Raw genomic sequence first — 576716 nt, 5'->3', positions numbered from 1 at the left:
TAAAGTGGTGTCAAACTGCATTCATTCTATTGTGTAGATACACCCCTAATGTGCTTAGATAAATACTGTAGATGTAGCTGATGATTCACGGTGATTAATTTGAGCCTAAAGGATTGAATAAGCTGTTGTCTTTTTCTGATTGGCTCTTTTGGCTTTCCGATCAGCATCTTCATTGATTATTCATCTATCACTACACACAATCAAAAGACACTAAAAATCATGTCTGTGAAAAACAATTCACCATCTTAGCTGGATTTGGGAATGTTTCTTGCATGAGTTCCTTTCCTGAGCTTGCCACTCTTTGTATCAATAGCAGGGTTGGCCTCAGAGTTTTTGGAATTATCAATGAAGGACAAGTTAGACCTGCATTGGCTCCATGTAACGAACCAAGTTGGATTAGCAGGTGGATCTGAATTCAATGGTGGAAATAATGCAGTGTCTTTCACTGAATCTGAGGGCCCTTCCACACAACCCTATATCCCAGAATATCAGGGCAGAAAATCCCACATTATCTGCTTTGAACTGGAATATATGGCAGCGTGGACTCTAATAACCCAGTTCAAAGAAGATATTGTGGGATTTCCTGTCTTGATATTCTGGGTTATATGGCGGTGTGGAAGGGCGCTGAGTGCTACAAGCTAGTTGACAGGATATAGGGCAGGCCATGGTGTACAAAGAACTGTCCTTCAGCATAGAGGAATGATTATCTACTTAATGGGAAAGCAAAAAAAAAATGACTCACACAAATTCCACCAAAAGTTGACCGCATAATTACATTGGACAACCTGAAGATTTCTAGAAAGGAATCCTATGTTATTTTTTTTTAAAAAAACCTAGTTTTTATTTTTTTAAATGTGTTTTTTTTTCACTTTCACAACTGGAAAGGTTTTTTTTAAATTTACATTTTTAACTTTTGCCCCTGGTGAATATGGAGATCTGAGTGTGAAGCTTTATCAGTGTAAAATATGCTCCTCTGCCATCAACTCTGCTGGACTGGCCATGTTGTCTCGAATGCCCACTCACCCTCTCCCAAAGCAGTTACTCTACTCCAAACTCAAGAATGGAAAACGGAATGTTGGTGGACAGGAAAAGAGATTTAAAGATGGGCTTAAAAAAACCAACCTTAAAAACTGTGGCATAGGCACTAAGAACTGGGAAGCCCTGGCCCTTGAGCACTCTAACTGGAGGTCAGCTGTGACCAGCAGTGCTGTAGAATTTGAAGAGGCACGAACGGAGGGTGAAAGAGAGAAACATGCCAAGAGGAAGGCACATCAAGCCAACCCTGACCGGGACTGCCTTCCATCTGGAAACCAATGTCCTCACTGCGGGAGAAGATGCAGATCAAGAATAGGGCTCCACAGCCACCTACGGACCCACTGCCAAGACACCATATCTGGAAGACAATCATCCTTGAGCTATGAGGGATTGCCTAAATATGCCTGCAGTTTTGAAGAGGCCTTGTCAACCAGAAGGTTGAGAATCATTCAATGTTTGGATAGCTCTGTATCTGTATAAACTTACTAAACTGAAGTTACATGTTTTGGTGTATTCTGGAGTTTTTGGGCTGCATAACCAATGCTAATTGGGGCATGTGGGGGTTTCAGCACTCGGAAGAACCAGCTGTAAGAAGCAAGACTTAAAAATATTACATTATAGTAACAGCTACCTGGGGCCCTGGGAACTTCTGTTTGGTGAAAACTTCTGGTTGGTGAAAACAATACCCAGAATTCTCTTCCAACACAACCTAGGGATAGAGGAAAATATTTTGTTGCTGTCATTATTAAACAACTAGCATGTATACCCAATGTTGCTCGGATGTAGGATGCTGCCCCCCCCCCCCCGGTTTCCCTTCTTTCTCTTTCTCTCCCCCCATATCTACTTCATCTCTGCCCTTCACTCCTTTCCTTTCTTTCCCTTCTTTCTTTCTTTCCTTCCTCTTTCCCTCCCTTCCCTCACCTTTCTCCTTTTCCAGCTTGGAGAGGGTCCACCTCACAATGTCCACATGTGGCTCTTTCCTCTTTTTCCCTCATACATATGTCAACTTTCTTTTTCAGTGACCTCACAGAGGGCCACACCACTTAGACTTTGTGGTACAGACAGGCAGACATATTTTGATTTCAAGAGAGATTGGGAGATAGACATCTTTGCTGAAAGAATGGAAATTACACAGAAATCTATCCGAGAAAGCATATTTATCTACCAGGCCTGGAACCCCACCTCCATTGCACAGAAAGAGTGCACAGTGTTTCACCCACGCTAAGCCAACTTCACGTTCATGCTTTTACCCCCCCCCCCCCCCCACAGAAAAACATTTATGCCTCTGTATTTTCGTGTCTTGTTCTCTTCCGTGTCAAGCCTCTGCAGATTATCTACAGAGAAGTTTAATTTCTTCTGGCATAAAGCATCAACTAGATTTACTGCTCGCCGTGTCTTCTGCAAAGGAAAAGGGCAGATTTTTCCACCACCGCCCCCTGCCCCTATCCATAAATTATGAAACATTTTAGGGACATCCAGAGATGAAGTGGTGATAAAATATTCATCAACATCTGTGTTATATTATTGACACGATGTGTCCGTGAAAATCCCAAGCACACACTGTGGCCCTGCCTCTTTTAATTTGAGCCAGACACCGGGAGAGACCAAGCGGGTGAGCTCTGGCCAATGGGGCACCTGTGTTGCCTCCTCCTCCTCCCTTCTTCTGCCTTTCCCACTGACTTATCATTCCAAAGGCAAGGCTGACTCATTAAGAGAGGTTACTCATGTTAATATCCATTTCATAACAACTTGTTTGTCATGGTTAACATGAATTTTGCATGAGCATGGTATTTTTAGAGCTGCCAGAAGACATTTCTTGCTTTCCAAATGAGCCAAGGCCAGAGAGATTTTTCATATGCACACATACACACATATGGAGAACGAAAGAAAGAAAGAAAGAAAGAAAGAAAGAAAGAAAGAAAGAAAGAAGAACAAACCACTTCAACTTTTCTTTGTCTGAAAAGACTTATAGAGACATCACTTTACAAACTGCAGGCAACTTTTTTGAAAATCTTCAATACTCTTTTAATGTGTATGGGTTGAGATGTATTTATAACTTCAATAATGACAGCTGATGGAAAAGTAGAGTCTTGAGCTGGCATAATAATAAAAAACATTCTGGGAGTTTTAATTATTTTACAGATGTGTATCCCATCCTTCAGTGCAAAATAAAAGTAACAAGTGGAAATCAACCCAGTATTGATCAACCCTGCAAAATGTAAGGCTTATTTGGTATGCAGATCAAGCAAAGCATAGTATGTGATGCAAATATGCAAGAGCTCTGATAAGTTGAATCGCTGCTGGCTGTGCCAATATGTCTTTTTCTCCTGAGTGCCTATCCTTTCTTATATATAATGTAAATATCAAAAAGTCATGTTGGATGATCAGTCTAAAGATTGGGTTGTTGTAGGTTTTTCCGGGCTATATGGCCATGTTCTGGAGGCAATTTTTCTCCTGACGTTTCGCCTGCATCTATGGCAAGCATCCTCAGAGGTAGTGAGGTCTGTTGGAAGTAGGAAAAATGGGTTTATATATCTGTGGAATGACCAGGGTGAGACAAAGGACTTTTGTTTGTTGGGGCTAGATGTGAATGTTTCAGCTGATCACCTTGATTAGCATTCAATGGCTTAGAAGTGCCCGGGGGGAATCCCTTGTTGAGAGTGATTTTATGTGCCTGTTTGTTTCCCCTCTGTTGTTTTGCTGTTGTGAGTTTTGAGTCCTTTAATACTGGTAGCCAGATTTTGTTCATTTTCATGGTTTCTTCCTTTCTGTTGAAATTGTTCACATGCTTGTGGATTTCAATGGCTTCTCTGTGTAGTCTGACATGGTGGTTGTGAGAGTGGTCCAGCATTTCTGTGTTCCCAAATAATATGCTGTGTCCAGGTTGGTTCATCAGGTGCTCTGCTATGGCTGATTTCTCTGGTTGGAGTAGTTTGCAGTGCCTTTCATGTTCCTTGATGCGTGTCTGGGCGCTGCGTTTGGTGGTCCCTATGTAGACTTGTCCACAGCTGCATGGTACACGGTAGACTCCTGCAGAGGTGAGAGGATCCCTCTTGTCCTTTGCTGAACGTAGCATTTGTTGGATTTTCTTGGTGGGTTTGTAGATTGTTTGTATGTTGTGTTTCCTCATCAGCTTCCCTATGCGGTCAGTGGTTCCCTTGATGTACGGCAAGAACACTTTTCCTCTGGGTGGATCTTCATCTTTACTCTCATGGCTTGTTCTTGGTCTTGCAGCTCTTCTGATGTCTGAGGTGGAGTATCCATTGGCCTGGAGAGCCCAGTTTAGGTGGTTCAGTTCATCTTGGAGAAGGTGGGGTTCGCAGATTCTTTTTGCATGGTCTGCCAAGGCTTTAATTGTGCTTCTTTTTTGACTTGGGTGATGGTTGGAGTTTTTGATGTTTTTGGCCCTCAAATCCCAGAAATCCTAACAGGGATTTCTGTGAGTTGTAGGCCAAAAACATCTGGGGACCCCAGGTTGAGAACCACTGGGTTAAAGGATAAGGTGGTTTAGTAAGGTGGATAACAATGTATTTCCTATGTAACAGCATAGGAAATATCATGGAAACAGAGCAAATTAACAGGATCAGTTAATATAATATAGGACATCAGATTTAGTGACAATTCAAGTCATGATACATGCCATTTGTCATAGGAGTCATTAATTGAAAGCACGACAAAATATCCACATCTTTAATTCCTTACGGAATGTGTCTAGGGAGGGTGCCAGCCTAATCTCTCTGGAGAAGGAGTTCCAGAGATGGGGGACCACAACCGAGAATGCCCTCTCTCTCATCCCCACCAACCGTACCTGAGATGGGGGTGGGAGCAAGAGAAGAGCATCCCCGGAAGATCTTAAGGACCACGTGGGCTCGTGAGGGAGGAGGCGGTCATGCAGAATGGCAGGTCCTGAACCATTTAGAGCTTTATAGGTGATAACCTGCACCTTGTATTGGGACCAGAAATTTATCAGCAGCCAGTGGAGTGAGGGCAGAATATAAACACTGTAAATAAAATAAATAACATAGTTGAATACATAGTGATTAAACCCCCAACTGTTTAAGAGCTTATGCTGCTGTTGCCTTCAAATTGATTTCAATGCATGGCAACTCTATGAATGAGAATCCTCCAAGTCAGCCTGTCCTCAACAGTCCTGAAGTGGTCTTGTAAACTCAGGTTTTCTTGATTGAGTGTATACATCAGTAATGTGGCCTTCCTCTTTTACTATTGTCTTGTGCCTTTTCAAGCATTATTGGTTTTTCTAGGGAATCATGTCCTCTCATGAAATGGCCAAAGCTAGATTGGCTCAAGAATTCATTTATTTAGCAGTCTACAATATCCAAATAACTCCTCCAGCACCACATCTCAGATGAGTTGAATTTCCTCCTATCTGCTTTTTTTAACTGTCTACCTTTCACAACCATACACAGAAACCACAAATACAAAGGCACGAATCATCTTGATTTTAGGATTCAGTAATATATGTTTACACTTTGAGATCTTATCTAGTCCCAAGTTTTTTCCTATTGCATCCACAGAAATGTGCACAATTTGGAACCAATTGAATTCTCACTTATTTCTTCTGATGAGTAAACATGCATAAGGAGCATCCCTTTCCATCAGCACCATTATTTGTTTGCAAGCCTTTAAGGGGAAAAGCCCTGCTGTTCAGGCAAAAATATCTCCCAGAGGAGCTTGCATAAGATCAGTAAAGCCAATAACAAGCAAGCCGTTCCTGTCCGCAGGCTGGCAGTCAGAAGGACTTGACATAAAAGGGGAAAAGAATGCGTAGGGACAGGGAAAGCAGCCAGATTCCTGCTTGCTTTCACTCCCTGCCTGCTGCTGGTTTTGTCGTGCTTTGACTTTCTCTGCAGGGGAATAAATCCTGGCTCACAGACATTGAATGAAGCTGTTGTAATAGGATAGATGGCTTTACATAGGCCATTCAAGAAACTTCCAGGGAGTGGAGCAGTGTCATCCAGTCTGGCTCTACTATGAGCCACTATGAGGCAGTGGCTTCTGGTAGCAGGGAACTGAGGGGGGGGGGGTATAAATGAGTCACATTGACCTGAGCAGGTGTCCACAGTTGTCTGCCATAAAAGTAAATGTGACAGTAGCCCTGGCTGGCTTCTTGAAAACATCCCACCAGTTGCCTAAACCCACTTCTCCCAAGAACAAACACGGGCATCTCCTAGTGCAATAGAGGGTGGACAAGTTTGTTTTATGCCTGAGTTAGCAGGGTTGCTTGGGCTGCCCCTTCAAATAGCTCATTATAAATAGTATACTGCAGCTATTCCATTTTCCCCATGTTGTTGCCATAGGCCTTCAAATAATTTCTGGTGTATGTTGATCCTAATGTTATCAACCTCCCCCCCCCCCTCCGCCGCCACAAGAAACTGAATGTGCCATGGGGGTCAGACTAGATGACCTGGAGAGATCTCCCCATTGCAACTCTGGATATTCCCTGAAACTCACACTTACCCATTCACAAGTTAAGGTGACAGCATGTATCCCACTATTTACCAGTAGCTGTTGCATTTCCCACCCTTGGCTTATACGTGACTCAATACGTTTTCCCAGTTTTTGTGGTAAAATTAGGTGTCTCGGCTTATATTCGGATCGGCTTATACTAAAGTATATACAGTAGATGAAATTTGCTAATGGGCATTTGGGTATTTAGTCAGCTTATATGGAGACTTGCAACTGATTTTATAGAAACTTACAATTATTTTGTGCTATTGTAAAGATTTGGGAAGTGATCCCAATGGAAAGGTTTACTTCTTGCATTTTTTAAAAAATCAGTCCTGATGAAATTACTATATTTCAAAACAAATGCCAAGTATTTATTTTTTGTTAGAATGGGTGATGAACTTGGTTTAGATTAGAAAATATTGCAGATGTGAAAAATATTTCACATTTTTCATGCCACACATAGCTTGCTGTACAGATTGCTTTCTTTGGTATGCTGTCTTTGAAATAGCAATATTAGTAAGAGTAATAGGAGTTCGGGATGCTGGTCCTTTTTTTTGTTTTTTGTTTTTTGCATAGGCTCATTTTATAGGAGAGGGTGCCATTCTACCTATTTCTTATCCTAGTACAACTTACCTCTTAAATCTTCCTTTGAAAACAGCACATTTTTAAAAGTACATGTGGTTTGGAATTACCCATCCTTCATTTCCTTTCTTGGCTTCCACGGCAGCTGGTTTTACTGCCCTTTCCTTGTTGAGGATCTAATTATGAAAACCTCAGCACCTGACCCACATCTTTGCCCCAGTGACCTTCTATTGTGCCGCGTGTCCTCTATCTAGTGATTGCCAATGTCTCCTGCTGGCCTCTATGAAACAGTGCAGCTAGTATCTGCTGAGCACTGATCAATAAGGTGACCTCCTTGCTAGATTTCTATTATGTCTGTCCCATGCTTCCATCTCCCTTTACCATTAAAGAACCACGTTGATACACCATACGGGACAAAGCTCTTGCTCTTTGAACGAAAAACAGATTTGTATTCCCATTACTGATGGCTTGTTTATGCATGATTTTCTAGGTGCAGGTTGTAAAACAAAGAGAGAGAGCAAGTCCTCAGTGACTCAGAGCAGCAACTATCTTTTTATTTCCTTCTTCTTCTGTGCAGAAGACTACAATGGGGGGGGGGGGGAAGAGGGTGGGATAAAAGCAGGCCTGTGATCCACAACTTCAAAGTGCCCTGCTTGAGACCTGGCTAAACGCTCTGCCTTTCTTAGGTACTAGGGATGCAACAACTTCAAGAGTTGTATGGTCTGCTAGAGCTTAGTGGTGTTTGGCCTAGAAGGACACAAATCTTGTAGAAATTGGCTGATACCCATCATTAGGCAGAATCTGTGAGCTCTTTCATGCAGTAGATGGTGATGCAACAATGAGAGATAGCAGCATCTCTGATCTATACTGTATAGCTTGTCCCGACACTCTTCATCAGGTGTGGTAGTGGTAGTGGATGCTATTCAACAACAATTGTTGTTGTTGTGCGCCTATGTTTTTGTTTTTTATCGATGGTTTATGTATTTATTTCATATCAAAAGTATTGCATAAATTAGTATAAACTAGTAAAAATATCCTTTGACCAAAAACAGACAAGAGCAATGGCATTGTCTGTAGAATCCTCTGTAGCCAAAGCCTTAGAACCTCATCACAAGGTGGTCCTTGATGCAGAGCTAAGGGAGACTGAAATTGTGAGGGAGGCAACAGCAGGGCCCAAGTCACTAACATCATGCCCTACATTAAATGCTAACAGCATGTGATTAATAGGTTAAAGTGCGAGTTGTACCAAAGATCTCAGATCTCTTCTGCAGTCTGCTAGTAGAATTATGGATGGTACACCATTATGTGCATCAAGTCAATCCCAGTTTATGATGACCCGAAGGCAAACTCATTCCACATTTTTCTTGCAAATTCTTCAGAGGGGGGTTACTACTGCCTTACTCAAGACTGAGAGATTGTGACCTGTCCAAGGTCACCTATATGTTTTCCATAGCTTGGTGAGAATCTGGGGTATATCTACACTGTAGAACTAATGCAACTCAACAGAACTTTAACTGCCATGACTTAATGTTGTGGAATCAAGGGAGTTGAAGTTTTACAAGGTTTTAAGCCTTTTCTTTCAGAGTACTGGTGCCTCACAAAACTACAATTCCCATTGAGACATGGCAGCTAACGTAGTTCCAAACTACATTAATTCTACACAGTAGATGTATCCCTAATTCAGCACATAAACCACTACAACTCAGCATTATCTGTGAATGGTGTATTTGCTGAAAGTCCTTCTTTGATACAGTTATTATGCTATAAGATCCATCTCTTCTTTTGCATTTTGCCACTCTTATATAAACTAAATAGTAACACTCCATGGAGAGGTCTTTACCTTTGGTATTTTGAGCAGTGACTAACTCACTATACACCCCTAAGGTACTAATGTAGCAAATTCCCGACATTTTGAAAAAAAAGAATGTTAGAAGTAGTACTACAATTATTCAACCTCTTCCAGTTAAAGACATGCTTTAACAACACAATCTCACATTCATCTCTTCAGAAGCATATGTCTTAGAGTTCACTGGATATTACACTTAGACAAATGTTCATAGATTTGCCACCTTGAACAGGCAGCAGTGTAGATATCATTTGATGAGCCACAATGTACACCTCAAGATACTTTGGGATATACAATATGAGCCACATATCCAGAAGACCAGCATCCGTGGTTTCATTCATTCATGTCCAAGAAATTATTTGCTTTCTAGGCATTATTTAGGTCCACCAGCATGACTCTGTGGTATACCTGGGCTTCATTTCAATAGGATTTACTTTTTTCCAAAGTTTTGCTCATCTATACAAAGTCCAGGTCTCAAGGGTAACACTGTACTTCTGAATGGGGATACCACTGTTCCACTCTACTATTTTCAAAATAGATTGTTAGAATATGTGCAATTTTAAATAGTTTCAGGCCCAATGGGTCACAAATTTAAACACACACATTTACACTGCAATATAAAATTGGATTTGGGGCTATAACTTTGGGCTGTATGTTCTCTCACTGTTCCTCCACAAACCTCTCCTGTTGTGCTCATCAGTAATTATTGCATAGCACCGGGTGTGCATAATTGCATTAAACTATAAGAATGCAGTCATGACTCTGGGGGTGCAGGGAGAAGAAAGGGAGAGAATAATGCAAGCCAGATGGTAGCTACATTGCTCAAAGCACTTTTGAAAGGCATTTCCCAGGTCTGTGATGGGAATCTGAACAGAATATTTGCAAAAGGAAAATAATACTTTGCCTCTTGTTAATGAGATCTCCTATGCTGAGAAAGACTCCTGATAACATTTGAAAAGATCATTGTTTGCCAACCAAATAATATAAAATGCAAATAATCACTGTTAGTGAGTTTTTAAAAGGTACAGTAAAATATTTCAGGCAAAACCCCCACTCAGTATTTCTTGTCTAAGAAAACCTGATGAAATTCATGAAATTCATGAATTTCACAATGGAATCCCATGTCATGGGATTTACTGGTAAGTGAAGTGATTTATAGTTTCCAAATCATGACCTCTCCAACTGCTGCTAGCTGCTTCTAGACAGCAAGTGTTCCAGAAGCAAGCAAAAATACACACCAGAGTCCTTTCACGGCAAAAGCATATGCTTTAGCCAATCTATCAGCAAAGTTCAACTGCCAGCATCTGATCTTATCTACACACTGTTTTAGTAAACTCATGAATTCAAGGTTTCATCCAATATATCTGGAGGCTTTAATCTTTACCATTGTCCTTCTCTTTGTAAACAATTGGAGTAATCAAATATTACACCTTGTCACATGGCCACCAGAATTGCCCTGCATCATCAGAGGGCATGGAGAACCCGGTGCCCTATGCCCTGCATCGTCCGACTCCTCCGTAAGTTGTTCCCATGGAGGAAAGAGTGGACTGTGTGACTTCCCCCCATTGCTTCTAATGGAAACATGAGAGCCCCACCGTGTCATTTGATGGGAGCCAGCAGGTTCCATGGATGACCTGGGCTAAACCAGTGTATGCCGCTGAATTAAGCCCTTTGTGATGAGGTCGATAGTCACATACAGAACATACTAACTAAATACACAGATGTCTATAATATGCCAAGAGAAGAAAAGTAGGTATATAGTATACAGAACATAGGCAGATACTCACACCATGAGTCACACAAGAGACAGAAAGATGGATCTTTTCTTTCTCCTTATATAGCTACGTGCTGATAGGTCATCAGTTCCTGCTAATAGGTCATCAGTAAGGGACACTGGCTGATGCAATCTCTTTTGTGATACATCTCACCTCACATGGTTATGACTCAGGTATTACAACATTCCCTTAGGTGTTGCATCATGACATTCACGGCCATTACCTAGGTGTTCTCAATCAATCACATTTCTCGAACAGCAATTTTTTCATGGTTAAAACTGCTGTTCCATTTCTATCTAACATCTCAGACACTAGAAAAGTTACTTTTGAAGAAGTAGTCTGCATTCTACTATTAACTGATGGGGGAAGAGGAGATGACAGGTCAGAATCTTGCTATTCCCAATAGGCTCAGACAAAAGGAGATTGTTGAAGTCTCTCATAGTTTGTGTATTCTTCCTCATTAGTACCTTTTGCCATCTTTACCACATTCTGATCTTCGTGGCCACAAATCAGTCAGTTTTATCCTGTGTAATGTTGAAGGGTATACGATTGAACCACTTGATAAGCAGGAGATTCAACTGGTAGGGCAGATATACCAGGGAGAAGGGAGCACCTGGGTAGAAAATGGTGCTTTTGAATAAATGAAACTTCAGGTGTCAGCCTCATGGATATAGAGTCACACTATATATCTACACCATCACTGTAAAATATTTCCTGCTCAAATCATGGGATTTGTAATTTCCTCTTTCATTTCAAACTGATTCAGGAGGCAGAGGATACCAACAATCCCATGCTTCCAGGTGGGTATTCTTCAGAGCAAGGTCATATTCACAAGCATCAGGCATTTCCCCTGAGAGTAGCAGAATAATGTAATCTTGCTTTTTAGGGATGGGTCAGAATTTTTTATTTCAGATCATTTATGGGAAAATGAAATCATAATTTGCACATTTTAGTTTTTCTGATGTATGAGAAAACAAATATAGTTTTTTTTTCATCCAAGCCCAGGGTTTGACTGATTTTAATCTTGGGTTGAATTCTTCTGTAATTTTTTTCAGGCCCTATATTCTTCTAAATGGTATTTTTTTTATTAACATTTCCCCAGCAGGCAGAGACAATATGGTCCTCATCAATCTGGGAATTTCTATATTTATTGAATGGGTCTAGTATGAATGGGAGAAGATCGCCATTAGTGCTTAACCCATTTGGGAAGGATCTACATAAACTCACAACATGCATATTCAAGATGGAAATAACCTGAGGGGGTTTTCTGGGTTTTTAAAATCCAAATACAAGTAAAAAGCAAAAGTAACACATTTTCATTCTTAATTGGGAAAGTATGAAAATGTCCTCAATACGTTTTCCAGGAGAACGTTCTTGCAGGAAATGGAAAGATTCCAAAGTTGGGCATAGGACTTTTGCCACCATAAACATCAGTCATACATCTATGACAATGTGATTTCCTTGTCTTTAAGACATCATATCCCCACCAGCTTTGTGACGCATGGATGCACTAATGGGTCTTTGGTTATCCCCCCCCCCCCACTGGCAGAAGTGTGCCCCCTGCCTCTAAAGCATTTTGTTATACAAATCGCAGCAACAAAGCCATGAGATTTGCTTTAATTAAGGATTATAGATACTAGGTCTTTTCCAAGTCCTCTGCCTCAACTAGCCAGAAAAGTGCAGCAGTCTTTGGGGGGAATACAATAAAGCAGATATTAATTCAATCTAAGTGACATTCTGTATTGGATTTGCATAATGCACATGAATATTAAAAAACAGCATCATGATGATGTTGGGACATGATGCCATGAGAATTGATAAAACCGAACACAGATCTCAGTGTTCCTCACCTTCAAAGCCTCTTATCAACATTTGCCGATTATTTCATTCCCAGGGTCCCTGAAATAGAGAAAACCATGGAATTCCTCCAATTTTTTAAGATGAGGGCTCAGGGACAGAGATGATTACTATCTTTATTACATTTCTAAGTTATGGCACTTTTTAAAATTCAGCAACCCAAGTGCAAAATGACTGACACATGTGCCTTTTGACTTGGGAACCTTCCACACTGCAGAATTATAACTCTTTAATTGCATATATTGTCGAAGGTTTTCATGGCTGGAATCACTAGGTTGTTGTAGGTTTTTCGGGCTGTCTGGCCATGTTCTAGAAGCATTCTCTCCTGAAGTTTCACCTGCATCTATGGCAGGCATCCTCAAAGTTTGGGAGATCTTTAATTCCACTTTAGCTGCAATAGCTACAAAATATGGAATCCTGGAGTATCTAAAGAATAAATATTTAGAGTTCTCAGTCAGAGAGCTCTAGCATCTCACCAGACTAAAATCCCAGGATTTCATAGGAATGCAGCCATCACAGTTATAATGGAATCATAGTGCAATAATTAGTTACATATTATGAAAGATCCCTTGGAATGAATCAGCAGCCATAGCTAGCTAGGGGTGCTGGAATTAAAACTGGAGAATCGCCTGTGGTTTTTTTTATAGTTATGTAGAAGAAGAGGGAATTTCAGTAAGTATTACTTATTACCTAGTTGCATTACCTTGCATTCCTAACTTAAAGTTAGTGCACTATGGTGGCTTAATGAGCCCTTACTCTGGCACAGAATCTTCTCTCCAAAGTGTGCAGTGACGAGTGGGTGAAAACAGAAATTTGCCTTTAGAAAAAAAAAGTGGTTAGCTCCTGAGAAGCCTGTTTTTGCAGAGCCTGTCATCCAGGTGGATCCTTAAAGACAAATTGTGCTAGAAAGGTTGTCTTGAAAAATCACCTGTTGCATTATGGCCTTCACAGGATACCATTGCCTTTGGATATTCACCTGGAATGTAGGCATGGCAGAGCTGAGTTGCTGGAGGTCCATTAGCTTCCTGTCTCTCACTTGTGTCATATTGGTGGGACTTTTGCTTATTTAACTGCCATACTAGCACTTTAAAGTCCCTACCTATGTTGCAAGTGATTGCTAAAAAGGTGTCCTTCTTAGTGGCAATACTATAGATATGGAATAAGCTTTCCAGTGAGTATTGTTTCTCCAGATGGTTGCATGCCTCTTGCCTTCTCTGTAACCTCTTCTGTTTCAAGGAAATATTTTTTATTCGCCTGTTACTTTGAAATCAACATACCTTTACTTGTGACTTTAATTCATTCCGTGACTGTGTTCTTAAGTCAAAAATTTCTTATCTCAAAGCAAATTTTCTCATCGAAATTCTATTAATCTGTTCTGGTCCCCGAAAACCATCCCAATTTTTTCGCTATGTGTTTTTAAATAAGAAAATTTACTTTATAAATAACAAATAATAGAAATAGGCAGTGCTTGGTTCCATCAACTCACTGTGGCAAGGAAGCAAATTTGAGGCAATTGTGTTGGCCAGTGTAACAGCATGACAAAACAACATCATTTCCTTCATACTGTAATTCCAGACTTCCTCACTCCCTCCCTCTCTCTCTTCTTGAAGTGAAACATACAGTAGTAGGAATAAAACACACACAAGTGAACTAACCCAAACTTTATCAGTGGACAGCAATCTCCCAAAGCGGAGAAGATCATACAGGCAAAGGCAGGCAGGCTGAGGCACTGAGCCACGAGGTACAATGTCTGCTCTGGTCTGCTGGAAGCCTTGTACTCACCTTTTAGGCTGAGGCTCTCCTGCACCAGGATGAACTGCAAATAAGTTTGATAAATTGATCAATTAGAAACAGGCAGAACCTTGCTATCCAGCATTACAATGGGATTATGACCCGAATAACTAAATTTGATAGTGTGCAGAGGACAACTCTAACAACATATAAGGGCATCCGCAAGACACATCTTATTAGCAGAAGCACTAACACCCTTTATTATGCATTTTAAAAACTTTGCCTAATAAAGAGTTGTGGTAACAAATGCTTTCACAGAGAATTACTGTCATAGAGGAATTAGCAGAATGTCAGTTTTGAAAAGGAAAATTGCTGCATCTGAAATAAAGGAGCAAAAAGAGTTCTGTGTCATTGCCTTGCCCAATTTATGAGGAAGCTTTGAACCTATGTTGGAGGAAAGTTTATTTTTATTTAATGCTTATATTCTTACTTGCTATAGGATAGGAATTTACAGGTAGAAGAGCCAAGAAACACCCAGGACCTCTTCAAACTGAGCTAAAATCAGCTCAGGTCAGATTCCTCTAATCGGCCCTGGAATGGACAGCCACAGACCTAATATTATTGTTGCCTGCCATAGCATTGCACTTAATTCCCGGGGCCCCTAAAATTTTTGGGCTTGAACAAATCTTGGCCCGGCCTTTAAATTTTTAATTGCCTTGAACAGGAAGGATTACTTTTAATATATGTGTGTTATGGCGACAATTTTTATGTTTATATTTTGTTTGTTAATCTTATGGTTATGTTGTTTTTACTCTTATGTTTTGTGATATTACTTGGGAACCGCTCTGAGTCCCCTCGGGGAGATGGAGTGGTATATAAATAAAGTTTTATTATTATTATCAGCGAACAAAAATGCCATCTGGTAGATGTAACCAATCAAGAAGAAGTCTGTTTAATTGATTAGTTTACTACTATATGTATTAGTTTATGTGTTGTTTGAATGCTTATTGGGCTGTGGTAATGTGATAACGTTTTTTTACAGGTCCAAATCTATCTAAAATTCTTTCTCTGTTTTCCATGAGTAGAGAATTACACTGTGAACATGCTTGCTCTTCAAAATGTGAAACTCCTTGGAATCAGTTTATGCTGGATAGAAAACAGTGAATAGAAATACAACACCAATATATAAAACATGTTTCAAAAGCATACAAAATGAATCATGCAGAAAACAGCCCATTAATAAAGTGATCCAGGGCCTTCTGCAGACATAGAACTCTGTTTTGAGTGGGATGCAAGTGAGAAATTAGAATAGCAGGAAATTAAGTAGAGAAAATGTAATTACCCAAGTCTGGAGTCAAGCCAGGACAAGGATGTTCAGTCATGCTAGCCTATCCCCCCTCCTTCCATCAATACATTTATATACACACAAAGCTCAAAGGTTGCATTCAGCAAGCAATTATAAAAGGAATCTGGCCTCAAGCACTTATAAAAGTAGTTTGTGAACAGCATTACACTACTCAAGTGCCTTTTCCCAGAATGCCTCCATTCGGCTTTGTTTACATTTTATTTTGGTAGCACTCACACAGTTGATTCTTGAAGTAAAAAAATACCATGATGGAATCTATTTCTTTTTTCAGTATGAAAGAACACATTTTGTCTGATCTTTATTGACCCCACCTTATTGCCAAACATTATACCCACTTGTGTTAATGGTCTCATCACTTAAAAGCTAAAATCTTCTGAAACAGTATGTAGATCCAGGAAGGTTCCAGACAGGCAAAAGATTTGATAGGAACTGGGATTTTATATCCCAGTTCCTCTTAGGATGGAGGCCACACAGATGGCTTAAACCCTGGGGTTTTGCAGGGGGGGTGTCCAGATAAGTAGGGGTGGGCATCATGGGCACTGCCAGCCTCCCCCTCCCTTCCCCCATTTCCCCCTGCACTTACCAGGAGAAGACCCCACTTCGACAAGGCTTGAAGCCTTTCTCCCTTGCTCCCCCTCCCTTGGAAGAGCTGAAAGAGGGCTTTGGGTAGTAGAACAGTGGTTCTCACCTACCGAGTCCACAGGTGTTTTGGTCTACAATTCCCAGAAATCCCAGCCAGTTTACCAGTTGTTAGGGTTTCTGGGAGTTGAAGCCCAAAACATCTGGGGACCCACAGGTTAACAACTACTGTTCTATGATGTGCTAGGCTGCTGTTCCAAGAGTTCTATAGAAAAGAGGCACATATTGATCTTACTGGAGAAAAGAATGAATATATTAATGTAATAAACCCCACGACTGTGGAATGACCTGCCAGAAGAGCCACGACGGCTAAACAAGGTGTCAGAATTTAAAACACAATTGAAGACCCATTTTTTTCGGCAGGCCTGTTTGGTCAACTTTAAATCATGAGTTTTGATTTGTATTCTATTACCACTATATGTACATTTTGTAGCTGTATTTGGTATAAGTTTTCATGTGTGTATGTTTATCTTTATAATTTAGTAATTAGTTGTATTTTATATTCATTTTTAATGTGTTGTGCCATCAGGAAAAGAAGGGAATAAATAAAATGTGTTGTTGTTGTTGTTGTTAAACCATAGATACCAAATCCATACATGATGGGTTGTATTAACCACTTTTCTACATTACTCCTTTAAGTAGTAAATAAAATTTTCATGTTTATAAACTGACCAAAAAGTAACACTTGCTTAGTAGCTCCACTATATCATGTCTGTTCTAGACTTTCCTAGACTGTGCTCAGAAATCTTCATTTAGGTCAGGGGTCCTTAAACTTTTTAAGCCAAGGGCCAGTTCACAAACCCACCCACCCCCCAGACTGTAGAGGAGCCAGACTATAATCTGAAAAAAAAATGAATAAATTCCTATGCACACTGTACGTATACTATTTATACTGCAAAAAAAATAATAATGAAAGAACAAAACAATATTTAAAAGTAAGAATAATTTTAACCAACATAAACATACCAGTTTTTCAATAAGAAGTGTGGGTCTGCTTTGAGTTGATGAGATAATTAGGATTGCTGTTGTTGTGTGCCTTCAAGTTATTTCAGACTTAGGATGACCCTAAGTCTAAAGTTTAGGGTGGAGGGGAGGCAGGTAAATTATCTTAAAGGGCTGCATCCAGCCTGCAAGCCTTAGTCTAGGGACCCCTGATTTCAGTAATCAGCCAAAAGGTTTCAAAACATAGTCTGTTGCAGGTAAAAACTGCTGCCATTTCCTGTTTTGTGATTCATTTCTCCCTGTTTTGTTCCTCCTTTGACCTTTTTCTAGGTCCTCCAGTGCAATTCTGACCCAAGAACATTTACCTTCCACATTCACTATGATTAGGGGCACTGGTCCCTTGTGAAAATGAAAAAAAAATCGCAAATAAAAATTGCAGGCAAAACATCAGGAGAAAATGCCTCTAGAACATGGCCCTATAGCCTGGAAAAACCTACAACAACCCAAATAAAATTTTGTTATTGTTTTACCTGAAGCAACATATCTAAAAATTTCTAGGTCTTGCACCATGACTCTGTGGTTGACCTCCACCGGAGGACCTAGAGATTCCTAGAGAGGTGTTTTCTCTCTAGAAATGTCTACGTGCTCCAACATGACTGGAGGAAGTTGACCACAGAGCCACACTGGAGGATCTAGAGATCCCTGGAGATAACATTATTCATCAAATCTGTGAACAATCAAATCCACAAAAGTGAAAACTGCAGATGTGAAGTTATAACTGTATAGTTTTATAATTTGGTTATACTTTTGAGTCTATATTTTGACTATGGAGTTCATTACTAACCACAACTTCAGGTATCCACAAGAGCTTTCAGAACATATCCACCATTAATACAAAGGCTGTACTGAGTTTTCTTTCTGTGTTAAATGTGTGCCATGTAACTAAAAGTCATTTTCATATTTAATTGCAAGTAAGTGCCTATGGGCATATTCTAGGCTGAATAGAAAAGGTTAAATCTTCCCTTTTATTAAAAAAAAAACCCCTAAATTCCACCTCCACCTCCCATGTATGACAGTGGGGCCAAGAGGGTGATATTGGCCCCAAATAAGAATTCTGGATTCCTAATGAAAATTATCTATACATTCTGTCATATATCATGTCCCGCAGTTGATGGTGGTTGGTGGTGGTAGGCCAAGCAGTTGGTGATGGAAGGGTTAATGTAAGTCTTCGTTCTAAAGGGTTGAGTAATCTGTAAGTAAGAGTTCATGGGTGAAAGCAATTAAGGGTGGAGGTATGCAAGAGATAGTTTGCAGATGGGTGTTTCTGGATATTATGAGCTAGCCTTGGGACTGATATTTGGGAGAAAAGTATTTGTCTTATTGTCTGGTTTTCTCACAGGTTTGTGGATTTTCGGTATCCTGACCTGTTTCCTGTGCTCTTGGAACCCTGGAACTTAGAATCTCTGGACTGGCTTTTGACTACAGTATAGACCAGTGGTTCTCAACCTGTGGGTCCCCAGATGTTTTGGCCTTCAATTCCCAGAAATCCTGACAGCTGGTAAACTGGCTGGGATTTCTGGGAGTTGTAGGCCAAAACACCTGGGGACCCAGAGGTTGAGAACCACTGGTATAGACTCTTGATCCCTGGGCTTTGCTCATTGAACTCTCAGCGTTTGACCAGAGGACTGGACCTTTTGCCTACTGTGTTATCTTGAACCTGAAACAGTGTTTGCTGTCAGTTTTTGTTTTATATTCTGTGGCTGAATGCTATCTTTATGTTTTATGTTTTGGATTATTAAAACAGCCAGGAAGTAAGTGCTGTTTTAATTAAATTGTTTGATACAATCTGGGTGTTTGTTTGGTTCATTTCTACCTGAATAAGGCAGAGCCCTGGCATCATGACACATTCCAAATTCCTGACAGTCATATGAAAGAATTGAAACTGGTATCTAGAACTCATATTTTCTGTGTTCTTGATCTATTGGGTAACGTTACCTGTTTCTTTGCTTTGGATGCCTACATTATACTTCTCAATGTTTAAGCGAACCTTTAACTTTTTGCAATTCTAAAATTTTGAGAATGAAGGAAAGTTTCATTTAGGGAGGTAGAATTCCTATTTGAGAAGAGAATGCCAGCAGTGCTTTAAAAATTATTAAAAGTTCTCCCTGCACACATCTATGCTGGTTTGATTTAGATTGTAAAAACAGGGGAAACGGTTTATCTTGTCATATATCTGCGCAACATGTTCCCAATTTGGGGATCTGTCCATTTGTTTCTGAGTGCAATTTAAAAAACAGCACATGAGATAAATGAGTAAGATTGGTTGTCCTTTCCTTTCAACTTATTCTGGTCATGTGCATTGTCAGAACTTTCTGTTTTTATTAAAGTCAAAAGTCATAACACTATCACAGCCTTATGTCTCAGTGTGGTATTTCACAGTTTTTCAGTCTTTGCAGTTTTATGCTTCCTGCTCCTCTGGATGAAATCAAAAGAGTGTCTTATAAAGTGAGAAAAGATCGGAGGATGAGGGTGCCAGAGCCTTTCACATTTAGACATCATTCAAAGGGATTGTTGAGCCTGGCAATCTTAAATAACCATGCACTATTGTTGAATGAAGCAGACATAATTGTCTGAAGTGGAAAATGCTGTTTTCAGTCCTCTCACTCCCCTTCCCTAGCTGTGAAGCTATTTGATGGGCAGACATACCCGCAAGGACACAATATGATGTTGTATATATATATGTGCATCTTTTGTGGAATCCTTCCCCCAGTCCAGTGATTTAAAGCTACAACAGAATGGGAATTGGTGGATTACATGGTGAAACACACATCTGGCTCTATACCCAATTCAGTGTGCCAAAGAACATCAGCTTCCAGACGTATATTCAAATTTGCATCATGAGCGTCTAATTTTTCCTCTGATTCCCAATCCAGGAAATGAACAGAGACGTCTGTGCTTGGATCTCCTTATCTCAATTAAGACATCCATTTTAGAAGTTATTACTAGAAGACAGAGATGTCAACCAATTAATGTATCTTACTTCATTAATAATCTTCCTACTAATTATTCAATTAGTCAAATGTAAATAAATCTGCTTATTAGCCAGGCTTCAATATATGTCCTTTTACCAAGGCTGTATGAAAGAACCATTATATGACTACCAGTAAACAGAAGCTTGCCACTTCAGTGGTGAAAACATTTTTGACATTTTTAGTAGGTGCTTCACATTACATACAGATGTACATGCCTACATATACCTCTATAGCAGTGGATTTCATCCTGTGGTTCCCCAGATGTTTTGGCCTTCAACTCCCAGAAATTCTAACAGCTGGTTAACGGGCTGGGATTTCTGGGAGTTGTAGGCCAAAACACCTGGGGACCCACAGGTTGAGAACCACTGCTCTATAGCCTTGCTAAAACTTAAACTGAATTCTTTTTGGATCTGTAGTAAAGTCTACATGCAGAACTTGAAAAGTTTAATTGTGAAGACAATTGCCTGAATGCTATTGCTAATGGTAACAAAAGTAGACCCCCCTAATCAACATTTGATTGAGTTGGTTTAAATTTGGTTAAGAATACTAATAAGATTTAGAATGATAATTCCCAGAATTCCCCAGCCAATCTGGCCAGCATCCCTGTTGGCTAAGAAATTCTGGGATTTGCTCAATTTCTTTCAAATTCTAGCCCTGATTTTGCAGACTGTGGCCCCTTCTACACAACCCCATAGCCCAGAACATCAAGGTAGAAAATCCCACAATATCTGCTTTCAACTGGGTTATCTGAGTCCACACTCAGATAATGTGGGATTGTCTGCCTTGATATTCTGGGATATAGGACTGTGTAGAAGAGCCCTAGGTTCCCTTCTCCAGGGGCCATTCTCAGAAACCTTTTCCAACTGTAATTTTGAGTCAATATAAATGAACATTCTGCATCTGATTCCAATAATGAACTTTTTGACTTTTTTCTTCATTACACATTGTACACCCGAAGGTATTTGCACACTGAAAGGGAGCTGACTCCTGACCACAAACAGCTGAAATATGGGACATCCAGCTGCTGTTTTGAATGCTGGTCTGACATCCTATACAATTTTGAAGTGTCTATTCCATCTCAGATTTGCTTTTGATGCTGCAGACACCCACTCACCCAAGTTATATAAACACAGAGAGACTTCCATCGGTCTTCTTTAATCAGGACAATAAATCTGGAGTTGTTTTTTCTTGATAGAAAGAAGCAGACAGTTGAGACTGAGGCACTCTACCTTTAGCATGAGTCATGATGTTTTTCAGGCTAGCCACAGCTGCAAGACTGTGTTCACTAATGTGGACAAACATATCCCCAAGCACATAGAGAAGAAACCAGCTGTTACTCAAGTCAAAATGGCTGAGATGCATTTTGTGTAAGAATTGATTCCCTGCCAGTAGTCAAAATCAGCACAAAAGATACAACTGTTGGATGTGGAAGGGTTGCGCTGATCTCCAAGGGAACCTTAGAAGAGCCTGCTCCATCTTCTTTCTCTTTATTTGGTTTGTTTCGGTGCAAAAATGCACCAAAAATGTCTCCTGAACCTCTTTAGAGCCAATATCACTCTGAACCATTTCAAAATTAGGAGAAGACTTTCATTGAAGAAGTGACCTAAAAGTTATAAAGAAGTAATTGGGTCATATCACATTGGAGGAAAAGACTCTAAGCCAGACCTGCCCAACCTGTGGCCCTTCAGCTTGTTCAATGTTCAGGAAATCTGGGAGTACAAAATACAGGCAGTCCTCAAGTTATGAACAAGATAGATTCTGTAGGTTTGTTCTTGAATTTATTTTTTTCTAAGTCAGAACAGATACATTTTGAAGTGTAATACTAGCCCAAAATATGTATCTTTTTTAGCTTTGGATAGCAAAGGGTTAACACCACTGTAGTGTTTATTTTGCTGTCTGTGCCCCTGTTCAGATTTCAGTTCACTCGCTGTTTATGTAATAATTGGATTTTGAAAAAATTGCCTTATTGTGGAAACAAGGCTTAGGCCCCATAACGTGGGAGCTCCCACGGTTTTACTGGGCAATCACAGGCATGAGATACCTCAAAGTCCTCTGATCTTACAAGGCTGTGCTCAGATGGGCTGTGACTGTCTTCATTTGGTTGTATTTATATGCAGTGTAATCTTAGTCTTTTCTTATGCCCAAAATATTTTGGTTTCAGGGCAGAGTTCAAGCTTGATTTGCTCAAGGACCCATTTATTTGTCTTTTTAATAGTATCCCTAGAACTTATCTTCAGCACAATTTTTCAAATTTTCTTCCTGTCAGCTTTCTTTATTATTTAGCTTTCAGATACATGGATAGCTATATAGCTAGATAGATGATAGCTAGATAAACAGACATACAGATAGACATTGCTATTGATTTTCTATGTAGAAGCATGATTCATTTTTGGAGAGGGGAAAGAGGAGACCATGCTATACTAAGAAGGTTAGTCAGAGATGTTTGGAAGTAGTAAATTTGGTATGATAGGTTTAACAAAATAGGGTATTGTTGTATGTGATCAGTCTTGAGATGGATTGTGCCACTGAAGCATTCATAATAATTATCCATGTTGTTGTTGTATACAGATTTCTATCCTGCCATTCTATTGAGAAGCTCATGATGAAGCACCTGGACTTGTTTTGCCATTGTTCATTCACTTGTGACAATGTAGGCCAATCTCTCTACCAGTGGTTCCCAACCTTCGGTTCTCAAAGTGATTGATTCTAGTTGCAATTCCTAGCAACTGGTAAACTGGCTGGGATTTCTGGGCATTGAAATCCAAAACACTGGGAGGATCAAAGTTTGGGAACCTTCTTCCTTGAAAGGCGCTCTATACCATAATAAAGGCAAAGTTGTCTGCTTCCAAGAGAAATGAAAGATATTTTTCTGCCTGGGCCAAAGGACAAGATAGCATCTCTCCTTTTCCACATATAGTTGCTAACTCGTCAAGCAGTTCAACTTACCAATGACATGGGATCTTATGCCACATCTGAGAGCTTTAAACCAGTTTAGAGGCACAGCGGACAGGCTGTATGGCACACAGAGTGAGCAATAACTATGGGGATCAGGAGCCATTCCTGGTGTTTTGCCATTCCTCCACAGTATTGGCTACCTGAAGTGGTTCTGATATTTCTATCTAATGGCATGGTCGGTACTGGAGACCCAGTTCTAATTTGCTTTTTAAAAATCTCTTCTCTCGTGGCACCTGAGCTATATATTAGCTATCATTAGTATTTGTTGTAATGTGCCTTCATGTTGTTTCCAATGTATGGTGTACCTATGGTGATTTTTGCTGGAGCTTGCCCAAAGTTACTCACTGGCTTCACTGGTCTCCAGAATCATAGTCCAGTGCTCAAACCATTATATCATACTAGCCACATGTTAATTAATATCCCATACAGAACACCTGTCGTGTTGACCTTAGGGGTTGCACACTTCTACACTGAAACAATAGTGATTAGGGCCATTCCAGAACTAATGGAATAAAGTAGCAAAACTGGTGTGCCTTGAGAAATGTTACGATGTGAAAAGTGCTGCTCTTAGGAGTGAAATGTTTGGCATCACTTGCCAAGAATGTAATGATTACATAGTTAGATGAGATTCTTAGTTTAGACAGTTTTGAAGAAAGGAATCCCTTGGGCAGAGATAAAGATTTTTTAAAAAACCAAAGATAGCCAAGAACAATTGAAGACAACTGTTGGGGCTGCTGTCAACAGTGATAACATCATTATAGATCAGCAGAGTGGAAGGCAGGAAAGAAAACAATCCAAGGTTAAGTTAATTGGGGAGACAGTCTTCTCCACTTTCACCTGACCCAGCCACTGGCCTGCCCATCAAATCATTTTATTCACCTCTGACAACTGGTGACTGACTTGATCTCACCCTGTGTCTCTTGGTTTTTTCTGGTTTTTTAAAAAAGATAATAAACATTACACTTCACCATTTAGGAGAGGCCAAATCTGATAGATTTATCTTTTTTTTCTGTGGGGTCATATGAACATAATGCTAAGTTATGAGATGTTGGGTTACGATGCCTTTTCACCATTGATGATTTCACCTATGTGCCTCCATCTAAGCCCAGTGCTCTTGATTGTTGCTACACATTGTGTATTTTAATTTATTTGAGGCTATAGTTCCCAGGAAGGTAATGTATTTACACAAGAAATGGAAAACTGTTCTCGACATTCAAAAGGACCATATACTTTTTTTAATTTAAAAAATAGATATGCCAACATTGACAAATATATCTTCATCTTCTCCCTGTTTGCACCTACCAGGAATGTATTATTCTAATGCATTTTTAAAAAGTCATTTTGTGTGTTTTGTATAACAATCTCATGTATATTTGGTCGCTTTAGAATGATATACCTGCCAAGTGAGGCTATTACTTTTTCACTTTATATTAAATTTTTGACATTTACAGAAACAGGGACAGGGCCTGTTATATAGCTTTGATGGTTAACTCACTATGCCCTTAAAGGTTAGAACTAAAAGAGGAAGTCTTGCTATTTCAAAGTATTCAGTTGGACCACAATGTAGCAATGTTTCAAACAGCCATACCTGGTTCAACAGGATTTAATGTTCCAGATTTAGAGATTGGACACTATAGCTAATCTGCAAAATTCTGTCTTCCTTCAGGCACTGTGAACCTTGCTGAGAAAAAAAAATAATAATCCACATCCCACTTGTCATGCTTGCCTTGGGAGTTATTGTAAGAGTCGGGGATAGAAGGCTGCATACAAATATTCTATTCTTGCTTATTTAAGCACTTCTCTTAGAGCATAAAATATATTTGTGTCATAAACAGGATATATTGTAATGAGGCATCTCCTCAAACACGCAACCTAGACCCAATGTGCAGATTGATCATGCTGTAGATTATGTAGTGGAGCTCAGATAATATTTCTTTAAAATGTTCTCAATACCAAAGAAGGAAACAGACTTTTTCTTATAGTTCCACCCCAAAAAATAATGGCTATGGCTAATATGGACAGAGTGGTATGGTAGGGACTGAGGTCATTCTCGCTGTTTTCTGCTCCACTCAAAAGTACTTTTCAGACTTTGGGGCTGTTTCAAAGCTCACAAAAACAATTTAATCAGAGATGACAGCTACTTCCAAGTCTCTCTGTTTTCAGATCTGCTTTGAGCACAAGCTGTGTTATGTAATTTACCCATCATCCTGTATATAGTTACGTTGGCACAGCAGTTTCATGGTATACTTACACTGGTATATCATGCATAAAGGCTGAGCAATATGTGGTCTTCTGGGTATTGTTGGGCTGCATGTTCCATCATCCCTAACCTAGTTAGTGGTAAAGGAAGCTGGGAACTGTGGTTCAATGATATATATTGATGGTGCTATATAAACAAACAGCTATATCAACAGCAACAATAGATTTCAGAGTCTGAATCAAGATCACTACCTTTCTGCAAATCTAAAGATGACATGTGAATTTGATAACCATGCTATGTACATTCCATTCTACCAATCTTTTAAGTAGATCAGGGTTTCATATAGATCAGACCAAATGAAGATAGCTACCATGCTAATGAGTAATCATAGCTGGGAAGGAATTTGACAGGACTCGCTGAATGATGTCACGAGTTTTAGGAGAACAGCCATCCTAGTACCCTCTCGCTAACTGAACAATCTAAGAATCCTTTATCAATATGTTTGTTGGTTTTTCCTCATTCTTAGATTGCCTTTAAGAGGTTCTCAGGGATTCGGACTTTGGAGTCTGAATATTTGGCCATTAATGCTAACAGATAGGCTTTGTCAGTTCTTACCATGTAAGTAAGACTGGCAGATTGTAGAAAAGCAATCCTGACATCCAACAAGTCAAATTCTAGAATCAACCTCCAAAGACACAGCTGTGAGAACAAAGTATATGGGTTGACTTAAAATAACAAATAACAGGAAGCTACCATCAATGTTGATGTTGTTTTTGTTTATTTGTTCAGTCACTTCTGACTCTTTGTGACTTCATGGACCAGCCCACGCCAGAGCTCCCTCTTGGCCGTCACCACCCCCAGCTCCTTCAAGGTCAATCCAGTCATTTCAAGGATACCATCCATCCATCTTGCCCTTCGTCGGCCCTTCTTGCTTTTTCCTTCCATTTTCCCCAGCATCGTTGTCTTCTCTAAGCTTTCCTGTCTTCTCATAATGTGGCCAAAGTACTTCATCTTTGCCTCTAATATCCTTCCCTCCAATGAGCAGTTGGGCTTTATTTCCTTAAGTATGGATCAATGTTGATAGGGACTGTATAACAACAGAATGATAATGAATGTGTGCAAGTGAGTGGATATTTCACCACCTTTTAAAACACACATAATGGCTGAAATGATCGAGAGGTTGGAAACCAAGCCTTATGTGGAATCTGGATATATTTCCAGAAAGGAAGAAAGCAAGACTGAGAGGGAACATGATAACCATGTTAATATCTGAAGGATGTCATGTTGAGAAGGGGACATGCTTGTTATCTTCACCTCTGGAGACTAGGGTACAATGGGGCAATGGGTTCAAACTGTAGGAAAAAAGATTCCACCTAAACATTAGGAATAGCTCTTACCAGAAAGATGGTATGGTCTGTTTGGCCATGGACTTTGCTGCCTTGGAGGGTGATGGAGTCTTCTTCCCTGAAGGTTTTTAAGCAGAGGATGGTTGGCCGGCTGTCGAGGGTGCTTTGATTATCTTTTTCCTGCATGGCAGGGGGCTGGACTAGATGGCCCTTGGGATCTCTTCCAACTTTATGATTTTTTGAAATATTCAACTCTGAAAATGTGAAATATTGATATTGAATAAGATCAATCCGACACTTGTTGGTTGCAAAGTGCGTCCACCAAATGTGGAAAGTCTCAAAAATGTGTATTAATACTTCTGCAAAGCTCCATTCATGAGAGAATGTAAAGGGATGTCTACTTTTTCATATTTTTTTTCATGTCAAGAGCCACTTGAGAAACTGTAAGTTGTTCTGGTATGAGATAATTGGCCGTCTGCAAGGACATCGGTCTTCAGTCCTGCCGGCACAAGGGTTTAACCCATTGCGCCACTGGGGGCTCCAGCTCTTTCATATTGGACACAAGCATTTATTTTGATGGGGAGACAATAGTAATACAAGGGAGAAAGAAAAGTGGAACCAGATGTGTATGGTGGGCTATAATGTATGTTAATGAGAACAGCAATAATTAATAATGGCTTTAGTTTACTAATGAGGCCCATCTTGATTTTTTTCCTCCCTTTTTCCATTGCAAGGTAAGACAGTGTCTTCTGCAGTGGTCTAAACCTTTGCTTGAAAGATGAGTGTGTCTATTTTTTTCTTAAGGGGCAAAAAGATGCCCTTCTTTCCTGTTTGATGCCCACCTAAATCAAACCAAGCTTTGCTGCCCAGCGCTCCCATCAAGTTGTGGCAGTTAAAGTGTTGTTGCGTTTCCTCAGGTTCGGAAAACCGTGCCGGGACCATTGGAGTCAAGCGGCATTATTCAATGTCAGACACGCTTATGCGCCTATGAATTAGTAACTCCTTTGGTTGGCCTCTCTTCTTGGTTTCCATGGCAACTGTTTCCACTGCCGCTTGCATCTCTGGGGCCCAACCTTCATTCCCAGGCTTCACCCTTTTATAACAAAGCAATTGCCAATTAATAGCTACCGTGTAGCCATATGTAGGCATTTGGGTGACCTTTTGTTTTATTTAGTGCTTTGAACGAGGTGCTTTTGCATTTCTGTTTTCATTGCGTTCATTAGTGTTTGATGCTTACGGCGGAGGAGGAGAGGGCGATTTTGAATACACATGGAGCAAGATTTTTTATATATACCCAAAGTGCTTTTAAAACACTTAACTGTCACAGATGATGAGACCATTATGTCTGGTCATTATGTGACAAATGTCTTCCCAATGATGACATGTACACGAAGTCCATTTCACATGAATAACTGAATGGCTTCTTATACAAGTTGAATATATTATTCCAACTATCGGTCCCCTGCCACGCATTGCTGTGGCCCAGTCTGTGTATATGTGTTTCGTGTGTATACGTGTATTATTTATTTATTTATTTGCTATACTTGTATACCGCCTTTCTCAGCCTATCCGTGACTCAAGGCGGTTTACAATAAGTCAGTACACATAATAACGAAATATAGATTAAGCATTAAACCAATATAAAACCACAATAGAAACAATAAAGGCAATATCATTATTATCAGCGTCTCCTAGTTAAAAACATTGTCCAAAGTCCATTGTCAAGTGATTCCATTTCCTATGTCAGTTACTCTGCATTTGTAAATGCTTGCTCATATAATCATGTCTTAACTTGTCTCTGAAATGTTATTAGTGAGGGAGCCAACCTAATCTCCTTAAGGAGGGCGTTCCATAGCCAAGGGGCCATCACAGAGAAGGCCCTGTCTCTCGTCCCCACCAAATGTACTTGTGATGTGGGCAGAATCAAGAGCAGGGCCTCTGTGGATGATCTTAATGGTTCATATCTGTATATATGTATATATGTGGTTTTGTGCATGCATTATAATGTATGTTTTTATTTTTTTGGCTTTTAAGTCCCTTCCACTGTGTTCTCCAGTGTTTTTATGAGTAATGGTCACTCGTTGGCCTGATAGGTGTATTGTATCCAAATTTGGTGTCAATTCACCCAGTAGTTTTTGAGTTATGTTAATCCCACACATGAACATTACATTTTTATTTATATAGATATCTGGAATTCTGCAATCCAAAATCCTTTACCTATAGGAATCTCTAGGCCTCCTAGCATGGTTCTATGGTAAATTCCCACTGGAAGTTGATGGAAGAACTGCACTGGAAAAGTGTTCTTACTAGAAATCTCTAGATCTTCTATGAGCCCTTCCAGACAGCCTCATAATCTGGAACAAAGAACTTAGGTAAAAAAAAATGGTGCCATAAAGCAAGTCCAAACATGGAGTTGTCAGCTCTGGCAAATAGTCCCCTGGCATCTTGAAAGGTTTGTTTGTAGCGGATTTAGAAATCAGCAAAATAGGCATGGGATAGCCCCCAGTTTTCTTTTAAAAATTTTTTTATTGATGCTCTGAGATGTGCTGGACCTCATAAATGCTGATGCGGATATACAAATGTATCATTATTTCTCCTCACTCTCCTGTTGCCTTTTTGTTTGCCATGTGGAATCCACTTCCCTTTGGGGTCACTTGCATGGCATGCTGGTGCCCTCTGTGTAATTTCAAGCTCTGTTTAATTTCATAAATATGAGACCACAGGAATGGTTAGAGAGAGTTCCCATGGAAATTGCTTTCCATTTGTGCTTCCATATAGCCACCTGTGTGTCCTTGGCTCCATCTGTTTACAGCTCTCATCAGCTGTTTCAGGATTTCAGCACATGCACTGGAACAGTCCACAGCAGCATATTGCAATGAAGTCCTCTCTGTGTGTGTGTGTGTGTGTTTGAGTGCAGGGATATTCAGTGATGTAAATATGTACATTTTTTGGGCTATCTCGGATTTTAATCCATGTTTTTCAGTCAATGATATGATTCAGCACGGATTTTCGGCAAGCATAATCTAGCCACCACTCGTTTTATCCCAGTGTGCCTCGGATGTTAGAGCCTGTGTAGAAGGGCCCTATGCAAACAGTACAAGATCTTCTGTGGCCAGTTTCCAGGGGAAATTCATTGTAGAGTTGTGTTAGATGACCTAGAGATTCCTATAAGTAGAAAATATACATTAAATCAGTGAGTAGTCAGATTGGTACGAGTGAAATCTGCAAATGTGAAGGGCCAATTGTAACATTCAGAAGCATGTTAAATATACTATTTTTTTAATATTTGCTTTGAGTAGAATATTTGCATTGTGTTGATGCCTTTGAGAGTTTTTGGCTTCCTTTAGTTTCCACTGTAAGCAGCTGCTTGCTGATATCATTTTGCTTTAACATTTTTGCCTTCACAGTCCTTGATCTCAAATAGCTCAGCTATATTCTGATAGGTATAGCTTCTGCAAGTAACCATCAAATTTACTTGGGTTCTTACAATCCACAGGATTTTGTAAAAGAAATGAGACTGAGGCCTGTCAATAAGAAGAAAGAGGTTTGAAAAAAAAGTGAATGGAAGTGACCATGTTCTCAACCAGTTCTGAAAAGCTCTGTAAAGGGAGGACCTTGTAATGCATTCAAAATGAACAGTGGACAAGATAAATCGGTTCAGTTCTTGTGTGGGCATTCATTGCAACATTAATTTCTCAGTATAAAGGGTGTTGTAAATGGTTTCCAACATGGTTGCTTTTCAATCACTATACTGAAGGTCAGCAAAACCACCCTAGGGGCTTGGTTTGTGTCATTTGTTTGTTTTAAATGGGAACCAATGAGGCAATCCTTTAAAGTATCAGACTATATGAAAGTTGTGTGTCAAGAGAATCAAGTTATAAAATCCGTCTTGCACTTAGTTGTTTTTTTTTATAAAAAGGAATCTGTTGTTCATTTCAACGTTACATTAATTTATATGGTAATTTTCATCAGAGGATGAAATAAGTTGAAATTCCTCTCTTATATTGTTTGATGTTATTTTGTGCTTTTAAGTTATTTCCAACTTATAGCAACCCTAAAGTGAACCTACCATGGGATTTCCTTGGCCAGAGTTGTCCAGAGGGTATTTCCCATTGCCTTCCTCCAAGGACGAAAGAGTGTGACTTCCCAAGGTTATCAACTGGGTTTCCATGGCCTTTTGGGCTCTTAGTCCAGCATGGAAATTACTGGAAAATGATCAGATATGTAAATAGTCATGTGGTTATTTAGGGACATCAGGAATGTAAGGATATAAAGTGTATATGTAATTGTTCTTGATATGTAAATTACATACATTTCTTATTAGGGATACAAGAAATGTATGTAAATGTTTTTATGACACCCTTTTCGTGATAGGAAATAGGTGTCATAATATGACTTGCTTGAAGTTTCATCTTCACTCCTCACTTTTTGTTGTGCAAAAGATTTTATTTGTTACCCGTACAAAATCCACCACTTTCCAATGAATTACAACATTGGAACACAATAATGTGTTCAACTTCTGTGGCTTAGATTTCGCTTTGTAAAAAATGTTCTAAAATGATACTAAATATGAAGTCGATTCTTTACTTCACCACTGAAATGGAAGCCATTCAAAGAAAGGACAGTAAATGAGAGAGTAGGAAGGGAAGGAGAAATGAACACCAAGGTATATATGGTCCAGAGGGTCAAAAGGCCGATATTGATGGCGATGAAAGCAATTCTCCATTCTTAAGATTAGGGTCAGCCTCTTTAATTAATGGAATTGTGATAGAAATCACTAAGTGTGTAATAGAAGCTTTCATAAACAGTTCATCAACAACCAAAGGTCAATAGGTTGCTTATGGAGCTATCTATAAAATTCTTTCTTGATGTGAGGACATGTCTACTGGTTTCTGTTACAGGTATTGATTATTTGCTGTACCATTCTCAGTATGAAAGCAACATCTACAAAAATGCACAGAGCTTTGAAATGTTCAGGAAGGCCAAGTTTATAGTAGCCTGTAAGTGATTTACAGAGTAGATTTCTCTGGGTTTTGGTACAAAGTAACCAAAATGGCCCTTAAAACACCTTTAAAGGTTTGAATTGCTTCCTTTTAAAGTAAACTTGGGTGCCAATGCAGGTATTTCGTAGCACCCTTTAAATGAATAGTTGGTTGCAAAGAACAGAGTCTTCTTTCAGTTGAAGGATGGAGACTTTAGACTGACTGAGTGGTTGGAAAACAAGTATGGGAGAAATGATAGCATTATCTGATTGAAATATTCAAGAAAAACGCAAGCACGTTGATATTTTAGAAATATAAAACGACCAAGAAAGACCTCACATCTACACACATAAAGTCGCCCTAGGGCTGAGAGTGGCGGTTAATAAGTGCAAATAATAAATAAATAAATAATAAATAAATAAACAACGGGTGCCTCCCAGCCCAGAGTATAAACAATTCTTGTAGCAATTATCATGTATAGAAATGTTCTACCAAATTTTATTTCTAGATTATCAACATCCAGCATCCCAAATTCAGATTGTTACAGCTTGCACAGAAATAAATGTATTAATTCTTCTTTTTTTGAGTTTTTCTTTTTTATATAATAATCTTTATTGAGTGATTTATTATAAAAATGATAAAAAGAATAACAAAAAGAGAATAAAAAGAAAGAAAGAGAAAGGGGAAAAGGGGGGAAAGGTTAGAATAAGTAGGGTGCGGAGAGTCTGAAAGAAAAAAAAATGAAAATTAAAATAGGTTTTCTTGTCTTGATCTAGCTTCTGAGCGTCTTCCTTGAGATTTTCCCCTTATCTTTCTTCATTTATTCTTTCTACTTGTTCTCCCCATCTTCTAGGGTTCTTGCTTGGGTGTGTATTCTTTTGTTCACACGATTATCTTATTGTTTTCCTGCTTCAAATATTTTATTATCAGGATCCAATATGTCTCTTGTCTTGTCTTCTTAGATTTTGATCTTAGATAGGTCCATCTGTCCATGATTTTAGCTATCCATTCTTCTATTTTAGGTCTTTCCATTTTACCCTATAGCTTGGCATAACATATTCTTGCAGTCATCTCATCGCTATTAGGAATAGGAGTTTATCTGTGTTTTTTCTAGTTTTTGTTCGTTTATTCCTAATTGTAATGTTTCTGGTTTTGATAAGATTTCAATCTTTAACATCTTTTGTGTCATATCATGTATTTTTTTTCCAAAACATTCTTGCTCTCTTGCCTGACCACCATATATGGTAGAATGTTCTCTCTATTTCTCCACATTTCCAACAATTTGTATTTGTATTTTGTAGCATTTTTCCCAATTTATGTGTCATCATGTACTACCTGTCCAATGTTCTTTTAAATCATAGGCACATGTGTATTTTAATTTTTTTTGTTCCATATTGTTTCCCACTCCCCCATTCCTATTGATCTTCCTATATTTTCTGCTCTTCTGATCATGCACTCCTTCACCCCTTCCATTTCTTTACCTCATTCCAATATTTTTTGTATATTTTAGTTACTGTTTTTTTTCTGTTTGCATTATTTTGTCTCAAAAAGTTTCAGTCTCTGTTCAGAAACCTGTTACTTTGCAATTTGTAAAATGTTCTGTTATTTGCCAATATTGTAACCAGGAGATGTTTTTGTGCGTCTCACTTATTTCCTGTTGTGTTTTCATTACTCTTTTCCTTGTTTTTTTTTAAAGTACATCTTTATACTTGGGGCAACCATTCCAGTCCAATTCCCTCCTTTGACAGGCTTCTAATGGAGACAGCCATAATGGTGTTTTATGATATAATTTGTATTTGTACTTTTCCCAGATTTTGAAGATAGATGATCTGATAAAGTGGTTGCCGAAATGTTTTCCACTTTTGATTTCCCATACCATAGGAACCCATGCCATCCAGTTCTCAAATCTGTTCCTTCTAGGTTTATTTTTTTATTTTCTAGTTTTGTCCAATCCTTAATCAAATTTAGTGTGCTCGCTTCAAAATATAAAGTTAGATCTGGCATGGATAGTCCTCCTTTCCCTCTTTCATCTGTCATAATTTTGAAATTTATTCTAGGTTTTTTTCCTTGCCAAATGTATTTTTTAATATATCTTTATTTCATTATTTTAAGATCTTTTCATTTCATATTATCGGGAGGTTCTGGAATAAAAAAAGTAATTTTCGGCAGTACATTCATTTTTATACTCGAAATTCTACCCAGTAAAGATAGTTTTAAGTTCTTTTAGCATTCAAAATCTTTCTTAATTTCTTTCCATTTTGTCTCATGGTTGATCTGTAACAATTGTACATTTTTGGTGCTATAATGACTCCAAGGTATTTCAACTTTGGTACTATTTGTTTTTTCCAATTTTCTTTTAGTGTATCTTGTGTATTAATTCTCATAACAATCTGGATGAGGATGTCCCACTTATTTATCTTACACTTCAAGAGAGATCACAAGTGGATCTACACTGCCATATAATCCAGTTTCAGAATACCAATTAACTGCTATATAATCCAGTTTCAAAATGCAGATTAACTGCATTGACCTGGATTATATGAGTCTATCCTGCCATATAATCCAGTTCAGTGCAGCTAATCTGCACTCTAAAACTGGAAATTGTGACTTCCACTCTGTTTTTGAAAAATCTTTATTGTTCTTAGATTACTGTGGTGACTGATACTGCTTACTGAACATTTATGGATGCTCATATTACACACACTGTTCTCCTACTGCTATTTATTCTCACAGCACCTCTGGATGGTAAATTAGGTGAAAGTATTTGACTGGATCATGATCATCTGATCAGTGAGGATAAAGGCTGCATTTCACACATCCCAAACTCATTGCTTCAATAAGTTTTGGACTAAAGCTTTCCAGTCCTCCCAAATCAGCATGGCCAGAGTCGGTGATGAGGAGAAGCTTTTCCAGTCTTTTCCTAGTTGTCTAACTACTGAATTACGATATTTCACATATTTTAACTCTTCTAATATTCAGATTGCTTTAAAAGGTCTCTTGCTATCTCCAAATAGTGTGTAATGGCTGGCTTGGGAACGGAAAGTGATTTTTATTCACAGTTGGCTACAATGAACATCTACGACTGTGGTTTGCCTGGTTGGCGTAATGCTGACAGTCCAAAAGGTCTTTATAGTTATCACAGCATCCTGGGAAGAATATAAAGTGAAAATATTAATATCATTTTTGAAAACAACTCCAATTTGTTCCCCAAATACATTCTAATTAATTGGATTCTGCATACTGAAAAGAAGATAGAGTGATAATAGGAAGTAATTTATCCTTCGTAAGTTTCATAACAAAAACACTTGCACATAACTGACTAAATTGAAAGGGTCTACTAAAAATGTAGGCGGACCTTGGCTTCTATTAATCAGTTAACAGCTGCATTTGGAACTGTGTATGAATATTTTCAGGGCTCAATCCACCCATCATGGTTAGCATTGCTCCCACTGTTGTGTGGTTTCTATAGTCAGTTTTGGAACTCCCTTTCTTTAAGAGGGATGGGGTTCCAATCTAATTCTAATGAGTTATTCTATAAGCACATGTGAGAGGCATGGGGATAATCAAATTAGCAGTAACAACAGATAGATGAAGAGTCAGTTTGATGCAGTGGTATGATTTCTGAAGACCAGTATTCGGACTTTGCTCAGCCATGTAATCCTACAGAGCAGTGGTTCTCAATCTCTGGTTCCCCAGATGTTTTGGCCTTCAACTCCCAGAAATCCTAACAGCTGGTAAACTGGCTGGGATTTCTAGGAGTAGTAGGCCAAAATACCTGGGAACCCACAGGTTGAGAACCACTGCTATAAATATACTTAGGCATGCCATGCTTGTCAAGCCTCTTCTGTATAGATCTTTTAAAGAAAACTCTACAATAGGGTCACCTAAGTCAGAAGTGGCCAACATTGTGTGAACAAATCTTTCCTGGAAAATTCTACAATTCGGTTTTCTAAGGACTTCATCAGCTGGAGCTGGGGAAAACGGGGGGAATTGAGGAAAGCAGAGGAAATGGTTTTCTTTCTATGTAGAATAATCTTCTTTATGTTGGATTCTGTCTTTAAAGAAGACAGAGAATTTACTTACCCTCACCACATAGGATTGCCTCCTCCCGCCTCTAGCTCAACCATCTGTAGAGGAGACAGAAGGCATCATTCTTAAGGTAGACCCCACTCTTCTCTTGGTTCCTCTCATTTCTCTCCCAATCTCCTTACTCTCAAAAAGGCTGAAAGCATAGTTCTAAAGGCAGACACCACTTATCTGGGAATCCCCCCCCCCCCCCCCCCGCAAAAAAAATCTCTTGACTCTCAAGGAGACAGAAGGTGATTCAACATGGGTAAATTTGACAAATCCTATCCCAGGTATTTCCTCTCACTTTCTCCCATTTCCACATGCACCAGGAGTTCAGAAGATGCTTTCTAACATGCTCCACCCCCTCCCCCCAATTTCCCTACACTTTAGAGCCAGTTTACAGACAAAGTAGCAAGAAAAAGTCATATTATGGGCTTCGTGTTGCTTCATCTATGAACTGTTTTAGAAGTGTGTGGAAATGGGGGGAGGGCTTGCATATGATGGGGGTCTAAAGTCAGATTCGACTTGTGGGCAACAAACAATGTATGGATAACCTGAGAGCTGCCCCAGGATTCTTGAAGTCCAGGGTTCATTTCTCTGCTCAGCCTGGAAAGTCACTCACCAAAAGGAAGGCAATGGCAAACCCACTTTGAACAAATCATGCTGAGAAAACCCTGTAGTAGTTTTGCCTATAGGGTCACTATATGTTGGATATGACTTGAAGACATACAACAACATGGATGACCTAGGAATGAAATGATCTGTCAGTTGGGCTTTTCTCCCCATTCAACCTCTCTAAAACCTTCCATTCTATTTCTGAAGAAGCTTAGATTAAAGCCAACTGGACAATATTATTTGTCTGGGTGTCTGAAATTCTCTATTCTCTGCACTGTCTAAATCAGTGGTTCTCAACCTGTGGGTTCCCAGGTGTTTTGGCCTACAACTCCCAGAAATCCCAGCCAGTTTACCAACTGTTAGGATTTCTGGGAGTTGAAGGTCAAAACATCTGGGGACTTACAGGTTGAGAACCACGGGTCTAAATGCAATAGGTACACCTGTTCATCATACATGGTGAGGACCTGTTCTATTAAAAGGAGAGTGGAGGTGAAAAAAGAGGAGGAAACCCTAATTCAATATTACAAATATTTTTGAATATGTAAATACTGAATCCCAATTATTTATGAGCAATGTATTGAATGAATTCTTGTTTTATTTTGTACAAGAGTTTTTCCAAGACATTTGTGAGGAAATTTGTTTGTTTTAAAAAGTGTGTTTCAATTCACCCCTGCTATAATCCTTATACAGTATTTGTACATATGTCAGAATGTAAGAGTAGAGCACACAAATCTAGCAGTGATAGTACGGACCAACATACATTTTTGTGCCTCAAATGTTAGACCTATTCCTGGGCATTTTTGACCTCCTGATTCTAAAAATGGTACCATATTCCCAAGATCAGCTCTAGTTTTTGAGATACAGAACACATGCCATCTACCAGTGACCATCAGCTTGCCCATAGAAAAACCATGATAACCATATCTAGGAAACTAGAAGTGATGTGGTTGACCCAATGCTATTTTCTGAATCAGCACCCAAATAACCACTGGCCTAAAAACCAAGAAACTAAGAGGGTTTTTTTCCGAACCTGTGACCTTTTGGTCACCAAGCTCAGCAGCTCAGCCGTTTAACCCACTGCGCCACCGGGGGCACATATTAACACACATAAACAAACATATTAAACCATTAATTTTAAGCATTTAAGAGGGTGGCTAAAGTATAATAATAATTCAATTGCCATACCTCAGTTAAAACAATATGCAATTAAATGATATTAGTCAAAGGAAAAACAACCAAATAAACCAAAAGGTTCTTGTATGATAAGCAGAAAGAGAGCCGAGAAAGGGTCAACCAACTCCCTCAGTTCTATAGCTTGGGAACTCACTTCCAAAATACTATGAATTGCTTTTCTTCAATAGTTTAATGGTTGCACCAAACAATCTGAATTAAAATCCAAAAGCTTCTTTTAAACTTTGAAATCAATATTTTTGTAAGTTCTGCCTGTTTCTTACATACTCTGAATCTCCCCTTTTGGTTCTTAATTGGATTGTCATTTCTAAACCACAATCAATTTATACCAGCAGGGACATAATTAAAAATAATAGCTATCCTAGCTAAAATGGGTGGGGGTGGTGAAGGGAATCACCCTGCCTCCACCATACTTAATGGTAATTCGTGTGCTAATCTGAATGCAAAGCATATTCATGTGCTCATATCTGCAGGCATCCTCTAATATGTGGCAGAATGGAAAGCCACTTACATCTATTTTCCAGTGCAAGATTTTGAAAAATGAAGGGAGATCCCCTTTAACTATCCATTTGCAAATTGCTTCCCTAATGTCTGGATCTCTCCAAAATGCTGATCATTTATATATGTGCCAATGGTTAGGTCCCATTCCTAATAATAGCACAATTATTCTTGTTGCTGTGTATCTTCAAGTTATTTCTGACTTAGGGCTTTCTTGGCAGAATTTGTTCATTGGCGGTTTGCCCTTGTGCCTTCTTCTGAAATATTACAATAATGTTTTAATATAGCTCATTCCATTGCTTGTTACTTTCTAATTTGATTAAGTGGTTTTTAACAATTGGCTTTAATGCTTAGATTTTTTTTAACTTTTTGGTTGTTAATATATGTTTATTTTTATTTTATGTCTGTTTATGAGGTTATATATTAGAGAGGACTATTTAAAATTCTCAAGCAGAGATTTTTAATATGACTCAAAAAATTACAAACCCAGGGATTCAATAAGATGGCAGTTAAAAAGTATTCATGGTACTAAAACTCTACAGTATTTCATGATTCACTTCAGATTTTATTCAAAGTCAGAGTGTTCAGAGTTGTTCAGAGTTGTTTTCCTGAGATTTCCCTTAAATCTGAAGAAACCTTGCTACTTTTCTAAAGCATAATAATACAAATCTTAGAGTTTATTCACACAGAAGTGAGCCTGCTTCCTCTTTGAATGGACACATGGTTTTGTTGAACATTTAATTTTCCACACTACTTTTTCCAGAACAATTGGAAGCAATGAAGGAGAAATAAAGTGGGACTGTTAATGGACCTGAACAGTTTTGGTGCAGATGAATAAATACCCATCATACATTTTCAGAATACTTTTAAAGAATGAGCTGGCAATCCATATTATTGGATTTCATTTTCCATTAGCCTTACCCATCATGTTCAATGGCAAGGGATGAAGGGAGTTGCAGCCTGCAAGTTTACAAACTATTCATCCCTCCAAGCAGGAATGAGTGAATTAGTCAATCAGTTCAACATCAATTCTATCCATTTTTTTCATTAACCCCAAGTGTTTACCTTGAACAGCCATGAAAATGTGCATTTAAAAATAAAACTTTCTCTGACTTTAAGGTGAAGACAACTCTATCTGCATGTGGTTTACTATTGATTCAGAATGTAAATGTGGAAGTCACAAGGTGAGTGTAACCATCTGTTGTTATGTATTACTATTCATGCCAACATCAGCACTTTTTCATTCATGCTTCAATAGGGACAATTTAGCTGCAATCACTTCTTTGAGATCTTCAGCTTGTTTGGAGGTTCTAGCAGGGGAGTGCAGCTATCGTATACTCGAAACCAAGGATTGGAGACTTCAGTACACTCCCTCTATACCTGGGACATTGTCTTCTTCCACCGAGAGCACAGCTTAAGGGAGCGGCCAACATGGAACGGTGAGTGAGGAACAACCGCCTAGCCAGTCAGATCAGCCGAATCAACTCTGACGATCAATGGGGTGACAGATGTCACAGCCAGATTGCCCTCACATTTGGTCAGAGGTTCAGATCCAGGGAGAGTGTGGATGAGCTCCCTCTGTCAGCTCCAGCTCCCCATACAGGGACCCACAAGAATGGTAAAAACGTCAAAACAGGCATCCCCTGGGCAACGTCCTTGCAGACGGCCAATTTTCTCACACCAGAAGTGACTAGCAGTTTCTCAAGTTGTCCCACACACACACACACACACACACAAACCTTTTTATGGGATCATCTTGATCTTCATTCCATCCCATATTGGTGACATTCTCTCATTCTTGAAGTCATATTTTCAGGCCAGTGTGCATGATTACAGCCAATATGAGACATCATGTAGAAGCAATAGTGCTTCCTAGTTTTCCTGGCCACAATCCACTCACCCACTTCCTTGCTCTTCCTTCAAGCTTTCTGGTTTTCAAGTAAGAATGAACTTTTCTCTGTAATGTGTACATGCACAAGATCCCTCTTAGTTTCCCCTTTTCTTAGTCAATGCCTTCTAAGGGCTTCATCACGTGAATGCAGGGAAAGCAGGGAAAAGCAGAGGGAACAATCTTCTTTCATTCCCTGCCATTAGGGTCCCATGCCTTTCCATTTTCAGTGTTGGCAGCCATCCATCTCCTTTCCCTGCCTTTCCCCAATTCTCTTTGACTTCTGTTGTTGGGAGTGAGGTAGCACACAAAAACAAAGTTTTCCCTCCTTTTTCCAGAGCTGCCAGAATGGCGTCCCACAGGCAACCACCAGAAGTGGCCTCATGTCATGTGATGGCCTCCATGGGACTCTGTTTTGGCAGCACAGAGATGTGGAGGGAAGACTGCATGGAATGAAGTCCTAAGTTGACATATAAATAATTATGTCTGGGAGTGAACTTGACTGCAACCAGTGGAGCTTACTTATGAGTTGATCTTTATTGGATTATACTAAAAAGTTTCAAATGCATTGAGATTTGTGAAAAATACATATTTAAAAGTAAGATGAGAAGGAAAGTCTTAATGAAAAATAATAGGTCTGAATCAAGATATTGGGGCATTGTACAGCTTAGATATCATGATAATTTGAAGAACAATGTTGACAGGATCAAAGGTACATGGTCAGTTCACAGCATTATTCCTGCTTCTACCTACAACTAATTTGAGACAATGGAAAGACCTGTTATGGGAACTTTTCCAAAAATATATGTGAATTGCAACAATGGCTTAAAATGAAACAGTACAGCACAACTAATTTTAAACAGGCAACATTTGCAATCATCAGATTGTGTGTAAATTTAGTCACACATATTTTTTTATGAAACTTTCCTCATTATAGTTATTTTTCTGCAATTGGTTTTACTTAGCTATTCCACCACAAAATTCAGAGGATCTAGTAAGCTGAATAATTGTGCCCACTGACTGCTTAGTAGTCCAAGGAACGCAAACTCAGTTAATGGTCTGAAAGGCGGATCAAGTATTATACCCCCCTATCCCTAATTCAATATATTGTCATTAGAGTAGCATCTATCACATTGAGGGAAAGTTCCTTCACTGCCATATTTTTTCAATGGAGTTCCGAAAAGGTATGACAACTGAAACTAAAGAATTAATGACTGTTCCAGTGAAACAGTTCTTCCAGCTTCCAGAAGAGGGAACAGACTTGTGCAGTTTGTGCTGCTAGACTGTAGAGTGGAAGAAGAGAAGAAGTTCTTATAGACTTCATTTCTCTGAAAACTTTCAGCTGCTTGAAGGTAAAATAGACTTCAAAAGACAGGGTTGATTGATCTAAATCAAAGCAATTTAAATCATTTGTTTAGAACCACCAAGAAAAAAACCTGGCCAATTTAAATCAAGTTGTCTACTTTCTAATTCATACATTCATTAAATGAGCATACACCACAATTAGAGCCACAACAATTAAGATAACATCTATTTGCATCTCAATAGACTCCTTACACCACTCAGGAGCTTAATTCAAAGCACAACAATCCATCTGCTTTTCATACTACACAATTATGATTTATCCCTGCTTAAGCCTGCAGTCCCATCCGTCCCGTACCTGGGTATACATGGGAATTCCTTCTGAAATAATATAACTTTATGCTTATACTATGTTGTGATTTGAGTAAGTATATCACTTCAGAATTATATAATGTTCATAATTTGTTTATAATTTTCAGTATTTCATACATACAGTATTTCATACATATCAAGAATTCTGAAATCTGAAATATTCCAAAATCCAAAATTGTCCCCATGTATGGCTATGGTAATGAGACCTTTACTTTCTGATGGTTCAATGTACACAAATTTTGTTTCATGCACAAAGTTATAAAAATAGGGCATAAAATTATTTTCAGACTACGTGTATATGAAATATAAATGAATTTTGTGTTCATACTTGGGTCCCATCTCCAGGGTATCTTATTTATGCATGTATATGCAGATAAAATAGTCCAAAATCTGAAAAACTTCTGCAATATAAAACACTTCTGGTTCTTCTCCTCAAAGCCTTTCCTTTAAAAACCCTTTAAAACCCTTTAAAACACTCCCTAGATTTGAACCACCAATCTTTCGGTCAGCAAGTTCAGCAGCTTAGCGGTTTAACCCGCTTTGCCACTAGGAGCCCCACAAAGAGTGTATATTTCAGGACTATTAAATAAGGATGAAACATATTTAATAGTCCTGAAATATCAACAAAGAGTGTTGATAATCCTTATGGGGTTGTTTGGATTGTCTGGCTTTTTTTTATATTTCTGCTAATCTTTGAATGATCTCAGAAGGTTATTTTTAAGAAGGAGGAATACAGTGACATACTGAATCTATGTATAACTCAACAATGCTGTAGTGATGCTCTGTATCCAAAAGTTACAGTGTGTATAGTAAAGGTTTCCCCTGACATTAAGACTGCTAATTTCTCTTATCTTGATCCTAACAGACTCCTCACCACTTGGAATAACTGTACTGAATGCAATGTCAAGGATGCAATAGTAGATGTGAGGATTTTCATTTTCATTTTCACTGTCACATAATAGTCATTTAAGCCATTGCCCAGACTGTTTCCTTCCCCATAGATATTTGGGGGGGGGGGGGTGTTGTGTCAGGAGTGAGAGAATTGTGTGAGAGAATTGGCCATCTGCAAGGACATTGCCCAGGGACATCCAGATGTTTTTTAGTGCTTTACCATCCTTGTGGGAAGATTCTCTCATGTCCCCGCATGGTAAACTAAGAGGAATGACAGGCTGCATAGCCAGTCGCATTACCAGGCTTGATGTCATACATATGGATCTCCTCACATATGAGACCATGCCACAATATTGTAGCTAAAATACCAGAAATTTGGACAAAATTGGCAATTAGAAAAACCAGCATCAGTGAAAACAATAGTGTATGCCAACTAAACCGCATGATTCAATGTGTCATTGTCTGGATAATAATGATTGCTGTATCTAGAGCCTATGCTTTAAATATTCAGAAAATTAATCTGCATAGTTTTAGCCTCGTTAAGTATATTGATACAATACATGCAAGCTGGACTTACAAAAATATTTTGTGGTTATATCTAAGAAATATAACAGATGGTACAGAGATAGGTCAGTCAGCGGAATTGGAGAACAGACGGTTTAGGAGTTGTGATTGACTGAGATTTCAAGGGTTAATATATTAATTATGTTTGGCTTAATAAACATCTACTTGTTTGTTTGTTTTTGCCACTGTTTCTGTCTGTTCATATTAAAATTGATGGAGGCTGGTCACAGTTAATGACAGCAAATCCACAACAGCAACACAGCCACAGGTCCACATATAAGGAGTCACCCTGAGACCCAAGTTCCCAGTCCAGAAAGAGCTTAAGTGAGGAACAAGGGTACCATGAGTGACAGGATTGCAAGGTGTAGAACTGCAAGTACAGTCTAGAAAGGGAATCTGTGCTACCACTCACTCAACAGCAAACAAACAAACAAAACAAAACAAAACAAAACAAGGTGTGTCCTCCACCAGCAACCTACCACCAGTGAAAAGGCTCATCTTGAGATATCTTTACCATCTAGAACACATGTGTCAAACTCAAGGTCCATAGGCTGAATCCAGCCTGCCATGTCATTTTATGTAGCCTTCCACATGTTGATGGAGTGCCTCGTCATTGGACGTCATAACTAGAGCTGATGGGAGTTGTCATACAGGAACACCTGGAAGATTCCAGTTTGTTCTGTTTAATCAGGATAGGGAAGTTTGAGTTTAGATACAAGGTTTGTGGATATGATGCCTTACTTTAAAATGTCATTTAACCTTTTCCTGCTCCCAGAGCCACAAGGGCTGTTGGGTTGCAATTCCCATTATTTCTAGTACGTATGGTGAATAATCAAAATTGATGGGAGTTATAATTCAATAACATTTATGGACCTGAATTAAGTGAAACTAAAGAGCACTAGCCACTTTGTAAAATATATATATACCTGCAGTGTTGTCCTCATGATGCACTCCCCTCCACTTAATGAAGGTCTAACTCCACTGTTTCATCCCCTACGAGCTCCTCCTGCACAAATATACCCTTTTCACTGCTATCTCATGCAGGGTTTTATCATGTTATTTTGTGCATTTGGCCCACCCACCGTGTCTGATTTCCCATTATGTTATTTTGAATTGGTTTTTAAAAAGTTTTATGTATTCTATTGTGAAGCAATTTTCTGTTGTTCTGTATTTTAATTTTGCTGTAATGTATTCCTGGGCTTGGCCTCATTTAAGCCGCCCTGAGTCCCCTTTGGGGAGATGGTGGTGGGGTACAAATAAAGATGATGATGATAATCATCATCATCATCATTTGAAACACAACAAGATGAGTCCACAGCAGACACTCTGCTGGCTGTTGTATTGGATCACACATCGGACACTTCCCAAGTGTCTAGGACTGTGTGATGTATTAGCGAATAATGCGTGCAGATCCCAGTAAGGTGACCTTCTGCAGCTGGCAGATGGTAATTTTGTCAGCGCCGATTGTGTTTAAGTGCAGGCCAAGGTCTTTAGGCACTGCACCCAGTGTGCCGATCACCACTAGGACCAATGGCAGAGTCTTTGCAGTTCGATCTTTAAATCCTCATATCGTGTCAGCTTTTCCAGTTGTTTCTCTTCAATCCTGCTGTCACTGGGAGTGCAACATCATCAATCCACATTTTGTTTTTTAACACGATTGTGAGGTCAGGAGTATTTGCTCCAAGACTCTGTCTTTCTGAATCCAGAAGTCCCAGAGTAGCTTGATGTGTTCATTCTCTGTAACTCTTTCCAGCTTGTGATCGCACCAGGATTTTGTTGCAGGCAGATGATATTTGTGGCACAAATGATCTGAGCAAAAATGTTATGCCTCTGCTTGTAGTCTGTCTGCATGATCTTCTTGCAGCAGTTATTCATGTGATCTATTGTTTCATCTGCTTCCTTGCAGAGTCTACATTTGGGATCTGTCATCGACTTTTCAAGTCTGGCTTTGATGGCATTGGTTCTAATGACTTGTTCATCATCATCATCATTATTATTATTATTTGGCCCTCTATAACCACGTGTTCTCCACCCATGGATTCAATTGTCCTTTGAAGGCAACCGTAAGATTGCTGTAACACTCAATGAAAATGAGTTTCACACCCCTCACCTAGAAAGAGTTGGAATGGAAGGAACAGCACATTCTGATCAAATAGTCCATCGGATGTTAGAAATCTGTAGAGTTTTAATCTACCGAGGAAAAGTCTGCAGGTGTCAGGGACATCAGGTGACAATTTCAAAATATCTCCATTTTTGGTGGCCTGGCTACAAACACTCATTAAAAAGTGATTTGTCCCATCTCTAACATATGGATTTCATAGATGTGAAATGAATGCAGTACCATAATATACAACACCCCAACTGTCAAAACAGATGCGATGAACCCAGCTTTACTTTTTAATGCCACTACAATTTACAAAAATGCCATTGCCTGTCAAAATGAAGATGTAATTTTTATATCCGAGCAAAGAGGACACAAAATGGCTTTTAGAGGGATTTCTTGTATTCAGATCCATTCCTATAGCCTTATATTCTGAGCACTGAAAAGACCACCCAGAAAGCACACTATGCCTGAAATTAAAATAATCCTCATTAACTGAGTGCATTTGTTAATTTGACTCTAGTGGCCATTAACAAGGAGAGAAGCTGTGGATTTAGACACCTCTTACTGTGAAGGCAGAATGGAAACAACATCTTTAGGCTCGCAGTTGGATCGTATTCCTTTTGACAGGGATGATTGCTTTGACTGAGAAATAGCAAATGTGTGCTCTATAGCATAGTTAAATTGCTTACTTCTAATAGAGCCTCATTTTTCATGTTAACCCCTGCACTACTGGGGTCTCATTGCTTGACTAAGAGATGCTACTTAGGATATATGTCTTATCAGAGTAAAGAGACCTAGGGACCAAGTAGACAGATATTATTGCTGCCAGCTATGAAGAGTATTTTTTTTACTTAAGGCATTTTCCTTTGCTCTTCACCTGGGATGTTTCCCAAGAGTCATACAGATCAATAAAAAATGAGATGATCCCAGCTTTCAGATTTGCAGTATGAAAGAAGGATGGAGAAAAGAAGGGGGAAAGCAAAGTCAAGTGTAAATCCAATTGTTGGTTTCAGCTAGAGTAGGGCCACTGAATAAATGGAATATTTGCTGAGTGTTGACTTAATAGGTTGCTATTAATTTAATAGGCATTCCAGTTATGACCAATAATTGGATTTTTGCTATCGGCATGAATTTTTAAAGTTGCTATTCTTATAACCATCAATTGTGGTGGAAACAATCCGGGAAGCTTGGTATTGATGAGACATAAGAGAAGAAACTGCATCAAGGGCCTTTCACACTATACAAATATAAAACTGTGATTACACATTGATTGTCATGATATTTCTATAGCAGCCAGGATTTGGAGTTTGGTGAGATACTAGAGTTTGGGGGCTGAGAATTTAAATTCATTGTTGTTGTTTGCCTTTACGTAATTTCTGACCTATGGCACCCCTAAGGCAAGCCTATGACAGGGTCTTCCTGAAAAGATTTATTCACAGGAGGTTTGCCCTTGTGTTACACATCCATTCTTATATTGTCTTTGTTTCAATGTGCGAATTGCCCAGTGGCTTTCATGGTCAAGCAGGGATTCAAACCTTGGTCTTCAGAGTTGGTCAAACCACTACACCAAATATTCCATTCTAAATTGCGGAACCTATGATTCCATATCACAAAGCTGTCATTTCTAAATTGGAATTGTTATTATTATTTACTTATTTACGATATTTCTAACCCACCTTTCTCAGCCTGAAGGCAACTCAAGGCGGCTTACAGATTGGCAGCAATTTCCTGCCACAACAGTCATAAAATACAGTTAAAAACATTTAGCACAACATTATAAAAACCATCCAAAAATCCATTAAAACATATCATCATCAGTGTCTTCCTGTTAAACTAATTTTCCAGTAGCATCATCTAGCCATTCCATGTTCACTCTTTCATAGTTCCATGTTTATCTATTATGCTGCATTTCTTGTTTGAAGAGTTTTTACTTTTTTTTTAAAGTCAGGAGGGGGGGGGGATCTAATTTCACTGGGAAGGGAGTTCCACATTTGATAACGTTATGGATACTGGACCCCTGCAAAAGTGGAAAAACAATGAATATTATCATGCAACCTTTTAACCTGAAACAACACTTTTCCAGAAATCTCAAAGTCAGCGTTTTTCAACCTGGGAGTTGGAATCCCGGGGGGGGGGGGGGGGGGGGGGGTCACGAGGGGGTGTCAGTGGGGTTGCCAAGAATCATCAGAAAACACAGTATTTTCTGTTGGTCATGGGGATTCTGTGTGGGAAGTTTGGCCCAATTCTGTTGTTGTTGGAGTTCAGAATGCTCTTTGACTGTAGGTGAACTATAAATCCCATGCAGTGACATATGCCAACATATAAAGGCAAATTCATTTATATGCATTGTTTCTCTTCTAGGCCAACAGTAAAATAGAATGAAATGTCATGTTGGGTCACTTTTCAATATAGGTAAAGGTAAAGATTTTCCCCTGACATTAAGTCCAGTTGTGTCCAACTCTGGGAATTGGAGCTCATATTCATTTCTGAGCCAAAGAGCTGGCGTTGTCTGTAGACACTTCTAAGGTCATGTGGGTGGCATGACTGCACGGAGTGCCGTTACCTTCCCGCCAGATTGGTACCAATTGTTCTACTCACATTTGCATGTTTTCAAACTGCTAGGTTGGCGGAAGCTGGGGCTAACAGTGGGAGCCCATCCCACTCCCTGCATTCAAACCTGCAACCTTTTGGTCAGCAAGTTCAGCAGCTGAGCACTTTAACTCACTGTGCCACCAGGGACTCCAATATAGGTGGATACAAAAACGTGTATGCTAGGGCAATGCACACCCAAAATGTTTATCTTTACCCCAAAATAATCTGCAAAAACATTATATTAGAGGAAATCCCTTGCAAAAAAGTCACTGTTAGGAAGCAATTCTGCAAACACATTTTACACATTTTTATCAGATTGATATTGAGATGGAATAAAAAAACTAATAAAAATATGAGGAACCAAGTAAAATCAGAATAGGCAGTTGTCTCTATTTTTAATTCTGTGCTGCCCCCTATGGAGGAAAAATATTTATGCCACTACACTGATCTTTTTATAACAATCTTACTGCAGTTGTTTTTACTCTGGTTTGCAAAAATGTGCACCTTCCTAGCACCAATTAGGTGTAAAGAGACAAGGGATATATTTCAGAAGGTGAGAATCTAGGAGAATGTTGACATGCCTGATCTCATCAGTATCAATAATCTTTTCTTTTCTTTCAAGGGCAGAACGAGCTTATTATAATAATTTATTTTGGTAACCAGAACATGAGCAGCTGTTGTTTTTATCCCTCTGAAGAATCCCCACCACGGAATTGCTAAAACAGTTAAGGAATAATTACACCAAATGGTATTGCAGTCCTTAATAATGATGAGCATCTGTCATAGAAGCAGTTTGTTCAAAACTCCTGTCATGTCATAGACGTATAGTATTTCCTGTATAGAAATATTTTTAAAGGTCCCCTGTGCCTTCCCCAAAGTTCTATATACAAAGCCCTCTTGTATAGAACAACCTCCACCAAAATGGGAGATGATATCCGTTGTATTCCAACCCATCTTGAAGACAGCAAGTAGGATCATTCTGCTATAAGGGAGAGGGCAGTGAGGAGAGTAATGAGTAGAAATGAAAACATTTATTACCATGAAAGCTTTTGTGTGTTCATATGAATCCTCATGATTTGGAAGCAAGCACAAATCCCTTATGGGATCCTCCAGAGTCTGGATGCAATTCATCAGTAATATTTTTCGATTATAGAAGCAATAACTAATAATGATTTTAACTAAGTTACATTATGTTTATAATTTGGTGAGGGATGTTATCACATATTGCAGCATATAACTGTGAGCTGCTATGGTATCCATGCTGTTATGGTATCAGAGTGATCCATTCATCGCTCATTTGCCTCAACCTTATTGCACAACATCTTCTGGTATTACTGTATTCCAAGGCTGTTGAAAACATGGGCTTTTTCCCCCATTGGAAATAATCCATGAATTACTCCTTTTGCTGCAACAATTCAGTAACCAGTTGGGGTATGGGTGTCACATAATGCTTGCCTCCTTGAATGATCCATCAGTGAGTATGAGGCAAGATGTGGCTGGCTAGGGTTAACTCTCCTTCATGGATTCCCAAGGAAATCTCTGGTAGTGCTTCAGTGCAGAAGACAACCTTTTTGTCAAACCCCTCTTTTGATTTTGTTAGTTTTTTGTTTGCTATTATACTATATAACTACCACCTACATGCAGATGACACCCAGCTCTACTACTCTTTTTCACCTAATGTCAAGGAAGCTGACCTGACCCTAAACCAGTGCCTGTCATCAGTAATGGATGGGATGAGGGCAAACAAATTGAAACTTAATCCAGACAAGACAGAGGTACTCCTGGTCAGTTGGAGGGCAGACCAGGGAATAAGGATTCACCCTGTGCTGGATGGTGTCATGCTCCCCCTAGAGACACAGCTTTGCAATTTGGGGGTCCTCCTGGACTCAGCACTGAACCTAGAGGCCCAGAAATCTGCAGTGGCCGGGAGGGCCTTTGCACAATGAAACCTTGTGCACCAACTGCGCCCATTTCTTGAGAAGCCAGATCTGGCTGCGGTGGTACATGCCTTAGTTACATCCCATCTGGATTACTGTAATGCACTCTACATGGGGCTGCCTCTGAAGAGTGCTCAGAAACTTCAGCTGCTCCAAAGAGCTGCAGTCAGGTTGCTCACTGGGGCTGGCTGCAGAGAGCAGACAACCCCTCTGTTGCAGCAGCTCCACTGGCTGCCAGTCTGTTTCCAGGCACAATTCAAAGTGCTGGTTATGACTTTTAAAACCCTAGATGATCCAAGTCCATGCTATTTGGCTGACCGCATCCCCTTGTACAAACCTGGGATCTTCAGGAGAAGCCCTTCTCTTGATCTTACCTCCATTTCAAGCTCGGTTGGTGGAAACAAGAGACGGGGCCTTTTTGGTGGCTGCTCCACAACTCTGGAACTTCCTGCCCAGGGAAGCCAGAATGGCCCCCTCCTTGCTGCCCATTTAGAGGCAAGCTAAAACCTTTTTATTCAGACAGGCTTTTAAAAATTAAGGTTTTTAAGATCAAAAAGTCTGGAGTTTCCTAGGGCTCCCAGGAGTTGAAAAAAAACCCAAGTGTGTTTTGTAAGTGTCCCATCTTCACTATCATAAATCTTAAAGACTGTGCCAGTTGTATTAATAAATCTGTCGAACTTTTTACCAATAGGAGTGCTTATTTGTTTCCAAATCTTCAAAGTACCTCTTGCTCTTGACAATAATAATAATAATAATAATAATAATAATAATAATAATAATACCCTTTATTTATATTCCACCCTTCTCCCTGGGGGACTCAGAGTGGATTATAGCATTTACATACATAGACAAACATTCAATGCCTTTACAATCATATCCAATGAGACACACAAAAACGAGCAAAGTCAGAAGCTTCTCCTTTCATTTCCGGCTTCTGGGGGCAGTGATCATTTCTGGCTCTGGGGAGGTGCTTTCTCTATTTTCAAGCCAAGGAGCCTGTGTTGTCACCTCCTGGTTGTGTGACCGGCAAGATTGCTTGGGGTGTCTCTTTGCCTATTCCTGCCAAAGCGGTGACTATTTATCTGCCCACATTTACATGTTTTCAAACTAATAGGTTGGCAGGAGCTGGAGCTGACAGATGGGAGTTCACCCCATCTCACAGATTTGAACCAGCACAAGGGCTTAGCCCAATGCACCACTGCTTGATAGAAACAGAGAGTTTGGTAGAGATTCCTGCCCAACATAGCCATGCTCTGCCACAATCTCCCGATTACTCCAAATAGCAATAAGTGATGTTTTCCCAGCTGTACCATTAGTGGAAGAGAAAATCCTTCCATGACGGTATCACAAAATGAATGATGAGCTGGAGACAGGTACCAACTGGGGTTGATACCAACTCTCAACTATATATCATTCTTTGCCCTCCAGATGTGATAAATGAGAACTCTGGGTCTTTGAAACAGTTCATTTCTCCAAATTTTCAAAACAGATGGCTCTCAGTAAGGAGGGTACTCAGTCTCCCATGCCATTTGAAAACAATGCTGACTGTGTTGCTACAGTCTCTGCAGTAAATGTTATACCACTTCACGCGATGCCCTTGGCAATGTACACACCTTTCTGTGCTGTGCTAGGAATGGATAAAATAAGCCAACCTGAACCTTGCATTGGGTTTGCTTTTGATCCCTGGAGGGCAAAAACGGATCATGAGGTGGTTGAGGCTTCATTGCTTTACTCCTTAATGAGATTTGCAGGAAAAGGGGGAGGGAAGCCATTTGTCACTCTGAAAACAAAAGAGAGAGCACGCGTAATAGAACAGGAATGCCAATGAGACTCCCCATACTATCACCATAAGCACTGATTCCTGCTCAGTCTTACTATATCTATACAGCAATATTTATTGCTCTCATTATCATTTTCATTATCATTAGCATTCATTTATATCCCAGGTTTTCGTACTACAGAAACCGAAGGCAGCTTACAAAATATTTAAACCAAAATAGATTTGGTTGGTGCACTGTTACGCATATTTATTTAAGAAATACAATCAAATTATATATATATATATATATAGAGAGAGAGAGAGAGAGAGAGAGAGAGAGACCTGTTTTATAGATGTTTCAATGAGTAGGAAAGCATATTTGAGAATCATAGAATCAAAGAGTTGGAAGAGACCTCATGGGCCATCCAGTCCAACCCCCTCCCAAGAAGCAGGAATATTGCATTCAAATCACCCCTGACAGATGGCCATCCAGCCTCTGTTTATAAGCTTCCAAAGAAGGAGCCTCCACCACACTCCGGGGCAGAGAGTTCCACTGAAGTGAAAATCACAGTATATAGGCATGTACTGTATGCATAATCCAGGAAAATATGTGGATGTCCATTTATTTATTTATTTATTTATTATTTATTTCTTGCATTTATTAACCGCCGCTCTCAGCCCTAGGGCGACTCGTGGCGGTGTCCATTCCTCTATCTTAATATAAAGACATTCACCTGGTTGTCTGAAAATGCACAAAAGTCTATCATTGCTTGCACTAATTTCAAAAATCAAATGAATCTGGTAAATGCTTGTAAGTATACACAAGCATGCGCACATATGTGTCTCTATAGCAGGCATGGGCAAATTTTCTAACTTGGGGACCGCATGGCGGGATGCAGCAGCGTGGCCCAGGAGGGAGGGGGTTCTCCTCAAGCCCCTTCCCTGCCCTTTCCTCCCCTTCGTCTTCTCTTTCAGAGGCAGAAAGTGAAGGAAAGACAGGAAACAGGATTGATCTTGGTCAGGATGAGATGGTGATGGGAAAGCAAAAGTGTATCTGTTAGACCCCGTCTTGCCTACTCCTGATATAGAATCCTAGAATCCTGGATCTGGAAGAGACCCCCCCAAGGGCCATCAAGTCCAATTCCCTGCCATGCAGGAAGGCACAACCAAAGCACAGAAACAGAAAAGGGTTCTTTCTTTTTCCCATTCTGGACTGCCTTGGATAAGAGAAGGTTGGATAAGCATCTGCAAATTCCACTGGACTATGAACACTGAGCATGCCATCTTATTCCTTCAAGAACAAATGGTAGGAGATAGCTTAAAGAATAGATAGCACATTGACTTGGGACCGGAAAAACTTGAATTCAAAGTCTCATCTACACTGGCATATAATCCAGTTTCAGAATGCAGATTAACTGCAAATAACTGGACTATATAGCAACATAGAAGATGCATGTAATCCAGTTCAATGTGGTTCAATTTGCATTATATGACTTTACACTGATCATGATAATACAATTCAAACTGGATTATATGACAGTGTAGATGGGGTCTGGCTGGGGCATGCTTTGAGATCATCAGAGGGCTGTAATCATCATTGCTCATCATCCTGCCCTCAGAAATGGCTCTCCTTGGTTGAGCTCCAAAACTTCAATGGTAGGTATTGTCGAAGGCTTTCATGGCAATAATCACTGGGTTGTTGTAGGTTTTCCTGGGCTGTATGGCCATATTATAGAAGCATATTCAGGTGTATTGGCTTTCCCCAATCTTAAATGAAAACAGGGTTCTGTGAGTTTTCCGGGCTGTATGGCCATTAGGCCTGGGTAACAACGCAAAAATTTGTTTCTAAAATCGTTTTGTAATTGGGGTTTTTTTTTGTTTTGATATTTAAAATAATTACAAAATTTTCCAAAAAAAAAGTTCGGTATTTATGAAATTTCGTAAATATTTACAAAACATTTTGTAAAGATGGCGCCCTTTTTTTTCAATATTTTTTAAATATTTTTAAAATTTAATTATTAATTTAGTAGAATAGGGAGGAGAAATTAAAATTATTATTAAGGAGGGAAGGCAGGCACTCACTCTGGCGGGCCCTCTAATCAAGGTGGTCAGTTGAAACATTCACACCTCACTCCAGCAGACAAGAGACCTTTGTCCCACCCTGGTCATTATTCCACATAAATATAAACCCTTTTTCCTACTTCCAACAGACCTCACTACCTCTGAGGATGCTTGCCATAGATGCAGGCAAAACGTCAGGAGAGAATGCCTCGCTCGCCCCTCTCGCTCGCCGCTCGCTCGCCCCTCTCACTCGCCATAGATGCAGGCGAAAAGTCAGGAGAAAATGCCTCTAGGCCATGGCCATATGGCCTGAAAAAACCTACAACAACCCAATCAGGGACATCTAATCACCTCTCAACAAAAGATTGCTCCAGGCACTGCCAGGCCATCAAATGCTAATCAAGGTGGTCAGTTGAAACATTCACACCTCGCTCCAGCAGACAAGAGTCCTTTGTCCCACCCTGGTCATTATTCCACATAAATATAAACCCTTATAAATATAGACCTCACTACTACCTCTGAGGATGCTTGCCATAGATGCAGGCAAAACGTCAGGAGAGAATGCCTCGCTCGCCCCTCTCGCTCGCCGCTCGCTCGCCCCTCTCGCTCACCCCGCTCGCTCGCCATAGATGCAGGCGAAAAGTCAGGAGAAAATGCCTCTAGGCCATATAGCCTGAAAAAACCTACAACTCAGAGAGGAGAGCTCCCAGCAAGCATCGGCAGGCGGCCATCTTACGTATTTCCGAAATGGACGGAAATACAAAATTTTTTGGCGCCTGCCGTTTCGATATTTAAAAACACTTCCAGGTTAAAAAAAAAGTTTTGTAATCGTTTCGTAATTCAAAAAATAACGAATTTTTAACGAATTACGAATTAACGAAACGAATTGACCAGCCCTAATGGCCATGTTCCAGAAGCATCCTCTCCTGATGTTTTATCCACATCTGTGGCAGGCATCCTCAGAGCTTTTGAGGTTTTTTTGGAAACTAGGCAAGTGGGGTTTATATATCTGTGGAATGTCCAAGGTGGGAGAAAGAACTCTTGATCACCTTGATTAGCACTGAATAGCCCTGCAGCTCCAAAGCTTGACTGCTTCCTGCCTGAGGTAACCCTTTGTTGGGAAGTGATTAGCTGGCTCTGATTGTTTCTTGTCTGGAATTCCCCTGTTTTTGAGTGTTGTTCTTAGTTTACTGTCCTGATTTTAGAGTTTTTTTTAGTACAACACAAATTAAAACAATCTGTCAGAGTGGCAGAAACTGAAACTAGTAAAATGTATTATATAATGATGCAATTAATCATGAAACCCCAACTTCTCTCCACAACGCTCACAACCAAATTCTGGTTCAAGGCACAAGGCAGTATAGGCTGTCTCAAAATTAGGTCTGAAATGTGCCATTTTTTGAAACACCATTGGAGTTTGAACTGTATCTGCTAAATGTATGCTAGAAACTACAGAGAGACAACACGATATAGCAAACCGGTTTGATGAGTTTCTAATGGCAAATATTCTTCAGCTGGAAGTGCTTCAGTGTTATGTCCCACAAAATTTTCATACATGTTTTGTTCATTATAACAAATGAAATTGTACTGCTTGAACTGGTTAGGATACCCACTAGATGCCACTCTTGTTTCACAGAAAAGACTGAAGTGCAAAATGGAAGCAGCTTTTTCATATGTTTACATTTGCAGCAAATCACTTGCATGGATCTGAACAGTTTCCCTAAATAAAACCATATAACTCTTTTAGAGGAGAGGAAATATCTGTCTTTTTCACTTTCTCTGACACTGAACATTTAAAGAAATACAAACAAGCAAACAACCCAATAATGTAAACACAAGTTTACATTACTGTACATGTACTACAATAATATTTTAAATTAATTTAATGTGTTCCAGTCTAATGTTGCAACATCTCTGGAAGGTTTTGATTACTTACTTGTCGCATATGTTATGATTTGCTTTCAGGCATGTAGCCGGGGGGGGGGGGGGGGGGGCTTGGGGGGCTTCAGCCCCCCCCCCCCCGAAATTTTCATGGTGGTTCGCGAAAAGGCCTTAATGGTGCATTATTTAAACTGTTATGTTTATTCATATCATGATCTGATCACCATACTCAATATATCCCATATGCATGGGGGTATTGGGGTAATGATACAAAAGGTTTGCTAGGCTTGACCCTCTTTCACTCAGACTCAGCCCCCCCCCCCGAAACTCAGCCCCCCCCCGAAACCCCCCCTGAAAAAAAATTCAGCCCCCCCCCCCCCGAAACGAAATCCTGGCTACGGGCCTGGCCTGTGGCATATTGTTCTGTGTTCAGCGTGGAACACTTACAGACATGGGGCCTTTTACACTACACTGTTATAATTCTGTGTTTCCATTTTAGCTATCATGGTAATATCCTAAGGAATCCTGGGGTTTGCAGTTTAGGAATAGTCATTTCGACTTTCCAGGCAGAGGGCTCTTCTACTGGCATTAGCAAAACTATAAATCCCAGGTTTCCATAGGAAGCCATGGTGGTGGTTAAAGTGGAATCAAAGTGTTATAACTGTATTGTGTGAAAGGGACCCTGAATCACCTTGCTTGAGTATACCCAGTAAACCAGTTGTTGAACTGCTCTTTTTCTTAACAGCATGCCAAATACATTTCTTTGCCCAAACATTTTCCCATTTCTTTTCCTGAAGGTTAACATAGCCATCTAGACCTGTTTTTTAATAAGCACTTTAAAAATAGTTCCAAATTAATTTTGAATGGAATGTACTTAAAGATCCTTAAAGTGATATTAAAATGACCTTACAAAATAAATAACAAATCCTATTTCAGTTCATATCTGCCACATCTCACAAGGGGGAGCTCCAAAACCACAATTGCAATGATTCAGTCCATGTACGTTATTACTCTTGTTCTATCAAGCATTTTATAGTGTCTGTCTGTAAATTAAATATCCTAGACAATAGCTAATAATCCTTTTGTTGCTCTCCTTGACTGGTCCGATATTTGATGATATCTATTCCATCTTTTATGAGGTAGAATATGGTGATTGGAAAATCAATAGCTCTCAATGCCAAGCCTTCCCAAAGTGAGGGAACCTGGACTGACCAAAATATTCACAGGTCAGGATAAAATACTTTGGTTTTTCTTTTGGTATGTGAAACTCCTCTTGTGTTGCGTGTGCAGAAAACAACACCTGGTGCACGAAAAAGAACATTAATTTGCTGCAATATTGTTTTCTTTCTGTATTCTGCACATACAATACTATATCCTGTGTTGAAAAAGACTACTAAACTAGAAAAGTTTAGTTAAAGATAAAAGGGCTTTTAGAAGCTATTACCAATATTCTAATTGGCCACTAAGTTGCAAAGTAATATCCCCTGGCCAGATTCCTAGCTCAGGCAAAGAGACATAAAGGCCATTTTCAATTATTTTCACAAGGCTTCAGATCTCTCCTAATAAAGTCCTTAAAGCAACACAGCCTGAAGTGTCATGGGTCTTTGCTAAAGAAAAAGCCAGGAATAATATTTTTAAAATGATTTACATCCATGTTTTTAACGATAATAAAAAGGAATGCTGTGACATTGTAATTTGCTCCAATGATCTTGCTTAGAAGTGAAGAGAGAAGGACAATTTAAGAGTAAGTATAAGAAAAGAACTCATCCCTCTCTCTTCCAGGGCTCATTGACTGAGGAATTCATGCAATTGCTTTGGATGTAAAAATAAACTTTAAAAAATACCATAGAAGATCTTGATGAAATTTCACTCATGTTTAGTTTAGTTTGGCTCTCTCCGCAGGTTATAGATTGGCAAGCAAATGGCATGGAAACCCCAGATTTTATTAGAATGTCAAACATGTGGCTGCACAGGTAGAATCATAGAGTTGGAAGAGACCACATGGGTCATCTAGTCCAACCCCCTTCCATGCAGGAAAAGTACAAAGTATCCCTGGCAGATGGCCATCCAGATTCTGTTTGAAAGGCTCCAAAGAACGAGCCTCTGCCACTCTCCAAGGCAGAGAGTTGCTCTGTTGAACAGCATTATAGTCAGGGAATTCTTCTTAATTACTATGAATCCTCATCAAACATGCCACTGAAATCACCACAGACCATGGCAGAGGGAAATGTCACTTCCCTTTTACGATAGCATCCCTCTGGAAGTTGCAATACATTGTGGGATGGGGGCCGGCGGGTTTTGTTCTAAAAGGATAGGTAAACCAGCATATGTCGCTGAATTCGCCCCTGTCTGATAAGGTCATTAGTCTCGAGGATAGGTAAGAAGACCAAAGATGGTCTCAGTCACCAAGAGCAGATAAGTGGGAAAATCTTGCTTGGATTACATTTTAATACAAAAACAACCTAATTCAGCTTTGTGCTAATCAATGGAGACTTGCAACTTCCATGACAGTAGAGTAGGAAATCTGTTCTGAGTTTTAGTGCAAACCTTTTACCATTTGTAACCCTATTCCAAAATATGTTCAGCGATGTGGAGAGCTCCTTTGAAGTTCAACTTCTGATCAATACCCAGAGCGCACACATCATCCCACTTATATGGAATCTAATAGTGGTTTCCGCCTTTTGTGAATTGGACTACTATTATCCTTTGATTTTTGCCAATCTGTTAAATTGTACTAATTAAAATGTGGTACAGACCAGCATGGAAATGATACAGATGTTATGACTGAAAACAGTCACTACCTCTGAGGATGCTTGCCATAGATGCAGGTGAAACATCAGGAGACAATGCCTCTAGAACATGGCCATATAGCCCGAAAAAACCTACAACAACCCAGTAAGAATAGTGTTCCCACCTTCAAAGCAAAAAATGCCCCCCGCCCCTTTCTTTTTAGGTAAACCATTCCTTTAGAAAAGAAAGAGTGATAGTGCACCAATATCTCGCACCCCTTCCTTTTCTTTTTGCCTTTAAAGACAAAATTACCCCAATTGACCTCAGAAGAAATATAAAACATAATATCATCATTATCATTATTATCTCAATTTAAGTCTTACCCTTTCTCCAAAACTGAGATTTAAGGCGGCACCACCACCATCATCTAACACAGGGATTCTCAAACTTTTTTCAGCCTAGGAGCTTTTTTTGAAGGAAATATTTCTCATGGAGTCCCAAGAAACTTTTGGACACAGGGGCTGCACTGCATTTTAAAATTTGATAGATGGGCTGGGCCAGTGGCAGATGGGTGGAGATTGTTTGTATGAACTAATTGAAAAAAAATTAACAATTTCCTATGCACACTATACATCTCTTGTGCAGTGCAAAAAAGAAAGAAAGAACACTACAATATTTAAAATGAAGAACAATTTTAACCAACACACTTAACTGTATTTCAGGGCTCATCCAGTCCAACTCCCTTCTGCCATGCAGGAAAAGCACAAATCAAAGCACCCCAAACAGATTGCCATTCAGCCTTTGCAGTAGTAGCAGAAGTAGGAATAGAAGCAGAAATAACAACAACAACAATAGAAACACCAGGGACCATCCAGTCCAACCCCCTTCTACCATGCAGGAAAAGGGTTCTGAAGAAAGGAAGTCATGGGGGGAAAGGCCTGTGTGGCAAGAAGGGGAAGGAAGGAAGGAAGGAAGGAAGGAAGGGGAAGGGAGAGAAAAAAGGAAGGAACAAAGTAAAGAAGGGAAGGGAAAGGAAAAGAAAGAAGGGAAGGGAAGGAGTGAATGAAAGGAACGAGATTCACAGAAAGGGGGAGGGGGAGGGAAGGATGGGAAAGGTACGGAGGGAAGGAAAGGGGAAGAGAGCCCTTCACGGCTCATGTCATCAGCCTCAGCATGTTCCAGCCCTCAATGGTGATGGCTGTGGCAGCGACAGGGTCCAAGAACTACTTCTCCATTGAGTCCTTGGTGGGCAAGGACTCTCTCCCTGCAGCTGGTCCCAGGATACCCCCCATGAGGCTTGGAGGCTGCCTTGTCTGTCAAGTTGCTCTTTGTGGAGAGCCCCACTGGCACTGCCACCCCCACCCTCCTAGGTCTGCACCACACCTCCTTCCACCATCACTGTCAACAGAACCCCTTCTCTTCTTTGCTGCCCCACTTTTGGTGGTGGCACTTATGGAGCTTCGGTTGTAGGGGTGTAACCAGCTGACTGGTATCCCTTTACCTGTCCCTGCACACTTGTAGGGGGAGGAGGAGGAAAGCATGGAGCCCTTGACTGTGCTTTGTGAAGCCCTAAGGGCTCCACAGAGCACCGTTTGAGAACCGCTGATCTAACAAAACTAGAATAATTTTGGACCAAGAGTGCCTAATGGTATTTAAAGAGAGAAAAAGTAATATCTTAGAAGTTCAAAATAAGACATTTTGGGTTGTCCATTCTTTGGTTGGAGGGCCACCAATAACAAGACATTTGTAACCATAAGTGTTACCTTTTTAATTAACAAATCTCTCCTAGAGGCCATATACTTCATATATGCACTGAGGATCCTTTAGATAACCTGATCTAAGCACAAGACCATGCATGGTTTTAAAGGTTACTATTGGACTATTCATTTCATCCAGGGAAGGATCTGAGAGCCAGTGCTGTTGATGTCAGAGTAACGTGAGATACTGTAAACCATTATTTTGGCTTTGAACTTTTCTGCTGGTTTTTTTCTTAACATAACTCTGATTGATATTCCATTCATAGATTTCCTTTCTATTTCTATCCAGTGAGTAACTACAGTAACCCTGAAACAATAATTTAACATTAATTTACGTTGGGCCTTGTCCCAGTAGCTCCTGTTGCATCAATTTACAGTATGTGTGGATTTTTCCTTAGTCCCACGCTTGCATTTACAGGCTGATTATACTTTGGCTCTACATATGTTGAGTTTCCATTATGGTTGCTCTAGATCAGGAATTCAACTAAAATGTCCTCAAGGATGGAATCAGTCTTCATAATCACAGCAGGAAAGGGATATTATTATTATTATTTTACAATACAGAAACTCACTGAAAGGAAATAACTAATATTTCCCAATTTCCCCAAAGTTTTCTTTTAGAGACATTTTTAAAAGGCGGTCTAAACTACCACATTTGCTTTAGGGTAGGCTGAAACCATACACTCTTCTCTCAACATTTTAAAGTCTAATTTGATTTGACAATTTCTATGTTCTGTTAATTTATTTATATGTACAGCTAATTTCCTTATGTGCCACTTTCCCCAAAGCAGCTGACAATAAGATTCAAATTATTATCAAACTACAACATTACAGTATATTTGAAGGGGGAAATGTAGCTTTGATGTGCTAACAAAAAACAATAGATTAAAATTAAACCAAAACCACTTAATAAACACAACATAAACTCATTTAAAAATAAAAATATAAGTTTTAATCTAATATATAGATTCAGTTATGGTAGATCTACTGAATCGATTGAGACTTGGTGAATCAACAATTTCCACTGATTCAACAGGATTTTTGTAGTTGGGAACAACAATTGGATTGAGGCTTTAACATGTAATCAGTTCAATCCTTAATCAGGTGGAATCCACACCAGCTAAAAAATCCATCCTTACCTCAAGCACATCTGCACTAACCATTACCGCAAGGGGCACTCAGATCAATTCTATGGAAGCCAGACCATTCAAGGTCTTGACCTGCATTAAGTAAAGTTGGAGATTGCTCCAAATTCTGGTCCAGAATTTCAAGCAACCCCCAACTTTGGACTCATGTAAACAGTTAAGTCAGGTCTGAGAGATAAATGGTCACAACTGTATAAAATCCCCCAAATGCTGAACACCAATTTTAATGGATTGAGGCTTTAGGTAATGAAAACCCAAAATCAAAAAGTTATAATGAAGCTGGAACTTTCTTCTGGCTGGAAAACCTTTTGAAAGAACCCTGACACGCACCAAACTTAAAAGCAATGTTAAGCCCTTGGCTTACTATGGGTATCTTTAGCTAGAGTGTGCCGGATTCACACTCAGGCTTCGCTCTGAGGTAACACTGAAAGGTTGTTCACCACCTTAAAGATTATAGTATTTGCCTTAAAGACCTAAGCAGTACATGCCTGAGAGACTATAGCCGTACATGCTTCATAGGGCTATAGATTTGTGCATGCCATAGATAATAGATGTACATGTCTTAGATAATAGTGGCGTTTGCCTCATAGACCTAAGCAGTACAGACCTTAGAGTTTATAGTTTGGTATTTGCCTAAAAGATCAGAGCAGTACCTGCCTCAAAGAACATAAATGTACTTGCCCCATGGATGAGAGCTGTACCATCTTATATCTCATAGTCTCCTGTTATCTATACTTACCTCGAAATTTATACCTTATATCTGCACTTCACTATTCTAATTCTATATCATTCAGTAATCAAACTGCGCCTTTGTAATACCTTGTTTTGATTCACCTTGATTGTTTCAGTAAACTTAATTGGTTAAATTTAGACTCGTCTCCAGAGTATTATTTTGGGGAATTAAAGAATATATAGGGCATATTGATGGTCACTGGGAAATTAGCCGGACAAGTATAGTTTTCTTTCCATTCCCGGTGTGCCATCACATATGGACTTCATCACATAAGGAATTTTTAGCATCCTAGGATGCTTCTGCCTCAGTTGAGGGATAGATGGGCACACATCATCACATGACATCCCTCAACTTCCAGCAGAGGCCCTGCCCCCCAGCCAGCGTGGAAGTGTCCTAGGACATTTCCTCATCAACAATGGAGCCAACACACTTCTGTTCCATTTGGGTGATGCTTCCCCTGTATGACGGTGGAAGCATCACTGCACCTGCCATTTTGCCACGCTTGCTGGCGAAATGACACAGGGAGGGGTGTGTGATAAGGTCACCAGTGGCACATTGCTTTGTTTCTCTATGGTCTATACTAGAGACCACGGTAGTTGTGCCATACAAAAAGAATGTTACTCTTAAGGTCTGGATTTCCTAAGTCAGTTTTTCTCTAATACACCTAATGCATTGGATATTGACCAACATTTGATCATTTCAGCTTTTCAGCACAGCTTACCTCATATCTTTGTGGTCCTCTATGCAGTAATTCCCACAAGCATGAAAGTGAATTGAACACAGAAAAGGAATGCAATTTTATTGTTCCCCTTTGTGTTCAAAAAAGAGAAGGAGTAGCAAACTTCCAGCTGTTAAGCACAACCACCTGGTGATAGTCTCATATGCAACAATGTAAGAAATTCCATGGAAATGAAAGTGCCCACATCCATCACCAATTGGTTCTTAAGTGAGAATCTAGCTGCCATTTTCCAAGCCAGTGTCTGGAAGATATATCCAAAGCTAGATTCTTCAAGTGATTTATGAGTCTTTGTGTCATACATGTGCTTCGAAGTGGAATTATCTGGGCCCAGGGAGTGAGGAAAGGCAAAGTATGCTAATAAATCAGAACAGGGGAAAAGTTGCAAAGTTCCATTGGCCTGGGCCTATAGTGAAATTGTTATGATCTCCAAGGAAAACAAAGATTCTTTGTGACTTGGATCATACAGATGAGAGGTATGCCATAGAGACATGGTTATTTCTATTGGCAAGCTACCATAACTCTGGCAGACGGGGGGGGGGGGAATCTAACGACATTCTTGCCACAAATGTACTAAGTTAGTACTGACTGATTTTGGCACTTCAAATTGTCTTGAAAACTAACAGACAAGCAAGTAAGGCATTTAGTTGCACTACAAAGCAAGCTAATACCACTGTTTCTATCAGCCTGACTGGTTTTATTATCCCCCTTGGGTTTTTATGAAATGAATAGAATTGAATAAAGAAATCTTACTATACATGTTAGGAGCAGCATACTAAGATTGCAAGTGCTAGGCTCATATATACATCTCCAAGAGGTCTAAGAATTGCATCATGGCCCTTGTTTCATCTCACAATCTGAAACAAAATGGTATGGGACAGTAAAGCCTAAGTAACGTTGGGACAATTATAATGCATATGTACATAATAAAAAAAACAGAAAAAGAGTGGGATTTGCCTAGCCCAGCCTGCATCCTGGAAAGGACACATGGATCATTTTGTGGAGGAAGACATATAGCCTGCCTAACCTAGAAGTAGGCGACATTGACAATGTTGGGTGACAATGTTGCACTTCCCCAGTGGCTCACTGTGGGCCATCTGTGCACAGGGCCATTCATTATGCTAAGAAATCCTGCCACTGAATTTATTCAATAAACCAAGAAAGGCAATAACAAACAGAAATATTTATTTTCAACAACCTTAGTAATTTGCTTGCAAATATCAGCAATTTGAGATTGAAAAAAATGACACTGGGACAGTAGATAGCCCACAAACATGGGAATCCATAAATCCCAATTTAATGTAGCAATTCAAAATGCTGAATTATGTGTCAGAGGGCCATATACCACTCTCTAGACTTACTAGAAGCCCCTTACTAGAAGGGAGCAGTGGGTTAAAGCGCTGAGCTGCTGAACTTGCTGACCAAAAAGTTCAAATTGTTAGGTTGGCCAGCTTCTGCCAACCTTACAATTCGAAAACATGCAAATGTGAGTAGATCAGTAGGTATCGCTCCGGCAGGAAGGTAACAGTGCTCCATGCAGTCATGCCGGCCACATGACCTTTGAGGAGTCTACAGACAACGGCAGCTCTTTGGCTTAGAAATGGAGATGAGCACCAATCTCCAGAGTCAGACACAACTGGACTTAATGTCAGGGGGAAACCTTTACCCTTTACTTAGACTTACTGTAAGGCATCAGCAGCCCTTCCATGACCATTCTATAGTCATTCCATGCTGGGTGGAGTGAAGATGATCATCGTAATTCCATGCTTGGTGGAGTGGAAATGGGTGGGAATTGGAGGAACATCTGACTATGTCTCTGAGGTCTATCAGGGTCAGGCATCAAATGGCATTGTATCTATGGAAGGAGAGGTTCAGTCACTGTTGAAGAAAGAGAGAAAATAACACCCTCTTCATCAACCAAAAATAAAAAAGACATATACGGATGCAAGGCAGAATTACCCTGTGTACCAGGTCATCCACCCAAAGTGTGCTTCACAGATTTCCTGGGATAAACATATTGAGTGTGATATGGATGGGGGCAAGCATGACCTGCTTGCAGAAAGGTAAGAATCACCCCTTTCCTTCCTAGCCATAACCCACAAAAGCGCCACCTCCAAGGAAGTTAGTAGTTGAGCAGATTCCCATCGATGTCAATAGTTTTTGGGTGGTTGCCATGTCAGAATGAGAAGAAGAGGATGGTTGAAGAGGTTATGTATAAACTTTTACATATTGTCTGTACTGAAATAATCATTGTGCCTCTTAAAATATAATTAACTATCTTTTTAAATTTACGAAGGACAGCAAAACTGCACTATACATTATTAAGGAAAACATAGGGCTTGGCCCCAAGATGATATTTTTAACCTTGGACATCCTGAAATATGTCTCACATTCTCAGCTACTATATTACACTAGCTTCCTTTTTTTAAAAAAAATAGTTTTGTATATAGAAACAGTCCTTAGTGTTATCTGAACTGTCTACAATCCAGAGATACTCTTTTAAACAGGAAGGATGACCTCTGACCTGTTCATTTTCTTCTACACAAGGCATTAAAAAGTAGAAACAATATTCCAGCGACATTCCTTAAGGGACGTGCATTCTTTGCACATTCACACCTCTTTAGAGAAGTATCATGTGAAGAAAATAGAAACCAAAAGCAACTTAAGACCTCTTATTAAGCCACACATGGATAAAGGAACAATGTTTTCCATTCACATCTAGCACAGCCACTTGCTAATGTCACAAAGAAAAAAAGGTAGGTAAAAGTGAGAAAGGAAATAAGATGACATTTCTCAATGAGCTTCATTGCAATGAAGGTTCTTTTCAGTTTGTAGAGATCTGGAGACAATTCATACTTTAGGGTGAAAAAATGGGCAGACTTAGGGTAAACATTTACATTTGGCGGGATTATCATGGAACTAATAGATTAAAAAAGACCTTCCACAGAGAAAAAAGGTTAATATGAAAAGGTTACTGTGTTTAGTTGATCATTAACAATCTAAAAAATCTAATTCGAATATGTTTATATCAGAACTGAAGAAATGTAATTGTTCCATTTATATTAAATTGCCATTCAAACCTCAGATATATTATTTCATTAAGAGCCCAAACTGAATGAAGTTGAACAATTCCATCCATAATTTAATTTCTGCTTCTTTCTTGCCCCAGTTGTGATCTTGAGGGAGAAGGAAACGGTTATATGATATATTTTTTGAAAACTCATCTTTCATTCATCCTCTTCTTGTTTAGTTCTCCCTTTCTCTTTCTTTTATAACCTGAAGTCTTCATTCCTTACTCCTTTTAAGATTGATATGCTTAGATGTTGTGATCAAAACTTCCCCAATTCTGAGAGACAAACAAAAAAGAATACCTAATTTTGTAAAAAAAAAAAAACCCTAAGGGAATTAGTCTTTGGCTAGGGTTTTAAACTAAATTACAGACTAGTGTCTAATCTCCTTTTTTTTTCTTTTTTTTTTGGCACAGAGATTGAGAAGACAGTTGCCCTCCAACTCCAGGCAGTCTTGGACCACACACACTTCCTTGACCCATTTCAAACTGACTTCAGAGCATGATGCAGAGTTAAGACTGCTATAGTCACCATAGTGGATGATCTCGGTCTTAACACCGACAGGGCAAGTATGTCCCTGTTGCTGCTTTTAGACCTCTCAGCAGCCTTCAGTAACATTGTCACCTAGAAGGTTTGGGAATTGGAGGCACTGTGCTGCAGTGGTTCTGGTTATACCTCTCAGGCAACTTTCAGATGATGGTTCTTGGGGAGCTGTTATATGGTATCCCACAAGGTGCCATTCTATCCCCAATGCTCTTTAATATTTACATGAAGTTACTGGGAGAAATGATATGTAGGCTTTGGATAGGGTGTTATCAGTATGCTGATATATTTATTTATTTCAAACATTTATATCCCTCGGGGGGGGGGGGGGTTACAACCAGCAACCTTCAAAAACAGCTTCAGCTAAAGATAGCTTCAGCTAAAGAACAGGAGAGGGTCAGCGTCCTGGCTGCATCTCCCCCACACTGTATGTCATTCTGCATTGTCCTGGTGTATCATCTGTGGAAAGACATCCCTTTACTCTAACACTGAGAGATTTCGGGATCTATTGTTTCTACATTCCAGCTTGGATGCTGAGATTCTGCCAGTCTTCCATCAGAGGCATTACCCAAAGTTGCACGTAGACGGTCCCTTGGGTTGGTTCTCTCTTCCCCCCGGGGGGTTCCTCCTTCCCCCTCCTGGATTCGGCCGATTGTGCGCCCCGTGGGCTCGGCCGCCGGCCGCCGACTCTGGCGTGGAGGCCGAGCTGGGACGCCGCTGGGGCCGGTGGCTGCTGTGGCTGCTGCGGCAGCGCGGGACGCGGCAGATTTCGGCGTTTCCGCTGCTCGGCGTCGGTGCCGCTGCTGTTCCAGGGTTGCTGGGGTTGCTCAGCGTTACCGCTGCCGCCCGTGGTGGCTTCAAGACTTCCTTCAGGACTTCCTTCAGGACTTCCTTCGGGACTTCCTGGTTTGGCTGCCCCGCTGCCTCGCTCCGGCGCTGGGTTACCTGGCCCCCGGGGCTGTGGTTACCACTGCCGAGCGGCTCTACCGGCGTTGCTGTCGTGCGGGTGCGCTGTTGGTTGCTCCGGGCTGCTTGGCCTCCTAGGCGGCGGACCCCTTTGCGTTGGCTGACTGCTGCTCTGGCTGGCGCCGGGGCCGACTGTTCCCCGGGCCCCGCTCCGGCTTGTTTCGGCTGGGTTTCGGCTGGACCACCGTGGGGCGGCGTCGTGTCGCCATTTTGGGCTCCATCTCGCCGGCCTCGATACGCTGCCGCCATCTTGAGAGCCAGGCTGCTTCATCAAAGCCTTAGTTGATCTTCCTAACGCTCTGGCCCTTGAAGAAATTCCATCTCCGACGGGCAACAGATAATAGAGCCAGTTTTTGAATTAACAGCTACCTGGCCATTACCCTTCGCTGTTTGCCCGGTATCCACCACCTCCCGTAAGACTGAGTCGGCCACCTGTGACCAAATTACTGCTACCTTTGCATCTTGCTGATCCAATTTTGGACAAACTGTGCTGATCGTTGTTAATCCGTCTGTCAGTGCTGATCCTTTTGACTTTGCAATCCATTTTTCGAGGGTGCTGACTATCTTTGATTGTATTGACCATTGTCTTAAACTGTGCTGATCATCTTAATTGTGCTGACCTCCTCTGATGGTGCTAACTACCCTTGATTGTGTGACCACCTTCTCAACTGTGCTGACTAATTTCAGTGTGGTTGTGTGGAGTACTTTATTAATTGCGTGATCTTAGCACTTTACTCTATTAGCACTTTAGATTACTATTCTGTGGCACTTTAACCAACTTTAGCACTTTAATTGATTTGATACATCTAGCGTTGAATTAGGCCTCCATGACGCACTTCATTAAGCACTTTGGGGTTAATTGTTAAGCCACCGCACTTTAATTGTTATTCCATCGTGTGTGTTGACATAAGTCTCCATCTGTACTCTAAGAGCCTTAACCAAACCCCCTGATTGTGTTTAACAGCTGCTATTTATGTCATCATCCACTCCCTGGCATTTGTTAATCTGGTTGCTAATTACATATGTGGGTCAGAGGGAATGGAATAGCTCAGGGGGACCCGAATATAACATAATAGGAACGGGAAATGATTGGAAGGCAAAGCCATGGCAAATTGGAGCTGTAATATGTCAAACAGTCTACAATGATCCTTGGGTTGTTATTATGGATGTTGATTGCGTCATGGAGGAGGGAGAGGCTTCCGTTAACCGAGGAGCCCCCATAGAAGTCGTGGTGGGGAAGGGGAGATATGGGAAAGGGAGACCTTTAATCCGGCCTAGGGAACGTAGAACAACATTAGTAATCCCAAATCGGTCTCCTGATACGGTAAGTTGGTGTAACCGGGTTGGCGGTCCCTCGGGATTGAAAGTGGTGCTGTTGAACGCCAGATCTGTCAATGGTAAAACAACTTTCATCCAAGATTTAATCTTGGATGAACGGGCAGATCTGGCGTGCATCACAGAGACCTGGCTGGACGAAGCGGGAGGTGTAAATTTGACCCAGCTTTGTCCACCCGGGTTCTCTGTGCAGCACCAACCGAGATCCGGAGGGCGGGGAGGCGGGGTTGCAGTAGTCTACAGAGATTCCATTCTTCTGACCAGGACCCCCATCCCGCAGTCAACAAATTTTGAATGCGTCCAACTCAGGGTGGGTGACCCGGACAGATTAGGGATTCTGCTAGTGTACCGTCCACCTCACTGCACTACAGTCTCCCTACCTGAGCTAGCGGGGGTGGTCTCGGACCTGGCACTGGAGTCCCAACGGCTGCTTGTGCTGGGGGACTTCAATGTCCACGCCGAGGCTGCCCTAACGGGAGCGGCTCAGGACTTCATGTCTACCATGGCGACCATGGGGCTGTCCCAACAAGTATCTGGCCCCACCCACAGTGCTGGACATACATTGGACTTGGTTTTCTGTCAGGGATGGGAGGAAGGCGGCGGTGTTGAGGAGTTATCCATCTCTCCGTTGCCATGGACCGACCACCACCTGGTCAGCTTTAGACTCACTGCACCCCCTAACCTTCGCAGAGGTGGAGGACCTATTAAATTGGTCCGCCCCAGGAGGCTTATGGATCCGGAGGGATTCCTGATGGCTCTTGGGGAATTTCCCGCCACCTCGGTTGGTGATCCTGTTGATGCCCTGGTCGCTCTCTGGAATGGGGAGATGACTAGGGCAATAGACACGATCGCTCCAGAATGTCCCCTCTCAAGTAGCCGAACTAAACCAGCCCCTTGGTTTACTGAGGAGCTGGCAGCGTTGAAGCGAAAGAAGAGGGAACTAGAGGGCGTGTGGCGTTCGGATCCGAGCGAGCCAAATCGAACATGGTTTGTGTCCTTTTTAAGGTCATATGCCGTGGCAATAAGAGCCGCAAAGAAAACTTTCTTTGCGGCCACTATTGCGTCTGCAAAGAACCATCCGGCTGAACTGTTCCGAGTTGTCAGAGGCCTGTTAAAACCCACTATTCAGGATGGGTGCCCTGATGACTCGGCAGCTCGCTGTGAAGCCTTTGCTCAGTTCTTTGCAGACAAAGTCGCTTTGATCCGCTCTGGACTGGATACCATATTAACGGCAGTCTCTGAGGATGTAACACGAGCATCTGCTTGTCCAATTTTGATGGATTCATTTCAATTAGTTCAAACCGAGGATGTGGACAAGGTGCTTGGAGGAATGAGAGCTACCACATGCATCCTAGACCCCTGCCCATCCTGGCTTCTAAAGGAGGCCAGAGGGGGATTGGCCGAGTGGGTTAAGGTGGTGGTTAATGCCTCCCTTCAGGAAGGCATATTTCCAGCCAGCTTAAAGCAAGCTGTGATAAAACCGCTGTTGAAGAAACCATCACTGGACCCCACTCAATTCGTCAACTATCGGCCTGTTTCCAATCTCCCCTTTTTGGGCAAAGTCATGGAACGCGTGGTGGCCTCACAACTCCAGGCATTCTTGGTAGACACGGATTATCTGGATCCGGCACAGTCTGGCTTTAGGCCGGGGCATGGTACCGAGACAGCCTTGGTCGCCTTAGTGGATGATCTCCGTCGGGAGCTCGGCAGGGGGAGTGTGTCCCTGTTGGTGCTACTCGACCTCTCAGCGGCCTTCGATACCGTCGACCACGGTATCCTTCTGGGACGCCTCGCGGGAATGGGTCTCGGAGGTACTGCTTTGCAGTGGCTCCGGTCATTCCTCGAGGGTCGGTCTCAGAAGGTGTTACTTGGGGACTCCTGTTCTACCCCACAACCTTTGTTTTGTGGGGTTCCTCAGGGTTCAATACTGTCCCCCATATTGTTTAACATCTACATGAAGCCGCTGGGTGAGATCATCCGGAGTTTTGGGGTGCGGTGTCATCTGTACGCAGATGATGTCCAACTCTGTCACTCCTTCCCACCTGCTACTAAGGAGGCTGTCGAGGTCCTGAACCGGTGCTTGGCCGCTGTGACGGTCTGGATGGGGGAGAACAAATTGAAATTGAATCCAGACAAGACAGAGGTACTCCTGGTCAGTCACAGGGCCGAACAGGGTATAGGGTTACAGCCTGTGTTAGACGGGGTCGCACTCCCCCTGAAGACACAGGTTCGCAGTTTGGGTGTGATCCTGGACTCATCGCTGAGCCTGGATCCCCAGGTTTCGGCGGTGACCAGGGGAGCATTCGCACAGTTAAGACTCGTGCGCCAACTGCGACCGTACCTTGGGAAGTCTGACTTGGCCACGGTAGTCCACGTTCTGGTTACATCCCGCCTTGATTACTGCAATGCTCTCTACGTGGGGTTGCCTTTGAAGATGGCTCGGAAGCTCCAACTAGTCCAACGGGCGGCAGCCATGGTACTAACAGGAGCAGGGTGCAGGGAGCATACAACTCCTCTGCTGTACCAGCTCCACTGGCTGCCGATTAGCTACCGGGCCCAATTCAAAGTGCTGGCATTGGCCTTTAAAGCCCTAAACGGTTCTGGCCCAACATATCTATCCGAACGTATCTCGGCCTATCAGCCCACCAGGACCCTAAGATCTTCGGGAGAGGCCCTTCTCTCCATCCCGCCTGCTTCACAGGTGCGGCTGGCGGGAACGAGAGACAGGGCCTTTTCTGTGGCGGCCCCGCGGCTTTGGAATGCCCTCCCTATAGAGATAAGATCAGCCTCCTCGCTGATAGTATTTCGGAAAAAACTCAAGATATGGATGTTTGAGCAAGCATTCGGCTAATCCGATGCGATGAAATCTCTGATCAAGGACTGGCAATCACAGACAACGAAATTGGATTATGATTTTAATTTAAGAGATGCATTGGTCTGTATTGGTGGCCCAATACTGTGTATTGTATATGTATGTGTTTTATATTTTTAATTGGAATATTGTTGTTTTTAAATGTTGTAAACCGCAATGAGTCGCCGTTTTAGGCTGAGATATTAGCGGTATACAAGTGTACTAAATAAATAAATAAAAATAAATAAATAGCATGCATCCTCTGAATGAATGCCTGAAGGATGTAATGGGCTGGATGAGAAAAAATGAATTGAAACTGAATCCAGACAAGGCAAAGGTGCTTGTCATCAGGGATCTAATCTGAAGATGGTAGTAACATGATTTTAACAGGAGCAGAGCGCAGGGAGCATACAACCCCCCTGTTGCGCCAACTCCACTGGCTACCGATCTGCTACCGGGCTGAATTCAAAGTGCTGGCGTTGGCCTTTAAAGCCCTAAACGGTTCCGGCCCAAGCTACCTATCTGACCGCATCTCTGCCTATGAACCCACCAGGACATTGAGATCTTCCGGGGAGACCCTGCTCTCGATCCCGCCTGCTTCTCAAGCTCGGCTGGCGGGGACGAGAGATAGGGCCTTCTCGGTGGTGGCTCCTCGGCTGTGGAACACCCTTCCTACGGACATTAGACTAGCACCATCTCTAATGGTATTCCGCAAAAAGGTGAAGACCTGGATGTTTGTACAGGCGTTTGAGTAATTTAGTGCAATCTGGTAATGGAACATAGGAATGGAACAATGGACGACGAACCTGGACTACGCTTGGATGATGAGAAGATTGGGTACGGTTGTTTTTTGTAATAATTGTGCATTGTAATTGCTTATTGGTAATTCATGGATAATGTGTTAAGTCAATTGTTATATGTTGTATGGAACCACTGCTGTTTCTACTGTTTTTACTGTTTGTGAACTGCTGTGAGTCGCCTTCGGGCTTGAGATACAGCGGTATATAAGCAAAGTAAATAAATAAATAAATAATAATAGTTCACACACTGGAAACCTCAAGGTTGGACTATACATTGGGAAACCTCTGTACCAGTTGGTTCAAAATACGGCAGTCATATTGGTTACAGGAACATGTTGGAGTGAACATATTACATTTATCCTAAAGTCACTCCACTGACTGCCAATTAGTTTCTGGACAACGTACAAGGTGTTGGTTTTTATCTTTAAAGCCCTACATGGTTTGAGTCCAGATTAACTACAGGATCACCTTCTCTCCTACAACCTGCCACAAACACTTAGGTCCTCATTAGTTTCAGTACCACCGACAAATAAAATAATTATTTATATACATAAAAAGCACCCAAAAATCTAAGATGCACCCCATTTTTAGAGATGTTTATATGGGGAAAGGCTTGTCTTAAAACAGAAGAAATACAGTTTAATGACATTGAAATTCAAATTTAAATTTTAGTCATTGTTATCTTCATTTTTTGGCATGCTTTAACCCCAGAGTGACATTTGTTTTTGAAAAATATAATGAAATTGTCCTCCTCCATTAGAAAGATCCCAACTTAATTGACAACTATGGTTGATTTGAACAAGTTCCTTATCTGTCCTTGCCACATTGGAAGATTCAAAAGAAACTTTTATAGTTTCCACATAATCATGGCCTGGAAATATTAATCTGATCTTTTCTTTCCTGCTGTCTTCTTTTCTAATGTCTGTATTGCTTTGAAAACATATTGCTTTGAAACATAAAGTATGTGATTCCCAATCTGCTCTTTCTGGTCACGCTGGCAACAGAGCAGAGGAGAAATACATGAGCACAAGTGTCACTGCTGTTCACTGGAAAGCTTTAAAATAATTTTAAAACATTTGAAAACTATGTTTTAGCATGACACTTGAAATTGAGCAGAAGGAAGTGGATGAAGTGGTGTGTGTTTGCAGGGAAACAACTATGATTGGAGCCCCCAGTGGCGCAATGGGTTAAACTCTTGTGCCAGCAGCACTGCTGAATGAGAGGTCAGCAGTTCAAATCCAGGGAGAGTGGGTTGAGCTCCCTCTGTCAGCTCCAGTTCCCCATGCAGGGACATGAGAGAAGCCTCCCACAATGGAGAAGTGGACAAGTGGACAACAACATTTCCTCTAGAAGTGTAATGATTTGTGTCCATTACTTAGGTACTAACCCTGGGAGGGAAGGTCTAGTATGAAGAGACTAGAGTAACAGAAGTCCACCCATGGGTCAAATCAAATCCAGGTGGCTATAGTTCTTGGTTTTACTAATCACGATAGACAAATAAGTGGATAAGAAGAACTTTTCTCTTTTGCTGCATAACTCCAAAATACATGTTATGTAGGTTTGGCAGCCTCATAAGGAAATTGATACTATTGTTCAAATATTATCATGTTTGCTTTCAACCATCACCACACACACACAGTTTATATGGGGAAACAATCTATGCAATGTCTATTTCCTACCAGTTATCAAAATGATTGCATTATTTATTCATTCCACCAGATTAGCAAATATGTGCATCAGCTTTAAGATTAAAACATGTATTTCAGCATGAAAATTTACAGATCAGAATTGTTTCTAATCCAAGGGAGATCATGCCAACATATTAACAATATCAAATGAAGCTTTGTTGATAAACCTACCACAGTATTTCTAATCTAGTCCTTGTGGAAAGGTTGACAATCTCCCAAAATCTTAACTCTTTGACAATGTGCCACCTAAATATAAATCCCTGGATGAAACACTGCAGGAATGCTTTCTTTGAATGTGTAGGTTGCCAATGTGAAAGGTTTTACAGGGTGAGCAATGAGAAGCCTAAAAGCAATATAAAACACCTCCTTCAAATTAACTAGAAAACCCAACTTTAAACAGCTAATATAAATATGAACATTAAGATCCTGTCTTCCTTGCATCATAACCCCCCCCCCCCCCCATCCCCTCTCACTGAAACAGGCTAAATGGAGGATGATTTCTATATTTTCTATTTTAACCAGGAGGGATCTTACTGGAAATGAAACACTAGAGGAGGGTATTAATATTATTATTAAAGCGAAATTATTATTTTTTTTTTGTTGTGTCAGGAGCAACCGCTCCTGTTGTGAGAGAATTGGCCATCTGCAAAGACGTTGCCCAGGGGACGCCTGGATGATTTTTGATGTTTTTATCATCCTTTTGGGAGGCTTCTCTCATGTCCCCGCATGAGGAGCTGGAGCTAATAGAGGGAGCTCATCCACCTCTCCCCGGATTCGAACCTGCGACATGTCGGTCTTCAGTCCTGCCGGCACAGTGCTTTAACCCACTGCGCCACTGGAGTCTCTAGCGAAATGAATGAGCTACTTCAATCCAAAGAGACACAGACCATCTAACAACCATTTGCTATATTAGAGAAAGGTCTTGGAGTTGCCTGGTTTAGTGAATGTGTCCTCACATATACCCTACTTCTTTTTTCAATGAACCATTGTGCATTCTCTCTCCTTATTAACCTAAATTAATAGTGGAAGTCATACTTCATTGACAATCATTGCTCAGAAGATGGGAGGGTTGAACGTTGACAGCTGGTGGAGAAACCCACTTCCTCGCACCAGACAGGACAAATGACACAAGGTCTCTCACAATTCCTCTGCAAAACTCATTGCTCAACATCCTCTTTTCTATGCTACTTCTATTCATACATTCCCTGAAAATTCTCCATTATTTTCAATTTACATATTACACCGAGTTTCTCTGCATCTTCAACACTGGCCTGAAAATACTTTCTTTTGGCATTCTAGCACTTCCCTTTTTCTTTCTTCCATCTCTTTCTACTTTTTTTCTCCCATATTATTCTTCTCATTGTAGTTGTAACTGTCCTTAGGTTCTTCCCTCTAAAAATCATTTCTTTTTTCCACTTTCCCCCTCAGCATCCTGCTGCCTGTGGTTGTAAAAGTTATTAGCTTTTCACCTATATAGAATTGTTTTTTATTTCTTTTTTTCTTTCTCCCACATAGTTCTCCTCCCTGTGGTTTCAACATCTGTCTTCATCTTCTAGCCTATATAGGACCATTCTCAGATGGATTGTTATCATGTCATGGCACACACACCCCTCCACAAAAGTTTAAGATATTTTTTCTTTATTTTAAAAAGATTTCCCATTGTTTCAATGTTGTGCAATGTTAAAGCCACTAGAGGCTCCAGAGGGACCTAGCAGCAGCTGTACCCCAAACTCTATTAAATCTAACCATTTAAATAAATATATCAAATTGATATTTTGTGTGCAACTTGTATTATTTGTATACTGAGTCAATTCTTAAAATATATATAATGTATCAAATGTATCTTGACAGCAGCTGCCTCCCTTTTGCCCTCAGTTTGCACAATCCCTTGGGAAGGGAGATTGTGGTCAGGGTCTCTCCAGATATTCCCCAAGTCAGATAATATCAGAACCTCTCTGTGTGTAAAACAGATGATTCCCTTTGTCACCAAGTTGAGCTCAGGATGTTTGTCCATTTAATTGAGACTGAGAGCTTACTGCTTCCATGGAAGAAAGGGCTCAACAAACATGAATTCATTAACTTCCTGAATGGACAACCAAGCCCTTGGTTATTTGGAAATGTCACCTTTGTCCTCTTGAGTCTTGCACCATTTGTTTCACTGGAACTCGACATTTAAGTTAATCAAGGAATCATCTGCATACCCATGTCATCGCTTCCCCCAGTTTGCATCCTCCCAAGGGGCATCTCTACAATGGACTTGGCCTTTAAAATGTCCAACCACCAGCTGTTCTTCTTCCTGCCATGGGGATCTCCTCCTTCTTCCTGTGATATCAGGGGAAGCTCCAGACAATTCCTGCAGAGATCCAAGCCAGCCCCAATCAGAGGAGGGAGTAGGAAGTCTGAATAACTGTCAGAACTGCATAACATCTCATGTGTTTTTCTGTGTGTGTACCTTTTGAAGTGTATTGTTTGTACTTGCATCCTACTTGACCACATAGTAACAAACCTCTGCAGCTTTGCCTTCAACCTGGAGTGTTTGTCCTCAATTCTGGCTGATCTGGTTTAGCGGAAGCTCACGAGGCATGGACCTTTTTATTCACAGTCCTATCTGAAATCTCTACAATATGACTGAAAGTTAATTTTTCCAGACATGTTCAAGAAGAAGACTCATGGATCTTGCACATGATTTTGCAAGATTTGTTAGCACTTAAGGAGCAAATACCAGTGGCTAAAATACCAGTGGCTAAAAAAGTAATCTTTATTTAGCATAACTTCATTGATGCTAGAAAAAAATATTAGTTTCTTATCTCTAGCTAGGCTAAGCTCATTTTAGAGAAAGGAGCAGAAAATTTCAAGAAGGGGACTGAAAACTTGAGACGAAGTTGGACCCTGAGAATATCAGTTTAAACATCAAAGGTGTTGGTGAAGGCATATGATGCGAGTAGGTAAATCAGGGACAGGTTTCCCTACCCAAACTCCCTACTGATTTATCCATTTTCCATCATGAGAGCTATTTCCTGAGTAGAGTGTATTGTTGAAATTCCAACAAGATTAGTCCAAGATATTTGCTACCTGAACAGAAGTAAACAAACGTGTAGTAGTTCCCCCTTCCCCCAGTTTATCCACAGAGAATACATTCCAAGAACCGTCCAACCAGCAGCACCTCTGTGGACGTTTGAAATCATGGATAGTACCAAATCCTATTCCAATAATATTTTGGACCACAGTTGACTATATGTAACTAAATGTGGGAAGCAAACCTGTGGATAAGAAGAGAGCATGTAATATTTTGAATTGCAGTTCACTGTAGGTAATAGCATCTACGGAAAGAGAACCTTCCAATAAGGGTGTATTCTTTTTTTTGTTCCATTCATGTAAATTGATTGGGGTGGCAGTTGAGGTTTGCTTCATTGTTTAGAATGGTATTAATCCTATCAATATGAGGGCAGCAAGCAAGTAGAAGAACCAGAGCAATCTGCCTGAAATACAAAACTTTGTTCCTTAAGAAAGTGAGGGATTAGCTATCAAGCTCAGGGCAGTCTAGTGAGTCTAGTGTTGCTCCTCTCATCATCTTTCACATGAAGCAGTTGCCTCACTGTGCCCTATGAACTAGCCCTGTGATTTTGAGAGTTACTTTGGATCTGAGATTTCCAAGCCATTCATCTGAAACAGCAGACACATAGCACAAGAGACAATTTGATGGCATATGGTAAGATAATCTTACAGTGTAATACATGGTTTACAAGGCTGTCTGCAGTACGATCAATGAAAAGGGGTATAAACAAGACATCTGCAAATCTAGAATCTTGTAGTATACTATGCATTTTGATGCACTTTTATTTCTCCCAGAACACAGCATTCTGACATCATTCCACTTAGTTGGAATTGCACATATATTTATTGTAAGATTTTTTAAAAAATTGGGGTTCTGATACACAATATTCGTTCAGCTATTGTAAGACGCAAAGGAAATTTCTCATTTTTTCTCTCCTGATGATTACACACATTTTGCCAATGTGCTGAAATCATTCTACTAATAATACAACAGCTATTCACATACTGAAAAACAAGCACATAGATAGCTTTCATAAATTGACATGCAGCGTAGTGGTATGTTACCTAGAGATCCATGCCCAAACCCAATAGTTCATTTCAAATATAGTATATATACCCATTGACTTGACAGCTGAATTGTAAATCAACATATTTGTAAGCCTATTGATACAATGTTTTTACTGTAGCTAAGACTAGGGATTGTTTTTAGAGCTCACCCAGATGGCTAAAGACCACCAAAGTTCTGTGAGGCACGAAAGCTTTCTGGCATAGTTTTAAGAACATTCCCTAAACCATATATCCCTGGGTTCTATAGGATGCTGTCATGGCCATTACAGTGGAAGCATAGCACTATAACTGTGCAGTATAAGAGTTGTATGATGCCAGCATAGTGCAGTGGTTTGAGCACTGACCTATGACTCTGGAGAGTAGGGTTCTACTGCTTGGCCATTGAAACTTATTGGGTGATCTTGGGCAAGATAAATTTTCTTAGCCTCAGAGGAAGGCAAGTCAAAAGTGATATGTTCACTTTAGTAGTGCACATTAGACTGGAAGGAAAAGAAGGAGCAGGAGGAGGAGTAAGCCTACTTCCATATATTATTTGGGGGAGGGGCCATGTTCTGTGAGGCACTTTAGGTCAAAAGTTTCAATTTGCTATATATTTTTAAAAATCCTCTAACCTAAAGCAACTTTGGCCAAATTCTGGCCTCATTTATGTAATACTCCCTTTGACCTTCACCAGAGGAGCAATAATAAAACACTAATACTGCACGAGCCTTATTGAAATACAGGAAAAATAATAAATCGGCCATTCTGGTATATTTCTCTGTTTTCCTTATCTTACTATCATAAGACTATTTCACAGTAGGGTGTAGCTGTGGAATGGTAATACCTCTGAATACCAGCCAAGGCAAACACACAATGCTGTAGAAAGACTATAAATCGCAAAGTAGATGAGATGTTGACACTTTGGTTGCCAATCATTCCCCCATTGAATGGAATTGGGAAGAAGGTTTATTGATGGTCTCAGATTTCTAAGGGCCCTTCCACACAGCCATATAACCCAGAGTATCAAAGCAGATAACCCACAATATCTGCTTTAAACTAGGTTATTTGAGTCCACACTGACATGTAATCTAGTTCAATATGGATTTTATACAGCTGTATGGAAGGGGCCTTAGACTCACTTTATATTTTCTACACAGTTCAGACACCAGGAGGTGAGAGTGACAGAAGATTATACATTCCTCTTTGATTTGGGCAAGAGCTTTGGGTTTTGGGATTTTGGTTTGTACAGTGGAGCAATTTCCTTTCAGCTGAAAGAGAGATGTATGAGAACGTCTATTTCAGGAAATCTCATGGCAAAATGACATACCTCATGGAGTCTTGTGTCTATCTGCTAGGACTCCTATGAAGAAAAGCATTTAAAATAATAATACATAAATCCTCTTTAAATAAATTAAAATACTCTTTAAAAGGAAATGTAATATAAAACATTGTACTCTTTCCTTATGTCATTACAGGACTTTTTGGAGACTTCTTCCTCTAGGATAAAAGAGTTGGGATGGTGACCCCCCCCCCTTTTTTTTTGTTTTTTGTTTTTTTGTTGTTGTTTTTTTAGATTCACATTTTCAGTGAATTCAATGCAGTTTTGGTTATACAGGTTTGGTATCCCTTCTATGAGAATTTGAGACCAGAAATGCTTTGGATTTCATTTTATTATTTTGGGAATGCATGTATTTGCAGAGATGTACATAACGAAAAATCTTGGACATGGAACCAAAGCCTAAACATGGAATTCCTTTATATTTCATATATACCTTGTGCACATAGGTTAAAATTAATGTTATGGATTTTTTTAACTTCCGTGTACATTGACTTCAAATGTGTCACTATTTCAGCCATATTTTTGAATTTTGGAATATTTCAGAATTCTGGATAAGGGATGTTCAAGCTATAGTATCTGATGATAAATTCAGTATCTTCTTATGTGATTATCTACATGACTCATTTTACAAACAACCATAAGAGGCAGATTTGGAAGGTCTTCTGAATGAACGAATTTATACAAATCAGAGTGTCCGCATACCTCTTAAACTGCAATAGGAAAATCTGCACGTGCTTTCTTTAAAAACTATTAAATGGCAATTTTTGCTAAAGCATTTTTGCAAGTGCTGATAGCAGCAGAAAATGATGGAAGGAAAGGACAAAGAATGCTGCATTTTAAAATATAATTGATTTGGTACAGGAGGTATATAGATTAAATTATAGATTGGTCTGAAAAACCCTGCGTGAGCATATGACTAGCTAGTTTAATGCTGACAGAGGCGCCTGAGCTTTGTAGGGTGTCTCTTGTTGACAGCAGCATTGGTGCACATGGGTTTCCATGTCTCTTGCATTTTAAATGGCAGGAGGGATGCAAATCTTCCCTTATTTCATTCTCAGACAGAAGCTCAAAACTTTCCACAAGAAACTGGTTTCTGGATGAGATCATGAATTTTTGTGCATTTTTCAACATCTTTTCATATTTCTGAACTTTTCATTGAAAATTTAATTCATGCAAAATATGGTACTTTGTGCAAGAAACCATTTTCACAAAACCAACATAACTACAGTACGGTTTATTCAAACATGCATTTTGAGCCAATGTTTTGCACTGATGGAATTTAGAGAAAAAGTCATGGGTGGCAAAAATAATAATAATTCTGCTAACATTCTGAAATGCATTAAGATGAGAAATTCTGCATTTTTTACATCTATGCACACAATGCTTAACAGAATAGGGGATTAAAGGGAATAGGTCTCTGCTCCATGCATCATACAGTGTAAGGCCTCTTCCTCACAGCTGAGTAAAATCCCACATTATCTGCTTTGAACTGGAATGGCAATGTGGACTCAGATATCCCAGTTCAAAGCAGATATTGTGGGATTTTTTGCCTTGATATTTTGAGTGGAAGGGCTCTTAGGCAGTGTTTCTTAAACTGTGCTCCTCCGAGTGTTTTGGACTTCAGCTCCAAGAAATCCCAGCCAGTTTACCAGCTGTAAGGAATTGTGGGAGCTGAAGTCCAAAACATTTGGAGGAGCACAGTTTGAGAAACTCTGGTCTAAAGTATGGCAATCAAGGGCCCTTGTACACAGCACCCAAAATGCGGAAGTTATTGGGTTAAAAGAGGGCCCGGCTAAATTACGCTAGCAGTAAAGTCACAATGATTCACTGCAACAGATGAAAACACATGTTAAAAAGGTCCGTTTATACCCCAGTTCCAGATGGAAAATGTTCATATTCACATCACTGTATATCCCTGCACTTATGAAAAACACATGATTTTCTCTCTCTCTCTCTCTCTCTCACACACACACACACACACCCCGGAGACTTTTCCAGCACATTTGCATTTTTTAAAAGCCCAAACATCTGATAAGCTGATTGGGCTTTAAAACGGACATACAGCTGGTTTAAAGAAAGCACAAACGAACAGCAATTAGAACTCTCTGAAACTATTTTAAACTTGAAAATATTAAACAGAGCTTGAATTAACAATTGAGGGAAGAGAGAACCCTCAGATTTTTTAAAATTGGACCTCATATGCACACATACGAATCTGCTTATATTTATATTAAAATATTTGCATGTGCACAAATACAGTCCAGTGCACAACAGTTTTGTTTTTGTTTTTTTAAAAAATAATCTGCTGAATGTACCCTATATGCCCTCCATCTTGTTCTGATACAGAGGAAGCCTGTGAGGACAGTAGGGAACCAGTCCCAGAACTAACAGGCCTGTGTGGGGACATGTTGTCAGGTCCCAGGATCCTCCCCCCCTACTGCCCCATTTTAAACCTGGACTTTGTCGTTGTCTGGAAGTGCCCTGAGTGAGGAAAATGGAAGATAGAAAGACCTGCAAGAAAACAAAGGCTTTCATCTTTTATGGCTGGAGTCACTGGGTTGTTGTAGGTTTTTTGGGCTGTATGGCTATGTTCTAGAAGCATTTTCTCCTGACATTTTCTCCTCACAACTTCACAACCTATGAGGATGCCTGCCATAGATGCAGTCAAAACATTAGGAGAGAATGCTTCTAGAACGTGGCCATACAGCCCAAAAAACCTACAACAACAAACTACCAACCAACTTAAAAACGTTGGAGCCTGACAACTGTTTAATGTATTATGACACTCTTGCTAAGGATGGGAAACTTGGTAAATATTATTCACCTCCCTTATGCACGTGTGAAAGAAGTTTCTGTACCTATTGATGAGATAACTGTGATGGACCCTTCCATATAGCCATATAACTGAGAATATCAAGGCAGATAATCCACAATATCTGCTTTGAATTGGATTGTCTGAGTCCACATTGCCAAATAATCCAGTTCAATGTGGATTTTATACAGCTATGTGGAAGGGGCCTAAGCTAGATGTACCTTTGAACCATTAGTATTCTTCTTATATTCCTTTATACCAGCAACTCTTCCTACTGGGAACACAGACACGTTGCTACAAGTGATGCAAGGAATTGAATCCCATAAATGTCCATCTCATCTCAGCTTTCAAAGAGGGAGATTTAGATCCCTCTCAGAGCACTCATGCATCTTTAGCTACTAAAGACCTACAGCCACTCTCTCTACTACTTCTCAAGTTCTGGCTTTCATATTTATTCAAGTCTAATAAGCAAATTATGTGTGCTGCAGGCAAGCCAGCCATTCATTCACTTTGGAATCAATGGGGGTTTAGCCAATGGGAATGCTAAATATTTTCTTTTTAGGTGTTGCCAAATCAGCATTCCAGAAGTGGATAGCTTTCTGTGACAAAGATTTGCAAGCATTATCGAACCACTCCTAAACCACTGCATTTCCTCTCTTTCTGCCTCATACAGGTACAGAATTCTTTCTTTTCTCTCAAGTTTCACTCAAGTGCTTTCAATTTCCATTCATTTATACTTCCCAAAGGATGTCAACAACACTCTAGCTTCAAGTAAGAGGATCCGAACAATACACTATTCAGTCACATTCTGAAATATATACTCTCCATCCAAAATTGAGATAATTGCACGTCCCAGTTTATTTACTATTATTTTTAAAAGAACAGAAAGTAAAGGTTCTGTCATAAGTCAAAACTTATGAACAATTTGTGAGTGAAAAATTATCATAGTTTTCTTATAAGCAAACCAAATCAAGCACATACTGGAAAAAGAAATATATATATATTGGCTTTTTAACCCTCCAGTGGCGCAATGGGGCAGGACTGCCGGCAGGACTGAAGACAGACAGGTCGGATGTTTGAATCTGGGGAGAGTGCGGATGAGCTCCCTCTGTCAGCTTCAGCTCCCCATACGGGGACATGAGAGAAGCCTCCTATAAGAATGGTAAAATATCAAAACATCTGGCTCTCCCCTGGGCAATGTCCTTGCAGCTGGCCAATTCTCTCACACCAGAAGCAATTTGCAGTTTCTCAAGTCACTCCTGACACGAAAAAAATCCCCAGTAATTGACATCTTTTATTTATTTATTTATTATTCAAATTTATATGCTGCCACTCCCCTGGGGCTCGGAGCAGCTTACAAGAACAGGCTAAAATCTAACACAATTTAAAACAATTTAAAAACAGCAATATCAAAGATCAAAGGCCTTTGTGTGCTTGCATTAGAAAGCTCTGTACACTTACTTTATTAACCCTTTCTTCCAAGGAATTATGTGACCTGCATTAATGTACAGCACTTGGATTCCTCATAATTTAAAGAAGACCAATGCAAAATGTGAGACCTGTATGCAAATTCTGTATTTCCCCACCACAACTACTGATTTTTTTTCAGATAATCATTGCAGCTGAGCAATATGCATTATAGGATTTTAACTGTAAGATGGGATATTAACTGTAACTAATAAATAAGGGCTATGTTCCTATACTATGAACTGAAGTTCAGAGCTCCCGTTTCTTTTGGGAGCATGGTTTAGTGATTTGAATGTTGTATTGTGACTCTGGAGACCAGGGTTCAGTTCCCCACTCTGTTGTTAAAAACCACTGGATGACCTCTAAGTAAGATAGGTCCCTTCTAAACTGCCACATAATCCAGATTATCAAAGCAGATAATCCACATTATATGCTTTGAACTGCATTATATGAGTCTACACTATCAAATAATCCAGTCCAAAGCAGATAATCTGCAAGAAGGGGCCTCATAATACTCTCAACCTCAGAAAATCATGAGATAGCTTTGCCATAAGTTTGAAATTACTTGGAAGCACACAATGACAATGACAATGAAAACAACAACAAACATTCTTCAGAGTGTAATGGGAAACTGTATGGGAAAGCTTTCCAAGTTCATATTTGGGTGAAGTTGTGCCCTGATATGCACATTTTTGTGATATGACAGGAATTCAAATGCTGTCTATATATGAAAACTGAACATATTGCCACTTGAATCTTACTTTAGCACTAGTGATGAGATATCATTCTGAGTTCACCTCCAAGGACATAGTCCACCAACTTATGGGGCTTGGGTTGGATCATGTAACTCACACAAGTCCATCAGAGCCACCCTGTGCCTTAGAATGCCTGAAGTAATTGCATCAGTGTGCAATGATAGGGCCAGCCCTGGAAGTTCAAGTCAGTGGGAAATTAGTTTCTTTGTGAATGGCACTGATGACTTAAGCAAAACTCAGGCAACTGCAGCCCATGGGCTCCATGGAAGATGATTCTGAAGACTATAATTGCCTCCAGACCTGGCCTAATCCTAAAAATGCTCCTCAGTACTTTTTAAAAATTTCTACTGTGCCTCCTGATTTTAATAAAGCTTTTCTGATCATTAAAAAACTGCAGGGAGCATGGCAAAATTGCATTCATGTCCTTAAAATGTAACAAAGGTGCCAGGGACACAAGAAAAGAGGCTTGAGGGTTTAGTGTGGGTCCCGCAGACCCACACTAATCTTAGGGAGCCATAATAGCATGTTGAGCATAAGTGAAGGCACACTACATAAACCACATTCCTTTACCCCACACTAAATGATCACCAGCAGGCATTGTATTCCCAATGTATCATCATCTCTTTCTCTCTCTTTCATTTTCTGTCTTTCTGCATGTACCTTTCCCAAATGGCCAACTCTTGAGTCTGCCCTGAAATTGATTTAGAACCCACCTCGGCAGATGACTTGTCAATTTAGGGAAACATACACTGCCATTACAAATGGAAAATTGACTGAAACATGCTATGAATATTCATTAGCATGAGTCGTATTGGAGCAGCCTGAGGTTCTTCTGTCAAGTTGCTAAATCTATCTGAACGCACTATAGGGAAAACCAGCTCCTTCACTGTAATTGGAAAGTGAAGGCAGCACAAAATGCTATTAAATCGTTTCACTGGGAGAACTCTGAAAGTTTTCCAAGCAAAGTTGGATTAGGTGAATTTTAACCCAATTAACTCAATTCTACACTTTTTGTGGTTATTTGTCTGAAATACTGTTCTATATTAGGGGTGTGCAATTCTGTTCTGTTTTCGGTATCTAGATTTCGGTGGACCCAATATCCGTTTTTTGGGAGCCTCCCAAATTTGGTCAAGAATTTTTTTTCGATCCAGCAACAGAAAAAAAAAACAGAAGATCCAACCCATTGGCAGCAATGGAGAACTTACAAAGCTCCCCTTTCTGTCATTTCTAGGGCATTGTTCTTAAGAAACCACACTTTTTATGATCCTTTCACCTTATATCCTTCAAGAAGGACTGGGTTAAAGGCATCAGATTTAAGAAGCCATCCTTTCTGGGATCCTTTCTCCTTATATCCTTCAATAAGACCTGGGTTTAAGGCATTAGACTTAAGAAATTACCCTTTCTGGGATCATTTGCCCTCAACACCCTTTCAATCATTGTCCCAGAGAATGATTTTTAGACTGGCATGATTTTAATCAAATGTTTTTAATGTAATGTATTTTAATGAGTGCTTGGTTTGAAGCTGCCCTGAGTCCCCCCCCCCCCCTTCCCGGGTGTGAAAAGGATGGGATACAAATGTACGAAATAAATAAATAAATAAATAAATAATGAAGCTGAGTTAAGGGAGGCACCCTTTTTAACCACTTATTTCAATGGGAGCCATATCGCCATTCTTAAAAAAAGATATAAATTACCTCCCATTTTATAGTGGCTTTAGAAATTGTTAGATTATACCTCTACCCCACATTTGAACCTTGCTTCATTTGAAAGGAACCATTGGTGGTAGTTTTTTAAGTGCGTAAAAAATAAACTGCTTATTTATTGATATTTGAGTCAAAAAGCAAGCCAAGCCATGCAAACCTGCGAGTGGCACTGGGAATTTAGATTACCAATCTGTCTTTCTCAGAAGCCTGCTTGCAACAGAAAAATGGAAGCCCAGCTTGGCTAAAAGAAACATCACAGCTTTCTTCTGTTCTGATTGGCTCAACAGGCAGCGCTCACAGGGAAACCCCATACAGGCATGCAGCAGTTATATTTATATTTTTAATGTACCAAACATACCAAGTTTTTATGAAAATGCGACTCTATTTCCTGTGCTGGTCAATGACCGAAATAAATGATTTGATTTGATGATTGGCTCAACAGGCAGTGCTCACAGGGAAACCCCATGCAGGCATGCAGCAGCCTCTCCGCGCTCAATGTGTAGCAGAAAGAAACAGAAAGGAGTCATTTTTGGCAACCTCATGGTCTGTTGTGGCTGGGGAAAAAATGGCGGCAGAGCCTGTGTCGTTACGGCTGACCAAAACAGCCGAAACAACCAGAAACTGTTTTTAAAAATGGAACCGTGCACAAGCCTATTCTGTATATCTCTGCATTGTCTTCAGTTTGTCTAAAATATTTACTCAGAAGTAACCTCCATAGAGATCAGTGGGATTAGCTTTGACTGAGATGTGCACAAGATTGAAGCCATAACCTAACTCTTTCTGTATCTATGTATATTCTGGAAAAAGCTATAGTCGCAATTCCATATGTACAAATACTTAACTGGATGCTTTGTGACTGTGTTATGTTTTTATTTGTGTTACACTCCAGAACAGGAATAACCCTCTGACTTTAAAGCACCACACGTTGAGTAGGAAAACAATCCTTTTTACTGAAGATAAGTAAAAACAGCAAGGTAAAATATGCTTTATAAGTAAGCCCCAAAAGGTAGGAAGATAACCAGGAGCAAAGTATTCTAAGGTAGGGTTCAGCAAAGTTTAAAAGCAAAGTCCAAACTTTTATAACCAAATCCACAGAGGCAGGAAAACATCAATCCACAACCTGAGTATATAATTCCAGGAGACAAAGAGTCAAACCATGAACCAAAAATCCTGAACATGAATCTTCCAAGCAAGACTTCCCTAGAACAAGCAAGATTCTGAAACAATGCTTCATCCAACCATTTTTTTCTTGGAGAGAACTTTATATCCCAACATCCAGAAATTGGTTTCGCTTTCCTTGACTGCCTCTCTCCCTTATCTCTTGAAGCCTAGCGGATCAGCAAAGGCCTTGGCTGAGCTGTCTGTTCTGGCTAAATTCCAGCCACCTGTCTATGTGCTCGTTATGTATCTGCTCATTAGTTCTTCCAGGTGTCAAGTTGTTTTCAAACCCCAAATCTTGGGAACTCTCTGGGTCAGGGAGTAAACTATCATCATGCAACATTCTCATGGGAAACACTATCCCTATGTCATTCTCTGCATTAATATCATTGATCCAATCACCTCCATCTTGACCCTCAGTGACATCATTCCCCACATCAGAAGCACCTTGATCCTGAAACACAAACACGGGTTGAACTCCAACAATTTGATTGATTTTAATGTGTTCTGTTTTTAATCTCTAATCTTGGGCTTGTCCCTTTGTAAGCCGCCCCGAGTCCCCTTGGGGAGATGGTGGCAGAGTATAAAAATAAAATTATTATTACTATTACTATTATTATCATCAATTCAGTGGGACTGATTTCTGAGTAGGCATATAAAAAAGTACACCATTGGACTGCAGTCTTATGCTTGTTTTGGCTACACTGAACAAATGGTAGGCAGCATGATATTACACAGGTGTTCAGAGCATGGAAATGGCCTCCGTGAAAACTATGGAGTAAACAGACAGCACTTTGGGTTTCTATGGCATACATTTTAAGGTTGTTTGGCAGGAAACAGATGTGTGACACTGCTTTGACACCCTTGGCCTATTTATCACATCAGGGCAATATTCCACCAAGGTCCTGTCAAGAGACATATTGGCTGCATTCATCCAATTGACAGCAGAGGGCCAAAGAGCAGAGACTTTAGGGAGGCCAAAGGAATATGGTAATTTTCATTTATACACAAAACACTCAATTGCAACACGCTACGGTTAAAACACACATCTCCCTGGTCGGCCCATCAAATCATTTTATATTGCCCATGAGACTTTCAATGTCAGGGCAACCTAGTTACAATTATAAAGTCTTGCAATTACAAACGTCCCTTTGAAGCCAACCATAAGGCTTGTGTGGCCTTCAGTGAAAATGAGTTTGACAACCCTGTAATATTGCTTTACACACCGAGAGAAGGTATTCAGTTGTGCCAGAATTTCATTTATTATTTTTGGTCAAAACACTGACACTAAAATCCAATTTAATTTTTGGTCTCCAGCCCAAGGTGAGTAACTTATGGAAGGTGCTACTTATAGAACTAGAAATTAGTAGTTGCTCTTGAGTGTGAACAACTGTGTAGGCAGAAAAAATATTGCACACGTTTGCACTGATATGTGACTATTTTAAACATGAGCCAATCCAAGTGCATGCAAGAAAAAACAATGTATAAGCCCCTTGCTATTAGGTTTATCAGAGTTTAAAAGTATCATATTAAAAGAAATATATCTACCTTAATTACTTTTATTTTGGGAAAATAATGTTGTAATGAAGTTACATCAAATAATGAATGGAACGGGAATGGTATTTTATTGGAATAACAAATAATGTTTCCCAGTGTCCTTTCACGCTGCACCACTATAATGCCCTGATCGTACCTGAACTGCCATAGCAACATCCTGGGATTTGCCATTTGCAGAAACACTGGAGCTCTTTGGTGTTCCCCTGACATTAAGTCCAGTCGTATTTACTCTGGGGGTTGGTGCTCATCTCCATTTCTAAGCCGAAGAGCCAGTGTTGCCCGTAGACACCTCCAAGGTCATGTGGCCAGCATGATCACATAGAGCACTCCAGCCGAGGGCTCTCCCCGCGAGGAGTCCCCCTCGGCTGGGCCGCGGTCCCGCCTTCCGGCAAGGCCGCGATCCAGCCGAGGGCTCTCCCCGCAATGAGCTGAGGTATGGCTTTTTCATCCAAGAATGCAATCCCCTCTCACATCTTATTTTAGTTTATGGATAGGTAGGTAGGACAGGATGCTATTGTGTTTTGGTATCTTCCTCTTGGAATGTCTGGATGTATGTGTGTTAGGCCTTCTCCCAGGTACGATTTTGAATGAGCTAGTAGTATGCAATGCTTTTTGCATAGTGTGCTGCAATGTTAAAGCTAAATTTATTTATTTGCGCAGGTCTGTGCTAAAATGTTAGGCAGGAATGTGTGTGTTTATGTATGCAGTATAATTTGCTTTGGAGACAATAAATTACTTGGCTATTAAACTAGGTTTTTTCCCCTAAGGTATTTTTATTATTAGTTTGTAAAAGGATGTTGGTGGGTTGTTAAGACTTGATCAAATATAAGCAATTAGACATTTCATGGGTCTGTTGTAATGTTAATTCTATTTTTAGCAAAGGTAAAGTTTTTCCCCTGACATTTAGTCCAGTCGTGTCCAACTCTGGGGTGTGGTGCTGATCTCAATTTCTAAGCCGAAGAGCCGGTGTTGTCTATAGACACCTCCTAGGTCATGTGGCCAGCATGACTGCATGGAGTGCCGTTACCTTCCCACCAGAGTGTTACCTATTGATCTGCTCACATTTGCATGTTTTCGAACTGCTAGGTTGGCAGAAGCTGGGGCTGACAGCGGAAGCTCATGCCACTCCCCAGATTCGAACCTGCAACCTTTCGGTCAACAAGTTTAGCAGCTCAGTGCTATAACCCACTGCACCACCGGGGGATCCTGATTCTATTTTTACATACCGTATATACCTGAATATAAGCCGACCCAAATAGAAGCCAAAGGCACCTAATTTTTCCACTAAGAACTGGGAAAACGTATTAACTTGAGTATAAGCCAAGGGTGAGAAATGCAGCAGCTACTGGTACATTTCAAAATAAAAATAGATACCAATAAAATTACATTAATTGAGGTATCAGTAGGTTAAATTTACATAAAACTGTAATTTAAGATAAGACTGTCCAACTCTGATTAAACTACTATTCTAACTTCTTCAATGTAAATGTGCTTACGTATCCTTCCAATAATAATAAATAGAGTAAAATAATGGAAATGCATTAATAATAGTAATAATAGAGTAATATAATAAATGTAATAATAACAATAGAGTAAAATAATAAATATAATAAAAATAATACTAGAGTAAAATAATGTAGATGTAATAATAATGATGATGATAATAATAATAATAATAATAATAATAATAATATAGTAAAATAATAATAATATCAGAGTAAAATAATAAATAACATGACTTGAGTATAAGTTGAGGGGGCCTTCAAAGATGTAATGTATTCTCTTTAGAAACTTCTGCGTCTATGAATATCAGCAAATAATAGAGAAGTTACTTTTGGATTGCAAGCTTCCTTCCCAAACAGCATGGGAATGCTAGATTTCAGAATTTTTGTCCCTGAGATAATTTCTCAGAGGTCTGAATAGCAATGAATGAAATAATAGCTTTTCATTCCTGCTACCATTAACTTTTAGTTTTCCTAGACTGCCGTGGGTTCAGGCGAACAAACATTTTGTATGTGTGCGTGTGCACTTGCATGCAACAGCAGACACACACTGCCTAGTTTGGGTATTTCCTTCCGGGGGGGGGGGGGGGGAGCCTTATCCAATTGCTTCTGGTTTTGTTTGCAAGCTGCACCATGCTTGGCATTTGCTCTTAATGCTCTTAGCAGAGAAGACAAAATCAAGGGAGAAGGAAGGAATTAAAATAATGATAAGATTTTCGCTGCTTGAAATTCACAAGAGCTTCTGGAGGAGGTGATAACCGACAGGTGATCAACCCAGTTACTACCGGCGCCTCATCGGGAGCAGGCAAATGACTTAGGAGGATGCTTCTGTTGTTGCAATGGAGTGAGTATTGATGTGCTCAGTGTGGCAAGCATCCTTTCTCCTGAAGCATGTTTCCATGGTGATGGACCCAAAAAGAGCTGATCAAACAATGCTGGTAAATGGCCAGTTTGCTTTTTTGTTTAGCCGTTCATTTGTGTGCTGTGCATCTACAAAGGGATACATAAAGCATGTTTGGATATTGGTTGCAATAAGCAGGTCGGGTAAATTCACCCTGCTTTGGCCTTTCTGCTGGAGAAACAAAACGTCCTTCAGGTTTCCTCCAAAAGCAGAGCCGTTTCAACATTTCAGCTGCTCCGTCATTAGTTCGGCATTTTCTTGCCTGTTAGCTGCTGCAACAGCCATTATTTCCAAATCATAACTATGTCAGCACTATTTGTCAGCAGCTGCCACAGCTAAATGCATGTCAGAGTGAAACCCAAGTCATTTTGGATTATAGACTCTAAAGGAGGAGAAAAAGAAAAAAATCAGTTAGACAGCATGTTGGATATACCCACGAAAGAGAAAGGTAGTTCTTTTGCAAGGCATAAAATAATTGGTTTTAAATAGTTCCTTGTAATTTATTCCTTCTACAATAACGGAGGCATAACTAATTTGAAATTGGATCTTAATGAGGCACAAAGTCACTCCTTTACAGTACAATTGCAACTTTAATTTTTTTTACAGTTAGTCATAGGTTCATCTACACTGTAGAATTAATGCAGTTTGACTCCACTTTAACTGACATTGCTCAATGCTATGGAATCATGGGAGTTTTAAATTTTACAAGCTCTTTAGGTGTCTCTGCAAAAGAGCTCACGTGCCACACCAAACTACAACACCCATGATTCTATACCGCTGAGTCATAACAATTGAAGTGGTGTCAAACTGCATTAATTCTGCAGTGTGGATGACCATTTATTACTTTTATAGCTTCTCTGAGGAATGATTTCATAGTTCAAGGGTTGGCCCAGACATGACAGCAAAGTGGAAAAGTAAGGAGTGTGGTTTGAGACTTTTGTACATGGCATGGGAGGGAGCACCATCTGCTCATTTGCTCCAGCTTGCAAAATGTCTTCAGTAATCCTAGTGCATACTGTGAAGAAAAATACAAGAACAAATGTTTTCAGCCAAGTTGCCTATTGGTGTCCCGCGTCAGTGGAATTTGGCTTGAGTAATAAGATCTCCTTCATCTCTGGTGTGGCTGGATTTGCACCTTGACTTCCAGTTCTAGTTTGCTTTGTTTTGTTTCTGGTCATGACTTCTGACTAACTCTTCACTTTTGCTTTCTGGTTTTTCTTCGGGTCTGAAGGTTCTTTGGTTCTAATTTTCACCTCCTGATTTGCTAGACTGCTCTCAATGATTTGGTGCTTGGGATCAGATTTTGTATCACAAGGAATGTGTGGCAGTTACTTTTGGTTTTCATGCCTTCCATGTGCCCCTTTGCAAAGAGCAAAAGAAATCCATTGAGGAAATGTGTTTCCTCAGTTCATATTCTTGGCTCCTCCTTCACAGGTCAGTTACAGCCAAACATCCCAAGTATTTACAAAGGTGGGGACCATTTAGAAGGGAATGCGGTTGAGAGAGTTATGGCTGAAAGTATGCTATGACTGAGGAGAACAGACTAATGGCTTTCAAATATGATTTCTCAGTTGCCGTTGGACCAAAGTTTCCAGAATTCCAACTGATTAACCATACTGGCTGGGAATTGTGGAAGTTCAAGTCCAACATTAATGTCATTTAAGTTGGAGACACCTGAACTAGGAGCACATTTCTATGTTTTTCAGTCCGGAGCCTGGGGACTAGTGCTATACCTTAAAAATCAGAAGACCCAGCAGCCCAATCTCTCCTATCTCCTTCCCCAATTGTTTTGATTTATTCCTCTGCTTGCTATAAGAAGGATCCCAAGTCTATTGCAGAGGAAATGGTTCTGCAGAGGCCAATGAACACTCCATACAAAATGAAACTTCTACTCTGTCAGAAAATGCACAGCATATGTCTCCAGGTTATAGAGGTACTGGTTGAAAATAGTGTAAACTCTTCCCCATCTGATACTTCTTATACCACAATAAATATATATTGACAGCCCGGTCAATTTCTTTTAACATGCATGGGGAAGAATTTCCCAATGTTTTCATCCTTCTTTGCAACCTGGATGATGGTTCAAGAGCAGGTTGTTTTTTTTTTTGCTGTTCCAGAGTGACAAGGACATTGTTGTTTATTTATTCAACCATTTCTGACTCTTCATGACCTCATGGACCAAGACATGGATCTTTCTAATTCAAACTACAGGAAATAATGATTCCACCTAAACATTAGGATGAACTTCCTGATGGTAAGAGGTGTTCAATAGCAGAATATACTGTCTCATATTGTGATGGAGTCTTATTCTCAAGTGGTTTTTAACAGAGGCTGAATGGGTTGTTGTACGTTTTTTGGACTGTATGACCATGTTCTAGAATGCTTCTAGAACATGGCCATACAGCCCAAAAAACCTACAACAACCCAGTGATTCTGGCCATGAAAGCCTTCGACAATACAGAGGCTGAATGGCCATCTGTCAGGAGTGCTTTGATTTTGTATTTCTGAATGGAAGGGGGTTGGCATGAATGAACCTTGTGGTCTCTTCCAAGTCTATGACTCTTTCAAATAGCTGTATAAAAACTGTGAGGGGATTTTCAATACGAAGCAGAATGACTGGTTCTTTCAGGTAAGCTGTCAACAGCTGATACTTCACAAGAAAGACAAACTCTGAAAGCATAATACTTGTTGCAAAGTCATGAAGACAAGAGAGGTACTAGAGGGAAAACAGTTTTCTAGTGAACTAAAAGCACATACTGAAATTTTGGGGCACATTTCCCCTCTGACTTTTTCAATATAACTGTGATGAAGAAAGAGTAATAATCCCATGAACTGAAGAGGGCCCGCATGGAATGTCTTTAGTGTGGTCAGTTAAAGCTATACAAGCCCATGCCAAAATGCATACCTGCATTTTTATCTCTGAACATATTGCTGGTACCCAACAGCAAAGGCATAGATGCAACCTTCAAAACTGGCCATCTGCACAGTAAAAAAAGCATTGTAGACATTCCTGGGTGGGAAGGAGAAAATAAAGAAGTGATGTATGCCATTTTTTCTAAGCTTCTGTGATTTCTGGCTATCATAAGTCATTCATTAGAGAAGAACAATCTGTTGGAATAATCTAACCTATTCACATTAGGGGCAGTAAAACAGACTATGCAAGCAAAGAAATGATATTTGAGTCTCAGCATTAAGTCAAGGACAGAAACTAGGGAAAATCATAAACAAATTTAAGCACATTTATGCCATTAACTTCCTCAAAGCACAGTTTTTAGATCATGTGAGACATGACCTCAAGGGCACAGTTTGCTTACTTCACTTTTTCTTGCCTTAATCTGTAGGAAAGATGAAGGAGGAGCAAAGGTGGGCACTCTCAGACCGAATTTCCCAGGGCAACCTGCTATCTTAAGGTCCATAAGGCTTATTTCTGAACCACTTCTGGATCCACCTTTGTGACTGCCATTGTGAAAACCACAGATAATAATAATAATAAGGCTTGAATTTGATGTTAGGTTTCAATGTTATTTTCATATGTGGGGTTTTTTCTGGGATGTTAGGTCAGTGTTTGTTTGTTTTATGTAGGCACTGAATGTTTGTCATTGTATGTTGGAATCCTCCCTGAGTCCCCTTGGGGAGATAGGGCGGAATACAAATAAAGTTTTTTATTTATTTATTTATTTATTTATTTTATTCCACTCTGTCTCCCCGAGGGGACTCAGAGCAGATTACAGTATACACACATATAGGCAAACATTCAATGCCTTTTATACAGTGACAACAATGACATACAATACACAAACAAAGGCAAAGGTTTCCCTTTCCATCTCCAGCATCTGGAAGTGATGCTCAACTCTGGCCATGAGGAGGTGCTCTTGTTCCATTTTCCATGCCAAGGAGCCAGTTGTCCGTAGACCCTTCCTGGTCGAGTTGCTGACATGGCTGCATGGGTGACTTTTACCTTCCCACTGAGGTACCAATTGATCTACTCACATTGCATATTTTTGAACTGCTAGATTGACAGAAGCTAACAGCAGGAGCTCAACCCCACCCATGGCTTTAAAACTCTCAGAATCTGGGAGTCCAAAGAATTAACCTTTTTCCATGGAAAAAGGGCAACTACCAGAAAGAATTGGGAGAGATGTGAGAATGCCAGGTATATTTCTTCCTAGTAGACAAAATAAATCATAACACAAAAAAACCCTCATTCCATGGATATGGAGGGAAAGAGTGATGTTTTTTCCCTGCTATGATTCTCCAAGGACCATGTCTGCTTTATGCCAACTTCTCCCAGTCTTGCATTCTTTCATCATTTCCAAACTGATGCATATTGAGGCAAACTGTCCTTTTGGTGTAACATTTCCCTAAAGAAACTACAGAGTATGTCAGCAGACACTATCTTTCTTGTTAGCCTTCCCATCCATCAGAGACAAATGTGGCTTGGATGGAGATTTCAGACAGCTTCTATATGAAAGAAATTAATCTAGTAAATTGATGTATTATGTTTTTCCAGTCTTCAGCACAGTTCTGGGGTGGGAGGGGGTGGTGGTGATAGAGTGACTTACACGTGTTATAAATCCCTCTGTGAGCACAGGAAGCAGCATAGTGGGTTGCATATTAAACTCATAAATTAGAAGTTCCCTGTTTTCACTCAGTCCTCCCCTGTCTGCACTGATAGACATCTCGCAAGACAAGAAATAAGTAACTATTGGCCAGCTGAAATACTATGTGAATCAAAAGAGATGAGACAAATGCTCACATGACAAACACAGATAACTTGCTATGGTAAAAGAAACAGACTGCAAGGCAAAGCAATGCCACAAGTCTGCAGACGCCACATATTTAACTTACATTAAAGCTCTTGATTCGTAACTGTAAGGAGCCAATGTCATCATTTCTTCAAATTCCACTCGGCTTATCTCTTATTTCTAGATGAGCCAGAGAACATTATTACTACTATCCTTTGCTGTTATGGCAGCTGCTGCAGACCATCATAACTCACGTAACAGAATTCAGAGACAAGGTTGTGTCAGTTTGGAATATCAGTATGATATTACAGCACCTTTAAGACGAAGGAAAAGAAGGTGATAGCATAAACCTTTGTGGACTGAGTCTACAGTCCCTTTCAGACAGCTGAATAAAATCCCACATTTTCTGCTTTGGAATATATGGCAGTGTGGACTCTGATAACCCAGTTCAAAACAGATATTGTGGGATTTTCTGCCTTGGTAAGATAAAGGTAATGGTTTCCCCTGGCATTAAGTCTAGTTGTGTCTGACTCTGGGGTGTGGTGCTCATCTCCATTTCTAAGCCGAAGAGCCAGCATTGTCCACAGGCACCCCCAAGGTCATGTGGCCAGCATGACTGTATGGAGTGTTGTCATCGTCCCGCCAAAGCATAATAAATATGGATGGTAAAATAAATATGGGTTTCGCAGTCCTCAGTCTTTTTCTCATTAGTTTATGTTGCCAAAGTGCAAAATGCCAAATTTTGTTTTTATTTATTTATTTATTTATTTGATGCATTTATTAACCGCCATTCTCAGCCCTTTAGGGCGACTCATGGCAGTGTACACACATATAAAAGACAATTTACAAAGAGGCAATTACAACAACCTATAAACTACACAACAATTACAAAACTACACTAAAAATCCACTTCGTCTCATAGTGGAATCGTAGCCAATCTCATATTCCTTGTTCCATTCCAGTCATCTTTACCACATTGTTATAGCACTAATTAAATGCCCTCTCGAACAGCCATGTCTTGAGGCTTTTTCGGAAGGACATGAGGGAGGGCGCCTGTCTGATGCCTGCAGGGAGAGTGTTCCACAGCCGGGGGGCCACCACCGAGAAGGCCCTCTCCCTCGTCCCCGCCAGATGTGCCTGTGAGGCAGGCGGGATCGAGAGAAGGGCCTCCCCAGACGATCTCAAGGTCCTCGTGGGCTCGTAGGCCAAGATGCGGTCTGAAAGGTATTTTTGGCCGGAACCATTTAGGGCTTTGTAGGCCAAAACCAGCACCTTAAATTGGGTCCGGTAGCAAATCGGCAGCCAATGGAGCTGGGACAACAAGGGCTGGAGCTAGCAGAACTCTGAGGATCCCTGGAGGTGTCAATTTTTGTCAATGTGAAAACAGCACATCACAATCAAAGATGTGTGTACACATTCAAAAGGCAATCAAATCAATGCTGTTAACAAATTAATGCTGTCAACACATCTGTGAATGTAGCTGGAGACATGAAGCAGAAAGTTTTGCCAAAAAAGTATATTTAAGTCTTTCCAACAGTAAAAGAAATGCTGATACGTGAAAAGAAATTCCACACAGTGCCAGTAATAAACTGCAAAATTGTGCAGTTACCTTGAATTAAAAAAATTAAAGGAAGCAAACAGGGCAAAATTGGGAAATGATGATTATGTAACCAGATGTCCTCTCTATCTGCTCACCAGTAGCTGAATGGCCATACAGGGAAGTGAAGTGGAGAAAACTAGCTCATAATACCATGTGGATTCTCCAATCTCATTGTGGCAGCACTGGTGAGTTATTGCACCACTCTTAACACTGGAACAAAGCCTTTTCAGGGACCTATTGATGGAATTTTCCTATACATTGAAAGGAGAAAAATTCCAACTTGTAACGTGGAGCTGACATATCTGCATTCGCAAGAGAAAATTTACCGTTTTTATTGCTTGCAATAAAAACATAAGCTTCACTGTTCCTGCTTTTTCACATCTTCCCCTTCCTCCTCCTCACCCACCCAGATATAGGACATCTAAGAAAAAGGGGGGGGGGGAGAGACAGGGCACATGATGCTGTGTGCAAAGTAGGATGCATTTGGCACCATTGGAGGGAAATCTCCCCTCTTCTTTGATCAGGAGGGTCAATAGGGTCCCTGTAGTGGTTCACCCTGCACCTGTTTCATTGCCTGAGGTTTCAGTGTCTAATGACCAAGATCCTGCAGACCCACAGAGGTGTTGTTGGCCATGATGAAGCTGAGGATTCTGAGATGGTCACGCCTGCATTAGATGTGCCAGTACAGACAGAGAAAGAGGCTGGCAGTCTTGTGTTAGGTTTCCCAAGGGAGTCAAGGTCAGAATGTGAAAAGAATGTTTTAAGAGTCCTATCTGTCAACAAAGACATCTGACCGGGGAGAGGCGCTGCTCTCAAGGATTAATTGACAAGAGGGTTCCTCCCGAGTCTCTCAAGGGAAAAGGCATGGGTTTTTGACTATGTATGAGGGCAACTGAGATTGTGTCTTCAGAGGAACCAACTTTTGGTTTAGACAACAATTTCTGTCTTGTGTTCAAGTTTCTTGTGTCTTAGTGTTGCATTCATGTTGATATTCCTGTAACTTTTCATGCCTTGGATTTAATGCTTAAGTTTTGTTCCTGTATTTTCATGTGTCTTTGGTTTTGTTGTCCTGGATTATTTTAGAATCATGGCCACTTGTTACCTTTGAATCTTGCCATGGTTTTGGACATTCCTGTTTCCTGAACTGAATGTTTGGATTCTTTTTTTCCATGTTTAAGTGACTCCTTTTATGGACAATACTCTATACTACTCTTAATCATTTTTTATCGTTTTGCCGAAGGTATTTTTATTCTTCAGTAAACAACTTGGTTATACAGAACTTGTATGTGACATTGGTTCAGAGGTGCTTTCCCAGCTCTGGTGTGTGACAGTCGCCTGCCTTTGTTCCTCCTCCTTTTTTGTTCCTATGAATGATTGTGTATGCAGGACCCAGTGCACTAATTTGTCCAGGTACCTATAATGTTTTTAAGACTGCCCTGGTTATAATGTACTTGTTGTTGTCCAGGAAGATAACTTGGTGAATTGATTTGCACATGACATAGGAGAAGGGAGTCCAATTGTTTGGCAATGACAACAAAATGTTTTCAGCAAGGGCATCCAGTAGGATTCATGGCAATGGGGCAGTGAATCCATTCCAGGGTTTTGCCCCAAGTTTAAATGTATATGGAGCCCCCGGTGGCGCAGTGGATTGATGGAGCACTATAGAGTACCATCAGAAGAGCCCTTACATCATGTGATGGCCTTCATTGGACTCCCATGGGGCTCTGTTTCCTAAGTGCATGGACACAGAGCCCAAAAACTGTCGGATGAGAGTAGCATATAACAGAACACACTACTCTGCTCTTGAAGCAGCTTAATTGGCTGCCTATTAATTTCCAGGCCCAGTTCAAGGTGCTGGTTTTGACCTTTAAAGCTCTTCACAGCATCAGTCCAGACTACTTGTGGCAGCGGGTACCACAATACACTACAGCGAGAACCCTCAGATCTAGTGGGGATAGGCTGGTGTCGACTAAATTCAGTTATTCTCTCAGGTTAAAGATTGCCAGAGAGGCATCCTTTTTGGGGTTAGCACCTCTCTTTTGGAATGCCCTCTCAGGGGAAATTAGAACAGTGCCCTCTCTGTTGGAGTTTAGGAGGAACCTTAAAATCTATCTTTTTAAGGAAGCTTTTGACTGAACTCAGTACTTACAAAGTTGAGGAAGAACCTGGATTGTATGATGTAATTATGGGTGGTTTTAAAGTTTTAATGTTTTATTATAGTTTAATGTATGTTTTAGGAAATGTGATAGCAACTACTAATAATGGTTTTAAATATTTTATGCGTTGGGCCCTTAAGTGGGGAAAGGCAGGGTATAAATTCTTTAAACAAATAAATAAAATATTTTTTACTCTCACATCAGAGCCAGCAGCCACTGGTTTGGGGTTAGCAATGAGCTCATATACTAGTAATAGGAAAGAAAGACCTTTGTGTGCATCATAAGCACCTCATTTTAGGGATCAAAAGGATATTCAAATAAATGAAAGACTAAAAAACCCTCCTGGACTTTGGAGGGTTTCTGATTAACTCAATAAGGGCAATCTTCCTCAAGCCTGTTTCTTGGTTTTCTTACCCAGTTGAACTGACTTTATTCTATATACTGAAGAGAAATAGTCATCCATTTCTTGTTCTCCCACTCCTGGGCAGCCCAGTAAAGAGCATCATCAACACAGATGGAATTTTGAGAACCAGCACCCAAGTAATGCAGCTATGCCCACCCAATAATCACCTAGCTTCCCCCTCATAGAATCACAGAATCATAAAGTTGGAATAGGCCTCGTCGGCCATCCAGTCCAACCCCCTGCCAAGAAGCAGGACAATCACGTTCAAAGCACCCTCAACAGATGGCCATCCAGCACTTGTTTAAAAGCCTCTGTAGAAGGAGCCTCCACTACACTTCGAGATAGAGACTTCCACTGCTGAACAGCTCTCACAGTTAGGAAGTTTTTCCTAATGTTCAGGTGGAATCTCCTTTCCCGTAGTTTGAAGCCATTGTTCCGCGTCCTAGCCTCCAGGGCACCAGTAAACAAGCTTGCTCCCTCCTCACTATGACTTCTCCTCACATATTTATACATGGCTATAATTTTTCCTCTCAGTCTTCTCTTCTTCAGGCTAAACATGCCCAGCTCTTTAAGCTGCTCCTCATAGGACTTGTTCTCCAGACCCTTGATCATTTTAGTCACCCTCCTCTGGACACATTCCAACTTGTCAACATCTCCCTTCAATTGCAGTGCCCAGAATTGGACACAGTAGTGTATTCCTGGTATGGTCTGAGCAAGGCAGAATAGAGGGGAAGCATGACTTCCCTGGATCTAGACATTAGACTCCTATTGATGAAGAACAAAATCCCATTGGCTTTTTTAGCTGCAGCATCACATTGTTGGCTCATGTTTAACTTGTTGTCCATGAAGACTCCAAGATCTTTTTCACCAGGAGTCCCCCATTCTGTATCTCACATTCCTGACGTTGCATTATAGGTAGATGGGACTCAAGGAGAGGACCTGGGAGGCCATGGACACATCATCATGATGTCATCCAGAGAAGGAGCCACCAAACAATCCTGAAAGACTGTAGCCAACTAATATTTTCCTGCTTCCTCACCTACACCTCCTTGTGATGTTGCATGACTGGCAAATAGGTGATTGAAGAGTTAGGAGGGGATCCAGGAAGTCTATAACCTCCTGATCCTTGTTTGGCTCACCATCATTTTTAAAAAATTACAAAGTTGAGGAAATGTCTGTACCACTTTGCTGGGGGAGACTTCCTCCCATGTGACTTCTTTGAAAATGCATAGTTTTTGAAAATGTCTTGCAACAGGGAGAAAACAGATTAAATTGTTTGTTTTCTCTTGCAAAGATAAATAATTTAAGACAATGCATCCCTATGTTGTTTGCACTTTATACAAGGCTTTATAGACAAACTAACTCTATGAGCTTTCCGATCTTATCATTAGGTATGGTTTCAGGGTGTTTTTCTCTCTCCATTTGCTGACTGCACCACAGTAATATCTTCATGTGTCTGTGTATATCTCTATTCTGTATCTTCAGGAACACTGAAAATGAAGGACAATCTGTCTAACGGCATGAATGTTACTCTGAGGCTTTTCTGCTAATGAGTTCCACATTTTTTCCTTGCAGAAAGCATGGGTTTGGCATATTCCCCTCTGCAGATTTGTGGGTTTCTCTTGAATGCTTTATCTGGTTAAAAATAGATTCGAAGCTGGATAGCAAACCAATGACTGATATACAATATTTCTCTCATTCTGTGAAGCAATCCAAATTCCATTTTACTATAAACACTTACACCGCACCAATACAGCCCAGCATTTGTGTTTTTTTAATCCAAGACTGAGCCGGCCTATACTATTTCCAATGTCTCAAGAAATAAAGGGCTATTTTGTGACCTCTTCAAATCCCAGGGCTCGCAGACAATGAGGCATAGAGAAACCTAGTTAAAAATAATGTGAAATTTATTCTGTGTGAGAGAATTATGTTGCTGTTTGTGTTATTTGCACATCTTGGGATTTCTGCTCTTAGCAGGAGAGAGTGAATGGACTCTTGTAGCAAATATAGAACTTGGTTTGATTTCTTGATTTCCCTTATTTATCCAACATAACAGTGAAACTATTGTTCGTGACTTTGAGAGCTGTGTTTTCAGCTTATTCAGGCCCCAAGAAAATCCATTTATATGATGGCAAAACCAGGCGCATTCTAGAAATCTGACAATTTCACCTCTCTGAGTGTCTGTTTTGGGGATTCAGAACTTTGGAGACAACATAGATCCTTCTCCAGTTCTAAACCTATCCATACAGATGGATTAACACCTTTTTCCGGCTTGGTTTAGATGAGAATTTGTCCAATTTCTTCACACTCAAGATTAGAACAACATACTGGTCAAAAGTATTCACATGTGGGAAAAAGCAAAAACTGACAGGTTCATCCATTTAGACCAGTGGTGTACAACCTTTGGTCATCCAGGTGTTTGGGACCGCAGCTCCCAGGAGCTGTATGGCCATGTTTCAGGAGCTTATCCAATGGTCAGGAATTCTGGGAGCTCAAGACTGTCATGGCCAGAATCACTGGGTTGTTGTAGGTTTCTCGGGCTGTATGGCCATGTTCTAGAAGCATTCTCTCCTGATGTTTCACCTGCATCTATGGCAGGCATCCTCAGAAGTTGTGAGGTCTGTTGGAAACTAGGAAAATTGGATTTGTATGTATATCTGTGGAAGGTCCAGGGTGGACAAAGAACTCTTATTTGCTTGAGGCAAGTGTGAATGTTGCAATTGACCACCTTGATTAGCATTTGATGGCCTGGCAGGTTTTTTTTTCTTTTTTGGTGTAGCTTGTTACTGCCTGGGGGAATCCTTTGTTGAGAGGTGATTAGCTGTCCCTGATTATTTCTTGTCTGGAGTTCCCCTGTGTTTGAGTTTTGTTCTTTATTTACTGTTATAATTGTAGAGGGGTTTGTAGTTTAGTGAGGCTCAGAATCTACCAGGATGAGCGTTTTAAAGGCTCCTCCACTACAAGTCCCAGAATTCTGCAGGAGGCAAAACCTGGATTTAAAGTGGATCCATGCTCTAGAGCAGGGGTCCTCAAACTTTTAAAGCAGAGGGCTGGTTCACTGTCCCTCAGACTGTTGCATGACCGGACTATATTTTGAGAAAAACGTGGACAAATTCCCATGCGCTCTGCAGATATATTATTTGTATTGCAAAAAACATGAAAGAACAATACAATATTTTAAATGATGAACAATTTTAAGTTTAGACCAGCGGCCGAGGAAATGACCTTGGAGGGCTGCATCTGGCCCACGGGCTTTAATTTGAGAAGCCCTGCTCTAGAGTGATGAGGTCCATAGAGATGTTTCTGAGAGCAATGGACAGCTGAGCCGGTCCATGTACTTAAACCCTGAACTGCAGGTGTTAACTGTAAGGTAAACATTCATGCCTAGAAACAACAAAACACAGATAAAGGTAACACTGGTCTTATCTCCAGCTCTGGGGGGGTGGTGCTCAGCTCCATTTCTAAGCCAAAGAGCCTGTGTTATCCATAGACACCACCTAGGTCACGTGACTGGTTTGACTGCATGGAGCGCCATGCACCTTCCTGTTGATGTGGTACCTATTGATCTACTCACATTTGAATGTTTTTGAACTGCTACATTGGCAGAAGCTGGGGCCAACAGTGAGAGCTCACCCTGTCCTGCCGATTCGAACTGCCAACTTTCCGGTCAGCAAGTTCAGCTACTCAGCGGTTTAACCCATTACACCACAGCAGCCCCCTATCTGTAACATAAGAGAAACCATGCAATGTGAGTGGCGCATTCAGACCAGGAGCTTTTATTTGTGTATAGTTTGTGGTCCTTTACATAAACCAAAATTGTAAGTTTTTAATTTGCATCAGAACACTTTGGAATAGAGAAAGAATGGAAAATCCTGTCATTTCAAAGTGCAACACAAATATAATTCTTTTATTTCAATATGAAGTGATAAAAGGCAGACAATAATTAATTTTGGAAAAAAAACATTCTGTTTTCACAGAATACTTGAAGGCACTTTGAATTGCATATGTAACCCTAAATTGAAGATGTTCAGAGAGATGCCAGAGATTTTTATTGATATGATTTAAGTCAGCTACCAGTTATTTGAATGCCTTGCATTTCTAGTTTCCACCTGTCCAGTGCTCTCAAGCCACAAGACCATCCCTAGACCAGTGTTAAAACTTTAAAAAGTCCTGATTTACTCCAAATTGCAGGGAGTTTAAAAAAACAGATGAAAAACAGATCTTTCCTGGTGCTTGTCAACCTGGTCCCCTGGCTGGAACTACAATTCCAGTCATCTACATCCATCATGGTCTGTTGGCAGGAGTTGTGGGGAATATAGTCCAAACATCTGGAGTTCTCCAGGTTGACTACCTCCATCATTAAGACTCTGAATATAGTGGAACTTATTTCTGAGTGAACATTTGGTTTAGTTCAGTTCTTTGAGAAGTCTCCAAAATGTGCACACTACTACATAAATGTAAAGACTTGAATTTTAGAAAGAAAAAGGTGCAAATTAAAGGAGGGTAATAGTAAAAGAGATAGATGGTTTGCTGTGGGTGGCCATGTTCTAGAAGCATTCTCTCCTGATATTGCACCCACATATATCCTCAGAGGATGTGAGGTCTGTTGAAAATGAAACAAGGGAGGCTTATATATATTTGGAAGGTCCAGGGTGGAAGAAATAACTCTTGTCTGTTTGAGGCAAGTGTGAATGTTGCAATTGATAACCTTGATTAGCATTGAGTAGCCTTGCAGCTTCAAAGCCTGGCTGCTTCCTTACTGGGGGGATCCTTTGTTGGGACGTATTAGCTGGTCCTGGTTGTTTCTTGTCTGGAATTCCGTTGTTTTCTGAGAGTATTTCTTTATTTGCTGTCCTGATTTTGCTGTCCTGTCCTTCTATTGAATGGCCATCTATTGAAACTGACCAGTGCAAATGATTGAGTTTTTCACTGCATTGATTTTCATAAGTATATTCCAGAACTCTTCCGACTCTCATAATCTAGCACAGGGGTCCTCAAACCTTTTAAACAGTGGGCCAGGTCATAGACCCTCAAACTGTTGGAGGGCAGAATTATAATTTGAAAAAACACGAATGAATTCCTATGCACACTGCACATATCTTATTTGTAGTGCAAAAAACCCCACTTAAAAACAATACAATAATTAAAATGAAGAACAATTTTAACAAATATAAACTTATTAATATTTCAATGGGAAGTGTGAGCCTGCTTTTGGCTGATGAGATAGGGTTGTTGTTGTTGTTGTTGTTGTTGTTGTTGTTGTTGTGTGCTTTCAAGTCATTTCAGACTAAGGTTGACCCTGAGTGAGGGCTGGGTAAATGGCCTTGGAGGGCCGTATTTGGCCCTCGGGCCTTAGTTTGAGGACCCCTGATCTAGCAGAAAGCACAGAAGCTTTAAAAAACCAAATGCAGAAGAATGCATAACTGGCAGATCTAGCCATCTCTGCAATGGGTCATTGGGTCGTTTACAGACTGCTAAATCTGTAAGCCGCACTCATATAGCTCTCTTTCTCAAAAATGGTAGGAATGTGTCTGCGACAATGTTTTACAAACAGTTATTTCCAGGTAGAAATAACTCCACTGCTTTAAATGAAATAGAAATAATGCATTAAAATTAAATCTACCCAGTCTTTCTACTTCGAACATATCCCGTAAGCTCCCCATGCCTTAAAAACAGTGTTAATGGCATTTCCCCGTCATTTATTCTGTGCATCTAGTTCTCAAAGAGATATTGTTCAGGGATTTCTTTTAAAAGAGAAGCCATTTCTCTAAGGTTGTATAAACAGGTTTTTACAAAATAGAGAGGGAAAAGGAGTTCTGTGGCACTCAAGGCTAATCTCTTTTAAAACAAGGTTTTAGGTTCATAACCCAACAAGAGCATCACTGAATATGACAGTCTTGTGCCCTAAACAATGGACGCATTATATAGTACTTGATCTTTCAGCACTTCCCTCTTTACAAGGTCGGTTTGCCTCCTCCCTTACTTTCAGCCTACTTTTATTCCATTTTATATCATCTGGACACATTGTTTGGATTGGATTTTTTTCCCTCCCAGTTTCTTTGCCAAGTCATTCCAACCTTGAGTATTTAGCAATCAGCCTACCTGATATATAGTGGTGCGTCAAACCTCTGAGTCTGGTTAATGTTAAGAGCTATCAAGTGTTCCCCATGAGTCGGTTTCATGGAATGTCAAGAGAAACTGGAGTTGGCAATGATGTTGGACGCAGGTATTACAAAATGACAACATGTGAGACCGTGCTGAGTAGAACTTGGAAAATTACTTTTTTTGAAGAGTCATTTGTTCTGTTTATTTGTTACCATCTTTGGAAAGTAACTTAGTATTGTTCATGACAACAGAGGGAAAATGGTTCATTTTTGAAGTCTGCTTGCTCATTACATAGCTGTTGGGATAGTTTGAAAGGAAAGTCCTTAGGATGGACAAGAGATCGACATAAAATATGATTGAGATTAGAGAGAGGAGAAATATAAAAGAATTTGTCTGAGGTTATATGAAAACCATTTATCACTTGTATGAGGGTTGAATGAAAAGTAATGCCTCTATCTTCGTTACTTGGGTTTGGGTGGGAATATTTTAATAAATCAAATGCAGAAATAACCCTTAGAATGTACTCTTTAACTACCACTATTCACTTTTCCACATAATTACCAGACAATTGGATACAATTCTGCCAATGATGAACAAGTTTTCTGAAGCCGTCACGGAAGAAGTCGACACTCTGTTTTCACAACCAGCGTCTCACAGTTCTCTCAACGTCTTCATCAGAAGCATAATGATGTCCCCGCAGATCTTCTTTCATTATCAGGAACAGATGGAAGTCAGACAGTGCTAAATCTGGACTCTATGGAGGATGTCGTATGGTGGTGAGATCCAGTCTCTGAAGCTTCAAGTCTGTGCGCTTTCATTTCAGACTTCAGCATCCTGGGTACCCATTGTGCACAGATCTTCCGAGAGCCAAGCAAAGCAATAATGTGACCCACACGTTCTTGTGAAATGCCGATTATGCTTGAAATTTCTCTCTGAGTGATACGACGATTGTCCTGAATCAATCTGTAAACCTTTTGCTTGTGAAACTCGGTGGTTGCTGTCACAGGACACCCAACTCTTTGTTTATCATGCAAGTCAGATGTTCCCAGCTCATCATCTTTAAACTTACTCAACCAACAATGCACAGTACTCACATCAAGACCATCACCATAAACAGCTTGCATTCTCTGATGAATCTCCTTTGGGGTGACACCTTCTGCTGTAAAGAATTCAATGACTGCACATTGCTTAAGTCGCATTGACCGACTGTTTGCACCCGGTTCCATACTTCACACTTTAACAACACAACCGTTCAGTGCTAAGGCTTCCTGCAAAAATGGAACTGTATTGGAAAGTCTACTGAACAAGCCAGTACCTGCCGTATACCAGTGCTGCCATCTGTTGAGTTACGAAGGTGGTGGCATTACTTTTCATTCAACCCTTGTATGTGCCACAGGGCTGTTTGACACAGACCAAAAAAGTGGTGCCAGTCCCACATTCCACATTTTAGCATGGTGAGATGTGTTCCACACTGGGCATACATACTCGGCAGCAGAGTAGCAAAGCGCTAGGGCAGATGTCTTCACTGTATCTGGTTGTGCCAGTCAGTTTTCATATGATATTGTTTCTAGCACCCACTTTTTGCTTGATATTCAGGCAGTGCTTCTTGTAGGTCAGAGAACAGTCCAGGGTCCCTGGATCCAAACTGGATAAAAAGTAAAGAGAATTGACCACTGTGTAAAAATTATATAGTTTGGTCCTGTGTCCACGGATTCTCTGTCCATGGCCTTTTAAAGGCAACCATAAGGCTGATGTGCCCTTCAATGAAAATAGGTTTGATATACATGGTTTATGTATTGTTGAAGGCGTTCATGGCCAGAATCACTTAGTTATTGTAGGTCTTTTTGGGCTATATGGCCATGTTCTAGAAGCATTCTCTCCTGAAGTTTCACCAGCATCTATGGCAGGCATCCTTAGAGGTTGTAAGGTCAGGCATCCACAAACCTCTGAGGATGCCTGCCATAGATGCAGGTGAAACGTCAGGAGACAATGTTTCTAGAACATGGCCATGAAGCCCAGAAAACCTACAACAGCCCATACATGGTTTAATTGTTTGTTTGTTTTTAAATGTATTTATATTCATACTGTTTTAATCCAGCTTTGTTATACATTATGTAATTGCTAGCCACCATGAGACCGTATATCAAGAGAAAGACAAGATAGGTAGATAAAGATAAAGTAGGTAAATACAAATAAATATATAAACTATAAGTATGGAATGAATGCCAAATTGTATGCCACTGTTTTATACCTATACCATTTTTAAAAATGGTATATGTCATAATGTATTGATTTGTTATATATGGTTTATATGTGTGCAATTTGTGTATTTGATTTATTATGATTTTTGTTTCAATGTCTATGTTACGTAATTTCTGTTTTTAACTATTGGATGCCGCTTTGAATCCACCTATGGAGAAAAGTGGGAGAAAAATAAATAATTATTATTAATAATAATTATTAATAATACCAGTATTCAAAGGTACCTAGCCAGCTGTTCTAGGAAAGTATGTCAAATAGACCTGTGGGTCATTCACTACTGAAGTATAGCATTATAGCATTATCGTTCCACTTTAACTGCCATGGTCCTCTATACTTGTATTTGGATGAGGCATTAGACCACTTTAGTTTAGTATTCTCAATGCTGCCCCTGAAACTGCCAACACCAGGGGAATAATAGTACTATAATTCTGTGTTGTGAATGGGATCCTTGTTACTTTCCACTAAGCATTCCTTACAGGGGATAAAGACATCTAGAAATATAATACAGGTGATTTTTATTCATTCTTGGCACAGATTGAACACAACATAGTATAGAATATTCCCTTTAACGAAATGAGAACAAAAGTAACAGAGATGGGCAGCAGAGAAAAGCAAAATTTGATGCTATAAAAGTTCAGGAACCCTCATCCTGCCAATCATTCATTTAATAATATTCGGCAACCATGTTTCTTCTCAATATGCCTTACTGAAATTTTTCATTTCCTTCCTTGTGCAGGATTGTAGTTATGAGTTCACAGCCTGATGTATATCTTTTGAACTATGTATCCCTTATATATGAGACAACGTAATCTTAAAACATTGACCAAAGAAGCAACATCTGTAAAGATTGCCAATAAACTGATATCCATGGCACAGTCTATGAACTTGAGAAGGTTTCACTATATTTCCAGTAGAACATATCTGATTTTCTAAGATAAAAAAAGGACTTTTAGGGAAGATCACAATTGACCGGTTCTATGCAAAAGCCGTGCTGGTCTTGTCGGCATCAGTAGTAAATATGAAATAACACATCAGTCTTAATATTTGCTGCTCTTGATCAGATAAAAGAAAGGAAATTAAACATTTAAAAGAAGGAAATGGTTGCTGGATCCAGCCTGATTTAGTATAAAGAATCTGTCCTCACCTTGACTAATCAAAAATACCAAATATGTATAAGACAGAGGGGATTAGGATACTGCATTAGTTGCTTAAATATTATGATAAGCCCAGTTTTAATTATTTTCTCCATGTTATTGAGTAGTTTGATCAAACTGTGCAGACCATGCATGGGTCATGTGTGGAGGTATGCCTCTCACATCTCTTATAACTAGGCCCATAGCGGCATGATTAAAGCAGTATCATCCTACAGTCCCTTAGGATGTCCCCATTTACATCTGTATGTCAATTCACATCTCAACTGTACACAACTAATGCAAAAAATGCTGCCATATTCTGCAGAAGCATTATTGGTTCTTGTTATTGTTGCGTGCCTTCAAATCATTTCTGACTTATGGTGACCCTATGACACACAAAGGCAAATCATTCATTTCATGTAGCTGACATGGGGAAATTGATGCAGGGATGCAATTCTTCAATAAGCAAATAAATTCATTCTTGGAAGAAACATTAAATAATGTTATCATTTTTTTCTACTAAGAAAATATCTTCAAAAATGATAGTTTTACAGACTCTTTGCATTCCAAAACGTATTCTGTACAAAATTCATGCATAATTTCTATGCAGAAAACAGCATTTAAATTTCCTTAAAATTCATCCTTATTGACTTACTACATTTCACAATGACAGCACAAAGGGAACACTGTTAAGTCTTAATCATTCTTCCGCTTCCTCCTTTTCAAAAAAAATATCCTCTTGGTAAAATATTTTCATTTTCCATTATTGGAAAAAACTGTAAGTGGCCCTATCATCTGTTAATTGTCAAATCATACAAAAATAAAAGCACATAATTCAAAATGCATAGGTTTGGAAACATACGTAAATGCTTTTGGTGGGGAACACACACACAAAATGACATTCAAAGAAATTATGAAAATATGCATCCTTTGGGGCTAGAGGCTACCAAAATATATACAAGTTTCCACAAGAATAAGGCCACAAACCCAATATAAAACAAATACAGGAAAAATGTGAGTGCATTCTGGGAAAATATAACTACACTTGGCTCTCTATATCCACAGATTCTGTATCTATTCTACTAGACATGTGGCTCATGTCAAAATGATTCACAATGAGGAGACCGGGGGGGGGGGGGGGGGTGGAGGAGAAATTTTCCTCCTTGTCCCCTCATCATTTCTGGCACCAGGAGAATGCACCAGTATGATGGGCAGGGACCTTATAAGTACGTTTTTGGAGCTCAGTTGAGGGCTTGGGTATGGTTGCATGCTATCCTGATTTGTCTCAAAATGGCATATAACCAACCCCCCCCCCCCTAAGGAAAGTTATCTGGGTTGTTATCTGGGGACAGAAACCCATGCTGAAGCAGGTTATTTAAACCCAATTTGGCATGGGTTTTGGAGCTGTGTGGCAGTGTGGCAGTGCCCTCAGAGAATTCCACAGCCCTAATTAAAATACATGGGACTATACTAGTAAGCAAAGCAGGAATGAAATTCTTTGTGTGTCCCATGTGCTTATGCTGTTGCTACCATTAATTTCTCAGTTTTGTAGCACTAGTTCCTACTGAGCAATTATCCTTGTATGTAATGATGCTTGCATAACAGCCATGTCATTTTATTTTGAAATAGATGTGTGCTTGAATTTAAACACAATAATTGTCCCAACATGACTCTCCTTAATGAAATGGTTACATTTGTAATTTGATAATATTTGGATGTCGTCACTCTTGGCCCAGCTGCAGTTAAACCAGCCGCACTGTTGGATGACTTGTGACTGATACAAAGGCCTGTGGCTCTACAATCAGACTAGACTTCTCATGCATAAACATATGATAGTACAATGCCTCCAGAATATAATAAGTATTTCTAAACAGATCCTCTTGGAGCATTGGTCAACATCTGAAGATTTAATCAACATATATTTTAATGACTAGATTAAAAAGATAGTAAGTTACATTTTTTTGGAGGCATTAGAGTTCAAATTCCCAGTACTGTACAGTTATGTGCTAATTACGGAGAGTATTTACTCTTGATCTTATGTCTCCTTGATTGAGTTGAAACACATGAATTAGTTGACTCCACGTGAAGGAGGGCAAGTTTTCCAAGTGGTAAAGAATGTATTAATACGGCTTGTGGAATTTCCTACAAAAAGAAGGTTTACTAAATAAATAAGGGAAGACAAAAATGGAGAAACTTGTGGTCGCCTATACTTATTTTTGGAGAGCTTAGAAACCCAAATCAGTATAGAGGCAGTCCCTGAGTTACACATAGCCAATTTACAAATGACTCATAGTTAAGAATGGGGTTGAGACAACAGGAAGTGAGAGAAATTTACCACTCGGAAGGGAAATTCACTGCTGAAAGAATTATCATAGTAATTCCACAAAAAGCCAACGTTTTCAAAATTATCACAGGGACAGAAGGTAAAGGTAAAGGTTTTTCTCTGACTTTAAGTCCATTCATGTTCAACTCTGGGGGTGGATGCTCATCTCCATTTCTAAGCTGAAGAGCTGGCATTGTCCGTAGACACCTCAAAGGTCATGTGGCCAGCATGACTGCATGGAGTGCTGTTACCTTCCTGCTGTAGCTGTACCTATTGATCTACTCACATTTGCATCTTTTTGAACTACTAGGTTGGCAGAAGCTGGGGCTAACAGCAGGAGCTCATCCCACTCCCTGGATTCGAAACTGCAACCTTTTGATAAGCAAGTTCAGCAGCTCAGCGTTTTAACCCACTGTGCCAGCCGAGGCTCCTACAGGAACAAAAAGTGAAGTGAAATCTTCTGAACGAGGACACAGACAGTAAAATAAAAACAACAGGGGTATTCACCCTTCCCTATGTGATCCACAGCTATAGATAGATAGATGGATAGATAGATAGATAGATAGATAGATAGATAGATAGATAGATAGATAGAGTTACACTTAAAATGTACCTGTTCCAACATACCAACAAATTCAGCTTAAGGACAAGCCTACAGAACCTATCTTGTTCATACCTTGGAAACTGCCTGTATCAGAATGCTAACAGGGTTCAGCCATAGGGAATCCCCTGCCCTCATATGTCCCCAAGATATCAAGGAGCCATTCCTCATGACTCTACCACCATCTCCCCTCAGCTTTAGACATGGTTCAACCTGGGAAGATTGTGGGATCAATGGAAAGCATTTTCCTGATGGTCATAAAACTCGGGCAGGCTCATATAGAGAGATACAGTCTTTCAGAAACTTTGAATCATCCAGATTTAATTATTATACCATTTTCTCTGCGTAGGTCTATTTTCAATTAGATACTTCTTAATCATCTAGCTATTGCATAAAGCAAATTGTGTATGTGCCTTCAGATTTATAAAGTAAATGTCTTTTCATGTAGCACAACGAATGCTGTGTAATGGCAAATCATAAGAGAGTCTCCTTTTGGCTGGAACATTCACCCCCAAAGCTTCAGTGGATGGAAGAAGTCCAAAAGCTCTTTTCGGCGCCTGCAGGCACAGACATGTAGAGCCCGGTCTTGTTTCCCTGAAAAGCTTTCATTTTTGTTCAGGGAATGCCAAGAGCTGCAATTCCCATTTATAGCAGGTCACTCACAATGGCTTGCCAGAATTCTTTTCAAGAGGCTATAATTGGCTTGAAAGCTTTCCTAGAGCACACATGCCCTAGTTAGGATCTGCTCCAAAACTCATTTTCGTATTGGATGCTCCCATTTATGGAGTAATCTAAGGAGAAGGGAAGAGAGGTCCAAGATAGAAGAACTCCTCTTGCTGCTTTTGATCTTCCTCCTTCTCTTGCCCTGCTTTTGCTATCCATTTGTATTTTTTTCTCATTTTTTTTTCTCCATTGGTTCCAGCAGAAGGAAAACTGAAGACATTCACTGCAGTGTATTTGGATTTTGCTCATTTATGGAGATGTAATGTAGCAATAAAAAAGCTTTGGATCCATTAGGTCCAATGCTTCCCCTATCCTTCCCTGACAATAGTGATGCATATAACCCAAACACACCTTACATGTATTTCAGATATCCTCATCTGCTCTGCTATCTACAGGATTTTTCCTGGATTACATTTGAAGGTTGCTGGGGCTCACTTAATCTAAGAATTATTGGCACTATGATTCCATAGGATGGACGCTACTATGCGTCCATCCTATGGAATTCTGGAATTATCCGTGAAAGGGAGGGCATTCTTACCATACCAGTGCCTCACAGAACTACAAACCCAAGGATAGGATCCAGTCATGATAGAGTGGAATTTTTTTTGATTTGATTGATGTTTGGCAGCTTAAGAAAGGGTCACTGCCATTAAGAATTCCATCTGTAAGTGAATGGTTGGCCAAACTGCTAAAACTGGCAAAATTTGATAAATTGACTTGTCTACTTAGAAATAAAACAATACAATGCTTTCAAAATAATTGGAAGCCTTTTGCAGAATATATAGGTAGAATATTTTAAAAGTGGTCCATAATGGCATTGAGTGACTAAAAATACACTGACAGAAGAAGAGCAAGATTATGATAAATGTTGTACAATTAGGTCAACCTTTATTTTACACACACATTGCTTGTTGAGACTTTTGAAAGTCTCTGGGTTTTGCTCTGGGTTTTGGCCAGAACTTTAAAAGACTTGAGCCATGGACAAGGTAAAGCAAAATGGACAACTCAACATTCAAACAAAAGGCCAGAGTGGATCCACTATTCCACAAATATAGAAGCTACCAATCACCATAACAGTACAGGATCTATTTGCTCCAAAGTACCTTTGTATCAAGAATCCCAAATATCTACCTAATATCTACCCCATTTTTCACTTATCCCACAGATCCATGAAGAACATGACTACTTGTTCTATATGGATTTCTAAAGAAACATTAAAATGAACATATCCTTTTACTATAAAGCCTAATTTTATGAGACTGGTATACCGTCTGGAATATGTGATAACATATGGAAAATATTTGAAATCATAAAACAGACTTGCTTAATAATCTCTCTTGTGTATACATGGGTTCATATCTCTCTGTATTTAACATATGGGTCCTTAAGGTATACAGACATATTCATTAGGCACGTCTCTAGAGTGCTGTAATTCAAAGGTGACTCAATACTTATAAAAACTGCCATATTGACAAGGCTGAAGGTTAACAGCCCTGTGCTATCAACAGTCCTAATAAAGCAAGAGCCACAGATATCAAAACGACAACTCAAGGTCATGTGTGTATTACTAAGTTATAGTGATTTTTGTGATATTTCTCAAGCAACTGAGGAAATTGATATTTAAAGAAATATCAATGTATAAAGATTGTCTTGCTTGTAGTCTCAAAATGGAGAGCTTGTACAAGCAGTGTGATGAAGGGACAACCTGTATGCCCCATATGCTGCCTGGCTGGTTAAAACCTTTAAGCACTTGAGTCAACACATCTTAATTCATATGGCACTTGCTCTTGTGTGGTCCTGTCATCCCACAATGTGACAACAATAGTTCCTCCTCTGGGGCTGGATAATCAATAGTTCAATATGCGCAACTGCTCCAGGCTCCCTTCTGGCTAAGGGCCCAGTGCGGAGATGAAAATTCTCCATCACGTCCCAACAGATGTCCAAAAAAGGCATCAATTTTTCTTCTCGTGTTGAAATATCCAAGTTTTATTTTCTCATAAAAAAATAGAAAATTTACTGCATCATTTAAAACAACACATTTTCAAGAAACTCACAGTTTTATTCTGTGCAGTTGTGGTCTACCTCTAGCCATGATTGCTTTATGCTGCACAGCTTTTAAAGAAATGAGAGTACAGCACAGGAATGGGTGGATTAAATACCACAAATTAATTACTTGAGAAATTAACTCCCAAACGCCTGTATCGCCAAGGACAGCAATACCCTTTCACTTCTAGTTTGCTTCATTCCTACCAAGGCTGCTCCTCTTCAGGTTTCCACTTCTCCATAATAATAATAATAATAACAACAACAACTTTATTTATAACCTGCCCTTTCTCCCCAAAGGGACTAAGGGCAGTTTACAGGAATAACAAAATGGCAAACATTCAATGCCGAAACCAAATAGACAATCCAAACAAAAACATAGAGTGAAATAAACTCAATTTAACTTATAATAATCAAATAGGAATTAACTCAATGACCATAAAGTCCAAAAACTAATACCAATTAAAATACAATACCTTAAAAGCACAATGTAATATAATATAATATAATATAATATAATATAATATAATATAATATAATATAATATAATATATAGTTTAACATATCAGCAAGCACATGTATGTATCCGTTGTCAGGGCGGAAGTATGTATCAAAAATGTCAATCCTCCTCCTCTCCATAAGTTAGCTTACATAAGTAGGTCTTTAGAAGCTTTTTAAAGGAGGGGAGAGAGGAGGGCATTTTTAGTTCTTTCTGGAGGGAGTTCCAGAGGAAGGAAATGACCACAGAGAAGGCCCCCTCTCTCGTTCCCATCAGCTGTGCTTGAGACGGGGGGGTGGGACCGAGAGCAGGGCCTCCTCCGCAGACCAAAGTGCTTGTGCTGGTTTATACAAGGAGATGCACTACTCTGTTCTAGCACCTTGTCCTTATTTCTGTATATACTCAAAGGCACTTTTGTTCCAAAATTCTAAATCCATCTACTTCAACCACTATTCTCCCCCATTTGCTTGCAGTTGGTAAATATTTGAGTCCTACTACAAAACAAAGTAAATCCCACACACCTGCAAGCTTAGATAACATTTGTTGTTCCAATTCGACTCAGACCCACTGAATTGATGTGTTGGATGGTAAATTAACATTTATGTAAATCTTATTGATTCAGTGAGTCTACTCCAGCTGGTGCAACCAGGAGAATACAGGTCAACATCTGCCTGCTTGTAAGCAAAGATGCACAATTTGCATCTGCTTAGATGGATCCTTTCTGTTAAGCCGTATCAATATGTCATGCCAACTCAGATCAACCTAACATAGTCTAAATTTGAAATATGCCAAAATTCCAAGAGCCAACATTTAGAGGAATAGATTATTCTAACAGGTAAGCTCAGGTGCAAAATAAATGCCAGATACTTATCACAGGCATATAGTGATATTACTAAGGAACTGGTGCCATTCTTCCATTAAATATTGGCTTAGACGTGGTGTCTTTTTTCCCATCCCAGTGATAAACAGCATGTGGACCTGTTAAGGGAATATCCTACAAACCCAATAGTCTAATAGAGCCATGTTTTCTGTAACAGAAATGGGATATAGATATTGGCATTCCACTAATATGCAATGCATAAGAATTCATCATTGATCAACTCACCTTGATCTTTAAATACATTAATGCGCACCCACACAACATTGGCATGTAATTGTAAAATTCCATGACAGACCATATACTTTAAATACTTAAAGTTTCTTACATATTTTCTTCAAAGTAGAGGTCCATATACACTGTAGAATTAATGTAGTTTGATGCAACTTGAACTGCCATGGCTCAGTGCTATGGTATCCCGGCAGCTGTAGTTTGCCGAGGCTCCGGCACTCATTGGCAGAGAAGGCTAAAGAACCTATACAAATGCTATTTATTTATTTATTTATTTATTTATTTACTCAAGGCAGACTCAAGGCAGCTTACATATTGTAATTACTCAATGCCTTAAACACATTCAATGCTGAACCCAGCACTTTATTTGCTCAGCCATTATAGCTTTTAATCATTTTTCTAATGTTGTCTGATTTTTTGGGCAAGTCCCTTTGTAAGCCACCCCAAGTCCCTTCGGGGTGATGGAGGCAGAGTATAAAAATAAAGTAATTATTATATTATTATTATCATACACACATACAACTTGCAGGATTTCATAGCATTGAGCCATAGCAGTTACACTGCATTAATTCTACAATGTGTGTGCACCCAGGATCTCAGGTAACAGTGGGATGACTAATGGCAATCTCAGCAAAGCTTTTGAAGCATCACTGTCAGCTGGACTAGGCTAAAGGACTAGATGGATCCACAGCCAAATGCAGCATTCTACCACTACTTCTGTTCCTACAAAAATGTCATGAAATGAGTATGAACTGATATGGAAGTTCATCATATTTAGGGCATAAAGAACAGTAACACATTTTCCATCCTTGATGAATGAGTATATCTTGATATATCAATATGTCATACTGAAAAAATTGTTTGCTAGCCCTGCAGACTAAAGTTAACTTCACTACATTAAATTGTCACTGTGGATGAGGCCCATGAAAAACCCAGGACAGTCAGTTCATAAACACCAAACAGAAGAAGGAGAGTAAGGGCGGAGTCATCCTAACTTCCATAGGGAAGGAATTCCAAAGTGTGAGAGCAGCCACTATGATGTGAATATAAGACTTCTAACTTTTCAGTCAGTTAATACAGCAGTACCTTCAATGTCAGGTAACAATTGACTTGTTCATTCTGTGACTCATTGCATGGTGAGTAATCAACCAAGGTGACTCCACACATGATTCAGCTCTTAAATCTCCAAGTCTACTGGGGGCCATTGATGTTAGCTTTAGAGGGTGAATATTTCAAAGTCAACGTGCCTACCCTCTTAATAACCTCGTTTGTCCTACCACTAAGATTTGTGCGTGGCATTTACTGAACATAATAAGATGTAGTGTGCAGCAGCAAGGAGATGTTTGTCTATCTGTTGAATGACTTATAAGAAGGCAGAAAGGAATCCCACTGAATTGCTTTAAATAATTAAAGCAGCCAGGCAAGGCTATTAGCAAGCTCCCTTCCTATTTTAATTTGTGCCACAATGATTCACCGAAGAAGAAGAAACTAGATGTGCTATGCATTTTCAATTTGTCCATGAAAATATATTGTTTTTCTCATTGACTTTAAACTGATCACATAATTTGGTTTCTTGATTTAATTATAACTGCTGTGTACCTTATGCTTCATTGCAATCTTAGATTTATGTCAGCATAATCCTAACTCTAAGAGGCCTCTGGATGACAATGCAGAGAAAGAGAATTGCATTTGTGCTTCTTAACTTCCTTGTCACCTTGTCATACAGGCCATCGTTCCTCAGAGTCAGCACTTTCCCCCTGCAAGTTGTATATAATGAAACTAGACTGCCTTATTGTTATCTTATAAAGAGTTTTGTAGTGAAATTGCATATTGGTATGCAATTTCACCTTAACTCTTTCTTGTGGGAAGGGCTACAGACCATATGATTTGAACTGGGCTTGTTCAGGACTCAGACTTTAGAACAGTTTGCTGGAAAGGCAAACTGTAGGATATGTTTGTTTTGGACTTCAGTAGAAACAGTTTGCTTAGAGACTTCATTGGACTTTCAGACTGGACAGAGACTCTATTAGACTCTCAGAACAGTGAGATGCTTTGGACTATGGGCTATTGATTATGAGGAAAATGCCCTGTGTTACCTACACAGAGAAAGCTATTTGTAACTGGATTGATATGCAAAGTACCTGTATGCTAAATACATGAAGTTTGTGAGTAAACCAACTATGCTACTTTTAAAGAAATCCGCTTGTTTTTTCTTCTTCTTGAGAACATGATTTAAAGGCAAATATATTTTAAGGGAGAGTAGATGTTTTTGGGCAACTGAAAAGAACACTTCTGAAACTCTGCTAAATATATATGTGCGTATGTGTGTGTTTTGTGCACTGGCATGTCTTTGTCCCTAACCATTCAAAAACATACCTAGATACATCAGTTTAACAGCTGAAAAACCTAGTTGCCTTGCATGAATGCTGGTGAATGCCATTTTCCCAAAAAGGTTATGACTCTAACAGTTCATGCTTTTATCAAGAAGGTATGGCATCATTTTTCAAAAGATTGTGACTTTTAACAAGGCCATGCCTTTCCAAAGACCATAACATCTCCAAAAGGTTATAGAGATTCACATTTTCCAAAACGTTTGCTCTGCAAATATTGTTTATTGAGGGATGGCACAAGCTATGTTTGGGAACATCTGGAAGGTCACAAAAAGCAGTTTTAAAATACCTAAATAACACTCAAATTTGCTGCAGAACAAGCCCCTCAAACTGTTTCCAATGCAGAAAAGACTATTTTCTGTGCAAAAATGCCACATGTGAATTTTGCACAGAACAAGTCATAAAGTGTGAGTAGCCCTTAAAAACTGTAAATGCTTTGAAGCCCTTTTCACAGCAGAAATAAATGGTTCAGATTATTCATTGCTGCCTTTGAGAGCAAAATAAGCAAGGAATTGCATTCATATTATTGTTGTTGTTGATGCTGTTGCTATTTATCAGGTAGTCTTAAAGGATGCAAGGTGACTGGAAATCTCTATGCTTGTATCATGCCATCCTTTTGGAAGACTTACCTGACTGATGAGTCATGTCCGCTATTGCAATTGGATGCAGAGTCCATAGTTTAAAAAATCACCACGCAATCAAGAAAGATAATTATTGGAGACCGAAAATTACACATCTCTTACCTCATTTGATGCTTATTTCTTCCCAAACCACATTTGAAAGATATTCCTAGAAGGGAGTTGACACTGATTTGGGATAGTTCCAAGGATGTCATGTTTCCATTCCTGGATGGTGGCCCGCAAAGCAAACACCAAGAGCACATGCTTATTCTCCTCCTTTCATACCTGCTGCCAAGTCTACTGTTCCTTAAACGTAAGAAATTCTGCTCTGCTTTGAAAGTGTTGGCTGTGCTGAATCAGGCTGACTCCATATTTCCTTTCATAATTAAGTCTCCTTCAATGGCCACTCTGTCCTGCGCTGGGAGCAAATGGCCTAATTGGTGAGGAAGGAATGTATCTGATTTCATGGTTTACATGTTGATTTTCACTCTTTGTATCAAAGAACAGAGTCCAGCAGCAGAAAGGAAACTCTGAGCTAGTCTAAACTTTGTTGTGTTGGTGCCAATTGCCATACTAAGCATGCTAAAGTCTGGCTTAAAAGGAGTTTTGTGTATTATGCAGCTCTGAGGTTTTTTGGCAGATTGAAAGAACAGATTGAGCATTTCTTTCCATTGCATTTGCATGGTAGTAGTGGAAATCTGAGTATCTAATGAGATGTGGTAGGAAATGAACATTGAGGGGAAAAAATGTATCCTCATTGGTGCTCAGTCATACATAGGGGAATAGGGAATATTATAGGTATGAAAGGGAATTGCACAGTTGTGTGTGTGTGTGTGTTCATAATATCTTATTTAATTAGTGCTGTGCTGCCAGTTTGCTTTTGCTCCACAGACAGATTTGTCAAAGATTTTATTTCTGAATATATATGTCCATTATTCTCATGGACTATGATCTTCCACGGCAGGGCTGAAGGACCTTTGACTCTGGACATTTAAACTCAATTCTCATAGTCTCTTATCATTAGTCATGCTTGCAGGGGCTGATGGGAACTGAAGTAAAAATGTCTGCAGAGCCTACCCTGATCTACAGAAGGGAAAGCTAAAGGAAATGTTTTTTGCTGGTGTCCTCGTCTATGGGGACTTGTCCCCAAACTGAGGTTGTTTCACCAGATTGCTTTTCACATACAATGCATCACAGATAATGGGGACTATCATGGTGTGGTGGGAGCCAACAATTATCAGTGAAGAATGTTTAGTTCGATTACAGTATTATCTGGAGGATTTCAGCTCTTCGGAAACTGCTTTAGAATAATATCCTGTGCCTTGGGATATTAGATCTGTTATTATGTGTTTGTTATTTGTTATGTTCAGGCATTGAATGTTTGCCTTTTTTGTGACTGGAATCTGCCCTGAGTCCCTTCAGGGAAATAGGGTGAACTATAAATAACAACAACAACAACAACAACAATAATGTTGTTACCTGTGCTGCTTGGATCCAAAATCCAGAATCTGTTTTGCTTCCAACTTGATTACCACATCTGTGAGGGGAAATTATTGCCATCACTGCTTAAGAGTGAGATGAAAAAAATTAGCCCTACTTCTGGCACACACAAAAAGAGGATACTACTTTTCGGGAAGATTCTGGGAGAAGTGATTCAACTCTGAAACAGACTCCTGCCTGCCTTCTGTGTCAACTTTAAAAGGAAAACTGCATTTGTAACTAGTTCTGATTTGGTTCAGTGCTTTAATATTTTTTTTCAATTTTATCATATTTTGGGAGCCCAAATGGCCTAGGAGCAGAAATTGGTCCCCTAACAAATTGCCCACTCCTGCTCTAACCTATGCAAAGAATAGTTATTGTAATCACTAGCAATTTAGATAACCATATGGCATCATGTATTTCTTCTGTCTGAATGTACTGCTGCTTATTGTACATAGATTTAGTTATTGATTTAAAGTTTTAAAGGCCACTTTAGTGTATTTATGGTAGTTTAAAGGTCATTTTAGTGTATTTATGGTATTTTAAATTCTGTTTTTACCACGCTGTTACTATTAGTTTTTTAACTTTTGCATTGCACTTTTTAAACTTGTTTAATGTGGCTTGTTAGCCACCTTGAGTCTTCACGAGGAGAAAGGTAAAAGGTAAAGGCTTTCCCTGACATCAATTCTAGCCATGTCCAACTCTGGGGGGTGGTGCTCATCTCCATTTCTAAGCCGAAGAGCTGCTGTTGTCCATAGACACCTCCAAGGCCATGTAGCCAGCATGACTGCATGGAGTGCTGTGACCTTCCTGCAGACGTGGTACCTATTATCGATTCACATTTGCATGTTTTCAAGCTGCTAGGTTGGCAGAAGCTCAACCTAACAGTGGGAGCTCATCCTGCTCCTCAGATTCAAACCACCAACCTTTTGGTCAGCAAGTTCAGCAGCTCAGTGGTTTAACCTGCTGCACCACCAGGGGGCCCTACGGGGAGAAAGGCAGGGTATAAATAAAGTTAATACTAATAATAATCTAAACTATCTTTATTGCCGGACAGTAAGAACATTTGAGAGCTGTATTTTTTGTTATCTTTGTTGTGTGCCTTCAAGTAATTTCCATTACTTGGAAATTACTTGAAGGCACACTAAGACAAACCTTCCACAGGGTTTTCTTGGCATTTTATTTAGAGGTAGTTTGCCTTTGCCTTCCTCTGAGGCTGGGAAAGTAGGACTTGCCCAAGATCACTCAGTGAGTTTCCATGGCCAAGCACAGATTTGAAACTTGTTCTTCAGAGTTACTCATACTGGCTTTTGCTAGAAGTGTGTATATGTGTGTGGATGGAAGTGCCTTTAAGTCTTCTGTTGACCCAAGGGAACCCCACAGATTTCTGAGACTTTTCTTAAGCAAGGAATATTTTCTTAAGCAAGGGATATTTGTGGTATAGATCCATCAAATAAATGGGAACCTGGAAGACCAACATTTATGTTAGTTCTATTAATTCCATCTACCCACTGTAGTTGAGACTATTGGGTCTAGGTCATAGTCAACATTATGCTTAAATATTTGCATTTTTAGCTCCCAGAATGGCAGATACTGATCCAAGAACCATGGGCTCCATCTGGACAATTACAGTTTGTGTGGTGTGGTGAACTGTTGTCAAATAATGTAGGGAATATCGAGCTAAATTCACTACAGGTCTTCTACAGTAATGTTATGAACTAGATCCAAAAACTTGCAAAGACTAAGGCTTCCAGTTTTGCAATTCCAAGGAGAAGTCAAAATTATTTCCTAACTTGGAGAAGAAACTAGAATCAACCCCAAATGTAGCCTTTGTCTGTTCAATCCTAGGATATCTGTATTCTCTGATCTCAGCATAAACTTTTAAAGTAAACCAGGAGACTTTGGGAAACATTCCTCAAGAATAGCCTCATGCACTCAGTTGTTCAGGATGTAAAGGAGTGATATTGATCCTTTCAAATCCAGATGCAGAGTCCCTGAAGGACTCTGCTGAACTAGCTATAAAACCCATTCAGTTACTACAGGCCAGTATCAAATTGTGTGACTTTTTATTTACCTTATCTGGGAGATTGCTATCCATGGTCCTGAACTGGAGTCTATAGTTCTTGGACCAGTACCTGCCATTCTATTCAAGGTGTTGAACATGTTCTAGCTCAGACTTCCTTCAGCCAGCTACTTTGCCTTGTCTGTTTATATCACCTGGCAGGGATTATGGGATCTCTAATGGAATAAACATGAAAAATATGAAGTATCTTTCTAGTTTCGAGGCCCATTCAAAAGGGAATAGGGTTGCAATGAAGGGGAATTCCTTTAGAAAAATTGAATTATATTTCCTTCAAACATTCATGTCCTGTCTAATTGGAGAGGAATGATGAGACGGAATTTTACAGGAGTCATCTAAAGTTGTTTGTAGAGATGTGTCTGGGCCAGTGTTTTAACATAGTAAATATTTATTCAGTCTTTAAAATCCAGAGTATGTGTGAAAGAGAAAATGGTAGTATTTAAAAATAACCAAGGGCTTATCTATATTGGTAGCTTAATCTGCAGCAAGTCAGAAGCAATAATACTCTGGACTGGCTAGTAATACACCACGCATGATCTGCAGCGGAAGTGCGGCAGAGTTTACATGGTCTAACTGACCCCAGACAAGGTCAGGCCCACTGAATTCTCCTCTTTTTTCCTTTTCACACAGGTACCTTTGATGATCCTAATCCAGGGCGTCTGTTAGGGCCAGAAGTTCTCCCAGAGCACTTATCCCATCCACAGTGCTGATGGGAGTAACATAGGCCCAATCTGTCCCTTTTTGCTTGTACTAACAAGCACAGGGAAAAGGAAATGCCAGTGGTGGTTCATGTAGAGCAGGCTGTTCTGCACCATAGCCAGATCTACTATCAATGTCCACATTGTTCCAAAAGTGTGGGGCTGCTCCAGATGTTTGTTCAAATTCTGGAGAATTCCACAACTTTCCTTAGTACAGGGGGAAAATGATTTAGCTGGAACCTTTGACATTAGGTAGATATTCAGGAGTAAGTTCTCAACAACTTCAATGTTTTCAGCTCATATAGATGGACCCTGAGTTATATACTGAAGAGAAGCTTGGTTTATGGCTTGCAGAATCAACAGTATTTAGAGTGGAGGACAGGACTCCCCATTCTGTTCATTCCATGGCTGATTCTGTTCAGATCTAGTTTGCATTGCTCCAGAACCAATCTTCTTATTAAGTATGCCTCTCTTCGCTCCTTGATTTGTATTGGGGGGGGGGGGGGGGGAGGGTGGAATGTGGTTATGACACATCCACATGAAATTTGGAGAGAATTAATACAACTCAAAAAGTCCAGTTCCAGGATTTGTGTGTGTGTGGCTACTAAGATTTCTCCACTCCCATTTTGTTCCCGGTTTGAAAGTGTTGTTTCCTGTTTCATTGGGTGGTCTTTACTTTGAAAGTAGTTGTTCTACTCCAGAAACCTTGTTTGTGTGACACAAACTGTGTTAAATTGGTGGAGAACAGAAATCATAGTATAGACCCCATCGAGGGACATCTAGACTGACCCCCTTCTTCTGGGCAGAAAGGCACCATCTAAACTCTCCTGGCATCCATTTGCTTTCTCTACCACCCTCTTCCCTTTTCCAACTAAAAAGAGAATACAAGATTCTTCTAAGGTAGAAGAAATGGCAACATGACCGAAACACCTTTGCACTATTGGTCAATGCCTCATTGGACAATAATGCTAAAAACTTCTGGAAACTTGTATCAAGATCTGGACAAGTCTTCTAAGATCCAAAAGTTTGCATATACTGTACCATACTTAATTACTTAATTGCTTACTTTCTTATTTTCTACAGGTTCATTTCTGTGACTTCAATAGGAAGTTTCTAGTGGTACCCTACATATATCCCAATCCAAGTTTTAAATGCTGAACATTGCAAACCTGACCAGCATTTTATGGTTAACTCAGAGGTTATGCAACTAGGTTCTCATGGACAAATAAGGACTTCTAGAGGAAAGGATTGCTATATAGAACAGATTCCACATTCTCTGGTGAATAAATATGCAGGCAGACAGGGAAGCTGTAGCCCTGTGAGCTATGCTATGTCTACTCTGGAAATTGGGGTCACGGGACATTAGGACTAACTGGGCCTTTATCCTCCCTGCTCCCTGCATGTATAGGTGTCCATAGAGTGCAGTAGCAAGCTGCATAGCACCTATAGCTGAGTTCTAAAATAGAGCAAAATGACTGAAGGCTGAAGAGGAATTATTGGTCCTGGGGGCCTGGGGCTCCTTTGCTCTTCTGAACACAACTCCCATCATCTGCTGCCTAAGTCACTGTTTCCTTTGTGTAATATTGGAGCCAACCCTGTAAAAATCAGTTTTGTGGATATTTCTTAACCATATTCAGAAGCAATACTGTTTCCTCTTTTGCACACAAACAAATGCACCAACCCTATTTCTTTCTTTCTTTCTTTCTTTCTTTTTAAATGAATTGTCAGGGTTCATTTGTAGAAACAGAATCGAATTCCTCTGTGGAGAATTTTTTCATTTTTGCAACAAAAAAAGACAGATGTTGACACTTAACAACATAAATGAAGACTAAGCTACAATTGGCCTGGAGTCATGTGGAGGGCTGACTGTTACTTCGAGATACAAACCTCAGATGCCAGATGAATCCCAGATGTAGCATGCCCACTGCGGGAATATACACAAAGAGGACTGTGTTTATTGTCACTGCAGGCCTATCTCAGCAGCAAGCTTTAAATTAAGCCAAAAGGCTCAGTTTCAAGCCATTTATCCCAAAAGGCTTTCACTTATCTGGAAGGTATTTGCATTGATGGACAAATGAGGTATTTAATATCATATATATTAAAACTCCCGGGGAGGACAGGAACTTTGGCCATTAATCCCAGCCTTGAGTTATTGTCCTACTCTCCCTTCATTGGTTTTTCTGCTGCTTTTTAAAAGTTAGTAATACATATATAATGGACACATAGACAGAGACTATACATAAATAGTTTCTATACACTTATTGGGCTGGGATGGAGCTTCTGGCTCCAAGCAGATACAGTTGTATTCTTGCTGTCCAACTATTCCACTGTGCATGTGCTTCATGTTGAGGAATAATAATAATAATAACCATCATCATCATCTTTATTTATAGGACTCGGGGCAGCTAACATGAGGCCAAGCCCAGAATTACAGTACAATAAAATAAAATAAGATACAAATAGCAAATAATAACATCAAAGTAAAATACATATAATAACACAAAATGAAATAAACAGATGCAAAATAACATGATGAAGAGATAAAATAAAAGCACGATGGGCGGGCCAAATGCACAGAATAAGATTGATAAAACCCCACCCTCCACTGGGTGTACTATGATCCACTTTGGAAAGCACTGATTGTAGATTATGCTTAACTTCTTTCTCTCCAGATACCTGTCTTATAGATGGGGAGCTAATGGGAACTGTAGTCCAACCACATCTGGGATACACAATGAGGAATGTCTTCCATGGTATATCCCTTAGGATCGCAAGAGGGACAGCAGATGATAGGTTAGAGCAGGGGTCCTCAAACTTTTTACACAAAGGGCCAGGTCACAGTCCCTCAAACTGGCCGGATTATAATTTGAAAAAAAAACATGAATGAATTCCTATGCACACTGCATTGTAGTGCAAAAAAAAAAAAACACTTTAAAACAATACAATAATTAAAATGAACAATTTTAACAAATATAAACTTATTAGTATTTCAGTGGAAGTGTGGGCCTGCTTTTGGCTGATGGAATAGGATTGTTGTTGTGTGCTTTCAAGTAATTTCAGACTTAAATTGACCCTAGGGCAAGGGCCGGGTAAATGACCATGGAGGGCCGTGTCCATCTTAGTTTGAGGACCCCTGGGTTAGAGAAAGGTGTTTTTTGTACTGTTTCTGTTACCTAAAATGCTTATGATTCAATTATTTGGGATATTTTTGCAGCAAGAAATATTTATTCATATCGTCCTGACCCACTTATGTTATGGCACTTCTTCAAAGGCAATTGTCAGATATTTTACTTCTGCAGCAGTTACACAGGCTCGAGAATTCACAGTGAGTGGCCTGCTTTGTGACAGCATCTACAGACTTTAAAGTTTAAGACATGATAATGTTTAAAGGGAAAATTCAAGAAAGTGAATTTCAAAGGAAGTGGTACCTAAAGGACTGGGGGCTTTTTAATAACTAGCATAAATCTGTGGAAACTAAATTTCAAAGAAGCTAACAAACACAAAATCTATGCATCTGGAAGTCCTGGCTCATAAAAAATCTAGGTGCCCCACATCTCATATCTTCATTATATTCCTATCATCATGGTCAATGGGAGCTGTGGTTCAACAAGACATAGAATCATAGAATCATAGAATCATAGAATCAAAGAGTTGGAAGAGACCTCATGGGCCATCCAGTCCAACCCCCTGCCAAGAAGCAGGAATATTGCATTCAAATCACCCCTGACAGATGGCCATCCAGCCTCTGTTTAAAAGCTTCCAAAGAAGGAGCCTCCACCACACTCCGGGGCAGAGAGTTCCACTGCTGAACGGCTCTCACAGTCAGGAAGTTCTTCCTAATGTTCAGATGGAATCCCCTTTCTTGTAGTTTGAAGCCATTGTTCCGTGTCCTAGTCTCCAAGGAAGCAGAAAACAAGCTAGCTCCCTCCTCCCTGTGGCTTCCTCTCACATATTTATACATGGCTATCATATCTCCTCTCAGCCTTCTCTTCTTCAGGCTAAACATGCCCAGTTCCCTAAGCCGCTCCTCATAGGGCTTGTTCTCCAGACCCTTGATCATTTTAGTCGCCCTCCTCTGGACACTTTCCAGCTTGTCAATATCTCTCTTGAATTGTGGTGCCCAGAATTGGACACAATATTCCAGATGTGGTCTAACCAAAGCAGAATAGAGGGGTAGCATTACTTCCTTAGATCTAGACACTATGCTCCTATTGATGCAGGCCAAAATCCCATTGGCTTTTTTTGCCGCCACATCACATTGTTGGCTCATGTTTAACTTGTTGTCCACGAGGACTCCAAGATCTTTTCCACACGTACTGCTCTCGAGCCAGGCGTCCCCCATTCTGTATCTTTGCATCTCATTTTTTCTGCCAAAGTGGAGTATCTTGCATTTGTCACTGTTGAACTTCATTTTGTTAGTTTTGGCCCATCTCTCTAATCTGTCAAGATCGTTTTGAATTCTGCTCCTGTCCTCTGGACTATTGGCTATCCCTCCCAATTTGGTGTCGTCTGCAAACTTGATGATCATGCCTTCTAGCCCTTCATCTAAGTCATTAATAAAGATGTTGAACAGGACCGGGCCCAGGACGGAACCCTGCGGCACTCCGCTCGTCACTTCTTTCCAAGATGAAGAGGAAGCATTAGTGAGCACTCTCTGTGTTCGTCCACTTAACCAATTACAGATCCACCTCACCGTAGTTTTGCCTAGCCCACATTGGACTAGTTTCCTTGCCAGAAGGTCATGGGGGACCTTGTCGAAGGCCTTACTGAAATCCAGGTACGCTACATCCACGGCATTCCCCGCATCTACCCAGCTTGTAGCTCTATCGAAGAAAGAGATCAGATTAGTCTGGCATGACTTGTTTTTGATAAATCCATGTTGACTATTAGCGATGACTGCATTTGTTTCTAAGTGTTTGCAGACCACTTCCTTAACAATCTTTTCCAGAATCTTGCCCGGTATCGACATGAGGCTGACCGGACGGTAGTTGTTTGGGTCGTCCTTTTTTCCCTTCTTGAAGATTGGGACCACATTGGCCCTCCTCCAATCTGCTGGAACTTCTCCCGTTCTCCAAGAACTCTCAAAGATGGTTGCCAATGGTTCCGAAATGACTTCCGCTAGTTCCTTCAATACTCTTGGGTGTAGTTGATCTGGTCCTGGGGACTTGAACTCATTAAGAGCGGCCAGGTATTCCTGGACGACTTCTTTCCCAATTTGGGGTTGGATGTCCTCCAATCCCTCATCCACTCCATCTTGCTGAGGTTGAAGACTCTCTTTTTGTGAGAAGACCGAGGCAAAGAAGGCATTAAGTAGTTCTGCCTTTTCCCTATCCCCTGTCAGCATTGCCCCATCTTCTCCGCGAAGAGGTCCTATCGCCTCCTTGTTTTTCCTTTTTCTACTGACATAAGAATAGAAGCCCTTTTTATTGTTTTTAATGTCCCTGGCAAGTCTGAGCTCGTTTTTTGCTTTAGCTTTGCGGACCTTTTCCCTACAGGTGTTGGCCATTTGTTTGAATTCTTCTTTGGTGATTTCTCCCTTTTTCCACTTCTTGTGCATGTCTCTTTTGTGTCTTAGCACAGTTAGAAGTTCTTTGGACATCCATTCTGGCTTCTTTGCACTTGTCCTATTTTTTCTCTTTGTTGGCACGGTTTGCAATTGCGCCTTGAGTATTTCACTCTTGAGAAGTTCCCATCCATCCGTAGCTCCCTTGTCTTTTAGTATCTGTGTCCACGGAATGCTGCTCAGCGTTTCCTTCATTTTTTGGAAATCAGCTCTCCTAAAGTCCAAAATGCGGGTTTGACTTGTCTTAGTTTCGGCCTTCCTTTGTACCTCAAATTGCAGGAGCACATGGTCACTTGCCCCTAAGGATCCTACCACTTCGACCGCATCGATCAGGTCCTCCGCATTTGTTAGGATGAGATCAAGAGTAGCCAATCCCCTTGTTGCCTCTTCTACCTTCTGGACCATGAAATTGTCTGCAAGGCAAGCGAGGAATTTGTTGGACCTTGTACTCTTGGCCGAGTTTGTTTTCCAGCAAATATCGGGATAGTTGAAATCGCCCATGACTACTACATCTCTTTTCTGTGCCTGTTTGGTCAACTGTTGGCAGAAGACTTCATCAAGATCTTCCTCCTGGCTTGGGGGTCTGTAGTAGACGCCTACAACGACATCTTTTTGAGTCCCAGTTCCCTTGATTCTTATCCAGATGATTTCAAGCTGGTTTCCCAGATTGCTGTCTTGAATTTCTTCTGCAGCATAAGAGTTTTTGACATATAAGGCTACTCCGCCTCCTCTCCCCTTTGTTCGGTTTCTGTGAAAGAGGTTATACCCCTCGATATCTACATTCCAGCGATAGGAGTCATCCCACCAGGTTTCAGTGATGGCTATGATATCATATTTGTGGTGTTGTGCTAGAAGTTGGAGTTCGTCTTGTTTATTTCCCATGCTCTGTGCATTAGTGTAAAGACATGTGAGCCCCTGGAATCTTCCCTTGAGCTGTTTAATTGGGATTATTGTGCTTTTGGTACGTGGTCCTTGTTGTGTTTGTGCAGCCCTCCGTTTAGCCTTCTGGCAATTCCCAGACATTATGGGTAAAGTAGCGTTCGCAAGGCTGTTCAACCTTAAGTTTTCCAGTCGTGTTCTAAGCTTTTTTTGTCTGTGGACTACTATAACTTTGAATGGTGAATGATTATGAATAATAATAATAACAATAACAACAACACTTTATTTGTACCCCGCTACCATCTCCCCAAGGGACTCAGTGCGGCTTACATGAGGCCGAGCCCAAATACAACAATACAAGCAATAATAACAACAACACAGCAATTAAAATAAAACATGGACAATACAATAATGCAACATCATAACTCCAATGTCTACAAGAATGGCAACTGAAGATGTCAATATTCAAGTATTGTGCTTGCCAAGACCTAAATCTAATGCTTAGTTCCAACTACAGTAGATAGCTGGAATCAGTGGAACTAATATAGATGTTGACTTATCAAGTTACCATTGATTCAATGGATCGATATGACTAATAATAACCACCATATTGTAGTGGTTTGACCATTGGACTTGGACTCTGGAGAAGTGTGTTTGAATTCCCACTCAGCTATAAAAACTTACTGGGGGACCTTGAGCAAGTCTTTCAGCTTCAGAAGACAGCAAAAATTCCTCTGAAAATTTATTTATTTATTTGTTTATTTCAAACATTTATACCCCATCCTTCTCAAGCCCCGAGGGGGGAAGGGGTTCAGGGTGGCTTACAACTGGCAACAATTTGATGCTGCACATACAAAAACAAAATACAACAAGGTAATTACACAATGAATAAAACATTAAATTAAAATAACTTTAAAACGTTATTATCAACCGTATAGCCATTTTCAAGTCCGATTCAGCATTCAAAGACCCGATTCAAAGCCTGTCCATACTCAATTCTCATAGCATTGCAAGTACTGTCATGCCTGTTGCCCAAATACCTGGTCCCAGAACCATGATTTAAGCTTCTTCCTAAAGGAAAGGAGATTTGAAGCCAACCTAATTTTGTTGGGGAGCAAATTCCTCAGGTGGGGGCCACCACTGAGAAGGCCCTGTCCCTTGTTCCTTCCAAACAAGTTTGCAAGGATAGTGGGATTGAGAGCAGGGCCTCCCTGGACGATCTTAGACTTCGAGGTGGGACATAGAGGGAGATATGTTCAGACAGATAAGCTGGGCCGGAAGCTATAGGGCTTTATAGGCCAAGACCAACACTTTGAATTCTGCTCTGAAGTGTATCGGCAGCCAGTGGCTTATTGTAAGCTGGAAATGATATGAGGGTACTCAACAACAACATTACCACCAATTGGTATTAGTCCTGTGACCAAGAGCAGATATTGAAGAAATCCTTTGGCTTTCCAGATATTTTTAGTCTCTAGCTCTCATGATCCCTCGTCATTGGTTATATAGGCTAGATCTTCTAGTTCTTGCAGTTCTGCAACAGAATCATAGAGTTGAAAGGTGCCCTATAGGCTGTCAAGTCCGATCCCCTGCTCAGTGCAGGAACTCTAGCTAGAACATTCCCAGCTGGTCATTCTCCAGTGTCCAGCCTCTTTTTGAAGACATCCAGAGGAAGAGAACCCACCATTTCATATAGTCCTGGATTGCTTTCGCCACTATGAGTTCCACCCATGGGAGAAAAGTGGAATTAAACTTAATAATAATAATAATAATAATAATAATAATAATAATAATGTGATCCCTCACTTATCGCGGATGTTCAATTCCAGGACCACCCGCAATAAGTGAAAATTTGTGAAGTAGGGATGCTCCATCCACTTGAGTGGGCAGAGTGTCCCTACTTTGTGGCAGCCTCTTCCTCGCCACTTCCGCTGATCCCCACCTCAGAGGCCCCTTCCTCACTAGGCTGGGTGCCCAAGCCTGGTGCCCAGCCTGGCGAGGAAGAGGCAGGGAGCAGCGGAGGTGGCGAGGAGGAGGATGCTGATGCTGATGCCCTCTTTGGTGCTGGCCTCCTCCACCTCACCGCCTCCGCTGCTCCCCTTCCTCGCTGGGCTGGCCACCCAAAGGGCCTCCAAGGTGGGGTAGGGCCACTCCACCCACTCAGTGGTGGCCTCCTCCTCACCACCTCCACGGCTCCCTGCCTTGGAGGCCCTTTGGGTGCCCAGCCTGGTGAGGAAGGAATGGGGAGCAGCTATTCAGTGTTTCCTTGCTGCTCCCCACAAAACAGCGAGTCCAAATAAGCGAACTGCAAAGTAGCGAGGGAACACTGTAATGATAATAATAATTCTCAGCCATTCTTAGTAGCAAGAAGTCCCTACCTTTCTTGATCATAACTGACCCTCCTGTAACTTGGTCTCATCCTCTGAGTCAGCAGAGAACAAGCCTGCGCCTCCCTTTTTTGTGACGAAGATATTTAAATAATGCCATCATGTCACCTCTCAGACTTCTCTTCATCAGACTGAACATGAGCAACTTCTTCAACTTTCCCTTTAAATCACAGAATCATAGAATTGGATGAGACCACAAGTGCCATGCAGTCCATCTTCTGCCATGCTTGTCTTTATGTAATCCATGTTGTCCTTCTTTGAACCTGCTCCAACTTGTCTCAAAGTGAGGTACCCAAAAATGAACTGCACAGCGGGACTCTTACTTCCCTTGTCTTGGAAACCATTATTTATTTTCTTTTTTGCAGCATTATGCTGCTGAATCATCATGAAGGCTGTGCATTTCCCACCTTTATAGCAGTAAAGCACCATATGAATTAAAAGAATACAGTTGACCTTTCATATTCATGGATTCTGCATCCATGGATTCAAAATATTTATTTTAAAAAATATCCAAAAAGCACACTTTGATTTTGCCATTTTATATATAGGTATGCCATTTTACTCTACTTTTATGTATAATGGGATGTGAGCATCCCAGGATGTTGGTATCTATGGGGGTGGGATCCTAGTACCAGGCCTTAGTAGATATGGACTCACTATATTGGCCATTTCTGATTGCCAATTTTTATGTGTTTTAGACAACAAACCTGGAAATGTCAGGAAACTTCTGGATTTGTAGTCTTTAACACATACCTTCCATAAATGCAAGCAGATATCCCAGTGGACCCAATGAAGTGACTGATTCTTGACTGAACTACATTCCTGCCACTTCCACTGTTTGAATGGTTGCCTCCCATAGCAGCTATTTTTTATCGCTGCAAATACATCAGCTAATTTACAAGCTTACACTTGCTTTGGGGTTTTATTTATAAAGTTAATACTGCAGTTGGATTTTGGGATCATGGCCAAAGCATTCTATTCCAGATGACACTTATTAGCTAATCAGGAAACAGAGCCTGCTCAACATCTGGACTGGGTTAGCGAGTAGCTGTGTGCCTGACGGATGAGCTCACATTGTGGGGAAAGCTGAAGTACCTTGATGAACAGCCACTGAATATTGCATAGGATTACAAGGGTGGTGAAGTCCATCATTAATGTCAGAGCAGAGAATGTGTCAAAACCCCTCCCCACACAAAAATATTGAACTGGTGGGTTTGTTTTAATTAGAATGTCTAGACTGTTACCTAGAGGCAAACTTCTGTGCTTAGAGTTGGTAAAGGTAAAGGTTTTCCCCTGACATTAAGTCCAGTTGTGTCCGACTCTGGGGGTTGGTGCTCATCTCCATTTCTAAGCTAAAGAGCCAGCATTGTCCGTAGACATCTCCAAGGTCATGTGGCTAGCATGGCTGCATAGAGCACTGTTACCTTCCCCCCCCCCCCCCGGAGTGGTACCTATTGTTCTACTCACGTTTGCATGTTTTTGAACTGCTAGGTTGGCAGAAGCTGAGGCTAACAGCGGGAGCTCACCCCACTCCCTAAATTGAACCAGTGATCTTTTGGTCAACAAGTTTGGCAGCTCAGCACTTTAACCCACTGCGCCACCGGCACAGTAGGTTAAAGAGTTGTGCTGATAAATAGTGAAGCTACAATTATGATCCCTGAGGAACTACAGCCTCTCTCTGTGATAAGATTTAGGGCCCCTCTAGTCCATTTCCTTATTTTTATCATGCTTGACTCTAAAACAAGTGAAGGAAATTCAATACTGAGTCCAAATTACAGAAATCCCTTGCTTTCAACTTTCATTTTCTGGAATAGTAAATGTATGTAATGAAGGAAGCTCCAGGGAGCAGGAGTGGCTCTACTATTAGGCAAAGGGAGGCATCAGATGTTAGGAAGACATGGCAAGGTCATGAATGAAAAGGTTGTGTGCCAAGAAACTTGTTAGATCCTAAGTGGCCTGCTGCCTTCCCGTGTGGTAGATGTTGCTGTCCCATCCTAGTGTCATGGAATAATTTAGTTGTAGTGCAGTTGGCTTTTCTGTATTACAGGGGAAGACATGCAATCTTCTCCTTTGTCTTGGGGAATAATATCAATTGGTGCTGTGCAATGAATGAAACAGTTGCCTTATTCAGTAGTACTGATGGACATAGACGCAATATGGCATACTGGTTTAAGTGTTCGACTGTGGGTGCATCTACACTGTAGATGTAATGCAGTTTGACACCACCTTAACTTCCATGGCTCAATGCTATGGAATCATGTGAGCTTCAATTTTACAAGGATTTTAGCCTTCTCTGACAAAGAATGTGGGTGCCTAACAAAACTACAAATCCTCAGAGTCCATAGCATTGCACTATGGCAACTAAAGTGGAGTCAAAGTGCATTATGTATTTATTTATTTACTTCATTTATATACCGCTTTTCTCAGCCCTTGGGTGACTCAAAAATGTAAAAAATGTAGATGCTGTTGGAGCATTGTGTGCTAACTAAAAAATTCAAAGCACAAAGTTTGCATTTGGTTGGTTGGACCATGCCTGAGAGGCCAGCTGAGCCTGGGAGTTTTGGCAACAGTTACATGTGCAGGAGCTTGCCAAGATAGTTTAGTATTTTCTGCTTCTGAGCTGCTGGAAGTAGATCCTTCACATGGACACCTAAAGACCATTTTGAATCTCTCTCAAAGGACATTGTGTGACTCAATGCAACTGTTCACATGACTGTTGCTCTGCATAACAAAGAGTAAACACCTTGTTCTTTACTGATAATCTGTGTGGCATAATTTTTCACTAGCAAGACATTTGTTATTTTAATTCCACCACAGATGCCCAATATGACTCTGGAATATCAGGGTTTGAATCTCTGCTTGACCATGGAAACCCATTGGCTGACCTTAGGCAAGTCATACTCTCTCAAATTTAGAAGAAGGAAATAGCAAATCCTTTTGCTGTCTTGCCAAGCTTGTGACAAATTTACCTTAGAGTCACCATAATTTGGAGACAGCTCGAAGGCACACAGCACCAATGGTGGCAAGAAAAACTCATGGTTTATAGTGTTTGCATGGTATACATTTTGTCTAGAACAGTTTCCATTTATTCCTGGAGAATCCAGGTTATACTGTTACAAAACCAACATAGTCCCACACTTCCAGTGATGCACTCCTGTTTTATAAAGTACTTCTATTTGTTCATTTTGTATCCTGCCTTTCTCTCAACATGGACCCAAGGTGGTTGACATCAAGATTAAAACAGGTTTGAGCTCAAATGAATGCCCATAAATAGGAGCAAGGCAGCTCCTGCGCTTCCGCTGGTCAGGCAGCATAGCAAGGGCTTCAAGAAAGATAAGACGCTTACAGTTCTCAACTGGTGTTTATTATCTCTAAGTCTGCTGATGTGTTTTATCAGGCAGTCATATCCATGGAGAGTATTTACAGAGAGAAAATCCGACTTGTTAAAAAGCTTTATGGGGCTTCAGTAGAAGTTAGTGGTTGTTGGTTTTTTCCAGGCCTAGATTTTCTTCCAGCTTAATGGTTTCTTTGTTACTGAAGCTAACATGGCTGAGCGACCACCCACCTGGTCTGAAATGTGCAGAGCTTCCCAGTTCACAAGGCTGGCATACTTTAGGAAGCTGACCCAGGGCAATATGATGCTCTGGAATTCATTTCTAAGGCCACAGAGAAAGAGAGTGATGTCTGTTCTCAGAGGGGAGGATTTAGATTATGAATCTTCTCCTCTTCCAACTGCCACAGAAATGTCTACAAGTCAGGAATCATTGGTGGCTCCCATGTCAGTGAGGCAAAGAATCCTCTAGGTTTTAGTATGAGCTTTCCATAGAATTATCCAAGGTGCAGAATCTATTTAGGGGACAGAGTTTGCAACTTTAAACAGCTCCTCTGACAAAACTGAATGGGGATAGAAAGCTCAGAAGGAGATTTAAACCAATTTTGCCACAAATGTACAATTTATGTCCTTCCCCTGGTGGTGCAGTGGGTTAAACCACTGAGGTGCTAAACTTGTTGAATGAAAGGTCGCAGGTTGAAATCCAGGGAGCAGAGTGAGCTTCCACTGTCAGCTCCAGCTTCTGCTGTGAGTAGATCAATAGGTATCACTCCGATGGGAAGGTAATGGCACTCCATGTAGTCATGCTGGCCACATGACCTTCCAGGTGTCTAAGGCTCTTCAACTTAGAAATGGAGATGAGCACTAACCCCCAGAGTCGGACACATCTAGACTTAATGTCAGGGGAAAACCTTTACCTAACCTATGCCCTTCCTGACTTTTTGTGCAGGGATGTTGCAGCTGTGGGCACCCTCCTGCTCACCATTGCTCACAAAACCTAGGATCTCCCTGAGCTGGACACATTTTGCATGACTCTGCTGGCTGGCGAATCACTGGCAGACCCTACCCCACCTTCTGATTGGCCGAGCCAGGTGCCACTTGGATTCGCCTGCAGCCTATTTAAGGCTGGGCTGGGCTGCTCCCCAGCCAAGGAAGATCTGGAAGGGCATTAAAGCTCAGGGATGTTGTTATTCAGGGTAGCAAGATCTCTGTGTTGGGAAGGCCAAAACGGGCCGGGACAGAAAGGGGGTTACTGTCATCATCCATGTGTTGGAAAAAGGGCAGCTCTGCCCAGTTTGGGCCTAGCCTGGTTCATGTGGGCCTGAGGCCCAACCCCTGGCCTGTTGATAGTACACCAAGATGGGAGCCTCCTGACAAGATAGCAGTTCTTGGCTATCTTCTGAAGATCCCTTAAGAGCCTGGGCTTACCTTATGCAGAATTTGGGGGGCCCACATTTAGGATGAGAGCAGCTATTACAGCTGCATTAGGTCCCAGTGGATATCATAAAAAGGATGGGGTGTTGGAATTCTCCCACCTATACCTCATACATTTGGCCAGACCTCTTCCTGGAAGGAATGGAGACTAGTGGGCACTCTCTTTCATGCTCCCACAGGGCTGCTGTTCCGGACAGGAAGGGAGAAGGTCCATGTACAGCAGACAGGACTGCATCAGTGACACTAGGAATGGAGTATTTGCTCATGCACATACCGACAAAGTTTCTCAGTGAAGGAAGAAGGCAGGCCTAGCCAACAGGACCTAGCCAGGATGGCAAATTGGACTGCACACTTCGGACACTGGGCACCCGCTGTGTGCAATCTAGTTATTTGGATTGTTGGGAGGTTTGTTGGTTGTAGAGGGTCAGGGTTGATGGTGGGGTAGGTGAGAGCTCCCACTCATCCCTTTTTTGTGGCATTTGGCATGGACTCTGGATCCAGCTTGTGTAACTCACCCCACAATTTGGAGGGGAGAGTGTCTGGTAGCTTAGCAGGGGTGTGGCGGCTACAGTGTCACAGTTGAACTGGTTGGTAAAGAGCTGCACTTCCTGGTGTGGTTAAATGGCATCAGTCAGCAGCAGGTTATCTGATTCCTGATCTAGGACCCATGCTTGGTGGCCAACCCTGACCCTCTGCAACCAACGAACCTCCCAACAGTCCAAATAACTAGGTTGCACACAGCAGAAACCAATTTGAAACCAATAAACAAGTTGTGGCTTTTTGTTATACCAAAACGGTGTGTTTGTCTTTCTTCTGGTTCAGTGGCAGAAGGTGGGTAGTCACCCCTGCCCACACAGTTGTGTGTCTGTGTGTACATATATGAATGTGCACACATGCATGGAAAGAAACTCAACCGCCACTGAAAACAAGTTAACTAGATTTTTCAAAGAAGTTGGGCAAAGCAGTCTTTTTACCCCCTTCAATGTGTGTCTGAACCATGAGGTTCAGACCATATATGGTTTCTTCGAAGATGATCTGCGACTTCCACCCTAAAAAAAAGAGGCACTTCTATAAAGTTAATCCCAGAATTAAATGTCAATAGAGGAAGATAAACCCTTTCCGGTCTGTTTTTTGTTTTGTTCTGGTGACGAGAATGCTGCTTTCCCACCAACTAGAATCGCAATAAAGGGGGTGATTCCCATGAATGCAAAAGCAGCTGCGGAAGCTATTTTTAAAACAAAAAAAATGACTATTGCTGCTGTAGCAATTCATTTATGCAAGTCTGCATTTCCCTTGTAAAAAGGAAAGTCGAAGCGGGAGGTTCCCTATGGGTCTCTTAGTGTCAAAATGCATTTTGAGCCTAACTGTATAACAGAGGAGTGGTCTAGGTGCATTACATACAGGCCTTATGATACAAAGCCATGTTGTTGCAAAAAAGGGTTAAGCAACATTTGTCCTCCATAGATTTTGGAGTACATCTCACATAACTGCTACTTCTGGTATCTGGAAGGTACAGGTTTCCCTCCCTCTCACAGACTTATTTCCAAGTTCCATGAATCATATAGGATTGCTCTGCAGGGTGGTCATTGCATAGCACCTCTCAGCTCCATCTTCTCTCCTATGTATTGGAAGAATACCATGGCTTGAGTTTGCAGGTACATTTGGCAAGGTAGTTTAATCTTTTTATGTTAGTGAAGTCAATGTAATAATCACAGATATTTTAAAAACCCTGAATTCTCCATTGTTTCTTATGAGCTATACGAAGTGATACCAGTCTTTAAGAACTTTATAGAAGATCCTCACTATTTATTTATTTATTTATTTATGCGCTTGTATACCGCTAATATCTCAGCCTAAGTCGGCGACTCATTGCGGTTTACAACAACTAAAAATTTAAAACCAATTAAAAACAGTATTCAATTTAAAACATGAAACACATATACAATACAAATTATTGGGCCACCAATAATAATCCCATGCATCTCGTAACTAAAATCACAATCCAAAATTCGTCGTCCATGATTACCAGCCTTTAGTCATCAAAATTCGTTGCAACAGATTAACCGAATGCTTGTTTAAACATCCATGTCTTCAGTCTCTTCCGAAACACCATCAGCGAGGAGGCTGATCGTACCTCTATAGGGAGGGTGTTCCAAAGCCGAGGGGCCACCACAGAGAAGGCCCTGTCTCTCGTTCCCGCCAGCCGCACTTGTGAAGCCGGCGGGATAGAGAGCAGGGACTCTCCAGAAGATCTTAGGGTCCTGGTGGGCTCATAGGCTGAGATACGTTCGGATAGATAAGTTGGGCCAGAACCGTTTAGGGCTTTAAAGGCCAACGCCAGCACTTTGAATTGAGCCCGGTGGCATATCGGCAGCCAGTGGAGCTGGTGCAGCAGAGGAGTTGTGTGCTCCCTGCGCCCCGCTCCTGTTAGTATCATGGCTGCCGCCCATTGGACTAATTGGAGCTTCCGGGCTGTCTTCAAAGGCAACCCCATGTAGAGAGCGTTGCAGTAGTCAAGGCGGGATGTAACCAGAGCGTGGACTACCGTGGCTAAGTCAGACTTCCCAAGGTACGGTCGCAGTTGGCGCACAAGTTTTAACTGTGCGAATGCTCCCCTGGTCACCGCCGAAACCTGGGGTTCCAGGCTCAGCGATGAGTCCAGGATCACACCCAAACTGCGAACCTGCGTCTTCAGGGGGAGTGCGACCCCGTCTAACACAGGCTGTAACCCTATACCCTGTTCAGCCTTGCGACTAACCAGGAGTACCTCTGTCTTGTCTGGATTCAATTTCAATTTGTTCGCCCCCATCCAGACCGTCACAGCGGCCAAGCACCGGTTCAGGACCTCGACAGCCTCTTTAGTAGCAGGTGGAAAGGAGTGACAGAGTTGAACATCATCTGCGTACAGATGACATCGCAATCCGAAACTCCGGATGATCTCGCCCAGCGGCTTCATGTAGATGTTAAACAACATGGGAGACAGTATTGAACCCTGACAAAGGTTGTGGGGTTGAACAGGAGTCTCCCAGTAACACCTTCTGAGACCGACCCTCGAGGAATGAGCGAAGCCACTGCAGAACAGTACCTCCAAGACCCATCCCCGCGAGGCGTCCCAGAAGGATACCGTGGTCGACGGTATCGAAGGCCGCTAAGAGGTCGAGCAGCACCAACAGGGACACACTCCCCCTGCCGAGCTCCCGACACAGATCATCCACTAAGGCGACCAAAGCTGTCTCAGTACCATGCCCCGGCCTAAAGCCAGACTGTGCCGGATCCAGATAATCCGTGTCTACCAAGAATGCCTGGAGTTGTGAGGCCACCACACGTTCCATGACTTTGCCCAAAAAAGGGGAGATTGGAAACAGGCCGATAGTTGACTAATTGAGTGGGGTCCAGTGATGGTTTCTTCAACAGCGGTTTTATCACAGCTTGCTTTAAGCTGGCTGGAATTTTGCCCTCCCGAAGGGAGGCATTAACCACCACCTTCACCCACTCGGCCAATCCCCCTCTGGCCTCCTTTAGAAGCCAGGATGGGCAGGGGTCTAGGATGCATGTGGTAGCTCTCATTTCTCCAAGCACCTTGTCCACATCCTCGGATTGAACCAATTGAAATGAATCCATCAAAACCGGACAAGCAGATGCTCGTGTTACATCCTCAGAGACTGCCGTTAATATGGTATCCAGTCCAGAGCGGATCAAAGCGACTTTGTCTGCGAAGAACCGAGCAAAGGCTTCGCAGCGAGCTGCCGAGTCATCAGGGCACCCATCCTGAGTGGCGGGTTTTAATAGGCCTCTGACAACTCGGAACAGTTCGGCCGGACGGTTCTTTGCAGACGCAATAGTGGCCGCAAAGAAAGTTTTCTTTGCGGCTTTTATTGCCGCGGCATATGCCCTTAAAAAGGACACAAACCGTGTTCGATTTGGCTCGCTCGGATCCGAACGCCACACGCTCTCTAGTTCCCTCTTCTTTCGCTTCAACGCTGCCAGCTCCTCAGTGAACCAAGGAGCTGGTTTAGCTCGGCTACTTGAGAGGGGACGTTCTGGAGCGATCGTGTCTATTGCCCTAGTCATCTCCCCATTCCAGAGAGCGACCAGAGCATCAACAGGATCACCAACCGAGGTGGCGGGAAATTCCCCAAGAGCCGTCAGGAATCCGTCCGGATCCATAAGCCTCCTGGGGCGGACCAATTTAATGGGTCCTCCACCTCTGCGGAGGTTGGGGGGTGCAGTGAGTCTAAAGCTGACCAGGTGGTGGTCGGTCCATGGCAACGGAGAGATGGATAACTCCTCAACACCGCCACCTTCCTCCCATCCCTGGCAGAAAACCAAGTCCAATGTATGTCCAGCACTGTGGGTGGGGCCAGATACCTGTTGGGACAGCCCCATGGTTGCCATGGTAGACATGAAGTCCTGAGCCGCTCCCGATAAGGCGGTCTCGGCATGGACATTGAAGTCCCCCAGCACAAGCAGCCGTTGGGACTCCAACGCCAGGTCCGAGACCACCCCCGCTAGCTCAGTCAGGGAGTCTGTAGTGCAGCGAGGTGGACGGTACACTAACAGAATCCCTAATCTGTCCTGGTCACCCACCCTCAGGTGGACGCATTCAAAATTTGTTGACTGCGGGATGGGGGCCCTGGTCAGAAGAATGGAATCTCTATAGACCACTGCAACTCTGCCTCCCCGCCCTCCGGATCTCGGTTGGTGCTGCACAGAGAAGCCTGGTGGGCAAAGCTGGGTTAAATTTACACCTCCCGCTTCGTCCAACCAGGTCTCTGTGATGCACGCCAGATCTGCCCGTTCGTCCAGGATTAAATCCTGGATGAAAGTTGTTTTACCGTTGACAGATCTGGCGTTCAACAGCACCACTTTCAATTCGGAGGGACCGCCATCCTGGTTACACCGACTTACCATATCAGGAGACCGATTTGGGATTACTAATGTTGTTCCACGTTCCCTAGGCCGAATTAAAGGTCTTCTTTTCCCGTATCTCCCCCTCCCCACAATGACTTCTATGGGGGCTCCCCGGTTAACGGGACCCTCTCCCTCCTCCATGACGCATTCAGTAGCCAAGATATCTGCCCGTAATTCATTATAGACTGTATGATATGTTATAGTTCCAGAATACCATAGTCCTGCCTTCCGTTCATTTCGTACTCCTATTATATTAAACTCCGGACTTTCTAATCTACTCCGTTCCCTTTCTCTACCAGAAACAATTAGCAGCAAGATTAACAGATGCCAGGGAAGGGGTAGTGACATGGATAGTAACTATTAACACTGTCAACGAGTTCTTAAAGTGCAGGAGTTAAAGTGCAGGAGTTCTTAAAGTGCAGATAGATAATTGAATCAGCATACACGATGGTATCAATAATTAAAGTGCAGTAGCTTGGTCAGTTGGCTCTAAAGTGCTCAATTAAAGTGCGTCATGGAGGACTGACTTTAATGCTAGACGGTTTAATCGATTAAAGTGCTGCGGCTCAGTAAAGCTAATATATCACAGAGATAGTAAGTTAAGGTGCTGGTAGAGTAAGTGCTAGAGTCACACAAGATATTTGTCCACTATGCTTACCAACGGTACAACAATTAGTTCTTAAACTCTCTGTTCAGTCAGCACAATGGTCAGCACAGTCAAGGATAGTGGTCAGCACAGTCAGAAATGAACAGCACAGTCGCAAGAGGTCAACACAGGTGAAGATGGTCAGCATAATCAAAAGGGATGGTCCACACAGTTAAAGGAGGTCAACACAGACGGATAACGATGGTCAACACAATCTATCCAGAACTGGAACACACGAGATGCCAGAAGATGGTAATAATCAGGCCAAAAGGTGGTCAACACGATCTTCCGGAATTGGTGGTTACCAAACGAGGTGATGGAGTCTCGTGCGATAGCGGCAGATTGAACCCGGGAGGGCGAGGGGAGCTGGAGCGCTGGGCACCGGCACACCAGAGGTCGGCTCGATGGAAGAGCTCAGCTGAGCGCTAGGCTGGAGGGTGGCAGCCGCTGGGCTGAAGCTGGGACGCCAGGGGGACAGCGGAAAGACAGCAGGAAGCAAGCGCACACTGGCCGGCGCGATGGAAGGCTCCACGATGGAAGGCTCCGTTGAGCGCTAAGCCAGATGGTAGCAGCGGACCGCTGGGCCCAGCAGCCGCTGAGCAGGAGCTGGAGCTGGAGCGCCGGGAGGGCACTTGTGTCTGGAGGCGCTGAAGATCACAGGGCGCTAGAGCGCTGAAGTAGCAAGTTTCTAGTCACTTTTGGATCAGCTGGAAACTGCGGGGCGTCCGCTGGAACCGGGCTGAAGAGCAGGCTCGTATCAGCAACAATGGCGGCCCCAGCAGCCCCGGCTGCAGCACAGGCCGCCCAGCACTGCAGGCCCCTCAGGCATGCACCAGGCCAAGGCAGGTGCAACACAGCTTTATAGTCACTCCCTCCTTGGAGGATTGCTGAGTCACACCCAGTTGGAAAGGGCCTGGGGCTTCTCCTACTCACAAGTAGTCCAGGGCAGCCAAGCTGGATGGAGGATTCAGGACCCCTGTGGCAGGAGCAGCAGCACTAAGGCCCCTTCTACACTGCCATATAATCCGGATTGTCAAAGCAGATAATCCACATTATCTGCTTTCAACTGGATTATCTGAGTCTACATTGCCATATAATCCAGTTCAAAGCAGATATTCTGGATTTTATATGGCAGTGTAGAATGGGCCTAACATATATGTAACAAAAGGAATCTCAGATAAGGTTTTGAAACTAAGGAAACTGCCTTTGGGGGAGAAGATTTATTACTTTCACAAATCAACAGGACCACTTTAAACATCTGAAAGTCTTGTTTTGCCCCACTGCCACAATGACATATAGCCTGAAGCCAGAGTACTGCATCTCAAGAGATGGGTTTATATCCATAAAAACTGATGCTAAAGCAAAAGCCAGTCTTAAAGGTTTTGCTGCATTCTTTTTCTTTCCCTTCCTCCTTTTTATGCTGTAAGAGACTAACAGGGGCCACTTCTGCACTTCCATATAATCCAAATTATCAAAGCAGATAATCCATATGATCTGCTTTGTACTGGATTATATTAGTCTACACTGCCATATAATCCAGTTCAAAACAGATAATTTGGATTTTATATGGCAGTGTAGAAGGGGCCATGGTTACTTGTTTGAAAAATTTTATCTTGACTATAATTTGGGTCTGCAAATCATTTCTGAGGATTAAAGTGTGCATAAAACAAAAAAAATGTAAATATATACAAATTGCATACCTATTTTAATCAGTGAGGGAAATATGTAAATTAAGATAATGTATAAATAAATGTTCATACTGGGAAATATTCAATAAAAGTATTAATGATCAAATTCAAAGTGCTGGCGTTAGCCTATAAAGCCCTAAACGGTTCTGGCCCTACTTACCTCTCCGAACGCATCTCCTCCTATGAACCGACTAGGACACTAAGATCATCTGGGGAGGCCTTGCTCTCTGTCCCGCCTGCATCTCAGGCGCGCTTGGTGGGGACGAGAGACAGGGCCTTCTCAGTGGTGGTCCCTCGGATGTGGAACGCCCTGCCTGCAGATATCAGATCGGCCCCCTCCCTGCTGGCATTTTGGAGGAAAGTGAAGACCTGCCTATTCGAACAAGTATTTGATTAAACAGTGTAATTGAACATAGGAATACGGAATAATGGATGACGAGACTGGATTCTGATTTTACTGTTGAGGCACTAATGATTGTTATACTGATGTTTAATTGTTTATGTTACAATTGTTTTTAATTGCCTATACTTGTCTCGTGATGTTTTGTATTGATGTTGTTAACCGCTCTGAGTCTCCTGAGGGCTGAGAAAAGCGGTATATAAAAAAGTAAATAAATAAATAAAAGTATAGATAATTTCCATGCGTACCCCTCACTCAAAATCTTGAAACTTAATAGAGGACAAGCATGCAAAGTAGAATTAAGTGCAAGGTGGAAAAATGCTGTGAAATCAAGTTTGATTTTTGCATCTCCATTCCTCAATATAGTTAAATGCATTACATTTCTATTTAAATGAGCATTAATACTTCTTGCTGTTTTCTAATTATTTCTAATTATCCTTTTCTAATTATTTCTAAGTTCTAATTTCTACTAATTTGCATTTTTCCACAAAAGTCACTGATGCAAATTTTATGCAAATCTATGCCTTCTCTTTAAATTATGCTTCCACCCTCCTTTTTTGGCAATGTGTAAGTTTCAGTCTGTCTGGAACATATGGAGACATAAATATCTCTGGGTGTAAATCTTTCCTGTTCCTCTGTGTAGCTGCACATAATTATTCTGTAGGGAGCAGTCTTGTATATATGGAAATCTACAAGGCACATGAAATTCATAACAGAAAGAGCTAAACATATCTGGCAAGAAATCAGATCTGAAGATAATACTGCATAATGGAGGGGAAGGCAGTGTATTCTCTTTGATTGAAGTTATATCTTAGTGTTAACAATGTTAAAAGATAAACAAAAAGTACTTTTGAAAAGCAACTTAGTATAAAACCACATAGTCTGAATTCAAGGGCTACTTGCCAGCAGGGGAAGAAAAAAATCTGGGATATGATTACAAATCATTGCCCAAAGCCTATTTTCATGTACACAGTGGATACTTTTTTGATTGAGATGGGCTGGTTCTCAACCTGTGGGTCCCCAGGTGTTTGGGTCTACAATTCCCAGAAATCCCAGCCAGTTTACCAGCTATTAGGATTTCTGGGAGTTGAAGGCCAAAACATCTGGGGACCCACAGGTTGAGAACCATTGGACTAGAGGCAATAATTCAAGGCAATGGTTTATCAACAATGATCTTGTAAAGAAGTGAACAACTACAAAGTGAGCAAAGACTTTTCCCCCACTCCATCCCAGATCTTCATGGGGTTTGTTTGTTTGGGGTTTTTTTGTCGTGTCAGGAGCAAGTCGCTTCTGGTGTGAGAGAATTGGCCGTCTGCAAGGACGTTGCCCAGGGGACGCCTGGATGATTTGATGTTTTTATCATCCTTGTGGGAGGCTTCTCTCATGTCCCCGCATGAGGAGCTGGAGCTAATAGAGGGAGCTCATCCGCCTCTCCCCGGATTCAAACCTGCGACCTGTCGGTCTTCAGTCCTGCCGGCACAGGGATTTAACCCACTGCGCCACCAGGGGCTATCTTCATGGTGATCTATGCTGATATATTTCAATGCACTATCACTTCAGGCTATTTTTCATTGAAACTCAGCTGTTTCCCTCTTTTTGGAATATTTAGGGGTTGTTGGATTCTAGGAGGTTAAGGGAAGCAACGAGCTGTATATGTGTGTGGGTGGCATTGAGAGGCTTGTTTTTTTTAAAAAAAACTGGTGTATGGGGGCTTTGGGAGAGTTTTGGGGTCTTTGGAAGCCACATTTGGCAATCTGAGGGATTGCCATGTATACTTGAGTATAATTTGACTTCATCATTAAGTCAAGGGCAGATAATCCACATTATCTGCTTTGAATTGGATTATATGAGTCTACACTGTCATACAATCCAGTTCAAACAGATAATCTCGATTGTATGTGGCAGTGTAGAAGGGGCCTAACCTCTGACCTTTTTGCCATTCTATTCAAAGAAGGGAATGGTCCTTTTTAATATAAGAGTTAAGATACAGTATTCACATTGGCCCATTCAGGTTTTGGGGTTATTTTTTGACTAAAATTTCTAGACTTGTAGACAAGCATCTACAATATATAAGTCTTTGCCTGTTCTAACTAAGAAAGTGCTCTCCAAAACTTGTATAACATTGCCTCAGCAGAGATGGGTTGCATGTATTGTTAATTTCTTAAATGAGATTGGGACTATCTTATTTAAGAAGAATTTTCAATCAATCTGTTTGCTTGGGAAATTGATGTTTCTGTTCAATGTTTGATGTTTGGTCTTATGTCTGATATAAAAGGTTACGTTTCTTATTTAATTTTAGTTGTTAAGGCATAATTTGTTTTTATATGTTGGGTTGTCAGTCTTTCTTATTATGGGTGTATTGTTGTGTTTGGGCATTGAATTTTTGCCTTTTATGTTTGGAATCTACCCCGAGTCCCTCCGGGGAGATAGGGCAGAATATAAATAAAGTTTTATTATTATATTATATTATAACCCTTCTCCTTTAATACAATTTTGGTTTATTTTTTAAAGGAATTTCCCCGTTTATTCCGGGAGTTAGTTTAATCTCAGAAAACTAGTTTAATCTGCAGAGGTTGTGGAACTGAGATACAACCAAAATGAAAGTAAACAACCCATGGTTAACCTCTGCCGTGCCTAAGCCATGCCTATGCTGTACCACCCCTGAATAGCAGAAAATTGTGAACCCTATTGAATGGATGACTTATGGCAAAGCATCCATAGAAGACTAGAGAAGCTGAAAAGGGCCTAGCAAGAACATGACTCTAGGCATCTCTTGGTCCTCCAGCATGACTCTACAGTCAACTTCCAGCAGAAGCATACCATATTTGATAGAGGACTAAGAGAGGGCGTGTTCTGCCAGACATCATTAAGTGACACCACAAGTACTGGTCCTGTAGATCTTGGGGTCATACTATATTGAATCTTTTATTCATGACCTGATTCTGTATTGCACATTATTTAAAAGATCATGAGAGGTTCTCATGTTCCCTATCTACCTTCTCTTCTCCCAGGTAAACATCCTTCAGGAGGAAAGGAGGAAAGAAAAAGAGAAGGGAGGGAGGAACAGAAGGATGGATGAGGGGAAGAGTGGAAGGGAATGGAGGGAGGGAGGAAAGGAAGAGAGAAGGAAAGACTAAAGGGAGGGAGGGAGGGAGGAAGAAGAGAGAGGGGGAAGGAGGGAGGAAAGAAGGAAGAAAGGATGAAAGGGGGAAAGGCGGAATGGATGGAAGGAAAAAGAGGGAAGGGAGAGAGGGAAGGATAGAAGGAAGGAAGGATAGGATAATAAGAGAGAGGAGGGGCTGAGAAAAGAGTGCCATGCACTCTTGCTGGCCACATGACCTTGGAGGTGTCTATGGACAATGCTGGCTCTTCGGCTTAGAAATAGAGATGAGCACCAATCGCCAGAGTCAGACACAACTCGACTTAATGTCAGGGAAACCTTAAAAGATCAATGAGCTGACTTTAAAACAAATTCTCACCAGGTCTCATAAAACCAGGAGTATTACAATTGGATAATAAGTCTCAGAAGCCCAGGCAATATGGTCAGAGTTTCTGGAGAGTGTCATCAAAACTCCAACTCCTGTGTACAACACAAAGGGAAATCACAAAACACAATACAAGTATCAAAGCAATGATCAAAGCAGTTGTTTTAAAGCCACCTTGATACGAGGTAACCCCAAATGACTTTGCACATGTCTGTCTGTCTGTGTCTATTCCATCCTATTGGAAATAACGGAAACTGCTTAAGACAGCAGTTTAGCTTCTGTGCTTTGATTTGTAGGCTCCAGCCTGACTGCTCCTGGCAGGCAGGCCCATGCTTTGTGCTATGCTTGCCTTGATTTATACAGGAGGCCGCACACACAGATGTGCAAAGGTTTCTCCTTGAAACAGCACCATATACGGCATGAACAAGGACGGGTGTCTCGTGATGCGTTGAAACATTCCAGCCTCTCTATTGTAGTGAGTGAGCAAAGCAAGACTCCCTGGTTGTTATTAATAGGGCCCTTTGGAAGAGGAAGTGCCTGATACCAAAGCACTATCAACAGATTGGCCTTCGTCTGCTACCTCTGTCCCTGAACGCCTCGGATAAGGAGGGACAAACCCATCACCACCCCTGTCTTAGTGTTACGCAGAATGTGCTGTTGGACAGACTAAACAAAGCAGTCCAGCAAAAGATCTATGGGAATCGAGGGGACTATTTTAAAAAGAGGCAATTTTAGACAGCAGAGGATAAAGTTCACCTACATCATGTTATTGAAGAAATATATTGAACCATTTGCTTTAACCATTTGTTCCTGTTTTAAGGGTGGAAGCTGTCCCCAATTATCTATCATCTCTTTTTTTCTCTGTTCTTTTTAAAATGTCCCATATACCCATCTTAGCATAATAAGTGAAGTTTGGCATGGTGCTTGGCATTGCCAGTGAACATTCAGCTAGGATAGATGAAGATCAGGAGGAGGGCCAAGGGAGCAACTGTGAAAATGAGGCAGAGGTTTGCCTAGAGCTGCCTTCGACTTCACCACCACTGCTACTTTAATGAATGCGGCAGTCCAAAATTTATTTATTTATTTATTTATTTATTATTTACTATATTTATATACCATCCCTCTCAGCCTGCAGGTGACTCGGTGTGGTTTACAGTTGGTGCCAAGACCATAAAATCAACTAATTTAACATGCTGAAGTTGAAAGTTGTTGAGTAGAGTTAGTGAGAACTGACTGAGGCCTCATCTACATTGCCATATACAATCCAGATTATCTGCTTTGAACTGGATTATATGACAGTGTAGACGCAGGAGCTGGAGGTGGGAGAAGAGAAAATGGGTTATTTTAAAAGCAGCTCAAAAAGTGGATCAAGTATGTTCCTGTCAAATCGAAGTAATCTACTGGGCTGTGGCGCAGCTGGTTGGGAGTCAGCTGCATTAAAATCACTACTGACCTAACGGTCATGAGTTCGAAGCCAGCCTGGGTTGGAGTAAGCTCCCAACCATTTGTCTAGCTTACTGTCAACCAAAAGACAGTTGCATCTGTCAAGTAGGAAATTTAGGTACCACTTTATGCGGGGAGGCTAATTTAATTTACGATGCCATAAAAATCTCCAGCAGCATGCAAAGAATGAGAAAGTACTCCATCAGTGTCACAAGTGGACAATGAAGCGAGAGCTCCCCCGGTGGCTCGAATTCGAGCATATCCTTATGAAGATGGAATGTTAAATAGCCTTTGTGTGTCTGTCTATATATGTTGTGTGTCTATGGCATTGAATGTTTGCCATGTATATGTGCATTGTAATCCACCCTGAGTCCCCTGTGGGGTGAGAAGGGCAGAATATAAATACCGTAAATAAATACTGTAAATAAATAAATAAATAAAATGTAATCACCACCATGCCCAAAAGGACACGAAGGGGAGCCTGGGAAGTCCCCGCCCCACATAATGGGCTGGATAGAAAGTGAATCTTTTGGCTACCTGGATTGAAAACTCCTCCTGAATTTGGGAGGCTCCTCAAAAACAGATTGGGATCCCCTCTGAAATCCAGGATATCAAAACAGATCACAGTTTACCCAGATCGCAAAAGCCAATTTTTACTATGTTGGAAGAGGCATGTGGCTCGGTGTAGTGTAAGTCAGCATGTGGATATTTACCTTATATACTCATGTATAAGTCTAGAAAAAATTAAGCCAAAAACATGAATGGGTTATGCATGGGTTAATGTGTATACTGTAGTATAATAATAATAACACTATGACTGTTACCAAAAAAGGAGCCATCCCCTTCTTTGAGTAGAGTGATGAAAGGCAAGAGCTTTGACTGCCACAGAAGAAAGTATTCTTTTGCCCATGTGAGCAATGCTGAAAAATAATTATAATAATATAATATCTTTATTTTTATACCCTGCCACCCCAATGGGACTCGGGGCAGCTTACAAGGGGAAGCACAAAATACAGAATAAAAACAAAACACAATAAATCAATCGATTAAAAACAAAAACAGTTACAACATCATCATAAAACAATCATATAGTTGGGATAAAGTTGACAATGGGTTTGGATTCAAGTGAGTGCAAAGCTTCCTAAATGGGGCCAATGGAAAGTGCAATATTCAAATAACCAAGGGCTAGGAATATCCTTAGAGAAAATATCATAGTAACCTGATAGGAGGGCCACAATAAAGTGCAGGACTTTTAAAAGGATCGAAATAGTTCTCTAGTGGAAAATGCCTAATCAAAACCATGATGGAACATCCAGGTTTTTAATTCCCTACAGAAAGTGGACAAAGTAGGAGCCTGTCTGATCTCCCTAGAGAGGAAGTTCCAAAGCTGGGGGGGCACCACCGAGAAGGCCCTCTCCCTTGTCCCCACCAACCGCGTTTGAGATGGCGGCAGAAGCAAAAAGAGGACCTCCCCAGATGATCGTGAAGATCATGAAGATAAGCAGGTCCCGAAAACTCAGGTGCTAAGTATGTATGACAGTCCAAAAGTCCATGCTCTTGCTGGACTCCTACATAACTTCTACTGATGACTTCAAAGGAATGAGTCTCAATATATATAGGTTATTTATGTGGAAAGGTGTTCTCTAGGGGTGCATATACATTGTAGAATTGATGCAGTTGGACACCACTGTCACTGCCATGGATCAATGCCATGAAATCCTAGAAGTTTTATAAAGTCTTTAGCTTTTCTCTGGCAAAGGGTACTGTTATCTGACCAAACTACAAAGCCCATGATCCCATAGCATTGAGCCACAGCAATTCAAATTAATTTTATAGTGTATAAGCACTTCCAAATTTCTTTGCACAGAAATATCTTTATCAGAAAATACCTCATCTGAAAACCATTTATTTGGATGGGCCTGTAAATTATATATATGTATTAAATTCTCCCAGACATTACTACAGAAGTAATAATTTATAAAATAAAGAAATACCGCATGTGACAAACACCAAGGGACAGGAGGCAGATAAAGCTAACAAGGTATTTATTTCACCTTACAAAAACACGAAATGCATTCAAAGGCTGCTATATATTTTGGTACTTAAATTAGCCACAAGCCATTCCCATTGCTCACTTAGGAAAGGTCATCCAAATTTCTTCATAATGTACCATAAATATGTCTTGGGTAGTACATAAAAAGCCACATGAAATGAGTAGGGAACACATCAAATATAGTACCACAAAAATACAAATTATATATTATTTAGTAGTAGTCATAACTGAAAAACTATGTGTGATCCATGAAATGCTGACATTGGCTTAATTCCATTAACTTCAAAGGGATTACGGCAGTTACACTGGTTTCTGGAGCACACATCCTTTGGTTTCATGAATTTGCTGGAATTTCAGTGTGCTATCTGGAATTTTTAAGAATTTGCAATTGAAAAAGATTTTGGATATGGTAAATTAACCATGATTATAATTTTTGATGATGCTGATTTTAGAGATATAAAAATGTCAAGCAAGCTTGTGTTTCTGTACTGCTAATATGCAGAAGAGGGAGAAATTCAGTCATATCAGAGATAAATGTTTGCTTAAATTGTTCCATATTTTGGAACAATGCATGAACTAATGCTCAATTAGACTTTGCATAAAAAACAACAGCAGCAGCAGCAAGAACAACAAATTAAAATACTTTTTCCTAAACATCAAAGACACAATAACTATAAACTACAAACTGCCCTTGGTGGTGCAGTGGGTTAAACTGCTGAGCTGCTGAACTTGCTAATTGAAAGGTTGCAGGTTTGAATCTGGGAAGCGATATGAGCTCCTGCTGTTAGCCCCAGCTTCTGCGAACCTAGCAGTTCAAAAACATGCAAATGTGAGATCAATAGCTATGGCTCCGGCAGAAAGGTAAAAGTTCTCCATGCAGTCATGCCAGCTACATGACCTTGGAGGTGTCTATAGACAACACCGGCTCTTTGGCTTCGAAATGGAGATGAGCACCAACCCTCAGAGTCGGACACAACTGGACTTAATGTTAGGGGAAAACCTTTACCATTACCTTTACAAACAATCTACATTATCCAATCTAAGGTATTTACATTCTTTGGCTGGTAGTTATATTCTGTCAATAGGTACTTGAGAATAGGTACTATGCTGTTATAGACAAGGATGGGTAAAGGAAATAAAATGGATGTTTGTCACCCTGTGCAAGTTCCAATGTTTACTCTGACTCCAGACTTTTTAAAAAAAATCTATTAACCACTTAGTTTTGTAAAGGTGTGGAAATTATTCATTTTTGGAATGTGAATAGTGTTGGAGCATGCAAGGAATCAGTGAGTGTGTGTCAACTGTAAAATAAGATGCATGAAGCTGATTGGTTGGGCAATGCCCAGGGAGCAGGCTGAGCCTGGGACCTTTGGATACTGTTACATTTTTGTTCAGGCATGTCCTATACAGATGCAGTGAGACAGTTTGAAGAGAGAAGCAGCGAGAGACAGAGTTTGGAAAGTACTCTTGCTTCATAAACTGCTGCAGGAGTTTATCCACATGGACAGAAGAAAGAACATTTTTAAATCTCTCATAAAACGACATTATGTGACTTGGTGCAACTGATCACACTGTACATATATTGTTCTGAATTTAGAAGAGTAAACTACTTGTTCTTTACTGTTCACCTGCGTGGCATGTTTTCTTTCTCTGGCAAGGCAGTGTGTGGGCTTATCAAACATGAAACTACACGTGGTTTATTTTACATTATGCCACAGACGGGTCCCTAGGGAATAAAACTAGCCCCTGGACTCACCAGACTTCCTTCACACCTTGCTTAAAAGCAAAACCAATCAATTTCAGTATAATTTGGTTCCAGGAAAGTATGCTTAACATGATGATGATGATGATGATGATGATGATGATGATGAATTTTTTACCTGCCCCTCCCTGAAGCTCAAGGCAGGAAACATCATTAAAACAAGAGATAAAACACTATTAAAAGACATACAACAAGATACACAGTTAAAATTAGTTAAAATCCACTGATAAAATGAATATTAAAATTCACAACTTAAAATTGACTGGTAGGCCTGCCAGAAGATATGGGTCTTCAAATGTGCCTTAAGGTAAACCAAAACTATAGATCCTCAGAGATTTCCTATTACATTATTTTTGACAAATGTTACTTTCTTTCCTTATAACATCCACTTCATTTTTTTTTGTATCGACTTGAGAAACTGCAAATTATTTCTGGTGTGAGAGAACTGGCCGTCTACAAGGATGTTGCCCAGGGGACGCCCAGATGTTTCACCAACATGTGGGAGGCTTCTCTCATGTCCCCACATGAGAAGCTGGAGCTGACATACAGGAGCTCACCCTGCTCCCCGGATTCGAACTGCCAACCTTTCAGTCAGCAGTCTTGCTGGCACAAGAGTCTAACCCATTGCACCGGGGGCTCCATCTACTTCACTGAGGATCTGTAGTTGCTTGAACATACACACACAGATATCTGGAAGCCATGCCTGATATCTTCGCCTTCCAGACTACATACTTCCGTTGACTTCTTAATGAAGGAGTAATTGAAATATCAATGCAGCCCACCAGCATGGAACCATTTCACATTTATTAGTCGATTAACATTTGGCTAGAATATTATTCTGCCTGTGGATGTAATAACTTTCAGAACTATATGTGAAAGTACAAAATTGCATTACTTTGATTCCCAGAAGAGATGCAGGGAACCTATTGAAAATGTTTTTAAAGTCCCGTTTCCCCCCACCAAGTAAGATAAATCTCTAATAACATTTCTCATTATGTGAGCCAATAAACAGAAACCAAATTAAAATGACATATCTAAGACCATCTATGGAATAGCCATAGCCAAGCCTGGCAGTTTCCCCCTCCATCTTATAATCTATTTCCTGATCAAATATATTATTAAAAAGCCCACCAAAACAGCTAAGCAAGCTAAGATTTTTATACAGAAAATAAAATTCTTGAGGAAGTTGGGATTTACTTGAGCTCTCTCCAGAATTATTAATAAGAAAGTGGCTACGTTCTGACTGCCGCAAAGCAGAAAGCCACCCATGAAGATGGGTACAACATTACATGTAAAAGAAGCTATAGCTTCAGATGCTTCATCATCATTATCTTTCTCTTCCTTTTCTTCCTCCTCCTCTTCTTTTTCTCCTTTACCTGTTCTTCCCTTTCCTCCATTCCTCTTTTTCCTCAACTTTTTTCTCCTCCTTTTCCTCTTTTCATCTCTTCTTTCTTTTTCTCCTCCTTTTTTCCTTTCCATTACCCTTTCCTCTTCTTCCTTTTTCTTCTGCTCTTTCTCTTTCCTCTCTTCTTTCTTTTTCTCCTCATAGTTTTCCTCTTCTTCTCCCCTCCTTTTTTCTTTCCATTACTCTGTCTCTTCTTCCTTTTCCTCTCTGCTTTCTTTTTCTCCTCCTCCTCCTCCTCCTCCTCCTCCTCCTCCTTTTCCTCTCCTTCTTCACTCTCGTTCTTCTCCCCCCTCCTTTTTTCCTTTCCATTACCCCATCCTCTCCTTCCTTTCCCTCCTACTCTCCTCTTTTCCTCTCTTCTTGCTCCTCCTCCTCCTCCTCCTCCTCCTCCTCCTCCTCCTCCTCTTCTTCTTCTTCTTCTTCTTCTTCTTCTTCTTCTTCCTCCCCTTCTTTTCCACCTTTTCCCTTTCCATTATCTCTTCCTCTTCTTCCTTTTCTTATCTTCTTTCTTTTTTCCTCCTCCTCCTCTTCCTCTTTTTCTTCCCCCTCCTTTTTCCTTTCCATTACCCCCTTCCTCTTCTTCCTTTTCCTCCTTCTCTTCTTCTTTTCCCTCTCCTCGCTTTTCTCCTCCTCTTTTTCTTCCTCTTCCTTTCTCTTCTTCCTTTTCGTCTTCCTTGTCTTCTCCTCCTTTCTTTTTTATCTTTTCTTCCTTCTACTCTCTTCTTGTGTTCTGAAGATTCAATGTTGTCCATAGACACCTCCAAGGTCATGTGGCCAGTATGACTGCATGGAGCGCCATTACCTTTGCGCCAGAGCAGTACCTATTGATCTACTCACATTTGCATGTTTTCAAACTGCTAGTTTGGCAGAAATATCTATCTCTAACTGAACACCAATAGTGGCTCAAAGTGCATATTTCCAAGGTTGTCAAAAAAAATCATGTTTAAACTTGGAAAATGTGTTAATTTTATAGTAATGGGAACAATGTCATTTTTGTCTTTCAAGATTTCAAGTGGATAGATTTATTTTTTAAAATCTATCCACAGAACAAACACAGCAAGACTTTACAACAATGTCTAAAATGCATAATTTATTAATATGGAATAAGTCCCAAGACTCTCCAAAACCTTTGAAGAATGGTTTGTAGCCAGGCCCTGCAGAACTACTTCAGGTTACTGGAACTAAACAGAATTTGCGTATTCTTGATCAAGGTTTCCATCAATGAGCTAACTTGTCCAATGTCCATCTCAGCCAAGCCAGCTAGTAACCTGGAATGAAGTGCTGTTCTATTTCTGGCCAGGCAAGTCTGAAAGAGTTTGAAATTTAAAGATACAATATCTGTGTTGTGTTACTATGAAAGCTTGCCATAAAACATGCGGTAATCTTTGCCAGGGGCATGCTATGAATTTCCCAGAGGATTTCCAACACCGAGGAGCACTTCAGAGCATTTTGCTGCCTGCTCAAGCTTTACCTTATAAGGCCTTTTCGTTTCCACACGGGGAATGACACTACTCCAAGCGTCCCTGTCCTGGGAACAGATGCCAACAACCATTGAGTCTCTCCTAAGGGCCAGGTTCATTCTATCTGTCTTGAATGGTTTTCCTTTTAGCTCCTGTCATGATAAGTGGTGGAGGAATGTGAGTGAGAAAGAGGGAAGGAGTGGGAGTGCAAGATAGGGCATTGAAGATTTCCTTTTAACAACATTGTCAAACTATGTTATCACATCTGAGTGCACAGACTACATTCTACTACTAATTTACTACTATGAAGATAGGCGCAGACTTCTCAGAGTCCCATGGATTATACTCAAAGAGCTGGGATAGACCTACCATTAAATAAAGTGATGTGAGTTTGCCCGACAGCACATTTTCAATGTCAAGTTGTTGGTTCATTTATTGTTCCTGTTGTTTTACTGCCACAGGAGGAGTACTTGTAGGATTTTCTGCTTCATGAACCTAGTTTTTGGTACTATGCACCTTGGCTCAAATATATGGCGGGTTGTGATTTGGCTGGATCTACAATGCTATATAAACCAGTTTCAGAATGCAGATTACTTGCATTGAACTGGATTATTTGACAGTGTAGACTCATATAATCCAATTCAATGCAGTTAATCTGCATTATTTTTTTCATATCAGGAGCGACTTGAGAAACTGCAAGTCGCTACTGGTGTGAGAGAATTGGCTGTCTGTAAGGACATTGCCCAGGGGACACCCAGATGTTTGATGTTTTACCATCCTTGTGAGAGGCTTCTCTCATGTTTTCGCATGGGGAGATGGAGCAGACAGAAGGAGTTCAACCCGCTCTCCCCAGATTCGAATCACTGACCTGTTGGTCAGCAATCTTGCCGGCAAAATGGTTTAACCCATTGCACCACTGAGGGCTCCTGCATTCTAAAACTGGATTATATGGCAGTGTAGATACATCCTTGGTGCTCTTAGGTAATGCCTAAAGATGCCATATTTTGTCAAAAGTAGACGACTTAGAAATGAAGTTGAGTACCACTACCCCAAAGTCAGACTCAACTAGACTTAATGTCAAGGGGAAACCTTTACCTCCCCCCCCCCCCCCCCCGATGTACTTTTCATATCTCTTATATGGACTCTCCAACCCTCCAAAGGATATTTGGGCAGGGACATGAGGCATTACAAAGGATGGTAGGAGGATCTTTTCCTCATTCTACTGTTGGACAGAATGAACAAATTGAATTTTGCCCATAAAGAATTACCAAAATGCATATATTACACTGTGTTGAATATCTACTCAAGTGCTGCCTTCTGTACTACATTCTGAAATGTATCAAAGCGTGAAGCCATGGGAGATGTAGTTTTAAAAAGTCTTCCACTTTCTCTGCCAAAGAGTTCTGATGCCAAACTAAACTACAAATCCCGAAGTACCATAGCATTGATCCATGGCACTTCGAGTGGTGTCAACTACATTATTTCTTTTTAACATATGGGTGCACCCAATAAAGCAATAAAGGGTACTTGAGAAATTCAAATTTTGAGAATTCCAAAATGAATTGGAAACTCCCAGCAATATGTCCTCTAAATGCACTTTACTATTGATCTAGGAGTCTCTGCAAGCCCCATCCCTCTCTGAAAACTCTATCCTAGTTCATATTTCACCTGTTCATGCTCAGCATCATTTTAAAATTTTCATTATTACATTTGACCCAGCCATAGGTTTTTAAACGTCGCTGTGTTAATGTTTGTTGCTTATTTTTTGTTATAAATTTTTTATTTTATTGTTTTGTATTATTTGTTGTTATTGCTTTTATTATTGATGTATTGTGGGCTCGACCTCATGTAAGCCACACCAAGTCCCTTGGGAGATGGTAGCGAGGTATAAATAAAGTTATTATTATTATTATTATTATTATTATTGATTAGAGTCCAGTCTACAGTGACACTGAAAATGAAGTGACCTACTTCTAGCCCTTGAACTATTTGGAAGTCCCTGAATAGACTCAGAAGCGGAATAGGCAGATCAAAAGACAACCTAGCAAAATGGCACTACCTAAAAGAATCCCGCACCTTGTGTGACTGTGAAGCAGAAGAGACAACTCCGCGTCTGTATGCTTGTCCACTATGCCCTGCCTCATGTATAGAGGAGGAATTGTTGGAGTCTACAGACAATGCCGTCGCTGTTGCCCGTTTTTGGTCAAAATATATTTAGCCACTTGCGCACCTTCTATTTTTATCAGTTTTATACTATGCAATGCTTTTGATACAAAATAGAGACAATACTTGTATGATAACATTGAGTGCAAGCAGTTCATTTGAATAGGATGTATAATTATTCACACTTTCCTGTTTCCACAGTGAGATCAGAACCATATCCCCTTTAGATACAGGACCATGCTGTATTGTGAAATGTTTATCAGAGAATGATCTAAACTTTAAAAAATATGTACAAAAATATTAATTTTGAAAGAACATATATTTAGACTTTTATGGTCCATAAGATTTATCAGATCTTTCCGTATAAGGGCAATCCACACTGAATGGGTGAATTGCGAGTCTCCATAAGTGCGTAGAATCAAAGCCAGCTATAAAAAGAATAATCTTTCAATCAGTGAAACAATGCCTGTTTAGGGAAAATAATTTATATTTGGATCTTGTTGATTTGGGAGGGGGGGGGTTAAATTGTTATCCCTTACACCCCTAATGTTTGGGCTATGTTTTCCTCACAGTATTCTAATAACATGTGTGGATGCAAGCAGAGCTCATGTAAACACAGAAATGTTTCTGAGGCTCAGTATCATTTGCTCACTCTCCCCCTCCTTCCTCATGCATTCTTTGTTTGCCCAGAAAAATAACAAGAATGTCCTTTTTTGTTTGTTTTCCTGTGTGTTTTGGCAAAGCTCGGTGGTTCCATGAGTTCCAGCTACATAATACAGTTTTGAGGCTCATTTTACATAGATGTGAATCTGATGTGCCATACATTGCCTGTGTTATTTCCATTACCATCATAATAGTTTAACAAAAGGAAGAAAGGAGAGGAAGGAAGAAATGTAGCAGAATCTTTAAGACTAAGGGTGCATCTACACTGCCGAAATAATGCAGTTAACATCACATTAACTGCCATGGCTGCTTAAGAATGTGAAAGACCTTATAAAACTACAACTGCCATGATTCTATTGTATATTCTCCAGATTCACAAAGGCCACTCGGGTTTCTCTTCCCTGAGTTAGGGTCAAAACATGAGACAAAATTGTGAGTCTTTGCAATGTCATAAAGAAGGGTGCTGATAATGTCACAGAAGTTATGGAGGCAGGACAGAACTGCATTCAGGGGTGCATTTACACTACGGAAATAATGCAGCGGTAGCACAATGGGTTAAAGCCATGCTGAACTCTTGACATGAAGGTTGGCAGTTCGAATCTGCAAGACAGAGTGAGCTCCCGCTGTTAGCCCTAGCTCCTGTCAACCTAGCAGTTGTAAAACATGCAAATGTGAGTAGATAAATACAAGAGATGTTCATTAAATATTTCCCCTGACCTATTTCCTGTGGACTGAGAGCAATGAAACTTGGCACAGTTATTAGTCCTTCTCTCCATAGGTGCAACCTAGGGACACACACTTCTCCCATCTTTTTAAGCAACTGTAAACTCCTCACTTGTAGAAGTCGACAGGTTGCGACAAAAGCCACATTGTGACTTTGGAAACCAGAGTCTTATCATCTGAGAAATGCTTGCCCTTCAAAAATAACTTCATTGTTGGAAAGAGGTGGAAGTCAGATGATGTGAGGTTGGGTGAATAAGGGGCATGCAGTAGAATTTCAAAGCCACAGGAGCATGCTTCCATTTGGGCAGCATGTGAATTGGTGCATTGTCTTGCAGAAGGCGAACACCTTTGGTGAACATGCCACGCCTATTGGTTTTGAAGACCTCCCACAATTTCCTCAGCAGTGAAGCATAATATGCCCCAGTGATCATGGTACCCTTTGCTAGGAAATCCATCAATACTACTCTGTACTGATCCCAAAATACTTTGAGCATAACCATGCCTGCCGAGAGTTGGGCAGGTGCCTTCTTTGGAGGCAGTGATTCATGAAGCTTCCATTGCATCGACTGGACTTTAGTGTCAGGATCATAGTGGTGAACCCAGCTTTCATCCTGTGTGATCAGTCTGTTGAAACAGTCCTCCTGGTTTCCATGGCACATTGTCAATACAACCTAAGAACATTCAGCTCAATCCTGCTTCTGGAAAGGGGTGAGCAGCCGGGGGACCCAGCAAGCGGATACCTTATGCATGGGAAGAGGGTCTTGGCTTATTTTTTTTCCATGGACCCTACACTAATCTTGACATTTTGGGCTAGGTGGTGAATAGTTTCATGGCAATTTTCAAAATGGCAACCTCCACTTGCTGGATGGTGTGTTCATCAATAGCAGAGTGAGGTCACCTCGGAATTGGAGCTCTTTGCACAGAAATCCAACCACATTTGAATTGATGGTGCCCGTTTTTCACTACATCATATGATGGGGAATCATCACCATAAACCTCTTTCATCTCATCAAACATCTCCTTTGCTGTGCAGCCTTTCAAGAAAAAGGAACCTGATGACTGCCCTGTATTCCATTATCAAACCTCACACCACTTCAGCACCTGTAAAATAAAGACCGTTATCAGTTCTGGGTTATAAATTTGAAAGTAACCTATAGAGACTGATATCATTATACATGTGCAGTTTCAGCATCCTGTGATAAATAGAAGTGGGTCAGAGGAAATCTTTAATGAACACCTCTCATAGGTACCACTTAAGCGGGAAAGACATGAGATGCTCCAAGCAGTAATGTTGGCCACACGAGTTCCTCAGCTTGAAAATGGAGAACAGCCCCTCTCCCAGAGCCAGAGATGAGCACTGCCTCCAAAGCCATATGAAAGGAGAAGCCTTTGCCTTGTTTGAGTTTGTGTGTCTCATTGTATTGTACCAAAGGCATTGAATGTTTGCTGGTATCTCTTTACGCTGTAATCTGCTCTGAGTTCCCAAGGGGAGAAGGGCAGAATATAAATATATTATTATTATTTTACTGACACAAAAGCACAGTATGTCACAGCAAATGAGATCTATATGCTGGATTTCATATCACAAAATCACAAGTCGAACACTTCCCAAACATCTAGGACTGTGTAATGTATTTTCAAATGATGCGCACAGATCCAAGTAAGGTGGCCTTTTGCAGTTGACAGATCGTGATTTTTGTCGATGTTTATTGTTTCCAAATGCCGGCTGAGATCTTTTGGCATGGCACCCAGTGTGCCGATGACCACTGGGACTACCTGTGCTGGTTTATGCCAGAGCCTTTGCAGTTCGATTTTGAGGTCTTGATAGCAGCTGAGTTTTTCCTGTTGTTTTTCCTCAATGCGGCTGTCACCCGTATGGCGACATCAATAATTCAGACTTTTTTCTTTTCCACAATCGTGATGTCTGGTGTATTGTGTTCCAAAACTTTGTCATTATTATTATTATTATTATTATTATTATTATTATTTAACTGTCATGGTTCAATGCCAAGGAATCCTGAGAGCAGTAGTTTGGTGAGGTACTAGCACTCTTTGGCAGAGAATGCTAAACACCTTGTAAAACTACTATTCCCAGAAATCCATGGCAATTGAGGATTGTATGAACCATGGCAATTAAAGTGTTTTCAAATGAATTAATTCTATATCGTAGACACATCTTAACTAGCTTTTATTTTGTGTGGGACTAACACAGTATTTCTTTTAAAACTAATGAAAACTATCATAATAGTGTTTGACACCTGGCTGCAGGCAGCATAAAGTGATACACAGCTATTGATGTGAGCTCTTTGGGCACCTGGCATAGTTGCACATTTGCCAGATCAAATGGTAACTACCTTATGAATTACAAAACTGACTCCACCAGAATTTACATTTCCAAAAGCCAAACCAGTTGAGAAAATTAAATAAATCTGGGCCATTTCCCTTTTTACTAGCTGACCAAATTCAAATTGGATTGAGGAGAGAAGAGGGTGGATGTAAGGAAAGCAGAAGTTCCTGCGGCATACCATGATGTATATTTGTCAGGCATGCAGTGGGGAGATTGGACAAAACAAAGTGAGTTAAACCTTCCCACAAATCCTATGAGCACACTGGTATTTTCAGTGGTGTACATTTTTGAAGTGCAGGCATTCATTATGACCGCATCCAGAATCAAGTCCTTCACAGAAAATCCAACAAAATAAAATAAAAATCACATGCAATTTAATTTCAGGAAAACAATTCCATCCATTTTCACCTCCTGAAGAAGTCATATACAAAGTCAATAAGTAGTCAGGATTGCTGCTGTAAAGATGTCTGAGGCTGGATCTACACTGCCCTATATCCTAGGATCTGAGCCCAGATTTTCTGCTTTGAACTGAATTATATGAGTCTCCACTGCCATATAATCTGGGATAAGCAGATAATCTGGGATCAAATCCTGATATATAAGGTGGTATGGAAGGGGACTGAGTATTCCTTGCCCAATTCATATTCCTATGAAATTCATGGAGGTGCCATTAATTTGATAGATGTCTTGAAGCACATGCACACACACAATTAAAAAGCCCTGGCATTATAATCCTATTGTCAATGATCCATATTAAATGGGAAATGTTATTGCTGCATTAACCTGTAATAAATGCTGACAAAGAGCATAGGAACATAGAAAAGTGCCTGATTTTACTTACCGTACTTACTTATGTGATCCTCATTGGCTGAGTAAGATGATCTTCTAAGTGTAGTGTCTTGACAGTGAATACGCAGGTAACTGTGGAGCCCTATTCTTGACCTGCATGTTCTTCCATAGTAAGAACATCAGTTTCCAGGTGTAATGTGGTCCTGATCAGAGCTGGCTTGACACGCCTTCCTCTTGGAATGTTTCTCCTCTCACTTCTGCAGGAGTCTACCATATTCCATGCAGCTGTGGACAAGTCTACATAGGGACCACCAAATGCAGCATTGCCCAGACACAAATCAAGGAACACTGCAGACAGGCCCGTAGCCAGGATTTTGATTCGGGGGGGGGGGGGGGGGGGGGGCTGAGTCTGAGTGAAAGAGGGTCTACCCTAGCAAACCTTTTGTATCATTACCCCAATACCCCCATGCATATGAGATATATTGAGCATGGTGATCAGATCATGATAAAAAATTAACATAACAGTTTAAATAATGTACCAGTAAGGCCTTTTCGCAGACCACCATGATAATTTCGGGGGGAACCCCCTGGCTACATGCCTGACTGCAGACTACTTCAATCAGATAAATCAGCCATAGCAGAGCACCTGATGAACCAAACTGGACACAGCATATTATTTGAGAACACAGAAATGCTGGACCACTCTCACAACCACCATGTCAGACTACACAGAGAAGCCATTGAAATCCACAAGCATGTGGACAATTTCAACAGAAAGGAGGAAACCATGAAAATGAACACAATCTGGCTACCAGTATTAAAAAAACTCTAAAATTACAACAGCAAAACAACAGAGGGGAAACAATCAGGCACATCTAATCACCTCTCAACAAAAGATTGCCCCTGGCACTTCCAGGCCATCAAATGTTAATCAAGGTGGTCAGTTGAAACATTCACACCTAGCTCCAACAGACAAGAGTTCTTTGCCCCACCCTGGTCATTCCACAGATATATAAACTCAGTTTCCTAGTTCCAATAGACCTCACTACCTCTGAGGATGTTTGCCATAGATGCCGGTGAAACGTCAGGAGAAAATGCCTCTAGAACATGGCCATGTAGCCCGGAAAAACCTACAACAACCCAGATTTTGTTGCTTTTTTTAAAAAAAATATATATTTTTCCTTTGGAAACAAATCCTATATTTATCACATGGTTTATTTTTTATTTTTTTACTATCAGAAGAACTAATGTGTTTTTAAGCAAGATATTACATCAGAGTGAGAATCATGTGGATATTCAAATGCTGGACTCCAAGCCTCACCACTCTTCACCATTGCATATGCTGGCTAAGGCTGTTGAGAGCAGCAATCCAGATATACCTGACAATTCCCACCTTGTCCTAAGTTAGTTCCAACTGAAATAGACCAATTGATTCAGTGAGGAGTTTCTAAGGATGCAAATACTGTTGAATTATTGCAATTTAATACCACTTTAATTGTCAAAACTCAACAACTGGATTTGTGCTTCCATATAAAATCCAGATTATCTGCTTTGAACTGGATTATATGGCAGTGTAGACTCAAGATAGATCTACACTGCCATATAATTCAGATTATCAAATCAGATAATCTAGATTATCTGCTTTGAACTGGATTATATGAGGAGTCTACATTGCCATATGATCCAGTTCAAAGCAGATCATCTGGATTTTACATGGCAGTATAGAAGAGACTTCAGAACTGTGACCAAATTTATCCACCAGTATAACATCGTACTATGATATCACAGTCCAGTTCGGGCACCTTCTTATCCCATGATCATGTTCTTTTCCCCTCGTGTTGTGGGATTCTTCTTGTTTTTCAATCTCTGCTGAAAGGGAAATGTGTGCATGTGCCCAGACATATGGACACGCCCTACATGAACTTGGAAACAGGCCAACACGTAATGCTTGGGTCTGCTGCCAATGGAGTCAACATCACAGGGAATCATCTTAATGTTAAGGAGCTCAGCACCAGCTTAGAGGTGTGACGGCACCTATTTATTCTTCCTTCACCAGGCCCTCCTGCCTTCCAGAATCTGATTGCCTGTTGGACAATGAAGGGTGAATAGAATTGCAGTCTGTCAGATGTTTCTAATTCTGTCTCTTGTCCGAACTGGCTCCCTGCCACTGGTATTCTGGCTTAGAAATAGAAGAGTCTGCTATTCTGAGCTGTCGCTTGCTTCTGTTTGGAGCACCTATTGTGTAATGGATTTCCTCGAGCGGGCGGCTTCTTCCCAAAGAATAAGACCAACTAAGCTGTGAAGAATTCAATAGGTTGTACTGATTAATAAAATATAGCCTTACTAATTGGATCTTGTGGTTCTCAGGAAGGTCTAATGCTGTATCAAACTGTTATAATAGGACATTCTGTGTTTTGGACATAGGCTTCTGTCTTTCTTCTTTCCTTTGACGTGGGGGAAAAAATCAAAACATTTCTTGCTTTCCAACAATTCTGACACATTTTTACAAATTGAACAGTTATACTTAAATTACAGGAGGCTTAACATTTAAAATTTTCTTTGCACAGTACGACCTTCTTATCCAAAGATTTGCTATCCACTGTTTCACTTGCACACACTCTAAAAATTTAATTGTAAATGCGGAGCCCCTGGTGGCACAGTGGGTTCAAATGCTGAGCTTGTTGACCAAAAGGTCGCAGGTTCAAAACCGGGGAGCGGAGTGAGCTTCCACTGTCATCGCCAGCTTCTGCCAACCTAGCAGTTCGAAAACATGCAAATATGAATAGATTAGTAGGTACCGCTCTGGTGGAAGGTAACGATGCTCCATGCAGTCATGCTGGTCACATGACCTTGGAAGTGTCTACAGACAACGCTGACTCTTCACCTTAGAAATGGAGATGAGCACCACACCCCAGAGTCGGACGCAACTGGACTTAATGTCAGGGGAAAACATTTACCTTTACCTGCACAAAGGAAAAGGAACAGGAAAGGGATGAAAATAAAAAGGAGGGAAGCCCTGATGCATCAGATCCCAACTACTGTAGCTGCAGAGGACACCAAGCAATGGATTCAAATTGCAGGAAAAGAGATTCCACCTAAACATGAGGAAGAACTAACTGATGATAAGAACTGCTGAACACATGCTGCTTTGGAGTGTTGGTGGAGTCTCCTTCTTTGGGGAGATTTTTCAGCAGAGTGTGGATGGCCATCTGCTGGGGGTTTGGGGAAAGGGATGACCTTTGAGATCATAACCTTTTGGAAAACCAGAATCTCCATAGCCTTTTGAAAGTGTGACCTTTTGGAGATTAATTGACATTCACACCATTTGGAAAATCATAACCTTTTTGTAAAGTATGATATTCCTGAGTATTCATGCAAGGCAAATTAGGTTTCTCAGTTGTTAGGCTGATGTACCTGGTTATTTCTTTGAACAAAGATTTATGTCAATGCACAAAATCTATAACAGATCTTCAGAAGTGTTAATTCAGTTGCCCAAAAAACATCTACTCTCCCATAAAATATATTTGGTTTTAAATCATTATCTCAAGAGACAAAAATAAGTAGTCTTTGTTAAAAGTAACATAGTTGGTTTTCTTACAGACTACATGTATTCAGCGTACCAGGTACATTGCTTATCAGTTGAAAGTTTAAACAGAAGTTCTCTTAGATTGTAGGTGAACTATACATCCCAGCAGGCATGTAGCCGGGAGGGGGGGGGCTTGGGGGGCTTCAGCCCCCCCCCCCCCCGAAATTCTCATGGTGGTCCGCGAGAAGGCCTTACTGGTACATTATTTAAACTGTTATGTTTATTCATATCATGATCTGATCACCATGCTCAATATATCCCATATGCATGGGGATAATGAGGTAACGATTCAAAAGGTTTCCTAGAGTAGACCCACTTTCACTCAGACTCAGCCCCCCCCCCCCCGCGAACCAAACTCAGCCCCCCCCCAAACAAAATCCTGGCTACGGGCCTGCATCCCAGTACCTACAACTCCTATAAATCATAGTGAATTCTCCCCAAACCTCTCTAGTATGTCCAGTTGCTGATCAATTCCTCTGTTTGCAGTGTGCCATCGAAAAGAATAAGAAAGGGGTAAGGGAGAGCAGTGGGCAGGGTCATGCAAATTCCACACCAATGGAAAGTCAGAAACAACGGGATGTCTGTGGTGGAGTAAACACATAAAATCTAGGATGGAATTGTCCTTCAGTTGGGTGATGGGCAGTGCAGTGTTGGTGAAGGACATTGGCAGGGCTCTTGTACATAACCTGCAATGTCGTTGGAGGGACTGCCTTTGGTGTCTTCTGAGTAGTGGGAACTATAGCTGTTTGTGGAGGCAGGAGCTTGTCTGTGTAAGTGGACACGCCAGCCACATACACACATACATATTTTCACTTATAGATAGACAGACATTATATATAGAGATAGATAGATAGATAGATAGATAGATAGATAGATAGATAGATAGATTATGAAAACCTCTTTCTTGTATTGTTGTTGTTGATGATGTTTGTTTTTTTTATCGTATCAGGAGTGAACCAATGTATTTGAGAAAACACAAAGTTTAAAAACTTGGCATTGTATTAAATGTCCTTTGGCCAGTAGCTGGCCACTGGGAGTGCCTCTGGTGTTGCTATAAGAAGGTCCTCCATTGTGCATGTGGCAGGGCTCAGGCTGCATTGTAGTAGGTGGTCTGTGGTTTGCTCTTCTCCACACTCACATGTTGTGGACTCCACTTTATAGCCCCATTTCTTAAGGATGGTTCTGCATCTTGTGGTGCCAGAGCGCAGTCTGTTCAGCATCTTCCAAGTTGCCCAGTCTTCTGTGGTCCACAAGACTCCAAGATCTTTTTCACACATACTGCTCTCAAGCTAGGCATCCCCCATTGTGTTTCTTTGCGTTTCATTTTTTTCTGCCTAAGTGGAGTATCTTGCATTTGCCTCTTTTGAGTTTCATTTTGTGAGTTTTGGCCCATCTTTCTAATTCTGCTTCTGTCTTCTGGAGTATTGGCTATGGCTATCCCTCCCGATTTGGTGTTGTTGGCCCCAATTTAGGAGGCAACCCCTGGCAGTGAGATCAGGAAGAACATATGAGTATTCAGCAGTTAAAGAGTTCTTTTTAATAGCAGTCCTTGGAGACATAGTTTCTCAGGCTTGGAAAATATAGTCTTCAGAATCCCTGGGTGGAGTTAGGTCCCAAAAGAGGCCAGAGAGTGTGTTCTGAGACAGAGAGAGTGGCAGGAGAGAAATATAATGAGTAGAGAGAGCTTAAAATATCAGAGGCTTTCTAATGGGGGAACCAGCTATCCAGAAAGAGAAGAAAAGAGGAAAGGCTGAACTGCAGCAAGGAGAGGTACATGATGGCTGGGAAAGAGACATTACAGCAAGAGAAGCACAGAGTTCAGGGTAACCAATTTATGCATTTCTCAATCTTCCTAATGCTGTGACCCCTTAATACAGCTCCTCATGTTGTGGTGACCCCCAACCATAATATTATTTTTGTTGCTACTTCACAACTGTCATTTTGCTACTGTTATGAATCGTAATGTAAATATCTGATATGCAGGATGTATTTTCATTCACTGGACCAAATTTGGCACAAATATCCAATACGCCCAAATTTTAATACTGGTGGGGTTGGGGGATTGATTTTTTTATCATTTGGGAGTTGTAGTTGCTGGGATTTATAGTTCACCTACAATCAAAGAGCATTCTGGACTCCACCAACGATGGAACTGAACCAAACTTGGCTCACAGAACTCCCATGACCAACAGAAAATACTGGAAGGGTTTGGTGGACATTGAGAGTTGTAATTCACTTACATCCAGAGAGTGCTGTGAACCCAAACAGTGATGGATCTTGACCAAACTTGGCACGAATACTCAATATGCCCAAATGTGAACACTGGTGGACTTTGGGGAAAATAGACTTTAGCATTTGGGAGTTGTAGTTGCTGGGATTTATAGTTCACCCAGGGGTGCCACCCAGAGGTGCCTCACCCATTACGCAAAGTAAACATTTGCAGTATAGTTGATTTTGCCCAGGGGCACTCTTGAGGCGCTCTTGGGCGAAAATAGATCTTGACATATGCGAGCTGTAGTTACTGGGATGTATAGTTCACCTACAATCAAAGAGCATTCTAAATTCCACCAGTGATGGAATTGAACCAAATATGGCACATAGAACTCCCACGACGAACAGAAAATATATATATCAGTGATTGGGGGGGGGGGGGTGCCAAAATACTGTTTGCTTACTGTTGAAAATTACCTAAGGCTGCCTCTGAGTTCACCTACAATCAAAGAGCATTCCGAACTCCACCAACGATAGAATTGAGCCAAACTTCCCACACAGAAAATACTGTGCTTTCTGATGGTCCTTGACGACCCCTCTGACACCCCCTCACGACCCCTCCAGGCAGGGCCGTAGCCAGAAAAAAAATTCGGGAGGGGTTGAAATTTTGCGGGGGGGGGGGTTGAAAATTTTGCGGGGGGGGGTTGAAACCTGCCTCCTAGCTCACTCTGAAGCAAAGAGCACAGCAAGGAGCAGAGCAGCCTTCAATAGCCTGCAGCTCCACCCCTGTCAACCACCTCCACCAAGTCTGGCCTCCTTAATGAGAGCATTCAACACACACACCCCCAACTTGGTTGCTTCGCTACATCGGCTATTGCTGCAAGTAATGACAGTGTGAATAAATTGTCAATATTTAAGGCCTTGCATGGTCTGGGGCCGATGTACCTGAGGGACCGCCTCACCACTTACCAACCCCAGAGAGCCCTCTGTTCTGAGGACCAAGATCTATTGGAAGTTCCCAGTGTCAAGACCTTGCGTCTAACAGCAACCAGACGCAGAGCCTTTACAGCAGTGGCACCATCACTCTGGAATACTCTGCCACCTGAAATCCGTGCCTTGCGGGACTTATCAGCTTTCCACAGGGCATGTAAGACATATCTGTTTCAACGGGCCTTTGATCTCTGATATTGCTGTTTTTAAATTGTTTTAAATTGTTTTTAAATTGTGTTCGATTTTAGCCTGTTCTTGTAAGCCGCTCCGAGCCCCAGGGGAGTGGCGGCATATAAGTTCGAATAATAAATAAATAAATAAATACATATTTGCTTGAGGTAGTGCTTGTAGTTCTGGAGGGACTCTTAATTTTTTGCATCTCATAGACTTAGCATGGGGATTTGGTTAACCAGTTAAAATTCATGAGTAAACTGGGTTTTTTTTTTAAAAAATCTGAAACATTTCGGGGGGGGGGGGTTGAACCCCTAACCCCCCCCCCCTCGCTACAGGCCTGCCTCCAGGGGTCCCGACACCCAGGTTGAGAAACGCTGTATTAAGGGATCCTAGGCAGTCTGTAGGAGCCCCTGGTGGCACAGTGGGTTAAAGTACTGAGCTGCTGAGCTTGTTGATCGAAAGGTCACAGGTTCAATTCCGGGGAGCAGCGTGAGGTTCCGCTGTCAGCCCTAGCTTCTGCCAACCTAGCAGTTCGAAAACATGCAAATGTGAGTAGATCAATAGGTACCGCTCCGGCGGCAAGGTAACGGCGCTCCATAAAGTCATGCCGGCCACATGACCTTGGAGGTGTCTACGGACAATGCTGGTTCTTCGGCTTAGAAATGGAGATGAGCACCACACCCAAGACTGGACTTAATGTCAGGGGACTACCTTTACCTTAGGCAGTCTGTAGCTAGCTTCCTGATTGTCTGAACATGCGCAGAGCCAAACAAGTAGGCTTTAAGTGTCTGCAGCCTTTGGAACTCTCTGCTGCAGGCATGAAGGGAACAAATAATAATTTTGCCCAGGGGGTTTCATGCAACAGTGTGGTCTGCAAACTTGATGATATATTATATCGTTGTACTTCTGAAGAAAGGATTGCAGTCTCCCTTATCTCTGTGCTTTGCGGCACCTTCGCCCTGCCGCTTGGCACTCCTCTGGCCAGAGGCTGATGCCCATCCTCCTTGGATGTGGATGTGTGTGGATGACCGGGCACTTGGAGAGGAGAGGAGGAGCGTGCACGCGGCTAGACGTCAAGGCACACACACATACACACACGCCGAGAGAGGCAGGCAGAGACCCAAGGCTTGCGGCCAGGCGAGCCATTCCCTAGGAGGAGGAGGAGGAGGAGGAAGAGAGCGCCTATGGATGGCTGGGCTGGCACCAGGAGCGCCGGGGCGCAGCAAGGAAGGCACGCAGCCCTGCAGCTGGAAGGCAGGAGGATGCATTGGGCACCCGTCCAGTGCCCGCGGCGCAAATGAGCCTTGAGCCTGCCTTTTCTCCCTGGCTGCCTCGGCTCGCTTTTGGTCGCATTTTGGGGGATCCTAACTCTCCTCTCCTTGGCGAGGACTGAGCGGCTAGCTTCTCCTGGCTGGCTGGGCTGCAGCCCCTTCTTTTCCTCTTCCCTTCCTTCCTTCCTTCCTTCCTCCCTTCCCCGCCCGGCGGAGTCCTCTTTGCAGCATCCTTCTTTCTTCCTTCTCCCAGGATGGCGGAGGCTGAACTGCACAAGGAAAGGCTGCAAGCCATTGCAGTAAGTCAGTCTGCTCTTTTGTCTTTGGGGGGGGGGGGGGAGTATCGGGAGGAAGCCGACCAAGTGGCATTTTATGTGGGCTTGGGTCTTCTTTCATCTCTAAGCCTGGAGAAGTTGTGCCGACTTCAGCGTGCCAATGCGCCCATTGCTTGAGGAAATGCCCTGCCAGGGATTGCCCAACAGGACGGGTTGGGTCCCGAGGACCTGCATTTGGAGTGGTTGCAAACATTGGCTTAAGGATAAAGTCGGGAAGCTGGGGATCAAGGCCTCCTACGCACCTTGACACGAGGGCCCATCCACACAGCCAGAATAGCAAGGCAGAACATCCCACAATATCTGCTTTGAAATGGGTTATCTGAGTCAACACTCAGATCATGTGGGATGTCTACCTTGATATTCTGGGATATAGGGCTGTGGGGAAGGGCCCTGAATCCCAAGTTGCGCCTTAGGTTGGCAGATGAACTGGAAAGAGGGACCCACTGAAGAATGGCTCCTTTGGGTCTTCAAGACAGGTGCAGATGTTTCCCCGGCTCCACGCTTGGGGTTGAAATCCAACCCTGTGCTGCAGTTGTTCCTGTTTGTCAGGTCAAGAATGAAACCAAAGTTCTGTTATCACCAAGACAGGCTGCTGAGCTACAGTGCAACCCAAGGGCCCTTCCACACAGCCCTATATCCCAGAATATCAAGGCACAAAATCCCACAATATCTGCTTTGAACTGGGTTATCTGAGTCCACATTGCCATATATTCCAGCTCAAAGCTATTCCAGCTCAAAGCTATTCAGCTGTGTGGAAAGGGCCTTCAGTTTACCTTGATGATGTAGCCCGAGATGGGAACTGTATGGACCTCCAGGTGTTGCTGGGACTTCAACTCCCACATGCCTTACCATTGCCTCTTCTGGCTAGGCCTGTTGGGACTTGAGGTCCAACATAATGTGGAGAATTGCGTGATTAGTGATTAACCCTGGTGTTGAGTGGTTTCCAGGCTGTATGGCCATGTTCTAGCAGCATTTTCTCCTGATGTTTCACCTTCATCTGTGGCTGGCATCATCCTCTGAGGATTCCAGCAGCAGATGCAGGCAAAATATCAGGAGAAAATGCTGCTAGAACACGGCCATACAGCCTGAAAACCACTCAACACCCCAGCTGTAAAGTAATAATAATAATAATAATAACAATAATAATAATAATAATAATAATAAGTTAAGGAAAAAGGTAAAGATTTCCCCCTGACATTAAGTCCTGTTGTGTCCAACTCTGGGGGGTGGTGCTCATCTCCATTTCTAAGCTGAAGAGTTGGTGTTATCCATAGACACCTCCAAGGTCATGTGGCCAGCATCACTGCATGGAGCACTGTTACCTTCCAGCCGTAGCGGTACCTATTGATCTACTCACATTTGCATGTTTTCGAACTGCTAAGTTGGCAGAAGTTGGGGCTGACAGCGGAAGCTCACGCTGCTCCCCCGATTCGAACCTGTGACCTTTTGGTCAATATGTTTAGCTCAGTGGTTGAACCCACTGTGCCACCGGGGGCTCCATAATAATTTATAATAATTATAATAATTATAATTATAATTATAATGTAATGTAATGTAATAATAGTAATACTTCATTTATAAACCGCCCTATCTCTCCTGGGGGACTCAGGGCAGTTTTCAATAACAGAAGCAAACATTCAGTGCCAATAACACAATAATAATAATAATAATAATAATAATAATAATATAAAACTTTATTTCTAGACCGCCCTCTCTCCCCAAAGGGACTCAGGGTGGTTTACAGACACAAGACAAAAAGGCAAACTTTCAATGCCTCAAATGAATACAAAAACATCAAAATAATAAAAGATAATGCACAGAAACAACAGTAAACTTATAACAAAGAATTTAGCATTGAGATGAAAATAATAATAAAAACAATCCAATAAGACTTAATAAACTAAAACATGAGTAAAACATTACAACATATACCCTAAAAGCAATTGTGATAGAATTACATTAAAATGGTTTTAAAATGGCTAACACCAGTATTCATTTAATATATATCTATTCTTTATTATGGTCAATGACCAGCACCAAAATACTCATTTCAGATGTATCATAGAAGCCATAAATTACAAGTGGGTTAGCCAGTGTACCAATGGGTTAAAATAATAGAAAAACTCAAAAACAATGAAAGCCTTTGACAATGCAGGATTAATTAATCCCCAGGTTGGAAGGCAAAGGCAACCCCACTCTGAATAAATATTTCCAAGAAAACCCTTAGTGCAGGTCTGCACAACCTGTGGCTCTGCAGGTGTTTAGGACTCCAACTTGCAGAAGCAATAGCCAGCTTGTCCAATGGTCAGAAATTCTGGGAGCCAAAGTCCAAAACACCTGGAGGGCCACAGGTTTTGCAGGCCTGCAGTGTCACCATAAGTTAGTAGTCCCCAAACCTTGGTCCTACAGATGTTTACAACTTCAGCTCCCAGAACTCCTGACTGCTAGGCGAGCTGTTATAATTTGATGTGACTTGATTTGTACTGACATACCATTTTTATTAGTTGTGTATTATATATCCACACTGGAGTGCCTTTGTAAGCTGCCCCGAGTCCCTTCAAGGAGGTGGTGGTGAGATATAAATAAAGTTTATTATTTATTATTATTATTCTGGGAGTCAGAGTCCAAAACACCTGGAGGAACAAAGTTTGGAAACCACTGTGTGAATCTGGAAATGGCTTGAAGGCACACATCAACAACAAGTGTGCTATAACATTTGGGAAGAAATTGCTGATTGCCTTTCCATAGAACTGGAAGTTTGCCTCTCCATCTTAATTGTTTCCATGGGAAACATTAGGTCAAATAAAAAGCATATGCCAGGAAAGTTCCAGATATAATAACTCATCAAAAAATGAGACCTCTATCCAAGTTGCTTCACACAACCATGGTCCAATGTACCATGCCAACATACCAACCTTTTGTATCCTTTGTAGAGTAATACAAAAGATACAAAAAGTTGGTAAATTGGCATGCTGACTTGAAAGATAAATGCTATATTACTTGTCTAAGCTATTTCCAACTGTGGTTCCCATATGTGGCACCCAAATACTTCAGTACTACAGTTCCAAGGATCCCTCATTATTGCTAAATTATGTAGGGCTTCTGGAAATTGACGTTCAATATCACCCAGGGAACCAGAGCCCCCAGTGGCGCAGTGGGTTAAACCCTTATGCTGGCAGGACAGAAGACCGACAGGTCACAGGTTCGAATCCGAGGAGAGCACGAATGAGCTCCCTCTGTCAGCTCTGGCTCCCCATATGGGGACATAAGAGAAGCCTCCCACAAGGATGGTAAAACATCAAAACATCCAGGCATCGCCTGGGCAATGTCCTTGCAGACGGCCAATTCTCTCACACCAGAAGCAACTTGCAGTTTCTTACGTTGTTCCTGACATGAAAAAAAACACAACAAAAAAACAGGGAACCAAGGCTTGGAATCACAAAAGTCAGACCCAGAGAACCATAATATGGTTTTAGCCAGGAAATGGTGAGTCACAGCTTTCATGTCTGTTGGAACAATCTCAAGTCTCCTTCCCCATGCTGAAAGACTACTAAAAAATCCAGACGTGGGATCACTTTCACCACATCAGTACCAAAATGTGGCAAACACACCCGTTGTCCGTAACTTCTTGAGCACAGCCCCAAAGCTTTCAAAAGGGAAGGTTTTCTGTTGACTTTTTAATGCAAATCATAGTTTTGAGCCTAGTATTGGGGAGGCAGATGGAAGAGAACCTCGTGAGTTTGTGATGACGTCTCTATCCTCCCAAATACTCACAGGGGAGGTGCTTATATTTTTCTTTCCATCAGGCAAAATTATGGGTTAGATAAGTGTCCAGAACATATATTAGAACTCTAAATTGAATTATATTACCCCAGATCAAAGCCTTGTTTACAGCCTGAGGTCAACCACTTATGCAGCGTTTCTCAACCTGGTGTTCAGGACCCCGGGGGGGGGGAGGTGTCACGAGGGGGTGGTAGAGGGGTTGCAAAAGATTATCAGGAAACTCAGTATTTTCTGTTGGTCATGGGGGTTCTGTGTGGGAAGTTTGGCCCAATTCTATCATTGGTGGGGTTCAGAATGCTCTTTGATTGTCGATGAACTACACATCCCAGCAACTACAACTCCCAAATGTCAAGGTCTATTTTCCCCAAACTCCATCAGTGTTCACGTTTGGGCATATTGAGTATTCGTGCCAACTTTGGTCCAGATCCATCATTACTTGAGTCCACAGTGTTCTCTGGATGTAGGTGAACTACAACTCCAAAACTCAAGGTCAATGCCCCCTAAACCCTACCAATATTTCCTGTTGGTCATGGGAGTTATGTGTGCCAAGTTTGGTTCAAAAGTATCGTTGGTGGAGTTCAGAGTGCTTTTTGATTGTAGGTTAACTATAAATTCCAGCAACTGCAACTCCCAAATGACAAAATCAAACTCCCCCCCCCCAACAAATACCTGTTATGCCCCCCCCCCTTTCAGATTTGGGTATATCGGGTATTCGTGCCAAATTTTGTAAAGTGAACGAAAATACATCCTACATAATAGATATTTATATTACTATTCATAACAGTAGCAAAATTACAATTATGAAGTAGCAATGAAAATAATTTTATGGTTGAGGTCATCACAACATGAGGAACTGTATTAAGGGGTTGCAGCATCAGGAAGGTTGAGAAACACTGCTCTTATGGGTCTAGCTCCTTCTGCAGAATTTCTGAGACTATACAAGAAGTTGGCAATCAGTATTCTGAAATTGGATTTCTCCCTCTTCAGTGTTTTCTTTTTTTGCATGAGACTGTCGCCAAAACTGATCCTAGGACAGATTGCCATTTATGGTTAACTGTGCCATCGCAGTGCTCCCCACACTCACACAGCAAACTATACTGTTGTGCCTTCTGTGCTCCTGTCTGACCTTGTCCTTGAGGCAGTGCAGGCGATTCATCTGCAGCCATGAGGAGTGTTTCCTCCCCGCTCCTTCTCCCAGCCAAGTGCTGAATAAAGACAAGCAACAGATACCAAAGGGCTGGGCTTGGTTCGTGCGGCAGGCAGACGTCTGCACATCTCAGGTCTGAAGTGAGAAGGCAGAAGGAGGGGGGAAACCCGACTGTGGCGGCTTGGATTTTGGGAACTCTGCCAAGCTGTTGCCAATGATCAACAGATGTTGTGTTTTACTCAAGCTGCCCTCAGATGGATTCTATATTTCCTTTGTAGACATAGGAATGGCTGTGCCTCTCGCTGCTCGGGGAGGTTGTTTTTCTTAGGCCAGTTAATTCACTAATATATGCCTTTCTGTTTAAAATATGTAGACCTACGCTGCAGTGACTCCTTTGAAACGGTGCCTGGAGAACATCAAATGGGTTCGCTGGTTGGAGGGAATATGGCCTTTGATGATTTAAAGGATTTAATATTTGGGGTCATTTAGATGTGGGGTGATGCTTTCCTTTTGCTTCTAAAAATCAAAAATCCCTTTGTGCGGAGGCATTTGAGGATCCAGGCTACATGTGACATTGATCATCTGGTTTGACTGTTGTTGCTGTGTAAGGTTGGGGAGCCACTGAAGCAAATGGAAGCCGAAACCTCACAATGCATGAAAATTGTAGGAAGAGGGACAAAAAGCAAAGGCTCTTATATCCACGTTTCACGCATAAGGATCCCATTCATATGAGATCCCCTTCCAAAGAAAAAAGAAATAGTCTGCATGCCAATTTACCAGCCAGCACATGGAGTTTGTTTTCATTTTCTTCCCAATTTGGACATATGGTAACCTTTAATGGAAAAGTTATATTTGGGGACTAGAATCTTCAGAATCCTTCAGCTGTCATCATTGGAAATGTTCCTAGTTCACAAATTTTCCAAACTTTGGCTACTGGTGGGGAACTTATCTTGTCACACGAGGGCCAACACTACCATTAGAGAGAGGTACCAGCCTCAGGCAGCCATTGCTAGAGAATAGAAGTGAGGTATTGAAGGATGGAAATGTGAGGACTATGCAACCAATCCTGCCTCCCCACATGCAGTTGTCCTCTGAAAGGTAGTCTAGACACTATTCCTTTGGCAACAGAGACCATTAGTTAACTATACTAGCTGACTTCTAATATCAAATGGAAAATAGGTTTCGTGTTATTGGACCCACAGCTGTCACAATTTGGCAGAGAAATCCCATTCTATTGACCTACTTTCTCAGCTGCTTTTTAAATGTCCCAGTTTCCTTCTCAATCACGAATTTGCTTCGGTTCCTGCAAACTGCGTTCAGAGTGAAAAAGCACTTTACATTCATACCAAGAGAGAGATAGGAACAGTGGCATTGGGTTTTTGTTTGTTTCTTCTGGCTTTCCTAAACTCAACACACAAATATCCAGAGGTTCTGTATTAGCTTTGTTTGTTCTACACTAATAAATTTTGATTATGGTTATAGTTATGGAGGCAGTCAACAAAAAACAGACAAGTATTAATGAGAGAGATTTTTCAAGAATATTATTCAGCTCTTATGTTGGAAATAGTAGCCTTCTTCAAGCCTCCACTAGTAATTTGTTTGCATATGAATCTGTTTTGCTTACTCTATTGTATATGTATGTTTTGGTATGCAGCTTTTCCTTTACTCTATGTTTCCCTGAGAAGTTGTGGGCGGGGATGCAGACCACATGATCTGATCTAAGACTTCTTTGAGCTCGGACGCCATTTTAGACTACAGATTCCATTAGACTCTCAGAATGTAAAGATGTTGTGGTTTGACTGTAAGAAAGAGCCCTGTGTTATTTGCACAGAGAAACTACTTCGAACCTATCTGTAACTGGAATGACAAGTTATGTACCTGTATGCTGAATACATTAAGATCGTGAGTAAACCAGATATGCTCCTTTGAGAGCATAATATAAAAAGAAGATATTTTAAGGGAAAGTAGATGTAATTCTTGGGCAACTGAAACAAAACATTTCTGAGGACAGGAGCAGAATTCAAAATGAGCAGAATTCAAAATGATCTAAACAGATTAGAGAGATGGACCAAAACTAACAAAATGAAGTTCAACAGTGACAAATGCAAGATCCTCCACTTAAGGCAGAAAAAATGAAATGCAATGATACAGAATGGGCGACGTGTGGCTTGAGAGCAGTACGTGTGAAAAAGATCTTGGGGTCCTCATGGACAGCAGGCTAAACATGAGCCAACAACGTGACGCAGCAGCAAAAAAAGCCAATGGGATAAATAATTAATAAAATAAATAAATAAATAAATAAAGCTATTAGCTAAAATTTACATAAATAGTATGTACATATTTGACTTATGTGAGTCTGCATGATGCAGACCTTTGAGTGTTCATTAGAAGACTGGAGAACTAGGGTTCAAAGAACTACCGTACTTAGCCATAGAAACCCCTAAGGATGATCTTGGGCAAGTCATACCCACTCAGCCTCAGATGAGGGTAAGGGCAGCCCCAAACTGACCAATTTCTGCCTATGATAGATTCAGTTTAGAGTCACTATAAGTCTTAAAGTGAAACAATAACAACATTTGAGATATATCTCACCTGTCTTTTAGGGCTGGATGCAGGGCAGCTTACACCAGGATTTAAAAAAAAATACAATAAAACCCTACTTTCCAAATAATTTTTCCTCACTTTACTTAAGATGCTTTAAGTTGAGTTCTAATAGCAAAAGTAGCTTGTAGTCACTTGACTCGACAGGAGGAGAAATGAGGAGGGGAAGAATATTGTCCTTCCCTGCACTTCAGGGCAAGAGCAAAGTGCTGCAGTGCTTGTCCTAGTTCGTCTGTTCTTCCTCATTAATAGCTTTTGCCACTCTGATCACACCCTGATATCATTTGGCTACACAGTTCTCATTTGCAAAATGTCATCAGAGATATGTTCTAGCCAGTTCAGAAAGGGAGATTTTGTCTTGTTAATTAGATCTCAGCATACCTGTCCGAACGTATCTCCTTCCATGTCCCACCACGGAGTTTAAGATCTTCTGGGGAGGCTCTGCTCTTGGCCCCACCTTTATCACAAGTGAGGCTGGTGGGGATGAGGGATAGGGCCTTCTCAGTGGTGGCCCCTCGGCTGTGGAATTCACTCCCCGGGGAAATCAGGTCGTCAACATCCCTCCTCTCCTTCAGAAGGAAGCTGAAGACATGGATATGGGTTCAGGCATTTGGGTAATCTGGCTGATTAACAAGGTAATGATGACTAGAGTTGGAAAGGACTATGGTAATGCTAAATGGATTGACGGATTTTAGACCTCGATGAACGCGGGCTATAGAGCGGTTTTTAGTTGATATTGTATTAATTGTATGTTTTTAACTATTGTATTTATTGTTATTGCATTTTATTGTAATTGTTGGCATCGAATTGTGTCGGATGTAAGCCGCCCTGAGTCCCACCTAGGGGGTGAGAAGGGCAGGGTAGAAATGCCCGAAATAAATAAATAAATAAATAAATAAATAAATATTTGCTATGTCTGGAACCACCTGAAGTGAACTCTTGCTCGTATGGTGCTTGTTTCTTACATACTGCACCTTATTTACATTATATTTTGGGGGGCTTACCCTTAAACTATAACTTGTTCTATAAAATTGTGAATTTGTCACGATCTTTGCCAAGGGTATAATAGTAAATCTAAATAAGTTAGCAGGTGCTGCTTCAGAGTATGCTGCTCTTGAGGCATTTGTGAAATATTAGCAGAAGTGGTGTAAGCCATCTTGTGAACATGTCAAGAGATTTGCCTTATTGACCATTGCAACGTGACTGATGATTTAATCAAGACTTTGACCTTGGCCTTCTTAATAATCAGTCTGTTAATGTGATTCCTATACTAGGAGATTGTGCCTCTGTCTATCTAGGAATTCATTTTGTTCTCATCTTCCAAACAGAAAGAGATAGTATTAATGCTACCAGATTTTCTGTATGTTCCACTGTAAAGTTCATTTTGCTTTATTTGTTTATTTATCGTATGAGGAGCGAACCAAACCGCTGTATTGTATTTTAAAAAACCTACAAAGTTTGAAAACTTGACATTATACTAAATGTCCTTTGACCAGAAAAGCTGGTCACTTGGAGTGCCTCTGGTGTTGTTATAAGAAGGTCCTCCATTGTGCATGTGGCAGGGCTCAGGCTGCATTGTAGTAGGTGGACTGTGGTTTGCTCTTCTCCACACTCGCATGTTGTGGACTCCATTTTGTGGCCGCATTTTTTAAGGTTGGCTCTGCATCTCGTGTTCCAGAGTGCAGTCTGTTCAGTGCCTTCCAAGTTGCCCAATTTTCTGTTTGCCCAGAAGGGAGTGTGCTGTCGCATAAGACTGTAGACAGGACATAAATTCTGTGTGCCCAGCGGGATTAAAGGCCCTTGGACCTCCCCAAAACAAAGTCTTTAGATTGCTTAAAGGTTCAACAATGTTCTTTATTAATGAAAACAAACAGGTATTTCAAGGCTTTCTTAATAGTCTATTGGCTCTTTCAATCTTGTCCACAGGGAACAGGCACTATCTTCTTAACTGTAACTAATGGGGAAATCCTTAACTTCTAATCTGGGCAGTCTGTCTTTGCCTCTGTTGGCGTGGAGCCCCTACACCTGGTACCAACTGCTTCTGGATTCCGCGAGAGACCCTTACCAAGCAGAGCCGTAGGCTGTATATCTCCCCGGCCAAGCCGTAGAAGACGAAGCTTTCTACAGGAGCTCTTGGTATTATGTCCTGCATGGAAAGTTGCTCTGTGTGGACTGAACTCAAAATGGCTCCTATTCCCTCTAAAACTCAAAAGGGGGGCGGGACCAGGAAACCTAACTATAATTGACAGGTGGCTTGCCCTGTGATTGCAGCCAAAAGAAGCCACCTATTTGCAGAGTCCCTGAAACTTAGAACTGCAACAAACATTAAATGCAAAGCAAACAAAATTGGAGGTCCTGGTGCAGTTGTACAGGGAGTCTCTCATTTGGTATCAGCCATGGATTGAGGTTCTGGGTTTTAGCCTGCCACTTTTGGACTCCCACTTGCTGAGGTGTTCCAGAGAGTGTCTCTGTAGATCTCTGAAAACTATTTCTTGATTTAAGGCATTGGCATGCTGGCTGATATCCGAACAGGGGATGGACCGGAGATGTCACTGCCTTGGTCCTTTTACTATTTGTTGCTACTTCCTGGCAGATGTCAGGTGGTGCAATACCAGCTAAACAGTGGTATAGGGCACAGACACCCCGTGATAATGCAGCATGTCTCATTAAGAGCCACATCCACTGTTTTGGCATGATGAGATGTGTTCCACCCTGGGCATGCATACTCAGCAGCAGAATAGCAAAATGCAAGGGCAGATGTCTTCACTGTATCTGGTTGTGATCCCCATGTTGTGCCAGCCAGCTTTTGTATGATATTGTTTCTAGTGCCCACTTTTTGCTTGATATTCAAGCAGTGCTTCTTGTAGGTCAGGAAACGGTCCAGGGTAACTCCCGGGTATTTAGGTGTGCTGCAATGCTCCAGTGGGATTCCTTCTTAGGTAATCCTCAGAGCTCGAGATGCTTGTCTGTTCTTAAGATGAAAAGCACAACAATGCACTCTGAGTCAAAACATGTCATTTAGATCCACAAAGATAGATATAGAGCATGGTTGTGTAAAGGAGGCCTGGCTGTCGCACAGCATTTGTTATTGTGGGTGAATCCAAACGGGTTTTTTTTTCTCATGCAATATTTCTCCATCACACCGGCATATTTTTCATACAATAAACCCGTCTAGACTTTTAATAGCTTCCACTCCCAAGGCTAAAGAACTATCCTAACACAATATTTCTTCATGAACCCTGCGTTTAATCATGCCACGTACCATCTGATAATGTGCTACAATGTGCATATAGCTATTCTATTGATTTATGCCATGCCTATTCTTTCACATGGGTATTGTACAATGTACATTTGTCCTGGAACCAAATCCCAGCAGATACCAAAGGTCTACTGCAATTGGATGTCTGCTCCTACAAAGCCTTGCTGTTGATAATTATCTAGCATTAGGGCTTTTCTATTTCCTTCCCCTGCTTTTGCAAGTTTTCTCAAGGCAAGAGAAGCTCAAATGGAGGGTGCAGGTACACCTTTGAAAGTGGCTGTTACTTTGATAGTGTGATCTTGGTGGGAATTGTTTTCCCTATTCAGCTGATGTTAGTTTCTCCCTCTCTCTTCTCCTCAAAGGAAGAAATTGTTGGAGGTTGTAAATGTAAATAAATGGAAGCTGTACCACTGTTTCTGAACCAAAATATACTCTGCAGTATAATAATGTGCCACTCAGATTTATGTAACAAGTAACAGTAACTTTACTTCAGTTCAAAGATCAAATAGAGTAACAATATATACAGCAGTCTCTCTGAATGCTTACAGAGAACAGAGGGAATATACAGTCCTTTTAAACAGTAAATATGTTTCATGCCTTAGAAATGATCAGGCTTCAGAGAGTTGGTAGCCATTTCCTTCCTGGCTGTTTCCAGACAGCGCTCTCTTCACTCTCTGAGGTGAAAATGGTAGTTAAAACCATTTATTTCAACAGCAAAGTAGAGACAGTAGCCAATCAGAACTCTGGCTCCTGGCATGCTCAGCCAATCAGCTGCCAACATGCATTTCCAGTCGACCCATTACATCATGGCACCTTTTTACAAATCCCCACAAAAATAAGAGGAACTGCTTTTGTTAATGGAAGCCATTATAGTGAAGTTGGGTGTTTTCCTTGCTTTAAAAGCAAATAAAGTGACACAAGAAGGGAGGAATTCAGCATGGAACATTCTCAAACTCCTTCCTCCTTTTTTCTGGTCAAAACAGAATATATGATTTGTTTGCTATGCCTGGAGCCAAAAATATCCAACAAACCACAGATTTAGATGTGACATGAGAAAGGGTTAGTTACAGTTGATCCAGCGATGGAATGGAGCTATGTATGTGCATGTATGCTTGTGTGTATGAAGAGCAGGCATGTGTACAAGGTGAAATGAAAATACATTTGGGGGGCCCCACCATCCTCCACCATCCTTCATCCTGGTCCAGAACAACCACTATGTCAGGCTACACAGAGAAGCCACTGAAACTCACAAGGAGGAAACCATGAAAATGAACAAAATCTGACTACCAATATTTTAAAAACTTTAAAATCAGGACAGTAAATAAAGAGCAACACCAAAAGAAACAGGAGAATTACTGTCAGGAAACAATCAGGGCCATCAAAAACCTTCCAACAAAGGATTCCCCAGACAGGAAGCAACCAGGCTTTGAAGCTTAAAGGCCATTCAATGCTAATCAAAGTGGCCAACTGCAACAATCACACCTGCCTCAACCAGACAAGTGTTCTTTCTCCCACCCTGAGCATTCCACAGATGTATAAACCTCACTTGCCTTGTTTCCAACACACCTCCCAACCTCTGAGGATGCCTGCCAGAGATGTGGGCAAAATGTCAGGAGAGAATGCTTCTGGAACATGGCCATACAGCCCAGAAAACTCACAGCAACCCAATATAAGTAAAACCAGAGCTGAATCATCCACTTCTTCTGCTGTGGAGACCTATTCTTGATCTGCATGTTCCTGCAGTGAGGACATTGGTTTCCAGACGGAAGGTGGTCCTGGTCAGGACTGGCTTGATGTGCCTTCCTCTTGGCACATTTCTCCCTTTCGCCCTCTATTTGTGCCTCTTTGAATTCTGCAGCACTGCTGGTCACAGCTGACCTCCAGTTAGAGCAGTCAAGGGCCAGGGCTTCCCAGTTCTCGATGTCTATGCCACAGTTTTTAAAGGTTGGCTTTAAGCCTATCTTTAAATCTTTTTTCCTGTCCACCAACATTCCGTTTCCCATGCTTGAGTTGGGAGTATAGTAACTGCTTTGAGAGACGGCGATCGGGCATTCGGGTAACGTGACCAGTCCAGCGGAGTTGATGATGGAGGAGCATCACTTCAATGCTGGTGGTCTTTGCTTCTTCCAGCATGCTGACATTTGTCTGCCTGTTTTCCCAAGAGATTTGTAGGGTTTTTCAGAGGCAGCGCTGATGGAATCATTCCAGGAGTTGCATGTGATGTCTGTAGACAGTCCACGTTTCGCAGACGTAGAGCAGGGTCGGGAGGACAATGGCTTTATAAAGAAGCACCATGGTATCCCTACGGATGTTCCAGTCCTCAAACATTCTCTGCTTCATTCAGAACCCACCCACTCCCCCTTAATGGAACTTGTGTAAGTTTGGCATCACAGTAAAGCGGGGGGGGGGGGGATAGATGTGTTTGGGGAGTTCTGGGTTCAAGTCCCCACAGAGCTATTAAATCGACTGGGTGACTTTCACCCAATTACTGTCTCTTACCCTAATGTTACTCACAGGATTGTTGTAAAGTTAAAATTAGGAGGAGGAGAGTTTCATAGACCATCTTGAAGTCATTGTGTGGAAGGCTAAAGATAAATATATAAACAAACAACAACTTATCAACAAATTCCTATATTTGGATAGTGACCCTTGTAATTCAACCTTCTCAGCCTTGCATCCCTTTTTATAACAAGTATGCCTGAAGCAAAGTCAGTTCCCAAGCTGCATTTCTTACATGGCAGTACACACATATATATCATAGAGAAATGTAACCATTAGAATGCAGAATTACCAAAGATCAGAACCTGGGCCTACATCATTCAACATGTTTTGTGTTTGGCAGAGGGTTACATTCATTCCTTTGCGGTTTTCTTTTTCCTTTAACTGTTTCCACCCTATGGGATAATTATAGCCATTCTAAACTTATATCATTGTTTTGTTTGAACATAATATAACTTATCTTATTTCACTGGGGCATCTTACTCTAAACAAAATTTCAAAAATGTAATGACTGATTATGATATATAGTATGATTGTATTCTATCAGGGATTCTTTATCACACCAATAATGATAAAATGGTAGAATCCCATAATCTATCAGAGGTTATATGGGGATTTACTGCATGTTCCATCTGAACTTCTCTTCAAATCAAACAGTACTAATGACATCAAACACAAGCAATGAAACATGGGACTTGGATGCAGAATTACTACAATTACATCATATCTGAAATACATTAGGCTATGTATATCTGGATCAACTTTTCTTTTTCTTCATTATAAATAAACCCATCTCATGTGCTAAACCACACCTGGGGATGTGTGTGTACATTTGTGTTTGTGTTATGAATTAGAGTCTGGGAAAGCTTTACTTAGAGACTGCATACATTGATGAGTCCACATCAAAGGGATATATTATTTACCTGCTAAATATCATATTTCCACAACGTAGGCAAGCTTTTATAATGCTTTGCCTTTAAAACCCGTCTACAGCTATGATTGATAGCAGATTTTCTCATACCTCACTGAACCTTCTTTGGTGTATTTGTGGGACCCCATAAATTGAAGATTGGCCACATTATTTGCTGTCCGTCTTGTTATATTCTAAACTAAGAACCAAATTCTATTCTGTCTCATCTACATACCAAACATATTTTAGAAAAGATTTTTTTTAATGTGAGATTTCATGATCTATATATATAAATTTCCTACTGGCGTCCAACGAGGAAACAAAACTCTAAAACCCCTCCACACAACTCTACCAAAATTGCCATGCCCCAAGGACAACCCACTAGGTACAAACTAATCCACTCAGAAATCAAAACCACACAACAACAACCACAAAAAACGGCAAAACAACTGAGCATGCGCACTGGCGCAAACTCCCTGGCGCGCGCACACACATGGCTCCTCACCCTCCCTCCCCCGCGCGGCACACGCACGCACGCGCGTGCGCACGGCCCCTCACCCCCACCCGGCGCGGCACACACACACACGCACACACACGCGCGCACGTGCCCCCTCACCCCCCCGGTGCGGCACACACAAGCACGCACACACACGCGCGCGCGTGCCCCCTCACACACCCCCGGCGCGGCACACACACGCGCGCGCGCCCCCTCTCCCCCCTCCGGCGCGGCACACACACGCACGCACGCGCGCCCCCTCACCCCCCTGGCGCGACACACACACGTGCTCGCGCCCCCATCCCCCCTCCCCTCCTCCCTCCTCACGTTACCTCCAAGCCACGCCCCCTTTTAAACCCATCCCCCTCCCCCTACCCTCCTCACGTTACCTCCAAGCCACGCCCCCTTCTAATCTGTCAAGGAAGAATCATAGAATCCTAGAATCAAAGAGTTGGAAGAGACCTCATGGGCCATCCAGTCCAACCCCATTCTGCCAAGAAGCAGGAATATTGCATTCAAATCACCCCTGACAGGAGAGAAAGAGGGAGGGAAAGAAAGAAGGAAGGAAGGAATGGGGTAGAAAAGGAAGAAAGGAGAGAAAGAGGGAGGGAAAGAAAAAGGGGGAGGAAGGAAAGTTAGAGAAAGAAGGAAGGAGAGAAGGAAAGAAAAAGGGGAAAGAAGGAAGGAAAGAAGGAGCGAAGGAAGGGGGGAAGATGTAGAGAAAGAGGGAGGGAAGGAAAGATGGAAAGAGAGAAGGAAGAAAAGAGAGACTGCAGAAGAGAAAAAGGAAGAAGGAAGGAAAGAGGGAGCGAAGGAAGGGGATAAAATGTAGAGAAAGAGGGAGGGAAAGAAAGGAGGAAAGAGAGAAGGAAGAAAAGAGAGACAGCAGAAGAGAAAGAAAAAGGGGGAAGGAAGGAAAGCGATAGAGAAGGAAGGAAGGAGAGAAGGAAAGACAGGAAGGAAGGAAGGAAGAAAGGAAGGAAGGAAGGAAGGAAACAGGGAGTGAAGGAAGGAGGGAAAGAAGGGGAGATAGGGGGAAGGTTGGCCACAGCAACGCGTGGCGGGTACAGCTAGTAACTACTAAGCGATCCCTTTTTGCCCTGGCAGCAATGAAAATTCAGGCAAAATTTAACATGAATGTTGCAATTGATTGCTCTGGGGATGGTCATATCTAATCTTTTTTTATCTAATATAAATTGTAGTACTGCTGTTTATATTTAATATGTTGTACTGCATTTTTTTAATATGCAAGACTTGTATGTCTGTTTTATGCTCGCCTTTTATATTGTTGTGCTTTTATAACTTATTTATTTATTCATGCATTTGAATGGCATATGGTTTCAGCATTAATAAATTCCTATTTAATAATATTACTAAGCAACTTCCCATGTGATAGCACTATGAGCTGCCCTAAAAAAGTCAAGGCCTAGGATGTTCTTGAATTGGCAACCCTGGTTTCCATTTACAGGCGACCCTTGAGGTACAAACATTTGACTTACAAACGACTCATCGTTAAGGAGTGACACAACAGAAAGTGAGAGAAATCTACCCTTAGGAAGGGAAAGTCCTGAAAATGTTCAGAACAGGGACACAGATAGCAAAACAAATACCACAGGTCCCCTGTGGTATCCAAAGCATGTGTGTGCACGCGTGGACATGTGTTCGCATATGTATATGTGTATGTATATACGAATGAATTTATATATACATTTATATGGCTGGAGTTACAATTAAAAATATATCTGTTCTGACTTACAAACAAATTCAACTTAAGAACAAACCTACAGAACCTATCTTGTTCATAACTTGAATACTGCCTGTATATACTTTTTCTAATATGGTCCAATGCTATAGTCGGAGTATAGATAAAATTCTATTCAGCTAGTAGGTTTGTATCAAAACCTAAAAAAGTTGTATCCAGGCTAACAAAAGATGTACAAGTTTACAAAAGCAGTGCCAATAATTCTTGGCATCATCTAACTAAAGCTTTACAATAGCCTTCTTGGATAGCTTCTATTGCAATAGATGACAATAGCAAAATGTTTTCTCTTAGCATCTTGTTTCCTTGCTGCAAAATCAATGTTTTCTGCTCCCTACCTTCACATATACACACATCTCAATTAAACTTTGGATGCTTTGGAATGGTGGTTAGATTGGTGGTTAGATTGAGGGAAGTAAAAGTGCTGGTCTATTCAGCTTTGGTGATGGTATAGTATACTATGTCCAGTTTTGGGCACTATGATTCAAGAAGGATATTGACAAGCGGTAATGTGTTCAGAGAAGGGTGACCAAAATTATCAAAGCTTTGGAAACTAAGCCCTGTGAGGAGCTGGGTATGTTTAGCTTAGAGAAGAAAAGGTTGAGAGACGTGTAAGCCATGTTTGACAGTATGTCATAAGTGAGATGGAGTAAACTTGTCTGCTGCTTTAGAGACTAGAACAAGGAGCATTGGGTTCAAACAACAGGAAGAGATTCTTCCTGAACATTCACAAGAATTTTCTGATTATAATTGCTATTTGTCAGTGACTACACTGCCTGGGAGTATGGTGGAGTATTCTTCTCGGGAAGTTTTTAAACACAGATTGGATGACCATCTTCCAGGAATGATTTGATTATGTGTTCCTTCATGGCAGGGGGTTGGATTGGATGGCCCTTGGGGTTTCTCCCGATTCTCTGCTTTTTCTATACATTCTTCTATAAACCAATAGGAATACCAGAGACAATGTGTTCCCTTGATCTGTCACTATTGACTAGGCAAGTTAGGGCTGATGGGAAGGGTGGTCCAGTAGTCTTTGGAGACCCATATATTTCCTATTTGTATCGAAAGCACCAGCTTATTAATGTCAGCTGATGGCAAGTGCAGCGAGGTAGTAATCCCAAACACTCTGACTACATTGCTGATGCTTATCCACAAAGCCACAGATGGCAGGGCTCCCAAATACTTCACAGCAAGCCTCTTCCTAGTACATAGTACTCATCTGGGCATACCTTCTTCCAAATACTTCTGCCATATAAGGGGAGGTGAGTCAAGACTGGAGAGATGCCATTTTCAGGGACTCTTTGCCTGCGGAGGATGGTCTGGCACCTATAGCTTTGTTTTGTTAGCACTACCCCAGTCCCTTCTCCAAATTCTCTTTCAAAAACCTCTTTGAAGAATATTTTGATTAGGTTTATTGTCATTATTGTTTTATTGATTTACTTATAGCCAGTGTTTCCCCTTATATTAGGATTCAAGGTGCCTTGCAAATTATTGAAACAATACAGAATAAAATTTTGGTACACACATGCGCAATGAAGTCACCCACAGAGTTAAAACTATTTAAACACATTAAAAGACAGAATGTATTGCAGTTCCCATTATCTGTCACCACTGCATATGCTAGCCAGGACTGATGGGGTTCCTGTACAATAACTTGCCATTCTGCACATTTAAATGGCTAATCTTGAAGCTTCATAGTTTATAGGACAACCATATGGAAAACTGAAAAACAGAATAAAGAATTATTCTAAAATAAACAAAACAGAGTATTTTCCATTGAAAATAATGTCTATTTTGTATGGTTTTTGTGTCCTTTGGCAATTGAATGTTTTGCCTATGTTGGAAACCACCCTAAGTCCTCTTGGGGAGCTAGATATAAATAAATTATTATTATTATTATTGAAATCAAGGAGAAATACAAAACTATTCTGTGATAAGATAAGGGGGCACTTAGTTGAATATAGGGCTAAATGCAGTGAGCATACTTGCAAAATAAAAGGGTTTTATATAAATCTTGTTTTACTGCCCAGAAATTGATTCAGTCTACATAATCAGACTCACAACAGGGCTTATGGCAATGTCTTTCTACCCCACCACCGTCTTGTATATCAAATTACAGTCTCAATGTTCCTTGTGTTAATAATAAACTTAATTCTTTTCTTAAGGAAACAAACATTGGGGATGTTCATAAATTAATATGTGCAGTACCATTGGGGTGCCATGTTGAGGGTTCAGTTAAGGAAATCAAACTCCACTGTGAGACTCAAAGATCTTCTTTGAGCGATATTAAATGTCAGAAAAAGCAGCATGCGTTACGAAAGGAGGCTCTGCCATTCCCCGAATGACCCCCCTATGAAGGGTCGGCCAAGTCATAAAGTTCTCTCTCTTCAAGTTCAAACTGAACTTTTTCTCTTTGAGTTCAAGATGAAAGGCTGTCCTGTTATGTTATATTTCTTTCTCAAGAACTCCAACTACGTTATTAAAACAACTGTGAGTGAGATCTAGACCAGAAGTGAGACTCATTTATTTTGCATTTATACTTTCAGTTGCCAACCTTCCAAATAACTCCTATAGCACCTATTTCATAGTGCAAATAAGAGTACTGTATATACTCATGTACAAAGATTGTGGATTTTGATATGACCCGTCAAGGGTGTTTCTGATGAGAGGGGAAAGACCCATTGCTATTTCAGGGGTCCCCTGCCATCTTCCCACCCAGGGATTTTCAAAGTCCAGAAAAGAGAGTAGAGGTAGATTTTTGTGCTTCTTTTAGGTTTTTCCAAGATGGACTAAACTCTCACCTTTCATCACTCTTCTCAAAGAAGCAAATGGTGCCCTTATGAATTAAATTACAGTACTCATATTGACTCATGGATAAGTTAACACAGGTTTTTTGGGTTGACTTATGACTAAATTTTTTATACTCACATATGTATATAGAGTATGTGTGTGCGTGTGTGTGTGCCTGCTGTTTCTATACTTGGCTTGTTATTGTGTCTTCAGTTCTGTAAGTTGCCCATTGGGGTTTGTGGAGGTGGGTGGCTGGGTAAGATTTAACACATTTAATATTAAATGCCAGGATGTTTTGTATTTTTGTTGTCTACCTTCAGTTCATAACTGTGGCATCTCTGAGATGTGTATGTGTGCACATCTCTGACGATACGTATATTCAGGGTGTATGCATGAAATATTTGATGCCTGTTCCATGTATGATATTCGGAATGCCAGCTTTTATTTGCTCTGGGTTTTTAAGTATTTGACAGAAGAGCATGCTACATTTTATGTAAGTACAGGCAGTCTCCAAGTTACAAACAAGATAGTCGGAGCAGGTATACTTTTTAAGTGTAATCCAGCATGCTTCTGGAACATGGCAATACAGCCTGAAAAACTCACTGCAACCCTGTGGTGTTTGGTTTGCTGTCTGTGCCCATGTTCAAAAAATTTCACCACCCTTTCTGTCCTTTTGATCATTGGATTTTTTAAAAAATGGCTTATTGTAGAAACAAGGATTGGTAAGAAAGCTTCATTGGGGACACCTTTTCCCCATGATAACTCTTCCAGGAGTGAATTTCCCTTTCCGAGGGGTAGATGTCTCTCACTTCTTGTTGTTTCATCCCTGTTCTTAACTATGAGTTGTTTGTAAGTCAGAAGCCAGAGACTTCTTGAGGGTTGATGAGGGTTTTGTGCATTCTATAGTGAGACCTCTACACATCCAAGTACACAATCCCATAAAGCTTGGCCCTGAGCCCAGATTCAGCCCCCAGCTGTCAAAGCCATCATGTTGCTCACTTAATAATTCTTTCTGAACGAAACATGAACACTAATTTTACTTCAGAGCCCTATTACCAGGACACACTCTTTGAGTCCAACCTGAGATTGGTTCTTTCAGCTGATATTCCATTACATCTCTTGACATAACCAGGGCTCAAAAACACTACCGCAAACTAGAGCTCATGGTGGAACAATTTGTTACTTAAAGAAAAGTAGCAATTATATGGTAGAAACCACCTTTTCAAAAATGTTCATGACCTCCACATTGTTTCCTCTATGTTGAATTTACATCAAGCTCAGAAAGGTTACATGTTTTAATATGTGCATTTGTTGTATTTTTACAATGTCTATGTGTTTTAATTATTCTGTAACCCTCCTTGAGCCACGAAGAGAGGCAAGTAAGAAGTAAAATTATTATTATTATTATTATTATTATTATTATTATTATTATTGTTATTTGGAACACAACAAGATGGGTCCACAGCAAACAAGATCACTCTGCTGGCTGTTGTATTGGATCACACGTCGGACACTTCCCAACTGTCTAGGACTGCATGATGTATTGGTGAATAATGCTTGAAGATCCCAGTAGGGTGGCCTTTTGCAGCTGGCAGATGGTAATTTTGTCAGCGCCAATTGGGATCACCTTTACTGGTTTGTACCAGTCTTTGGAATTCAATCTTTAAATCCTCATATCATGTCAGCTTTTCCAGTTGTTTCTCTTCAATCCTGCTGTCACCTGGGATTGCAACATCAATGATCCACACTCTGTTTTTTAACACGATCGTGAGGTCAGGAGTATTGTGCTCCAAAACTCTGTCAGTCTGAATTCGCAAGTCCCAAAGTAGTTTGACACGTTCATTTTCTGTAACTTTTTCAGGCTTGTAATCTCACCAGTTCTTTGTCGCAGGCAGATGGTATTTGTGGCACAAGTTCCAATGAATCATCGGAGCAACGGTGTTATGCCTCTGCTTATAGTCTGATTATCATCATCATCATCATTATTGAGCCCTCAGTGGCGCAATGGGTTAAAACCTTGTGCTGGCAGGATTTCTGACCAAAAGGTCAGCAGTTCAAATCCGGGGAGTGGGATGAGCTTCTGTCTGTCAGCAATGTCCTTGCAGACGGCCAATTCTCTCACACCAGAAGTGACTTGCAGTTTCTCAAGGTGCTCCTTACATGGAAAAAAATATTATTATTTGGCCTATAACTCCCAGAATTCCTCAATCATCATGACTAGTGCTCATACTGACTGGGGGAATTTGGGAGATTATAGTCCAACAAAATAATTTTTCTGAACTTTATTGTAATTTCCGTGGACCGAGGACGTACCCTCTTATAATGTGCGGTGCGACAACATGAGGGTGGGTGCAAGTAAGCTTCTTCTGTCCACCCTTCCATTTTCCTTGCTATTTCCCAGTTGGCTGTTTTCCTTTCATTTTATAAAATCTTTGACTTTTTGGTTGTTTGTTTATAATGCTGAAATTATGCAATTATACTAAAATAATTTTAAAATTAAGTAACTGCAATAATGTGGGAAGGTTGGGGTATGAAGGTGTGAAGAAATGTTACTGTGGGATCATTCATTATCTATTCTGATGCCACTGTAGCAGAAGAGCAAGTTGGTGTGATAAAGTCATCAAGAAAATTACAGGTTAGAATCTCAAATTAGAATTACAAGTGAAGTTCACTTGTCAGTATCCAAATAATTTATTTAATTTTCCGGTCCTGTTCTATTCCTAATCCGCCTAATTCTAGTCAGTTACAGTTCTGATGGATGTACTATATTCTCAGTTGGTTCTTTATCTGCCAGGTTTTGCCACGACATTTCCCAGGGGTTATATTCCTATTAAACAGAATGAAGCATCTGCCTTATGCAGCAGATTTGGGGTGTAATGAAAGTGCAATATAATGTTATTTTTGAATTTCTTATTCTTACTGCTGGATGGGAAACAAAGCTGAGTAAGTTGGCTGGCTTTTAGGATGAGACACCTTGTTGTGGATGGATGAATGGGCCACCCTTTCCTACTGTTCCCTAGGCAATGAAATGCCATTTGGTAGCCCTGGATAACTTTCCAAGTTCCAAACATGACCAAGTTATTCCATAGTTTTGTCCATTCTCACTCTACAATGGTCTCTATTGCATAGACGAGTAGTAAAATCACAATATATCCTTCCCAGCTAGCTTGTGTCTCTAACTGGTTGTAAATCTAGAAGTGTGAGATCTATTACTTTAAACCATTTCCTTCTTCTCGTGTTTAATTTCTGACCCCATGTCATGAGCAAGTTTATTTTTTGCCTTGTGACAATTTAGAATTGCCTTGTCTAAAATAAATAAAAGGCCTTTGTGTTTGTGCTTTGAAGGAGTTACTAATGTAGTCTGTCAAAGCTTTCCTTTGAGGCCGACTTAGAATGGAACGTGAATATCCTTTGCCTTTTTGGCAAACATCTTTCCATGCTTTTAAATGTATTTCTTTTAAATAGCCAATCAGATTATGTAATACTGATAGGGTTCCAGTTACTACGCTGTAACTTTTGTTAAGAGCTTGGCACATCTTTCTTATCTCGGGCATCCATAACACCATAGCAAAATATACACTTAGTTTTTTTTATTTGCCCCAAAAAAGTCTGGATAAAAACAAAGTGCTCAGTGCCTCTTGTAGCTGCAGTGTTCACAAATGCCTAGGGGTTTTGTGTGTGTGTGTCTGCTCCTTGCTGTATCCGAAGGGCTGTAATGACTGGCTTAGAGTGATGTTAAGACATAGGTTATTATTTGGTAGCTGGCTGGATGAAAATTTAAGAATTTTCTGTATACCTTTGGTGCCCTTTCGGTAAAAGGTACAGCTCTGGAATGGACTTGCACTAGTCCTGAACTTGAGTGGTGTGGAAGGAGTTTGCCAGACCTGGGGGGTAATGCGCTCATTTATGGTCCTTGGATTTGGGTGGGAGTGCCTTTGGTTTACCTTGTAGGAGAGCAACCCCACTGTTGGATTTCCCCCAAGGACCAGGTGTTTTACCCAAGAGAAAGCCGAGGAGGTAGTTCAGGGTAGACATCTGGCCCAGCCTGACCCAAAGCAGCTTCCAACTTTTTTGTTGTTTCTTTCAAGTTAAATGGGATTTAGGCCAAAGAAAGTGGCCTTTTTAACCCAACTGCTCCTGTTATTTTAGTCTTGTTAGGTAACGGCACTCCATTCAGTCATACCGGCCACATGACCTTGGAGGTGTCTACGGACAACGCCGGCTCTTTGGCTTAGAAATGGAGATGAGCACCAACCCCCAGAGGTGGACACAACTGGACTTCATGACAGGGGAAAACCTTTACCTTACCTTGGTCCATCCTAAATAATTCTAGTATAATTAAGGATAGGATCCAGATTGGTGTAATGGTTAGAGTTTTCCCCAAGAGCTCTAGAGGTCAGGGTTCCTACTTACTCATGGAAATTCAGTGGTTGACTTTAGGCAAGTCATACTCTTTCAGGGCAAAAGTATGATTGCTGGGACCCTACGCTGGTTGCGCACCGCAGGTCAGAATTCATGAAAGGAACACGTGTGCGAGACAGCGCAGCGAGTGGGAGACACAGCTACAAAGGAGGGAGGAGGACGGGTCCATGGCTCACATGTCCTGTCCTCCTGGAGCCCCAGCTCCTTCACTGTCAGAAAGAGGGTGGGGGAAAGCACAAGAAGAATGGAAGGGGGAGAATCCAGTTCCTGCAGCTCTGTTCGCTCTAGAGCCTTGTAAAAACCTTCCCTGGCCTCCAGCACACTTTCCACCCTTCAAAGAAAGCAGTTCCAGCAGCTGGGTGCTGCAAGTGGACTTCCCTTCATTAATTCTGATGTGCGTTGCACAACCAGCATACGGGTTCCAGCTATGCGTAGGGTCCCAGCTATCATACTTTTGCCCTCTTTTAGCCTCAGCGGAAGGCAATGGCAAACACACTTTGAACCAATCTTGCCACAAAAATCTTGTGATAGGTTTTTCTTGGGATTGCCATAAGTCAAAACTAAATGGAAAATGCACACTACTACCAACAGGGCCTCCGGTGGCGCAATGGGTCAAACGCTTGTGCCGGCAGGGCTGAAGACCAACAGGTCGGAGGTTCAAATCCAGGGAGATCATGGATGAGCTCCCTCTGTCAGTTCCAGCTCCCCATGCAGGGACATGAGGGAAGCGTCCTATAAGGATGGTAAAACATGAAAACATCCGGGCACCCCCTGGGCAACATCCTTGCAGATGGTCAATTCTCTCACACCAGAAGCGACTTGCAGTTTCTCAAGTCACTCCGAACACAGAAATAAAAACCTACTACCACCAACAACCAGTAAAAATTGGGACCTTTGTAGGGGGAAGACTTTGAATGTTGATCTTCATGGTTGGTGTCTAAAAACAACAGGTCTATTCAAACTTTTGTGTGCGAGAGAGGAAACAGGGTGTGGTGCTTCACACACCTTTTCTATGGCTATACTTACTTACACCTTATGTTTAGAGAGAATGACGTTATTCTTTCTGAAAAGCACATCTGGTTGTGCCAAATCTTATTAGGAGAGTTTTCCCAGCATATATTGGTATTTCCTGGAGAGCACATATTTTACTCAGCCATAATGGTAACATTTATTCAACATCCTGCAATCAAAAGTCAGAGGCTTTTGTCTAAGCTCTTAGGAATCACTGTGAGTCTATTCAATCTACATATTTTGAATTCTTTGTGTGTAGTAATTTCTTGATATAATTTCTCTCATCTCAGTTCTGTGTCTGGTAGAATGAGCATACATCCGTGATACAGGTGATTATTTCAAGTGCTAAGATTGAGGACATTGAAAGCATTTCTGCTGTCAAAACTGGTGAAGAATTTGCGAATGGTTTACCTAACAGTATACACAATGCAGTTTATTTATTCTATAGAACTATAGCTTCGTTCAGTATCAATTTAGTTCTCTATTATATCAGTTGTTTTTACTGCTTGTACAAAATAGCTAACAGAAGAAAGCTCTAATGGATTGTAAGATAAGTAACTTCATAACATGCTTTAGTATGCAGACATCTTTTCTTGCAAAGTGTAACTGAATTGCTCTGTAAGTATTTGGCTATTCCCCCTACACACATACATATAAATGGACATTCTTAAGTAGTATGTATGTTTTAGATGAATCTTTAGTGTAAGATTTCTCAAAACTGAGAAAGTCACGGGAGCCTAATTTATTTCTCTTCCAAACATTCTTGAAGTGTGATGGATCAAATAGTTTATTCATTGGTCACAGGAGAGCCCAGTGGGCTACTTAGGATTACGTAACCTCCTAGTGGTTAGTAGTGACTTGCATTCTGTCTTCTGTTTTGACTTACGGAGCAGAATGGCACAGCTGTATGGCAGCTGTGTTTCGTTTATGTTAGAGAACAAGACCCCATTGTCTGCTTCAGATATTATTTACCCCTTCCCTTTCTGTCCCATTTCTCACTCTCCCCCCACCTTTGCATGTTGGCTGCTTACAGGAAAAGTCACTATGGAAAGACAAGTTCATACTTTGAAGCCTGATGTTCACATGGCATCAATATCAACACTTAACTCAAGGCTTATTCCTTTGGTTCATGCCAAATTGGAGCAAAGTATTGTGGTTCTTTACTGATGGGTTTCAGTTAAGGCAGTGTTTCTCAACCTGGGGGTTGGCACCCCTGGGGGGGGGGTCACGAGGGGGTGTCAGAGAGGTCACCAAAAGCCATCAGAAAACACAGTATTTTCTGTTGCTCATGGGAGTTCTGTGTGGAAAGTTTGGCCCAATTTTACCGTTGGTGGGGTTCATAATGCTCTTCGATTGTAGGTGAACTATAAATCCCAGCAACTACAACTCCCAAATATCAAGGTCTATTTTCCCCAAACTCCACCAGTATTCACATTTGAGCATATCGAGGATTTGTGCCAAGTTTGATCCAGATCCATCATTGTTTGAGTCCACAGTGCCCTCTGGATGTAAGTGAACTACAATTGCGAAACTCAATGCCCACCAAACCCTTCCAGTATTTTTTGTTGGTCATGGGAGTTTTGTGTGCCAAGTTTGGTTCAATTCCATCATTAGTGGAGTTCAGAATGCTCTTTGATTGTAGGTGAATTATAAATCCCAGCAGCTACAACTCCCAAATTACAAAATCAATCCCCCTCAACCCCACCAGTATTCAAATTTGGGTGTATCGGGTATTTGTGCCAAATTTGGTCCAGTGAATGAAAATACGTCCTGCATATCAAATATCGACATTATGATTCATAACAGTATCAAAATTACAGTTATGAAGTAGCAATAAAAATAATGTTATGGTTGGGGGTCACTACAACACGAGAAACTGTATTAAGAGGTTGCGGCATTAGGAAGGTTGAGAAACACTGAGTTAAGGACTCACAAATAGACGTAATTGAAAATGGAATCATTTCCAGGAATTCTGGGGAGCTTTGGAGAAAAAGTTTCTGCAGTTCCCAAAATCTCCCTGTCAGTTTGGTGCTAAAGTACAAAAAATGTTTCAAGTTCCTAGAATGTATAAAATATGAGGGTAGGGCAAGCAATGAGGCACTTGTATGCAAGTAAAATAACTCCTGACTTTGATAAGTGAAACCTTGGATATTAGATCCATGAATAAGGGGGCTCACTGCATATACAAGTCATTTTGATGGAAGCTGCCCAATTTTACACTATTGAACATGGGCCATAAAGCATATGCACAAGCAATGCAGTTTGTCATAATCACCCTATTCATTGTGGGGTTTGATCAGATGAAGGCAATGGCTTCAATGTCACTGAGGTGTTGAACTGCTGACTAGTTCTTTTAAAATAGGCTCTGTTTTTGAGTGCTTCTTCAAGTCTTGAAAGTTTGAATTTTTGTCCCAGATTATTAAGATCTGTTTCACTGAGCGCAATCCTTAAAGGTTTACCCTGTAACTGCCTTATGCAGCCTCTGGTCATCACAAACACATAATAGATATTGTCATGTTTGCTTATTTCATTGTATCTTATCTCATTCCAAGTTGTGCCAACATAGTAAAGCCAAGAATAACAAAGGAGTCTTTTCCACGAGTCTTTGGAAATCAGTGCATTTCATTCATTGAAAAATAATACACTTTATTTGTATTCCACCCTTCTCCCTGAGGGACTCAGAGCAGATTATAGCATTTACATACATAGGCAAACATTCAATGCCTTTACAATCATATACTATGAGACACACTAACACAAACAAAGGCCGAGGCTTCTCCTTTCATTGCTGGCTTCTGGAAGTGATGCTCACCTCTGGCTCTGGGGAGTTGCTTTCTCCATTTTCAAGCCAAAGAGCCTACATTGTCACCTCCTGGTTGTGTGGCCGACAAAGATTGCTTGGAGCATCTCTTTTGCCTTTTCCCACCAAAGCAGTGCCTATTTATCTACTCACATTTGCATGTTTTCAAATTGCTAGGTTGGAGCTGACAGATGGGAGCTCCAACATAGCAGACAAGAGCTGACAGATAGGAGCTGACAGATGGGAGCTCACCCCGTCTTGTGGATTTGAACTGCCAATGTTCAGGTCAACACCTTAGCCAACCTTCAGGTCAGCAGTTCAGCAGCACAAGGGATTAACCCATTGCACCACTGTGGCTCCACTAAAAAAAGTGGTTGGTCAGCAATGCAGTATAACTTGGAAATAACCAATTCAGTTGAGTACAATTGTGATTTAGGTGCCAAAAAGAATAAGGACTCGGTTTATATTTATTTATTTTACACTAGCTGTCCCCTTCCACGTGTTGCTGTGGCCCAGTCTGTATATATGTGTTTTGTGTGCGCATATATGTTTGTATATGTGTATATATGTGGCTTTGCGCATGCATTGTAATGTTTTTTGGGGGGTGGCTTTTTAAGTCTCTTCTGCTGTGTTTTTCAGTGTTTTTATGAGTGATGGTCACTTGTTGGCCTGATAGGTGTATTGTGTCCAAATTTGATGTCAATTCACCTAGTGGTTTTTGAGTTATGTTAATCCCACAAACGAACATTACATTTTTATTTATATAGATCCTGCCCTTCTCCCAGTAACTCAAGGCAGCATTATTATAGCAGGCTTACCTCCATTCATTTAATAAAACAAGCTGAAATGAGTATTTTGTATTCTATTGAAATAAGATAATAAATTCTGGTTTCTCGATAGTTGCTGTTAAATAATATTGCTTAATTAGTTCCAAACCATTACCTGTTGTGACTTCTCTGAGCAGGACATGTGACAGATTCTCCATACAAGTATTTCTCTATTGTTTATTTTTTAAAAATAGGCTGCATGGCTATCATCAGGGACTTTTTAACCGAGTTATGCAAAACCAGTGATATGGCTCCAAATATACCAGCCTCCTAGTGATCTTCCCCATCTTCCCTGAGTCCAGTGACCAGGGAAGAAATAACAGAGAAACAATAAAATAAAATAAAAGGATCCAATATCATGAATTCAGGCCATTCAAACTAAGGTACTGATTTCATTGAGATTATGAGGTTTGGCTATAAACAACAAAGACCTCTGTGTTCCTCTTAAATAATGACTTCAGATGGCGTTTCCTTTGACACTTTGTTTTCAAGGACTGAAGGGTTTAATAAAGCAGAATTTCCCCATCTGATAGTATGGTGACTATCATACCAGTAAAGGTATTTGGGGTGGATATCAAAGCTTTCTTGGTGTTCTCCCAAAGTTGGGTGTGGATAATTATAAAAAAACATGAACCATGCCCCTTTTGACAGGGTCTAGCTCTGAAGCACAGGCCATGAAATGGGATTACAGGGTAGGCACACTCTGAACATTTTCCATGCCTCAAAAACTGCCTCACATGTGCTAAATTAATTGCACTGGGGAGGAATATACATGAGAAGATATACAGCAACTTCTTTCTTTCGCTGCACTTTTGTTGTGGGTAAGATGTTTTATTATTTCCAGTCTTGCATGGGGTAGATTGGGGTGTGTGTGTGTGTGGATGAAGCAGTCTAATTCTTGTGTTCCTTTGGTGTTTATACTTTTCCTCCCTGCTATTTGCCTTCAAGTTGTTTCTGACTTATGGGGAATCTAAGGAGAACCTATCACAGAATTTCTTGGTTATTATTTATCGTGTCAGAACCAAATTGCGAATGCAGTTATAATGTATAAAAACCCACAAACAAAATTAAACATTTGGCATTATACCAAGCTTCCTTTGACCCAAAGCTGGCCGCTTGGAGTGCCTCTGGTATCTTTGTAAGAAGGTCCTCCATTGTGCATGTAGCAGGGCTCAGACTGTATTGTAGTAAGTGGTCTGTGGTTTGCTCTTCTCCACACTCACATGTCGTGGACTCCACTTTGAGGCCCCATTTCTTAAGGTTGGCTCTGTATCTTGTGGTACCAGAGTGCAGTCTGTTCAGTGCCTTCCAGTTTTCTGTGTGCCCAGAGGGGAGTTTATCATCCAGTATCAGACACTTACTGAAGTTTCAGGTTTTAGCCTGCCTCTTTTGTACTCTTACTTGCTGAGGTGTTCCTGCGAGTATCTCTGTAGATCTTAGGAAGCTTTTTTTTATTGTCATTGGCATGCTGGCTGATATCCGAACACAAAATGGGCTACAGATATCAATGCCTTGGTCCTTTCATTACAGGCTGCTACTTCCCGGTGGATATCAAGGGGTGCAATACCAGTTAAACAGTATAATTTCTCACTGTAGAAGTCCTGTGATGATGAAGCATCCACTGTTTTAATTTGGTGAGATGTATTCCACACTGAGCATGCGTAGTCAGCAGCAGAGTAGCAAAGCACAAGAGCAGATGTCTTCATTGTGTCTGGTTGTGACCCCAGGTTGTGCCTGTCAGCTTTCGTATGCTATTATTTCTAGCACCCACTTTTTACTTGATATTCACGCAGTGCTTCTTGTAAGTCAGAGCACAGTCCAGAGTGACTCGCAGTTATTTTGGTGTTCTGCACTGCTCTAGTGGGATTCCTTCCCAGATGATCCTCAGAGCTCAAGATACTTGTCTGTTCTTGAGGTTAAAAGCACACGTCTGCATTTTAGATGGTAAGATTTGTTCAGAGCCAGAGGCAGTTTGCCATTGCCTTCCTCTGAGCGTGAGAGAGAGAGTGGCTTGCCCAAGGTCACCCAGTGGATTTCCAAGCCCAGCAATGGTTTCTAGCATCAGAGTTCAGTGCTCAAATCAAAACCACTAAGCCACACCGGCTCTTGCAATGAAATACTTCATTCAATACACATTTTTGAAGTCATATTATATTAAAAATGCATTTTGTTAGCTTTTAAAAGTGATACACTATACGTTCAAACACAAAATTGTGTAGAAATCCAGTTTTCTTTGTAGAAAACAGATATTTTTCACCACCATAGAATAATTTCTGTCACACTTGAGAACATTGAATGCTGGGGAAAACAGCATAGAATTTTTACTAGTCCTTTATTCTTCCCAATAGAGTTTTGTGACTATCAAACAACCTGTTTTTCAAAATTCAAATGAATAACTAAAATATTCTTCCCATCCGTAGTTTAGTAATTCATGTTATCGTTTATCCAAAATACTTGGGTCCAAAGGCATCTTGGATTTTTGAGGTTTTTCTGTTTTGGAATATTTGCATATACAAAATGAGATATTGTGGAGGCAAAACCCACAATATGTATAAGGTATATATGTATGTTTCATATATACCTTATACATATTGCCTGAAAGTAAATTTATACAATATTGTAACCATGTTGTACATGAAACAGTTTGTGAACAATCAGAAAGCAAAGTGACTGCCTACTATCTCAGCCACCATTGTGGACAACTTTGGAATTCCAAATAAGGGATGCCGAACCTGTTTTCTGAAAGATAGCTGTGTTTTGATCTGCATACTGCAACAATTATGTCGGATCCCTTAAAATCTCAGCCTGAACATAATCCTTGAGCATCCAGTTTTATATTCTATGCTTTGTGGTTTGGAAACTTTCTTTTTGTTAGTATGTAAAGTGGCTTATACAGAAGAAAAATGGTTTGTAGCTTTCTATCTTGGAGACTCTTCTTCAGGGTTGTTTCCTATGTGCAAAACAAATGTGTGCATAGACAACAATATATTAGTTGTCAATGTGTAAATATAATATATGAGTGGCAATTGGTGCCCTGACCTAACTGAGATCTTCTCTATTCTCTATCTCAACCATTCACCAGCCTTGAAAGGTCATATGAGGGACATTTTTCACTCATGGAACACAGCACACCATAGAATTGTCCAAAAATTGCAAAAGCAGAGCCAGAGGTGGCCAGATGTAGTGATTTATTTAAAACATTTATATTTATCTAAACATTTATATTCCACCCTTCTTACCCCGAAGGGGACTCAGGGCGGAGCACAGCATATATACGGCAAACATTCAGTACCGGGCCATGCATTCATTATATGCATACATAAACATTAAAAACATTTGTTTCAGTATTAAAATACACTGTTAAAAACCATCTTGATTGTCTGCGTCTAATCTAATTGGCCTGGTATGATTTCCTATCACTGCTTTATTGCACTGTCCCAAAAGCTTGGTCCCACAACCAAGTTTTTACCATCCTTCTGAAAGACACGAGGGAGAGGGCCAATCTGATCTCAGCAGGAAGGGAGTTCTATAACCACGGGGCAATCACCGAGAAGGCCCTCTCTCTCATCCCCACCACTTGCGCCTGTGACAATGTCGGGATGGAGAGTAGGGCCTCCTCGATCTTAATCTCCACTATGGTTCATAGGGGGAGATGCGTTCAGACAGGTAAATTGGGCTGGGGCCATTTAGGGCTTTATAGGCCAAAGCCAGCACTTTGAATTGTGCTCGGTAGCAAACTGGCAGCCAGTGGAGCTGGCGTAAAATGGGAATTGTGTGCTCCTAATATATCACCCTAGTTATTAACCTGGCTGCCTCTCACTGGACTATTTGAAGCTTCTGAGCAGTCTTCAAAGGCATCCCCAAGTAGAGTGTGTCTGTGGCATTTAATGTTTGCCATGTATATGTACATTGTAATCTGCCCTGAGTCCCCTGCAGGGTGAGAGGGGTAGAATATAAATACTGCAAATAAATAAATAAATATTCTAGGGCCCTAGGATAATATGTTGACTCCAGGGAGTGACACCTATTGCTACAGGGTTACCCAATGCTCTTCCTCCCATCTCTCTCTGTTTAATGTCCTCCTAATAAAAGCAGATTTTTGCAGTGTTGCTGTAAGCTTAACTGACCTGCTTGTATTGTATAGCATGTCACTATCTAAACAGAAAGGTATAATATTCCATACCTCTGGGATTAGTTCTGCTTTATCCTAGTCTCCACAAAACCTCCATTGTCTGTGCCTTTTGGTACTTGTCAAACGTGTAGTAGCTGAAAGTTAGAAACTGGGTCACAACAACAGCCTTATTTATTTTGGCTACAACCATTTCTACCGCACTCTCGTAAGCAGATGTGTCAGAATTACTTCAAGGCAATGCTGTAGCATTTCGGAGGCATAGTTGTTTACTGTTGAAGGTGCCTAATGATGCTCCCATCTCAGGCAACTATGAATCCGTCACATTTTAATTAGGCTCATCTGGAAGAGGTTTAGGGAGGGGGTAATGACTTTGTTGTAAAAGAGTTTCCTTGAAAACGTGGCTTCGAGCCATGTAAGCTTTAATCACGGGAGAGAAAACAAAGATGCATGTTTTGAAAAGTGCTTTTTGAAAAATGTAGTACCCTGGGGAGTGGGACTTTGTACCTAATGGGGTGCTTTATTGTGGTAGCTGCTGTGGTTGTGTCCCACACCTGGCTGTGCTACAATGTTGTATCTCCACCACTTGTGCCAGTTGCTTCAGAGCATCTACAAAGAGACAGTCATACTGGCATGCTGCCATCTATCCAATATAACCACTTTCCACTCTGCAATTTTGGCATATAAGGGATAGATTTTTCCACTTTGATGTGTAACTTGCTTAGTTGTTGTATTCATAATTTAGGATAAGGTGGCAATTGCTATGGGGGTGGCAGGCAGGTCAAGGAAAAGGCATTATCAGTGGGCGTTTTCAGATCGCCCTGTGCCAGGGCAATGGCCAAGTTGTAGTATGGTGAGGCACCAGCACTTTTTGACAGAGAAGGGTAAAGATCCCATAAAACTGTTATTTTCTATACACCCATCGCTGGCTTGAGCATCACTTATGTGGAAATTTAATAATAATAATAATAACCCTTTATTTGTATTCCACCCTATTTCCCTGAGGGGACTCAGGGCATATTCCAGTATTCAAGGCAAACATTCAATGCTTCGGAACAATGAAACACAAATACACAGATAAAGGTAAAGGCTTCCCCTTCATCTCCGGCTCTAAGAGTGGTTCTCATTTCCATTTCTAAGCTGAAGTACCTGTGTTGTCCATTGACACCTCCTTGGTTATGTGGCTGGCATGACTGCCATTTACTTTCCCGCTGAGGTGCTACCTATTGATCTACTCCTATTGATCTACTCCTATGTTTTGGAACTGCTAGGTTGGCAGGAGCTGGGGCTAACAGCAGGAGCTCACCCCATCCCAGAGATTCAGACCATCTACCTTCTGGTCAGCAAGTTCAACAGTGGTTTAATGGTTTAACCTGTTGCGCCACCGTGGCCCAAAATCTTCCAAATTCCAAATTAGTCCACATTGGTGGGTGAAACAGTGGCACTTTTGCTTTCTGATGTTCAAGGTACACAAACTTTATTTCAAGCACAACATTATTGAAGATGTTGTGCATAAAATTACCTTCAGTTGTGAGTATAAACTATAAATGAAATATCAATGAATGTCATGTTTAGACTTGTGTCCATCTCCAAAATATCTCATTACATACATACAAATACAGTTATTTCAACATCCAAAGAAAATGTTCAAACTTTGGACAGATAAGCGATGTTTAGGAAAAATACACTAAATGCACTCCTTGCAGTCATGCCAGCCACATGACCTTTGAGGTGTCTATGGACAACGCCAGCTCTTCGGCTTAGAAATGGAGATGAGCATCACCACCCCAGTTGGACATGACTAGACATAATGTCAAGGAGAGATGCTTTGCAGAAATGTAAAACACAATAAAATACATTTACACTAAATGTATTTTATTGTGTTTTACATTTCTGTAAAGCAGATTAAAAATAAGCTAAATTAATTACAAATCTATTCTTCATTGAGTAGTACTACATTCATTGAAGCATTGAAGCTTCCTTTTTTATATTTATTTAAAAAAATACACACACACATACACCCAATTATCGATATTCACATGATATTCCATGGCTGAATATATATATATCCCAAACAGCAAATCTTGATTTTGCCATTTTATCTAACAGACACCATTTTACTACCATTATAATGGGACTTCAGCATTCACTGATTTTGATATCCATCATGGGTCCTGAAACCAAAGCCTGGCTATTGGAATACATTAAAAAGAACTAAATTAGCTATGATCTTGCTTATAATTTGGAATATCCAGTTGACATCAGGATGTTTGATTCCTTTGATTACGGTTTATGCTGTTGATTCCTTAAGGGGCAGACCAAGAACATTGTTGTGTGTTGTCTACAAATCGCAGGATGCTATAGCATTGAGTCATGGCAATAAAAGTGGTATCAAACTGCATTAATTTTACAGTATAGACACACCCTTAAAATGTAGCCTCTTTCCTTCTTCTAAAGAATTCAGTAAGAAGCTATGAGAACTAAAAGAATTCATAGAACAATTTGGTGTTCTATGGGGTGGTTATGGGATGCTGACAATAAGATCCAAAAATATGCACCGAGACTGTGACAAATATTTATTCATAAACAGTTAAGCGAGGATCCCATAGTATTGAATTGCTTGAGAAGCAGACCATTTCATGGGTGATTTGGCTGTTTCATTGCTCATTCAGGCAGATATCCAATGCACAAATGAAGTCGTGGCAGTGGCAAGAAACTCACAGACACATTGCAAAGGAGAAAGGAGCCACCCAGCACACATCTCTAGCTGGCAGCTGGCATTTTCTTGCCCACTCTTCTTCATCAAAGTCTCTAGATCTTGTGAGCCAAGGTACTTACGGAAGGGATAGCTTGGGAAATGGCCTGCCAAAAAGGCGCGGGCAAGTTTCCATGCTACTCCTCCACTCCTCCCATGATTGTCTTGGCTCATAAGTCCCTCAAGAGCTGGACACTGAAAAAATAGGGCATTCTAGAAACAGCTGACTGCCAGCTGGAGGGTGATCTCTTGTAAAAATGCCAGTGGCTTTTCTGCCAGGATTTCATGGGATCTTAGCCATATTGGAGATAAAGGACCTGTAAAGACAAATGTTTCTTAAACTACTCTGCTGAAGCGGTTGAGTTGTGGCTACTTTTCCCCTGCCTTTTCTTCCAAGTAATATCATCCTTGCCAGTTGGTGATCATCTCATGAATATAAGAGTATCACTAAATTATTTTTTTGTTGTGGCAGGAGCAACTTGAGAAACTGCAAGTTGCTTCTGGTGTGAGAGAATTGGATATCTACAAGGACTTGCCCAGGGGATGCCCTGATGTTTTGATGTTTTACCATCCTTGTGGGAGGCTTCTCTCATGTCCCTGCATGGGGAACTGGAGCTGACAGAGGGAGCTCAGCCATGCTCTCCCCGGATTCGAACCTGCGACCTGTCGGTCTTCAGTCCTGTTGGCACAGGGGTTTAACCCACTGCGCCACCGGGGGCTCCATCACAAAAATGAGAACAAGGGAAGGTTGCCTTGTTTGCACCCTGAACTGGCTTCATGATTAGGGTTTACTGTTATAATTTTAGAGTTTTTTTTAATAGTGGTAGCCAGATTTTGTTCAGCTGGACCATTCTAACAACTACCATGTCAGGCGATACAGAAAAGCCATTGAAATCCACAAGCATATGGACAATTTCAATATAAAGGAGGAAACCATGAAAATGAACAAAATCTGGCTACCACTATTTAAAAAAACTCTAAAATTATAACAGTAAATAAGGAACAAAACCCAAACCTGGGGAACTCCAGGCAAGACACAATCAGGAACAGCTAATCACCTCTCAACAAAGGATTCCTCCAGGCAGTAACAAGCCACACATAAAAACTTCTTTCTCCCACCTTGGACATTCCACAGATATATAAACCCAATTTTCCTTGTTTCCAACAGACCTCACAACCCCTGAGGATGCCTGCATAGATGCAGGCAAAATGTCAGGAGAGAATGTTTCTAGGACATGGCCATACAGCTCGGAAAACCTAAAACAACCCAATCTTATATCCTTTGCAGAAAACATGATCTGCTACACAAAACTCTTATTATTGTGAAGAGTAAGTCTTGGACTTTGAATAGTTTTTTAAAATTGCATTGATTTTCTCACAACAATGAAAATGGAAGAAATTGTTCATTCTTTCCTGAATAAAGTTAGCAAAGATACACATCCTTATCTGTGTCATATAGCAAAATCTGACCAGTCCTTTAACAGCACCACAAAGACAGTGAGGAATGAGGGCAATCCTTGGTGTGCATTTATTTCTTTCCTGGCTCTTCTAGGTGTCAGCAATTCCTTATAGTACTAAACAAAATTCTTCATTCTATGTTTCTTGTTTGATACAGAAGGAAATTTCTGCAGATTTTGTTCCCCTAAACAAAATATGTAGATGAAAGTCATCACAGTTTTATGATCAAAAAAGGGTTGGAGAGGGTAATTAATCTGGCTGTCCCTCTTGTAGTTTTCTTTGTGAAGGGGAAGATGGTCAGAAGGAACATCAATGCAAATTGGGAGCAAAGCCTGATGGGGTCATGAGGGGGAGTCCAGTCATATGTTTTTCCCCTTAAAAAATCTACTTCCGCAAATTGTTGGGAACATAGATTTGGAAGATGTGAGTCAAAAGCCAGTGTGGTGTAGCATTGGACCAGGTTCTGATTCCCAGCTTGGTCATGGCAACTCACTGGGTGACCTTTGGCAAGTCACACAAGCTCAGCCCCAGAAAATCCCAAAATAGGTTAACTTTAGGATCACTGATGACATCATCACATGGGTAAAATTGCACCATCTATGACAATTGCACCTTTCTTCAGATACGGAGCCTGCCAGATCCCATCACATGTGTTGATCTACTTCTGGTGGTTCTCCATGCCTGAAGAGAGGTGCAATCGTCTCAGGAGGTAGCGGTGGCAACATGAGCGGCTTCCCATGTGGCATTGAAAACAATGGGGGGGGGAAGCTGGGCAGTGAAGCTTTCCTCCATCGGACATGATGAGGGGCACTGTGGGCATAGGACCCACGCCTCATGCCGGACTCGACACAATCTGTGGTGAATCCCCCCACTATCACCCGGATCATGGAACTTCATGTGATGAGGTCCTATAAGTCAGTAACAATTTGAAGGTAGAACAACAAGGCACTGGAGAACATAGAAAATGCCTCGAAATTATGTATTTTGTTAGATTTGGATAAATGAAATTGTAAATGCTGGTCTGGTGGATACAATTGTTCTGTTCATTCCCACCTCTGCCTCATACATCCAAAACCCATTCAACAGTTTGACAGAGTGAGGCAGCTGTTTCAAAAAGCAGTTGCTAAGTCATGTAGAAATACAGCTAAGGTAGGATCCTGGCCATTTCCCTTAGTTGAGAATGGACCTGTGTTTGCCACAGTCTTGCCCTGAATGTCCTCAAGTGCCATGTAAAATGCTATTACTCCAATCTACAGTAAGATTCAACTACCATGCACCAGCTAGAATGGCGGGACCACCATGCTGTCCGTCACCTCAGTCAGCAAAATTTTTGAGGCCAGCCTTATAAACCTTCTGAGTTTGCTACAGCTAAATGTAAGCCATAGTTGGAGTTTGTTTTCTTAAGCTATGTGAAATAGCTTCAGTTATTTGCCAGGAATCCATAGAAGCTCCCACATGGGTTTCTCAGTGAAACCTTTGCTAATTTTGCTTCCAAAAGAGCCTATGAGGCAACACTTTGGATGGAATCTTTCTTCTTGCCACAGCTTAAGTTCATTAAGAGCAGTTGTTTTGGGAGGAAATCCATACTAGTGTTTGTTTTAAATACAGGAGGAAATTTTAATTAAATAGCCTGCTTTGGGGTGTGCCAAAATGGGCTATAAATGCCACCAGGAATGTGCAATTAAGCACGTTGAGGGTAATCATTCTTCTTGTGTTTCCAGGGTGTGAGATCCAAAGAAAGAGTGGATTTCCAGTCTTATGTTGCACTAAAGCTCTCTGTCCTTATTTTGACTATAGAGAAACTCTGAAGTTTTATATGTTATACAGCACCAAACCTAGAGAAGCAACCATGTAAGGCTGCAAAAACCAGTCTTGTCTTGACTGCTTAGTATTTTCACATGTATGTTAGGCATGTCATAACACAATTGTCTCATTTACTTCTGCGTGTTTAGATAAACACCTAAATGCCATATGGAGTGTATGTTTTTCTGTTTTGTTGCAGATATCAATCTGCTAGCATAGCATCCTGGCATCAGATGTTTGGCATCAGAAGATGGATATATGAAACTACATACAAAATATAATTACTGAATACACATCATTTTTTAAAAGACTACTGTATCCTGGAAATTCTCTTGGATTCAAACCTCCTTAGAAATATTATGTGTGAGACTACTGGATCCATCTAGGGAAGCAAACTTCAGCCCCCCAGGTATTCAAGACTTCAACTCCTAGAAATCCCAGCCAGCTTACCGGCTGTTAGAAATTGAGAGAGTTGAAGTAAAAAAACACCTGGAGGGCCAAAGTTTGCCCATGCCTGATCTTGGATGAATGTGCACAGTGGGAAAGTTTGACAACAACTCTCATCAACCTTCACTATTGGCTATCCTGTCTAGGGTTACTGAGAACTGAAGTCTTACAACTTTGGAAGACCCACTCTGACCGAAAGACAATGATCTCGTGTTTGGCTAGCATTCCAGAGTCTTTGGGTAGATATCTTTCCCAGCCTGTCTCAGTAACTGGATTGTAGGACTTCAACATATGCAGGGAAACAAGTATCTTCTCCTTGCTTCTTTGCATTGGCAGTATGGAGTCCTGCGGACCCCATCACATGATGCAGAGCTACTTCTGACAGGGCTCCGTGATGGCAGCATTGTGACAGCAGAGCCTAGAGGAGCCAAAAAGGAAGCAGGGGACAGTGGGGAAACATTGCAGGAAGGGATACTATGGACCCTAATGATAGGGAACACAGTGTGATGGTTCCCTCTGCTGCTCCACAATTCCCCCTGCTGTCCCCCATCATCCCCTGCTTTACAAATGGCCATCTGATAAAGTACCTAGTTGGAGTCTTCAGAGTTCAGAATACATACTCCTCAAAAGGGTTATGACTTCCTCTTTCCTTCCTAATCAATTATGTATGGTAGGCTAAAATGAGAAGTTTGCATGGCCTAAATACTCTAAAGACACCAGATCCTGTCTGACTTTGAAAGCTAAGCAGGGTCAGCTCTGGTTAGTACTTAGATGGCAGGCCAACAATAAATACCAGGTGTTGTAGGCTACATTTCAGAGGGGGGAAATGACAAAAATATTTTTGAGTATTCCTTGCCTTAGAAAACTGTATGATTCAAACGTATCTCTCCTTATAACCATCTAGGAATTTAAGATTGTTTGGGGAGGCCCAGCTCTCGATCCCGCCTTCCTCGCAAGTGCATCTGGCGGGGACGAGAGACAGGGCCTTCTCAGTAGTGGACCCTCGGCTGTGGAACTCCCTCCCTAGGGATATTGGATTGGCCCCCTCTCTCTTAATCTTCAGAAAAAAAGTAAAAACTTGGCTTTTTGAACAGGTGTTTGGAAATGCAGCAGAATAGGAATTATGAAATAAGAAGAATGAACATGGAATGGCTAGACTATGCTGCTTGATAATTATTTTAATAGGGTGACAACAGTGATCATATGTTTTTAAACTATTTATATATGCTTTTTTACAATGTTGGGTTGAATGTTTTTGACTGTATTTTATGAATGTATGGCATTAAATCTGCCAATTGTGTAAGCAACCTTGAGTCTCTGTAAGGCTGAGAAAGTTGGGCACAAATGCTGTAAATAAATAAATAAATAAATTCTTGGGGTTGCCATAGGTCGACAAACAACTTACATGCTTAAAGAAAGACAGACAAGCTTCTTTACCCCAAGGCAGAGCTTTCCATACTGAATGTCACAACACATTAGTATGTCAGCTGCAGCGTGTAGGTGTTTCATGTGAAATCAGCAGTGTCATACATTTTTAAAAATATATAAATTAAAGATTTTCATAAGATGTGTTGTCCCCATACTTTTGATTATTACAATTCATATATGTGTTCATATATTTTATAAGGGGTTGGTTTAAGCTCCGGTTTGCTAGTAAAACTGAACCACTCAAATCATGAAGTGATGCATATCTTAAAAGTGTGTTGCCAACATGAACTTTTTGAAAAGCTCTTAAGAAGACAAAATGACCAGCTATCAGGAATGATGGATAAGTATGAATGGATATGTTTGTGTGGAATGATTATTTAGGGGAAGGTGATAAATAAACCCTGGCTTTCCCAATTTGGACCAGTACTTGTTTCATAAAGCCATATAAGCCAGAAAATCAAGGCAGAAAATCCCACAATATCTGCTTTGAACTGGATTACCTGAGTCCACACTGCCACATATTCCACTTCAAAGCAGATGATGTGGGATTTTATTCAGCTGTGTGGAAGGGGCCTAAGAAAGAGAATTATTTAGAATTATTTAGCATCAAAAGTAGTTTTGGGAACTGGTGTTTAAATCTAACTCTGCAGGCAGCTTTGTTGGCTTTGGATACATCTAAACCTTTTATCTATAATTTTCTAATTTGCAAAAAAAGATGATTCTACTGCATCTAGAAGAGTGCTGGTGGTGAGGACCAGAGTACCCTAAGACCATAGTTAAGGTCTAGGACGTTAAGATCTTCTGGGGAGGCCCTGCTCTTGATCCCGCCTTACTTGCAGAGGCGTTTGGTAGGGATGAGAGACAGGGACTTCTCAGTGGTGGCCCCTCAACTGTGGAACCCCCTGCCTAGGGATATAAGATCGGCCACCTCCCTCCTGACTTTTCGAAGAAAGGTGAAAACCTGGCTTTTTGAGCAGGCCTTCTCAAATACGGCATAGTTATACGAAATCATGGAAGCACTTGACAACACAATTGAATAATGACTTGATATGGAGACGCTCACAATAATGTTTTTAAGGCTTTCTACGGTTTTTTACATTCTTATATTGTATGCTAATGTTTTTAACAGCATTTTATGATTGTTTTACTTGTTATAATTGTTGAGGCATCAAATTGTTGCCAATTGTGAACCGCTCCGAGTCGCTTCTGAGCTGAGAGGGGCAGTATATAAATGTGGTAAATAAATAAATAATGAAAATAACAAACATGAATTCATAATACAATTATGTCTGTGTTTCCTCTCCTATCAGGGCACTTTTAAGCCATGGTTGAGTGCCGCATTTATTTATTTATTTATTTCATACACTTGTACCCCACCCTTCTCACCCCCGAGGAGGGACTCAGGGCGGCCTCACAGCAAGCACCATTTGGTGCCATCACAATAATAAAAACATTCAATGAATTCATTAAAACAACATTAAATAAGGAGTTATTAAAAACATGCTAGTTAAAACCAAGGTCCAGGTCAGTTCATTGTCACTTCAAATTGCTTATGTCTTCTTCTCACTTGCTGCTATTCAATGATCAAACGCTTGGTCCCACAATCAAGTCTTGAGTTTCTTTCTAAAGGACAGAAGGGAGGTGGCCAATCTGATGTCCCTGGGGAGGGAATTCCACAGGCAGGGGTCCACTGCTGAGAAGGCCTCGCCCCTCGTCCCCACCAATCGTGTTTGCGACGGTGGTGAGATCGAGAGCAGGGCCTCTCCAGATGATCTTAAACTTCATGATCATTTGTAACAGGAGATACATTCGGACAGGTAGTCTGGGCCAGAACCATGTGCTTCCTTTTCTTCCAGTCATCAAACAACAACACCAAAACCCACAAACGTCAACAAACAACAAACAACAACACCAAAACCCACAATTGTCCAGCCAAGGTGTTGCCCTCCTAGAAGCCTACTAGAAGCACAATTCTTCCTAAGGGTCTTAGTATATACTCTAGAGCACAATTGAATTTTACCTTAACAAATATGATATCGACTACTCATATTGAACTAAACTGAAACTGTCTGCGATATTGACTGTCCCATTGACTGTTACTTTCCTTGTTGACTGTCTTGCCCTCCTCTATGAACTACACTCTGGGTGGGGGTGAGACATCTTTGGTGCTGAACTCAACTATTAAAATATAGCTTTCTACTAAAACCATTGGAACCTACTGATTTCATGCAAAGTGACCCTATGTGTACATTTTTAAATTCTCTTAAACTCTTTTAATTGGTCGTAAGCTGTCTTGTTTTAGGTTTTTAAATGGTTTAATATGTTTTAGCCTGTTTGGATGATTCTTGTTTCAAATTGTTCCAAACTGTTTCCACTTATTTTCTTGAGCAGAGGTCTGACATTTGATTTTATGTACTTTATATTTGCACCGCCTTTCTCTTGATATAGGGACCCAAGGCAGCCAACAACAAATATGACACAATACAAAATTAAAACAATGCAAAATCTTCAGAATATGACATCTGTGGGTGGAAGGTAGGATATAAATATTTAATTAAATGAAATAAAATAAATCTATGTAAATAAAAATGTAATGTTTGTGGGTTAACATACCTCAAAACCCACTGGATGAATTGACACCAAATTTGGACACAATACACCTATCAGGCCAACGAGTGACCATCACTCATAAAAACACTGAAAAACACAGCAGAAGAGACTTAAAAAGCAAAAAATTACATTACAATGCATGCCCAAAACCACATATATAAACGCAAACACATATACACAAATATATACACACACTTATATACACAAAAAGCACATATATACAGACTGGGCCACAGCAACGTGTGGCAGGGGACGGCTAGTCAATAATAAATAAGCCACAAGAAACCACATAAAGGATTTAGGGAGCCACATATGGGTCACAGGTCACTATCTGCTCAACCTGTTTTAGGATAAAAATAGGTCTTGTCGAAATAGCACCAGGGAGTTGGCAAGAAGGTAAACATCATTAAAGATGAAAAACAGAGAGAGGTGAAAGAACAATGAGAAGGTGGGAAAACAACATTTATTATTAAAAGGACCCAAGCTTGCAATAGCAGGATGGAAGAAAGGGAGGAGCAGTGTGCCTGTTCCACCTCCACCAGTTAAATGTTGCAGTTCTCCTTACAGTTGGATGAACACTACAGCCCCTTCCACACTACCATATAAAACCCATATTATCTGCTTTGAACTGGATTATATGGCAGTGTAAACTCATATAATCCAGTTTGAAGCAGATAATGTGGATTATATGCTTTGACAATCTGGATTATATGGCAGTGTAGAAGAAACTTACATAGGCCAACTCCAGAGAGGATGTAATTTATGTTACAGGGATCTGATCCCACCTTCCACCCCCATCCACTCTCTTTGTCTCTATTAGTGTGGCCAGTCAAGGCTACAGATGCTTCCAGGAGACATATGAGAGATGTTCTGAGGAGAAATCTTCTCCCTTTCTCAAACTTCCCCAGGGAGTAGAAGGGGTAGGTAAAGGTAAAAAGCTTTCCCCTGACATTAAGTCCAGTTGTGTCTGACCCTGGGCATTGCTGCTCATCTCCATTTCTAAACCGAAGAGCCAGGATTGTCCGTAGACACCTCCAAGTTCATGTGGCCTGCATTACTACATGGAGCGCCGTTACCTTCCCACCAGAGCAGTACCTATTGATCTATTCACATTTGCATGTTTTCGAACTGCTAGGTTGCCAGAAGCTGGGGCTGACAATGGAAGCTCACGCCACTCCCCGGATTCGAACTTGTGACCTTTCAGTCAACAAGCTCAGCAGCTCAGCGGTTTAACCCACTGCATCACTGGGAGCTCCATAGAAGAGGTAGTGAGATCCAAAACTTATCCTAAAATCTTTGGAATTCGCCCCCAAGACTTGAACAGTCAGGTCTCCATATCCATGGATTCTGCATCTGTAGATTACACCATCCACTACTTGAAAGTCATTTTTAAAATCCCAAAAAGCAAATCTTGATTTTTCTATTTTATATAAGGGACACAATTTTATTACACAATTGTATATAAGGGAATTACATACACATACACACATACATACATATATATATACACACACACATACTTACTCCACTTTATTTCTCCTGAAGGGGACTCAGAACGGCTTGGCATAAAAGCATTAGTATACCCTTTAAAATACAAAATATTCAAACATTAAAACAGAATTAGACACAAACAGCACTAAAAAAAATCACAGTTAAAATCCATCAACACACATACTCATGTCAATATCCACAGAAAGTCCTAGAACCAAATCACAGTAGATACCAGGGACATACTGCACCATCTGCCTTAGTCTTGAATTTAGATACAAGGCTTATAAAACATATCGGGCTTCACTGAAGGATGCTGGTGTGGTGAAACAATCTTGTCTGCCCTTGTTTTATCTGTTTCCTTGCTTACTATAAAATCTAACCATTACTCTGATCTGTCTCTAGCACTGGTTAGAACGTATGAGCTCACTGCGAAGCAGCTGTTGGGGAAAATGTGTGTTTTAGCTTTTAGCTGAGGATTCATTTGTATTAGAGAAAAGAAATGCACCCTGAGAAGTAAAACTAAGAAATAAAATGCCGCCTGTTTTCTTCACCAAAGCCTAGAATTTCGAAAAAGACTCTGAGGCCATCCACACTGCAAAATCTTAGCAATTCAGCAGCACTTTAACTGGTGTCTCAATGCTGTGGAATCCTGGGATTTGCAATAATAATAATAATAATAATAATAATAATAATAATAATCACAAACGGAACTTTGAAACAGGCGATGGAGGGCCTGATTCTGGCAGCCCAAGAAAAAGCCATTAGAACAGATTCCATTTAAGCCAGAATTGAAAAGTCGACAACAGATCCCAAATGTAGTCTCTGCAAGGAAGCAGATGAAACAGTATGAAACAATAGATCACATCTTCAGTTGCTGCAAGAAGATCGCACAGACAGACTACAAGCAGAGGCATAACACCATTGCTCAGATGATTCATTGGAACTTGTGCCACAAATACCATCTGCCTGCGACAAACAACTGGTGGGATTACAAGCCGGAAAAAGTTACAGAGAATGAAAACATCAAGCTACTCTGGGACTTCTGAATTCAGACAGATTTTTGGAGCACAATACTTCTGACCTCACAATAGTGTTAAAAACAAAGTATGGATAATCAATGTTGCAATCCCAGGTGACAGCAGGATTGAAGAGAAACAACTGGAAAAGCTGACATGATATGAGGATTTAAAGATCGAACTGCAAAGACTCTGGCACAAGCCAGTAAAGGTGGTCCCAGTGGTGATCGGCACACTGGGTGCAGTGCCTAAAGACCTTGGCCTGCACTTAAACACAATTGGCGCTGACAAAATTACCATCTGCCAGCTGCAGAAGGCCACCTTACTGGGATCTGCACGCATTATTCACTGATATATCACACAGTCCTAGGCACTTGGGAAGTGTCTGACATGTGATCCAATACAACAGCCAGCAGATTGTCTGGTATGGAGTCATCTTGTTGTGTTTCAAATAATAATAATAATAACAACAACAACAACAACTCTATTTTTATACCCCGCCACCATCTCCCCGAAGGGACTCAAGGCAGCTTACAAGCAGGCAAGCCTGAAAATACAGATTAAAACACACACAATAAAATAAAATAAACAACAACATCAGAAAAAAACCCACTACATACACAAAATACGTTTTAAAAACAGTATAATGGCTGAAGGATTAAGTGCGGAGTGTGGAGGATCAGGAATGTGCAATCATTCTTAGACAGAACCCAGGAAAAGTGCATTATGCACTTCAATTCAGTTAGGTCATCACTAGGAGGGTAACATCCTTAGGCATTTACAGTAACAGAATTACTGGTGGGAGGACCAATGAAAGTTCAAAAAGCTATAGCAAGGTCAATCCAATTCTCTGGAGAACTGCCTAATCAAATGCACAGCGGAACATCCAGGTTTTTAATTCCTTGCGGAAAATGGAAAGGGTAGGTGACAATGTAATCTCCTTCGGTGGCAAGGTGCTACCATCGAGAAGGCCCTTTCTCTCGTGTCCACCAGCTGCACTTGAGATGGAGGCGGAAGTGAGAGCAGAGCCTCCCTAGATGATCTTAAAGTACCTGCTGGTTCATAGGGGAAGATGCGATCTCGAAGATAGGCAGGTCCTGAACCGTTTAGGACTTTGTATGTCACCTACACCTTGAATTAGGACTGGAAACTTATTAGCAGCCAGTGGAGCTGTTTAAACCACCACTTTCTGGCAAAGAAGGCTAATACCTTGTAAAACTACAGCTGCCATTATTCCATAGTGTTTTGCCATGCTAATTAAAGTGCATTTATTTTGCAATGTAGATGCACCCTTAGTTATGACCTTTGTGTATGGCAGGAGGTTGGACTGGATGTGATGTTTTCCAACTCTAGAATACTGGGATGGATCTGTGAACCCATTTTGCTTTGAAGGTCTTTATGAACTGTGCAGTAAATATAGCAACAAATACAAGCAGAAGCCTCAGACAGTTTGTACTGAGGATTCTCCTTCCCTCCTTTTTCCACTCCCACTCCCACATACACCCGCCTCCTCTGTTGCTAATGGCTCATCATCTTCTCTTTTTGATTCTCTTTGCCAGCATTGCAGCATCCATTGTGTGCTGTTTACAACTGCAGATGATACTTGGATGAGTCGCACTATATAAGGAGCTTCCAGTGCCAGGCATCTTTGTTATAAAGAGGACCACCACTTCTTTCCTATCACAGTGCCCCACTCTATTACCAAAGGGATAGGAAAGGCTCAAATGCAAAAACTTGAAGTAGAAGGAGTGAATGAGTCAAGGCAATCCTTTAAAACACACACACAAACAAGCAACAGAGATGGAAGGAAGATTTGAAGTATTTTCAGAATGGTTGGAGTAACAAGATTCTCAAATATCAGGGAAACCTGGTTGCATGTATACAACATGTCAAACTCAAGGCCTGCAGGCCAACTCTGGCCCTCTGTGTCATTTTATGTGGCCTTCCAGATAGATGCTGGACTACAACTCCTGTATTCCTCATCAATAGGCATCGTGACTAAGAGTTGATGGGAGTTGTGATACAGTAACATCTGTAACACAACTCCCATCAACTCTTAGTTATGATGCCTTTTGTAACACTGCCCCAATATGTCATATTGGACTCTTCTCCAGGTGTGTAGAACCCTTGTAGAATCTTAGCATTAGAGTATGTCTTCTGCTCACCTTGAAAGGAGATTTGTAGGTTTGCCTTTCACAGATGGGGAAGATATCTCTATCTGAAAATGGATGAAGATCTAATGCATTGCATATCGTTCTGATATTTGTACACAGTCCTAAGGTGGAAATTTCCAATCATATTCTGTCCTTGTGGATATAGTGCTGCAGTTATTTGGAGATGGTTAACTCACACCATTGTTTGTTCTGACCAGCATGGCACTGTTTACTTATTTTACTAGTAATTTAAAATATTTTGAATTATTAATTTTAAGAGGATACATAAATCTGCTGTGTGGTCAGTTTATTACATTTCCAAAGTGATAGTAAAGAAAGTGTTGTTCTATTTCAATCATATGAAAGATTATGCTTGTTGAAGTACTTACTGAATTGTAATGGTCTACCAAACTGTCAAGGCATTTTATTGTGGAGAAAACAATGTTATATTTGGGTTGCTGTGAGTTTTCTGGGCTGTATGGCCATGTTCCAGAAGCATTCTTTCTTGACATTTTGCCCACATCTATGGCAGGCATCCTCAGTGGTTGTGAGGTCTGCTGGAAATTAGGCAAGTGAGGTTTATATATCTGTTGGTTAACTTGGTTAACAAATCAACTCTTAATAAGAGTGGTACAAAAGCGTAATGTGTTTCAGAGGCTTAGCTGGTTAGACAAGCAGTCTTCACTCAAGACTTTAACTTTTGTTTCCCAGTGAGTTCCTTGCTTCACACTGCTCACTACTTTGACACAGTGTGTCCCTGAGCACAGTCCACTGACTGCCTCACAGAGCAAAATAGGCTTTCCTACACTGACCCTTCTATGTACAGTGGTTCAGGAACCTTTGCCTTTTCTATGCTCTAACTACAAGGCTCACTTCAAAAGTTCTCCTTTCCTGTCTAAATTCTTCGCAGCTCCCTCTTCCTAACTATCCTTCTACACTCTTCGATGTTTAAAGCCCTTTTCTCCAGCTTGTCAAAAAGACACAGCCTTTTTTCCCTCTCAAACCTAACTCCTCCCCTGACTGCTCTAGCCAATCAGGAGTCGGCTGACTCCTCCCTCTTACCTCTTAGCTCTCCTGCCTATCTCTCAACATGTCAGCTACTGACTTTCCAGGCTTCGGCCTTCCTGGCAAAAGGTTAGATTCATGACACATGGCTTTGTTAGAAGTCAACTCTTAAAACAAGTGATATTCATAAGCATTCATGTAATAGCGCACAGGTAACTCAGCTGCTAAACTGAAGAACCATGTCTTTAAACTGCCAAGGATAAAGTCATGACACTACAAAAATACATTTGGTTAGCAGAGGATGGATGTTTCTTTGAAGTTGCAATTGCCCAAAAAGATATACACCCCTTGGAACCTCTTAGTTAAAATATGCATGCACTCAGAGATAAAAGAAAAGAAGTCTTCTTTAAAATAATATCTCGTGTTTACTAACAAACTTATTTTATATATACAGCAGACTAGTCCATAATCTAATATCTTTAATCATATAGATACAGTGTTCCCTTGCTACTTCGTGGTTCGCTTTTTGCAGACTCGCTGTTTCGTGGTTTTCTGAGACCTGGCCCAGTGAGTAAGCAAGCAAGGGAGGGTGGGTGAGTGAGTGAGGGCAGCGAGTAAGGGAGGAAGGTCCGCAAAGGTGGGAGCAGCTCTACTGTATACAGCATCCCTACTTCGCAGATTTTCACTTATTGCGGGTGGTCCTGGAACATAACATCTGCGATAAGTGAAGGAACACTGTATAGTCCAAACTGTAAAACTGCACTCATGGAAGTCTGTAATCCACCTCCATTGAGGTCTAAAAGCATACTGTATAACAAAAATGAAGTCCTGCGTCTGAATCCCCTCCCACACCAAAGAAGTACAGTCAAACTGGTAAACCAAAATGTATATACAATATAGGTTAACAATTATACACATCTACAGACAATTAGTGGAGGCTTAGAAGATTGCTATTTCCAATAGAAGGATGGGATTTAAATTATATAAATCTCCCTGGTGTCTGTCTCTGTATGTGTGTGTGTTACTATAGACTCTTCTTTGGGGTTGTAACTATGGGAACTCCTGCACTTAAAAACGGATCACCTACCAGTTTTCCTTATGCAATGTATTTTGTGAAAACCTAGTAAGAGACTTACATAGCCTTTTTTGTAGTTCCTGAAGTCTCTTCACATGAATAATGAAGCTGCTTTTAGTCAAAGCACCATGTATCAATGTGGGTGGCAAATAGGAGAACAAAGAAAGCAGACAGGAAGGTGGTGGATGGGGAGGTTTCACCTTATCCTAAGAGGCAGAAGCACCAGTGATAGGCATCCTTTGGAGACTTTGGAATTGGGTTTTAAGGCAGTTTGTAACTTGACTCTCACTATCTTTTGTTTGGGGGGTGGGGGGAGGAAGCCTAGAGTTTGGGAATGTTGTGCTACACAAAAGTAACTTTTGCAGACTCAGATAAAGATCCTATGAAAATCCCCCCATAAAGGTTTTTGAGGCATACGAAACACCCATACTCATTTATTTACATTTCTATCCCACCATCTGTCATGAGATCCTCCGGCATCATATTATTAAACCAATAGAAGAGATTTAAAACAATTTACAGATTAAAACAAAATGATTTAAATAGGATTAAAAAACATGTTAAATCAATTCACCAAGTTTAAAAAAAGGCTAAACGTTAAAACCCTGTGCATAATATACCTCTGAAATAAAAAAAAATAGGACAAAAAGTATTAAATAAATTAACTAGGTAGGAAGAGCAGGAAAACTTAAATGTTTTAACACTGAACGGTACATGTACACTTAAAAAAATAATCAGATGAACAGTCAAAAAGCTTTAATAAAAAGCCAGGTTTTTAAAATGCCCCTATTAGGCCCCTTTTTACACTGCTATATAATCCAGGTTATCAAAACAGTTAACCCACATTATCTGCTTTGAATTGGATTATATGAGTTACACTGCCATATAATCCAGTTCAAAGCAGATAATCTGGTTTCTATATGGCAGTGTAGAAGGAACCTGAGAAATTCACATGGGCAGCAACTTGGGCCTGTAAGGAAAATGGGGTCAAAAAAAAGGGTGCCACAGCTGAGAAGACTGGTAACTATTCCCGCTGCTTAAGGAATGGAGCTGTATGATTCTGTGCTGTAGCAAAAGGAAAGACTTCTACTCTTGTTGCCTCTGGGCAATCTAGAAATCTAATCTGGATTCCACCCTTTTGTGCTGGCCACTAAGGAGATATCTAATGGCAAAATAAGTGCATTAGCACTTGTAGAATGTCTTTGCATTTATTATTTGTAAAGAGTGGCCCTGGATGGATTTGGAAAAACCAGTGGAAGCTGTGGCCCCTTCTACACTGCTATATCAAAGCACATAAACTACATTATCTGCTTTGAACTGGATTATATGAGTCTACACTGCCATATAATCCAGTTCAAAGTAGATAATCTGGATTTTATATGGCAGCGAGGAAGGAGCCTGGGGTTGCCAGAAGATGCTCTGCACTGGAAGCAGAGCAAAAGCTAGTGTTATAGAAGAATGTTTGAGATCTCCTTCTACTTGTGACTTTTTTGGGTGAACACTGTTACTTATGTAGACAAAACAGCACTATTTATTTTCACAAAAGTAGTCAAAATTGGTTCAAGAACTGTCGTGCAGTGGTTAACTTTTTTCCTTAGCTCACTATTTTATTTATTTATTTAAACCATTTATATTCTGCTCTTCTCACCCCACAGGGGACTCAGGGCAGAGCACAACATATATACGGCAAATATTCAATGCTGAGACATAAAACCATAAATATATAGAACCATTAAAATCACTTATATCCACTTCAAAATCAGTTGCTTCATAGAATCATAGAATCATAGAGTTGGAAGAGACCTCATGGGCCATCCAGTCCAACCCCCTGCCAAGAAGCAGGAATATTGCATTCAAATCACCCCTGACAAATGGCCATCCAGCCTCTGCTTAAAAGCTTCCAAAGAAGGAGCCTCCACCACACTCCGGGGCAGAGAGTTCCACTGCTGAACGGCTCTCACAGTCAGGAAGTTCTTCCTAATGTTCAGATGGAATCTCCTCTCTTGTAGTTTGAAGCCATTGTTCCGCGTCCTAGTCTCCAAGGAAGCAGAAAACAAGCTTGCTCCCTCCTCCCTGTGGCTTCCTCTCACATATTTATACAAAACCATCTCAGGACACCATTCTGTTATTGCTCATTGCACTGACCAAAAGCCTTGGCCATTATAGTGGGCTCTTACTGCTATTTTGTACCTTCATGTGATTTATGACCTACGGCAACCCTAAGGGGAACCCATCATGGTTTTTTGGGGAGGGCTGAGAATGTGTGATTTGCCCAAAGCCAATTTGGTGGGCTTTCATGGCTGAGCAGAGAATCAAATACAGATCTCCAAGCCAGATATGAGACTATGACTCGGCATTTTATATGGTCTTTAATCTGTTTGATTGATACATGTTTTAATTGCTTATATAGTTAGATCATTATATTTTATGAGATGTGTTTTATTGTTTACCTGTGTGGCATTGAATTTTTGCCAAATTTGAAAGCCACCTTGAGTTGAGAAAGGTGGGGTAGCTTGCGCCTGTACCTTGGGAATTCTGACTTGGCCACAGTGGTCCATGCTCTGGTTACATCCCATATAGATTACAGCAATGCACTCTACATGGAGTTGCCTTTGAACACTGTTCGGAAGCTCCAACTGGTCCAGCAAGTGCCCGCCAGGTTGCTCACTGGAGCAGCGCTCAGGGAGCGCACAATTCCCCTGTTGCATCAGCTCCACTGGCTGCCAGTTTGCTACTGAGAGCACAATTTAAAGTGCTGGCTTTATCCTATAAAGCCTTATAAGGTTCCGGTCCAGGCTACCTGTCCGAACATATTGTCCCCTACAAACCAGCACGTAGATTAAGATCTTCTGGGGGGGCCCTTCTCTCGGTCCTGCCAGCCTCAAAAGCATGGTTGGTGAGGACAAGAGACAGGGCCTTCTCAGTGATGGCCCCTCAGTTATGGAACTCCCTCCCTAACGACACCAGAGCAGCTCCCTCCCTATTAGCCTTTAGGAAAAGAGTCAAAACCTAGCTCTGTGAGCAGGCCTTTGGAAACTGAGGCAATGCAGTATTTTTGAATCAAAACCTTGTACAATTGACCTTGGAACGGACTCGGACCATGAACTTGGATGGCGTGTTTTCTAAGTTTTTAACTTTTAAAATCTGTTTTAACTCTGTTTAATATGTTGCAATTTTTAAAATGTTTAGGTGATTGTGTTGAGGCATGTGCCATTATAAGCTGCCTTGAGTCCCCCTGTCTGGGTAGAGAAGGGCGGGGTACCAGTATGGCAAGCAAATAAATAAATACAGGTCACATTATGGATGAAAAGAAATGCCAGGCAACAAATAAACAAATGAAGGAATAAGTGAACTGTCACGGGGAAAACCCGAGCAAGGACTGGAAGTACCCATTCACATTCTCTTCCCACCCCAAACGCTGTAGATAAATTATGGAGTAGTCTCTCTGGCATGCTCATCTTGTTTTTACCCTTCTTCTACCTCTTATATAACCATCCACTTTTGTTGCCTGCTTCCTGAGCACTTGTTTGCTCTGCTCAGAGCTACCTTTGGCAGTTTGTAGAAGACACAAGAGGTTATTGTCCCTTTAAACTCGGTTGTTAGGTTGTGTTCCTGCCACCTTTTCCCTGGGGGGCTCTCTGTTGCTCTTCCCATAGCGGAGTCTGGGAGAAGGGGAAAGGGAGAGAGAGGTGACACCAGTTCTTCTGTCCCCTCCCAATAAACAAGTAGCTAGTCCTTCGCTGACATGTTCTTGCCGTGCAGCTGATGCTTCTGTCCCTCCAGACGGTGAGGCAGGTAGAGCGTTGGCATGCATTCATCTGGTGTCTTGTACGCAAAAGGGCTTGGCTTCTATATCTCATTCTAACCAAGAGGGGGGGGGGGGAAGATATATTTTTGTAATCCTTCAGGCTCTCTACCTCACTGACAGCCAATTTCTCTTCTGTTTTCCCCCACCCACCCCTTCTTTCTCCTTGCCAAGGAAAAAAGGAAGAGGCAGACGGAAATAGAAGGAAAGAGACAACAGCTCGAGGACCAGATCCTTCAGCTGCAGCATTTCAAGGTAAGGGCTGGGGATGGATTGACCAGAGGAGAGAGGGAAAGAGGGAGAGCGAGATGTGTGCTATTAGACATGCAGATCAGACATTGGAAAGCTGGGAAGAACCTGTTCAGACACGAAGCAGCCTGCATTGCCACAGCCCTGCTTCTTCCAGCAAATCAGATCCTTGCTGGCTCTCTCTTTTTCCATGTGTGAGTCTCAGTTACAATGCCAGGATTTCTTTGGAGGGGGGAGAGGGGATCAAGGACAGAGACGAATTGATATTAGATGGGTGGGAGGATATGCCAAGCACCTCTGTGATGACCACAAGTGTATTATTCCTCACATGCTCATCTGATGGAAACGAATGCATGTTTGGGTGTGTTCACTGCATCGCTTTAAATGGATTCTTCCCGGCGACACAGTTGCTGAGGTTTTTCTGCCTCTTATTACCATAGTATTTAAGCTCTGCTGTGCTTTGGTGTCTGTTAAAGCTGCACACCTGCTAAAATGAAATATACCTTCAGCACTATGCAAATGAGACCAGGGGTCTGATCTGTGCTGACACTGATCGATGGAAAGAGTCAGGGCTGAAAACTTTGTACACTGTGGAGTGTTTACAGCTGTGTGTTTCTTTTGGGTATATCCATACATAGAAACACCTTGCTCACATGAAACCTAGCAATCCAGACTTTAATAGACATCCAATACACTTTGGCGAGGATCCATAGCTGGAAAAGGAGTTATTTTGCATGTAGGTGGTGGCAGGTTCCATCCCTGGCATCTCCACTTAAAAACACTGCTTGGCAGTCCGTGGGGAAAATCCAACCCTCTGGTGAACCGCTGCTCAGAAAAACAAATAGTCTAACCTTGTGGAAAGGAGGTGTCTGTGTTTCTGTGCTGTGGTATATTTATTTATTTATTTATTTATTTGGTATGCTTGTATACCGCCAATATCTCAGCCTGTGCGGCGACTCATTGCGGTTTACAACATGTTAAAATATACAATGTTAAAAAATACAATTCACTTAAGCATATAAAAATTAAAATTAAGAATACATACAAAAAACATACGCAGTATTGGGCCACCAATACAGATCGGGACATCTCATAGTTAAAATCGTCATCCAATTCGTTGTCTATAATTCAGTGTTTTCCTCTGGCAATTTTTATGTTGGAAACAAACAGATCCTGATATAGGAATCTGATGCTGTGATTGCTGTTAAAAACTAAACAGGGCCTGAATGGGGGAATTTTTTGGAACCCCTCCCAAATTATGCTGATCTTCCTAGAGAAATGCAGGTTACCAGTGGAGATACACACATACAGAAAGAGAAAGAGAGAGATTAGGAGGGAGGGAGAGAATAGGAAAGAGGGACTTTTGCAAAGCTTATCTTGTATGGGCCCTAATGTCTATTTAGGTAATGGATAGTTGAGGGCAGCTAATGTCCTCTCCCTCCTGGCTTTTCATAAAAAAACTTAAAATCTGGCTTTGGGATCAAGCATTTCAGCAGAAGATGTAGCAACTAGGAAGATAATGTTTTAAGTGACCACAATGGACTGGCCTGGACTATGATTTTGAACTGGTGGACTATTTAAATTGAATGTTTACCATTGTTTTTAATTGATGTTTTAATTGTAACAGTGTATTTTAGTGTATTGTTTGGCATCTAATGGTTGCCTGTTGTAAGCCGCCCTGAATCCCTCTTCAGGGGTGAGAAGGACGGGATATAAATGCATAAAATAAATAAATAAATAAAATTAGATCATTAATGTATAGTGAAGGTATAGCATTTATGGTAGTTATATAAATATTTACCTCTATAGGAAAGTTATATTTTAATTTTCTTAAGTCCATTAATTATGCCATAAGCCCCATACATATGTTCATATGTTTGAGGTAGGACATAGAAAAAGGTATAGGGTAATTGGGGGAATCCTCTTTCCCAGTCAATGGTCTTCTTGGTATTTCAACAGAACACTAAGAGAAACATTTTGGTGTTTCTAGGAGAATATTTCTGAGATGCATCCTTTTTATCATGAGAAAACATCTTCCTCAACCAGCAGTCTTCTTACTTGGTATTTCAGGAGAGCACTAAGATGAAAATTCTGACATTTTACCAGAACATTTCTGAGATGCAGTCTTTTTCTTGCCACAAGTCTTGCTGAGAAAAACAGGGTCATTATCCAGAATTGTCTCCAGGTACTCCCTATTGCTGCAGCTATTGTTTTGTGGAAGTTTCCGTTTCATAACAACACGATGTTAGAGGCAGGCATGATCAGCAGTCCCAGGGCCAATTTCACACTTTTTCATCTGCTCCCCCACTTCTTTAATTTATTTATTTACTATATTTATAGACCACCTTTCTTGACCCCAAGGAGGACTCAAGGCAGCTTACAGCATAGGCAATAAGTCAATGCCTTAAAAACAATATACATCCAGTATATAATTAAATAAACATTTCAATTAAAATTTAAATGAGATTAAGAGCATTAAAACATATAAAACATTGCAATTACAACTATGAAACCATATTGTCCACAATCATAGCCAGGCCATTCCAGTAATCATTACACATAAATCCAAGTCCATGTATTGTTATTTGCCAAAAAGCTTGATCCCAAAGCATGGGCATTCCCCAATTTGCCATTAAGTCTTGGGCTCACAGTGTGTTTCCAGCTACTTTATCACACTTGAGAATGAATTCTGCAGAGTTCTGGGATTTTTAGTTTAGGGAGGAGCCTTGAGCAGCCTCACCAAGCTACAAACCCCAGAATTCTGCAGGAGGCAGAAAACGGATTTTAAGTGGATTAGTTCTCTAGTGTGTTGAGATCCTAAATATCAGGCACTTACTGTGTATACTCATGCATAAGTGGACCTCATGTTTTAGTTGAGAACAGGCTTTGGGGCCAAAATTTAGAGATAACCTGTGATTCCACAAAGAAGAAAAATGCCAGTTTTCCACTTTGAACTCCATTTGCAGCAACTGTGTTCCCACAGCAACCCCAAAATGTCCAAATCCAATTGTCACAGGGACAGAAAGTGAAGTGAAATCTTCTGAACAGGGTTTCAGACAGCAAAACAAACATTGCAGGGGTGTTAACCTTTTCCTATGCTTTCCAAAATTTAAAAAACGTTCAAGTTATACATAAACAATGATTTACATACAAACAAGCCTCCGAAACCTATCTTGTTCATAATCTGGAACTTCCAGGATATGGTTGGCTGAGATAATGTCCTCCTTGCTTCCCGAGGGTTCACTATACACACATTTATTAAAAATATTATGTATGACATTCAAGCAACATAAATAAGATGTGTATAAAACATCAGTTAATTCCATGTTTAGACTTGGGTCCCATTGCCAAGATATCTGATTGTGTGAATTCCAAAAAATGTAATACAGAACACTTTTGGCCCCAAGATGAGGGATACTCAACCTGTATTGAAACAGAGCTGTGGAAAGTATATGAACTTTGTATAACTAATAAGCATTGCTACCTGACTTCCCCCTGTGCTGTCCACGTTGTTGGCAACAAGAACATAGGAAACCTCCCATGTTCTCCTTGCCCTGTCGTAGGACATTGACAGCACAGTTTGAAGATGGAGCCCTGCTGGAAGTAGTTGTATCTCACGTGAAGGGATCCGGCAGGCTCCATCCAGGAACTGTGTTGTCAGCGTCCTACAACGGGTTGGAAAGTCCATATGATGAAATGGTAATGAAGCAAAATAAGTTGTTAACAGCAGCAGAAATTATGGAAGGGGGAAGATGGAGGGAAAACATGGAAGAGTAGAGGTATCTCTAGGAGTGAGGAAAAATCCTGAATAAGTGGGTCATTTCTGAGAGAGATTGGTCTTCCAGGTTACTCTACACCATTTTCTGTAACACATATTTTTTCCAAGAAGTATGTAGTAGAAAGTAGTTGCGGTGTAATTTATTGTGACTTGAGCCATTGCTTCCATCTGAATTTGGATGCTATGATTACCTCTGGGCCATTTTCCTGTTTTGTCAGGAATGGGTAAAGGAAGGCAGTTCTAGTGAATGTTTTGTGGGTTGTGAGACCTCTCCCATACATTCTTATGGACCTGGACTTCAGGGCTTTCCCCCCTGCTGATTCATAATATTGATTTGGGAAACTGGAGAAGCATAATGAGAGACAATGAGTTTTGTCTTATGTGTTTGCCTTTTTCAGTAACCAAGGAAACTGTAGTCTATGCTCCCTTCATCTGGCTCCATTGTGGTGTATGACCAGAATTCAAATTCATAGCCATGTTAATTTGGGATATTAGTATCAGTACCCAAATGGATCTTTTTGCACCTTAGAGATTGAGAGAACAAAGTTGTCGCTTTCATAGATTTAAGTGTGCCAATTTACACAGCACACTTAATTTTAGTCTGATCGAGAGTGGCAGTACTCTGAACCAGGTCTAGGAGTGTTGCACTGCTTGCCTCCATCCACTGCGGTGGCAGGATGGAGTCCAGACAAGTAAACTGGATGGTTGCCGTTACCTATGTCATTCTTTTGTCATTATACCAGTGCCCCCTATCCATGCAATGACGCTTGACCTATCCATGGGTCATATTAAAATCCATATGTTTGGCCCCTATTATTGTTGTTGTTATTATTATTATTACTAAATTTATTTATACTCTGCCTTTCTCCTCTTGGGGACTCAAGGTGGCTAGTAATCACACTTTAGGCATAGTTTAAAAAGTGCAATACAAAGGTTAAAAAACAAGTAAATACTACAGTGTGGTAAAAACAGATTAAAATTCCCCCATTGTCGCCCATGTTAGGACAGATTAAAAGTGCAATACAATGGTTAAAAAACAAGTAAATAGTACAGTGTTGTAAAACAGATTAAAATATAATAAATACACTTAATATATTATTTAAAATTCACACCCACATTTCCCCAGCAGCCTGCCCCTTATCCTTCCCCTAAGCCTGCATTTAGCATATACAAGAGGTCAGCTGACACATAAATATATATGGTAAATGATTTGTAATTTAAAATTCATTCTCATTTCCAAGATATCTCATCAGGCATGTGTATGTATTCCAAAATCTTAAAAAATCTAAAATATGGAATACCCAAGCTTTTCAGATAAGGGATACTCATAGACTTGCCCATGAATACAATATGGGATGACTTTGCAGAAGATGCATCATTTAATGCATCGTCTTGGATGGCAACATACCTAAGTACAGCCTAAAGTGAGTTTACAGGATAGAAAGAAACAATTGTAGCCTGTGAGCACAAATTAGGTACTACAGGTCATGGGGTGGAGCAGAGTTGCTGGTCTCTCGTGTCAGTTAACCTAAGAAGCTAAGCACTGCTCTAGGGTTTGCCAGAATAAAATTCAGCACTGTCTGTGTGCATCCATTATCCAAAGTTCCAAAATCTGAAAAATTTCAAAATTATCCACATGAATATGTCTGATTATTCAATGTACATAAACTTTGCTTCATGCACAAAATTATTAAAATATGTACAGAATGATGTTTAGGCTGTATGCATAATGAATGAGTATATGAAATGCCAATACATTTTATATGTATATGAAATGAATTTCATATGTATATGAAATAAATTCCTTAAGTATGTATATCCAATATATATGCAAATACAGGCATTCCAGAATCCAAAACACTTCCGGTCCCAAACATTTTGGATAAGGCATACTCAATCTGATGTATATATCATGTTTGGCAATTGAAAGAGCTATGAAATATTAATTATAATATTACTAAAAATAGTCCAATGCAAATATGATATTATAGATCAACCTGTTGTAATGGCAATGCAATCCCACAGATGTCTATTCAAAATAAAACCTGTGGAAATCAATAGGGTATACAACCAGAGCAACACAAACAGCTTATATTAAGTTGACAAAACGGGAAAAGTTTATTCTCTTTTTATGTTTCAAAATGAGGGACCCAGTTTCATAGCAGTATATTTCACGAAGGCCACATGTTACAAACGTACAAAAAGTTATTGGGTTATCAAGCTTTACTAACCATTCTGAACTAGAAACACATCTAAAATAACTCTGCAAATGAAGACTATCTAAAGTCGTAATTCCTGGGGTGCCATCTTGCACTGAAGCTAGCGGCTGTTTTTGCGCTAAGAGAGGCATCAAGTGGCAATCCTTTGAAACTCCATTCCCCACCCTTTCAAGAGATAAGAGTTTCATGCATGGGCAGTTTGTGGTTGCAGATATATAGCAATTTCAAATTGGATCCATTTTTTTTTGTTGTATTTCTACAATGTCTGCATTTCGCTAGACTTGTTCTGGATCATCTTCTATTAATGACAACCAGCTAGAAGATTGTATCTTTCATCATTTACAATGTATTAAGCACACCTACAACAAAGAGGAAATGACAATTATTTACATTTTTAGGCAAAGGCAGATGTACATTATTTTGGAACATACATTATTTTGGAATATATTGAAGTGTATTGTGGATTTCACAGAGACAAAGCTGAATCCCTTTCTGTGCTGAACACAAATGTAGGCCTAAGTCTTTTAAATTGTGCCTTTGGGTTTCACTAGAACATTGTCAGTCTCTATCTACTTGTTATGGAACACTCTGATTTCCACCAGTGATTCATTACTGCCGTTTCCTATCCTCACATTAGATATGGTGAAGAGCCCAGAATAAACTAGTGGCAAGAGACATGCTAGTCTCCAAAATAGCTGGAGGTGCTCAGCACTCTCCTCCTTCCTGATGACCTGATACTTTAAAAAGAATTGAATGGCCCAGATTTGTGCTTTTAGCTGGTATAATTGGAAAGAAAGGATTAACCAATGACCTATTCAAAATAGAGTGGGAAATGGCATTGTTATGTAGTTGTAGACACATGTGTTTGTATGCATGCCTTCAAGTTCCCTGTTGACTTATGGTAACCCCATGAATTTAATGGGTTTCCTTAGGTAGGGAAGACTCAGAAGTGACTTTTGCAAGTTCCTTCTTCTGAAATACAGCCTACTGCCCTTGGTATTCATTGACACTCCCATCCAAATAGTAGCCACAGCTGATCCTGTTTATCTCCCAAGATCAGACAAAATCAGATGCTTTGGGGTATTAAACCCCTCCAGATATTGCTGATCTACAATTTGCAAAGACAAGCAAAAGTTTTCCTATCTCTAGGGACCTTTTTACACTACACAGTTAGAGTACTATGATTCCAAGATCGGATGGAATCTGGAGCCTTTATAGCTGAGTAGAATGTGCCTGTCCTGATTCTTTAACTATAGTTGTGTGTGTGTTATATTTGTTCTGTTGTTGTGTACAAATCCCCCCCCCCAAAAGGAAGAATTAACTCGAGTTGTGCAGAAATTTTGTTTTGCACCATCAGTTTTGAATATACTATTTGTGATACCTTTGTAATTTCCTGACATCATAAAGCTTATCTATTGGAAAATCAATTTTAACATGTAAATGTGGTGAAGCCTCCATGCCAAAGGTTTTGATGGATAAAGTAGGACCCTTGTAGGTCCCTTTTAATCATATATAGTATGTTTTTAAAAAAATGCTCTTTAAACCTGCCCATCACACAATCCTGTAGCTGATTACTCAGAATGATCCGGTAGCAATAAATAACTATATGTCAATGCATTTAATTAGTATGTTTTAAAGACCCACTAGAGAGTAGTTAAGCTGCATTTATGCTAAAATAAGCCAGATTGGTCAGGGATTGCATTGTTTCTAATCACATCCATCATTAACAGAAGAAAGACATCTAGTTTATGATAGCCAACTGTTACGATTTCTTATCTCATAATGTTCTTTACTTGGGAAATAGATTTTAGAGTTTGAATATGACCGAGCATGTCCACTTCAGACAGTGATGAGGTGTGGGAGGACTAACTCACCACAATCACAATACTTTACAGCCTTGACAATAGTTTCTTCAGTGAGATTACATTAAAAATATGGGAGATCTCCATTGCCAAATTCCACAGATTGAACTAATTCCAGAAAGCAATTGTTCATGAATTAATTGTGAAAGAAATGAAACTAATTATGACTTAATATCTAAGCAACAGTTTTTGAAATGCTATAATTAAAATAGCCAAATGAAACATTGAAATTGTCACCTATCCCACAATCCATTCAGTTTAAGTAATGTGTAGTGTTTTTGATCCTGACAGATGGATTAGGAGTAGATTGTATGACTTTCCCCATGACAGGTGGTCTCCAGCCATGCAGAAGTATAACTCTATAATTTGTTGTTAAATAATTGTCCCTTCACATTTGCAATTTTCACTTTTGCGAATTTGATTATTCATAGATTTCATTAAAATCTTATTTTTATTAATCTCTAAGTCTTCCAGTGTGTTTCTATGGTCAACTTCGTCTAGTCAGGCTGGAGAATATAGGGATTTCTAGGGGGGGGGGGGGGGAATCTAAGAATCTCTAGCTCCTCCAATGAGATTCTGTGGTCAGCTTTCAGTGAAAGTTGACCACAGAATCATGTTTGAAGACCTAGAATTTCCTAGAGCGGTGTTCTCTTAAGTTTTAAAAATAGTAATTTCTTTATTGTGATTTCCTCTTTCACTGCATTCTTGCAGATGTGGAGGGCTGATTGTACATCAAAATTCAACATTGTACTGGATTTTGGCAGATTTGATTGAGTGCTGGAGAGTGTACTGACAAAATCCATCAACAACCCTGTGCTTCTGCCTAGATCCACATGAATTCTCCATTGTTTCTGCCAGAGAATCAATTTATTTGCTGATATCCAGAAGATAATCATGACTTCACTGCTTTGCCAGGGAAAGAGAAAAGCCAATTTGCTTCTTCGGTGCCAAATCTGTTAGCTGTTCAGTAAACAACAGCTGGTGAATGGACCTGACTGAAGACCAGTTGGAGAAATGGAACCCAAAGCCCACTTTGTGAACTATGAAGCATGGGAGGAGAAGAAAAAATGTCACAATGGTTTCATTTTGTACAATGGTTTGGTTTCCTTTTGCCAGTGAATCCTTCCTAAACTGTGGCCATTAGATTTAGGTACAATGCAGGGGTTTGACCTTATGTTAGAAACTCATATATAGCATTGTCTGTGCAGAAAATAATTTTCCTATGCAGAAGTATTTTTTTCTGTGCAGAAAATTTTGTTTTCTGCACAAAAAGCCATATATGAATTTTGCTCAGAATAAGCTCTCAGCTACAAATATTTCTGCACAGAAAATAATATCTAGAGAAAGATAGTTCATGTTTAGGAAATTCAATTTTCTGTACAAAAAACACATATCAATTATGCACATAATATGTCCTGAACTAAATATACTCATTAAAAACTCTGCAGTTTTCCAATAATTTCTCATAGTGAAAAGAAAACAATTAAAATTATTTTATTCTCACTATCACTTGTTGTTTTCTTTTTAGAACAAAATTGGTGAAGAAATACACCCCTGCTTTCAAAACATCCATGTTACCAGGGAGATCTGGGAAGCAGTTTCTTTATCTCTTTGTCTCTCTCTCTTTGCATTCCAATTGAGAATTACAAAGATTTCCACTATAGGTGACAGTTTTATTACAAGTTGAGTATTCTTAATTTGGAATTACAAAATCTGATGTAATCCTTGAATTCTCCACATGAAAGGAGTTTGTGACAGCTTTGCTTTCTGATGGTCCTATGTAGTCAAACTTTGTTTTGTGCAGAAGATTATTAAAAATATTATGTATAAAATTTCCATTCAGGATATATATATATAAGATATATATGGAACATAAATGCATTTTATGTTCAGTCTTGGCTTCTCCAAGATGTCTTTTTATGTCTATGCAAATATTCCATTTTTTTTTAAAAAAATCTGAAACCCAAAACAGCTCTCATTACAAACATTTCAGAAAAGGAATACTCAACCTGAATATATCTGTATGTGCTTCTCCAAATACTTTGTCTTTAGCTAGTGAAGAGCTGGGTTTAGATGTGGAAAAATGTGCAACCAAGCTTGCACAAGTGAGTATATGTCTACAGGAAGAAAAAGATGCAGAGGCATGGTTGGTTTAGTTTCCCTTAAAAAGTGCTACCTCTTTTTATTTTATTCGCTTTTTTGCTTCCGTATAATGAACTGATCTCAGGCATGCCTTTCTTTCCTTCCACATATCTCTTCTTTCTCTCACTCATGTAGCTGGTGATAGCAGACTCTGCCTCTCTTCCTTTTTCCTAAAATTCAGGTTTTTTATAAATACAGAAAATGTATATATGCAATAATAGCTAATAGTCACTATGGTGATTTTCTGAGGGCTAAGTAAATACATATAAGTAAATAGAGAAGTACCCAGTGGTGCAGTGGTTTAAAATGCTGAGCTATTGAATTTGCTGATCAAAAGGTCACAGGTTTGAATTCGGGGAGTGGCATGACTCCCGCTGTTAGCCCCAGCTTCTGCCAACCTAGCAGTTCGAAAACATGCAAATGTGAGTAGATCAATAGGTACCGCTTCTATGGGGAGGTAACAGCACTCCATGCAGTCATGCTGGCCACATTACTTTGGAGGTGTCTATAGATAACGCCGGTTCTTTGGCTTAGAAATGGAGATTAGCACCAACCCCCAAAGTTGGACACGGCAGGACTTAATATCAGGGGAAAACTTTTACCTTTACTAAGTAAATACATTTGCATTGTAGATGTTATAATGCTAACTTAATCAGTATTACTGATTCCATCTTAAATTACAATTTTATGTCAGGTTTTCAAATGGTTGTGTCTACATAGCAATGCACTGCTCACATTGTTGAATCACAGAGTTACAACTCTCACTTAAAATGTATCTTGTAATTCTATAACACTTCTCTACTATCAGAAACCTTGAATATTTGTTAAAGGAAAGGACTTCCTTTGTGGAAAGAAAAAGTGGGGGATAAATATCATTATTATCATTATTATTATTGTTATTATTATTAAGAATCTGGCACAAGCAAATAAAGGTGGTCCCAGTGATGATCGGCACACTGGGTGCAGTGCCTAAAGACCTTAGCTGCACTTAAAAACAGTCAGGGCTGACAAAATTGCGATGTCAGCCTCAAAAGGCCACCCTCCTCAGATCTGCAGGTATTATTTGCCAATACATCGCATAGTCCTAGACATTTGGGAAGTGTCTGACATGTGGTTGAATACAAAAGCCAGCATAGTAATCTTGTGTGCTATGTGCTAATCTTGTTGTGTTAATGATAATAATAATAATAATAATAATAATAATAATAATAATAATATCAGCAGCAACCAGAACAATAATGCTTCATGCCTGATAGCAATATGTCAGACCATCTCAATGAAAAAAGACCAGTTTGATTGAAATTAGGATAGCAGCTTAGATGTATGGAGGCTCCTTATTTTCTTTAAATTCCACTTTAGGTTAATACAGTGTTGTCTAGGCAAGGGTACTAGTACATTCACTATAATATCTAAAGATGTCTGCTTATGGCCAGTATGAAAATCTCTTAGATGAATCCATTTTGACTTACTGTTTGCAATTTTTAATGAAATTCTGGTGTGCTGTATGGAGGCACAGTCATTTTTGGAGTAGATGCCTTGAAACTTGGTGAGGTTTTAGTGGCTGAACTCACTGACTGGAACATTGGAGGTAAAATGGCAACAAAACAAAAGAAGGAAAATTATGTTGACAGATGGAGTGTGTTTCTGAAAGATCTGTTAACTGGTATCTTGCCAATATTTAAAGATCTCCTTTCTGTTTGTAAGCCAAATTTCATTCATACACAGAGGGTAGGGAGTGAGATCTCCCATTGCCAATGTAAATAGCTCAATTGACTGGATTCATGGTGAATTTTTTGTGTGTCTTTTTCCCTCTGCACACTTTATACTATTTATAAAATGGTGGCAATTCCACTTCCATTACTATTATATAACATTAGAACTATTACGGCAGCAGCTGTACCTAGTATAGTCAGTAGTGCGGGATACTGGGAAGTGCAGTTCAACAATATCTAAGAAAGAAAGAAAAGGGATGAATGTCTGATCATGGGAAGTGCAGTTCAGGAACGATTGGAGGACCATATAATTGTTTCTTCAAGTGCTTTGTCAAGAGCAAAATATGGAACATTGTTGCTAAGAGTCAAACTAGACATGACAAGGGCACTTTCTTTATACATCCATCTCCCCTATTCACATTTGCAGAGGAACACATTTGGCATTAGAAATGTGACATCTGTGTTTTTTTTCGGGGGGGGGGGGGTTGCATGTGAGTGTGTGTCAGGATCGACTTGTGAAACTGCAAGTCGCTTATGGTGTGAGAGAATTGGCCGTCTGCAAGGATGTTGCCCAGGGATGTTTTTGTTTTGTTTTGCCAGCTTTTGTTAACATAATCCCTATTTGCATGATTTTTTTTATGTCAGGAGCGACTTGAGAAACTGCAAGTTGCTTCTGGTGTGAGACAATTGGCTGTCTGCAAGGACATTGTCCAGGGGACACCTGGATGTTTTGATGTTTTACCATCTTTGTCCCCGCATAGGGAGCTGGAGCTGACAGAGGGAGCTCATCCATGCTCTCCCTGGATTCAAACCTGCAACCTATTGGTCTTCAGTCCTGCTGGCACAAGAGTTTAACCCATTGTGCCATTGCAGGCTTCTTGTGTCATCTATGAGATAAACAGGATCTTGCTTTCTTCCTACATCACCTTATGCTACTCTACTGCTTCAGATCTCTCTCTCTCTCTCTTCCTTAGCCCATCATCTCATGAGTATCAGATCCAGTCTGTCAAAAAAAAACCCCTAAATTAATGCAACAAGGAGTAGAGAGTTCTCTTTTAACCTGCCACCTGCGTTTCTTTGGTTGTAAAAATTGGACATACATGCACACACATGCATGCCATTTTACATATGTGAAATGAATATGGTAACATCTGGTTTGGTTATAAATTCTGCATCAATAAGAAAACTCTATGAGTCTAATATTACAACTAATTCACTCCTGCAACTTGTTATTGTGTGCCTTCATGTCTAACTTATGGCAGTCTTAAAATCAATTTACCATAGGGTTTTCTGGGACTGAGAAAGTGTGATTTACCCATGCTCATCCAGTGGATTTCCATGACTTAACAGGGAATCAAACTCCAGTCTACAGAGTCTTAGGACCTCATCACATAAAGGTTCTTAAGCTGAAGGACAGTGGGAGGGTCCATCAGGCAGTGGGAGAAACCGTTGGGCAGTCCTACATCGCCCCCTTACCATCACACGAGGTTTCCGTCTGTCCCCAGCTTGTTCCCACACTATCCCTGGCTTACTCCGTGAGAACACTGGTCACTGCCTGTATTCTCAGAGCAGACTCTCAACATGTTGCCGAGACACAGCCAGGGTGGAGCCGGGATGGTGCTAGTAGGTTGTTAAGAATTGTGGGAGTTGAAGTCCAAAATACTGGAGCACTGAAGTTTGCCCATGCCTGATCACGTACAACTTGGCCCCATGTATACGTCAAGAGCAGGTTTTGATAGCCAAAATGTATGGATTTTGATATGACCACACATGACTCAGGGGGCAGCTGTCATGGCATTCAAAAAGTCAGAGAGAGTAAAGAAAAATGGGGGTTTTTTTAGGTTTCCTGAGATGAACTAAGCATTCGCTTTTCACCACTCTACTCAAATAATGGGATTTTCCCTTTTTTAGATAGGAGTTAAGATACATTATTTATATTGACGCATGGATAAGTCTACCCAGGTTTTCTAGGTCAATCTTTTGACTAAAATTTCTAGATTGGTGCATATAGGATATGTTATGATGAATACATAATTATTTTCCCCCTATTGATCTACTCTGAAAGATTTGTGTTCCTTCATTAGATTGCCGCATTGGAGGAATGTGGAGGTTGAGAAGGGCAGGAGTTGAGAAGGGTGGGGTAGAAATGTTGGAAATAAATAAATGTTATCATTTCTTATTAACATATTTGACTCCTTGTCTCACCCCAAGGTTTTGAACCTGGTTTAAAATTTCAGTCTTCGTGTGATTGCTTCATTCCACTATCTTTATTGTCTACATATGAGTGAAAATTAAAATTTCATCTGGTTCACTAATCAATGACCTGTGCATTAGATAGACAAGAACTGACACCTTGGCAGAATGGAGATCAGGATTGGTTCTTCGGGGATTTATCCAGTGCAGTGAATATGTGTAGCACTGAAAGCATTAATCATGGACTCGGAGAGGACTATCAAATATTTAAAGGCTCGAGTCCTCTTAACGTCTCACTAAGTGTGTGCTTTTCCTTTCTTTTCTCTGTCATCTTCCCCACCCAGTCCAAAGCACTTCGTGAAAAATGGTTGATGCAAGGGATCCCTGCCAGTTCTCCAGCAGAAGAAGAAGCAAGAAAGAGGCAGTCCGAAGAGGATGAGCTGAAGGTGAAAAAGCTTGAAAGCAACATCCATAGGTATGGCCCTGATCTCTCTCACAGCTTCAGGCTCAAGTCCTATACACATTTATATAGGCTCATTATCTCCATGGATGGTAAAATACAGGAACAAAAATGAGACTGCAAAGTTTTCAATTGTTAAATGTGTGAGTTAGGATGAGGAAGAGGTATATGTGGCCCTTCAGATATTGCATACCCTCCAACCAATATTGTATGCCCTCCAAATGTCCGTCCAACATTTTGTCCTTTCTGAGTCAAACCTAATTAATTGAGAGGGTGTGGGGAGGGGGGGAGTACAGGGAATCTTCCACTTCCCAGTAGACTTGGGCAAAAGCAAACTGCTCCTTGTCTCTCCTAAGCTTGTGTATATTTCCTCATTAATAGCGTCTGCGATGTGTTGGAGGGTATGATATTATTGGACCACAGATCACAGTGGACCTTGCCAGTTTAGTCAGTGGTGGGGGACTCAGGAAGTTATAGTACAACACGATTTGAAGGGTCACGTATTCATCATTCCTAAGTTAACATTTTTCAATTATTCTGTGGTGACCAGTTTTGGTTGTTGGTGCAGAGTAGAAGACCTGGAAGTGAAGGGCTGATTAGTTTGCACTCGAGGCTATTTTATCTGTGGCTTGTTTGTTACTATAGCAGAGAACAAAATAAAAAAAAACGGCTTGTGTGTCTTATTTTTGGTGACAGCTTGCTCCCTGGACCCCTGTGGCCCGAGGATAAGCTGGTATGTGTGAAATAATATTTATATAATCCACTTGTCAATGAGATGTAATAGATTTGTTCACCTCTCATTATCAAGAAGTGGAGACTGATTTGGCTGTTAGTTAGACTCTCTTGTCTTCCCGTTGCTGTTGTTGTTTAGTCTTGCTTGGTGGTTTTCTGTTCTGCCAGTTTTTGTTCATATAGCTGCTCTCTTATGTAAGCTCTATTGGAGGGTGTGCAATAGAAAACAGTTCAAGATAAAGTCAACAATATGAGTGGGATATTGTGACATTTTTGCGAATTTATCAGTAAAATAATGATGTTCTCATTCTGGGAATAATAATATATATAACTATTTAAATCAAGGTTGAGCATCTGTTATCAGAAATATTTGGAACCAAAAATGTTTTGAATTTCAGGTGGGTCTTTTTTGGATTTTGGAATATCAGTATTTGCACATACATACATCATGGGGAATCGATAGGACCCAAGTCCAAACAGAGAATGTATTTATGCTTGATATACGCATAGCATGAAAGTCATTTTATATACAATATTTGTATAGTTTCCCTTGGTTTAGTTTGTCTACAAAGATGTCAGTATCTCAACTATCCATGTGGACAGTTTAGGATTTTGGAGTGTTTTGGAATTATATATAAGGTTTGCTCAATCTAATGGTTTAAATAGCAAATACCTAATACAAGTATAATAATTAAGTGTGCTCTAGGTTATGTCAGATTGTAGAAGAGTCATACCATGTGAAGACTAATATGCCCTAAGAATGATTCAAGTAATGGGTAAGGGTCAAATCAGCCTGAACAGGGATCCTCCTGTTTCCAGCTAGAGTTATTGATCTTCAGCCCAAGCTCTACCAGAAAGCTTCCAGGGCTGAATAGAATAGAATTGGGACATTTGGTCCTCCAGATGTGCAGGACATCAACTCCCAGAAGACCCAAGGCACTATGGTAATGGTAAACCAAAACCCAATGATCTTTGGCTACAAGTGGTAGAGATGACAACATTTGTTGGATCAGTTTAGAGCATGTTAGAAACAGCTTTGCCTGTTCCAGGTCCCACAGCTGCCTTATTCTAGAGCAGTGGTTCTCAACCTGTGGGTCCTTAGGTATTTTGGCCTACAACTCCCAGAAATCCCAGCCAGTTTACCAGGTGTTAGGCATTCTGGGAGTTGAAGGCCAAAACATCTGGGCCCGACAGGTTGAGAACCACTGCTCTAGAGCCAGGAAATTTATTTCAGTTTTACAATCCCTAGTCAGGAATTTTAATTATAATCAAATATCAAACTTGTGGTATTCTGCCTTATTTATAACATGGCATTCTACATACCAGACTCTTCCCTGTGGTACACACATCGTACATGTATCAGTGGGCAATTTCAATGTGGAACTAAGGATATCATCTGCAGATACATGTCTCAGGAATGTCAGCAATACTGAGAGGCCATTTTCGCTGTAGGTTTTACATTCAAAGTACAGAGATATAGAATGAAAAATGTGAGTGCTGATAAAAGCATCATTTCTAAAACAGCCTGCTTGTGCCCTTTCATCTGAAGAATTTATCCATCTTTGTTCCCTCATTTTCCCATTCCACATTATTCTGCCCTATTTGCTCCAAGGCTCATCGTCTCTCACAAAGCAAAGAAATGCTTTCTAGGTTTCAAAGAGTCAGAACCATAACCAGAAATCACATCTTTTTCCCAAGCGCATGTCTGATATCTGTCATGTATAAGAAATACAAAGAACAGTGCTGCCTTATCAATTGGTGTTAATGGTTTCATCAATCCACACATCAAATAAACATTCCTTCCTGGAAGGTTGTGTGGTTCTCTTTGGCTTCTTCAGTGCTATTATTTAGTATGTTTGCAACTCAAATATAGTCAAAATATAGGGTCCACTAACTGTGGTTTCTGGTATTTGTGGAGTGGAGTTGTCTTGGAATGTATTTCCAACAGATACAGAATTCATACTGCACAGGTATCCCTCCACATTTGCAGCTCTGACTTTTGTGAATTGGATTATTCACAGACGTGATTAAGGACCTCTTCACATGGTCCAGGAAGGACAGTGCTGTTGCATCAGCAATCATCGGCAAAAGGAAAGGTGCGCGGGGTGCCTCATGACACCTCACATGCCCTTCCTCCTTCCCCCATCATATGGTGGGAATGGAACAGAGCATATTGACACTTTGTCCACATCATATTGGAGAAAGGCGGCAACTAGTGGCAATGCACATTGCCCTGCCACCCTTTTCTCCATTATATGGGGGAAAGGGGAGGAAAGTTCAGGTGACTCCATTGGGGATACCCAAAAAACACTTTCCTCCCAATGGTGGAGGAGGAAGCGCCTTCTGACGCTTCCCCTCCCCTCCAGAAGGAATGTGAGTGGGACCTGCCAGGCGTCATCTGATGCCGCTCAGCATCCATCCAGGTCCTGGCCAAAAGTGGCAAAACAGGGCTAGTTAGCCCCGTGTGAAGAGATCCTAAATCATTCCCTTGAAGAATCAATATGTGCTCCAGTGTGATTCTTGGGTCAGTTTCCTCCAGCCATGTCTAGAGAGAATACCTCTCTAGAAACCTCTACGTCAGTGGTTCTCAACCTGTGGGTCCCCAGATATTTTGGCCTTCAACTGCCAGAAATCCTAACCATAAGGAGGCACAGAACAACAACAGCAACAATAACAATATATCAGTGTAAAATGACACACTAAGGATGCGATTCTATATTCACTTACCTGAGAGTAAACTCTCAATCCCTAGAATGTACTGACATTTAGAAGAGGAGGATTACACTGTAAAAGACTAAGGAGAAAACATTAGAATGAGTAAGAAGCCCTGCGTAGACACAAGACAGAAATATTTTGATTCACATTTTCTCCCCCACCTCCAATATTATTTATAACCGATTTATCATTGAGAGCTGAGGATATGACAAGCAGACAGAAATCCAGGGAAGTGTGTTAAACGGGAAGCCACCATAGATATTAGTGACCATTTTTAAAAGGATTTTGGTTAATGTGTGGTTGCTTACAGCTCTCTGCAGCCTTAACTGTCTAGATGGCATAGTTCAGCTATTCCAGTTTTGTTTTATCCATAGGACCCTTCTAGACAGGCCCTATATCCCAGGATCAGATCCCAGGTTTTCTGCTTTAAAATGGATTATATGAGTCTCCACTGCCAGATAATCTGGGATCAGATCCTGGGATATAGGAGCCTACCTGGAAGGGCCCTTAGTGATATCCCTGATGGGGGAAAAACATTGAAGAAACAAAGGAAAAACAAGGGGGTCATGAGAGAAGGGGGTCATGAAGGCCTCATAAAATGCAGTGAAGAAAGAAGACTATTTGGGAAAAAAGGGTTTTTAACATTTAAAAAGTTCAGGTTCTATCATATATTAAAGAATGAATTACAGCAGTTAAGAAAAGCGCAAAGGCTTAATACGTAGTAGAAATAGAAAAAAAATGTGTAGCACTCTTCATCCTGGAAAGAAGTGACAAGTGGAGTGCCATAAGCAGGGTTCTGTCCTGGGCCTGGTTCTGATCAACATCTTTATTAATGACTTAGATCAGGAGTCCTCAAACTAAGGCCCGGGGGCTGGATATGGCCCTCCAAAGTCATTTACCCGGCCCTCACTCAGGGTCAACCTAAGTCTGAAATGACTTGAAAGCACACAACAACAACAACAACAACAATCCTATCTCATCAGCCAAAAGCAAGCCCACTCTTCCCATTGAAATACTAATAAGTTTATATTTGTTAAAATTGTTCTTCATTTTAATTATTGTATTGTTTTTAAGTGTTTTTTTTTTTTGCACTACAAAAAAGATATGTGTAGTGTGCATAGGAATTCATTCATGGTTTTTTTTTCTAATTATAATCCGGCCATCCAACAGTTTGAGGGACTGTGACCTGGCCCTCTGTTTAAAAAAATTGAGGACACTTGACTTAGATGAAGGGTTAGAAAGCATGATCATCAAGTTTGCGGACAACACCAATTTGGGAGGGATAGCCAATACTCCAGAAGACAGAAGCAAAATTCAACACGATCTTAACTGATTAGAGAGATGGGCCAAAACTAACAAAATGAAGTTCAACAGAGATGAATGCAAGATAATTTAGGTAGAAAAAATGAAATGCAAAGATACAGAGTAGGGGAACAATGCCTGGCTTGACAGCAGTACGTGTGAAAAAGATCTTGGAATCCTCATGGACAACAAGTTAAACACAAGCCAACAATGACATGCAGCAGCTAAAAAAGCCAATGGGATTTTGGCCTGCATAAGTAGGAGTCTAGTGTCCAGATCCAGGGAAGTCATGTTACTCCTCCATTCTGCCTTGGTCAGACCACGGCTGGAATACTGTGTCCAATTCTAGGCACTGCAATTGAAGGGAGATGTTGACAGGCTGGAATGTGTCCAGAGAAGGGCGACTAAAATGAGCAAGGGTCTGGAGAACAAGTCCTATGAGGAGCAGTTTAAAGAGTTGGGCATGTTCAGCCTTTAAAAGAGAAGGCTGAGAGGAGGCATGATGGCCATGTATAAATATGTGAGGGAAAGTCATAGGAAGTCATTGTTTTCTGTTGTCCTGGAGACTAGGACACAGAACAATGGCTTCAAATTACAGGTAAGGAGATTCCATCTGAACATGAGGAAGAACTTCCTAACTGTGAGAGCTCTTCAGCAGTGGAACTCTCTGCCCCAGAGTGTGGTGGAGGCTCCTTCTTTGGAGGCTTTTAAACAGAGGCTAGATGGCCATGTGTTGGGAGTGCTTTGAATGTAATTTTCCTGCTTCTTGGCAGGGGGTTGGACTGGATGGCCCGTGAGGTCTGATCCAACTCTATGATTCTGTGATTCTATGACCCTAGGAGTAATATGTCAGAAGTAGCAATGGTACTTATAAAACATTGCTTTTTGAGTAATCAAGGTGGCAACCTTGTTATTTTTAAAAATGGTACTGTTCTGCAGTTCATGACTTATTCTACATAAAATTCTCACACAGATGTTTTGCACAGGAAATAGTATTTTTTGCACAAGAAACTGCTCATAAAATAATATGGCTGCATAGAAGTATGATTTTTTGCATAGAGCAAATGCTATTTGTTGCTCTTGCTCATATATCAAAACCTGATTGTGTGTGTGTGTTAGTAGTACTTAAACTGATTTTCATTAATAGGATATTAACTGAGGATGTTTAATTAAAAGAAATTAATGGATTATGATATTACATATAATCCACTTGGAAGGTCACCATCAAATTTCAGTAGCCAGCCACAACATTAACATAAAGAAAGACATTCTGGGGTTTCACAGTTTAAAAAGATGGCTTGGGAATACCACGTGGAGCATAAATTGCTACCCTTCCAGAAACGTAAACAAGACAATTGATGAAATAATGATGATGATGATGATGAAATAGAACTTTATTTATACCCCGCCACCATTTTCCTAAGGGGACTCGGGGCGGCTTACGTGAGGCCACACCCATTAATACAATATGCACAATTTAACACAAAAACACAACAACAAAAATAAAATAACCTAAAATACAAAACCAACATATATAAACGACGCAACAATAAAAAATCAAAAACATTACATTTCATTACGACATTAAAATAATCACCATGGGCAGGGCCAAATTCAAGGATTAAAATTTTAAAACACTGGGAGATAGGGCATTGTAAAATATCAGGGAGCCGCAGTTTTGTTGTTAGGGAACTAAGTGTAAATAAATGCACATTAAACTAATGAAAAATGGCAGGAAAAGGCGAAGCACTGAGCAAGAAAAAGAGATGTTTCAGAATTTTAGATCTTTAGTGTAAAGATAGTAAACTTTCATGGCTTTCACACTCCTGGTTTCGATTCTTTCCAAGCTTCTACAGCTGTCCCTGCCTCCTTAAATAGGGGCCGCTATGTGAACATTCATGGCTCAATGCTATGGAATCCTGCAATTTGTAGTTTGGAGAAGCACCCGCCCTCTTTGGCAGAGGGGTCTAAACACCTTGTAAAACTGCAGCCCTCAGAATTCCATATCATTGAGCCATGACAATTCAAGTGGTGTCAAGCTCCATTGCCTTCATAGCATAGATGCATGCTAAGGCTCCTGGGGCAAATAGTTGGGTACGAGAAACTTTTCTAGACACACCAATGATCGTGTGCAATAGCTAAATCCGTTACTGGAATACTGTGTGTGCCTCTTGCCCTTATTTTCATCGTATAAAAGTCTGTTTTTTAGATATATGAAAAGACCTCTGGGAGCTAAGCAGTCACCCTTTGCTGAACCACATAAAAAACCACATAAAACCTATGGGCATTTCTTTCTATTTGGAGAGGCCCCTAAGTTTCTTGTTTTGAGTCAATCATATTAGATAGTATTGCAGTCTTCTCTGCTTTTAAAATTATAATGATCGCATAAATAACATTATGAAAGTACTGGGTTGCTGTGAATTTTCAGAGCTCTATGGCCATGTTCCAGAAGCATTCTCTCCTGACATTTCGCTTACATCTATGGCAGGCATTCTCAGAGGTTGTGAGGTCTGTTAAAAACTAGGCAAGTGAGGTTTGTATATCTGTGGAATGTCTAGGGTGGGAGAAAGAATTGTTGTCTTTTTGAGGCAAATGTGAATGTTGCAGTTAGCCACTTCGATTAGCATTGAATAGCCTTGCAGATTCAAAGCCTGGTTGGTTGCTGCCTGGGGGATCCTTTGTTGGGAGGTGTTAGCTGGCAGTGATTGTTTACTATCTGGATTTCCCCTGTTTTTTGAGTGTTGCTCTTTATTTACTGTCCTGATTTTAGAGGGTTTTTTTTATAAAAAAAACCCACATTTTGTTCATTTTCATGGTTTCCTCCTTTCTGTTGAAATTGTCCACATGCTTGTGAATTTCATGGGCTTCTGTGTGGAGTCTGACATGGTGGTTGTTAGAGTGGTGCTCTGCTATGGCTGACTTCTCTGGTTGACTTTGTCTGCAGTGCCTTTCATGCTCCTTTGATTTGTGTTTGGGCAATGCTGCGTTTGGTGGTCCCTATGTAGACTTGTCCACAGCTGCATGGTATATGGTTGACTTCTGCAGAGGTGGGAGGATCCCTCTTGTCCTTTGCTGAACATAGCATTTGTTGGATTTTCTTCTGAAAGTATGCATATTAAAAGCCTAAAAGTTGCAATGACACTTCAGACTATGTGATTTCATCTCCAGATATAACATGTCCTTTTGGTTGTTGCTGGGTTTTTTTTAACAGTTGCTGATTTTATCAAATTTTCTGATATTTTGGCAAGGATATTGTGGGTTGGTCTGGTGCAGGAGGTCCATAGGAGTGACAATTAGAGTTACTGAACTGGGTGTCACCAACCCTAGCGATGCCACTGATGCTCCCTGGTTAGTTACCATAGTAGAGTTGGCTGTATTGTGTGCTTTCAGATTATCTTCTATGAAGTAATTGAACACATTCAAGCCATTTGTTACTTATCTCTCTTTGAGGTACCACTACTCACTTTCACATAGAGCCATAGTTAGGAAATTGCACTCATATAGATAACTCCATAAGGCCTTTTCTCAATTTTCTCAACTTGATAAGGCCTTTTCTCAATTTTCCAAATGGAGCCTATTTCATAAGACGCACTCAAGATATGTGGGGAAACTTTTCCACATCCGAGGGGAAATGGTGTCGCTTTGATGTCCAGGGTGTAGAAATATTGATCCCAGAGTTGGCAAGTTGTGCAAAAAACTTGAGAAATTGCTTCGTTGCAGAGAGGCCTTCAGATCCAATTATGTAAGCTGCCAGAAACAAAGACTTGATTAAACAACTGTGCATTTTTTTAATCCCCTTGGTTTATTATGAGGGAGATCTCAGCATGTGCTTTACTCTCCCATTGAAATCAATAGGCTTAAAGGCTTCAGTTTGCCTGAATCAGACACTCATTAAAAAAAACACATCAAAATTCGCTCTACCTTTTTATTGACTATGCACATAGAAATACTTGTGTATTCATCTCGGTGATGGAGTTACCACAAGGTCAACTTTGCATCGTTTAATTTTAATTCCTTCACCACAAGGGACTGTTTATGAAGAGAACATTGTCATTTGAGGGATCACTCTTCCCAGGCGGTCTCCTTCAGATACAAGTACAATAAACACCAGCCAGCAGGGGCCAGTGGTCAGATGATAAGTCCAAAGTGTCTTGAAGTCACCCAATTGTGGGAAATCGTAGATAAATAAAGTAAAAAAATGGATGTCTCATTCATTTGAAATGAATTGTATTTCAAAGTGTGACTGTACATAACAACTCATTACTATGGTTTCATAGATAGAAACATGGTCCTTCTGAATCAGGGATGGGGAACATGTGGTCCTTCAGATAGATAGCTTGGCTACATCTCTTTCAATCATTGCCAATGCTGGATGGGCCTGATGCAAGTTGCATTCCAATAACAGCTGGATGTTCCCTGTCTGTGATTCAGGTCATGGGAAAGTAGCATATATAAGAGTTAACAAATTATTTTCTGCTTTAGTTGTTGTGTGCTTTCTACTCATTTTTAACGTATGGTACTAGAATGTATTGCCAACACAAATAAAGCATTATAATTGTGTAGTCTGAAAGGGCCACTAATGCAGGCATGGGCAAACTTTCTAACTTGGGAGCCACATAGCGGGATGGAGTGGGGTGGGTGGGCCGGGAGGGAGGGGGGGTTCTCCCCAAGTCCCCTCCTTGCCCTTTCCTCCCCTTCTTCTCTTTCGGAGGCAGAAAGTGAAGGAAAGATGGGAAATGTTTGATCCCAAAAGAGTTGGCCTTGATCAGGATGAGATGGTGGATGGGAGAGGAAAAAGTGTATCCATTAGACTCTGTATTGCCTACTCCTGATATAGAATCCTAGAATCCTAGAGCTGGAAGAGACACCCAAGGGCCATCAAGTCCAACCCCATGCCATGCCGGAAGGCACAATCAAAGCACTCCCGATAGACCACCTTTGCAGAAAAGCCTCCAGAGAAGGAGACTCCACCACATTCCCAGGCAGCCTAGGCCACTTTCCATCAGCTCTTACACTCAGGAAGTTCTTCCTAATCTTTTTAGTCAAATCTCTTTCCCTGCCATTTGAACACATTGCTCCCTTGTGCCCTGGCCTCTAGAGCAGCAGAAAATCAATTTCCCCCCTCGTCCACCTCCTCAATGGGAGACCCTTTTAAACCTTGAAACATGGTTCTCATGTTCCCTCTCTATCTTATTTTCTCCCAGGTAAACATTCCTCAGGAGGAAAGGAGGAAGGGAAAAAAGAAGTGAGGGAGGGAGGGAGGGAGGAAAGAGAGAAGAAAGGAAAGACAGAAGGGAAGGAACGGAATGGAATGGAGGGAGGAAAGACAAAAGGAAAGGAAGGAAGGAAGGAAAGAAGGAAGGAAGGAAGGAAGGAGAAAGAGAGAGAGGAAAGAAGGGAGGAAAGAGGGAAAGAAGGACAAAAGGGTGGAAAGGATGGGGGAGGAGGGAGGGAAAAGGGAAGAAAAGAGAGAAAAAAAGGAAGGATAGAGTGGCAAGAGAGAAGAGGGCCTGAGAAAAGAGCCCAAAGGGCTGTATCCGGGGCCTGGGCCTGGGTTTGCCCATACCTGCACTAGTGGTACAGAAAGCTCTCCATGCAAACCCCCCTTGCAACCATCTTACTTTGCCCAATGCACAGCCCAGGATATAATATTGCATTTGGTATAATTATATTGTTCTAATTACAGCAACCTTAACATAAAGTTTTATTGGAAACAGAGGAAGTTTGCTATGTCCTTTTAGGCTGAGAAAGATTGACTTACCCAAGGTCACCCAGTGTGTTTCTTTGGCTGACTCGGGATTCAAGTTCTGGCCTCCCAGAATCCAAGTCCAACAATGAAAGCATAACATTATGCTGGATTTGCACTCATATTAGTCTGACAAAGTATCAAAGAAGGACTTGTCCTTCCTTGTGTACATAGTTGTGTTCTCACCCCTTATTCATGCGGGAACCAATTCATGAGTTCACAGAATAAGCTGTGGTCCTGACGGGATGAGAGTGGACTCCTTTTATTGTGGGACACCATTGTTTTCAGTGTGGCAGTATTCCAACTGAAAGAGACACTTGATGCTCTTTTTCCCTCCCCACCAGTGTCACCCAAGGTTATGCAAAGTAATAAAATTCACTCATAGCCCCGGGGGGGGGGGGGGGGGGAGTAATGCTTCTACCCTATTCTAGTACAATAAGCATGCACATAAAAGCACATAAACATGTGAGAAGGTGTTTTTGTGCAATTTTATTTGGTACTTTGCTCAAGCTAACATGACCACATGTCCTTAAGAATCATCCTCCATGCATGTGCACAGAGCAACATAAACAATAGAAGGAGAGTTGTTATATGATACAATAGTCTCATTCATTGCCTGCAAGGGAAATCCACACATTTTCTGTGATATCACTGTTTCCACTTGTTTTTGTTATTTCATTCGCTCCTATGATAATGAATTCATTTAGACTGCTGCCTGTAGTCACTGGAAAGGTTTAAATCATGTAATGTATTTGGAGAAATATCCACAGTAACATATTTGCCCACAGAAGTGAAATCCACTGTCTAATTAAACAGCAGTCTAATTAAACAGCAGTGATGTAAACCGTGGAAAAGTATCATTCACAGTTTACAAATTCTAATGCAAACAACGCTAATCTGCACATCCTAAACAGATGTGTGGGTTAAACAGTAGTTATCCTTGAGATTTCTCAATTCTTTTAAATTTGTGATATCACCTTCAGTGAGGAAAATGCTCCAAAGTGAAGGTAAATAAAATCGATGTTCTAGAGCAGGGGTCCTCAAACTAAGGCCCGAGGGCCAGATACAGCCCTCCAAGGTCATTTACCCCACCCTCGCTTAGAGTCAACCTAAATCTGAAATGACTTGAAAGAACACAACAACAACAACAATAATAACAACAACAACGATCCTATCTCATCAGCCAAAATCAGGCCCACACTTCCCACTGAAATTCCCATAAGTTTATATTTGTTATAATTGTTCTTCTTTTAAATTATTGTATTGTTTTAAAGTGTTTTTTGCACTATAAATAAGAAATGTGCAGTGTGCATAGAAATTCATTCATGGTTTTTTCAAATTATAATCTGGCCCTCCAACAGTTTGAGGTACTGTGACCTGGCACTCTGTTTAAAAAGTTTGAGGATAGGGGAATGGGTGACTGTTAATATGGGGGTGTGGTAGCACAGTGGTGAAAGTCACTAGCTGCAGGAAAGACTGCTGACCGGAGGGTCAACAGTTTGAAGCAACGAGCCAGGGTGAGCTCTCGACTGTCAGTCCTAGCTTCTGCCTACCTAGCAGTTTGAAAGAATGCAATGCAAGTAGAGCAATAGGTATTGCCTCGGTGGAAAGGTAAAAGGGTGCCCCATGCAGACATGCCAGCAAAAAGATCAGCGATGTCTTTGGTGATCAGGTTCCTTTGGCATGGAACACGGAATAAGAGCACCTCCCCATGGCCGGAATTTGAGTATCGCCTCCAGACGCCAGATATGGAAAAAGGGGAAGACCTTTACCTTAGCTGTGTGTTGTTTGTCATTGTTCGTGTAAGATGGCATTCAATGTTTGCCTTATATGTATACTATAATCACTCTGAGTCCCTTCGGGGAGAGGAAATGGAATATAAATAAAGTTTATTATTATCATTAATACCCATCCAGTTAAGATTATAAGTGGTAAAAAGGGGTAAAATTTAGGCAGGTTACTACAAACTGGATATGAATTGTTTTTCTGGTGTGAATGCAACCCAGGTTTGGTTTTTTTCCAGTACTAGGCACAGTAGGACACCTAGGAAACACTGAAGCAGGCCTTTTTATATTGCACTTTAAAAAAGATTATACTGCACTCTCTAATAACAAAAATCAGTACATATCATTGTGGTCTATATAAACTGACTGTAGCAGGAAATCTATTTGAGGGGTTTGGCACATCTTGGTGGGATTAGATCCACTACTTTTCTATATGGAATGATGAGCAGTAAATGATGAACAGTAAAAGAAAGGAATAAGAGCAAAGTGTGGATTAGAAGTGGGGGAAATGTGAGCTGTGCTTCCCACTTCACTTCCTATGCACCATTGTGCAGGACACCCCTGTAGAGATGTGTTTATTATAAAGTGTTATTTATAATGTGTTTAAACTGTATTTATAATGTTTATTATAAAGTGTTATCTATAATGTGTTTGAAACTGTATTTAGGGTTTACATTAGTTGCTATGGCCTAACTGTAAGAGATAGGTTGCCATGGTAACAAAGCCTCAGAGGAGGTGGGCGGAGTTTAAGGAATAAAAGGTTTGAAAGCGTCAGTTAAGCTTCAGTCAGGAGGAAGAGACCCTGAGGAGAAGAGCAGAGCCAGTTAAGGGCTCTGGGTAAATAGCAGAGTCAAGAAAGGACTCTGGGAAAAGTAGTTTTGTCCGGTGGATGAGACCCGGGGAAGAGGTTCAGAGTCAATTAGGGCTCTGGGTTGTGAAGCTGTGAGAATTCAGTAGTTCTTAGAATTTGTGAATATTTCTTCAGCAAGAGAGCTGAAGGTGCTACCTTGTTAGATTGCTTAGGTTAAAAGAATCTAACAGAGGGGGTTTTAAGGATCGCCAGTAAGGAAAGACTGGTGATCAGTGGTTTGTTCCGAGTATAGGGCAAACAGTGTGGACATTCACAATAGGGAACTCTGAAGTAGTATAAGCACTTCACTAAAGAAGGAGTTTGTAGAATTGTAACATCAGAAGCCTGAATGTATCTCAAACCAGCCATTTTGTAACATCAAGCCTTGTGCCAAGTTCAAATTCTCAAAACTGCAACAATTACGTTCTGTTAACAATAAAACTTATTCTCTTTGTATTTCAAACCTGCCTCCTCCATTGCTTTTATGCTTGGTGCATTCCACACTACCAAAGTCACCTCACAACACAACTAAAGATAAACAGAGACATAAACCAGCGTCTCTAAACATATTGGTGGCAGTTTAATTGATATCTAAAAGAAGGTTCCTCACGGAATATTAGTGGCATTAAAGAAGATTAATACTTCCTCACATAATTTTGGTGGCAGACGACGGGATACGTGTAACAACTAATCGAGTGCCTTAAGTTTAATTTAGAAATAAGTTGTGAGGTAAAAGTTGTTGAAAACATGGCTACCAGGCGGCAGAGAAAGCTGGCTGAGGAAAGAGAGGGAGACCAAGAAGAAAGTTCGAGCTCTGAGGCAGAGACAGAACTGGTGCCTATGTCAGAAATGGCTTTTAAATACAAATTAGAGATGAAACGTTTGGAGATGGAGGCAAAAGAAAAACAAAGAGAGAGAGAGTTTGAAGAAAGACAAAGAGAGAGAGAAATGGAGGAGAAACAAAGAGAGAGAGAATTTGAGCTAGAAAAACAGAGATTGGCTTTGTCTCAAACATCCAGTGTTGTCCAGGAAGGGAGATCTGGAGTGGATACCCCAGATTTGACAAAGAAATTCCCAACATTTACCAAAGGTGATGACCCAGAGAAATTCCTTATATCTTTTGAGAGATGTTGTCGAGATTTTGGGTTGGCTAAAGACAAATGGATGATATACCTAAGGCCTCAGATAAGTGAAAAGCTTTTACAGATTTATGGACAGATGCCGGAGGAGTCTTGTAGAGACTATGATCTGTTTAAGAAACAGATTCAACAGGAATATAGATTGACTCCTGAATATTATAGATTTAAGTTCAGGACGTTGAGGAAAGATAAAACACAAAGTTTTGCTCAGGTGGCCTCTAGATTGTCTCAACTGTTCGATAGTTGGATAAAGACGTCTGAGGTAGAAGATTATCAACAGCTGAGGGAACTTTTGAAATTGGAACAATTTTTCCAATTAGTTCCTTATGAAATTCGTTGGGTGATTCAAGATCGCAAGCCATCCACGATTGTAGAGGCAGCGGGTATGGCAGATCAAATAACAACCTTGAAAGAAGGATTTAAAAGGGAAGATCTGCCAGGGGACAAAAGAACAAACAGGCAGCCATTTTATCCACAACAAACGCGCCCACAGCAAGAAAAGGGCTCTGACATAGAAGACACCATCTGTAGGAGGCAGAGTGTAATAAGACCAACTGCTCCTGAGGTAAAACGACGGTGCTATCAATGTGGAAAATTGGATCATATAAAATATCAATGTCCCCTGTTAAGGAATGAGAAAACAACCCTCTTTATAAATAAAATGAAAGAAACACCAAAGGCAGAACCGGTTACTGTTGCAAAGGAGAGTTCAAGCTCAGAGCCTCAAGAGAAACAATGTTTGTTCATCCTGTCAGGCAGCCCATCTAAGGACTACTTAGAAACCATTTCTATTGATAACAAAGACAGGAAAGGACTCAGAGATACAGGTTCCGAAGTGTGCATAGTGCATCCCGAAATAATACCTCAGAAATTTCAACAGCCAACCTCTGAAATAAAACTAAAAGGTTTAGGACCGGCGATTCCATCAGCTGTGGTGACTTTGCCAATAGAATATGAAGGATGGAAGGGTATGTGGGATTTTGCAGTCAGTCCTGACATACCCTACAAGTGTTTAATTGGAAATGATTTGGCTAAGAAAATTGAGGACTGGAGGATGGTGTGTGGGGAGAAAGAATGTAACAATAAAAGCCCTGAACAGAAAGCCCTGTGTTTTGCCATACAACAAGATGGGGATGAGAGCCCAGAAGCCAGTGCTACAGTGGCTGAGCTTGTTAAGAAGACGGGAGGAGTTGAGGAGATTCGGCAGGAACAGAGAGCCGATGAATCTCTGAAGCCTCTATTTGCTTTAGCTCAAAACCCCACAATATTGGCAGAAGAACAGCCCTCCAAGTTTATACTGAAGAATGGTGTCTTATATAGAGAATCCAAAAGTGTAAACTCAACAGAAAGATCAGTGACATGTAGTCAAATTGTAGTGCCTCAAGGTTTTAGAGAACAGCTGATGAGGGTGGCACATGAAAACCCTCAAGGTGGACATTTGGGCATAAGAAAAACCACGAAGAGGATCACTAAAAACTTTTATTGGCCTGGCATGTTCCAGAGGATCAAAGAGTTTTGCCAATCCTGTAACATCTGCCAGAGGTTGAGCACTGGAAGGGATAAAGTTAAAGCTCCTATGATCCCTATGCCAATAATTGGAGAACCATTTTACAGAGTAGGCATTGACATTGTAGGTCCTCTCTGTAAACCAAGCAGACGTGGTTACCGTTACATTTTAACCATGATTGACTACGCCACAAGATATCCAGAGGCTGTAGCTCTGACTAACATCGAAACAACTACAATTGCAAATGCCCTGCTGTCCATTTGGGGAAGAACTGGATATCCTAGAGCACTGGTCTCGGACTTGGGAACCCAGTTTACTTCCAAGCTTATGTCGAAATTGCTGGAGTTATGTGGAATTAGACACCTGACTTCCACAGCATATCATCCGCAGACAAATGGACTGGTTGAGAATATGAACAAGACTTTAGTCAAAATGATAAAGTCTTACAGTCAGGAAAGGCCATATGACTGGGACGTCAAATTACAACAACTGCTGTTCGCCTACAGGACCGTCCCTCATGACAGCACCGGCTACAGTCCATTTGAATTGCTGTATGGAAGGAAAGCTCGTGGTCCGTTAGATCTGTTAAGAGAATATTGGGAAGAAAGTCCGGCGAAGGATCCTGTTCCAGTGACGGAGTATTTAAGAGATCTTCAAGCAACAATGCAGCTGGCTAGAGACATTGCTCAAGAGCATTTGCTTGCGGCTCAGCAGAAACAGAAAGACTATTATGACTCTACTGCTAAACCAAAGGTCTTCGACATCGGAGATGAAGTTTTATTTTTATCTCCCAACAAGGCCAACAAGCTTCAATTGGATTGGTCTGGACCATGGAAGGTCATCAGAAGACACAACCACATAAACTATGATATTTTTGATGAACAATCCAATGTAGAAAGAAGAGTCCATGTAAATATGTTGAAGCCTTATGTTGTAAGATCTGCAAATGTATGTTTTGTTGTTTCAAAAGAGGAATCCGGTCCCTTTTCTTTTTGGGAGGGTGATCGTGAACAGTACAGGAATTTAGATCGGGTAGATATGAACAGAGAATTGTCCCAACCACAGAGGAAAGAGGTTGTGGAAGTTTCAAGTAAAAATTGGCATTCTGATGAATGTAATATGTCAACAAATGAAAATGGTTAGATAAAGTAAAGGGTACGAATAACAAATTGTTAAAATGGAGTTTGGGTTTACAAGATTTTATATTTGACATAAAACATGTTTCAGGTAAACGAAATTTAGTTGCGGACGCCTTATCTAGGATTCCATAGGTTAAAGGTTTGTATATATGTGTAATTGAAATGTATTTAACCCTAATATGTTTCCCTTTAAGAATTGATGTATATGTATATATTGTTGAATAATATGTGGAATTATTTTTGCCATTCTGGGATCGAGAATGGTACAAAAATAATATTTCTGGGGGGGAAGGTGTAGAGATGTGTTTATTATAAAGTGTTATTTATAATGTGTTTAAACTGGGTTGTTGTAGGTTTTTTGGGCTGTATGGCCATGTTCTAGAAGCATTCTCTCCTAACGTTTCGCCTGCATCTATGGCAGACATCCTCAGAGGTTGTGAGGTCTGTTGGAAATTAGGAAAACTGGGTTTATATATCTATGGAAAGTCCAGGGAGGGACAAAGAACTTGTGTCTGTTGGAGCTAGGTGTGACTGTCTCAAGCCCTTGGTCCAAAAGTTAGGGCTTGGCCTTGTACCCCATCCATTCTCCAGTTCCCTGTCATCTGAGGGCACCTTTTCTTCCGGCCCAGACCTTTTTTATAATCCTTTAATTGGCCCTGGAATTGAGTGGCCCAGTCCTTTAGTAGGGCCATTGCTGAGACCAATCCTTGCACTATAGCAGGGGTCCTCAAACTAAGGCCCAGGGGCCGAATGTGGCCCTCCAAGGTCATTTACCCAGCCCTCGCTCAGGGTCAACCTAAATCTGTAACGACTCAAAAGCACACAACAACAACAATCCTATCTCATCAGCCAAAAGCAGGCCCATACTTCCCATTGAAATACTAATAAATGTATATTTGTTAAAATTGTTCTTCATTTTAATTATTGTATTGTTTTAAGTGTTGTTGGGGTTTTTTTGTTTTGTTGTTTTTTTGTGTTTTTTTGCACTACAAATAAGATATGTGCAGTGTGCATAGGAATTCATTCTTTTTTTCAAATTATAATCCGGCCCTCCAACAGTTTGAGGGACTGTGACCTGGCCCTCTGTTTACAAAATTTGAGGACCCCTGCACTATAGCATTCAGCCAGCCCCATTTTTCCCTTCTCCTTGCACTAGCCGTGCCCCAGCTTGTCATTGAAATTTTGGCCCCTGGCAGCTTGTCTTGCACAAAAAAGAGATCAGAACTGGTTTTAAATTGATTTTAATGTACGTGTTGTGTTAACAGTTTATGCCTATGTTTTTGTTTTATATTGTCTGTTTTTGTATTATTTTGCATACGTGGAAGCCTCTCTGAGCCCCCTTGGGGAGATAGGGCAGTATATAAATAAAGTTTTATTATTTATTATTATTAATGTTTCAATTGGCCACCTTGATTAGCATTTGATGGCCTGACAGTTTTTAGGTGTGGCTTGTTCCTGTTTGGGGGGATCCTTTGTTGAGAGGTGATTAGCTGTTCCTGATTAATTCTTGTCTGGAGTTCCCTTGTGTTTGAGTTTTGTTCTTTATTTACTGTTATAATTTTAGAGTTTTTTTTAATACTGGTAGCCAATTTTTGTTCATTTCCATGGTTTCTGCATTTCTGTTGAAATTGTCCACATGCTTGGTGATTTCAGTGGCTTCTCTGTGTATATAAAAAAATCCAAAAATATTGCCCCTCAAATCTGCTATCCACTTATATTTGAGGTCAACGTGTACACAAGTTTATAAAGTAGGTCAAAGTTGATATTTTGAACATCTAAAAGTCCCCGTTTCAGGCAGCTAACAAATATCAGACAACCCTGTTTCATTCTGTTTTGCATTGTCAGCTAATCCAGTCAGCTGGAAAGCTGTATATTTCTGGAATTCATTATGATCTCTGAGATTAGCATCAATCTTAGCTTTTGAAACAGCAATTTCAGAAGAGTTTAACAGCCCCATTCTTTCATATTCAACCATAATTTTTGCCTGTCACAATATTACCAATGTTTCTATATCTCCTTGGTGCAATAAAATTATCAATTCTTTTTTATCTAAATACGCCGCATGGATAAAATGCCAACATTGTAACTGTTACAAAGGGCAATTTAAATATGTACATACCGGTTTATACATATATAATGTACTAGCTGACCCCTGCCAGGCGTTGCTGTGGCCCAGTCTGTCGATCTGGAAAATAAAGTAATGAGAAAGTGTTAGTTTCTAATATATGTAATTTCTTTATGCTTGCGAGTAAACAGTACTTCTTGTTTCTTTGTCAGTGTTGATGTGGAGATTGTCTGGTTTGCCCACCCCTGGAACATGTAACATATCATTATCCTTCTTTAAGGGTCCTTTTCAAATCTATGATACTATATCTCCATGTGTGTGAATCATATCTATCTATCTATATCTATGGCTGGATGGCTCTTTGTCAGGAGGGCTTTGATTACGTTTTCTTGCCCTGATGAAGTGAGTTGGACTGGATGGCTTTAAGTATTTTCTGTTGGTCATGGGGGTTCTATGTGGGAAGTTTGCCCCAATTCTATCACTTATAGGGTTCATCATGCTCTTTGATTGTAAGTGAACTGTGACTACAACTCTCAAATGTCATGGTCTATTTTCCCCAAACCCCACCTGTGTTCATATTTGGGTGTATTGAGTGCTTGTGCCAAGTTTGGTCCAGATCCATCATTGTTTGAGTCCACAGTGCTCTCTGAATGTAGGTGAACTACAACTTCCAAACTCAAGGTCAATGCCCACCAAACCCTTCCAGTATTTTCTGTTGGTCATGGGAGTTCTGTGTGCCAAGTTTGGTTCAATTCCATCGTTGATGGAGTTCAGAATGCTCTTTGATTGTAGGTGAACTATACATCCCAGGAACTATAACTCCCAAACGACAAAATCATAATTTTTTGAGTGATGGTCACTCCTTGTGTTGTGAGACGTTTTGTTGCCAAATTTGGTGGTATGATTTTGTTCATTGGTTCTTTTGTTTCTAAGGTACTCATTATGCACAGAGCATTTATATATATATAGATTTGTGTGTGCGTGCCCTTCAGTTCTTTCAATTCATAATAGACCCAAACACAGTGAAGTTCAGTCTCTGGTACAGATCAGTATTGGAAATGTTATGGCATACATCGCCCATAGAATAGTTACTTCAAAAATGACAAGGTGAATTTTATGAAAGGGTCTCTGTATCTGTGGTGACATAGCTGTGAGAAAATTGCCGAGTACACACACTGCATTCTCTTCCAAAATTAGAAGTTAGTCTTGCTGGCTTTGCGCTGAGATCTCTTGGCTCAGAAATCCACTAGAGGCAAAGCTGGAATGTGGGATGGCTGACAGATATGAACGGCTTCTTCCCAGAGCCACACATGGCATCCAACACACCCCAGCTTCTCCATTAGTCCCATAAGCAGGAATTGGAGTGTGGTGTGAATTCCTGGTTTCGCTGCCCTCTTACCGTTAGATCAATGACTGACTGGCTTCCCTGGAATGGCTTTGGAATGGCATTTTGTTGGGTGAACTGAGTTCCTTGGCGTCTCTCCCTAGAGTCTCTCAGCTCAGCAAAGCTTAAGGCAGCTCACTGAACTGTGCACCATTGGGGGCTGGCTGCAGCTGCTTTGCAAAATATTCTTCTAAAATTAGGGTGAATATTGCGCTGTAGGTGTGGCAGCTTGTAAACATGCATGTGTGGATTATCACCCAGAACAAAATACTTACTGCCACTATCTCCACGGGCCCAGAAAGTCAGTGTGTGACCACTGTGTGTTTTCATAACCTGCTTGCACTGTAGTCTAAATAAGAATTTATGGGCTGCATGTCTAATGCATTGTGTGGAAGAACATTATATGTATTGTTACTCATAAGTTACTGTTCTAAGTACTCGAGAACCATCATAATTTGTTCCTACAAGAAATATGATATCTTGCCCAATATAGTTGCTGTGATATTTAAGCGGAATAAGGACTACATTACCGAGCTCAATGTGAGTAAATATACCCTACAGACACATCTTCCCCTGGTGTAAAATTAGAAGATTCTGTTTTGTGGGTTGTTGTAGGTTTTTTGGGCTGTATGGCCATGCTCCAGAAGCATTCTCTCCTGACGTTTCACCTGCATCTATGGCAGGCATCCTCAGAGGTTGTGAGATCTGTTAGGAACTAGGAAAATTGGATTTATATATCTGTGGAAAGTCCAGGATGGGAGAAAAAACTCTTGTCTGTTGGAGCAAGGTGTGAATGTTTGGGTTGGCCACCTTGATTAGCATTTGATGGCCTGAGTTTTTAGGTGTAGCTTGTTACTGCCTGGAGGAATTCTTTGTTGAGATTAGCTGTTCCCAATTATTTCTTGTCTGGAGTTCCCCTGTGTTTGAGTTTTGTTCTTTATTTACTGTTATAATTTTAGAGGTTTTTTTTTTTTAAAAAAAACTGGTAGCCAGATTTTGTTCATTTTCAAGGTTTCTTCCTTTCTGTTGAAATTGTCCACATGCTTGTGGATTTCAATGGCTTCTCTATGTAGGCTGACGTGGTGGTTGTGAGAGTGATCCAGCATTTCTGTGTTCTCAAATAATATGCTGTGTCGAGGTTGGTTCATCAGGTGCTCTGCTATGGCTGACTTCTCTGGTTGAAGTCGTCTGCAGTGCCTTTCATGTTCCTTGATTCGTGTTTGGGCAATGCTGCTGCGTTTGGTGGTCCCTATGTAGACTTGTCCACAGTTGCATGGTATGTGGTAGACTCCTGCAGAGGTGAGAGGATCCCTCTTGTCCTTTGCTGAATGTGGCATTTGTTGGGTTTTCTTAGTGGGTCTGTAGATTGTTTGTATGTTGTGTTTCCTTATCAGCTTCCCTATGTAGTCAGTGGTTCCCTTGATGTATGGCAAGAACACTTTTCCTCTGGGTGGATCTTTGTCTTTACTCTCATGGCTTGTTCTAGGTTTTTCAGCTCTTCTGATGTCTGAGGTGGAGTATTCATTGGCCTGTAGAGCCCAGTTGAGGTGGTTCAGTTCATCTTGGAGGAGGTGGGGTTCACAGATTCCTTTTGCACAATATGCCAGGGCTTTAATAGTGCTTCTTTTTTGACTTGGGTGATGGTTGGAGTTTTTATGTAAGTATCTATCCGTGTGTGTAGGTTTTCTGTAAACTGTGTGACCCAATTGTTGATCTGGTTTGCGGATGACTAAGACATGTAGAAGGCAGTTTTCCTTCATTTTCTTTTTCCATGGTGAATTGGATGTTTGGGTGGATGCTGTTAAGGAACCTGTGTAGTTCTTCTTCTCCATGGCTCCAAATGGTGAAGGGGTCATCCACATATCTAAACCATATAGTGGGCTTTTTTGTTGCTCTTTCCAGGGCTTGTTTTTCAAAGTGTTCCATGTAGAAATTTGCTATGACTGGGCTGAGAGGGCTCCCTATAGCTACTCCATTTTTCTGTTCATAGAATTCATTGTCCCATTGAAAGTAGCTTGTGGTGAGGCAATAGTGAAACAGAGCTGTGATGTCTGCTCTGTTTTTCCTTTACTTTGATGAAAACATAGACACTCCATGATAGATCAGTTTCCATGGATACAGAATAGAGACAATGTCCGACCAGCTATGATATGCTGGACTTCTATCTTTTACTCTCTCAGTCTATCTTGTAGTCTGTAGATATTTTTTTACAGGTCAGAAATTACTCCTGTTACTGTTGGAAAATGTGAAAGATAGTAGTGAATTCCCACAGCAGAGTAATAACTTCGAAAGGTAGAAACTGAACAACCACCAACCCCATGCACCTCCCCAATATAGTCTCATGGAAAAGAAGAAAGAGTCTTATGATCTCATCACATTACCTTAACTCCCTGTCATAGGATAATTCCTCGATGCAGCCAGATCTCATTCCACGATGTACATTTACTTCCATTGGGGTTCCATGCTGGCTGTGTTGAGGAAACATGGTAGTAGGGGAAAACCTCCCCATATTCAGATTAGGAATAATTGGAACAATGTGGGATCATGCCAGGAAAGGTATGCTTTGTGATGTGTGATGGGCAAGAGAGTTGTGCAGATGGTGATGATGATGATGATGATGATGATGATGATGATGATGATAGCAACAACAACACTTTATCCCCAAGGTGTGTCACATTTGAAAATCTCCAACTTGCCAGGACAACAACAGTACTGTCGCTCATTAGTGGCAATGAAATATAAGCCGCCTTGGGTCCTGTGCATTGATAAAGATGGAATAAATAAATTAAATAAATACATATTAGAGGAGGGCAGTGAGGGGAGACAACAATGAATTGTTTAGGTGTTGAGTTCATAATAATGCAATACTGACTGTTGCTTATTCTGTCCTCTTTCATCTCTCTTTGCTATATTCTATTCACCACATTATGAACACGACTCGAAGATCATCCTGAAACACCAATTAAAGCCATCTATTGAGGCACATGTTTGCTTTTGCAAATAATCGCTTGGAAGCTGTCCTTTTCATTCTCCTCTGTTGCTGAAACACAGGCATGCTGACATAAAGGCACACTAAGCCAATGAGTTGTTTTTTCTTCACTACATTGTTATAGGAATTGGGGGCCAGTTAGTTGTTATGTTTCCACACTATGGAATTGTGGGGAGGCTTCGGTGGGTTTTTTTTTTCTCGAGTGCATATTTTCACAAATTCCCCAACAACAAGTTCTAGAATCCATAGGATGAAGCATGACAGTTAAAGTGGTGGTAAGCTGTTTTAACTGCATACTGTAAATAGTCTCTGTTTGTAACATATACAAACCCAATGTTATAGTCACAGACACAGAATTATTTGCAGTCATTAACAGGGCAGAGCTCAGGGGGTTGTCGTATTGTTTTTTCATATGGGAAAAAGAAATCCAAAGATATACAAATCAGGCAGAGTGATAATGGTTTAAAAATAATCCCTCTTCTATCACGTTACTTTTTAAAAATCACTTATTTCCTGGGGGTATAGTATTCATTTTGAATATAGACACAAGTCATTTGGCATCAGTTTTCTGCTCTTTGCTATCACTGACACATATTATATGCAAAATGGAGAATGTGCATGCTATAGTATCCAGTTGTTCTTGTCTGACAGGGATAATCCTCATTACTCCTCTTCTGTCTCACCTTTATAGCTGGTTTTAAAATGTCCCAATTTCCCACATTTCCTCCACATTTCCACTTTCTTCTTTTGTCTTAAATTTACTTCAGTTGCTACAAACTGAGTTCAAAGTGCAAAAAGTAGTTTGCACACATTGAGGAGAATGCAAAATCCTATCCTTCCCATTAGGCTCAGGCAAAAGCAAACAGTTGCAGCCTCTCCTAGCTTGAGTGCTCATATTAATCACTTTGGCCGTCTTGACCACGTTGCTTAGCCATGTTCATTCTACTTTTCCTCAGTCAAAATTAGAGACTATAAAGATGAAAGTCTGCAAGCTTTTGCTTCCCCTGCATGAAGTTTCCCTAATGAAGAAGCCAGAGAGCTTGGAAAACTACAGTTTTCTTTTTCACCTTCTCCTTGGCCTAGAGCAGTGGTTCTCAACCTTTTTCAGCCACAGCGCCCTTTATGAAAAAAAAATCCCCATGAAGCCCCAAGACATGTGTATATATTATATTTTATATTATATATAAATGTAAATATAAGAGGCATGGGCAAACGTTTGGAAACATTGGGTTATAAAATTTGACAGACAGGAAGATCCAGTAGCAGATGGATGGAGAGTGGAGAGTGTATGAACTAATTGAAAAAACATGAAAAAAAATCCTGGGCATACTGCACATATCTCGTTTGTAGTGCAAAAAGAAAGAAAGACAGACAGAACAATACAATATTTAAAATAAAAAGCAATTTAAAACAACATAAACAGTTTTCAGTGGAATACCCCAGGGGCCATCCAGACCAACCCCCTTCCACTATGTAGGAAAAGCACAATCAAAGCACTCCCAACAGATGGTCACCCAACTTTTGTAATTCTACTCCTACTACTATTACTACTACTACTAATAATAATAATAATAATAATAATAATAATAATAGGAGGAGGAGAAGCAACCCCAGGGGCCATCCAGTCCAACCCCATTCTGCCATGGAGGAAAAGCACAATCAAAACACCCCCAACAGATGGCCACCCAACTTTTGTAATAATAATAATAATAACAACAACAACCACAATAATAGGAGGAGGAGAAGCAACCCCAAGGGCTATCTGGTCCAACCCATTCTGCCATACAGGAAAAGCACAATAAAAGCACCTCCGACAAATTGCCATCAAGTCTTCAGAGTAATAATAATAATAACAACAACAACAACAACAACAATAATAATAATAATAGGAGCAACCCCAGAGGCCATCCATCCAACCCACTTCTGCAGTTCAGGAAAAGCACAATCAAAGCACTCCCAATAGATGGCCACCAAGCCTTTGTTGTTGTTGTTGTTGTTGTTGTTGTTGTTACAGGTGCAACCTCAGGGGCCATCCATCCAATCCCTTTATGCCATTCAGGAAAAGCACAATCAAAACGTCCCAACAGATGGCCATCCAGCCTTTGTAATAAGGAGGAGGAGGAGGAAAACGCAGAGCCCCTTGGGACACTTTGCAGAGCCCTAAGGGCTCTGCAGAGCACACTTTGAGAACTACTGTGTATTTTGCATTTTGTTTAATTCTCTTCCCAGCTATACCTACATATTTTAGGGCTATTGTTCTCCCAGCATAACCTACCTTACCAGACTGTTGTCATAGGAGAATCATGTACTTTGCTTTGTGCTCTTTGGTGGAAGGGATATAAATGCAATGAATAAGTAAAATAAATGAAGCAAAGGTGAAACTCATGGAGAGCTCTTGAGGTTGAACAAACAAGGGTTAGATTAAAGCATTCTTAAAAGGGATTCCAGCAACTTCATCCCTACAACTCATTTTTATGAGCAGGGAGCTACTTGGAGCAGAATCAAATTCCATGCATAAATCTTTACTTATCCCTTACAATAAATCTTTCGTGATGATGCCTGGAGTGAGTGGGTAATGCTGGATGGAACACTCTGTTATGCTGGCACTCTGTGAAGGCTCTGTGCATGGCTTTCATGGTTGAAAAGCCAGTCTGTATGACCAAGCTCATTGCAGGAGAGCTATGTTTGGAGGAATGCATACCTCAAGGGTACACTGTGGTGGGACAGGAGAAGACGAACAGTTTTGTGGTGAATAGAAAAATGTGCAGTGGTCTCTAGAGTTGGATGGATTTTGCAATTTCTTTTGCATACAATGTTTATTACGAACTTTTTCTTAGCCAGTTTATGAAGGTTATCCCCCCAATTTTGGCCCGTTCTTATAAAACGGGAGGGGAAAGTGCTGACTGCAATCTGTATGCAAATAATTTCCAAACAAAAATGCCCTTCTAGAATGCATGGGGAGCATTTCTAACTACCCTTTGTCCCCTGGGTCTGTTTAAGACCAGGAGAATGCACTGAAAAATAAACAGAAACCAACTGTCACTCACTTTATGTTTCAGAAATGAGGCTTTTGCTTGGTCTAGAATGGTCTGAGAGTAGTATCTGGATTTCATTTACCCACATTTGACAAAATATGTTTTCTCCGGGCATTTTCTAGGCCCTCCAGCACAATTTTCTGATCTTCCTAGGCTAGACGTCCTTTATTTCAATAGTGTTTGCTATTAATTGCTGTTTTGCATATCCATTGTAACTGCATTATTGGTCAGGGCATCCTATTATAATTATTTGAACTGTGAATAACATTGAGTATGGTGTAATTTCTCTGGAAACATGAAGTAATTGTCCACTTGGGATTCCTTCAAGTACATTACTTTCCAAAGCCAAAGTTACTGTATTTTCCTGTCTTTGAAGAAACACTGGCTACCTATATGGCATCAAAGTTGTGAATGAATTTCCACATAGAGCTGTAGCTAAGACAAATGTAAATCATGCTATATACAAAATATATATTCATAGAAAGACTTCCTTATACAAAATTCTGGAAGGTTTGTGTAGTGTTGTGATTTTACCAGCATTTACCATATCCTTTAGGCCCACTAGTGGTGCAGTGGGTTAAACCGCTGAGCTGCTGAACTTGCTGACTGAAAGTTAGGACCAGCTTCTGCCAACCTAGCAGTTGGAAACCATGCAAATGTGAGTTGATCAATAGGTACCGCTTCTATGGGGAAGTAATGGCGCTCCATGCAGTCATGCTGGCCACATGACCTTGGAGGTGTCTACGGACAATGCCTGCTCCTTGGCTTAGAAATGGAGGTGAGAACCAACCCCCCAGAGTTGGACATGACTAGACTTAATGTCAAGGGAAACTTTTACCTTTACTACCATAATCTTTGGGTGCCTAAAACTGTATTTCAAAAGGGCTGAATGAGGTGCTAAGAATTTGGGGACCGAAGGCAAATTCCGTTTTAGAGAGCAAAATTTCCAACGTGGCTTTGTCCCAAACGCAGGCTATGATAAAAGCATTTCATTTCTATCTTGTGTATTTTGTGTATATGTTTATAAGGCAAGATCTCCACAGCAGTCTTTGGATCAACTTATTTTGGACCTTTAAGCCTCCTTTGATCTACATTCCAGCCACTTTTGTATTCTCCCCAAAGAAGTATATTCGGCTTGATTAAAAATTCTTAACTACCAGCTTATAAAAACAAAGAGTTTAAATTATTTTTAGTAATTAAAATTGCTTTGAATTTTAAACAGTCCCGTATGTATTATGGGAAGAAGGACCATAAATGTTAAACTCTCCTTTGGGAAAAGTCAAAAGTGTGGATAGAATTACAGCCATTTGACATAGTTGTTTTATCCTTCTTGGCAATGTGGAAAATGATGTCTCATGATATTAAAATGTTTATAGAGTTATAAACACGAAGGGAAACAATTCTTTTATTTCATAATCACAGAACTTAAGATCTTGAAGTGGATTGGTATAATGGTGAAGACTCTAAACTGGAAGCACGCCTGGGGATGGAAAGAAAACGTGTGGGGAGGCCATGGGAATTAAACAAATAATTAGCTAACATGCTAGCCCATTTCATCATCAGATGTTAGCACATGGATCAAAATGAACCTCTGTGACCCTCTCTAGAAAAAATGTTGTAGCATTTGGGAGGGTATGTGGCAATGAGCAACATTAACAACATAGAATGATGCAACTCAGATCGCTTAAAATCACTTAGGCCGCTTCCAGACAGTGACAAAATCTACACCAAAGTGGATTTAAAAACCTGCTTTGGCATGGATTTTGGCACTGTCTGGAAGTGCCCTAAGTGATCTTATCTGAGTTGCATTGTTCTCTGATGTTAGTGTTGCTTATTGCCACAAACCTTCCCAAATGCTACAACATTTTTTTCTAGAAATAAATGTTTAAAATGTTTTTAAAATCTGCTTTGGTGTAGATTTTGGTGCTGTCTGGAAGCGCCCTTCATGATTTATAAAAACACGCTTTGGCACAGATTCCAACCACACACCCCAAAAACCTGGGCTTTCTGGGAGAGTTGACCAGATGCCATCCCAGTAACTACTCGGATGGCATTCAGCCACCCCAAAGCCCCTCAAAACAAACCTTAATGTTTTAATAAACTTATTGGGTTGCCATTAAGGTGGTCTTTCAGTCCTCCTGGCATGTAGAAATGATGCTCCAGGAGATGGGGGGGGGGGGAATCATTCCTCACGCCTTCCCTCCTGGCACATTATTCCTACACCCCAGAAGGACTCCCTTAATGGCACCCCTGTAAGGTTTTTTTTTGTTTGTTATTTTAAGGATTGTTTGGGGGGGCTTGAGGGGCGGCAGTGGGTGCCATCCCTCACCTTTGGGTTCAAAGGCCTGACTATGATTGCGGATAATGTGGTTTTATAGTTGTAATTGCAATGTTTTATATGTTTAAATGCTTTTAATCTCATTTAAAATTTTAATTGATATGTTCATTTAATTGTATATTAGATGTATATTGTTTTTACGGTATTGCCTATGCTGTAAGCCGCCTTGAGTCTCCCTCTGGGTCGGGAAACGTAGGATAAAAGTATAGTAATTAATTAAAAGGTGTAAGATGGGAATTGAGGCCTCACCCTTGGGTAGTTTTGGTTGGTGAGTCTCCACAGGTCGAATACTCCATTAGACCTGGGCCTTTCAGGAAGACCCAGATCTAATGGGGTATCTAATTAATTTGGGTCAAACTAAGGAAACCCTGGTTTGAGCCTAATTAATTCTGTTTTACCAGAGCATCATTTGGATGCCTCCAGCAAAACTGAAACAAGTCTCAGTTTATAGGTCTATTTGGATGAGCCCTTTACACACACACACACACACACACACAAAACAGTTTAAATCATCACACTAGTAAAAAAAATCCACTTAAAATCTGGTTTCTGCCTCCTGCAGAATTCTGAGGTTTGTAGTTTAGGGAGGAGCCTTTAACAGCCTCACTAAACTACAAATCCCAGAATTCTGCAGGAGGCAGAAAACTGATTTTAAGTGGATTTTTCTCTAGTGTGATGAAGTGGTAAGTTGAGAGTGTTTTTCTTCACAAGGAAGACACAAATTCCCTTTAGCTTTTATAGAACCTGCTATAATATTAGTGTCCACTAGATGCCCCCCTTCATTGTATTAAAAATCATTAGAGCTTTTAATATAGGTGCCTCCAGCTTGGTGCAAAGCAGAAGTTTCCAATCTATTTGGCCAGTTGGCCAGAAAAAAAATCTCACACACATCCCCTCAAATAGAGTTCTTTAAGGTTTTCATGAGATATGTTATGTCTCAATACATTTTCTTATTACAATATCATAGAATCATTGAGTTGGAAGAGACCTCTTGGACCATCCAGTACAACCCCCTGCCAAGAAGCAGCAAAATCACATTCAAAGCACCCCTGATAGATGGCCATCCAGCTTCTTTTTAAAAGCCTGCAAAGAAGAAGCCTCCACCACACTCCAGGGCAGAGAGTTCCCCTACTGAACAACTCTCATAGTCATGTGTGTGCGTGCACATGTGTGTATATGTATGGGTTTTTTTTACTACTACTCCATTTGCTAGTAAAACAAAATTACTGTGCCACAAAATTATGCATGTCTTAAAAAAATGTCACCATCATGAAATATTTGGAAAGCTTTGGTCTAGATAAATACCACATTTTGCACATTGTTCAGTACCAGGCATCTCCATTAAAAAAAAATCATAGATACTGATCATAGCAATTGATCATGTGCCAATAATACAGAGCCAGATAAATAACCTAACCAAAGAGAAGTTCCTCATTAATTCCCCCGTCCCTTTCAGTTACCAGAACAGAATAAGCAAAATTTGGCGTGAAATTGGGGCAGATAAAATATTGTCCATGTTTTTCCTAGTCTATATTCTTTTGCTTGGCTAATAACGCAAGATGTTGCTTCTATGGATGCTAATGATTAGAAAAAGGTGCTTGTTCTGTCGCTTATATCTACTCACCGATGAACCAGTGTCCTAGTCAAGATGAGGTTGAGATCAATGTCTGCAATTGTACATCAAAAGAGGAGCAATTGAAATATATTTGGCAAAGAGACAAACATCTCCATTTTCACCACTGGGTTCAGACAGACAGAGACAGACCCCATATGGATATGGATGTGCTGTTTGCTCAATATTGGGATTGGTGCTGCTTTGAAGCTTAGCCCTGAATGTTTCAGTGCTTCCCAAGTCCTCCCCCATTTCGGCAAATATGACAAAAATGCAAGAAGTCTCCAGTGTGCTCTCCTCAAAAGGAAACTGCTTCTGAAAGAGCAAAACAATATCATCAGTGGTATGTGCTTAATCCATAGGATTTACACCTGATAGCCTTTGGAGCCAAAACAAATTTCATTGTGTGTTTCTTTCTCATACTGCAATAGAGACGGGGCAGAAATTTGGCTAGGATGGATTGCAATATAAACTTACCTATTTTCCGAATTTTCAGGGAGCCTTCTTAAATTTAAAAATATACACAAAATTGACTGGAGTAGGTGAAAGTGAGCACTATAACGTTTCCATTATCTGGGCGGATGCCTAAAGGGGGGTGCTAGAGAGAGAAGGATATGCAGAGATGGGGGTAAAGGAGTAAAACAAATCCCCTCCCTGTTTTCCTGTTATTCCCCCCACCCATGTCGCCATTGTGGAAACAATCCTCGGTTATGAAATAGGAAGTGGGAAGGAGGAATAACTAGCAAAAATGAGGGAAATTGTTTTCCTCCTTCAACCTCCCTCCCCCCCATAAAACTGACTATCCTTCTCTGTCTAGGCCCCCTTTTGACCTCTGTCCAGATAATGGAACAGTACCAGGAAAATAAAGTTTAAAATGACTAAATCCAGTTGTTAGTCCCAACTAGCATAGTTTCAGTGTTGAAGTTTCTAGCTAGGATTACCCGTTCAGTTCACACAGTTTAGTTCATCCCCTGGTGACGCAGTGGGTGAAATTGCTGAGTTGCTGAACTTGCTGACCAAAAGGTTGGCAGTTCGAATCCAGAGAGCGGGCTGAGCTCCCGCTGTTAGGCCCAGCTTCTGCCAACCTAGCAGTTCGAAAACATGCAAATGTGAGTATGCAATAGTTACCGCTCCAACGGGAACATAACGGTGCTCCATGCAGTCATACTGGCCACATGACCCTACGGACAATGCCAGCTCTTCAGGTTAGAAATGGAGATGAGCACCAATCCCCAGAATTGGACACGACTGGACTTACTGTCAGGGAAAACCTTTATCTTCACCTAACTTGGGTTCACTTCTTACAAACATGTTCCTTAGGCAAACTTATGTTTTCAATACGTTGGAAGGAAAATGTTTATACATTTTCAGACATACTTTTTCCCAAAACAAGCAAAGCATGGGGAAATGATAGAAAGCAAACCTAATAGATAAAGAATGAGATTTAGTGTGTGTGACATTTCTTTTCCATTATCTCTTCATTTACTCGCCTAACATGATATTTCTATATGCTTTGTTTCTCCAACTGATGGTGCCATTTAAAGAATAGCCCCAAGGTGTTTATAAAATGGATAGGAAATCAAGACGTCTGGAAGTGTTTCTGAGTGTTTGAAATGCTCGTTAATGTGACAAAAAACATAACGGAACCTTTGATAATATTCAGAATAAAACTTTTTTAACAGGAAGCAACAAAAAGGGTGGGATTTACTTTGTATTTGCCTTTTTCCAAGAAGGAAAGAATTACAACTTGACCATCTGGCCCTTTAGTTGTACCAAGAGTTTTTTAGCACCTCCAAACTAAGGCATTTTTCTGCCCCAGTGGGCTGTAGCAGAGTGAACAGAAAGGAGAGATGTAGGACTTCCGTAGTGGCACTGAGGATACACAAGAGAGTTCCCGGGTCACAAATAGCCACATGTAATGCTTAGAAATCCCATGTGCCAGGTTTTTCTGCTACTTGAAAATATTGCAAGAGAACAACAACTTGAGAATGTTTACCAGGCCAACACCTATTGAGAAATATTCATAAACAATTTCTTATAAAGCCAATTCTGGTGAGGAAACATCCGCTTATGTATCCAGGCTTCCACAATGGCTGCCTTCAGATACCCATGTCTAACCATCCATCTAAAGTCCTACAATCAAATCATGGCTTTTTTACCAGACTTGTAGTCCCCTTAGCTAAAACATGTCCAAAGAAAAGAGATCAGAATGATCAATAGTTTGGAAACTAAGACCTGTGAGGAACAGCTTAGGGACCAGGGTATCTATAGCTTGGAGAAAAGAAGACTGAGAGTAAATATTTGAAATATTTGGAACAAGCTTATTTTCTGCTGCTCTGGAGACTAGCACTGAGCAATGAATTTAAATGGCAGGAAAAGAGATTCCACCTAAACATTAGGAAGAATTTTCTGACAGTAAGAGCTATTCAGCTATGGGATATGCTGCCTCGCAGGGTAGTGGAGTCTTCTTTTCTGGAGGGTTTTGAACAGCTGGATGGCCACCTGTCAGGAGTGCTTTGATTGTGTCCTGCATAGCAGGGGCTTGAACTGAATGGACTTTGTACTCTCTTTCCATTCTATGGTTCAATGATTCTATCCCTTACATGAGAGGTATTACAGGAAATTAAGCCTGTCCCTGTTTTTACCCCTTTCTTACTGACTCTGCCCCAGACCTCAGTTGAAAAGCTATGAAATGAGAGGCAGCTGAACTTGTGAAGACTGCCATATGTGGAGGAATCACCCTTGACTGCTGATCTAATGCCATACTTCCCTCCAAACAAAGAGTGGAGAAAGTGCAGTTGTAGGGCTATGGCTCCCTCAGGGAGAAAGGTGGGATTAAATAAAGTAAATAATAATAATAATAATAATAATAATAATAATAATAATAATAATATCCTCCCAAACTCAGCTTTTGACCTGTCCCAAATCCATGGAACATAATGAGAATGAACTGTGTGTGGTGAAGCGCCAGAAGCAAACTGTCAAAATCAAAACAGTGTACCCCTTTCTCCTCCAGCATCACAATTTTCCTCCAGCACCACAGTTCAAAAGCATCTATCTTCCTTTGCTCAGTCTTCCCTAAGGTCCAGCTCTCACATCCGTAGGTTACTACGGGAAATACCATTGCCTTAACTATACGGGTCTTCGTTGCCGCTGTGATGTCTCTACTCTTCACTATTTTATTGAGATTGGTCATTGCTCTCCTCCCAAGGAGTAAACGTCTTCTGATTTCCTGGCGGCAGTCTGCGTCTGCAGTAATATTTGCACCTAGAAATACAAAGTCTGCCACTGTCCCCATGTTTTCTCTCTCTATTTGCCCGTTATCAATCAGTCCGGTTGCCAGAATCTTGGTTTTTTTTTTAAAATGTTTAACTGCAACCCAGCTTTTGCACTTTCTTCTTTCACCTTGGTTAGAAGGCTTCTCAGCTCCTCCTCAGTGGTGCGGTAGTAAGGTGCAAGTTATACAGCCCCGTGGCGGTTCAGTGAGTAAAACTGCTGAGCTGCTGAACTTGCCAACTGAAATGTTGGCAGTCTGAATTCAGGGAGTGGGGTAAGCTTCCACTGTTAAGCCCAGCTTCTGCCAACCTAGCTGTTCGAAAACTTGCAAATGTGAGTAGATCAATAGATACCGCTTCTGCAGGGAGGAAATAGCACTCCATGCATTCATGCCGGCCACATGACCTTGGAGGTGTCTACAGACAGCACCGGCTCTTCAGCTTAGAAATGGAGATGAGCACCACCCCCCAGATTCAGACACAACTAGACTTAATGTCAGCGGAAAACCTTTAACTTTAACTTTATCTTTACCTTTAACTTGGATATCATCAAGTTTCCTGTACAGCCACCTACCCACTACAACAAGGGTGAAGATAATGTGGCCCTCCACATGCTGCTGGATTGATTCCTATGCTGCCTGGGCTGTTGAGACTCACCATGCCTTAGATATATCTGTTGGCATTTGTAGTGTCTGGAAATACACTGGGTGCTGAGTTTCATTATCTGGCCATTCCCTGTGAACTGAGATCCCTTTCAGGGTGTGTGCCAACTTGTCTGGGCTGCAGGTGGGGCTCCCTCCTTGCTTTCTACTTCTCAGTTTGAAACAACCCAGATGGCTGTTTTCATTTGATTTCATTTTTTAAATCTTGCATTGGAACTTCCACCCTGTTTTGAAAGCCCTAAGGGTCAAGAATTTCACCCGACTTGACAGAGATCCAACCGGTCCAGGCAGGAAGTCGAAAGCTGCCTCTTACTGGAAATAACTCAGAACAAAACTAATGTGGAATCTTTTTGCTTCCCACACTCTAGACCCCCCAGTTCCAGTTTCCCAGCGAGGCAACAGGGGGTTTTCTGCTATTATCTGCATGTGGGGGTTTTGTTGTTGTTGATTATGATGTTTCAGCTGACACGATGACACTGTTAAGCCTGCTGTGCTTATTTTTTCATTGAAAAGCCATCTGGGATGAGGCAGTTATGAGTCAGCTGAAGAGTACTGCATTTGAAATGAGCAAAGGATAAGATATGCAATTTTGGGACTTTATTTCCTATCTTTGTAACCAAAGCTGTATCCAGCTTCTGACTTGGCTAGATCTGAGATACTGTATTCTTTTGCCATGCTCCCACCATTTCCCTTGGGCTCCTCCACTTCTTAACTTTAGGAGTCAGCCTTTTGAAAAAAAACTAGTTGCAAACCAGGAGTTACTTATAATTAATTCTTCTTTTTCCAATAATAAAGCTATAAGGGCCCTTCCAACATGTCCCAAACTCAGAGTTTTTACCAGAATAGCCTGAGGCATCCAAAGGATGCCTCTGGCTAATCTTGTTTAACCTGAGTAAACTTGGATTTCTAGGTTTGTTCCGGGTTAAAAAAAAACCTGGGAATGTGTGTGACTTCCATTATTTTGGAAGTGACATCATGGAATTTATCATGCCTTTAGATTTCTGTGTAGTTTGGCATCCCAAATTTTGCCTTAAAATAATCCCCCACCCTTGCCCTATATCCATTTCCACTTGTAGGGACAGCTGGTTGGAGGGGAGCCATCTGAATTCTACGAAACTGGAACTACAGTGCTGAGTTCCCACACGGTCACTGTGACACATAGCCTGGTTTTGTTTTTGCACCTCATCCCATTGTAATATTTCATTTCATGTGAGTGTATTTATAGTGGGGACTTTTTTGGGAATCTACTCTGAGCTTTGGGCCCCCTGGTGGTGCAGTGGATTAAACCACTGAGCTACTGAACTTGCTGACCAAAAGGTTGGTGGCTCAAATCTGGAGAGTGGAGTGAGCTCCTGCTGTCAGCCCCAGCTTCTGCCAACCTAGCAGTTCAAAAACATGCAAATGTGAGTAAATCAATAGGTACCACTTCCGCAGGAAAGTAACAGCGCTCCACACAGTCATGCAGGCCACATGACCTTGGAGGCATCTACGGACAATGCCGGCTCTTTGGCTTAGAAATGAAGATGACTACCCCCAGAGCTGGACACAACTAGACTTAATATCAAGGGGAAACCTTCTCCTTTACTCTGAGCTTTAGTTTAAATTTTACAGGAGATGTCCAAGATGTTGGATCTCTTGGGGGTTGGGTTCAACACCTGAGATAACACCTCTACAATTCAGTATTTGGACGAATTCGGTGGTGAGCTAACAAGTTATAAAAAGTTTATGATTTGCACGAGGTTTCAGTACAACCCCAACTCAATCCAGCCCTCAAGACAAAAGGGAGAATCATGCAGCAGATTCACTGGACTACTGACAAAGAAAGTCATCACTCCAGATCTTGGACTGTGTGGAGAAGAGTCAAAACAGGAAAATTTAGGGAGAAATAAAAATGGTAAAGCAGAGGTGGCATTTTTGAGATAACTACAAAAGAAGTGGAAAGACGAGGACAGAGGCATTTACATTGTACAGTCATAGCAGTTTTATACTAGTTTAACTGCCATGACTCCATCATATGGAATCCTGGGATTTGATGTTGGTGAAGAGCTAGAGCTTTGGCTGAAAGGGCTACATATCTTTCTCAAAACTGCAAATCTCATCATTAAAAAAGTAGAAACGTGACAGCCGTAGTACTGAAATTGGATAATGTGAAAGAGATTATAGAGAAAGAGCAAGTCATATTACAAATATTACAAACTTCCAGTTTCATGTCACTACTCCCCTCCCCCCCCCCCACACACACAAATATCTCTTAACTACTCTCTGCTTCAAAAGGCAACAAATCCATTCATCTTTTGACATCCAGCTTTGACTCCCAGTTGTTTTGAGCTCTATGTACAAGAAGGAGGGCATAACTGCAGCTGATTTGGCTCCCTCCATGCATTTTTCTCTGCCCGTTTGTTATTCCAGAATCCCCCTTTGCCCTGAGAAACTGAAGGCTAAGTGAAGCCAAGACCTTCTCTTTTTTCTGTTTCATTTCCTCTGAAAGAGTCCCCTAAATTCCCCATACTAAAGGTAAGGGCGGCAACTCCACAGATCTGGCACACATCACATTCGCTTGCAGAGAAATTCACGAGAACAATGACAGGAAATACGGAAGGGTGGAACACAATAAATGGAGCACAGAGTCGGCGAATCAAGGAGCTTCCTGATTGGCTTGATTTGCTGCGGACAAGAGCACTTGGAATAACCTTGGAATTATTGTCCCACTGGGATGAAACAGCTTTTCTCTCAAGCAGCACTTGTCACATGCTACCTTGCGTAATGCAAGTTTGTTGTACAAACAAAATCTCCAAGGAAAAATCAGGTTAGTGGAAGGGAGGCAGGATGCTGTTGTTGATACTCAGGACTGCTCTTTGTATATCTGTGGAAGGAATGGCACGTGAAAGACACCCACCCTTGTCTTGGACTTTTTTTCTCTGACTACTCATATTCAATTGGTGTGTGTGTGGTGGGAAGCTACTTCGTCTTTCTAACCAGTAAAATTATTTTCCTTGCCTAAGCAAGAAAAACAACATCCTGTCAGACTTTGATCCTATCGATTCCACCCTTAGTTCCACCAGAACATGTCTCACCCATCACACAACAGATATTATTAGGGTTTTGTTGTTGTTGTTGTTCATTCTTTCAGTCATTTCCAACTCTTCGTGACCTCATGGGCCAGCCCACACCAGAGCTCCATGTCAGCCGTGGCCAACCTCAGCTCCTTCAAGGTCAATGCAGTCACTTCAAGGATGCCATACATCCATCTTGCCCTGGGTCGGCTCCCCTTCCTTTTTCCTTCCATTTTCCCCAGCATAATTGTCTTCTCTAAGCTTTCCTTTCTTCTCATGATGTGGCCAAAGTACTTCATCTTGGCCTCTACTATCCAGTCGGGCTTTATTTGCTGAAGTATGGACTGGTTCGATCTTCTGGCAGTCCAAGGCACTCTCAGAACTTTCCTCCAACACTATAGTTCAAAAGCATCTATCTTCCTTCACTCAGCCTTCCCTATGGTCCAGGTGACTATGGGGAATACCATTGCTTTAACTATGCGGATCTTCATTGCCAGTGTTTTTAGGGTTGCCTAGTTGAATATGGAATTGACTTCTAGTAGCTTTAATCTTGAGTAAACCAAAAAATAAAATGAGGTACATTAAAGCTCCATCAAGCAAGGTGAAGATCCCTGATTTCCCTTACCTTCTGGATGTCCTGACACAGATATTCCCCTCTCCATATAGTTCCTGGAGAACGAGGAAAGAGGGATATTGGAGATCCTGGTGACATGAACAGAGGTGGTCTTCCATGCTACAATGGTTACCTATCTAATCTGGTACTGTTGATCACTTCCTTCATGTTTTGCACTTGATAAAACTCTTTGACTGTACTTTTACACCTTCTCACTTTCAAATTCAGCATTTTTGACCTGTCATGGAGTTGGATTGGATAGCCATTTTGATCTCTTCCAAATCTATCATTCTGTTACATCAAAGGTTCCCAAGCCCAATTATAATAAATTACTCTGTTAAACAACAGAATTGTGTAGATTAGGCTTGGAGAAGGTGATCCTCTAAAGGTTTGGGTCACAACTCCCTTAAGACCTAGACAGCCTTTCCAGTGCAAAAATGAATTAAAGGGGGAAACAATTCACTCCATTACCTCCTCTTCCCACTGGGATATTCTTTTTTCTAAATAATCTTTATTATTATTTATAATTGTATCTAAAATAAAAATATAGGTAAAAAGAAAAAACTATGGAAATAAGGAGATATATATATATATATATATATATATATATATATATATATACATACACACATATATGGGGGGTGAAGGGGAAGAGAAAAGAAGAAAGGGCACAGAAAGGGAAGATGAGAGAAAAAAGAAAAAAATTAATAAGTAAGATCATTTGACTACTGTTCGTCTTCTGTGTGGTTTATTTCTTTCTCTTGTACTTTCTTCATATATTTTTCTCCCCTCCTTTCTACCTCCTTTCCTGTCTATTTATACACATATATTCCTTTCTCTTTTTCTTCTTATCTGTTTCATGATCATTTCTTCTTCTCCTCTTCTACATGTTTCTGTATTAAGCTCCAGTCCATTTCTTTCTGTGCTCCTCCTTGTTGTTTTGTCATTAAATATGTCAATCTGCCCATGTTTTTTTTAATCTCCCAAACTTTAATCAGTCATTGATCTATGGTGAAGATTTCTTTCTGTTTCCATACTTTGGCATATGCAATGCTCACTGATGTTCAAAAGCTTTTCGGTGTTTTCTCCCAATTTTCCTTCTGTCATGCCCAGTAAGTATCTTTCCGGTTTCATCTGGGATATTCTGTCAATGACCATAAAGTAGCCATAGAGGAAATGTGGAGGAAAGACGCTCTGAAGGGAAAGTAGAGGCAGATGAAAATGCAGAGTTACATTTTACTGCACAGCTCCCGAGTCCCCCATCCCATGGGGAGAAGCGTTGGCTGCCCGACTTCCCCCCATTTATCTCAATTGAAGAAGGAAAACCTCCCATGTTGGCACTGTGGTGGAATACGCTGGTTCATCTTCCCTTTTACCATGGAGCCCTGCTACAACTAGCTGTGCGTTGTGGAATGGGAGCCAGTGGGCTCCATGGCAAAAGGGAAGGCAGACTGGCACATGCTGCCAAATTTACTTCCATCTAATGAGGTCATTAGTCAGTTGAGCATTGTTCTACAACTTGGGACTATGCTTTGAATCATTGCTGAGCCTTGCAAATCCACTGGGTGACCTTGGGCAACTTGCATTTTCCCAGCTTCAAAATAAGGTAAAGACAACCCACCTCTAGATAAATCTTGCCAAGAAAAACCCATGATAGATTCGCCTTAGAGTCACCATAAGTCATAAATGACTTGAGGGTACAAAACAACAATGACATAGTACCCAAGGTCAGTGGTTGTGTACCAGATAAAAAATAGAAGTATAACAACTATAAAAGAAAATAGTCTGTGAGATCAAATAAAAATAGTACTGTTGCCCTAATTCAACATCACTCTTGTCCAGCCCCAAACAAATTCTTGAAGTGCAAACAACAATCAGTCAATATTATGGCCATGGCTGCATAGACCCATTGTTTATGTCCAGCTCGTCTGAACAATGGACAAACTCGAGGAAGAATAATATTTACATCTAAACTATTTACATCCTTTAACAAGGAAATGAACCTGCTCCTGGGAATAGGGTTGGGCCACAAGAAGAGGGAAAATGCAGCCTTTTTCTCAAATTACATTGAAGTTCAGGTGGAAAAACAAATCAGGAAATCCTTTGGAAATGCCGGTGGTTTAAGTCTTAGATTATGGCATGGCATGGATGGGAAAATAATTTATCAAGATGTCGGTCTCTTTAAACTGAGCTCTGGCATAGAACAGATACCTTCATAAATGGGCTATTGTAGTTATAGCTGAAATCTTCCGCTTTCATTAATCCCCAATAGATGGTGTTTCAGGATATTACCTGACTCTCAAAATACAGATTATGCTTTCTGACTAGATGAAGGGGCCATTTCCCATACAAATGAACCAAGATGACTTGAGAAGTAAGCAGATACATTTGATCTAGAAGAAATTAAGATGAAAATAGAATAGTAAATGTTCATTGTTCCTTGTGGCTGAAAGTCAGCAATTCTTTCCCAAATGACCACACACAGTGTGGCAGGTAAGGGCAGAAACAGGCTTGGTATGAGCACCCAGGCTACTATGACATACCCTCCACCTGTCCCAATTTGGAAGAACCAACCTCATGATTCTCCTCCTATTCTACTTTCTTAGTTGCCTAAAATATGTACTGTTTTTTCTTTCTTTCTACATACTACTTTGTCAACAGCTTACGTCAATTACTAGAAAGTGAGTACAATGTACAAAAGTAGTTTGTACTTTGGGAACTAAATGCTGATTTTTGTCTGCAAAGAATGATCATAGTTTAGTTTGCATTCAGTTGACTGAGTAAGAAGGAAAATACAAAGTCTTCTTCATAAACTAAATCCATAAATTCCATGTTTTCTGTTCTCTTTCTCTACAAATAGTAGTTTTTTGTATTCTTTGTTATTAATAGATTTTGCCTTCTGTCTGCAACCTTTTTGAGCACACTCTGATGTGTATCAGTCACATGTTTCCAATTTTTTTATTAGTGAATATTGGAAAGTATGCTATGCACGCAGTGGGCTGAAGGCCAGGGCTATATGGTAGTTACTAGTTAGCAGTCCAGGCTAAGTTGAAAATTAAGAACTTGAAGTAAGGAACTAGCCAATATTCCAGAGCAGAGGTGAAACTAGGAGGCAATATTGAGGAGCAAGTGAGAAGTCAGTATCAAAGGGCAAGGCAATGGCAAAAAAGTGCAATTATGGCAAGATAAAAGTGCCTGTTGATGGGACTTAGTACCCAATGTTGTGGCTGTCCCATAGTTGCATTGTGCTTGATTCATGATTGGATCACCTTGTATTTATTGATGGGAAAACCCATCAATGAATCCAGCATAGCTGTTGTTTTATTGTTCTTCCGGAGCCCTTGGTGGCACAGTGGGTTATAGCATGGATCTGCTGAACTTGTTGACCAAAAGGTTGCAGGTTCGAATCAAGGGAGTGGCATGAGCTCCTGCTATTAGCCCCAGCTTCTGCCAAGCTAGCAGTTGGAAAACATGCAAATGTGAGTAAATCAATAGGTACTGCTCCAGCAGGAAGGTAACAGCACTCCATGTAGTCATGTTGGCCACAAGACCTTGAAGTAAGGACAATGCCAGCTCTTTGGCTTAGAAATGGAGATGAGCACCAACCCCCAGAGTTGGACACGACTGGACTTAATGTCAGGGGAAAACCTTTACCTTTATTGTTCTTCCATATGCAATAACCTCCTTCTGCTGCAATCCCAGTATTGCAAAGTGGAGGAAGATCTTACAAGTATGCAGAATGAGCGCTATTAGTTGCAGCAAAATAGCGGGTAAGAAAGAAAATTAGAAAGGACAGTGTGCATGGGTAGAGCAAACGTGGGTAAGAAGCAAAACTGCAGAAGACTGGCTGCAAAAACTTGTATCAACAATGTACCAAACTCACACCATTGTGCTGAACTGTGAAATAGATTATTTCAGTAGCAGCATGCTCCTGTTTGTTGAAACAATGTGATTGCAACAAGTCAACAAGCTAATGCCAAAAGGCCAAAGTCAAGGAGCGAACAAACTAAAAAAGATACAGGTATCACCAAAGTTTAGATGGCACAAGAAGCCTTTTGATTCTCCACCCAGTCAGAAAGATTAAATGGCTGACTTGGGTGGACATTTACCAGGAAGTTACAGAAAATATTTTGAATGAAGAATTTGCTAATTTGGAAAAAAAAAAAAGGGGGGGGGTCTTTTGAGAAAGGATTTTCTGGAGAAACTTTCCTTAACAACTCAGTGATTTGTCATATGGGGCAAACACATAGAGAAGCAGCAGTTCCTGAAAGTGAGTGATCCATTACTTCCTAGAATGGGAACATGGCAATCCCTGGTGACTGTACTTGTAACTATGCCATACGAATCAGCTGGGATTGTTTTTTTATCACAGATAAATGAAACCCTAAAAATCATTCACTCTGGAAAAATGCTGAGAACACCCTTCGGCACGTTAAAAAGAGTGTTAACAAGAGATTTTAAAGCCCTGGAATATAATGTCCTCATGGGACATACAAAGACATTGACATTCTCAAGGAGAGGTTAAAAAATGCAGAGAAATGTCTGTCAAGCCATAAAGCTCACATGGACTGAAGCCAGCTTAAATAAGTAGGTCCTGTTTACATAAAGGGCTTTCTCACAGGACACACCTTCTGAAGTAATGAACTCTTCATTCTGGATAATGTCTGGATTCCCTTGGTAAATGTTAGCATTTACTGGCAAATGTCAGCATTTACTTGTAAATGGTAGAGAGTGAACTAGATTTTAGTTTTTTGAATTGTGAAAACAACTTAGGTGTACCTGTTGTAGACATTGACTAATTGTTTGCATTTGCATGGAAAACAAAGAAATGAGGATCAAAACTGCATTGGCTAAAGGCATTCAATTGTTCTCAAAGTTTACTAATGCTGCTTCCACCACCTCTGTCTTCCTTTGATACCTTTCATGATGTTTCCTGTAACAGGTGGTTTTATTTGTGCTGCTTTTCTAGAAGTGCTCAAAAGGTTCAAATGATAGGCCTCCTATAATTGCAAACTCTTGGTTCATATAATCATAGAGTTGGAAGAGACCTTGTGGGCCATCCAGTCCAACCCCTTGCCAAGAAGCAGGGAAACTGCATTCAGAGCACCCCCAACGGATGGCCATCCAACCTCTGTTTAAACTTTTGTACATTGTACTCACTTTGCAGAAGAGAAGGCTGAGAGGAGATATGATAGCCATGTATAAATATGTGAGGGGAAGTCATAGGGAGGAGCAAGCAGGCTTGTTTTATGCTGCCCTGGAGACTAACCATGTGGAACAATGGCTTCAAACTACAGGAAAGGAGATTCCACCTGAACATGAGGAACTTCCTGACTGTGAGAACTGTTCAGCAGTGGATCTCTCTGCCCCAGAGTGTGGCGGAGGCTTCATTTAAACATTAAAACAAGGAATTAAAACATATTAATATAAACATTAAAATCACATGATCCAAAAGCATGGTCCAGGCCGTTCCAGTATCAAATAACAATTGCCCATAATCCGTGTTCATTTTTTGTCCTGCTTAGTGCTCAAATGCTTGATTCCACGGCCATGTTTTTGCTTTTTTCTTGAAGGCCAAGAGGAAGGGCACTGAACTATTTTTATTGGGAAGGGCGTTCCCTCGACGAGTGGCCACCATTAAGAAGGCCCTGTCTCTCGTCCCCACCAGTTGCGCCTGCAAAGGTGATGGGACCGAGAGCAGGGCCTCCCCGGATCATCTTAGCCTCCTGTGGCCATATTTTTAAGAAGAATGTATACATATATATCGGAGTACACATTGACATTATGGGATGTGGCACATCTTTTTAAGAGGAATTTTTCGAAAATCCCTAGTGATACACCATGGGATTATCTGTTCAAGTGGAAAATTGTAAAGATGCCACTCGATGTCCCCATGCTATTGGACTTACTTGGGTTTGTTGGGAACCAAGATGTCTTTATATCTTGTTGTGAGCTTCATTGTTAGGGTGTTGACCAAAGGAACCATAAAGATTCTTAATGGCAAGGGTAATATTTTTTATTATTGGTGGCATGTAATCCAGTCCTCAGCAGTGACACACTTCAGAATAGAGGTGGGGCAGTAAACAGAGCTTCCTGTTGGAATGAAGAATTTCCAGGAAATTCTCAAAGAGAGGGAGTTCTGCTCCGCTCAAACTACATTGCTGGGAAGGTCCTGGGTTAAGTGCCACCCCACCCTAAATATCACCACAATGAATAAGATGGAGAAATTCAGGGACATGCGGATCCAGTCCAGTACATTTTAACCTTCTAGAGAGGAAACACTGTGTTTTGCATCTCCTTCTTCCAGTTCTCCTCCCTTAACCTCATTTCCTTCATCTGTATTACCAATAAAACTTTATCAGGAGTAGAGAATTTTTCCAAGAATTCCCCAAAAGGTTGGGGGTAGGGATTCTGAAAACATACGAAAGCAGTCTTACCCATTAGTAGATTTCTGCATCTCCATACCATGAATCAAAATATAACAATGTCCCCACTGCCCACACACATTTTTCAGCTCAGAAAAGGGTTGGTGGATTTGGGAGGCTCATTTGTGATCTGGCTTAATATACAGAGAGAGGAGAAGACAGATTGAATGACAGGAACTGTGTGCTGTTTGAAAGTGTGGGCTGCCACAGTGTCTTGTCTATTTTCTGCTGCTGTGGACTTGTTTAGGCTCAAGTCAAAATTTCTCAAGAGAAAAATTCTGGATCAGTTGAGAGATGGAACAGAGATATCCCTAGAGACGTAAGCGCACGTGCAAACTCTCACACACAAACACTTGTCGTGTGCCTTCAAATCATTCCCAACTGATCCAAGACCAAAGGCAAAACTACAATGGGATTTTCTTGGTATTTTCTTGAGGGTTTGAAATTGCCTTTCTTCAAGAGTAAGAGAGTGGAACTTACTTAGTTTTAAAACTTCTAAAAAAAATTAAAACTGTAAAATTGTTTAATTTGTTAAGTTGCATATGTTTTAGATTATTTAAATTTCGTTGCTCTTCTATGTTGTTTACTACCTTGTATTATTTGTAAGAAACCCTGAGATCTTTTTGATAAAGAGCAGGGTATACACTTCTGAGAATTAGTGTGGGATAGTGGTTTGAGCATTGGACTATGACTCTGGGAACCAGGGTGTGATATACATTGTATAAGGTAAAGGTAAAGGTTTTCCCCTGACATTAAGTCCAGTCATGTCCAACTCTGAGGGTTGGTGCTCATCTCCATTTCTAAGCCGAAGAACCAGCATTGTCCGTAGACACCTCCAAGGTCATGCGACCAGTATGACTGCATGGAGCGCCATTACCTTGCCGCTGGAACAGTACCTATTGATCTACTCACATTTGCATGTTTTTGAACTGCTAGGTTGGCAGAAGCTGGGGCTGACAGCAGGAGCTCACACCACTCCCAGGATTCGAACCTGCCACCTTTCGGTCAAGTTCAGCAGCTCAGTGCTTTAACCTACTGTCCCACCTGGGGCTCCATACACTGGGTGACCTTGCGGAAGTCACACTGTCTCAGTCTCAGAGGATGACAAATCTTGCCAAGAAAATCTAGTAAGTCACCAGAAGGTTGTTGTAAGTCATTTGAAGGCGCACAACAATCAACATTAATTTACTGTGATGGTAGGATTGTGTGCTCCTGTTAGACAATAGAAAAATAATAATAATAATAATAATAATAATAATAATAATAATAATAATATAATAATAATAATAATAATAATAATAATAATAATAATGCATATTCCACCCTATCTCCCCGAGGGGACTCAGAGTGGATTGCAGTATATATACAAACACAAACTCAAGTAAACATTGAATTCCTTGATACAATGAAACAGAAATTCAAAGATAAAGGCAAAGGCTTCCCCTTTCATCTCTGGCTTCTGGAGGCAATGCTCAACTCCGGCTCTGGGGGAGGTCTTCATCTCCATTTCCAGCTGAGGAGCCTGTATTGTCCATAAACACCTCCTGGTCGTGTGGCCAGCATAATTGCTTGGAACGCCTGTTTGCTTTCCCGCCGAGGTGATACCTATTGATCTATTCACATTTGCATATTTTTGAACTGTTTGGTTGCCAGGAGCTGATGCTAGCAGCGGGAGCTCACCTTGACCTACAGATTCAAACTGCCAAGCTTCAGGTCAATAAGTTCGGCTACTCAATGGTTAACCCATTATGGTTGTTATGCTCCTGGTCAGACAGGCTTTTGATAAGATAAAAAGCCAAAGTAGCAGCAGCAGTACTTGGGGGAGGATGACACTGGCAGGGGATCTCTCTGGTTGGATCTACACTGCCATATAATCCAGTTCAAATCAGGTAATCTGGATTTTATACCCCAATGTAGATGGGGCATCAGAGACAATGGCAGTGGTAGCATACTCAACATTTGTTAGTACTGTGTAGAAGGAGTCAAGTTACACCAACCATTTTAAAAATGTATTTTACTACAAAAACCCGATGATGAGACAATAAAAAAATGAAACAACAGACAGAGCCAGAAATGAAAATCCCAAGTCAGAAAGCACACAATGAAGCATTAGACCGTGTAGATCTTGTGGATGATAACAGCAATCTCCTAGATCATATGAATAGGGTTTAAAAGCAAAGTCACCACTGATGGGCGTCTCCCTCAGGAATCTTCTGGGGAAAATGACTAGAGAGGAGAGCAGATGGTGGCAAAAGCATCACTTTCTTTGCTTTGTGCATCTACATTGTGTAGTATGAAGCCACCCGCAGAGAGCAAGGCTTCACTTTTTGCTTTTCAGAAGAGCAAAGCCCGCACTCTCTCACAATCAGCTTTTAAATTAAATCCATTCACTGTGAAAGAAAGCAGCACCAATAATGCAGCTGGGTGCATCCAAAGTCCAGCCGATGAGAGGCCATCTATCAAAAGTGAGCAGTTCATAAAAGAATGAAAAGGAGTGAAACACTTCTTTTTATGAAGTCAATTAATCAAAATTTTAAATTCAGTTTCGCACTTTTTAAGTAATATTTGGGCATTATGTCTACTACAAACAGAAACAAAAAGCATGTAACTTCCTCACTGCTCACTAAAATGTTGCACTTTTCAGTCTAATAATTTTCTATTAAAACGTTGGTCGTGTGATTTAGGGGGTGTGATTTAGGAATGACGCCCTAGCCAGTGAAGAAACCTAATTAGAAATAAGTTTTAAAGAATCAGTCAAATAAACTTTTCATAGGCAGCAGCTTATTTCATCATTTGAAGTGAGCTGGAATTCACAAAAGCTCATGTCCAGTAAAATTTATTAGCCTTAGAGTTTGATCAGTCATAAATGCAGCTGTTATTCCCAACTATAGTTGTCCTTTCACTTTAGTAGGGGTTAAGGGCACAACTCTTCTTTGAAAGTGGAAAAATGTGCATATCTTGGGGGGTGGGAATGGGGCATCACCACCATGGCCCCAGGGATGGCTATCTGCAGAAGTCCAAAGGGAAAGAGGAGAAGGGGGAGCTGGACCCAGTCATAATTTACCAGCACATTCTGGGTCCTTTTCCTCGTCCTGCAGACCGTGAGTGTCTGTTTCGCTCTGGCAAAGAAAGGGGGTAATTAAGGAAACAGAAATATGCAGCAAACAGGAATAGGTGAAAGAACTGTGTTAACAAATAAAAGGTGTTGTTGTTGTTATTTGCACCAGGGGCCTTATCACATGGGGCTTTTGCCCTGTCATGGGGCGTTTTCAACATGGAGCCAGTATGGAGCCTGCCAGAGCCCTTCACATGACATATGGTTACTTCTGTCGGGGCTCAGTGCCAGCTCCATGTTGAAAATGTGCTGGGAGGAAGAATTCAGCACATGTTTGACTGCCTGTGTTCTGATTGAGTAAGCCAGGGACAGCATGGAAGGAAGCCAGGCAGCAACGGATTCCCCCATGTGATGGGAAAAGGAGCAATGTGGGGCATGGAGCGTGAGGACCCATAGATTTCACCAAGCACTTTACACAACTGAGATTGAATACTGTTTATTAGACCTGCAGCTATTGCTGTCTTTTATTGATTTTACCAGGAGGTTTTGTGAAGTGAGATATTTATTTTGGCTGTTACTGATATGTTATTGTTTCTGCAATTTTTGTGTTTTGTGTGTTTGCACCTTTGAGTGCTTTGTGAGCTGCCCGAGTCCCTCTGGGAGATGGTGGCAGGGTATAAATAAAGTTGTTGTTTTTTTTTAATTTTCTCTGCTGCATAACAAATTCACCACATTGCCCTACCAATTCCCGTGCTGTCATCTAGCTTCGGGACCTCAATGTGTTGAGGTCCTGGATATGTCTTTTTTCTTCTTCTCTTTGTATGCCACATGTTTCTGTTCCACTTGGTGCCTCCCTTCATTGTTCAGATGAAATAAACACTTGCAACACACAGGTGGAGAGGAAAAGGAGCCAGATCTGCAGGGGCAGCTCCTCCACTTCCTGAATGCCACAAGTGTATTTCACCAAGTCAAAAAAAGGGCAGTGTCAGGAAGCACAGAAATTTGTGGCTAGTAGAATGAAAAGGAATAACCAGCCATCACTATCTGTCGCACTCAGGCAAAGGAAAGAGGTACCGGGCAAAACATGTGGCGCATCTACGTCCGAAACAGCCCCCTTCTACCCACCCACCTCTTGAGGATGGAGCTGCCATTTGCATGTTCACACATCTGCCCCATCTTCAGGTTTTGGGTTTTTTTTCTGTGTCAGGAGCAACTTGAGAAACTGCAAGTCACTTCTGGTGTGAGAGAATTGACCATCTGCAAGAACGGTGCCCAGGGGGTGCCCGAATGTTTTCTCATCTTGTGGGAGGCTTCTCATGTCAGGATTTGGGTGCAATGTGGGCAATGATCCTTCACTTCCCCTCCACCTCCTGAGGGGTGTGAATACTCATACAGGCACCCAGGTCTGTAGCCAGAAAAAAATTTCGGGAGGGGTTGAAATTTTCAGGGGGGGTGAAATTTTTGTGGGGGGCGGGTTGAAACCTGCCTCCTAGCTCACGCTGAAGCAAAGAGCAGAGCAGGGGACAGAGCAGCCTTCAATAGCCTGCCACTCTGCCCTTGTCAACCACCTCCACCAAGTCTGGCCTCCTTAATGAGAGCATTTAGCACCCCCCCCCCAACTTGGTTGCTTCGCTACATCGGCTATTGCTGCAAGTAATGACAGTGTGAATAAATTGTCAATATTTGCCTGAGATAGTGCTTGCAGTTTTGGAGGGACTCTTAATTTTTTGCATCTCATAGACTTAGCATGGAAATTTGGTTAACCAGTTAAAATTCATGAGTAAACCAGGTTTTTTAAAAAATCTGAAACATTTCGGGGGGGGGGTTGAACCCCTAAACCCCCACCCCACCCCCCTTGCTACAGGCCTGCAGGCACCTATGTCAGGAGACACAAACTCATGAATCAAACTCACAAATGTGAAATCCATGGAAGCGGAGAGACAACTGTACAGTCACTCCATTGCATTACTGAGAGTTTGGTAAATCAACGCTGAGGCATTCTATCCACTCAAGATTAACTATTTGATTTGGGGCTTTAAGGTTTTGATTTGAAGGTTTTAAGGCAAGATACTAACACATTACCTTTGAGTACAGGTTTTTTTAAAGAAAGAAAAATGGGTCTTCTTTCATTTAAATGTTGTTAATGAAAAATTAAGAGAAATTAATAGGTATGCCTACATCACAAATGCAAATCTGATAGGATAACAGTTGCTTTTGGTTCAAAATTCTTGAAATTGCTGTTCTGCAAAAGAAGCTAACAAACTTTGCTACTCTCAGCACATACTACAATTACCAAGGTTATTTGGAGGACACTGTCCTCCAAAATTGTATAAACTGATGTAAAGTTGTGCAATCAGGTTCTATAATGGATTAATTTGTAATATTAAAACAAAGATCAGAGGTCACATAGATTCACAATGGAATGGTCTTTTTTATAGTCAAGGAGATGATTTTGTATGCTTTTTAAAATTTATTTTCAAAAATGTGAAATACTGTGCAAGCAGCCATCCAATTTCTACTTTAGCAGCAGGTCATCCTGGTTCACAGAAAATCAGTCATCTTGCACTAAAGATCCTGCTTTTATCCAGAAGCAAAGTTTTGCATTTTGTGCTCTTTCCAGGTCAAAGGCCATTCAGCTTTTGCTAGTATTTCTTTGACAAGTGCTGGCAAGTGCCGCTGACCTCTTTCTCCGCGTCTCCTCTGTTCTTGCTCTAAGACAGTCCCAATGCGGACAAAGAATGTGAACAAAGGAAAGAAATAAGAGTGGATCTGACTTAAAGATACCTTGGTGGTCGTTCTGTTTAATACTGAAATTGCCTTTAAAAACATTATCTCCCTGAGGTGTTATTGTTATTGTTTTAAGAAAAATTCAATTTGGAGGGTCTAATTGTGCATGAACCAAACTTCCCTCTCCCATGCCTTATGGGTCACACTGAATGATCAGCCTTCAAATGATACTAAAAGATCCTAGATCAGTGGTTCTCAACATCTCTAATGCCACGACCCCTTAATACAGTTACTCATGTTGTGGTGACCCCCAACCATAAAATTATTTTTGTTGCTACTTAATAACTGTAATTTTGCTAATGTTATGAATGTAAATATTTGTTATGCAGAATGTATTTTCATTCACTGAATGAAATTTAGCACAAATACCCAATACACCCAAATTTGAATACTGGTGGGGTTGGGGAGGGGGATTGATTTTGTCATTTGGGAGTTGTAGTTGCTGGGATTTATAGTTCACCTACAATCACAGATCATTCTGAGCTCCACCAACAATGGAATTGAACTTGGTACACAGAACTCCCATGACCAACAGAAAATACCAGAAGGGTTTGGTGGGCATTGATCTTGAGTTTTGGAGTGTTAGTTCACCTACATCCAGAGAGCATTGTGGACTCAAACAATGATGGATCTGGACCAAACTTGGCACAAATACTCAATATGCCCAAATGTGAACACTGTTGGAGTTTGGAGAAAATAGACATTGGCATTTGGGAGTTATAGTTGCTGGGATTTATAGTTCACCTACAATCAAAGAGCATTCTGAACCCCACCAACGATAGAATTGTGCCAAACTTCCCACACAGAACCTCCATGACCAACAGAAATTACTGTGTCTTCTGATGGTCTTTGGTGACCGCTCTGACATCTCCTCATTCCCCCCCCCCCCGGGTCCCAACCCCCAGGTTGAGAAACGCTGTCCTAGATCATTTCCCTACCTTAAAATAAAAATGACAGATGTAGAAGGAATGCAAGAAGCTTTTTTTCTGATAGCTCTATTTGACCAGAGTTGTCGTCTTCACATCCAACTGTTTTCCTGTCTTCAGAACACAAAACCTGGAGATGAATTTATATAGATTTTGATACGGAGATCCCATATATGCCTTCAATTTTTCCATTTAGGAAGGAACACCAGGGAATTGGTCCCAACTTTCTCAGCTCCATTAGTAACGATGTCCTGAGTTGTTCTAAAATCAATGCCAATATGTGTACTAACTGTGTGCGTCATCTCCAGGAGTTGTGGTGGTGGAAGATTTATATTATAACAACAATAACAACAATACTTTATTTATATACCATCCTATCTCCCCAAAGGGACTCTGGGCAGTGATGTGCTTACCTTCCAAACATACACTTTTTTTATCCTGAGCCTGGATTTGATGTTGTGTAATGAGTGAAACAGTCATAAGACTTTCTACATTGGTGTATCTTGGTAACAAAATACTCAGAGTAATGAAAATGGAACATGATTCATTGTGACAGCAGTCAAAATATTTCCTGACCGTGGCCTACTGAAGGCTTTGTATTCTAATATCAAACTGTTTATAGGTACCTCCTTAACAGTGCTGATGAGGGGGCCGACCCCATGGCTGTATATAAAAGCAAGCTTCATTATTGCAAGTAGTATATTGTATCGCAGATACAAAATTCCTTTTCTGGAAAGGCTGCCTTCTGTTATTTCTGGCCTATAGCAAAGCATATGATGCAAATTGCTTAAAATTATTTCTACTTCCTGTTGCTCTTTGTTCTATTTATAGTGCATAGTGTGCAAAGAACATGATGCTTAATATTAAAAAAAAACCACTAGTACTTGCCCCAGACAATAGAATTATTTTGTGCAGTATCAGGTATGTACAGCAGATGTAATTTAACAAAGGAGGGAAGCATGCACTCTTTAAAAAAAAAAGCTAGCTTTAACCTTCCACCACTATATGCTTTCATTTCTTGTTCATGGGCAAAGAAGAAAAGGAAGAAGGGGAATGTTTTCAATACTGGAGTTAATGCAGAAAAGTTGTAATTCTTCATGGCAAACAGCACTTAGGACTGATAGTAGTTCCTGCCCGCCCTCCTGCATTCAAACAATAGATAGAATGACTGATGAATTAGCTGCAAACTCTGCTTAAGCTTCTATTACTTGGCATCAATGAGAGAAGCAATGAGGAATGTATATTAATTACATTAGTCACATATGAACATCATCCACAGTCCTAAGGCTTTGACTTTCAACTGTGGCCCTATGTGCTAAATAGGTCTTCTCATTTGTTCCCATAATGGCATCAAAAAGAAAGATAAGCTGACACATTTTAAATATTTCATCAAATTCATAAGACAAGAAGACAGTATTCCCAGTCTTGGGGTTTTTCTAATGCATGTTGTTCTAATCGTGTGGTGCAAGGTAGCACAATGCTACTATTTCGATTATCACTGGTTTAGATATTATCGCTGTTAATGATTGTCACCATCTTCTGGTAATGGTGGTGGTGGTTATTCATTGCAAACCTGTGAATGAGAGAGGCCCAAGGCACTCTGTTATCAACACACCTGCTCAAGTCTTGCAAATTCAGTGTTGTGGCTTCCTTGTATCCATGTGTATCCCTTGTCTTCCACATTTCCTATTTCATCTCATTTTATCAAGCAAGTTTGTCTTTTCCAGTGCAGCCTATCAGTCTACACAGATTAAATAGTGCAGTTTCCACATAATGGAGCCATCACATGGATATACACAGATCATATAGTGCAACGTAGATCTAGCCTAGTAAAAGTAAAGGTTTCCCCTTGACATTAAGTCTAGTCATGTCCGACTCTGGGAGGTGGAGCTCATCTCCATTTCTAAGCCGAAGAGCCGGCATTGTCCATAGACGCCTCCTAGGTCATGTGGTCGGCATTACGACATTACCTTCCCGTCAGAACAGTACCTAATGATCTACTCATATTTGCATGTTTTTAAACTTCTAGGTTGGCAGAAGCTGTGCTAACAATGGGAGCTCACCCCATCCAACAGATTCAAACTGCCGACCTTCCAGTCAGCTAATTCTATAGCTTAGCAGTTTAACCTGCTGCGCCACCACAGCCCCTACATCCAGCCTAGTGGACCTAAGTCCAACATTGTGCTTGAAGCCATATAATAGATGGTCAATTAACAAGAATTCAAGCAATCAAAACCCTCAAGTAACCAGCAAAAAAATTCAAAATAATTAATACATTTTAAAAAGCTATTTTATAATACAGTAAAACAGTACAAATGTATTTATTTATTTGCTGTATTTCAATTGTATTATGTAGTCAGTATTGAATCAATAGAGTTTATGATATAGTGTGTTGTATAACATTCATTAGGCATATTTTTGAGGTAGGTAAGGAAAAGTATAATTATATTTTTGTTGTTCTTGTTGTTGTTATTACCTCAAGAAACCAGAAATTACATTTATCTGGCACCTACCAGTCCCCATGAGTGTCGATTCACATAAGGACTTTTTTGGCTCCCATGACCCATTAAACATTTGCAACCATGAACAAATATGCTGTATGAAAATTACCTCAAATTGGTAAATTGCCACCCTTAAAGTGTTGCATAGATAAAATACTTTTGGAGTTTTATATGGATACATTGCCACCCCAGATGTGTTGTACAGTGTAGTACAGCTATGCCCTCAAAGGGACTATTATGCAGTGAAAAAAAGCCCCCCACAAAGGGGCGTTTTTTCAATGTGTATTAGTGCTACGACATAATAGTTGCATAGTGAAATATGGTAGTTAAAACACAATCCCAATCACATACATACAGCCAACCTCCCCAAATTTGGGGCAAAAATAATGCCACAATTCTCGCAATAGAAATCAGGATTCATTTTCTGCATACTCCAAGTGCACATATTACCACCTGTCCCTGTTGGATGCTGGCCCTTCTTTCCTGTTTGGTAAATTAATAAACACTAAATATATAATGAAAATATCATTGCAGATTTGATAAATGTGAATTTAATATGGTGTGTGGGAATGAATGGAAGAATGGAAGGATGTATGGATGGAGTTAATAATTTTGGAAACACCAGTAAAAGACCAAGGCCTGCAATGACTAACTACCTGCTTGCTGGACTGTAATTAAAAGTTGCTAATAAGAACTGAAAAGTAAACTCTGATAAGAACTGCGACAATGATAACAAAAATGTTGACAATGTTAAGAAGAAAGTTAGCATAAGAGCAACACCAATCAAGAAGAATCACCATCTGGCCAGGAAACTGAGATGGATCCAGGATGGAAGGCGTCTATCATTAATTTACAACTTTGGGACTACATCAGCAGAATATTTCTATAAAAGACTCAATCTAATAATTATCAAAGTGTGACAGACAGAGAAGCTGTTCACCCACTATGCTCTGCTCCATGGGAAGGAGACAGATAGTGGAAAATGTCAAATAGGCTATAGGGAAGCATGATTCCGGTCACTTTGGGGCTTCTTACTCAAAGGAAGAGAAAGAAGTGCAGTTCTGGAGTCTTAGATTTTGTGCAGGGGGTCAGGTTCTGCTTTATGGAAAACAGGGATCTGGTCCTTGGCATTGTTCTTAGGGAAAGAAGTTTTGGCATTTCAGCATTTTGAAGTTTTGGTGTTATGGAAGTTTTGGAACTGTGCGCTGGCAGGCTAAAGAAAAACAGGGCCTGGCCTAACAGGTGCTTCTCTAAGGAGGGAGAAAAGGATATGGTAATATTTGGGTGCATGGGGATGAATGCATGTACATATGTGTGAATGTTGAGTGAAAATGCAATTCCCCTTTGTTTGTTTGTTAATCAATGTAATTGTGAATCCAATGTAGTTGCATAGAATCTGTATGTCTATATGCCCAATGTCATTCTTTCTGTAACCTGATAAACCCTCTCACACTGGAAATTGTAATTAAAAGAACCTATGCTTTAAAGTTATTGAAAAGTTATTCATGACATATCTGATTCACTAACAATATGCTTGTAATGTATAGGTATTCTGAATATCTGGATTCTATGGTTTCATTCCTGGTTCAATCAGGTCCATCTGTTATCAGAGCATACAATACATATGCATGCATTCAGGAAGGTGGCATTTTATTCGGCTTATACAACCTTGCAGATTCAAGATGTGTCCCATTTACTAAATATAATTCAACCAATTCCATTAAGAAAGGGGGAAATAAAGAGGAATTCCCAACTTGGTTGTGTTCTCTCTCAGACAACTAGAAAAGTAGATAATGAAGCAATCCTGGCTTTGAAGACAACAGAAGAAGTCTTAAGCTAGAACAGCTAAGCTGAATGAAATGGAAAAGCAAAAGCATAGCTGCCTGTCTTCCCAAGGCTTAATGAGCCTTGGGAAGACAGAATCCATCTAAGAGGATTTATGTGAATTCTAAACCAAAGCATATTCTGAAAAAGGCTACATTGCAGCCAAATACTGCTTGATGTATAAAGTCTTTCTATGTGTCTTCTACCAAGGCCATAGAGCTAGATTCATAGTTCCTAGAATAATTAAATTACATGCCTGTGATATGGAGACCTCACAAGATCGTGTTCAGTGTGAAAACCATAACTTTTAACCCCATCGACAATATAAATACGCCTAATACTTCAGTGGGCCTTAGTATCCACTAGGGTTTGATTCCAGGGTCCCTCGTAAAGACTTAAATCTGTAAATACTCAAGTTCCATTGTATACAATGGCATAGTAAAATGCCCCATGTATAAAATGACAAAATCAAGGTTTTCTTTTGGGATTTACAAAATTATTTTCAAGCTGTAGGTTGTTGTGTCCATGGATACAGAATCCAGGAATATGGAGAGCTGACTGTAGAGTTTCTGTGACAGTAGTTATCCTACAGCATGTTTTTCGTCCACCTTTCTTTATAAAACTGTAGTATTTTAGTTGATAAACAAAGGAGGGGAGTTTAAATGCCATACATGGTCTACATGTAATCCTTTCGTATACACACTTTTTGTGGTATCTGCTAGCTCTATCAGATTCTAATCTCTGCCCAGTTTGTTATCACAACTGAAATGATTGTGATTTCAGTCATTCCATATCTTCTCTAGATCCTAAAAAATTAAAGATACTATTTTTTTACATGAGAAAACATCCCCACAGGAGGATGTTCAAGAAACTCAGGAGGTGGAAGATTCTTCCACATTGTTTGACACGGTCTTAAAGTGTTGGATAATGCTCTACTACCATCCCATATCACGGAGAGCTACTGAAATGGAGGCAGTGAACACAAGGGTGGTGGTCATCAAATTCTGTTAGATGATATTGGCATACCTGCCATCCCCAGATGTGTTCCAAGATGGTCGGGCCCAAAAAATTGCTCACTTCTGCTCAACATAGAGAAGTTAACTACTTCCTAATCTTGACAAGAGATCCCATCATAACGCCTCCTTGCCTTCAATATCCAAACACAATCTTATTTTATCCAGAAGTTAGATGAGAGAAACAAAAAAGTGGGTGAATGGAAGGTGCAGTGAGTGCCTTGTGTCCTGCATTGTTTTGAGCTTTGGATTTGTGATCACAGAAATTCCCTTGCAGACACCTACTGACATTTTTTGGATGATATTTATTTCAGTTTAGTTTTGAAACTTCATTTTCCTTCACAACTAAGCACAGTTGACCTGAAGGAACCTATGACAGAAGAAAGATAAGGGGATGCAATCCTACACCTTGTGCGCTCAATAATTCTTGATACTATCTGAATAGATTCTCCAAAAAAAGAGAGCGAAAGAAGATGTTTCCAAAGACTATTGGTCCTATGGCCTGACTCTATGGCCATACTATCTAGCAATACTCCATTAGTGTCCCTCTTGGTTTTTTAGTTTCTGTGTGAAATAGCTCAGTGAAATCATTTGATAATTGAGTTGAGAGTCATCTTACTTCTCATTCTGATCTGACCCTGCACCTAGAGTTGGTAATAGGTAGGCTGAAGGCAAATAGATGTAATCATAACAAGTAGCAGAGGCTGTGAAGAGTTGGTTTGTTGAGACAAATGGTATTTGCTGTGTTCTGGATGAAGCCACACAGTTCTACTATCTACCTGTGTCAGCTTTTGTACAGAAGTTTATAGACTCACCTTTGTAGAGATAATCTGGTCATAGTAATCCAACAATCATCCAAAATTGGCTACTGCCATGCGTTCTTTTTGGGGTTACTTTTGAAGATTGCCTGAAATGTTCAGTTAATTCATTCTTTCCCTGTCAGACTCTATGATTTCTAGGGGAGCCCTCCTGTTGGTCCCATCACTTTTGAGAACACAGGTGAAGACCTTCTCAATTGATGCTGTCAGACTTTTAAACATCATTCTTAGGGAAGCTAGGATGGTTCCCTCCTTGTTCGTTGACCAGGAAGTGAAATAAATTCTGTTCTAACAGGTTTCTCTCAGTGCATTGACTGCAAGTGATTTTAAAATACTGTCTCTTCTTATGGTATTATGTTCAGCTTATGTGTACCATATGTCTTTAGTTGGATTTGTTTTAAAAGTTTTAATTCTATTATTTTCTAATGAATTGTATTTTAAAAATAATATTATATATCTTTCTTCCTTTTTATAAATATGTTTAGCCATACTGATTTTGGCTTTTCAAAGCCACTTTGAATATAATGTGACAGAATATAATATGGGACGAGATATCGAGACAGCAGCAGCTGGTTGGTTCCATGCCAGTGGGCAAGTAAATCTGCTCTTAGTTTTTGTCTGAGCTTCAGAAAAACTCTGCAGGTTGTCGAAGTCAATCTCAAATCAGGTTCAACAGTTTGCATAGCTCTGCAAAGGTTGGAGAAAATCCACAGCCTCACCGACAAGCGGGACTGCAAATGTTTGCCTTCACTGACAAGCTACAAGGGAACCATGATTATCAGAGAACCATCAGCAGCCAAGAAATTGTGCTGCCTTCAGGTTCATTTCTGAGAAAAATACTCAGTTTGAGTACTTACATGTTAATGATCCACACAGTACTGGAGTAGAACACCTCCAATCATTCTTGTTTCCCATCACCCTACCCTTGAGGTCATGAGAACCGATATTTCTCTGGTTGGCTTCACTATCTGAAGTGATGTGTGTGGTGGTCAGTTATGGTATCCTATGGTTGAAATTTTCCATTGCAATTAGGTTACACCATTCTCTTATACTGCGAATCATTTGGCTAAGGGATGGCATACAATGGTTCAAAGCAAACAATATTGTTTAAGCTTCTGCTAGACAATTCCTATTATTCCATTGCTCCTTGTTTCTTGCATAGGTGCTCTGCCTGTGAGTCAGTCTGAATTCAATTTAAGGCTACATGGCTTAATATTTATTTTGTGTGAAATTTAGACTTGTGGTGCATTTAAGACAAGAACAAGGAAATCACTTTCTTGACAGGTGTCCAGGGACTGTTACAGACAGTTCAGGAGGAAGGAAGGCTCTGTACAGTACAATGTTTATGAAGGCTTTATTCCAAATGGAAAAAAGGGTAGAAAGGCCAACTGTCATTTAGGTTGTTTACTGTAGTACACGGCAGGATTACACTCATTTTACAAGTTAATTTTTATGTTCCATGACATGAAGCATAAAAGGAAATTGTCATTGATTATATTTTTTCCAGAAGTTAGCAAAATGTTATTAAAGGACAAATTAAAACATTTGTCATGACTTGGGTAGATATTAAAATGGCCAAAGTGACCATTGACTGAGCAGCTTTTCTATGTCTCTTGCTTCTTGTTTCAGCAGGGCTGGGAAACAACAGTCAGTGGTCCTCTGCTATAGGGTGATGGGGCCAGAGTTTTTCCCTGATGTCTCTTGAGGAGGACTGGGCAGCAGTCCTAACTAGGACCTCATCACACTGGGCTCCAGCTCCCTCCTTGGATGCTTACAGGACAGAGCCTGACCAAGCCCATCACATGATGCAGGGATACTTCCGGCGAGGCTTCATCCTGAAAGCATCCTTGGATGGATCCTTAGGGGGATGAGAGACTTTCTGTGTTCTCATTGCATGGGGCCAGCACGGGGAAAACTGAGCAGCGACGCTTCCCCAGTGGGATGGAAAAGGGGGAGATGCGAGTGATGTGAGCAGCAGATTTCCCCACTGCCCACTGGATTTGCCCCGCTGTCCCCTTTGATGTCCCCGCTATTTCCTCGCTTGATGACCTCAATGTGATGAGATCCCTAGTAACTGCCTAGAATGGGGAAATCCTACAGGGACTGCCTGTATTATGACAGCAACAGAGAGAGAGAGAGAGAGAGAGAGAGAGAAGTCAGATATGACTGCATTGATGTCTATTCTAAGACTTATGCCGTGTTGATGATGGTGGGAAAAGAAGACAGACTTACTTGTTTGTTATTGTGCTTTTTCATGGTACTCCAAAAAAGTGAGCATCCTCACTTACTACAGTACGATCTGCATATCTGTGGAGAATACATTCAAGCACTTTGTGTGGATCTGCAGACCATGAATAGTAGTGATCCTTACTGAACAGACGACATCCAGTGGAAGCATATCATAGAGTCCTGCTGGAGGGGTTAGGAAATGTCTAGAGAGGACACCTTTCTAGGGATTGCTAGGCTTTCCAGCAGAAACAAATCATCAAAATGCCTGGGGGACCTAGAAAATGCCTAGAAAGTACATATTTTGTCAGACATTGATATGTTAAACTGTAGTACCGGTTCTACAGATCCAGGGGTCATACTGTAGTAGCATATATCTCTTTATACAGTTTTGCATCCATATGGAATCTCCAAAAACAGTGGGGAATAAGAAAAGCTGCATGATATGATTGACAATTTGGGCAATCCAAGTTCAGATTTCACGTCACGATCAGCAATTACAGCGAATTGTCATTTTGATCTATTTGACACCTTTGCTAACTGTAGGCTTTGGAGATCTATATGGGAATGGCTTAATTTTTAGAGGAATGCTGTTCCAAAAAAATAATTGACTAAAGGGAATTTTTGGTGGCCCCTCCCCCTAGACGCGCAATGGTTCTCAACCTGTGGATCCACAAGTGTTTTGGCTTTCAACTCCCAGAAATCCTAACAGCTGGTAAACTGGCTGGGATTTCTGGGAGTTGTAGGCCAAAACACCTGGGGACCCACAGGTTGAGAACCACTGCCACAGTGTAAGGGAGAGTAACATCCATGAGTAACTTCTGGTCAAACTTGGAGTTTGAGGACAATGCAGACAAGTCTTGAGTCATTGGTATAACTAATGCTTTTCAAAAACCTCCTTGATCTGGATTTTGAGCTGAAGTTTTTAAAACTTAGATGGAGAAAGAAGCTTGGTTTATTGTAACAATGAACACAAATCGATACCATATGAGGAGATGATTCTCCCAGATGTTTAAGGCATTCTTTAATATGTTTTCCAGGTTAGAACAAGAAATAGGAAAGCTAGAAAGCGAAGAATCCCAAATATCGGCCAAAGAGCAAGTCATCTTGGAAAAACTAAAGGAGACAGAGAAATCCTTTGAGGACTTGCAAAAGGTAAGACATAAACAATAAAAAAGCAACTCAGAAATTTACAAAGAATTCAAGAAATGTTGAAGTGAGATGCATCATTGTTCTTGATGGGAACGGTGCTGCTGCTGTTTTACTTTTTTCAAGCTTTTCTTTCCAGCAACTGGCACATAATACAAGTTGGGGTGGAAGAGGTATACGGAAAGGCAAAGTAAGGCTGATGTCCAGATAGTCAATTAAAAACAGGCTGCACTTTTCAATCTGTCAGGTGTCTTTGGCATCAGTCACCTATATAGGCTGCCCAGATGTCTAGAATAGTTGTCCAGAAGCTGACTCAAGAGTAGGGAATGCCTTTTGCTCACTGAAACAGGAGTTGTGCACATTAACAACTCCCTCTTACAAATGTCTGTTAGAGAAGTAAACCTTTTTAAATTGAATAGGACTGACTCCAAACCAAGTGTGGGACTGCAACCTAAAAGATTTCAAGTGGTTTCAGATTAACTAGGTAGAGTAGCTGATTAGAATTCCATGAGCAGTAGGCCAGATTTTATTTAAGTATTATTAAATGCTATTGAACACTACTAAAAATAATGCTACATATTTTAATGGGAACTTGGAGCAAAAATCTAGTTGCTGTATTACTTTTTATTAAAATCCAAATACTCTGAAGGATTAATTATGCACAGATTGGGACAATGTAGAGCTGCAGGCATTTTAGTGATTTTGCAGAATCCCATTCATAGAACACCTAATAATAAAGTTACATTTATGCGATGAAGGCTTTTCATAAGAATTGCCATCATTCAGTAAATTACACAATATAACATTGTAGTCCAGACAGCACTACTAGTACGCTGAACATTTGCAGATAAAGAAAAAACAAATCCCATTCATTTCTTAAGTGCCAGATTACATATCAACTAACTATATGTAATCTGGCACTTAAGAAATGAAGACTGGATCAGTTGCATCCTACCATATTGAATCTTTTGACCCAGACAATTATTTTATGAAGGTCAGCTATGACTTGGCATGAACTCAATTTGTGCCTTAGTCAAGCCATACTCTTTTGTTTCCATATAAGTCGCCCCAAGTCCCTTTTTGGGAGATGGTGGCAGGATATAAATAAAGTTGTTGTTGTTGTTGTTGTTGTTGTTGTTGTTTGAAACGCAACAAGATGAGTCCACAGCTAAAAAGGTCACTCTGCCAGTTGTTGTACTGGATCACATGTCAGACTCTTCCCAGGTGTCTAGGACTGTGTCATGTATCAACGAATAATGTGTGCAGATCCCAGTAAAGTGGCCTTTTGCAACTGATAGATGGTAATTTTGTCAGCGCCGATTGTGTTTAAGTGCCGGCCAAGGTCTTTAGGCATTGCACCCAGTTTGCCGATCACCACTAGGGCCACCTTTCCTGGCTTGTGCCGGAGTCTTTGCAGTTCGATCTTTAAACCCTCAAATCATGTCAGCTTTTCCAGTTGTTTCTCTTCAATCCTGCTGTTGCCTGGGATTGCAACATCAACAATCCATACTTTGTTTTTAATACAATCGTGAGGTCAGGAGTATTGTGTTCCAAAACTATGTCAGTCTGAATTTGGGAGTCCCGAGGTAGTTTGACGTGTTCATTTTCTATAACATTATTATTATTATTATTATTGTTGTTGTTGTTGTTGTTGTTGTTGTTATTGTTATTATTATTATTACTCTCTAATCCAGGGGTTCTCAAACTGTGCTCCGTGGAGTCCTTGGGGCTCCACAGGTGATTGTGAGGGGCTCTGCAGACCATGCTGCTTTCCACCCACTCCTCTTTTCCCCTCTTTGTGAAATGCAGGAAAATTAAAGTTTTGAGCTACTGGAAATAAGAGCAGCAGCAGTGTCCTTTCAGGGCCCCATGTCTGTAAAGGTTTGAGAACCCCTGCTATCTGTTATCAAGTCAGAATGAAACTAGTTTACTGGATGATTTGCACATCCTATAGCCAGTTTGTCTTTCCCAAGGACCATTAAGAGCCCTAGCCACCCCTTGAATTTTGAAATGAAAATGCCCCTTTCTGCATTCTTGGGGATATGTTACATTTACCACTTGTGCCACTTCCATTATTGGCAGAGAGTAGAAGTGTCTTGTTCTCTCACCCAAGAATGGAAAGAGCACAATCAGCAATCTCTTCCTTCTTTGTACCCCACTGTAATAATAATATTATAATAATAACTTTATTTTTATACCCCGCCTCCATCTCCCCGAAGGGACTCGGGGCGGCTTACATGGGCCCAGGACCCAACAATGCAGTTAAAACATAACACTTCAAAATACATAGCAACAATATATAATAAAACGCAATAGAACAACAACATTATAACAAAATATAAAACAATGATCAACCATCAACCAATAGCAGAATTCAATATCTCAGCTGGTTAAAATAAATACTTTTGTAAACTAGTATAGTAAAAAATTGAATGCAAGATATAAGAAGCATGCCCTCCAGTATTTCCCTAATGAAATACAGGATATGGATGGTCAAGCAAAATCAGATTGTATTCATGCTGATAAAGGTTATTCATGGGGCATGGACATGAATGGCCGATAAGACCAGAATGGGAGAGGATGAAGAAGTTTGCTTTTGCCTGAACCAACTGGGAGAGTCTCTCCTCTGCTCTTCTCTTATTCCTCCAGGGTTAATTGGATACAAACTGCTTTTGTACTTTGAACTCAGTTTACTGCAACTAAAATAAGCAAAGAGCAAAGAGTGGCGTAGAGGAACTGGAATATTTAAAAGCAGCAGAAATGTGGAATGATATAAGATTAATCAGGAATGTGTTTGCCAGATTGAGAAAGCTAAAGGAATGAGTCCAACTGAGAGCACTACACTGTTATACCACTATTATTCTACTTTTAGTGCCATGACATCATTCTGTGGAATTCTGAGGTTTGTAGTTTAGTGAGGCCCAAGAGCTTTATGGAACTGCTGCAAATAGTACTGATATTAGTCATACTTTCAGGAGTACTACTAGTAGTATGACTGATACTAGGCTTACCAGTCAAAGTAGCAGGAAATCTTGATATAATGTATGCAAAGCAATTTGAACACTGTGGAATTTGATAGAAGTATGTGTATTGTAAACACCAATTGATTGCATGTTTTTGTCTTTTCAGAGTTTCTCACACCAAGATGGGGGTATGTATTTCTTTATTTAGCCATTAATATGTTTTACTAATACATTAATATGTGTTAGCACAGTGGGTTAAAGCGCTGAGCTACTAAACTTGGTGATTGAAAGGTCGCAGGTTCAAATCCAAGAAGCGGTGTGAGCTCCCACTTTTAGCCCCAGCTTCTGCCAACCTAGCAGTTCAAAACATGCAGGTGTGAGTACATCAATAGGTACCGCTCCGGTGGGAAGATAACAGCACTCCATGCAGTCATGCTGGCCACATGACCTTGGAGGTGTCTATAGACAATGCCAGCTCTTCAGCTTAGAAATTGAGATGAGCACCAATCCCCAGAGTCAGACATGACTGGACTTAATGTCAGGGGAAAACCTTTACATTTATGTGATAATGGTAGTAATATTTGGAGGGGAGGCACAAAAAAAGCAGCTGTCGACAGCTCCATTAGTGGATTTTTGGATTACTCTTTTTCTGGCAAAACAAAATTATCAATTGCCTTTCCTCAAAGCCTTCAGGAGCAACAAGTTATTTTTTCAATAGATGTCAGGGCCACCCTGCACTCTCTGACAGCAAACAATTTTTTAAAAAAAAGAAGCATTAGATTACAGAGGGATAAGAGTTTACTGCAGGATTACTAGGAGATTGGAAATCTTAATTTCAAGACAGAGCCAACATGGTATAATGGTTTGAGTGTTGGACTGTGATTGTGGAGACCAAGTTTTGAATCCCTCTCTTCCATAGAAACCCACTGAATGGTCTTGGGTGAACCACACACTCTCAGCCCCAGAAAACCTGTGATAAGGTTGCTTTAGGGTTTGAATAAATTGGAAATGACTGGATGTTTGACAACACTAACAATTCCCAAGATCACTATACTCTAGGCTTGTACAATTCAGCTGAAAGGCAATATATTTTTGGTATCTGAATTTCATTGGGTACCCAGATCCATTTTCAGGACCCTCCCAAAAAGCAGCTAATTGAAAAAAATCTGTTTTTGGCTAGGCAACTGAAAGATCCAGCCCATTAGTTGGGAATGGAGAACTTATGAGACTCCCCTTTCCATTCTTGGGAGTCTTTCCTTTCTTCCTTTCAAGGGTTTGAGCAACAGGGTTAAGGAAACACCCTTCTTGGGACCCTTTTCTTTCTTCCTTTCAAGGTAGCCTGAGTTTGAGGAATCATTTATTTATTTACTTCAAGCATTTCTATCATGTGCTTCTCAACCCCGGAGGGGGGACTCAGGGTGGCTTACAAATGGCAGGCATTAGATACCGACAATAACACCAATCACATTACAAATTGACAATTAAGTGAACAACAGGATTACAAATATATATTAAATATTAAAAATAAAACATTAAAAATTGAAACTTTTAAACAGTGCCAGGTCCAAATCACAAATCCAAATCAAAGTCCAGAGTTCCAGTCCGATGTCAATTCATGGTTGATTTTCATCGGTCAATTGCTGTTACTGCTCAGTCAGCTGCTCAAATGCTTGGTCCCAGAGCCATGTTTTGACCTTTTTTTTAAAGGAGAGGAGTGAGGGATTTGCCCTAATTTTGCTGGGGAGTGTGTTCCATAGGCATGGGGGAGGGGGTACCACTGAGAAGGCCCTGTCACCCATCCCCACCAACCGCTATTGCGAGGGTGACGGGATCGAGAGCGGGGCCTTCCCTGATGATCATAAACTCTGAGGTGGATCATAGAGGGAGATACGTTCAGAAAAGTAAGCTGGGATGGGATTAGGGAAGCATAACAGAAGGGAGGAAGCCACACCGAGCAGCCACGTAGGCCATTTTGGCCTGAAACAAGACATATTGGCTGAAGGGAGCCGACCAAACCGAATCTGTGCACAAGCCTACTATAATCCCATCACTCATGGTATCAGGACAATAAACTCAATTGAGTCTGCAAAGTGCAGGAAAGTGAAAGCTCCTTCTTCAGTCCTCCCCTCCTCACACACAGAAAATGGTTGTTGTTACTCCATTTATTTGCTACATTTTCAGAGTACTGGGACTCAAGGCACCTTCCAAAAAGAGAAATAAATATATTTTACAAATTGTTGTTGAAATACAGTTAAAGAGTACATGGAGTTACTCTACTAAGAAACAAAAGATTAGCATCAGCAGAACAACGCATCATTAAGAGCCCTTGCAGTCAGTTCCCTGTCAGAACAAAAAACCATGTGCATGGAATTATCATGGGAGGAATGTGAGAGAGGGGGAATATATGCACCTGTTTGGGGGTGGCTACACAGAGGCATGTTGAGTTGTTCCTTCCCAGCTGCTATCATATAAAGCTTGTGGGCTGTCACCCCATGTAATGAAAGGGGGAGATTGTAGATTACTAATATTTAATTTTATCTCTACTAAACAAAGATTTATTCTAATTCTAAAAAAAAATGATCCATTAGTCTCTCAGATATATTTTATTACACATACAAGCTTTTATAACAGGGGTCTTTAAACTTTTAAAACAGAGGCCCAGTTCATGGTCCCTCAAGCTGTTGGGGGTATAAAGGATAAACACAAAACAATCAATGTAAGGGGAAAATATAATATCCAAAGAGCATGCTGTATATAATTTTATCAAAATTCCCAATATACAGCTCAAAACAGTGGCATAAAGCAAAGTGAAAAGGAGCAACCGCCCTCAAACATAACAGTTCTAAGACTGATAGATTTCAATATATATAGGCTTCAGGGATAAATGTTCAATGAAGAAACTTTTCAAAGTAAACAGACAATGAGTCATGAAGACCTATGAAAAGTCCAAAAAGCATCAAAATCCGTTCGGTGATAACAGAGCACCACTCTCAAAAACATCTTCGTAGGCAAAATCCAAATGGCATCGACAGGGGTTTCTTATAAAGCTATCAGGCACTATATATGAGTCCAGAGTCACTGTGCATATCAACTCCTAAAGAAGGGGATTTTTCCCCGGAACAGGGTACAAAAAATACCCAGGCACCCCTGTCAATGCCATTTGGAAAAACACAGCAGAAGAGACTTAAAAAGCCAAACAAAAAAAAAACCCCTAACATTACAACACATGCCCAAAACCACATATATATACGCAAACACACATATATACACACAAAAAAAAACACATATACAGACTGGGCCACAGCAATGCGTGGCAGGGGGCGGCTAGTAAATATATAAAAGTTGATCATAGAGTGATACCGGTGGACATAGGACCCTTCTAGACAGGCCCCGTATCCCAGGATCTGATCCCAGGATTTCTGCTTTAAACTGGATTATATGAGTCTGCACTGCCAGATAAACAGAAAACCTGAGATCACATCCTGGGATAAAGGGCCTGTCTGGAAGGACCCTTGGAAAGTCACAGCAAGAATACATCTCCAGTGCTCTCTTAGGTCTTCCAGAACAATTCTATGGTCAGCTTCCAAAGAAGGAACTCAGAAGTTCACTGCCTTAACCCCAGTAAACATGGAAGGCTGACTATATTATTACTATTTTTATTTGTCTATAAGCACTCAAGTCATGACTGGCTTCCTTAGAATAATTGCAAAATGGAGTTGTCTTGCCAAACATACATGAGTTGTGGCTGGACATTACTCAGTGATGTGGAGCATCTGCTGATGTGCTGCAAAGAATGCTTTTGTGCCTATGTTTTTTGAGAGAAGCTCATCACTCACAACACAGAGGTTTTTCTTCATTCAAACTTTGGAATTGTACACCAGAGCAATGATTACATGAATAATAACATCAAACAAAGCAGTACTACCACTATCTTGATATAACTTAGTTGCAGCCTCAGATTCTCAAAATATAGGTCAGCTTACCTATAGGTGAACATGGGTTTGTTGTATTTGTATTGAGATAATATATTGCAACAGAGATGGGAGCCATACAGCCCTCCAGAAGTTGTTGGACTGCAATTTCTAGCATGCCTCATCACTGGTGAAGACTGCTTAGATTTACAGTCCAGCAACTTTTGGCTGCCTGATTTTCATCTCTGCTTTAGGCTGTCTCACTCAAAGATAACTCGGAAAAATGGTCCGAATGAAAGTGGAGGTCCAGTAAATAAGGAATGCCAGAAGCCTATTAATCAAAGACTGACCAGATTACTTTATTTATAACTCCCAGTTATTACTGAACAGTATGTTCTGTGACTACCTTCTTCAAACAAAAGTAAAGCCCTCATACATCAACTGAGAATCGCTGCTAGAGCCTTGTGATGACAGACATCTTAACGTTTGCCCGAGAATGTTTGTCTCTTAACATAACATTGCTACAATTCTGGCTTTACATCCTGATTTAATTAATAAGGTAATCCATTTTCCCATTTCTGTGCACTTTTTCTTTTGTTTTTATTTCAGGGATGGAATCCTGATCTTTAAGTAAATTTTTTAAAGGAACATTTACAACATTTAGCCATGTATAAATATGTGAGGTGAGGGGAAGTCATAGGGAGGAGGGAGCAAGCTTGTTTTCTGCTGCCCTGGAGACCAGGATGCAGAACAATGGCTTCAAACTACAGGAAACTACAGGAAAGGAAATTCCACCAGAACATTAGGTAGAACTTCCAGACTGTGAGAGCTGTTCACCAGTGGAACTCCCTGCTCCGGAGTGTGGTGGCGGCTCGTTCTTTGGAGGCTTTTAAACAGAGGCTGGATGGCCATCTGTCGGGGGAATTTTGAATGTGGTTTCCCTACTTCTTGGCAGGGGGTTGGACTGGAAGACCCAGGAGGTCTCTTCCAACTCAATGATTCTATGGTTTCAAGAAAAATTAAAATTAATTTACAATATGCACATAAAAAATCTGTTTAATGGACTCCAGAATTTGACCATTAATTGTTTGACTATAATGTGCTACACATGATTTTAGTAAATTGTTGACATTACTATTCTTTATTAAAAGAGATATGTGTTTCTAGCATGTCACTATTGTGTTACTTTTTAGGTACTTCTTTTTAAAAAAAAATACATTTAAACATTTCCAAATGGATGCAACCCCTCCAGTAAAAATTATTAAATATTATATATTCTTAAAAGTAATAATAGCAGCCATCACTTTCCTTTAAAAAAAACATAGTTATTTCCTCATCATTCATCCTTAATAGTGTAATACAGAAAATATGATTTCCTAGTTTCTGACAGACTTCACAACCTGTGAGGATGCCTGCCATAGATGCAGGCAAAACGTCAGGAAAGAATGCTTTGGGACCATGGCCATACAGCCCGGAAAACTCACAACAACCCAATTGCTATTATTATTATTATTATTATTATTATTACTATTATTATTTCTTACCCATCTTTCCTCATGGCTTGAGGAGGGTCACAACACAGTCAAACCACACAAACATTGCAAAAATTCAATAAAATGCATATTAAATGTATAAGACAGAGGTTAAAACACAGGACACGAGTTTTAAATTCATGCTTAAAACTGGCTGAGTAGGTCTGCCAGAGGAGATAGGTCTTTAGGTCTTCATGTAGCTGTTGGAACTCTTCTGGCAGGCCGTTCCACAGTCTTAGGGTTTTCTTGGAAATATTTGTTCTGAGGGGGTCTGCCTTTGTCTACCTCAGAAGCTGAGAGAGTGTGACTTTCCCAAGATCACCCAATCAGTTTCCAAGGCCAAGCAGAGATTCAAACCCTGGTCTCCAGAGTCATAGAACCTCATCACAGGAAAACAGGGAAAAGCAGAGGAAGCCGTCTTCTTTCATCTGCCTTTCCATCTTCATCTGCCTTTCCATCCCACATCCATTCCCCACCTTTCCCCACTTCCATCCAACTTCTTTCAGACTTCTGTCATTGGGAGTCAGGTAACACCTGACTCCTGAAAATGGAGTCTTCCCTCCATTTCCCAGTGCAGCTGCAACAAAGTCCAGAAGTGGCCTTGTGTGATGTGATGGCCTTCATGGGACTCTATTTTGGCAGAGCAGAGAAACTGAGAGATGTCAAAGAAAAGTGCTAAGTCCAGCACTGAACCCACCAAACCATGCTGCCTCTGTATCTATTCTCATCTACAGGCAGTCTCCGCATTACAAACATCTGACTTACAAATGACTCATAGTAAAGAACAGGGTGAGATAACAGGTAGTGGGAGAAATCTACCCTTTGGAAGGGAAATTGACTCCTGAAACAGTTATCATGGGAAAAGGATTTCTCACCAGAAGCTTTATCATCAATCCTTGTTTCCACAATAAGCCACACCAGACCATATTTTTCAAAATCCAATTATCACAGGGACAAAAAGTGAGGTGAAATCTGAACAGGGGCACAGGCAGTTAAACAAACATCACAGGAGAGTTAATCCTTCCTTATTCTATCCAAAGCACATATATATATATGGCTGGGGTTACACTAGGACCTTGTTACATGGGTGGTCGCTGGTGGAGCAATGTTCTTAACGGTGAGGCTGTGCTGGTCAATGACCGAAATAAATATTTTGATTTGATTAATGGTGAGGCATGGAGGTGGTCATTTTGCCTTGCTTGACCCGCCAGCCAGCAATCCCATTGAGGAAAATGAGATGAGTGTTCAATGCACGTGGCTTCCCTTTGCTGCCCTACAGTCCTAATATTTCACCCTTGCTGAATAATTTAGTCATTTCAGTGGCCCTGATTGGTGTGTAATACTTCCCCCCCCCCCCAATCACTGCAAAACATTGTGTCTAAAGCTATTTGTTTTACGATTGAATGGAAGTTTGAAATGTTGGAGGAAACAATTGCATAAGAGAAAGGACACAAAGTATGCTAGAATGCAGTAGTGAATCTGTAGTAATAACATCTGGTTGTTGGCCCTGAGCACATAATATTGCAGTTACAGCATTTCTAACATAGCATAACTGACAGAGCTGAGTAAGTATCTGACTTCATATTATTAAGTCAGTGACATTATGTATTCCTTTTGTCTATCCAGTTTAGCAGCCTAGTTCTGCCCCGTCATTTCTGAATTGCTTTAAAACTCCACTAATTTAGCCAGGAAGTGACCCAAACAGGAGTAATTGTGGTCAGGCTTTTTGTGCATAAGAAAGTTCTGTGTCTTAGAAATGGTTTGCTTACTTCTGTTTAGGTAACCTCACAACCTCTGAGGATGCCTGCCTTAGATGCAGGCGAAACGTCAGGAGAGAATGCTTCTAGAACATGGCCATACAATCCGAAAAACCTACAACAACCCAAAATATAAATGTTCCTAAGTAGATTCATTTAGCTATAGAAGAAAATTAACACATGAACCAAGTTTATGGATAAAAGTCTATTACTTTCACTACACTATAACTAAAAGCTGCAACTTTTTACACACCTTAAAAAGGGAAAGCTATCATTTGTGCTAGAGATACATTACTTGATTCTTCATGTTATGCATGGATATTTGTGTTTCCTTTTTTCTTTTCAAAGGTCACTGACCTGACACAATCTAGAACCTCCTAACATGGTTTTGTGTGCACACAACCAAAAAATATTTTAGTCATCTGGCCTTTCTGTCCCAACACACACATACACACACACTCCTCGGCTACTGAATGGCAGCCAAAGCACAATGAGCCTGCTTTTCACTTGTTTTGATCCAATTATGTGGGACAAAGCTTTGGGTGCCTATTGTTCAGGGTGATAAGTTAGGAACTCTGCTGTCTAAGCAGTGAAGCCTCTGGGGTCCACAAGGCAATCTCTAATTCCATTTCTCGTTCTCTAACAACCAGATGCAGTAAATTACATATACTCCCAGATCCCCGAACTCACAGCCCTCTATTCGCGAGCAGCAGAGTCAGTTTCTGGGAAAGACAGGACAAGCAGGGTTACTGGTAAGTCTCAATGGAGCACCATTTATTTTTTCAATCAATAGGATAATTGTTAACATCTTGGATTTCCTGGGACTAACACCTAGCTGTATTTTATGAGGAGGAAACAATGGAATTACTTGACATAACTAGTGGACAACCTAAAGAGATGCTTCTCCATGTTCTGTCTATCTATTTGTCTTCTGTCTGTCCATCTATGTTTATTCATTTACCAGATAGTTAAAGCTTCTGTTATTTAATGTGAGAGAAACATTCATAAAGGAAAATTAAGGCATTTAGTTCTGCCTGCTTGAAAAGGCATTCAAGAACATTTGTGGTAAGCTTATTATGCAAAGGTTAACATCAACCAGACTCTAAGAGAAATTGTTAAATGTTGGTGAGTTCAACAGTAAGCAACATTAAGCTGTCACTGAAATCAGTGGTCATGGGAACAAAGGATTGTCTAAACCTTGGTTTTATGTTTCTTTTGGTTTTAATGCTGCTTGATCCAAATAATTGCAGTCTGCACATCATTGATACATTCAACCTTACCTCTTTACATCACCTTAAATGTAAGCTAAAGAGTGAGTAAATAAGGAACTCCACATTGTTTCTTACATACCTCCCTCCACACAATCGAGTACATAGTTCTACAGAAAATGTAATGATAAATATTAGGGAAATTGTGAAAAGGGCAAGGGGAATATATTAGAGCTGGGGCAAATGCTCAGACAAGTTGGGCATAAATCTTATTACAGTTTATGTTTTTTTAAAAATATTCTTGTCTGAATACATCTATCTTAAGAGTGAGTTAACATTTTTCTAATGAATGATTCCTATGATACATAGGCTGCAGTCTTAAGAGTGCAAAGAGGCTGCATTACAAACTGCCTCTCACATCAGTCCTGTAATGTGAGTGGACGTACAACTGCAACATTATGTGTGAAATGCACAAAATGAAGGCTCAGTTTGAGCTATTCAGGAAGCTCAGACAAGGTGATATTATGTTGATGGAGTGGTACAGAAAGTAGTTTACTGGTTCCACACAACCTAGAGATTGATAATTCAGAACCATCCTTGGTTGATGACTGTCTTTGTTGATAACCAGACCCTAGGTCTTTGGGAACCATCATAATGCAATGATTTGAGTGTTGGACCAGGACTCTGGGAATTCTACTCGGTGACCCTAAACAAGTCCCTCTCCATCAGTTTTGGAGGAAGGCAAATGCAAACACCTCTGAACAAATCTTGTGAAGAAAACTCTGTGACTCTGGGTCATTTTCTGTCAAGCATTAATGTGAAGACACATAATAACAACAAATCCTGTACCATACCAAAGGACACAACAGAGGTGCCTGGAAGTAATTACTCAGCAATACCTAGTTACTGCTAAATAGGTGTTTCCCCAGTAACAAATTACATTACAATTTCACATTAATAAGAAATAACTTTGCTCTTTTGTGGTGCAATTGCCTTGAGATTCCCATGAAACAACACAGCACATTCCCCTGTAACTGATAGCAAGTACACAAGTGGTCGTGCTTCCTTGACATTTGAAGGGAAAGAGAGCATGGTAGTAAAATCTATTGAAATGGCAAGATGTTCTCATTCACATAAAAAAATCAGTCCCTCTGAACAAGAACGATTTTTACAAACTAGATCTCATCCAGTGGAAATCAATCCTCTTTCAAATGCATGAACCTGCCTGTGAGAGCTGCCTCTTTCTACTATTTCTTTACTTGTAGCAATGTATTCACTTATTTGTTTTTAGAAAATGATTTACACTCTGCGTGTGTTTCTTCACAAATAAACCAAATTCTGAGAGTTTCACTTAAGGAAGAATGCAAATATAAGATGGGGGGAAATGTAGTACTCTGGGTGAGAGTTACCTCTTCCCTCTCAAGGTGAATCTTCTTTGCCCTGCATCATTAAGATGTGTAGATTAAGACATCCTCATTGGTACCAAGGAATTGAGCCATTTGTCTCAGGAGGTGGTTCCCAATCTTTCTCTCTTACCATGACAAAAATGAAGAGGGCACTCTTTTGCTTATACTTGCATGTTTACAAGGAAAACTAGGGTAAAAGACATCCAGAAGGCAGTGGTATTATTTGACGTAAACACCAATACACAAAACAAATAACTCCACTAGTAGCTGAGAACTGTAAATAATACTGTTGGGTGTAAATGTTATTGCTCAGCATGCCAGCACACAAAACAACACATAAAATGTGACTTATTGGAAAACACAAGGATAGAGGAAGGCCGGATTCTTGGCCATTGTTGAAATTGCATCCCCACAAGGTGTACTACCAGTTGAGAAACACCAGTCAAAGTGTTTTAGTCCCATTTTGTATTGTTCACTCTCATCATTTATGTGATAAAGAAAAGAAGAAGAAAAATCATGTTTCCTAGCCATGTTTTGAAGAAACCTTAAGGAGGTTAACCCAGCAGTGTACCATATTAATATGCGGAGAGTGTCAAAACTGCATTTCAAATTCTCTAGCAGTGATACTGTGATGTTTTGAAGTACTGGATTTATGACCTCCCATGAGTTGGGCAGAATAGTCCCAGAATTTTCAATTTACATAAAAAATAAGAAAAAAATACACATGGGTACATGATTGGGTTGAGATGTGGATACATGGACTTAGAGTTCATAATATCTCTTATGCCCCCTTTCTATGGAAGCCAATTGTATATGTTTCCCTTACCCAAGTTCCCATTCTCAAAAATCACACAGAGCATCCAGTTAATGGCTCTAGTTTCCTGAATGTGAAAGTGAATTGAGACTAATTAGTAGATCCTCTAATCCAGTGGTTCTCAACTTGTAGGCCCCCAGATGTTTTGGCCTTCAACTCCCAGAAATCCTAACAGCTGGTAAAGTTGTAGACCAAAATACCTGGGGACCCACAGGTTGAGAACCACTGTGTCTAATTCATGGTTTGATTTGCTAATCAGGATCCTTAAAGTGGAAAATAAATATCATATCCAGCTAAAAAACTAGTAGTACTAGTACTACTTTTCCCTTGGGATTTAATTTTTGTGTGTACCTTCAGAACAGTTAATCGTACCTGAGCATTCATCATTTGATATTTAGAGTATGAAGAGCTGACTTAAATGTTGAATGGGCCATCACAGATCAGTCCTTCCTCAAAGAACTTACATAATTTTTTCACACTACAGAATGAAGTCAGTTCAAGCACTCCATTTCTAGTCATCACATAGACTGAAAAACAGGCCTGTGGATAGTGTTGAATTGCAGAGTTGATGAACAATGGCACGTTAATGTGCAAATTGGGCCTTGGTTGGACAAGGGAGCAGAATATACAAAAGCTAAACATTTTCAGTGTTGCAACAACATTGTTACTGAAGAACAGGCTGAAGGACCCACCCAGGCTATGCTTGGGTATTTCATTTCTACTTCTTCTGTTTTCTTGTTAACTTGTCCCTTTTCTTAGATCTAGATGAAGAGTAAACACTGAAGCCAAACTAGTCTTGTTTGTTTGTCTTTCTAATCAGACCAAGTAACTTCTCAAGCCCTCCCTCCATGCCATGCTGTGCTTTTGGAGTAAGGAAGCATGGGAGCACAGCATTGTATACTTTAGTACTCTAAAAGCATGGTCTCTGCTATAATTTGCAGCTCAAGTGGATTATCTCAAGAAGGTTTATATTTCTTCCTTTATTTGCATATATCAGTATCTATTGGTGATAGGATTGGAGAAGATAAAACCTGAGTATTAGAACTCTTTTTGTAGAAATGTTTTGGCTTCTGAGACTGTACCAGAACACATTGCCAACAACCCTACATCTCCTACAGTTATAAATTGCCTTGATTAAAGCTGAGAGGACAAATGTACCATCGTGTACTATCTCTGCACACTTGCAGAATTATGCAAAACACACTCAGCCTCAATCTACACATTGATGCATGTGTTAAAATAATCTTCACATCCTGACCCCGCATAGCAATGATGCAAATATAATCACCTTATGTTATGCAGCTTTTTTTTTGACATGGATGTCAAATGGTTCCTTCCCCACCCCAGCGCCCTCCAGAGATGTTGTAGAACAGATCCCAGCATCCCAACTTTCATGGCCATTGACTGTGTCACCTGAGAATAGATAGGAGTTGTAGTACAAGGTATCTGAACGGCTCTGTGCTAGGGATAACCTTTTTGAGGCACTGACAGATACCTGAAGGAACACCTGAAACTGCTGAAGATACTCTTATGTTGCTGGAAGTTCCCACATTTCTCTCTCAAAAAATTAACAAGTAGTTCTGTCTATTATTATTATCATTATTATTATTATTATTATTATTATTATTATTATTATTATTGCCCCAATGTGTTTATGTTAAACCGGAAATGGTCAACTGGTGCCTGTTTCATCACTGGAGAAACGTGTGTTGGTGTGTGCTTGCTGCAGCAGAGGAGACAAGAAGGATCAGAACCAGTTATTCTCCAAATAACCTCCCCTCCCTCTCTGTTAGTCTCACTCTTCCTCCTTACTTCTTCTTTGATTACTTTTTCTTCCTCAACAAGACTGCCTGCAAGGCAGAAATTGACTCCTCCTTTCTCCTGTTCATTGGCCTTCCCCAGTAGCAAAGGCAGACAATGTTAGCTGGAAAAGCTTTTGACTTCCTACTGCTGTGGCTGAAGGGGGAATGAATGAAAGGCATGGCAAAACCTTTCATTTTCTGACAAATTTGAATAACTAGTTTGGCCAAAATGGTGAGAACCACTGTTGCATAGTGCTTAACATGCCCCATGGAGACAAGTTGGTAGGCCTGTCTGTTTGTTACCTCCTTCACCTAACAGAATGTCTTGAATGCAGAAAATGAGATAGTGGAATTTGTTCAGCTTTGCAGAAAGTATGGCTAGCACCTGTTGCATTGACTGCTCGAGAATAACACTGCTTCTCTTTGTAGTATCCACCACATTTCTAACCTAGAATGCTTGGCACTGTAGGGAACAGCTTCTTTAGGCACAGTTTGTCTATCTTCTTTGGGGGCACATCTTGTCTGTTTGGCAATTAACCATTCACATGCTTTTTGTTGTTGTAACATGCACTTCCTCTCTTCTTTCCATTCAAGCTTTGTACAGCATGGAAATTAATGTGGAGAAAGACAAACAGACAGGGGAGACCAAGATCCTCTCTACATCCCCCATTGGCCTAGAGGCTGCCCATCAAAGAGGAATCAAGGTCTATGATGATGGTACCAAAGTAGTCTATGAGATGCACTCTGGAGGCACAGTAGTAGAAAACGGAGTGCATAAGTTAAGCTCAAAGGATGTAGATGAACTTATTCAGAAGGCTGGACAATCAAGTATGAAAGGAGGGACTGTATCAATAGTGGATGGGACCCTCAGCCACACAAAGGAACAGATACTTTTCAAGGAGGCAAAACTTGAGATGGTGCACAAACCCAGCAAAAGGCATTCCGCGAACCCTCGACACCAAGCAAAACTCACTGGGGATGAAGTCCCCACAGCCAGTGTGGATCACCCAGTAACAATGATATTTATGGGTTACCAAAATATTGAGGATGAAGATGAGACAAAAAAGGTGCTGGGCTATGATGAGACAATCAAGGCCGAACTGGTCCTCATTGACGAAGATGATGAGAAATCGTTACGGGAGAAGACGGTGACCGACGTCTCCACCATGGATGGGAACGCTGCTGAGTTGGTTTCTGGGAGGCCCTTGTCGGACACAACAGAACCCTCCTCGCCAGAGGGGAAAGAAGAAAGCCTCCCCATGGAAAAGCTTCCAGGTACAGAAAAGAAAAAGCGCTGTCAATGCTGTATTGTCATGTGACCACCTCTTCCTTCCTTCCTCTTCTTCTGAGCAGTTCATGCTCCATCACTCCCTTAGAGCTCACTGTATTTTTTTTCTAACTGCAATACTGTGAACTGGAAGTGACTGCCTCCATTGCCTTGCAGTTGGGTTGCTCTATTGTTTTTTTTCTAATTCTTCAAGGGAGATGAATCATGAAAAACATGATTTCTCACCAAATGCACTGTTTTGGGATTTTTCTTTAAGGGTGAGAGAGAAACAAAAGTTGAACACACATACATAGAAACACTTTCATATTTCAAACAGATCTATCTATATCTAGCTATATATAATATATGAATATGCATACGTGGATGTGTGTTGATATGCATATTTATGTATTGCATATATTTATGAAGTGTATAAATGTATATGAAGAATTTTACTTTATATATCAAACAGGTATGATCAGCCTCCAAGGATTTTGCAGGACTCTTCTTAAGTTTCACGTACATGTGAGCCTTAAACTGCATTTTAATGTTGTTTTTAACAAAAAATAGGTTTTATTTTTTACTGGGCACTTGGTCATCATGATGTTTTGATATCACAAAATTCAGGCCCTTCCTTCTATAATGGACTTCACAGCTTGTTTTATTCTGAACTCTGGAAGTTATTCAACAAGTTTGCTCTCTCAAAACCTCCAAGAAATCTACTAGGATTTGAGCTGGAATACCACCAGGGGAGGAAAGGCCACAAACAATAGGTTAAACCACAGACATGAAAAGTTCTTTTTTAGAATTAAAACTCCCCAAAGCCCCTGGTTAGCATTGGCTGTTGCCATGCTGGCTGTGGGTTTCTACGAACTGAAGTCCAGTGTGGATTTTCCAAAACATGTTGCTGCTACAAAACCTCCCTTCATTTTTCCAGAGTCTCCAATGGACTTCATTGAGAGACACTGATGTTTCCCAACAGTAGCTCTTGCCAAATTGCTTCTGCTTGGAGAAACTTCAATACTGGGCAGTACTGTTGGCATCAATGGGACTTGTATGCACGCAAGTGTATCTTGGATAAACAGCTTTGGTGCTTATTTTGTGGCATGGAAGATAACAACATTGGTTGTATTCACTGATGTAACCAAAATGTGGGTTTTTTTTACTTCTATTTCTACCTAGAGTGGTGGTTCATTTTAATTTGGTTGTGGGTTTTTTTAATTTAATTTTATTGGCCTTGTCTAAATCTTCCAGCTTACAGTATTGTGCATCTGTTCCACCTCCCTACATTCAAATTGAAATAAACATGCCGTGAAAATGGGATCCAGCAGCTGCCACAACTTAAGTGTAGAGCACTAATTTGAATGACTTGCCTTTAAGTAACAGTGCCCTACATATGTGCCTGCTTGCTGCAACCATGGAATGTGAAGTATTCTTTTGTCGTTTACTTAGAATATGTACCCATGATAATGGTCATATGATTGAAACTATTCCTAGAAAAAATGTCAGAAAAGTGTCATTTTTTTCCTCTAAGGGAGAAGGATCTCAAGTTATCAAATACGTTTTATCTAAAAATGGTGTCACTATTGACTCTGAGAACCAGACAGAGAAGTCCATGGCTTCCTGTGAAGCAAGATCTGTTGATTTGAAGTACTCTTACCCAAAAGAGGGGGTCAGGTTAAGATACTGGTTGCTTGCATTGGCCATATCCACAAAACAATTTCCCAGGTCCTGCTACTTAAAGAATTCAGAACTAGTTTGTAAATCCAGATAACTGGGACTTCATTTACCTAAGGTGGCTCAAATATTACTTGTTTATTTATAAAGCTTCAGTCAAATATTATTTGGTTTCTTCAATTTCATCACAAAAGTTTACAAAAGACAAGGGTCATCTCCTTGTCTGATTTTTCTCATTTGACATAGCTAGACATTATATTTCCCAGGACTGGGCCCCAAGAGAGAACAGCAGAAGGTCTTGGGCTCCATGCTGCCTCTTTATCATTTCTTCACTGTGGGTCTAATCATTATTTGAGTGTGAGATGGTACTAAACTCCTATTCCTATCAGCCAAGGCCAGTGTTGCTGGTGACAGGGATGATGGAAGTTATAGTCAAACAAAACCCAGAGAAGTAGTTTCCAACCTTTAGTCCTCCAGTTGTTTTGGACATCATCTACCAGCTAGTTTATCAGGTGTTAGGAATAGTGGGAGCAAAAGTCCAAAACATCTTGAAGACCAAAGACCAGGAACACTGGCTAAAATTACACAACTTTTTTCAGTTGAGCAGGTGGCAAGATCATAGTATACCTACTAATGATATAATTATCTGCTAATTTCATGCTTGTAGAAAGCAAGATGTAATTTTAGCAATCTTTTTCTGTAAGAAAGTGAGACTATTTACAGACTGGACTTATTCCATGCAGAATTCACACATGGCGTTTTTGTTTAAAAAAACAGTTTTTTCTCAGCACTATTTTCTATGCAGAAAATGCTGTTTTCTGAGCAGAAAATTGTGTAATCATGGATTCAATCTGTGCAAAATTCATACCTTTTTGCAGTGTGACTTTTATGCACAATAAGTCCTAAACTGGAGATTCTCACAGATTTTTCCTAACACTCGAGAAACACATTTTCAACCATTTCTTGAACATTTTCAAATATTCTTAACCATCCCTGGCATATACACTGAAGGCCATCTTTTCTGTGAATGTTTGATTAAGTATCAGTCTTGGAGGCTAAAATGCCCTGTTGTAGTGAAGGGACAGAAGAGGGTTATACTAAATCCCACATTCAAATAACATCAAGACGCCCCCTGTTTCGTGTTCACTTCTCCCCATAGTAGAATGAGCAAGAGATATGCAAAATAAAACAAACAAATCTGATTATATGAGCCCAGAGACCACTGCCATGTTCTACCTAGGGATACCTAGGGATACTTAGATACATTATTATCCTTTTTAAGCCATTAATGTGTGGCAAAATTTAGAATTGCACTTTCCCAGTCTACACTTTCATTTGATGCCCATTAAGATTGTCTTCTAATAAGCCTTTGTTTATGTAAATCCAAGATTGGCATTGGTTGTATCTGGTTACTGCAGGTGATAAGTGATCTTCCTCAAAGTACTTGACATGAAAACAGAACTGATGGATGGATTCCAAGAAGTGCAACTGATTGATGGATGAATCCACTCATGGAATATAGTAGACCAATTGACTACAGAGACCTCACCTATTGACCTGTGTCCCCCTTGCATTTCCTGAAGAGAAGTTCCTGATAAATTCTAAATTAGAAGCTATAATTTTTAAATTAGAAAACAAAATATAAAAATCAAATTCAAATTAGAACCCAAGCCTCTTCTGGCATTAAAATAACTTCAACCAAGGAGATATTTCATAAGTTTTTGGAGGCAACATAAACCCAATGTCAATCTTCTTGCAGACTTAGGGGGTTTTTTACCCCCAGTTTTTTTGTTCTCTCTTGGATGGTGCTTTAACTGTAACAACATCATGTAGAACAAAATTCTCTGAACTCTTTTCTTTCTGTGCCATTATGGGTGATGTCACTGCACAGTTACTTTCCATGTAAGGAATACTAAAATGAACAGAGTGGGGTTTACCAGATTATACTGCACCCTGCGTTTAAATACTAGTAGTATATCGCAATTGTGTTCCGTTAAACTTACTTCAGCATTATATGCTTAGGATCACAGCCCTGAAAGGGTAGACATTACACTGCTGAGAAATGCAATCTCACACTTTTTTATTAATAGAGCACTGGATTTCAAATCACTGCTTGCAAATATCACAATTTAAGAAATCAAGCAAACAGTTCTAAATGAATTTATACAGGCACAAAGTGCAATCTAATAATTGTCTACACAGAGATAAGCCTCACTGAGTTCAATGGGACTTTCGGCCAGATAAGTCTGTATAGGATTGCAGTGTCCTACAACCCCTGTATTTGCTCCACTCATTATTAATAGCGCCTGCATTTATATTATTATTATTCAGTCTCCTTCTCTTGTTATTAGTTTTAATGCAGGGTAGGAATCACCTAGTCCTCCAGATGTTGTTAGCCTGCAAGTCCCAGCCTGCAAATCCTGTGGCAAACAATACTGGGAATTGCTCCGCAACAACATTTGGAAGAATTTAGGGATGACTACCATGTTTTCATGTTACATACCCCATCATTTCCTTATCAATGTAAGTTTCATTGTGTTAGGAAATACGTTTTACACCAGCCTGCCATTTCAGTTTTTGCTACTATTATTCTATTCAAAACCAATTCAGCATTCTCCTTAATTAAAATATCTTTTATATAGCATAACAACAAAACCAAAGGATCTATCCTAAGCAACCTTTCAAGCTTTACATTTAGAATTCAGTGAGAAGGAAGCAAAAATTAGGAGAGTATCTATTCTGTTTGACATCACCCAGTGTTACTATTGATTAAGTATTTGTTTCCTAGTTACTAAAATAAGACAAGCAGCTCACAGCAGTTTCATTCATTTAGCATCAAAAGATGCTTAATACTAAGTCAGTGAAGGAGATGAGGGAACTACAAAGTTTAATGCATAATGGTTAGAAATAGAGCACAAGAAATAGACATTTTTGTCAGATACAACAGAAAACTGCATTCCATTGATAGGTGTTTATATTTTATTAATGCCCTCAACAACCTGTATTTCCCAATGCATGGAATTCAATGTTAAACTCCCATTTTAGAAGGTTACCAAAATGAATTATTTCCTATGCATCAAGCACAATAATTGTTGGAAACAGCAGACATGATTCAATTGAAATTAGGCATATTCATATTCTATAGAAATCAACAAGTAGATCTTAATATACATATAAACTTTCCTTACTGTCTCTTATTTCTTCTAAAGGAGTTTTCAACCATCAGTTTGCTCTTTTCCTAAAGGGTTGAATTCAGTCTAATTTAACTGAATTTGAACCTCATTGAAATCAATGGAACAAATTGCTATTGGTGATAATGATGATGTAGTAGTAGTGTTCATTTACCTTTGACATTTCTTCCAAAACTAAAATTCAACTCAAATTTCCAAAGTTGAAACAAATACATAAATATGGTGCATTAATTTTTAAAAAAAGGCAAAAGATCTCTAAAATGCAAGTATGCTATCCATAGAATTAAAAGATTTTAAAACAATGCATTAAAAAGACATGTGATAAATGTCAATGAAATAGCACACTTGGATTCAGTTCAGAATAGATTTTTTTCACTTGCGGATAGTAAGCAAGAGCCATCCTGATCTCCCTAAAAAGGAGAGATCCACCAAGAAGGCTTCCTCCCACAATTCCCACCAGACTTACCTATGAAAGTGGTAGGACTGAGAGTCTTCCCCCCAAAATAGCAAAGTTTAGGAAGATCTCATAATAGAAGGATTCAGTCTAGCACTTCATACATCATAAAATATAAGGTTAATCCTGATTTCTTTAATTTACATCGCAGCTAAACATGGTTTACATCCAATCCCTAACATGTAATACGGGCTAGACTCCTATTGGGACTTTTCACTTTTATAACTGGGCAGTTGACAACATGCTTGGACTTTTTGTCAGCTTATGTGATAAGGTCACTGGGACCATCCTACACAAATGTTGACTTGGGTTAGGCACTACTTGGCAGGGCTTCCAGGGGGATTTGTGGGCCCACCTCAACCCTCTCCCCATCAGACTAAACACACGTGTTCCAGTCGCAGAACATAGCACCAAAAATGAATGCAACCCCTTATGATCTTGCCTGTGTATTTATTTTTTGTCCTCATGAGCAAGATTAAAATGATATGATCTAAATTGTCAGAAGCTGACCCATTGATTTCAATGCCAGGTTATGGTTTGATTGTTCCACATGAAAATAGATGGAGCAAACTAAACCATATGTGAAAAGGAACAAAATAATTGGGACAGTTTGTACTGTTAGGGAATTCATAGATTTCAAAATTATTTTATTTTTTCACTCACTCTGCTTTACCTTCAAAAACAAAATAAAGTGTTTGAAAGTACAAGTACAAAACAAAGCAAAGAAACCCATCAATGTAAGAGTCAGAAAGAAATGTCATAACATGTTTTCCTAATAGTTAGTAATCATCCAGATTACACAATTTTGTCAATTTTATTGTTCTACATCAATAATTTTTCCAAGTGAAATCTGGGAATTGTAGGGTTGGTCACAGTTCCCAGCTGCAAGTCTGTAATAGAGATATGGGTTGAGTATCTCTTATCTGAAATGCTTGGGACCAGAATGCTTTTTATTTTGGAATATCTGTATTTGCATATACATACATAATGAGATATCTTGGAGTTGGGACCCAAGTGTAATTACACAATTCATTTAGGTTTCGTATACACCTTATACACTTAGCCTGAAGGTGATTTTATACAATATTCTAATAATTTCGTGCATGAAACTAAGTGTGTACTTTGAACCACCAGAAAACGAAGGTGCCACTATTTCAGCCACTTGTGAGGACAATTTCAGATTTTGGATTTTAGAATTCCAGATAAAGGATGCTCAGCCCTTACAGAGCTTAGGTTTCTATATCTGCTCAAACTATTCCATGATAATATTCAATTCCAGCACAGAAAGAAAGGATTACACTTGTGAAAGCTTGGTACAGTTAATGTTTCGCCTTAACTTTTTGTAAAGAAATTTTAAAATACAAGAGAAAAAATCTTTTCAACACCTTTTCCTAGGATTAAAAAAACAACCTGTACATTTTTATATTTTGTATTTTCAAAGTTTCTACAATTTTACCTTTGTTTTCATGAAATCTCTCTCGCTCTCTTTTTCTGTGTGTCTCTTTTCTTGCTACATTACTACATCCTTTTTCTGGTTAAAAAGAAAGACAGAAATGTAAAAACACAACCACCATGTCGACCAAGCATCCCCTCTTGATTAAAAGAACATCAATACAGAAAGAAAAGAATTACAGGGTTGTTGGATTGTTTTATTATTTTTTTTCTATTTTGGTTTTCTGTGGCTGATGTACTGTATAGTATATGTTTACATAACTCCTCCGGTTTGCCTTTGTGATATTATCTCAATGAATGACAAAACTAGGTATGATGTACCATTGGACAGATTGCCTTAGCACTCTCTTTTTCTTTTAATCTTCTCCCAGGCTATTCCCCAACAATGGAGGCTGGGCTCCAAAGCTGCATAAGCACAACATTCTCTTTCAGTCTCCTTTTTGATTCAAAAAGACATATCTCTGTCTTGGAAACAGAAACAAGACTTCATAATATGGGAAATTCCATATAAGTCTCCATCTACCATAAGCACCTCGGCCCTAGTCATCTGGTTATGGTACTATATCTTGGTCCATATAGGCAGTCATTAATGGCACAGCTGGCCCTGTAGTGCTGAACCCAAATTTAAGTACTTGGAAAACCAAACAAACAGAAACAAACAAGTCAAATAAATGTTGTCAAAAAATTTCATTATTCCTAACACCTCTCTAATAAAGCTTTATTTAAGGGAAACAAAAGATCATTTGAACAATGCCCTCACTTGTAGAAGAGGGGAAACTGCTGAATACCTTCATCATTCATTTTTTTCCTTGGGGTAAAGAGAGAGTTTCATTTGAAGTGCTGTATAAATTTTAAAAAAGAAGTATTTTGACTGTTTTGGACAGTATGTGTGTGTGCTGCCATTGATGTTGGCAACAATGGCTCTCCTATCAGACTGGATATACGCTGCCAGTGTAGATTCATTTAATCCAGTTCAAAGCAGATTATCTGGAATCAAATACTGGATTATATGGCCATGTAGATCCAGCCTCAGGTAAGTCACATAAGTTCAAGGACCTCATCATGTGTAACCACGGCTCCATCCTACGACACTTCCAGGATGGAGTGAGGATGGCCCCACCAGAGCCCATCAATGACACAGGGCTACTTCCTCCAGGGCTCTGCCCCGGTTCCTTCCTGGAAGCATCATAGGATAGAGTCCTGAGAACATGAGTGGCTACCCATGTTCTCATTAGCTAAGCCGGGGACAGTTCAAGGGGAAGCCAGGCAGCGACAGTTTCCCTCGTGTGATGGAAAAGGGGGTGATGTGGGGAGCTTAGAACAGTTTCCCCCCACTGCCCCACAGATTTGCCCCACTGCCCCACAAATGACCCCACTACTCCCTGGCTTAAGGGCCTCGATGTGATGAGGTCCCTAGTCACAGCATAAGCAATGATAGGGTATAGGGATGAATGCCAGGTCAGGATCATCCCTGGCCCGGCCCTGAATCCTATAGGGAGCTCATAATGCTGTTAATGTTTACAGTCAACCCATCCCACAGAAGGTTTAAAGCCATGCAGAGGGCCTTCCTGTTATTTAATTTATCTTAAGTATAACTCCGAGGGTTGTGACAAACTGAAAGATAGAAAGTAGACTGAAGTTATCCTGTGTGATTTATGACTCAGTGGAGACCTGAAGAGAAGATCTTCCAAATCCCAAGGCAGCACTTTGACCACTGCACCACAATGCCTATCATGTTTCTCTCATTGCTTTTGTATGTTAAATCTGTTTCAGCAAAACCAGCCAAGAATTGGACACAAACCTTCCTGCCCAACAGACTAACTGCACTGGCTTTTATTTTGAGCTCTACTTTCCCTCCTAGTGGGATAATTTAAAGAAGAAAACACTTCAAACCACACTATTTCCAGAGACCATGCAGCTCCACTCCCTTTCAAAAAACATACATGTCATGCATACACAATCTGTATTATGAGTTGGGTTTTAGGGCTGAAAATCAGCATGAAAACAAATGACTCTGATCTCTAAGTTATGTCTAGAAGAGCGTATTTTAGGAGATGTTGCTTCTTACCTGGTTGTATGATATGCAGCATTTGCTGAAATGTCCTCTCACGTTCCTTGAAGTTGTTTTTGACCTAAGGTGATCCTATCACATGTTTTTCTTGGCAAGATCTGTTCAGAAAAGGTTTGCTATTGCCTCCCTCTGTAAATGAGAGAGCATGACTTGTCCAAGATCACCTAGTAGGTTCCATAGTCAAGCAGGGATTTGAATCCTGGTCTCCAGAGTTGGCATCCAGTTGTCTCAAAGCATGACACCACAGTGACATTACACAACCACTAAACCAAAAGGAATTATCTCTATATCCCATCCTCGTCCCCACAATATTCATTTCCTTTCATCTACATAGTAGTATTTGCAAATATTCAGAGATCTAACTTAGGGTTTAAATAGCCATTCCTTCATCTCAGAGGTTCAAAAACTCAGTCATCCTCCAAGCTCTCATTTTTTGAGAGCAATCTTGTCCAGGCAGGTTGCCCAAGCAAGTGAAGTCAGGCAAGAGTCTAAAGACAGTGGAGGGCGGACCACAGAACAGCAAACATTTATAATTCATTCAGGAATTTGCACATAGAGGAAAAGGCAGCAGCTATGTTAGGGGAAAATCCCAGGAAGCTCTGTCAGTATCTACCTCTGGTTCAGGTCAGGAGGAGAGGAGAAACGAAAGGACAGAGAAGAAAGACGTGAGCACAGCCCACATCTCCTGTTGAGCCCTGTGCACAAGTGATTCTAAAGAAAAAGAATGGAAGAACACAAAGCCCATAGAGAATCTCCAATAACAACCCACCAGCCAAGCTTTGCAGCAACCAGGCTAGTAGTCCACTGCATGTACAATTTAAATGGTTGAAAAGGGGGAGATCACTCTGTATCGTTCCAATTTTAGTATATGTGCTGCCGAAGCGAGCATGAGGGGGGAGATCACTCTTTCAGTGGGGATTCAGTAGGACAAGTATAGTAAGGATGAAATCGTCAACAGTAGTTACAACTCATGATGGCCACATTTTTGTAATGATCGTCAACTCTTGAGAGAGTCAGTGTGGTTTGTGCATTGGACTATAACTCTGGAGACCAGAGTTGAATTGACTGCTCAGCCATGGAAGCCCACACTCACTTGGCCCCAGAAAGCATTGTGATGTTTGCCTTAGGGTCACCATAGGTTTTATGATTTCAACCTGATGATTTAGAGTTCCATGTTCTTACAGCAAATGTGTGTCCCCAAAATGGAAAAAAAAATAGATACTGCTATTGTTGACGTAACAATTGTTCTATTAGTATTCTCAAAGACTCAAGGCAGCTTACAAAGGTTAAAACAGATAAAACTAAGATATACAGCATACACATGTATAAAATCTAATCAAATTGTCAGTAAAATTAAAAGCAGTTAAAAGTGTAAACATTACAATGAAGAATAACAAATCTAAGCAACGCAGTGCATGAAAGGACCTTTCTCCTGAGCTGTCAGCCTGCATATCACAACTTCACCTACATGGGGAAAAACAGCCAGGAGGCCATCAGACTAACTACCCTAGGAATTGGGTTCTGGAGTCTGTTCAAACTCATTTTCACCAAGAAACCTATCAATCTTTTAGTTGCCTTCAAAGGTCCATTTATGAGCCTCCCCATGCTCATTCATGGTAAATCAGGCAGTGGGCTAATCCCAGTGCCTCACGTCCTTCCTGGTCACCAGAGATGCTTCCCCATCACACATGGGGAAGTATCGCCATGCTGCTTGCCCCCCGCGGTAGCCCCTTGGTCCAAATGGAACACGGGGAGGGTTCTGTGTTGGTGGCACAGAATCCTAGGATGCTGCCACTCCAGTTGAGCAATGGATCCCTGCAAGAAGTGAGGCTATGTCATGTGATGGGCAGCATGGAGTTCTGTCACTCAACTGAGGCAGCAGAGTCCTAGGACACTAAAAATTTCTCATGTGATGAGGTCCTTTTTTAATTCTAAGACTGTATAGACATAACTATGTTGCCTCACCGGACATATAAAATTGTGTCATGGGCCAGATTTGGCCCACAAGCCTTGTTTGATATATGGGGATAGAAGTAGCCACCAAGAAGGCCCTCTCCTATGTTCCCATCAGATGTACCTGTCATGGCAGTGGGACAGAGAGAAGAGTCTCCTCAGATTGCAACAGGAGGGCATATCCATACAGGGAAAAACCGTCCTCCACATAAGCTCGACTTGAGCTGACTATGGCTTTGTAAGTCATAACCAACACTTGGAATTGTGCCCAGAAGCAGACTGGCAGCCAGTTGAGCTGCTGCAATAAAAGAGTTAGGAGCTCCTTGTAGCCAGACCCACATAATGTGTTTCTGGAAACTTGTTTAAACTCAGAATAATCAAGCAAGGGTATCTGTAAGAGGTTTATAGACACTTAGCAGCAAATAGCAATTATTTATTTTCCAGTCAAGTTTACTGTATTTTCACTCCCCGGATTTGAATATGCAACCTTTCGGTCAACAAATTTAGCAGCTCAGTGGTGTAACCCACTGTGCAACCAGGGGCTCCCGGTGCCATGGTCCTATGGAATCCTGGAATTTGCAGCTTGGTAGGGCACTGGACTGTTTTGGCAGAGAATTCTGAATGCTGAATCCCAAATTCCAGGATTCCACCATGTGGAATCAAGGCAGTTAAAGTGGAATAATAGCACTATGATTCTGTGGTGTGAATCTCACTCTGGATGGGGAAGGCCATGCAGTTCCTCACTCCTAGTTTAAAGATATGTAACTGGAGCCATCGGCTCTGTTTTATCCCCTTAGAGATGTTTCACATATGCCAAGGATTGCATTGTAACTGTTTCTTGAATCCTTGGGTCCTAACCCAGATATATCCGAATTTGGACATGATAGTGCACACATTTTATTTTAAAAATAAAAACTCTTTTTTGGATGCTTTAAAAATAGACACTCTTTTTGATGCTCCTGAATTAATCCTGGCTCACAATAATTCTGTCTGGCCTTTATAACATTCTCCACCTGAGTTACTACAAAAACCTAGTCATAGTACAGTTTGCAACATGTTTACACAGAAAACCTGCTAAATTTGGCAGGAACTTACTCCTGAATAAATTTACACAGACCTGCAGCCTGAAGCACATTTCTAGAACTTTATGGAACTTCAAGCAGGAGCAGAATTAAGTCTAAGAATTCTCTCCAGTGACACATTTCTTGAAGATATATCAGGTTAAACTACCCAATAGACTGGTCCACCTGAATGAGAAAGCCTGTTCTGCAATCAAATTCAGCCAAGTTGAGTGGTGAAGGAGAGCTGCATTCTCTGACCTTCCTTTCCACATCCAAATGCTAGATGTGGTCATTGGCAGAGGGGAATTGGTGCACATGAGCAATGCAGTTGCTCCTTTGGGCTTCCGTTCCTATTCTGCATCTACATATGAGCATCTGTTCACTCATCAAGACTGCTTCACAAGTGTTCATACTCAAGAGATGCTTAGCATGTGGATGCCAAGGTATAGGAAAGTGGCAATATGAAGTAAATAGCAGGAAGTGAGCCAGAGTGGTATACTGAACTATGACTCTGGAGAATAGGGTTTGAATCCGAGGCAAGTTACATATTCTTAGCCCTAGGAAACCTGTGATAGGTAACCTTATGGTTACCATAATTCGCAAGCGACTTAGAAGCAGGAAACAAGAAATAGAGTGTAACTTTGCTCAGTCATCTTGCCAATAACAGGGACAGCATACCTAGCTACCAAACAGGATGGTGTAAACAGCTGTAGCCTTTTTTGAGAGCTTGAGCCATCATTTGTCCTGAGTCACCTAAACTTGCCTTCATTATTTAAGTAGTGCATGATGCATCTAATATTTCACAGTTATAAACCTAGATTCATGTGGGTAGGCCACATCAGAGTACAGTCAATATGGCAATAATGAGAAAGAATTACAAACTAGAAGAGGTTGTGGCAGTTTGCTTTTGCCTGAGCCTATTGGGAAGGGTGAGGTTCTACCCATCTCCATGCTGAGTTAATTGAGTGCAAAGACAAAGGAGGGACATAGGAGTGAGAAACTAGTGTATTATAAAGTCAGATGAAAATGTTCGACAGTAGAGGGTTGATCAGGATTATTCATGCCAGATTAGGATAATTAGTAGCCATGGGTCCAGCTATAGTTCAGCTGCCATTCCAGGTAACTTCTGTACATAGTCTATGGAAGGAGAACCATATTCTCCCTCCCTTTTGGAAAAATGTCTTTAACCATCTGGATGATGCCAATCAATAAAATAAGGTTTGAGGCTACAATTCAGAAGTCTTGAGACTGTAAGAGTCTTGCCACAAACTTCAATAATGTGAGCTCATTGAGGCTGCAATGGGAATGTCCCTTCTAGCTGCTATGAACCACTGCAACATTTAATCGTATATATTGCTTAATCAAAACCTACGTTCAGACTTCAGAATTTAAGACAGCATTTAAAATGTATATTGTACAAATCAGGTCCAAAATCAAGAAATGTGTGAAGCATAACTATCTGACATTGAATAGCATATGTGTTAAAAGCCAGAGGTTTCAACATGGCTTTCAGCACATTCAGAACTGGGGGAAACTACTTTTTGAGATTAAAAGTATTCAGATCCTCTCAGCCTGCATAGCTACTGATCTTAGCTTTTGTACGCAACTTTTGTACAATAGGAATAGGAATTGTTCTTTCTTGGATTTGGCATCCAAAAAAGAAACTTTTCCGGATTTTCAGCACAATGTGAAGCCTACTGAAACATGACCCCATGGCATTCAATGTTCCCATAAACTAACATGCAAAAAAAAAAGGAGAGACTATCAGTCCAGCTGACTTTTGTACATGAAATGGGGATGGGTGCCATGTTGTCCTCTGCCTCAAGCAGGTAAAAAATATCTTGAACCAGGCCTTGTGGGAATTGTACCCCAGAGCCTATTCAGAAACCCATTTGCTCCCAAACAGTGATGGATGATTTAAGTGTCTTTGCCTTGATATCAATGCTCTTCAAAACACATATGCACAGTTTGATCTGATGGATGTTTACTAAAGATTCACTGGATCTTGTTCCCAAATAAATATGCATAGAATAGTAGCAGGTCATAAATAACAATATGTAATATGATTTTTGTTCCTGGGTTATAAATGTCATTTCCTAACTGGTTCTATCATAAAAACATGGGGAAAGTTTATTAAACTGCAAAAACTTTATTTTCGTGAGAATTCCTGCATCACATTTTGCAATTTGTAGCAGCCACAAAACAAAGTTTCTGGAGTCTAGCAACTATTTTCAATAGTCTAGCAACTATTTTCAAGTACCACACAATTGAACAGGAAATAACACTTTCAAACCAGGAATAGAACATTTTTCAAATTGTGTTACAAAGTGTAATTTTACAAAGATTGGTTCAGTTGTTCAGGTGAAAACTTAAATTCTGTCCTTTACCTTATAATCAAAATTGACCAACGTAGCAATTGAGAACCCTTACAACTGTGTTTGCTTGTTTGTCTAGTTTTATTTTTTCAGCAGTACATGAAATGCAAATTCAGAAGAGGGACATAAATGCCAACTTCTAAAAAAATGTCTATATGCCATTAGTAACTGAGAAGGGAGCTCACGTGCAGGCGCTCAAGAAAATGTTGTGCAAAAATGCAGCTTTCAGGCCAAATGGAAGTTGGGGATGAGATTTTATTCCTCCTCCCTCCAGAAAAAAATACATCTATAGCTCTCGGAGCCTACTTTCTTTGTGAGCAAATGTATATAAAAATCCAACTTTTGCAGGGAAGAAAAAGAACAATAGACCGCTGTGCTAACTACTGGATTAGAATTGCTGAAAATAGCTGCTGTCTTTTGTAACCTGAAGTGTACTTTTGGAGACTGTATATGCTTTCCCCCTTTCTTTTCTTTATTTTTTTTTTGTTTTCACCAAATAGATAGATATATTTTACAAAAAATCAAAGTTACAGAAAAAAAAGAGATCTCCGAACACTGCCAGCAACAGCCAGGCTGTAACTGTGGCTACTTTCTGGTTTCCCTCCTTCTCTCTGTATAATATTAAAAGGAAATAAAACTGCCTTTTCACTGCACCTATTTCTGTGTCTTTGTCCTCTTTTTACTCTAGAATCTCACTCTTCCAGATATTCTCTAATAGTCACTACAACCTGGGACCCTCCAGATGTGTTTGATCACAACATCCATCATCCCCAGGCAATGTGGCCAACGCAACTGGAGAGCACCAGGTTGGGACAGCTGCTCTGTCTTTTCTGGGAAGTCCTTCCTCTCCAAATTTTCATCCCACTCATTATAATATCAAAATATGACTAACCCCCATTTCTCCTTCCCTCCCCATCCACTTGCATTTCTATTCCTCTCTATTTCTACTTATCTGGAATTACATGATGACATCACCTCTCATGAACTTGCACACTGTGGGTCAGAATTCATGAAGAGAAGACATGCGTGAGATAGCGCAGTGAGTGAGAGACGCAGTTGTGAGGGAGGGAGGGAGGGAGGGAGGGGGGTCTATGAATCACACGTCCTGTCCTCCCGGAGCCCTGGCTCCTCCACTGTTAGAAAGTGGATGGGGGGGAAGCAGAAGAAGAGGGGAAGGTGGGGGGATCCAGTTCCTGTCACTCTGTTCGCACTAGGGCCTTGTAAAAACCTTCCCTGGCCGCCAGCACACTTTCTACCCCAGCAACTGGGAACGCTCCAAGTGGACTTCCCTTCATTAATTCTGACGTACGTTGCATAACTAACGTAGGGTTCATAGGATCCCAGCTATCATACTTTTACCGATTATAAAAGTTGTATTCCAAAAATTAACTTTTTCCAAGCTGTGGTTGCATATATACTTTAGAATAAAATCCTATACACATTGTCCCACATATGCATTCCATTGAGCATAATGGATCTGCCTTCAGAATAGATTAATGAAAGATTTCAGACTGAATATAAAATGTATCCAGGGCTTTTTTTTTAACTGGATGAGAACATTTTTCTGAAGCAATTTGATCAAGAATTGCATTCCAGTCGATTAAAGAAAATCCACAAAATACATTGGAAACCAGCTCTGTTTGAGCAGTTGTCCCTTTTTGTTGTTAATTGCATCTTAAACTCCCTTCCCATCCCTCTCCCAAATCCAGATCCAGTTCAGCCTCCCCCTGTACCAGGTGCTTTTGAAAAAGAAAGCTATGTGGTCAGTGCTAAGCATGTTAACACAAGGAACATCCAATGTCTTCAGTCTTTAGATATAAACCGGATCCTGAGTGCTGAATCTGGTTCACACTCATCCTCCATTATTTTTCATGACCTCCCAAAACTACATGCCTTAACTTGGTAATTGGGACCATTCAAGCCTTCAAGATATTACTGAATTGACTAGGACTCCCATAAGTCCTAGTCAATTTAACCAGTGGTGAGCATGATGGGAACTGGGGTTCATCAATATCTGGAGTCCTCGTGGCACTATTTTTGAATCCAAAGTTGTACCTCTCCCATGTGTTTTACTGAACTATTATCAAACTTAGCTAGCATAGCTATTTACATTTCACCAATGGAAACCAGAAGACATGTGGCCAATATCAGAGTGGTCAAGGCTGCAAACATCCCTAATGAGGAAGAACAGACAAGCTAGGAAATTTACTGTTGCGTACACTCAGAGGCGACCCTAGATAATTTTCAACAGTAAGCAAACAGTATTTTGGTGCCCCCCCCCCCCCCAACCAATTACTGATATATATTTTCTGTTCATCATGGGAGTTCTGTGTGCCATATTTGGTTCAATTCCATTATTGGTGGAGTTCAGAATGCTCTTTGATTGTAGGTGAACCATACATCCCAGTAACTACAACTCGCATATGTCAAGGTCTATTTTCCCCCAAGAGCGCCTCAAGAGCGCCCCTGAGCAAAATCAACTATACTGCAAATGCTTACTTTGCGTAATGGGTTGAGCCGCCCCTGCGTACACTGTAGAATTAATGCAGCTTGAACCCACTATAACTGCCATGGCTCCCTGCTATAGAATCCTAGGAGTTGTAGTTTGGAGAGATATCAACTCTTTTTGGCAGGGATGGTGAAAGACCTTGTAAAATTACAACTCCCCTGATTCCATAACTTTGAGACATAGCATTTAAAGCCATTATACAGTATAGATGTACCACAGGTCTAGGAAGGCCAAGAACCTTTCCTTTCCTCTTTTTCTATTGAGTACAAACTACTTTTGCACCTTGAATTCAGTTTGCAACAATTGAAATGGCTGAAAATGTAGAATAACAGAGGATTAATCAGCACTATTGTTGTCAAATCTATACCATTGAAGGGTCTGAGTCAGGCAGTCCAACCACAGTGGATGGAGCACAGTTGCCTGAAGCAGATAACAAATCTTTTTGCTTAAAGACACTTTGATAAGGCCCTGCTATTAGCCTGTAGCTCAGCTACTCACACCTGCTTTACCAGGACATGGTGAAATAAGTGTGAACATCTGAGGTTTCACAGGGATCTGTCCAAGCCTTTCTTACTGTTTAACTGGAAAGCAAGAGAGGTGATGAGAGAGCCTGAATCTCCCATATCTTTTGGGAATAAAACAGTAGCAACATTGCTTTATTGAGAGTCTGCCCTCCACTTGAAGGATTGTTGCTGTCTACAAACACATAATGTTTAGATACCATGTGGATGCCTATGATGCATCTTCCAGCTCCCGGACTACACAGCTGCTTTGAAGGCTAGGCAGAAGATCATAATGAGCTGATCCTCCCTTCCATGGACTGACCTTGGAGACATGCTACAGCCAGCTGTATGTTTTCAGACTAATGGGAAAAGGTGGCCCAGTTAATCATAGCAAAGGAAACTCCGCAGGGAAATAAACACCTGCTGCTTTGTAATTAAATGAATTAAGCAGACTGAAGGCATCTCCTCCTCAATATATGCTTTGTGTGCAGAGGATTCCTGGTTGCTTTTTACAACTGTGGTTCTCAACCTGTGGGTCCCCAGATGTTTTGGCCTTCAATTTCCAAAAATCCTAACAGCTGGTAAACTGGCTGGGATTTCTGAGAGTTGTAGGCCAAAACACCTGGAGACACATGGGTTGAGAACCACCGTTCTAGAAGATCATTTTTCCTGGCATGTAGGAAATCTTGATATAACTCAGACCCATCTACACTGACCATTTAATTTAGTTTCAAACTAGTATTGCTGTGCAGATGATTACATAGGAAATCCTGGAATCTATTTATTTATTTATTTACCACATTTATATACTGCCCCTCACAGCTCAGAGGCGACTTGGAGTGGTTCACAATTGGCAACAATTTGATGCCTCAACAATTATAACAAGTAAAACAATAATAAAATACTGTTAAAAACATTAGTATACAATATAAGAATATTTTAAAAACGTTATTGTGAGTGTCTCCATGTCAAGTCATTATTAAATTGCATTGTCAAGCAGTTTCATGATTTTCTATAACTATGTCGTATTTGGGAAGGCCTGCTCAAAAAACCAGGTTTTCACTTTTCTTCGAAAATTCAGGAGAAAGGGGGCCGATCTTATATCCCTAGGCAGGGTGTTCCACAGTCGAGGGGCCACCACTGAAATATTAAGGTAATTGTTGAGGCACAACATGTGTGCCACTGTAATATTTCAAAAAAGTGTAACATATTAAAACAGAGTTAAAACAGATTAAAATTAAAAACTTAGAAAATACGCCATCCAAAGTTCATGGTCTGAGTCCGTTCCAAGGTCAAATTGCACAAGATTTTGATTCAAAATATTGCATTGCCCTGGTTTCTAAAGGTCTACTCATAGAGCCAGGTTTTTACTCTTTTCCTATAGGGAGGGAGCTGCTCTGATGCCACTAGGGAGGGAGTTCCACAACCGAGGGGCCACCACCATTAAGGGATTTCTTTTGCACACTTTTGTGAGGGTTTGTTGTCTGATGGCCACAGTTTGAAGCTAGCTTCGAATTGCATTAAATTGTTAATGTAGATGGAGTCTCAGAAGAAACAAACTTCCTGCAACTTATCATGCAGTCCTTATGCTATGAAGCCAAGAGGACCACCTTGTGGTGCTCTATACCTTGTGGTCCTCTATACCATTCGTGTAATCTTTCCCCAATCACTAGACTCACTAGGAGTCTGAGAATTGCAGTCCTATCAACATCTGCAGGAACATACATTCCCCATCCTTGCTATGATGAAAGTCCCACTGAGTGTGGAATGGCTGACTTCCAGGTAAGTGAATAAAAGAATTGCATTGATGATCAGAAGTCTGGGAATTTCTGTTCGATAGCACAGTGGAAATCAAGGGGTCCTTGCTGTGAATGCGCAATCCCAAAATTCCTGTCTCCATCCTGGCTAGTGATAAATAGACATTTTTAATCCCTCTAAAGCAGAGCTTTCCAAACATTTCATGCTGGTGACATACTTTTTAGACATGCATCATTTTATGACACAGTAATTCAGTTTTAGTAGCAAACTGGAGGTTAATCCAACCCCTTATAAGAGATATGGACACATACATAAACAATAAAGAAATGTATGGAGATATAACATAGTTCATGAAAACCTTTGATTTATATTTTATGATTTATAAAATAATAACAAACAATTCTAAGATTTTTGACATTTATTGAAAATCACTTATTGGAATTCATCATTTTAAAGCATTACCTGATAAATAAAGATGTCTGTGGGAAAATGTACTCTTGGGATCTCTTACAGCTCTATGATTCTAGCAACTTCCATAATTTAGAGCAATCATTCCTGAACTGTGGTTGTCCAAGTGTTTTGAACTTCAGCTCCAAGAATCTCTGACCATTGGCCAAAGTGGCTGTGACTGCTGTCCATCGGTTCAAAACACCTGGAAGACCAGAATTTTGGATTCACTAGTTTAGAGAGATCCCAGGACTTTAAAATAACTCTAGAAAATGGCTTAATGATAGAAACATCTAGCAGGTCACAAACAGAGATAGGACACATTACAGTTTGGATAACAGTCCCCAGAATCCCAATCTTAGCTAATTATTGGGAAGATTATAGTCCAAAAGAAGTGTGTTTTCAAAGCAAAATCCATCCTTTATATATTATGTTGTATGACAAAGTTACTGGGTGTGGATCCATTGCAGTCTTGCGGTTGACAGACTGGATTTGGTAAATCAAATATTACAAGCTGAAATGGTTGGGGAGAGCACAGATGGAATCAAATCAAGTGATCTATTGGGTAAAATGGAGCAGAAATGAAGCTGCTTTACATAATCCAATGCGTCACTCACAAGAGTCAATTAATAGGGTGAGTACATGCAGAGGCGGCCCTAGGTAATTTTCAACTGTAAGCAAACAGTATTTTGGTGCCCCCCCCCCCCAAAACCAATTACTGATATATATTTTCTGTTCGTCATGGGAGTTCTGTGTGCCATATTTGGTTCAATTCCATCATTGGTGGAGTTCAGAATGCTCTTTGATTGTAGGTGAACTATACATCCCAGTAACTACAACTCGCATATGCCTCAAGAGCGCCCCTGGGCAAAATCAACTATACTGCAAATGCTTACTTTGCGTAATGGGTTGAGCCGCCCCTGAGCACATGAAAAAGTTGGCAGGCCTTCTGTACCTTTAACAATTGTGTGGAAGAGGGAATTTCAGGAGCTCTACCAATTTTAATTTTAAGTAATAAAGAATAGAAGCCATGAACCTTGTTCCAAGGACCCAGGACGCTTCCAGACAGGAGTCAATCCCATGCCGAAATGGGTTTTAAAAATCCACTTCATCTTGAGTTTCTGCCCCATAGTACCTCAAAAACCCAGGCTTTCCCAGGAAGGGTGGCTACATGCCACCCCAGAGCCCCCCAAAATAATCCCTTAAAACAGTGGTTCTCAACCTGTGGGTCCCCAGGTGTTTTGGTCTACAACTCCTAAAAATCCCAGCCAGTTTACCAGCTTTTAGGATTTCTGGGAATTGAAAGCCAAAACATCTGGGGACCCTCAGATAACTTATCCCATGCCCTCCTGGAGCAAGGAGAAATATAAAGACAGCCCGGTAAGTTTTCTTTTATTCTAAGGGGTTATTTTGGGGTTTGGGGGAGAGGGGTGCCCTCTCAGTCTTTCGGGCTCCTGGAGCCCAAAAAGTCAAGATGGATGTGTAGATTGGGCCCGGGGATAATGTGACGTGGTCTCAGGCCCACGTCATTTGGACGCCTCCTGTAAAATCGAGAAAGGTCCCGGTTTTTAGATCTGTCTGAATGAGCCCTCACTCTAACAATGTAGCAAGTGTGATTTGGAGTTCAGATTCTCTAGCTGGTTCAATATATGCAGTGCTACAATGCTAACACACTTCAAAACAAATACAGTATACAAATACAGTAAGTAAATAAATAAATAACATGTACTGGAGTAAGGAGCGTTCTGTCCTTTTAATGGTTGGGTAGAAGAGGAAATTTCATCCATTTTGTTTGTTGCCTAGTTGTATGGTGAATAACTCTTGCTGAAATTCTAACTTCTATACAGTCATTAAGAACCTTCTGCCATTTTTATTCTGGAAATCCTAATGCTGTGGTTCTAAGCCTGGGGTCCTCAGATGTTTTGGCCTTCAACTCCCAGAAATCCTAACAACTGGTAAACTGGCTGGGATTTCTGGGAGTTGTAGGCCAAAAACATCTGGGAACCCCAGGTTGAGAACCACTGTCCTAAGGACAAGAGCACAGAGAATATGATCTCTGAACTACTTCTACATTCATGCTCTTTGCAGAAGCAAGTTAAGGTTGACCTCTAGTTGAATATGTGGATCCCATTGGGGCAAAACTATGATAGCTGGGACCCAACGCTACGCTAGTTGTGTAACACAGCTCTGAATTAAGGAAGGGAAGAGGTGTGCGAATGAGAGACATCTACGTCAGAACATTGTTCACCAGAAAGGGGGAGAGGAAACATTTCTACCCCATTTACTGTCTTCGTAAGCTGTTGTTTATCATGTAATGGTAAATAACTCTAACATTACTTCACTCCCCTTAAGCAGTATGCTTGGCTGTTTGTTATCCCCACTACTGTCTGCCCCCGCCCCCTTCTCACCTGCGTTGCACATGTGTTCCCTTCATTAATTCTGCCCCGCGTTGCACAACCAGCATAGGCTCCCAGTACTAGCATAGGGTCTCAGATATCATGCTTTTGCTCCCATTAGATCATACTGCTTCTAATGATTTGAGGTGCCATAAGTATGAAGAGCCAATGTGGTGTAATGTTTGAGAGCTGAAGTAGGATCCTCAGAGAGCTTTCTGTTCATTATGAGAATATACTAGGTGATCTTAGTCATGTCATATGTCTCAGCCAAGAGGAAGGCAATGGCAGACCTCAGAATAAATCTTATCCCCAAACCCAATGATCATGTAGTCATAAGTTGGTGTTGACCTGAAGTACATAACAATGATATCAGCAAAATGAAAATACAGCTCCTATTGCTCATTCTGTTTATAATGGCTGAAATCCTGTAAATATATGCATTGGGTTCTTGTGTCACTTACCCACAAAAGACAACATAAGGTAAGATGGAGTTTGGAAACACAGTCTTGTACCACCTTCTGTCTCTGACCCTTCTGTCTCTGGCCCTTCTGTCTCTGGCAGAAACCCAAAGAGCAAAGGCAAAAACTATTTTAGTTAGAGCTTTGATGGTGAAACCGTACAAACTGCTACTGCAAAAAAAAAAAAAACCTGGATAGATATCTCAGTTTGCACCATGACATACAAAACCATGCTACCTTATTAAAAGGCTCACTTTATGCTTTTTTATTTTTGGTATCCTCCTGCTTGGATAACCTAGAAATGTAATCTTGGTGTCTAATCAAATGGTTTTGAAATAAGTGGGTTCGCTGAAAATGATCCTCCTAACAATTCGAGGAGGAATGCTATCTCGCGAAATGGTTAGGTTTAGGCTATTTTAGCATGTCTTGGACCTCCTGGGTAACTTCAGATGTATTTGCACTATTGAATTAATACAGTCTGACACCATTGTAATTGCCATGGCTCCTATGGGATAATGGGAGTTATAGTTTTACACATTATTTAGCCTTCTCTGCCAGAGGCCTGAATTAATACAGTCTGACACCATTGTAATTGCCATGGCTCCTATGGGATAATGGGAGTTATAGTTTTACACATTATTTAGCCTTCTCTGCCAGAGGCCACTGGTTCCTCGCCAAATAAAAACTTCCAGAATTCCATAGCACTAAGTCATGAGAGTTAAAGTGGTATCAAACTGCATTAATTTGCCTATGTAGATGCACTCTTAGACATATAATTCAAATATTTGGGGCGGGGGGCTAGATCCACTAAAGGCCAAACAATATTGGATTTTCCACAATTGGCGGTCACTATTTTTGTTCTCTTGTCTTCATTGCTTGTGAGAAAACTTAATATTATCCTTGTAACTAGTATAAGTCTGTCCTAAAAGGTGACTAGCCTATATGAACTTCCTGAAAGCTAGTTCAGATTTGAGTTATACTTATTCATAGTGTTCCATGCTTTAATAATAGCTATATATATAGTGTAGGTTTAATGTGGACTTACTTCCTAGTTAACATGAGCTGCATAATTCACCTAGATACATGGATATATCCTGTTATTGCAATGCAGTAAGTGAAGTAGTCCTCATCCTATTGAATTAGTACCTTGTTTATCCCAAAGGTGGTTAATCCAAAGCTCTCAGTTTGCTTCAGTTTTGATACTACCTTTACCACAAAGAGCTCAGGGTCTTGCACATAGTTCCTAGGGGCATTCTGGCTGACATCTCATCTTCAAAACACATTATTATTATTATTATTATTATTATTATTATTACAATTAGTAGTAGTAACAGTGGGTTGCTGTGTGTTTTTCAGGCTGTATGACCATGTTCTAGTAGCATTCTCTTTTGCCTGCATTTGTGGCTGGCAACTTCAGAGGTTTTTTGGAGGTAGTAGTAGTTACCCATCACTCTTTGTCATTTGAGGTGGAACACAACACAGTTAAAAGACATCACTATGAAATTCATATCATAAAATGAAAACATTAAAACACACCATCACAAAATACATATATTAAAATACATAGTGCAAGGATTAAAATACAACACAAATACATATATTAAAATACAAATATAATTTAAGTTTAAAATTCACCATTTAAAATTTACTAGGTAGGTCCGGCGGAAGAGGTAGGTCTTTTTTCTGTCTCGAATGCTGACACTCATTAAAGTAGGTTAAACTGAAAGAAAAAAACATACTGGGAGTCTGAGTCAACAAACCTTGTTTATATGAACACACAGTCCTAGATTTATGTGGCTTAAGGTATGTGAATCACAAAATGCTTACCACATATTATAACACAATGGGGAGAACACCACTAGGTCATATTGGGATAGGAGTTAACATAGCAAATTACAATGCAATGATTCCCAGAAATGTGGAGATGTAAGAGAATCGGCTAGATACCATTGAAACTCCAGGATTAAACAATCACATTCCCTCATGCCGGGAAACATGTTGCATATGCAGGCTGTAGTACTTGGCCATTACAGTTGCTGCCTTCTTAGAATTCTTTTTTTAAAAACAAAATTGTTAGAGCACCAAAGGTTTCAACAACCAAAAAGAAAACCCTGGGTGCACCTATTCTGTAGAATGAATCTGTTTCAACTGCACTGGCTCAATGCTATGGAGTCATGGGGGCTGTAGTTTCACAAAGTCTTGAACCTTCTATGGCAAAGAACGCTGGTGCCTCATCAAACTCCTAATCTCAGGATTGCATAGCATTGAACAATGACAATTAAATGACAGGTAACATCCCTCAAATTTGAGCTCCAGGTGCTCCTGAAGCAGCTTCCCCTTTTGCTTTAGCTCAGCATTAAGAGTACCATATTACACAACCCTAATGCACACCCTGGAACAATTTCATCAGCATTGCCTCTGAAAAATCTTGCAAATCTCTTGGGAACACAGGCGGACAAATGTCAGCATGCTGGAAGAGGCAAAGACCACCAGTACTGAAGTGATGCTCCTATGCCATCCACTCCCCTGGACCAGCCACCTTGTCAGAATTCCTGATCACTGTCTCCGAAAGTAGTTACAATACTCCCAACTCAAGAATGAAAAACAGAATGTTGGAGGATAGGAAAACAGATTTAAATATGGGCTTAAAGCCAACCTTAAAAACTCTGGCATAGACACTGAGAACTGGGAAGCCCTGGCACTTGAGCTCTAATTGGAGGTGAGCTGTGACCAGCAGTGCTACAGAATTCAAAGAGGCATGGAATGGAGGGTGAAAGGGAAAAACGGGCCAAGAGGAAGGTGCATGAAGCCAACCCTGACTGGGACTGCCTTCCACCTGGAAACCGATGTCCTCACTGTGGAAAAACATGCAGATCAAGAATAGGTCTCCACAGCCACCTACGGACCCACCACCAAGACACTAAACTTGGAGGACCATCATCCTCAGACAAGGGATCACCTAAGTAAAGTTAGCACACTCTAATTTTGGAGAGGTAATTTAACCAAAAAAATTGTGAGCTTTACATTCGAGTAAATATGGTAGTTATCTACTTTTGGTATTTGCTGTCTCTCAAAGTGCTCTCTTTGCTAGCACCTAATGCTACAACAATTCCAGAATAGGACACTACCATAAGGAATCCATTCTTGCAACAGTCCCTCCCTCAGTCTGGTTTAGCTTTAAGCAACTATCTAAGAAAACCAGGGCCAGGTCGGTCTTGAAGCAATGTGTAGCATTTGCCTTGGGGATCTAAATCTGAGTATCACACTTAGGCATAAAATTGTTTTTACTGTCGTATTTTTTACTGCCAGGAATGAGGGAGAAATGCATGTGTGGGATTTTCTGCCTCAGGTGCCAAAGTAAACGTGACCACCTTGCTTTGTGGTGGGAAGGGGACTCCATGCGAACTTGCATAGTCCAGTGGTGTGCGAGTAACCAGGCTCAAAATTACCTGAGGAGAACAAGGAATGAAAACAACCCTGTTAGAGGTATTATGTGGATTTCTGCTTTAAAAGCATGGCCAGATTACATTGTCATGACAACAAGCTCGGAGAAACGTACAGGCTAGAAAGAGGAAAAGGTGGAAGAATGGAAGACTACAGATATAGATTTGAAGGCAGGCTAAAGATTCAGATGTGATTGGAACCTAATTAAAGACTTTTGGGAAAAGCCCACCACTAAAACATCCAAACAAATGTTTTTCTGAGTATTCAGAAAATATGAGTTACTAAAGTTGAGCCATTGAGGTTTCATGAAGCAGATTTAGGATGTCATGAAATCACCCGTTTCCTTATTCAATGTTGTTACAGTGTTTTTACTACCAAGACGTGGAGAAGAGTATTTATTTGTTGTTGCCATATGGCAGAATAACCTTTCTTTCCTTGGGAATGTGTGAGGGATGTATTTGTTGTCCCATTTCAGTCAGCAAGATGCCTTGATGATAAGTGAGAAACAGTAAGCATATGAAGCTGCCTTTGGGGAATCAGACTATGAATCCATCTTGTCTACTCCAGTCAGCAGTAGCTCTTTTTCTAGATCTCAAATGGAGGTCTTTCTCGGCACTGAGGTTTTTCTTTACTTGTAGTCAAGGATACCAGGAAATGCACCTTCAGACTAGGAGTGCACCCACACTGTAGAATCAAAGCCTTTGAATCCATTTTAACTGGCATGTCTCAATGCTATGGAATCATGGAATCACTGTAGTTTTACAAAGTCTTTAGCTTTGTCTGCCAAAGAGGACTGGTGCATCACCAAACTACAACTTTCAGGACTTCATAGCATCACACCATACCAATCAAAGTGATGTCTAGCTGAATTCTACAGTGTAGAGCAGTGGTTCTTAACCTGTGGGTCCCCAGGTGTTTTGGGCTACAATTCCCAGAAATCCCATCCAATTTCCCAGCTGTTAGGATTTCTGGGAGTTGAAGGCAAAAACATCTGGGGACCCACAGGTTGAGAACTATTGGCATAGACATATCCTAGGGAGACCACCCTCAGCTTGTGACCTACAAATGTGTTACATCAGCGGTTCTCAACCTGGGGGTTGCGACCCAAAGGTGGCTCATTTGGCCATTTTCTGGGGGTTGCCAAAGTGCCTTGGCTGGCCCCGCCCCCTCGAAAATGGCTGCCGACCCCCTGAGCCAGTAACATGGCACTCCTGGCAGGCTCCTCCTCCTGCTCTTCCCACAGACCTGTAGGTAGTCAGGAGGAGGAGCTTTGGAGGCAAAGGCACGGGGGAAGAAGACTCACCCTCGGTTTTGGCCTGCAAGGTGAGTAAGCTGCTTCTTGCCCTACTCAATGCCTGGCCATCCGTGGAGACATTTCCCCAAGTCTCTGTTTTCTGTTGATTATGGGAGTGCTCTGTGCCAAGTTTGAGTCAATTCCATGGTTGCATGAGTTCAGAATGCTCTTTGATGGCAGAGGAACTATTCCTCCCAACAACTCTCAAATGTCAGGAAAATAACCCTAAAACTCTCCATTAATTTCTGTTGGTTATGTGAGTTCTGTATGCCAAGCTCATTCAATTCCATTTTGTTGGAGTTCAGAATGCTCTTTGATGGCAGAGGAACTATAAATACCAGCAACTGCAACTCCCAAATGTCAAGATCCATTTTCCCAAAGTCCACTATTGTTGAAATTTGGCCATATTGAGTATTCATGCCAAGTTTGGTCCAGATCCATAGTCATTTGGGTTCACGGTGCTTTCTGGACGTAGGTGAACTACATCTCCCGTAAATCACTGTCAATTCCTCTCAACCTCCTCCTGTATTTTCTGTTGGTCATGGGAGTTCTGTTTGCCAAGTTTGGTCCAGGCCTGTAATTCATGGGGGATCTCAGTGGTCTGTGGAAGTCAGAGCTGAATTGGTTGAAGGTACTGAAAATCCCATAATCTATTCTCCATACTCCCCTAAACATATTGTTTTTGTGATTAATCACTATGCTTTAATTATGTTCAATTTGTAACAATGAAAATACATATTAGATATTTGCATTAGAATTCATAAGACTAGCAAAGTTATTTATGAAGTAGCAACGAAAATATAGTTGGGGGTCACCACAACATGAGGAATTTTATTTAGGGGTCACGGCATTAGAAAGGTTGAGAACCACTGTGTTACACTGAAAATGCCCAACTTCCCCATAAAACAATTTAGAGATAGCATAACATGTAGTCTCAAAACCCACTGAGATATCAAGGAGTTGTGGATAATGAGGTTTATTGTCCATTCCCATCAGGAGGCTCTCTTACTGCATAGAAATTGACTAGAAGAAATGTTAATACCAGGAAGTCAGCAGACACAATGTCAAAGCCACATTTGAAGAAAAGGAAGAAAATTCAATGGGCTTACTCAATTCTGAGAAAACAATATAGAGTGTTGTAAGATGCTCATGATAACTATAATTATGATTGGCAGGCATTTGATTTCACTGTTTTTTTCTTGAAAACAAGGTTTACAAAATTTACAGTGGTGGAGAGAACACACTGAGTTCAGATTTTTTTAAAACTTCATGGCTAAGGAGATGTTAAGTGATTTTACTTACAGTAAAATCATGGGTTCTGAAACCCAGTGTACCTCACTAATCCATAAGGCCAAATCGGGACTAGGGTAGGTCATAAGGCAAAAGCAGAGACTTTTATTATTTCTGGTCAGAAAGGACAGCAGTGGAGAAAAGCACTCCAAAGTACTAACATAATGCAATTGACAATACAGAGCATGTTTATTTCATTTGACAGCTATTCAGAAAACCTGTACCAGCTCCTGATTGGCTGGGAACTGTTCAGCTAGGATATGTGCATTGAGTCACTGAGGTCTCTGTGGAGTGCCTTCACTGATTGGCTTTTCGTATGACAGGAAATCATCACTGAATTACTTTGAAGTGTTTGTCCATTCAATGGTCTGCCCCCCGAGAGGGGCGCAATTGAAAGGGCTGGATTATTATATAAAAGATGTACAGTTGGCCCTTTATATCCATGGATTCTGTGTTCATGGTTTCAACCAATCATCACTTGAAAATATTCCTGCCAGAAAAACAAATCTAAAATGCCAATCTTGATTTGACCTAGTGTGAATGTAATTTTGTGCATGAAACAAAGTTAGTATACACTGAACCACCAGAAAAAAATAAAGGTGTCACCATCTCTGTTGCCTATGTGGATAATTTTGGAGCATTTTGGAATTCCAGATAAGGGATGTTCAGACTGTAATAGGCATTGTGTAGAAGAAAACATATCTTTCATGTGGAAGATTTCATTGTGATACTGTGAAATACTGCCAAAGCCACCTTCTCTGACCACTTGATGAATTGAAGAGGCAGGCTTTCAAATGACAGAGAGCCATATAGGATTTCTTTCATAGGATATATTTTCAAGCCACAGAAATATTTCAGAAGTGTTTCCTTGGCAACTTCTCTTTCTTTTCTTTCACTTTGACGGCAACTCCTTGAGAAAGCATAGGCAACTCCATTAAGAGCAAATTATCTAAATTGCTGTTGTCAGTATCTCTCAGGGGCGGCCGCTAGAATCAGTATTTTTCACAAATCCAGCAGGATTATTGGTTCCTACTATTTCCGGGCAGTGCTATCAACATAAGATGAAATAAGATAAACTCATTTCATTTCTACAGTCACAGAAGATTGATGTTGAAATATCAAGAAACAAGCTGAGCCCAATGGCAGCATTTTATTTATTAGTGACATTTATTATACAGACTTTCCCCCAAAGAGCTCAAAGTAGTATACATGGGTCTCCTCCAGAGATGTTAGGAATATATATAAATTGCTTTTTGCTGGAAGGAGACAGAGAAATGATCGTTTTCCAATTTCAAACTATTTAAAAAATCCCCAATGTTTTGTGCAAACAAATGTGTTTAAAGAATTTCGCATACATTTTAACAGTAATCATTTTAACAATTCTGTGAGATTAGCCAATATTATGTTCCCACCTTGCCAATGATAGATGGAAAAGAGGATTGAAAAGGCTACAGTGTGAAAGCATGGCAATAATGCTATTTGATTGTGGGACTTGCACAGCTCAGTCTCTCAGCTAGAGTACACCTGCTTGGTATTTAGTTCCATTCTCCTGACTTGCTGCCCAGATGTAGTTTCATGTAACTCACCATAGGCATCTTAACTTCCCTCTTATATTTACCACCCAATCAAGATTATAGTTGGGCCTCTCTATTCATAGATTCTATATCCACAAATTCAACCATCCATGGCTTGAAAATATGCCCCCACTCACGAAAATAAGTCCAAATAGCAAATCTTGATTTTGCCTCTTTATATAAGAGACACTGTTTTACTATACAATTGCATACACTGGGACTTGAGTAACCACAGATGTCCAAACCCCAAGAACCTACTGTATTTAAAGCCAAGAAGACCAACGAATACTGTATCCAGGTTGGCCATCTAATGGCATAGACCATACAGGAATGGGGAACTTGTATAACTCCAGTGTTGTTGGACTGCTACTAAAATCATCTACCAGCACTGGCTATGCTGCTTAGGAATGATAGGAATTGGAATTCAACAACTTCTGAAAATTGATCTTCAATTCCTTCAAGGTACACTTTTATTCAGCTATCTTCTGTACAGAGTATGAGCTACTGCTATCTAGTGGAACATGTGTTCCCTATTTCTGATATATTACATCACATTTGAATCAGGTCAGTAGAAATTAATAGGCACCAGTGATAGAAAACTGGGAAATAAAGTGATAATTTTCCCAATTACTTCTCCTCTGGTTTTGTTGTTTTATAACTCTATCTGACTGTGCCATTTGAGAACTAGTGATTGGACATGCTTAGCACTTTAAGCCCATTGGTCAACTCAGTCACTTGTCCATAATAGGGATTAATTTGAGGCCCAAGTGAGCAATCCAGACAGAAATCTTGATGTTACAAAAAAGGCCCCTTCCACACAGCTGAATAAAATCCCACATTTTCTGCTTTGAACTGGAATATATGGCAATGTGGACTCAGATAACACAGTTCAAAGCAGATCTTGTGGGATTTTCTGCCTTGATATCCAGGGTTATATGGCTGTGTGGAAGAGCCCTATGTGACAGAAGCCCAAGAACTGTGGAGCAAACCTGTAGAGTGGTTCTGTCACAAATATATTTATATTAAGTATGATGTGAAAAACTGGAGCAGAAATGTTATTTCCCCACTCTCAGTGACTCCATGCTGGAAGATTTGCAATGAAATAAATTTGGGGTGGGGGTGGGGACATAACACAGAAAATGCCTCACACTGCATAGTTATGGCAGCTTAGTACTGCTTTAATTGGCATACCTCTATCATATGAAAGGTTAGAATGAATTTTCTAGTCCATTTCCCTCAACTAAAGCAGTAGAGCTTCCTGAGAGGGAGCCCAAAATCTCTAATGACACCAGAGAAACTTGGAGTAATATACAAAAATACAGACAACAGATGCTGGAAACATAGGACAAAGGAAGGGTCATACTACCATATGTGGTGGTCTTGTGAAAAAATGTTGGGTTATTGGAAAATGATCCATAAAATGGATTTTACAATGAAACTGGAATATTACTTATTAGGAATGTTTGATTCAGAACTCTTTGCAGACATAAATAAAAAAAACTATTTACTTCATAATTGCAGTAAGAATAGTTTTCGCAAAAGGGTGGAAACTAGAAACAATACCAGATAAGGAATTTTGGTTGGATAAGGCAATGGAGATAAAAGATATGGACAGATTAACATTTTTGTTAAAGAAAAACACCAGCAAAGCCATATGTTTAAAGAATACATTGAGAGAAAACATTGATTTAAGGTAATAAAAGGGAAGATTTGGAAGATGTGAAAAAGGGAAAGAACTTTTTGCTATATATTTAGACTTACTAGAATTGAATGGAAGGAATAACGGAAGTCAATAATTCTTTTGTTTCCCCTCCCTTTCCCCTCCCTACCCTGTCTCTTCCCCTCATCCCCATTCCTCCCTTTCCTTTCCTTTCCTTTCCTTTCCTTTCCCTTGTGCTATCCCCAAATTACCTTTTACTTTCCATTCTGTTTTATTGTGATCTGTAATTCCTTTCAATAAAAAGATTAAAAAAAAACTCTAATGAAATTGCAAATGCTAGAGTGAAATAAAGTGAAGCCATGGAAATTAAAGTGGCATCAAAGTGCTATAACTGAGCTGTCTCGATACACTGAGAGTCTGATAAAAGTTTGGTAACTCAATATGGTCATCAACTTGGATGGTTACAAAGAGGATTAGGCAAATTAATGGAAGAGATGGCTAGCGATGGCACCGAGTCAAGATCTAGCAATTACTTTCAGTTTCAGAAGCAGTTCTGAAAAGTAGAAATAGGAAGGGACTATTGAATTCCTGTCCTTCCCATGGACTGTAGGAACAGGATGCTGGATTTGACAGGTCTTTGATGGGATGCAGCAGAGCTTTCTTCTGTTCAGCGGCTTCACAAGTACATAAAGTCAAGTCAAAGTCAGATTCCATTTTCTCTTAATAAGTGCTTGAATTTCAAATTAGACAGAGTTCTTTTTCTTTTCCAGCTGTTTAGAATGTGATAAAATGAAAACTGAATGAGCTCTGCTCCTGTTTCATTTACCACCTTTCACACACTGTCCAGCTCAGCATTATTAAACCAATTTAACACTCCAAAAATGTATAATTTTCAGTTGCAATAATGCGTTTCCACAGCTCATGTGCCATCTTTTGTTAACATAATCCCTATTTGCATGATTTTTTGTGTGTCAGGAGCGACTTGAGAAACTGCAAATTTTCTTCTGGTGTGAGATAATTGGCCATCTGCAAGGACGTTGCCCAAGGAGTGCCAGGATGTTCCTTTAAAATAATATGCTGGGAGTTACCTACCTGAAAGACTAGAGTTTAGAGATCACTGTTGTAGGACTATGGATTATAATCTGTGAGTTTTCAGATCTTTTGTTGGACTACTACTCTTAGAAACTCTCACCATTTGCTGGGGATAAGTCCTAGTGAGATAAAATCCAAACATAAACCAGACTCAGTTTTGCTTAAGGACTTTTTCACACCACGCAATTACAGCATTATGATTCTATTTTAATGATCATGACAACATCTTATGGAATCCTAGAACTTATCATTTGGCAAGCTCTCTGTCTGAAAATACTAAGTACTCAAGCTAAACTACAAATCCCAGGGTTTCATAGGATGTTGCCACAGCAGTTAAAGCGGAAGCAAAGTGCTATAACTCTGTACTGTGAAAAGGGCCTAATTCTCCAATAATTTTGATATAATTGACCCAAGGGAATGTACAGAAATAATGTGCAAGACCTTTTTCCTTCATCTTGTGCCATTTCATAATCCAAATATTTTCCTACAATAATGTGGTTGATGATGTCCACACATACACTTTTAACCCTTTATTAATATGTTACTGGGTTAGGCCAGAGTTAACATGAACAGGGATTTTTAATAAATTGCTCTCAGCGTCCTCCTGCTGAGAGGAGGGTGTGCCCAGATCTCTGGGGCCGGAGGAAGGAGCCCAATGGGCCACATCCAGCCCATGGGCCATAGTTTGCTTATGCCTGGTCTATATTGCACCTTACTACTATTCTATCTAAAGTCATAATTATCCAGTTGAAATTGCTCTTATCCTTCTGCTGCTATATGGCCTAATGCACTTTACCCATTAGACCTAAATTGTTGTACATCCGCCCTCCTAAAACGGGACTTGAATTATACTACTGGTTGTTGATTCTGATGCTTGTTTCATTTATTTTATTCTTTAGTGTTGTTCTAATGTTGCTTATATTGTTTTTATACTGATGATTGCATTTTGTACATGCTATGTTTTAACTGTTGACTGGCTTGGCCCCATGTAAGCTGCCCTGAATCCCTTCGGGGAGATGGAGAAGGAGTATAAAAGTCAAGTTAAGTTGTTGTTGTTGTTGTTGTTGTTATAAAACTTTATTTATATTCCGCTCTATCTCCCCAAAGGGACTCAGGGGAGATAGACTTATATCAACCAACCATATGATGCAGTTTCAAATTGCATTAAATGGCAGTAGGACCCAAGATAGTTGAAGTGTCCAATGTGGTATAAAGTGTCTAATATAGCTACTTAATGTAATAAAGCAATTACTTGTTTGTTTTTTTACCATTCCCTTGTCATGGTGCTGAACTTATCTACATTCTTTGACTGACTCTTTTACAATTGTCACTCTACTCCCCCTGCTTTCATCATGTAATTTAATTCCATTTTACCAAAGTTATTATTTAATCAAAGTTTGTTGTGTTTTACTTTTTTAAGCTAATGATTACAGGAGTTTTAGCATAGTGATTAGTGTCAATTTGTCTGTGTATTTCTGTTTTTGTCTTTTATTGTTGGTATGGTCAGAGAACTAATCAATAAGCAGATCTATCTATCTACCATTCAGTGAACTTCAGACAAAGTACAGTCAATCAAAATGAGGTTGTATCCTATCAGTCTTTTTTCCAAAAAAAAACCCTTCATCTATGATATGTTGTGTAAGGAGGGTCTCCAACAACGAAGCTTTATACAAAAAGTTGTCATAGAACACAAAAGTTACTTCTCCCTCTCTAGAATCCCGTTTAATGAACAATTCTAATACCACTGTTGTATTAAATGAGTGAATCTAACCTTGACAGCAATATATGATTAATAAAGGCTTTCCCCCTCTCCATTTCGTTAGCTGGCTGAGAGTTTAAACCTGACTAGTCTTCTGGTGTAACATTTAGCTAGTCTCTCCCTTTCTAGTTTGTTAGGATTGAAAACTGGACAGATGTAATTCCCACCAACAGTGCTTCAAATGTAGTGTGGTATAATGGTGTAAGCACTGAATTACATCCCTGGAAGAGCAATGGGTGACTCCTCAATTGGCCATGGAAATCCACTGGATGACCTTGGGCAAGTCACCACTCCTCTGCTGAATGGATCTTGGTAAGAAAACCCCATGACAGTTTTGTCTTAGGGGCACCATATGTTGGAGGCATTTTGAAAACACAGAACAACTAATGAAACATGACTTCCTTTTCTCCTCTTGGACTTTGTTTTGCCTTTAAGAGGGTGGTCCCTCTCCTCAGCATTGCTTCCCTTCTAATGTCCCTGCCCCCCCCCCCATTTTTGCTGTTCCATTGGCCACCCCAGGCACTATTCACGACCTCAAAAGAAACAAATACGTCAGCAGTGTGCTCAGTGTGAGGAAAGCCAGCAAACACCCACACAGGCGGATAAAAAGCCACCCAGCTTAAGAGTGCTGATTGAGTGGCCCTCGGGGACTAGGTCTCATTTAACGTTCCCCTGTCACAGCCTGCTGAAAAGATGGATGAAATTAGCATCAGAAACATGAACTTAATGTCCATTGGCCTGCACTTTTGAAGTTAATGTGGTTAGATGTTTGGTTCTGTGATCCAAGATGTAGTTACAAAAATCTGTTTTCTTTAAGTTGGATATCTGGCTGTTTCCCTAATTTTCTTTGGTGTGCATACACATGTAATCTGTAATTTTTTGAAATAAATATTATAATCTCAAGACCAAAATCGGACAATCAGGGATATTGTGATATATGAGCTAAACATCCTAAGTTTAGTTTTTGTTTTGTTTCTTTTATATGTATGGCACAGTGCTTTTTTCTTTTTGTAATTATTTTGTATTTTGAATCAGATAAAGAATTTCCATCTGCCAGTCTCCACCACTTATCTTACAAAAAGAAAAAAGCACTGTGCCATATATATAAAAGAAACTAAACAAAAACTAAACTTAGGATGTTTAGCTCATATATCACAATATTCCTAGTTGTCTGATTATGCTAAATGTGTGGCTATCCCACCCCTTTCTTCCAGGCAGAAAGGCACAATCAAAACTCTCCTAACAGATGGCCATCTGGCCTCTAAACTCATTGATATGCTTCCCCTATTGAGACGGAAGGGACACAGCAAAACACAGATATTTACTTACTAGATATATCAGTCAGTCTCAGTCTTCTTTGCAGATTCAACAATTAATTGGAACTCTGGCTGGCTGGCTAGCTAGCTGGCTGCTGCTAGAGAGACAAATCTCTCGCCTATCCCAACTGAGGCTTTCTGATGCGAGTAGAATTCTGGGTAATGTAGTTTATGGCAGGACCTTCTGTATTCTCTGCCATAGAGCTCCTCGCCTTCCCAAACTACATTTCCCAGAGTTCTGCACTTTCTTTCGCAGCAAACACTGCCCCCTGCTTTCCCTCTCCTAATGGCAGGAGACCATTAATTTACAGAGGAATGGGAGCCTTTTTGGCTTTGCTTTGCTTGCCTGCCAGGAAAATGAAGCTGTTTTTGGGATCCCTCATTCCAAGATATATAAAATACAATTGACAAAGGATTGAGTAAGTTTTGATTCTTAAGTTTTAGGTGCGGGCCATGCCCACGTGTCAGAAGTCACTTTGAAAGTACAGATTTTAAGAATTTCAATCCAACTTCAGGAACTTTTGCATGACTTCAGAAACTTTTGCATGACTTCAGAAACTTTTGCTGGAAGTTGGAATCCAGTGACAGCTGGAAGGACACACCTGATATGTAATCACTACCCAACGATTTGTATTATCTAGTATGTTTATAGCATATGTATATATGACAAATAGATTCTGGATAACATTCAATTCTCTGGCACTCTCTAAAAGCTTAAGCCATTTTAAAGGTCATCATTCTTACCATGGCATAAAAGTAATTGTTATTTTGGTTTTGAAACTCATCTTAGTTTGACAGTAAGCTTTTCAGTTATTTGAGAAACATAAATCCAAAGCCCCCATGTTCAGGCAGAGCCAATATGATGTTTTGGAACCAGGTTACCCCACCAGACTGGAATTCACACTGTTAGTATTTGTTCTAGCTATTTTAAATTTGTGCTACAAGTTTCTATTTACGGGTTTGTTTTGCTAATTTATAATTGTGCACAAGTGAAAACTTTTATTCCAAAAAAAATGTGTTTCTTCACAGAAGCAACAGAATATGAGGCTCTAAATGAAAGCCAGAAAGTAGAAGACATAACTGTGGTGAGTTGATATGAATTCAATATGTGTATGTGTATTACAAATTCCTTATTGCAGATAGTATTGAGTAAGGAGACGCTTATTTTATTATTGTCACTCCAAAATATAGTAGAGGTTGAACATCCTTGTCCAGAATTTCAAAATACTCCAAAACCCAAAATCATCTATATGGATGGATTGCTTATTTATTATTTACTTCATTTCTATCCCTCTCTTCTCACCCGGTGGGGTACTCATAGCAGTGAGACAGTGGCAGCTTTGTTTTCGTTTCGCACTAAAAATTATTAAAAGTATGGTGTATAACATTATATTTGTGTGTGTAGGACATATACATTAGTTTCCCACTTAGACTTTGGTGCTATGTCCAAGATATTACGTCCAAAATAAGAAAAAGAAATAGAAATCCAAAATACTTCTAATCACAAGAAATCTGTGTAAGGGATACTCAATTTATTTGGATTTTGAACAGCCTGGTATTGGTAGTATATTTATGAAATATGTTTAACATGTTTTTCCTCCTTTATCTTCAACTGTGACATGTATAGACTGTAGAAGGGGTGAATGCAGAAATTAGAAATTGTAAAACAATAAACATTGTAGAAATAGAATGTAAATTCTAGAGATTCCTTTCCACTTTTCAGTTGCTGTCCAGTGTGAAATGGAATTAAAAATTTGATGCTGATTAAATCACGGTTCTACATTTGTGTGATTGTGAAGTCTTTGCTCTGCCTTTTCCTCTCCTCTGCTTTAGTTCCCCCTGTTTATAGGTTTTTCCAATAGTGTAGATTCCTTCCTTTGTATTAGTTTTGGGTGGAGCTTAAAATCCCCCCAGAGACCAGGGTTAGTTAGTCTATTCCATTTGCCTATATAGAGCTCTCTTGCTGGACTCCTCCTTTTTCTACAGTCACTACAGGCTTGGAGCATTGTCTGGTATCCTAGGCCCAAGCAATAAAAAAACAAGCATCCTTAGCACCTGCATTCAGCAGTATTCTTATACCACGAGTCCAAAGGACAACAGAAGCTTATGGCCAGCGTATGCTTCACAAGAAAGAAGATTGAGACAGTTTATAACCATCAGAAGCAGCACACTCTAGAGAGATGACTGCAGCCAGCAAAGCCACCTTTTGTAATGTATTGTTTTACGTTACGTTATGATAGTCCCAGGTGGAGTTAACCCTTTATTTATCTTGTTTGTAGTAAACTCATTCTGGTTATCTTTTCACCTTGCCTAAAGTGCCTCTGTCTGCTAAAGGACTTAATCTTAACAGAAAGTATACAGATAGCTCCTGAGTAAAGCCAGACACTATAGTTTTTCCCATAGGCTTAGGCATGCCATCACAGTGACCACTAATAAGAAGGAACTATGTACAAAAAGTGAGAGAGGAAAACCCAGACAAGAAAAATTAGGACCACAGACTAACCAGTACAGATACTCTGCAGGGCTGTGTGTGACACAGGGCAGAAGGGAACTGCCTTAAATCTCTCTATCATCTGGCTCCTGTGCTGAGCCCACACTGTTTTTATGGGTCCTTGGTGTCCATCTAATCCGATTGGCATCTTAGACTAGAGAGAAGCAAAGCAGGAATGAGTAAACAAGCTCTATTCAGGTCCACCCTGCATGTATAAATGCAGGTCTCCCCATACTCCTCTGACATTTGGGTTCTTACTGCCGTTCCACCCTTCCTCCCTATTCTAATACACTTCACTGTACTTAAAAAATCATTTTGGCATAATCCCAGTTTTGTTGTAAAAATATTTTGCTATAGAAATCATTGTTGTAATTGTCACAACTTTGGGGATGTGACATGGGACACGTTACTGGTTTTGGCGATAATTCATTCCTTCTAGGGGTCCCCTTGTGAGTACAGGTGGCTGGAAGTAAGCCCAGCTTGTTGGATCCGTTTCAGTCTCCAGAAGTAATGAACCACGCAGTGGAGTATGCACCAATGAATCCTACAACTGTTACTCCATGATATACCTTGATAACCAGATCAAGGAAGCTAAGTATACTTTAGACAACAGGCAAGATGTCTAATGTTGAGTCTATGCTTATGCTTGGCGAGCAATCTTCAGCTGTCATAAATAAAGTCATAACCACTTTTTGTTCCAACCTAATACTTCTGTATATGCATTGCTTCTTCCTGTGCTCACACCAACACTTTCTATAAACTTTAGTAAAATTACTGTATTTCAGTAGATAGTTCTAAATATCAATAGACAAATTATTTCTGCCATTTAGTTTTCTTCCACAGTTTATTTGGTGATGATAAAGTAGCTACTGCCTTGGTTGGCTGCCTTTTGGGCTCAGCAATCATTGGCTGAGTCAATCAAAGGCTAGGCGGAAGGGTCTAGACCAGGCTTGCACAGCCTTTAGTCCCCCATGTTTTGGACTCCAAGTCCCGGAAGCCTTAGCCAGTTTGTCCAGTGATCAAAAATTCTGGGAGTTGAAATTCAAAACACCTGGAGTGTCACAGGTTGTGCAGGTCTAGTCAAAACCTTGTCCAACCTGATGTCCTCTATATGATAGCTGTCAGCTTTTAATACCCTCAAGCAGTGTGATGAATGATCAAGGACAACAGGAATTACAGGAAAACTTGCAGGTACTCTAAAGATAGAGAAATGGAACAGAAGTGTGAGCAAGAAGGAGATGAAAGCAAAAAAAGTGTGAGAGGAAAATGTGTGTGGGTGTGTTTTCAAATTGCTGTCAACTTATGGTGACCCCATGCATTTCCCTGGGTTTCTTTAGGCAAGAAATACTCAGAAGTGGTTTAGCCAGTTCCTTCCTCTGAAATATTGTCTACAGCAGGGCTTCTTTTACTTTCCACTTATGACACCTTTCTGCCTGAAATTATTTTGCATGACCCCAGATATATAAGCTATATAAAATAGGTATAAAATCAAACATTTGCTGATAACAAATCAGAATTTGCAAGCCTTGGTAAACAAGTTAATTTTCCTTTTTTTGTGGAGTACAGCTGAAACATGTCTTGCAGAGTTCACTGTAAAGACTGCATGTTGTTGCTAACAGATTTGTGTGTGCCTGCTTTGACAGCACATATATTAAATTGGAATGCTGATGTGTGTAAATGGGTGGTGTTCAGAAATTGTTGCCAAATTTTTCATGACCCCCAACTTTGAGGGGAACCCCACTTGAAGAAGTAGTGGTCTACAGCACCTACCATCCATTGGCAGCTTCCCACCTAAGTATTAATCAGGGCTGACAGTGCTTAGCTGCCAAAACCCGAAGAATCCTGCCTTTAGAATATTTAAGCCTTGGAAGAGCACAGAAAATATAAATGTTGACAAGCCTCTTCTGGTTTGTCTTGTATCTGAAGAAGATCCAGTAGCACTGAGAGAAAAGGCAGCTCTGTCTCCGCTTCTGTGGAGCATCTGAAATATTACAAAAACATAGACAAATACACCTGCATAGCACACAGTGGTACAAAAGCAAAATGTTGGATTGTTATTTGAGGTATTTTAAATGCTTCATTTTTCTCTAAGGTGAAGCAACACAGGATTTTTGCTAGTTAGGTGGGGGATTTTTTTTTCTCATTGGGGGGGGGGGTTGGTATCAGGAGCGACTTAAGAAACTGCAAGTCGCTTCTGGTGTGAGAGGGTTGTCTGCAAGGACATTGCCCAGGGGACACCCGGCTGTTTTACCATCCTGTAAGAGACTTGTCCCCGCATGAGAAGCTGGAGCTGACAGATTGGAGCTCATCCCACTCCCTAGATTCGAACCACTGATCTTTCAGTCAGCAGTCCTGCCGGCACAACCCATTGCACCACCGGAGGCTCCTAAAGTGCCACCCCACTCCTCAGATTCGAACCGATGACCTTTCAGTCAGCAGTCCTGCCGGCACAAGGGTTTAACCCATTGCACCACCAGAGGCTTCTAAAGTGCCACCTATAAATATTGACATATGTCAACTGCCTTTCAAAGGCAAAATGTGCTCCCTCAAATGTGTTAACATTTTCTCGTTACACTCTGGGAAACAAGTTATTGACACCACCTACTAATCTCAAATTAATTTTAACAATTTCAGTGACAAAACAGTAAGCAATTATACTTAAGCATGGTCACATAAATCATTTATTTATTTATTTTGAACACTTTTTCCCCACCCTTCTCAAACCCTGGGGGGTCTCAGGGCGGCTTCCAATTTGCAACAATTTGATATTGCATAATAAAATATAAAACACCAATAATTATAATAGTTAAAAACACAAAGCATTAAAACATTAAGCATTAAAGCCATATACTTACAGTCCACTGAGCTATTGCCAGTCTGGTGGTCATTTATCTCTTAATGGGATTGTTTTGTTGTTTGCTTTAAAAGGTTGCCCTTGTTTATTTGTTTGTTTTCAGAAAGTTTCAGGGTTTTTTTTTTAATGAAGATCCTTTCCTGAAAAAAGAGGTTTGATTATACTGGCAATGCTCTCGAATAGGAACGCTGACTCAGTGTTATCCCTGATGCAATGTGAGCAAAATCAGCAAAATACATTTGCAGAGAAAACAAACAGAATAGCATAGTAGCTTCCGGGGCATGCTAGCAATCCAAATCCTTATGTATTTTTTTCAAAAGGCCTCTACTCGAACCCTGAATTTACATGCCAACAATTGTGAACCTGAGCAACAGGTTTAATATCGAACACAGATCATGTGGGATGAGCAGTACAAATATACTGATTCATCTGACTGCAAGGGAAATGAACTTCTTTGGATATGCCAGGCTTGTTAAACAAACAGAGCTCATTCACAGCTGTTAAATTTTTCTCGCTTCCCATGTAATCTCACCTCTAAAATAGTATCAGTTATAATATGTAGAATGATGATTCCTTCTTTAAAAAAAAAACCTTCACCAGTGTAAGAGTTTATCAAACCAAATCAAAAAAGATTAAAGTATGTATTAAGTAGGGATGTGACACACTCTATAATATTACTTATCCTGTTCATTTAATATGATATACAGTTTAACTATATGTGTACATACCCAAGAGCAGTGGTTCTCAACCTGTGGGTTCCCAGGTGTTTTGGCCTACAACTCCCAGAAATCCCAGCCAGTGTACAAGCTGTTAGGATTTCTGGGAGTTGAAGGCCCAAATACCTGGGGATACACAGGTTGAGAACCACTGCTCTACAGGCACCAGGTCCCACCTGATGCTGGAAGTTAAGCAGGGTCAGTTCTGGTTAGTACTTGGATGGGAAGGCACCAAGTGATACCTGGGACTGTTGGCTGTATTTTGTAAGAAGAACAAGTAAAAACACCCCTAAGTATTCCTTGCCTAAGAAAAATCCATGAGATTCAAGAGGTCACCACAAGTTAACAAGTTACTTAAAGGCACATATAAACAGACACATGCATACAGGTTTTCCCTACCTTTTGATGCCCACGTTCTGATGACTTGCCCTTTCAACACTTTCAAATTACACATAAATCCTATTAGGTTGATGAGGGACCCATCAGTTCTTCTTGCCCGCCAGGCTCATTTAGAATTTGCACCCACATGCACTTGCCTACAGGAAAAACAAACGCTCCCTGACTCCCTTTTTATGCATACAAAAGCTCTTTCGCTTTATCACACGTTTAAAAGTGATGTCGTTATTATTTTTTCCAGCAACCAAACTGCATTTGCAAGTTAAAATAACCTGGGTTTTGCTTCTCAATTGATTTCACTTTCTGATAGCACTCTACTCCCTAACCTGTCAGACATGCAATGGGTTCTTGTACGCAGCTAATATGTGTTTTAAGATTCCTGTGTTTTAAGATTCTCCAAGGAGGTTTAGTCAGTGTTGTATTGTGGCAACAGCACTGTGCTTGCAATGCAGAAAATGTCAGTTTCAGTGGGTGCAGCTAGATTAAGCAATTCCTTGGCAAAGTGACTGTTTGGTCTTAGGCCCCATCTACACTACCATATAATCCAGTTTCTGAATCCAGATTATCTGCTTTCAACTGGATTATATCTAGTTCAAAGCAGATAATCCAGATTCAGAAACTGAATTATATGTCAGTGTAGCTCCAGCCTCAGAGTTTTAGGGAGTTGTGGTTCAAAATAATAACTTTTCTGTTATTTGCCTATGGAAGGGGTGATTATCCCCTTCTCTTTTTCTACTTTGTCTTTGAGTGAATCTACATTTTTGCAGTTTGATAATGCTTTAACTGCTGTGGCTCAATGATATGGGATTATGGGATTTGTAGTTTGGTGATGCACCAGCATTCTTTGTAGCCTCTCATTACTCTACAAATGTTATTGATCCAATCCAAGAGAAGGCAAAGAAGTAACTATGGTCTTATAAACTCCTTTTCAGATTATGTTTTCAAAGTGATTAAAAACAACATGAAAACAATAAGTAAAGGTAAAGGTTTCCCCTGACATTAAGTCTAGTTGTGTCCGACTCTGGATGTTGAGGCTCATCTCCATTTCTAAGCCTAAGAGCCGGCGTTATCTGTAGACACCTTCATGGTCATGTAGCCAGAATGACTGCATGGAGTGCCGTTACCTTCCCACCTATTGATCTACTCACATTTACATGTTTTCAAACTGCTAGGTTGGCAGAAGTTGGGACTAACAGTGGGAGTTCACCCCACTCCCCAGATTTGAACCGCCAACCTTTTGTTCAGTAAGTTCAGCAGCTCAATAGTTTAACCTGCAGTGCCACTGGGGAATAATAATAAAATAATAAAGACAGACCTGGAAGAAAGAACTAAAAACCAAATCTCTAATCTACTTTGGGCTGTATTACCCAAGAGTAACCCTGTCAAAATATTGGGGAATACAGCAGCTACCTTAGTTGCCGATTTGAACATCTAGGGAAAGAGTGGACAAAGTATGGTCTGTGGACCACATGTATCCCACGCCCCTTCCGCTCAAGCATTTTTTAACTCTAAAATGCCCCCAATTTGCCTTTATGGAGCTGGGAGGCATTTCTACCACCTCTGAAACTTCCAGGAACAATTCAGACCCTTTCAGATGTTTTTTAAAAACTAAAAGCATTGGATTAAAGTGTGACAGCTGGACAGTTTGGATGCACTTTCAGTAGTTGAGTGTTTTAGGTTGCTTCCTCACTTTCTCCTATTCAGGACAGTCCCATACCTTTTCACTTCCCTTCTGAACAGCTCATTAGCAGTATTCAGAGTATCTCCACTCATTTAAATTTGGATTCAGGAGTCTATTAGCCATTTCCCTTCATCCCTGAAATACTGCATGTGCTACAATTCAGAAAAGATAAAAGAAATATCTAGGCTACATCATATTGCAGCTGTTTCATCATTTTTAGCCTCTTTACCCTTTTCGAGAAAGGTTACGTTAACATATACCTCAGCCATTGCTTTCTGGGAATACTCAGTTTACAAGACCTGTGCATGCTGCCTGTTATTTCATTTGTGGAAGCAGAAATCCAAACTGTGGCTGTTAAGGATCAGAAGGGAAAACCCAGAAAGAGAGTGGGAAACCACTCAGATGGTGGTCATGTAATTTCCAACAGATCTGCTGCATTCCAAAAGATTGCATACATGTAAGCCACATGCTCCCATTCAACATTCCTTCTCGGTTCCAATGATTTTTTTAAGTAGATGCCTTTGATATAAGAGATATTCTACTTTCTTTGGTCATTCAGCAATACCTTCAAGACACTGAAGAAATGGCTATACTTTTAGATTGGAGGTTGGCACATGCTGCCCAGGACTGGATTTTTACCCCCCAAACTTTGTGCTGGCTGACTTTGAAGGCCGGGAGTTTGAATCCACGAGACGGGGTGAGCTCTCTTGTGTCAGCCCCAGCTTTCCACACAGGGACATGAGAGAAGCCTCCCACAGGATGGTCACACCTGAGCAATGTCTTTGTAGATGGTCGATTCTTTCACACCAGAAGCAACTCGCTGTATATTTTCAATTTGTTTCTGACATAATAAAAAATCCTCAATAATAATAATAATAATAATAATAGCTCTGAAAACTAGGTTGTGTGGAGGACATTACCACTTTCATAGAATCATAGAATCATAGAATCAAAGAGTTGGAGGAGACCTCATGGGCCATCCAGTCCAACCCCCTGCCAAGAAGCAGGAATATTGCATTCAAATTACCCCTGACAGATGGCCATCCAGCCTCTGTTTAAAAGCTTCTAAAGAAGGAGCCTCCACCACACTCCAGGGCAGTGAGTTCCACTGCTGAACGGCTCTTACAGTCAGGAAGTTTTTCCTCGTGTTCAGATGGAATCTCCTCTCTTGTAGTTTGAAGCCATTGTTCCGCGTCCTAGTCTCCAAGGAAGCAGAAAACAAGCTTGCTCCCTCCTCCCTGTGGCTTCCTCTCACATATTTATACATGGCTATCATATCTCCTCTCAGCCTTCTCTTCTTCAGGCTAAACATGCCCAGTTCCCCAAGCCGCTCCTCATAGGGCTTGTTCTCCAGACCCTTGATCATTTTAGTCGCCCTCCTCTGGACACATTCCAGCTTGTCAATATCTCTCTTGAATTGTGGCGCCCAGAATTGGACACAATATTCCAGGTGTGGTCTAACCAAAGCAGAATAGAGGGGTAGCATTACTTCCTTAGATCTAGACACTATGCTCCTATTGATGCAGGCCAAAATCCCATTGGCTTTTTTTGCCACCACGTCACATTGTTGGCTCATGTTTAACTTGTTGTCCACGAGGACTCCAAGATCTTTTTCACACGTACTGCTCTCGAGCCAGGCGTCACCCATTCTGTATCTTTGCATTTCGTTTTTTCTGCCAAAGTGGAGTATCTTGCATTTGTCGCTGTTGAACTTCATTTTGTTAGTTTTGGCCCATCTCTCTAATCTGTCAAGATCGTTTTGAATTCTGCTCCTGTCCTCTGGACTATTGGCTATCCCTCCCAATTTGGTGTCGTCTGCAAACTTGATGATCATGCCTTCTAGCCCTTCATCTAAGTCATTAATAAAGATGTTGAACAGGACCGGGCCCAGGACGGAACCCTGCGGCACTCCACTTGTCACTTCTTTCCAAGATGAAGAGGAAGCATTAGTGAGCACTCTCTGTGTTCGTCCACTTAACCAATTACAGATCCACCTCACCGTAGTTTTGCCTAGCCCACATTGGACAAGTTTCCTTGCCAGAAGGTCATGGGGGACCTTGTCGAAGGCCTTACTGAAATCCAGGTACGCTACATCCACGGCATTCCCTGCATCTACCCAGCTTGTAGCTCTATCGAAGAAAGAGATCAGATTAGTCTGACATGACTTGTTTTTGATAAATCCATGTTGACTATTAGCGATGACTGCATTTGTTTCTAAGTGTTTGCAGACCACTTCCTTAACAATCTTTTCCAGAATCTTGCCCGGTATCGACGTGAGGCTGACCGGACGGTAGTTGTTTGGGTCATCCTTTTTTCCCTTCTTGAAGATTGGGACCACATTGGCCCTCCTCCAATCTGCTGGAACTTCTCCCGTTCTCCAAGAACTCTCAAAGATGGTTGCCAATGGTTCCGAAATGACTTCCGCTAGTTCCTTCAATACTCTGGGGTGTAGTTGATCTGGCCCTGGGGACTTGAACTCATTAAGAGCGGCCAGGTATTCCTGGACGACTTCTTTCCCAATTTGGGGTTGGATGTCCTCCAAACCCTCATCCACTCCATCTTGCTGAGGTTGAAGACTCTCTTTTTGTGAGAAGACCGAGGCAAAGAAGGCATTAAGTAGTTCTGCCTTTTCCCTATCCCCTGTCAGCATTGCCCCATCTTCTCCTCGAAGAGGTCCTATCGCCTCCTTGTTTTTCCTTTTTCTACTGACATAAGAATAGAAGCCCTTGTTTATTGTTTTTAATGTCCCTGGCAAGTCTGAGCTCGTTTTTTGCTTTAGCCTTGCGGACCTTTTCCCTACAGGTGTTGGCTATTTGTTTGAATTCTTCTTTGGTGATTTCTCCCTTTTTCCACTTCTTGTGCATGTCTCTTTTGTGTCTTAGCACAGTTAGAAGTTCTTTGGACATCCATTCTGGCTTCTTTGCACTTGTCCTATTTTTTCTCTTTGTTGGCACAGTTTGCAATTGCGCATTGAGTATTTCACTCTTGAGAAATTCCCATCCATCCGTAACTCCCTTGTCTTTTAGTATCTGTGTCCACGGAATGCTGCTCAGCGTTTCCTTCATTTTTTGGAAATCAGCTCTCCTAAAGTCCAAAATGCGGGTTTGACTTGTCTTAGTTTCGGCCTTCCTTTGTACCTCAAATTGCAGGAGCACATGGTCACTTGCCCCTAAGGATCCTACCACTTCGACCGCATCGATCAGGTCCTCCGCATTTGTTAAGCTCCTTAAGCTCCTTAAGCCGCTCCTCATAGGGCTTGTTCTCCAGACCCTTGATCATTTTAGTCGCCCTCCTCTGGACACATTCCAGCTTGTCAATATCTTTCTTGAATTGTGGTGCCCAGAATTGGACACAATATTCCAGGTGTGGTCTAACCAAAGCGGAATAGAGGGGTAGCATTACTTCCCTAGATCTAGACACTATGCTCCTATTGATTGCTTGGAACCCCTGCACACCCATAGGGGTCAAAATAAAATTTTGCTAAATTCTCCCCAGCTACTTTAATTGCCCAAAATGTCATCTGGGACCTCCAGAAGGTTGCAAAACATTTCCCATGTACTTCAGAGAGTTTGGGTAGTATTCAGTGGTAAAAAGAAGGGAGAAATGTGGCCGGAGCATGAGGAATATACCCCTTTAAGCTTCTACATTTGCCCTCCCTGTTTCAGAGCCTGCCATGAGCATGCATGACCTTAGCTGTCATTAGCTATTGTGATAAACGAGAAGATTGTTTTTCTCTTCCCCTGTTTTACCAACAAATATAACAGTGTCTCTTCTGATCTGAATTCTGGCCATTCCCACAACAGCATACTGATGAGGTGGGTTTATATTAAGGTGCTCTGAATTTCTTTAACGGCGTCAGCCTCCTATTACTGGAGAAACATGGGGAAATCGATATATGTATAATACATTATTTTCTTTTAGGCTGAGCTTCCTCCTAACCATTTGTAGAATGAAAATAGATAACAAAAATGGAGTGTTTTATTCAGCAGTTACTAGTCAATCAACTGCTCTCCATTGTTGCTCTTTTGCAATTGCCCAAATAAGCTCTTCATCTGAATATCAATCTGTGGAGTTATCATTCATTTGACATGTACAGTATTTTCAGATGTAGAGATGGAAGGAAAACAATTAATCTTTTTTAGATTCCACTATTCATAGCATGTCTCCAAATGATGTAAAATGTAGCCTGAATGTTACATCTTTTCTGAATTAAAGACAATACATATATTTTGTTCATAATTTAAACTGTTTATCTTCTTTGTGGGAATAAATATTTCTCCATCAGTGGTTCCCAACCTGTGGTCAGTGGACCACCAGTGGTCCACCAGAACTAAAATATTATCCACGGCCTCACCATTACTACACTGTTGCAATGAGAGTGATTGGTCTCACGAAAACTTCTTATAGTGCCAAGGCTTATTAAATATGGTTTTCTGTGGGCAAGCAGATGGCAACTACTGGATAGCATATGTTCTATATCAGAAACTAGAGCTGATGTGGTCTATCCAATGCAATTTCCTTAATCAGCACCCCAAATAACTAAACCAAATCTAAAGTTTATTTTATTTATTTACCACATTTTTATCCTGCCTTTTCAGCCTGAAGGCGACTCAGGGCGGCGTACAGATAGGCAACAATTAAATGCCACAACATGTATACATACATATCAGTTAAAAACAGTTAAATCACATAATAAAAATCCATATAAAACCATTTAAAACTATACCAATGAAGTTGACCCAAAACTGATTCATAACCCTTTTGGTAGTAATGTTGGAAAGTGGTCCCTTGTTTTAAAAAACGGTTGGGAACCACTGATTTAGATAGTATTACTCCCTCACTCTTCTTATTTTTTGATAGTTCAAATAGAAAAAACCCAGCAAGTTTAGCAGGAGAAAAAATAAACCAGAAAAGGCATGCCAAATGTGAGGTTTTGTGTGTATACATGTCCATTTGTGCATTCATATGTACATGTGAAAAAGGCACTGCACACTGGATGTATATTTCTGGTTTAAGATTATTATTTTTTTTACATATTTAGAGAAAGCTTCTGAAATTCAGTCTGTTTCTAGAGACTGAAGAGCATACAAGAAGCATGGCTTCCAATTTCATTTTCAGCAATGTGCCTATGAGCCCTTATTCCAAGTGTACTGTGTATCAGAATGTGCTTTCAGGTTGCCTCTCAGCTTATGGTGACCTCATGAACTTCATAGTGTTTTCTTAGGCAAGGAATATTGAGAGGTGAGTTTGCCATCTCCTGCTACAGTGAGTGAAAAAGAGTGTGTATAACAGGACTACAGAAATCAAGAAGAAATAAAATGATAGCTGTCCTTTCTCTCCTTTTAGCCAGAGAATGGACGCCCTATTGCCTAGAGAACATTTCAGTGTTCCTCTCAATACTGATAATGGTGTTAAAATGTGCCTTTTTGAAAAATTTGAGTTTGGGGAAACTGGAAGGGCTTTTGTGGGTGCAAGAGTGGGGTCCAGGCACCACAAGCCCATGGACCACATTTACCCCATCCTTAGTTTAAATCCATTTTTCAGTTCTTCTTTCAGTAATCCCTAGAATGGATACAACATTATGAGTCTGTATTTTCACAAGCCACCCATCCCAACTCCAAGGTCTTTCCTCTGGTTTAAACTTTCTGTGTGTGTGTGAAGTCAGGATCCTTTTGCCTCAATTGGAACTATTTTACTTTTGCTGCCATCAATCTCCCTTTGCTCATTCTCCCAGGAAGCAAATGACAGATATGTTTCAACATGAGATTGCACAAAGCGATCCACTTTGGGTAAAATCCCGAACTAATCCCTAACCCTTTGGGTTGAATGCATGTAAAGATAAAACATCGATGTGGTCGGGGGGGGAAAAAACTCCTAGATTTTTGCCTAATAAGATACATCTAATAAGGGGAGGAAACAAAGGGGGGCATTGAAATTTCCCTTACAACAACTGCAAAACTAAGCCTTTTCTACAGTGGCTTTTCTAGTGACCACCTGTCCAAAGGCCTTCATGCATATGTCAAAGAAAGGCATAAATAAGATGGCAGCTCTTTGAAGGATCCCCTTTGTTTCTTTTTCCTTTTAACTTGTAAGGTTTGGGACATATCTTTCCTTAATAAGCAGAACTGCTGTTGCCTCTCTCAGGCTACGTGTTTAAATAGTCAATGCAGAGTGACAACAAAGAGACAAGTCGCATGAGCAGAACCCTCTTTTCCGATCTCTGATGAGACATTGTCTAGATGTGTGCGTGTGTGCTTTACCCTATAGGAGCAGGATGACATCTGTCACACAAAAGTGGATTTTTAGTACTTCAGGTCCCTTCCACAAAGCTGAATAAAATCCCACATTTTCTGCTTTGAACTGGAATATATGACAGTGTGGATTCAGATAACTCAGTTCAAAGCGGATATTGTGGGATTTTCTGCCTTGATATTCTGGGTTATATGGCTATATGGAAGGACCCTTAGTGATCACTAAAACCAGACCATGTGACATTCTGAAGGCATTTATTAAGTGTCCTCCTAATCAATAGTCACCCCCCCCCCCAAAAAAAAACAACCTGGTAAAATATTGCACTTTGTCAGTAAAACCACTCTTCTAAGTACATATATTTATTTCCTTGAAAGTTCACTGAACCTTGCAACAATTCAAAAAGAAAAGCATAGATCTGGATGGTAGATATCACAGTTGGAAATGACAATTCCATTGACAGAACCCACAAATCTCCAGACAACATATTCATAAATTAATTGGTTTTGTAGTAGAATCTCCTGCCTTGTAGACTATTTATTATCAGATTGCACTATTTGCCTTTAATATTAAGTATTCCTATGTTACAATTTAAAACTCATATGAAGGTGACCTTCACATTTTCCCCAGCTCTGCTGTGTGACTGATGGATTGCCTACTAGATCCATTAGACTTTCATGAAATGCACAAAGAATACAGTTTCCTTTACATATAAATATTTCCAAAAGTGTTTTCATCCCATTTTGAAAGCTAGCAGTTGAAAAAAGAGAGCTTACAATATATAAGAAAGGGCCTTAACTGTTCACAACCAAACTGGTCAGTCATTCCCAAATAATAATAAAATGACTATCTGTCAGCTGCAAAAGGCCACCTTAATGGGATCTGCACACATTATTTGTCGATACATCACACAGTCCTAGACACTTGGGAAGTGTCCGACGTATGATCCAATACAACAGCCAGCAGAGTGATCTTGTCTGCTGTTGACTCATCTTGTTGTGTTTCAAATAATAATAATTTTATTTGTACCCCACCCCATCCCCCCAAAGTGAGCAGCTCACAACATAAATAAAGATGGGGGGAAAGAATGCAAAAAGACCTCTTCCAAAACAAAACAAAATGTGCAGTCACCAATTTTGTGTGTGTGTGTGTGTATGGATTTGCTAGGTTTTTTTTTTGTCTAATCCCTTATTAACTTTGGATAGTATGATTTAAAATGGAAAAGGATACAAAGGAAGATGACACCGATATCTTCTAAAGTTACAATTTTCAATATTCTTCATTTAGGATAATATTAACTGTATTCACTGAGACATGTTTGCTTGTAAAGTAAAGATAAAGGTTCCCCCTGACATTGTCTTGTTGTGTTTGACTCTGGGGGGGGGGGGGGGGTACTCATCTCCATTTCTAAGCCAAAGAGCCAGCGTTGTCCGTAGACACCTCCAAAGTCATGTGGCCAGCATGACTGCATGGAATGCCATTATCTTCCCACAGAAGCAATACCTATTGATCTACTTACATTTGCATGTTTCAAACTGATAGGTGAGCAGAAGCTGGGGCTAACAGCGGGAGCTCACCCCACTCCCCAGATTTGAACCACCAACCTTTTGGTCAGCAAGTTCAGCAGCTCAGTAGTTTAATCTGCTGTGCCACCAGGGCCTCTAACAATGTTTGTTGTTTATTGCTTGTATACATAATGTTAATGTTTATTGCTTGTATACATAAACATTCTCCTTCTCAAATTGATACGTGCACACTAATGTCCAACATCACATTAGTGCTGCAGTTCACCAGAACTTCCTTCCCCCAAGAAAAAAGAATCCAGCAGAATTTCCAGCTTTCTTGAGGATTTTTCTAAGATTTACTGGAGAAGAGATATTACATCCTTTTAGTTTCACTGATGGAAGCGGTTCTGCAAGTAGACATTTTGCACTTGAGATTTTTTTGTTGGTAGCAGTATATATTGTACATTATTTCAATATTTTAGAATTTTAACATCTGTAATAAAATGATGGATTTTCTCTTACATTTTAGAAGACAAAGCTGAATCCACTCATGCATTGACTTAAAACAAGGCTATTCTATTTCTTGCATGTACTTTTAAAAATGTACACACAAGAGCATGAAATTACTATTATTATTATTTTTATTATTATTATTATTATTATTATTATTATTATTATTATTATTATTATTATAGTTGTACCCTACCACATTTTCCCAAAGTGACTCAGGGCGGCTCACAACATAAATTTAAAAAAGATAAAGGTTGTCCCCTGACATTAAGTCCAGTCATGTCTGACTCTGGGGTGTGGTACTCATCTCCATTTCTAAGCCAAAGAGCTGGCGTTGTCCATAGACACCTCCAAGGTCATGTGGCTGGCATGACTGCATGGAGTACCATTACCTTACAATAAAATACACATGAAATAAAATAAGCAAAGAATACCACATCAAATCAATATAAACAACCAAATAAACCCGAAAACAAGTAAACAAATAATAAGCAATAAGCATTATAAAACAACTAGTTAAAAATACAGTCATTCATATATGTTAAAAAGGACCCTACTACTGAAAATGTACTTTTATTGAAAAATATTTAAGATACTGTGAGATATTTCCCTGCCCTTGCGACTATTTTAACTTGCAAATTAAAGGCAATGAGCAAGTCTTGCTAAAACGTACATGATGAAACAGTACCTGATTTCCTCTGTGGCATATTCATAATTTTGTACCTAATTAGTATTAATTAAATACATCCTTGCTGTCTGAACCAAGAAAACCAGTGAACTGGTTTAACTTGCTATGTTGTGTGGGCCAGAAGAAGAAGCAACCTCAACAAGTAGCTCCATGGGAAAAGAGGCAGTTTTGATAAATTTACAAAAAGGTCAAGAAGTTGAAGTGTTATTTATGCCTATTAATTAGGCAGCTTTTCCAGCATTGGGAGGTGCCTACTCAGCTGTACCAAAGGCATGTTTTGCTCAGTATAACCTTCATTAAGGATGCTGAGATATAGCAGAGATGCTGATATTCATCTTGTGACTTGGGTTGTAATCCACAGTTCTGCTGACTTCTGTAAATGGGCAAAAAAATTGTTAAAAGACTGAAACCTTGGTGTATAATGTTTATTACAAGGGAGGTGTCTGACTTTTCAGAGATCTCTACAACAGTGATTGCCAGACTATGTAATGTGGAAGACTGTGACCATTGTTTCTTTCTTTGCTTGAAACTCACCAGGAACCCTTTGTATATCGCTGCTCTGCAGGCTTCCAATCTGGAAGATGAACACCCAGGCTTTGTATTCTCTTCATCAAGAGAAAAAAAGACAATTCTGAAGCCAGTGTTTAAGCTAGTGATCAGGGCGACTGCACTCTCAGATTGCAGCGGCTGTGATATTGCTCATTTAATGGACAAATTATTCTCTTTGCTACTGGGAGAAATCAATACAAAACTCAAAACTGATCATTGCAAAAGAGAGACTGGATCCAGTGGGTTAAATGTAATTGATAGTCCTGGCTAGGATAGACCTACTGAATCAATGAAATTTACCCAAATGTCGATTTACTACAGTAATTGATTTGTTAAGTATGTTTTAGCTGGGATTGGTGATAAATGTAGGCCAGTTTGCTTTTTGTACTGGTTTGAGCATTGTACTGTGACTCTGGAGAACAGGATTTGAATCCCTGTTTGTCCATGAAAAGGGCTGTTGTAGTCTGGCAAACATCAGTGGATTTTTCTGAATGTTCAGAGGATGAGGGGAATGATTGCTTTCAAACTGAGGAATCTGTGCGTGATTGGAGAGAATTGCAGGCAGTTGAGGCTGATGTTTTGGATTCTTCGACTCATTCCCAGGCAATAAGGGAAAGGGAAAGTACTAGTTCCCTTGAGAAAAGCCCTTGGGAATCTGTGGAGTTTTCCAGGGAGAATAGATTAAACCTGAGAATGCAGGGAGTGAAAAGCCAGCAAACGAGATATTCCCAGAGGACCTGAGATAAGACTTTTGAAGTCCAAATGTGTCAGGCATGATGTCATGGGTGTCTCAGAGGGTTTAAATTAAGTGGTTTGGTTTTTGAGACCTTTCAGAGGAGACAGTGTTGTTACAGAGGATCAGTCTCCTGTTCATAATTCTAGTTCATGATTCCTGTTCATGATTCCAAGTTCATGGTTCCTGTATTGCTAAGATTCCTGTTTCATGTCCCTCTTTTATGCCTATGTTTCTTTGGTGAATTTTCCTTGGAGAAGTTCCTACTTTCATGTTCATGGATATACATTTGGATTACTTTTGTGGTTTTGGATTTTCTTGGCTTGTGTTCTATCCTGGCATTTTTAGATTACTACTACTGAACTCTAGCTTCTTTTGAGAATTGCATTTTATATCTGTACTGACGTTGGTGGATTTGTCTCTTTTTATATTCTTTTCTTAATAAACATTCTTATATTGGATCACTGCACTCTGTTGTGGTGCTGGGTGAAAGGGTGCTCCAGTGCAAGGGTGCAAGAAGGGCAAACAGAAAGTTTGCAAAGAAAATCCCGTGATGAAGCTGCTATATGTCAGAAATTACAGGAAGAGATATAACAACTGAAGCTAGAGGAGGCAATGGTTTACATATCATGGGTAAATTCTTTCTAAGTTTTGTTCCAGATTTTAAAGGAACTATCCAATGTGCTGAATTTATCCTGATAAGGTTTGGCACCTTGGATAAGTCTTAAAATCTGGAATAAAACCAAGAGCACCACTTCACTAACAGGAAAGCCAATAACCATTCATTTACTGAAGAATACTCAGGGCAATGCACGATATTACATTCCAAACCGAAATTTAGGCATGGACCTAAATTATTGTTATTATTATTATTATTATTATTATTATTATTATTATTATTATTATTTTCCCACTTTCCCTGTCTGTAAAAGAGACTCAAAGAGGCTTACAGTAAAACCAAATTAAATACAATTTCAAATCTAAAAATAGAGCACAGCTTTTGGTGAAACTAGTTTGATACAAACTGGCTTGGAACAAGTGGTTGCTTGGAAATGGGTTGGCTCAGCATCAAGTCAGTGTAGGCTGTGTACATTAAGTGCTGAAGCAGAATTAATGACTTGGATAGCAATTTAAGAGCTGGATAATATGTAAGTCATCTGTATGTTTTTGTGGGCCAGTGTATTTAATGAGCAGCCATTTCTCCGTGTCTATGGATTTGGCATCCGTGGATTTAAATCATCCATAGCTCAAAAATAGAAGTGGAGGTGGAATCCAAAAACCAAACCTTGACATTGCCATTTGATACAAGGACACTAGGTTACTACACCATTGTATATAATAGAACTTGCAGAGATTTGATATCAGTACTAAGGGCTCTCTTTATTCCTGTTTTTAAATTGTCATTTTTTATAACTTTTGATAACAATGGTGACAGCTATGGGAATGTTGCAGTTTTCTGTTTTTGTTTTCTGTTTTTCTAAGATAGTTTCTTGGGTTGATTTTTATTTATTTTTCAATAACTTTTATATGTGCAGTTAGATTTATAAACTGATGAGGCGGGCTGCTGGGGATGATGTGACCGGAATTTTGGGTGTGGAGTTTGACTGTATTTTAATATTTTATGGTCACTGGTTTCAATTACACAAAGGTTTTAATTGTATTTTAATGTTTATATTTATATTAACATGCATTTACATTGTTTCCCTGTGCACTGAGTCATTTATTTTTAGCTGCCTTGAGTCAGGAGAAAGGCAGGGTAAAAACAAAGTAAGTAAATTATTATTATTATTATTATTATTATTATTATTTCATGTCAGGAGCGACTTGAGAACTTGCAAGTCACTTCTGGTGAGAGAATTGGGCCTCTGCAAGGACGTTGCCCAGAGGACGCCCGGATGTTTTGATGTTCTACCATCCTTGTGGGAGGCTTCTCTCATGTCCCCGCATGGGGAGCTGGAGCTGACAGGGGGAGCTCATCCACACTCTCCCTGTATTTGAACCTTTAACCCATTGTGCCACCAGGGGCTCCAGTAAAGTAATAAATACTTGTATATCAGTATATCAGCATTTGTGCTCCCCTGCTTAACAGAAAATATGCATGCTCAGTGAGCATTAAAACAAAAATAAAGCAACCATGGCCATGTGGCGAAAAACAAGGTGAAGGATTGGAAATGTGGACCAGTCCCTAAAAGCAAAGCAGCTGAGGAAGGAGGAAATTGCAGTCTTACTATGATGTGTGGGGTGTGTGCATCAACAAGTTCACTGAAGGGTTAATGTGAACCTGGAAATGCAATACCAAACATATTTTTTTCATTGTAGACGAGTCCGACAAATAGAGAAAGACTTCATCTGATTCTGTATTAGACATGAAAAGTTCCATAGAAATGCAAAAATTGCGAAGAGAGAAAAGAAAGGATAGAGTTGTGGGAGGAAGGAATTCTTACTCAATTTCTACCATTGCTTGCAGGCTTGATCTGCCATGAGTTTTCGATTATTAGTAGCAATGATGTAATCTGCCACCTCCTCCTTCAGACTTCCATTTCCCCCTCTGATCTAAGATGCAATTCTCACACTAACTAGGGGGAAACAAGCGTTTCCAACACCAAAATATTCATATGACCAATCCCTGTTGGAATCCAAAGTATTTGGGAGTGATTTGGTCTTCAGGGGTAATTCAGAACCACTGGCTTTACAAAAGAAAAAGAAAAAGAAAGCCACAATCCTAGTGGAGATTTTTTTTTCATGTCTGGAGTGACTTGAGAAATTGCAACTTGCTTCTGATGTGAGAGAATTGACCATCTGCAAAGAAGTTGCCCAGAGGAGGCCCGGATGTTTTACCATCCGGTGGGAGGCTTCTCTCTTGTCTCTGCATGAGAAGCTGGAATGGAGAGATGGGAGCTCATCCCACTCCGCAGATCTGAACCTCTGACCTTTCAGTCAGCAGTCCTGCCGGCACAAAGGTTTAACCCATTGCGCCACCGGAAGCTCCTTAAAAAATTTGATATAAAGCAACATGGTTGTCTGCATTTATGAACTCTCCTTGGAAGTACAGATATAGAAAATGTTGCAATATCACCTACACCTCATTTTCCCACTGATCCACAATTAATTTTGCTAGTATAGTTTTGAAGTTGAATCCATAATACCTGAGATTAGTGAGCTGTGGTGTTAAAACTAACTTGAAATAGCACAGCTGCAGACTTGGTACAATGCCCTGGGTAAGAAGAGTGCAGTGCTCTCATGATCAGAGCATGGCAAGGTAAAGTTTTAAAGTTTGTAAAGAGACATCTTCAAGTTAAGTCATTAAGACTCTCCCCAAAACAACATGTTTACAAATGTGTAGTAGTACAAAACCCTCAGCATTGTTCAAAAGAAAATCACATTAGAATTTATAAGAAATTGGAAAATTCTGTTACTAAAAATGTTCCTAAAAACCTTTAAATGTCCCTTTTATAAGTAACTAACTAGAAAGGGTTAATATATCCCACATCAAAATAAAAATCATCCCATAATTGATTTGAATGTTTATATTTTTTTTAATTTCCAGTTTTTAATGCATATGTTTACTTTATTATAGGTTTGTTTTATGTGGCATTAAATTATTGTCTATTGTAAGGCCTCTCTGAGTCCCCTTTGGGGTGAGAAGCAGTAAATAAGTATGTAAATAAACCTGAATTATTTTGGAAATGTGACTTCATTGAGCTTTTGTTTTCCCCCATCACAAAGTACTTTATTATAGTATTTATCGTATTGTAAATGAACCAAGTGTACAGTTGTAATGTATTTAAAAAACACAAAGTTAAAAATTGGCATTATATTAAATGTCCTTTGACCAGTAACTGGCCACTTGGAGTGCCTCTGGTGTCGCTGTGAGAAAGTTCTCCATTGTGCATGTGGCAGGGCTCAGACTGCATTGTAGTAAGTGGTCTGTGGTTTGGTCTTTCCCACACTCGCATGTCGTGGACTCCACTTTGTGGCCCCATTTCTTAAGGCTGGCTCTGCATCTCATGGTGCCAGAGCACCTTCCAAGTCACGCTGTCTTCTGTGTGCCCAAGGGGTAGTCTCTCATTTGGTATCAGCCATGGCTTGAGGTTCTGAGTTTTAGCCTGCCACTTTTGGACTCTCACTTGCTGAGGTACTCCTCCGGTTATCTGTATAGAATAGTAGAATCATAGAGTTGGGAGAGACCTTGTGGGCCATCCAGTCCAACCCCGGCCAAGAAGCAGGACAATCACGTTCAAAGCACCCCCAACAGATGGCCATCCAGATTCTGCTCAAAAGCCTCCAAAGAAGGTGCCACCATCACACTCTGGGGCAGAGAATTCCACTACTGAACAGTTCTTACAGTTAGGAAATTCTTCCTAATGTTCAGGTGGAATCTCCTTTCCTATATGTAGTTTGAAGCCACTGTTCCGCGTCCTAGTTTCCAGGGCAGCAGAAAACAAGCTTCCTCCTTATGACTTCCCCTCACGTATTTATAAATGGTTATCATGTCTCCTCTCAGTCTTCTCTTCTGCAGGCTAAACATGCTCAGCTCTTTAAGCCACTCCACATAGGGCTTTGAAATTAGGTTTTTTAAACTTTGTGTTTATATATCTTAGAAAACTACTTCTTGATTTAAGGTGTTGGCATGCTGTCTGATAAATAAATGCAGTCCTGAAGACATATAATGCAGTAACCTTTGCTTGGTGGACTAAACAGTAGGCCTGGGTAACAACGGAAAAATTTGTTTCTAAAATCGATTTGTATTTGGGGGGTTTTTTTGTTTCGATATTTAAAATAATTACCAAATTTTCCTTTTAAAAAGTTCGATATTTACGAAATTTTGTAAATGGTAAAAAATTAACGAATCGATTTCCGAAACAATAACGAATCGATTCGTTAATGGCGGACGCGACCGCGAAATACGCTAAAAAACCTCCAAAACCTTCTGAAGCTTCCCTTTCCCTCTGTTGTTGACTGTTGGTGTGATATTATAATTTTTTTTCACTAATTAAACCATAAAACTGGCCCAGACATGCGGAAATAATAACGAAACGACCTCAAAACAATAACGAAACGAATACAATATCGAAATACGAAGCATTTGCAAAACGTTTTTGAAAATTCTTTTTTTTTAATAATTGCTCCAGAATGGTTCGTTATCGTTTTGTAATTGAAAAAATTAACGAATTATTAACGAATTACAAATTAACGAAACGAAACCGCCCAGCCCTACTAAACAGGTGTGGGTTGCATCACTGTTGTTTCTGGAGTTCTTTGAACACACAAAAATAGACATATGAAAATATGAAGTACAGTACAGGTGAAATGATGAATCCAGTTTCAAAGCAGTATATTTTATGATGGCAATATGTTACAATTACACAAAAACTTACACAAAAAATTAATGAGTTATCAAGTTTTACTAACAACTTTGAGCCAGATACAAATCTAAAAAAAACAAACTCTACAAATGGAGAATATCCCAATAAGCCTTGTGTTTGGGGTAGCTATTGGGAGAATTACTGAGGCTAAGGGAGAGGCATCATGCAGTAAACATTTGTAACTCAATGCAACACCCTTTCATGTGGTAAGGGTTTCATTTATGGATGGTTTGTGGTTGCAAACATATAGCAATTTCAAATCAGGTTCATCTTGTTGAAACACTCTGTATTATGGCAAACTGATCTGAACCTGTAGTGCAATGGAATAAGGAACAGAATTCCTTGCAAATAAGTGGCATTTGACTTCCCCCTTTTCCCTAAAGGTTTTTTAGACAGTAAAGGTCATGCTTATTTATTTATTTATTTAAGGGTACACTTGTAATGTATTTTTAATGGTAATGTAAGCATATGCATTCCTATATGACAAGAGCAGGAAACATCCAGGGGCCACTTTGTAAGCCCAGCTATACCTACAAGGCTAAACTCTCTTAATTTACTTTTTGAACTTTCTAAATAATGTGCATGCACTCTAGTTAGAGCTCAGTATTACCAAATTGCAATGGTGCTTTGGATCATGCGGTTTTACCTGCATGTGATACTTGTATACACTATTGTTGTCTATGATGTTGTTTTTGTCAAATTGTCTGGCATTATAGCTACAATATTGTTATCTGGACTAGCATAGGATGAGGTCCTTGAGAGTGACACCACACTGGGTGACGCCAAGTCTAGTGTTGCCACTGTTATACTCATAGCACGCAGCAATGTAATGAGGGCAGGGCTGACAGGGCTCATGCCCCAGGACTTTTTGACTAGTAGAGACTATGACATCATCTGCTTCTCCTACACCATATTTCATTTGATTTTATCTGTAATCCCCACAGTAGCCAGAGGGAAACAGGCTTCGCTAGCCACAATGTTACGTGTTATTGCTGTTGCAATCCAAATAATTTGTGTTGTGTGCAATGACCGGTTAAGAACCATCAGCTTTACAAAACACCTGTTTTTGATGAAGTCACCTCTTTTATTGACTCGGTAGCTTGAATTTTTGGACTCTCCAAGGGCTTATTGCCTGGCTTAGAGACTTTCATGATGACAGGTTTCCAATTTTGTCTCTATGCCACAGTGGCCAGCATGACTGCACAGAGCACTGTTGCCTTCCCACCAAAGCAGTACCGATTGATGTACTCACATTTGCATGTTTTTGAACTACTAGGTTGGCAGAAGCTGGGGCTAACAGTGAGAGCTCACCCCGCTCCCTGGATTTGAACTGCTAACCATTCCGTTAGTAAGTTCATCAGCTCAGCAGTTTAACCCACTGAGGACTCTGTGTATATATGTATATGTGTATATATGTGTGTGTGTGTGCATAGAGAGAGAGAGTTGGCTCTCTGTGTCCATGGTTTCTCTGTCCATGGATCCAATAGCCCTTTGAAGGCAACTATAACAAGGTTGATATGGCCTTCAACGATAATGAGTTTAACACCTGTGACAGAGTATTCTCACTATAGAATTCAGTGTCTCTTGAGACTCCCTTTCTGAGGCTACTTCCTAAGCTTCAACCACAAGGAACCTTGAGAATGTCTTTCCCAGAAAGGCATCCACCTGCCTTTGAACGAGGCCCCTTCCACACAGCTGAATAAAATCCCACATTTTCTGCTTTGAACTGGAACATATGGCAGGGTGGACTGAGATAACTCAGGCCCCTTCCACAGAGTTGTATCAACCAGAATATCAAGGCAGAAAATCCCACAATATCTGCTTTGCGCTGGGTTATCTGAGTCCACATTGCCATAGGATCCAGTTCAAAGCAGGAAATGTGGGATTTTATTCAGCTGTGTGGAAGGGGCCCCAGTTCAAAGCAGATATTGTGGGATTTTCTGTCTTGATATTCTGGGTTATGAGGCTGTGTGGAAGGGCCCTAAGGCAAGGCTTCAAACCCAGTGTGTGTCTAGGGTCCCTTCCACGCAGCAGAATAAAATCCCACACTATCATGGAGAGGCCCAGCATAGAGTCAGGGCACTTAGGAAACAAGAAACATATGAGCGAGAGCACAGCTCACAGAAGGCAATGTCCAACAATCTTAACAGATTTCAGTGCTATGTCATAACTCAGATGCTATAAGAGGGATGAAGAAAGGCCAATAGACGAGGCTTTTTTTAAAGAGTTAAGCTTGAACCAATTGCTAGTGTAATCATCTTGGGCTAAATGGTAAATCAGACCTTAACCCAGTCTAAAAACACTGACCATACGATGCTATCATCAAAAACATAGTCAGGAATACATTAAAACATTAAAAACAATTCATTAAAACAATAGATTAGTCATGCCAGTTAAAACCAAATCCAAGTCTGGGGTTAATTCAGTGTTGCGGTGTCCAAGTCTTCTTTCCAATTGCCGCTATCCACTAATCCAGGGGTCCTCAAACTAAGGCCCAAGGGCCGGATATGGCCCTCTAAGGTCATTTACCTGGCCCACGCTCAGTGTCAACCTAAGTGTGAAACGACTTGAAAGCACACAACAATAATCTTATCTCATCAGCCAAAAGAAAGCCCATTAAAATACTAATAAGTTTATATTTGTTAAAATTGTTCTTCATTTTAATTATTGTATTGTTTTAAGTGGATTTTTTGCACTACAAATAAGAGATGTGCAGTGTGCATAGGAATTCATTCATGTTTTTTTCAAATTATAATCCGGCCTTCCAACAGTTTGAGGGACTGTAACCTGGCCCTCTGTTTAAAAAGTTTGAGGACCTCTGCACTCAGGGCCATAGGCAGAATCTTTTTTGGGAGAGAATTGAAAATTTCCGGGGAGGGGGGTTAAACCTGCCTCCTAGCTCACGCTGAAGCAAAGAGCACAGCAGGGGGCAGAGCACCCTTCAATAGCCTGCAGCTCCTCCCCCCTCAACCTCCTCCACCAAGTCTGGCCTCCTTAATAGGAGCATTCAACACCCCCCCCCCCCCCAGCTTGGTTGCTTCCCTACATCTGCTATTGCTGCAAGTAATGACAGTGTGAATAAATTGTCAATATTTGCTTGAGAGAGTGCTTGCAGTTCTGGAGGGACTCTTAATTTTTTGCGTCTCATAGACTTAGCATGGGGATTTGGTTAACCAGTTAAAATTCATGAGTAAACCAGGTTTTTTTTTAACCTGAAAAAAATTTCGGGGGGGGGGTTGAACCCCCCCCCCTACAGGCCTGCCTGCACTAATGGAACGCCTGGTCCCAAAGCCAAGTCTTCAGTTGTCTTCTAAAGGACAAGAGGGAGGAGGCCAACCTGATGTCCCTGGGGAGAGAGTTCCACAGGCGGGGGGCCACTGCCGAGAAGGCCCTGTCGCTTGTCCCCACCAATCGCGTTTGCAATGGCGGTGGGATCGAGAGCAGGGCCTCTCCTGACGATCTTAGACTTCGTGATGGTTCGTAATAGGAGATACGTTTGGACTGGTAGTCTGGGCCAGAACCGTTTAGGGCTTAAAAGGTTTGAATTGTGCTCGGAAGCTGATCGGGTTCAATGGCAGTGTGGAAGAGCCCAGAGTCCATAGGGGAAAGGCTTGAGCCTGAAATGGATGCTGAGGTAACCCAAGGAGGAGGAGGAGGAGGCAGGCTGTCGCTCTCTCTCTCTCTCTCTCCCTCCTCGCTGGCCCCTTTCCTTGGGCCTGGTTCTCTTTCGGATCCGACGTGTCGCCTGTGCTGGAGCGCGCGGGGCCCCGAGAGAGCGCCAAAGCATTCGCTCATTCATTTCCTTCCTCGTAATTCAGGGGGAAAAGAAAGAAAGAGAGACAGAAACCAAGAAAGCGCGAGGGAGGAGAGAGAAGGCTCGCTTTCCCTTGCCTGCCTGCCTCTCTCTTTTCTCTCTCTCTCCCTCTCTCTCCCCCAAACTGCCGCGCTGCATCACTTCCCAGACTTGGAAGGAAGGCAGGAAGCCGCCTCCACGAAGGAGGCGAACCCGACGGCGAGGAAAGAAGGAAGATAGGCGAGGAATCTGCTCTCTCTCTTCCCGCTTGGGTTCTAAGGTTTCGCCTGAAACAGAGAGAGGGAGGGAGAGCCCACCACTGGAGAAGCCGGGGAACGAGGCGGAGGTAGATACCATTCAGACACAGGCTTTGCGACAGTCTCTTCTGCCTTGGCGCTCGAGGCTTTCGCTGCTGCTCTCTCTGGCTGCCTCGTGGTCTGGGCGCCGGGGAAGGAGAAGGAGAGGGGAGCGCTTCCCAAGGGCAACTGGGGGGGGGGGGGCGCCCGAGGACGTGTCTCCATCTTTTGGAGGAAGGAAAGCAGCCCCGTGGATGTGGGTGCAAATCTGCCACACGCGCGGGCACCTCACCCTTTCGGCTGAGGCGTTTTTGTGAGGGAAAGAAAGAAGGATGTGTGTGAGAGAGAAGTGTTTGTGTGTGAGAGAGGAAGATATGGAAAAAGAAATAGAGAAGTGTGTGTAAGAAAGGTATATATGAGGGTGTGTGAGAGAGATGTGTATGAAGGGTGAGTGTGTGAAATAAACAGAGAAGTGTTTATGTCTATTAGAGAGGTCTTAGAGAGAAAGGTGAGTGTGTGAGAGAGGTGCCTGTGTGAGAGAAAGGTATATGTGTGCGAGAGAAAAAAGTGTTTATGTCTGTGAGAGAGGTCTCAGAGAGAAAGGTGAGTGTGTGAGAGAGGTGCCTGTGTGAAGGAAAGGTATATGTGTGCCAGAGAAAAAAGTGTTTATGTCTGTGAGAGAGGTCTCAGAGAGAAAGGTGAGTGTGTGAGAGAGGTGCCTGTGTGAAGGAAAGGTATATGTGTGTGAGAGAGAAAGAGAACTGTTTATGTCTGTGAGAGGTATTTCAGAGAGAAAGGTTGTGAGTGTGTGAGAGGAACATGTGTGTGAGAAAGGTATATATGAGGGTGTGTGAGAGATGTGCATGAAAGGTGTGTGAGAGAGAAAGAGAAGTGTTTATGTCTGTGAGAGAGGTCTCATAGAGAAAGGGTGAGTGTGTGAGAGAAAGGTATATGTGTGTGAGAGAGAAAGAGAAGTATTTATGTCTGTGAGAGGGGTTTCAGAGAGAAAGGCTGTGAGTGTGTGAGAGAGGAATGTGTGTGTGAGAGAGAGTGAAAGTGTTTGGTACTATGTGAGAGATGTCTCTGAGAGAGAAAGAGGTGTGTGTGTGTAAGAGAGAGATATATATTCCCTTTGAGTGATAGGGATATATGAGAAAGATTGGTGTGTGTGAGAAGATGGGGAAAGGAGGTTGTGAGTGTGTGTGTGTGTGAGAGAGGGGTACACATGTGTAGGAAAGGTATATGTCTGAGAGGTGTGTGAGAGAAAGAAGTGTTTGGCTCTATGTGAGAGAGAAAGGTGTGTGTGTAAGAGAGAGGTATATATTCCCACATATCCCTTTCTGAGAGAGAAGGGAGAATTTATGAGAAAGATCAGTGTGTGAGAGATGACCGGAGAAAGATTGTGACTGTGTGTGAGAGAAAGGTATATGTGTGAGAAAGAGAAAAGTGACTCTATGTGAAAGAGGTCTCAGAGAGAGAAAGAGGTGTATGTGTATAAGAGCGAAGTATATATTCCCATATATACCTCTCTCAGGGAGAAGGAGGAATATATGAGAAAGATCAGTGTGTGAGATGATAGGAAAAAGAGGTGGTGAGTGTGTCTGAGAGAGGTATATGTGTGTGAAAGAAAGGTGTGAGAAATGTGTGTGAGAGAAAGATGTGTTTGGCACTATGTGAGAGAGGTCTCTGAGAGAGAAAGAAGTGTGTGTGTGTGTAATATTCCTATGTATACCTCTCTGAAAGAGGAAGAGGAAATATATGAGGAAGATCGGTGTGTGTGAAATGAGGGGAGAAAGAGTGTGTGAGAAAGGTACATGTGTGTGAGAGAAAGGTATATGTGTGAGAGAGGGAGGTGTGTGAGAGAAAGACTTGTTTCTGAGAGAGATGTAGATGTGTGCGAGAGAGGGAAATGGAGAGCTATATGTATGCAAGAGAAATGTGTGTGTGTGTGTGTGTGTGTGCGAGAGGTATGTGTGTGAGAGATTCTTCCACTTGTGGGAATGGTTTGTGTGTGTGTGCCTGCGCAGCCTCCCCTCTACCCTGTTCCGCCTCCCTCCAAATGCAATGCTTCCCCCCCCCTTTCGAGATCTCTCTCTCTCTTTCTCTTTCCCCCTCCTTCTGTGTCCACTTCACCAGAGCTTCACACCCTTGCGATGCACATGCCGCTATACACAGCCTTGGTGTCTACTGCAGTCCCTCTCATGCCAGCTCAGAACGTGTCCATGGCTAGGATTGCAACCAGGATAGGTATGGATGTCCACAGCCCTTGCCTTTGAGCAGTGTGTGTGAGTGTGTCAGTGTGTGTCTTTGGCGTATGGATGACCTTGATCTAGTTCTTCTGAGCCATGCAGTACACCATCCCATTTTCCTTTAAATGCTTTTGAATAGTGCTGTGCATTTGGGGATCTGCCTTCTCTCCCTCCCCATCTTGCAGCATTGGATGGAGTATGAACAGAGGATTTGGGGTTGGGGGGTTATATGTGATGGGTTAGATTGTGGAGAAATCCCACGGTTCTGGTGCCATTCAAGCACCCAGGGAGACCCTGAGACAAGCAAGTGGCAATGGGGAGGGGGGTACTCTTGGGGGGTAGGATGAGGTGATGGTCAAGTAAAACAGTGCCTTTTTCCATAAGTGTATGTGCTCTAATGAATATTACTATGCTCTGTTCAGATTTTTCAGCTGCATTGCCATGTCCCCGATGAAATATGTAGGAAATTTTGGGAAATAGCTTCTGTATTGGGGAGAAAGTGGGGCAGTTGAAATGTGGTTGAAAATGGAAACTGGGTAAGGGGAGGAGGAGGGAATGCCATTTCCAAACTCCCATTTGCCACACTTAATAGCCCTCATCTGCAGTCATTTGAAGCCTTTGGAACAGGACTTCTTTGGAATAGGAAAATGAGGTGGGGTGGGGAGGATTATATGATTCCCCCACCATGTCACTCCCCCAATGTCAAGCTAAAGGGAGCTCTGGGATCCTGTGTGTGTGTATGCATGCACCTTCAAGCCACCTTTCCGACTTATGGCAGCCCCATGAATTTCATAAGGTTTTTTTAGACATGGAATACTCAGAGATTGTTTCGTTCGTTCCTTCCTCTGAATTAAAGCTTACAGTTCCTGGGAGTCATTGGCAGCCTTCCATCCAAGTACTACCCAGAGCCGATCCTACTTCTCTTCCAAGATCAGACTAGATCTGGTGCCTTTAGGGTACTAAGATATGTAGCAAAATGTAAATATTTAAATCAGTACTCCAGACTGCATCACTAGCACAAATATTGTATAGAAGTGTGGACATTAAACGGCAGTGTTGTAGAAGTGTTATGTACTTTGCAGGAGTAGGAAGGTCAAAGAGTGGCTTCTCAAGTAAGAACCGGGCATGCTACTCATGGGCGACCTTTAGTTATGGGATAGAGGACACTGCAAGGTGCTTTAGATATCACAATACACAGGAGCAAGACATTGTGGGTGAAAACTGAAGTAAAAAATCAAAAATGCAAGGAAGGAAACGTGAATACACTAATTCCTGCTCATGGGCAAAAACCAAAGTAAAGGACAGAGGTGGAAGGAAGGACCCGTGTTCTCCCTGTAAGAAGTAGCACAGTTGCAGGAACAAGCCTATTTGGGAGGAGGTCCCACAATCTCTTAATAACAACTTTAAAATAGGCTCAGTAGGGAAAGATTTTGGCAGGACAGCTACCCACTATGAAGTGCAGATCCTTTAGGCTGGATTTATGCTGCATTTTCATGGCTAGTCCCTGTTGAATGTCACCACTAGTTCATTCATGCTTCCTGTGTTTCCAATATGAAGTAACACTGTCTATCTGTTCCAAGCCTTTTACATTGTTGAATGAGAAAGTTGTTCGTTTCTTTGCCTGTTCTTTAATATATGGAAAGCCTTTAGACTGCGCCAAACAACATGCTCCATACATATGCATGACATTGTAGCTTGATGGCGCTTTGAAAAGAGGCAATTCTGAGTCGAAAAGCAAAGGGTGTTAGCAATCCTTTCTTTGCCTTTTCCCAACTCTGGGTTGCCACCCTGGCACCCCCCCCCCCCCCCCAATGAGATCTGCAGTCATTTGAAATCTTTAAAACAGAGTCTGTTTCAAGAGGGACCATTTGGAGGAGAGAAATGGTGGGTGGGAAACGGATTATGTGATTCCATTACCATGCCTTCTCCCAGAGCAACTAGAAGGGACTATTGGACTACATTCCCCTCCAATGTTTTTGCGCATTTATCTTCAGATCATGCCGTACCCTCCCCACTACCCTCACCCTCTAAACAATTATTAGTAAGCAGGCAGGAAACCTTAGCAGAATAATTGAAGCAAGCTTATTTCTGATTCCCATTGACTGGTTTCTGTTTTGTGAGAATTTGCTTTACTTACACTTTAGCTTCATTTCATTCCCTCTTTGGCATTTCTGTTACAGGCTACATACAACTTGAAGAATTGATTTTGGTATTTTGCTCAGTTTGGCAGATTAGAATTGGAAAATAGTCAATCTGTTAGGATGACATTCCCTGGAGAGGTGTCCTCTGCCCATTAGAATACAACTCCCATCAACTTCAGACAGATTAGGGGTTATGGGATTTGTTAATCCAAGGCATCTGAAGGTTATTACGTTTAGGAATGCTCTGGAGTGTTTCTGTTCAGTTTGCTTTTAGTGCACATTAGAAAACAAGCAGAGAGTTGTTATAAAATTGGTTATGTAGTTCAATGAGACCTTCTCTTCGGTCAAAAGAAGGCATCATGCAGCCCTCCTAGTAATGTTGGACTACAACATCCAGCAGTCCTAGTCATCATACCCTGCACAACTCTCCTGTTGCAACATCTCCACTGGCTGCCAGTATGTTTCTGGGCACAGTTCAAAATGCTGGACCTATAAAGTCCTATATGGCTTAGTTCCAGGCTATTTGGCTGATCGAATCAACCAGTACAAACCTGTGCAGGCCCTAACATCCTCAGGAGAGGCCCTTCTCTTGGTCCCACCTCCATTGCAAGTTCGGTTACTGGGAACGTGAGACAGGACCATCTTAGTAGCTGCCAGTCAACTCTGGAACCCCCTTCCCAGTGAGGCCACAATGGCTTCCTCTTTGTTGTCCTTTTGGCAGCTGGCTAATTCTAGTTTAATATTTGTATGCTATGTTTTTTAAATTGCATTGTTTTCTTCCTGTTGTGAGCCACTTTGTGTCTTGATCAAGAGATAAAAGCAGGATATACACAAATGTAATAATAATAACACCCCATGGTGAGTAGTGCCAGTGCAGTTCAACACCATGTGCTGGGTCACAAGATTCCCACTCAGGCCTTAGGAGAATTTGGTATAAGATTGCAGTTGTAGGGATGCTGTTTAATTATTTAAAGTTATTTAAACCATGGCAATATCTTTGGGGCAGCATTGGCTTTCTCTGACATGATCAGCTTCTTAGTTCCAATGGCCCCAGTGTTAAGATTAACACGGGGTGTATGTGGTTTATTTTTCATTGTGAAAGTCTTAACTATTTAAAGCCCTCAGTTGAAAAAATTAAGGATACAGTTATAGAGTAGTTTGCATTCGGTACATTTCCTTTTAGCTTTGTAATTAAAGACTGCTGCCCAATGATTGTCACAAGTTTATATTAAGAGCGGCAAAGAAAACATGATTTTGCCATTTAATATCCCTGGTAAGTTTGCAATACTCTGTGTACATCTTGTGATAAAGGAACATCTGGAAGACTGCGGGCTAATTTTCAGAATTTCAGTGCTTCACACATACTGGTTTGTCATCCAATGAGGTAGAAAAAAATATCAACAATACTGCAAGAATTACAGCTGTGGGAAAGTCAAGGCTGCCCCATATTCACCTGGTGAGGATTTTTCTGGCTATGGGCATTATTTAAAGATTGGTTCAATCGAGATAAAGTTACATGCTTTTGTTGTTCATTTCAACTGAGGAGATTTAAGTGAGTATTGAACTTCAAATCTGGTAAGGGCTAAGAAATCTCACAATACACATGGGAAGTACATTTGCCTAAATTTTTGAGGGGTAGCCACTGTTATCTGACATTATTGAAAGCAATTTCTAAATGAAGAATGGTATATGTTTGTGATTGTCCAGAATGGTCACATACTAACAGAGTCATTTCAGTTCTAGGTAGTGGGTGGGTTGTTGGTGGTGGGGAGATAATGACTGCATGTATAAAATGACTTCTCAGTATAATTGAGAAAAGGCATTGTTGTCTATATACTGGAAAATGTGATTAGTATTTCAGCATTGTGACCATGTCTATTTGAGATTCCAGCCCTATCTCAGTGTTTGGGCATGCGGATTGCTATTTATGCCTGGTGAATGTTTTGCAGAGGCATCCTCTATCTGTTAGGAATTTATTTCACTTTCACAACAGTATTGTGTTGACTTGACAGCCATGGGAACAATGCCCATTCTGCCAAACATTGACTTCGTTGCTCAACCACTCTAGATTTGAAGAGTGGGAGTGTATTATGATATATATAAAAAGAGTTAGTAAATTAACATGATATTGATTTAAGATGATTAGCATTTGTATTCAGTAGACAACAAATGCTGAAAAATCTGTCCTTTTAAAAATTTTCACTTCTTGAAAACTTGAACTTTAGGGATAGAACAGCCAAAAAGATATTAAATGTAGCAAGATAAAAATATATGTACTGTATATACTCATGTATAAGTGGACTTCATGTATAAATTAAGAGCAGGTCTAGAGGCAAAAATTATGGATTTTGATATAAACCATGAATAAATCTAACACCTTTCTATGAAGGGGGAACATGCTATCACTGCCTTGAAGGACCAGCCATCCCTGGTTGCCGCTATTTTTCCACCCAGGCATCCAAAAAGGTATTTTTGCCATGCTATTCAGAGGAAGGGATTGTTCATATGTGTGTGCGTGTGTTTTAACTTCTACCAAAAGATAGGGACCATCACCACCTCTGAGTAGAATGGTGAAAGGTGAGAACTTAGTCCATCCCAGGAGAACTTAAAAGAAGTACCGACACCCTACCTCGCTCAGCCCCTTTGAGGGGAAGCACTAAATAGCCCCCAGTGCTTGCCATTTTCCCACCCAGAGATGCAAAAAGGCCAAAGGTTGCACTATGGGGAGGGGGATTGGTCCTTCTTTTAGGTCTTGTCTTTCATTGCCTAGACAGGGGTGGTTCCCCCTTTTTTGGGGAAGAGGCAAGGTACAGTACAGTCAACCCTCCACATTCACTGGAATTCGGGCACAGGATTCCCCAAAAAATTAAAAAAAAAACCCATAGGCCAGAGCACTGGAATTTGGAACCTGGTCAAAGAGGTTTTCACCAACTCATGGATCCAGGCATGATGTTTAAGTTCTTTTTCTCATAAGGAAATACTTATATATTCTTCTGAAAGAGAAGCTAGATATATTTTCTGTAATTAGGGTAGGCAACACATTGGCTGTGTACTGACATAGTTTAATTGCCATACCTCCATGCTGTGGGATCATGAAAGTTATAGTGGTACAAGGTCTTATGCCTTCTCTGTCAAAGTACTGCAGCCTTGCCAAATTATAACTCCAGGAGTTCATTGTTGCACCACAGGCCTGGAAACACCTATGACCACCACACCATACAAAAGTCCAGGAATATATGCAAACTTTTTTTTGTAAAACACATAAAAGCATACCAAAAAACAGGAATAAGAAAGATATATAATCCAAAAAGGTTTTGCAACAGGTGATTTTTTTGTGTGTGTGTCAGGAGCAACTTGAGAAACTGCAAGTCGGTTCTGGTGTGAGAGAACTGGCCATCTGCAGGGACGTTGCCCAGGGGATGCCCGGATGTTTTGATGTTTTTCCATCCTTCTGGGAGGCTTCTCTCATAACCAAACAGTAATTCAAATTTATGTCTCATAAATTTCCAGAGGTGACAAGGTGACATAAACAGCCAGAAATTACAGGTACAGCGTAAGTCCACAAGCAAAAAAGTATAATTAGTAAAACTTTAACACAAGTACATGAACAGAAACATAGAAAACGCCTAGGATTAAAATCCAAAACCAAGGCTTGACTTGAACCAAGAACAAGAGAACTCAGGCTTAGCTTTTCATTCTAATGCAGCATTGCCTGAACTGCCTTTAAAGTAAACAACTTGTTGTTTAATAGACACCCATGAAAGCATTACATCTTCTGTGAATTTTCTCCCCAATTTTCCCACATAATTTCTCAGACTGGCATAATCTATTTTCGGCTCTGATTTGTAAAGAAGACTTTTGTTGATCTCCATAGCTACAGGTGGTTTTTCTGGGAACCTCCCTTATCACTCATCTCTTCACTCGATTTCTTATCCACTGTTGCTATGTTTAACTCATTGGACTGGCCTTGAAGCCCTGTGCTTTCTGAGCCAGTTTTCTCACAGAGAGAAACATCATTTCCCAGACTTGAATTTCCCAGACTTAAGCCCCCATCACTTTGGGCCACAGGAAAGCCCACAATCCTGTTGAAATCATCAGTTGAACCATCAGCCTCTGTCTGATCTACAACATTAATAGCACTGAGCTGTAGTAGTTAAAGTGATGTCAAACTATCATTCTACAATGCACGTGCACCCTAGATTCCACAGATACTTTGACTCATTCTGTTTGCTTCTATTTAGGGCATTGGGCTCCAGCTTTCAGATAAATGTATCATTGAAGAGCTAACAAAATTTAAAATAAAAATAATCATGAATAGTACAAACACAAGAAAAAAGAGAGCAGAAAAATCGTATAAACCAGATTTTGCTGCTACATACTAAATATAAGCTTTTTCATCTAGAATGACTGTGCAAATAAGCATCAAAATACCTGAGGCTCAGCATGCTTCCTTGCAGAACATATTTTAAAATGACCTCAGTTACCAGTAGTAGGAATGAAAACATTCAAATCCCAGATGAAACTTGGAATCCTTGTGTGTTGAGAAACCCTCATAAGGAGAAACTTGGATGGACGAGAATCTTAGGTGTACTGTGCAGAAAGAAAATTTAAAAACAAGGTTTCTGTGCATAATATATGAATTTCTAAACAGAAAATTTTGAGTTTTGGCACAAAAAAACAGATACAATTTTCAACACAATCCTGTGAATAATCGTCAAATGACCGTTTTCAAGAATTTTCTAACAGCAGAAGTAAAATGGTTAAACTATTTGTTGTTACCCATGAGAAAAAAAATTATCAAGATTTACACCCCTAGTTATCACCAGCTTCCTCTCAGAAGATAAAGGGCACATAATAAAGGATGCTTGAGGAAGTAACTGTGCAGGTTCATGTGTGAGGATCTCAGAGTCCAGCAATTTAGGATTTTTAAAGTAGAAAGAAAAACCTTAAATTGACCATAAGAGTGATTTTGTGTTACTGCACTTGGTTGAGATTGGCTTCTCTCCCCTGCTTGGGAAGCAACTCCTATTGAGCTTTTCAGACCTTACTTCTGAATAAGCATCCAGAAGTTCTGGTAAGTTTGTACACAAATGTATTTGTGCATAATTGTAGGTTGCAGTGCTGTGACTAAGACCTATTATGATTTTAGTGTTGCATTTATGAGTTTAGCAATGCATTCGGTGTGAATTTCTCACGTACTTGTGAGGAGAGAAGTATGGCTTTATCAGAAGGAAACTTGTATTCTGTTTCCATGGAATTATATAATTCATTGTTTAGAACTGTAGCAATCTGCCTATTATTCTGATTTTCATTAAAGTCTTTTAGAATACTTTTCTGGAATAACCGTGTTATTGTTGTTATCATTGTTGTTATTCCAGAATTTGCCAACCAGAACCTGATGCAGAATTGTAGTTTCCTGTGATGAACTAAGGGGGCATCCAAGTGCAAAATAGTGGCCTAGGACAGAATCGACTGCATGCAACATCCCTTGAGTGTAGTATAGTGGTTTGAAAAGTTGCACTATTAGTGGAGATTGGGGTGGGCCTCCCTGCACAAATCAGAACCATGGGCAAGTCACACATTCTCAGCCCTGAAAAGCCTGTGATAGGTTCCCCTTAGGGTTTCCATAAGTCAGAAATAACCTGAATGCTCACAACAACAAAGGCCAATGTTACCTTGAAATTACTTTAGACAAGCAATTTTAGTAATTCAAATTGGAAAGTGAATTTCACACTTTTTGTTACTATTATTAAACAATAGGGAGTTATATACATTGAGTGTTTTGCTAATAATAAGAAGAAGAAGAGGAGGAGGAGGAGGAGGAGAAGGAGGAGGAGGGATTATCTAACTGTCCAAAAGTAGAGCCTGGCATACATTATGCCAAGTCCTATTCTGTAGAACTTCACTTTTATCTCACTATCATGAAGATCAAGTTGTGATGTATTTATTATATTTCGAAGTTTGTCTTTTCCATGTACCTGGTGGTGATAGAGTAAAGCGGCAAATAACAAACTAAAAACTACTGTACTTTAAACAACAAGGGCAGAAGCTAAATTAAAGTGAAAGTGAAGCATGGGATAAAATACTGTGTTAAAAAATATATGGCATGATTATGTATTAGTGCAGGCTTAGACAACTTGATAGGGTATGAGGCTTAGTTAATCCCGTTGTTTCTTTATAATGGAACAAATGGCCCTTCTTTACATCTTTTCTTCCTCTTTGTCCTGCTCCTCCTTTTCCTTTTATTAAGATAACATTTGTTTCCTGTTGGGTTTAAAGCACCTGTCTGATTATTGTTTTAGATCATCCAGGTGAGCTGTTAAGTAAATTAACCATATTTACACATTCCTTTAAATAGCACAGATAATCTGTACAAGTTCATAGGTTCACCATGCCCCAACTATTATTTCCTCTTCAAACCTATGCAATTTCAGTTATGCTGACATTCAGGTGATAGACTTTGAATGTGATTTGTTTCTTGATGTGTTGATTTGGCTGGCAGTGATGCAAGGTAGATAGCATTGAAGGAGCAGGTTAAGTACAGTTTGAATGTCTGGTATGGGACACTATGGAAAATTAGAGATCTGAACACAAGTTGTTTGGACAGGAAACAGCAAAATGTTTATAGAAGTTTTTAGGACATCATGGTAAACTTTGGTAATGCAAAAGGCCCTCTACAACTGATGGTTAAAAACTTGTCCATCCTCTTTGGGGGGAAGAAGAGAAGTAGCAAAGAGAGAAAGGTGCAGGAGAGAGGAGAAGTTAACCCGATTGACTTTTAGGTCTGACTATGCCCACTACTAGTATGTATTCTCTCTCTATTTGGTCAGAAATGACTCCCAGAGCTAATTTGAAAAGTACTACCTAGTCTGACAGTCTCTGCCTTTTTACTTGTCTGTTTATGTACCTTGTGTTGCCTTATAGTGACCCCACAAATTTCATATAGTTTTCTTAGGTAAGGATCCAAGTTCTAACCCTGGTTGACCCTGCTTAGCTTCCAGTCTAAATAGGCCACTAGACAAAAAGAGGAAAGAGTTGGATGCTACTGCTTAGCAACAACTGCAATACAACCCTCATATCCTCAGGTGGTATGTTCCTGAAATTTATGTGGATCATCATGAACACTATTGAAATGAACAATGTCTGGCCTGAGAATATCATACTGGAAGATCATGGATACTGTTCCTGCAGATACAGGATCATACAGGGATCGTATTATGGTTTCTGTCCCAATGGAGCCCTAACTGGCTTCTCTTTCCTCTCAGAGGCCAGAGCACTGCCAATGGGAATCTGGACAGAGAGGTTTTCATCAGCTCATGGGTCCAAGCATGATGGTGATGTGTCCAATTTCTGTTACCCTCTCTCATAAGGAAATATGCCTGTTTGCATCTGGAAGAGAAGCTTGATGTATCTCTTGCAACGGGAGTGGGCAGCACATTTGCTGTGGACTGTGTCTTTATGGAGCATTTGTGAACAGCAAAGCAGAGGGAAAGGGGGAAGGTTTGTCCCACCAGTCATCTCTCTGCATGTTGAACAAGATCTGTACATTTTGCCACTGGAATGAAAATCATTAAAGAAGTGGTGGTTAGGGAAATGGAAGGTCATCCATGGATGCATTTTGGAAGAAGTCTTTAAGTCTGTTTATAGGGCAAATTAGTGGTTCTAAACACACTGGAGAAAATAACTTGAATTCAAGTTGTTAAACCCTGTAGTAATTCCATAGGAAACCAGTTGTGAATGCAGGGAATGGAGCAGCTAGTTTGAGGCTCATTCCCAGTGAACTGTCTCAGTTTTAGGAGTCAGCCTGTAAGCTGAATGCCCTACATTGTCCTAGTAGGCTGCACATATGATTTATTTATGGAAGGCTTTTCTGGCAAATCACATGTCTTTGTAGCTTGCATAGTGCAATACCCACAATTATCTCGTCTGTTGCCATTCTCACTGAGACTTTTTTCTTTTCAGTGTTCTCTTGGAAATACTGGTTTGCAGATAGACATCTCAGACACACCACCAATTAACTAATTTTCACTCATAAAATGAATTTTTTTCAGGTTTCCAAACAATACAAGCTTTTATTTCCTTTAGATGCTGCTTTCTTTAGCATAAAATTATTTAACATTCTTTCATAAAAAAAAACAAGGGACACATCACCTATGTCTATTGACTGAAATAAACAAGAAGAATGATGCTTTGCCTTCTGTGAGCTTAATAAAAACAGTAATTATCAGCAAATAAATTGGCTTGCTTCAAAGTTACGAGCTATGGAAAAGTCTACAAGAATTTAGCAACAAATACAAATGTGTCAGTTTCCTTGTTACAGTTTCTGTACAATTGAATATTCTAAGAAGTCAGGAAAAGTATTATTTCCAGGAAACTATATGAGGACCTGCCTTACCACTTCTAATTCTATATGTCTTGATATTGGTGTAATCACCAGATAGACATAAAACATGAATTAATTCACCTGCCTTATCAGTCAAAAGTGTAAGTTGGAGAATATTTTGGAGTCTGTTTCAAGGCCATATAAGGACACATTCAATTTGGCTGGACATGGCTGTAATGCTGCATGAATTCTATTGTTATAATTTTCCCAGATGGATGACATGTACATGGGGAACTGCATGTCTGCGTCTTATTTTGCCCAGGGTTCAGCAATGTACTTCCACTGGAGCCAATTCTAGCCTAATTGGCAATCTCCGTACACTCTATAAATATGCTCCAAAGGGCTGGGAAACCTTATGGAGTGGGTTTTGGTCCCACAAATGAAGGTCTCATTTCCTCTCATTGTCATCTATTGTTTCTAGTCAATTTAAAAGCTATTATATAGGTAAGCATCAGGAGAGAATGTTTCTGGAACATGGTCATACAGCCCAGAAAAGTCACAGCAAACCATTCTGTTTATTCTACTCTACCTCCAAATGAGCACTGTGCAAGCCCCACCCTTACGCTCTTCCATTCTATTCAGACCGCAAAGCTAAAATGAGTAAATGGCTAAAGGACTCAATAAATATTTGTAGCAGAATAGGTATTTGAACCTGGTTGTTTCCTTATTCTGCATACTAGAACAATTATCTTTAGCCTTGTGCCCTTCAGAAGCTTTCGACAATTCAGATCAATCCCAAACAGCACACCAAGTGGCTAGTGTAATATGATGAATTCCCAGAAGTCTAGAGGACATCATTAGGGAAAGACTGGCATTGACCATACACTCTTATTCCAATTTTGAAATGTAGACATAGGAAGATTTTTGCATGTTCTAGTTTAGTTATTCCCCAGATTTGTGTCACTCATCTGTGAAAATGGCAACTACAGAATTCAAGCAACAAAGCAGGCAACATCCAGTCAAATTAAATGTATTTATGTGTGACCGAAGAGATAACCAAAATCTAAAGCAGTGCTCTTCAAACTCTGTTCCTCCAAGTGTTTTGGACTTCAGCTCCCAGAAATTCCAGCCAGCTTACCAGATTGTGAGAACTGACATCCAAAACATCTGGAGGAGCACTGGTCTAAAGTTTGGAATTTTACAGGAGCTTAAAAGTGACAGGTCAAATCAATGTGAGGGGAAGTAGTTCTACACATGCTGAAAGGTTCAAAATGGTCAGTGAGATGGCCAATAGAATGTCTTTGGAATCAGTGTCATAACTATATAAAGAAGGAAGGAAAAATCTTATGGTACTTTTGAAGTGTTGATGAGCCACAGCACTTCTTGAGATACATTTGATCAATGCTGCATACACTCATGTTTAACTCTAGAAATTTTAGCAAAATTCTTGAGCCAAAAAAAACTTGGGTATCCACTGTATATTGACTCCAATATTTTTAAAAGGAACTATTGACTTCTCTGAGTAGAATGGAGAAAGTAAGAACATAGTCCATCCTGGGAGAACATAAAAAAAGCACTGACCCCACTCTCTGTCACTTCTGGCCTTTTTGATTGCCTGGTCAGGAAAATAGCAGCAATGCAGTTAAGGGCAAGTATTTTCCCTGAGATATGCTGGCACTTGCGCTCTCCATGGAGTTACCCTTGACTTATCTACAGGTCATATCAACATTTGTAATTATGCCCCCAAAACCTGCCCTAGGCTTATATAGGAGATTGACTTATACTTGAGTATAAGTTGACCTCATAAGACGGGCAGTAGTCCATGTTATGATGAAGTGCATAAAGTAGCCACAAGACTGAATTTAGCTAGCTACATTATATACCAAAACATTTTCACATCTCTGTGAGTGTGTGCTTGGGGGGGGGGGGGGGGATGGATTTCGTTGAGCAAGAGTGTTACAAGAGCCTGTATATCATTTTTATCAATTACATAGCAACCTCTGGAAAAAACTTCACAATCTCAATAGAGCACATATATTAAAGGGAATTGGAAGTTAACGGAAGATAAGTTGTAGGTGGGCATGAAGACCCTTGTTTATGATGCTGCTCAAGATTGTTAATTACTTGTTTGTCTCTGGAAGGAAGCTTTTAACTTTTAAATGGCAAGATTAAAAAACCATGAACAGTTCAGTTTCAGTTGGTTAGTATTGTTTGTTTTGCCTTTTATATTATTACAGATTTTCCACCCTAGTGTTAAGATATAGCACTTATGGAACATCCAGTATGTTACTTATTTCATACACATTTTAAAATACTATTTTAAATATATTTTCCTTTCTTGGGGCTTGTTGTTCATTTACAGCAACTTGCTCTTTGTGAAGGCACCAAAACTTAGGTGTTTTGAAAGCCTAGAAATTCATTATGGCATAAGCTTTTGTGGGCTATATTCCACTTAATTAAATGCACAAGGATTTTCCTGAGTTCCACTCCATTGTGGTTTGGTTGTGTGTGAAAATTTCTCACTGTTCAGCAGTTAATCATTTTTAGTTTAATTTCCAGCTTCTTTATTATTTGGAAAAAAAACTCCACATCCCTTTGCCATAAAACCCACTCAACAAAGTAACATTTCAAGTTGAATAAGATGAGGGAACAGCTGTTATAATGCCAAGAAACAATAGTAAATAGGTCTTGTACTGAAGTGTTTTCAAAACATCTCTTTTTTCTTTTCTTTTCTTTTTTTTTTTGGAAGGTGAGAATAAAAGGAATTTCCTCCTCCACCCCTCACTGTTGCTAAGCTGTAATCTAATATTTTTGAAAAGGCGGAGGAGGGAGGAAGGGAGACGGGAACAGAGAGGTGTTGCTTGTCCTCAGGATATCACTTTGTGTGTTCAAACCGAAGCTCCTAAGGTTACAAGTCTCGCCAAAAGCTTTTTTAGAAGTAGTCACAGCTGAATGGCTGGGGATTTTAATTTTGCCAGCAAGCCAGTTGTATTAATAGATACTCACTACTGTGAATTTTAAGGGATTTGGTTACTCATTTCATGGTCGGATGCAAATTAAATATTGTGGTTCTGCCTTATGCCCAGAACTTCATCGAAACAGCTATAGAATGCTGAATTTGTCTTTTTAAAATTTTGGCAGGCTTGTCCAAATTGCAATTCAAACCCATTCTTCATTTTGTAGAATTATGGGAGATGTGACAGTATTGGCCTGTTGCTTTAATTATGAGCTTTTTGCATTTTAGGATCCTCTGACCATACTGATTATAATCCCACACCCACTTACTCACCCGAGCATGTGCTTAATAATTCTGCCAACTAGAGTAACTCTTCATGCATTTGATATGAAAGCTTGCACCATAATAATATGTGCTAATCTTTAAAGTGTTACTAGGTTCTTGGTTTTTCTTGGAACAGCATTAACACAACAACTCCGCTAGAAATTAAAAACCAAAAAATTAGTTTGCCCATGCCTGAGCTAGAGCATCCACAACAGGTAGGCACCCAGCCTCTTTTTAAAGATGTCCAGAAAAGGAGTATTTTAGTCCTATAAAATATTATTTATTGGACCAAGGATGAGACTTATGTTGGTATACTCCTGTTTTCCTACTGCAGAAAATGTGACTGAGTCTGTTACATTCCACTAAAAGGTTAAAACCTGGCTCTTTGAGCAAGCTTTTGCTAACACAGCATAATTAGATAAATATGAAATTTGGAATGATTTGATGATACTATTGGATCACAATTTTAGTAAGGAGACACCTATGACTATGGTTTTTATCATTTTGTATGGTTTTTATTCTTTATGCTAAATGTTTAATTGAATTTTATATTTGTTTTAACTTTACTTTTATAGTGTTGAGGTGGTATATAAATGTGATAAACAAATAAATAAATAAACCTCCCCAAGATCGAATAATAAATCGACTTGCTTTGTAACCAGAGAGCAAGCCACAGTTTCCTGATTTGGATGTAACTGGAAGCTGTGGTTTAACAACTTTTTCACAGGATGGAAAAGTAAAAGAGGCTCTCTAATTCATTAATCATGAATTAAATTATTAGCTGTTTTGAATAATCAAACTACCTTGATAAATATGGCTGTGTTGATCATTTTTCAGAATGCAAATGCAGATGGATAACCATCTGTCAGGGGTGATTTGAATGCAATATTCCTGCTTCCTGGCAGGGGGTTGGACTGGATGGCCCATGAGGTCTCTTCCAACTCTTTGATTCTATGATTCTATGATTCTAAGTACAATTATTCCATACTAACTACTCGGATATTGCTGGCATAAGATGCTATGTTCAGAGTTCTGTAACCATTGCATCAAAGTGGTTTAATTCCGTAGAAAATCCCACCTCTCCACAGTGTTTAGAGGAATTTGTAGTAGACTAGGTTTTTCTTTTCTTTTCAATAGAGACTAGTAATCCATCAAGTCATTTTAGTGGAAGAAATCACATGGCTACAGTTAATTCCAGATGCCTGTGGGTGTAATTAACAACTTTTAAACACTAGGAAAATAAGCTATTCCTGTTGTCTAAAAATAAACAGTGCCACATTATTTTATTCAGTCATTTGTGTGCTTGTGTGAATGAGAGAGAAAGATGCACAAACACTTCCTACATTTTGGATGCAGTATCCAAAAGATCTTTTGTAGATAGAGAATTGTTGTGTTGTTGATCTTGGGCGGTGGAAGGGAGGAACCAGATTAAAGGAAATGTTAGAATTTCCTTACACAGTCTTGGATGATGACGACAGGAAGCAACTGTTTTCATGACTGAACTGGATCATGTAATTTTATTTACTTGAGATCTAGCCCAAGTATTTGAGTGCCTTATACATTACAGCAGCAGTGAGCTATAAGGACACCCACTACCACCCCATAATTGTATTTCACAGATCTGGATCTTTTGTTGATTTATGTAAAAAAAACATACAGCAATTTTTAAATTCATCAATGCAACATTTTGGGAGAACTGTAGGAAAGTAATATTTTGTTCTTGAGTATTGAGAGATCATTCTCTTCTCTCTTTTTTGATAAAATAGTGTGGCACCATATATTTACTGTTAAATATACTTTGTCTACTTGTACAATAAAAAGTCTCTAGCAGCTTGTTATCTGTCTAGTGAATGGAATATCTTACTCTAAAAAGCAGAGGCTCAGAAGTTTCTTAAATGTTTACAGTTTTTTATGGAAAGATCATGCAGGATGTGACATTTACAGGCAAAAAGAGGCTTTATGGTCGATTAGCCCAATCAGGGGTTGCAGTGGTGCAGCAAGTTAAACCACTGAGCTGCTGAACTTGCTGACCAGAAGGTTGGCAGGTCAAATCCATGGGATGGGGTGAGCTCCCACTGTCGGCCCTAGCTCCTGCCAGCCTAGCAGTTTGAAAACATGCAAGTGTGAGTAGACCAATAGGTACTGCCCCAGCAGGAAGGTAATGGCACTTCATGCAGTCGTGCCAGCCACTTGACATTGGAGGTGTCTTAGGATAATGTTGGCTTTTCGGCTTAGAAATGGAGATGAGCATGACTAGATTTAATGTCAAGGGGAAACCTTTACCTTTAGCTATCCCGGTCATCATTTGTGTTTGCTATAATGATGTAACTCCATTGAACACTGACATTATCAGAATGAAGTTTGATAATATTTAAATGCTTGCCCAGGTTCTTGTACCAATCTCGAAGGGCTAGGAGAAATCAAAATACAAAACTCAGTATGATGTCTTCTTTCAAGAATGAAAATTTTCATTCATACTTAGAACATAATTCTACCTCTCTTGTATGAATCATGATTTGATCCTTACATCCATTTCAGTGAAGTAAATGCTAAATAAGTATAGTATGTTATCCAAAAAAAAGCTTCCTGCGTGCTTGTTTTTTTTTCTTGTAAAATTGTGACTTCAGACTATTTATTGGGATTCTATGAGACACTTTGAGTCTCCTTTGTAAAGAGAAAAAACAATAACAACAACAACAACAGCAGCAATAATTGCATAGCATCGGTGATATTTTCATAGCAACTGTCACCAGCAGCTGGTCTAATCTAAATGGTACTAATAATTTTGCTTAAACCTCAGAGTTATTTAAACTGAATGAGTTGAAGAAACAACCAGTTTGACCAGTAAATCCCACATCCTATGAATAGATATGTCTGTGAATTTGATTAGGGTTATCTGTCAACAACTGAACCGTAATTATTTTTGCCTTGCTAAAATGTGTGCTACTTGTTGGCTAGTGAAGAGGGTAACACACTAAAAACAGAAACTCCTGTGAAAAAGGAGGGAAAGGTGTTATTCCATTTCCATAAAATTAGCTGTACACATAAAACCAGTACAGGATTGTCTTTGTTAAGATAAAATGGTCCACTTGTGACGTCTCTAGTTGTTTGTGTTTATTTTATTTTATTTTCATAATTTTGTCCTATACTGTGAGGATTTCATTTCACAGTACATGTTGTGTGTAAAGGAATATAGATTGCACATATTCTAGTTTTCGCAAAAGGCTAAAGCCTAAGCAACGCAGTTTGCAATGAAGGCATCAAATTTCTTAAAAATGAAGATATTAACAGGTTTTTAAAAAGGAAAAAACACACATTTCATCTAAATTATGTTTAATCCATGGGGCATGATAACAATAAAGGTAATCATGTTACAATAAGATTCTGGTCTTCCATGTTCAGTAGAACATATCTTTAACATATTTTCTTTTGTTGGAATTTTGCAAGTGTGACTCACTTGGCACTGTCAAATCGTTCTCTGGTTAGCTTTGGACGGGCTGCTGTTGTAAACCACAGAGGCAACGTTCTCATAAAACAGTCTGCTCCATTTCTTGAATGTCATTGAAAATTTGACACTTGTGCTGTTGTGATACCATTGAAGTCTTGGCCGATCTGTGTAACACAGAAATGAATAGGTGGCGAACAATGCTGCTCCTAAACACCATTCCCACTGGTCTCCGGCAAGAATTGGAGGGTGGTCCTATTAGTTCTCTTAAGCTTCTTAGAAGCTTTTGATATAATAGCCCATGATATCTTTATTGATTCCCTGCTAAGGCTGTATATTGGCCCTTCTTGTCAAGACACCTCCAGACGGTTGTGTTGTGCATGTACTGTTCAGCATTATCTTGAGGATTCTGGCTTACACTATCTACATGAGCCACAAGTGAAGTCATCCAGTGCTTTGGACTGAAATGCCATTCTCATGCTGATGACCTTAGCTCTAGTGTTGTTGTTATCTGACATCAAGGAAGCTGTTAACACATCAAACACTGTCTACGCTTGATAAGGAATTGGATAAGGCAGGGGCTGGTTCAGATTCACATAAAGTGGAGGTGCTATCGTTTAAGAGGCCATCTGAGTCAAGAATTGAAATCCTGCTCATTTTGGAAAAAAAGTTGTGCATTTCTTGAAAGATTTGGTTTATACTGTGCACATTCTTATTGATCCTATTCTGACCCTGGGTCTTTAGCTGGTAGTAGTAGTAAAGAATATGCTTGAGGCTATTATGAGCTGTGATCCTTGCAAAGTTAGGCCGATTTGGTAGCAGTTATTTATTTTATTATTTGTTCATTGAACTTGTATGGAACCCAAGATGGCTTCCAAAATGTCCACAATAAAAAAATTATTGTTATTTTCTAGGTTCAGTTAAAGGTGTTGATTTTGACCTTTAAAGCTATAAATAGCTTGGGGTCTCAGTAACTGGGCGGAGGACACCCATTTGTTATAAACCTTTTCAGTCAGTATGATTAGCAGAAGAGGTCCCTTTGAAGATACCTGTCCCCTTCCTCTGTGCTTCACCTGAGGGCACTGAGGGCAGGCCCACCTCCTTTATTGCTCCAGTACATTCCCCTTGGAGGTCTTCTTACTTCCTGTTCTATTTTTATGTAGGAAGTTTCTAATCTGGTTTTTCATTATGTTTTCATGTGAAAATATTGTCTGTGTAATTTATTATTATTATTATTATTATTATTATTATTATTATTATTATTATTATGTCAGGAGTGGCTTGAGAAATGGCAAATTGCTTCTCGTGTGAGAGAATTGGTCATCTGCAAGGACGTTGCCCAGGGGATGCCTGGGTGTTTTACCAGCCTGTGGGAGGCTTCTCTCGTGTCTCCGCATGGGGAGCTGGAGCTGACAGATGGAACTCATCCTTGTTTTCAAATTCAAACCTCTGACCTGTTAGTCTTCAGTTCTGCCAGCACAAAGGTTTAACCCATTGTGCCACCAGGGCCTCCGTCTATGTAAATGAAACAGAAATTTCGAGGATGAATAGCATCTACTGGATAAACATCTCTTTCTGGCCTCAATGATGATGGTGATGATGATGATGGTGATGATGATGATGATGATGATGATAGAGAATTTCAGTGGATGTGCAGACAGATATATAGATCAAACAGATATCTGGGTCCTAAGTTAAGTAATGCTGTTAAATTGAAGATTCGTTACATCTCTGAAACACACTGCAAGCCTGTGCAGTCCTTTCATCACCAGTGTCTATAAGCTTGAAGGTTGGGTGCTGCCAGGCATCTGTCCACAGTGTTTTGAATTAACTTCCTCTTTTGAGCTGTCTTGAAAGCTAGCTCCAAGGTTTTTAGTCTGGTGCTGTGTAGTATTGGCAGCACTGCTTTTCCAAGCTCCAAAATTAGATGTTTTGTAGGCAAGCCATCTGAGATGTGTTCAGTGGACCTCTGTTTTATTGTAGCTCACTAGTGAAACCCCTTTCCCCCCATCACTGAGATATAAGTACCCTGTCAGAAAAGCTTTTTGAACACAAGAGACACCAGTCATTCATGCATCTTTTCAGCACATAATCAATAAATTAATTTTGATAAGTTAACGAAGTTCATAGAAAAGTTAACCGGGATCCACAAACTTTTAATAGGACGCAGTGGGACACTAAAAGTATTATTCATAAATAGACTTAATGAAGTTGCTGCAGTTGTAGCCGTCTTTATTGTTCCCTCAGCTGGTGTGTGGTGTTTTGGCTTTCCTAATAATTACCAGGCAACGTTTTCTTTGTTAATGCTGCTCCTAGTGTGTACATTTTTAGACTTATCAGGCCTCACAATATTTCAGAGCAGGACCCTTTGGTGACATTTTGACTTTGGTTAACACTAACTATTAGCCGCTATTACTGGACCTGGCAATCCCTAGTTTCGTTGTAAAGCATTGCATCTCAATTTCCACTTCAGGAAAGAATCAAGAAAATAGCTAAAACTAACAAATGAAATTTTCTTTTATGTAGTGGAGAATAAAGTAGATAATGGTTTTGACACTTAGCATTTTTTATTTTCCTTCTTTCTGTATTGAATTACACCACTCAAGTCCTTGCCTGAGCTTACAGTGAAAATGGCATTCCTTTTCATTGTCGCTCTTTCATTAATGTAATCTAGCGACCTTTTGTATAAAGCATCCGTGTTCAGTCACAGGATTTTAAGAAAACATTTTGAAAGGCTGATATATTCTGTACCATTTTTGTGTCAGATTGTTCCTGAGGACTTGGATTATAGGCAGCATCAGATATAAGCCCAAAGTGCAATCAAAACCACATCAGAGGTGTATAATGTAAAGAGAGGTACTTCCTTCATAATTCCTCTAAGCCAGTGGTTCTCAACCTGTGGGTCCCCAGATGTTTTGGCCTTCAACTCTTAACAGCTGGTAAAGTGGCTAGGATTTCTGGGAGTTGTAGGCCAAAACACCTAGGGACCCACAGATTGAAAACCTCTGCCTTAAGGGATATTGTTATATTTGTGATTCTCAACATATCTCTCGATATGTAAAGCAGGCATGTGCAAATTTCAACCCTCCAGGTGTTTTGGACTTCATCTCCCACAATTCCTTGTGGAAGCTGAAGTCCAAAACAACTGGAGGGCCCAAGTTTGCCCATATCTGCTGTAAAGTGTTGTTATTTATTCGTTCAGTTGCTTCCAACTCTTTATGACCTCATGGATCAGCCCACACCAGAGCTCCCTGTCGGCCGTGGCCACCCCCAGTTCCTTTAAAGTCAAGCCCGTCACTTCAAGGATACCATCCATCCATCTTGCCCTTGGTTGGCCCCAGCTTCTCCCAACCTAGCAGTTCGAAAACATGCAAATGTGAGTAGATCAATATGTACTGCTCCGGCAGGAAGATAACTGACCACATGACCTTGGAGGTGTCTACAGACAAAGCCAGCTCTTCGGCTTAGAAATGGAGATGACCATCACCCCCCCAGAGTCGGACACGACTGGACTTAATGTCAGGCGAAACCTTTACCTTATCTTTGACTTGTACAGCTTTGGAGGCATGTTATTAAGTAGGCATGTTCAAATTGAATTTTGATTCGCCCTGTATAACCTATCTATTTGTATGTAAATCAATCCTTCTTGGTAACTTATTATAATTTTAGGATCACTGTCTGTTTTGAAGGATGGCAAGAGAATTGAAATACTTAAACCCATTCTGAATTATTAAACAGAAAGTATTAAACGTTGTCACAAGTGAAGCATATCATGCATTTCAAAATTTGAATTAAGGAAGACATGTCTGTTGGATTATCCTATGTTTATATGGTGTATTATTGTCATCCAGCTGTCAATGGTTCTCAACCTGTGGGTCCTCAGATGTTTAGGCCTTCAACCCACAGAAATCCTAACAGCTAGTAAACTGGCTGGGATTTCTGGGAGAGGACAAAACACCTGAGGATCCACAGGTTAAGGATCACTGATAGATTAAAATGAAGCTACAGATTGTGTGGTGCATATACTTTCTTGTTTTAGGGAGGCTTGTTATGTCTAGTTTGAAAACCTGCTTGAATCTAGAAAATATTTTAGCCCCAAACAATAGCCCTGATGGAGAAGGGGCCACAAAACATGTTCTGTATGCAAAAGGATCCTGTTTTTATCTCTGGGATTATCATCCTGGTATTAAAAAAGTACATTCCTGTGTTTCCGTGGCTGAAGAAGGTAAATGTATGTCTTTGTGCAAAAGGGGAAAAAAATCTATTTGGAAATACGTGCTGAGAAATGTGTTCATACTGCAGGGTTTATCTTGTTTTGATGGTATTTCACTTGATGCTCTCCTTAAAAACCAAAAGTGCACTTCCTCTCTGGCTCAGCAAACTTGTTCTTAAACAATGGCAATCAACAAGTAGCAAGATTTCCTCATCAGCCCCTTCTAGGAGTCTGTATCAGAAGTAAAGCCAAGGCATTTCATTCACAAGGTCACAAATGACTTTATATCCTTCATGTCTTATTCTGCTGTTTTGAAATATGTGTGTATTTTAAGGGATGCATAACACGTTTAGACTGTTTAGACACATATGTGGGATTTTTCAAATGAATGTTTTGACATCTAAAGTGAAGAAGCCTGAATTTGATGTGCCATCTTGTTGGGCAGTGCACCCCTGTTTCACTGCCACTCAGTGAAATGTCTCTGAGAACTGAGTAGCAGCTGCAAACCAAACCAAATAACACTGGCAAGGAAGAGTCAACATCTGGTGTTTTCTTTTCAAGTGTCTGGGTGCAGACCATGTTCAAATTAAGTTTTTATAAATGAGTGGACCCCTGTGTGTGACCTGGACCAGTCCCATTAAGAAAGGCCTTGATGCAATTGCCACATGGCCGGAATGACCCTAACGGATCTGTTGCTCTGATGCCCAGGCTCCAGCTAGTACAGAAAAACAGGCACACATAATAAATGATGTAACGAATGCCAGCCAAGCTATGAAGCTGTTAAGGGTATTATTCCATTACTGGATCCCCAGGCTGCTGTTAATGCCTCTAATGCTCCCATCCATGAAAATAGCCCTTATCTTAAGTCACAATCTTTGGCTGGAGCAGCAGCTGTTGTCAATCCTAATTGAAGTTGCTGGTGAAGCAGAAACAATGAAGAGTTGTATGGTTGCAGTTCCTGGAGCCATAATTTAAATATACCGACTCCCTCTTTAGTGGGTAATAGGTTAGTGGGAGCCTGTTCAAGGGTATGCTTTCACTTTACCTTAAGGACATGACCTCCCAGAGAAGAGAGCTAACAAGTTACACTCTAGTGTCTTTAATACATTTCTGTTGGTCACATACTATCCTTGATTCAGGGAACTACGTACACAGTTTACTGTCAGGAGTATTTTGATTGTGCTTTTCCTACAGGGGATTGGACTAGTTAGCCAACTCTATTATACGATGATTCTATTAATTACCAAAAACATTCAGGTTGAATTTACTTTTTAAAAATATTTTTGCATTTTAATTAGGTTGGAGTTTTTGTTTCTTTTGTCCTAGAATTTCACTTCCATGATGTCTTCTCTCCTCTTTTTTCTAATCAGCTGTGTAATATCCTAGCCCATAGGCTGAAATGTTATGCAGTGGCTCTCAACCTGTGGGTTCCCAGATGTTTTGGCCTACAATTCCAAATTACAATTATATACATATAATATTACAATTACATACATATAATATTTATAACATTATAATGTAATACAATATAATACTACTACTACTAATAATATACTACTAATAATAATATAATACTACTAATAATAAAAATATATAATTATATATTTTATATTGCATGTAATATTACTAATAATATTACAATATAATGGTATAGTACAATATAGTAATATATAATACTAATATTGTGCTATGCTAATAATATATTGTGTGTGTGTGTGTGTATACACACACACACACATCTTGTAAGTCACTCTGAGTCGTCGTCCCCCCCCCCCCCCCGGGTGAGAAGGGCGGCATATAAACGTCATAAATAAATTTAAAAATTCCCAGAAATCCCAGCCAGTTTACCAGTTGTTTGGATTTCTGAGAGTTGAAGGCCAAAACATCTGGGGACCTACAGGATGAGAACCACTGTGTTACAGGCTTGGTGAAGCCTTACCACAGTGGTTCTCAACCTGGGGTCCCCAGATGTTTTTGGCCTACAACTCCCAGAAATCCCAGCCAGTTTACCAGCTGTTGGAATTTCTGGGAGTTGAAGGTCAAAAACATCTGGGGACCCCAAGTTGAAAACCACTATCTTACCATAAGATCCTACTGAATCAATGCACTGTCTGTGTAAACATTTAATAAGTACTGCTCTAAGGGAGTTATTTGAAGTTTAGCCAGATATTCATAGTTTCTGCTGCTTGTCTTGGTAATTTTACTTGGACTACATTTGACTATGCCAGCACCTGGAACCTTGTTTTCTTTGTGATTTTCACTATCCATAATATGTCTTAAGATAGAGCAGTGCTTCTCAAGCTATCTGATATGGGAGAGTGTCAATTATTTTCTTATCACCACTCTGCCAGTGTCTGGCACAAAATGTGTGCCATTGGGTACAATTATTTCTTCCTTCCCTGGGAAATTGCCAAAATCCGGCAACCACTGGCACGAGGACTGTCACAGTCCACTTCAAGCAGCACAGATATAAATGAATCCATAAACAGAATTGCACATCTCCCTATGTGTGTAATATATGATCCCCTGATATTGCAGGGAAACTGTATTACTATAGGTCAACATTCCTGTAACTGTAAAGTCAGAGAAGTAGGTTTTACCCCCATTAACTCATCTGTGGCTAGTGTATTAATTATTTGGGATTTTCTGCATAGTAGGCAAATTGAATAATCAAACCCTTCACATACACAAACTATTCTCTAGTGCCAAGAAAGTGAGCTCAAGGAATTTGGCTCAGTAGAGAAACTCTGGTAACTCTATCCAGGGCATACAGTAGCACAAGCTGATGCTTAATCATTCATTCATTAGGGCTGAGTTCTTTGTGCTTGAAAGACAGATAGAGGGCAAGAAATGGTGTCACTCTGTCTTGGAGGAGTGCGCCGAAGATGAATTAGACACTTCCTTGCATTTATCTCATGTTGTTTATTTGCAGTTGGAGTACAGTTGCTGTTCTTGCTGTCCTGAGAGAGAACCATAGCTCTGAAATATCCTAGTGGTCTCCTTTTGAGATTAATATGTTGTTTTCAGAATTTAAAATGGGGAAATTAAAATAAGAATTAACAGAATTCCATCTAGAACTGTATTCTTGTTATCTGAAAAAAGTAAAGTTGCCAACTATAATTTTGTTAGACTTTTAAAAAAGAAAATCTGTTATTAATACATTTTGATTTGGTTGCCAAAAAGTACTATTTCTGCGATTACACTTGATGACATATAATATAATTGCAAGCTTATTGGGTTTCATATGTTTTAGCAGGATCAGGGTAGGAAATGACCCAAGCAACAATTTGGAATATGGGAAATTATATTCATAACTTAGATTTTAGTGCATCTTCAATGCAAAATGGTTCCAGCTGCTTCTTTCACATGTGATTAAGGATGCTATGTTATTTCCACATAGCTGGTGGATAAAATACACTATATTCCATCATGCTTGTTTGAAAAGGATTTGAATTTTAAATATTAACTTCTTAAACCACTTGGAGTTTCATAGATCCACCTATATAGCAGTATATGAGTCTGTCAAAGTGTACAAGAAGCCATGGATGGGTCAGCCTTACAATGTTTACATCAGTTGGTATGCAATTCAGTATTCAAAACATATCTAGTTCTTCTTTGCAATGTATACATGCCTTGCTCATTAAGAGCATGCATTTTGGTTGTCTTGTTTGTATAAATGTCTGTTTTCCACCCAGCATTTTAAAAATGTACATCCCAATAGCATTTGGAATAGTTATTTGAAACCCTTGCCTTCCAGGAGTGTCACTCATATCGTCCCATAAGGGTCCTGTTGTGCTGAGATTTTGAAGTTAAAATCAAGAATAGTTTAAGAAAAGTGAAACATTCAGTTGGCCTGCTGTATCCACAGAATCTGCAGCCATGGATTCAACCCATCTATGGCTTGAAAATACCTTTTTACAAAATTCAGAAAGCAAACCTTGATTCGCCATTGTATATAAGGGATACCATTTTACTATACCATTGTAAATAACGGGACACAAACATCCACAGATTTTGGTATCCATTTGTGTCTTCCCTGGAACCAAACCCCAGTGGATACTAAGAACCCACTGTGGTAATTTTGGATGAGACTGTCAAATTGCAGCTGTTGATAAGGTGTTCCAAACTGCAACCATCAGCCAAGCAGGTCTGAGTTTTCTAGAGGTCCTCTTCCTGCACCAAACTTAATGGAACCCAGCATGGCAGAACTTTGTGTGCCTACACTTATGTCTCCATCAGGGGAGCTAACACAATAGATTGCATAGCAGTTTCTGCCAATCTGCTCCCTGATATTCATAGATTTCTCCTTAATAATAGGGCTGAACGCAACCATTTTCCTCATTAATTGGGTATAGAAGGGAAATGTTAATAGAGGTGAGTCCTTTATACCTTTCTGCATGGGTGTATCCTTAAGAAATCCTCTCTATTTGTACAGAACTGTTGAGAATATAGAAGAAGTCTTGTTTTTTTTTATTTAATGAGAAACACAACTTGTTGCTCACTGACTGTGAGATCTGTTCAGCAGTAGAACTCTCTACCCCGAAGTATGGTGGAGGCTCCTTCTACAGAGGCTTTTAAATAGAGGCTGGATGGCCATCTGTCGGGGTGCTTTGAATGCAATTTTCCTGCTTCTTGGCAGGGGGATGGACTCTAACTCTATTATTCTAGAGTCTTGTGTACTTCAGCTTTATGTAGTGACTTATTCAGCCCTGTTTTTTTCTTGGCAAGAACATAAGTCTTCAGCTCAAAGAAAAAGGCTGAAAGGGGTTCTCATTCTTTGGGGGCAGCAGCTAATGAAATCAACAAGGCTCTCCCCACCCACACATGCTGCACACATTTATTTTCTTTCTATCACCATATAGCCACAGAAGACAAACTCTTTGGATGAGTTATAAAACAAATAACCACATGACATTATAGAATAATTAATACAAGGGATTTTACAATTGACAAACTATGCAACATAAGATCATTTAAAAGTCCTAGTTCATAGATCCCTCCCCCCCCCCCCCCCCCCCAAAAATCATTCCAACAAACATAGAATCATCACACTGTTTCAAACCCATGACCAGTTGTCAAGTAGTCATACATTGACATGGTATTTCTGTGCATTGTATTGTCAAAGGCTTTCATGGTTGGAATCACTGGATTGTTGTAGGTTTTTATGGCTGTATGGTCATGTTCTAGAACATGGCCATACAGCCCAAAAACGTACAACAATTTTTGTGTGCAGTGTTGCAGCAATTGATGCAGGTCCTAATGTAGACATAATGCAGTCCTAGGAACATTTCACAATTGCCAACACAATAACAGCAGCAATGGATGAATTAAAACCAGAATCTATCACTGCTTGCTGGAAGAACTTATTGAGTGATGTTATAGAGGATTTACATGCACCCCTGCACCACTTGGGATTGATGGAGAAATTAGGAGAATAGTTGAATCAATAAGACAAACTTGGTGGAGAAAGGCTTGTTAACATTCTGGATGTGGAAGTGAAGGAGTATATCGATAGCCACAAGTGTTAATCAATTAGGAATTGCAAGAACTTGTTAAGAGGGAGAGAAGAAAAATAGAAGACAAACTTGCTGTGTGGACATTAAAAAGTTTGCAAAAGTGTTTCAAATTGCACAGACATTAAAGGGTAAAATTATGGTATTATCTTTAGATGGAATGCAGCATTAAAATCACCTGTATTATCACCTTAGGATTTTAACCTGTGCCACAATGCTTTGATGAGTAAAAAAGAAAGAGGCAACCACTTCCCATTGTAATGTTCTTCCAAAAGGTCTTGGCAGTGGCAACCATCAACATAATCTGCTTTTGACATCAACATTCTCTCATTGACAACACCTGTTTCTAACATAGACAAACTATCAATATTGTCCTGGTGCTACATCCCAGGAACACCCTCTGATGACCCTCCTTCTGATAAAGTTTCCTCTTCTGATGATATGTTTACATCAATTCCAGCTGCCACAATTCAAGAGGGATATTGACAAGCTGGAAGGTGTCCAGAGGAGGGTGACTCAAATGATCAAAGATCTGGCAGTTAAGCCCTGTGAGGAGTATCTTAAAGAGCCGAGTAGGTTTTGCCTACAGAAGAGAAGGTTGAGAGGAGACATGATAGATATCCTCAGGGGGCCATTCTCTCCCCTCTGTTGTTTAACATCTATATGCGACCACTTGCTCAGCTGGTTTGGGGTTTTGGGCTTGAGTGTTATCAGTATGCCGATGACACTCAGCTGGTGCTGAAGATGGAAGGCCGACCGGACTCTGTACCCGATTGTTTCCATCAGTGCCTCGAGGCCTTTACTGGATGGCTGCGTGCCAGCAGGTTAAGGGTGAATCCAGCAAAGACGGAGATCCTATGGCTGGGTGGACCGGGCAGTGGGGACATCCATCTGCCCACCCTGGATGGTGAGGCGTTATGCCCGTCATCATTGGTAAAGAGTCTGGGAGTCCTTTTGGACCCTCTGCTGACAATGGAGGCCCAGGTCTCCGCCGTGAGCAGAACCGCCTTTTTTCACCTGCGGCAGGCTAGACGGCTGGCCCCCTACCTGTCCAGGGACGACCTAGCTACGGTGATCCAGGCCACGGTCATCTCAAGACTGGACTACTGTAACGCCCTCTACATTGGCCTCCCTCTGTCGGTGATTCGGAAGCTCAAGTTGGTACAAAACGCAGTTGCTCGGCTTCTTGCGGGAATTCCCATGAGATGCCACATAACACCAATCTTACTACAGCTGCATTGGTAACCAATTGAGCACCGGATCACTTTCAAAGTGATGGTACTCACCTTTAAGGCCTTGCATGGTCTGGGGCCAATGTATCTGAGGAATCGTCTCACCCCCTACCAACCCCAGAGATCCCTCCGTTCTGAGGACCAAGATCTATTGGAAGTCCCCAGTGTCAAGACCTTGCGTCTAACGGCAACCAGACGCAGAGCCTTCACAGCAGTGGCGCCATCAGTCTGGAATGCTCTGCCACCTGAAGTTCATGCCCTGCGGGACTTACCAGCTTTCCACAGGGCGTGTAAGACATACCTGTTTCGACAGGCTTTTAATGTTTGATACTGTTGTTTTTAAACTGTTTTAAATTGCTTTTAAACTTTGTTAGATTTTAGCTATTCTTGTAAGCCGCTCCGAGCCCCAGGGGAGTGGCGGCATATAAGTTTAAATGATAAATAAATAAATAAATAAATAAAATATTTAAGAGGATATTGTAAGGAAGAGGGAGCAGGCTTGTTTTCTGCTGCCCTGGAGACTAGGATTCAGAGCAATGGGTTCAAATTACAGGAAAAGAGATTCCACCTGAACATTGGAAAGAACCTCCTGACTATAAGATCAGTTCAACAGTGGGACTCTCTGCTTCGGAATGTGATGGAAGCTCCTCCTTTGGAGGCTTTTAAGCAAAGGCTGGATGGTAGTCAGTAGAGGGTGCTTTTCATGCATGGCAGGGAGTTGGACTAGATGGTGCTTCTATTTTCTTCCAACTCTTATGATTCGATGAGAATGTCAGTATTGAAAGGTTTTGATTGAAATGATGGCTACATCATTCATTTTGGGTAAGAAAAATAGTGTTTTGCCCATTATATGCAAAAATGGTGGTATGTGAAAGGTCCCTGAATAAATCTCTTGTGCAATACGCAGGCCTAGTGCTCACTACCCTTCTAATTATTAGAAAAAGTAATTAGGCTAAGTGAGCATGCAGATTCCTGTACATAATTTATAAAATTCAGCATGGTAGATATAGATTTCTACAGTGCAAGATGATGAATTTTTTTAAACAGTATCCTATCTACTTCTGCAGTCACCTGTTACAGAAACTACTTTTCTTATTTCCATCTGCCCAAATTGTTCATTTCCTGTGGGAACTGGCACACTTTGACAAAGGGAGTGCACACTGTAGAGATACTGAATTGAAAAATGATCTATCAATCAAGCTGCAGAACACATCATAAGCATGATGTTGGCATTCTACTGGGGTGTATTTGATATGAATTAGTCATATGTGGCTGGGGCAGTTTGGGAGCTGATAATACATTATTACAAAATTAGTGCATATATATAAAATACTGCCGTAAGTGAATAAGGCACTGCTGCTTTATTATGATAAGAGTATTTTTTGTCTATTGAACTTCTGAGTTTTAGAATTATTTGCATTTTTCACTGCATTAAAACTAGTTTTCACGAACTATTGCTAGATTGTCCTATTGAAATGATACAACATTGAACAAATATTTTGAAAGTACAAATTTGACAGATACAGTTCCATTAGTAAACAGACAGTCCCATCAAGACTATCTGAGCCAGTAGTACTCAACCTGTGGTCCCCAGTTGTTTTGACCTACAACTCCCAGAAATCTCAGCCAGTTTATCAACTGTTAGGATTTCTGGGAGTTGAGGGCCAAAACATATGGGGATCCACAGGTTGAGTACCACTGGTCTGAGCAGAAGTCTGACATTGTTTCTTTAAAATTTTGAACCTGTAATCCAACAATCTCTCCAGTTGTTGTTTTTTAATGTAGTGTATTTTAACATGTTCAAACACATGCACTAATGTGTATGTCCATACACACATACCTAACTGCATACGACACACTTTCATCTAGCTCTGTCTAACCTGACTAAAACAAGCATGCTGCAGAATCTGTCTCTGTGTTTGTAATATTCACAGTGTTCAAACATCTGTACAATGTCCACACAAAACCTGTGCAGCTGGATGAATATGTACATATATACAGTACAACCCCCCTTATCCACAGACTCAATATCCATGATATCACTAACCTATACTAAAAAAAAATCTCCCTCAGAAGGGATTGTAGGCATATATGGGTTTTCCGATGCTATTCTATGATATGAGTCCCTCGGTTGAGGTGAGAAGGCCGGTATAGAAATCTTCCAAATAAATAAATAAAATAAAATGTTTCTGGCCCAAGTATAATCAAAATATAGGGTTCACTATTATATTTGGCAGTTTCTAGTATTCCCAGGGGTTCTTGGAACATATCATCATTGTATGATGCTGGTCTTGTGAACAGAAATATAATGGACCCACTGCATCGGTGGCTTACAATCCTCAGATTCAAATGTGTGCATATGGCTCCTTGGTAATGGGCAGGCTGCCCATTGTTCACTTCTGCAGGTAGCAAGGTTCTTTTGCAAGGCATAAACAGGTGGCTGGTGTGCGCCTATGAGATGAGGACCTCAAAGAAGGTAGAGTGCCTGGTGGCTGAAGTTTACAGCTGTCTCTGCTGTTACCTTATGCTAAGGACTTGAGCATGTGCCTTTGAGTATCCACTTAGGGGTCCTGGAGCAAATTCCCCATGGATATCAAGAGCTCCCTGTACTTTCTACACTGGAATAGACAAAGAATGTAAACCATGGCAGAAAGTGTAAAGTATTATATAGAACTAGCCATCCCCTGCCACACATTGCTCTAGCCCAGTCTGATGATCTGGAAAATAAAGTAATGAGAAAGTGTTGGTTTCTAATATATTTATCTTCATTATGCTTGTGTGTAAACAGCATTTTTTGTTGTTTGTCAGTGTTGATGTAGGGATTATCTGGTTTGCCTACTCTGGAACATGCAACATATAATTCTCCTTCTTTAGGGGTCCCTTTCAAATCTGTGGTACTATATTTGTCATATACATGTGTGTGTGTGTGTGATTCATATCTATATCTATGGCTGGATGGCTCTTTGATAGGAGCACTTTGATTATGTTTTCTTGCCCTGGTGAAGGGAGTTGGACTGGATGGCCTTAGGGCAGCATTTCCTAACCTGAGGATCAGGACCCCGGGGGGGGGGTCGCGAGGGTGTGTTAGAAGGGGTGCCAAAGACCACCAGAAAACACAGTATTTACTCTTGGTCATGGGGGTTCTGTGTGGGAAGTTTGGTCCAATTCTGTCATTGGGGTTCAGAGTGCTCTTTGATTGTAGGTGAACTATACATCCGAGTAACTACAACTACCAAATGTCAAGGTCTATTTTTCCCAAACTCCATCTGTGTACATATTTGGGCATATGGGGTATTTGTGCCAAGTTTGGTCTAGATCCTTCATTGTTTGACTCCACAGTTCTCTCTGGATGTAGGCGTTTTCTGTCAGTCATGGGAGTCCTGTGTGCCAAGTTTGGTTCAATTCCATCATTGGTGGAGTTCAGAATGCTCCTTGGTTGTAAATTAATTATAAATCCCAGCAACTACAACTCCCAAATGACAATTTTTTTTTTGTGAGTGATAGTCACTCCTTGGGTTAGTAGGTGTCTTGTGGCCAGATTTAGTGGCAATTGCTCCAGTGGATTTTGAGTTATGATGTCACTCAAAATTAACAGAGCATAGATAGATAGATAGATAGATAGATAGATAGATAGATAGATAGATAGATAGATAGATAGAGCAAGAGAGAGGGGGAGGAAGAGAGATGATGATGATGACCAATGTTGAACTTGGGAGAGGGGGGTTTCTTGGCTAGGCAGGTTTGCAAAAACATACTTAGTAAAATTAATCTTCCATCTATTGTATAAAGGGTATTTTTTGTGAATCCACCCATTTTCAGAAAGATGGTTAGGCACTAGCTAAAAGCCTGGTGGACATATCAGTGCACTGTTGAATTGCATAAGTTTCACATAGTTGAGTTGAAATATCAAGCCAATTTGCATCCTGTTTTCTAATTAAAAGATTGCTTTAGAGATAAGCTTGTCAGTATTTAAGGACTGCACTTAAAACAACTTGTTATGTAAATGATAAATTATGAAAGCATGCATTTTCTTTTTAACACAATTTGTTTGTAGTTCAAGGCAGGAAGTGGAAAGGGAAAGGCTCTGCCTTAGTGAAATAGCCAGTTGTTGATAAGATCTTGTTCTTTATGACTTCATACATTCCTTCAAAGAAATGTAGTTGGAAGTGTTACCCTTGCACACAGCTGTTGCAAAGTGTTTGGGACAAATTTCCCTTCCCTTCCCTCCGCACCTTAACTAGACTGAAAACTTGTCATATGTGTTCCAACAGTTCTAAATAGTTCTGAAACGTTAATTTTTTGGACTATGATTTTTATCTCCTTTTCTGATTAGGTGGTTCTAGGAGTTATAATTTAGATTAAATTTTCATTTAATTTGAATAATATTAATATTAATAATAATAAAAATAACTTTATTTTTTTATCCCGACTCCATCTCCCCGAAGGAACTCGGGGAGGTTTACATGGTCTCTTTGGTAATATTTCATTGTATTTTTATTTATGTACCGCATTTCATTTGGTGTAATAGAAAAGAGAGATAGGAATGTTTATGTCTGCCTCCCACTCCCCAAGTTGTATTTAAGGAAGGTGTGGGAGAGTTAAACAAAAAATAATTTGACATATTGATGGATGAGGCCCATATAAAATAATGTAACCTGAATGGATGTATTAGTAGTTTCTTCAATGGGTGCTATCTAGTTACTTACTTACTTACTTACTTACTTAGGCAATCCCTCATTGTCCGAGTATGATGGCCTTCCAAGTGTAGTGTCTTGGCAGAGGATACGTAGGTGACTGTGGAGCCTTATTCTTGATCCACATGTTCTTCCACAGTGAGGACATTGTTTTCCAGGTGGAAGGCAGTCCCAGTCAGGGTTGGCTTGACATGCCTTCCTCTTGGCACATTTCTCCCTTTCGTCCTCCATTCGTGCCTCTTCAGATCCCACAGCACTGCTGGTCACATATGACCTCCAGTTAGAGCACTCAAGGGCCAGAGCTTCCCAGTTCTCGATGTCTATGCCACAGTTTTTAAGGTTGGCTTTAAGCTCATCTTTAAATCTCTTTTCCTGTCCACCAACATTTTGTTTGCCGTTCTTGAGTTGGGAGTATAGTAACTGCTTTGGGAGATGGTGATCAGACATTTGGACAACTTAGCCAGTCCAGCAGAGTTGATGGTGTAGGAGCATTGCTTCAATGCGGGGGGGTTTTGCTTCTTCCACCACGCTGACATTTGTCTGCCTATATTCCCAAGGGATTTGCAGGATTTTTTGGAGGCAATACTGATGGAATCATTCCAGGAGTTCAGTAGACAGTCCACGTTTCATAAGCATATAGTAGGTTTGGGAAGACCGTAGCTTTATAAACAAGCACCTTGGTCTCCCTATGGATGTCCTGATCTTCAAACACTCTCTGCTTCATTTGGAAAAATGCTGCACTCGCAGAGCTCAGGCAGTGTTGTATTTCAGTGTCAATATTGACTTTTGTGGAGAGGTGACTGCCAAGATAGCGAAATTGTCATCATTTTCTAACATTATACCATTAAGCTATCTAGTATGCTGGTGCTCATCAGATTCCCATATTTAATACCAAAATTATATTTCCAAAAAACCAAGTAAGACACTGAATAAGATATGATTGTCCCAGAGATGACAGGATTAAAGCACAATTTATTTTTCTGTTTTCTGTTTCTTCTTCTTTTGTCATTTGTTATTTCAGAGTGAGTGAAGGAAGCCAGGGAGAATCCATAGTTGTTGTTTGTTGTTTCAGGGCAAGCAACAAGAAAAAGAAGCCAAAAATGCATAGAAGGAGTATAGAAGAGGATGCATTGAATATCTAGCACAGACATTATGGAACAGAAATGGCTTGTTACTTCGGCTATATTGACTTTTAAATTTATACATATTCATCTTAATTCTAAATGTTGTCCCCTTAATGTTTATTCTGCTATGTCATTGTGTAATTTGTGATAATGCCTTTATTATCACTTTGATGTGGATGGAGGATTTTTTTAAATTTGTGTGGCTTTGCTTCTTTCAGTTTTGATAGCACTTTATGGCATTGAGTTTGCCGCTGCTTGTTGTAAATGCCCAGAGTCCAAAGAGGGGCTAGGTTGGGATATAAACAAAGTTTTATTAGTTTATAATAAAAACAATTTGCAGTTATGGGCTTAAATGCAGCACCAAGCTATAATTTAAACAGACTAAAATTCATAATTCAACAATAAACCATGATTTCTAATGGTGGTTTGCTGCTGGCTACCATGATTTGTTTACAGCAGTGGTTCTCAACCTGTGGTCCATGGACTACCAGTGGTCCGCAAGAACTAAAATATGGTCTTTGGCCTCACCATTACTACACTGTTGCAAAAAGAGCTACTGGTCTCGAAAACCCTCTTATAGCACTCTTATAGTGCCGAGGCTTCTTAAATATGGTTTTTTGTGGGTGAGCAGATGGTGACTTCTGGTTGGTATATGTTCTGTACCAGAAACTAAAGCTGATGTGGTCTATCCAATGCAGTTTTTTAAATCAGCACCCCAAATAAACAAACTGAATCTAAAATTGACCAAAAACTAATTTGTAACCCTTTGGGTACTAATGTTGGAATGTGGTCTCTGGTCAAAGTGGTCCCTGGTCAAACAAAGGTTGGGAACCACTGGTTTACAGTAATAAGTTTAGATACAAGCAAAAAAAAGTGAATGCTGCTTATGACAAAAACTTTCATGACCCATTTTCTAGAAATTGATTGCTAAAGAGTATCACACAAAGAGAGGATATCTATTTCTGTGCTTCTCAAATTTACATCCTGTATAGGTACAGTCGGACTATTTTCTAATGATTGTGTACTATATTTCCCATGTACTAATGCTATTGATGCATCTGTTATTTCTATCCTGCCTTTTTCACAATTTGGGGATCAAAGTAGCTTACAACAAATTGAAAAGCATATTGTTAAAAATCCTCAAGATGCAAAAGTTAAGATGAGATCAAATAATTACAAGATTAAAACCAGATTTAGATATAAACGTTTTCTGACAAAATGGGGTATTCATCTTCTGATGGCTGGAAGTAGCTTTGTCACTACTTCAATAAACTGGAGATTCTCTCACACCAAAAGTCTTGTTTTGAGCTTCATGGTTAATTCAGCTGGCCAATTCAGGAGAAAGGGAGTTTTCTATTCCATAAATACGTTACCTTTGGTATCATGGATTCTCCTGTTCGGCTAAATATCCCTGATGGTATAACTTTATACATTGGAAGTTTAGTCCTGCTCTAGCTTATACAAGGTGAGTTGATATTGCAGGATCCAAATAAGTCGATTGCTCTTGTTAACAAATGCTGATTTTTCTGTGTTGAATGGAACACAAAAATTATTTCAACACCTCTAGTCAGTTGTAAAATGTCTAACATTTCATAAGAAGAGTGTAGAGTTTTGCAAGAGAGGGCAAATACGTTTTATTGCCAAGTCTATGTGTTCACCTCAGAGGTATGTGATTCTGTTCGGATTTAGCTATTAAAGAGTCTTTTGACTCTTTACAAGCATACATAGAGAAACACATGAAGAAGCAGTTGTGCTGATATTCCCCTTAAAAATAGGACTTGCCTTCAGGCATATCACACAACAGATTCAAAATGATCTAAAGCAGCAGAAGCACAAGATATACTTGTGCTTCTTATATATTCATGCTAAATGACATTTTGGCTGCTGGATGCTATGAGTCCACCCTTATTCTTCAAAGGCATTTTTGGAAACTTTTTACCCAAGGTTTTACCCAGTGCTTTGTATAAAGTGTCTAATCAGGATAACCATCTCATAATAGTTAATGGCTTTCAGGGGGGAGAATAAAATAGGCTTTCACATGTAGCAAGTACTTATTATTGTGCACTTTAGTTTCAAATACATTATTCTCAAATAGGACAGAAATCTATTATCTGGCCATTGAGTCATATAATAATTCATTCAAATGGTTTGGTTCAGCACAGGGGTTGAGAAACACAGTACAACAACAACTGTTTTTTAGGCCTGTTCTTGAAAGTATTTGGATACTGATTCAGAAAATTGCATGGATAGACTGCATCAGCTCTCATTTCTTAGATATGCTTATCATAATTTCTTCTGGTGAGCAGATGGTGACTGATATATGGCATATGTTCTATATCACACAAACTACAGCTCATAGGGAAAATCTGGTACCATTTTGGGCCGGCTTTAGCACAGCAAGTTAATCACCAGCTGCAGCTGCAATAAATCTTGCCAACCGAAAGATTGACTGTTTGAAGCCAGGTCGGGGTGAGCTCCTGACATTCAGCCCAGCTCAACCGGCCACCTAGTGGATCAAAAACAGCCATGTGAGTAGATGAAGAGGAACCACATTAAGCAGGGAGGTATTTTAGGCACGGTGTTTCAGAGGAAAGTTTACGAACAAAGGAAGTTCTTCAACAAGGAGATGGAGCGACAGCACCACCCACACCCCATGTCTGGAACTGAGCACAGCCTCCAAAGATGCAAAATGATGAGAAAAACCCTATATATACCTCTATCTGTTGTCTGTCTTGTCATTGTATAATCGGCATTTAATGTTGGCCATATAGGTGTTCTGTGATCCACTGTGAGTTCCCTTCGGGGTAAGAAGGGTGGAATATAAGTACTGTAAATAAATAAATAAATAAATGGGGTTGGGTTTTTTTTTTTTTTGAAACAGCAGGTCAAATATACTCAGAAACAGGTATAACATTTGAGGCATCAGAATTTGCATGGGACAGTGTATTTTGCCCTGTGGACAACGTATTATTGATTGGTTGACAACTTCCATGACTTCCAAGGCTCAGCCTCTGCAAAGCCATCCTGAAGGCTGACCAAAGTGATACATAGTAGTGACAGTGATATGACATGGCCATTTAGCTCTGGAGAACAACCCCATCCCTGAGATTACAGTGAATGAATAATACACTAGTTCCCTAGCCTACTAACTCCTCCCATTATACAGATGGGTAAAACTAATCAGGCAGCATTAACTTCTTATTTTGCTATCTCCAAAGCCTAAGTTTGGATTGTGCTATGGTAATGGCTTGTAAAATTCATGTAAAAAGAGAAACAAAGCAAAAGCAACTAATTGGACAAACTGCTGCTTGTTCACAAGAAAACCAGATAAACCAAATAGCAGTCCTAGAAAGTCAGTTTCGACATTATGGAATTATTGCAGTTGAAAACACTTTCACTGTCATGGCTCAGTGCTATGGTATCCTAGGAGTTGCAGTTTGATGAGCCACCTATGCTATTTGGCAGGGAAAGCTAAAGACACCCATGAATCCATAGCATTGAGCCCTGGCAGTTAAAGTGGCATCAAGCTACATTAATTCTACAGGTGTACATGGATCCCTAGTTTGTGAAATCTTATGCAATCAACATCATTCTCTCCATTTAGTCACTATGGTGCTACAAGATCCCTTTGCATATTGATATCTTACAGTGACTATAATATATATTGCTCAGTACAAACCAGGCAGAAAATCCCACATTATCTGAGAGTGGACTCAGATGACCCAGTTCAAAAAAGATATTGTGGGATTTTCTGCCTTGATATTCTGGGATATAGGTCTGTGTGGAAGGGCCCTGAGTCGACACTCAGATAATGTGGGATCTCATGCCTTGATATTCTGGGATATTGGGCTGTGTGGAAGGACCCTTAGATACAGGTTACCTTGTTTTCAAGGGTTTGTTGTGTGACATGAAACTTGTTTGCCATTATGAGTGAAACTTCCTCCAAGTGGCTAGTTCAGTGATTACCTGCCAGCAATTAGGCTTTAGCCTACTCCTATTTTGTTCCTGAAGTATTTACTTGTGTGTGTGACATGTAAATAGAACCAGTTTCTGTCCTTTGCCTTAAAAGGATGAGGATGAGTCAAGAGGTCATAACAGCTGCATGTTCTCTTGGGTGAACCACAGAGATGGGAAGTATTTCAGATTCTTGTTTCCATACCATGCATAGCAGATGCTTGAATAGCTGCTGATGGGAATGGCTAAGGGACATTTAAGAACTTAATCCACAGTTATGGCTCATTTCTCCCACCATTTAGTGCTTAAACATCCACTTTTTATCAGAAAGACATGAATTGGTGGTGCACAATCTAAACAGATGTGCCTTTTGTCATGATCTGTATAACATTTAAAAGAGAAGATCAGGCCCATACTCCAAACTTTATTTATAATTACTTTGTTTCTGTCAGAGGAAATTCAACTTTGGATTCAATTTTTATATATTTTAGCATATATTTGAAACATACCTGCCAGTATGAGAGTTACTAGTCTAATTTCTTGTTTGAAGGAAAATAAGTGACATGGCATTATCAAGTGAGCAGTTAGCGTAGAAATTCTCTAAAGGCACAACCCTCTTCAAAGACCCTGGCTATTTTAATATAAGTATGTATGTATAGATGATCTTCCACCTTGGTGGGGGTTAGGGGCACATTAACCCCTGAAAGAGGGGAAAAGGCCGGCGTTTCTCAACCTGGGGGTCAGGACCCCGGGGGGAGGGTCGTGAGGGGGGTGTCAGAGAGGTCACCAAAGATAATCAGAAAACAGTATTTTCTGGATTGTTGTAGGTTTTTGGGCTGTATGGCCATGTTCTAGAACTTGGCCATAGAGCCCGAAAAACCTAAAACAACCAAGAAAATACTGTGTTACTATGATTCCGACCATGGAAGCCTTTGACAATACAGCATTTTCTGTTGGTATTGGGGGTTCTGAGTGGGAAGTTTGACTCCATTCTAGCATTGGTGAGGTTCAGAATGCTCTTTGATTGTAGGTGAACTATAAATCCAAGCAACTACAGCTCCCAAATGTCCGTGTCTATTTCCCCCAAACTCCACCAATATTCACATTTGGGCATATTGAGTATTCGTGCCAAGTTTGGTCCAGATCCATCATTGTTTGAGTTCACAGCACCCTCTGGATGTAGGTGAACTACAACTCCAAAACTCAAGGTCAATGCCCACCAAACCAGTGTTTTCTGTTGGTCATGGGAATTCTGTATATCAAGTTTGGTTCGATTCCATCATTGGTGGAGTTCAGAATGCTTTTTGATTATAGGTGAACTATAAATCCCAGCAACTACAACTCCCAAATGACAAAATCAATCCCTCTATGACCCCACCAGTATCGGGTATTTGTGCCAATTTATTTTGTGAATGAAAATACATCTTGCATATCAGATATTTACATTACGATTCATAACAGTAGCCAAATTGCAGTTATGAAGTAGCAATGAAAATAATTTTCAGGCTGGGGGTCCCCACAACATGAGGAATTGTATTAAGGATTATAGTAAGGTTGATAACAATAGTAAGCAATAGTAAGGTTAATAACCACTGCTCTAGGCCTTCCAAAGCTCAATTCTTTATATTTAATGCCAGTCACTTGCTTCCATCTTTGGAACCAATGAGCACAAGGTCCTTCCAAATTTGTGGCCCTTGTTTTCACTCCTTCCAAAGGATTAAGGAGATGGCTAGTGGGATTCTCCACCTCCGAGCATCAAGGCTGCCACCACTTTTTCCATCTAAATGAGTTTTAAAAATGGGAAGGCATTTCTTTTTGCTCCTTTTGAAAGCTGATGGCTGGCCACTTTCCCATTTCTGAGCAACAACTCTGCTGCTCTTTTTTTGCATTTGGAACAAATGAGCACAAGCACTTCAGCAGGGCTTTGAAGGCCTTTGTGCTCATTCATTCCAATGGCAGCTATGGTATAGTCTAGAAGAAAAATTCCCATTTATTATTGATGGCAAATTCTCAAATAATCAAAGTTAAACCCACCAAAGTAGGAATTTAATTGTATTGCTGTGCTTCAAAGAGAAAGAACTGGCAAAACCACCACTGATTATTCCTTGCCTAAGTAAATCGTATGAAATGAATGGGATTGCCATGTCAACAGATGACTTGAAGGCACTTATACAAACACGTATTCCCTGTTAAACTGTAGCATATTTGTGATGGGGGTGAGGAGGTGCTTATTAGAAAGCTCTTTGTAAAAAGACAGATGGAAAAAAATGTCTCTGGAGGAAAATGTAGTCATACTTATTGTTATTTAAGCTGAGTCTGGATAGGCAAACGTGTCAAAGAAAGCACAATCTCTGCAGCAAATATTTAAATGTGGTTAAATGAACATCTGCATTATGGATTTCAAATTTGTACAAATGTTGAGTACAGTTGCATGATGGGATCTGCAGCAAACCTGGTTTGGCATGAACAAGCAACATGCTTGTGATGGTGTAGATTCACTCTTGCTTCCATTGAGAGCAGCAGAACAAACCATAATAAATTTATTGTGTCACCTGATGGTAGTACTTTGACTTTTTTCCTACCAATGGATCGGAAAAAAAGCATCCAAAGTTTTTTCTGGACTCTAAACAAACTTACTGTTTTTGTTTTGATTTAGCTGTTCTCAGTGGAAGTGGGAAGGATTGCTCAGTATCCGCCCGCATGCTACTCATTCTTGACAAGCCAGCATTTCTGCTGATCCCTGGCTCGTTTCATTGTGCAAATGCACCTGTTGTGGTATTTCTGGTTTGAAGACTTGTCAGCATAGTTCGTTACACTTTTCTCCCACTCAGTTATGTACATTTAGCAGAGGATGGGAGACAGAAAATAATGCATAACATAAGGAACTGAACATTTTGGTGTTTTGCTTGGAAATACTTGGCTGAATCTGAAGATGAACTGCATGACTGTGTGCTGGAGTGTCATGTTATTAAGTAAGTGCTCTATGCCATGATTAGTAAAGTACTGTGCTTTTGCCTTGGTTTAATCACTATTCTATACCAGACTTCTTAAGACATTTAAACCAAACTAGATTTACATAGGTAGTGCTCGAACGTACTTAGTAGTTCAGTGATGGAGCCTTTGAATATAGTTATCTCTTCCTTATTTGCATTTGAAAGGAACTGATTGACTGCATTTATGTATCATGACAGTCCAATGTGCTTTTTGAAAGCTGGCTTATTGTGATGTGAAACTTGAAGAAAACATGTTTTGCTAACCAGAAACTACTGTCTGAACCCATCATTTGTTGTTGAGTTAGAAGTGGCTTATGACTGCTCCAATACAAATGTAAACAGTACAAGAAAATTTCAAGGGAGCTTTAAAAGTGTCGAATAGTTTATGATACATGGTAGATAAAAATGAGTACATCTACACAGTTTAATACCACTTTAACTGTTATGAATCAATGGAAGCATGTGTTTTGTGGTTTTACAAGGTCTTTAGCCTTTTCTGCCAAAGAGTGCTGATGTGTTGTCAAACCACAATCCTCATGATTCTGTAGCATTGAGCCTTGACAGCTAAAGTGATGTTAAATTGCCTTAGTTCTACAATCTAGATCAGGGGTCCCCAAACTATGACCCACGGTCCAGATGCAGCCCTCCAAGGTCATTTACCCAGCCACTTCCCTAAACTTTAGACTTAGGGTCAACACCTTATTAAATATGGTTTTCTGTGGGTGAGCAGATGGTGACTACTGGGTGACATATGTTGTGTAGCAGCAACTACAGCTGATGTGGTCTATCCAATGCAATTTTCTGAATCAGCACCCAAAATAACCAAACCAAATCTAAAGCTGACCAAAAACTAATTTGTAACCTTTTTGGTACTAATGTTGGAGAGTGGTCCCTTGTCAAAGTGGTCCCTGCTAATCAAGACAAGGTTGGGAACCACTGAAATAAACAGAAGCTAAGATTAACCTAGGGTAGGGGCTTTTTAAAGGCGAGTGAGTAAAATGACAATGAGTGCTTAGGGGTTTTTTTTTAAAGAAAGGAAATGAAAACATTCCTGAAAAGGGAAAGAACATGTGGGGGACATATGAACCTGAGATTTGCTGCTGCTCATTCCAGTGATTTGTCATCCAAATTCATCTGTACTGTCCATTGTCAAAACCATGGCTTTGTGAACTGGGAGCTTCAGAGGCTATCATCCTATTTTTTCCTAATTGAGTTTGAGCTAAGCTCTTCCCAGGAAAGAAAGCCTCTTAGTGAATTACTTATTCAGTTCCCCTGGGTGCAAATGGTTGTTACTGCAGCTTGTAATTCAGGCTCAAGAGACCCTTGAGGAATATAACTTTAACAATTCTCTCATGTTGAATCTTCTGAATAAAACGTAACCCAACCAGCTGAAAGATTCAGTGTGCCTTCTACCAGGTTTTTTAAAAAAGTAGACTTTGTTAGATTGCCAAAGATGTTTAGGTACACAGCGCCTTGGCAGGTACTCTGTCTATCGATGGAACAAAGTTTGAGGGTAAGAGACATTTATTTTTCATTTTTCCTGAATGGTATGCATGCCTGTGTAATAGAAGTAATGTGTTGGGTAATAATAAACTATTTCTTTCCACTGGTTATGTATTTCTTTTTATTTATGTGATTTTAAACTGAAGATATAGCTGTATTTGAAAGCCTGTATATCCTGCTTATTTTGGGTTCCAAAAAGATGCACTGTAGGGAAGTAAATAAATTACAAAATTAGGGAATTGTAAGATTTTTTTATTAAAAAATGTTTAGCTGCTTGTTTTAAGGAATAGAGGTGATACGTTTGTTGTTGAGATCTCCATAGGCAGCATTACAGATTTTGCCTTTTTTCAGGTCTCACTATTTCATTGTTTATGTATACATATTCTTTTGCAAAATACCTATTTTTCTGAGAGAGGAAGTTTTATCAAAAGTTTACATAGGGCCAGCATATATATGTGTGCACATTGCTGAGTAAGAGATAAACCCACCTAGTGTCAGGAGAAAATGTAATGTTTTCCCTTGCCATGCTAGCAAGTGCTTTATTTTTCCTCTGTTGGAATAAATAGCATGTTTTCACTTAGATGGGAGAAAGTTACATGGTGCATATGGGGACAGTGAGGCTTATAGCTGCTTGCTTTCCCATAGTGACGTTACCTATTATAAATGAAGCTTGTGCCTCTCTATGTGACCGCACACATGGACACCAATTCATTTGTGTTGATCCATCCAGGATTTTGTTTCCTAGTCACGGTACAGCAGGGGTGGAAATCCACCCTGCTCTTCCAACAAGGACCACATTCCTCTGAGGATAATCTGTCTGTGGCCACATGTCAGGGGTGGGTGAGGCCAGAGCCAAAAGTCGGTAAGCTCAAAGACAGCAGCCAGAGACAATCTGCGTGCACACATACACACACCAAGAATTTGTGCCTAGGCATACAAGTGCAAACACTATTCATTCATAATATGTTCTCCACCACCCCTAACACAACACATATCAATTGCCACATGCATATAAACATGTGTGCCATTTCACCATCCAGAAAATCTCAGTGTGGGGAAAGGGTAATTGGATATCATGAATGATAATGGTAATGAAAGATAATGATAATCACACATATACTTAAGATCATCTGATCTGAGTTAATTTATTCCATTCCTAGTAAAGTTCATTGAGCCTTCTTGTATCCTTTTTTAACCATGCTATAAGTTGCCTTAGACCAGTGGTTCTCAACCTGTGGGTGCTGAGATGTTTTGACCTTCAACTCACAGAAATCCTAACAACTGGTAAACTGGCTGGAATTTCTGGGAGTTGTAGACCAAAACACCTGGGGATCCACAGTTTGAGAACCACTGCTTTAGACCCTTTGTCGAGAGAAAAACAGGATAAAAATAACAAAATATGGGATCACAGTTTCCCTGGCTAAGGGGGCTCCTTTCTCCTGTCCACTCAGGCTCTGAGCACTGAGGGTGTGTTTGGGATCACTGTTTCATATTGAGGCATCCCTTAGCTTGTTATTTCACATTGAGGCATTTCTCCCTTGTTTAGATCAAGGGTTTCCATACTACTTTGTCATTTTCTGTGTCTGAGTGGAACTAGCTGTAGCAGAAAGGAAACTGGAGCAGGGAGGTATTGGGTGACTCAGAGAAACCTGCCAGGAGATATTGGTGGTGGAAACTTTGGAACGTGCTACTTCAGAGTCTCCTTTGAATGAGTGGCTTTTCCTGATGTTGCGTTTTGAGTAGTGCTATTCAATTTTTGCAGTTGACCATTTGGTACTGATACTGGCTGAACCCCATGAGGGTCCCAATCTGATTTAATATTGTTTGGACAAGAGCAGGTAGATTGGAAAGAGCTGACAGTTCAAAGTTGGCATTAGACCAAGAAGGAAAGGTCCAAAGGTGTGTGGGTATATCTGTTTCAGAGGCCAGACATTGGCTATTCCTGCCCTAGAAAGAGCAGAATGATTGGATTTGTTTTTTGTTATGGTTGCCATTTTGGGATCCATAGTAAGCAGGAAATGATGTGTAACTTTAATAAATTAGTATCAGGGGTTGGCCTGCCATGGGACCCTGAAATTTACCCCCCCCCCCCCCCCATGGTTTCATTTTGTAGTATTTTCTAAGATCTATTTAGAACTCGGAGATGATTTTTAAAAGAAAGGAATCACCTGTAGGCAAACTTCCAGTTCAAATCCCAATCTTTTAAAAAATCATGAAATGCCCCTGTGGGGTACCAAAAGTGTGGTAAAATTGCAGGATGCATGGGGGATTATTTTGCTCCCCCCCCTTTTTTTTTTTGGAAAAAGTGTTAAAGAGGCCTGGGATCCTAAACATGACCTTTGGTCCACATTTTCCCCATTCTTCAATCACTTGTGGCACAAAAGTTTGCATGGATGTCAATGCATAGAGTTTTAAGATGGGAGTGTTTGGTTATGAAGAAATAAAGATATAATCCAGAGATTAGGGACAATATCACATTAGAGTTCTAAAGCACAGGTCAGTGTTTCCAGATCACCCAGTTTGCTCCTGCAGAATTCTGGGAAAGGTGGTTTAGGGAAGCTGAGCACCTCTCTGGCTGGGAGTTTCAAAGGCTCCTTGGTCTTTTGGCCCACTCCAGTATAGAGTTTATAAAGTTGTAAAGATTACATAGGGAATGTATTTGTAACAGTTTGATTATAAGAGAACCAGTATATCAGTACTAAGCATGATGTATTCCATGGTGTGTACATAACTGGTATGTCTGCTGAACCAGTGAGAATTTAATCATTTTGCATACCTAGCCTTGTCTTGGTTCGTTTGTTAATCATTTTTTAGAAGCACCTCTGTTGTAGCACAGCATCAAGACTTATGCGTAGCTCTTTGATAAACCTGCATGACATTGGGCTGCATATATGTATCTGTACCTGGGAGTGAGCATATTCGCCACAATCTACTTCTGAGTTTAATGATACTGGGCAGCAGGTATCAAATTTAAAATACAAACAAACAGGGAAGTGTTTTGAATGTGATTTTCTTGCTTCTTGGCAAGGAAAATCACCTTCTTTCAACTCTATGATTCTATGAAGTAAGAATAACATTTGAAAACAAATATGTTGGTACCCCATACTCTTGCATTTCATAATTTATGCTAAGAAAGGCCTGTCTTTATTTCTTTGATGAAAGATACCATGAAGAAGGAACAAGCTGATATGAGGCGAGGTGCACCACTTCTTTGGATATTTAGACCTCAACGTCTTTTGTTGTTATTGGGTGCCTTCAGCTCCTTCCCAACTTATGGCATTCCTATGGCAAACCTATCATAGGGTTTTCTTGGCAAGATTTGTTCAGTAGGCTTTCTCCATTGCCTTCCTCCAAGACTGAGAGATTGTGACTTGCTCAAGGTCATCCAGAGGATATCCGTTGAAGGCTGGCCTCCCCATGTCTTAGTCCAACCCTCAATCCACTGCACCAATGCCAGCTGTCTATTGGGACTTTGTAAATAGGCATCCAAGTCTTGAATTACACTCACAGGAAATATGGTGCCTCTGAACCTTTTGATGATGTTCATTAGCTGGAGATATAAAATGTTAAGAAATTTTGAAATAATTTAATTAATTAATTAATTTGTAGTATTTGTATACCGCCCTTCTCAACCCCGAAGGGGAATCAGGGTGATTCACAGTGTTGGCAACAATAACTTCATTTTTGTTACAAATGAAGTTATAGCATGTGTAAGGAACCTCTTCATTTTTTCCATCTTATTAACAGCAAAAGGTGGAGGGGGGGATAGAAATTGTGGAACCATCAGTATTAATAAAGTAAAGGAAATTATTTTGTCTCCTCTGGTTCTCAGTAGTGTGAGAACCAAAGGATGTATTTTATGCATGTATTTGCATGGAAAGAACTGAGGAAAGTGTTGTCAAAGGCTTTCATGGCCGGAATCACTTGGTTGTTGTAGGTTTTTCAGGCTGTATGGCCATGTTCTAGAAGCATTCTCTCCTGATGTTTCGCCTGCATCTGTGGCAGGCATCCTCAGAGGTTGTGAGGGAGGATGCCTGCCATAGATGCAGGCAAAACATCAGGAGAGAATGCTTCTAGAACATGGCCATACAGCCCGAAAAACCTACAACAACCCAACTGAGGAAAGGAAACCATGACCAAGAATTGAAGGTGATGAAGGTGATGTCCTGCTTCTACACTGGTTTGCCATCTCTGTGCGAAAAGTTCTAAAACATACCATCAAAAATTTCCACAAAGATGGAGAATTTACCACCCTCTGAGATAGTCTGCTCCATTGCTGAAGAAGTTACTAAAATAAAGAAGTTCTTTGGATTCTCTTCTTTTCTAATTCTTAATAATTAAATTCACTGATCCTTGTTCTCATCTCTGGAGCAGCAGAATACACTTTTACTCCATCTTCTACATGACATCCCTTCAGATATTTAAAGTGGCTATCATGTCATCTCAATCTTCTCATTTCTATGATTAAAACATACCCAGCTTCTTGAGTCATTTCTCATAAGGCTTGGCTTTCAGACCTTTGGCCACTCTTCTCTGGACATATGCCTTCCTGTTAATACAGCTTTTTGAAATAATTTTGGAGACATAAGTATATGAACACCCTGTCTTACACATTTTAGTCACCACTCCAATAGACAATATTCCATTATCATGTTTCTTCCCACTTTTCTTCAATTTTCAGGGTTTTACATTTCTGTTTTTTCCCCAGGCCTTAACTTCAGACAGCAGTAGTCAATATTCTGTCAGCTCTATTCTGCAAAGTTCCAATTAGGTTCAAAAAGGCAGTGAGCTCCTCTTTCAGCAGAAGTTTGAGAAGTACAATAACCGTTCTAAGTTTTTGTAGGCCTAAGGTTCAATCCCTGGTACCTCCAGTGTCAGAAAACTATTGTCAGTCATACAGAATCTATTTTGATGTACTTTGCCAAGGTAGTTCAATCAGTGATCTGATTTTATGTAAAATAAATTCCTGTGATTTTGTTAAAGCAAATAGGGCTGTGGGATTGGTACGCCAATCCCTTTGATGCTGGCTCTGGTTTTTTTTAATTGTCCAACTCAGTCCTTTAAAAATGGAAAATATATATTGATTAGTAATAAGAATGTGTATTAATTAGTAATAACAGATAATAATAAGATGGAAACACAAAGCACTTGAAGCACCAGACTGTTTACTTTCATAGAAAATAAAATACATTTATTTGATTTTGAAAAAGCAAAATTTCCTAAATTTGTATGCAAATAAGTATTCTCAGAATAGGAATTTAATATTAAACGTTTTTTATTTTGTAGTTGGAGTTGGTATGTGTCAACCAACTCTGATACCATTCAAATCTGAATCCACAACTCTGACAGCCTTGAAAGCATGCTTTTAGGCCCTTGCAGGGAGAGATGTTTATTCTCACTCAAAATGCAAATCGGATCAATTAGACTTGCTTATTATTAACTTCAGTGTAATTTACTGCCAGTAAACGTGTTTTGGATTGGATTGCAAGATTGCACCCAAAAACTCAGAAATGAGGTATTGGGGTTTAAACTAAATAGTGTCTCAATTACCCATGTTTTCTGTGGATCCTTGCCTGAGAGACATCTGTTGTAATGGATTTGCAAATCTTAGAGCTGAAATCCATTGAAGTCTGCCAGGGATTTTTCATTTTGCCTCCAAAGAGTTTAGAGTTAAACTCAAGTAACTAGGATATTTAGAGACTTTTTCTGGGTTTTATGAAGACAGCCAATAGCAGGGACAAAAAATGATTCCTTACATTGCCTTTTCAAGTTATGCTCCTTCATACAGGTGTGCGGCGGAATGAAAATCAAAGTTTGTGGTATTGTATCGGGGATAGATAGTAGGGCCTGCGGTGGTGCAGCAGATTAAACCACTAAGCTGCAGAACTTGCTGACCGGAAGGTCGGTGGTTTGACCTTCTGGACGGGGTGAGCTCCCGTTGTTAGCTCCAGCTTCTGCCGACCTAGCAATTCAAAAACATGCAAATGTGAGTAGATCAGTAGGTACTGCTTTAGCAGGAAGGTAGCAGCACTCCATGCAGTCATGCCGGCCACATGATCTTGGAGGTATCTACAGACAACACCAGGTCTTCAGCTTAGAAATGGAGATGAGTGCCACACCCCAGAGTCGGACACGACTAGACTAAATGTCAAGGGGAAAACTTTAGCTTACCAGGTATACTATTAGTTAGGTCTATTTTTAAATGTAATTCTCAAGCAGCCAGAAAAGACATTTGTCTTACTTCTACCAATCTCCATGGTTGCTGGTTAATATGGTATCTACTTTGAAATCATTTTCTGTATTTTGCTAGAAAATTTTAAATTGAGAATGTAATTTACTGAGCAGTCCTTAATTTGTTGAGGTAGAAAAAAAGTTTTGGAATTTCCAAGGATATAAAAAGCTAAGCATAGCCTAAGGACATGAAGCCTATAAATGTGATCTTTAAAGCAGATAAGACACATCCAGATGTAAATTCATCTTTATTTGTAAGGAATGTATGATAGGAAGGCTCCCTTGGTATGTCATCCTCTATTTGGACATCATGCTGACTATAAAACTACAAGTTTCCATGCCATTTTGAATAACATGCAATAAGACCAAGAGAAAACATTTAAAAGATTAAGATTCCCTGCACAAAATACCAAAATGGTTAGAACTAGATACACATTAAGGGAGGAAGGGGGACAACAAGACTTTGTTGTGCTCTAGACCTTCTGTGCATGAGAGAGGAAGAAGGGACTGGTGACAGCATTGGGAATGAATCATGCCTCATAGCCTCCCAAGTGAAAACTAGAAACTGCAGTCCTCATAGTATCAAGGGTGAAGTATATTTTAGATTTAGGTCAGTAACTGGATCCAAAGAACAATCAAGCTACTTGGGGTAGAATTCCTTTGAGCTATCAACCATGTGGATCTTACCTTATATGTGTATGACTACTACTGCTTTTTTTTTTTTTTTTTGGTCGTGTCAGAAGCGACTTGAGAAACTGCAAGTCGTTTCTGGTGTGAGAGAATTGGCTGTCTGCCAATGGGTATCATTTCTTTTTCAACGTAATATGCATGTAAAGGGATCTTGTAGCATCGCTTTACATACTGTTATTACAGACTAACATAGCTATGTATTTGAATTCTACTCATATTTGTATCTCTGGTAGGTAAATATTTAAGTTCAGGAATAATGTGGATCCTTGTAGATAATATGGAATCCTGAAATTTGGTTTTACAAGACCTATACAGCCTTATCTGCCAAAAAGGGCTTTTGTGTCACCAAACTAGAATGCCCAGGATTCCATAGCATTGAGGGATATCACCTAAAGTAGCGTCAAACCGCATGTATTCTAGAGTGTAGATGCATCATTGATGCCAGAATCTTGCATTAGACTCTGCACTGTAGGTCTCCCTGATTCATATGTGCATCAGTCTGGCCATAGCATAGTAATTAAGAGCTGTTCAAAATAAACCTATTTAAATGTCATTGCATGCAGTGAAGGACTTGGATGCTGATTTGACATTTCTCATTGCTGTTATTCTCCAATGAAACTAATGGGAGCAATCTCAAATAATGAAACCACCCAAAAGAAGACCATAGAATAATGAAGAAAGTATAGGCAGTCCCCAAGTTAGAAACAAGATTGGTTCTGTAGGTTCGTTCTTAAGTTGAATTTGTTTGTAAGTTGGAACAGGTACATTTTTAAGTATAACTCCAGATTAGTTTTGGATCACATAGAGTTAACACCCCTGTAGTGTTTGTTTTGCAGTCCGTGGCCCAGTTCAGAAGATTTCACCTTATTTTCTGTCACTGTGATGATTGGATTTTGGGGAAAAAATGGCTTGTTAAGGAAACAAGAATTGACGAGAAAGCCTCAGTGGAGACCCCTTTCTGCCATGAGAACTCTTTCAAGAGTGAATTTCTTTCCGAGGGTAGATTTATCCCACTTCCTGTTGTATCACCCCCATTCTTAACTATGAGTTGTTTGTAAGTCAAATGTTTGTAACTCGGAGACTGCCTATATACACAACAAACAAAACATTCAAAAACAAAATCTAAGGGTTCCTATGTGTAATACCGGTCCAATCTATATCCATCTTCATTATTGAAATATTTGTTTGAGACTACTTAACAGTGCTTATGAATATCTTGAAATGACTTCATTGTTTCCAGGAGGAATGAACTATGGAGTCTGGCCCACTTGTGAACAAAGCCATCTAGTGCATTGCAGTTAATTTGCCATTGTAATGGATTATATCTACTTTGTACTCAAGTTTTTTACATCATTGTGGATTTGAAACTACTTGGACTGGGGTTTAGCACATTTATCAGTGTTTCTACAGACTGGATCTGTACTCATTGATTTTCTGTCATTGTTTGAATGCATATTTCACTGTGTTTTGTATTGAGTTTCCTTCATTTAGCATTCTTGGTTGAAAACATGCTCTCTGTATTTTGATGACATTGGTCAATTTGTTTACACTCAGAGTTCATTTTTGAATATTTTGGTATATTTTCCACAAAATTATTGCTTAGCTATAAATTACAAGAAACTCTTGGTAAGCTTCTCCATTCAACTATGCCATGTAGGCTGTTACATATATATATTCTTGCATTATTGAATAGTATATTTTGCCCATTTGCTGAAACCTCACAAATGCACCATAAAATAATACATTGAATTTAGATTTGTTCATAATAATATAACGGGTCATATTATAGGCATATAATTCCTGTGATGGTAGAGCATTGAAACTGGATATCTTTTTTTTAGATTGCATCATTTGGTTTGGTTTGGTTTGATACTAGAAAGCCTTGGCTTAGAGCAGAGTTTCTCAACCTGGTGGTCGGGACACCTGGGGGGGGGGGGTCATGACGGGAGTGTCACAGGGGTCCACCAAAACCATCAGAAATCACAGTATTTTCTGTTGGTCATGGGGTTTCTGTGTGGGAAGTTTGACCCAATTCTATCGTTAGTAAGGTTCAGAATGCTCTTTGACTGAAGGTTAGGAATAAATCCCAGCAATTACAACTCCCAAATGTCAAGGTCTATTTTCCTGAAACTCCACCAGTGTTCACATTTGAGCATATTGAGAACCATCATTGTTTGAATCCACAGTGCTCTCTGGATGTAGGTGACCTACAACTCCAAAACTCAAGGTCAGTGCCCACCAAACTCTTCCACTGTTTTCTGTAGATTGTAAGAGTTCTGTATGCTGAGTTTGGTTCAGTTCTGTCATTGGTGGAATTCAGAATGCTCTTTGACTCTAGGTTAACTACAACTCCCAAATGACAAAATCAACTCTCCCCACCCCCACCCCCACCAGTATTCAAATTTGGGCGTATTGGGTACTTGTGCCAAATTTGGTCCAGTAAATGAAAACACATCCTGCATATCAGATATTTACATTACGATTCATAACAGTAACAAAATTACAGTTATGAAGTAGCAACGAAAATAGTGTTATGGTTGGGGGGTCACCACAACACTAGGAACTGTATTAAAGGGTCGTGGCATTAGGAAGGTTGAGAAACACTATCTTAGAGGTAAGTAAAGGAAGCATCCTCTATACAAATATTGCCCCCCCCCCCAAAAAAAAACAAAAAAAAACAAATCATAAGTTAATGATTTGGAGGCACACAACAATAATAGAAAGATGCTGTTATGCATTCTATAAACCAGACTTGGGCAAACTTTGGTCCTCTGGGTGTTTTGGACTTCAACTCCCACAATTCCTAACAACGGTTGAGGGAGAAAAAGGAAGGGGCCTGAGGCTATTAGGATTTGTGGGAGTTAAAGTCCAAAACACCCGGAGGACCAAAGTTTGCCCATGCCTGTTATAAAATAACTTAATTTATTTTGAAACAAGAAAATAATGTTTGTTTGTTTTAAATATCACAAGTATGGGCATGATCCATCTGGTGCACAGAATTTGCAAAGTCAATTAAGTGTTAGTAAGCGGATAAAATGTTTCAATTTTGTGATGGTTTTTCCATAGAATATTTTAGGAACCACAAGTGGTTAGTACACCTGTATATTTGCAAAATATAGTGCAAATCTAGACATCTAGTAATTCTAGGCATGCAGAACACAGCAGAGCTTAGTAATATACACACAAAATTATGAACACTTACCTTTGTGTAAAAGTCCCTATAAAACTAAACCAACTTGAATTGAAAAGATTGTGAAAAAATATTTGATAGAGTCTGACACACTACTATCTTATTTCATAATCAAAACTTTAGCCTGCTTTGATAAAACAAACACATTTGAGCTTATGGGACCAGAAACATTTGCTTTTGTTTAAAATATCATATTAATGGCATACTGTTTTACAGCATTCTTCGGGGTTCTTTATACTTTAAGTAAACCAAACAAAGAAAACCTAACATAGCAATGGGGTTTATTAAAATACAGGTCCCATCTGATAAAAAGGTCCACTTCAGAACTGTTTGGCTGACTCGGCATGTGGATTTTTCTTTTTCCAAAAGTGTTGGTGAAGGCATCCCTTTGTAGTGAGACTTTTAATAGTTATGTTTATAAGCTTATAAAATGAACTGTTATACAACTGTGAATAAAAGATGTGTTGAGGTCCCGGGGTGTGCTTGCCTTGGATTGATGTGATGAGGAATCTGATATGCTTGCTTAGTGGTTTCCAGCAATATACCCAGGGATGCTAAATAGCTAGCTTCAGATTCATCCGTTGGTTTCTGCAGTTCCTTCTTTTTTTCTGAAACAGCTGACTTACTCATGATCTCTTCCTAATCCCATCCTCCCTTCAAACTGGAGGGAAAGGCCTGCAAGATGTCAGTAGTTGCTCTAATCAGTTAGTAAGCAATTTAAGGATATTATTGTCTAGTCTGTGCATCCACCACCCTCACCTGAAGAATTACCTAATTACACAGTCTGTGATTTTTCACTCTCCTGCTGTCCTTTTGACCTTTGTTTTTAGTTTAATGGAGAATTTGCAAATGATCAGATAACATAGTTTCACCTCTAATCTAGGAGTGGTTCTCAACCTGTGGGTCCCCAGATGTTTTGGGTTACAGCTCCCACAAATCCCATCAAGTTTACCAGCTGTTAGGATTTCTGGAAGTTGAAAGCCAAAACATCTGGGGACACACAGGTTGAGAACCACTGTTCTAGAACCTCTAATATTCCTTTTTATATCTAAATAATAAAATCTATGTCTATCAGTTTATTGTGATTTCTAGAATCAAATAAAGAAAAGCAAGTTGATTTCTTAGAATGGAAAAGCACATTTCCTGTTTTGAATGACAACAGTTCATTGAAAGGCTATTGTATACAATTGACAAAGTGATCAGACTTGTACCAGAGATGGGGAAAGCCATCCAGGTATAAAGGAATATCAGTTCCTGTCACACGTAACCATTGACTAGGCATGTTTGTCCCTTGCAAGTTTCCAGGAAAGAAAGAAGCAATTACAGGTAGCCACAGTTTTCCTTGACACACTGGGGAAAATAAATGCTGATCCCGATTTCGAGTAACTTGAGAAGCACTTGTGTATGCTACTGAATGATCTCTCTTCAATAGCTTCCAGAAACAGTCAATTATATGCAACTGTCATTCACCAAACAAAGGCTGGATCTACACTGCCATATAATGCAGTTTGCAACTGCATGATATGGTCAGTGTAGACTCATATAATGCATGTCACTTTAGTTAAACGGCTCCAGACTGCATTATATGGCAGTGAGATCCAGCCCAGTCTCTCAAGGTTCTGGGCAGATGAATTTTCTCATGTTCCTTTTAATTTATGGGTGAACAAAGTCATGGGCTGCATGTGACCACAGTCTCCTATGGAAATCACCACTGTAAAAAAAGTGGAAGAGATATATTTCTACAATCCTGGAGGTGTGATGCTGCCTTGTTGGATGGCTAGTGATGAAAGCCTGACGCCTGGACCTGCCAAATTAGTCCACTGCCATATTAACTGGAAAAGCTAGCAGCCAAACATGAAATCTTCTTTATGTAAACTGTGTGGCATTCTACTAAGACATGGGTTGCTCTGATTCTCTTAAATTATGATCAATGTGGGGACTCCTAAGCCAATTCTGTACCTAGTTGATTGCCTCTCCATAGAGAAATAGAAGAGGGGTGAACTAAGCTGAACAGCATCTCTGTTTTCCTTGTTTTCTATGTGAGGGAAGAGTTTTTTTTTTTATTACTATTTTATTATTTATTTCAAATATTTGTACCCTGCCCTTCTCTACCCCCGAAGGGGGACTCAAGAGTGGCTTACAGCCAGCAACAATTTGATGCCCCCCATTTTTTAAAATGAAAATGTTGTAACTGTAGGAGATCTTTTACCACTCAGACCTATTTAGCATACATTCAGGGGTGACACAACCTGCTTAATGCTACATATACAGTTAAAGGTTAGGAGCCAGTGTAGCACAATGGTTTGAGCATTGGACTCAGACTCTGGAAAACAGCGTTCAAATCCCATTGAGCCATGAACATCCATTGAGAGGCCTTAGACAAATCATATACTCTGAGCCAAAGAAAAACCCTGTGATAGGGTCATCATAAGTCAGAAACTTATGACAGAGTTATGTCCGGATTGTTGAAAATCAGAAACATAGACACACAGCAACAACAAACTAAAGGAGAGAATGGATATTCTGGAAATTTTGAACTGGAGCTGACACTTTGTGTAATACATCTGTTATAAGTAAATCTTACTGTCATATAAAAGAAAAGCCATTAATTTTTGTACAAATACAGCTGTTAATCTCAACGAATAAACAACAACAAGAGGAGTCTTAAGATCCTAGCTGTAAAGTCCAGCTCTGTTCAGGGATCTTTCATGTATGCAGGCTGATTTGCTCTGGAGAATATGTGTCGACCTCTTTTAACCCAGCCCCAAAATGATTTTCCCTCTGCTTCTCTACAGTAGAGACTGTGTTCTTCAATCTATCCTATAATTGCATTAGCATGTAAATGTCTTGATGGCCTGGTTTCCTGTCCTATTAAATTGACTTCAAGCACCTTAATTTGTTTGTGATTGTCAGCAACATTTTTGCTTTCTTTTTGTAACTGTATTATACTGGATAGTTTTTTCCCTCATAAAATAGGGAGTTAAACATTGCATGTTTCTTCTGCAAGCAAATGAGCGATGTAGTGGACTCTAAAAATAAAGGAATACCTTTTGTTCTCTTCCAAAATGTATTTATAGTACAGGGATTTCATATAATTGGTTTTGCAAGATATAAATTATGGGAACACACTGTATTTCTTCGAGTTAAGAACTAAACTTTCCCTAGACACTGAATGCTGACATGAGCTCATTGTAGGTAGAATCAGGTCCTTATTTTCAAACCAGTTTTTTCAAATTGCAGACTTATTTATTTATATTACATTCATTTATGCATCTCAGCATATACCTAATAGATGTGCTGTTTAGAATGGAGTCCATCTTCCTAGGAAGTACAGGGGAAAGTAATTCTGTGAGGTTGGAAGACATTTTGGAGCATCTTGATAGAGAAAACTCAATTGTTTATGTACAGATGTGAGAGTTCTTTTATTGAAACTATGAAACTTAAAACTACCATCGAGATATAATGGCTTTCAGATAGCCCCTCATACCATGTTTGTTTGGGTTTTTGGTGTGTGTGTGTGTCAGGAGTGACTTGAGAAACTGCAAGTTGCTTCTGGTGTGAGAGAATTGGCTGTCTGCAATGACGTTACCCAGGGGATGCCTGGATGTTTTGATGTTTTACCATCCTTGTGGGAGGCTTCTCTCATGTCTCCATATGGGGAGCTGAACTGACAGAGGGAGCTCATCTGCATTCTCCCCAGATTCGAATCTCCAACCTGTCAGTCTTCAGTCCAGCTGGCACAAGGGTTTAACCCATTGAGCCACTAGGAGCTCCTGGTAACATGTTTTATGTCTATACTCCAATGTGAAATCTATTCCTATTTAATATTATAAATGAATGCTTTTTCCTTTTAAAAGAATTAGGATGGTATCGCAATTGGATTGGGAAATGGAAGGCCCCAATTCCCAGGCACTCTTAAGCTGCTCTACAACATAGGGTTGATGTGAAAATAAAATGAAGGAAGAGGGCTTATTTGAGGAAATGTGGATATTTGCAGTATGACTCCCTTATCCACTGATTCAGTATCCAGTTTCATTTACCCATTTTCTGAAAGATATTTCCCTGGGAAGTGTTTGTGAACCTCTCAAAGTCTTTGAGTGCAATTATTTGGAGTCTTTCAAGCCCAGCTATCTTTAAAATATAGGGGTCATGATTATTCAGGTCTAAACACAGAAATCACCTATGTTTCATGTTCAGTTAGCTGTCCACATTTGCAGATTTGATTAATATATTCTTTCTAGGAAACTCTAGATACTCAAGGGTATGGTATTTTTACAATGCTTAATGTGTTTTCATTATTCTGTAATCCGCCACGAGAAGAGGTGGTAAGAAATAAAATTATTATTGTTATTATTTGGTGAATAGGAAACTACAGAATGAGATTTAACAGCTTGAATAATGGACTCTGGATTTTGGAAAATGATTATGGATATGAGACAATGACTCAGCATTTTATATGGTCTTAATCTGTTTGGTTATTCATATGTATTTTAATTGCTTTTTGTTTACATTTTTTAATATTTTGATGAGATGTGTTTTATTGTTTACCTGTGCAACATTGAATTTTTGCTGTATTTCTAAGCCGCCTTGAGTCTCCTCCGGGATCAAGAAAGGCGGGGTAGAAATGAAGTTAATAATAATAATCACACAATCGCCGCTGACAAAATTACCATTTGCCAACTGCAAAAGGCTACCGTACTGGGATCTGCATGCATCATTCACCGATACATCACACAGTCCTAGACACTTGGGATTGTGATCCAATACAACAGCCAGCATAGTGATCTTGTTTGCTGTGGACCCATCTTGTTGTGTTTCAGATAATCATCATCATCATCATCATCGCAGTGTTGGTTATCCATTTTGGAATGTATCCCCTGTGGATGTGACAATCATATTATAAATTTAATTGATAAACAAGTAAAAGTAATGGCTATTTTCTAGCCGCAATGACCAATTTATTTTAAAGAGGTAACTAAAAGAATACGCAAACCTGTAAACATGCCAAAACATCCAGTCCTTGACTGTCAGTGAGCATCAATTGCCTCCAATAAAATCATCAATCCCCAGGACTTGATCTCAGTCACCAAGAACCTCTTGAGAGCAATTCTGAAAATGCGACAAGCCATTGTTGCAACCTGATACTATCCTGTCATCTGAAAAGGACTCAGCAGGAAGAGTGAATGAAATATGAGGACACACATTAATAGATTCTAGAAAGAAGAGAGAAAAAATTGAAATATTGGGTACATATAGCCAAACGATGTAGAACAGAGCAAGGACACTAGTAGAGGAAGCTGGTAGATCCAAGGTGGTTCCCCACCATTAAGGCTTCTGATGTCATTTCTTTGAATAGCATGTTCAGAGCAGCTATAGTTGATCTTTGATGCATATTGTGAACCATGTAACGTTATTTTAAAAACAACTGTCTCTGCAATATGTGTTTATAAGCAATTACTTTAGCTAAAAACATGTTAACCTGCAGCAATGATTCCCCCGCTCCCAAGCCATCAGCCTAGAGAACAAGAACCCCAAGTAGCAAAGAGCAGAAGTAAAAACAGTGGTGTCAATTAATCAGCCTACACCAGCCTTTATCAGTGTCACAGGATGATGTGTCATCGATGCAAATTATTATAATTCAGGCAGCATTAAAGGGGGGGAAATTACAAGCATGTTAAATTGCCTTTTATGATATCATAAAATGAGTTGAGATTAGTACAAATGGTGGAACAGAGGAGGAAACAGCTGGGGTATTCCCCTCTACAACTGGGAACAGCATTTGCTTCAGTAGAACCCATTGATTGGTTGCTTAAAAGATGAAAGTAAATTTTCAGGATTTTTTGGTATATTTTTTTCTCTAGTCAAGGAAGTGTTTACTTAATCAATTTTTAAAACACCCTAAAGCTTTGTTGATATTCTGAGGTGTGTACATTAAAGAATAACTTGCTTTTCCCTCAGAAAAGGTAGCTGCAGGGCCAGGAACAATAATCATTAATCTATATATATATTGAATTATTGTTATGAAGTGATCCAATTCACAAGAAACCAAGTGCCCTGAAAGCAAGATCCCCAAGCAGCAAAGAGCAGCAGCAAAAATGGCAGTGTGTAAACTAGTCATCCCACAGCAAACTTCACAAAGCAAAGGGGAGAGCACTGATTTTGAGAAGCACCCTCTTCCTTGAATTTGTATGTTTCCACATCTCGCCAACAAGGCAAAGAGAGACAAAGTCAGATAGGCTCTTTATATCAGGAGATCTGCTGTTTACTAACACAACGTGTTGGTCTTCAGCTAGGTTCTCAGCAGGACTGTGCAACTAACTTCACAGGTACCCAGTCCAAATAAAACATTCCTCTCTTGAACTCGTTGCAAGAGTCTACAGCAGTGTTGTTCTCAACCTTCCTAATGCCGTGGCCCCTTAATACAGTTCCTCATGTTGTGGTGACCCCCAACCATAAAATTATTTTCATTGCTACTTCACAACTGTAATTCTGGTACTGTTATGAATCATAATGTAAATATCTGATGTACAGGATGTATTTTCATTCCCTGGACCAAATTTGGCACAAATACCTAATATGCCCAAATTTGAATACTGGTGGGGATTGATGTTGTCATTTGGGAGTTGTAGTTGCTGGGATTTATACTTCACCTACAATCAAAGAGCATTCTGAACTTTCACCAATGATGGAATTGAACCAAACTTGGCACACACAATTCCCATGACCAACAGAAAATACTGGAAGGGTTTGGTGGTTATTGACCTTGTGTTTTGGAGTTGTAGTTCACCTACATCCAGAGAGCACTGTAGACTCAAACAATGAAGGATCTGGACTAAACTTGGCACGAATATGTAATATGCTCAAATGTGAACACTGGTGGAGTTTGGGGAAAATAGACATTGAAATTTGGGGGCTGTAGTTGCTGGAATTTATAGTTCACCTACAAAGAGCATTCTGAACCCCACGAACAATAGAATTGGTCCAAACTTCTCACACAGAAGCCCCACGACCAACAAACAATAGTGTGTTTTCTGATGTTCTTTGGCAACTCCTCTGACACTGCCTTGTGACCACTTCCCAAGGGTCCCAACCCCCAGGTTGAGAAACATTAGATTAGATCCTCTTTGTTCATGGTGCTGATGAAGACTAGTATCCAAGATCCAGAAAGCTACTTTGACATGCCAACAAGTTTGAACATATTTAGTGAGACCTCCACATACCCCAGCCATATCATAATCTCAAATATTCACCCACTTTCAAAAGTTTGGATATGGAATGGTGGGGCCACTGTTCAAGAAATCAAAGTCCATTTTTTAAGATCAAGAAATATATCAGGGAAAAGAGATTAATTAAAGTTGATGGATTTGGACCAAACTTGGCACGAATACTCAATATGCCCAAATGTGAACACTAGTGGAGTTTCGAGAAAACAGACCTTGACATTTGGGCGTTGTCATTGCTGGGATTTATAGTTCACCTACAATCTGAACCCCACCAATGATAGAATTGGGCCAAACTTCCCACACAGAACCTCCTTGACCAAGAGAAAATACTGTGTTTTCTGGTGGTCTTTGGCAATCCTTCTGGCACCAGAAGCAACCCCTGGCAGATCCTTGCTAGTGATGTTGCTTCTGACAATCACATGACTGGACACCTTGTTGTTAGCTCACCAAAAGTGATGGCATTGGCAAGGCTCTGCCATGGAGCTAGTTCTGGCCAGCGAAACAGCATAGGCAGCAACCCACAGTTATGCTAGTTTACTGTCATCCTGGCCAACCATCTGAACAGCTTCAGGGTGCTTGCTCTCTAATATGTGTGGATCTCCCATGGTGTATTCAGGGCAGCTCCGGATTACTTCAGATAGTGTCCGTGTAGCCTTAGTTCTCCAATATGTGTGGATCTCCCGTGGTGTATTCAGGGCAGCTCTGGATTATTTCAGATAGTGTTCATGTAGCCTTAGCATCAGTCAAATTGTCCTTTAGGAAGTGGGAAACGAGAGAAAGGACAAACAAACATAAATATGTATTGATAGAAGTAATAAAGGAAACAGGGGAGTTGTATTAGATGTCTATTCTTTCCTATATTTTCCTTTTATCTCTACATTTTATCAATATACAATTATTATTTATTCTATACCAATACACATATGGGTGCATATATACCTATATGAATAAATGTTAACAGCTGTGATTAATAGTTGCTGTCATATGTTTAAAATATTACTGTCACTTTACTAGGTGGTCCTTCTGCATTTCACAGTTCTAGCACTCTTAATTCCAACATTCTCAGCAGTCCTACATTGTCTCTTGTGCTTTTATTATACTTGCCTCATCCAATGAACTAAAATGACTTATCAAGCAATGGCTATAGCTTACTGGCTCAGGCTGGAAATTCCCATTTTTATGTTTTACATAGAGCCAGCCTGACATTTACTTTCTAACATCTCTTTGTGTGAATGCTTTGAGAGTGGGGAGAAAAACTTCTGTGCTCTCCCGCTCTCTCTCTCCCTTTTGAGAAACCAGCCCTCAGCCTTCTGACATCACAGTCCCATAAGGAGGCAGGAAAGGAATTTGATTTCGATGAGCTAAAAAAAGAAGTCTTTGTAGTTAGGGGAAAGGGAAGGCATGCTTTGGTATCAAAGATCTTAATGCATCAAATGAGAAATGAGGTAAGCTTCTTTTCCCCCTAACCTTTGACAACATGGGTTGTCCTGTCATTAAATGTTTTCCTTCTTTAAAAAATCTCTATCCTTAAGGTTGACTGAGTTTCTAAGGAATTTGTGTCTTGAAGACTATCCATACATAGTGAAGTAGCCAGCTGCAAACGTTTCTTTTTCTCTTCTTAATAACTTTTAAAATAGCTCCTGTTCCTGCAGTAATAAAAATATTAAGCTAGTGTGCATAGAGTAAATATTTCACATCTGCATAACATATAATTTGGAAAACATCCATAATATCTTAGAACTGTTCTCAAACTGGTTTGATCTTCAGTCATTCAGCACAATATCTCTTCTGCTTTTGTGTTGTATTTCAGTTGTCTCATACAGCTTTGTTTTGACAAAGCAGTTTTGAAATACTGGTTATACATTTTATTTGAGGCTTTCTGAGTGAAAATGGACACTTTGGCTTGTTCAGCACTTGTGAGGTTTCTTATTCTTTTGCATTCTGTGTTTGTGTTTGTGTATGTCTCTCTGATAATGCATCCAGTGATGTAGAAAGTGTATCTTAAGTGTGTCTAAAGGGGAACACAGAATGGTGCCTTTATACCATCATTCTCCAAGCTGGCCCTTCATTTCTGCTTTGCTGCCCTTTGTTCCCTTAATAGTATGGATGAAGCACATTGTTTAGGATGACCTTCCAGGGTGATGTTATAGCTAAATAATGTATGCAGTAGTGGCTGAACAATTTTATGTAGAGGGAAACATTTGTTCTTGCATTTTTGTTCAGTTCTTTTAAAGCTGTTTATATATTTTTTTAAAAATTATAAGTTTTTTTACCACGTAATATTTCAGATTGAAATGTGTGAATTTCAGGCTGCATTTAAACATCATGCATTTGTCAAACACATGTAGAATAAACCATGGACAGGTATAACTCAATTAACAAAAGTAGATGGGCTCCTGAAGATTTTCTTTAACAGGAAATTTGGTACCAAGTGGTAGAAATAACATAAAAAGAAATGAAAAACCACTTAAAATGTTCCATGGATATTTTTATTCAACACTAATAGTATGCACATGTGAAGTTTTACAATCAGGTCTGAAAAACTTTGCATAAGTAAACAAAAACATTTTGATATTTCAATAGACCACTTCAGAGCATCTTCCAAAATCCATCAAGGGAGAAATTTCTTTCACTAACCCCCACTTCTCTTATGATTCCCATTTCGGTGGCTAAACACATCATGTTTGGGTTTTGTTTGTTTTTTTAACATTCTGGACGTAACTGGTGAAGATACCCTGTTTCCTTTTCTTTCTTTCCTTCTGTTTTGTTGTTCAGTTATTATTTAGAGCAGTGGTTCCCAACCTGTGGTCTGTGGACCATCAGTGGTCCGCAAGAATTGAAATATGGTCCGTGGCCTCACCGTTACTACACCAGTGCAACGAGAGTGACTGATCTCGCAAAACCCTCTTACAGCGCCGAGGCTTATTACATCTGGTTTTATGTGGGCGAGCAGATGGTGACTACTGGGTGGCATATGTTCTGTATCAGAAACTTGAGCTGATGCAGTCTATCCAATGCAATTTTCTGAATCAGCACTCCAAATAACCAAACTGAACCTAAAGTTGACAAAAAAACTGATTCGAAACCTTTTGGTACTAATGTTGGAGAGTGGTCCCTGGTCAGAGTGTTCCCTGTTCAAGTGGTCCCTGGTCAAAAAAAAGGTTGGGAACCACTTATCCAGCAGCAGATGCTATTACTTTGAGTATTGTAGGCAAACATAGACAATGAGAGTAGGATTGGTTGAAACGTTTCCCATTCTTTCCAAAGTTTTATTGCACTCTTTACTGCTGCAACTGCATTTCTCCAGTCCGTCACCACCAACTCAGTGCTAGTTCTGTTTAAAGAAAACCTCCTAGCTTAGCACAACAAGGAAGAGAGGAGATACAAGGTGGGAACAAAAAGATTTTGTTTTAAAAGGAGCTTCTTTATCAGAGACTTTTGAAACTGAGGTGTGCTGTTTCAATGTGATAATTAGAAAGGCATGTGTAACAATATGTCCTTTATAAAATGGGAGAAATGTGCATAACTGAAGCATTCACAAATCCACCTGAAGCAACAGTATACTAAATTAATGGAAAAGGTAGTATGCTGTTTAAATCCATAAAACATTAAAATGTTATTTATATTTATCATGTTGAGGGTACAGTTATAATGTATTTAAAAGCACAAAGTTAGAAACTTCACATTATGCTAAATGTCCTTTGACCAGAAGCTGGCCACTTGGAGTACCCATGGTGTCGCTGTGAGAAGGTTCTCCATTGTTCATGTGGCAAGGCTCAGGTTGCATTGTAGTTGGTGGTTTGAGGTTTCTTTTTCTCTGCACTCACATGTTGTAGACTCCACTTATTAGCCCCATTTCTTAAGGTTAGCTCTGCATCTTGTAGTTCCAGAGCACAGCCTGTTCAAAGCCTTCCAAGTCACCCAATCTTTTGTGTGCCCAGGGGGGAATTTCTCATCGGGTATCAGCTACTGATATAAATTCTAGGTTTTTGCCTGCCATGTTTGGACTCTCACTTGCTGAGGTGTTCCTGGGACTTACAGCTAAAATGTTATTATTGTTAAGTTTATTACAAAATACCAAGACAAATACAAAGAACTAAGTATATATGTGGAGTTTGTGTCCATACAGTTCCAAATCCTTTTTTTAAAAGGAATTATAGGTGGCAGTGTATAGTTGACTGGGAATATGGTATTATGTAGAGATAAAAGCTATCAAAATGTATCAAATCACTTTGGTACAGGGCCTGAACAATTGCATTTGATAGCAAAAAAGAAATGCATATCCTCATCATGTTTCTTTTTCCAAGTCCATTTGGAAACAAACTCCACACACACACACACACACACACACACACACACACAACTAAATTAAACGGTCTGTAGAAATAGTATTTAAGAATCCATTAAAAATCAGAAGATTGAAATCAACAAGATAATGCACCATTAAAAGCCCAATGCAGCCAATTCCTAAAAACATGTTTAACACAAAAATTACCAGCTGACAGCATGTTCAAAATAATGCATTTTTAAAAATCTATATACATGTAGGCATTTAATTCACTGGGACCTATATCCTGACATTTTTCAGTAATGGACCCAACTGCAGCAGTTCTGTATATTTTAATCTAGAACTCTAGCTCTTCACAGGAAGCAAATAGGAGAAATTACACTTAAAAGGAAAAGGGGTGCATGAGGGAGGGGAGCTGAATCTTCATCCCATTTCATGTTTTGCCTCTTTTGCTAGATCCCTTTCTAAGTCATCGTTCTCAACCACAGTCACATGCAGAGTCATAGACCGAGGGAGGTAATTAGTGGCCAGAGAAAAAGCATAAAGGAAGGTAAACTACAGGTCATGCATCCACCCACACACCTTTCTACTTTATTTTAAGCTGTTCTGGTAGGCAGTGCATGAAACTGCCACTGTCATGTCTAGTTTGAGCACCTTAGTGAAATGAGAGTGGATTCAATGTAAGCACTGAAGTAAATGTATTAACCTAAAGGGCTAATTATTTAGGAGTGACAAAGGGCTTGTATATGCTCAGAAAGATGTTTGCATATGTTTTGTTTTTGCTTGTTTGGTTGGTTTTTTGCTTGAAAAAAACCAAACGAAGAAACACAAGACACACATGCCTTGCGATGCAAACTCCCTGAGTCTCAGTACATTTTAAAGTAGGGCATCATGAGGACTATTATTGTATATACTTGAGGTACAGCTTGGATATCTGGATCTTTCTGATCCCCACCCGAAATGAAGTTAAATGGTTTTGTGATCCAGAAAGTGGAATCAGAAAGAAGGGCAGATTAGACCTCCTCCTTGTGTGTCGTAGTTCTATAACAGGATGCTGGCAAATTCTTTACATGCCACTGGTGTATCCGGGCCATAATGTATGAATTACATGAGACTAGCTAGCACTATAAACTTCTAGCAATTTCACTATAGTTTCTTACTGAACCATTGGCTTCAATAAAGTGCCATCATCCTTTCAGCTCATTTCAACAGAAGAATGATTTAGAAATCCCTCTCATCTCTTTCCTTGTATGGGCAAAAGACACTGAAAGAATCTTAATGAACGAGACATTCCCTTCTCCAGCCAAACGTATTTCTTTTTCTCCCCTCTTCCCCCCCCCCCCCCGCCCCGCCCCACCTTCCAAACAGTTCTCCATTTCCTGCTGAAAAAGTCACTAATGAAGCCACATATAGCACATCTGGATTATGTTAAAGGTATTTATTTGACTGACACATTTTTAGCTGAGACAGAGAATGTCTAAAAGGAGCAGGGGATTTGGGGGGGGGGGGTATGCTGTAGAGCAGGGGTCCTCAAACTTTTTAAACAGAGGGCCAGGTCACAGTCCCTCAAACCTTTGGAGGGCCAGATTATAATTTGAAAAATATGAATAAATTCCTATGCACACTGAACATATCTTATTTGTAATGCAAAAAAACAACAACCTTAAAACAGTACAATAATTAAAACAAATAACAATTTTAACAAATATAAACTTATTAGTATTTCAATGGGAAGTGTGGGCCTGCTTTTGGCTGATGAGATAGGGTTGTTGTTGTTGTTGTTGTTGTTGTTGTGTGCTTTCAAGTCGTTTCAGACTTAGGTTGACCCTGAGTGAAGGCCAGGTAAATGACCTTGGAGGATCGTATCCAGTCCCCGGGCCTTAGTTTGAGGACCCCTGCTGTAGAGTAACTTTTGAAAACATTACTCTTCCAATAGGCAATACAGTAAACATCTCAAATAAATTATCTGTATTTAGTATGTATATTCCACCCTTCTCACCCTGCAGGGGACTCAGGGCGGATTACAATGCACATATAAATGGTAAACATTCAATGCAACATATAAAGACAAACACAGAGGCAATTTCACATTCCAGCTGTGCCCAAACTTTTCCGGCTTCATGAGGGTATGCTGGAGTCCAGCTCGATTCTGGCCACAGGGGGAGCTGCCGCTTCACTGTCCATTGTGACACTGAATTCTTTGATGGAGTACTTTCTCATTGTTCTGCACGCTGCTGGAAGGTTTTATGGTGTCATAAATTAGTTACATTATGACACAAAGCCAGGATGCTTTCCTATTCCATGCCTCTCAACCACTAAAATAGGTAATCATCTGAATCAAACATAAATGTGTAGTATTGTCATTCAATAACTTTTAAAATGGGAGGCAACTGCATTATTTTTAGTTTCATGCATCAAATTAATCATAGCTGCACATGACTGGGAATTCTGGTTTTTTCTGACAGCTCTAAAAACGTAATTTTTAGGTGTAATTTATAATATGTAATTTTCAGGAGAGTGTAATTAACTGTAGTAATTTTTTTTCTGTGTCAGGAATGAACTGAGAAACTGCAAGTCACTATTGGTGATACAGAGGCTACCTATAAAATTCTGTTTGGTATAATAAAAAAACTTATATACATTTGTTGTATCTTACATAGTGTTAATTATGGGGAAGATTTTGTACTAAAGCAGGCATGGGCAAACTTGTGCCCTCCAGGTGTTTTGGACTACAACTCCCACAATTCCTAACAGGAATTGTAGGAATTGGAGTTCAAAACACCTGGAAGGCCCAAGTTTGCCTGTACCTGTACCTGCCTTAAACCGCCAAAGGATTTTGACAGTATGGAATTTGTGATATTGCTTTTTTTCCTTATAATGAATACATATATTTAAAAATATGCAGAAAGGAGGGATGCAAACACTTCTCCATGTCATTTTATGTCAAAGTTCTTTTGAAGTCAAACTAGGCCACTCTACCTTTCATCAGTACTTTTTTTTTTACTTTAGTTTTGGTACTTTTGAACATATGGCTTGCTCCTGGAGATAATTACCGGCTGCTGCTTTGCAAACAGGAAAAAATACAATGACCCTGATTCTAGGACCTCTGCAAATACCAAAATAAATCTGTGGGTGCTCAATTACTATTATATACAAAAGGCATAGTAAAATTATGCCCCTTATATAAATTGGCACAATCAAGGTTTGCTTTTGGATGGTTGGATCCATTGACACAGAATCCGTGAATATGGAGGGCTGACTATCGTATTGGTTATCATAGGTGGGAGATACACCCAATGACTTAATGAAACTGCACATCTTTTCCAGAAAGGTCATGAGCAATTTAAAAGCTGGCTAGAGTGATACAACCCTAATTCTTGGTGTGTTTTGTTTCATACTGTCATCTTGATAAATATCACAGAAGCTCTCCTTTTGCATCACTGTGCAGTAAGCCCTGTTTACCTGTTACTGATTACTACCTAAATGGCTGCATTCAGATATTGCAGGTGTAAAGGCAAGTCTTTTGGGATACTTTTTAGGGCAAAATCACAAGGAGAGGAGCTGATAAGTGAGGGCAACAGTCCGGTGCACAGATGGAAATAATATCCAAAAATACTGCCCCCAAATAGTTAGAAAACGTGTTTTGGCCATGTGTTTTGGATTACAGTTCCCACTCATTGACTGTGGTCAACATATTCCATCCAGTGTAGGATGCCAAGAGGTGCAGTGGATCATATTTGCCATGTCTGCTGCAAAATGTCCACTGATTTCATATCCTTGCAACCTTCCAATTGACTCTTGGTTATGTAATTCTTAATGAATTTTATATACTGAGGTTTGTCTGTGAATCACCTACTTTATAGATCTTTATAGATTTTTTTTTCAGGACATGTATGGGACAGTTATGTACAAGATTTTGGGGGGAAACTTGACCATATGATCTCTTTTGATCTTTAACATTCACTTTAATGGAGAGTGAAATAAGATCCCTTGCATAGATTTAATTGAGCATTTGACTATAATTAAAAATGGTACTCCATAATGTACTCCTTTAATGTATGCTTGTTTTACAGGGAACAAAACTTCATAGTTAAAGGATTGTAAGGGAAGGGAACATAATGCCTAGTGATACTAACAAATACCTCAGTAAGTTCACAATTATATAACCTGGAAGAAAGGGGGCTGGGGAAAATATGATAGTCTGCAAGCATCAAAAAGACTATAATGTGGAAGGAATAATCATAATCTTCTTCTTCTTCTTCTTCTTCTTCTTCTTCTTCTTCTTCTTCTTCTTCTTCTTCTCTCCATCTCCCCAAGGAGACTCAGGGTGGATTACAGAACACATTTGCGCAAACATTCAATGCCGTTATACAGTTGACAAGTACAGATAGTACATAGGTATAGGCTTTTCCCATCTTTTTCCATCTCCGGCATCTGGAGGTTGTGCTCAGCTCCGGCCATTGGGGTGGGGTGCTGTCACTCCATCTTCCATGCCGAAGAGCTTTTTGTTGTTCGTAAATGACCTCCTGATCGAATCATTGGCATGTCCTTATGGGCGCCTTTAATACCCCCCACTTAAAGTAGTACCTATTTAGCTTTTCACATTGCTGTTTTTGATCTGCTATGTGATCAGAAGCCGGGCTGATGGTTGGGAGCTCACCCTGACCCGGGCTTGAACTGTCAACCTTTCAATTCGCAAGATTTTCTGCAGCTGGTGGTTCACCTGCTGTGCTAAAGCCCAGCCCTAAAATGGAGCTGTTTTTTTTTTCCTTGAACAAGAACAAATGGATGAAAATTTCAGGAAACAGATTAACTTCAGAAGGAACATCCTAACTGGAAGAGTTCTGAAGGAGTGAGACACTAGATTTGTCTTTCCTGGAGATACTTAAGAAATGGCTGAATGACTATATATAAGAATTGCAGATTTCTGGTAATTTTGCAGCCTTGTGGAGAAATTGAGTTTTTTCTGGGTAGGGAATTCTAGAAAAAATAATTTAAAAATCTGAAAATTTGGAATTTGCAACATTAGCAGTCTTTATAGATTGAAAGTCTCTTTGGTACATTAGGAACATAAAATTGATTATATATAATTTTGATTGACATAAAATCATTATATATTTTAAAATATAGTTTATTCAGAATATTATTACAAATTTCACTTATCTTAAATCTAAGCACACCCACACATGCATATATATATATTTGTTACAAATCAGACTGCAAGGCCATGATGATCAAACTAAATTAATTAATAAATACCAAAAGAAAATATTAGTGTTTCTAAGTCAAAATATGAAATGCTCCTAATTTCTAGCAACAATTATTATACTGATATGACGCGAAATGATTCACATAGATGCGCACACGAATATTATTACAATATATCTATATTTCAAAATAATGGAGGAAAGGGGAGAGAACAACCCTCTTTTTCTACCCTTCCATCCTTTTACTATTTCTGTTCCTGTTTCTTTGCATGCTGTGCTCTTAAGACATTTATAGGCTGTGGAACAGGAGTTTCAAGAAAATGGAAAATATGCTAATGCTTTTGAAAGCCTCAAATAATTGCAATGTTACTAAAGGACATTGTACAAATGTCACTGCCATATAGCCTCTCGTATCGCAAGCCAAAACAAGGGTTGCATGTATGCAGGGCCTGGCTTTTCCTAAAAATAGCCTTTGTGAAGTATAACTGTGATTACTTAATAAGTGGCATTCCACGTTGGCATCAATAGGCTTTTGATTGCTGAACCTCCCATGCAGTGACAGCCAGAAAAGAATGAAAAGCTCCTTATAGGAAGGCATGACGTTCGTGTATGAAGTGAACAAAATAAATAGGAAATATACACGGAGCATCAGTATTATTGTATAAATGCTATTGGTTTTCATTGTCATCCAGCATCACTGACGCTTATGGTCTGGATCTGTAACATGTGACAAAACAATTCCAGATTTTGTATATATTCAGCAAAATCTTGCATGTGGCTTTTCTTTGCTATTTCAAGCTGGCATTCATTTTATTCTGAAAAACAAAGGACGTTTATAATATATTAAAACCAGTATGTATTCAATAGTTATTCTTAAAGAACTTACTGTGGGGCCACAATATTTATGCATAAATCATAGAATCAAAGAGTTGGAAGAGACCTCGTGGGCCATCCAGTCCAACCCCTTTGTGCCAAGAAGCAGGAAAATCACATTCAAAGCAACCCTGACAGATGACAATCCAGCCTCTGTTTAAAACCTTCCAAAGAAGGAGCTTCCACCACACTCTGGGGTAGAGAGTTCCACTGATGAACAGCTCTCACTGATAGGAAGTTCTTCCTAATGTTCAATTGGAATCTCCTTTCCTGTAGTTTGAAGCCATTGTTCTGCGTCCTAGTCTCCAGGGCAGCAGAAAACAAGCCTGCTCCCTCCTCCCTATGAGTTCCCCTCACATGTTTATACATGGTCCTCATCATGTCTCCTCTCAGCCTTCTCTTCTGCAGGCTAAACATGCCCAGCTCTTTAAGCTTCTCCTCGTAGGGCTTGTTCTCCAGACCCTTGATCATTTTAGTTGCCCTCCTCTGGACACATTCCAGCTTGCTAGCACCTCACTTATTCTATCTGCATCCCATTGCAAGTACTTGTTTGGAAATGTAGAAACTAGGGGAAAGCATCATGGAATATGGTTTGATGAGAGAGAGTTACTTAGGCGATCCCTCATTGTCCGAGTAGGATAATCTTCCAAGATCAGTGTACTGGTGGGTCCATAGGTGACTGTGGAGCCCTATTCTTGGCCTGCATGTTCTCCCACAGTGAGGACATTGGTTTCCAGATGGAAGGCGGTCTCGGTCAGGGTTGGCTTGATGCGCCTTCCTCTTGGCATGTTTCTCTCTTTCACCCTCCCTTCGTGTCTCTTCAAATTCTACAGCAGTGCTGGTCACAGCTGACCTCCAGAGATTTTCCTGTTGGTGGGCTGAGTAGGAATTAAAAAACGCCAGTGAAGTCCACTTTCATTTGGCTACTTCATTCTTTTTCTTTCATCTTCCTTCCTGACCTTAATAACACAACATCATTTTTGTTCCTAGGTTATAAATATCATTTCCTTGTTGTTTCTATCATAAAAACATGGGGAAGGTTTATCAAACTACAAAAACTTTGTTTTTACAAGACCTCCTGCAGCACATTTTGCTGTAATTTTTCAATGAATAGCTCTCCAAGTCTCAACCAATTCAACATAGTTTGGGGCAGCCACCAAAACGAAGTTTATGGAGTATAACAACTACTTTCAAAATAAGTATCATGCAATTAAATAGGAATAACACTTTTGAACCAGGAATTCTTTTCAAATTTTGTTATATTGTGTTATTGCTTGAAAGCAGCTTATGCTTCTAGGAAAAAATAACATTAAAATTACTTGAATTAAGTCAAGAGTTGAGGGTTGGGCTGCCTTCCAAATGATCCTGGACTATAAACGTCTGCCAGCCAATGAATCCGAGTAGTTGGAATTGTTCTTCTGAAGCATCTAAAATGTAACTCTTGCCTTCACCAGATTTGAGAAACAGAATTTGGATGGAACCAAAATTGCCCATAATTATTTATTTATTTCAATTGCTTCAATTATTTTGGGGGCCATCAACTAATTACCAAAGGTCCAAGCACCAGGTTTGAAACTCTGAGATCATCTGACAACAAAGACATGGACTTCTAGAGATAAACACTGCAAAACAACTGTGCATGAGTGGCAAACTGGCCATTGTCTCAAATAATGGTGGTGGGGGGGGTTAGTTGGAGGCTGCAAAAGGGTTGTCTAGTGCTGTGATCATGTGGGCCACACTGTATCTAGTTTTCTATTACATGCAGTGTCCCTGCAAACCCCACATGACTTCATATGAGTGAGCCGAACAACTGTGAAGCATATGAACCATGAGTGGAATCTAGCTGTCTGTGGTTCTCCAGCAGGCATAGTTAGAGATTTTTTGTGATTTGTGTTGTGATCTTTTTTGTTTCCAGATTCATTCAAGAGTGTGCAACGATCTTTTTAAGCCCAGCAGGTGCACTGAATTTGAGAAAATTCTTTGCATTCCAGTGTCTGGCAGGGTCAAAGACAAAGAGGTGCACGTTTTAGTTCAAGTCTTCCAGTATCCTAGCCTTGAGAAAGATGTTTCAACGTCTTTGAATAGGGGAGAAAATTAAAAGCTGAGAAACTGGTGAAAAGTGGTGTTACGGGGAAGGAGGAGAAACTCTTGGTAGATTCAGATCTGGGGCCTAGTCTTCTGTATCCCTTTTCAAAAGTGTGTGTTCAGGGGTAAAAAACAAAAGAACATAAGTAATTGTACAAATAGGTGCAGATTTTGAAATATGTTCAGGGGTAAAATAAAAAACGTAAGTAATTGTACAAATAGGTGCAGATTTTGAAATATGTTGATACTTAGAATCATTGCCAGGAATGTTTTCTATGTCTGGAAGTAAAGCGGCTGAAAGGTCATCTGTTGCTTTTGCTCAAGCAAGAAGTGGACTACAACCCAAGGAACGTTTAGCGTTGGTGTTGAATGGTTTGTTTAGCTTGACCATTAGGTTGAACTGTCGAGATATTTGGTTTTTGTGTGGTTTCAAGTTTGTTTATTTATTTATCATGTCAGAAGCAAATTTAGAATACAGTTATAATGTATAGAAAAACCACAACTACAGTTTAAAACTTGGTATTATACTATACTTTGACCAGAAGCTGGCCACTTCCAGTGCCTCTGGTATCACTTTAAGAAGGTCCTCCATTGTGCATATGGCAGGGCTCAGATTGCAGTGTAGTAAGTGGTCTCTGGTTTGCTCTTCTCCACACTCACATGTTGTGTACTCCACTTTATAGCCCCATTTCTTAAGGTTAGCTCTGCATCTCGTGGTACCAAAGTATAGTCTATTCAAGTTATCCAGTCTTCTGTGTGCCCAGGCAGAAGTTTCTCATCTGTTATCAGCCCTGATTGAGGTTCAGCGTTTTAACCTGCCACTTTTGGACTCTCGCTTGCTGAGATGTTCCTGCAAGAGTCCACTGGAGAAATTATACTGTTTAGCCAGTACTGTATCACCTGACATCCATCGGGAAATAGCAGCCTGTAATGAAAAGACCAAGGCATTGACATCTCCAGCCCATCCTCTGTTCAGATATCAGTTAGCAAGCCAACACCTTAAATCAAGAAACAGCTTCCTAAGATCTACAGAGAGAGTGCCTTCAAGTGATATCCAATTTATGGCAACCCTAAGGCGAACCTCTCATGAGATTTTCTTGGCAAGATTTATTCAGAGGAATACTCGTTCTGAGGCTAAGAGAGTGATTTGCCAAAGATAACACAATGGGTTTCCATGATCAAACAAGAATTTGTACCCTAGTCTCCAGAGTCATAACAAGTAGATATTTATTCTATTTATGCAAGGGTTTGCTAGTATTGTTGCTAGTGTCATTAGGAACTCCACAAACATTTCAAAACTGTGAAAGCTGCTTTCCACAGTAAAGGTTAATACAGGAAATACTAGCAGTGAGATCCAGAGGAGCATCACTTTTACATATCCTTTTACAATGCATTAACATTGTATGAATAGGAACACTTTTCTTTAAATACAGCTATCTATAATATATATGACTGAAATCCTTGGAGAGGGTTCAAATTATTATAAGTGCCATTGTGGTGCAACTTATACCTACATGGAGAGGTAATCGACCACAGCCTCCAGTGATATAGTAAAACCAAGCCTTACTTTTTGCCAAAGCTCAGCAACCTGTGGTGACAACACTTCTGTTTTATTATTCAGTGTAATGTGTAATTTTGTTTTTAAAAGGTGACTTGGGTGAATCAGGCCTTCTTGTTGAATTCCAAGGGACAGGCCTAAAGTGAAAAATAAATCCTTAATAGTTTGTTGCAATCCTTGGATTAATGTAAAATGTTTTTTCATGGTCCATCATTTGTGACTACTATGAAAGATCACTAACTATGCTAATCAAATCAAACTTCACATTCCATCTGAAATTCGCGTTTTAAAGTTGCAGAATCCAAAAGATTCTTCCTTATCAAAATTCACTCGGAAATCTACAGCCAAATGAAAAGTTTCAATGTGTGGATCTTCAGTTGTAGAGATTCGACCTCTACAAAATCTCTGAGGATCACAACCTCTGAGGATGCTTTCCATAGATGCAGACAAAACTTCAGGAGAGAATGCTTCTGGAACCTGGCCATACAGCGCGAAAAACTTACAACAACCCATTCAAACAATAGTTTGTTTTGGTTTGTGTGTATGTGTGTGTGTGTGTGTGTGTGAGGAGTGACTTGAGAAACTGCAAGTCGCTTCTGGTGTGAGAGAATTGGCTGTCTGCAGGTACGTTGCCCAGGGAACACCTGGATGTTTTACCATCCTATGGATAGTGCATTTGCACATGTATTTCATTGTTGTATGGCAACACTTTTTTCTTCCTAGCCCCATGGTTTCTTTTGTGGCTTGGCTCATAATTAAGCTTGAGAGGTGGTATTTAATTTAGCTCCTGACTTCTATGGATTTTTAAGTGTTCTCAGCCAGATCTTTTATTAATCCACAACCCCTTTAAAGAATAATCCTCCCTTTCTATTAGGGTGGGGGGCATCAGAGATTGTGCATGTGTTTCGGAACTCGTGCCTCATTTATTAATAGCAGCGGCAGCAGTTGCTGTTGATAATAAAGGAACTATTGTGGGTTGATACTGTGGTTCATAGCTTTAGCTGCTCATGTTAATTTTGAAACCTTTAATCTCTTAGTCATGCCAAATTCCTTATGGCAGCAGGAGCAAGGAACCTCTGGTCCTCCAGAGTTTTACCAAACCCCAGCGGACACCAGTTGTATATCACCACTGACAAGTAAATAAGTGGCTATGTACAATATTGGACATATTTTAGATAGAAAGCCATTAAATTAACTAATTGTGATGTAATGATTTCTGCAATTCAGACGCTTCTGCTATTTTAAAATTCAGGTGCTGTTTACTACTTGGGGGGGAGAAACACTCATATTTTAAACTAGGAAATGCTACTCAGATGGGGCTGCAGTGGTGTAGTGGGTTAAACTGCTGAACTGTGGAACTTGCTGACTGAAAGGTCAGTGTTTCAAATCTGGGGAGCAGGGTGAGCTCCTGTCGTTAGCCCCAGCTTCTACCGATGTAGCAGTTCAAAAACATGCGAGTAGATCAATAAGTACTACTTCAATGGGTAGGCAATGGCGCTCCATTCAGTCATGCTGGCCATATGACCTTGGAGGTGTCTATGGACAACGCCGTTTCTTCAGCTTAGAAATGGAGATGAGCACCACCCCCAGAGTTGGACTCAACTAGAGTTAGTGCTACTTTACTCTTTATTTTATACAGATTACCCTGAATGTTAATAATTTTGGTGTCTTTTAAATTCAACTTTTACAAATTACTGGTTTAAATCAAGTGAATGCCTGGAATGCTAACTTTTAACTTTAGTTAATCTTTTTTTCTTGATATATTTCTTGATCTTAAAAAAACCAAAAAAACATTGGACTTTGATTTCTTGAACAGTGGCCCCACCATTCCATATCCAAACTTGGGTGAATATTTGAGATTATGATATACCTGGGGCATGTGGAGGTCTCCCAAGGAAACAAGTATTTCTCACTAAATATGTTCAAACTCATGGGCATGTCAGATTGGCTCTCTGGATGTTGGATATTAGTCTCCATCAGCACCATGAACCAAGAGGTTTGAATCCAGTGTTTCTCAACCTGGGGGTCAGGACCCCTGGGGGGAGTCATGAGGGAGTGTCAGACTATTTTCTGTTGGTCATGGGCATTCTGTGTGGGAAGTTTGGCGCAGTTCTATTGTGGTGGGGTTCAGAATGCTCTTTGTAGGTGAACTATAAATCCCAGCAATTACATCTCCCAAATGTCAAGTTTATTTTCCCTAAACTCCACCAGTGTTCACATTTGGGCATATTGACTATTCGTGCCAAGTTTGGTCCAGATCTATCATTGTTTGAGTCCACAGTGGATGTAGGTGAATTATAAATTCAAAACTCAAGGTCAGTGCCCACCAAACCCTTCCAGTAATTTCTCTTGGTCATGGGAGTTGTGTACCAAATCTGGTTCAATTCCATCATTGGTGGAGTTCGGAATGCTCTTTTATTGTAGGTGAACTATAAATCCCACCAACTACAAGTCCCAAATGACAATATCAATCTCCCCCCCCCCCCCCCCCAAGCTCATCAGTATTCAGATTTTGGCGTCTTGGGTATTTGTGCCAAATTTGGTCCAGTGAATGAAAATACATCCTGCATATTAGTTATTTACAATTATAACCGTAGCAAAATTAGAGTGATAAAGTAGCAATGAAAATAATAAGATTGGGAGTCACCACAGAGGAACTTTATTAAGGTGTTACATTAGAAAGGTTGAGAACCACTGTTCTAACCTGTGAAAGAGCAATTGTTGGTCGCGTCTCATTGGGCTTGATTTGAACTACAGTGCATGCCCTCTTTCACAGATGTAGTTTTAATTTATCAAGTTTCAATTGATTACGTACCTTCCAAAAGAACTTTCAGATGAAAAAATGTATTTTTATTTCTTTGTTTCTTTTGTTTGTTTATTGAATTTATATCCCGTCGGTGTCTTAAGGTGAAATCCATGTCAGCTATTGCTTTACCATTTTTTTAAGAAAGAAAGGAAATGTTAATTGACGTGTATAGAGGAACCCAGAAACAAAAGAAGTAATTACAAATAATAAGTATTAAAGACAAATTCAATTGAGAGATATTCAAAGTGATCATATTACTGATCTTCAAATGCAGCTTTCCCACAAAGCAACTATGAAACTAGATAATAAACCATATGACAAAAAAGTTACATTAATTTATTTTCCCTATGATGTCCATTACGTCTTTGGTTTTGGTATGTTACATTAGAGAATCTGTTTTCACAGAACTTCATAGCTACTTACACCTCTCTTTTTTGTTGCCTTTTTAGAAGTCTAGACGCTCTGAGGATGACATCAGGTTGAGAAAAGAGCGAGACCATTATTGTGCCAATTTCCTAGAGCCTGCTGGTGTTCGTTCAACAAAGGAAGAGAACATGGAAATTGAAGCCCTTGCCTCAGAACATAAAAGCATCACAGTGGGGACTTCAGCGCATGCAGCAGACAGTCAAACACACTTCTTTTCTCCTGCTGCCAGTCACAATGGACTTAGAGACAGACACGAATCCTTAGATAGTGAAGTTGCTAAAGAGATCCGATACCTTGATGAGGTGCTTGAAGCAAACTGTTGTGATTCTGCTACTGATAACCCCTTTAATGGAATGATGTCCTCCTCTCCTGAGCCAAGTTCATCTGTTGTTATGGAAGGCTCCAGTCCATCAATTCATGTTACAAATGATTCCACAGCACTCAACAAAAGTGACCTCATTGTATTTGGCAGACAAGTCACTGAGCACAGTGAAATGAATGTAGTATCTGGGAAGCTAAAACCAAATGGCCATTCTGTGGGTGTATTACAAGAAGAACATTGCGACAACCTGAAAGTGCCAGTAAGTCCATGCTCTTCCACAAGCTCAAGATCTTCCAAAGATGGAGATCCCGTATTATCTACTATTAAGAAAGAAGCTAAGTTTGAACTTAGAGCGTTCCATGAAGAGAAAAAGCCATCCAAGCTCTTTGAGGAGGAGGATCCAAAAGAGAATTACCGAGTGCGTAAAATGAGGCCCTCTGAAGAAATGATAGAGCTGGAAAAAGAGAGGAGGGAGCTCATTCGAAGTCAGGCTGTAAAGAAGAATCCAGGCATTGCAACAAAGTGGTGGAACCCACCTCAAGAGAAAACCCTGGAGGAACAGCTAGATGAGGAACATTTAGAGTCTCACAAAAAATATAAGGAACGCAAAGAGAAGCAGCAGCAGCAACCATCAATGCCCGTGAAACATGTCACATATTCCTTTGCACCGCCTGATCCAGTTAACATTAAGAAGGATGATGTTGTCACAGAGCAGATAGATTTTTCAGCAGCACGGAAGCAGTTTCAATTAATGGAAAATTCTGGCCAACCAAACAACACAACTGCACCCAAGAGATCAGGGACCCCCAAAATGTTCACAGTCCAACCCTTCTACAAACCAATAGGGCCATCTCAAATGGACCGGCGATCGGTGTCGGTAACCAAACCAGTGTCTCTGTATGGACAAATTACAGAGGCTGGCAATAATGATGTAACAATTGTAAAGGCTGAAAAGGTTTCTTGCTTCTCAGATGACAATAGCGTTGAGAATATCTCTGGCAACCCAGAGCGAGTGTCTCCGTACATTGATCCTCCAAAGACTAGCCAGACCACAAAAATATGGTCAGAAGATAGTGAATTCACAAGTGCAAAAGCAGTGTTTACAGTTGTGAGAGATGATGAACAGGGTATATTAGAGCAGTTCTCAAGGTCAGTGAATGTGTCCTCTCCGCCTGAAGAACTAGACTCTGGCTTAGATGAATTATCTGTGAGATCTCAGGATACAACTGTTTTGGAAACACTCTCCAATGACTTCAGTATGGATAATATCAGTGATAGTGGTGCCTCCAATGAAACAATGAATGCCCTTCAAGAAAATTCACTTGCTGATTTCTCTTTGCCTCAGACACCTCAAGCTAACACACCTTCTGAATGTCAAGGAGAAGGTGTCTCAAAGTCACTCAGTGACCATGGTTTTTATTCTCCTACCGACTCCATGCTCATAGATGAGCAGCTTGAACACCAGGCTGGTCTACTGGTTCAAAATGCCATTCAACAAGCCATAGCTGAACAGGCTGGCACAATAAGCACCAAGCATGTGAAAGACACCACAGATGAAAGAAACTTTCAGGTCAAGGAGGATACAAACAAGACACTGTGTTCAGAAAAACAGCTCCATTCAGCATTTCAACCACCTCAGGTGTCATCTCCTGTACAAGAAAAACGAGATGCTGCACCAAAGTCTCCAGCAGTCCAAGACTCTGCACTCAGGGAAAGGCAAACCTTTCAGCCGCCTCTTATTGCCCATGCCACCAAATCAGTCACTGTGGAGGAAACAAAGCCAGAAGTCAGCTATTTCAGCAAATATTCAGAAGCAGCTGAGCTTAGGAGCACGGCTTCCATTCTGGCTATGCAAGAAGCCGAAGTGACCGTAGGGCCCTTCAAACTAAGGTCAAAAAAGCAGAGGACTTTGTCCATGATAGAAGAAGAGATTCGTGCAGCCCAGGAAAGAGAAGAGGAACTGAAAAGGCAACGGCAGGGCATGCAGCTAGCACGTAGCCCTGTTGCAAAGAATGTACCTTCACTACCCACCAGAACTGTGTCTTACAAAACTGCACCAGGTAAGAACTTGACATGTTATCCTTCACCAAGCAAATGTGAACTCTTGTGTTTTCATTCTCCTTCTTTTCTCTGATTGTAACAATACCATGGTTTTATTTAATTGGAAGGAATGCTAAAGGAAATTTAGCTAGAGTTTTAGTAATACTCTTAATCACAGACTTAACGGTATCTTTAGCAACACAACTATTCTTCAAAAAAGAACTTGTTCTTTCCGAACCAATCTTCAACTCATCAAAATCTGAAATCACACTTATTTTGACAGTATGCATTGTTGACTGGTGTTAATTACATTTTTCTCTCGCATCTAACACTCTAAGTTGAAATTGTGGCAAATTAGAGGTAAGAATGGGGCAGTTAGACAGCATAATTGCCTTTTGATTTGATTCCCTTCTAGTAATATGGCTCAATATATCAAAACATACAGCTGAAATTTAATTTATAATGTGAAAAGTGCCAGACCTCAGCTTTTCTGATATTCTCATCTCATATTCAACTTGGTAACTTGACTGGGCCATTAAGAAACTATCTAAAGTTCTTGCAAACAGAAGTAGATGGGAGCTATCTATCGTAAGCACAACTGGTCAACCTTGTAGCCAGCATTTTATCTGTTTGTCCATATCAAACATTCGCAAAATCTATGTTTTGATGGAGCTTATACAGAATTTATGCAATATTGCTCATGTTTTTTCCCCCTCTATGGCCTGCTACAAGTTCAGTGTGAGTTGCTGATCTGATATTAATTTTTGAAAAATACCCTTGAATAATTTTGCATCTTTCTGTGCCTTTCTAAACCCTTGTGCCGGCAGGACTGCTGACCAATAAGCCAGTGGTTTGAATCCGAGGAGAGCAGGTTGAGCTCCCTCTGTCAGCTCTAGCTCCCCATGCAAGGACATGAGATAAGCCTCCCACAAGGGTGGTAAAACACCAAACATCCAGGTGTCCCCTGGGCAGTGTCTTTGCAGACGGCCAATTCTCTTACACCAGAAGTGACTTGCTGTTTCTCAAGTCACTCCTGACACGGGAAGAAAAATGGGCCTCCAGCTGGTATTGCATAGCTTCAGCAAAACCCAAGATAGACATCACATTGAGATTTTTATCAGGTTGAGCAAAAGGGAAAATAAATTACACCAGCTTTCAACATTTCCTGGCTTTTTTATTATTAGGCAAAGTTGTTAAAAACTGTACAGGAGAGGAAAAGTGATGATTGTTAGAAACTGCATTGTGAGTGATATTTGCTTAAGATAGTGTTGGTGTTCAGGGAGTATTGATAAATATCTCTGTCAAACTTCACTGCTGTTATGAGGCAAATGTACAGCCAGATTTAGAGGGAGAAAAACACGTACTGTGCATTCAAAATTGTCAGTTGCTCTTTCTGGTGGCTGTAGTCACTCTCTATTGCTAACCTCTGCAAAATCCGGGCTCTACTGTTCAAACTGATGCTGTATAAACACAGAATGAAGATGAGGATTTCTGGGCCTTTCTGGAAATCCCTGCATATTGTTAAATTCTAATTAGGTTAGCAGAGCACTCTGAATTTAGGTCCCATTGTGTTTTTGTATTCAGATTTTTCTCCTCATGGAGAACAGCACATAGTTCCAGCATTTGGGTTATTTTAATTTCAGTTACCCAGCAGGCTTTGATTTGCACTCAGTCTTAGGACATTTAATTTTCTGTCCCATTTTTTTGCTAGAATGTGCTCTCTTGCAAGACTAAATGTGTTTGCTACCTCCATTAAGTGCACCCTTCCTATTTGGTATACTGAAAAATATGCATTGAATTGAGCTGATAAAGAATGTAGTGTGTAGTAAGTCCCTGCTCAGGACTTCAGTGAGGGACAAAATGATCCATTTAAACCAGATGTCTCATCTGTGAACACCAGGAAATTCCTAACAGGATATGACTGATGCCTGATGGCAGCTGTAGCTTTCCCTGAGACACCATTTATGACCCCATTAGTGTTCCTGAGTAAACACTTATTTCACTAAGAGAAATCAGGTTGAAGTTCCCCTTTTGTTACAGTTCGCTTATGTGCATGGCTGTATGAAAGAGAAAGAGACTTGGGAAGCAATCTTCTATTTATTTCCCGATGACTAATTACCACACAACTCAGTGGGAGTGCAAGTATAAAGTTCATTGGAATTGTCTTCCAGTGAAATCGGCCTTTACAAAAAAAGGTTAAAAAAATGCTTATTGTGTAAATTTCAAATGTATGCAGTCAACTAGTAGTTATACTGACTACTTCTTCAGAGATCCCATTAAATCAAATGAGAATTTTTGTACGCATATCTTAGTGCCATTCCGAATATTCATATCCAATTGTGTTGCATCCAGTACATGCCTTAAATGCTTAGCAAATGTACTCAGATATGTAATTGCATTAGATTGTCTGCATAGTGTTCTCAACATCAGTAGCACTTAATAGCCCAGAGTAAGAGAAGAAAATCCCATCTCCAAGGATCTTACAATCGAAACTTGGTTAGTTAGGGAGGCAATAAAAGAAAGGAACTGAAACATAAAACACAGGCTCCATCTACACTGCCATATAATCCAGATTATCTGCTTTGAACTTGTCTGCAGTGCCATATAATCCAGTTCAAAGTGGATAATCTGGATTTTATATGGCAGTGTAGAAGGGGCCATAGAAAGTAAGGAAATCACTGCAGGTCTAAAAGTTTGCACATTATTTCACCCAGAGCTAAGAATTAAGAAGTTTGGCCAAAATATTCATGAGATGAAGATAATTCTAAGGAAAAACTAATGTGGGAAAGAAATTGTTACCATTTTGTTAATCTTGTGAGTAACACATCTGTCAGCTATTTTGAACAAGGAAATTCCATTGTATTCAAGATTATTTGGCCAAGTGGAGTATTGTTTTAGAATCATAGAGTTGGAAGAGACCTCATGGGCCATCCAGTCCAACCCCCCCCCCCCGCCAAGAAGCAGGAAAATTTCATTCAAAGCACCCCCGACAGATGGCCGTCCAGCCTGTTTAAAAGCCTCCAAAGAAGGAGTCTCCACCACACTCTGGGGCAGAGAGTTCTACTGCTGAACGGCGCTCACAGTCAGGAAGTTCTTCATAACGTTCAGATGGAATCTCCTTTCTTGTATTTTGAAGCCATTGTTTCCGCATCCTAGTCTCCAAGGAAGCAGAAGCTCAGGAGTCAGCTGTGGCTGCCTCTTTTCTCCCCATCTTTTCCATTTGAGCCTCCCAACAGTGGAATCTGTTTGTTTGTAGTATGGTTGTTGTTGTTTGTTGATTGGTTGTTGGATTGGATGGTCCTTGGGAATCTCTTCCAACTCTATAATTCTATCCGTTCCACTCTGTTGAAGCTGTCACATTGCTTGTATTGGGCTTCCTAGCAATATAAATACTATCCTGTTACCAAGAGCCCTTCCACACAACCCTATATCAAGGCAAAAAATCCCACATTATCTACTTTGAACCAGAATATATGGTAGTGTGGACTCAGACAACCCAGTTCAAAACAGATATTGTGGGATTTTCTGCCTTGATATTCTGGAATATAGGGCTGTGTAGAAGAGCCACAACCCACAAAGCCCAGTTTACTAATAGGTTGCCTGGATGGTTTATGGATTCCGCTAGTAATGATCACTTATTCTTTTTTTGAAAATGTGTAGTAGCCTCCTGATCTTTTTTCTGAAGTGCTTCCAAAATATTGTGAAGGTACCAGACCTTGGGCCCTTCCACACCGCCATATAACCCAAAATATCAAGGCAGAAAATCCCACAATATCTGTTTTGACCTGGGTTATCTGAGCCAACACTGCCATATATTCCAGTTCAAAGCAGAAAATGTGGGATTTTATTCAGCTATGTGGAAGGGGCCCTAGTCTGATCTCAGGCTGCAAGAGAAGCATAGTTCGAATTTGGAAGGGAAAATGCCAAGGAATACTAGAAGCTCTGGGCTGTATTCAGAGAAATGCAATAGCAAACCACCTCTGAACAAATCTTGCAAAAAAAAATTCTATAATAGGGTCATTAGAAGTCAATATTAGCAGGAAGACATACCTGTGAATTTCTCAGAAGGCAAAATTGGTCAGTAAGATTGGAAACGTTAACCTTTCATAAATGAACTGATGAAATAGTTTATTAAATACTTGGGTAATGCTTTTCCTTAAAATCTCACCACTCTTTTGGTGTTATAGTGTGGCTCCTCCAAAAAAAATCGGAGAACATTGAAAAGTATAAAATTATGGTTTCACAGAGACCAAAAACAAGGTGTTATAAATTGCTTTAGGCCAGGTTTATATGGATCAAAAGCACAGCAAAAGCATGTCTAACCATTATAATACTTGCACTTTTTGTGAAATCCTGTTCTGAAACTTCAGTTAAAGAAATCACAATCATTTCCTTACTGTCCCTATTAATCTTCCCTTTCTTTTCTTGATAGTGTAGTAAGTAAGCACTAAGCAATTACTCGTGGTCTCAAACAGACAATAGCACAATACTCATACGAGTAATTATTCAAGCCTGATTGTAAATCCCATGACACTTGTAGATTGATGATCATCTAGTGTTCAACAGACCTATTGAACTTGAGTGGCGATAACAATTTGAATGGCATCACTGTTGTATATGTGAGTAAATTGACTTTTTTCATGGACCATCAGTGTATTTTACATTCACACATTATGGGCGTTGGGGCACAGGAGCCCTATGAAAATTAGGAAATGTTCACTTTTAAAAACTGGGGTTTTTTTAGCTGAGAGAATACCTATCTGCAAAGGCTCTGGCATAAACCAGTACAGGTGGTCCCAGTCGTCATCAGCACACTGGGTGCCGTACCGAAAGATCTCAGCCGGCATTTGGAAACAATAAACATTGACAAAATCATGATCTGTCAACTGCAAAAGGCCACCTTACTTGGATCTGCACGCATCATTTGAAAATACATCACACAGTCCTAGATGCTTGGGAAGTGTTCAACTTGTGATTTTGTGATACGAAATCATATATATCTTGTTTGCTGTGACATACTGTGGTTTTGTTTCAGTAAAATAATAATAATAATAATAATAATAATAATAACAAGAACAACGCCTTTATTTGTATCCTGCTTTTTCTCTAAAGCAACTCACAATTTTTTAAAAAAACAATACAGATCAGTGAGGCTTGAATCTATCAAAATAGAGTAATGTTAAAATATTAGAAAAACACAAAAGTTCCCAGAATAGGTATTGTTCAAAGCTTAAAGGTATAGGGAAAAGTAAAAATATTTTAGTGTACTCTATTGCTCGGGAAGAGTGGGCTCAGGTGATGAGTGTATGACATGCTTCTCCTCCCTTTCCCTAAGGAAGGCAATCAACTGATCAAACTAAAATTTCTTGTGAGTTTCCCTCGTCTGCTGCTTATTCTAAAGTGGAAACTAGCTCAATATTTTTAGAAAACCTGCCCAGGAAATTCAATGCATGACCTTGCCCAACACAACAGGCCTCAGATGGTACAGAGCCCCTGGGGTCCTTAAAACTGCTTTGTTATTCCTTGCCACTATTGTATCTATTTTGGGGCATAATCTAGCCAAGGTTAAGCCCATTTAAGTGCCACCCATTTAAATGAGAAAGAGTTAAGCGCATGCAATGAAATTAACAGACTCAAAGTGGGATAGACTGTATCCTTCGTGACTAGGACTAAAATAGTAGTGGGGGTTCATATCTGCATAGGTCAGTTTGCCAGTGCTTAACATCAAGCTTTGTGAAGGGACCTTAGATCAGGCAACAGATTTCCCAGTGGGACACAGTCTATGCCTAATGGGCCGCCCAGTGCCGGATGATTGTGCAGGATCTTAACAAAAAGAGTTTGACTTTGCTTTAAAAATACCCCAACTGGTCTACTGATATGCGCAGTTAGGATTTCCTCAAAGTTCAGGCATAAAATAATCAAATGATCTACAATCTAAAAATAAGCAGTTTCTTAAGATTAGATAAATGTCTCAATGGTTCATTTTTGCAAGAATACCCCAAATCAGCATGATTTATCAAAATAACACAATATACCTTGTGTTTACTCCATTGGAAAAATGCTGGTTTGGGTAGACATCTGTTTGAGTGACTTAGGGCCCTTCCACATAATCCAGATTCAATTGTGTGTGTGTTCCTTCAAATTACCTATCAACTTATGGCAACTTGGAGAAATATGCAGAGGTGTGGCCAATTCCTTCTTCTGAAATCTGACTTCAGCACTTGGTGTTCATTGGTGGCCCACCATCCAAGTACTTACTAACTGGGGTGACCTGGCTTCACTCCCAATATAAGTTACTGTTTTATTACTTTTTGTTTTATGCAACTCTTCATAGATATAATTCTAACTTCTGCTCCTGCCCACTCTGTTCTTTGCTCCTACACACAAGCATGCGTACCCCAAACTACCTTTCCTGTTCTCATTTCTCATATGCCATTGCTTACCACACTCTTTATTCTCTGCCAGTCTGTATTGAGCTCCTCCAGCATTTTTTATCATTCCCTTTCTGTACTGCCACATCTATCTTTTATAGAGGCAGTATTTGTTTGGATTACTATTCATACTTGCTTATACTCATTTATAAGTTGAGGGGCCAAATTATGGATTTTGATATGAATAAGTCAGCCCGTGGAAAGGAGAAGAGGCCAGCACAGGCTCAAGGGGTCAGTTATTTTTATTGATCGTATCAGGAGCGAACCAAACAGTTGTATTTTATTTAAAAACAAAAAAAACCCCACAAAGTTTGCAAACTTGGCATTCTGTTAAATGTCCTTTGACCAGTAGCTGGTCACTTGGAGTGCTTCTGGAGTTTCTATAAGAAGGTCCTCCATTGTGCATGTGGCAGGGCTCAGGTTTTATTGTAGTAGAATGCCACTTTGTAGTCCCATTTCTTAAGGTTGGCTCTGCGTCTTGTGGTGCCAGAGCACAGTCTGTTCAGCGCCTTCCAAGTCACCCAGCTTTCTGTGTGCCCAGGAGGGAGTATCTCATTTGGTATCAGCCATTGATTGAGATTCAGGGTTTTAGCCTGCCACTTTTGGACTCTTGCTTACTGATGTGTTCCAGCCACTGCCATCATTTTCCTGCTGGGCATTCAAAAAAGCCTTTTGCCACTCTACTCAGAAAAAGGGGTGGAATATGTAAATTTTTATTTTTAAAAAGAACAATGAACTTCTCAGAACAGAATGGTGAAAGGCAAGAGCTTAGTCTGTCCTGGGAGAGCCTAAAAGAAGCACCAAAGAGCCACACCAACATTTTCCCACTCAGGTATTCAAAAATGTCAGAAAGAGCAGAGAGACTGTGGGCCCCATCTGAACTGATCACTTAAAGCAGTTCTGAACCAGTACTGAAGAAAGTGGTTTTGCTATGCATTTGAAATCCTGAAACCAATCTGAGGCCCAGATGGTGATTACACAGACCACAGAGCACTGATTCACACTGAGGGCTTTCTTTCGAAGTTTTTTGTATGGACACCACCGTTGAAGCCAGTTTCAAACTGAATTAAATGATCAGTGTAGATGGGGCCTGAATAGCATAAGAGTACAATGTTTCTTTTAGGTTCTCCTGAGATGGACAAAGCTCAGTTGAGAAGACCTTCTCCTATGTCTTTCCATGCAGTACAAAACTGTTATGTAAGGACAACAAAAATATTATTTTAAAATAAAAGCAGTTTCATATTCAAGTGCTTGACAAAAGCTTTGATGGCCTGTTAGGATGGTTAATAACATTGGAACTGGCTTAACTTCCCTTGAGAGAAAAATTCAGAACCTAGGTCCTGATACAGAAAAAGTCCTGGGCCACCTGGGCACCAGTCTAATTTCTTGGGTGATATGACATGCAACAGGTCCAGTTTTAATTAGCATGTTTTAGTTGTTGAGTAGTTCAGTCTCTGGAGCTGAGCAATTCCCACCACATCCCTGACCTCTAGTGGCCACATCCGTTCTGCTCATTGCAGCAGTTCTTAGTTATTTGCATTTGTTGAATGCATAGAAAAGGCTTGAGTCATGAATAAATTGCAGATTAGGAGGGCTGAAACAAGGGACACATGTTTTCAGTCCTCCTGCATCACAGGCTAAGGTCTAGGTTCAAGTCTCCTATTCATACTTTCAAGTAAAACAAAAACACACATAGCTAGTAGGGGTGTGCAAATTTTTGTCAGTTGTAAGCCATCTCAAATACTTATGACGTAATATCCAATGCGCAAGCATCGTCCACGCCAAAAATGTAAGAATCAAATACCTTTTTGTTTGAATTTTGTAAATCTTGGAAGCCTCTCAAAGTTAGTTTCATTTTCAGTGCAAGGAAGCAAAGCAAATCCAAAAAGGCTGCCTCTTCAAATTAATGGATTCTTGTCATTACAAGAGGGAAACAGTAGAAAGAAAGCAGAGTTCGCTGGGAAAGAAAGCATTGAATTCTGGGAAATGTAGTTTGGGAAGGTGAGGAGCCCTATGCCAGAAAATTCAAAAAGGCCCTGCCCTAAACTATATTTCTCAGAATTCTGCTCAGCAGTCAGGATAGGGGAGAGCTATTTTCCCTCCATAGCAGTAGACAGCCAGAGTTCCAATGAATGGTTGAATCTGCAAAGAGGAGGACTGACTGATGCTTCTAGTTAGCAAATCTCAGTGCTGGTCTGGGAAGAAATCCCTAAATGGAAGATTTATTTCTTAATATGAGAGACATTCAATGAGATAGCTGTTGTGGCTTTTTTAAAAAATGTTTTGTCAAAACTTTTAACATTCCCTAAAAATCAGTAGATCTATGAATATTTCTGAAAGTTGAAGGGAATGATCCCCTGTTATCTTGTGTCATTGTAGAGAAAAATCAAGGAGTTAGCTTTTGTAGTTTTTTTAAAAACGTTGTTTATAAAAACTATGAAAATTCCCCCAAAATTCTGTGAAACTCCATGGGTTAACAGTGGTAAATGTGTTCTACCATTGTAGCAGGTTTCACCGCAATACCTGTAAAAATGAGGGAGAAAGGAGCCCCTGAAGATTCTCCACTTGCGCAATTAATATTACGAAAACGTAATGAAATTTTCACTATTGACACTTTAGAAACGAAACGCCAGCGCCCCCTAACTTTGTAATGAGTTTTGAAACTTTTTTTCATCGATCGCACAGCCCTAATAGCTTTATGCCATCTACAAAAATCTGGTAGCCAGTATTGTATCAAACAGGAAAATATATTGTGTTTAATATTTGCCTAAGAAACTGCTACCAATTATCGATCCCTCCTGTCTTGGCCGCAGTATAATGTAATTACTTATTCCTGAAGTACTATGATTCAATGGGATGTGCTCTTCAGCCCTTGTGTTGGAGTGAACATACACCACTTCATATCGAAGTCATTCAGAAAACTGATCCTAATAATAATAATAATAATAATAATAATAATAATATACAAATCTCGTATTGGGAGTTATGCAACATAATGTGTATATGGAGACAAAAAACTTGTCCATCGTCTTTTTTTAAAGAGGCTTTTTTACCATCGTATACAAGATCTCAGGGCAAGACATGTTTAAAACAATACTTGTATGAGCAAATGGACAGCAGTTTTGGCTTTTTGATACCTGACTGAGACATCTAATTTGATTAGTGAACTTCATCATTTCCACTCCTCTTAATGCAAAAGTTTTTGTGAATGGTATTTCTTAGATTATGGGAATGGTTAGAAGAGTCGATCAGGCAAGAATGCCAAGATTAGTTTATTGGGCAACGCTGTCCTAGTGCACACTCCACTATTTATTTATTTATTTATTTATTTATTTATTTATTACTATGTAAGAAGCCCTTTCATATCTTTGGTAACTCTGGGAAGTATTTAGTTATAAATAATAAGTGACTTATAATCAAATACTTTCTGCAATAACCAAGGCATGACTGAGTTACATTAGAACTGTCATTTCACGTTGGATAGCTTTATTCCTTTCATGCTATATATACAAATTACTTTTTTGGTACAACAGTCAGCCTCACTACTTGGGTGCATATTGTACCACATACAAGCATCTTATAGCATTCTGATTGTTCTTTAAACAAGCACAGGAAGTATAGTAAATACTGTTATTACTACTGAATAGCAAAACTATTTACTCATCAAACTATAAATACATTGTGGTCCTATAAGCCTTAATCATTCTTTTAAATTAGTTTTCCAAGCTCTTACAGTTTGTTTCTTCATAGTTTGTTTCTACTGTACTGAGGAACATTTCACAGTGGGATATACTCCTTTTCTGAAACTTTATGAACATGTTTCAGAACGGGTCCTATCACATGACGTTTATCCCATTCTGTCAGTAATCCATTGAAATTGGTCAGTAAAGCATCCCAAAAATGAAGTAATTGCACACAAAATTTGAATTTTTTTATCGACTACAAATTTATATGTTGCTAAAGCACTGTTTTAATAAATGATCAGAAAATCAGTGCATTCCATCAGCTAAACTCTTGCAAGAATGGTAGTTTGAGACTTTCAGGCTACGTCACTGCACAATATTATATATTTTTAAGTAATGTTGGGAAGCATTTGAACAGATTAGAAGGATCTAGCTTTCTGTGGTGTAATGAGTCAAAGTGCAATATTTTCAAATCATAACAATTGTAATAATCGGGTGTGATGGGGAGAGTATGAATCCCATATGAATACAGAATGTATCCTAAAAAGATACGTGATGCATACTGATAGAAACAGATTAGATCCCAGTGTGATGCAATCCTAAGTCGGGGATCAGAAAGCCATGTAGCACTTATCAAGGAAGAAATACAGGTTGAGCATCCCTTATCCAGAATTCCAAAATTTAAAATACAGAGGAGTCTCGCTTATCCAACATAAACGGACCGGCAGAATGTTAGATAAGCAAAAATGTTGGATAATAAGGAGTGATTAAGGAAAAGCTTATTAAACGTCAAATTACGTTATGATTTTACAAATTAAGCACCAAAAATCACGTTTTAAAACAAATTGACAGAAAAAGCAATTCAGTACATGGTAATGTTATGTAGTAATTACTGTATTTACGAACTTAGCACCAAAACACTGCAATGTATTGAAACAGCTGTGGATCTGAGCAGGAGGCAGACTGTGTTGGATAATACAGAACATTGGATGAGCGAAGATTGGATAAGCAAGACTACTGTACTCCAAAATATAAAATTGCCCACCTTTAATTCCTGATAGTTCAGTGCACAAAAACGTTGTTTCGTTAACAACAATATAAAAACTATTGGATAAAGTTACCTCAAGCTGTGTGAATAAGATGCATATGAACCATAAGTGATTTTTTTTGTTTAGATTTGGGCCCAATCTCAAAGATATGTCTTATCCATAATTCCCCCCCCCCCAAAAAAAATCTGAAATGCAAAACACTTCCAAGCATTTTGTAAAGGATACTCAACCTGTTGTATAGATCTGAATCTCTACTGCAACCAGGCCTAAATATTTCCAAAAGTAGGACAAATATGTGTTTACTGCACTAGTTGTCAGAGCTGAAGAGTTGAAAATCTATATGCAAAAACATTCTAATGCAGCACTTCTTAACGAAGAGCAAGCATGCCTGGCTTACAATAATTTCTCCAGCACATACTGATGAAACTCTTTGCTTTTGCTAGTGTGGTGTGTGTTTTCAGAATCTGCTTGCGAACCTGTTACCTAGAGAAGGAAATTTTGATTGGGTCTTGCAGGTAAAATAGAGAAGATCAAGCCACCTCCATCCCCAACCGCTGAAGGCCCCCCCTCGCATTTGGACTCAGCATCAGATGAATCTGGAGGATCCCAAAGGCCCAAGAATCTGATGCAGACTCTTTTGGACGATTTCGAAACTCACAAAACCAAGAGGCGGGATAAAATGGATGAGAGCAGTGTAAGCATACTCTCTTTCTCCCATGCTGTTTCTTTACATACAGAGGGATATATTTTCAGTAATAGTAATGATATGTTTATTGAGCAACAACAACAATAATGCTTATTAATCACTTTTGAAGAATTACATGCACAAGTCATAAGCAAAAGGAAGGCATGTTAGTAGAGATGGCTTAAAAAACCCATGCCCTGCTCTCGACTGGGCCTTTATTAATAGTACACTTTTAAAAAAAGAATTGCTTGTGTTTGATGTTGTTGTTATTTGCTACTAAGTCAACTTTGACTCTTGGCTACCTTACAAATGAGAGGCCTCCAAGAGGCTCAAGTCTCCACTGCCTTGCAATCCTGCTGACTGTGGGGGATTGTCCGTGGTTGAATATGTGTTGTTTGACCAAACATAATCATGGCATTCCAAAGATTTCTGGTGCTGGGATGTCAGGGACAAGCAGCACATCCATATTGCAGCACCAGTTGTGTAAACTATATGAATAAGATAAGCAGAGGAGAAGGAAGCTCAAGTCCACATTGGGTGGAACATCAAGGCCTCAGGGAAGGTTTTCCTTATGAGATTTCAAAAAGATAGACAATTCCTCAACTGAATTAGGGTATAGTAAAGCTTTCTGAGTTCAGTGAAAAGTTAACCCTTTCCCAAGGCTGAGATTGGGAAATACTCAGCTTCCCCAGAGAATGCAAAGATGCAAAATTGAAGGACCTTATCAGAGTGTTTTTAAACAAACCTTTCTAAAACAGTGATTTTCATTCTGTGGGTCCCCAGATGTTTTGACCTTCAACTCCCAGAAATCCTAACAGCTGGTAAACTGGCTGGGATTTCTGGGAGTTGTAGGCCAAAACACTTGGGTACCTAAAGGTTGAGAACCACTGTGAGAAACAGAAAAAAAATAACACTAATGCATCCAGTTCATCAGAAGAGAAGGAATGTCACGTTGAGGAGGGGGTAATCTTGTTTTCTCTGCTCTGGAGACTAGGACATGGAGTAATGGATTCAAATTGCAGGAAACAAGATTCCACTAAACATTAGGAAGAATTTAATGATGGTAAGAGCTGTTTGGCAGTGGAATTTCCTGCCTTGGAGTGTAGTGGAGTCTCCTTCTCTTCAGGTTTTTAAGCAGAGGCTGGATGGCTATCTGTCAGGAGTGCTTTGATTCTCGGTTCTTGCATGGCAGGGGGTTGAACTAGATGGCCTTGTGGTCCCTTCCAACTCTGATTCTATGAGAGAGGGGAACAGCCCCTCTCCTCTTTTGCTTTTTGAAGATTCACAGTGATTAGAGATGTATATTCATTCAATGTGGCTCCTCTCCCCAATGCTCCACGGTGCATGTGCTTATTGCCCACCAGTCTGAAGAGCAAAAAGAAGAACCCAACAATGTCAATGTGTTGCAGAAGAATTATAATCCAGCATCTCAGTTTCCAGCATATCTTCACAACACATTTGGACCTTCTTTTTGCAGACCAACACCTGAGTTTCCAACTTCAAATTAAGATACCATGTTTTGGTCTCTTTATTCAAGTAGGACTTAAAAACTGCAGAGTTCTTGGCCTTGCATAGTCACTGGTGTCTGTCAGTCAAAAAGTAGCCATTTATCTACTTTTTGAATGTTTAATGTAGCACTCAATCAAAGCAGAGTTGACTGTAGATTCAATATTAGTTTGCTTTCTTGTCAAGACTCACAGACTCTTCTCAAAGAATCCTCATGGATGTCAACAAATATGAGGTTCTTCAGAAGCATTTGAAGGCTGAAAGCTCATGTTCCAACCCAAAGACTTCCTTGGGAGAAGCTTTCCAATATGAGCTCTTCAACCTCTGTGTCAAAAGAAACTGGCAAGAGTAAAAGTCAAAGAAATTATGCTTGAAATTGAGAGAGTATTGATCGGGCACCCTAAAGCGAAAGATCTCTGTCCCTTTCTACCTAATCTAAAGGAACCAAATGGAGAACCCAGGCCATATGCTTGAGAAAGTAATTTTTATTTGGAAGAGATCGGTAATTAAAAGGTTAATGTAGCAGAAACTGACAAATTACTCTCTTCTGTTTTAATTTTTAATAGTCTTTTCTGGACAGTTTCTTTTTTTAAAGGAAAGATAAGTTTGCTTCTGCTGGTGAATCAAGAGAGAGATACTAGTTCTCCTCTTAATTCGAGGTTCTCTTCTTTCTTTCTCTGTTCTTTATGTACTAATGATGATATTTTCTTTTCCTGCCAGTACACCGCTAAATTACTGTGTAACAAGGTTACTTCTGAGGTACTTTTCAAGCATTTGCCGTCACTTAACAAGTTGTCAATAATTATTTTTGCATGAGGATTTTGAATGCATGCTGCTGCAGTTTGCTTTCCATTGCTGCTTTGCATAGCTCTAGGAGTGATGGTCTAATTGGGAATAGACTTCATTTTCCCTTTTAACTCTCCTTCAAAAAGACTACACGTTAGGTTGATTTCAGGTAGATACATTACAATCAGTGGAATTTAGCTTCGCCATGGCCATGTCTCAGTGATTTCAGTGAATATACTCTGCATATGACTTGATTCACCACCTTGAATAATTATTTTCTTACCAGAAAATGAATTGGGGGAAATACAACTAGCAGGTTTCCAGATACTCAAGTTCAAAATATATGAAAATGGGTACTATTCAGCAGCCGATTTGGGGCTTCTGTTTATGATTATGTAGGTGATGGAGCATTCTAGAATTTAGAGCAGTGGCTCCCAACCTGTGGTTCACGAGAATTAAAATATGGTCTGAGGCCTCACCGTTACTACACCATTGCAACGAGAGTGACTGGTCTTGTGAAACCCTCATATAGTGGCGAGACAATGGGGATGTTGGGAAGGGAGAGGCTAACTACCCATGAAAGGCGTGACAACAAACCTCTGCTGCTGCTTTTCCTCTTCCTCCCTCCCCCTGAGTGGAGCTGTATCACACGGCACCTGGAAGCGGGGGCACCTTGGTGTCTTCGTTTTTAGGCCTGTTCCTGGACTTATTTGGGGTGCTGATTCAGAACATTGCATTAGATAGACCACATCAGCTCTAGAGTATTAAATATGGTTTTCTGTGGGTGAGCAGATGGTGACTACCGGATGGCATATGTTCTGTATCAAAAACTAGAGTGAATGTGGTCTATACAATGCAATTTTCTGAATCGGTACCCCAAATGACCAAACCTAATCTAAAGTTGACCAAAAACAGATTCATAACCCTTTTGGTACTAATGTTGGAGTGTGGTCCCTGGTTGGGAACCATTGATTTGGAACAAAATAGTCAAATTATGATCGTCACTGTAATGGAAATGCTGCTCAAGAAGGGGACTTCGTGTTCTCCTAGCACTAGTTTGTTCAATGAGTTAATCTGAATTATTGATATAGATCAAAATTGCTACATTGCCCCTTTTAATGGAAAAAGCAAGAAATAAATGTTTAAGAAAAATAAATAAAACTTTATATTAAAGGAAATATTGCTGTGTTTATTCTGCCTGTTGATATGGATGACGTCCATTTCTAATACGTTTATATGATAATTGAATAACTATAATTGAATATCAAACGAAAATTAGTACCTTCGTTTTATTTATTTCTATACTGTATGACACTTTGTAAATCTTATCTTTATCATCAGAAGGCTACTTAACTGTACACCTTAGTTTTTTCTGTTTCTTACATGTGGTAAGGCAAAACTTTCACAGAGACTTTTGGAAACATAATCTATAAGTAAAGGTAAAGGTTTTCCCTCAACATTGTCTAGTCTAGTTCGACTCTGGGGGGGTGATGCTCATCTCCATTTCTAAGCCAAAGAGCCGGTGTTGTCCATAGACACTTCATAGGTCATGTGGCCAGCATGACTGCATGGAGCACTGTTACCTTCTCGCCCAAGCAGTACTTATTTCTCTATTCAGATTTGCATGTTTTTGAACTGCTAGGTTGGCAGAAGCTGGGGCTTACATCGGGACCTCACCCCATCCCACAGATTCTAACTACTGACAAGTTCTGCAGCTTAGTGGTTTAACCCGCTGAGCCACTGTGGCCCCTAACAGAATCTGTGGCTTGTCCTTAATTGAATTTTGACACATCTGAGTTATTAACACTTATTAACACTCAATAGACCTGGGCGTTGTGGTTTTGTCACCAATTGTGAGTAATATGAGCATGTTATAGGAAATTGCAGGGGAGACACTTGCTCCTAATCCTTCCAGTGGAATTTCTGGTGTGGTTATGGGGGGAGAGGGGAGCGGTGACATTTCTGTTCCTCTTTCTAGGATATTTTCCTTAGGTCGCAAATTCTTGTATTTCAGAGGATATGATCCTAAAAAAACATTCATACTTAGAATTCTTATATATTTGCTGGGTCCACAGTCTTAGTAAGTTTTCTTGCCCCTTTTGTTTGTAGGTCTGAGCAGTATATTTCTGAATGCTTAACTGAAGGTTTAAATTACTAAAATGGTAGAAATTTGGAGAGAGAATAGAAAATTAATTTGAAAGGACAGAATTCTTATTTTTGGAACAGCCGTGGCCTCATTTTGCCTCCCTAATAGCTGTACTCTTGTGGATATCTGTTTGACAGAATAGGCGATATGTGTTTATTTCTTTCAGAATGATAGGCACAGTTTTTCTACTGCTAGTTTATAGTGCTACAACTTTAATCTTGTCTAACCTAATGTTGTGAATGCAACTTAATTATCCCCCCAAACCAGGAACTGCTTCACTTCAAAGTAAATTCAATGTACCTATTAAAATATTATTTAAATGCCATATGTATATGCAAATATAAATACAATTTTATTATTTTTCTCAGGATCACAGTTTAGTAGAACAGAATGGATTTATGAGTGAATCTAAAGCTAATATAGTCTGATTTGTCCATCCATGACACATCTTTCTTAGCATGAACATACTTTTAAAGAAGTATGCACCATGCAAAAAGGCTTTGAAATGGTTTAATTTAGGGTTTCCATCGTTTTTAATCCAAACCATATTTTTAAACAATGCCTTCATATTCGGAATGTGTGAGACTTACTGAAGAATCTGACTCTTTGTTTATATGTTCATCACTTCTCTCAGAATTGTTCAGAAACGTTGATTTAGATTTAAACATCAACTTCATATTTTATGTCTAAGTGCAACATAAAAGCAACTCAAAATCTGAAAACTCCTGTGAAATATTTGCTAGTCCCTTAAAATTCCCCAGATGTTTCACATGAGGAAGAATTCATATCAATCCATCCTTGGAAATAGCTGGGGAACATCGGTGGCCCCTCTGCTCAACATGGACACTTGGGAGCAACATGGACACGTGTCAAATACATGACCTCTGCTCACTATTCACTGTATCCAGGCATTCATCTCCCCACAGTTTCCCATTCCCATACAATGCAAATCAACAGAGATTTCATAGCAACAGTTTTCCTGAATTAAACACTTCTCAGTTACACTTCTGATCCAAACCAAACATTTCAGAAACAGTACTTCCTCCTTAAATTAGTAAGGTATTTACTTAGTCGTGAGGCTAGCTTGTATATAGTACAACATGAACCTTGTCTTCATCGACTCATTGGAATCCTCGAAGTTGCCCAATAGCTTTCTCCAGAGGGTTTCTTAGTCCTATATGGAACAGCTTTTTGGGATACACAGGAAAGATGAGGCCATCACAATCTCTCTTCTGGGAGTCTAATTAAGCCATTGGTTTTTTAGGTGACATTCCAAATGGACTGGACTTTTCCATTTCATTCATTCCCACAGCAACTATGTTGTGGTCCACCGATGTGAAAGGGATATAACAAAGGTCTGGTTGAGTTTTAGTGAAGTATAATGCTCTCCCAGGAGTATAATGCTCTCACACTAGAAGCGACTTGCAGTTTCTCAAGTCGCTCCTGATACGACAAAAAAAAGGGGATGAATCATCTAACACTTGTTTCCCAACAGAGCTTCCTATTGTTTTAGTGGTAGAGATAATTTGGGGGCATTTAGAAGTAGAGTGTTATGGGAAAGGTAAGATGAATGTGTGGTTTTCAACAGGTGATTTCTCAAATGAATGATTGAAGTAAGGAAGAAGGCCAACCAATCATATCCTTTAGAACACTGGTTCTCAACCTGTTTTGGCCTTCAACTTCCAGAAATCCTAACAGCTGGTAAACTGACTGGGATTTCTGAGAGCTGTAAGCCAAAACACTTGGGGACCCAGAGGTTGAGAACCACTGCTTTAGAAGGTATGATAGGTTGTTTGAGGGCAATGCATTTGCATTTAGAGACTAGCTACAAATCCTGAAGGCCTTGGACTTCTGATAGTTGCCCGACCCAATGTAGGTAGAGAAAACATTGCAGTATATGTCCATAGTATAGAATGCCAATTGCAATTCTTTTTGCAGCTTTATGATAGAAGAGCAATGAGAACAGAGCTACATGTGATTGTTCTCTAAAGAGTGTATATTTATTGGGTTGCTGTGAGTTTTTCGGGCTGTATGACCACGATCCAGCAGATTTATTGCTTATTGTTTGCCTGCATGTTGTTCCCAATGTTCTGTGATTGTTTCATGGCTTTACAAAATAAGCCATCCCATTATCACCTAAAACTGTGGACATGACAGCTACTCATCAAGACTGCAGAGGGATGTAAGGGTTGGGATGAGTCAGTTCCTAAAAGAACTGTTCTTTCTGGTTTTTAGCACTGGGCTTTGGTCCTTGGGTAGAGAGTCATGGCAGCTACGAGAGTTTCCGTTGGTCCTAATACTGCTTGTGTTTCATGCTGAGACTGTGTTTCATCAAGGTTACATCTGTGTTCTTTCTTGCATGTGTTTTTTCATTGACATGCTTAAATTCAAACATCAGAGCAGGAAATGTAAAAGTAACCACTGCTTCAGTGTCATGTTTACTTTTAGGCCGCAGTTGTGCTGACATGTTTGTCCGGGTCAATAAAAAGTGTAGATTGAGGCAAAAATAGATATGCTTTTCAGTCATCCAACATCTGCTGGTGTAAGAGATTTTGAATTGCACCGAACTCTTCAAGGGCTACCCATTCGGTCTGCCTGTATTGGAAAAGGGTATCTAAATGAATTATATTCTTTCTCTTTCTTTTCCTCCACAGGTCCTTGAAGCAACTCGAGTCAACCGCAGGAAAAGTGCCCTGGCGCTGCGGTGGGAAGCTGGCATTTATGCCAACCGAGAGGAAAATGAATAGCAATCTTGATAAAATGAGAGAGCTCTTTTAAAAAAAAAATTGCAGAGACTTAGAAACCAAATAGGAAAAGAATGTTTTAAATTTTTAAAACTTACATCATTTTAATCTGATATTTATTACCACTCTACCGGTCTCTGCAATTTATGTTCAAGACAGGAACAGTCCATATATAATGTATGTATCCATATGTATACACGCACAAACACACCGAACAGTTATGCTCAAAAAAGCATCTGCTTAACCCCCTCCAAAAAAAAAAACCCTGAATAAGAAGAGTAGCTCTTTAGAGCTGATGTTACCACTAGAGATCAGAAATTGCAACAGCCATAATGCAAAAGGACAACACATTTTGGAATGAGAAGAGTTGACACCGTATCTTCTTCACAGCCTTGTATTTGGAACAAAGGGTGTTCAACGTATGGACCATTATATCAGAAGAGGACTCCTCATGCGGAAATACACATCGGTTCAAGCATTGTTTAAACTCGAACCACAGCTCTTCATCCCATTTGTGATGTTTTCAGAGGAGGGCTATTATTCTGTTATCTCCTAGATAGCCATAGCATATCAAGATAGATCTGTATATATTTGCTGTTCTTTAAAAATTAGGGGGGAACTTTTGAAGTCAGTTTAGCTGACTGAAAAAGCAAGCAAAAAAGAGGCTATTAATTTGCAAGTGTGAATGTATAATCCATATATTTAGCCATAAAATGCATTTGTCCTATTCTTTTGAAGGATGACAATAGGATGGGCAGTTGACAGACTGTTCCTCTTTCTTCTTAACTTATCACAGGCAAAAAAAGTTGGAAATTTGCCATCACGTATTTACGTAATCAGTATGCTAACTACAGATTTATTTTCAGTATTTGCTGCACAAATCAGTAGGTAGGTTAGAAGAGGTAGAAAGAAATGCCAAATCAGGATGTCTTAGTTTTAGTGGTCCGCTTGCAGGTATCATTTGAGCGCTTTTTTCTGGGTGTATATTTGCATTGCCATCTATGTTTAATGGACAGCAGTTGCTACCATGGTGCAGCCGGGGAGACACAATAAAACTGAGTTAGAAAGGTAAGGGCAGAATCCAGGGATCTGAGTATTCATTCTCTTCCGAGGCAATAATTGACCCTCAGATCAGATTAATCGAGAGAGGGACTTGAAAGACAAATAGTTATATCTTGAATTATATTTATGCTACATATTAAAGTCTTCTTGATAATAGAGCTGGGAGGGGGGGTGTTTTGTGTTACTGGGAAATGAAAAGTTGGAGAAGGTAACAGAGCGACAGAAGAATCAAAAGAAGGGCCAAAGGATTATTTTTGCTGTTCCAACAGTGTTTTCAGAGCTAAAAAATTATATAGGAGTTGTAGTTGAAATGTAGGCTGAGAATCCGTGACAAAGGAATATACTGTGTGTGTGTGTGTGTGTGTGTGTGTGTGTGTGTGGAGCCGGAATATTAGGATGGTGAAGATATGTGGTTGTACAGATTATTTTCTCCAAAGCTGTTTGCCAGCTCTAGGGGTATAAACATTTCTTTTTGTATTAAAAGGGATATAAAAAGGCACTAAACTGATGCAGTATTTGTAATAACAAAGCTGACCTGACATTGTATTCGCATGAATTAACATTTCAGAAAGTATTGGACGGTTTTGTAATCTGGCATTTAGAAAAAAAGAAATGTGATATTTATTCTTGTGCTTTCTAGTATTAGAGGCTGCCAATTTATTGTTCCTCTGTTCAGGGAATGTGGTAGAAAATGTAGTGATGGAAACTCATAATTTTTAGAATAGAATCTGACACATTTGGTGGGATACTTGGTGGGAAATGGTACATGCATATTTGAAATAAATAAGGACTTCTGGCTATTTTTTTAAAGGGAGGTTAAAAAAATAGTGACCCATTATATATATTTTTCCTTTTATTTCATATTATTCTGTGTTTCATATTATGAGTGGGATGTTGTGTTCTGATATTTTAATTAGACAGAGAAGAAGTTTGCAAGTTTCAATAAGCTGAATCCTCCCAATCATTGTGTATATACATATACAGTGGTATAATGACCCCACCAGCCTTGCTCTTTTCCATATTCTGTATGGAAAAATAAAATAGAAATGTGTGGATACAAATAGCCTTACTGCTTATATAGCATTGCCTGTGGTGGGTTTTGATCAAGTTCCCGAGCCACAGTTTTACATGTTATACAGAGCTTCTGTTGCCGGCAGTAGAGAACCCAACATAATACCTTCATGTTGTACCATTATTCTTTTCTTTGCCACAACTGGCATTAGGAGATTTCTGCTAAACATGCATGGACTACACTGCTGGAACACAAGCGAAATGAAGTCCAGGCATGGTAAATCCTATAATCCTACTATCCCATTGGAAAAAAATACGTTACATTAAAGATATTTAAAGATGTATACTCTCTTCTCACTATATTTTAGTAAAAGATTTGGGTGCAATCCAGCCAAAGTTAAACACGTCTATCAATTTCCATAGAAATGTATTTTTAATTGTCTGTTGTTGAAATCAGCAAGATTTGAAACTGCTTACATGTCTCTCGGTTGTGTGTAAGGAATGTTCAGTCTCAATGGGAAAGAAGAAAAATAAATAGATGGAGAAAGGTGGAAGACACAGGCTGCTTCAAAATAGTCAATTAATCCAGAGCAGAATGTAGATTTATGAAACCCAGTTTGCTCCGTAGTGCCTACACAGGGACCAAAAGAATAGGCTGGAAGATGCAAGAGAATCCACATTCTGCTTCAGATTAATTGGCTCAATCAAAACCCAGGATTTCTTTTCTTACCTTCTAGCAGAGATCTGCTTATATATACAGCCTTCTAGCACTTGCATCACAGCAAAGCAAGACACTGAAATCAAGCATTTTCATGGGAACGCTTCATTGCTGGGGGAATCATTTGCTTATCTTCCAGTTGGGCTGTAGAGCTACTTTTTCACTCTGACTGCTTTCTAACTTCTGTTTACATTACCGCTCCACACTTTGCGTTGCTTATACACAGAAGGAATTCAGGGGGTATTATGGCTTGATCTGGGATTTAGGGTGAGTTTTTTATCATACTGTTTCTGGCTGGATTTGCTTAAAACAATGGTTTTCAACCTGTTCTACTCCTTCAACTCCTAGAAATCCTGACCTAACAACTAGTAAACTGGCTGGGATTTCTGGGAGTTGTAGGCCAAAACACCTGGAGACCCACAGGTTGAGAACCACTGGCTTAGAAGCTTGCATTGGGAAGGTGGGACTTTTGTAGACACTGACCTTGAGCTGGCTTCAAGCTGGATGTTGGTGCCTATGTAGGTGGGACCACACAGCAACTCAAAGAATGGCAGAGTTGTGAAGATCTTGGTAAGCAAAAGCTCGTTTTTCTTTCCAATGGATTTGTTCCGCTATTAGTAAAAATTGCCTGTACAATCAATTTAGGGTATTGTTCTTAAACTGAAGACCACTGGGGTCTTCTAAACAAAGTGAAAACGTCTCAGAATTACAAAGAAGCAGTAAGAGTCTGTGCTGAAAATACTGTTCAAATTAAGCTAGCATTCTTAAAAATAAAGCATGGCTGTGGTGAATTAACAGCTAATATTCTGTGCAATCCTTACTGCAAAATGATGGTTTTATCATGGCGAAAAATAAAACCAAAGATGATACATTTGCTTGGAAATGGATGTTTTCTTTCCTTTTTCCTAGGTTGTAGTCAACTAAACATGAAAAAAAGGAGTTGTTAAGGAAATTCCCCTTTTTCTAAAAGCAAAAACAATAAAAATGATTTCCAAATTATGTTTCATTTGTCACAGTATCTTATTCTGCCATGTGGTGGGAGGAAGGGTTGAGTACGTCTTTTCTTGGTGGCAAAAATTAGATCTTGGGCGTTTTAAATACACTTATTTCTCCACTATTTTGATCATGCTATTTTATTATTATGAAGTATGTGACTAAGTGATGACAGTTTCTCTTTCAGGATTAATGCCATTTTCAGCAAGGGCATAGGAGCAAGCATTGCTTCATGAAACAAGGAACAGGACTATTTTCCCTGTAATTGTTGTATAGAAGAGGGACTTTTCAGCAGATGCTCCTTGTGTTACAAACACTGACCACGGAAACTATGTTTTCCACAGAATCATTACATGAACAGGAACCATACCCCTTAGTTTCACTTGGCAAATCTGACAACAGCTGATTAGATTGTCAATTTTTGGCTTTGCCACAACTGTTTAAACGTCTGTAAATAAATCCCAGTACTTGAATCAGAGAATCAACTGCAGTAATGGTTTTAGGATAGAAGGATGGATGGATGGATGGATGGATGGATGGATGGATGGATGGATAGATAGATAGATAGATAGAACAAATAGGCAACAGAGAGGTATTACTGTAGTTGGCTTTACTTATGCAAAGTTAACATTTCTGTTACCAAATATTGATATAACTGAATTGTGCACTGACAAAAAGTTCAGAATTAGAATTTTTGATGCTTCTTTGTGTTTCCTCAAATTATTTGTTGAAAATAAACATTCGGGTTCAACTTCATTTCCATTCCAATCCGATGGATCAATTACCTAACATTGCAGCATCTCACTTCCTTTGTTACAAGTAGGCAGTCAGCTGCAAAAGACATTAGAATTGTGCACAGATCCGTTTTCCTTCGTTACATCTTTTCTTTTGTACCTTTCATTATATTTGGAAGCACATGACAGGAAACCCCCTCCCAGTCTGAAAATCAGCTCAACATGAAAGCAAGCAGGAGCCGATTCCGGCTCCTCACCTGCTTTTCTCGAGCAGCCTCCTTGTCTTGGAAAGAGTGTGTGTGTTGTGTCCAGGCTCAGAAAGCACATGTGCCTGCCTGCAGCCAAGCACCTCTATTCTAGAGAAACAGGTAAGAGAAGCCTCCTTAAAGTGTGTGACTGCCTGCAGCTGAGCACCTCTCCTCTAGAGTGGAAACAGCTTAAATGCCTAAAATGAGATTTAAAAGGGGGAGCCTGGGACACCCCCTCCCCATAATGGGCCAATAGAAAACTGATCTTTTGTCACCCCAAAAATCCCTCCCAATTTCTGAAGGCTCCCGAATTTACCCAGATTGCACAAGCCTAAAAGGCATGGCTTCATTTTTGCATTAATCCCCTCAACATTGTGTCCTGTTTCTGTTTTAGATGAATTGCGAGGCGTGCAGTGCACACATATAATTACTTTCTCATTAATGAAGTGGATATCGCCTCATTAATGCCTTGCATACCTTAACGAGAGGAGAGGATGTTACGATGCGCTCAGTTGAGGCACTAAGAGTGACTTTGTCCATCTGATGTGCTCTTAACTACCCTTAATATTACTACTGTTGCTGATGCTTACTTATGCAAGGCATACCTGACCTAGTATCACAGGTATACATTGTTAATTTAGGGCCCTTCCAGACAGTCCCTATATCCCAGGATCTGATCCAAGGTTTTCTGTTTTAAACTGGGTTATATGATTATGGATTATACTGCCAGATAATCTGGGATAAACAGAAAACCTGGGATCACATTCTGGGATATTGGGCTTGTCTGGAAGAGCCCCTAGAATAGAAAGCTAGCATGTCAATCAGCTCTCCTTTTGAGAGATAGGAACCTAATTCTTAATCCTTGTGTTGATATTTGTACTGGCTCATGTATTGATGGACCAGGAGACCAGAAAATCACTCCCTGAGAGAGTAGTACGAGAGGGGATCCCACTGATTAGAAGGAAAAACAGTGACTTCTGATGGATTTGTGCTGCCCTCTTGTGATGCATTGGAGTAATTCATCACTTTGTGGCTGCTGCCTTTTTGAGCCTGGAAAATTGTTTTCTTTGGTTTTATAGTCTGGGTAAGTTTTTTATTCTTATGGGGTAAGTATGGAGTAAGTTTTTTTATTTTTGACATGGGCCATGCCCACACATCAGATATCACTTCGTAAGTACAAAATTGAACAAATTTGATCCAATTTTCGAGACAAACTTTAAAAAATGCACACCTCTACTAAACGGTTGTGGCACAGGTTACTTCTAAAGGCTGCTTGCCCATAATAAGGTTCCAAGATAGACATATCTGTTGAAAAGTGAAGGAATGCAGCTTGACTCTGGCACATCTAGACACAGGGATACTACACAGATGTACATGTTTCCCTTCCACACCAGTGTCAGAGGTGTTACTAGAGTTGGCATGGTAGCTCATGATGCCACTCACATGGACCTTCTATACCAGATTATACCACAATATAGGAGCTAAAATGCTAGAAAAGGTTGGCAAAAATCAATGACCATTAAAAACCAGAAGCAAGAAAACCAATGTGTAAATGTAGACAAAGCCATGCGATTCGATGTGTAATTGTAATTGGATAATGACAGTGCATAATTAAGGTTCAAAAAGTAAATTACCAGAGTATTTTCAGTATATTGATAATATACTTAAAACCCTCTGCTATTTGACTTTTTGAACCTTCATTATGCAATGTCATTATCCAATTACATGTAAGCTGGGTTTACAGGCACAATATTTTTGTGATTGTATTTAACTACAGGAATATTTTGATAAATATTTTTTTAAATTCTGTGGAAATGCTGCACAACAATTTTAGAATCATTTTGGTGTCATCCCCTCCAGTGGTGTCACCTGGTGCAGTTTGCATCCTCCTAGTGATGCTACAGCCTATTTATTTATTTCTAGTATTTCTATCCCGTCTTTTCTCTACCCCCGAAGGGGGACTCAGGATGGCTTACAGACAGTAGCGATGCAACATTGCTACCCAACAATTACAATAATAAAATCACAATTAAATACAACAGTAATCATTAAAACAGTAATACATTAAAAAAATCACAATATCTTCAGCCGTAACGTAATTCCAGTCCATGTCTAGCTACAGTGCTCCTTATGCCTATTGTCCGAAAGCCTGGTCTCAAAACCATGATTTTAATTTTTTTTTCTAAAGGCCAAGAGAGATGGGGTAGATGTTATCTCATATGGGAGTGCGTTCCATAGCCTACACACCCCAGAACCAGAGAGTGAACATTGCTGAGTCCACCTTATTGTGGGACCAATGGAAGCTCAACTTAAAACTGAGGACTTTATCACACTATTCTGCCATCACATGAGATCACAGGTGCCAGCAACTTAACAGGATAATTGCTGTCATCTGTATTGCGTGTTTTAGTGGTTGCATAGCAGTGATGATCAGTCACTCCATGTCTCCATGGCTGTTAGTTTGAAACTCTGGGTGTAACTACACACCCTCCTGCAGTTTCACTCCTCAGTAAAGATTTTAAAAACTATTTTGTAAAAGCAAATTTGCAATTCCAGTGAAGTTTGGGGGGGGGGGGGGGAAATAATGTGAAGGAATTCAGAGGAGACAATCCCACACCCTGATTTTACTTCTTTGACAGCAAACTGGGCCCAAGGCAGATCAGGATCATCACACAAGATTCGTTGTGACACAATCAGGGACTATGGACAGATTTGTCACGGGGAAGCAGTAGACTAGAAGCAAGTTGTGCCATCATAAGTGATGGCCTTGTTTCTATGGCAGTTTGCCACCTTTATGCAAGTCCTAGGTCCTCCTGCTCTGCATGTCTACACCAAGCATGGATAAACTTCTTTGCCTTGGGGCGGCCTTGTGGGCCTGACTGCAAGGGCTGGGCCGGGAGGGAGTGTGAGTGGGGCTAGAAGGGGTGGGGCTGTGGGACAGAAGGGGGTTGGGTCAGGTCAGAAGGGGTGGAGCCAGGGTGGATGGGTGAGGCTGGAGCCTTGGAGGTGCTAGGGCTGGGAGAGGCAAGGGACGGGTCTGTCTCCAGGGAGACAAACATGCCGCTGCTGGTAAGTAAAGTTTATTGATTAGTCCACTGACCATATCAACAGTAAAACACAAAAACAAGAAAATACACAAATAGACAGTAATCACTGTCCTAAAACTTCTGTAATAGTGAACATACATTAAAACACAATTAAAACTTGATTAAGTTAAAAGTTAAAGATAATTAAAAATATCATCATCTTCATTAAAGTGCCATAGTAAAGGACGAAGTTAAAGACAAAGGCGTTGTTTTTTTGTTTGTTTTGGTTTGGTTTTTTGTCATATCAGGAGCAACTTGAGAAACTGCAAGTGAATAGTGGTAGTTAAAGAGCACATTCTAATGATTATTTCTGTGTTTGATTTATTAAAATATTCCCATGCAAATCCAAGTAACGAAGGTGCAGGCATTACTTTTCATTCAACCCCCATATGTTGCTTCTTTTCATCTATGATATGTGGGTTGGCCACAGGCCACCTGGCACACCAGTCTCTTGTTTCACTCTTCCCTGATAAGCAATTTCTAGCCATCCCTTTGCTTTCACCTTCAGGAATGCTACAGCTCATCGGAGAGTTATCTCGAGGCATGGCTCAGGAATTGTTTCTTTACAAATATGTAGGCCAAGCTCTCTCCCCACCCAGGTGCCTCTGTCCTATTTGCAAATCAAATGAGGTTAGAGGAGGGTGGCTCAGAAAAGAAGTGAATTAGCAATTTGGGACTTTCCCCTCTCACTTTCCATTACTGGTGATTTGAAGGCAATAGGAATCAAAACAAGGATGTCAGCACTATTTCCAGTAGCTAATTATATTTTTAAATAAATATTTATTATTTTTAAGTACCTTACAATCAACTGTAACTATAGCTAATCTATCACAAGGTTTTTCAGTCCAAGATTTATGCAAAGAGGATTTATCATTGTTTCCTGCCAATACTGAGAGAGTGTGACTTGCTCAAAGTCTCCCATGGGTTTCCACAGCTGAGCAAGGATTCAAATACTGGTGTCCCAGAGTCTTAGTCCAGCACTCAGACCAAGGCTGGATCTACACTGCCATATAATCAACCTCTGATTGGAGATTATCTGCTTAGAACTGGATTAGATGAGTCTACATGACATTTTGTTTGTTGTTGTGCTGAAAAGTTGGGTGGGAAAGCTGCTTTTGCCCATTGCTGATGCAGGCAGCACGAGCTGTACTATTTTGTTCAACAACTGTCCTCACATTAAAGGATTTGACAAATGGCTATGTATATTTCTTCATCTTCCCTCCACTTCTCCCTCTTTGTCATCTTCCAGATCAGGATTGGTAAGAGAAAGAGAAGACAGCAGCGTAAAAAAGCAGCACCCTGTCTCTTGCTTGGTCTCTTTACTGTTGCCATCCACACTCCTTTCAATGCCATTGTTTCCAAACTGGCTGAGCAATTCTCTCTCACACACAAAACCAAATGCATCTGCCTCCCAAGCAGAAGGAAGTGCTGTGATTGGGTGGTGCGTAATCCATTGGTCAACCTGCTTTCGCTTCCTAAAATGAGGATTTCCCCAGGCAAGGTCATGTGGCTCTCTTACATTTTTTAAAAAGCAGGAAGAGCCACAGTGAAGAGGCGTAGTCCTAGGCACACAAAGGTAATATGAGACGGAGAGGCTGAAAAGAGAGGCAGAGAAAGAGGAGAAGGAGATAAGTTTGTCTGTTCAGAGAAGCAACTGTAGAAATCTCTCCAACTTCAGCATAATGAGTCCAGCTTTTGTGATAGAGATCAAAAAGATTTCTTGATGGTTCTCAGAGATGGTTTACGTCCTTTACAAAAATAGCAAGCACTGACTGGTGAGCACAATGGAACCGAGGACCTGGATTGAGCCTGTTGTTGCTGCTGCTCAGCTTGCCAGTGCTTTCTTTGACACAGGGCTACTGCTGGTGGTGAAGAACTACTATAACCAGACCAACTCCTCTTCCTTGGCCTCTTCAGACCGTGACAGTGAGGCAGGACAACAGAAAGCCATCTCCAACTTTTACATCATCTACAAGCTGGTGGATGGTTTAACTCCACTCTTGTCAGCTTATGGCCTAGCCAAACTGGGAGATCTGAAGAACAGGAAGATTTCCATCTGTGTGCCTCTGGCTGGCTATTTGCTGTCTCGAATCCTTCTGCTCCTCTTGATCCTCTTAGAGTGGCCCATTGAGGTGATGTATGGAGCTGCCGTCTTGCATGGTCTGACTGGGGGCTACACCACTTACTGGGCAAGTGTCATGGCCCTGGGATCCCAGCGCTCCTCTGAGAGCAGGAGATCATTGCGCCTCATTGTTATTGAACTCATCTACGGCATTGCTGGTTTTGTAGGGAGCGTTGCATCTGGGCATCTCTTTGTCAGCTTCCACCTTACCTACCAGCATGGCACAGTCTTGGTGTCTTCCAGCGTTGCCTTATATGCTTTCTGCCTCATCTACAGTCTCTTTGTCCTCAGAGTGCCCAAACCTAGAAGTTCTCCCCCAGCTTCTCCTTCTTTGAACATAGACCATTCTGAGAGCAAGTTGGCCGATGAAGAAGATTCCATCTTCCATGAAATGAAAGGGCCTTTCATGATGGTCCCTTCCAAGCTCATCATAGTCATGCTTTTCATGGGAGCCATCATGTATGACGTAGCTGTTGCAGGAGCTATGGATGTTCTGCCCCTCTTTCTGCTCAAGGAACCCCTCAGCTGGGGACCAGAATATATTGGCTATGCCAATGCTGCTGGCTACTTGATCTTCATCACCAGTTTCCTGGGAGTCTTAATTTTCTCCAAGTTTTTAAAAGACACCACCATGATCATGATGGGTATTGTGTCCTTCTCAGCAGGCATCCTTATCATGGCCTTTGTGCGACAGACGTATCTGTTTTACATTGGTGAGTCAGAGATACTCCACAACTTTTTTCCTGTTTATCTATCATACTTATAGCTCGATGTGTGACTTCACCATTTCCTTTAAAGTTATGTACATCATTTGTAGACATTTAGTTTCATCGGTATCCAAATGTAAACTTGCCTTTATGCTTTCTTCATTTATTTTCCTCAGTAACCATTCTAAGCCTTTGCAATTTTCTATTAGTAGTATGGTATCATCTGCATATCTTAAATTGTTAATGTTCCTTCTTCCAATTTTCAAACAGTTTTCCTCGGAGATTAATTTCATTGTACATATATTTACAGCATACAAGTTAAACAGATAAGGCAAGGTTTCTCAACCTGGAAGTCGGGACCCCTGGGGAGGTCATGAAGGGGTTTTCAGAGGGGTCACCAAAGACCATTAGAAAACACATATTTCTGATGGTTTTAGGAACCATTTTGGCAGAGAAGGCTGAAGATATCTCCACCTGTCCTTCTCTTCCTTTTAGGTGTTGGTGAACTACAACTCCCAGAATTCAAAATAGCTGCCCCCCAACCCCACCAGTATTCAATGTTGGCCATGTAGGTAGTGTGTCAAGTTTGGTGCAGATCCATTGTGGGCTGGGTTCAGAGTGCTCTTTGATTGTAGGTTAACTATAAATCCCAGCAACTATAACTCCCAAATGTGAAGCTCTATTTCCCTCAAATTCCACCAGTGTTCACATTTGGGTATATTGAGTATTCATGCAAAGTTTGGTGCAAATCCATCATTGTTTGAGTCCACAGTACTCACTGGATGTAGGTGAGCTATAACTCCAAAACTCAAGATCAATGCCCATCAAACCCTTCCAGTATTTTCTCTTTATCATGTGCCAAATTTAGTTCAATTTCATCATTGGTGGAGTTCAGAATACTCTTGTAGGTGAACTATAAATCCCAGCAACTACAACTCCCAAGTGGCAAAATCAACCACTTCCAATCCTACCGGGTGTTTGTGTCAAATTTGGTCCAATGGATGAGAATACATCCTGCATATCAGATCTTTACATTACGATTCATGACAGTAACAAAATAGCAGTTATGAAGTAGCAACGAAAATAATTTTATGGTTAGGGGTCACCACAACATGAGGACCTATATTAAGGGGTCACGTCATTAGGAAGGTTGAGAAATACTGAGATAAGGCAATAAAATCGAGAGTTGCTTGACACCCTTACCAATTGGAAACCATTCCATTTCTCCCTATTTTATCCTAACAATCGTCTCTTGTTCTGAGTACACATTATACATCAGGATAATCCAATGTTGTGGTACACCCATTTCCTTAATAATGAGTCATAGCTTTTAAGTGTCTACAGACAAACACTTTCTCACAAAGACAGGCTGGTTTTTAAAAATTCTTTGCTGTGCTCCATTATCAAACATATGTTTGCAATAAAATCCCGATTGCCACTTCCTTTCCTGAACTCAGGTTGGATAGCTAGCAGTTCTTGCTCCATATGTTGAAAACATCTTTGTTGTAGAATTTTGAGCAGCATTTTCCTTGCATGGGAAATTAATGTAATGGTCCTGTGGTTACTACAATCCCTGATGTCCCTTTTCTTGGGGATTAGGATGTATATTGATGAGTATTTTGTTTTCCATATTTGTTGACAGATATTAATTAGAACTAGACTAGATTATGTCTCTGTAGTTTTCAGCAAGTTCTCTTGCTCCTAGTGATTTTTCCCCTCTCAGTTGGTCTAACTACTGCTTTCACTGCACTTTTTAAACTGGAGGTTTGTTTCTGTATGGTTGTTATTCAAATGAATGTCATTCTTGCATTTCCTTTATATAGTTTTTGGGTGTATTGGGTTGCTGTGAGTTTTTTGGGCTGTATGGTCATGTTCCAGTAGCATTCTCTCCTGACATTCTGCCTGCATCTATGGCAGGCATTCTTAGAGGTTTGTTCAGAGATCTGATGCCTGCCATAGATGCAGGTGAAATGTCAGGTGCAAATGCTACTGGAACATGGCCATACAGCACAAAAAAAATCACAGCAACCCTGTGATTCCAGCCATGAAAGCCTTCGACAACTCTTTGGTGAATTATTTCCATCTTCTTTTTATTTCTGTTAATTCATGTAATGTGTCCCTCTGCTGGTTATAAATTGTGCCTGTTATTTTCCTTTGATTTCTTGGATCATGTGGAAGAGGTCTCTTGTTCTTCCTTTTTATTGTCACCTTCTATTTCCTTGCATTGCTTTTCCAATGATGACAGTAATATCTTTCTCTCTAAAGAAAGCCACCAGAATGATGATCTGTGACATTACATAACTTTACCTATACCTAGCTTTGTAGTAGAGGCACTAAGCAACCCCTTTACTAAAGTGTTCAGTCTTGTGCTAGGACACTAGCAAGAATGCCCAATGCACATCAGTTCGCAATATATATTGATCCACTACACATGTTAGAGCATGATTATAGAATCCTGAATCACATCAGACACCTAAGTGAGCTACTTTGTAACATAACTCTACTAGATGTAGATGTTACACAACTGTGCAATTCCAATTTGTAGATATGCAAGTCCACTTGTGAAGATATAAGATTGCAACAATATTCTGTGCCATGAACTGTATTCCACAGGATATTTCCATGGCAGTTAAAGTGGAATAATATTACTATAAAAATAGAGTGTTATAGAGTCCTAAATTAATGGCGAATGTGTGCATTGAAGCACCAGCAAGAGGATTCTGAAGTGCATTGGGTGCTCTCTCTCCTTCATGACAAGCATGTCTTAGGCACCTCTGTTGACCATTGGGTATTTCACATGCTCATTGGTCGCTTATGATGCATATTGGGCACTCCTCTTGCATATGTCGACATGTGGATTGGGAGTGCTCCAAGGGTGCATTGGTGCCTATTGCACATCAAGGCCATGGTACATCAGTTAATCTATTAGCTATCATTGTGTAATGGACATCCATATATTGAAATGTCAAGGCAGCCTTGGAAAACTACTCCATGTGTTTCCCACACATGTGAGTCAATTTACAAACATATAAGTCCCATGCTGAATTCCAGCCTACAACAATAACAATAATGTAAGTCTTGGTAGACCATTCTCTGTCTTGGGTGAAACAGCACAAGGGAGTAGCAAGTCTGAACCAATGGTGGAGATGTTTTCTGGCACTGTTACTGCAATTGATGTCAGTAATGGAAAATATTTGGCTTTCCCCATTACTGGTGACCTTAGAGCAAGATATGTAGCTGTTGCTGATCCAAACCTGTTTATGATTGCAATCACATATTAAGCATAAACTATGCACCTACACAAGCATGCAGTTCTACAACAGCAAAATGCTATTAATAGCTTCCTCGGAGTTGTTGTTCAGTATTAGAAAGAATTTCCTCATATTCCTGAAGCAGCTCAACCTGTCTTGCAAAATCTTTTGCCTTTATCTGTTGGATTGCACAATTATTCCAAACACCTAAACATCTTGGCATAGAGGCAGAAATTCTTTACTAGCCAAAAAATAATATCTGCTTGAGAGTACCGTAATTACCAAATTAAAGCAGAATCCAAAACTTTTCTTTTCATATATAATCATGTATAAGTTAACCTCATGTATAGGTCAAGGACAGGTTTCGAGATCAAAGTTATGGATTTTTATCTTACCTGTGTATAAGTCAAGGGTCATTTCAGAGATAGGAGAAAAGGCCAGTGATGTCTCAAGGGGGAAGCTTCTCCTGGCTGCCACAATAGTCATTCTGTCTTTTTCTACTCTGTTCAGAGAAGGGGGTGGTTCCTTTTATATATATGAGTTAAGGTATAATGCTTTCCAATGCCTCCTGAGCGCTTCCAGGTTTTTTGTCCACCTTTCCTGCCTGGGCATAGGGAAAGGCAGGAAGGAGAAAGTGCTCTCAGACAGTGTTCCCAGCACCAGATGAGTCCTTACTGTGACTCACTCAGTTCCTGGAAAAAAGAAATGAGGACAGGATTCCTCTTCTTGTTTCTGGTCAATGCCAAGAGGTAACAGGGGGGAATTTGTGTGTGTATGTGTGTGTGGGGGGTGGGGTGGAGGTAAGGGGCCACTCAAACCCTCACAGATTGGGCTAGGTGTATTCCCCATCAATTGTCTCTCCTCTTCAGCATAGGCCCTTGGAGGGCATCTTTGGGCCCATGGGATCACTTCAAATTCCACCTTCCAGAGAGGTCCACCTTCGGAGAGGAAGATCCTACCTCCGCTTCCATTCCAGTAGAAATGTGCATGGCTCTTACTTCTGAGCTGGAACTCCTTGTGATGTGAAAAGGGGGCAAATCAGGGTTTGGTATGGGCAAGTCCTTTGGGTTCAAATCCCTTCCCATCTCCAACCACACCCTGCAGTGGAGTTTTATGCCAGCCCTGGAGATGGGAATAAAAACAATCCCCTGACCCCCAAGACTGGATGTAAGGAACAAGGTCATCCTCTCTTCTCAGCCTTTGTTTCTTCCCTCCTGATAGAGCTTTGGGTAAATATCAGGCACTTTGATGTTTGAGAACTTGGGCTCTACCTTGATGTCAGAGAACATTGCTCTACCTGTAGCTCTTCACACATATAACACACCTGAATTACTGGTTTCCTAAACAGATATGCAGGTTCCTCAAGGTCCATGTAAGGATGTGTATGGGTCCATCTAATCCATAGCAAACAGAGGTCAATGGGAGTCTGTTCCTCCGTTAATACGCAGCTGGCCAATTGACCCACACATTCCTTTCTATGAATGATTGCTGGCACAAGGGGAAATTGCATGTGTGTGCTGCTGTCTGTCACACTGGAGACCACTTATGGGAGAAGGTGGGACTGTCAATCAGCTGCTTCCCAATCAACAAGAAAATGGGCCTCTGCCACACTGAGGTCAGAGTGAAGAAGGGGAGCCAGGAAGACACCGTTCCACCATGTCTCCTGGGTCATCAGTTGGGAGCCCCTCCCCCCAGCAACAATATAGTAATATATAATGCTAATTTTGTGCTATGCTAACAATATAGTATTTTGTATGCACATGTAATATTGATCATAATATTGTAATACAATATATTACTAAAAATACAATATAATAATATAATTATTATATATTATATATTACCTGTAACATTACTATTTACTAATAATATTGCAGGATAGTGGTATAGTACAATATAGTAATATATAGTACCAATATTGTGTTATGCTAATAATATATTATATTGTATGTACATATAACTTGTAAGCCAGTCTGATTCCTCTTTGGGGTGAAAAGGGTGGGACATAAATGCCGTAATAAATAAAATAAAATAAAATAAATCTTAGCTAAATAGGGATTGGGGGAATCAGGACAGAAATTATGGCATAGCAGCATAATGATGGTGTTTACACATTTATAACTCCCCAATCAAATTTAGGCTAACATCTTTAACTTTGGTATGTTGTGAATTTTTTGCTATGTTTGTTTTAAGCCACCTTGAGTCCCGAACTGGGAACAGGTGGGATGACAAAGCAATAACAACGTATTTGCATCTATACATCTTGTGTGTGCGCTTTCAGCATGTACCTTACTTCAGCTAAGGTAGGGGGAATGGCCCCCTTGATGTTCTTAAACTGCAACTCCCATCAGCCACAGCCAGTATACTCAAGAGGTGGTGGGGTGATGGGAGTTGCAGTTGAACAACATTTGAAGTGTTACATGGTCCCATTCCTGAAGGAAAGCACAGGAAGTTTGACCTGTAGCTTGATGAGATTTTTCCACCCTCTTTTCTTCTATTCCAGCTCGTGCAGTGATGCTGTTTGCCCTCATTCCTCTGACAACCATCAGGTCTTTGTTATCCAAACAGGTCGAAGGATCGTCTTATGGTAAGGAGCTGCTTTGAACATCCCAGTATTCTTAAATGTAAAAAATTATACATATTACGTTTAAAATAAGCTGCTCTTATTTCATTCAGAAAAAAGTCAGGAAGGCTAGTTTCTATCATTTTGTTAAATGTGTCAACATAGTAATATCCAGAACTGTCTCCTCATTCCAATTTGACGGATGTTCTGTGAGAGTCATCCAGGAGAGACAACAGTAAGCCGACAAGCTACATAAACCCATCTCCTGTTGCTGAATTCAACAATATTTTGTTGTCTTAAAAAAAAAACAGCACTTTTACACTGAAACAATGTTTATGAGGAATTAACTTTGATTTTGTTTTAATGGTTTTGAACTGGGACTTTTTAAATACTGTTTATATTTAATGCTGTTTTAATGTTCATATATTTGTTTGTGTGTGTGTGTGTGTGTGTGTGTGTATGGTTATGCTAATGCTTTTATGTTAAGCCACTTTGAGTCCCCTTCAGGGGAGTTTGTGTGTGTGTGTGTGTGTGAAACGACTTGAGAAACTGTAAGTCACTTCTGGTGTGAGAGAATTGGCCATCTGCAAGGACATTGCCCAAGGGATGCACAGATGTTTTGATGTTTTACCATCCTTGTGGGAGGCTTCTCTCATGTCCCTGCATGGGGAGCTGGAGCTGACAGAGGGAACTCATCTGCACTCTTTCCGGATATGGACCTCTGACCTGCCAGCAGAAGGGTTTAACACGTTGCGCCACCAGGGGCTCCTTCCGGGGAGATAAAGTGGAATAATAATAATAATAATAATAATAATAATAATAATGTGTGTCCATAACCTCCAAGAGTCTGATAATACAAACATTCAGATTAGATCCAACTGAAGGTTTTAGGACACTGCCAGCGAAACACCTACTAAGGGTACCTTGGATCTTATCCACTTTTTATCACAATGGTCAAAAACATAACTATGTTACCTGCAGAAGTGTCAGGAAGAAGATCGGAGCTGGGAACTCCTTCATGCCCACCCCATTTACATTTCCTGGGTGACAGAGGAACAGACCTACACCAATCACAGTTGCTGCCCTCCTGTAAAGCAGCGTTGGTAGGGTGAAAGGACAGGGGTCTTGACTGCTTTAACACTATGTATGGTAAAGGTAAAGGTTTCCCCTTGACATTAAGTCTAGTCATGTCCAACTCTGGGACGGTGATGCTCAACTCCACTTCTAAGCCAAAGAGCCGGCGTTGTCCGCAGATGCCTCCAAAGTCATGTGGCTGGCATGACTGCATGGAGTGCCATTATGGTATATAGATCTATATATCTCCCATACAGAATTCCAGCCAGTTATTCTAAGTTCCACTATAAACCTTCTGAAATCCAACATCTGCCAAGTCTTGAAAATGGTTTTACTTATATTAATCATTGGTCTGATATATGTTTGACTGGGATACTAGATTTTAGTTTTATCCACTCAGCCCTCTATATCCATGAGTTCTGTATCCATAGACACAACCATTCACAGTATGAAAATATTCCCCCACCACAACCCCAAAAAACCCAACTGAAGGAAAATTTCATTGGAGGAGACGGTTTTCTTCTTTTGGGGGCAATGCCTTCATTTTGCTCACCCATACCCCCAGGTAGCTACATCCCTGCCCAACAGCCCGAACCAATATAGTCAGTGGAGAGAGAAGATGGGATTTGCAATCCAACAACACTATCACTTTTCAAAGGACAAAACAGGGGGGACTAGAGCTCCTAAATATCCAGTCCGTTATTTTAACACACTTGTCAAAGTGAGGCAGGGGGGCTTAAGGAAAGGAACCATGGTTTAGAATTGCTTTAAGTGCTGTTTCAATCTATTTTCCTTCCTCTCTCACTTCTAGGAAAGGTGTTTGTTCTCCTGCAGCTCTCACTGGTGATCACAGGTGCTGTGACTTTAACAGCCTATAATAAAATCTACCAAAATACGCTGAGCTGGTTCAGTGGATTCTGCTTCTTATTATCATGTGGTGTCGGCTGCCTAAGCCTTATCCCTATCAGGTACATTTTTGAAACAGTGCCATTCCTTCTTAAAGTTGTATATGTGTGTGAGTGGGTGGGCTGCTAAGAACATTTAGGTGGCATCGAGATTTTATCTGATTTTAGCATCTGCTTTTATTCAAACTTTTGGAAAGCCATAACCTTTGAGAGATCATAACCTTTTGGAAAACCAGAATCTCCATAACCTTTTGGAGAAAAATGGCATTCACAACTACTTGAAAATCATAACCTTTTCTAAAAGTATGATCTTCCAGAAAAGAGCCAAAAACTCATTTGAGTAAAATCTTCTCTTCAGTGGTATATAGCCACATGTATTGATGCAAGGCAATATGGCTCCTAGTTGTCAGACTGATAACTGATAACCTAGTAGTCTCTGATCCATTAGGAACAGAGATTATGCCAATGCACAAAATATAGTTCTTCAGAAGCGTTCTTTTCCGTGCCCAAAACATCTATTCTCCCATAAAATATCTTGCTCTCAAGAGACAAAAATAAAGTAGACTTCATTAAAAGGAACACATCTAGTTTGCTCACAACTTTGATGTATTCAGCATACAGATACATAACATGTCAATCTAGTTACAGATAGGTTTCTTATGATCTTAAGAGTCCACAGTCTAAAGCATATCTGTGTTTGAAAATGGAGTCTGAACTTTGAGCAGTCCCAGATCTGATCCACACAGCCCCATATCCCAGAATATCAAGGCAGAAAATCCCACATTATCGGAGTATGGATTCAGATAACCCAGTTCAAAATTGTGGGATTTTCTGCCTTGACATTCTGAGATATAGGGCTGTGTGGAAGGCCCCCTAGAAATCTGATCAGATCTTATCCACCTGACTCCTGTATTAAGCAAAGCGTGGAATAGTTTCTTTTTGGACTACATGTTCCATAATCCCACAGAGATGTTGCCCAAAAGCAACTTTTTTCATGCTTTGAGTTTTGTGAAGAATGCCCCACAAGTGATTCTAGCTACCCTTTAGAATTATGGGTGTTTGATATTGCATTAACTGCTGTGATTCAATAATATGAAATTCTGGGATTTGTACTTTAGTGAGATAATTACCCTTTTCTGTCAGAGAGACCTGTGCTACAACAAACTGGAAATCTTAAGATTTTATAGGATGGAGCTATGGCAATTAAAGTGGCCTCTAACTGCTATAATTCTGGAGTGTGAAACTAGAACTAGGGCCAGACTGTTCATATGTGGAATTGTAGGCGGTTGTGGGAACTGATTGCAATGAACTTTTGATGCTGTGCTATTTAATTTTTTTTAGATTTTGTCTTTATTGGATTTTAAATATTTCTTGCTCTAGAGAGTGTTTAATTTTAGACAAAAATCACACATACATATGTATACTTCAAAACATGAAAAACAAAAGAGGGAGAAAAAGATTTTCTGGATCTAGATTCTTCTCTTTTCCAAACTGAAAACATTTAAAAATATATCTATCTAGCTATATTGATATTGAGGCAGGAACCAGAAAGGGTTGCACTTTTCTTAATACTTTAGAGCCACAAAGCTCTCATTTTTTGTTGTTCTTGTTCACTCTGCATGTCCACATGGGTTAGATCTTACTTTTAAATGATCCCAAGGAAAGGCAAGCAAAGATGTGAGGTTGTTTTATAGCAAGTTTGTAGGCAAGAGTGATTGTGGTTTTGTTTTTCTACATTAATCCACTCTGTGTTCCCTGTGGCTTTTCTTCCCTGCAGTGTTGTAGCGTGCAAGCAATGCCGATCCTCTGGTTCGCTGGAGATTTTAACTGACTGAGAGCTGCAAGGGGCTGTCCCTTCTTCAGACACAAAGACACGTGGCGTGGAGTCACTACCAATACCAAGCAGTCTGGAGCTCTTGACTGCACAAAAGAAAATGGAGGAATCTTGTCCTGTGACACAGATTTTAGAAACTGACTATGGTACGATCTCATGTGCTTGTGATGACACAAGAAAAGGACAAGGAAGTAGGCATAGCGATCAGTATTTACAGATGAAAGTTTGGCCTTGCTTCTGCTTTTTCTTTGGCCCAGAGTTGTTTTCAAGAATCATTTTGCCCAGATTTGGTTCCAGAGTCTGGAAAAATTCTTGCTAAAAGTAGCTCATTGCTCAGCACCTTTGGAACACAGCTCATTTGAGTAACATGTCACATTACTATCTGGAAGTACACTACTTTTAGGTACAGTGCCACCCCCTTATTTAAGGGGAACATGTTCCCGGACCTAACATGGAATCTTGAAACTGAAGATAATTGCAAACTCTCTTGAAATAAACAACTTCTGATGGAAGCACACTGTAGAATAATATTTGAGGAACTAGAAAATGTCTGGTGATGCAGTGGGTTAAACCGCTGAACTGCTGAACTTGTTAACCGAAAGGTCACAGGTTCGAATCTGGGGAGAGGAGCGAGCTCCCGCTGTTTGCCCCAGCTTCTGCCAACCCAGCAATTCAAAAACATGCAAACGTGAGTGGATCAATAGGTACCGCGCTTCATGCAGTCATGCTGGCTACATGACCTTGGAGATGTCCACGGACAGTGCTGGCTCTTCAGCTTAGAAATGGAGATGAGCATCAACCCCAGACTCACATGCGACTGGACTTAATGTCAGGAGAAAACCTTTACCTTTACCTCACAATAGAAAACTGGGGGGGGGGGTTAATAGAAAACCGGGGGGGGTGAAATTGTGGGTACTAGTCTCATAGAAGCAGGGTTGTATTGATTTTTGGACAAATCAAAGCACTGAGTGATCACTTTGTTTTGTAGAAAACTTGCTGCTTTTGGAGGCTTCCAATTCCCATTTTTCAGTCAGAACAAACTGCTGCAATGGGTGAATCTTGAGATGGTCAGGGGAATCTAAAATGGTGTGGGTATATACAGTCAATTGCTGTGTAATTCCCATCCCATGAGCTACTATCAAAAGATGCTGGGCCTTGGATGAACCTGGGTGGTCTCACAATATATACTTCTCCTGGTGGTCCATGCTGTTACATTGAGAATAGTTTAGTGCAATGCACTCTATGTGGGGTTGCCTTTGGAGACTGTTCAGAAGCTTCAAATGGTCCAATCGGTGGCTGCCAGGTTGCTTAGAGGAGCAGCGTACAGGGAACACACAACTCCCCTGTTGCATCAGCTCCACTGGCTGCCAGTCTGCTACTGAGCACAATTCAAAGTGCTGGCTTTAGCCTATAAAGCCCTAAATGGTTCCGGCCCAGATTAACTGTCCAAACTTATCTTCCTCTATGATCCACCTCGGGGGAGATCCCGCTCTCGGTCCCACCTCCCTCACAAGCATGACTGGTGGGGACAAGAGACAGGGCCTTTTCAGTGGTGGCCCCTTGTCTATGGAACTCCCTCCTGAGTGAAATTAGATCAGCCCCCTCCCTCCTGGCTTTCAGAAAGAAACCTAAAACCTGGCTTTGGGATCAGGCCAAACAAATAATGGTGGCATCCAAATTCCCCAACTAGGAAGCAATTTTAAAACTGATGCTACTCACACCTTTACAGCTGCTCATAATTATATAGGAGCTCAAGAAAAGGTCTGTCTGGAGTAGCTGTGGGAGAAGGAGCCATTAAATGTAAACGTTTTATCCCTTCTCCACTCCTACTGTCCTACTCCTACTCCTCCAGTCCTACTCCTACTCCTTCTCCACTCCTACTGTCACAGATGTGTCTTCAAAAACCCTAGTGACTTTCTCTGCAGAGATTGCGATCCAATTCTTTTCATGCAGCTTGTTTGCCAGACTCCCTTCATTGGCCCTACCTGCTGGTAGAACCAAAAATCAATTTGAGTTCTATTAATTGAGAATGGAACGATTGAGTTATCCGTCACTTCATGATCCAACAAGGCTTCGGCAGAAGCAACAGCCATGAGGACTGGAATCTCTGCTCAAACAGACTGAAAACTATCTGAAGAATACACCTAAATCTTCCATCCTCAGAGGGTTAACCCTCCACTCGTGTAGAGCGGTGGAGAAAAGATCTCCAGCCCGTGCAGGAGTTGGAATCTGGCTCCTGGAGATACTGGATCTCTTTTGGTCTTGTTCCCGAGGTTACCTCCAGACTATAAAAGATGGGAGGAGAATCCAGTTCTTATCTCTGATCATTGATAGGCAGTAAGAGAGGGATTTTCCCCCACTGCATGCAACTCTTCCTTCCAGTCAGAAGGAAGAATGGTTCACAAAGCCAGCTGCTCTCTGCTAGGATTGCCAGTGCCAGTTAAAAGTACTTCTCTCTCCTCTCTTCCTCATGCAGAGGAAGGGAGGATTGGAAAGGATTATGGATATCTTAGCAGGGAATTTGGCCCACAGAGTTGTGCAATAGGAAGACTCAATGGCTTTCTGCACCTTCTGAAGAGGGATATAGTCACTGGATACCTAAATCTTCCTAGCAAGTATTCTATGAGAGAATTACACCATCTCCACAACCTGTTTCCATTCCTGCTATGTAAACACACCCATTCATTGTATTGGTGATGTTGGCTGTGTACTGCAGTAGCCACGGCAATAGCAAAGTCCTAAATAATAATCATCATCATCATCATCATCTTTATTTATATACTGCTCTATCTCCTCTAGGGGACTCAGGGAGGTTTCCACATAAGCAAGCACGCAAAAAAGCATAGAGCAGTCATTTAATAACATAGACATAAAACTATTAACACAATCCTATACATTAAAACAAACCAATTCCAACATTATTCCATTGTGCAGAATAAGTTACCAATGGGCCGACTTTCCAGTGGGCCTAGACAATTTGAAAGGGCTGGGCTGGGCTGGGGCTTGTGCGATAGTAATATAGGAAATGGATAAAGTGCAAAAAGTGGTACTAATGGCCAGAGTAGGGCCTGCGGCTACTCATTTCCAGGGCCTACTGACAATTATAAAGCAAAGTCTGGCCAGGGCTAGTACCCCAAGATGGAAGAGGACCAAGGGAATGGCTAAGCTGTTTGCCCTACATCATATGACCTTTGCATGTATGTTGAGATGGGCAGCTTCCCAGAATCTGGACCCATTTGTTTCTCCCTCTCGCCCTGGTGTGGTTTGCGTCATGCCAAAAGCAGAAATTGCCAGAAGTGGATTTCTGTGTATTAAAGTTCCTTTAAAAGGGCTTTCTTAATAACCAAAAGACTACCCACTTGTTATTTTTAAAAGCTTGCCTCACAGAACCCAACTGTCCATGCTTTAATGGATTTTAAAAAGTATTGGTGACCCCATGCAAGCTATAATTAAGGCTGGTCCAAGTTATTGTTGTTGCTGTGTGCCTACAAGTCATTGCCAACTTATGGTAACCCCAAGGCAAACCTATAAGGGGATGTCAGTAGAGTTATCCCTCCACATTTTGCAGGTTTGATTATTTACAAGTGTGTACCTGTTGCTTAATTAGCTCGACACCTCACACCTTCTGTCAGTCCATTAATGTCATCCGTCACTCCATTTACCACTTTCCAACAATGGAGATTCAGCCTAAGTTTAAAGCCCTTCTTGTTGATCCAACACCTCAACTCATGATTTCTAATCAGCTTTATGGATTTTAACTGTTATTTTAATTAATACCATTGATGCTTAATTCTATTTTAATGTTTGTATATTTTTGAATTTTAGATAGGATTGAAATGTTTTTAATATAAGCTGCTTTGATTCTCCTTTGGGGAAAGAAAAAGCAGGGTATAAATAAACATAATCATCACTGTATCATCGAAGGCTTTCATGGCCGGAATCACCGGGTTGTTGTAGGTTTTTCAGGCTGTATGGCCATGTTCTAGAAGCATTCTCTCCTGACGTTTCATCTGCATCTATGGTAGGCATCCTCAGAGGTTGTGAGGCCTCTCCTGACATTTCGCCTGCATCTATGGCAGGCAACCTCAGAGGTTGTGAGGACCTCTCATTCTGCTACCACAGCCTTGAATCATTCCTTCTGCTGCCAAATTTTAACACTATTGCATGTGGTTTCCTGATGAGATCTGTTCAGAAGAGGTTTGCCATTTTCTTTCTCTGAGGATGAGAAAATGTGGCTTGCCCAAGATGCGTTCATGACTGAACAGATATTCAAACCCTGGTCTCGAATCTAATGTTCAAACCACTACACTATGGGATTACCAAAGTCAAAATACGGTGTCATAAGCTGAAGAACTGGGGGTGGTGGGGGGGGGGGAAATGGCCAATTTCCAGGTGTGGAAAGGAGTAAAGTATTATGTTAACACAATGACTGTTTCAATGCCACCTCAAAATACCAAGAAACAGATCATGACACTGTAAAAAAAATCATAAGTGCTGACAGAAAAAATTAACAAGGTTGCTCACGGGAGTGGGGTCCAGGGAGCGTACAACTCCCTTGTTACACCAGCTCCACTGGCTGCCTATTAGCTTCCAAGCACAATTCAAAGTACTGGTTTTCACCTATAAAGCCCTAGATGGTTCCGGCCCAGTTTACCTGTCCGAACGTATCTCCCCCACTGCAGTCATGTTTAGTGGGGACGAGAGACATGGCCTTCTTCATGGTGGCCCCTCAGCTATGGAACTCCCTCCTTAAGGAGGTTACATCTGCCCCCTCCCTCCTGGCCTTCTGGAAGAAACTTAAATCCTGGCTATGGGATCAAGCATTTGCAGAATAGACTGATTTTACTGGTGAAGATAACATTTTATTTGACCACAATTTGGACTGATTTGGATGATGTTTTTAACCTGGTGAACTGTTTAAATGTATATTTATACCTATTTTATGTATTTGTCTGTATTTTATTATGTGTTTTATATTGTATCAGCATTGAATTGTTGCCTGTTGGAAGCCGTCCCGAGTTCCTTCTCGGAAGTCGAGAACGACAGGGTATAATTCTAAATAAATAAATAAACTGCCTATGACTTTAAATTCCATTTCCCAAATGTTTTATGGGGTCAGAAGCCCTTGCCATATTGACAACCTCAACAAAAACAGCTCAGTTTTTAAAAATAACCTACAACAGTTTCACATACAACAAAGTTGGACATCCATAATTCTCTGCCAGACTGCATTAAGATCATCGAGATTTGCAGTTTCTCAAGTCGCTCCTGACACGACAAAAAAACAAAAAAACAAAATCAAGATTTTAATGATTACCTGGGTATGCATTCCACCAGCGTTGCCTTTGAAAAATCCTACAAATCTCTTAGGAAGACAGGCGGACAAACACAAGTGTTCTGGAAGAAGCCAAGACCACCCACACTGAAGCAATGATCCTCCTCCATCAGCATTGCTGGACTGGCCTCTTGGTCCAAATGCCCGATCAGCATCTTCCAAAGAAGTTCTCAATTCTCAACTTAAAAATGGAAAATGGAATGTTGGTGGACAACAAAATAGATATAAAGATGGGCTTAAAACCCTTCAAAAATATGGCATAAACACCAAGAACGGGAAACCCTTGGTACTTGGGCATTGTAACTGGAGATCATCTGTTACCAACAGTGCTATGGATTTTGAAGAGGTACGAATAGAAAGCAAAAGGGAGAAACTTGCCAAGAGGAAGACGCCTCAAGTAAATCTTTCTGCCTTCCACCTGGAAATCTGTGCTCTCAATGTGGAAGACCACGTGGATCCAGAATAGATCTTCACAATCATTTATGGATCCACTGCCAAGATTCTACCCTTGAAAGGCAGTCATACCCGGCCAAAAGTCTGTGAATGGTAAGTATATAAATAGATAAACCTATTAAACCTATTAAACTGCAAGCAAATTCTTCTTAGATGTTAAATGGCAAAAGACTGATGTTTTAATTTCAACTGAGTATTGTTTCTAAAACCAATTTAGTTTTTTAGAATCAAAATTTGAAGGGAACTACTTCTGAAGCTGAAAAGAAAACCATCAGCAAAATCAGCTGATGAAAGTATCTAAAACACTAGGTGGCATTCAGAAACCTTTCAGTGTTCTGGACCCCGACACTGCGCTAATGGGAGTCAATTTGGGGTAGCCACCACAGTTTAAGAAGCCTTGGCAAGGATTAGATAGTACTGATACACTTGGTTTTCAGGAGAACAAGACCTGGGCTCAGCAACAAGTGTTGGATAGTGGTTCTCAATCCATGTGTCATTGGATTTCAACTCCCAAAAAGCCCTGGGAGGAGAGTTTTGTTTTTTTTGAGATGCCATATATACCATCAAAATCTTTGGAAACATAGATGGAGAACTACAGGGTTTAGAGACTATGAGGAGCATCTAGACTAGATTGAATGCGGTTTGACAACATGCCTCAGTGCTATGGGATTCTGGGACTTGTAGCTTGGTGAGGCACCAACATTCTCACAGAGAAGGCTCAAGACCTTGTAAAACTAAAACTTGCATGATTCCATAAAAATAGTAGCCATTGCTCTTTCATCACATGTAACCAAGGGCTCTTTCACTCTGAGCAGTTATAGTACAATGGTTCAATTTGGTAAGGCATGAGAGGTAATATAGCTGAGAATTCCAAATGTTTATACTACAAATCCCAATAATCCATAGGACAGAATCATGGTGAAGTTAAGATGTATCCACAGTTTACTGTGAAATGACCCCTAATCAATTTGAATTGTAGGTGGTAATGTGGACAATTTCAACAGAAAGGAAGAAACCATGAAAATGAACAAAATCTGGCTACCAGTATTAAAGGACTCAAAAATCACAACAGCAAAACAACAGAGGGGAAACAAACAGGCACATAAAATCACTCTCAACAAGGGATTCCCCCCGGGCACTTCTAAGCCATTGAATGCTAATCAAGGTGATCAGTTGAAACATTCACATCTAGCCCCAACAAACAAAAGTCCTTTGTCTCACCCTGGTCATTCCACAGATATATAAACCCATTTTTCCTACTTCCAACAGACCTCACTACCTCTGAGAATGCTTGCCATAGATGCAGGCGAAACATCAGGAGAAAAATTGCCTCCAGAACATGGCCATATAGCCCGGAAAAACCTACAACAACCTGGTAATGCAAACTGTCTGGCGCCTTCATCCTGATATGTATCATCTTCAATTCCAGCAGAAAGAAACAGACATGGGAAGCTGGGTGGTCACAGGGAAAGGAAGGTAGGTAGGTAGGTAGGTAGGTAGGTAATAAGTGTTGGGACTCACTGCTGTGTCCCCTTAAAAAGCAGTCTCAGAGACCCTAGGGCAGTAGTTCTCAACCTGTGGGTCCCCAGATGTTTTAATCTTCAACTCCCAGAAATCCTAACAGCTGGTAAACTGGTTGGGATTTCAGGGAGCTGTAGGCCAAAACATCTGGGGACCCACACGTTGAGAACCACTGCCCTAGGGTCTCTATCCAATTAGACATTATGAGACGAGATCAAATACAACAGATTTACTTGGACAAACCTCTCTGTTGGGTCTGCAAGGAAAAGTACCACACTCCTGAGACACAGCTCAGGAGTTTTATAATCAAAGGTTTTAAGCATAGGCAACCAAATTATTTCATTCACACTTTTCTTCTTTGTTCGTTTCTGGTGCCCCCCCCCCCCCTTAAGCATTTTACAACAATTCAACAATAATTTGCCCCGTTTGACGCAGCACTGGGTTCTAACGGACGGACGGACGGACGGACGGAAGGAAGGAAGGGACTCTAGAACTATTTCTTAATTCAAATTAAAAATGTAAACTATCTACATATAATTATATGGTTTTCCACTCACCCCATCACACTGTTTGCTGCTAAGGAAAAGGCTGTTGCCAAGTCTTAACTACCAACTTTTATTTTCAAAAAACGATCACTATAATTCAATATGGGATAAAAACATCTGGTGCAAGAAGTCTTGTTTTCTGATATGAAATGCATATTACAGGCTCTGATGCCTAGCATTTCACCAATAATTCCACAATACTGTCATTTGGGATTTCCCATAGAAGAAAAATAAATACTTTTTGATAAAATAGGATTAAGTACATTGCGAGATATTTATAGTGATGTCCAACTACTTTCATGGAGGTTGTGGAAGAATCAGATTCAGTTGGCACAAATATAAATGGGCTTATTTGGAAACAGGTGGTAATTTCCACAGGCAACATATACTGTACTAAAATTCAAGCTCTATGGGAGCCTACCCTCATTTGAAATTTTGTAACACTTGATAAATATGTCAAAGGATTTGTCTAATATATATACAAAGTTCTGATAATTTGAGTCCCTCAGGTGGTCTCAGAATGGCATGAGAAACTGACTGGGATAACTGCTGGAAATTGACCAAAGTGTCACACTGAAGGATAATCCTAGAAATTATACTTCTCTAGACATTTTATGATCTCCGGTATGATTATATGGTCAACTGTTGGTGGAGGTTGACCATAGAATCACATTGGAGGACCTAGAAATTACTTGAGAAGTGCTTGCTTGGGTTAAAAGGTTTTTTTAATTCCCATTTTTCCACTTTCACAACAGTTCTGCATCTTTAGCCCCTATGAAAGTGGGCCTATTGTATAGCAAAATGCATACAAAAATCCTAACAAATGGGGGAAGGATCATAAATATCCATTGGGAAAGCCTATAGATTAGAACAAATAGAATATCAACTATGCAGCATGCCTTTACTCTGTTGCTTTTCTTGCAGAGCATTCAACATTCAAAGTGCCCCTCTTGGACGCAGCAGCATCCAAGTCTCACCAAGTTCAGTGAGACATACTCCTTAAAATCCATCCTACATTTCAGATTATTTGGGGGAGATTTAACTGCACTGTAACATAAGTGAATGCGGCAACCTGGAGTAAACAAAGCATTCAAAACCCACCATTAATATGTTGAAATGAGAGGTGGGCAAAGAATAAAGTGAATTACTGTTACTTGAAGTCTAACTTGGACAATTATAGCCGCAAGGTTCAATAAGTCGATATCACAGAGTAAAAGGTGTATGTATAATTTGGCATATCTTGTTTTAAGTTAACAAGCCCACACTTAGAAAAAGGAGGAGAGCAGGTACTATTTTAAGACCAAAGTAGAATCATAGATGCATAGAATCATTGAGTTGGCCATCCAGTCCAACCCATTGCCAAGAAGGAGAATCGCATTCAAAGTAGGTTTTGCAAAACAGAAGAATTTCCCGGTGCAGCTAGAAAGAGAAGGCCAAATTCAGAAAATGTACAAACAATGGTCAATCCAATGTTTACCATCAGAAATACAACCTACAAAGCATTTCAGCCTCTTCAGTCAAAATTCAATTTGGAAGGTTGATGAAAGAATGACTGAAAGGGAAAATATTCTTTATCAGACCATAACATTGAAGCTTTGTGTTTCCATTTGTGTACTTTAGGTACCTGATATTTTAACAGTTTCAACATCCTTGTCAAAATAGTAAATCACACTCAGTGGGTGGTGGGAAACAGAGAACTATATTTACACAGTGATTTTTATATACCAGTACATTTGCTGCTGTAACTGAAAAACCTATGCCCGAGGGAGGCCATTGATTTTATTTTTCCTATATAGGACAGACTAAGCTTTGTGGCACAGATTTATTATGGTATAATAAATTGCAAAATGTCACCAGAGGTACCCAGTCCTAGTCTTCAAAAGCTTAGGGAACTGTAAATTTGCTAGTCTTTAAAATGGCATATGACTTTGTTTTTGCTATTAACACAAAAGTGAGTGTCTCACACTCAAAAACAGAATTCCTTTTGTATTTGTGTCAGCTATAAAGCCAAGAAATTATTTAAAAGCACAAGAGATGCACAAGATTTTATGGTGCTTCTTTCTTACAAAGGTGCTATGACCACAAGATGCCCATAGAAAGTTAAACTGGATCTCTGAAACTGAAGGAAATGCAAGGAAAACTGTTCTAAAAATACTTACACTATCAAATAGCTATATTTATGGGTATAAAAATAAAATGGAAATGTGACATGAACAATCTCTCTGTTTGGTGAACAAAAGAAAAGTGAAAAGCTCTATGTACTTAAATTGTATTTACCTTCTTCATTTTATTCCCTGCCTTGGCCTCTGACCTATAAGACAATTTTCAGAGTAAGAACTAAGCTGTAAGGTAGAAAAAAATGTGGCATGACTCTGGTCACCAGGAAATAACATTTATTCAATGACACTTGCACAAGCTATTCTGAAGAGATATACCAAGAGCTTGGATAGTTTTTTATTTTTTTATTTTTTTCAGGAAAAAAAAGAGAATAACCCTGTGCACAGACACACAATAGCGTCCCTTTGCCACACTCAATAAATGGTGAACTGGGCTGCAGAACAACATGGACTACATGCCATACCAACAGGTCAGACAACAAAGATTACCTAGTGAATATTCCACAAGTTCCTAATACATTCCACCAAGACCACACCATCTCCACCTTTAATGGCCTGCCTCCCTCCCAAAAACACACACAGAAAAGCCCAGGTTGGTTCAGAAAGACCTTCAAGAATCTGGGAAGCATCATCTAACAGCCATGTCTTCCTTTCCACAAATGAGCAGGGAAAGAAACCAAGGGTTTCTGAAGCCATAAGTGCAGCCTGTCCACTAGCCCTTACTTAGCTAAAAAGGAAAAAGGAGGGTCAATAAAAGATGTCATTTTGGCACCTTGCATTTAAGAGTTTTTTTATTATTATTTTAGTGTTCCATGATCAGCGCCATTCAATATAAAGTGGTCCAAGAAAAGAAACAGTTCTTGTGTTCTTGCTGCTGTTGTTTTTTTCCCTCCAAAAGAGGTTTGCGGAGTAGGAGTCCAACTCAGATGGTTTAACAAACAGGTGGCAGAAAATGTCCAGTTCCAACCTGTTCAAGTTGATCAGTCCTGAGGTTCAGCACAGGCAGGGCCCTCCCAAGCAGGGCAGGGGTGGGGGAAATTACACCACGTCGTGCATAGAGTTCTCTCCAGTAAATTTAGTAGTAGTGGTACCATTGTGCACACAGTCCAAGTTCCATGGTGCAGGAAAGAAGGGGGGGAGGTGGGACTTCTTATTTGGTCTCAGACTTATCTTGCAACAGAGGTATAATAGATTCCCATGCTGTAAGGCACTAGATTAAAAAGACAGGAAAAAAACACCAGTAAACAAATAGTTTGATGGAACCATTTGAAAATCTCCAACTAGTGAATTAAAACATTCAGCCAACAACAACTTCTAGCACAATTTCATACAATTTCATATTCATTCTATTAGCATTCTCCAAACTTTCAGATACTCTCCTCATTATACTTTAGGCTGCACAGAATGAATGGAGCAAGATGGTTGTTGTCTGTACAGCCTTGCTAGAAAAAGGTCTTTATGATCGTGCCTTTATTTGTCTCAAAGCTTCTTCACCCCGCAAACGCACTTCCATCCAGAGTTTTATGACCACATGGTATGACTCTCAGCTTGCTATCTTGAACTGGAGCACACAGTTCAGGACAGTGGTCATGACTAGTTCTGGGAGCTTTAACTTTTCCAAGCTCTGCCACAAACTGGCGCTTTGATCATACATCAAGCATAAGCACATAATAACTATATTCTCACTTCCACTGTGCTTGGAGAACTTATTCTTTACTGGGACACATGCCCTTCTGGGTGAAATGGCCTTCAAGTAGCCTAGACCTGCAAAAATGTAAACATTAGGGTACAGGCAAAGTGCTTACCCTTGCAGCATTTAACATTTCAAATTCATTTAATGAAGAGGTGTCAAATGTGTAGCCCTCTAGATATTTGGGCCTCCAACTCCTACAAACCCTAGTCAGCTTGTCCAATTGTAAGGAATTCTGGGAGCTGAAGTCCGAAACATCTGGAGGGCCACACATTTGAAACTGATTTAATATGTGTGTGTGTGTATATGTGTGTGTGTGTGTGTGTGTGTGTGTGTATATACACACACACACACATGGTGTATACATACCATTGTAAACACTCTTGGCAGGACTATGGATCACTTGCAAGAAAAGAGAATATGTGAAATGCAGATAACAAAGCTTTTCAGTGAGGTGCCAGGCTTTGCCCCTGCCTTGTATCTTACTTAAACTGGCCCTGAGAAAACATTCCACAACTGCTTGCTTGTAACCATTTCACTGATTGTTGAACAGCTGGTACATATCTGCAGTGAAATGGTTTAAAACTAAGCTGTTGTGTAAAGCTTTGAATAATGACAGAACAGTGGAAAACGTGTTGACTGTGGTCCTTAGGAAGACCTCATCATGGCCCAACTCAACTGAGCTAAGTAGCTATACTAGACAACCAACCACCAAGCCAGGTTAAGCTTCTCTTCTGTTTTCAGGCACTATTTGGGGGAATTACCTTCTCATAGTACTGGATGTTTTTATCTGCCATTCCCATGAGTAGCTGCCGAAAGTCTTGCCGCTTGTTGTTCTGCCACCGGTCCATGTCTGCCTTCAAGTCGGCATTAAAACACTCCACTCGATCTTGACACTTTTCAACTTCTGTGGGTACCTAGAGATACAGAAATGAATTCTCAACACCACTGTAGATTAATCAAATATCTTTAACAACTTGAAAATTACTAATCTCCCCAATCCCTGGTCAAAAGATTAAGGGAATGGATCTATACACATGTGGACACATTTAATATGTCTCACTGGAAAAGGTATTGACTGACAATCACTTTTCAGTTGGCACTCATTATCTTCTGATATCATGTAAAGTTAACATAGCCAGAGTAGTACAGCATTATTTCTCTGAAAATACTTATTATATCTTGATTCCATAATTTGTTTGGGAGCCACAGTGAAAAACCATCGCTCACAAGGGACAAAACTCAAACACAGAGAGACCATAAATCAAAAGACAATAACAAGATTTTCATTGGGTTAGAAGTAAGGACAGGTATTTGCAATAAATAAGCAAGAGATCAATTTTGCCCAGGAAGTTATTTACACCAGTAAACAATTTCTGGATGCCTGTGCAAGGTTTAAAGACAATAGTCTTCCCAGTGTACCATATTCTCTGGAAACCACTCTGGCATGAAAATATCTCTTGCTTCTGAACATCATGTCTCATTACACTACTTTAACCAAAGTTATTGACAGAATCCATGTAATCTTTTTTTTTTAAATCATCTAAGTTTTGGTCATGACAGTCCATTATATTTTTGCAACAGTATGGTTGTATAACAGACAGTTATTTTTAAGAGACAAAATGTTTCCTTTGAATTGCTTTTAAAGAAGTAATATATTAAAGCAAGATTTATTGCCCCAAAAATAGTTAATTTTCCTAGTCGTCCAAAGCAATGAAAATACCATAGTTATTTTAGTTGTCATTTTTAAAAAAGGGAATAGTATAAATGATACATCTGAGATACCAAGCACACTATCTTCATTTTATCCTTGCCTGAATAGCACAACAAAACATTAGGAAACAGCACATGACAGTACTTTAGATATGGGATATTCCTGTTCAATCATTCAGTGAAACCACTCCCCCTATAACCAGAAAAATACCTTCTTATGTTGTACCACAAAAGAGTGGTATTCTGTCTCATTAGCTTAAAATTATGATGTAATTTAGCTATAATTTCAATGCTGAGAAAGGGATTAATTAAAAGTAATGCCATTTCTGGTGACAACTTTCAAGAGATATTACCAGAATTTTAGACTGTGATTTGTTACTACATAATGAGCAAATTTTAATAAAAATTAGGGAAAAGGTTTAAGCGATATTCCAAACAGGCTCACCTTGGGACGGTCTTCTCTTCTAAGGGCCACAACTTCTAGTTTGGCTTCATACTCTGCTTGAACTTGATCTCTTTTCTTCAACACGTTCTAAAGCAGGGTAAGAAAGAAACATGTTACAGAACTCTCATGTTTCCTCTCTCCATTACAGATGAGTTTCATGTTTTGTACATCTCCATTGAAAAGGCCCGCATTACAAGTAAGTACTGTAGACTGCATGTTTATTTTGCAAAGGTTTTATAACCCCTTTTGTGCACTTCTAAGAAAGACAATGGAGATTCTACTGAAATCAAGAAACCATGTTATTTTCTTCCCTAACTTAAGCAGGACCTTTTAGCAGTATTCTTGTGAAGCCAAAAAGTCACATCTAGTTGATGTCACTAACCAAAATTCATTTTCAGTGGCTCCACATGAAACCATATGGGGAGGGACAAATACATAAAATCAGAGTTATGTTGTACATTTGGAAATACCTCCTGTGATCTTATATCATACTGGTACAGCCCAAGTCTCTTCCAGCACAGTGATGGGAGGTGGTGGTGAAGGAAAAGCTATTGTCCAGCTATTGTCTCTGCAACTGCAGAACAACAACTGGTGGGGGGGGGGGGTTGGAGAAAGGTTGGGGTAGAAATGTCATAAATAAATAAACATCTTTCCTCCCTCGATATTTTTGTGCACAGTGTTGCAGCTTACAAAATACTATGAGACTGAGTTGCAGCAGTGCTCCTCTTTGATGTTTTGCCCTAGCTGGGTCCTTGTGAGAGAAGGTACAGGGTCCAAAAAAGAATTTGTGCAGGCATAATACAGTTATGCTTGAGATAAGTCACCAACAAGATGCAAGCCAATGTGTCTGAAACTGAAGTGCAATTGATCCTCCACCTTAGTGAATTTCACATTTGGAGATATGATTGCTCATGAGAAAATGTTCTCTCTAGGAATGTCTAGATTCTCTAGAGTAATTGTGGTCATGCTGGAGGACTTGGACATTCCTAAAGAGGTCGCCTTTCTAGGTATCTCTAAGTGCTCCAGTAGGACTCAAGGTCATCTAGTATGACTCTATGGTTAATTAGCAGTTTTTTCATTATTGCAGAAGTCCTGCATCTCAAAACTCTGTAAATGTGGTGAGCTGACTGTTGTTTTTAAACCTCCCCATGAGTTTTTGGATTATTGCTCTCACTATCTCCAACAAATATGCCCATTAAGAGGCTATTTCCAGAGAATGTTTGAAGTGCTCATTTAAGGTTGATTTAAGGGATGAAACACTTACAGCTCAAATGCAATAGAATATATTTTCTTTAATTTAGGAGGCAACTAGATCATGGTAGTTATGTGGAGCTATTGTGTACAGTTATTAGACACTTAGGGATGGAGACTTCCAGCTGAACCTGAATATTGGCTTTGGTACAAGAATGCAAACACTAACAAGCTAGCTGCCTTTGGCAGAAGTTGGCCTGCAGAGTATGTTGGAGATTCACTTAAGGATTAATCATTAATGCACAATTTACATTATCAAAGCCAGGGCCAAACTAACATCCCTACAAAGAGAACAACATGCACTGCTCTCAGACAAATCAAACTTGCTTCACAGTCTATAAGGAAGGTAGAAAAATTATGCTACCGTAAGTTCCAGTTTGTTCTAGCTTTTTGTTGTACTATTGTAGCTCCAAATCTTAAGACAAGAACCTATTCATGAAAATGCAGTATGCATGAGTTCATCTAGAATCAGATAAGCCTTTAATTCTGCCTCCACATTGTACTTCACCATAAACCATCCAACTTCCACTAGGCAAGTATAAAAATTAAAAACTCAAGAGTGCTTCAGTCCTCTTGTAACAAAGAAAACAAAATTAGAAAGATATAGGAAACTCTGTTATAACTGGCCGACCAATATCTCCATCTAGCCCAGTATTGTATGCACTGACCGGCAATGGCTTTCTGGGATCTTTTACATCACCAGCACTTTAAAAAAAAAACCAGGATATTATGTTGTGTACTGTCCTGTACTCCCTTGGAAAAAACGGTTTTTTAATACTTCAAGAATTGCATATAACTATGAACTAATTGTTCTGAAAACAGAAAAAAATGATTTCTATAGGTCCATAAAACCTAAGCATCTTCTGGTCCTGTTTTAACATCTACCTCACACAATCCTATGTTACCTTCATGGACTCTGAGTACAGGATATACTCTCTTAGGACAGGCAGGAAGTCCTCTGTCATATCTTCACTCAGTTCCTCAAGAGCAGTTGAACAATTCCCAATGCAGGCAGATACTCCTTCCAGAGGCTCCGACAGCTCTTTTTCTAACCCACTCCAGGTTGAATAAACAGGACCATATTCTCGCAATTCCACCAGGTATTCTACAGTGAAAAAGAGGGTTAAGATTTCTGAATTTTAATGAAGCAACAGAAATAAATGTGTGTGTGTCACAATTCTAAAATTCAAATGGCAAATATCGCATGTTTAGCAAAAACTTGTTACAAAAAAATTGTAGAAAGGATGTTCTAGATGTTTGGGAGAATGTTATAACTAAATAATATGTTACTACGTAAGTGGGGTGAAGATACGATCTTTCAATCTGGAGACATTTTGTGATTCTAAACCAGTGGTTCTCAACCTATGGGTCCCCAAATGTTTTGGCCTTCAACTCCCAGAAATCATAACAGGTGGTAAACTGGCTGGGATTTCTGGGAGTTGTAGGCCAAAAACCTGGGGACCCACAAGTCAGAACCACTGTTCTAAACAGACATTTAGTATTTTCAGCATGCTCCCCATGGCTATCCAAACTGTTTTTACATAGCTCCTTGTGTGGCATGAGATCACAAAACGGCACCCAAGAATGCATGGATCCTTTTCTGATCCTTACTGCAAAACTCAAGGAATAAAAAAATGAATTACAAAGCACTGCAAAAGGAAACTTCATGCACTACTCACCAACTTCCTCCTTTATTATCCTCTGTGCTATCCTATCAATGGTTCCAAGCTTGAGAGAAAATGTATCTAGGTAGTCACCAATGGCTGCAAACTCCACCGGTCGACTTCTTAGTTTATAGGTTCCTGTGACGTATTTTACCGATTCTCCCATCTTGGAAAGCAAGGCCATTCCTTGTTTTTTATAAGCATTAAGATCCTGGTGGTGACAGAATAGTTATTTAGCTTTTTACTTCAGAAAGAAAACCTGAGGAACACCACTATCAAGAGCTACAAGAAAATTAGGTTTCTTTTAAGCTTATAAAAAAATACAAAATATGAGGAAGTTTCATTTTGAGTAAACATGTACTGAGCAGAGAGTAGGCAAATCAAAACAATCCCTAGACTAAAATTAGATGTCAAAATTGCAGAGTAAGCTTTTTCTTTTTTTAAAAAAAAATTAGAACATTTATTTATTCATTTACTTACTTATTGTAAACCCAACACAGAATTACAACCTATATGTCATGCATAAATTGCCCACAACTAGTTACTTTTGTCTGGTAACTCTGTACAAACTAGGGAAGAAACTTTGTACATGTTATTGTCTCCCTTCAAGGCATGTTTCTGAGTTGTGCTCTCATAATAATTCCCTACTCTGGACTAAACTAAGCAACTTGCACCAAGTTTCCGATGGGAAGCCTCAGCAAACAGCATCAAACATACTCCACTACAGAAAAGAGCTAAATAAATGGAGAAATAAAATACTTAAAGGCACAAAGAGCTGCTATTTGAAAGGTATTTTGAATTTAACAGTGGTCCTTTAGAAAATGCTTACACATTTTCCACTCACAACCCCTTTCTGCCTGAGAATTTTTTACATGACTCTAGATATATAGGTATATAAAATTGATATGAAAATTAAACATGCACTGAAAATAAACCAGCATTGGCAAGTCTTGTTAAACAGACTGATGCTCCTTTTTGTGGGGACAGCTAAAGCATTTTCTGCAGTCTACTGTAAACACTGCACGTTGTTATTAACAGATTTGTGTAAATGTGTGGCATTCAGAAACCTTTTACTCTGGCCAGTTTTGTGATCCCAACATTGATCTAAGAGGACCCGCAGTTTAAGAAACAGTGCTTTAGAACTTGTTTTGCCTAGCTTCTCAATGAAACTTTAATTTTTTTTTGAAATAATGAATTCAATCTCTCTATTCTACTTTTCTTCATAGATGCAGTTCACTTACTTTGGCAGTAAGAAACACATGAAAGTGTTCATTGAAAGAAAGCACAGGATGATCTGCAATCCTTTTTAAGAATTTATCCAAGGCCTTCCTCCTTGTCTCAACAAATTCTTCCGAAAAGCGGTCTACAACTCCTTTTACCACAAATTTCTCTGGAAGGGGCTGTTTGTAGGAGCAAAAGACAGAGAGATAAAATTAAAAAGACATAGTTTTACTTCCAGTAGCAATCAACAGTCATTCCTGCAAATGGTTGAAAGAAGAAAGTCAAGAGATATAACCAAGCAACTACACAGAATGAATATGCAAGTTCTTTGAAAATAGTAGGTAAACACATTAATCTTAGAGCAATTAAATTAACTGTGATCAAGGAATGTAAACACTGACACAATTGTCTTATTTCTCCTTCTGATTGTGTAAAATGGACAGTCTACATTAAGTAGGAGCAATTTTATACTGAGGCCATCTACCCTCAACATTCATGCAATCTAACTGGAACCAGCACTACAAAGTTTATCTTAGTCCTTGAAAGTAAGATCATTTGTGCAGAATTCTCATTGACTCATAATATATAGACTTGGATATACAGAGCAGATACTCCACTGACATCAAGTGCTAAATCCTATTGTTAGTTTCTACAAGAGCAGACTTGATGGTTCAATACATTTATATAAGAATTGATTTAACAACTTCCCACTGATTCAGTGTGTCTATTCTAATTTAAAATAACTGGATTAAGTGATTAGTAACTTAGCAATACTCATTTTAGCAAACTTCTCTCCCTATAGCAAACTCCATTCTAAAAAGCAAAAAATTTAAGCACTTGCAAAACTTGGCCAGCTACTTTTTAAAATCCTAAAGGCAATCTGGTGAGAGTGTGCATAAAACTGCCTATTTCTATTGATGATTTCTAAGAAAATGTGAGAAAGGAAGCAACAGTAGCTTAGGAACATCTGGTAAAAGCTGGCAAAGACATTACATCAATGTTTGAACTCAGAATGGCAATGGTATTTAGATTAAGAGTCTATAGGTGGTGCCATTCACTCTCTGTTTCAATTTAAGGTGCCTACATGATAAATACCACAGCACATACTTTGGTGCACTCCTGAATCCTGCATTTTTAGTGTGCATGTACAAGTGAGCTGCGACATGTTGAAAATGCTTCCCAGATATTCATTTTGGAAATTCATTTAATTTTAGACATGGCAATCTTCAGTCACTATCAAATATCCAGAAGGCTAGCAAAGGCAGGAAGTAGTGTTAATTCAAGAATAATTGAACTAGAACAGTGCTTCTCAACCTGTGGGTCTCCAGATGTTTTGGCCTTCAACATCCAGAAATCCTAACATCTGGTAAACTGGCTGGGATTTCTTGGAGTTGTAGGCCAAAACACCTGGGGACCCACAGGTTGAGAACCACTGAGATAAGAGTACATATCAAAAATCCTGGTGATCACTACAAACTTTGGCCTTTTCAACATCCAGTGGGAATGTTCATTTTGGAACAGACAACAAAGAATTAGATACAGCAGCATGAAAATGATTGCAAAAAGTGGAGGACCTATGTCTATGTCATAGACTATTTCTAACCCAATAAACTTGCACATGCACATGGCAAATATGCAGCTTTCAGGCACCTGAGGGGATTCTAGAATTTAAGCAAGCTGTGCTTTTAGCTAAGTATGGTGTGCAGTGATCAAGAAACAATATAGGCAAGCAACTAAAATGCAGGTCCACTCTACTGTACAATACTTCTTAGGCTAAATTAAAGCAACACGAGATTGTTTGAGTGCTCCATGTGTGCTTTCAACCACAGGATTACAGAATTAACCTTACATTTTGTAAAAACAGAATTGCACTTTTTAAAGCGTAACAGTTACATAACATAACTGGTGGCCCTAGCTTACTACCTACGGGAATGAGGTGAGTTGGCTGCGATTCCTCCAATTTATTCCTGAGCCAGTCAAAATCCTGATATCTTCGTCGCATGGAATATTCTGGCAAGTCAAATTCTGCTCGTGTAGTCTGGAAACAAGAGACCAAGACAAAAAGGGAAAATGAAAGGAGAGCACAAAAAGTCAGGGTAAATCAAAAGAATGTTGAAAGTGTTGAAAGTGTACATGTGTTTACAAGCTCTAAACAAGATGGGCCTATACAACAGCTAAACAACAAAAACAAACCCCCCTCCCCCAGATGCTGCATATACCAACTTCCTTTTGTTTGTTTTCCTGTAGCCAAATGTATTAATCATTTAAATCTCAGGCCCTTGGGCAATAGGTGGAGGAAAAACATAAAATTTAGTATTTATGCCTCTGGCAATCATACATAACCCAGGAACTTGTATAAGTGCTTGATGAAATATCTTACTTTGAGCCATATTAATGAAATGTTGTCTGATTTTTTTAAAAACAAAGTCCATCTTAAAATATTCTTACCTATCTATATCATTAAAGACAATTCCACTTACCCTTCCCCTGGACATACTTATGAGACTAAACAGCCAGCATTTCTATGTCTTATATTGAATTATGTGGTTTGTTACAAAGTTCACAGCCAATATTAAAAATGTTTCCCACTAGCTTTGTTTCACGTCTATGTTCTGTTGTGCTTTTGGTTAGGCAATTCCTTGGACAGCTGGACCCAGTTAAGACCCCCCCCCCCCCCTCAAAAGAAAACTTGTCCTCAAGTACTTTATGACTGTTATATCTAAATCCTTAGTGGTAAATTGTTCTTATCCTCATCGCTGCTATGTGATATTAGCACCTTACACATTAGTTCTATCCTCTAATGTAGCACCAGTCCGCCCACCTATGGCAAGACATAGAACTTTGCTATTGGGTGTTGATTTTGATGTATCTTTTATATACTGTTTAATGTTGTTGTTTTTATTTTATTATATTGTTTTTATTATCATTTTCTTCATATGCATTTTAATGTGTTATGTTTTAACTGTTCTGTTGGGCCAGGCCCCATGTAAGCCACCCCGAGTCCTTTTGGGGAGATGGAGGCAGGGTATAAAAATAAAGTTGTTGTTGTTGTTGTTGTTAACCTTCATGTGCCAGGATTTTAAAGGAAAAACTCAACATCTATTAATTCTGGGGTATTTTGCGACCCCCCAATACGAATTCTAGTTTGTGTCAAGGTTTGATATATGTGTTTTATTTCTTTCCAAATTTGACACCACTAAAATTCTAATCGTCACTATCATGGGGTAAACCCACTGACAACCTAAGTAAATTACTTTCAGTCCTCTACAACATGACTTGGGATTTTCTTTCATCCTGATGTTGCATTAGCCAGGGACAAAATGATTATAACAGAAAAAATAATAGATGTTGAGATATTTTGAGTGCTGGCTACTCTCTGTGATAAAAAATCTTCCTGTACAAGGGTAAAAAATTAAAACTTGTCAGCATTTCTTACACCTGTGGAGGTGACAATGTTGCAAAATTAGTACATTATGTGAATGCTGGTTATTTTGTAGCCACTGAGTTTGTTACATTTTCTGGTATTCTAGCTACAATTATTGTGGTATGTTCTGGTATGGGAAGAGGTCTATGGAGATGGTGCCATGAGTTATCGCAATGGGTGACACTAACTCTAGGGACACAACTGAAATCAGATGAAAGTCTTATCTAGTCCAGGATGCTATAAGCATTGAAAAATCCACAAGTAGAACACAAGTACAATCGTACCTTTCAATCAGTGTTTCCCCAATAAATGATATACAAATGATATACAAAGGCATGTTTCTTGCTGAACTGGAGGAAACATACAGCCATCTTGACTACCTTCCATGAATCTGTCTAATCCCCTTTTAAAGTCATCCAAGCTGGGACACATAATTCCATCTTGTTTGAGTTCCACAGTTTAACTATCTACTATATGAAGAATTGCTTCCTTTTATCTGTCCCTGAATCTCCAACATCCAGCTCCAGCAGATGACCTGAGTTGTAGTATTATGAGCTAATCATCTCACAGTTCTATATAGTGATGTGACATCAACCTCAAAGAGGAGGTAAGGCTACACGCATGTGCAAAAATCCAAAATCAGGTATGCACTTATTCCATTAAACATACCTTACAAAAGGCTTTCACACATATACAGAAAGCAACCCTTTCTCTCTTTTTTGGTTTTTCATAATGTAATTAATACTTGGGATATGCGGGTAGGAGTCCCCTATAAATACATTAGTCAGCAGTATTTCTAGATTGTGCTCACCAGCAGTTCGAGACAAAACAAGTCATTTGTCCTTGGTAATATCGATGAACAATACAGCACTGGCTGCTAAAGAGTTTTATATTTTGCATCATGAAACTTCTTTGTCAACAGCAGTCCAGGAAGGTTTCAGGAACAGAAACTGCTTGGTTCATACGGCACAATACATTCTGTTTCCTGATGATTTTCTTGATTGTTATCACTAGTGGCAGCTGGTAACTATAATGTCAGTAGGCCACTGAGGTATGAAATCTGACCTTAGACATCACCTTTAAAATTTGGGCTTAATTTCAGGGTGGATTCACCAATTCACTATCATGAAAACCATCAGTCAACACTAGTTAACATTGCAATAACCTTTGACTGTCACATTTTCTGTTCATATCCTGCCTCTTAGCCAAAGATTTGTGGGTGGGGTACACACAACAAAATATGCTTAGATAATGTAGCTGGATGATATATTTTTATATATTTGAAAAAATGAATTTTGTATATTTTAAAGAACTGGGTTTTCTTTATATTAAAGAACTGATTTCATTTTTTAAGCAATTGCTTTCATTGCATCTGTTTCAGTGTAGACTGCTTTGAGATTTTTTTTAAAGAGGTCTACATTTTTCTCCTAAAAAGAAAAATTATAAGCAATGCCCACTTCAAACACTGAAAACAGTGAAACAAAAAGCTGTTTTCTTTTCTCAGTGCTTTCACTGGGACAGAGCCCCCGAGAGCTGTTTATCATGGAAATCAACAAAAAATGCACACACATGAAATTTATTTCAGTCAACACAATCAATGAATATTTATTTTGAGTGACATATATGTTCTGCTTTTTCTCTAGTGAGCTCTCCTGGTTCTTTCAGTTCTCAGTCCAACACACTAATAACTGCACTGCAGTAGTGCTAATACAATGGAGACACTACGACACTGCTACGTAGTCTGACTAGTAAATATGCTGCTTTAGACTTGTATTCCCATCATGCAAAACCTGCTACAATAACCAACCAATGGCCTGTATGTGTGGATGGCTACAGTGGAACTACAGTTGGGATAAAATCTACATATCTGCTCATACAACATTTAAAAAAACATTTCAAGGAGTAGGTTTCTTCAACTTGCTATCTATTAGTGACTGTCAGCACTCCAAATCTATCGATTCTGTATCCACAGGTTCTGCATCCACAGACTCCACCATCCACAATCTTCTTCTTTTTAATTCCAAAAAGCAAACCTCCATTTTGCCATCTTATATCAGGTGCACCATTTTACTATGACATTGTATATAATGGGACTTGGACATCCACATATTTTGGTATCCATAGCAGGGGGAGGGGAGGTCCTGGAACTAAACTTCAGCAAAAGGAAAGGGCCCACCATATACAGGTAAGAAATTAAAAACATGGGATAAACATATATGAGTCTGAGCTATGTGGTAAGTAACACACAAACATTTTGAGTCCAAAATACATAAAAAATATTTGGAGTTTCCTCACAATGAGGGCCATAGTCTTTAAATTATTAGTTCTGATTCAAATCATGGAGTGGTTTGATTCAATAACAAACCAACTGTTCTAAAATGAGACAAAAACAATTCCATTGTTTAAGTATGAAAGGGGCATATTACATCAGTTCAAAGCTACATAACTCCAGTAAAAGGAATACAATAGTGCAGTCTCCCACAGTCTTGTGCACTCCTTATGGGTTGACTATAATTCCCATCAACTCAACACACAGAACAAATGTTCATATTTGTTGGGACTGACTGAAGAGTTGCAGCTCAGCATATCAGATTAGAGAAGTCTGCAGCAGGATACATACAAAGGAAGCTTTCCATAATATTGTTATGAAACACCTCAGATATTTAAATGAGGAATGGGAATCATGCAGCCTTCCAGTTGTTATTGGACTGTAACTCCCAGCAACACACTATCCAGTATAATAGGACAGTAAGGAATAGTAGGAGCAGCAGTTCAATAAAAGCTGGCATGTCACAAGCTTCCCACAAAAATGAAGTGGCAGAATACACAAGATAAAAGGGGGGATTATTATTTTTTAAATCCAAACTATTTGATGACGATGTAAGGACAAGAAAGAGTTCTTTGAAAAGAAGTGACAGACCTGGCCTAAAAGCTAAAATAAATAGGAAACAAGCTCCATTGTTGATACCTTGGTCATGACCCTGTACGTGATGTACGTCTCCATTGTACAGACATGTTTTTTTGGATCATCAACTGTGACAAAGAGGTCTCTCATCTCTCCATCCAAGTCATCATCCAGCTGCAGTCTGTTAAGCAGTGAGGACGAAGATGCTGGACTGGAAGTATCTACTGGAGTACCATTGGGTAAACTGAGATCCTAGAGAAAAACAAAACCATCAGGAACAGAGAAGCAAAGAATGAACTATCACTGTGGGAGGGGGTATACACTGTTTTTAATACAGAATTTACATATGCTGACAAGGTTAGAAGGACAAATTAAAAAATCAGTTCATTATGCTGTTCCTTCATAAATGATACAGGTGGAGTATCCCTTATTCAAAATGCTTTGGTCCAAAAGTTATTTGGATTTCAGATTTTTGGGGTTTTGGAATACCCGTGTTTACAGATACATACATAATGAGACACCTTGGAGATGAGACCCAAATCTAAACATAAAATTCATTTATGTTTCATATATACATAGCCTGTGTGTAATTTTAGAAACAATATTATAATGATTTTGTGCATGAATGAAAGGTGTCACTTTCTCAACCACCCAGTTTTGAATTTAGGAGTATTCTGGACTTCAGACTTCCAGATAAGAGATACTCGACTTGTAATTAAGCATCTCTAGAGATCTTTTGATTCCACCCCTCCCCCCCCCCCCCAAGGCTTCACATGCATTACATTGTAACTTTGACTCAGTAATAATATTGGTCTCTAACATACATAATGAAGAACTTAAGTTAAGAAACAGTAGCTTGACTAAAGACACATATTGAGCCATGATTATATAATATTCAATCTATTAACTACCTCTGCAGAACCACAACTGTTCATATTAGTAAAGCCCAGTTTATCCTGTACCTACATGGGCTTTCAGACAAAAAAAGTGGATTTCCCCCTGCCATATTCAAATCTTGAGGCTTGCGATAAGCATCACTCGCCAAGGCCTGTTGCAGCATTTCCTGTTATCCACAGACCTTGCATAAGCCTTTCAAACTCTACTGTTGAAATAAAGACTCATCATTTTAGAAAGCACTTTAGTATTCCCTGTTCACAATGGAAAAGAGATTTTATAACCACAAAGATATGTGCAAGCATCTTCTCTCCAGACTACAGGAAGTGGATATGTCAAGTCTTTCAATTTTTTTTCGTATCAGGATCTACTTGAGAAACTACAAGTCACTTCTGGTGTGAGAGAATTTGCCGTCTGCAAGGATGTTGCCCAGGAGAAACCCGGATGTTTGGTGTTTTACCATCCTTGTGGGAGGCTTCTCTCATGTCCCCGCATGGGGAAGTGGAGCTGACAGAGATAGCTCAACCCGCTCTCCCCAGGTTGAACCACCAATCTTCCAGTCAGCAGTCCTGCCAGCAAAAGGGTTTAACCCACTGTGCTACCGGGGGCTCCTTTCATACACTGTAGGTTTCATGTGATATGTTGAACCTTGGAGTTTTCCCCACATACTAATTATTCTTTGTCTTCAATAAGAATGACAGATGCAAAGACTGCAAATCTCAAACAGAATTACTTGAGATTTGAAGTTATATTATAAAAACATTTGCAGTTTTCAAGAGAACTGGAACAAATGAGTCCTATTTTCCCTTGCTTTTGCTTTTGTTTCTATATTGGTCACTATTCTGAAATCTCATGAAGAATATTTATTGATTACATTTCTATACTACTTAAATGCTAAATTATCTAGGAGATGAATAAAAATAGAGCTTCAGTATAAGAATGTAATACAGCCATTTGAAAATAAAAAATTCCATGGAAACAATTAGAAGCAACTGAATAAGACCCATATCAAGTGCTCTGAAGATATATTGCATTTGTATGTTTCATATTTTCTGCAGTCACAGGTTGCATCTACACCATAAAATTAATGCAGTTTGACTGCATTTTAATTGCCATGGCAAAATACTATGGAATTCTGGGAGTTGTGGTTTTACAAGGTTTTTAACCTTCTTTGCCAAAGAGTACTAATGCCTCACCAGACTACTACTCCCAGGATTTCACAGCATTCATCCATGGCAGTTGAAATGGGATTAAACTGCTCCAATTCTACAGTGTAGATACAGCCTGAGATCTAGCTTTTCAACAGTGTGAAAGTTTCTCTCATAGGTCTAAACCAAAAAAAAAAAACAAAAACCCTAGAAGATGTCCTCTGGTGTATACAGGATGCAGACTACTTGCTTGTTTTAGGAATTCTGTGGGATTTTTTTTCAAGAGAAAAGATGGAAGGAAAACGTAGGTCACAATAAAGCATGGTTTTGGATTATACTTGCTGCCTTTCACACCTCTGCTTTTTAATAAAAAGATTGGGGGATAAAACTCCAATATAAAATGAATCTGAACATCTTTGATGTCGTTAACGGCCACCCACTGGAGCTTCTGTATTTTATGCACCTGCTGAAACACACCACACAAATATTCCCAACCTCCTCAGTGCTTTTTAACTAAACTTCCATTTCACATTCTATGATATGAAAGTCTTTGAGTAGATAAATAACATTTATAAAGGCTGACTTAGTGAAATGAGTCCAGTTCACATCAGGCTGAGAGGCATCTCCAAATTATTATGCAACTCTTGTGGGGAAAATGTACTCAGCCAAACAATAAAACCACTAGAGAAACTTGGAGGATGGGAGAAGTTTGTTGCCAAAATATTTATAGTCTGTTTCATGTTTTCACTCTACCCCATTAGGAGAGATGTGGCTTCATCTACTATGAAATGTAGTCCACTAGGCTTTCAATGAAGTTCTGAGTCCTGGGGCAGTTGCCTTTATTATATATCTCTTCAAACTCTGAATAACTGCAAAACCAGCAGCTGACATTATGTCAAAGTGATACCTCAATATCAAAGTACACATCTAAAAAATAAACCCAATTTCAAAATACTGCAGTCTATTTCACAACACAATAATTACACACTGAAGCATTCAAATATTAAAACAAAGCATGAAATAACTCTTATTTATGAACCTGATAACAGTCAGAATTTGGAAATTACCTGACATTTTCTAAGTGATAAGCAGAGTTAATACCTCTGGCCTAATCACCTGTAGAAGAGTTAAGCCACTGTAATTAGGATGTGGTGGTTAATGCAATGGGAGTAGTATATAGATTGTAGTTATACTGAGTATGTTTCATGAGAGTTGATGAGGGACAGATAGTGGTTTGGTGTGTTGGAGAATTTCTGCTGTGAGTAGTAAGGAAGAAGAAGCTGTAACGTTTGCATGTTGTGTATATACTTTGTATAGTGCTACAAGAAAAGAGAAAGAAAATCCTTCCAGCTTATTTGGGAAGAACAAAAGTCTCTGTGTGTTTTGTTGTTTGAGTAGAAAACCACTACAACTGTGTTTTTGGATACCTGGTTCCTTAACAGAAACTAATAGTTACTTCTGCAAGAACAGAAGTTTTATGAATGCATAGAATCCCTGACAATAACAACACCAAGCCCAATTCAGGTCCAAATTGGCACTTTCAGTATCATAAGGAATGCGTTCTCACACAGATCTTGTAACATCTTAGAAACTAATTAAGAGGATGAAGTTGGTAGCATAAGTTTTCGTAGACTAAGTTTACTTCCTCAACTGCATGGTGTGAAGTTCCTCAGAACAGATCTTTATATACAAAATGTGTGTGCACGAACAACCATAGAAATGCAAAAGTTGCGGATAGGGTGGTGAAACAAGAAGAAAGAACATGGTCACTATTCAAACTGTGTCAACCACAATGGACTCATGCCATGAAGGATATCTCTTCACCCATTCAGGTGTAGCTTTTTCCATTTGTTATCAGACATTCAGACCCATATATCATTTAATATTCTCCTTTATGTAGATTTCCTTCATATTAACAAAAAGAATGGAAGAAGTCTCCTTGTATTCCTGCCCTGCAAGACTGTGAAAGCTTTTGTTCAATTTTCTACATGGTACTGCTTCAGTTGGTGACACTAGAACACTTTCCAGTATACACTGGTCTGAAGCCCCATTGTATAAGTCATGCCCTTCCACCTCTTAGACTAGATTGAACAGGATCTGGATTTCAACAATATATATATGTCACCCAACTGTCTCACAGCAACTTGTATTACACCGAGACTACAAAGGACATGAAGGCAGACATACTGAGCCTTTGATAAGCCAGATATATTCCACAAAACCTTATAGCTACTATGGCATCTGGGAGCTTAAGTTCAAAACATCAAGACAGCCAAACTTAGAGTGAAAGAGGAATTTGTGTAACACCTTGGATAGCTTTCCTATGTTCTGATGACATGGCATTGCAGGATGGGGGTATAGAGCAATACTACACTGATACGGTATCTGAATATCAGCTCTTCTAGATAAGAAAAACTCCATAATATCTACGGCTGCAAAACACTCAACAGCCATCTCTAGCAGCAGCAATACAGGAACTGTTTGGGAATTGCTTTGGCAAACATGACAAGATTTATATTGACTGTTAGATTTCCAACACATTCAGATTTGAATAAGTAACCATTTTTACAAATTTCCTCTGAAGAAGGTCTAAATCTGAATGGCTTTAGACAACCAACAAGAATGCAACTCTCCCAATCCTAGATTTCACATGCTTTGTGAGAGAATAGAATTATCACTGTGTTTTGGCCAAGTGCTGTATTTAAATATCCCATTTGCCAGAATCTAGGAACTGACATGATGTAAAAATCAACTGATTTTTGCAAAACTGGGACTCTTTCCAAGTGACAAATTGCATGGGTGTCTAGAGAGGGAGGTAAGAGTTGTGAGTGCAATAGAATTATTCTTTATGCTAAAAAAATAAGCACATAACCTACAATTTACTCCAGTCTACAAAGACCAGAATTATCTACAAAATAGACAAATTACTTATAGTAAACAAAACAAGACAGAGAAATGTATAAAGTAGTTTGTTATCTGCATGGAAATATCTGTTAATCTGTACAGGCAATATTTTGGCAACACTAACTCTAAAAAGCAGAGCTAGGTTGTTTTATCTTTTATTTTGCTTTCTCTTAAATCCATCTGAGAATGTGTAAGTAAAGAGATCATATATGTGCTACGATTAATAATCCTGTATGAATTAAGAACAGCAGTCAGTGCTGCTAGTTAGTGTGAGCATTACTATAAAGATTTAAATTACTCATATGCAATTCATATACTATATTATTCTGTGCTTGTTACATAGAAAATCAGACCAACCTACCAACTCAAAACTACTGTATAGACTCCTTCCCTATACATAAAGAAAAGTTGGAAGGGAAAAAGAAAGTAATTTGCTTTTTAAAAAATATGTTTATCATCTATAGTAGGTAATATTACTTCTCGTTATTGAAGCCTTTCTTTTTCCACTGATCAGCCAATTATCAGTGTAGATGTAGATCTATGGAACAAGAGAAGGCTCCAATTTCAGAAGTGCTGTTGGCACCACTGTGTTCACAAGAAACTACGATATATTAATTCTAGCCAGCAGTTATGCCACCTTCACACAGCTAGTAATTGCCGGTGAAAACACACACAGCTTGCCTCTACCATTACAGTTCTAGCTGAGCAACACCCATCCAAGGTGAGAGGAGAACAGATATGAATATAAACAGGGCCAACAGATTAGAAATTGTTGCCTAGTTTCTCTGTGTTAATGTATTAAAATACATTTGGTAACAGACCACAAAATAGCTTTCAGCTTCTTCCCTCCCACCATCCTATATTTTTAGTGCACTTTCAAATAAGCCTCCTTCTGTCAAACAAGACCCATGAGTCCTCTGAAACAGATTTTGTCCTGCCTCTTCTGGCTCATATATTGGATTTGACAGCTGTTTGCTTGTTCAGTTACATAACTGATCACAGAGGTTAGCAGATTTGCTAAGCAATATGGTCCATTTCTCCAAAATAAGTACAAGCTACTCGGGTAAGGGAGACATCTTACAGTAGTAATAGAAAAGGGTGAAATTATTGCTTGTTTCCACATAAACCTTCATTGACACTGGTAGCCTTGATCCTCAGTTAATACCCAGCACAGCTGGCCACTGTAATGCATATTACCTAGGTTTTCTAAAACAGTAGGAAAAAGACTGGCTACAAATAGGAAACGATTTTGTTAGAAAAAGGAGATGGTCTTTACTATACCTTTTTTATACCAACATTATTGTTCTTGTTATGCCTTTATGTCATTTCAGTTTTCTTGGAAAAATGTGTTTGAGCTTCCCTCTGAGGCTGAGAGACTGCAACCTGTCCAAGGCCACCCAGTGCGTTACTATGATAAAGCAGGGAGTTGAATTCTAGCCTCCTGGACTCTTAGTCCATCACCCAAACCACAACACCATGTTTTCTGAGAGTGTGACAACTTGTTTTAAATGGAAAGTCTTATTGGGCAAAACGCCATAGTCATTTTACCTGTGAGTGCTATAAGCACCTCTTTGCCACCCAGTCGGTATCTATGAACTTCTCTTCTCAAGGGACAGAAAACTACTTCTCTGCCTCCAAGAATGAAGAAAATGAAGAAAGTGGGATGACTTTCCCTATTTGCAAAATATAGTTTGTTTTTTCTTGCAAGCAAGGATTTTTCAAAAAGCACCATGGATGCCCTTACTCCCAACTACAGAGGATGCCTCCATACAATTTGTCAGGAGGTTGAAGTATTTGTCACTGCAAGTCTTCTTTTTTTTTAATCCTAAATCTGAAAAAAAAATCCAAAACCCAAAATATTTCTACTCCTAGGCACTTTATATATGGGATACTCAATATATATGGCACTATAATATGGATAAAATAAAATGTTTGGAAAATATGCCTTTCAAACCATAGGGCCACCTCATCAAATCACACCAACTGCTTATGGGGGGGGGGGGTTGTCCCTCATTTAAGTTCATAAGTTCACTGTTACAGAAGACCCCAAAAAACGTAACTTGTGGATATGAAAGTTTTAACAATTGGAAAAAACGGAAGAACTATATTGTGAGAATCTACACTTCTTTAGGACATTTTAAAAGATTCTTGAAAAAATGAACAAAAAGAGAAGGCATTTTTTTTCCACAGTGAACTTAGAAGAGGCAGAGGAGGTGGCATTTACACCTTTCCCACTGGGCATTTTCAGGAGGCAGCAATAGCATAAGCAGCTAGAATAAGACAATCTGGAAGATACCTTCCAAATACTAGATTTTGAGAAGCAGCATATCAAAAATTCTTTCCCTATATCCATAACAGGAGGAGAAATAGCCATCAATTGATGCAATGTCAAAATCACTCTGATAGATCCAACAAAGGGTCCATCTGGTCTGACATTCTGTTTCTGATGAAGGGCAACAGAAGGCACCAAAGGGAGTGAAAAAGCAGTAACTGCCTTCAGCATTTTGGAGCTACCTCTGCTGTCCACAGATGTACCACTTAGATGTCACAGCTAATAAAAAAGGCATTAAGACCCAGTGCACGTGATTCTAGCCAATCATTTTAAAGCTATAATCATTACATTTCTAAACTGCAGAAACTAATTTATATATAAAAGATGTTTCTGTACTACTCATCAATCACTTTGATCATACAACCCTGAGTTCAAGTTTATAAAAGATGTTCCACTCCAACAAAAATTAAGAGGAGTCCATGGAATTTCTAAGTCAAATAACACCGCTAACAATGGAACTTCTAGATGAATTATTTAACAACAAAGGTATAAAATCCAGATGCATTTTATTGAAATAGTATGCATGATGCAAAGTGAGCGAAACCTCCTCAAAATCCCTTGCATATCCAAGGCTATTGCCTGTTTCAAAAAACATACTTTAATTGAATGTACTGTATAAGCTAAAAACCAGTTTCAGTTCATACTCTAGAAAAGCTGCACTTTTAAGAGTTCTATTTTGAATACAGGGCTGGTTCTTCCAAAAAAAATGAGGGTGGGGTGGGGTCAGATCCTGGGATATTACTCTGAAGAAAAGTAAATATTACTTTGAAGAAAAGACATGGAAAAGAGGAATGTTCAGGATGATATGGTGGCATAATCTGTTCTTCTTCTTGTTGTTTTATTTATTTGGATAAGAATTATGCCTCCCACACCAATCTGACCTAACTAAAGTTGTGTTCATTCACTACTAAAGAGTGAAATAAGGCCGCATGAGAATGCAGCCCCTATGAATTACTAGTTTGGTCCAGTGGGTGGGGGGCCCTGAAGAAAGGCACTTATTACTAATTCAGTTCAAACAGGAAGAGCATCAGAGAAGATCTATAATTACTAGGAATAAAGACTGGACCATTTTCACCTTGAATAAAGTTGTAGGATTTTCAATTTAGGAAGGGATTACGGGAGTACCGTAAATTCCTGATATTGAAATTTCTACTATGTATTTGCACCTAGGGTTTTTTTTAAATTTAGTGCTTTAAGGTTTGCATTTGACCTTGAAATACTGGCAAAACTGTATAATCAATTTCTGCACCGGTGCCTCATTGAGTGCAGGGAAATTTGGGATGTTGGATTTGTGTTCACTTTAGTACATTAACTGTAGCAGTGTTTTTTAGTTGGTGTTTTGTTTTAAAGAAAATTCCCTTAAATTGTACTCATGTTTATACTATTCATTTATAATTGATCCCACAAAACCCAGGGAAGAGGCATGTAAACATACACCCACCCTTTTGCTTCACACTATGAGAACATCAGAACCATTAAGCTGTTCCTTCTGACCTTTCAAGCTACCACAGCAATTCCAATAACCACCCACTTAATCCTGTAACACACATTTTCAGTGTCCACTATTTCCTCATCGTTGTTGACAATTCCCCTCCAAGCTATTTCAGGAGCAATTTCAGGCAAATTTGTTTTTCCATGAGCCAGCAATAAAAGGTAAGTCTCTCACACACAGCCTGGAACTGAAACAGAATGGTTTTCTATGCACTTCTTGCAAAAGTCAAGGCTCAACTGGTTTGCTTTCTGTCCCTTTTTAGCACAATACTCAGCATTTACTATTAAATAATGCCGGCTTCAACTATGCTACAAAATGCTGTTCTAATTATATAAGTCACCATGATATCTGCATGCATTGATTATTTCTATGGGGGCCATTCCACACACTCCAATGCAACACCCCAAGAAACAGTTTATATACTGATGTAATATTTATATACTGATGCAATATATATCCTCATTTCTAATATGTACCCCCCCCCCAATATAAACTTCACTAAAAATGGGCTGTGTCTTAGAATTGTGTGTGTGTGTGTGTGTGTGTGTATAGGCTGTGAACATATCTGTTTGGACTGAAACATCGGGATTGTGGTGCAGCTGGCTGGGTGTCAGCTGCATTAAGATCACTCTGACCAAAAGGTCATGAGTTCGAAGCCAGCCCGGGCTGGAGTGGGTGTCCAGCCATTGTGTAGCCCGTTGTCGACCTTTGCAACCCGAAAGACAGTTGCATATGTCAAGTAGGAAAATAAGGTACCACCTTGTGTGGGAGGCTAAATTTAACTAATTTATGAGGCCATAAAGAAAAAAGACTCCGGGGAATGTGGAATGCGGAAGAACTTCATCGGTGTCGTTGATGGACGATGAAAAGCAGCAGCTCCCCTGGCGGCCAGAAAAAAGTTAAATAGCCTCCGTGTATTTGTCTGTTAAATGTTGTTTGTCAAACTGGCATTGAATGTTTGCCATATATGTGTTTACTGTAATCCGCCCTGAGTCCCCTGCGGGGTGAGAAGGGCGGAATATAAGAACTGTAAATAACAAATAAATAAATAAACTAATTCGGAAAATTCAGTGATTCATTTGCTAAATCCTCGAAATCAGGATGGGTTGGGGCGGGGGGAGTGGGAAGGCTGGCCGAAACAAATCAACAGGAGATGGATCTTTCAGCTACTGGAGATGATGGGATTAACTGCACATTACTTGAGGCAATGTCTCTTCTTTCTTTCCCCAGCAATGTCCATCATTTCTTCTGGAAAACTTCCCTAGGCCCCTCCTCTAGAGAGGGCCCTACTGGGAAGCCGCTTTCCCAGCAGCACTTGTGTGAGGCAAGCATTGAAAAGCCTCTGAGCGCCTCCCGGGGCATGATGGGAATTGAAGTCTTTCACTCGCTCTGTTTCTCAGCCAATAAAAGGCCTGGTTATGTCCATGCTCTGATTGGCTGAGAATGGACACAACCAGCGACTAAAATTCCCAGAATTGTGTTAGCTTCAATTCTGCTTCTAAGCCCAGTTCAAGGTGATGATTTTGACATGCAAAGCATTAAATGGCCTGGGGCCAGAATATGTGGAAGAAAGCCCCCTCTCTCATAAAGTGCCTGGAAATCCTCAGTGGAGACCTCATTGGATGTTCTACTACACAGAGAAGCTATATCAGGGTGTACATCAAAGCAGGGATTTCTCTGGAAGAGCACCACATCTGTGGATCTCTCTCCCAAGGGATGATCAGGCTGGTTTCATCCAATATCTTGATTTCCCAGAAGGCAACCAACACTACAAAAAAAAAAACTTCAAATGTTTGATCCATAAAACAAACAGATAGCAATTCTGTTTTCCAATACTGCTTTTAAGAAGCTGTGTTGCTGTTTTTGAAAAATGCTTGCACTTGTCTTTATTTGCTGTAGATCATCTTAAGATAATATTTAAATATACTTAAATATTGAAAATTATATTATGTAGCCACTTCACTACATCAACAGGTCTATCTCTACAGCTCTAGTCCATTCTTTTTATTAAAAAAAAAAGACAAAGAAATCCTTAGGATGTCCTCGAAGCTTTAAAAGTTATAGATCTGTTTCTGGACTATGTCCAGAAACAGCCTGGAGCTAATCAACTTGATCCTCTTGAGCCAGTATCAATAAGAAGAAAGCTAGTGTAACATAATAAAGGGATCAAGAAGTAATCCAGGCTGACAAAAGCCAAATAGCAAGTCAATTTGCTCTCACAGCACAAGTTTTATCAATCCTGCACTTGGTGTTTTGTCTAAGAATGCTTTAGAACTTCTGCAGTATCACTACCCACAGTCCAGTCACCAGTTGTACAGGCTGAGCATCCCTTAATCCAGAATTCCAAAATCCTCTAAAACCACACTCATTTTAAATAAATACTGCTAGGTTCAAAGTGCATATGACAGCCAGCTCTTCCCAAGCTACTCAAATGATGGTGTTTTAACAGAAGCCATAAAGAAAGAATTAGCAACACAAATTCACAACTCGTTCTATGGAATTTAGTTATGATTTCTCCTAGCAACAGCGACAGTCTTCACAAGAGCCCAGAAGGGCTGAAATTAGAAACTGCAAATTTAAGATAATTCCCTAACTGCAGAAGATGCAATTGAATTTTTTTAAAGTAGGTTGAATAAATGGCATATCAGTGCCTCTATGGTTTTTCTGAAGTGCTCAGCCCTGCTAGAAAGGACAGCTTTAAATACTTTAATTGAAAGCACCTTCTCAGTTCAGATGCTTAGGATTCAAACATATTCAAATAATCATATCAACAGATTCATATTATCTCTCTTATGCACACAAATATTCGTATTACCGAGTCAAACCAAAAAATGGAGTAAAGGAGGAAAAAGAGAGCAAACCCTCCTATCATTCCAAGAAAAACAATTTAAGAAGCACAGAAAGTCATCGTGTGTATGATGAGTATTGCTCCTCAAAAGCTGAAAACAGAGGACATACTCTGAACTAGAGTACATTCACAGTGGTAACTATGGACAAGGAGAAGTGTAAGCCTCAGTTTGGCTGTTACACTGATCTCTAAGCTGGAGTTGTTCCAAGCCCCTCCAGATATTTTTAGGCTCCCCACTCCTTGTCCAGTGTACCCAAGAGGGAAGGCACTAAGGGAGATATAGTTCAAAAACATCTGAAGAATCATAATTGGTTATTCATACTCTAAACACTGCAAAAACTGAAACCAGACTTCAAATCTATGCTAAAAGCATACAGCAAAAACCACATATCTAGTTGTGGCAAAAGCCAAAGACATAGGCATTCACAGAATCAAGATAAAAACACAGCTCCTACTGGAGTTATGCTGCACCCAAGCTTTTTAAGGGGAGTGGCAACAACACCAAGATCCAAAATTTCTCCCAGTCAGAGGAATGTGGTAGATTTTTCAGAAATTTTCCTGATGCTATATTTTACATAAATAACAGCTTACCTGTGGGGAACTGTCCACACTGTACACATATGTATTACATTTCCCCATTGCTGTTTCAGCTGTAGTACTGCAATCAATCATTTAGTGACACAGAATGATCAGCTAGTCATACTGAATTAGATTTTTCTTAACTTGAAATAAAAGTCAACACATATTACAGCAAATAAGCAAGTGAGTGAACCTGACAGTTTTACTCCAGAAGAAAAGAAAGCAAAAGATATCATATATATGCCTTGGACTGCGAGAAGATCCAACCAGTCCATCCTCCAGGAAATAAAGCCCGACTGCTCATTGGAGGGAAGGATACTAGAGACAAAGTTGAAATACTTTGGCCACATCATGAGGAGACAGGAAAGCCTAGAGAAGACAATTATGCTGGGGAAAGTGGAAGGCAAAAGGAAGAGGGGCCAACCAAGGGCAAGATGGATGGATGGCATCCTTGAAGTGACTGGACTGACCTTGAAGGAGCTGGGGGTGGTGACGGCCGACAGGGAGCTCTGGCGTGGGCTGGTCCATGAGGTCACGAAGAGTCGGAGACAACTGAACGAATGAACAACAACAAAAACAGCACTCTTGGCATGCATAATAAAAAGGTGGGTTTTTCCAAGTGTGGTCATTTCTGTTAAATATATGGGAGTCATATGCTCTATTATTACAAATAGTTTCCCCAAAATAATTTCTACATAAAGCTTCAAATGGTTTGAATATGTTTTAATTTTATGTGTTGTATCAGATATTGTTATTTACAGTACTGGAAAAAATATCCAGTTCTACTTTTACTGGAAAACACACACTCCTGGCCCCAAGAAGAGGTCCTGAACAGCCCATTTTATTTAGTTCTTTTAAGAAGATAACTGCCTTCCTAGATACACCCATGCCACACTCCAAGATTGTTTTCAGGCAGTCAGACCTCAGTGTTTCTTAAAGAATAGGGTTTACTTCAACATCATCTGAACTCAAAGATCTAGCATTATTAAGGGTCAGTCTTGGAGACATCTAAAGTTATAAAACTTCAGAGGGTGAGCACAGTAGTTTGCTGTTGATGTGATGCTCTTGTGTGGCTTCAAGTTGTTTCTGATATATTGAGATCCTAAGGTGAACCTATCATGGATTTTCTTGGGCTAAGTGCATGAATCACCCAAGATAACCCAGTGGGTTTCCATGTAATTCTGGTATCCAGAATCATAGTCCAAGGTTCAGACTACTACACCATGTTGGCTTTTGCTCATAACCATAATCTTTTCTTCACAAAGCATGAGAGTTTCTATCCAGGATTGACCTCTTACTCCTTTCACCTATGTTGCTTCCCAAATCAACTGCTTGATATTATACTTGTTGTACCATGTCTCAGGATGCTGAGAAAAAAGGGGGACCTTTGACATTACTTTACAAAAACATCAAGCTGGTACACTCGCATTAGAAGCTCCAAACTATCTTACAACAGCCACCACAATTCCCTTTTGGCCCAGGATGTAGCCACATCAGCAATTCTTCTCATCTGATCTAGATATTCCAAAGAAAAGTCTAGGCTAGTATTTTCCACATTGCTGACATATTACTAGAGGGAGATAGCTATATCTAAAGGGAACAAACATGGCTTGAAACATTCACCTTTAAACTTTGTTCACAGAAATGTGCTTGGATTACAACTAGGGCAGTCTTATTAGCATCCTTTGGAAGACAAGCTGACGAGGATGGTGTTTCTCCCAAGAGGCAAACCCTTTAATCCACTAGCTTCCAGCAAAAGACATAAGCCCTATCTGTGAAATGCAATACTTCTGTCACTAAATGTAATGTATGGAGGCCTAATGCTTCTTTATGCACCTGATGTACATGATTGATGGCTTCTAGAAGCCAATTATATGAAGCTGTATCATGTGGAACTACAACCTGTATTGAAAGCTCCCACTGCTTTGTTGTTTCAGCCCCTTCCACCCCCCTGCAGTTGTTCACCACCACAGACCAATGAAGTTTCAGAATTGTGTTCCATGCAGAAAAAACCAATTACACAAGTCTGGATTGATCACCTCTCATTTATTTCACAATGCATTCAAAAAGAGAGTGTATCTCTTGTTCAACAAATTTGTTAAACCCATCCATGTTGCAACTAGGCTTCTCAGAAAAACCATGAGCCATCTGCACAATGTATGAACCCTCTTGACAGTATCCTCAAGAGTTATGTGCTGCTTGGGGAAAGCGGCATTTACTTAAGCTTTTGTGGCAGGGTGGAGGTCCTAGAAAACATTTTGGTCTACAATTTCTGTAAGCCCAACCCTCACTGGGGATTGTGGGAGCTATAGTCCAAGCATTTGAAGGAGTAAGCATGCCCCATTCCTGGCAAGAATGCCAAACTGTGTTGTAAACTGTGTATGATTGCAGCTGGTTTATCTCAAAGCGGTAGTTTGTTAGCAGTATTTGTTATACTGAGAATCATGCACTGTTTTTAAAGATGGCAGTTCTGGCAGACTGCTTAGAAGTATTTGTAATAAAATCTACCAAGCAGAACATTTTTCATATAACATTCCAGGCACAGCAACAAGCTACAAGGAAAATTGCAACCTACCAGACAACTGCTGAAATTAAGCCAGTGCCCATGTTGGTTGGGGGATTATGCAAGTCAAAATCCAAATAGTAAGATATTATTTAGACACCAATATTACCCAACATAAACACTGCATGTTTAACTATGGAAGAATGCTTAACAGATAAATTAACCATTCAATAGTGTTTAATAGTTTTACTATTATTACTGATTTAAGATGCATTCTGTTTTTCCTTTTTTGTGAATTGCCTCAGTTTTCACACAAGGAGAAAGAACATATTATTATTATTATTATTATTATTATTATTATTATTATTATTCCTAGACGTAAAATGCTAACAAAAAAAACCCCACATGCAGTTTCAAGCATTTAATCAATGCACCTGAAATCAACCACACTTCTGAAGTCAGTCAAAGCTACAATTAAAATTAGGCGAATGACTAAGAAACTTGGTAGGGAGATCCAGGAAATCTATAGTTTGACCTGCAAAACCAGCAGTTTTTGTCAGACTGTCTCTGCATTTTTAAATTATGACTCTATGGGAAGGAAATCCACAAGTTCACCTGTTGGGCAAGGGGTTGTGAAACAGCATTCTATATACAGTGGGTACTTGGTATTTGCTGGGATTTGTATCCAGGACCTCCTTATGAAACAAAATCAATGGATGGTTGCATCCTATTATACGCAGTGGTGTAGTAAAATGCATCCCTTATATAAAACAGCAAAAATCAAGTTTAAAAAATGTTTCAGGTGCAGAGAATATTTTCCAACGGCAGATGGTTGAATACATGTATACATAATCCGCAGATATGGTAAACCAAATTACTAGCTAAACTGGTTTTCAAGGTATCATTTTTAAAATAAAATCTTGTTTTAATTTTTCTTGAAGCTTGCCTTTAAAACCAGCATTTATTTCACCAAATAACTGAAAATGCATCATCCTTAGATCATGTGCACCTCCCAATTCACACAACCGAGTATGCAAGGGGATAGAATCCGGCATTCATCCAATGATTGCTTTACTTGCATTGCCAGTTTGCTTGTAACACAGCCACATTTATGATTCCACCACCAGTATGCCAGATAACAGAGAATGGCAAAAAGTGTTCTCAAGGCACCAGCATCCCAGATTAGAGGATCCCATTGTGTCCAAAAAATCCAGACATTTCAGCATCTTCCACTGAAAGACACAGCACTTTAGAAAACCTGCTCTAAAAATAATTTGAAAAAAACAACTCCCTAGCTCCAAGAAACTTGCAATCTAAATCTGACAAAGAAGTAGGAAGTTAAAATTGGCAATGAAGTCCCAACCACCAATCCATCCCATTTCATCATCTTGGCTAATAAAGATTAAAGCAAGACAGGTGGAAAGGAAACATACAGCTCAACAGATAACCCTAATTCATCCCCAAAAAAATCAATTCAAAAAATCATGGCCTAAGACTGGATAAAAACCTTTCCCATCACCCAACAAGCACAAACTTCAGCTAGCTTGATGATGAGTTGTGGAGAACTCAAATGTAGGCCCAGAAGGTAGCATTTTGGCTGGTCCTCATAAAGGATTTGCTTGTTTATCAGGACCCCTTGAATTCGTTTTCTACCCCAAACAATTTCTTGTTGTTATTCTTTGTCTTCACATCATTTCCAACCTATAGCAAATGTAAGACCAATTTGTCACAGACTTTCTTGGCAATATTTGTTCAGAAAAAGTTTGCCTTTGTCTTCCTCTGAGTCTGAAAGAGTGCAACTTGCCCGAAGTCACCATGTGGGTTTTTATGGCTGGGATTCAAATCACGAATTATAAACTTTTTTCTGCTAGCTGTTGAATAGAATTGATGTTTCATTTTGGTAAAGTTCCTTTATTATGGTGGGCCTTCAAGCTAGTTCTGAGCTATGACAACCCTAAGGTAGAACCTATCACAGGCAAGATTTGTTTAGAAGAGGTTTGCCGTGACCTCCTTTTGAAGCTGAGAAATGTGATTTGTTTAAGGTTGCCCAGTGGGTTCCATTGCTGGGTAGGAGTTCAAACCCTGGTCTCCAGACCCCAAACAATGTCACCTCATTATGACTCTTGATGGGATTTGCAGCTTCATGAGGCCCAGGACCTGTCTGGTTAAACAGTTTAAAGGTCCCTCCCTCAAACTACAAACCCCAAGATTCTGCAGGAGGCAGAAACTGGATTTAAAGTGGATCCATGCTCTGTAATAAGGTCCTTTGAGAGATCTAGAAGGCAAACAATATCACCAAATACTCCAAGGGTACCTCTACACCATACTATTAATGCAGTTTGGCACCACTTTACCCACTATGGCTCAATGCTATAGAATCATGGGAGTCGTCGTTTGGTGAAGTGCCAGCACTATTTGGAAAAGAAGGCTAAAGCATACTAGAAAGAATTGGAGTTTTTTATTTATAATAACTTTCTTCATTACAGTTTTTGTCCCTTAGGTAAAGGTAAAGGCTTCACCTTGACATTTCTAGTTATGTCCAACTCTGGGGGGTGATGCTCACCTCCATTTCTAAGCCGAAGAGTCAGCGTTGTCCGTAGACACCTCCTAGATCATGTGGCCAGCATGACTGCATGGAACATCGTTACCTTCCCAAAGAAGTGGTACTTATTGATCTACTCACATTTGGATGTTTTTGAACTGCTAGGTTGGCAGAAGCTGGGGCTAACAGCAGGACTAACAGCTTACCCCGCTCCCCGGATTTGAAATGCGGACCTTTTAGTCAGCAAGTTCAGCAGCTCAGTAATTTAACCCACTGCACCACACAAACACAAACAAATATTAAAATACATTGAAATTGATAAAATACTCTAGAATGGACTCTCCTCATTGGGGTTTTCTCTTCATTGGGAGCCCCCCTCCCAGTATCGAATGGCTGGATTCCAGTAAAACTACAACTCCCATGACTTTATAGTATTGTGTCCTTAAACACAAAAAAAATATTAAAATACATTAAATATGCTAGAATGGTAAACATCAAACATCCGGGCATCCCCTGGGCAACATCCTTGCAGACGGCCAATTCTCTCACACCAGAAGGGACTTGCAGTTTCTCAAATCACTTGTGACACACACAAAAAATCTGGCCCTTATGGTTCTATAACTGGAATTCCCATTTTCAGTGTTGTTCTCTATTTACTGTCCTGATGTTAAAGTTTTTTCAAATACTGGTAGCCAGATTTTATTCATTTTCATGGTTTCCTCCCTTCTGTTGAAATTGTCCACATGCTTGTGAATTTCAATGGCTTCTCTGTGTAGTCTGACATGGCGTTGTTAGAGTGGTCCAGCGTTTCTGTGTTCTCAAATAGTAGGCTGTGTACCACCCTGGACCATTCACAGATATATAAACCTCCCTTGCTTAGCTTCCAGTATAGCTCACAGCCTCTGAGGATGCCTGCCACAGATGTGGGCGAAATGTCAGGAGAGACTGCTTCTTGAACATGACCATATCGCCCGGAAAACTCACAGCAATCCAGTGATTCCAGCCATTAAAGCCTTCAACAACACAATCTATATAAATAAAAATGTAATGTTCATTTGTAAGATTAATATAACTCCAAAACCACTAGACGAACTGACACCAATTCAGACATAATACACCTATCAGGCCAACAAGTGACCAGCACTCATAAAACACTGAAAAACACAGTGGTAGGGACTTAAAAATCCAAAAAAAACCCCAAAAAATACATTACAACACATGCACAAACACACATATATATATGCAAACACACATATGTCATGGGTGCAAATCTGGGGAGCGGCAGCTTCTGCCAACCTAGCAGTTCAAAAACATGCAAATGTGAGATCAATAAGTACCGCTCTGATGGGAAGGTAGCGCCATTCCATGCAGTCATGCCAGCCACATGACCTTGGAGGTGTCTACAGACAACTCCGGCTCTTCGGCTTAGAAATGGAAATGAGCACCACCCACCAGAGTCGGACACGACTGGACTTAATGTCAGGGGAAAACCTTTACCTTTCCCCTACACAAATATATACACACACAAAATACATATGCACAGACTGGGCCACAGCAACGTGTGGCAGGGGACAGCTAGTAAATAAATAAATTCATGCATCTTGAATGATGTTTTTACTGGGTTGTTGTAGGTTTTTCGGACTATATGGCCATGTTCTAGAAGCATTCTCTCCTGACATTTCGCCTGCATCTATGGCAAGCATCCTCAGAGGTTGTGAAATGTTTTTACTGTTTTAATACTTTTATATTTGTACTAGCTGCACCTGCCATGCGTTGCTGTGGCCAACCTACCCTCCCTCTTTCTCTCCTTCCTTCCCTCTTTCCTTCCTCCTCTTTTTCTTTCCCTTCATCTTTCTTCCTTCTCTGTTTCTTTCCTCCCTTTCTTTGCTCTTTGGTTCCACCCTTCCTTGTCTCCTTCCTTCCCTCCCTCTTTCATTCCTTCTCTCCTTTCTTCCCTTTCTCTTTCCTTCCTTCTTTCACTTTATTTCCTTTTCTCCTTCCTTCTCTACCTTCCTTTCTTGCCTTCCTTCTCTCCTTTCCTTCTTCTTTCCCTCTTTCTCTCCTTCCTTCCCCCTTTCTGTGTATATGTGTTTTGTGTGTGTACATATGCATATATGTATGTGTATATTTGTGTATATGTGTATATATGTGTGTTTGTGTATATATGTGGTTTTGCGCATATGTTGTAATGTATTTTTTATTTTTTTGGCTTTTTAAGCCTCTTCTGCTGTGTTTTTCAGTTTTTTTATGAGTGATGGTCACTCATTGGCCTAAGGCAGCGTTTCTCAACCTGGGGGTCGGGACCCCTGGGGGGGGGGGTCACGAGGGATTGTCCGAGGAGTCGCCAAAGACCCATCGGAAAGGTGGAAGGTGAACTACATCTCCCCTAAATCACTGTCAATTCATCCCAAATCACTCCAATAAGTTCTGTTGGTGACGGGGGTTCTGTGTTGGAAGTTTGGCCCACTTCTATCATTGGTGGGGTCAAGGGACTATAGGTGAACTATAAAACCCAGCAACTACAACTCCCAAATGCAAAGTTCTATTTTCCCCAAACTCCACCAGTGTTCACATTTGGGCGTATTGAGTATTCGTGTCAAGTTTGGTCCAGATCTATGATTGTTTGAGTCCACAATGCTCTCTGGATGTAGGTGAACTACAACTCCAAAACTCAAGGTCAATGTCCACCAACACTTTCAATATTTTATGTTGGTCATGGGAGTTCTGTGTGCCAAGTTTGGTTCAATTCCATCGTTGGTAGAGTTCTGAATGCTCTTTAATTGAAGGTGAACTATAAATCCCAGCAACTACAACTGCCAAATGACAAAATCAATCCCCCCACCGCACCCCACCAGTATTCAAATGTGGGCGTATCGGGTATTTGTGCCAAATTTGGTCCACTGAATTAAAATACATCTTACATATTACTTATTTACATTATGATTCCTAGCAGTAGGAAAATTGCAGTTATGAAGTAGCAATAAAAATAATTTCATGGTTGGGAGTCAGCACAACATATAGAACTGTATTAAGGGGTCGTGGCATCAGAAAGGTTGAGAACCACTGGCCTAAGGTGTCTTGTGTCCAAATTTGGTGTCAAGTCGTCCAGTGGTTTTTGAGTTATGTTAATCCCACAAATGAACATTACCTTTTTATTTATATAGGTATTTTAAGTTGCATAGCAATCGTTTTAATTGTGAACCGCTTGGAGTCTCCGTATGGGGAGAGAAAAAGCGGGATTTAAATAAACATAATAACAATAATAATAGCAACAACAACCTCGGCCCTTCAGGTGTTTTGGACTTGAACTCCCACAATTCTGTGTATATGTGTTTTGTGTGTGTATATATTTGTGTATATGTGTATATATGTGTGTTTGTATAAATGTGATTTTGTGTTGTCCAAAACACCTGGAGGGCCGAGGTTTGCCAATGCCTGGCGTAGATCCCCCCCCCCCCCCCCAGAAGGCAAGGAACATCCCAAGATGGTCCAAGAAGCAACGGGGGAAGGGGGCGCCTCTTGCCCCTCCCTTCCCAGAGGAAAGCCCCCTCCTCCTCCCCCCTCCCTCCTGAAGCGCGCGCGCCCCCACCTTGTCGGCCAGGCTCCTCGGGAGCTGCAGCTCGGGGCTGGGCGTGAGGTCCCCCCCGGCCTCCTCGCTGCTGGAGGCGGCCAGCGGGTGCGGCATGTCCCGCAGCGACCTGGGTCCCGAGGAAGGCAGCGCCTTGGGAGTCCCCGCCCCGCCGCCCCCGGCTGCAGACATCGCGGGGAGGCGGAGCGGACGCGGGGCCCAAGCTTCCCCGAGGCCGAGCTGGGCAGCAGGAGGCAGGCAACGACTCCCAGAGGCAGGCGGGCGGGCGGAGAGCGAGAGCGCCTTGCCAAACACAGAGAGAGGGGGAGAGAGAGAGAGAGAGAAGGAAAGGCCCGCCCGCCTGACAGGAAAGCTGCTCGAGACAACGTAGCAGCGCTTTCACCCGGAGAGAGTACTGCGGCGGGGCCCCGCCCACTCTGGCTATCGCGGGCGCCTATAGGCCGAGGGGGCTGTGATTGACACACGCTCTCTCGCGTCGCCCCACCCCCTTCCTTGGCCCTCTGGGTTGAATTTGTAGTCTCTTAATGGAAGATGTCCGTTAAAAGGGGAGGGGGGAGGAGGGAGGAGTGGAAACACTCCCATCACCACAACAACAACACCTTTTTCTCTCCCTTCCTCCTTCCCACACACACACAGTCACGCCCCGTTTACCATGACGTGTGTCTTTCTGCCTGCGTTGGTCCCTTCAAGCTGCCTGACCACTCTTGAATGGTCCCCTCTTGTGAGGGAAATGAAAAAGGTTTCTGAGGGAAACTCGAAGATATGTTTCGTTAAAACAACAGCAACCCCTTCTTCCCCTGCTCATCTACACACGCATTTGCTAAAGACACTCCTTGTTGCTACGAATTGTCCCTGTTGTGAGGAAGATTAAGGTTTTTGAGGCATTTCTGAGGAATATCTCCAATTAAAATAACAGCAACACTTTCCCCCCTCAACTACTCACACAAGGCACACCCCATTTGCCAAAGACACTGTTTACTTGTGTGTGTCTACTTCTGGGGAAGAAGCCATGAATTGCACCAGTTGTGAGGGAAATAAAGATTTCTGAGGGTCCTTCCACACAGATCTCTATCCCAGAATATCAAGGCAGAAAATCCCACAATATCTGCTTTGGGCTGGGTTATCTGAGGGCCCTTCCATACAGCCCAGTATCCCAGGATATCAAGGCAGAAAATCCCACAATATCTGCTTTGAACTGGTTTATCTAAGGGCCCTTCCATACAGCCCAGTATCCCAGGATATCAAGGCAAAAAATCCTCGTGGGCCATTCAGTACAACCCCCTGCCAAGAAGCAGGAACATCACATTCAAAGCACCCCTGACAGATGGCCACCCAGCCTCTGCTTAAAACCTCCAAAGGAGGAGTCTCCACCACACTTCGTGGCAGATAGTTCCACTGCTAAACAGCTCTTACAGTCAGGAAGTTCTTCCTCATGTTCAGGTGGAATTTCCTTTCCTGTAGTTTGAAGCCATTGCTCCATGTCCTAGGACCCTTCCACACAGCCCTATATCCCAGAATATCAAGGCAGAAAATCCCACAATATCTGTTTTGAACTGGGTTATCTGAATCTACACTCTGGCCCCTTCCACACAGCTGAATAAAATCCCACATACGGTAGTGTTATACGGCAGTGTGGACTCAGATAACCCAGTTCAAAGCAGATATTGTGGGGTTTTCTGCCTTGATATTCTGGGTTATATGGATGTGTGGAAGGGCCCTCTGATAATGTAGGATTTTGTGCCTTGATATTCTGGAATATAGGGCTGTGTGAAAGGGACCCTAGTCGCCAGGGCAGCAGAAGTTTTGTATATTTTAAGTTGTATTGTAATGCTTTTAACAGTGAGCTGCTTTGAGTCTCCATAAGATAAAAAGTGGGATATAAATAAACATAATAAACAATAAATAGTTATGTATTATGTTTGTAACAAAATATACAACTATTAATTATGTCACAAAAAACAATTATTCCCTAAATATTAGAAGGTGCCTCTATATCTGCCACTTAGCATCAACATAAGTCTCAGCTTGCTGTATGCATAACTGCAAAATCCATCAGTCAATGGCTGCCCCAAAAATATTTTAAATGCATACAGGCTTATATATACATGCATGTGCATATGTTTATTCTTACTGGTTAAATCACTCTCTCCCCCTTTACATACACATCTAATTCATCAGAACAGAGAATATCCAGCACCTTTCCTATCTGTTGATAATGCATAATTTCCATCAGATCATAGCAAAATCTCTAGGAGTGCATATACACTGCATAGTTAATGCAGTTTGACACCATTTTAACTACCATAGCTCAATGCTATGAACTCCTAGAATTTGTAGTTTGGTGAAGCATCAATACTCTGGCAGCAAACATTTGTAAAACTACAACTCTCATGATTCCATAGCATGGTGCCACGGCAGTTAAAGTGATGTCAAATTTCATTGATTTTAATGGGCAGATACAGCCAATGATCCACCAACTGTAATTTAGTTCTCACTGTAAAATAAGCAGCTCCGTGTGTGTGTGTTTCGGTTTGCTAATCTTTTCTGTCAGTCATTTGATTAAAATTATCTTTTCTGGGGTTTGCTCCAATACATGATGGTCTGATCTTCAAGTCTGATGCTAACTGCTTCAGAAAAAGAACCTCTGTTTACTTGACTGCAAATACCAAGAAACAGTTAACAGTATGCTCTGGGATTTTCATGCAAATTAACATCTGATGAAGGTTTTTGGAAATGATAGGCCAATCTTTGTGTTGCCAAGGTCTTGCCTATAAATTTAGATTTGATCAGACAATTATTATGGTGTCAAGTGCAGTCAGCCCTCCAGAAAACTGTTGTTCTCTTTGGAAGCCTTCTCCTCCCTGCCCTAGCACCAGAAGCGGTTTGAGATTTCCCTCCTGAAGATTTCCTTGGGAGGGATGACCAGATCACACCCACAGTACACCCACTAATACATCATTCTCACAATGAAATGAGATGTCTGCACTCAAGCCAACTAATGATTCATAGAGGGAGTTTTCTATCATGAAAAAAAATCACATTTTCAATAACTTTTGCAGTCTAATAGCATTTGGAAAACCATGACATCATGTGATAAATCTGAGATAAAGGCAGAATAAAATCACTAATATGAGGATATAGCAGCATGGTGTAATAAGGATTCAAGAGAACCTTGATCTCAAAGCCCAGAGAGACTCATATGGAACAATGTGGCCTCCAAGTATGATGTATTTATTTATTTTGTGTCAAAAGCATTGCATACATAAGTATAATAACTGATAAAAATATAAGGAGCACAAGTGGCGAAATAATTTTTGACCAAAACCAAGCACCAGCAATCCACATGTTATTGTGTGCAGCTACTTCATGCTTGGTGTTCATGCAGTGTTTCCTAAATGTTAGTTTTCAATCTAAGGTGATGCCGAGATATTTAGGATGGAAACAGTGTTAGAGCTCTTGACCTTCCCAGGTAACTTTCGATTTCCTTTTGGATTCATGGTTAAGTCCAAGTATGATACATAGATCGCTTTAGAGATTCAATGAACACTTTCAATGTTCACTAGAAACATAAGTAGCCAATGGTATGGTTATAAAAAGGAAACCAACCACATTCAGTAATCAGGCTATAGGTATTTGGACCTAATGAATTTTCTGAACACTTGTCATATTAAGCACAATATAATAATCTAAATAAGATATAACTAAAATGTGTCACTTTGACCATATTTATTTAATGGATGCTGCTTTAAATGGCATGAATGCTGTTCTAGCTACCACAACGTGAGATCTCGGGGCCAGGGTTCAATCCAAGAGCGCATCCATGCTGTGAATCATATCTTTAGAAGTACAACCCCATCTAGCATGGTCTGAAACCTTGTTTCCTGATCTGTCTTATGTACTGACCAGAAACACTTTCGTCTTTATGTCCCTCCCCCTGTGCCATGTCCCTGTCCCCATCAGATGGGGAAATAGGTTAAAAAGGCAGGTGGCTCTATTGGAGCCATACGAAAAATACTTACCCAAGCATGCTGGCCGAGGAAGCATCTTGCCATGCTTCGTTGGCACTTCAAGCATCAATGGAGTGGGGTCTGCTGAGCATCATGTGATGGCCCCATCCCCAAAGTGCTGCAAAGGGGCAATTTGCCCCAGTGTGATGAGGTGGTAAGTTTCAGTTTATTTCCTCTACTCCATTACTGATGAAAACCACCAGTTTACAACTGTAACAGCTTCCTTGGATTTAGGTAGAAAGATGTTACAGAATAAGGTGTCACAAGGAGTGCATCTACAATGTAGGATTAAAGCAGTTTGACATGACTTTAACTGCCATGGCTAAATGCTAAGGAATCGTGGGAGTTGTAGTTTGGTGAGACATCACTACTCTTTGGCAAAGGCAAAAGAACTTCTATAATCACAATTGCCTTTTTTTTTTCCGTGTCAGGAGGAACTTGAGAAACTGCAAGTCGCTTCTGGTGTGAGAAAACTGGCCGTCTGCAAGGAAGTTGCCCAGGGGACACGCAGATATTTTGATGTTTTACCATCCTTATGTGAGGCTTCTCTTATGTCCCCGCATGGGGAGCTGGAGCTGACAGAGGGAGCTCAACCCGCTCGCCACAGACTCGAATTGCTGAACTGTCAGTCAGCAGTCCTGCAGGCACAAGGGTTTAACCCATTGCACCACCAGGGGCTCCAGTTCCCATGATTTCATAGCATAGCATTGAGCCATTGCAGATAATAATAATAATAATAATAATAATAATAATAATAATCCAAGATCTATAAATTTAGACACCGATCTATGTGGGAGGATTGTGTTAAATACAGATCTAAAGTCTGCAAATGGTATCCTCGCATAGTTCCCCCATCGTTCCAGGTGGGAATTAATCATGGGGAGGAACTACCAGCAGGATAAATACAGCTTCAATGCAGGTTTGCCATCTCCTGCAATAAAATCCACAGATGTAAAATTGGGAAAAATTGCTACCCCAATATGTCTCCTATTTGAAGAAACTGGCATTAGCTGACCTATATATCTATTACCCAGGTACTAACAGTTAAAAATGTAGCATTTGTAAACATTGGTGCATACTGCTATCTTCTTTCTTGGTGATACATTTTCTCTCTCTTTCTCAATATATGTATGTGACCACCCTGATGCTCACTAACCTGAAAGTAACTGAATGTAGCAGTTATTTGTTTCTAAATATGTAGGTATCGATTTTTAGTAGTGATGACAACACTTTTAGGTGTAGAATAAATAAATAAGCTTGTGAAACTACTGACTATTCCCGAGAACAAATAATAAAATACTAGCTGGAGGGGAAAACTCAGTGTTACCATGGAAGAAGTATGCCATTTGAATAAGAGGTTTATCCAAACTAGGGCTTGAATCATTTACTATACACATTTCATTGTAATGGGAAAATATCTACAAGGTACCATATTTTCCTTATTTCATACAGGGGCTATTTGTTGGTATTGCTGCAAAATTGTTCTCTCAAGGCTTGATCTTCAGTGTATATTTTTATCACAGCTGTATCGCCATGGTTCAGTGGGGGGCGAGAGAATCTCTATTACTTTAGTGTTGGAAATTGTATGTGCTTGATTAAACTTTGCATCTGGTGGCAACAGCGCCTTTAGATACAAAACAGAACAATATATTGAGGCTGAATCCTTCAAAACAACAAATGTGATCTTACTGGATACAATAAAATATTTTTTTACATAGCAAATAATAGATCGCTAGTTTAGATGTGTATTCTGTATAAGTGGGAATAGCAAAATAATATTACCACATGCCTTGCTATAAAAGGTACTGACTTTATGAGCCTGTCCTTTTCCTGTCACTTTGTTGGAAGTCTGGTATCAAGAAATGAGCTGACAAAAATATTCCTGTCTGTGCCAGGAATGCATAGTAAAGGTAAAGGCTGATTTCTGCAAATCAAGCCTCTGTAAATGGCACATGTGCAGGTGTTTTGAGGAGCTGACAATCCTCCTTTTGACATTTGTAAAATATGTCAAAGCACTTTGGTATCATGCAATAGTCATTTTGGATCATTTTCTTTAAATTTAAAAAATAACATGTGTTTTATATAATTTTTGGCAAGAAGGTGACATTAAGATCTCAACTTTTGGTGTTTAAAATAAATGGTTGCTATCACTGTCTACCATTTCCCTGCCCTTCAAATCAGAATATCCCCAATTCCCAGATACTTCAACATGCAATGAAGAGAAAGGAAAGACACAGCCAGAAAGAGAACTCAATGATCAAAAATAGCCAAAAATCCTTTCAGAGTTAGGCGCAGAGAAGGGAAATCTGTCATAGAGAATGTTGATCTTGTCGCAAACTCCGCAGCCTGAAAGTGGAAACTTAATGAGAGATGTCGTCAAATGGACTATTTCTGTCAGTTTTTGAATAGTTATTACTGTGCCCCCTTTGGAAAGAGCAGAAGACTGGATAGTCAAACTTTTTTTCCAGTTGGACAAGCACACAATCTAAGTTTTTATTTTATTTCACTATTTCCCTATCCTGATTAATGAGTCTTAGGTCCCTTCCACACTACCCTATATCCCAGGATCTCATCCGGGGTTATCTGCTTTAAACTGGATTATATGAGTTTCCACTGTCAGATAATCTGGGATAATCAGATAATCTAGGATCAGATCCTGGGATACAGGGGCAGTGTAGAAGGGGCCTCTGGGAAATTCAAATCTGAACCCTCATTAGAAATGAAGATCATTAAATTGCAGCTATTGTACTTAAGAGATATTGTGAGGACAAGATTAGTGATCAGCAAAGTGGAAGACAGTAGGTGAAGAGATTGATTATTACACCATTACAGGTGTATTGACTCAATCACAGGAAGCTAGCTAGAGTTTGAAAGAACTTTGCAGGGCAGATGATGATCCGACCTCATGAAGGTATCTCATTCATTAGGTCAGCATAAGCCAAAATTAACTTGAGAGCAAATAACAAAATCCTGATAAATGATGGGGACAAATGCAAGAAACTCCACTTAGGCAGAAAAAAAATGAAATGCAAAAATACAGAATGGGGGACGTCTGGTTCGAGAGCAGTATGTTTGAAAAAGATCTTGGAGTCCTCATGGACAACATGTTAAACATGAGCCAACAATGTGATGCGGCAGCAAAATAAGCCAATGGGATTTTGGCCTGCATCAGTAGGAGCATAGTGTCTAGATCCAGGGAAGTCATGCTACCCCTCTATTCTGCCTTGTTTAGACCACACCTGGAATATTATGTCCAATTCTGGGCACCACAATTGAAGGGAGATGTTGACAAGCTGGAATGTGTCCAGAGGAGGGCGATTAAAATGATCAAGGGTCTGGAGAACAAACCCTATGAGGAGCTGCTTAAAGAACTGGGCATATTTAGCCTAAAGAAGAGAAGGCTGAGAGGAGACATGATAGCCATGTATAAATATTTGAGAGGATGTCATAGGGAAGAGGGATCAAACTTGTTTTCTGCTTCCTTGGATACTATGTCTGCATCCTATGGAAACCTGGGATTTGCAGTTTGAGAAGACAATAAAAGTTGCCTTGCAGAGAATTACAAATACTTCTAAAATACAAATCCCAAGATTCCATAGTGGCATCAAAAAACTATTATGTTGTATGAAAGTGTATGTGGTATCTATACCCAGAAGTAAGTCATACATTGTGATTTCCATTCAAATCTCTGGAAATGAATATACTACTTCTGATTTAACGTCTGGGGGAGGAGGGTGACTAAAACAAGGATTTGCCAAGGGGCCAAGGGGCAAGGGAATTGAGAGGAGTTGCCAGTGCTGCTCTGAGCCATTTTTAAGCACCCTTGGTCAAGCACTTTGCAAGCATGCCATCAGAATGAGTTCAGTGAGGAAGAAATAACAATGAAACTGCTTTCAGGAAATAAAAATTGGTTTCCATCCAAGTGGCCCAATGCAAAAAGCAACTGGGTTTCTGTACCTTTAATATTTACATAGATTGAAGCAAGTATTTTCCAGCAGGTGTAATTCGTCTTACAAGAAATACTACCTGAAATACCTTCTTTGACAAAACTATAAAAGATAAAGGATCCATTTCCCCTTTTGCCTGTGGCCAACCTATGTTCTACCTTGACTTGCCATTAAACTAAAAGTTGGAGATGGGAGAAATTCTGCTGAGGGAAAGGGACAAGGAGAAACAGAAGTCATGACCTTTCCTTCCCAACCTTCATATGCAGTTGCTGCCTTTAAAAAAGGTTTATTACGGTTTCTATTCAGTCCCATGATGAATAATAGTTTAATAGTTCTAATTCAAGGGTAGAAACTGGGTTTCCAGATGCTACTGAACTACAACTCTCAGCAGCATTAGCTCATATAGCCATTGGTGAAGAATGCAGACAATAGCAGTTCCACCACATCTGGATGACCACAAGGTTATTTCCCCTGCCTTAATTTTACACATAAAATCTACTTGAGAACCAGCATGGTGTAATTATTTGAGCATTGGACTACAATTCTAGAGATCAGAGCTCAATTTCCTGTTCAGCCATGGAAACCCACGGGTGATTCACACTATCTCAGCTCCAGAAAACCCAGTGATGGGGTTGTCATATGTCAGAAATGACTTAAAGGCACTCTATGACAACATAAACCTTTATTCTTCTTTACAAATGCCATTGGAATCAGATGCTCCTCGTTCCAAGTAGATATGTTGAAAGGCTGTGTTGCTTATCTGGTTTTAGTCCAAAATATATCCTTGAGTATTTCCCCTCATTTTTTTTGTATTTTGGAGTGGCTAATCTTTAATGAAAAACAAACAACAAAGTTCCTATTTGTAGGTGAACTGTGGCCTGAACCATGGGCTGGAAGTAAACGTTATAAACACAAACAAGGGCAGAAAATTAAAATCAATTTGTGAAAGAAAAGCTACTTCATGAATCACTTGACAAATGAATGGTTTGGATGGAATGGCACTTCATTCTTTGCAAAAGGAAATGAAAGAATATTGCCAAAATGAGTGTGAATCAAAAGAAAACAGATTGTACAACAGGGTGGGTAGACTGATAGCTTGAAATACACACAGATAAATGTGAAGAGGAACAATGTACAGGTTGCTACAGTAACAGTGACACCTCTTCCATTGTGACATAGCCCTCTGCTGGTGTTTGAGTGTATCTGCCTTCAAGGTGCCAGTGGACCTCTAACAGCCAGAGGTTTTCTGTAAGAGCTACCTCTCTCTTTCTCTCTCTCTCTTTTGGAGGGGGGCATTTTCCATAAAAATGACCATCCATTTGAGCTAAGTATTATTGTGTACTCAAAGTACAGGAGACAGCTTTTTCATATGACATCAGAGGCAAGTCTGTAAGGCTCCATAAAATGTATGGAAAGAAAATCTGCACTGTTTCACGCCGCTTTAACTGCCATGGCTCAATGCGATGGAATCATGGGGCTTGTAGTTTTACAAGATCTTTTGCCTCTTCGGCAGTTAAAGTGGTGTCAAACTGCATTAATTCTACAATGTGGATGCACCCAAGATCAACTGGTCCTAAACTTGAAAATCTCAATTTTTATTTCTTTTCCTGGACTGGCCGCACACTGTAGAATGGATGCAATTTTGCACCACTTCAACTGTCATGGCTCAATGCTGTGGAATCATGGAATATGTAGTTTGCTGGGGGACAGAAGGTGAAAGAACTTATAAAACAGAAACTACCAGGATTCCATAGCATTGCACTATGGCAGTTAAAGTTAGTTTTAGAATACAGATGCACCCCTACAAAAGAACTGGAGGGAGGGGAGGGAGACTCGTGTGGTGAGACACACAGAGAGAGCATCTAGAAATCCAGAGAAATTGATAACAACATACCCCATTTACACAAGAAATATCCAGGAAAGCATGCAAAGGAAAGCCCATAGTGCACATCAGTGCTCTCTGGTTTGTGTTATCACCATCCAGCCTACTAACCGGTTCCAGGATTTCCTATATAATAATCTGCACTGTGAAACCACTGTCTTCAATACTGATTTGAAACTGCCTTACATGGCCAGTACAGTTGAGGCTTTAGTAATCTAATGCTCACACTATATGTGGTTGGGTACCTTGGACTGATTTATTATTCTATAGTAGGAAGGGATATACTTGTTGATAACAACAGATCAAGTGTAAGGTGACAGCATAATGGTTACATTTTCTCTTGACTTGTATTTGTGTTGTAGACTTAGATTTTAATTGTGTGGGTTTTTTTTTTAATTTCTAGCCTTGACAACTCTTCTTTGGTTGGGAGAAAGAGAAGCGTTATATTTTTGAAATGTAAGTAGAGTCTCTCAGTGGTTTTTGCATCTGAGCACTGTAATTATTGATACTAATTAAAGGCAGATCATGAAGACTTCTTGAACTTTGAATAAGCAGCATTTGTCTCAAAAATGTTATGTTTAGAAGTCAGAATTTTTATAAATTGCTTCAACTAAATGGTGCGCCACCTCCATCTATATAGCAAATTCTACTGAAAGCTTATTAAGCAAAAAGGATGATCTTAGCACAGGAAAAGGGTTATATCCCAAACAGGTCAGGAATACATGCCCCTCCAAGTGTTGTTGGACTACAGATCCCATCAGTCCTATCCAGCATAGCCTTGAGTTAGAGCTAATACAAACTACAGTTCCCCTTGTTCTAGATCTACAGCTAGAATCCTCGCTTCTGCTGCAATGTCAGCGTGGACTCCCTGAAGCAGTTACAACAGGCATCCACTTAATTTGGCCTGTGTAGACACGGCCTACATCACTTGGCATGAGGCTAGGCAAATTTGATTTAGCAATATAGAGTATATAGAGATTTCAAAAAAACCCTATTTATTATAGTATCTTCTTCACCTGTATTTAGGCTGGAAAGGCTTCGTGTCCTCATTCAAAGCAGGAACTCTAGTCTTCGCCTCCCAGAACAGGAAAACAGCATTAGACTTGAGAGACCTGCTGCTGTTTCTACAGCTTCCCTTCCTACAGGTGGGCAACACACAGACTACTGCAAAAAGAAGACAATGGCCCCTGAAACAAAAGTCCAGGGGAAGACCCCTTCCAGGTTTTGGAGTTTTCACTTTTGCCGAGCAAATAGAGATATTTCTGTAGGAGATGGCGAAAGCACACGAATGCTCTGGGACTGCTGCAAAAACTGCAAAATCAACCCACACGGTGCTAAACCTAAGGAGAGGGAGAAACAGAAACCAGAGCCGTGCTCCAACATGAAAAGGCTAGAGACTCCTTCCATAATGCCCCATAACTCTGCAGCAATAAGCTTCAACACAGAGAGCATCCTGGGATCTGAAATGGAAGGTAAGGAAAGACCAGGCTGTAGATCAAGGGGAAGAAGTGCCTGTTTGAGATGGAGCAGATGGTCAGTTGGGTGATTTCAGAGCATGGGAAGTGACCTTCAAAAAGCAATTGGTGACAGAGTTACAAACCCTGAAGACATTGGTGGTCATTGTAGCTATAAGTAAAAACCCTTTATGTACTGGGGGGAGGGGGGTCGCAAGGGGATTTCAGAGGGGTCACCAAAGACCACCAGAAAACATATATTTTTGATAGTCTTAGGAACCCCTTTGGCAGAGAAGGCTGAAGATCTCTCCTCCTGTCCTTCTCTTCCTTTTTGGAAACAGACTGCGAATCCTCCCATCAAAAGCCCTCCTCCAGTGTGATTGGCTGGCCTCTCAGCCAAGGGGAGGGCTGTTTCTGAGACTCCAGGCGGAGCAGGTGTGCTCTGCGCATGGCAGTGTGGTTGGAGGGAGGATAGAGGGTGGCTCGTTCCAGCGAGACCATTCAAGGCATGGGGGTTCTGTGTGAGAAGTTTGGCCCAATTCTATCATTGGTGGGGTTCAGAATGCTCTTTGATTGTAGGTGAAATATAAATTCCAGCAACTACAGTTTCCAAATGTCAAGCTCTATTTTCCCCAAACTCCACCAGTGTTCACATTTGGGCATATTGAGTGTCCGTGCCAAATTTGGTCCAGATCTATCATTGTTTGAGTCCACAGTGCTCTCTGGATGTAGGTGAACTATAACTCCAAAACTCAAGATCAATGCCCACCAAACCCTTCCAATATTTTCTATTGGTCACAAGAGTTCTGTATGCCAAGTTTGGTTCAATTCCATTGTTGGTGGAGTTCAGAATGCTCTTCGATTGTAGTTTAACTATAAATCTCAGAAACTACAACTTCCAAAGGATAAAATCAGGTATTTGTGCCAAATTTGGTCTAGTGAATGAAAATATATCGTACATATCAGATATTTACATTACGATTCATAACAGTTATGAAGTAGCAACAAAAAATAATTTTATGTTTGGGGGTCACCACAACATGAGGAACTGCATTAAGGGGTTGCAGCATTAGGAAGGTTGAGAAACACTGCTTTATGTCTTGCTATTAAAAATAACTAAAACAAATAAATGTAGGTTTTCTTTTTAAAAACACACAGCAATGTTTAGAAATCCTTAAACAAAAAAGATGTTAGATGGGAATATTCAGGGGCATTTGAGTTGTGTGTACCTGCATGGCAAGGAGTTGAATTAGATGGCCTTTCTGAACGATTCTAACTCTAAGATTCTAAGACTCTATGCTCTAACCCAGTGGTTCCCAACCTTTTTTGACCAGGGACCACTTTGTCCAGGGACCGCTCCAACATTAGCACCAGTTTCCGTTTTTGGTCAACTTTAAATTCAGTTTGGTTATTTGGGGCGCTGCTTCAGAAAATAGCATTGGATAGCCACATCAGTTCTAGTTTCTGATACAGAAGATATGCCATCCAGTAGCTGAAATCTGCTCGCCTAAAGAAAACCATTTTTAAATAATCTAGAGCTGATATGGTCTATCCAGTGCAATTTTCTGAGTCAGCACCCCAATAACCCCAGGAACGGGCCTAAAAACACCAAGAAGCCCCTGCTTCCAAGCGCCACATGGAACGGCACCACTCAGGGGGATGGAGGAGGAGGAGGAGGAGCAGCAGCAGCAGCATTCAAGAGGCTTGTTATCACACCTTTCATGGTTAGTTAGCCTCTCCCCTCCTGACATCCCCGTTGCCTCGGCACTATAAGAGGGTTTCACAAAACCAATCGCTCTTGTTGCAACTGTGTAGTAACAGTGAGCTTGCAGACCAGATTTTGGTTCATGGGGATCACTGGTAGTCCAAAGACCAAAAGTAGGGAACCACTGTTGTAAACTGTGGCACATGATACAACAAAAAGGGAGGTGGCCTTGCATTCTTCTTGCTTCTACCACTTCTCTCCCACTCTGTCCCCCACTTCCCTTAGCTTCAACAGATGACACCCCGGACTCTCCAACCCCTTCCTTCCTGTCAGTCCACTCAGAACAGACCAGCTTATTGGATGTCGAAGTCATCATGGGCATAATGGAATGTGCTCACAGCGAAGAAAAGGTATGTGCATCTCCTTCCTTTTCATTACTCTTGGAGGGAAGCCTTATGTTTGAAGAACGCAAAAGCACAATATTCTTCCATTCTCTTTTGCTCTGTGGCACTTTACCCACTATTTCTCTATTACACTATTTACCCACTATTTCTCTATTACTCCTTTGGTTTATTTTGCTTTCTCGTTGCATTTCATTTTATTCCAAAATAAAATTATTGTACAGGCAATAAGAAAGAAAGACAAGAATTCTAATAAGCTGTCCTGTGTTCCCACAAGACATACCTGTGAAGGTGGTGAGTCGGAGAGAAGAACAAGCTCATGTCAAAAGCAGGAATCACCGCCATCACTATCATCTGACTGTGCCTTTTCTTCCTTTCCTGATGTGTCTTTTACTTTGGAACTGTCCTATCTTTTATTATCAACTAGCTTGGGGACCCGGCGCTGCCCGGGTTATTAGAGAAAGTGGGTAATGGTGGTTCTGTATGTCAGGTTTGGTCTTTATTGGTCTTTGGATAACAGCTGCATTATTTTCAGGAAGTGAGTGAAGGTACTTCAAGTCCCATCATCCATGGGCCATCCTCCTACAAACAGCAGCAGGATATAGAGTGGGTCATGGGGGCTCTGTGTGCCAAGTTTGGTCTTTATCAGTCATTAGATGAGGGTGGCAGTGGTGTCACTGAGTGAAGGTACTGCAAGTCCCATCATCCAAAGTCCATCCTCTTTCAAACAGCATCAGGATGTAGAGTGGATCATGGGGGCTCTATGTGCCAAGTTTGGTCTTCATTGGTCATTAGAAGAGGGTTGTAGCAATCTTTGGAAGGGAGTGGAGGTACTTGAAGTCCCATCATCCATGGTCTGTCCTCCTCCAAACTGCACCAGGATGTAGAGTGGGTCATTGGAGCTCCATGTGCCAAGTTTAGTCTTGATTAGTCATTGGCGAGGGTCTCAGTGGTCTCAGTGAGTGAGCAAAGGTACTGCAAGTCCCATCATCCATCTCCAAATTTTTCCAAACAACACCAGGACGTAACGTGGGTCATGAGAGGTCTATGTGCCAAGTTTGGTGTTGATCCGTCATTGGATGAGGTTTGCAGAGGTCTCAGAATGTGAGTGAAGGTACTGGAAGTTCCATCATCCATGGGCCACCCTTCTCCAAAACTGCAGCAGGATGTAGAGTGGGTCATGGGGGCTCTGTGTGCCAACTTTGGTCTTGATTGGTCATTAGATGAGTTTTGCAGCAGTCTTGGGGAGTGGAGGTACTTGAAGTCCCATCATCCATGGTCTATCCTCCTCCAAACTGCACCAGGATGTAGAGTGGGTCATTGGAGCTCCATGTGCCAAGTTTAGTCTTGATGAGTCATTGGCGAGGGTCTCAGTGGTCTCAGGAAGTGAGTGAAGTGACTGCAAGTCCCATCATCCATTGTCAAATTCTTCCAAACCGCACCAGGATGTAGAGTGGGTCATGCTGGGTTTCTGTGTAAATTGTGGTCCTAATCCATCATTGTTGGCAGTTGTAATGGTCTTAGGAAGGGAGTGCAGGTATTGCAAGTCCCATCGTCCATGGTGCACCCTCCTTCAAACTGCACCTGGATGTAGAGTGCGTCATGGAGACTCAGTGTGCCAAGTTTGGTCTTTATTGGTAATTGGATGAGCGTTGCAGTGGTCTCAGGAATTGCGCAAAAGTACTGTAAGTCCCATAATCCTTGGTCTATCCCCAGCCAAACACAAACCAGGACGTAAAGTCGGTCATGAGAGGTCTATGTGGCAAGTTTGGTCCTGTTCAGACATTGGATGAGGTTAACAGTGGTCTCAGAATGTGAGTGATGGTACTGTAAGTCCCATCATCCAAAGTCGATCCTCCTTCAAACTGCAGCAGGATGCAGAGTGGGTCATGGGGGCTGTGTGTGCCAAGTTTGGTCTTTATCGGTAATTGGATGAGGGTTGCAGTGGTCTCAAGAATTGAGCAATGGTACTGCAAGTACCATAATCCATGGTCCATCCCCGACCAAACCACACCAGGACGTAAAGTGGGTCATGAGAGGCCAAGTTTGGTCCTGATCAGTCATTGGATGAGGTTAACAGCGGTCTCAGAATGTGAGTGATGGTACTGCAAGTCCCATCATCCATGGTTCATACTCCTCCAAACTGCAGTAGGATGTAGAGTGGGTGATGGGGGCTCTGTGTGCCAAGTCTGTTCTGTATTGGGAGTGTTCTGACCCAGCCCCCGGTCTTTCCTTTCCTCTCTTTGTTATCTCGGAATGTTGGATTTGAGGCTGGCCAATCAGAGCCCATATGCAAATTTCCTTCTGTTATGCCCCGTTTCTGCCATGAACCCTCTTCTCCACCAGGGGCTCCTATTGAAGCTGGCCAATCAGAGACCATATGCAAATAGCACCACAGCGGCAGCCAATCAGAATGTTGGAACTTTCAGGCTGGCCAATCAGAAAGCTGTCAAACACGTCCGCCCTACATCCTACCTCTGCCCTACGTCGCATACAAACACTCTTCTTTATTATATACTAGCTTGTGGACCCGGCGTTGCCCGGGTTATTAGAGAAAGTGGGTAATGGCGGTTCTGTATGCCAAGTTTGGTCTTTATTGGTCTTCGGATAACGGCTGCATTATTTTCAGGAAGCGAGTGAAGGTAGTTGAAGTCCCATCATCCATGGCCCATCCTCCTACAAACAGCAGCAGGATATAGAGTGGGTCATGGGGGCTCTGTGTGCCAAGTTTGGTCTTTATCAGTCATTAGATGAGGGTGGCAGTGGTGTCAGTAAGTGAGTGAAGGTAGTGCAAGTCCCATCATCCAAAGTCCATCCCCCTTCAAACTGCAGCAGGATGTAGAGTGGATCATGGGGGCTCTGTGTGCCAAGTGTGGTCTTGATTGGTCATTAGAAGAGGTTTGCAGCAATCTTCGGAAGGGAGTGGAGGTACTTGAAGTCCCATCATCCATGGTCTGTCCTCCTCCAAACTGCACCAGGATGTAGAGTGGGTCATTGGAGCTCCATGTGCCAAATGTAGTCTTGATTAGTCATTGGTGAGGGTCTCAGTGGTCTCAGGAAGTGAGCAAAGATACTGCAAGTCCCATCATCCATCTCCAAAGTGTTCCAAACAACACCAGGACGTAACGTGGGTCATGAGAGGTCTATGTGCCAAGTTGGGTCTTGATCCGTCATTGGATGAGGTTTGCAGAGGTCTCAGAATGTGAGTGAAGGTACTGGAAGTTCCATCATCCATGGTCCACCCTTCTCTAAAACTGTAGCAGGATGTAGAGTGGGTCATGGGGGCTCCGTGTGCCAATTTTGGTTTTGATTGATCATTAGATGAGTTTTGCAGCAGTCTTGGGTAGTGTAGGTACTTGAAGTCCCATCTTCCATGGTCTGTCATCCTCCAAACTGCTCCAGGATGTAGAGTGGGTCATTGAAGCTCCATGTGCCAAGTTTAGTCTTGATGAGTCATTGGCGAGGGTCTCAGTGGTCTCAGGAAGTGAGTGAAGTGACTGCAAGTCCCATCATCCATTGTTAAATTCTTCCAAACCGCACCAGGATGTAGAGTGGGTCATGCTGGGTCTCTGTGTAAATCGTGGTCCTGATCCATCATCGTTGGCAGTTGTAATGGTCTTAGGAAGGGAGTGCTGGTATTGCAAGTCCCATCGTCCATGGTGCATTCTCCTTCAAACTGCACCTGGATGTAGAGTGTGTCATGGAGACTCAGTGTGCCAACTTTGGTATTTATTGGTAATTGGATGAGGGTTGCAGTGGTCTGAAGAATTGAGCAATGGTACTGCAAGTCCCATAATCCACGGTCCATCCCCGGCCAAACCACACCAGGACGTAAAGTGGGTCATGAGACGTCTATGTGCGAAGTTTGGTCCTGATAAGTCATTGGATAAGGTTAACAGCGGTCTCAGAATGTGAGTGGTGGTACTGCAAGTCCCATCATCCATGGTTCATACTCCTCCAAACTGCAGTAGGATGTCGAGTGGGTGATGGGGGCTCTGTGTGCCTATTTCGGTCTGTATTGGGAGTGTTCTGACCCAGCCCCCGGCCTTTCCTTTCCTCTCTTTGTCATCTCGGAATGTTGGATTTGAGGCTGGCCAATCAGAGACCATATGCAAATTTCCTTCTGTCATGCCCTGTTTCTGCCATGAACCCTCTTCTCCACCAGGGGCTCCTATTGAAGCTGCCCAATCAGAGACCATATGCAAATAGCAGCATAGTGGCAGCCAATCAGAAAGCTAGCACAAACTCTTCTGCCCTACGTCCTCCCTACGTCCTCCCTCCGTCCTACCTCCATCCTCCCTCTGTCCTCCCACACATACAAACTTTGACTTTTATTATATATATAGATATAGATTGGATGAGGGTTGCAGTGGTCTGAAGAATTGAGCAATGGTACTGCAAGTCCCATAATCCACGGTCCATCCCCGGCCAAACCACACCAGGACGTAAAGTGGGTCATGAGACGTCTATGTGCGAAGTTTGGTCCTGATAAGTCATTGGATAAGGTTAACAGCGGTCTCAGAATGTGAGTGGTGGTACTGCAAGTCCCATCATCCATGGTTCATACTCCTCCAAACTGCAGTAGGATGTCGAGTGGGTGATGGGGGCTCTGTGTGCCTATTTCGGTCTGTATTGGGAGTGTTCTGACCCAGCCCCCGGCCTTTCCTTTCCTCTCTTTGTCATCTCGGAATGTTGGATTTGAGGCTGGCCAATCAGAGACCATATGCAAATTTCCTTCTGTCATGTCTCGTTTCTGCCATGAACCCTCTTCTCCACCAGGGGCTCCTATTGAAGCTGCCCAATCAGAGACCATATGCAAATAGCAGCATAGTGGCAGCCAATCAGAAAGCTAGCACAAACTCTTCTGCCCTACGTCCTCCCTACGTCCTCCCTCCGTCCTACCTCCATCCTCCCTCTGTCCTCCCACACATACAAACTTTGACTTTTATTATATACTAGCTTGGGGACCCGGCGCTGCCCGGGTTATTAGAGAAAGTGGGTAATGGTGGTTCTGTATGTCAGGTTTGGTCTTTATTGGTCTTTGGATAACAGCTGCATTATTTTCAGGAAGTGAGTGAAGGTACTTCCAGTCCCATCATCCATGGGCCATCCTCCTACAAACAGCAGCAGGATATAGAGTGGGTCATGGGGGCTCTGTGTGCCAAGTTTGATCTTTATCAGTCATTAGATGAGGGTGGCAGTGGTGTCACTGAGTGAAGGTACTGCAAGTCCCATCATCCAAAGTCCATCCTCTTTCAAACAGTAGCAGGATGTAGAGTGGATCATGGGGGCTCTATGTGCCAAGTTTGGTCTTCATTGGTCATTAGAAGAGGGTTGTAGCAATCTTTGGAAGGGAGTGGAGGTACTTGAAGTCCCATCATCCATGGTCTGTCCTCCTCCAAACTGCACCAGGATGTAGAGTGGGTCATTGGAGCTCCATGTGCCAAGTTTAGTCTTGATTAGTCATTGGCGAGGGTCTCAGTGGTCTCAGTGAGTGAGCAAAGGTACTGCAAGTCCCATCATCCATCTCCAAATTTTTCCAAACAACACCAGGACGTAACGTGGGTCATGAGAGGTCTATGTGCCAAGTTTGGTGTTGATCCGTCATTGGATGAGGTTTGCAGAGGTCTCAGAATGTGAGTGAAGGTACTGGAAGTTCCATCATCCATGGTCCACCGTTCTCCAAAACTGCAGCAGGATGTAGAGTGGGTCATGGGGGCTCTGTGTGCCAACTTTGGTCTTGATTGGTCATTAGATGAATTTTGCAGCAGTCTTGGGGAGTGGAGGTGCTTGAAGTCCCATCATCCATGGTCTATCCTCCTCCAAACTGCACCAGGATGTAGAGTGGGTCATTGGAGCTCCATGTGCCAAGTTTAGTCTTGATTAGTCATTGGCGAGGGTCTCAGTGGTCTCAGGAAGTGAGTGAAGTGACTGCAATCCCATCATCCATTGTCAAATTCTTCCAAACCGCACCAGGATGTAGAGTGGGTCATGCTGGGTCTCTGTGTAAGTTGTGGTCCTAATCCATCATTGTTGGCAGTTGTAATGGTCTTAGGAAGGGAGTGCAGGTATTGCAAGTCCCATCGTCCATGGTGCACCCTCCTTCAAACTGCACCTGGATGTAGAGTGCGTCATGGAGACTCAGTGTGCCAAGTTTGGTCTTTATTGGTAATTGGATGAGCGTTGCAGTGGTCTCAGGAATTGTGCAAAAGTACTGTAAGTCCCATAATCCTTGGTCTATCCCCAGCCAAACACACACCAGGACGTAAAGTGGGTCATGAGAGGTCTATGTGGCAAGTTTGGTCCTGTTCAGACATTGGATGAGGTTAACAGTGGTCTAAGAATGTGAGTGATGGTACTGTAAGTCCCATCATCCAAAGTCGATCCTCCTTCAAACTGCAGCAGGATGCAGAGTGGGTCATGGGGGCTCTGTGTGCCAAGTTTGGTCTTTATCGGTAATTGGATGAGGGTTGCAGTGGTCTCAAGAATTGAGCAATGGTACTGCAAGTACCATAATCCATGGTCCATCCCCGACCAAACCACACCAGGACGTAAAGTGGGTCATGAGAGGCCAAGTTTGGTCCTGATCAGTCATGGGATGAGGTTAACAGCGGTCTCAGAATGTGAGTGATGGAACTGCAAGTCCCATCATCCATGGTTCATACTCCTCCAAACTGCAGTAGGATGTAGAGTGGGTGATGGGGGCTCTGTGTGCCAAGTCTGTTCTGTATTGGGAGTGTTCTGACCCAGCCCCCGGTCTTTCCTTTCCTCTCTTTGTTATCTCGGAATGTTGGATTTGAGGCTGGCCAATCAGAGCCCATATGCAAATTTCCTTCTGTTATGCCCCGTTTCTGCCATGAACCCTCTTCTCCACCAGGGGCTCCTATTGAAGCTGGCCAATCAGAGACCATATGCAAATAGCACCACAGCGGCAGCCAATCAGAATGTTGGAACTTTCAGGCTGGCCAATCAGAAAGCTGTCAAACACGTCCGCCCTACATCCTACCTACCTCTGCCCTACGTCGCATACAAACACTCTTCTTTATTATATATATAGATATAGATATAGATAGATTGTTTTGGGATGCCTTTTGGCAGAAGTGTGGGGTATTAAAATATACTATTTCTGCTAATACATAATAACCATCATGAATTTCTAGACATTCACAGAGAGCAATGAGGAGAACATTGACTTCCTCCGTGCCATCTCTGCCACTTGCTTAGCTGCCTTGAAGAATGGCCAAGACACATTGGATCTCCCATATACGAAAGCCCAATTGGCGGAGGTGGTATTGGTAAGTTCAATTCGACGCCAAAAGTCTTGGATATCAGTGTTGGAGAACAAACGATACACCAGGGGAAATAGAATATCATTAATATTTAGACCTATTTTAATTCTTGTGTATTTTTAAGTTTTAAATTGTATTGTGCTGGTTTTACTGTAAGCCACTTTGAGTCTCATTTTTAGAGAGAAAAACACAAGTATAAATAAAAACAAAAATCATAGAAGGGGTGCCAGAGGGATGCAGGGACAGCAAAGGAGGTAGGGTTTGGAAGAGAGGGAAAACCAAGTTTAGAATAGTGTAGCAAAACTTGACGCATGGAATGAATTGCAGTGTTTGCTTGATTGAGGAGCTTTGTGAAAAGAGGACAGATTAAAAAGATGTAACTATGTCAGCAATGGAGATGAAAGAAAGATAGAGTCTCTGTTTGTTAATGTGCTTTGGAGGCAACATGGAAGTTTAATGGATTGCGACTTCTTGGTATTGTACTTCTGATTCTCTCTCAGATGGTGATGGAGACACTGCCCTGCCATTCTGTGCCATCCTTCACCCTCTCCTGCTCATTGTTGGCTGTCTACAATCTCAGGTAACATGTCTGCCTATGACAAAGACATAGAATCACAGTTGGGTGACACCATAAATGCCATCATCCAACTCTATGCCAGCCAAACAGTGTTGTTCTTTGGTTTTATGGGAAAGAGCAAAATCTTTCTGTTCAGTAGCATTTACCAGCTCCCATCCCTGTTCTTTAAGGAACGAACCCACCAATCACCTTCTATGTTCAAGCTGTTGGAATTCAGCATCCTGCACAGCTTATAGTCTTCATCAAGGACTTAGATAGACAGATGAGTTTGATGGCAGGGAAAAGCCCTTCCCTCATTAGCCTCTCTGTTTGCCTGCCTTCCTTTCTCTCCTCCTATCACTTTTCTTGTTAGACTCATACCTCTCAGGCCATGTTCCATAGATCATGGATATGCTAATAGATTACTTTGCTGAAAATTCCTACTAAAAGCAAGAGTGTATCTGTTTGTAACCAATACTTTATCCTCCACACACATACAAATGTGTGTGACATCTCTCGGACTTTGCATAAATGATTCCCTTTCCATTTGTCCTACCAGCAAAATCAAGCCACCTCTTGATCGTGAGTTGGAATCGTGCATCTTGCGGCTGGCTCTTCATAGTATTTTCAGCATGGAAACAGACCCAATGGATGCTCACAGTCAGGTAAACTTAGATATCTCAGTGCCATGGCAAATATGCTGCTCTTGGATTTATCATCATCATCATCATCATCATCATTTAATAACTTATTAATCGCCCTCCATCTGACAATGCTCTAGGCAATTTACAGCTACATTATAAAAGATAAAATACATACATACAAAAATTAAAAATTAACAGAGATCGAATGCTCTAGTAAAAAGCCAGGTCTTAAGTGCGAGAGTAAAAGGCCCTAAGTCACGCATGGCTCTCATGTAGGGCGGCAAGGAATTCCATAAGGCAGGGGCAGAAATAGAAAAAACCCTGCGCCTGGTCCTTTCCAAGTGCACTTCTCTAGGACCTGGTATATGGAGTAAGTCACGTTGGGCTGGTCGTTGCGACCTCCGATGATGGGAGAAGGAGAGGCGGGTCCCATCTTTAACACATATTTCTTAGTAACATTCTATCCCTATGGCTGCTATGGGATGGAAAAAAATCTGCATGTCTCCTAGGACGGACATAAATAAGTGAGGAAGAGGTAGTTCTTAATCCATTAACATTGTTGTCCCCAGTTCACTTCCAATAGAGGTATCTTTTTTTGGACATGCTAAGCAATATGGTTTCCAATAGCTTAGCTGGATATATTCTGAATATATTTTAAGATAGGTTTGAAGAAGTCCAATTTGGAAGGTCTAAGGCCAGTATTGACTCTGTGGGTCCCATTACAGGGTGCATCTACACCAGACCCATGAACACCAACATTCAGAAGTGCTGCCAACCTGAGTTGTGCTCTTCCCAACTGGTTTAAAGAACTGTGGATTCTTGCAATATACATTTATGGGTTTTTTGTAATAGTTGTTACTTCCATGTCCACTTCTGATGCTGTTGTCAGAATCCACTTGAAGTGAGTCTTGGGTTTGCACTAGGAACTTATTCCTCAACTGCTCATTCCATCATAAAGAGGAGCAAATTTGCTACTCTTTAAGATAATCAGTTGCCCTTTATAATGAAGCTATGTCTGTGGACAAGAGAACTCTTTCTTCACCAACTCTTCTGCCGCTCTTTTTCCTTTCAGGCTCTTTACAAATCATCCTCAGACACAATGGAAACTATGCTGAGGGGATTGCTGTCTGAGGTTCCAACCACAAGCCACTTACTGTTTATATTAGAGGTGAGTTTAAGAGGAAAATTGGCCCTGTGGAGAATCTGGCAGGGAAATGATTTAGCCATTGTCTTCTTAGAGTTACTCTCGATGTTGTCTTAAATGCTCAGTGTGCTATTATATAATATTTTCTCTTTCTCTTTTTCATTGTTGATAACTGCTGGCAGCTGAGCTCGTTAGAACGCTTGAGGGTGAGGGCTTCCCAGTTCTCAATGTTTATTGCACTTTTTTAAAGGTTAGCTTTAAGCCCATCTTAAAATCTCTTTTGTTGTCCACCAACATTCTGTTTTCCATTCCCGAGTTGAAAATAAAGTAACTGCTTTGGGAGACTCTGATTGGATATTTGGATGGTGTGGCCAGTCCTGCAAAGTTGATGACACTTAGTTTTGTTTGGTATGCAAGCTTTGGACAGATGCTGCCATGATGCCAAATCTCTCTTTCTTCCACAGCACATCAACTTCTGGATTAATTCACAAGATATCCAAGAGAGATCGAGGGCTATCAAATGCAGCACTTCATTGCTTCGCCATGCTGTCCGTATATCAAACTTTGAAGTAAGCCCAGACACTGTCTCCTTGCTCTTGGGAAGGGTGTCTTCAGTCTGGTCTGATTTTTTTTTTAAAAAAAAGAACAATCTGTAATTGTCTTTAGGAATCCAGGTACACCACCATATGACCCCCCCCCCCCCAAGGATCTTCCTCATTCAGCTAGCTAGATGTGGGAATGCAAAGAGTAAAGGCATATTAAAGTCCGCTTTTGCCTTCAACCAATCAGGGTCTTTTATGTGGCATGGTCTTGTTGCATAAAATAAAGACATTACTCCTGATCCCTTTCTAAGTGACTACTGCTTTGAGAGTGATTTTATCATGCCTCTCAATCTCTCTTCCCTACCCCACCTCAGACTGAGAAACTTTCTGCAGAAGTGGCGACTCCTTCTTTGGAGGCTTTTAAACAAAGCTTTGAATGTGATTTTCCTGCTTCTTGGTGGGGGGTTGGACCCATGAGATCAATTCTAACTCTATGATTCTAAGTTACAGTGGTGTCAAATAGCATTAATTTTACAGTGTAGGTGCATCCTAGTGTCTAAAAGCATATCAGTCAGGAAAAGTAACTATCATTGCTCAGTGTTATGGAATCATGGGAGTTTTAGAAGGTTTGCCAATGAGAATTGGTGCTTCACCAAACTACGAAATCCCAGGATTCCACAGCATTGAGCCATGGCAGTAAAAGTGGGGTCAAACTGCCTTAATTTTACAGTGCAATGCACTCTTAATCAGATATATTAGACCCTAAGGACTGTATGCTTTTGAACTGTGGTTTTGGAGGAAAGTTCTGAGAGTGCTTTGGACTGTGAGAAGATCCAACCAGTCAATACTTCAGGAAATAAAGCCCGACTGCTCATTGGAGGGAAGGATATTAGAGGCAAAGTACTTTGGCCACATCATTTATTTATTTGTCGTGTCAGAGCAACCAGTCCATTATATTACATTTCTAACAAAACAAAGCAAACAAACATCATGAGAAGACAGGAAAGCTTAGAGAAGACAATTATGCTGGGGGAAATGGAAGGAAAAGGGAAGAGGGGCCGACCAAGGGCAAGATGGATGGATGGCATCCTTGAAGTGACTGGATTGACATTGAAGGAGCTGGGGATGGTGATGGCTGACAGGGAGCTCTGGCGTGGGCTGGTCCATGGGGTCATGAAGAGTCGGAAGCGACTGAACGAATGAACAACAAAAACTGTATACACATAATTTTCCTCTAAAGTGCTCTTCCTAAATGAGATGCTAAAGGATAACACCTGAGATGTGGGTCACGTGTGATCCACACATCTCTATTTAGAAGCCATCATAGTGCTCCTACTATCAACTGCAATGCCAAAATTGTTACGTCTTCTCACGTTGCAATATGAACATTCAGCCCTACAGTCCTGATCAAGTCTATGCTATGGCATTGTCTTGCATCACAGAAAATTGCTACAATGTTGCAACAACAGTAGTGCATCCTAGTTGTGTGTGTAAGGATCCAATATCCTGCAATATATCAATTCTGTCGCAATCTCTTCTCAAATTTGCAGTAGAGATCATCTCCTAAACATAGTCCATTAATCCCAGAAATTGAGAGTGCAGAGCCTCTGCCAATACATCTTTCCATGGATTTGTAGGAACAGAGATAAGTCGAAAGAGGGGCAGAGCAGACAACTTTAGGGTAAAGAGTAAAGCCCACTTTGTTCTCTTTTGCATCAGAGGTCTGGTGAACTCCCTGCCTTGGGACACCAAGTCGCCCAGTTTGGAGTCTGTATTTCCGATTCAGTGGAAGATGTGAGCTATTCTGCCAGAGAGGCTATCAGGTACTTGTATCAGCTGCTGCTTCATCAAATGGGTGAGTAAACTTTAGGGACACCCACTCCTTAGTTGAAAGCAAGCATACATTCTCCTAAGCAACTTAAATGCTCCTTCCTTGACATCAGCCTCATCTGTCTAGATTATTTTTCAGTCTTTACAGTGTATCTATAGATGTTTTAAAGATGGCTTAAGATACACCTGAACTCTTATGACCGTATATCCTGGCGTTTTCCCACATTTACCTGCAATTAAGACAGGGCAATATCCTCATCCAGTCACATATACTGCAGTGACTATCAGTTAGCCAGCTATTATATATTATCTTTCTAGTTGCTCATGAACAGATTTAGCCTGCAGAAAATAGGGTTGAGAGGAGTAATGATAGCCATGTTTAAATATTTGAAAGGATATCATAAGGAAGAGGAAGCAGGCTTGTTTTCTGCTGCCCTGGATACTAGGACTTGGATTCATGGGTTCAAATTACAGGAAAGGAGATTCCACCTAGACATTAGGAAGAATTACCTGACCGTAAGAAATGTTCAACAGGGAAACTCACTGCCTCGAAATGTGATGGAGGCTCCTCCTTTAGAGGTGGGATGATCATTTATTGGGGGTGCTCTGATTGTGTTTTTCCTTCATGGCAGAATGAGGCTGAATGGGGTGCCCCATGTGGTCTCTTCCAACTCTATGATTCTATAAGAATGTGCCATGCAGGTATCCATAGGAATATCCTGTAGTTGTAAAATGTGATCTCTATTGAAAGTGAATATTATAGTATTTGCAGCCATCATCTCAAGGTTGGAACACATTCAGCTCTTGTGAGTGACAGCTGAGAGCTTTTCAGTCCTCAACCTTTCCCATGTGGACACTCTGTAAAATGCTCAATTCTACGTGGGGTTGCCTTTGAAGACGGCCCGGAAGCTCCAACTGGTCCAACGGGCGGCAGCCATGATACTAACAGGAGCGGGACGCAGGGAGCATACAACCTCCCTGCTGTACCAGCTCCACTGGCTGCCAATCTGCTACCGGGCTCAATTCAAGGTGCTGGCATTGGCCTATAAAGCCCTAAACGGTTCTGACCCAAGATACCTAACTGACCGCCTCTCGGCCTATGAGCCCACGAGGACTTTGAGATCTTCCGGGGAGGCCCTGCTCTCGATTCCGCCTGCGTCACAGGCACGGCTGGCGGGGACGAGAGATAGGGCCTTCTCGGTGGTGGCTACTCGGCTGTGGAACACCCTTCCCGTGGACATCAGGCTAGCTCCCTCCCTGTTGACATTCCGCAGGAAATTAAAGACCTGGCTGTTTAAGAAGGCATTTGAACAAGAAGTGCAATAATTGGTAATTTGACCACAGGATTGGAACAACGGAAATGATACCGGATTGTGGGGTTTGACGATGAGACGACACAGAATGGCTTTTGTAGTAATGTTGATATTTTTGATGAGGATGTTTTGTGATAATGATGAAATGTGGATTATTTTACACTATGTCTTGTATTTTGCACCTGTTTTTCTATGTTGTACACCGCAATGTGTCGCCCCGGGCTGAGAATTGTGGTATATAAGCGAAGTAAAGAAATAATAAATAAATAAATAAATACACCAGGGAATTACCAGAAAGTGAAGTTCTTGGAAGGATGTCTGTCATCTGGAACTATGGTTCCTCACTACTGTCTCACATAACATAACATACAGGTAGAATGTAGAAATCCCAGACAGCATTTGAGATATCTTCTTATGAACTATCAGGCCTGTAGCCCGGGGGGGGGGGGGGAGGGGTTCAAACCCCCCCCCCTGAAAATTTTCAGGTTAAAAAAAAATAGTTTACTCATGAATTTTAACTGGTTAACCAAATCCCCATGCTAAGTCTATGAGACGCAAAAAATTGAACTGCAAGCAGTATCTCAAGCAAATATTGACAATTTATTCACACTGTCATTACTTGCAGTAATAGCCGATGTAGCGAAGCAACCAAGTTTGGGGGGGGGGTGTTGAATGCTCTCATTAAGGAGGCCAGACTTGGTGGAGCTGCAGGCTATTGAAGGCTGCTCTGCCCCTGCTGTGCTCTTTGCTTCAGCGTGACCCTACCCCCCCCCCCCAAATTTTCAACCCTCCACGAAATTTTTTTCTGGCTACGGCCCTGTGAACTATGGCCCCTTCTACACTGCCACATAATTGAGATCATCAAAGCATGTAGATTATCTGCTTTGAACTGGATTATATAACCCTACACTGCCATATAATCCAGTTCAAACCAGACAATCTGGATTTGTAACTAAGGACACATCCAGACAGCACTTAATCACAGGTTTTACTGAGGGGTAAAAAATCCCAGGACTTCAGGAGAGGTCAACACACAGACTTGTTGGTCCTGGGATTGCTGCCTCCATTGTCCAGACTTCATGCTTTGTTATAAGATTTAGAGGCTCCCAAGATGGCCACCACAAGACTTCTGCCGGAAAATGCCAGTTTCTTTAAAATAAAAATAAAAACTCATGAGATGTGGAGATTCAGATATATAGATAACCACAAATGTTCTGTTCTTTGTGCTGGCCAGAAAAATTGTTCCCTCCAGACATTTCATGAAGTATCTACCACACAAACAAACCTAATGGGGTAGAACCACTGCTGCCCAAGTCAGCGGTACACAAACAGGAAGATACAACTTTGCCATTATATACTATTTTACAGCCTGGCCATTTTACTAGACTGATTTGGTTGTGTACTTGTGGCATCCAACAACAGGGTCCTGTTTCTGAGTTATACGTGGCTTTTCCTATTAGCCACCTGCATGGCTCCCATATTTGCATTCCTCTCTAGCACTTTAATGTCCCTCCTTCAGTGGGTGGTAAAACCCTTGGAGGTTCAGATACATAGATATGCGGAGAATCTGATATCTGCATATTCACATATCTGCAAAAGTTCAATTTTATGTGCAGGCCAGAGAAAGTGTGCCCTCCACATGTTTCATAAAGTATCTGCCACACAAACAACATTTTCAGGGTAGGACTACTTCTGTCTGAGTCAGCACTACACAATAGAACAGGAACACACACTTTCAAGCTAGGGACAGAGCTTTGTTATTATTGTCACTTTTTACAGGCTGCCTGGCCATCTGTCCAGATGGGTTTAGTAGTTTACTAGTGGCATAGAACAGGGTGGTGTTCCTGGGTTATACATGGCTGTCCTTGATTGCTCTTCCTGTGAAAAGATGTACACGTACAACATTGACTAAGGAGCTACAACTTTGTCAGGGCCAGAGAAAGTGTACCCTGGCACACAAAGTTTTTGCCATCTTCTCAAGTGCCACCTTCTTTGTAGGAACTGATCAATCATTTCCTACAAAACCAGGGAACAAAACCAGATAAAAAATCCTGTGATTTCCAACTGCAGGGACATACAGATATGCAAAGATCCGGATATTCGGCTAAAATCCGCAATATTCCGGCACCTGGAAATCTCACAGTTTTTGCCTTTTGTTGTGATTACTTCCGGGTTTACAGAGAACGACATCTGGCTATCCTGATTGCTGCGGGAGCTCCTGGGATAAAGGTACTGTCTGGATGGGCCCTTAGGCAGCTTCCAAATAACTAAGGCCCCTTCTACACTGCCATATAAAGTCCAAATATTCTTCTTTGAACTGGAGTATGACAGGGTAGACTCATATAACCCAGTTCAAAGCAGATAATGTGGATTTTATATGGCAGGGGCCTGAGTTGAGGTCTTCATTCCTCCCATCTTACCTCATGCTTCACCAGAAGTAGACATTAGAAGAATTTTTACATGGATTCCTTTGGAAGGAAACTATAGGAGTACTTATAAGACCCAACATAAAGCCCAGTTCTACATAATCTCCAAATCCTATCCAATTATGTCAGAAAGCCATTGAGAGAAAACACTGATTTTGCTTCTATTGTCTGGCATAGGGCTGAGCACGAAAGAATCTGGAAAACTGTGGTGCCAGGCAACAGAAAGCAAGAAGATGCTGGATTATATAGACATCCGTAAAGTGGGCGAGGTGAGTGCCAGTAAATCCAAATGCATGACAAGATTGCAGCTGATGGGGATAGACATTCTTGTTGTAAGAGTAGGTTATTAT

The 576716-nt window shown here is 40.3% G+C and overlaps 3 protein-coding genes across 14 annotated transcripts; 2 read left to right on the top strand and 1 right to left on the bottom strand.

Moving 5' to 3' along the window:
* The first annotated feature begins 171669 nt into the window (after window positions 1-171669).
* PALM2AKAP2 (PALM2 and AKAP2 fusion) lies at window positions 171670-485593 on the top strand. Of its 12 annotated transcripts, none has more exons than XM_060762475.2 (12): window positions 171670-172155; window positions 225845-225925; window positions 240170-240300; window positions 300841-300955; window positions 304079-304100; window positions 311763-311864; window positions 316937-317617; window positions 354373-354428; window positions 460435-462793; window positions 474452-474630; window positions 476848-476886; window positions 481714-485593. In XM_060762475.2, the coding sequence occupies exons 1-12, from the start codon at window positions 172111-172113 to the stop codon at window positions 481804-481806; spliced, it is 3903 nt and encodes a 1300-aa protein (XP_060618458.2). In that variant the 5' UTR covers window positions 171670-172110; the 3' UTR covers window positions 481807-485593. The 12 variants fall into 12 exon arrangements, with proteins under 12 accessions (XP_060618458.2, XP_067320462.1, XP_060618459.2 ...); XM_067464361.1 differs by lacking the exon at window positions 171670-172155 and adding an exon at window positions 225421-225439; XM_060762476.2 differs by lacking the exon at window positions 171670-172155 and adding an exon at window positions 225586-225660.
* Window positions 485594-489539: 3946 nt separating this feature from the next.
* Window positions 489540-502623, top strand: SLC46A2 (solute carrier family 46 member 2). Its single transcript, XM_060762486.2, has 4 exons — window positions 489540-492490; window positions 498239-498322; window positions 500184-500340; window positions 502055-502623. Exons 1-4 carry the CDS (start codon window positions 491440-491442, stop codon window positions 502110-502112), a joined length of 1350 nt encoding a protein of 449 aa, XP_060618469.2. The 5' UTR covers window positions 489540-491439; the 3' UTR covers window positions 502113-502623.
* A 9789-nt stretch (window positions 502624-512412) lies between these two features.
* Window positions 512413-547637, bottom strand: SNX30 (sorting nexin family member 30). The gene is made up of 9 exons (XM_060762487.2): window positions 547227-547637; window positions 526459-526647; window positions 521994-522104; window positions 520087-520245; window positions 518861-519056; window positions 518087-518286; window positions 515931-516017; window positions 514537-514689; window positions 512413-513292 (listed from the first exon to the last, which is right to left on the bottom strand). The coding sequence occupies exons 1-9, from the start codon at window positions 547395-547397 to the stop codon at window positions 513233-513235; spliced, it is 1326 nt and encodes a 441-aa protein (XP_060618470.2). The 5' UTR covers window positions 547398-547637; the 3' UTR covers window positions 512413-513232.
* Between the last annotated feature and the right edge of the window lie 29079 nt (window positions 547638-576716).

The sequence above is a fragment of the Anolis sagrei genome, chromosome 2 (genome assembly GCF_037176765.1).
Source record: "Anolis sagrei isolate rAnoSag1 chromosome 2, rAnoSag1.mat, whole genome shotgun sequence".
Lineage (NCBI taxonomy): Eukaryota > Metazoa > Chordata > Lepidosauria > Squamata > Dactyloidae > Anolis > Anolis sagrei.
The sequence above is the reverse complement of the archived record's forward strand: the minus strand, read 5'-3'. Positions and strand labels throughout refer to the sequence as shown.

Bases quoted from the DNA above. Each gene is read 5' to 3' on its own strand.
- PALM2AKAP2 (XM_060762473.2), top strand. From the start codon at position 225,631: ATGCTTCTGTCCCTCCAGACGGTGAGGCAGGTAGAGCGTTGGCATGCA. The intron at 240,301-300,840 runs GTATGGCCCTGA...TATGTTTTCCAG, and splicing joins CTTGAAAGCAACATCCATAG to GTTAGAACAAGAAATAGGAA. The intron at 474,631-476,847 runs GTAAGCATACTC...TTTTCCTGCCAG, and splicing joins ATAAAATGGATGAGAGCAGT to TACACCGCTAAATTACTGTG.
- SLC46A2 (XM_060762486.2), top strand. From the start codon at position 491,440: ATGGAACCGAGGACCTGGATTGAGCCTGTTGTTGCTGCTGCTCAGCTT. The intron at 492,491-498,238 runs GTGAGTCAGAGA...CTTCTATTCCAG, and splicing joins GACGTATCTGTTTTACATTG to CTCGTGCAGTGATGCTGTTT. The intron at 500,341-502,054 runs GTACATTTTTGA...TCTTCCCTGCAG, and splicing joins CTAAGCCTTATCCCTATCAG to TGTTGTAGCGTGCAAGCAAT.
- SNX30 (XM_060762487.2), bottom strand. From the start codon at position 547,397: ATGTCTGCAGCCGGGGGCGGCGGGGCGGGGACTCCCAAGGCGCTGCCT. The intron at 522,105-526,458 runs GTATCAACAATG...TCTTGTTTCCAG, and splicing joins CGTACAGGGTCATGACCAAG to ACTACACGAGCAGAATTTGA. The intron at 516,018-518,086 runs GTAACATAGGAT...ACCCTGCTTTAG, and splicing joins TGTACTCAGAGTCCATGAAG to AACGTGTTGAAGAAAAGAGA.